At 45.5% G+C, this 576,716-nt stretch overlaps 2 protein-coding genes, 1 long non-coding RNA gene, 1 other non-coding gene and 1 pseudogene across 7 annotated transcripts; 3 read left to right on the top strand and 2 right to left on the bottom strand.

The window, feature by feature from the left end:
• Positions 1 to 2,360: 2,360 nt before the first annotated feature.
• Positions 2,361 to 14,934, top strand: tgif1 (TGFB-induced factor homeobox 1). 3 transcript variants are annotated; one of them, XM_070893101.1, is made up of 4 exons: positions 2,361 to 2,749; positions 2,840 to 2,999; positions 5,198 to 5,415; positions 11,336 to 14,934. In XM_070893101.1, the coding sequence occupies exons 2-4, from the start codon at positions 2,984 to 2,986 to the stop codon at positions 11,903 to 11,905; spliced, it is 804 nt and encodes a 267-aa protein (XP_070749202.1). In that variant the 5' UTR covers positions 2,361 to 2,749; positions 2,840 to 2,983; the 3' UTR covers positions 11,906 to 14,934. The 3 variants fall into 3 exon arrangements, with proteins under 3 accessions (XP_070749202.1, XP_070749211.1, XP_070749218.1); XM_070893110.1 differs by having other exon boundaries at positions 2,361 to 2,686; XM_070893117.1 differs by having other exon boundaries at positions 2,361 to 2,636.
• An 87,867-nt stretch (positions 14,935 to 102,801) lies between these two features.
• Positions 102,802 to 103,009, bottom strand: LOC139278985 (U2 spliceosomal RNA; annotated as a pseudogene).
• Positions 103,010 to 105,148: 2,139 nt separating this feature from the next.
• Positions 105,149 to 105,330, top strand: LOC139278688 (U2 spliceosomal RNA). Its single transcript, XR_011596336.1, has one exon. It is a non-coding gene; the product is annotated as a U2 spliceosomal RNA (small nuclear RNA).
• A 6,204-nt stretch (positions 105,331 to 111,534) lies between these two features.
• Positions 111,535 to 470,423, bottom strand: dlgap1a (discs, large (Drosophila) homolog-associated protein 1a). Of its 2 annotated transcripts, XM_070893125.1 has the most exons (13): positions 469,467 to 470,423; positions 411,813 to 412,027; positions 393,696 to 393,873; positions 393,366 to 393,610; positions 331,933 to 331,964; positions 210,203 to 210,572; positions 207,005 to 207,013; positions 206,047 to 206,075; positions 204,863 to 204,920; positions 189,414 to 189,832; positions 127,565 to 127,656; positions 127,127 to 127,279; positions 111,535 to 115,172 (listed from the first exon to the last, which is right to left on the bottom strand). In XM_070893125.1, the coding sequence occupies exons 1-13, from the start codon at positions 470,421 to 470,423 to the stop codon at positions 114,957 to 114,959; spliced, it is 2,973 nt and encodes a 990-aa protein (XP_070749226.1). In that variant the 3' UTR covers positions 111,535 to 114,956. The 2 variants fall into 2 exon arrangements, with proteins under 2 accessions (XP_070749226.1, XP_070749229.1); XM_070893128.1 differs by lacking the exon at positions 331,933 to 331,964 and having other exon boundaries at positions 393,370 to 393,610.
• On the top strand, positions 141,456 to 184,689 carry LOC139260028 (uncharacterized). Its single transcript, XR_011592706.1, has 3 exons — positions 141,456 to 141,656; positions 184,174 to 184,336; positions 184,597 to 184,689. It is a non-coding gene; the product is annotated as an uncharacterized lncRNA (long non-coding RNA).
• Positions 470,424 to 576,716: the final 106,293 nt, after the last annotated feature.

A 576,716-nucleotide genomic window follows, 5' to 3' on the forward strand; every position in this document is an offset into this window, starting at 1 on the left:
CCAAGAGCCACTGCACCGTTCCTGGAAGTACTACAATACCAGGTTCGTGCCATGGAGGTGGATGGGTCAGGCCCCCCACACACCTCCGGGGGTGTGGATGGGTCAAGCCACCCCACCCACCTCCTATTTACTCATCCATTACTACCAAATAAGCCATCTCACAAAGGGAGGGTTCCACAGTGCTTAACACAACAACAACTTGTATTTATATAGTGCCTTTAACATAGTTAAATGTCCCAGGGCGCTTCACAGGAATACTGAGATTTTAAAAAATTGACACCGAGCCACATAAGGAGAAAGTAGGGCAGATGACCAAAAACTTGATCAAAGAGGTAGGTTTTAAGGAGCGCTTGAAGGGGGAAAGAGAGGTTTAGGCAGGGAACATAGCCCTCATCAGTAAGTGTAAAATACTAACAGCAGTTCTGAATCAATAAGGTTGGAGTTCATGTGATGAAATCTCCAGGAATACATCCAACCAGAGTTAGCATTCCTAATGTGGAGATTAATTGTAGCGCTCCCACCAATACTTTGGATCAGCTAACCCAGCACAGCCATGAGTTACCAATGAACTTGTTTAAACTTTTTAGGAAAGTTGTTTTCTTCAGCATATATACACTGTTGATGCTTTTAGTAATTGTGCTCCATAGAAGCATAAAGGTGTTAAAAGATACCCCAAAACTTTAAAACAAATAGTAATGTAAAAAAATGAAAAACTTTTTAAAAAGTTACCCAAGACAGGACATGAGTAGAATTAAAGGAAAAATGTGTCCTTTAATTTTTTTTAAATTGTATCCTTAAAAGTCTTTTCCCAAATGAGCTACAGTAATGTTACATTTTAAAAGATGGGCATGTTTTAGGATTTGTCTTTAATAATTTAAAGATTAATCTGTTTTTGTTGCACTCTACTAGCTTTTTCACAGTATTCTTCCCATTTTCCCCTCCTGAAAACATTTTTATTTGGTACAGTTCCAGGGATAGTGCCAGCTTTCTAGCATTTTGCCCAAATAGCCATCCTTTATTTGTGTCACTGGATTGGGATTAGGAGTAGGAACTATAGCAGGTTTTTTATTCCCTTCATTACAGCACAGAAGGAGGCCATGTGCCGGAAGGCACTCAACACTCAAACCAATTGTAAAGCTCCCAGCCAAAATCATCTAATTTAAACCTGAGATTTTCTGGCCTATATGATTTAGCGTCATGACATGCATTTTGCCCATCTCCTTTGAATGTTTGTAACTTTGAACCGTTTGTCAGAGAATGTTTAAATAAGCGACACTTTGTCAGCACAATTGGTGTAACAGTAATGTGTTAACAACTCTCATTCTGCCTGAGAGCTACTGCTGAAGGTGTGAGAATTGTTGAAAACAATCTAATTTTCACAAAACAATAGGATCAAGCACCTCACTGTCGGATCCTTCTCTATGGGCATTCACAATTCTTACAACCGCTTGGATGGGGCAAGATAACAAGGAGCCATTCAGTCACAAATTACATGAATTGGTTAATGCAAACCGGTTTTGTCATCAGGCCGTTTCACAAGAACAGTTATGGCTAAAGTTGCATCTTGCCTCTCTAACCTCTCGTTCTCTCCACCTCTGATTTATCTTTAATTAGTTGGTCAGAAACAAATCTTAGGTGGTTGGATCAAGTTTGTTTTTAAATGTTAATGCGTTAACAAAAAAGTAATAGGGAAATCTAGTTAAAACCCAAAATGTTGTCCTGTCTTGGGTAACTTTTTAAAAAGTTGTTGAGACGACAAGTGACTCCCCCCACAATGTTTAAAAAAACATCAGAACCCATTGCTGAATGTGTGCACGCTAGGACATTTTATTGACAAACAGATGGATTCACCCCCCTTCTCTCTATGTGGTTCGATATACTGCCGTGTTATTGGTTAATCGGTACGTTTTAAAAATCCATTGACGCCGAACATTAAGACAACGTTTGTACAGCGACATCCGCGGTTTTTAACCTTAATGATCGGACAACAGCATCAATCCTGTGTGTGCGCAAGTTTAAAAAAAAGTTTGGAAACTACTTTGATTAGCAGACCACAAAGAACAAGTAGCCAAACATGTGGAAACAAAAGAGCAGCCGAGTGCGGAAGTGAAGCAAAAATATAGTCTATAAACTTAAAAAACAATTATGTTATAATTAAAAAAATATCTGCTTTACCATGGAATATTGGCGGTGCTGCAAAGTTTAATGTTTAACCCAGCAGCTTAAAATAAAAGTAAAAAAAAAACTGATCTCTTTTCACTGCTCCATGGGGGAGGTCTGCCAACCGTCATCAAAGCGTCTCGCCACATTGCTTTCACCGGATATTAACCAGCAGAGCACAAAGAAACAACAACCACTTCAATTATAAACAGTTTCATTTGATTTACTTCTAACGAGCTCCAGAAACGACCAAAGACTTAGTCTCAAATTTCTTATATATGTATAAAAAACGTTAAAAAAATACTAAAACAAATCTGGATTGGAGTCCCTTGCTGTATGCAAATAGTAAACTTTTTTGAATGGGTTTGTGCTGATGTCAGAGAGGGAATTTTTTTCCTTTTCCCCCCGTGGTTTGGGGGCGGATCCAGGACTGAGGCAGCAGCTGTCAGAGAGAGCTGTCAGCTCCTGAGGAGGCAGTAAGTGAAACGATCCGATCCGATCCGACCCGACTAGTTCCGAGCGCCAGGTAGCAGTGATGTGTTTACCTTTTGTTTGAATCCTCCAGCGAGCAACACGTTGGGCAGAGCGGGTAGGCAGCACCCGCCGTCCGCTCACAACATTGCCGTCGCGCAGTCACAAGAAGTTGGCATTTATATTTTTTTAAACTTTCCTCTTCCAGACTCGCTTCTTCGTTTAAAACAAAATCTGAAAACATATTCGAAAAGCTCGTTTTGATTTGTTGGTCGTTTCCTCCTCTCCTCCCCACCCCTCCCCTCCTCTGTGGATCTCGCTGGAGTGCCTGGAGACACATTTCTGGAGCAGGATGAAAGCTAAGAAAGGTAGGTGGAAGTAATGCTGCTCCCTCCATGCTGCTGGCACGTTGTCAAATCGTGTTCAGTGGCCTTATTGAACTCTGCGTCTTCTGTCTGGGTTTTTTGGGGGGTTTAATTTAGCATTATATTTTTAATCTTTTTTTGTCAATGAAGTTGGAGAGGGGCTGTGGAGATCGATCGACTGCTGAGGGGAAATAGGAAAAGTGCCTTTTGGAAAGAGGAGGGTGCTGAGTGTTTAAAGGCTTTGTTTGGGCTCTCACCTCGTGGAAAAAGTTTTTCTGTGACAAAGCTCGCGTTTCTTTGCACAAACATTTTAAGATCGAGTTGAAGTTTCTCACGACGGGATTTAAATGGGAAAGTTTAATTGTACTTTCCCATCTCCAGCTGGTTTGCCTCGTTTAAAAAGTTTGTGGAAAGTGACAATGGATCCCATGCGCTTCGAGCTTTGGGGGGTTTCCTATTGATTTGAAAGGCAGAGTGAAGTCATCCACACTCATTGATGTAATGTTGTTTTGAACCACCCGATGACTTAAAAAAAGACAAACTTTAAAAACTCCCCATTTATGTGGGCGGAATGTGTGGAATGATTTACAGGGACGGTTATTTCCTGTTGGTCCGCAAAACCTCCACTTATTAAACACCCAGCCGTGCAGAACGTACTTTTGTGTTTTCCAGTCTATTTGCTCAATTAAAGTCGGCGTACTTGGAATTTCAAAGGACTCGACACCGACAAGTATAGAGTTACCATTTTGTAGAATGTTCCGAATCCTGTAGGATCTGGTACACCGCGCTAGTTTTGTGGCTTGGTTTCTGGAGGATGTTTTCCCTGTGTTGGAATATGGTGGAATGTAAAGTTCTTCCTCCCTTCCCCCTCCTTCCCTTGAACTAAAGCCAAGTAAGAGAATGTTTGTGACAGGTCCCAGTGAGCACTATCTTTACCGTCTGGTTCAATAGTACTTTATTATTTTTATATATTAGCGAAATTGTAATCTTACAAGGTGCTGGCTAACGTGAAGTGTTTTCAGATCCTGTTGATATAGATTCTAGAAAATATATTTTTCTCTTTTTTATCTGTGTTTGAGGAATCAAACTCAGTTACTTTTGAAGTATTTTAACTCGACTTTTAATCGTTTATCACGACCGCAACCTGAGATTCTTAACGAGGACAGCCTCCCAAGTCAGGATGGCTGTTCCTTAAATAATTTGAATACAGGTTCCCATTTAATGGAACACAAGAAGTTAGCAGCACGTGTTTGGCGAGAACATAATGTTTGATTTTCCAGGCAGAATATGAGAGACTACAGCACTAATCTTGCTTTACAATTTGGTTCCCTTTCTTTTGGGACTCGATGCTTAAACGGAGTGGAGAAGCACTTGAGTTATTTTGGGTGATTTCTGTTCTTTTGTTCTGGGTCAAGCAGATAATGGCTGCTGTAAGTGCTGGAAAAGAGCAGGTATCACTTTACAAACTGACAGTCCGATCGGGTTCATAAATTCAAATTCAGCCAACCAGAGGTTTCCCTGAACAGGGGCCGAGTTGTAGCGGATTTGTCTGAGAACTGTCTGGTTGATTGAAAAGTCTGAGAGGTTAATGAGGTAGTTTCAGGACAGCGAGGGACGGCTTATGCTTGAAACATTACCGCCTCTCGATCATGAACAATTTAAGCTTGTTGGAAGTTTCTTTTAAATGCGCTCAGTGAATTGTATAATTTGTTCTCGTTTCCAAAACTTGTATTTTCCCAAATTAAAAGCACTGAACAACCCCACTAGATCCGTGATCAGATCCCTCCCCTTGTTAAGTAGTAGGGTCCAGACCAAGTGGAGCTAAATCAAAATAACTTTCTAGAGGAAATTCACTGGGATAAAATCTTAACAAATGGGACATTCACTGGGATAAAATCTCTTCAAATGGGACATTCACTGGGATCAAATCTCTTCAAATAGGGCAAAATTTCTTCAAATTGGATAAACATGTTTTTAAAAATTAATATTTAATATACTGTATTTGAAAATGAGCCGTAGAACATCCAGGATTAAAAATGCTGGAGCTGAGGACCTTGCGAGTGTAGACAGGAAGCTGACAGCGAGGCAATGAATGTGTTAAGGGTATACGTGCCGGGGCAGTGCTGCAAGGCCGGTCCCTATTGATCTGATTTCTCCATTCATACCAGCGTGTCATTTTAACACCTCTTGCTCATTCGCAGCGATGGAGCCGATGTGTGGCAGCGAGACTGAGGAGGACGAGAGTCTGGAGGTACCTCTCGACCTCTCTCATTCAGGGAAGCGGCGGAGGCGGGGGAACCTGCCCAAGGAGTCTGTGGGGATCCTGCGGGACTGGCTGTACGAGCATCGCTATAAGGCATATCCGTCTGAACAGGAGAAAACACAACTGTCGAGGCAGGCACAGCTATCTGTACTGCAGGTGAGTAAGCCAAAGCACTTCAGGACAAGCTGCAGAAAGTCGCTGGTGGTTGTACGACCACAAAATGCTTCAACCAAAACTTAAGACAATATAAATTCACCATCAACACATACGTTATATATAAATGTGATGTTTTATGCCCATCACAGCTATTGACAATGAACAGTTGGCAACAAAATCCGATTTTTATGTCCACCCAATGCTGGAATTCTATAAATTGTTGATGTCAGCTGGTAGTGATTGTGGAACTGCAGCAGTGGCCTGTGTGTTGACAAACCCAGGCAGGGGGCTGAGGGGGTCAGTATACGTTTGAGCACTTCTCGAATTTAGTGGTGCAGATCAAATTTACCCTTCTCCCTGAAACTTGCAATCAGTCTTTGTTTTATTATTCTCTTGGACTTTAAATGTATTTGAGCGTTTTAGACGATCTTGTGTTCTGCAATGTCACTTCATTGTCTGCTGATACTGAGAATAGTTACCTATTGTCTCATGCTCGACTGCTCAGCTAATCACACTACACACTGGTCCAGGGAGGCTATGAAACTTGTTTTAAATTGCAAAAACGCTTGTTCACCCACTTAATAAACACATAGAGGCCCCACAACTAGGTGGCGGGGGAGGGGAATTAATTGATTGTGCCAGTTGCTTCTTTACAAATTGGATATCATGATGTAGCCACTGTGGACAAGGTCACATGTATTGCCCGTCCCTAGTTGCCCTGAAAATGTGGTGGTGTGCCTTATCCTTGAACCACTGAGCCCATGGTGCTAGCTAAGAAATTCTAGGATTTTGACCCAGTGACAATAATGAGCATTGTTGGTATATGTCCAAGCCAACTTGGTTAGTGACGTGAAGGGGAGCTTGCAGATCATGATCCTATGATGTTGCTGCTCTTGTGCTCCTTGATGGTAGAGGAGGCTGCACTGAAAGGTGCAGTCAAATTAAGGATTGTAAGTTGCTGCAGTCATAGTGCGTCAATGATGGAACAAGTGGTTGCTGAATCCAGTGCCAATTAAGCAGACTATTTTTCCTGGATGATGTTGAGTTTCTTAAGTGTTGTTGCAACTGCACTCAGGTGAGTCATGAGTATTGTATCATTCTATCACACTTCTGACTTGAGCCTTGTAGATGTTGGAGGGGCATTGAGCGGTCAGAAGGTGAGACACCAAGTGCCCAGTGCCTTCCCTGCCATAATGTTGATCTGACTCATTCAGTTAACATCTGGTCAATGATGACTTTTCCACTCTTCATAAATGTTGTTGATGAGGGAAATCAGCAATGATGGTGCCGTTGAAAATCATGGGGAGGTATGTTCATGTTCTTGGAGATGGTTGTTCCTTGGGACTTAAATGTTGCCTGACCTATTGTCAGCCAAAGTCTAGAGATTGTCCAGGTCCTGGTGTAGGTTGCCATGGGCTGATGCATTGTCCAAGGAGTTGTGAATGGAGCTGAACACTGCAGAGTCCTCAGTGAGCAAGCCTACTCCTTACCCTATGACAAAAGGGTTTAGGTCCTTGATGATGTAACTGAAGGTGATTGAGCCAAGGATACTGCCGTGAGGAACTCCAGCAGCGATTGGTCTCCAACAACCATGGCCATCTGCTGGGAATACTAAAATAATTACCAAGAAATGATGCAGTGAAATTGATGAATTTTAATTGTATATAAAAGAAGTAGTCTGTCTAATGGTGTGATACAATATACAAACAGCTCATCAACCAGTCGGACATCACGCACACTTTTGTTTGCGTGGTTTACATCAATTTTGCTTGTATATGGTAGTTTGTTGTGAAGTATTCTCATTATATACCATAATAAAACTACTTTGTGATAGTGAATGGGAGAAGTCTTGTAACAATGAAATTAGTTTCTTTTGTGAACTCAGTAGAATTGCAGTCCATGTCTCTGAGCCATATAGGAGGGTGGGTATCATACTGCTCTGTGGACCATGAGCATGATGCCGGGTTTGAGGTCCTGGTCTTCAAACACACTTCCTCAGGTGACCGAAGACTGCACTGGCATACTGTAGGCGGTGTTGGACCTCGTCGTCGATGTCTGCCCTTCTGGACAGTTGGCTCCCAAGGTAATGGAAAATGGTCCAGGTTGTCCAAGGCCACGTCGTGGATTTTGATAACCGGGGGGCAGTGCTGTGTGATGGGGGCAGGTTGGCAGAGGCCGTTGTCCTCTATATGACTCACAGATATGGACTATGTACAGCAGGCACCTCCAAACACTGGAGAAGCACCACCAACGTTGCCTCCGCAAGTTCCTGCAAATCCATTGGCAGGATAGGCGCACCATCATCAGTGTTATCGCTCAGGCCAACATCCCCAGCATCGAAGCACTGTATATGTTCGATCAGCTCCGCTGGATGGGTCACATCATCTGCATGCCTGACACAAGACTCCCCAAAACAAGCACCCTACTCGGAACTCTGACACAGCACGCGAGGCCCAGGTGGGCAGAGGAAATGCTTCAAGGACACCCTCAAAGCCTCCTTGAAAAGGTGAAACATCCCCACCAACACCTGGGAATCCCTGGCCCAAGACCGCCCCCAAAGTGGAGGAAAAGCATCTGGGAAGATGCTGAACACCTCGAGTCTCTTCGTCAAGAGCAAACTGAAGCCAAACGTCAACAGCAGAAGGAGTGCGTGGCAACCCGGGCACCCCACTCACCCGTTCCTCCAGGCACCGCCTTCCCCACCTGTGACAAGAGACTATAGTTCCCACATTGGACTCTTCAGTCACCTGAGAACTCCTTTTTAGTGTGGAATCAAGACATCCTTGACTCAGAGGTACTGCCCAAGAAGAAGAGAATTGAAGTATGTTTTCTAACAAATGCATGTCAAGAGATGTTGAAATAAAAAATGATCTGGTAAAGGGCATTGTTTTTTTTTATATTCATTCATGCGATGTGTGTGTCGTTGGCAAGGCCAGCATTTATTACCCATCCCTAATTGCCGTTGAGAAGGAGGTGGTGAGCTACCTTCTTGGAACTGCTGCAGTCTGTGTGATGAAGGTACTCCCACAGTGTTGTCAGGGAGGAACTTCCAGGATTTTGACCCAGCGACATTCCTGGATGTATTTAAGAGTGGTAATCTGGTGCAGTCTTATCAATACAGCTGAAAATGGGTTTATCACAAAATATAAGCATTTTTACTCTGTCTTTACCACCACCTGTGAGTAACAATGAAACTAAAAGTCATTTTCAGTTATTTAAAAAAATCAGTTAACCTGATTTTTTTAAATAACTGAAAAATGACTTTTAGTTTCATTGTTGTACTGGAGTCCGTTTCTTAGACACCTTTCAACATTTAATTTACTATTCGTGTCCTCCACAAAGAGAATGATTGAAATCTTGGACAATCCTGATCTGTAGTGATCAGTTCCACACTGGATGATACTTTTCCCATTGAGTGAACAGGGAAGCCTCTCCCAAGTGTACATTCTTCTAGATAATCCATGATCTATTTTGAGGTATATACAAGGGGGGTGAAAAAAACACTCCTGATACATGAAATCAATTATTTTTCATCTGGTATGGGCAGTACTCTGTGTTACTTAAAAGTTGGTTGAATATTGTGGTGGAAATGCTAGCTTCAGTCACACACAGCCAGAGGAAGCATTAGAACATCATGGCTCCACATTGTGTTATAATCATGACCCTCAAGCTCTGTACAGAAAAGCATTTGAACTACTTGGTGGGCAAACAAAATGCTGTAGTGGTGCGGCTGGATCGAGAACTTTGCAGACATTGATTGCATTTTGAGGGTTCAATCAGGTTTATTTGTGATGCATGAAATGCAGTGTTGAAATTCAACTGAAGGGGTGTTGCTGACTGAAATTGTATAGGGTAGTGTGCATTATCTATAGGCACTTTTACATCGATACTATGCTCTCAGTCTGGCAGCAGTGCTATGTACTGCAGTTACTGACTGCAGACCATACTATAAATAAATTAACGCATCCTACTTTTCCAGGGTCGTAAGAATAGGGTGTGGAAAACAAAAGCCTCATTCTTTTGGTCTTCTAATTAGGCCAAGCATACTAATTCAGCAAAGAGGGGAAGTTGACCCTTGAAGGTCACATGTCTCTGCTTGAGCACTGCTGTTACTAAGCCTCCCCTCCCCGAAGTACCAGTGTAAAAGTGCCTAATGAGAGGAGCCTCAGGAAAAGGAGTGTGATTTTTAAAAGCTGAAACTATCAAAGACTGCAAACAAAAATGTTTTCTGTACTTCTGTTATACTGAAACTTGGTGTTTAAGTGGTGAATATGGATTATTAAAACTTCCAATGAACTGCGTGTTTTTAATAGCTGTTTGAATTGATGCCTGCGTGAAACCATTCCCTAAGGTGAGTCTGGTTGACAGTACAGTGATGTAGGGTCTGTAATTCAGATGGATTATGTTGCATGTGGAGGTCAGATTCTGGGCAATTTGGACCTCCCAATTTACAGTAGAGTATATAGTACACTTTAGATCAAGACCAGCTTCACATGTTTTATATAAAACTGTTTGAGTGATGAGTACAGAGTGACCTCAATCCAAGCATTCTCATAAAGCGTCCTGCATGTTTCTAAACTCTTCAGAATGCACCTGACTGGTACCGATGAGAGCAAGCAATTGTTTTCAGAAACTTATTTGAAAAAGCTTCAAAAGACAATGCTTACACACACAGAGTGATGTAATGTGTAGCTGGGGATCTTTGAAAATTCTGTGTTTGCTTGCTAAAATATGTGTTTGGGCTATAGAATCGAACAACACAGAAAGAAGCTATTTGGCCCATCATGCCTGTGCCAGATCTTTGAAAGAGCTATTTAATTAGTCCCACTCTTTCTCCACAACCTTGCATTATTTTTTCCTTTTCAAATAAATATCCAATTCCCCATTGAAAGTTACTATTGAAATGTAAAACATTTTTTTTGAAGAGTTTTAGTACTGGGGAATGGAACTCTTCATATTTTAGATGCCTTGTCAGCATCAAGTACTCCTGGGTCAAGTATAGCACATCCAGTTACAGACTAAAGCTCCATCTACCCTGTATCAACAATGTGTCTTTTAGTCCCTACTACATAAACGTGGAATTTTTCTATTTCCCACACCTGCTATCCAAATTCAATTCAGAAAGGACTGTTGTAACTATTCAAGATGAGGAGACCGTCATTCTGCTGGTCAGGTCACAGAGGTGAAGGGCAATTGCTCCAACCAGTTCATATTTGCACTTGCTTAAAATTGCAGTCGTGGCCTCAGGTTTCTAGCTGTGAACCTTCCTGATGTCAAGGGGATTTGTACAAGCAAGAAATGTGAAATCACTACTTATGAAACCATTAGGCTGAGATTTTAGTGTGGCCTATGGTATCCTGTGGCAGTTGTTTGGAACTGGCAGCCTGTGGCAGGGAGCAAAAATAGCACCTGGGGCAGGTCTTGTTTATCTTGTAGAACTAGTACCGTAGGTGGGACTGCTTTGAACAGCTGTGCTACATTATAAATGTGGCATCAGTTGGGTGGCTAAATTTGATTTCGATTGTATTTTAGCTGTATTGTTTTCTAAATGGGTTAAAGATTAATTGCCACTCCTCGGGTGGGTGGGGGAAGCCATGTTCTAGTTGAATGAGGGTTGGAGATAGGGTTACAACACATGACCCAATTCTCTGACTCATGCGAGTGGGGAATTGCAGAATTATTCTGTTTTCAAGGAAGTGGCTGGACTTGATTATATTTAGAAAGATCGGCTTTCTGATATTCATCCATGTAATATTTATGTTGAGTTTATTTGTTTGTATTGTTTTCATGATATTGGATAGATTAGAGTTCAGGTGGGTTTGTTGATAGCACTTTTGGCAGAACTTCTTCCAGTTGAGTTAAAATCATCTAATAAAAAGATGTACACATGCTGATTGTCCTCTTTCCTGCTGAATTCCAGGTCTGTAACTGGTTTATTAACGCACGCCGCAGACTGCTGCCAGACATGCTGAGAAAGGATGGCAAGGACCCGAATAATTTTACCATCTCTCGCCGAGGGAGCAAGAGTGCAGAGCACACCTCGCTACAGACCTCCATGACTTCAAACAGTTATGTTCCAGACCTCGATGAAAGATCATTTGGATCCACAAGCTCCTGCCCAGAAAATGGGGAGACCTCTCCATGTAGCACCTCTTCTGCAGGAACATTCCTGCCAAGGCCTTCGGTTATATGCCACACTACTGTCTCCACACCGAATGATGTGCCTTTACACTACTGTCCACCTGCCAGTATAGAGGGAATGTCTGAAATGGATCCATTGTCAAGTGCAGGCTTAGTGGATACCAATCCTGGATGCTCCAAAGATGCTGTTCCTGTGGGGTCAAACCCAGCCCCCCAGAGTGGACTATTTAACACTCCTCCACCCACTCCTCCAGACCTCAATCAAGATTTCAGTGGATTTCAGCTGCTGGTGGATGTTGCGCTCAAACGAGCTGCAGAAATGGAATCCCAGTCCAAGCCTATGGCTTAAATATTACCCACTCTGTCTGCCAAACTGACTTGAGGGAGAAAAACACTAAAGCAAAAACTTGTTTCATGTGGAAAACAGATGCTTTATGCAGCATGATGCCTTCTTATTTGCACAAGGGAATCCCAAAACGTGGCTTCCTATCACGGAATTGTCTTAACAAACTGCTCACATGGAGACCGATGAACTCATGACTACTATAGCTAGAGGTTCTTTATGTTTTGTAGTTGCTGATAATGTGATAATTTTCCCATGATTATGTGATTCTTTACTTTCTGTGCAATATTTAGATAAACAGAGCCTTCTTATCACTCATCATTCCTGCATGGAAAAATGATGTTGCCCGTGCATTGTTTAGAATAACAGTTTTTATATATAATTATGTATTGTCACTGGGGCTTGTTTCTAAACTGGGTTTTGATTATTCCTTCAGTCTTCATTTCAGTGTAAGGCAGTGGACCATGGACCTGGAGAACAGAACTTTAATGTACTTCGCCTGCAGTGACCGAGTTTATTGTGCAAACCTTTCCTTGGCTTTAAAGTTCCCATTGTTACAGCACGACCTGGGCGCAGGCATTACCACTCCTGTAATATTGTTTTACCTGTGGCTGCCATCACTGGTATGCTGCTATTGGTTTGGTAGCCATGGTTACCCAACTTTAAGGTTAGCTGCCGCATCTGTACGAATAGTGATGACCAATGCAGAGAGCGAGACTTAAACCAACCACTGCAAGTTTAAAATGTTTTGGTTACCTAGTTGATAACCTAATCACCAGTTTTTCAGATTTGGTGGCTGGGCTGGCCAAAGTCTAAATGTAGCACAATGTAGCTTGAATGTACATCTCCTGTATTGATACTTATGGTTTTGGTTTCTCTTGTGCATATTTCACATGGATCAGAAGTCTGGGTCCACCCAGGTCTTCATTTCTCATTAGTGGTGGAGACGCTGTACCTTCCTGGAACATTTCCTTTTGTAACTGGTGTTGAGATCTGGGTGGGTTACGAGTGGTCACCTTCCACTGTCTTGAGAGATTAATGTTGAAAGTCATCCATGATGGCTGTGCCATTGTGCGCTCTGAATTTTCTAAGTTGTAATTCAAAATGAAGTTGAGATCGACTTAAGTGAAGGATGTTGTTCTGTTTCTATAACTGCTGTTACATAAATAGTTAGGCTCTGAGATTCCATGAGGCTTTTCCTGATCTCCTGCTGTAACTCTGGGGGGGGGAGGCGGATTCTGGCAGGCAGGCAGGCAGGAACGTGGGAGAACCCCTGCAGAATTTCAGGACAAAAATTTAAATATACTGAATTTACTAGTAGGCATAGAGACTAGTGGATATACTATGTAGCCATGCCAGTGCCGGTTTTGGTTTCTGTCACCCTGACAATGCACCTTATCCCAAAGACCAGGCCCTGTTGCATTCCATTTCATTCTCCAGTTTCTCAGTAGTGCCAGAGGAGAGGATCCCTAACATAAAGTCCTGCTGGCAATGTTCACTAATTAAAAAAAAATACTAAACTTGGCAGCTGACCCTTTAAACATTGAAGAGAAGAAAGTTTCTTTTCTGGGATGACTCCCACGAATAACAGAAACCATGTACTCTACGCCCATTTACTTTTCTTGGGGGGGGGGGGGTGCGGTGGAGGGTATAGATCTAGGGGTGTTCTTTGGGATCTTTTAGCTGGAGAAAATTTAATATTATTAAACTGTACCTGGCTGAAGTCATTTCTTTCTCCCTTTTTTTAAACCCAGTTTGCAATGCTTGGTGCTCCTGTTATCAGCCGATGTGCCAAAATCATGATGCAAATATGCCATGCCATCCATTTACCATCTCTTAAATGCAACATCTGATAGGATGGCTAAACCAGTTTCACTGTTCCCGAGCAATTTTATATATTGGAGAAAGGATTTTATGACTCTTGCGTAGTTGGGTGATTTTCATACTGGTTATGCAAAATATGAAGCGATTTCTACTGCAATAATGTAGCACTGGCTGCTGTGCCACTTTCGGCACTGCCGCAAAGCAGGTTATGGGAGTAAGACCGGGCTCTGAAATTCGGTGGGGGTTCTTGCTGTAACTTCTGTGGCAGCCCAGAGGAATCCCGAAAGAAACAGCAACAATTGCCATTTCCATCTATTTATGTCATTTATCTGGAGGACTCCACTAAAGTTACAGCGGGAGTCAGGTAACCCCCTCCCCCACAGAGCCTATGAGTATAGATGCTGGAATTATTTCCTACCTCCTGAAGATGGATCATGCAGTTTGTAAGTTTTCTCCAGGTCCTAATGCCTACAAATGTAAAGAGCTGGATCTTGTCCCTTGATAAATCCAAAAATCCAGCAAACAAATAGATTCTGAATCTGACTTTAAAAAGTGAGTCTGGTCTCCATATCTGTACCTCTTAAAGAATTATGATCAACTTTTTTGGGGGGATGGTTCCAGTTCTGTGACTTTGTATAATATACTATGGATGCCGATGACCTGACCAGCACTGACTTGGTGTTGCTGACTGACACTTTAAATGGCAGCTGAATTCTGTTAAAATGACACAATCACTGAAGCAAATTATTGACTGTCATCGCTGATATAATTCAGCTCACATAATTCCTTTTCTAGTTAATCAACAGTACTGTGTTGAAACATTATTTTTCCTGATTAAAATTAATCATAATTCTTGTAACTTTTTTTTAAGTTAGTGGAGTTTCCCACTTTTAAACTAGATGCTTTTTAACTGTTCAATCTAGAAGGTATTTGTACAGTTTACATCACTGTGGTCAACTTAAATTGTAAAGCTGAGTGAAGACAGTCTGTGCTGTATGAACCTGGTCCATTTTTGCATTGATGTTTGCCTTATTGACTAGTCAGGTTGCAAAGGCCTGTAAAGACTGACAAAAGCTGCAGTATTCCTCTTAGCCTTGCCACTGGATTCTGCAGGCAGGGTTCTTCTCATTTCCTAATTATAGGGTGGGGGCATCAGAATGCAGTTTCACAATGTACCCAATTTTGATTAAAAATAATAAATTTACTTTATTCCTTCCTAAATCTGGTTCTGTTTCTTCTCTATATCTGAGAGCCATCTCTGCTTTTTGGGAGCAGGCAGGATAGGGCGTTGCACAGCCACTGAGGACAGTGCCTTTTTTTTTGGTGAAGTGGGGTAATGAATAGGACTTCACACAACGGTGGTTATGGATCCTCCCCCCGCCCTGCAATTCATAGCTTCAATAACAATGGCTCGGTGGTCCATACTGTCAAATGGACTGCACTAATCAGAGCTTGATTTTCTCATCCCATGATATACGAGGGGCGATGTGACACTTTCAGTGAGGGAATTTCATTTGTAAGGAGTGCAGGTTGGAGAATTTGGGCCCTGTTGTAGCCCTATCTCTAAACTTCTCTGCTGGAGGCTGCAGAAACAGGCTAATAATTCCACTTTGTAATCCAAGATCTAATTCAAAGATTTATTCTAACAATACAGCCTAATGAAAATGTTAAGGAGGAGAGAAAGAAAGTATTGCTTCAAATTAAATATAATTAATTAGGAATTTAAACTGGTCAGTACTAGATACTCAAAAGAATCGGAATGTTCAGAATCATGTACAGGATGCCAAGTTGAGGAAAATAAATTAGGGGTGTTGAAAATGCAGCTGGATATGATGGAGAAATGGGTTATTAAAGAGATGAGCTTTGGTGGGCTGAATGTACTTTATCATCATTGGCTTTTCTTAAGTGGTGGTGCTCTTTTCATCATAACACAATAATGTAGCAATGTATTTTGACCAGGATTTTGAAAAATATGCCAGCTTTGCTAATGGCTCAGTGGGCAAAGCCATCATATAATGTGGTATTGAGTCATACAGTCTAGAAAATTTGAGTTCCATCTGTGTTAGCTGATCTCAGCCAGGAAGTAGAGTAAAAATTATCCATGTTTCCTGCTTCTGATCGCTATTCAATGACCCTTGCTGCCAACTGCACCAATAACTTTTATAGTACCCTTTTAATATGGAAAAATGCCCCAGCGCACTTCAGAAATGTTCAGAAAATGGATGCCAAACTAGCGAAGGAGATATCCGGACGTGTGACCAAAAGCTTGGGCAAAGAGGTGGGTTTTAACGAGGGCTTTCGAGTGGGAGGTGGAGAGGTTTTCAAGAGGAATTCAAGAGACTAGGCTGCATGTGGCTAAGGGCATAGCTACCAATGGTGGGATGAAGGGAGGGTGAACAGAGAGCTTCAGTGTGAGTTGTAAGGCTGGGCAAGATTACCTGTGATTTGAAGGAGAGGACAAGAATTTAAAATTTGCAAAAAGAGTCTAGGAACTAATGTACATCAGTGAGATAGGAGTGATAGCTGAGCAGGATTTGGATGATGATAGAAGACAGACAGCTGAGTTTTGGAAGAGCTGTAGTATATGGATGGTGGAGGATGGAAAGCCAATTAGGGGAAAGTTGAAATAGTCATCTGGAGCTGACGGGCATGATTGAGGGTTTCAAGGATTGGGGTAAGGGCAGAGGCGAGCAGTGTTGTTCTTGGGCTGTCCCCCCGGAGTCGAGGATGACTTGCTTGCACACTAATATGAGTTCTAAGGTGACTGATTAGTCTTATGTGGGATCTACAGACTCTGCCACGTGGTGTAGGTGGTGGTTGAAGGGTGGGTGGGGTGCTTGGCTTGTCATACGCTCCTTCCGCTGTTTGTACTTGGCTTCCGTGTGCTCCCGACGAATAAACTCAGTGTTCTGCACCTTCTCGAACGCTTCTCCACTTTGAGAGGTCTTGGGCCAGAGATTCTCAAGAATAGGTGGGGATGTTACATTTTGTCAAGGAGGCTTTGAGGGTGTCCTTCAAGCATTTTCTCTGCCCTCATGGGGCTCGCCTGTCGTGAAGGAGCTCGGAGTAGAGTGCTTGTTTTGGGAGTCTTGCGTCAGGCATGCGGACAAGGTAGCCCATGCATTGGAACTAATTGAGCATGATCAATGCCTCTATGCTGGGGATGTTGGCTGAGAGGGAACACTGACGGTGCGCCTATCCTGCCAATGGATCTGCAGGATTTTTCTGAGGCAGCGTGGGTGGTACTTCTCCACTGCTTTGAGGTGCCTACTGTATGTTTATGTCTCTAAAGCATATAGGAGGGCGAGTATCACTACTGCTCTGTCGACCATCAGCTTGGTGCCAGGTTTGAGATCCTGGTCTTCAAACACACTTTTCCTGAGGCAGCCAAAGGCTGCACTGGCATACTTAAGGCAGTGTTGGATTTCGTCATTGATGTCTGCCCTCACTGACCGAAGGTATGGAAAGTGATCCCCGCTGTCCAAGGTATTGTCATGGATCTTGATCAGCGGGGGCAGGTTGATGTAGAACCTTTGTCTTGCGGATGTTTAATGCAAGGCCAAGTCTCATACATTTCAGTGAAGGTGTCAATGATGGTTTGGGGTTCAGCTTCCAAATGTACACAAACGCTTGGAACAACCTTGGTTCTGGACTGGAGACGATGGACGTTGAACAATTTCCCGATCATCCTGTAGATTAGCTCCACTCCAGCGGGGAGCTTGTTAACGGTGAAATGAAGCATTGCAGCGAGAAAGATTGAGAAGAGCGTTGGTGAATGACACAACCTTGCATGACCCTGGTCTGCTCTTGTATTGGGTCTGTGGTGGATCTGTTGGTCAGGATCATGGCTTGCATGTCATCGTGAAGCAGGTGGAGGATGGTGACAAATTATTGAGAACAGCCGAATTTGAGAAGGACACTCCATAATCCCTCGCGGTTGATACCTTCTTGGTAGCTGAGCAACATTACATAGGTGGAAGTAGGCAATATTTGGGTATGAAGTCAGTTCAGGGTCAAACAAGATGCCTAGGTTGTGAATAGTCTGGTTCAGCCTGAGATAATGGCCTGGGAAGGGACGGAGTCTGGAGTGAGGAACCGGAATTTGTGGTGAGGGCTAAAGATGATGCCTTTGGTCTTCCTGATGTTTAATTGAAGGAAGTTGGGACTAATCCAAGACTGGCTGTCAGATAAGTGACAGGACAAATATAGTGGAAGGGTCAAAGGAGGTGGTGGAAAGGTAGAGTTGGGTAAGATAAATCAAAGGGCAGCTATTGGGTAATGAAGAGGATGCCAAGGATGTATCATTGGGGGACTTCAGATGTGAGGGTGGATAAGTCCTGAATGGTGGTGGACCATTAAACAATTAATGAGAGGAGGAGACTCCATGAATAGCCCCATCCTCAGTGATGGCGGAGCCGAGCACGCAAGTGCAAAGGACAAGGCTGAAGCGTTTGCAACCATCTTCAGCCAGAAGGGCCGAGTGGATGATCCAACTCGGCCACCTCCTGAGTCCCCACCATCGCAGAAGCTAGTCTTCAGCAAATTTGATTCACTCCACGTGATATCAAGAAGCGACAGAACATAAAAGGCTAAAGGCCCCGACAGCATCACGGCTGTTGTACGAAAGACTTGTGGTCCTGGACTATCTGTACCTCTAGCTAAGCTGTTCCAATACAACTACAACACTGGCATCTACCCGACAATGTGGAAAACTGCCCAGGCATATCCTGTCCACAAAAAGCAGGACAAATCCCATCTGGCCAATTACCGATCCATCAGTCTACTCTCAATCATCAGCAAAGTGATGGAAGGTGTTGTGTACAGTGCTATCAAGCGGCACTTACTAATAAACTACTCACCGATACTCACGTTTATGTTCTGCCAGGCCCACTCAGCTCTAGACCTCATTACACCCTTGATCCAAACATGAACAAAAGAGTTGAATTCCAGAGGTGTGCTGAGGTAAGAGTGACTGCCCTTCACATCAAGGCAGCATTTGACCGAATGTGGCAGCAAGGTGCCCTAATAAAACTGAGAACTAGAAGAGCACCTACGCTCTTCTCGATCTTTCTTTCTGCAATGCTCCATCTCGCCCTGAGTAAGCTCGCCGCTGGAGTGGAGCTAATCTGCAGAGCAAACAGGAAACTGTTCAACCTCCGCTGCTTCCAGGCCAGATCCAAGGTCGTCCCATCCTCTCTCATTGAATTACAGTAAACAGAGGATGCCTGCTCCGAGCCATCATCAACACCTTTACCGAAGCGTACGCGAGCATCTAAGACAAAGGTCTTCTACCAACCTGCCCCCACCACACAGCACTGCTTCCTGATTATCAAAATCCACAACGAGGCCTTGGACAACGTGGACCATTTTCCATACCTCGGGAGCCTACTGCCAACAAGGACAGACTTCGATGACAAAGTCCAACACCGCTTTCAGTGTGCCAGTGCAGCCTTCGGTTGCCTGAGGGAGAGAGTGTTTGAAGATCAGGACCTCAAACCCAACACCAAGCTCATGGTCTACAGAGCAGTAGTGATACCCACCCTCCTATATGCTTCAGAGACATGGACTAAATGTAGAAAGATAGAAACATAGAAAATAGTTGCAGGAGTCGGCCATTTGGCCCTTCGAACCCACACCACCATTCAATAAGATCATGGCTGATCATTCCCTCAGTACCCCTTTCCTGCTTTCTCTCCATACCCCTTGACCCCTTAACCGTAAGGCCCATATCTAACTCCCTCTTGAATATATCCAATGAACTGGCATCAACAACTCTCTGCAGCAGGGAATTCCACAGGTCAACAACTCTGAGTGAAGAAGTTTCTCCTCAACTCCGTCCTAAATGGCCTACCACTTATCTTAAGACTATGTCCCCTGGTTCTGGACTTCCCCAATATTGGGAACACTCTTCCCGCATCTAACCTGTCCAGTCCCATCAGAATCTTATAAGTTTCTAGGAGATCCCCGCTCATCCTTCTAAACTCCAGTGAATAAAGGCCCAGTTGATCCAGTCTCTCCTCATATGACAGCCCAGCCATCCCTGGAATCAGTCTGGTGAACCTGATGAAATGTAGCAGGCATCTCAAAGCACTGGAGAAGTACCACCAACGTAAGATCCTGAAAATCCATTGGTAGGATAGGTGCACCAATGTCAGTGTTCTTGCTCAGGCCAACATCCCCAGCATCAAAGCATTGACCACACTCGATCCGCACCGTTGGGCGGGCCACCTCGTCCGCATGCCCGATACGAGACTCCCTATACAAGCGCTCTACTCGGAGTTCCGACATGGCAAGCGAGCCCCAGGTAAGCAGAGGAAAGGCTTCAAGGACACCCTCAAAACCTCCTTGAAAATGTGCAACATCCCCACCAACACCTGAGAATCCCTGGCCAAAGACTGCTCAAAGTGGAGGAAAAGCATCCGGGAAGGCACCGAACATCTCGAGTCTTCGCCGGGAGTTAGCTGGAGCCAAGCGTAAACAGCAGAAGGAGCGCACAGCAACCCACCCACTCGTTCCTTTAAACACCATCTGCCCCACCTGTGACAGACTGTAGGTCCCACATTGGGCTCATCAGTCACCTGAGAACTAATTTTTAGTGTGGAAGCAAGTTATCCTCGACTCCGAGGGATTGCCTAAGAGAAGTAAAACTGACTCAATGGGAATCGGGGGAAATTTTCCACAGGCTGAAGTTATACCTGGCACAAAGGAAGATGGCTGTAGTTGTTCGAGGTCAATCATTACAGCCCCAGGTCATCACTGCAGGAGTGCCTCAGGGAAGCATCCTAGGCCCAACCATCTTCTGATGCTTCATCAATGAACTTCTTCATAAGGTCAGAAGTGGGGATGTTTGCTGATGATAAATGGCAAATAACTTTCGCACCACACAAGTGCCAGGCAATGACTATCTCCAACAAGAGAGAATCTAACCACGTCCCCTTGACATTCAACTGCATTACCCTCGCCAAATTTCTGACCATCAACATCCTGGAGGTCACCGCTGACCAAAAACTTAACTGGACCAGCCACACACACATCGTGGCTACAAGAGCAGGTCAGAGGCTGGGTATTCTGTGACGAATATCTCATCTGACTCCCCAAAGCCTTGCTACCATCTACAAGGCACATGTCAGGAGTGTGATGGAATACTCTCCACTTGTGGGAAAGCGGGTTGTATAGAGGACACAGAGAGGCTGCAAAGAGATTTAGATAGGTTAAGCGAATGGGCTAAGGTTTGGCAGATGGAATACAATGTCGGAAAATGTGAGGTCATCCACCTTGGGAAAAAAAACAGTAAAAGGGAATATTATTTGAATGGGGAGAAATTACAACATGCTGAGGTGCAGAGGGACCTGGGGGTCCTTGTGCATGAAACTCTTTTTGGAGTTCACCTGCAAAACATAAAACATTAAACGGTGCCACCCGACCTGGGTGACACACCAGACATTTACAAGGCCCTTTTTTTTTCTCCCCCCCTTTTTTTTTTTTGTGTGTTTTTCTTTCTTTTTTTTTTGGGCACTAAAATCGCAATTTTCCCCAGTGCCCCCTATAAAAGGGAAGGGGGACACTAAAAGCACCGGCAATGAAAACAAATTAAACTTTAAAACGTAAAATCAAATTAAAATTTGGTTGCCGGGCGTGATGATGCACTCCAGTCCCTCCGGTGCCCACCTCTCTTTGTTCCAGACCCTGATGAGTTCCCTGTAAAAGACAGGCAGCTCCCGGAGGGCGGTCCTGGCACCCCCCAAGTTCACAAACAGGAGCTGCGTGTCATAATTGAGGTCGCGCTGCTGGCGGAAGAAATACCTCGCCAGAGCACACCACCTAGGAGGGGGCTCGACGTAAAGGTATCTCTGCAGGGTCTGAAGACGGAAAGTCGCGAGCTGGGCGCTGACGCACACCAACGACTGACCGCCCTCCTCAAGCGGGAGACTCAAGACCGCGGCAGAGACCCAGTGCTTCCTGTTGTTCCAGAAGAAGTCCACCAGCTTCTTCTGTATCTTGGCGACAAACGCAGGGGGAGGGGTCAAAGTGACCAGCCGGTACCACAGCATTGCGGCCACCAGCTGGTTTATGACTAGCGCTCGACCCCTGTAGGACAGCACTCGGAGCAGTCCTGTCCAGCGCCCAAGGCGAGCGGCGACCTTGGCCTCCAGCTCCTGCCAGGCTCCCTCGTCGGGGCTAAGGTAGACTCCCAGATAGAGGAGATGGGTCGTGCTCCAGGCAAAAGGCCTGAGCTCCTCCGGCAGGGAGTCCACCCGCCACTGACCCACCAGGAGTCCGGAACATTTCTCCCAGTTGATCCTGGCGGAGGACGCGGCCGAGTAAATCTCCTGGCACTCACGCATCCTCCGCAGGTCAGCGGGATCCTCTACCGCGAGGAGCACGTCATCGGCGTAAGCCGAGAGGACGACCTCCACGCCCGGCCCTTGCAGAGCCAGTCCCGTCAACCTCGTCCGCAAGAGGCGCAGGAAAGGCTCCACGCAAACGGCGTATAACTGGCCGGACATGGGGCATCCCTGGCGCACCCCTCTCCTAAAGCGAAGGGGCGCCGTCAAGGACCCGTTAACCTTAATCAGACACTCCGCGGCGGCGTACAAAAGTCGGATCCGGGCGACGAAATGCGTCCCGAACCCGAAAGCGCGCAGAGTTCCGAGCAGATAGTCGTGATCCACCCTGTCGAACGCCTTCTCTTGGTCGAGGGATAGGAAGGCGACCGACAGACCAGCCTCCTGGGAACAATGGATGAGGTCCCGGACCAGATGGATGTTATCGTGGATTGTCCGGCCCGGGACCGTGTAGGACTGGTCGGGGTGAATCATGTGGTCCAGCACGGCACCAAGGCGAGCAGACATCGCCCTGGCGAAGATTTTGTAGTCCGTGCTGAGGAGGGAGACCGGGCGCCAGTTCTTAAGGAGGCGGAGATCGCCCTTCTTAGGCAGCAGGACGATGACTGCCCTGCGCCAAGAGAGGGGCATCTCCCCGGTCGCCAGACTTTCCCCCAGGACCCGCGCGTAGTCGCTCCCCAGGACGTCCCAGAACGCCCTGTGGAACTCCACGGTCAGCCCGTCCAGCCCCGGGGATTTTCCCCTCGAGAGCCGGGCGAGGGCACCGGTCAGCTCCGCCAGGCTTAGCGGAGCTTCCAGATTTTCGGCGCCCTCCGGGCTGACCTTCGGCAGGTCCTCCCACAAAACTCTACGCGCTTCCTCGCTGGACGGATCCGGAGAGAACAGAGCCCTGTAATATTCACGGGCCCTGTTGTTGACGCCCTCCGGATCCGGGACGAGAGAGCCGTCGTTGGCCAGCAGCGTCAAGAGCTGCTTACGGACACTCTGCCTTTTTTCCAGCGAGTAGAAGAAGGGGGAGCCGCGGTCCAGATCCCGCAGGAACCGGATCCGCGACCTCACGAACGCGCCTCGGGACCCGACGAGCTGCAGGTCCTTCAGCGCGGCCTTCTTCGTTTCGTACACCGTCCGCAGGGCCGGGTCCTGGACGACTTGACCGAGACGGGCTTCCAGGTCGAGCACCTCTTTTTCTAGGCGCCCGACTCTGGCCGCCCGCCTCTTGGTCGACCCCCTCGCGTACTCTTGACAGAAGACGCGGACGTGAGCCTTGCCCACGTCGCACCATAGCCTCAAGGAGGGGAAGCCCCCCTGCTTCCTTCTCCAGTCAGACCAGAATCGACGGAACGAGTCCTGGAACCGCACGTCCTCCAGCAGCCGGTTGTTAAAGTGCCAGTACGCGGACCCCGTCCTCGCGCGGAGCGAAGCGAGCTCCGCCCACACCAGGTGGTGGTCCGAACACGGCACCGGCCGCATGGAGGCCGCCGGGACGCAGGAAACGTACGCCCGAGACACGTAAAGGCGGTCGACTCTAGACCATCCAACTCCAGGCCTCACCCAAGTAAAGGCGCTGGAGTCGGGGTGGAGATTTCGCCAGACGTCCACCAAGTCGAAGGACCCGACCAGGTCCCTCAACTTCTCCATCGCCGTCATGCACTGCGGGGCACCGGAGCGGTCCCTCGCCTCGAGGGTGCAGTTAAAATCCCCCCCGAGGACAATGCAGTCGCCGACGTCGACGGAGCCAAGAAGAGCGGACACCTCTTCAAAGAAGCGCGTTTGCTGCGGGCCGGGCTGAGGGGCGTACACGTTCACGAGATGGAGCGGCACGTCCCCCAGGCGAACCGTTACGTGCAGCAAGCGGCCTGGCACGGGCTCCTCGACCCCCAAGATCTCCGGCTGAAAATGCGGGCCCAGCAAGATGGCCACCCCACTAGAAATGGCGGTGAGGTGGCTCATGCAGACCTCTCCTTGCCATTCCAGGAGCCACGTGGCTTCGTCTCCCGGAACAGTGTGGGTTTCTTGCAGGAAGCACACCGCATATTTCCCCTCCCGCAGGAGCGAAAAATTGTCAAATCTACGGCGTGCCCCTCTGCCGCCATTGATGTTGAGGCTGGCTATGGTTATCTTCATGGCAAAAGCATAGTGCAACCTCTACCTTAACCTATTGTGGGGGAGGGAGCGGAGTCTTTTGTTGAACTCCGCTCCCTCCGCAGCCCAGCGAGGAGTCCATCGAGCTCGCGCAGCTCAAGGTGTTGCGCCTTTGTCAAGGGCCCGCCCGCGGCCAAGGTTTTAACGGCGGCGCGGACGGACCCCTTGATCAGCTCTGGCTCGGACCATTTTTCCAGGGCCAGTCGGGCTTGGTTGCAGCGACCCCGGCTCTGGGCCAAAAAGTCCCGGAGTTCCTTTGCAGGAATGAGGATGGTCTCGGCGGCGGCCGCGAGCAGATCCACCGCCTCGCTGGCGGTGGTCTCTAGGTCTTCACCCGCGTCCCCCACCGAGTCCCCGTCCTCCTCCGGGAGGTGGCCGCCAGCAGCCGGCCCATCGACCGCACAAGGTACGGCAAATGAACCGGCCGCTCCAACCGGCCCTGGCACTGCCCCGATCCCACCCCCAGGATCGTCGGCAGAGGAGTCCCCACTGGGCTCTTTTAAAAATGGTGCTGGGTCGGGAAATGATAGAGGAAGGGGTTCCCCCTCCGCCCCAGGAACCGGGGAACAAGGAGAGACCCGGCCATAGGAAATCCCCAGGCTCTCCAAGTGCTCCAGCTCCACAGCAAGAGGCGAGGGTGGGTGTTCCTCCCCCTCCCCGCTGCCACCCCCCGGCCCAGCATCTACAGTGTCATAATAAGCATTAATTTGTGTTTCTGCCGGGTCGAGCGACTCCCGGGGGAAGTTGGGTATTGGCTGGGCGGGCTCAGGTTCGGCCTTTTCGGCCCCGCCCGCCTCAGACCCCGGGACGCCCGGCCCGGCGGCAATGCATTCCTCCGCGGTCCCCACGCCCCCCACGACAGGCAGATCTTCCATGCCATCCCCGGGAGGCAGAGGCTGGGCACCCTCGACTGTCTCACCCTCCCCGGGGACAGACTCCTCCCACCTACGGCGCTGCTTGGGGGCGCTGGTGGGGGACGCGGGACACGCGGCGGGCACTGACTCCTCCGCGGAGGGATGTTGTTCCCCCTCCGCCTCAACGGAGCGGCGCCTCCTTTTGTTGCTGGAGATGCGCTGAGGCAGGGAGACCTCTATGTCTGCCGAGGCCTCCTGCTCCGCCCCCCCCTTTTTCTTTTCTTGCCCGCGCACGGGCCCCTCCGTGGTGTTGTTCAAGGGCTCGGGCACGGGCTCGGGGCATCCCGCGCTCGCCGGTGACTGGGTTGGGCCGAGCGCGGTGGTCAATCTTTCTGGCGCACCGAGGGGACCCGCCTCTAGATGTTTCTTCTTCTTCCGCGCCTTCTTTCCGTTTGGACGCTCTCCCCCCCCCCCGCCCGAGGCCCCGAAAACAAAGGCCTCCGACGATGCCCGCGCACCTACGGCTCCCGGCACGCGGACGCAACTAGGGGGAGGGGTGGCGGCGGCGCCAGCCTTGGCCGCCTTCGGTGGTTTGGCGGCCTTGGAGGCGGGGCAGTTCTTGCGAACGTGCCCCACCTCCCTGCAGGCATGGCACCGCACGCCGTCCGACGTCCAAAAGACGCGGTAGGCAGTCCCCTCGTGCACCACATTAAAGTTCCCCTCTGTCGTCTCCTCCCGCGCCAGCCGGACAAAGAGCTGGCGGCGGAAGGAGAACACGTCCCCGACCTTACCTCCCCCAGTTGGTGTAGGTGAGGGAGGAGGAGCTCAGCGGGAACAAAGGGCGGGACGTTTGAAACGATGACCCTCTGCGCGGTGGCCTCGAGAGGGTCCACCGGCAGGAACGTCCCGCCCACCGTGAGCCCATTTTCGAGGGCCAGGGACACCGCCCGCTCCGACCCCAGGAAGAAAACAGCCTTCCCAGACATCTTGGAGGCCGCGACAATGGCCGAGGGGCCGACTACCCCAGCCATCGCCCGCACGCACTCCTCGATGGTCATTGTGGGGTGAGTGTAGCTCTTGACCCCGTGTTTCCTGGTTATAAGTGTAAAAGGTGGCAGGGCAGCGGGTGGCGCAGGAGGTGCCGTGGATGTGGATACCGCCTGCGCATACGTCCTTGCTGGCCCTGCCACCGGCGTGGATGGGGTCGCCATCACGGGGTCCCTTTAAGGGCTACACCCACCCCAAAGTCACAGGCCTTAATGGTTTTTAATGGCCTCGTATATTAACTGAGCAGAGGAGCCCTTAACGAGGCACCTCTCCCCTCGTTGGCAATTGGGGAGAGGCCTTGCTCCCTCTGCTCAGTTGTCTTAATTGGTTTTTTTAAAAAAAAAATTAGGAAGAAAGGGCTCTCAGAGAGAGAGGGGAGAAACAGAGGGTAACGGAGAAAGAGAGAGGGGGGTGGGAAGGGGGGGGGGCTGCGAGGGCAGGTCTCCCCTCGCAGCTGTGGGTGGGTGCACTCCCCAGATGGCAAAACACACAAGCACAGTCTTTGGGTTGGTCTTCAGGTGGGGGGAGAAGACGTCTTCACCTGGGGTAGCTAGAGCCACCAGGCACACACTCCTAACGATGTTAATTGGGTAAATGAGAAAAATCTTCAGCCTGGTAGCTCCAGCTATCCCAGGCTAGGCAAATGTGGGGGGGTGGGGGGGGTTCCAATTGTGGGGGGGGCCTAGTTGTAAGCACGGCCCCCACGCACACTTCCACACACACACACACCCCCCGCGATGTTCCGGCCCTCAGTGGTCTTCTTTCCTCCCCCCACCGATACAACAAAGTCTGTTTGGGAAATGCACCCACACCCACCTGTAGAAATAGTAGAGTCTCCCTCCTTCCACACTGGATGTTGTTTTGGTCTTTCCCCCTCTCTCCAACTCTTTGCAGAATGGTAAAGTTGTTCAAAGTTTTCTTTTCTCCTCCTCTCCCTCTGGGTAAAAGTTGGTGGTGAAGCCCCTTCCTTCCTTCTCTTCCTGGGCTGTTCTCAGGGCTCTCCAGACAGGAGCAAAAGTTGATAGCTGCTCTCTCTCTGCAGCTCAGCTCCTACTGTGCAGGACACGCCTCCACTGCTCCACGATTGGTTCCTTGTGCATGAAACTCTTTTGAGTTAACCTGCAAAAACATAAAACATTAAAACCATGCCACCCGACCTGGGTGACACAGCAGACATTTTCAAGGCCCTTTTTTTTTTTTTTTTTTGGCGCTAAAATCAAATTTTTCCTTTTTCCAGTGCCCCCGATAAAAGGAGAGGGGGACACTAAAAGCACCGGCAATTAAAACAAATTAAACTTAAAAACGTAAAATCAAATTAAAATTTGGTTGCCGGGCGTGATGATGCACTCCAGTCCCTCCGGTGCCCACCTCTCGCGGAAGGCCGCGAGCGTACCGGTGGACACCGCGTGCTCCATCTCCAAGGACACCCTGGACCGGATGTAAGAGCGGAAGAGAGGCAGGCAGTCAGGTTGAACGACCCCCTCGACCGCCCGCTGCCTGGACCGGCTGATGGCACCCTTGGCCGTGCCCAGGAGCAGTCCTACGAGGAGGCCTTCGGACCTACCCGCTCCCCTCCGCACAGGGTGCCCAAAGATCAGGAGAGTGGGACTGAAGTGCAGCCAGAATTTCAGGAGCAGCCCCTTCAAATAATAAAACGGGCTGCAACCTTGTGCATTCCATAAAAACATGGAACACGGACTCTTCCAGACCGCAGAAATTGCAGGCGGCCTGGGAGTCCGTGAACCGGCTTAAAAATTTGTTGCACGGCACTGCTCCGTGCACCACCCTCCAGGCCAAGTCCCCGATGAATAGTGGGAGAACTCCTGCGTAGAGTGCCCTCCATCGGGGACCCCCGCCTCCTCCGGACGGCAAGGTGGTACGTCATGGCGTGTCCGGACGGCCGGCGAGGATGGCAAAGTTGAGGGTGTGCAGGAGCAGCCCGTACAGGAAACCCCTCCGCGCGGAACTGAAAGGCACGGAGGGGATTTCCCCGAGGCGGCTCAAGTTGTGAGGCGCCGGCCCCCGAGGGAGGTTCCGGGGTTTGGCGCCGATGAGGAATTCCGTCCGGACGGGGGTCAGTTCGGACGGGATCTCCCCACGTGCTTGAGCCTCCTCGATGCACCTAACGGAGTCAGGGCCCAGAGCTGTTTTTAGCGACTCGATGGCATCGGCCGCGTGGCGGACGTTGGCAGAATTTAGGCGCCGCGCCAGCGTGTCTGGCGCCATCCAGCCCGCTCCTCCGCCATCGAGCAGGTCCCTGACCCTGGTCACCTCACCAGCCACAGCCCTCTCTTCCGACCGCCACATAAAACCTCGGCCGTGGAGGTACGGATTCCCGAGCAGCGGTTCCTGCAGGACGGCCGCCACTCCAGCCGGCGGAGAGCTGCGCTTGGTGGAGACTTTGTTCCAGACCCTGATGAGTTCCCTGTAAAAGACAGGCAGCTCCCGGAGGGCGGTCCTGGCACCCCCCAATTTCACAAACAGGAGCTGCGTGTCATAATTGAGGTCGCGCTGCTGGCGGAAGAAAACCTCGCCAGAGCACACCACCTAGGAGGGGGCTCGACGTAAAGGTATCTCTGCAGGGTCTGAAGACGGAAAGTCGCGAGCTGGGCGCTGACGCACACCAACGACTGACCGCCCTCCTCAAGCGGGAGACTCAGGACCGCGGCAGAGACCCAGTGCTTCCTGTTGTTCCAGAAGAAGTCCACCAGCTTCTTCTGTATCTTGGCGACAAACGCAGGGGGAGGGGTCAAAGTGACCAGCCGGTACCACAACATTGCGGCCACCAGCTGGTTTATGACTAGCGCTCGACCCCTGTAGGACAGCACTCGGAGCAGTCCTGTCCAGCGCCCTAGGCGAGCGGCGACCTTGGCCTCCAGCTCCTGCCAGTTCGCTGGCCAGGCTCCCTCGTCGGGGCTAAGGTAGACTCCCAGATAGAGGAGATGGGTCGTGCTCCAGGCAAAAGGCCTGAGCTCCTCCGGCAGGGAGTCCACCCGCCACTGACCCACCAGGAGTCCGGAACATTTCTCCCAGTTGATCCTGGCGGAGGACGCGGCCGAGTAAATCTCCTGGCACTCACGCATCCTCCGCAGGTCAGCGGGATCCTCTACCGCGAGGAGCACGTCATCGGCGTAAGCCGAGAGGACGACCTCCACGCCCGGCCCTTGCAGAGCCAGTCCCGTCAACCTCGTCCGCAAGAGGCGCAGGAAAGGCTCCACGCAAACAGCATATAACTGGCCGGACATGGGGCATCCCTGGCGCACCCCTCTCCTAAAGCGAAGGGGCGCCGTCAAGGACCCGTTAACCTTAATCAGACACTCCGCGGCGGCGTACAAAAGTCGGATCCGGGCGACGAAATGCGTCCCGAACCCGAAAGCGCGCAGAGTTCCGAGCAGATAGTCGTGATCCACCCTGTCGAACGCCTTCTCTTGGTCGAGGGATAGGAAGGCAACCGACAGACCAGCCTCCTGGGAACAATGGATGAGGTCCCGGACCAGATGGATGTTATCGTGGATTGTCCGGCCCGGGACCGTGTAGGACTGGTCGGGGTGGATCATGTGGTCCAGCACGGCACCAAGGCGAGCAGACATCGCCCTGGTGAAGATTTTGTAGTCCGTGCTGAGGAGGGAGACCGGGCGCCAGTTCTTAAGGAGGCGGAGATCGCCCTTCTTAGGCAGCAGGACGATGACTGCCCTGCGCCAAGAGAGGGGCATCTCCCCGATCGCCAGACTTTCCCCCAGGACCCGCGCGTAGTCGCTCCCCAGGACGTCCCAGAACGCCCTGTGGAACTCCACGGTCAGCCCGTCCAGCCCCGGGGATTTTCCCCTCGAGAGCCGGGCGAGGGCACCGGTCAGCTCCGCCAGGCTTAGCGGAGCTTCCAGATTTTCGGCGCCCTCCGGGCTGACCTTCGGCAGGTCCTCCCACAAAACTCTACGCGCTTCCTCGCTGGACGGATCCGGAGAGAACAGAGCCCCGTAATATTCACGGACCCTGTTGTTGACGCCCTCCGGATCCGAGACGAGAGAGCCGTCGTCGGCCAGCAGCGTCAAGAGCTGCTTACGGACACTCTGCCTTTTTTCCAGCGAGTAGAAGAAGGGGGAGCCGCGGTCCAGATCCCGCAGGAACCGGATCCGCGACCTCACGAACGCGCCTCGGGACCCGACGAGCTGCAGGTCCTTCAGCGCGGCCTTCTTCGCTTCGTACACCGTCCGCAGGGCCGGGTCCTGGACGACTTGACCGAGACGGGCTTCCAGGTCGAGCACCTCTTTTTCTAGGCGCCCGACTCTGGCCGCCCGCCTCTTGGTCGACCCCCTCGCGTACTCGTGACAGAAGACGCGGACGTGAGCCTTGCCCACGTCCCACCATAGCCTCAAGGAGGGGAAGCCCCCCTGCTTCCTTCTCCAGTCGGACCAGAATCGACGGAACGAGTCCTGGAACCGCACGTCCTCCAGCAGCCGGTTGTTAAAGTGCCAGTACGCGGACCCCGTCCTCGCGCGGAGCGAAGCGAGCTCCGCCCACACCAGGTGGTGGTCCGAACACGGCACCGGCCGCATGGAGGCCGCCGGGACGCAGGAAACGTACGCCCGAGACACGTAAAGGCGGTCGACTCTAGACCATCCAACTCCAGGCCTCACCCAAGTAAAGGCGCTGGAGTCGGGGTGGAGATTTCGCCAGACGTCCACCAAGTCGAAGGACCCGACCAGGTCCCTCAACTTCTCCATCGCCGTCATGCACTGCGGGGTACCGGAGCGGTCCCTCGCCTCGAGGGTGCAGTTAAAATCCCCCCCGAGGACAATGCAGTCGCCGACGTCGACGGAGCCAAGAAGAGCGGACACCTCTTCAAAGAAGCGCGTTTGCTGCGGGCCGGGCTGAGGGGCGTACACGTTCACGAGATGGAGCGGCACGTCCCCCAGGCGAACCGTTACGTGCAGCAAGCGGCCTGGCACGGGCTCCTCGACCCCCAAGATCTCCGGCTGAAAATGCGGGCCCAGCAAGATGGCCACCCCACTAGAAATGGCGGTGAGGTGGCTCATGCGGACCTCTCCTTGCCATTCCAGGAGCCACGTGGCTTCGTCTCCCGGAACGGTGTGGGTTTCTTGCAGGAAGCACACCGCATATTTCCCCTCCCGCAGGAGCGAAAAATTGTCAAATCTACGGCGTGCCCCTCTGCCGCCGTTGATGTTGAGGCTGGCTATGGTTATCTTCATGGCAAAAGCATAGTGCAACCTCTACCTTAACCTATTGTGGGGGAGGGAGCGGAGTCTTTTGTTGAACTCCGCTCCCTCCGCAGCCCAGCGAGGAGTCCCTCGAGCTCGCGCAGCTCAAGGTGCTGCTCCTTTGTCAAGGGCCCTCTCGCGGCCAAGGTTTTAACGGCGGCGCGGACGGACCCCTTGATCAGCTCCGGCTCGGACCATTTTTCCAGGGCCAGTCGGGCTTGGTCGCGGCGACCCCGGCTCTGGGCCAAAAAGTCCCGGAGTTCCTTTGCAGGAATGAGGAGGGCCTCAGCAGCGGCCGCGAGCAGATCCACCGCCTCCCTGGCGGTGGTCTCTAGTTCTTCTCCCGCGTCCCCCACCGAGTCCCCGTCCTCCTCCGGGAGGTGGCCGCCAGCAGCCAGCCCATCGACCGCACAAGGTACGGCAAATGAACCGGCCGCTCCAACCGGCCCTGGCTCTGCCCCGATCCCACCCCCAGGATCGTCGGCAGAGGAGTCCCCACTGGGCTCTTTTAAAAATGGTGCTGGGCCGGGAAATGACAGCGGAAGGGGTTCCCCCTCTGCCCCAGGAACCGGAGAACAAGGAGAGACCCGGCCATAGGAAATCCCCAGGCTCCCCAAGTGCTCCAGCTCCAAAGTAAGAGGCGAGGGTGGGTGTTCCTCCCCCTCCCCGCTGCCACCCCCCGGCCCAGCATTTACAGTTTCATTAAAAACCTGAATTTCAGTTTCTGCCGGGTCGAGCGACTCCCGGGGGAAGTTGGGTATTGGCTGGGCGGGCTCAGGTTCGGCCTTTTCGGCCCCGCCCGCCTCAGTCCCCGGGACGCCCGGCCCGGCGGCAATGCATTCTTCCGCTGGCCCCACGCCCCCCACGACAGGCAGATCTTCCACTCCATCCCCAGGAGGCAGCGGCTGGGCAGCCTCGACTGCCTCACCCTCCCCGGGGACAGACTCCTCGCGCCTGCAGCGCAATTTGGGAGCGCTGGTGGGGGACGCGGGACACGCGGCGGGCACCGACTCCTCCACGGAGGGATGTTGTTCCCCCTCCGCCTCATCGGAGCCGCGCCTCCTTTTGTTCCTGGGGGCGCGCGGAGGCAGGGAGACCCCCATGTCTGCCGAGGCCTCCCGCTCCGCCCCCCCTTTTCCTTTTCTTGCCCGCGCCTGGGCCCCTCTGTGGTGTTATTCAAGGGCCCGGGCACGGGCTCGGGGCACCCCGCGCTCGCCGGTGACTGGGTTGGGCTGAGCGCGGTGGTCAAATTGTCTGGCGCACCGAGGGGACCCGCCTCTGGATGTTTTGTCTTCTTCCGCGCCTTCTTTCCGGTCGGACGCTCTCCCTCCCCCCCGCCGGAGGCCCTGAAAACAAAGGCCTCCGACGATGCCCGCGCACCCATGGCTCCCGGCACGCGGACGCAGCTAGGGGGAGGGGTGGCGGCGTCGCCAGCCTTGGCCGCCTTCGGTGGTTTGGCGGCCTTGGAGGCGGGGCAGTTCTTGCGAACGTGCCCCACCTCCCTGCAGGCATGGCACCGCACGCCGTCCGACATCCAGAAGACGCGGTAGGCAGTCCCCTCGTGCACCACATTAAAACTTCCCTCCGTCGTGTCCTCCCGCGCCAGCCGGGCAAAGAGCTGGCGGCGGAAGGAGAACACGTGGCGCAGGCTGTTCTCCCTGAGGCCGAGCGGTATGGGGTTGATCCCTGACCTTACCTCCCCCAGTTGGTGTAGGTGAGGGAGGAGGAGCTCAGCGGAAGCAAAGGGCGGGACGTTTGAAACGATGACCCTCTGCGCGGTGGCCTCGAGAGGGTCCACCGGCAGGAACGTCCCGCCCACCGTGAGCCCCTTTTCAAGGGCCAGGGACACCGCCCGCTCCGACCCCAGGAAGAACACGGCCTTCCCAGACATCTTGGAGGCTGCGACAATGGCCGAGGGGCCGACTACCCCAGCCATCGCCCGCACGCACTCCTCGATGCTCATTGTGGGGTGAGTGTAGCTCTTGACCCCGTGTTTCCTGGTTATAAGTGTAAAAGGTGGCAGGGCAGCGGGTGGCGCAGGAGGTGCCGTGGATGTGGATACCGCCTGCGCATACGTCCTTGCTGGCCCTGCCACCGGCGTGGATGGGGTCGCCATCACGGGGTCCCTTTAAGGGCTACACCCACCCCAAAGTCACAGGCCTTAATGGTTTTTAATGGCCTCGTATATTAACTGAGCAGAGGAGCCCTTAACGAGGCACCTCTCCCCTCGTTGGCAATTGGGGAGAGGCCTTGCTCCCTCTGCTCAGTTGTCTTAATTGGTTTTTTTTAAAAAAAAAATTAGGAAGAAAGGGCTCTCAGAGAGAGAGGGGAGAAACAGAGGGTAACGGAGAAAGAGAGAGGGGGGTGGGAAGGGGGGGGGGGCTGCGAGGGCAGGTCTCCCCTCGCAGCTGTGGGTGGGTGCACTCCCCAGATGGCAAAACACACAAGCACAGTCTTTGGGTTGGTCTTCAGGTGGGGGGAGAAGACGTCTTCACCTGGGGTAGCTAGAGCCACCAGGCACACACTCCTAACGATGTTAATTGGGTAAATGAGAAAAATCTTCAGCCTGGTAGCTCCAGCTATCCCAGGCTAGGCAAATGTGGGGGGGTGGGGGGGGTTCCAATTGTGGGGGGGGCCTAGTTGTAAGCACGGCCCCCACGCACACTTCCACACACACACACACCCCCCGCGATGTTCCGGCCCTCAGTGGTCTTCTTTCCTTCCCCCACCGATACAACAAAGTCTGTTTGGGAAATGCACCCACACCCACCTGTAGAAATAGTAGAGTCTCCCTCCTTCCACACTGGATGTTGTTTTGGTCTTTCCCCCTCTCTCCAACTCTTTGCAGAATGGTAAAGTTGTTCAAAGTTTTCTTTTCTCCTCCTCTCCCTCTGGGTAAAAGTTGGTGGTGAAGCCCCTTCCTTCCTTCTCTTCCTGGGCTGTTCTCAGGGCTCTCCAAGCAGGAGCAAAAGTTGATAGCTGCTCTCTCTCTGCAGCTCAGCTCCTACTGTGCAGGACACGCCTCCACTGCTCCACGATTGGTTCCTTGTGCATGAATCCCAAAAAGTTAGTTTGCAGGTGCAGCAGGTAATCAGGAAGGCGAATGGAATGTTGGCCTTCATTGCGAGAGGGATGGAGTACAAAAGTAGGGAGGTCCTACTGCAACTTTATAGGGTATTGGTGAGGCCGCACCTGGAGTACTGTGTGCAGTTTTGGTCACCTTTCTTAAGGAAGGATATAATAGATTTGGAGGGGGTACAGAGACGATTCACTAGGCTGATTCCGGAGATGAGGGGGTTACCTTATGATGATAGATTGAGTAGACTGGGTCTTTACTCATTGGAGCTCAGAAGGATGAGGGGTGATCTAAAAGAAACATTTAAAATAATGAAAGGGATAGACAAGATCGAGGCGGAGAGGTTGTTTCCACTGGTCGGGGAGACTAGAACTAGGGGGCACAGCCTCAAAATACGGGGGAGCCAATTTAAAACCGAGTTGAGAAGGAATGTCTTCTCCCAGAGGGTTGTGAATCTGTGGAATTCTCTGCCGAAGAAAGCAGTTGAGGCTAGCTCATTGAATGTATTCAAATCACAGATCGATAGATTTTTAACCAATAAGGGAATTAAGGATTACGGGGAGCGGACGGGTAAGTGGAGCTGAGTCCACGGCCAGATCAGCCATGATCTTGTTGAATGGCGGAGCAGGCTCGAGGGGCTAGATGGCCTACTCCTGTTCCTAATTCTTATGTTCTTGTCTAGATGAGTGCAGCTCCAACACTTAAAAAGCTTGACACCATCCAGGACAAAGCATCCACCACCTTAAACATTCACTCCCTCCACCATCAGCGCACCGTGGCTGCAACGTGTACCATCTACAAGATGCACAGCAGCAACTCGCCAAGGCAATTTGGCAGCAGCTCCAAAGTCTGCGACCTCTATCACCTAGAAGGTCAAGCGCAGCAGGCGCATGGGAACACCATCCAAGTTCCCCTCCCAAGTCACACACCATCCTGACTTAGAAGTATATCGCTATTCCTTCATAGTCGCCGGATCAAAATCCTCGATTTCCCTCCCTAATGGCACTGTGGGAGTACCTTCACCACAGGGATTGCAGAGATTCAAGAAGGGCAATTAGGGATGGGCAATAAATGCTGGCTTAGCCAGCGATACCAACATCCCATGAACAAATTTTTTAAAAGGTGGCTCTGGCTACAATTGATAATGGGGAGGAGGATTGTGTAATCCTGTGTCAAAGGCTACAGAGAGAGCATAAGAGTCAGAGAGAAAGTCATTCATAAGTTTTGTGAGGATTGTTTTAGGGAGAGGCAGTGTTGCATTGGCTGGAGTTGGAGGTAAGATAGATAGAAAGCTGGAAGGTGACCACACGTTCAACGATCTTGAAAAATACATTTGGAAATGGAGCTGTAGTTCATGATATGAGGACCTCTCATTCACAACTGGTTAAAGGGTGAGTTGTTTTTTGAGGAGAGGTAATGATGGTTTTGAAAGGGAAGGGGATAACATCTGAGGATATGAACTAGTATGTGGGCCAGGAAGGGACATTGTGTAGATGACTTTAGTGGGAATGGATTGAGGGAATGGGAGATGAGTAACCTGGATGGCATGGGTTTGGAGATAGAAGGTAGAGAATTACTGTTGATCACGGTCATAGCAGGAGAATAGCGGTGGGAGTTTGGCTACCCACAGAAAGGGAAGCAGTGGAGGCAGGATGTGTTAATGTCTTGAGAGGCCAGTATCAGGGTTAACTGATGCCTCAAAGTCCGAATAGCTTGCTGTCAATCATTGATTTGAGTCACAGATGAAGAATGAGTTATTGGATGGCAACCAGTACTTGTGGAGCTATACTGCAATATGAGTCACTACCTTTAGGAAATTAGGGGAAAATATTGCAGAGATGTACAAGTTTGGCAAGCACTTTATCATAATGTTAGTGTCCCCTCAAGATAAATTAACTCGAGATTTTGTTTACTGCCATTAAAATGTCATATCTGAATATACTTGAGTACAGACTGGAAAAGTAGAAGATTTACATTTAAAATGTAAAGAAAACCTGAACTGAAATGTCTTTTTGAATGATGACTGAACTGAAGTAACATTCACCAAATAGACTTTTAGCTGTACCCAATCCGACCTCCCCACGATTTCCCAGGGGCACCTCCTGCTGGGGCAGAATACAGCTGTCCATATGAAGATCTTTTTCTTTGATGTTTCTGCTGCTGCTGGATCATCCATCTCAGATTACTATAGGCCACCATGTGGCCGGAAATATTTTAAAAATCATGATCAATTACAATGCAAGGTGGTCCTTTCATTTTTAACCGACAAGTTGCCTTAGCAATGCTGAATGCCAGGAACACAGTGGCCTTCCTGAAGCCCAGCATTGATTGCAAAGGCATTAATGGTGGGATGATGCATTCCCCTTGTTAATTTATCATCTGAATACCCCCCCATCCAAACATGTCTGCTGTTACTTCTTGTGGAACACAAGAGTATCAGTGGGAGAGTATTTTGGTGGTAGGGATCATAATTCAGTTAGATTTAGCGAAGTTATGGAAAAGGACAATGATAGATCAGGAGTAAAAGTTCTCAAATGGAGAAAGGCCAATTTTACTAAGCTGAGATGTGACTAGGCAAAAGTGGACTGGAAACAGCTACTTGAAGGTAAATCAGTGTCAGAGCAGTGGGAGGCATTCATGGAGGAGATAGTGAGGGTTCAGAGCAAATATGTTCCCACAAAGAAAAAGCGTGGGACTCTCAAATCTAGAGCCCCCTGGATGTCAAGGTGTATACAGGGTAGGATAAGGCAAAAAGGGAACCTTATGTCAGATATCAAGAGCTAAATACTGCAGAAAGCCTAGAGGAGTATAGAAAATACAGGGGTGAAATTAAAAAGGAAATTAGGATAGTAAAGAGATAAAAAAATATTGGCGCGTAAAATCAAGGAAAACCCTGACGTTTTATAAATACAAGAGGATAACTAAAGAAAGTGTAGGGCCTATTAGAGATCAAAAGGGTAACCTTTATTTTGAGGCAGAACACATGGGTATGGTTCTTAATGAATACTTTGCATCTGCCTTCACAAAAGGGAGGGATGATGTAGACATTGTAGTTAGGGAGGAGGGGTGTGAAATGTTAGATGAGATAAACCATGAGAGAAGAAATATTAAGGGATTTAGCATCTTTGAAAGTACGGACTCAAAGACAGAGGGCATCAAGAATACACCCAGACCACAGAATGTGATGGAGCTGTGTTCGTTCCTGGGACTCCTCAACTATTTTGGTAACTTTCTACCCGGGTTAAGCACTTTGCTGGAACCGTTGCACTGTTGCTAATTAAGGGTGATGACTGGGTTTGGGGTAAATCTCAAGAGACAGCCTTTGAGAAGGCCAGAAACCTACTTTGTTCCAATAAGTTACTTGTACTGTATGACCCGTTTAAGGATTAGTGCTAGCTTGTGATGCATCTTCATACGGGGTCAGCTGTGTGTTACAGCAAACCAATGTATCGGGCAAACTTCAACCGGCTGCATAGGCATCTAGAGGTCTGTCTAAGGTTTCTGGTCATGGAGCAGCGAGGGGTCACCCATCACTGCTCGCCAGATCAGGACCTGGACCAGCCAGGAGCTGGTCAGCCGTACCCGGGGAAATGCAAGATGAAATTAAGCCGTTTCACCGATGCAAAGATGAAATGTCCATCCAGTCGGATTGTCTCTTATGGGGTAATCGCGTGGTTTTGCCAAAAAAAGGCAGGGAATTGTTTATACACAATACCCAGCCAGGCATAGTCATGATGAAGGCTATAGCCAGGTCGCATGTTCGGTGGCCCGGCATTGACTCGGACTTAGAGTCATGCATACACCAGTGCAACACGTGCTCACAACTGAGCAATGCACCAAGGGAGGCTCCACTGAGTCTGTGGTCTTGGCTCTCCAAACCGTGATCCAGGATCCACGTAGATTTTGCTGGCCCCTTTCTCGGAAAGATGTTTTTAGTTGTAGTGGACACTTACTCTAAATGGATTGAATGCGTAATCATGTCATCCAGCACATCCACTGCCACCATTGAAAGCCTCCGAGCTATGTTCGCCACCCGTGGCTTGCCCGACATCCTTGTCCGTGACAATGGACCGTGTTTCACCAGCTTGGAATTCAACAAGTTTATGACCCGCAATGGCATCAAGCATGTCAGGTGTGCCCCATTTAAGCCTGCATCCAATGGTCAAGCAGAACGTGCAGTCCAAACTATCAAGCAGAGCTTGAAACGTGTGACAGAAGGCTGCTTGAAGATCCGCTTATCTCGGGTTCTGCTCAGCTACCGGAGGCGACCCCACTCGCTAACTGGGGTTCCCCTTGCAGAAACATAGAAACATAGAAAATAGGTGCAGGAGCAGGCCATTCAGCCCTTCGAGCCTGCACCACCATTCAATATGATCATGATTGATCATGCAAGTTCAGTACCCCACTCCCGCCTTCTTTCCATACCTTCTGATCCCCTTAGCCGTAAGGGCCACATCTAATTCCTTGTTGAATATATCCAACGAACTGGACTCAACAACTTTCTGTGATAGAAAAATCCACAGGTTCAGCACTCTCTGGGTGAAAAAGTTTCTCCTTATCTCAGTCCAATATGGCTTACCCCTTATCCTTAGAATGTGACCCCTGGTTCTGGACTTCTCCAACATCGGGAACATTCTTCCTGCATCTAACCTGACCAGTCCCGTCATAATTTTATATGTTTCTATGAGATCCCCTCTCAATCTTCGAAATTCCAGTGAGTATAAGCCTAGCCGATCCTATCTTTCTTCATATGTCAGTCCTGCCATCCCGGGAATCAGTCGGGTGAACCTTCGCTGCACTCCCTCAATAGCAAGCACGTCCTTCATCTGATTAGGGGACCAAAACTGCGCACAATACTCAAGGTGTGGCCTCATCAAGACCCTGTACAATTGCAGTAAGACCTCCCTACCCCTATACTCAAATGCTCTTGCTATGAAGTCCAGCATTCCATTTGCTTTCTTTACTGCCTGCTGTACCTGTATGCCAACTATCAATGACTGATGTACCGTGACACCCAGGTCTCGTTGCACCTCCCCTTTTACTAATCTGTTACCATTCAGATAATAATCTGCCTTCCTGTTTTTGCCACCAAAGTGGATAACCTCACATTTATCCACGTTATACTGCATCTGCCATGCATTTGCCCACTCACCTAACCTGTCCAAGTCACCCTGCAGCCTCTTAGCATCCTCCTCACAACTCACACTGCCACCCAGCTTAGTTTCATCTGCAAACTTGGATTGTTAATGAAGAGAGCACTCAAAACCAGGCTCTCCCTAGTCAACCTGGATCAAAATGATCATGTGGAAACCCAGCGTCACTGGCAAAACATGTACCACGATCGCACGGCTGTATCGTGTGACATTGATGTTAACGACCCTGTGTTTGTCCTGAATTACCGTCATGCTCCTAAATGGGTTGCTGGCACCATCTTGGCCAAAGAGGGGAACAGAGTGTTTATAGTCAAACTATTGAAAGGCAGAAAGCATTTGGATCAGACCAAACTGCGGTTCACCGACAACCAGGAACAACCTGAAGAGGACATCACCATCATCGACCCACCAACACACACCCAACCAGCAATCAACCTCGCTGTCAACCAATGCGTATAAGGTGGCCAAGGTTAGTGGGAAACTCCAATGCATATAAGGTGGCCAAGGTTAGTGGGAAACTCCAATGCGTATAAGGTGGACGAGGTTAGTGGGAAACTAGAAGATTGGGAAAATTTTAAACGACAGCAAAGAATGACTAAGAAAGCAATAAAGAAATGAAAGATAGATTACGAAAGTAAACTTGCGCAAAACATAAAAACAGATAGTAAAAGCTTTTACCGATATATAAAACGGAAAAGAGTGACTAAAGTAAATGTTGGTCCCTTAGAAGATGAGAAAGGGGATTTAATAATCGGAAATGTGGAAATGGCTGAGACCTTAAACAATTATTTTGCTTTGGTCTTCACAGTGGAAGACACAAAAACCATGCCAACAATTGCTGGTCACGGGAATGTGGGAAGGGAGGACCTTGAGATAATCACTATCACTAGCGGGGTAGTGCTGGACAGGCTAATGGGACTCAAGGTAGACAAGTCCCCTGGTCCTGATGAAATGCATCCCAGGGTATTAAAAGAGATGGCGGAAGTTATAGCAGATGCATTTGTTATAATCTACCAAAATTCTCTGGACTCTGGGGAGGTACCATCGGATTGGAAAGCAGCTAATGTAATGCCACTGTTTAAAAAAAGGGGACAGACAAAAGGCAGGTAACTATAGGCCAGTTAGTTTAACATCTGTAGTGGGGAAAATGCTTGAAGCTTTCATTAAGGAAGAAATAGCGGGACATCTAGATAGGAATAGTGCAATCAAGCAGACGCAGCATGGATTCATGAAGGGGAAATCATGTTTAACTAATTTACTGGAATTCTTTGAGGATATAACGAGCATGGTGGATAGAGGTGTACCGATGGATGTGGTGTATTTAGATTTCCAAAAGGCATTCGCTAAGGTGCCACACAAAAGGCTACTGCAGAAGATAAAAGTATGCGGAGTCAGAGGAAATGTATTAGCATGGATAGAGAATTGGCTAGCTAACAGAAAGCAGAGAGTCGGGATAAATGGGTCCTTTTCGGGTTGGAAATTGGTGGTTAGTGGTGTGCCACAGGGATCGGTGCTGGGACCACAACTGTTTACAATATACATAGATGACCTGGAAGAGGGGACAGAGTGTAGTGTAACAAAATTTGCAGATGACACAAAGATGAGTGGGAAAGCGGGTTGTGGTCCCAGCACCGATCCCTGTGACATGATTGCTTATTGGTCCCCTGTAATTAGAACCGTCCAGCCCAAGTTCTCAATGACTTTGCAAAGTGTAATTCGAGCATTCTGACTGTCGACTTCAGAGAGGATAGAGCTCCCCATCCCAGCCCAAGTTCCTGCCCCATCCCAGCCCAAGTTCCTGCCCCATCCGAGCCCAGGTTCCTGACCCACCCACCCAGCCCAAGTTCATGAAACCCCAGCCCAAGTTCCTGCCCTATCCCAGCAGAAGTTCCTGACCGTATCCCTCCCAGCCCAAGTTCATGACCGTACCCGCCCCCCACCCTGCCGGCTGCATCATAAATGGGCCATTGTGTGTGAGTCCCAGATTGGTAACAGGTTTTTTTGTGTATGAAGTGAATAGTGGCAGTGTCATGACTTACGCATTTCATCCACTCCAATGATATCCTTTGTCCCCTTGTCACACAGGCACCGAGCTTGCTGAGAAATCAGGTGTAGGTGTAAAGGGGTGGGGTTGGAAGAACGTGATCCATCTTCCCTGAGTTCCCTCAGTCTTTCTCACTCTCCCCCCAGTCTCTTTCTCTCTGCCCCACTCTCTCTCCCCATCCCCATCTCTCTCTCCATCAGTCTCTCTCTCTCCCCCCCAGTCTATCTCTCCCCCTTTCCCAGTCTGTCTCTCTCCATCACTCTCTCTCTCCCCCCACCCCCAGTCTCTTTCTCCCCTCCCCCATCTCTCTCTCTCCCCCCCAGTCTCTCTCCCTCCTCCTAGCCTCTCTCTCACTCCCCCAGTCACTCTCTCTCCCACCTCCGATGTTTTCTCTCCCACAGAAGGCAGCGAAAATATTCATGCAGATAATCACAGCGATATTGACAAATGTCTTCAAGATAATTCAAAAGCTGGTCACATGCGGCATAGCTCCAAGCAGCACAACTCCAGCTCACGATACAGGGCCGACTTCCAGTGTCAGATTCGAGGAGTCTGCTCATGCGCGGGAGGACGGGGGCTGAATCCAAGAGGCGGTGGCTCGCATGCATAGGCATCAGGGGAAGAGTCCAGGGCATGCAGGCGCAGAAAGATGCTAAAAAAACTAGTGCAAATAATCATTCTGTAAAGTACAAGGGACCCTGGGCTTTATAAACAGTGGCATAGAGTACAAAAACCAGGAAGTTCTGATAAACCAATACAAAACACTAGTTCAGCCCCAGCTGGGGTATTTTGTCCAATTCTGGCCACTACACTTTAGGAAGGACATAAAGGCTCTGGAGAGGGTAGAGAAGAGATTTAGTAGAATGGTTCCAGGGATGAGGATCCCAGTTACGTGGGTAGACTAGAGAAGCTGGGTCTGTTCTCCTTAGAGCAGAGAAGACTAAGAGGAGATCTGATAGAGGTGTTTAACTTCATGAAGGGTTTACATAGGGTAAATAAAGAGAAACTGTTTCCAATGGCTGAAGGGTCGATAACGAGAGGGCACAGATATAAGTTGATTGGCAAAAGAACCAGAGGTGACATGGGGGAAACCTTTTTACACAACAAGTGGTTAGGATTTGGAATTCACTACCCTGATAGGGTGGTGAACACAGACTTAATAGTAGACTTCCAAACAGGAATTGGATAAATGCTTGATGGAGAAAAAATTGCAGGTGTACAGTGAAAGAGCGGGGGAGTGGGACTAACTGGATTGCTCTTCGAAAGAGCCGGTGTAGATTCAATTGGCCGAACAGCCTCCTTCCATGCCTTCGGCCACCTGAGGAAAAGAGTGTTCGAAGACCAGACCCACAAATCTGCCACCAAGCTCATGGTCGACAGGGTTGTAGTAATACCCGCCCTCCTGTATGGCTCAGAGACATAGACCATGTACAGCAGACACCTCAAGTCGCTGGAGAAATACCACCAACGATGTCTCCGCAAGATCGGACAAATCCCCTTGGAGGGCAGATGCACCAACGTCCTCGACCAGGCCAACATCCCCAGCATTGAAGCACTGACCACATTGGATCAGTTCCGCTGGGCAGGCCACCTTGTCTGCATGCCAGACACGAGACTCCCAAAGCAAGCGCTTTACTCGGAATTCCTTCATGGTAAACAAGCCAAAGGTGAGCAGAGGAAATGTTACAAGGACACCCTCAAAGCCTCCCTGATAAAGTGCAACAACCCCACCAACACCTGGGAGTCTCTGGCCAAAGACCACCCTAAGTGGAGGAAGTGCATCCGGGAGGGCACTGAGCACCTCGAGTCTCATCGGCGAGAGCATGCAGAAATCAAGCGCAGGCAGTGGAAAGAGGGTGCAGCAAATTTGTCCCACCCTCCCTTACCCTTAGTGACTATCTGACCCACCTGTGACAGGGACTGTGGCTCTCGTATTGGAAAGTTTAGCCACCTAAGGACTAATTTTAAGAGTGGAAGCAAGTCTTCCTCGATTCCGAGGGACTGCCTATGATGACTATTCTATCATTCTATAATTCTGTGAAGTACTTTTTGTTACGTATGGAAACATTGTAACTATGTAAGACTTGCCACCAGAGGACGCAACTGTTGGAGCCCCAAGGGTCACCTCGCACACCTCGTGCAAGGGAGTATAAAAGGTTGTCTGCCATGCTGCTTAGGCACTCTGGAATTGTGTTAAAGACATACGGTCACATTAGTTTTAGCTCACAGTACTCAGTCTTGTGGAGTTCTTCCATACTTAACAATTGACGATGAATAACAGATTACAAAATTTCACGCGGTCATGGCTGCCGTTGGTATTTTAGAGAGATTTGTAGAGGGTAATGACTGGGAACCCTTCGTTGAGCGTTTCGACCAGTACTTCGTGGCCAACGAGCTGGATGGGGACGAGACAGCGATCAAGCGCAGGGCGATTCTCCTCACCGTGTGTGGGACCACAATATACAGCCTCATCAAGAATCTGCTAGCACCGGAGAAACTAACCAAGAAGACATATACAGAGTTGTGTACGCTGGTTTGGGAACACCTCAAGCCAAAGGAGAGCATCTTAATGGCCAAGTATCGCTTCTACATGCACCACTGCTCCGAGGGCCAGGACATGGCGAGTTATGTCGCCGACCTGAGACGCTTTGCGGGAACTTGCGAATTTGCTGGATTTTTGGAGGAAATGCTGCAGGACCTTTTTGTGCTTGGCATCGGCCATGAAGTCATTCTTCGCAAGCTGCTGTCCGCCGAATCCCTAGACCTGAGCAAGGCCATCACGATAGCCCAGGCATTCATATCCATGAGCAATAATACCAGATAGATATCTTCACAGCATCGAAGCTCACCGGCAAGTACTGTGCATAAAATAATGTCGCTAGCAGGCAGAACTGCATATGGCAGGGCCTACACATCTTCAGCTACAAGACCTAGGATAACTCGGAGTCCGCCATCGGTCATGAATGCAAATCCATTAGCACCATGTTGGCGCTGCGGGGGTAATCATTGAGCCCATCAATGTCGATTCAAGCACTACGTGTGCAAAGGCTGCGAAACAATGGAGCAACTCCAGCAAATGTGCAAGAGTGCTGCGACTCACCACGTGGCAGAATCGGAAGAGGATGATCGATCCGGCGTGGATCACACAGAACAAACAAGAGAAGCAACTCAATCCGAGGAAGAAGTGTATGGGGTACACACCTTCATCACCAAGAACCCTCCTATCATGCTGAAAGTCAAATTGAACAGCACTCCGGTATCAATGGAGTTGGACACGGGGGCGAGTCAGTCAATTATGAGCCAGAAGGCTTTTGAGAAACTGTGGGGCAACAAGGCACAAAGGCCCAAACTGAACCCGATTCAAGACAAAGCTGCGCACCTACACCAAAGAACTCATACCAGTCATTGGCAGTGCGGCAGCTAAGGTATCGTATGATGGAGCTGTGCATGATTTATCACTGTGGATTATACCAGGCAATGGCCCAACGCTATTCGGCAGAAGTTGGCTGGGAAAGATTCGATGGCACTGGAACGACATCAAAGCACTATCTTCAGTGGATGGTGCCTCGTGCGCCCAAGTGCTGAGCAAGTTTCCGAAGCTATTTGAACCAGGCATCAGCAACTTCACAGGCGCCAAGGTGCAGATCCATCTAGTCCCCGATGCAAGGCTCATTCATCACAAGGCTCGAGCGGTTCCATATATGATGAGGGAGAAAGTCGAGATTGAACTGGACAGACTTCAAAGAGAGGGGATCATATCGCCAGTCGAGTTCAAGGAGTGGGCCAGTCCGATTGTTCCGGTGTTGAAAAGTGATGGCACGGTCAGAATCTGCGGAGACTACAAAGTAATGATCAACAGAGTCTCGTTACAATAACAGTACCCGCTATCCAAGGCAGATGACCTGCTCACAATTTTAGCAGGGGGGAAGTCATTCACGAAGTTGTACGTAACCTCCATCTACATGACATAGGAGTTGGCTGAATCTTCAAAAAGACTGACGTGCATCAACACGCACAAAGGACTGTTTATATACCACAGGTGCCCTTTTGGGATTCGCTCGGCTGCTGCCATCTTACAGAGGAACATGGAGAGTTTGCTGAAATTGGTTCCGCGCACCGTTGTGTTTCAAGATGACATCCTGATCACCGGTCGTGACACCACTGAACACCTGCACAACCTGGAAAAGGTCCTAAGTCAACTAGATAGAGTGGGACTCAGGCTGAAATGCTCCAAGTGTGTTTTCCTGACGCCAGAAGTCAAATTTTTGGGGAGAAAGATTGCGGCAGATGGCATCAGACACATGAACTCAAAAACAGAGGCCATCAAGAATGCACCCAGACCACAGAATGTGATGGAGCTGCATTCGTTCCTGGGAATCCTCAACTATTTTGGTAACTTACTACCCGGGTTAAGTACTTTGCTGGAACCGATGCACATGTTGCTATGTATGGGTGACGACTGGGTTTGGGGTAAATCTCAAGAGACAGCCTTTGAGAAAGCCAGAAACCTACTTTGTTCTAATAAGTTACTTGTACTGTATGACCTGTGTAAACGATTAGTGCTAGCTTGTAATGCATCTTCGTATGGGGTCGGCTGTGTGTTACAGCAAACCAATGTATCGGGCAAACTTCAACCGGTTGCATACACGTCTAGAGGTCTGTCTAAGTCTGAAAGAGCCTACAGTATGGTCGAGAAAGAGGCATTAGCATGTGTATATGGGGTTAAGAAAATGCATCAATACCAATTTGGACTTCGGTTTGAGTTTCAAACCGACCACAAACCGCTCATTTCGCTGTTTTCAGAAAGCAAAGGTATAAACACCAGTGCTTCGTCCTGCATCCAAAGATGGGCACTAACATTGTCCGCCTATGATTATGTTATCCTCCACAGACCAGGCACGGAGAACTGTGCTGATGCCCTCAGTCGGCTACCATTGCCCACTACCGGGGTGGAAATGGCGCAGCCTGCAGACTTGCTTCTGGTCATGGATGCTTCTGAGAGTGAGGGGTCACCAATCACTGCTCGCCAGATCAGGACCTGGACCAGCCAGGATCCTGTGCTATCAGTTTGTAAAAAGTTGCGTCCTCAATGGAAGCTGGTCGGTCGTTCCCGGGGAAATGCATGATGAAATTAAGCCGTTTCACCGACGCAATGATGAAATGTCCATCCAATCGGATTGTCTCTTATGGGATAATCGCGTGGTTTTGCCAAAAAAAAATGCGACCTACACAATACCCACCCAGGCATAGTCATGATGAAGGTTATAGCCAGGTCGCAAGTTTGGTGACCAGCATTGACTCAGACTTAAAGCCATGTGTACACCAGTACAACACATGCTCACAATTGAGCAATGCACCAAGGGAGGCTCCATTGAGTCTGTGGTCAAGGCCCTCCAAACCGTGGTCCAGGATCCACGTAGATTTTGCTGGCCCTTTTCTCAGAAAGATGTTTTTAGTTGTAGTGGATGCTTACTCTAAATGGATTGAATGCGTAATCATGTCATCCAACACATCTACTGCCACCATTGAAAGCCTCCGGGCTATGTTCGCCACCCATGGCTTACCCGACGTCCTTGTCCGTAACAATGGACCGTGTTTCACCAGCTCGGAATTCAACGAGTTTATGACCCGCAATGGCATCAAGAATGTCAGGTCTGCCCTGTTTAAGCCCGCATCCAACGGTCAAATGGAACGGGCAGTCCAAATTATCAAGCAGAGCTTGAAACGTGTGACGGAAGGCTTCTTGCAGACCCGCTTATCTCGGGTTCTGCTCAGCTACCGGAGGCGACCCCACTCGCTCAACGGGATTGCCCCTGGAGAATTGTTGATGAAGAGAGCACTCAAAACCAGGCTCTCCCTAGTCCACCTGGATCTAAATGATCATATAGAAACCCGGCGTCACCGGCAAAACATGTACCACGATCGCGTGGCTGTATCACGTGACATTGATGTTAACGACCCTGTGTTTGTCCTGAATTACGGTCATAATCCTAAATGGGTTGCTGGCACTGTCTTGGCCAAGGAGGGGAATACAGTGTTTATAGTCAAACTATAGAATGGACAAATGTGCAGAAAGCATTTGGATCAGACCAAACTGCGGTTCACCGACAACCAGGAAAAACCTGAAGAGGACATCACCATCATCGATCCACCAACACACACCCAACCAGCAATTGACCTCGCTGTCAATCAAGAGGATGGATCCACCATTCCCAACAGTCCTTTCACACCAGCTGCGCTTCAGTGCAGACCAACTCACCCATGCCAGAGTTTGAACTCAGACGATCAACCAGGGAGCGTAGGGCCCCGGATCATCTCAACTTGTAAATAATTTGTATCAAAGACTTTGGGCGGGGGGGGGGGGGAGTGATGTTATGTATGTAAACATTGTAATTGTGTAAGACTTGCCACCAGAGGGCACAACTGTTGGAGGCCCAAGGGTCACCTGCGCACCTCGTACAAGGGAGTATAAAAGGTTGTCTGCCATGCTGCTTAGGCACTCTGGAGTTGTATTAAAGAGAGTAAGATCACATCAATTTTAGCTCACAGTACTCAGTCTTGTGGAGTTCTTCCATACTTGACACTTTTGAAGTGAAATAATTGTAATGTTACCACTGAACCAAGGCTAACACAATGGAAATGCAGTCTGCCCCATTTCCTGCTGCCAACCATTCTGCTACTGTCTGAAAGAGTGCCAGTATGATGGATAATCCGGCCCTAGCCATGTTACAGCCTCATAGACTCAACATTGAGTTCAACGATTTTAGATCATAACCACTGCCCCCATTGTTTTGGACAGCAGTTGTTGGTAATGATTCTGCTATTCACATTTACACCTCGTTAGACTCATCTTTTGTTTTTTTTCATTGTCCATTACCATCCCCATTTGCCTAGCACCATCATCCCTTTTGACATCTGAATACCCACATCCAAAATGTCCGGTGTCACTTCTGGTGGAATAATCTAGAACAGCCAGTGAATGCCAGGGAATTGTTGAAAGAAATAATTTACATTTATTTTACGTCTTTAATCTCTCCTGCCTTCCACCCTAACATCAATCCTCCTCCCCTCCCCCTTATCCCTGCCTCTGTATATGCTTAAAACCTATTATATCTCTAACTTTTTCCAGTTCTGATGAAAGGTCTTTGAACTGAAATATTAACTTTGTTTTTCTCCACAGATGCTGCCTGACCTGCTGAATCATTCCAGTATTTTCTGTTTTCATTTTAAGGCTTTTACAATTGACCTCTGCCTCTTGGTTGGAGATAGGATAATCAGCCAGGATCCCGAATTGAATAGCCTGCTCTGTTTCAAGGCTCACACATGTATAATGGTCACTTGGGTGTGGCACTAAATGGTGATCAGTGCCCATGGAACCATATGGAATGTGAAGTGGGGGAGCAAATTGGCAAGGAAGATAAATGCGTACAGGTACAGCCATTGTTGGCCAATTACTATATATTACTATTACTCAGACTGGAGCAGGGGACTATACAGGGTCCATTTCATACTGCTCTTAGACTGCTGCCTTGTGAATGCCCTATCACAAAATTTAAAAAAGACTGTCCCCAATTGCATGCAAGTGTTAGAAAAAGTTCATAACTGCAGGACTCAGATTCACCGAAAAACATATTGAATTGCTGAATACAATCACCAAACCACTGCTAAAATTCCCACAATCCCACGCATTAAAAATGGAATTTGACTTATCCCATCGCTATAAAACAATGACCCTAATCATTGGTCAAATGGGTTACCACCTCTCTGTATCAATATTACTGATGATATCACACTGTAGGATTATAATGAAGAATTTGTTGTCCGTTATAACTTTGCATATTATCAACTAAAGTTTGATTATCCTTGTAATAATCAAAGAAATTGTGCCTAGATGTGTCCTGGCTTTCAAGCCTTCTTATGCATCTGTGTTCCACACCTTGTAATGCATACAGTGCTTGAGTACAATGCAGACTGTATTCTTGAAAAACTGAATCAAATTACTTTATTAGTGGAAAGTGTTGCCAATACATCAGTAGGGTCAATGTGCACCAGTCAATTGAATCATTGACTCCATTGAAGTAAACAGAAGTTCTTGGATCACATTCAGATCAGATCAAGATCAATTGGATACTACAAAAACAACTTGCACTTACATACCACCTTTAATGTAGAAAAACAACCTAAAGAGTTTAACAGCACAGAGGCAGTGGAGTGTCAGGAGAGTTCACCCCAGCAGTTACTCGACTTCTGTATTTTTGAAAAGAAAGTTTAATTTGTATGGGGGGAGGGGAAGAGGAGAGAAAATCCAATGCTGGGGAAGTTTCCATTGTACTGGCAAGTTGAATATGCAGGTTGGAGTTCACCAACTGAAAATTCAAGTTTGCGATTAGGTTTGGAAAGCAGTTTTGTGGAGACAGTTTACCCTGTTTGGAAAAAGGAAGTCTGCTTAGTTTAACAAACGTAATCTGGGACTGATCAAGAGGTGAAAAATACAAAGGTCAGCAAAGAACAGAAAGTTGAGATCCGCAATGATAATTTTAGAAAATGTTCTTCAAGGAATATTTGTAGATTTAAAGGATTTCCTAAAAGCTTGAAGATTAAAGATGCTGCTAAGTTTCTGCAGAAGATTGGATCAGAAAACCTGGTGGCCATATCTGAATTTAGCCATTTCCGTCATTCACAAGTCTAGGAGGATGGATACATTTGTTGAGGAGTATGAGCTGCTTGCCCATATTTTGATCACTGGCATTTACCCATGTGACCTTGAAGTACAGGTTGATGATGTTTGCTAGATCACTGAAAACCTTGTCTGATTGATGAGCACTACATCATTTAGACTTCTGAATTCACTAACTATTGTAATCTGTTATTTTTTTTGTTAATCCCTAAATTTCATTCCACTGATGGTTTAGTGGATTAGTATACTGCCTGTTCTGGTACAAAATCTCAGGTCTGTGTTGACTGAGTTGATCTCAGAATGGATAGTTTATGGGGCACTGCAACTGTGTTCCAGGAGAGAAAAATCAGTCAGGGTTCTTGCGATGCTCTCCACAGTTGAATAACCTGCCGACACTCACCATCTGGTGTTATGTGAAGACTGATTACTTGGATAAAGTACTGAAATGCAACTCGCATTCGTGGAATATTCGCCCAGCAAAAGTTAGCACTTTGGAAGAGACGGGGGGGGAAAGGAATATGGCTAAGAATTTGAAATAATTCTAATATACCATAAATATTTAAGATGCATTGATAAGTAAGAAATTATCTCCTGGCGATATTGAAGATTAAAGCAAAAGGGGAAGAGGACTTTGGATACTAGAAATTACTACTTGATGCATATGATTTAGGTTAATCAGTTATCAAATATCACCACTATATCGATTGGTTCCTCTTTCTGTGCTGCTGGTTCATTGGCACTGTGGATTTGTAATTTCAGCCACTCAACATTATACTGAGCTTCACTGCAGCCAGATACAACAGCAGCACGTTGTTAGATTTAGTTTTCAACGTCTTCCTAACAATACTGAGTGACATACTGTGGACGAGTTGCATCTAAGTATAAGCTCTCCTCACAAGAATGTCCAAAAAAGGCAGTTCATCTGCCAATTCATAGAAGGTTCAGAATATATGCTAGCCAAAAGTTTATGCTATGTCCTACACATGTACATATTAAGATGTTTGAAATGTGCTGCTGTTTATGTTATATGTAGGATCGAACAAAGGAATTTGATTATTTTTCCCAATTTTCTGCTGTCCTCATACCTGTCGGAAAATCTTGACTGCTTACTGGGGTACACTTCCATGGACTTTGGGTCGTCAATAAAGAAAGAAGAACTTGCATTTATACAGCTTCTTTCACGGCTCAAGACGTGCTAAAATGCTTTGCAGCAAATCAAGTACTTTTAAGTGTAATCATAGTTGTAGTGGAGGAAACGCGACAGCTAAGTTGCACACAGCAAGGTTCTACAAACAGCATTAAGATGATGATCAGATAATCTGTTTTTTAGTAATGTTGGCTCTGGGATAAAGATTGCCCAGGACACATAGAATCAAAGAAATTTACAGCACGGAAGGAGGCCATTTCGGCCCATCGTGTCCGCGCCGGCCGACCAAGAACTATCCAGACTTATCCCACTTTCCAGCTCTTGGTCCGTAGCCCTGTAGGTTACAGCACTTTAAGTGCACATCCAAGTATTTTTTTAAATGTGATGAGGATTTCTGCCTCGACCACCCTTTCAGGCAGTGAGTTCCAGACCCCCATTAGTCTCTGGGTGAAGAAATATCCCCTCATATCTCCTCTAACCTGCCCCCAATTACTTTAAATCTATGTCCCCTATTTGTTGACCCCTCTACCAAGGGAAATAGGTCCTTCCTATCCATTCTATCCAGGCCCCTCATAATTTTATACACCTCAATCAGGTTTCCTCTCAGCCTCCTCTGCTCCAAAGAAAACAGACCCAACATCTCCAATCTTTTCTCATAGCAAAATTATTGTAAATCTCCTCTGCACCCTTTCCAGTGCAATCATATATTTTCTGTAATGTGGTGACCAGAACTGCACACAGTACTCCAGCTGTGGCCTAACCAGTGTTTCATACAGTTCAAGCATAACCTCCTTGCTCCTGTATTTCCATCATCCTCATAGGCAGTCCCTCGAAATGATGGTGACTTGCTTCCACGCCAAAAAGGGATTAGTTCACAGGTGTTTCAATTATATTCCAGGTCTCGAACTACATCTTGAAGAGTGGAAGATGCCTGTGCGTGGATTTTTTTTAAACATGTGGTGGCCATTGCACCCCAGTCACCACATGGGCTTGACAGAGCTAGGTCTTGATCCAGTGGCAAGGATTAACCAAGACGACTGGAGACCTGCTCAGCTGTATGGACCGAGTGCACACAAAAATCAATGTGGACTGGCCCGTGCTGCCCCTGGGCCCTTGCCTCTTCTGGGCCCCGAACTCTCACCTCTCCTGGGTCCCAATCACATCCCTCTACGAACTCTTGCCACTCCTTTGCCCCGACCTCGCCGCTCCTGCTGTACCTGCCCGCACGGCAGTCAGCTGTTGCCCTCCGTATCGACAAGTCCTTATAGCTTTTCTTGTTCTTTTCGTATTCCATGCCTCGACTAATAAAGGCAAGTATTCTATTTGCCTTCTTAACCACCTTATCTAACAGGCCTGCTACCTTTAGGGATCTGTGGACCTGCACTCCAAGGTCCTTTTGTTCCTCTACACTTTTCAGTCTCATAACATTTCATGTGTATTCCCTTGTCTTGTTAGACCTCCCCAAATGCATTACCTCACACTTATGCGGATTGAATTCCATTTGCCACTGTTCCGCCAACCTGACTACTACATTGATATCTTCCTGCAATCCGCAGCTTTCTTCTTCATTATCAACCACACAGATGATTTTACTGTAATCTGCAAACTTCTTAATCTTATCCCCAACATGGAAACATAGAAAATAGGTGCAGGAGTAGGCCATTCAGCCTTTTGAGCCTGCACCACCATTCAATAAGATTATGGCTGATCATTCACCTCAGTACCCCTTTCCTGCTTTCTCTCCATACCCCTTAATCCCTTTAGCCGTAAGGGCCATATCTAACTCCCTCTTGAATATATTCAACGAACTGGCATCAACAACTCTCTGCGGTAGGGAATTCCACAGGTTAACAGCTGTTTCTCCTCATCTCAGTCCTAAATGGCTTACCCCTTATCCTTAGACTGTGTCCTCTGGTTCTGGACTTCCCCAACTTCAGGAACATTCTTCCTGCATCTAACCTATTCAGTCCCGTCAGAATTTTATATGTTTCTATGAGATCCCCTCTCATCCTTCTAAACTCCAGTGAATACAGGCCCAGTCGATCCAGCCTATCCTCATATGTCAGTCCTGCCATCCCGGGAATCAGTCTGGTGAACCTTCGCTGCACTCCCTCAATAGCAAGAACATCCTTCCTCAGATTAGGAGACCAAAACTGAACACAATATTCCAGGTGAGGCCTCACCAAGGCCCTGTACAACTGCAGTAAGACTTCCCTGCTCTTATACTCAAATCCCCTAGCTATGACGGCCAACATACCATTTGCCTTCTTCACCGCCTGCTGTACCTGCATGCCAACTTTCAATGACTGATGTACCATGACACCCAGGTCTCGTTGCATCTCCCCTTTTCCTAATCTGCCGCCATTCAGATAATATTCTGCCTTCGTGTTTTTGCCCCCAAAGTGGATAACCTCACATTTATCCACATTATACTGCATCTGCTATGCATTTGCCCACTCACCTAACCTGTCCAAGTCACCCTGCAGCCTCTTAGCATTCTCCTCACAACTCACACCGCCACCCAGCTTAATGTCATCTGCAAACTTGGAGATATTACACTCAATTCCTTCATCTAAATCATTAATGTATATTGTAAATAGCTGGGGTCCTAGCACTGAGCCCTGCGGCACTGCCATTCTGAAAAGGATCCGTTTATCCCTACTCTCTGCTTCCTGTCTGCCAACCAGTTCTCTATCCATGTCAGTACATTACCCCCAATACCATGAGCTTTAATTTTGCACACCAATCTCTTGTGTGGGACCTTGTCAAAAGCCTTTTGGAAGTTTAAATACACCACATCCACTGGTTCTCCCTTGTCCACTCTACTAGTTACATCCTCAAAAAATTCTAGAAGATTTGTCAAGCATGATTTCCCTTTCATAAATCCATGCTGACTTGGACTGATCCTGTCGCCGCTTTCTAAATGTGCTGCTATTTCATCCTTAATAATTGATTCCAACATTTTCCCCACTACTGATGTCAGGCTAACCGGTCTATAATTACCTGTTTTCTCTCTCCCTCCTTTTTTAAAAAGTGGTTTTACATTAGCTACCCTCCAGTCCATAGCAACTGATCCAGAGTTGATAGGCTGTTGGAAAATAATCACCAATGCATCCACTATTTCTAGGGCCACTTCCTTAAGTACTCTGGGATGCAGACTATCAGGCCCCAGGGATTTATTGGCTTTAAATCCCATCAATTCCCTCACACATTTTCCCGCCTGATAAGGATATCCTTTAGTTCCTCCTTCTCACGCCTAGTATTTCCGGAAGGTTATCACTAATCTTTTTCTCTTCACATATCTATAGAAGCTTTTGCAGTCAGTTTTTATGTTCCCAGCAAGCTTCCTCTCATACTCTATTTTCTACCTCCTAATTAAACCCTTTGTGCTCCTCTGCTGAATTCTAAATTTCTCCCAGTCCTCAGGTTTGCTGCTTTTTCTGGCCAATTTATATGTCTCTTCCTTGGATTTGACATTATCCTTAATTTCCCTTGTTAGCCATGATTGAGCCACCTTCCCCGCTTTATTTTTACTCCAGACAGGGATGTACAATTGTGGAAGTTCATCCATGTGATCTTTAAAAGTTTGCCATTCAAGTCCAAGTCATTGATATATACCACAAAAAGCAAGGGACCCAGCACTGAGCCCTGCGGAACCCCACTGGATGCAACCTTCCAGGCACAAAAACACCCATCAACCATTACCCTTTGCTTCCTACCTCTGAGCTAATTTTGGATCCAGCTTGCCTCTTTGCCTTGGATCCCATTGGCTTTTACTTTCATGACCAGTCTGCCATGTGAGACCTTATCAAAAGCTTTGCTAAAATCCATATATAGTACATTATACGCACTGCCCTCATCCTTGACCCTCCTTGTTACCTCCTCGAAAAATTCAATCAAGTTAGTCAGATACGACCTTCCCTTAACAAATGCATGCTGACTGTCCTTCATTAATTCATGTCTTTCCAAATGAAGATTTATCCTGTCCCTCAGGATTTTTTCCAATAATTTTCCCACCAATGAGGTTAGGCTGACTGACAGAGGGAAAAATGCCTTTGAAATAATGCAATGAGATCTTTTATGTCCATCTGAGAGGCCAGCCAGGGCCTCTGTTTAATCTCTCTTTTGAAATACCACACCTCTGACAATGCAGCATTCCCACAGTACTGTACTGAAGTGTCAGCCTAGATTATGTGCTGAAGTATCTGTAGTGGGACTTGAACCCACAACCTTCCGACTCAGAGGCAAGAGTGGAGCACTAATTCAAGGCTGACACCTTGTACCTCATCCAAGTGCCCTTTATTCATAATTGAGGCTTGATGGAGAGTGTCATGCTATTTGATTGTGGAGGCATTACAGCTGAGCTTGATCTGTCATCACTGAAATGTCACATACACACTTTTAGCAGGAGTTACTGAATAGAGTTGAGGTTTGGGAATCTTGGGCGATTTTCCCATTCCTCATCCAGGGGTCCTGAGGCCAACTGTAGCACTCTACTGCTGCCCCACTGAGATCAGCGAATTCAGCACAGACTGGAGAACTTCCTGTTCGGTATGATCCAGCTAAATACTGGATTAGCTCATTGGGGAACAGGAAGGAAATTTATTTTACATGGTTCATTGATTTCTCCCAACATACAGTTCGTTGGGACTTATATACAATTAAAAAAATAAGTATCTTCAACTATTTTAGCTCTTCTCCTGAATTAGTTCACTTATGTCAAAGTGTCGTTACACATGTGCCAGGCATTCTCCAATATCTTACCCAAACAGCCATCCTTCACATATGAGGGGAGGGAGTGTCAGCAGATCCAGCCCAATCTTGCCCCCACGCACCAGGGAAACAAGTGCATTTCCAGCAGAAATGGAATCCTCTTTGATTTGTTTCCCCTTCCCTGGATCTGCACAATTAGATTTGTATCAAAGCCAGTGGTACTACAGGTATATGCAATTCAGAGAATCTAGTCCTGCTTGTTTGTTGTGAATTTTTGCACTTACAACTATTTTTTTGCAGAAACATACGAGTAAAAACCAGATCACTCCTTATTCTCTGCTCTACTATCAGCAGCAGTTCCTTCAGGACAATTCCATAGGGACAGCCACCCCTATAGAATTCTCTCCCTAAATCCCGTAACCTCTTCTCTTTGACTGTGCTTTCCCCACATTCCCCAACTTCTGAATTTCCTGATCACTTCTGTTTGGTCTCCCCCTTTGTCTTCGTTTTGTTCCGTAAAGTAATCTGAAACATTGTTCCCTATGCGAGAGGCTCTATAGAAAATGTAAGTTGTTGATGTCCCTGAGTCAGTGAATGTTATACATGAAGAATATTAGATGGGAGTAGCTATATATTCTTATATATGTGTGTGTGTGTGTATATTATACACTAAACTCAAGAACAAATGATCTGGTTGCTGATAGGTACAAGAGATAAAAGACTTAAGTGAATAAAACCCTGTTTCAGCTCAGATGTGAAGCAGTCCAGGATATCACCTGCTGGTTTGTGTAACTGTTTTATTTGTACCTTCTTCCTACAACTACCCTGTTTCAAGCAGAATAATTTTAATGCTGCTCATCTGGCTTCTGGTTGTGCCATTGTAAATTCAATTTAATATAGAACACAAAGTAGGTGCACACAAATTCTCAGACTTTACAACTGCAAACGATGACAGTCATCTGTTTTATTTTTCAACTCACCTACAGTTTGGGACTATAATATTTATTATAGGCTGAATCATGAGTTCTGTATTTATACCATATCAAGGCTCACAAATGAAAAGTGGCACATGAGTAAAATACTGTGACCTAAACTGAGGTACACATTGGTAAACTATATCGACATGATCTTAATCCCACAATCATTAATATTCCTTTTATTTAAAAAAAATTGGTCTCCCTCAATCGGAGTGAGTTTTACTGAGGCATGTAGGTATCAGTTCTGATCTCTAGTCTGTGCTGAGTTAGCTGATCTCAATCATGGTAGCAACAGAGCTGTTATAATTGTGTTCAGTGTCCCTGAATTATAAAAGGATAGCAGTCTTAAATGTTAAAAGTTTTCCATTTTGGAAATGCACATGTGTGGACATTGTGTGAGGACAAGATCAGGATCAGTTGCAATGCCATTGCATAGTTGAAAAACCTGCTGGTACTTGTCATATATGCATACTCTGAACATACTCCACTGGTACCACTATAACTGTGAGAGGCCCAGGCAGCAGCTGTATAAAAGGCTGGTCACCACATTGCTGCCTCACTCTGCAGTTTGAATAAAGAGACTAAGGTCACAGCACTAGGCCTCGTGGAGTTATTCTACAGATAAGTAGAGACACATTAACTAGCGACGAGAACAGATCATGGACTTATATGCAGAGATGGCTGCCGTTGGTAGTTTAGAAAAGTTTACAGAGGGTGAAGCCTTTACTCGGGTTTCGTATCGCTTCTACACACACCGCCGCATCAAGGGCCAGGATTTAGCGGAATATTTCGCAGATCTACAAAGGCTTGCGGAACCGTGTGAATTTGGCGAACTTCTCAACAATGTGTTGCGGAACGTTTTCGTGATGGGACGGGATGTGAAGCGGACCGTCACCTTAAGCCAGGCGTTCACGACCTCAACGTTGAGATTCTCCCAGAATCAAAACTCACTGGCAAGTACTGTGCAGAAAATAACTGTTGATCAAAGAATTAGTCCGACTTAGAGTCCGCCAAGGGGTGGAAATTTGAATCGTTTAACACGCTAGCATTGCGGGGGTAACCATCGGGCCCACCTGTGTTGATTCAGACACTATGTGTGCAAAGGCTGTGGCCAAAAGGGCCATCCACAGTGAATGTGCAGAAGAACTGCGACTCAAAACGTGGCAGAGGAGTCGGCAGGAGGTTTCCGATCCAGCAAGGTTCATAAAGTACAAGCTAGAGAGGTGACTCAGCCCGAGGAAGCAGTACACGGGGTGCACACCTTCACTACCAAAAGTCTCCCCATGATGATGAAAGTCAAGATAAATGGTATTCCTGTTTCCTTGGACACGGGGGAGAGTCAGTCATTTATGAGCCAGAAGGCATTTGAGAGGCTATGGGGCAACAAAGAACAAAGAACAAAGATCCACGCTGAGCCCGATTCAGACAAAGCTGCGCACTTACACCAAGGAACTGATCCCAGTTATCGGCAGTGCGAACATAAAAGTATCCTATGATGGAGAGATACACGAATTGCCACTGGGTTGTACCAGGTGACGGGTCAATGCTGCTTAGCAGAAGCTGGATGGGGAAGATTTGATGGAACTGGGAAGATGTCAGAGCACTATCTTCAGTGGATGATGCTTCCTGTGCTCAAGTGCTGAGCAAGTTCCCATCCCTATTTGAACCAGGCATCGGCAAATTCACAGGCGCCAAAGTGCAGATCCATTTGGTCCCTGAGGCACGGCCTGTTCATCACAAGGCTCGAGCATGATGAGGAAGAAAGTGGAGATCGAATTGGACAGACTTCAACACGAGGGAATCATATCACCAGTCGAATTCAACGAGTGGGCCAGCCCGATTGTTGCAGTACTTAAGAGCGATGGCACGGTCAGAATCTGCGGCGACTACAAGGTAACGATCAATCGAATTTCATGACAGGACCAGTACCCGCTACCCAAAGCCGATGATCTCTTTGCGACATTAGCAGGGGGATAGGCATTCACCAAGCTGGATCTAACCACTGCTTACATGAACCAGGAGCTGGCTGAGTCGTCGAAAAAATTAACGTGCATTAACACACATAAGGGACTGTATTGTTATCACAGGTGCTCGTTCGGGATCCGCTCGGCTGCAGCCATCTTCCAAAGGAACATGGAGAGTCTGTTGAAATCGGTTCCACGCACCGTTGTATTTCAGGATGACATCCTAATCACTGGTCGCGACACCACCAAACACCTGCACAAGCTGTAAGAGATTTTAAGTCGACTAAACAGTGTCGGACTCCAGCTGAAACGATCCAAGTGTGTCTTCCTGGTGACAGAGGTAGAATTCCTGGGGAGGAAGATTGCGGCAGACGGCATCAGGCCCACGGACTCGAAGACAGAGGCCATCAAGAATGCACCCAGACCACAAAATGTAATGGAGCTGCGCTCATTCCTGGGACTCCTCAACTATTTTGGTAACTTTCTTCCAGGGTTGAGCACCTTGCTCGAACTGTTGCACAAGTTGCTACGCAAGGGAGACGACTGGGTTTGGGGTCAAAATCAAGAGGCCGCCTTCAAAAAGGCCAGAAACTTGCTGTGTTCAAACAAATTGCTTGTATTGTATGACCCAAGCAAACGTCTAGTTTTAGCATGTGACGTGTCGTTGTACGCTGTCAGGTGTGTTTTACAGCAAGGAACTGCAGTGGGCAAACTCCAACCAGTTGCATATGCGTCTAGAAGTCTATCCAAGGCTGAAAGAGCCTACAGTATGGTTGAGAAGGAGGCTTTGGCCTGTGTCTATGGGGTAAAAAAAATGCACCAGTATTTGTTCAGATTCAGGTTGGAGCTGGAAACTGACCACAAGCCCCTAATCTCACTGTTTTCGGAAAGCAAAGGCATAAACACCAATGCTTTGTCGTGAATCCAAAGATGGGCACTAACACTGTCGGCCTACGATTATACGATCCGCCACAGGCCAGGCACTGAGAACTGTGCCGATGCCCTCAGCCAGCCACCGTTGTTCACCACTGGGGTGGAAATGGCGCAGCCTGCAGACCTGTGCCTCGTCATGGATGTCTTCGAAAGCGAAGAGTCAGCCGTAACGGCCCACCAGATCAGGACCTGGACCAACCAGGACCCCGTGTTATCTCTTGTAAAAAGTTGCGTTCTCAATGGGGGCTGGTCAGCGGTCCCAAGAGAAATGCAAGACGAGATAAAGCCGCTTCACCGTCATAAAGACAAAATGTCCATCCATTCGGATTGCCTCTTATGGGGCAACCGCGTCGTCCTGCCAAAAAAAGGCAGGGCAACCTTCATACGCGACTTACACAATGCCTACCCAGTCTTAGTCATGATGAAGGCTATTGCCAGGTCCCACGTCTGGTGGCCCGGCATTGACTCGGACATGGAGTCGTGAGTGCGCCACTGTAACACTTGCTCACAATTGAGCAATGCCCCCAGGGAGGCTCCACTTAGTCTGTGGTCCTGGCCCTCAAAACCATGGTCCAGGATCCACGTAGATTATGCGGGCCCCTTTCAAGGAAAAATGTTCTTCGTTGTAGTCGACGCCTACTCTAAGTGAAAGATCCTCTCGGAATGAGTGATCACAGTATGGTTGAATTTGTAATACAGATTGAGGGTGAGGAAGTAGTGTCTCAAACGAGCGTACCATGCTTAAACAAAGGGGACTACAGTGGGATGAGGGCAGAGTTGGCTAAAGTAGACTGGAAACACAGACTAAACGGTGGCACAATTGAGGAACAGTGGAGGACTTTTAAGGAGCTCTTTCATAGTGCTCAACAAAAATATATTCCAGTGAAAAAGAAGGGCGGTAAGAGAAGAGATAACCAGCCGTGGATAACCAAGGAAATAAAGCAGAGTATCAAATTAAAAACCAATGCATATAAGGTGGCCAAGGTTAGTGGGAAAATAGATGATTGGGAAAATTTTAAACGACAGCAAAGAATGACTAAGAAAGCAATAAAGAAAGGAAAGATAGATTACGAAGGTAAACTTGTGCAAAACATAAAAACAGATAGTAAAAGCTTTTACAGATATATAAAACGGAAAAGAGTGACTAAAGTAAATGTTGGTCCCTTAGAAGATGAGAAGGACGATTTAATAATCAGAAATGTGAAAATGGCTGAGACCTTAAACAATTATTTTGCTTCGGTCTTCACAGTGGAAGACACAAAAACAATGCCAGAAATTGCTGGTCACAGGAATGTGGGAAGGGAGGACCTTGAGACAATCACTATCACTAGCCGGGTAGTGCTGGACAGGCTAATGGGACTCAAGGTAGACAAGTCCCCTAGTCCTGATGAAATGCATCCCAGGGTATTAAAAGAGATGGCGGAAGTTATAGCAGATGCATTCGTTATAATCAAAATTCTCTGGACTCTGGGGAGGTACCAGCGGATTGGAAAGCAGCTAATGTAACGCCTCTGTTTAAAAAAGGGGGCAGACAAAAGGCAGGTAACTATAGGCCAGTTAGTTTAACATCTGTATTGGGGAAAATGCTTGAAACTATCATTAAGGAAGAAATAGCGGGAAATCTAGATAGGAATAGTGCAATCAAGCAGACGCAGCATGGATTCATGAAGGGGAAATCATGTTTAACTAATTTATTGGAATTCTTTGAGGATATAACGAGCATGGTGGATAGAGGTGTACCGATGGATGTGGTGTATTTAGATTTCCAAAAGGCATTCGATAAGGTGCCACACAAAAGGTTACTGCAGAAGATAAAGGTACGCGGAGTCAGAAGAAATATATTAGCATGGATCGAGAATTGGCTGGCGAACAGAAAGCAGAGAGTCGGGATAAATGGGTCCTTTTCGGGTTGGAAATCGGTGGTTAGTGGTGTGCCACAGGGATCGTTGCTGGGACCACAACTGTTTACAATATACATAGATGACCTGGAAGAGGGGACAGAGTGTAGTGTAACAAAATTTGCAGATGACACAAAGATTAGTGGAAAAGTGGGTTGTGTAGAGGACACAGAGAGGCTGCAAAGAGATTTAGATAGATTAAGCGAATGGGCTAAGGTTTGGCAGATGGAATACAATGTCAGAAAGTGTGAGGTCATCCACCTTGGGGAAAAAAACAGTAAAAGGGAATATTATTTGAATGGGGAGAAATTACAACATGCTTTGGTGCAGAGGGACCTGGGGGTCCTTGTGCATGAATCCCAAAAAGTTAGTTTGCAGGTGCAGCAGGTAATCAGGAAGGCGAATGGAATGTTGGCCTTCATTTCGAGAGGGATGGAGTACAAAAGCAGGGAGGTCCTTCTGCAACTGTATAGGGTATTGGTGAGGCCACACCTGGAGTACTACGTGTAGTTTTGGTCATCTTACTTAAGGGAGGATTTACTAGCTTTGGAGGGGGTACAGAGACGATTCACTAGGCTGATTTCGGAGATGAGGGGGTTACCTTACGATGATAGATTGAGTAGACTGGGTCTTTACTCGTTGGAGTTCAGAAGGATGAGGGGTGATCTTACAGAAACATTTAAAATAATGAAAGGGATAGACAAGATAGAGGCAGAGAGGTTGTTTCCACTGGTCAGGGAGACTAGAACTAGGGGGCACAGCCTCAAAATACAGGGGAGCCAATTTAAAACCGAGTTGAGAAGGAATTTCTTCTCCCAGAGGGTTGTGAATCTGTGGAATTCTCTGCCCAAGGAAGCAGTTGAGGCTAGCTCATTGAATGTATTCAAGTCACAGATAGATAGATTTTTAACCAATAAGGGAATTAAGGGTTATGGGGAGTGGGCGGGTAAGTGGAGCTGAGTCCACGGCCAGATCAACCATGATCTTGTTGATTGGCGGAGCAGGCTCGAGGGGCTAGATGGCCTACTCCTGTTCCTAATTCTTATGTTCTTATGTTCTTATGAATGTTAAATAATGGCATCCAGCACGTCCATCACCACCACTGAAAGCCTCAGGGCCATGTTCGTCACCCATGGCTTGCCCGACATTCTGGTCAGCGACAATGGTCTGTGTTTCACCAGCTCAGAATTCAATGATTTCATGACCCAAAATGGCATCCAGCATGTCAGGTCTGCCCTGTTCAAGCCCGCATCCAATGGCCAAGCAGAGCGGGCAGTCCAAACCATAAAGCGGAGCTTGAAACGCATCACAAAAGGCTCCTTACAAACCCGCCTATCCCGGGTGCTGATCAATTACAAGACACGGCCCCACTTGCTTACCGGGGTCCCCCCTGCGGAGTTACTGATGAAATGTGCACTCAAAACCAGACTCTCCTTAGTCCACCCTGACCTCAACGATCAGGTAGAAACCAGGCGTTATCGGCAAAACATGTACCATGATCGCACGGCTGTATCACGCAACATCAATGTGAACGCCCCGGTGTTTGTGCTGAATGATGGTCATGGCCCCAAATGGGTCGCTGGCACTGTTTTAGCCAAGGCGGGGAATAGAATGTTTTTTGTCAAACTGTTTAATGGACAAACATGCAGAAAGCATTTGGACCAGACCAAATTATGATTTACAGGTAACCAGGAACTACTGGGAGAGGACCTTACCTTCAGCGATCCACCTAAACACACAATCAGCAACAGACTTAGTTGCCAACGACAAGGATGATCCCACCATCTCCAATAGTCCAATCAGACCAACAGCGCTGCAAGACAGCAGTGGCCTGACCAACTCACCCATGCCAGAAGTGACACTCAGACAATTAACCAGGGAGCGCAGAGTTCCGAATCGCCTCAACCTGTAACTAACTCGCATCAAAGACTTTGGGAAGGAATGTTGTCATATATGTATGCTCTGTACATACTATGTGTTTTGTATGTAAACCTGTAAATACCATGTCTAACCACCAGAGGGCTTATCCCCTGCAGTCCCAAGGGATCCCATAATTCCTCGGGAGCACGTGTATATAAGAGACACGCTGAGATCTGTAATAAAGGACTACGGTCACACCTTATTTTGAGCTTGCAGTATCTAGTCTGACATTTGTTCAAGACATAACAACTGGCGACGAGATACAAATGACGAATCCCACTACAACAATGCAGAGAACCATGGGCATCCTGGAGAAATTTTCGGAGGGAGATGATTGGGAAACCTTCGTGGAGCGACTCGACCAATATTTTGTGGCCAACGAGCTGGAAGGAGAAGTGAATGCTGCCAAACGAAGGGTGACCCTCCTCACCGTTTGTGGGGCACCGACGTATGGCCTCATGAAAAATCTGCTCGCTCTAGCGAAACCCACAGACATGTTTTACGATGAGTTGTGCACACTGGTCCGGGAGCATCTAAACCTGAAGGAAAGCATTCTGATGGCTAGGTATCGGTTCTACACGTACAAGAAGTCTGAAGGCCAGGGAGTAGAGAATTACGTCGCCGAACTAAGGCGCCTTGCAGGACATTGTGAATTTGAAGGACACTTGGAGCACATGGCATTGGCGATGAAGTAATAATTCGCAAAATTTTGACTGTAGAGACCCCAACCTTGAGTAAAGCCATAGCGATAGCCCAGGCGTTTATCGCCACCAGTGACAATATCAAACAAATTTATCAGTACATGAATGTTGCTGCAAGTATTATGAATCGAAATGTACAGGGCAGGACTTACACGCCTGCAGCTGCACATCCGCAGATGACTCAGAGTCCACCATCAAGGGTGGTGAATACAAGGCAATTAACACCTTGTTCGCGCTGCGGGGGTGATCATCATTTCCATTCATGCCACTTCAAGGGATACGTTTTCAAGGACTGTGGAAGAATGGGTCACCTCCAACGAATGTGCAGGTGAACTGCAAACCCTGCTAATCCTGCAAACCACCATGTTGCAGAGGAGGACAGGTCCATGGTGGATCATGATGAAACAGAGACTCAGACCGAGGAGGCAGAGGTATATGGGGTGCACACATTTACTACAAAGTGTCCCCCGATAATGCTGAAGGTTGAAATAAATGGACTCCCGGTATCCATGGAGCTGGACACGGGCGCAAGCCAGTCCATAATGAGCAAAAAGACTTTCGATAAGCTGTGGTGCAGCAAGGCCTCAAGGCCAGTCCTGACTCCCATTCGTACTAAACTGAGAATGTATACAAAGGAACTGATTCCCATAATCGGCAGTGCTGCCGTAAAGGTCTCTTACGAGGGAGCGGTGCACGAGTTACTACTCGGGGTGGTACCGGGCAATGGCCCCATGCTGTTCGGCAGGAGCTGACTGGGAAAGATACGCTGGAAGTGGGACGACGTCCGAGCACTTTCGTCCATTGATGACACCTCATGTGCCCAGGTCTTAAGCAATTTCCCCTCGCTGTTCGAACCAGGCATTGGGAAGTTCCAAGGAGCAAAAGTGCAGATCCATTTGATTCCGGGGGCGTGACCCATCCATCACAAGGCGAGAGTGGTATCTTACATGATGAGAGAGAGGGTGGAGGTTGAACTGGACAGGCTGCAACGAGAGGGCATCATTTCGCTGATCAAATTCAATGAATGGGCCAGTCCGATTGTTCCAGTCCTCAAGGGAGATGGCACCATCAGAATCTGTGGTGATTACAAAGTAACTATCAATCGTTTCTCACTGCAGGATTAATACCCGCTACTGAAGGCAGACGACCTATTTGCAACGCTGGCGGGAGGGAAAACGTTCAGGAAGCTGGACTTGACCTCAGCCTACATGACGCAGGAGCTGGAGGAATTATCGAAAGGCCTCACCTGCATCAACACGCACAAAGGTCTCTTCATTTACAACAGATGCCCATTTGGGATTTGATCAGCCGCGGCGATATTCCAGAGGAACATGGAAAGCTTGCTGAAGTCGGTCCCGTGCGTCGTAGTCTTCCAGGATGACATCTTGGTTACAGGTCGGGACACCGTCGAGCACCTGCAGAACCTGGAGTAGGTTCTTAGTCGGCTTAATCGTGTGGGGCTCAGGCCAAAACGCTCGAAGTGCGTTTTCCTGGCGCCTGAAGTGGAGTTCCTGGGGAGAAGAATCGCGGCGGACGGCATCAGGCCCACCGATTCAAAAACGGAGGCAATCAAGAACGCACCGAGACCACAGAACATGACGGAGCTGCGGTTGTTTCTAGGCTTCCGGAACTATTTTGTTAACTTCTTACCATGTCTTATCACAGTGTTAGAACCCCTACACTCTTTACTGCGTAAAGGAGATGAATGGGTATGGGGTAAAAGCCAATAAAATGCCTTTGAGAAAGCTAAGAGCTGTTATGTTCAAACAAATTGCTTGTGTTGTACGATCCATGTAAGCATTTGGTACTAGCATGTGATGCGACATCGTACGGGTTCGGGTGTGTATTGCAACAAGCTAATGAATTTGGGAAATTGCAACCAGTTGCTTATGCATCCAGAAGTCTGTCTAAGGCTGAGAGGGCCTACAGTATGATCGAAAAAGAAGCGTTAGTGTCTGTTTACGGGGTATAGAAAATGCATCAATATCTGTTCGGGCTCAAATTTGAATTGGAAACTGACCATAACCCATTTATATTCCTTTTTTCTGAAAGTAAGGGGATAAATACGAATGCATCGGCCCGCATCCAGAGATGGGCGCTCACGTTGTCTGAATACAACTACACCATCCGTCATAGGCCAGGCACAGAAAACTGTGCCGATGCTCTCAGCAGGCTTCCATTGCCCACCACAGGGGTGGAGATGGCACAGCCTGCAGATTTAGTCATGGTTATGGAAGCATTCGAGAGTGAGCAATCACCTGTTACCACCCGACAGATTAGAACCTGGACGAGCCAGGACACCTTACTGTCCTTAGTAAAAAACTGTGTGCTCCACGGGAGTTGGTCGAGTGTCCCATTAGAGATGCAGGAAGAAATAAAGCCGTACCAGCGGCACAAAGATGAAATGTCCATACTGGCAGACTGCCTCCTATGGGGTAATCGGGTAGTGGTGCCAAGAAAGGGCAGGGACACTTTCATTAGTGATCTCCACAGCACCCACCCAGGCATCGTAATGATGAAAGCGATAGCTAGATCCCCCATGTGATGGCCCAGTAATGATGCAGACTTAGAGACTTGCATGCACAAATGTAATACATGTTCACAGTTAAGCAATGCACCTAGGGAGGCACCACTAAGTTTATGGTCCTGGTCCTCTAAACCGTGGTCCAGGGTCCATGTCGACTTTGCAGGCCCATTCTTGGGAAAAATGTTCTTAGTGGTTGTAGATGAGTACTTCAAATGGATTGAATGTGAGATAATGTCGGCAAGCACATCCGCTGCAACCATTGAAAGCCTACGGGCCATGTTTGCCACGCACAGCCTGCCTGATGTCCTTGTAAGTTACAATGGGTCGTGCTTTACCAGTGCCGAGTTCAAGGAGTTCGTGACCGGCAATGGGCTCAAACATGTCACATCTGCCCCGTTTAAACCAGCATCTGAGCAGTTCAAATAATCAAGCAGCCTTGAAAAGGGTAACTGAAGGCTCACTGCAGACTCGCTTATCCTGAGTCCTGCTCAGTTACCGCACAAGACCCCACTTGCTCACTAGGGTCCCTCCCGCTGAACTGCTCATGAAAAGGGCACTTAAGACATGGCTCTCGTTAGTCCACCCTGATCTACACCAACAGGTAAAGAGCAGGCAGCTTCAACAGAATACATATCATGATCACGCAAATGTGTCACGCGAAATTGAAATAAATGATCCTGTATTTGTGTTGAACAATGAACAAGGTCCCAAGTGGCTTCCTGGCACTGTTTTGGCCAATGAGGGGAGTAGGGTGTTTGTGGTCAAACTCTCAAATGGACTCGCCTGCAGGAAACACTTGGACCAAACCAAACTCAGATTTAAAGACTATCCAGAACAACCCACAATAGACTCCACCTTTTTCGACCCTCCAACACACACACACAAGTGGCAACCGACCCAGCGGTTGACCACGAAGCAGAACCCATCACCCGCAGCAGCCCAGCAGGACTCACCACCCCCAGCAGTCCAGCAAGGCCAGCTGCACAGCAGTCCAGCGAGGGCCCAACAAACGACTCACCAAAACCAGCATTTGCACCGAGTCGATCAACCAGGGAAAGGATGGCACCAGATCGACTCACATTGTAAATAGTTACACTATTGACTTTGCGGGGTGGGAGGTGGGGGGGGGAGTGTTATGTATGTAAACCTGTAAATACCATGTCTAACCACCAGAGGGCTTATCCCCTGGAGTCCCAAGGGATCCCACAATTCTTTGGGAGCACCTATATAAAAGGAGGCCTCACAGTCTGGAGAGGCACTCTGCGATCTGTAATACAGGACTACGGTCACACCTTACTTTGAGCTTGCAGTATCTAGTCTGACACTTTGTGCAAGACATAACACTATGCTGGTACCACTAAAGGGTGCAACTGTGGGAGGCGCAGGCAACAGCTGTATAAAAGGCTGATCACCACATTGCTGCCTCATTCTGCAGTTTGAATAAAGAGACTAAGGTCACAGCAGTTCAAGCACAGCACTAGGCCTCGGGGAGTTATTCTACAGATAAGTAGAGACACATTAGTACTCGAGCTCGGCTCAGACACAAACAATAACCACTTGGGCAAGATACCAGTGGACACATATCTCAGTGGCTACGGGAGAGGAGGAGAGAAAATTGGGAGAAGAATTTAGTGTCACAAACTATGGAGCTAGAAATGTAAATTAGTATGGGATAAGTAATATATAAGGGGGTTATTTTACAGGTCCACCATGTCAATAGGGCGTCTCACTCACCAGCAGCGCACATTCGATATTCGAGTACGTGTCGATACTTGTTGCCCACAATTTTCCAAAACTTGCCCGCCAGCAGCACAAACTTAGAGATTATTTTATGTGTGTTAATTTCTAGTACTGAGGCAGCAACCCTGGAGCTGATGCCATATCCAAGAAATGTAGAACAGATTGTCACAGATTGTTGCCCACATCTGTGATATACATATCTGTATAGCTACCTCACTGTGGTGTAACTCAATAGTCTGCTACTGACTGTTCCACTTCAAACAACTGTATCTATTGGTGCACTGCACTTGAGAAGGGAAGAAGAGAATTACTGACGGTTTTATTGACAGTGAGCTGGATCTAGTAAAACATTGAAAGCGTGCCTCCCACTAACCTAGATGTCTCCATTGAAGGGCATACGATTGCGTCCTACCAAGGATTAACAATGATTTCTGCTTTGTTTAAAGGCAAATTGCAGGACACAGCAAAGTAAAGGTCCAATTAAAGAACTGGAAAATGTAGACAACGTGACCTGGAGCAAAGAGTTGGAAGTACACACCGAAGCACTAAAACATAGAAACATAGAAAATAGGTGCAGGAGTAGGCCATTCGGCCCTTCGAGCCTGCACCACCATTCAATATGATCATGGCTGATCATGCACTTCAGTACCTCATTCCTGCTTTCTCTCCATACCCCTTGATCCCTTTAGCAGTAAGAGCCACATCTAACTCCCTTTTGAATATATCTAATGAACTGGCATCAACAACTTTCTGTGGTAGAGAATTCCACATGCTCACAATTCTCTGAGTGACTATGTTTCTCCTCATCTCGGTCCTAAATGGCTTACCCCTTATGCTTAGACTGTGACCCTTGGTTCTGGACTTACCCAACATTGGGAACATTCTTCCTGCATCTAACCTGTCCAATCCCGTCCTATACTCAAATCCTATGAGATCCCCTCTCATTCTTCTAAATTCCATTGAATATAAGCCTAGTCGATCCAGTCTTTCTTCATATGTCAGTCCTGTCATCCTGGGAATCAGTCTGGTGACCCTTCGTTGCACTCCCTCAATAGCAAGAATGTCTTTCCTCAGATTAGGAGACCAAAACTGTACACAATATTTAAGGTGTGGCCTCACCAAGGCCCTGTACAACTGTAGTAAGACCTCCCTGCTCCTATACTCAAATCCTCTAGCTATGAAGGCCAACATGCCATTTGCCTTCTTCACCGCCTGCTGTACCTGTATGCAAACTTTCAAAGACTGATGTACCATGACATCTAGGTCTTGTTGCACCTCCCCTTTTACTAATCTGTCATCATTCAGATAATAATCTGCCTTCCTGTTTTTACCACCAAAGTGGATAACCTCAGATTTATCTACATTATACTGCATCTGCCATGCATTTGCCCACTCACCTAACATGTCCAAGTCATCATGCAGCCTCTTAGCATCCTCCTCACAGCTCACACTGCCACCCAGCTTAGTGTCATCTGCAAACTTGGAGATATTACATTCAATTCCTTTGTCTAAATCATTAATGTATATTGTAAATAGCTGGGGTCCCAGCACTGAACCTTGCGGTTCCCCACCAGTCACTGCCTGCCATTCTGAAAAGGACCCATTTATTCCTACTCTTTGCTTCCTGTCTGCCAACCAGTTCTCTATCCACGTCGCTACATTACCCCCAATACCATGTGCTTTAATTTTGTACGCTAATCTCTCGTATAGGACTTTGTCAAAATCCTTTTGAAAGTCCAAATACACCACACCCACTGGCTCCCCCTTGTCCACTCTACTAGTTACATCCTCAAAAAATTCTAGAAGATTTGTCAAGCATGATTTCCCTTTCATAAACCCATGCTGAGTTGAACCGATCCTGTCACTGCTTTCCAAATGCGCTGCTATTACATCTTTAATAATAAAAATGGTGAAGAAGCATTACAGGCACGGTTTCATGACCTCATTTCTCTTATCTGGAAAGAGGAGATTATGCCAGGAGATCCCAGAGATGCTGTAATCATGATCATCTCGCAGAAAGGTGACAAGTCCGACTACGGTAACTACAGAGGAATCTCCCTGCTGTCGACCACCGGGAAAGTCATCGCAAGAATCCTCTTCAATTGCCTTCTCTCTGCTCGTCCTCCCAGAGTCACAATGTGGGTTCCGCTCACTAAGGGGCACAATGGACATGATCTTCACCATGTGGCAGATACAAGAGAAATGCAAGGAACAGCACCAATCCTTGTACATGGCTGCCTTTGACCTCACAAAAGCCTTCGACACTGTCAACCGTGAAGGATTATGGAGCGTCCTCCTCAGATTCGGCTGCCCCCAAAAGTTTGTCACCATCTTCCGCCTGCTCCACGATGACATGCAAGCCATGATCCTGACTAACTGATCCACCACAGGCCCATTCCATGATAGGACTGGGTTCAAGCAAGGCTGTGTCATTGCACCAACGCTGTTCTCGATCTTCCTTGCGGCAATGCTTCATCTCACCCTCAGCAAGCTGGAGTGGAGCTAAATTACAGGACAAACGGAAATCTGTTCAACTTCCGCCGCATCCAGGCCAAATCCAAGATTGCCGCATCCTCCCTCATCGAATTACAGTACGCAGATGATGCTTGCATCTGCGCACACACGGAGGCCGAACTCCAAGCCATCGTCAATCCCTTCACCGAGGTGTATGAGAGCATGGGCCTTACACTCGACATTCGTAAGGCAAAGGTCCTCTAACCCCGCCACACAGCACTGCCCCCCGGTTATCAAATCCACGACGAGGCCTTGGACAACGTGGACCAGTTTCCATACCTCAGGAGCCTACTGTCAACAAGGGCAGACATCGGCGACGAGGTCCAACACCGCCTTCAGTGTGCCTTTGGTTGCCTGAGGAAGAGACTATTTGAAGACCAGGACCTCAACCCTGGCACCAAGCTCATGGTCTACAGCAGTGATACCCGCCCTCCTATATGGCTCAGAGACATGGACTATGTATAGCAGGCACCTCAAAACACTGGAGAAGTACCACCAATATTGCTTCCACAAGATCCTGCAAATCCATTGGCAGGATGGGCGCACCACTGTCAGTGTTCTCGCTCAGGCTCAGCTGAACGGGCCACATCATCCGCACGCCTAACATGAGACTCCCAAAACAAGCGCTCTACTCGGAGCTCCGACACAGCAAGTGAGCCCCAGGTGGGCAGAGGAAACGCTTCAAGGACACCCTCAAAGCTTCCTTGAAAAAGTGGAACATCCCCATCGGCCGCCCAAAGTGGAAGAAAAGCATCCGGGAAGGCGCTGAACACCTCGAATCTATTCGCCGAGAGCAGGCTTCAGCCAAGCGTCGACAGCGGAAGGAGCACACGGCAACCCAGGCACCCCAACCTCGCGTTCCTCCAACCACTGTCTGCTCCACCTGTGACAGAGACTGTACTTCCCGCATTGAACTCGTCAGTCACCTGAGAACTCATTTTTAGTGTGGAAACAAGTCATCCTCGACTCTGAGGGACTGCCTAAGAAGAAGAGGAGACAAAGCAACTTGTGTATTTGCAACATTTTCACTTCTTTTGACTTGCAACTTTTTTTCATTTTGAACAGACTTAGAGAGGGGTCCTCCTGCTAAAAATAATTATGGTCTTTTTCCCTCCCTCCTCGTAAGTTTTCTCCTCTGCTTGACTCACATAACAGCAGTAATTGCACATTGGAATTCATTCTTTGTAAAGCGATTTGAGACGTTTCTGAGCGACGTGATAAAGTACCGCATAAATGAAAGGCTTTCTTTCTCCTCTCCTGGATGTGCTGACTCTTTCTGGGGCATTGTTCAATGGCAGGTGGTTGGCAGCCCTCCTGTGCCTCAGCCAAGTGCCCGTTCCTTGTGTGAGAGTTTAGGCAGTGAGTGTAGGGGGAAGACCATTGCTGAATCCGATCCAATCCTAATCTGACATCCATATGTCACATTCTTCGGGCGGGGCTGGGGACACGGGTACTCGACAGTGATTAGAAATAGGAGATAAAATGAAAAAAACTACTACTGCTGGAAATCTAGACTAAAAATAGAAAATGCTCAGTCAGGACCTGTGAAGTGATAAAAGAGGTTCATGTTCTGGGTGTAAGATGTTAACATCAGAAACATGAATCATGGCGCTCCTACTGTTCCCTAATCTGAGATCAACTTTAAACAATAAACATGCATCTGTCTGGATTTCGGGTGAGGACAGGATTGAGTTAGACTGCAATGACTTTTCAGGTCAAATAGCCTACCAAAACCTATGAAAGAAAGAAAGACTTGCATTTATATCACACTTTTCATGACCACCAGACATCTCAAAGCGCTTTACAGCCAATTAAGTACTTTTTGAAGTGTAGTCACTGATTGTAATATGGGAAACGCGGCAATCAATTTGCGCACAACAAGCTCCCACAAACAGCAATGTGATAATGACCAGATAATCTGTTTTGTTATGTTGATTGAGGGATAAATATTGGCCAGGACACCAGGGATAACTCCCCTGCTCTTCTTCAAAAGTAATGCCAAGGGATCTTTTACATCTACCCAAGAGAGTAGATAGGGCCTCGGTTTATTGTCTTATCCAAATGACAGCACCTCCAGCAGTGTAGCATTCCCTCAGTACAGCACTGGAGTGTCAGCCTAGATTTATGTGCTAAAGTTCCTGGAGTGGGATTTGAACTCACAACCTTCTGACTCAGAGGCAAGTGTGTTACCCACTGAGCCACAGCTGACAATATTAAGCTCAAACTTGCATTATCTGATTAAGTTTGTTCTTCCTAACTTTCTTCCCTTTTTTCTTGTTTTGAAGGCATTGATTCCTTGTTGAGGCATGGATCCACCAGCCCTGATCAGCTTCTGATCCCATGGCACTATTTTGAAGAACAGTAAGAACGTAAGAAACTTTATAACAATAAAAACATAAGAATCCCTTGATTCCCCTAGAGTAAAGAAAATCTATCTATCTCAGTCTTGAATATACTCAACAATTCAGCATCCACAGCCATTTGGGGTAGAGAATTCCAAAGATTCACAACCCTCTGAGTGAAGCAATTCCTCCTCATCTCAATCTTAAATGGCCGACCCCTTATCCTGAGACAACGCAACTAGTACAAGACTCTCCAGCCAGGGGAAACAACCTCTCAACACCTACCCTGTCAACCCCTCTCAGAATCTTATATTTTTTAATGAGATCACTTCTCATTCTTTGGAGTGATTATTTGCACGCCGTTTTTGATTTCCTTGGCACTTGTGCACCCGTTTGATCCTGCGCATGGGCACTCGATCTGGTTGCGCATGCGCAGTACCAAACGATATAGTGGCTATGGCCTGCACCATCATGTTTTCCTATTCTCTGTGCAGAGAAGGTCAGGGGATCGGATGGGGGAGGGGGGAAAGAAGAGGACAGTGCAACGAAGGGCAGGGAGAGAGGAGAGGGGATCGAGGGGGGAGAGAGGAGAGGGGATCGAGGGGGAGAGAGAGAGAGAGGGAATTGAGGAGCAGTGGGGATCAAGGGGGAGAGGAGAGGGGATCGAGAGGGGAGAGAGGAGAGGGGATCGAGAGGGGAGAGAGGAGAGGGGATCGAGGGGGAGAGAGAGAGAGGGAATTGAGGAGCAGTGGGGATCAAGGGGGAGAGGAGAGGGGATCGAGAGGGGAGAGAGGAGAGGGGATCGAGGGGGGGAGAGAGGAGTGGGGATCAAGGGGAAGAGGAGAGGGGATTGAGGGGGGAGATGGGAAAGGGGATTCGAATGGAGAGAGAGAGAAGAGGGGATCGAGGGGGGAGAGGAGTGGTGATCAAACGGGAGAAAGGAGCTTAGAAAGGGAGGAGCTCAGAGAGGGGGGAGAAGGTCAGGAGCTGGTGGGGAAAGTCAGGAGCTTGGGGAGAGAAGGTCAGGAACTTAATGGTGTGAAAAAAGGGGGAGAGGAAAGAATGTGAACCAGGTCTAAAGGAGGAGGGGATGGGGGACTGAGAGCAAGGGCATGATCCAGATGAGAAGATATATCCCGTTCTCCCGCCCTCTGTTAGGCCTGGATCACATTCTTCCACCCCACCCCTTTACACCTGCATCACATTCTCCCTCTTCTTCCCCCACCCCCCCAGACCACAGCAGTTCAAGAAGACAGCTCACTACCACCCTCTCAACAGCAACTAGGGATGGACAATAAATAAATATATATTTTTAAATTACAACGTATCCTGTGTTGGTCCTACAATGTGCATAATGTTACATTTATGGTTATTTGCCAAACTCAACTATATCAATGTTCTTCTGGTCAGCCTCTCATCTTCCACCCTCAATGAACTTGAGCTCATCTAAAACTCTGCTGCATATATCCTAACACGCAGCAAGACCTATTCATCCATCCCCCCTGTGCTATCACCCCTGACTCATATTGGCTCATATTCCACCAACAATGCTCCCACTCAGTTGCAAGGCCACGTAGCTGTCTGGAAGTCCTGCGCAGGCCGCTTTTGATTGGGAGATCTTATGCATGGTAGAGTTCGCGCATGAGCAAAATTTTGAATGGGTTGTGTTATGTATTTAACCCTTGACAACCTGTATCACACCACCACCAAAGGGCCTACCTGTTGGAATTCTAAAGGATCCCAGCATCGCTTGGGAGCACTGTATATAAGCAGGCCATCAATGCGGTACCTGGACTCTGGAATCTTATTAAAGGAGCTAAGGTCATGCTTACTCATTGCTCACAGTACTCAGTTTCATCCTTTATTATGAGCTTATCAATTGGCGATGAGATAACGAACAACCATGCGAAAATGCAAAGAACTGTTGGTATCCTGGAGAAGTTCTCAGAAGGGGATGATTGGGAGACCTTCGTGGAGAGACTCGACCAATATTTTGTGGCCAACGAGCTGGAAGGGGACGAGAACGCTGCCAAACAAAGGGCGATCCTCCTTACCGTCTGTGAGGCAACAATCTATGGCCTCATGAAGAATCTTCTAGCTCCGGTAAAACCAACAACCAAATCCTATGAAGAATTGTGTACGCTGGTCCGGGAGCACCTAAATCCTAAGGAAAGCATTTTGATGGCAAGACATCGGTTCTACACGTGTCAACGGTCGGAGGGCCAGGAAGTGGCGAGCTACTTCGCCGAACTAAGGCGCCTCGCAGGACATTGCGAATTTGAGGGATTCCTAAAACAAATGCTGAGATACTTTTTTGTACTGGGCATTGGCCATGAGGTAATCCTTTGCAAACTATTGACTATTGAAATTCCAAATCTGAGCAAAGCCATAACGATAGCCCAGGCATTTATGTCCACCAGCGACAACACCAAACAAATTTCGCAGCATAAAGAGGTTTCGGCAAGTACTGTGCGCAAAATAACGTCGTTTTCGAGCAGGACTATACATGGCATAACATACACGCCGGCTGCTTCATGACTTCAGATGACCCAGAGTCCGCCATCAATCATTAATGCGAGACAGTTAATACCCTGTTGGCGTTGTGGAGGTGATCATCGTGCCCATCAATGCCGCTTCAAGCACTATGCGTACAATGGCTGCAGAACAATGGAACACCTCCAGCAAGTGTGCAGGCGAGCTGGAAACCCTGCAAACCATGACGTTGCAGAGGAAGATCGATCCACGGTGGATCAGGCTGAATTGGAGACTCGAACCGAGGAGGCAGAAGTATACGGGATACACACCTTCACCACAAAATGTTGAACTGAACGGAATTCCAGTATCCATGGAACTAGACACAGGTGCAAGTCAGTCCATAATGAGCAAAAAGGCCTTCGACAGGCTGTGGTGCAACAAGGCACACAGGCCCAAGCTCAGCCCCATTCACACCAAGCTAAGAACTTACACCAAAGAACTGATCCCCGTAATTGGCAGTGAAGAAGTCAAAGTCTCCTATGATGGAGCAGTGCACGAACTCCCACTATGGATTGTGCCAGGGGATGGCACCGCACTGTTTGGCAGAAGCTGGCTGGGAAAAATCCGCTGGAACTGGGACGACATCCGAGCGCTTTCGTCTGTCGACGACGCCTCATGTGCGCAGGTACTGAGCAGATTTCCATCGTTGTTTGAGCCAGGCATTGGAAGCTTCACGGGGGCGAAAGTGCAGATCCATTGGGTTCCCGGTACGCGACCCATCCACTACAAGGTACAGGCGGTACCGTACATGATACGAGAGAAAGTGGAAATTTAGCTGGACAGGTTGCAGCGAAAAGGCATCATCGCGCCAGCGGAATTCAACGAGTGGGCCAGCCCGATTGTCCCTGTACTTAAAGGTGACAGCACGGTCAGAATCTTTTGGGTCTATAAAGTAACGATTAACCGTTTTTTGCTGCAGGACCAGTACCCGCTACCCAAGACAGACAACCTATCTGCGACCCTGGCTGGTGGGACGATGTTCACCAAGTTGGACTTGACCTCAGCCTACATGATGTAGGAGTTGAAGGAATCTTCGAAAGGCCTCACCTGCATCAACACGCACAAAGGTCTGTTCATCTATAACAGATGCCCGTTCGGGATTCGGTCGGTTGTGGCAATCTTCCTACAGAACATGGAGAGCTTGACAAATCTTCTGGAATTTTTTGAGGATGTTTCCAGTAGAGTGGACAAGGGAGAACCAGTTGATGTGGTATATTTGGACTTTCAGAAGGCTTTCGACAAGGTCCCACACAAGAGATTAATGTGCAAAGTTAAAGCACATGGGATTGGGGGTAGTGTGCTGACATGGATTGAGAACTGGTTGTCAGACAGGAAGCAAAGAGTAGGAGTAAATGGGGACTTTTCAGAATGGCAGGCAGTGACTAGTGGGGTACCGCAAGGTTCTGTGCTGGGGCCCCAGCTGTTTACACTGTACATTAATGATTTAGACGAGGGGATTAAATGTAGTATCTCCAAATTTGCGGATGACACTAAGTTGGGTGGCAGTGTGAGCTGCAAGGAGGATTCTATGAGGCTGCAGAGCGACTTGGATAGGTTAGGTGAGTGGGCAAATGCATGGCAGATGAAGTATAATGTGGATAAATGTGAGGTTATCCACTTTGGTGGTAAAAACAGAGAGACAGACTATTATCTGAATGGTGACAGATTAGGAAAAGGGCAGGTGCAAAGAGACCTGGGTGTCATGGTACATCAGTCATTGAAGGTTGGCATGCAGGTACAGCAGGCGGTTAAGAAAGCAAATGGCATGTTGGCCTTCATAGCGAGGGGATTTGAGTACAAGGGCAGGGAGGTGTTGCTACAATTGTACAGGGCCTTGGTGAGGCCACACCTGGAGTATTGTGTACAGTTTTGGTCTCCTAACCTGAGGAAGGACATTCTTGCTATTGAGGGAGTGCAGCGAAGGTTCACCAGACTGATTCCCGGGATGGCGGGACTGACCTATCAAAAAAGACTGGATCAACTGGGCTTGTATTCACTGGAGTTCAGAAGAATGAGAGGGGACCTCATAGAATTCTGACGGGGTTAGACAGGTTAGATGCAGGAAGAATGTTCCCAATGTTGGGGAAGTCCAGAACCAGGGGACACAGTCTGAGGATAAGGGGGAAGCCATTTAGGACCGAGATGAGGAGGAATTTCTTCACCCAGAGAGTGGTGAACCTGTGGAATTCTCTACCACAGAAAGTTGTTGAGGCCAATTCACTAAATATATTCAAAAAGGAGTTAGATGAAGTCCTTACTACTAGGGGAATCAAGGGGTATGGTGAGAAAGCAGGAATGGGGTACTGAAGTTGCATGTTCAGCCATGAACTCATTGAATGGCGGTGCAGGCTAGAAGGGCCGAATGGCCTACTCCTGCACCTATATTCTATGTTTCTATGTTTCTATGAGCTTGCTAAAGTCGGTTCCTCGCACCGTGGTTTTCCAGAATGATATACTGGTTACAGGTCGGGACACCATTGAGCACTTGAAGAATCTAGAAGAGATTCTAAGCCAGTTGGATCGCGTGGGACTCAGGTTGAAAGTTTGTTTTCCTGGTGTCGGAGGTCGAGTTCTTGGGAAGAAGAATCGCAGCAGACGGCATCAGACTCACCGACACCAAGACGGAGGCCATCAAGAACGCGCTGAGACCACAGAACGTGATGGAGCTGCGGTCGTTCCTGGGACTCCTCAACTATTTCGGTAATTTCCTACCTGGGTTAAGCACCTTGCTAGAACCCTACATGTGCTACTGTGCAAGGGAGGTGACTGGGTATGGGGTAATTCACAAGAGGCTGCCTTTGAGAAAGCCAGAAATCTGTTGTGTTCAAACAAACTGCTTGTTCTGTATAACCCATGTAAATGATTAGTGCTAGCTTGCGATGCGTCGTCATGCGGGGTCTGGTGTGTGTTACAACAGACTAACGAATCGGGGATTTTACAACCGGTCACCTATGCATCCAGGAGTCTGTCCAAGGCCAAAAGGGCCGATAAAAAGAGGCTCTGGTGTGCGTTTATGGGATGAAAAAAATGCACCAGTACTTGTTTGGCCTCAAGTTTGAGCTTGAAACTGACCATAAGCCGCTCATATCGCTATTCTCTGAGAACAAAGGGATTAACACCAATGCCTCTGCCCACATCCAAAGATGGGCGCTCATGCTGTCGGCATACAACTATGTAATCCGCCACAGACCGGGCACAGAGAACTGCGCTGATGCTCTCAGTCGGCTACCATTGCCCACCACTGGGGTGGAAATGGCACAGCTAGCGGACTTGCTCATGGTCATGGAGACATTCGAGAACAAAAAATCCCCCGTTACGGCCCACTAGATCAAGACCTGGACCAGCCAGGATCCTTTACTGTCCTTGGTAAAAACCTGTGTCCTCCATGGGAGCTGGTCTAGCGTCCCAGCGGAGATGCAGATGATTAAGCCGTTCCATAGACGCAAAGACGAAATATCCTTGCAGGCAAACTGTCTGTTGTGGGGTAATCGCGTGGTCTTGCCCAAGAAAGGCAGAGAAACGTTCATTCGTGACTTACACAGCAGTCACCCAGGCATTGTAATGATGAAAGCCATAGCCAGATCCCATGTGTGGTGGTCTGGCATCGACTCAGATTTAGAGTCATGCGTGCGCCAGTGCAACACTTGCTCTCAACTGAGCAATACACCCAGAGAGGCACTGTGAAGTTTGTGGTCGTGGCCTTCGAAACCGTGGTCGAGGTTCCACGTGGACTATGCCGGCCCATTTCTAGGCAAAATTTTATTGGTTGTCGTGGATGCTTATTCAAACTGGAATGAATGTGTAATAATGTCTGTAAGCACATCCACTGCCACCATCGAAAGCCTATGAGCCATGTTTGCCACACACGGCCTGCCTGATGTCCTAGTCAGTGACAATGGGCCGTGTTTCACCAGTGCTGAAATCAAGGAATTCATGACCCGCAATGGGATCAAGTACGTCACATCTGCCCCGTTCAAGCTCGCATCCAACGGCCAGGCAGAACGGGCAGTCCAGACCATCAAGCAAAGCTTGAAACGTATGTCGGAAGGCTCCCTGCAGACCCGACTGTCCCGATTGATGCTCAGCTACCGCACCAGACCCCACTCGCTCACCAGGGTTCCCCAGCCAAGCTGCTCATAAAAAGGGTGCTCAAAAGAAGGCTCTCTCTTGTCAACCCTGATCTCCATGATCACGTGGAGGGTAGGCAGCATCAACAAAGTATGTACCATGACCGCGCAAATTTGTCACGCGATATTGAGGTCAATGATCCTGTGTTTGTACTCAATTATGGACATGGTCCCAAATGGCTCGCTGGCATGGTCATAGCCAAAGAAGGGAGTAGGGTGTTTCAGGTCAAATTGGCCAATGGACTAACGTGCAGAAAACATTTGGATCAAATCAAATTGTGGTTCACTAACAGCTACGAACAACCCAAAGAAGACACCACCAACTTTGACCTTCCAACACACAGACAAGTGGCAACTGACATCATGGTTGACCACGAAGCCGAATTCACCATCCCCAGCAGCCCGGCAAGGCCGGCTGCCCAACAGCCCAATGAAGAACGAACCAACTCACCCACACCTGCATTTGTACCGAGACGATCGACAAGGGAATGAAAAGCCCCAGATCGTCTCACCCTGTAAATAAGTGTACTATTGACTTTACGAGGGAGTGATGTTATGTATTTAACCCTTGACAACCTGTATCACACCACCACCAGAGGTCCTACCTGTTGGAGTCCCAAGGGATCCCAGCATCCCTTGGGAGCACTGTATATAAGCAGGCCACCCACGTGGTACCTGGAATCTGGAGTCTTATTAAAGAAGCTAAGGTCACACATTCATTGCTCACAGTACTCAGTTTCATCCTTTATTATGAGCTTATCAGGTTGCACTGCCCATTAAATGGACCGTGCACCCCACCCCCCCCAAAAAATTAAGTGGAACATTTTCCACCAACACCTTGATTTTAAAATTCTCATCCTCATGTTAAAATCCCTCCATGGCTTTACCCCTTCCTATCTGTGCTAGGCTATGTGAGTGCTCATAACCCAGGAGGGTGAGCCCTGCCTGTTCTCTGAAAGCAGTAGTGTTAGCACTGTGAGCTCTGGAGACTGCCTGTCACAGTGCTTGGATCAAATTACACATTGCAAAGATCTTCATTACTCTAGCAGGCAGGACCAAATTGCACATTCCAGACAAACAGTTGGATGTGTCTTTTCCTCCAAGGGGACCAAATCAGAAATCTGGTCTTATCCTCCAAGGAGACCAATCAGAAATTTGGTGTTGCCAATAGATACGACCCTCAATCTTCTAAACTCCAGAGAGCATAAGCCCATTCTACTCAATCTCTCCTTATAGGACAACCCAGTCATCCCAGGAATCAATCTAATGAAAACATTGTTGCAGGGGAATTCTTCCCAGTGCCCTGACCAACATTTATCTCTCAATGAACATCACTAAAACAGGTTATTTATCTCATTGATGTTTGTAGTATCTTATTGTGTGCAAATTGACTGCCATGTTTTCCAACATTATAACAGTGAATGCACTTCAAAAGTACTTTGTTGGCTGTGAAGTGATTTGGGACATCATGAGGTCAAGAAAGGCACTATATAAATGCAAGTTATTTATTTCTTTAATGGCTCAATCAAGTGGTTATTATTAATGAGCTGGATAGCAATCAGAAGGAGGAGCTTTACCCGATTCTTCCTAACCCATGGTGCTGATGCCATAGTAACACTTTTACTGCCACTCCAATTAAGATCAACTAACATCAGTACAGGCCAGGGAACACACTAAATCTTGCTCACCAATCACCCCTGTCCTTGCTGACCTACATTAGCTCTTAAATCCCAACAGCTCCAATTTAAAATTCTCATCCTCATGTTTAAATCCCTACATAGTCCTTCCCTATCACTACAATCTCCTCCAGCCCTACAACAAACTGCGACCCAGAACTCTGCATTCTAGCCTCTTGTTCATTCTTCCCTCAGTTAGCCTCACCACTGGCAGCCTGTCTTCAGCAATCTAGGCCCCATGCTCTGGAATTCCCTTCCTAAACCTCTCTGCCTCTCCACCGCTCCTCCTTTAAGACACTAATTGAAACCCACCAAGCTTTTGATCATGCCTCCTAATATCTTCTTTTGCTCGGCATCCATTTTTGTTTTTATAAGGGCGAAATTTGGTTCTGCCTAGTTTACAACCGCCAAGCGTGCAGCTATATTTGGCTTACCGCCCCCAAGAGGAACTGCAGCGCAAAATCTCATGCTACAGTTCCTCGCGGGAGATGGGGCTGGGTCTCAAAGACACATAAAGATTTCAGCACTACACGGTGGGACAAGTAGCGCAGGCAGGTGGTCAGGGCTCTCCTCTTCCATTAAAGGGGAGGGCCAAGCTGCCGACTCTGCAGATGGGAAACGGGTCCATCGCTGGACCACCAGAGAGTGGGATGCCGTGGGAGCAGCCCAGCACACAAGCGGTGTGCCGGGCTGCAAGATCGCGGCATGGACCCCACGATCTACAAACAAGAAGGGCGCAAGTAGGCAATTTTTTTTTACTGCCGCACAAACGCTTTAATTTTCACCCATCGAGCTACCTACACCCCATGCAAATCTGTCTCAGGCATCACTCACAGCAGCTTCACTTGGCGCTACTGAATTTTTGCTCTGGGCGAAAACGGGTCGCTGCGCACGGTGATGACATCGTTAGCGGTAGCGCAACGGCCAGGGGTGCTACCGGTAGGAGCGGGCCATCACCGGTTCCCCTGCTGCTAATCTCCCACAGAATTTTACAGGAGTCGGTAATGGGAGGCGTAAACATAGAAACATAGAAACATAGAAGGCCCTTCGAGCCTGCACCGCCATTCAATAAGATCATGGCTGATCATTCACCTCAGTACTCCTTTCCTGCTTTCTCTCCATACCCCTTGATCCCCTTAGCCGTAAGGGCCATATCTAACTCCCTTTTGTATATATCCAATGAACTGGCATCAACAACTCTCTGCGGCAGGGAATTCCACAGGTTAACAACTCTCTGAGTGAAGAAGTTTCTCCTCATCTCAGTTCTAAATGGCCTACCCCTTATCCTAAGACTATGTCCCCGGTTCTGGATTTCCCCAACATCGGGAACATTCTTCCCACATCTAACCTGTCCAGTCCTGTCAGAATCTTATACGTTTCTATGAGATCCCCTCTCATCCTTCTAAGCTCCAGTGAATAATGGCCCAGTTGATCCAGTCTCTCCTCATATGACAGTCCACCCATCCCTGGAATCAATCTGGTGAACCTTCGCTGCACTCCCTCAATATCAAGAACGTTCTTCCTCAGATTAGGAGACCAAAACTGAACAAAATATTCCAGGTGAGGCGTCACTAAGGCCCTGTACAACTGCAGTAAGACCTCCCTGCTCCTATACTCAAATCCCCTAGCTATGAAGGCCAACATACCATTTGCCTTCTTCACCGCCTGCTGTACCTGCATGCCAACTTTCAATGACTGATGAACCATGACACCCAGGTCTCGTTGCACCTCCCCTTTTCCTAATCTGTCGCCTTTCAGATAATATTCTGCCTTCGTGTTTTTGCCCCCAAAATGGATAACTTCATATTTATCCATATTATACTGCATCTGCCATGCATTTGCCCACTCACCTAACCTGTCCAAGTCAACCTGCAACCTCTTAGCGTCCTCCTCACAACTCAAACCGCCACCCAGTTTAGTGTCATCTGCAAACTTGGAGATATTACACTCAATTCCTTCATCTAAATCGTTAATGTATATTGTAACGAGCTGGTGTCCCAGCATTGAGCCCTGCAGCACTCCACTAGTCACTGCCTGCCATTCTGAAAAAGACCCGTTTATCCTGACTCTCTGCTTCCTGTCTGCCAACCAGTTCTCTATCTACGTCAGTACATTACCCCCAATACCATGTGCTTTAATTTTGCAGACCAATCTCTTGTGCGGGACCTTGTCAAAAGCCTTTTGAAAGTCCAAATACACCACATCCACTGGTTCTCCCTTGTCCACTCTGCTAGTTACATCCTCAAAAAATTCCAGTAGATTCGTCAAGCATGATTTCCCTTTCATAAATCCATGCTGACTTGGACCAATCCTGTCACTGCTTTCCAAATGCGCTGCTATTTCATCCTTAATGATTGATTCCAACATTTTCCCCACTACTGATGTCAGGCCATTTTCTCCCTCCCTCCTTTTTTAAAAAGTGGTGTTACATTAGCTTCCCTCCAGTCCATAGGAACTGATCCAGAGTCGATAGACTGTTGGAAAATGATCACCAATGCATCCACTATTTCTAGGGCCACGTCCTTAAGTACTCTGGGATGCAGACTATCAGGCCCTGGGGATTTATCGGCCTTCAATCCCATCAATTTCCCTCACACAATTTCCTGCCTAATAAGGATATCCTTCAGTTCCTCCCTGTCACTAGACCCACTGTCCCCTAGTACATTCGGAAAGTTATTTGTGTCTTCCCTTGTGAAGACAGAACCGAAGTATTTGTTCAATTGGTCTGCCATTTCTTTGTTCCCCATTATAAATTCACCTGAATCCGACTGCAAGGCACCTATGTTTGTCTTCACTAATATTTTTCTCTTCACATATTTATAGACGCATTTGCAGTCAGTTTTTGTGTTCCCTGCAAGCTTACTCTCTTACTCTATTTCCCCCCTCTTAATTAAACCCTAAGTCCTCTTTTGTTGAATTCTAAGTTTCTCCCAGTCCTCAGGTTTGTTGCTTTTTCGAGCCAATTTATATGCCTCTTCCTTGGTTTTAACACTATCCTTAATTTCCCTTGTTAGCCACGGTTGAGCCACCTTCGCCGTTTTATTTTTACTTCAGACAGGGATGTACAATTGCTGAAGTTCATCCATGTGATCTTTAAATGTTTACCATTGTTTATCCACCGTCAACCCTTTCGGTATCCTTTGCCAGTCTATTCTAGCCAATTCACGCCTCATACCGTCGAAGTTACCTTTCCTTAAGTTTAGGACCTTAGTTTCCGAATTAACTGTGTCACTCTCCATCTTAATAAAGAATTCTACCATATTATGGTCACTCTTCCCCAAGGGGCCTTGCACAACAAGATTGCTAATTAGTCCCTTCTCATTACACATCACCCAGTCTAGGATGGCCAGCTCTCTAGTTGGTTCCTCGACATATTGGTTTAGAAAACCATCCCTAATACACTCCAGGAAATCCTCCTGCACCACATTGCTATCAGTTTGGTTCACCCAATCAATATGTAGATTAAAGTCACCCATGATAACTGCTGTACCTTTATTGCACACATCCCTTATTTCTTGTTTGATGCTGTCCCCAACCTCACTACTACTGTTTGGTGGTCTGTACACAACTCCCACTAGCGTTTTCTGCCCTTTGGTATTCCACAGCTCCACCCATATCGATTCTACATCATCCAGGCTAATGTCCCTCCTTACTATTGCATTAATTTCCTCTTTAACCAGCAACGCCACCCCACCTCCTTTTCCTCTCTGCCTATCCTTCCCAAATGTTGAATACCCCTGGATGTTGAGTTCCCAGCCTTGCTCACTCTGAAGCCATGTCTCCGTGATGCCAATTACATCTGAATTTTTCCCCCATAGAATCTTATAGCATAGAAGGAGGCCATTTGACCCATCGTGCTTGTACCAATTCTTTGAAAAAGCTTTCCAATTAGTCCCACTTTCCTACTCTTTTCCCATAGCACTGCAATGTTTCCCTTCTTCTATGAAGCACCTTGGAACATTTTTCTACATTAAAGATGTTAATATGTTGTTGTAGTAGTGGTATGAGTACCACCTTGGGACATTCCTGGCTTGTATGAATGACTTACTCACTGAATAAGCTAGCTGGGCCATTCAGGGAGCCTATATAAACATTATGATCAACAATAATGGCCCTTTATGCATGGAAAAATAGTAAGCAGTGAGGAGGATAGTAACAGACTTCAGAAGGCCATAGACTGGTGAAATGGACAGACCCATGGTAGATGAAACTTGATGCAGAGAATTTTGGAAGTAAGAATGAGGAAAGGCAATATAAACTAAATTATATAATTTTAAAGGGGCTGCAGGAACAGAGAGACCTGGGTGTTCGTGTACAGAAATCTTTGAAAGTAGCAGGACAACTTGATAAGGCTGTTAAAAAAGCATTCGGTATCCTTGGCTTTATAAATAGAGTCATGGGCCACAATTTTGCCGATCGAGGCAAGACCTGGGTGGCCGAAGTCTGTTGGCAGTTGGCTGTTGGTTGTTTCAAGGACACCCTCAAAGCCTCTTTGATTAAGTGCAACATCCCCACTGACACCTGGGAATCCCTGGCCAAAGACCGCCCTAAGTGGAGGAAGAGCATCTGGGAGGGTGCTGAGCACCTCGAGTCTCGTCGCCGAGAGCATGCAGAAACCAAGCGCAGGCAGCAGAAGGAGCGTGCAGCAAACCAGCCCCACCCACACCTTCCTTCAACAACTGCCTGTCCCATCTGTGACAGAGACTGTAATTCCCGTATTGGACTGTACAGTCACCTGAGAACTCACTTTGAGAGTGCAAGCAAGTCTTCCTCAATTTCGAGGGATTAACTATGATGATGTGGCTTGCTCTCTCCAAGTGATTTTAACTTGATGGGGCTGGTTGAGCCCGCTCAGCAAGGTTCCCGGCCAATTAAAAGGAAGCGAGTTTGATGACATCATTTGATGGCATGATGCCAGTTACCTTAAAGGGACCATGTCCACTTTGATTTTGACAGTAGTGCTGTCAGTATTCTGCAGCATTGACATGCTGCAAACACTGACAAGCACTGCACAAAGGTGCACGGCTGAACGCAGGCTCTCTCATGACTGCCTCCTTATGCTTATGGAGGGAGTCAGAGCCCGCAGGGAGGTTCTCTTCCCTTCTAATGGGCGGAAGAGACCTCCCCAGAACACCAGCACAGCCTGGTTGCATGTTGTACAGGAGGACACAAGCAGGGATGTCATCAGGAGGACCTGGTTGCAGTGGCAAAAACATTTCAATTATCTCAGTACATCAGGAAAAGTTACTGCAAAGTCACACTCAACCTCATCCTGATGTACCACTCATCACATCCCCATCACTTGGCATTCTCTACTCTACTCCTACACATCCTTACTCACACCAACTTACCTTGCATCTCCACCCATCCCTCTTTATCTACATTATCACTTCCCCATATCACTCGCTATCTCTCACACTCACCCTCATCCTTGTCCAATCATACCAACTAACAACACACAAGAGTAGGCACTTGGGCGTAGTCGCCACTGTTCATGTAAAGTTTCTGTTAATGTGTTGTCAAACATTGAAATCTTTATTTTCAAAACATTGCCTTCTTGGACAGATTTGTGTGCACCTTTGGAAGTGGCTTAGTGAGCCACGAGACCTGAGTTCTGAACCTGCATCTACAGCCCAGTTCTATAGCTTTCACATTGTTGGCCAGTATCAGCCTTGCTCCAACATTGTGGAAGATCATAACCTATGACTTTAAGGTCACAATTGCAACTTTTGAACAACGATACATACACAATCTTGATAGTATAGTAAATGGTGAGACAGTGAATGGTGAGACATAATGGTTCCCCCCGCAATGGTGATGAATGTGAAAGGAATGGGTCATTGTAGGGATGCTTTATGTTGCTGGTGTGGGGTGGTGCCAACATGGGGCATCATGTGGCAGCCAGGGGTTATAGCCTCAAGTGAAGTAAAGCTGGCTATGGTGAGGCCATCCCTGGCCTCCCGGGCAACAATGTGGTCAGGTGCTGATAACCTGTGTTCTATGCAACATCAGTTGATTGTGAAGAAGGTTGGTGTTGTTGTTGGTGCTGCTGGTGTGAATGGTGCTGCTGGTGTGCCTGGTGATGCTGGTGTTGGGGCTGATTGTGGTGGGATTCTGAGGACCAGGTGAGAATTTTACAAGGCACCGATGCTGATAGAATAGATAGGTGAGGTTGAGATGGCAGAAGTGATCTGTCACTGGTGAGAGAGGTTGTTGCAAGGAGGTGACAGTGGATAGAGAGTTTACTCCAAACACTTCTGACCTGCATAAAGCTCAAAAGTGTCTTCTAAATCCTGAAAGCTCCAGCTTCTTTGATTGGAAAGTGAACAGCTGTGAAATGGTCATTTTTATGCCACATTTGCAGCTGTCAACTATTCAGAAGAATGGATACTGATGGAACACCTGACCTACTTACTGATGTGATCCTCGAGCGGCATGAACCTCATCAAAAATCTGGTAAATGCAGGGAAAAATTGTGTTTAATTGTTTTTTAACTTCCTCTTAATGATCTAAATTGCCTCTCCCACTGCTTGGTGTCGGGACTGTTAAGTGCTAACACACTCGACACATGGGAGACTAGTGTGGAGGTGGGTTGACAGTGGGCTCCCGACCTGCTGTCAATCATTTCTATTTTGACACCTGACCCGCCTCCAATCCGACCCTCTCAGCACCGGTAAAATTCCGGCCATGCAGTACATAAGCAAGGAAATTCTGCTAAACATTTATAAATCACTGGTTAGACCTCAGCTGGAGTATTATGTCCAATTCTGGTACCACACTTTAGGAAGGATGTCAAGGCCTTGGAAAGGAGATTTACTAGAATGGTACCAGGGATGAGCAACTTCAGTTACGTAAGGAGACTAGTGAAGCTGAGATAGTTCTCCTTAGAACAGAGAAGGTTATGGGCAGATTTAATAGTGGCGTTCAAAATCATGAATGGTTTTGATAGAGTAAACAAGGAGAAACTGTTTCCCGTGTCAGTGGGGTTGGTAACCAGAGAACAATGATTTTAAGTAATTGGCAAAAGAGGCAGAGGTGAGATGAGGAAACATTTTTTACACAATTAGTTATTATGGACGAATGATCTAGAGACGTGAGTTCAAATCCTACCATGGCAGCTGGGAAATTTCATTCAGTTAATTAAATAAATCTGGAATTAAAAAGATAGTATCAGTACTGGTGATCATGAAACATAGAAACATAGAAAATAGAAACATAGAAACATAGAAACATAGAAAATAGGTGCAGGAGTAGGCCATTCGGCCCTTCGAGCCTGCACCGCCATTCAATAGAATCATGGCTGATCATTCATCTCAGTACCTCTTTGCTGCTTTCTCTCCATACCACTTGATCTCTTTAGCCATATCTAGCTCTCTCTTGAATATATCCAATGAACTGGCATCAACAACTCTCTGCGGTAGGTAATTCCACAGGTTAACAACTCTGAGTGAAGAGGTTTATCCTCATCTCAGTCCTAAATGGCTTACCCCTTATCCTTAGACTATGTCCCCTGGTTCTGGACTTCCCCAACATCGGGAACATTCTTTCTCCATCTAACCTTTGCAGTCCCGTCAGAATTTTATATGTTTCTATGAGATCCCCTCTCATCCTTCTAAACTCCAGTGAATACAGGTCCTGTCGATCCAGTCTCTCCTCATATGTCAGTCCTGCCATCCCGGGAATCAGTCTGGTGAACCTTCGCTGCACTCCCTCAATAGCAAGAACGTCCTTCCTCAGATTAGGAGACCAAAACTGAACACAATATTCCAGGTAAGGCCTCACCAAGGCCCTGTACAACTGCAGTAAGACCTCCCTGTTCCTATACTCAATTGTATAGACCTACCGGATTGTCATAAAAACCCATCTGGTTCACTAATGTCCTTTAGGGAAGGAAATCTGCCTCCCTTCCCTGGGCTGGCCTACCTTCTTCTTAGGCAGTCCCTCGGTGTCGAGGATGACTTGCTTCCAGACTAATATGAGCTCTCAGGTGACTGATGAAAACAATGCAAAATCTAGTCTCTGTCACAGGTGAGGCAGGTAGTAGTAGAAGGGACGGATGGGTGGGGTGCTTCTTGATTTGTTGTACACTCCTTCCGCCATTTGCACTTGGCTTTCACATGCTCCTGACGAAGAGACTCGAGGTGTTCGGTGCCTTCCCGGACACTTCTCTACTTTGAGCGGTCTTGGGCCAAGGATTTCCAGGTGCCATTGGGGATGTTGCATTTTTTCAAGGAGGCTTTGAGGGTGTCCTTGAAGCATTTCCTCTGCCCACCTGGGACTCGCTTGCCATGTCAGAGCTCTGAGCAGAGCACTTGTTTTGGGAGTCTAGTGTCGGGCATGCAGACGATGTGGCCCGTCCATCGGAGCTGATCGAGCATGGTCGATGCTTCAATGCTGGGCCTGAGTGAGAGCACAGATGTTGGTGCGCCTATCCTGCCAATCATCATCATAGGCAGTCCCTTGAAATCGAGGAAGACTTGCTTCCATTCCAAAAGTGAATTCTCAGGTGACTGTACAGTCCAATACGGGAATTACAGTCTCTGTCACAGGTGGGACAGACAGTCGTTGGAGGAAAGGGTGGGTGGGGAGTCTGGTTTGCCACATGATCCTTCTGCTGCCTGCGCTTGTTTTCTGCATGCTCTCGGCGATGAGACTCGAGGTGCTCTGCACCCTCCCGGATGCTCTTCCTCCACTTAAGGCAATCTTTGGACAGGGACTCCCAGATGTCGGTGGGGTTGTTGCACTTTATCAAGAAGGCTTTGAGGGTGTCCTTGAAACATTTCCTCTGCCCACCTGGGGCTCGCTTGCCGTGTAGGAGTTCCGCGAAGAGCAATTGCTTTGGGAGTCTTGTGTCGGGCATGCGGACAATGTGGCCTGCTCAGTCGAGTGTGGTCAATGCTTCGATGCTGGGGATGTTGGCCTGATCGAGATCACTGATGTTGGTGCATCTGTCCTCCCAAGGGATTTGCAGGATCTTGCGGAGGCATCGCTAGTGGTATTTCTCCAGCGATTTGAGGTGTCTACTGTATACAATGGATTTGCAGGATCTTGCGGAAGCAGCATTGGTGGTACTTCTCCAGTGCTTTGAGGTGCCTGCTGCACATTGTCCATGTCTCTGAAGCATATAGGAGGGCAGGTATCACTACTGCTCCATAGACCATGAGTTTGATGCCGGGTTTGAGATCCTGGTCTTCAAACACTCCCTTCCTCAGGCGACCGAAGGCTGCACTGGCACACTGAAGCCAGTGGTGGACTTTGTCGTCGACATCTGCCCTTGTTGACAGTAGGCTCCCAAGGTATGGAAAATGGTTCAAGTTGTCCAAGGCCTTGTCATGGATCTTGATAATCAGGGGGCAGTGCTGTGTGGCGGGAGCTGGTAGAGAACCTCCGTCTTACGGATGTTTAATGTAAGGCCCATACTCTCTTACGCTTCGGTGAAAGTGTTGACGATAGTTTGGAGTTCGACCTCCAAGTATGCACAAATAGAAGCTTCATCTGCATACTGTAATTCAATGACAGAGGTTGGAACAACCTTGATTCTGGACTGGAGACGACGGAGTTTGAACAATTTCCCATTTGTTCCGCTCCAGTGGGGAGCTTATTGAGGATGAGATGGAGTATTGCAGCAAGGAAGATCGAGAAGAGCATTGGTGCGATGACACAGCCTTTCTTGACCCCAATCCGCACGTGCATTGGGACTGTGGTGGATCTGTTGATCAGGATTACGGCTTGCATGTCATCGTGAAGCAGGCAGAGGATCGTGACAAACTTTTGAGGGCAGCCAAATTTGAGAAGGACACTCCATAATCCCTCATGGTTGACAGTGTTGAAGCCTTTGTGAGGTCAAAGAAGACCATGTACAGAGGTTGATGCTGCTCCCTGTATTTTTCTTGGATTTGATGCGCGGAAAATCATGTTCATTGTGCCCCTTAGTGGCCGAAATACGCATTGCAACTCTGGGATGAGCTCTTCAGCCACTGGGAGAAGGCAATTGAGGAGGATTCTTGTGATGACTCTATGTGATGCCAGACCCACAGCAATGTGGTTGACTCTTAATTGCCCTCTGAAATGGCTTAGCAAGCCACTCAGTTGTACCAAACCGCTGCAAAGAACAGTGGTTCAAGAAGGCGGCTCAACATCACCTTCTCAAAGGCAATTAGGGATGGGCAATAAAATGTTGGCCTTGCCAGTGACGCCCGCATCCTATGAACGAATATATTTTTTAAAAATTATGATCTAGAATGCATTGCCTGAAATAGTGGTGGAAGCAGATTCAATAGTAACTTTCAAAAAGGAATTGGATAAATAATTGGTGGGAGAAAATTACAGGGCGACTGGGAAACGAACAGGGCAGTGGGACTAATTGGATAGCTCTTTCAAAGAGCCGGCACAGTCATGATGGGCCGAATGGCCTCCTTCTGTGCTGTAAGATTCTATGATTCTATCATCTCAGGAAAGATTGTACAATATTTAAAATATTTTACCAATAAGTAATATTAATAATACTTCTGCTTTCATGGTTGAGTAGGTAAATGTACTTTATTGGATGCGACAGAACTATATTGGCCTGGAAGATCCCACATCACTGCATCGAGAGCAGGAATCCTGGCTGATTATCCCCTCCCTAGCCTAAGGATGTTGCGGTCATTTATAATTCCTTTCTTGCTGCCTGACTAAGAATAGCTAAAGTTCCTTTTATGTTCCAGGATGTAGCTGATCTTGTAGTTCTGATGCCTGGGGCTGCACTCCCAAGTGAAAACAGCTGGACCTGCAGAGAACCTCATGGTTCTGCAAAGTAAATATGGGGAACAATTCACACAGATTTGCACTTGCATATTACCGTGGAGCCCAGCACCTGTCTCTGGAGACTAGCATCTGATACCAGATAAAAAAGGAGACAAGAGACATGAAGAGATCACTCTTCCGAAGCAACAACAAAAAAAGCACATTAACTCGCAGACTCAGGATAGAATCTGGCATTCAATACACAATGCGCGTGGCACTTACGAACTTAGCTACCATGAACTGTGATTCTTTTGTTTTTGGCCTCTTTTGAGTCCTTGAGACATAGATGTTTGAAGAGAGATTTAGAAAATACACACTATATTTATTGGTGAGAGATGCATTGAGGACAGATTTGAATTGCCCTTATTAGCCAAGTTTAAAAGTTGTTAATACCGCAGTTTTAAAGTTGTATTGTCTGTTACTTGAAGCCCATGAAGTGACTTTTCTGGCATTGTATCATTTTATAGTAGCAAATGTCACATTAATATATGAGCTACTGGTGCTCTTGAATTTCTGGGTGGATTTCAGAGCACCGGCAACACTGAATCAGCTGTGCATTTTCAAGACTGTGTATGTATGGTTTTTCAAAAGTTGCAATTGTGACCTTAAGGTCTTGGATTCTGACCTTCCACAATGTTGGAGCAAGGCTGATACTGGCCAACAATGTGAAAGCTATAGAACTGGGCTGTAGATGTAGGCTCAGAGCTCAGTCAAAATGGTAAACAAAAAAGAACTTGCATTTATATAGCGCCTTTTATGACGACATGATGTCCCAAAGTACTTTATAGCTAATGAACTACTTTTGAAGTGTAGTCACTGTTGTAATATAGAGAAATATGGCAGCCAATTTGCCCACAGCAAGGTTGTATTCCCTAGAATTTAGAAGGTTAAGGGGTGATAGAGAAAACTATTTCAGCTAGTCGGGGATTCTAGGACTAGTGGGTATAATCTAAAAATTCGAGCCAGACCTTTCAGGAGTGAAATTAGGAAACATTTGTACACACAAAGGGTGGTAGAAGTTTGGAACTCTCTTCTGCAAGCGGTAATTGATACTAGATCAATTGTTAATTTTAAATCGGAGATCGATAGCTTTTAGTTAACCAAAGGTATTGAGGGATATGGGTCAAAGGCGGGTATATGGAGTTAGGTCGCAGATCAGCCATGATCTCATTGAATGGTGCAACATGCTTGAGGGGCTACTCCTGTTCCTATGTTCCCAAAAACAGCAATGGGATAATGACCAGATTATTTTTTTTGTGATGTTGGTTCTTCAAATAGTGCTATGGGATCTTTTATTTGAGAGGGCAGCCGGGTACGTGGTTTAGCATCTTATCTGAAAGGCGGGCCCTCCGACAGTGCAGCACTCTCTCAGTATGCACTGAAATGTTGGCCTGAAGTTTATGCTCAGGTCTTTAGAACCCACGACCGTCTAACTCAGAGGCAATAGTGCTACCACTGAGCCATGGCTGATGCCAAAATAGCAGTCCACAGTATCGAGCCCCGTTAGGGACAATTATTTCTGCTTGGAACACGAGTAACCCTTCAAGTGTGTTCTGCCATTTAATGAGATCATGGCTGATCTGCGACCTAACTCCATATACCCGCCTTTGGCCCATATCCCTCAATAGCATTGGATCAAATTATCATTTGAGGTGGTGGTACTGCATGCATATAGAAACATAGAAACATAGAAATTTTGGCTCACCGTGTCTGCGACGGCCGACAAAGAGCCACACGGCCCTTGGTCAGCAGCCCTGAAGATTATATATAAACCTATGAACAATGAACAATGGCAGAAAGGTAAAGAGCACCCAGCTCAACCAGTCCGTCCCATACAGCTGTGACACCCCTTACACTGAAACATTCTACACTCCACCCCAACCGGAGCCATGTGATCTCCTGGGGGAGGCAAAAGCCAGATAAAAACCCAGGCCAATTTGGGGAGACAAAATCTGGGAAAATTCCTCTCCGACCCATCCAGGCAATCGAAACTAGTCCAGGAGATCACCCTGGCTGTATTCGATTCCCTTCATATCATATGGAGGAGAGGTACCTGTGCTGTGTCATTTATATTACAGCGCTTCCAACTATTGTAAGGGCTGCATCCGGCAGTTGCGCTGAACTATAAATATAAGCCATATAGATCAGAAGGTCCCAGGTCTAGTCCCCTGGACTCTGCCAAGTTAACTGATCTCTGACATGACAGCAATTGGTGCTCTAAATTTGGAGTCAATAACTTTAGTCAACAGAGTGGAATTTCAGTCAGTGCTCCCACTGTTTGTGTGCTAACCAATGACCTTTCTGGATAGGGTGTGTGTGACCTCAGTGGGTGAGAACATGATCAGGAAATACGTGAAAAATGGCTATTTTGATGAAATACTGGAGCTATTGGTGCCCATGGAATTGTATAGTAAGAGCCAGTGCTTCCAGGAGAAGGGTGCGAGGAAAAGAATAAATAAATGACAAAAAAAGCTGAAAATGTTGACTTAGTTCCCATTTACTAAATAATGTGCCTTTCTGACTCTGAATGTTAAGGTGCAGCATAAACAAGAAGGTAAAGAAATAAAATAAAAAGCGGTAGAAGTTGTTAAAAATGGATTACCTATATCATCAGGGCCATTCACGTGCAAATATATTTAAGGAACTAATAACAGAACCATTTAATAAGTATGCAGAGGAACAGATGGTAATTAAATTCGCTGTTAAAAACGGAAGTGTTTTATCATGAAAAAATTTCCAAACTTTAACAAGGTTTACTTGGATGTAGAACAAGCCAAATTATATATAAATCAGGACATGATTTAGAACAGCTACTTAAATGTGTAATAAGGTTATTTACAGGTTAATAGAAAATATCACTTACAATTTGTAGAGTCATCCTGTAAATTCCAAATTACATTTATAATCAAGCATACTGGATATTTATATTAATCAGGTCTAGGGATAATTTAGCTATTTTTGAAGCATTTTTCTATCATATTTACAAAGTCTCTGGTTGCTTAAGTGCCTTGGGATGTTTTGCTATGCATTTAAGAAGAAGCTAGATAAATACATGAAGGAGAAAGAAACAGAAGGATATGCTGACAGAGTGAAATGAAGTGGAGTGAGAGGAGGCTTGTGTGAAGCATAAATACCTGCATAGACTTGTTGGGCTGAATGGCCTGTTTCTGTGCTGTAAATGCTATATAAAGGCACTATATAAATGCAAGATGCTGTTGTTTGAACTCTGACAACAAGAAAATGTTCTGAGTGGAAATACTTCACAGTTCTATCAATATTCTACTGCAATTTTAACCTCAGCAAAATAAACTGGAGATACTCTGCTCTACCCTGGTGTTCATTTTCACTCCTGAATAGCTTGACTTAAGCATCCAAACTGAGAAATGGCATAGCTGTTTGTTCAGAGCAACATTCTCGGGCTGGAACAACAGAAGGTGTGAAGCATAAATCCTGTTTACAGCACTTTGGAACTCACCTAAAGCTATAGCAGGTTTACAGTGTGAAGCCATGGAAAGCAGCTCTCTGTGCTCCCCGTTTGATCCTCCAGTGGGTCAATATCCTTCTGGGCAAAAACCAGATGAACAGCATGTTTTTCAACCATATTAAGGAAATGCTAACAAAATTGCAATAATGCAACATTGCAACAGTTCTAAATCCTGACTCGGAAGTGTCAGCCAATACTGGTGCCCCTGTAAAAGGAGCGGCATGCGGTCCCTGGACAACGGGGAGGCATACCACTTCAAGGTACAGCATGAGCTGGGCAATGGCAGCGAAGAGTGACGTCAGCAAGGTCCAGGTCGGTGATTGGAGCGTGGGCAGATGCAGCGAGATTGGGGCGAAGGAGCGACGAGGGACTGTGGAGGGATGTGATCAGGGACCAGGGCAGGCGTGAGTTCGGGGCAAGGGGCCCAGGGGCAGCACGGGCCAGCCCACACTGGGATATGTGTGCGCACTAGGTCCGTGCAGCAGAGCAGGTCTCCAGTTATCTTGGGTAATCCTTGCCACTGGACCAAGACCTAGCTCTGTCAAGCCCGTGTGGTGGCTGGTGTGCAAAGACTACCATACGTTAAAAAAATCCACGCACAGACATCTTCCACACTTGAGGATGTAGTTTGGCTTCTTCATTTGAAACACCTGTGAACTCATCCTTTTTTTTGGCGTGGAAGCAAGTCTTCCTCGTTTTGAGGGACTGCCTATGATAATGATGATCCTGCAGATCGTCTGAAGCAATTATTGAGCCACTTGAGCCTCCATAAATGCTAAAAAGTCCAAAAATCTAGCAGTCGCCTTCGCACCCACTTCTTTGGCCAGGAGTCTTCCCCCCCACACAGCTGACCCTTTCTCCCTGCTTCAGATATTTCATTCCACCTGGACCCCTCCTCTGGCCTCTTACCCTCGCTAGATTTTTTTCATTGGGAAATGCCGGCGTGCCATTGGCCATCTCAATTTCTCTGCTCCCCTCACTCGCTCCAACCTACCTCTGAACTTGCAGCATTCTGTTCTCAGATCCAATCCTAATCTTGTCATTAAACCTGCTGACAAGGGTGGCACTCTGTTGTTTGGCTGAACACCAACTCTCTGACACCTCCTCCTACCTCCCCCTGGACCATCACCTCACTATTTAACATCAGGCCATCGTTTCCAAAACTATCACTGACCTCATCTCCTCTGGCAAGCTTCCCTTCACGGCCGCCAATCTCACAGTGCCCCAACTCCGCACAGCCTGCATCCCAAGATCCACAAACAGGACTGCCCTGGTAGACCCACCGTTTCAGCCTGTGTTTGCCCCACGGAACTGATTTCTTCCTATCTCGATTCTATTTTTTCTCCCCTTGTCGAGTCTCTTCCCAACTACATCCGCGACTTTTCCGATACGCTCCGCCACTTTAACAGCTTCCAGTTTCCTGGCCCTGACCGCCTGCTTTTCACCATGGACGTCCAATCTCTCTATACCTCCATCCCCCTACCAAGACCACCTGAGGGCTCTCTGCTTCTTCCTTGAAAGGAGGCCCAGCCAGTCCCCATCCATCACCACCCGCCTCCACCTGGCTGAACTTGTTCTCACATTGAGCAACTTCTCCGTTGACTTCACTGATTTGCTCCAAATTAAAGGTGTCACTTTGGGAACCCACATGGGTCCTAGCTATGCGTACATTTTCATGGGATATGTGGAATATTCTTTGTTCCAGTCCTACACAGGTCCCGTCCCTTACCTCTTTTTCCGGTACATTGATGACTGTATTTGTGCCGTTTCTTGCTCTCACCTCAAACTGGAAAATATCAACAATTTTGTTTCCAATCTCCTCCCTTCCATTACCTTCACACAGTCCATCTCCTTCCCTTTCTTGAGTTCTCTGTCTCCATTTTTGGGGATAGGCTATCAACCAATATCCACTATAAGTCCACTGACTCCCACAGCTACCTTGACTACACTTCCTCCAATCCCAGTTGCTGTAAGACCTCTATTCCATTCTCCCAGTTTCTCCATCTCTATTGCATCTGTTCTGATATACCACCTTCCACGCCAGTGCTTCTGATATGTCTTCTTTCTTCCTTAACTGATAATTCCCCTTCACTCTGGTTGTCAAAGCCCTTGATTGTGTCTGTTCCATTTTCCACACTTCAGCTCTCACCCTTTTCCACCTTCCCAGAACCACAATAGGGTTCCCCTAGTCTTCAACTTCCACTCTACCAGTCTCCACATTCAACAAATTATCCTCCACCATTTCTGCCACCACCAGTGTGATACCACCACCAAAAATATCTTCCTTCCCCTCCCCTTTCAGCATTCCAAGGGGACTGTTCCCTCCGCAACATAGAAACATAGAAAATAGGTGCAGGAGTAGGCCATTCAGCCCTTCGAGCCTGCAGCGCCATTCAATGAGTTCATGGCTGAACATGCAACTTCAGTACCCCATTCCTGCTTTCTCACCATACCCCTTGATCCCCCTAGTAGTAAGGACTACATCTAACTCATTTTTGAATATATTTAGTGAATTGGCCTCAACAACTTTCTGTGGTAGAGAATTCCACAGGTTCACCACTCTCTGGGTGAAGAAGTTTCTCCTCATCTCGATCCTAAATGGCTTACCCCTTATCCTTAGACTGTGACCCCTGGTTCTGGACTTCCCCAACATTGGGAACATTCTTCCTGCATCTAACCTGTCTAAACCCATCAGAATTTTAAACGTTTCTATGAGATCCCCTCTCATTCTTCTGAACGCCAGTGAATACAAGCCCAGTTGATCCAGTCTTTTTTGATATGTCAGTCCTGCCATCCCGGGAATCAGTCTGGTGAACCTTCGCTGCACTCCCTCAATAGCAAGAATGTCCTTCCTCAAGCTAGGAGACCAAAACTGTACACAATACTCCAGGTGTGGCTTCACCAAGGCCCTGTACAACTGTAGTAACACCTCCCTGCCCCTGTACTCAAATCCCCTTGCTATGAAGGCCAACATGCCATTTGCTTTCTTAACTGCCTGCTGTACCTGCATGCCAACCTTCAATGACTGATGTACCATGATACCCAGGTCTCGTTGCACCTCCCCTTTTCCTAATCTGTCACCATTCAGATAATAGTCTGTCTCTCTGTTTTTACCACCAAAGTGGATAATCTCACATTTATCCACATTATACTTCATCTGCCATGCATTTGCCCACTCACCTAACCTATCCAAGTCATTCTGCAGCCTCATAGCATCCTCCTCACAGCTCATACTGCTACCCAACTTAGTGTCATCCGCAACACTATGGTCCACTCATCTATCACCCCAACACTCACTCCCCTTACCACGGCACTTAAAAAAATTAATTCCTGGGATGTGGGTGTCGCTGGCAAGGTCAGTATTTATTGCCCATCCCTAATTGTCCTTGGGAAGGTGATGAGCTGCCTTCTTGAACCACTGCAGTCTGTATATAATTTTCACCATCCCTGGGTATGTCCTGTTCCTATGGCGGCACAGTGGCATACAGTCGGGAGGGAGTGGCTCTGGGAGTACTCAACATTGATTCTCAGCTCCATGGAGTCACATGGCTTCAGGTCAAGCATGGGCAAGGAAACCTCCTGTGGATTGCGACCTACTGCCCTCGCTGAGCTGATGAATCAGTATTCCTCTATGTTGAATATCACTTGGAAGAAGCACTGAACATAAGAACATACATAAGAACATAAGAAATAGGAGCAGGACAGGGTGAGATGAAGTATTTAAGCATTTAATTAGATATGGCTAATCTGATCTTGGGCTCAGCTCCACTTCCCTGCCTGCTCCCCATAACCCTTCACTCCCTTATCTTTCAAAAATCTGTCTATCTCCACCTTAAATATATTCAATGACCCAGCCTCCAAGCGCTCTGGGGCAGAGAATTCCACAGATTTACGACCCTCTGAGAGAAGAAATTTCTCTTCATCTCAGTTCTAAATGGGCAACCCCTTATTCTTAAACTGTGCCCCCAGTTCTAGATTCTCCCACAAGTGGAAACATCTTCTCTGTATCTACCGTGTCGAGCCCTCTCAGTATTTTACATGTTTCAATGAGATCACCTCTCATTCTTCTAAACTCCATTGAGTATAGGCCCAACCTGCTCAACCTTTCTTCATAAGCCAACCCCTTCATCTCAGGAATCAACCTTGTGAACCCTCTCTGAACTGCCTCCAATGCAAGTATATCCCTCCTTAAATAAGGAGACCAAAACTGAGGGTGGCAAGGGCACAGAATATACTCTGGGTGGGGACTTCATTGTCCATCACTAAGAGTGGCTCAGTAGCAGCACTACTGACTGAGCTGGCCGAGTCCTGAAGGATATAGCTGCCAGACTGGGCCTGCAGTAGGTAGAGAGCGAACCAAAACGAGGAAAAAAACCTACTTGACCTCGTCCTCACCAATCTACCTGTCACAGATGCATTTGTCCTTGACAGTATTGGTAGAAGTGAACATCGCACAGTCCTTGTAGAGACGAAGTTTCACCTTCACACTGAGGACATCCTCCATCGTGTTGTGTGGCACTGCCACTGTGCTAAATGGGAGAAATTCAGGCAAGATCTAGCAGCTCAAACTGGGCATCTATGATTCGCTGTTGGCCATCATCAGCAGCAGAATTGTATTCTACCACAATGTATAATCTCATGACCTGGCATATCCCTCACTCTACCATTACAATCAAGCGAGGAGACCAACACAGGTTCAATGGAGAGTGTAGACGAGCATACCAAGAGGAGCACCAGGTGAGGTGCCAAACTTGGGAAGCTGCAACACAGGACTACATGCATGCTAAACAGTAGAAGCAGCATGGTATAGACAGAGCTAAGCGATACCACAATTAACGGATCAAATCAAAGCTCTGCAGTCCTGCCACATCCAGTCAGAATGGTCGTGGACAATGGGAGGAGGAGGTCCCATGAATAGCCCCATCCTCAATGATGGTGGAGCCCAGCACACGAGTGCAAAAGACGAGACTGAAGTGTGTGCAACCTTCTTCATCCAGGAGCTAATAAGTCGCAAGCGAAAGGCATTTCTGAATTTAAAGCAACAACCCAACTCGAGAGCAAGAAAGCAGCTCTGCAGATGGCTGATGGTCGAGGTCCAATAAAAAACCCGTGACCTAAAGAATAGATGGTGGGTGGAGAAAGCACAGCAGATCCAGCAGCTAGCCGACAACCACGACGTGCGAGGATTCTTCAGCGCAGTCAAGACCACCTACGTCCCAAGCACCCAAGGCCCTACCTCACTGCTGGCCAAGAACGGAGAGGTATTCATCAAGGACAGAGAGGCAGTCAGTGCCCGCTGGAAGGAGCGCTTCGAAGATCTCCTTAACTGAGACTCTGTCTTCGACGCAAGTGTCCTCGATTCCATTCTGCAGCATACTACCCACCACCACCTCAGCACAACCCCAGCCCGGCACATGGTAGAAAAGGCCATCCATCAGCTGAATGGAACAAGGCAGCAGGACAGATGGAATTCCTGCCAAGACACTAAAGCATGGCAGAGAAGCACTATTGGCATGAATGCATGACCTCATTTCTCTTATCTAGAAGGAGGAGATCATGCAGGAGATGCCGTAATCATGACCATCTTCAAGAAAGGGGACAAGTCCAACTGTGGTAACTACAGAGGAATCTCCCTGCGCTCCATTATCACAAGACCTGATTGCTGAGTCGTCCCCTTGGAGAATAAGCCAACCCAAAAGTTTCTCTGGAAAGTGTAATTGGAACTACCCAGCCCAACTTCTGAGTGACTTTGCAAAGTGTAATTTGAGCCATTCTGACTTCAGACCCCAGAGAGAATAGAGCTCCCCAAACCAGCACAAGTTCCTGACACCCTCAGCCCACATTCCTGACACCCCAGCTCAAGTTCCTGATTCCTCCCAACCTAAGTTCATGCTGTCCCCAGCTGAAGTTCCTGACACTCTCAGCCCAAGTGCCTGACCTTACCTCACCCCCAGCCCAAGTTTATGCCTCCCCCAGCCCAAATTCATGCTCCACCAGCCCAAGTTCATGCCCCCCAGCCTAAGTTCATACCTCCCCAACCGAAGTTCCTTCATCCTCCAGCCCAAGTTTGTTGCATTTTGAAAGGTAACCCAAAAGCACTAGTAGCTGGCAATAGTCACTGACCCAAATGACATGGAAATAATATAATAAATGTAATGAAATTTATTGACACAGTTAAGCAAAACAAGCAAAAATCACAGATATAAAGCACAGATGAATTTGTAGCAACTCTACAAAACAAGCAAATGCGGTCACAGCTTGGTTTTGTGTTTATAGCGGTCAAAAGCTCTCAGCTTGGTCAACGCAGTCGGAATCTTGCAGCTTGCCAGAACATAACTGGAATCTCGGTCAACGCAGTCAAAAGGGTTGGATCAACGCGGTCAGAAGCATAGTTTTTTAAATTTTTATTTATTTATTTATTTATTCGTTGCCAATCTTTCCAATTCTTTGTCAGATCATCTTGTCAGATTACAAATGCCAGAGGTCACCTTGCACACATCAAGGATCACTCTGCGCCAATGGTCTTAGCCAAAAGGCTTAGAGCCACTGCACCGTTCCTGGAAGTACTGCAATACCAGGTTCGTGCCATGGAGGTGGAGGTGGATAGGTCAAGCCACCCCACCCACCTCCTATTTCCAAAAAGCATAGGAGAACCACCTTCCTGATCCAGGGAGAACCACTTTCTGGTCATGGTTACTCCCCTGTCAGGTCAGTTACGCATGATCTTAGCCAAAAGGCCGAGAAGCGGTCAGAAGCATAGTTTCCAGCTTCAAGAACAAAGGTCTCAACAGCTTCAAGGTTTGAAACAACTCAGTCGGAAGCGTTGGAAGTTCAGCAGCACAGCTCCCAGCTCGGTCAACGCGGTCAGAACAACACGGTCGTTGCGGGGCTCCACTTCTGGTTTCGGGTTCGAGGAGTCTGCGCATGCATGAGAGGTGTTGGGGGCAGAGGGCAGAAGATGCAGGCACAGAAAAAACCTAGTGCAAATTGTCACTCTGCCAGGACATCACTGCAGGAGTTCCTCAGTACAGTGTCCTAGGCCCGACCATCTCCAGCTACTTCATCAATGACCTTCCCTTCAGCATAAGGTCAGATGTGGGGATGTTCGCTAATGATTGCACAGTGTTCAGTTTCATTTGCAACTACTCAGATAATGAAGCATGCAGCAAAACCTGGACGACATTCAGGCTTGGGCCAATAAATGGCAAGTACCATTCACGCCACACAAGTGCCAGGCAATGACTATCTCAAACAAGCGAGAGTCTAACCACCACACCTTGCATTCAACGGCATTGAAATCACCGAATCCCCCACCACTGGGGGTCCCCATTGACTAGAAACTTAACAGGATCAGCCACATAAATACCGTGGCTACAAGGGCAGGTCAGAGGCTGGTTATTCTAAGGCGAATATCTCACCTTCTGCCTCCCCAAAGCCTTTTCACCATCTACAAGGCACAAGGATGGAATACTCTCCACTTGTCTGGATGAGTGCAGCTCCAATAACACGCAAGAGGATCAACACCATCCAGAACAAAGCTGCCCATTTGATTGGCACCCTGTCCACCACCTTCAACATTTACTTCCTCCACCACCGGCACACCATGGCTGCAGTGTGTACCATCTACAAAATACACTGCAGCAACTCGTCAAGGCTCTATGACCTAGAAGGACTAAAGCAGAAGGCACACGGAAACACCATCACCTGCAAGTTTCCCTCAAAGTCACACAGCACCCTGACTTGGAAATATATTGCCGTTCCTTCATAGTCATTGGCCAAAACACTGTAATCCCTCCCTAACGCTGTGGGAGTACCTTCACCACATGGACTGCAACGATTCAAGAAGGCAGCTCACCACAACCTTCTCAAGGGCAGTTAGGAATGGGCAATAAATACTGGCTTTGCCAGCGACATCCACATATCCGTAAAAAGCGCAAGGGATGCAACGCCTGTCCTTTTACCTCCTCCCTCCCACTGTCCAGTGCCCCAAACAATCCTTCCAGGTGAAACAGCGATTTACTTGTGCTTCTTTAAATTTAGTACACTGCATTTGCTGCTCACGATGCGGTCTCCTCTACATTGGAACGACCAAATGCAGATTGGGTGACCGCTTTGCAGAATACCTCTGTTCATGCCGCAAGGGTGACCCCGAGCTTCCGGTCACCTGTCACTTTAATTCCCCATTCCACTCCCATTCTGACCTCTCCATCCTTGCCTCCTTCACTGTTCCAATGAAGCTCGAGGAACAGCACCTCATCTTTCGATTAGACACTTTACAGCCTTCTGGACTCAACATTGAGTTCAACAATTTCAGACTATAGTCTCTGCCACCCCCCTCCCAGTTTTACTGATGGAGGCTGCCGCCGATGATTCTGCTATTCCCATTTACACCTCTTCTAGACCAATCTTTTATTTCTTTACTTGCTCCATTACCATCTCCTTTTGCCTTACACCATCATCCCTTTTGTCATTTAATCTCTCCTGCCTTCTGCCCTATCACAGACCTTCCCTTTTGTTCTTTCCTCCCAGCCCCCTTTCCTTGCTTCTGTACTTACTTAAAATGTGTTACATCTCTAACTTTTTCCAATTCTGATGAAAGGTCATCGACCTGAAACTTTAACTCTGTTTCTCTCTCCACAGAGGCTGCCTGATCTGCTCTGTATTTCCAGCATTTTCTGTTTTTATTTCAGATTTCCAGCATCTGCAGTATTTTTCTTTCCCAGAAAAACAAATAAAGCAGATGGCTACATGTTTCTGTCTGATAATAAAATGATTCTTCAACCATTTTAATGCTTCTGTGGCTCTCGTTGTTGATTGTGGCAGTGTGGGTGTTGTGGTATGTGAGTGTGCTCATATGTGTGTGTGTGTTCATTGTGTATGTGTGTGTGTGTCCTTCTCGTCCTTTTGGCTAAGATCAAGTGTAGTATCTGCTCTTATCAGTTTAATATCCCCTATCTGGGGACCAAATATTAAATTGATTTTTGGAACAGGGAGATGGAACAGGGGCTTGCTCCGTCCACTCCACGCATCGACCTGGTATTGCAGTGTTTCCAGGAATGGTGCAGCTTCCCCTCTCGGCCTTTTGGCTAAGATCAAGTGCAGTAGCGCAAAGTGATCTTTGGCGCTGGAGTTGATCTGACAAGAATGAAAAAAAAAATGTGTGTGTGTGTGTGTGTAGTGTCAGAGGAGTATCTGAGTTGGCCACATCCAGTGGAGGAGCGAAGTCTTGGCAGCAGGAAGGTCCGCTAGGCTGGAAGATTGGTTTGGGTGGAAAATCCAGTGCTCACTGATGGAGGTAAGTAGCAGGCAGGTAGATGGCCTTGCAGCATGGATTTGCACTTTAGAGGTAAGAAATGCACCCACTATTAGGGCCAGGGGAACTTAAACAGTGGAGGTGGGGGGAGAAAGAGTAATGGATGGCAATGGATGGCAGGGATAGAGTTGTTCAGCAGAGGATTTCCCTAGGGAGCTGCCATCCCGGAGGCCATCTTGGACAAATTAACCACGCTCGACGAGCTCCATTGGGCAGGCCATATCATCCGCATGCCCGACACGAGACTCCCAAAGCAAGCGCTCTATTTGGAACTCCTACACGGCAAATGAGCCCCAGGTGGGCAGAGGAACCGTTTCAAGGACACGCTCAAAGCCTCCTTGATAAAGTGCAACATCATCATCATAGGCAGTCCCTCGGCATCGAGGAAGACTTGCTTCCACTCCTGAAGTGAGTTTTTTGGTGGCTGAACAGTCCATTACAAGAGCCACAGACTTTGTCACAGCTGGGACAGATAGCTGTTGATGGAAGGGGTGGGTGGGACAGGTTTGCCGCACGCTCTTTCTGCTGCCTGCGCTTGATTTCAGCATGCTCTTGGTGTAGAGACTCGAAGTGCTCAGTGCCCTCCCGGATGCACTTCCTCCACTTAGGGCAGTCTTTGGCCAGGGACTATCAGGGAAGCTTTGAGGGTGTCCTTGTAACTTTTCCGCTGCGCACCTTTGGCTCGTTTGCCGTGAAGGAGCTCCGCTTGGAGCACTTGCTTTGAGAATCTCGTGACTGGCATAAAGTGCACCTGGAAATCCCTGGCCCAAGACCGCCCTAAATGGAGGAAGAGCATTCGGGAGGGCGCTGAGTATCTCGAGTCTCGTCGCCGAGAGCATGCAGAAAACAAACGCAGGCAGTGGAAGAAATATGCGGCAAACCAGACTCCCCGCCCACCTTTTCCTTCAACCACTGTCTGTCCCACCTGTGACAGAGACTGCAATTCCCGTATTGGATTGTTCAGTCACGTGAGAACTCACTTTTAGATTGGAAGCAAGTCTTCTTAGATTTCGAGTGACTGCCTATGATGATGATGGTGAGTATGTGTTTGTGTGTAGTGGGCGGGCTGGAACAGAATACATGTTTTAGCATTGTTAATATGCCAGCCCCTGCTGACAGCAATTTTCTTTTTTTAATTGGCATTAGCGACAAACATTTGCCTCCCGTTTGATAATCCTGGGCATTTGTAAATTGGATTGATTTTGAATTATTCTTTATTCTACTGCCCGCAATTGCTAATTTGGCCGCAATTGAAACAAAGTGCCTCTGGCAACTAGAGCCAAGAAAATCTTAAAATGGAAAGAAACAAGTGTGTGCGGTGTTTTGTGACACATTCTCTGGATTCCACTGAGTGTAAAGTGATACTTTATTGGGATGGGTCAAACACACGGCCATTGAGACTCGTCTCAGCTTTTAACATCACAAAAGGCAACTGATTATGAACAAAAGGGATTGTGGTTTTGCAGGTTTGCCACCAGCTTGCTGTGAATAGACAGCAATAATGTCACTCTCAACACTGACATTGTGCTGCCGACAGCAAGCGCACCTCTCGCTGTTGTTGAAGATTACAAAATACAAATGACGCTCCCTCCATGAACCAACCTTGCGGTGGGCTGGGGATTGTACTTTCCCTCTATTGGCCCTCCGCTGGACGCTGCAAAAGTGAAAAGGTGAGTTGGGTCTCCGCTGGAGTGGCGGGCGGGTCGAGCTGCCAAGTGCCGCGAAAGCAGAGCAACTGCTAAATAGGAACTTCTGTAAACAAATGAAACGCTCTTAAATCAATCACGTGCCAAATGTTCCACGGAATGATCAATCAGGTGAAACGAATAGTAACAATAAATAAAACCTGCCTTTAGCCTATAGATTAGCACTGAGGAAGGAAGAGCTGGAATAGTGCCACAGTAAGGCACAGGCAGCAGTCAAACTGCTCAGTAGCGGAGGCTCGGAACTCTGAGCGGGAAATACAGCGCTTACTCGAAAGCCATCGCTGGCAAGTAATTCACCTCTGGGAACCTGGTGCATGGGCCGTTTCAACTCCGATGGGCTGATTTATGAAGGGTTGTTATCGAAATTAATGGTTTACATTCCACCTAGCATAACTATTCTACATAGTTTGTTTCAGGGGAGTTGAAGTAATGCTCCCCTAAGCAATTTGCTGAGCTTCCCCAGTAAGTAGTTGATCTACAGAGCCGGAAAGTCCCTGAACCGTCGTAGGGAGGTGTACAAATCTGGACACTTCTTTTCCCTTCGGCCTGATAAATCAGCTCTCACTGCAACAGCTGATTTGTACCCTGGCGAGCTAGTTTCAAGAGGAGGAGAAGGAGGGGGGAGGTAAGACATTTGCTTGTCCTTAATTTTTTTTATTCAGTCGTGTAGTGGAATGCACTCTCTCTCTCTCTCTCTCTCTCTCTCTTCCCCCTCTCCACTCTCTCTCGCAACTAATGGACACTCTGCCCTACCCCAGTTCTAGTCCCTGCTCCAGGAACATTTGTTTAATACAAAGGGCAATGGATCACTTAAAATACCCTTTTTTTTAGTTAGATTGTTGTTGATCTTGCCATTTGAAGATCTATTTTAAATTCTAAATTTTGAAAGTAACAAATTGGCTGGCATTTTTTGCCTTAATACTTGGCACACACTGGGAGTGGATATTGGAAAACTTTGCACACAATCCTTGAGTTTCCCTCCATTACTTTTGATTAAAATCTTCCCAACTTTGAAACAAAAACAACTTTCATTTATACAGCATCTTTAATGTAGTGAAATGACCCAAGGTGCTTCATAGGAGCATTATCAAACAAAATTTGACACCAAGCCACATAAGGAAAAATTAGGACAGATGACCAAAAGCTAGGTTTTAAGGAATGTCTTAAAGGAGGAGATAGAGAAGTGGAGAGGTTTAGGGAAGGAATTCCAGAGCTTAGGGTCTGGGCAGCAGAAGGCTGCTAACTGGGACAGACATGATGGGCTGAATGGCCTCCTGTGTTGTAATTTTCTATGATAAGGCATAGTTGCCAATTAAAATTGGCGATGTGCAAGAGAACATAATTAGAGGAGTGCAGATATCTTGTTGTGGGGCTTGATGTTAGAGATAGGGAGGGAAGAGGCCATGGTGGGATTTGAAAACAAGATGAGAATTTTAAAATTGAGGCGTTGCCGGACCTTGAGCTAATGTAGGTCAGCGAGCAGGGGTGATGGGTGAATTAGACTTGGTGTGAGTTAGGATATGGGTAGCAGAATTTTCGATGAGCTCAAATTTAAGGTGGTAGAAAGTGGGAGGCTGGCCAGGAGAGCATTGGAATAGTTGAGTCTAGAAGTAATAGAGTTTCAGCAGTAAATGAACTGGAGCATGGGTGGAGTCAGATGATGTAATGGAGTAGGTGGTCTTGGTGATGGAGTAGTTATGTAGTCAGAAGCACCTCTCTGGGTCAAATGGGACACTCCAGTTGCGAACAGTCTGATTCAGCCTCAGACAGTTGCCAGGGAGAGGGATGGAGTTGGTAGCTAGGGAACTGAGTTTGTGTCGGGGACCGAAGAAAATAGTTTTGGTCTTCCCAATATTTAGTTGGAATTAATTTCTGCTCATCAAGTACTGGATGTCGGACAAGCAGTGTGACAAATTAGAGACCAAAAAGTTCTAAAATATGAGAATACACCAATATTAGTATAAAATGTACCAATTTTGGGACTTTGCACAATAGTGTGCACTGGAAGAGGACAGCATTTTCAAGAAAGATATACAATTTTAAACTTAAAAACCTCCATAGACCCCAAGTCTCAGTTTAGACTCTTCCTCTGCTGATCTGAACAACGATGCAACAATTGGCCTTCGTGTCTCTGAATTAGGAAGGGGAAAGTAGCTAGGAACCATTCCTGCTGATGTGTGCATGTTGGATGAATACAAGATCAGGCTCAGTTGTAAATGCTCCTTCCTTGGTTGGGTAGCATGCTGATATTCATTGTCAAGGCTCATACATGAATAATCCCCAATTCAGTGAGATACCAAAGGTGCCTGCCACTAATGAAACCATTCACAGGAAGGGGTCAGCACCCCAGGTGAGGATTTGGGGAGGGAGTAGTGTGAATAAATTACATATCTGCACCAATGTGTCCTCTAAACTGTGTGCAGTAAGCTGCAAGGTACTATGCAGGCCAATCGCATGATTTTCCATTTGAAATGCCACACGTGCACAGAAATTGAAAGAGATTGTGCATTGAAATAAACAGGCTGCGTGCAACAAAGACAATTTAGAGAGAATATTTATCAGCACCCCTTCCACCTTACTGAGTGAATGTCCTGCCTGGTGCAGTACTGAGACAAACAGACCAGGTTTGATCAAACATAGAAAATAGGAGCAGTAGTAGGCCATTCAGTCCTTCGAGCCTGCACCGCCATTCAATATGATCATGGCTGATCCTCTATCTCAACACCATAATCCTGCTTTTTCCCCATACCCCTTGATGTATTTTGTTTCTAGAAATCTGTCTATCGCCCTCTTAAATATATTCAGTGACTTGGTCTCCACAGCTTTCTGTGGTAGAGAATTCCACAGATTCACCACCCTCTGAGTGAAAAGATTTCTCCTCATCTTGGTCCTAAATTTTCTACCCCATATCCTGAGACTGTGACCCCTTGTTCTCGACTGCCCAGCCAGGGGAAATATCCTCCCTGCATCCAGTCTATGCAACCAAGTCAGAATTTTATACATTTCTATGAGATCCCCTCTCATTCTTCTAAACTCTAGTGAATACAGGCCTAGTCGACCCAATCTCTCCTCATACAACAGTCCTGCCATCCCAGGAATCAGTCTGGTGAACCTTTGCTGCACTCCCTCTATGGCAAGTACAGGCAACTCTCGATTATTAATACACTGATCTAACGGCGAACCCGCTGCAACGGCACTTTTAAAAACTGATTCTGTCCCGTATAGAGCAACATTTGTACTTATTTTGTGAACTTCATTGAAATGTTAAATCTCAAGTAAGTACTTAAACATGTGCTTTTACAGTCAGGAATATTCTGATTTTTTTTTCCCTTGACCGATATTTTTTTTTTAAATATTTATTGCGCTAAGCATGGACTTCCAACCAAACTCGTCAATCGAACTAACTCGGACCTGGACAGTCTGTCTGCTCATGCTGTGACCCATCCTCACGTTATCAGATTGAAGGCATTGCCCAACCCCGCTCTTTCAGGGTACTGTCCAGATCATCACGCTGGAAGCAAGTTCAGAGGGGCAAATGATTTATCCAACTCTTCCTCCCTTCCCTGCCGTCTTTCCGTTTTCTGACACCTCTGCAACTCTATTCATAGGCAATCCGATCAGAAGACTGTCACTTTATATTTAAATGAATAGGTGGACAATCCCATCCTGGAGTGCACAGAAGCAGAAAAGCATTAAAGTATAAATTTGGAACCCAAACATTCTCGGCAAGTACGTGCACTCGCCCTAGCGGCAAAATCGTTTACCCGGAATAGCCCGATCCCCGAGGGCCCCAGATAATCGAGCGTTGCCTGTATATCCTTTCTTGCGCACAATACTCCAGGTGCGGTCTCCAAGGCCCTGTATATGATCAAGGGATTGAAGTGTATTAACTTAACTCTTATAGGCCAGGTTCAATGATGCTGCAGTTTACATGAGCACTTTTTAAGCAAAGGAAGGGGAAAATCAGTACGGATACTCCCTTCTGTTTGCTTTCCTCTGACACCTGCTGGAAGGTATGTGTGTGGATGTCAGAGGAGGGGGCTTGGCTGTCTTGCCATTCCTGGTTAAATAGCCTGCTGATAATCACTGTATAGGGCTGTGTATGAAGATTAATCACTTAGTGGAAGATCTGAAGGGCTGCCAGTGCCTGTAGTGGTACCCCAGAAGGAGTCTGCACCTTCAGAATAGGGCAGAAGATTAGAATGATAAAGGATTTCAAACAGAGAGCTCAGAAGTGTAAGTGTACATCATTTTAATTAAGTAATTTCATTTTTTTACATAATGGGAAACATTCAATTATTTACAGAACTTTGTTTGAATAATTAAACTTTACCAATGCTAACTATTTTTAAATTAGAGTGGGAACCCATTTCAGGTTTCTGCGGTAATTTGCTTTTTATTCAGTATCCTGTCCAATTGTTAAGGTGAACTGCAGTTTCCAGAGAAATCTCTTTTGTCATCGATATGTTAAGGATTCATTTACATTTAAACAATAAATACAAATGAGGTAACAAAAATTAACAACTTTCAAATAAACAATATAGAATACTCTAGCATAATATTACAACATTCATATTGAAACCTGACCACTGACGAGTTACTTGGATAGAGAGTTTTATTGGAACCATTTTCTCTTTATTTTTGATCAACAGCCAATTGCTGCCAGGTTTTAATCCTGGTCACACAGACAAGTAATTTTTTTCTTTTTATACGCTGTGGGAAGTAACATTATTCACAGTTACTAACTTTCACAAGCATTCTATATATTCTGGTAGAATAGTTCTACAGATTCATATTTGTATTAAAAAGTGCAGGGTGACATCAACATATTACCCCTTTCAGCCCAGGTGGATACAAAGGTGCGAGAGAGACTAAAGCCAATTATCTAGGTCACAAGTGCAGAGAACTAGGAAATGCCACCAGTGGAACAGAGATAAGGAAAGTACAATTTTACAACAAATTGTTCAGGTTTGTTGTCCTCCAAATTCACAGTAAAGGTTCACCACTTATGAACATAGATGTGAAATTTGAAATGAATGTTTCCAGGTGCTTAAATAGTGATGTAGTACAAAGTACATTTAACATAGGTTCTTTTACCCAATAATACCTGCAATGAGGATTCTTGTAATGGCTTATTTTCCATTCATGCACTGTTCCCTCTGGTGTCCCTGAAGGATCTATCCTTGGCCCCCTCCTGTTTCTCATGCGGCCCCTTGGTGACACCATCCGAAAACACAGCGTTGATTTCCACATGTAACTGACGATACCCAACTCTACCTCATCACTACCTCTCGACCCTCCACTGTCTCTAAATTATCACACTGATTTGACATCCATGGGATATATGGCACAGAAACAGGCCTTTCGGTCCAACCAGTCCATGCCAGCATTTATGCTCCACTTGAGCCTCCAGTACTGGATGAGCAGAAATTTCCTCCAACTAAATATTGGGAAGACCAAAGCCATTGTTTTCAGTCTCCACCATAAACTCCATTCACGAGCCACCAACTACATCCCTCTCACTGGCAACTGAGGCTGAACCAGACTGTTCGGAATCTTGGTGTCATATTTGACCCTGAGATGAGCTTCCAACCACATATCCGCGCCATCACTAAGACTGCCTATTTGCACCTCTAACATTGTCCGACTCTACCTCTGTCTCAGCTCATCTGCTGAAACCCTTGTCCATGCCATTGTTATCTCTAGACTTGACTATTCCAATGCACTCCTGGCCGGCCTCCCATATTCTTCCCTCTGTAAACTTGAGGCCATTCAAAACTCTGCTGCTCGTGCCTAACTCGCACCAAATCCTGTTTTCCCATCACCCCTGCACTCTCTGATCTACATTGGCTCCTGATTAAGCAATGCCTCGATTTAAAAATTCTCATCCGTTTTCAAATCCTTCCCTGACCTCATCCCTCCCTATCTCTAATCTCCTCCAGCCCTACAACCCTCCGAGACATCTGCGCTCCTCCAATCCTGGCCTCTTGTGCGTCCCTGCTTTTAATTGCTCCACCATTGCCGGCAGAGCCTTCAGTTGTCAAGGCCCTAAGCCTTGGAGTTCCCTCCCTAAACCTCTCCACTTCTCTTTCCTCCTTTAAGACACTCCTTAAAATGTGAGGTGGGGGAAAACAGGGAAATGGAGGAGAACATTTCTGCCTGGACAAAAACACATATTTGCTTTTTTCGAAAGGAATTTATTTTCATATCCGATATATATTATAGGCACAGATTAATGCATCTAGGAAAATGCATTACCAGCCCAGATTTCCAAATTCTTTAAAGTGTAATAATATAACAGAAAATGAAAGAGCTTAGCACACTGACAAAAGTACATTACGTGTAACTGGTAATTTTACTCTAGCAGGTACATCATTGAATGCATTTCAATCAAAAGCATGTACAAACTGCTGCAACAGTGAATAAGAGTGTTGGGTATTGTGGATCAAAAATAAATTGATAAAAGACACAGTTTTAAAAAATCAGACACCTGATTGGATAAGACCAGTTTGTCCTCAAGGTACGGCAAAGAATCACTAGCCCTTATCTGGTGAATCTCCTCTGTAAATAAGCATCATAACCATGATTGGCAATACCTTTCAAAAATATATATATATTCACTGCATCACCCAAATGGCTCATTTTACAAAGACATGCTTATCTCATAATTTTCCCCCTTTCGATATGCTCTTCCCAAACTATTGTCAATGAAAAGGTGGAGTAAGAAGCTCTCCAGTGCTACTCCTGAATTTACATGGAAGTAGGGAACACACACATTAAGAAGTCCATTTAACACTCGCCTTTCTTTTATTCAATTTATAGTGTTGCCTGTAACTATCACATTTTGCTCATTGCAAGAATGTTTTTTTTCCAAGCCATTCTTGACCTTTGTAACTAACTACTTTAGTAGATGGACGATCCATGGGACATCTTTAAAATCTGCCATCCACGATTTTAGTTTTTGTTTAATGCATTGCTGTTAACCCCTGTGCTTGTGAATGTATGTAGCCTCTGAAGGTTATGAACGTCAAAGAACAAGGCAATGTTTCTTGCCTTTTATACATAGTGCTGTTAGCACATTTATGATTCACTGCTGTCAAAACCTAGTTACAAAAGTGTGAGGTGTTAAGAGTTATGCACTCCATCTACTCTGAAATAAATAATCTTGGTCCTAAATCCTAACATCTATAATTAGGAAGACATCAATGTCCCAAAAGACCTTTCAGCAGTATTAAAGTTCTGTTTCTATTGCTGTGCACACATGAATTTCAATGTTTTTTTTTCATTTATTTAACTATTGTCAGTACTTGAAACATAGCTAGATATGTGTATAAGTCAATGGAGCCAGAATACTGGATAGGAGTTACAAAAATGTGACGCAACAACAATTAGTGTGAAGCCATGCAAATGACAGTTTGCAAATGACAAATGGCAGTTAGCAAGTATTTTATGTAGCTAAACATTAATGGTAGAATATGCTAGAACAGTTTACAATCTTTTTCCTGGGTTTATTAAGAATTCCACACCTGCTCATAATTGTCCTGATTTTTAATGTTCCGATGGGGGTTAAAATGATACAAACACTTTGTCGTATCTCTAATGAAGCTGTAACATAAATAAGTTACAAACAACCAGCTCTGTGATTGTAAAGTTATCACAGTTACACTCCGATGTGGCTTATAGTCTGGTCTGGGCCTCTGGGATATAGATCTCAATGCTGTCCGCGCTCTCTGTGGCCGAGTTCTGTCTCACAGATGCAGCTCGTTTGGCAGCCATCAGGCGCTTCCGTGCCTCCTGCCTTTGTTTCTCTGTGGCTTCCAGCGATTTTTCACGTTTGAGGGGTACCTGACCCTTTGGCGGTTTCTTTGGCACGGGAGGAGGAATTCTTTTCTCCTACCGAAAGAATTACATAGTACGTGAGTTAATTTACATACGGTTCTATTTTTCAGCTAGGTGTGGCAAAGCACAACTACACTATTTCTCACAATTAGCAGATGTATATAGCACCTGGCAACATTGTTGCTGTAGTTTTTGGAGACAACATATCAAGTCATTATCAAAATTACTCTAGCGTTATAGAGCAATAATCGACACCGCCATATCACCAATTCACACAGCAATTATCTTTCTCTCTCGTGTATTACATGCCCAGCTACACAGTATCAATGTGATATCTCAAGAAAGGGAGGAAGAATAAAGAACAGAATGTTCTTGTAGTTCTGCAGGCTTGTACTCAACTTTGACGCAACTGTGATGGATCCTTACCAACGGATCCACCACAGATCCCATCCACGTCCAGACCGGGGTCAAGCAGGGCTACGTCATCGCCCCAACCCTCTTCTCAATCTTCCTCGCTGCCATGCTCCATCACACAGTCGACAAGCTTCCCGCTGGAGTGAAACTAAACTCAACCAGTGGGAACCTGTTTAACCATCGCGTCTCCAGACCAGATCCAAAACCAACCCCAACCTCTGTCGTCGAGCTCCAGTACGCGGACGACGTCTGCGCGCGCATACACAGGCTGAACTCCAGGACATAGTCGACATATTTACTGAAGCATACAAAAGCATAGGCCTTGTGCTAAACATCAGTAAGTCAAAGGTCCTCCACCAGCTTGTCCTTGTCGCACAGCATTGCCCCCCAGTCATCAAGATCCATGGTGCGGCCCTGGATACCGTGGATCATTTCCCTTATCTCAGGAGCCTCCTATCAACAAGAGCAGGCATTGATGACGAGATTCTACATCGCCTCCAGTGCGCCAGTGCAGCCTTCGGCTGCCTGAGGAAAAGAGTATTTGAAGACCAGGCCCTCAAAACTGTCACCAAGCTCATGGTCTACAGGGCTCTAGTAATACCAGCCCTCCTATAGGGCTTAGAAACATGGACCATGTACAATAGACACCAAGTCGCTGGAGAAATACCACCAATGATGTCTCTGCAAGATCCTACAAATCCCCTGGGACGTACCAACATTAGCGTCCTTGTCCAGGCCAACATCCCCAACATTGAAGCACTGACCACACTTGATCAGCTCCACTGGGCAGGCCACATTGTTCACATGCCAGACATGAGACTCCCAAAGCAAGCGCTCTACTTGGAACTCCCTCATGGCAAACGAGCCAAAGGTTGGCAGCGGAAACGTTACAAGGACACCCTCAAAGCCTCCCTGATAAAGTGCGACACCCCCATTGACACCTGGGAGTCCCTGGCTAAAGACTGCCCTAAGTGGAGGAAGTGCATCCAGGAGGGCGCTGAGCTCCTCGAGTCTCATCGCCGAGAGCATGCAGAAATCAAGTGCAGGCAGCGGAAAGAGCATGCGGCAAACCAGTCCCACTCAGCCCTTCCCTCAACAACTATCTGTCCCACCTGTGACAGAGACTGTGGTTCTCGTATTGGACTGTATAGCCATCTAAGAACTCATGTTAAGAGTGGAAGCAAGTCTTCCTCGATTCCGAGGGACTGCCTATGATGATGGTGACTCAACTTTAGATTCTCGGCAAGCAATAGTTAAAACAGAAACAGTTTTTTACCCGATTGGACTATTTGTCTTGTTTCCTCAGTGTTTAAGGTGTTAACTTTGGCTCACTGGTAGTACTCTTGCCTCTGAGTCAAAAGGTTGTGGATTCAAGTCCCATTCCAGAAATTTGAGCACATAATGCAGGCCAACACTCCAGTCTGGTATTGAAGGAGTGCGGCATTGTGGGAAGTGCCTTCTTTTAGATGACACGTGAAACCGAGGCCTCGTTTGTCCCCTCAAATGGATGTAAACGAGCCCATGGCACTATTCAAAGAAGAGCAGGAGAGTTCTCCTGGTACCCTGGCCAACATTTATTCCTCAACCAACATCACTAAAACAGATTATTCGGCATATATCTCTTTGGTGGTTGTGGGATCTTGCTGTGCACAAAGTGACTGCCGTGTTTCCCTATATTACAACGGTGAATACATTTCAAAAGTACTTAATAGGCTGTAACATGCTTTGGGATGTCCTAAGGTCATGAAAAGAGCTGTACAAATGCAAGTTTGTTATTTTCCTTTCCTTTACAGAAATGTTGCTTTAGAGCTGTGGCTTTATAACACTAGGATTATATCTGTAAGTTTAATTTTCTCTCCTCTCCTAAATTGGCATGGTTCCATGGGCACTGCCAACTCTCTGCTACCTCACCCAAATGGTTGTTCACCAAGTGTCAACCTAGACAGGGAGTGTTGGCAGGCTATTTGATCATTGGAAGGGTGGGGGAATCACAGCTGAATCTAATTTTGTCGTCTTCACTTGTCCACAACCAAACACGTTCCAACTCGAGCCACCGGATCGCAATCAAGCATAGGAACACTAACCAATTATTCCCATCCCCAGCCCATGGAGTATGATGAGGCTAACTGTTTTTATTTGTACGAGTATAGTACTACATTCAGCAGGCCAGGCAGCATGTATGGAGTGAGAAACAGGGGGTTAACATTTCAGGTCATTGACCTATCATTGAGTTCTGACAATGTTATCAACTTGAAATGCTAATCCTATGTTGCTCTCTGAGTGTTTCCAGCATTTTCTGTTCTTATTTCAGATTTCCAGCATCCAAAGTGTTTTTTTTTATAGTACTCCTACTTCTGTTCAGCTTTAGCAAATTCAGAAATGCAAAAGGATCTAGCAACATGAATGATGGTAAGAATCAATGTAAAATAATACTGTACAGAGAGGCAAATGTCATTTTTACTTTCCCACTGTTTTTTAAAAATCTTTTTTAAAAAAAATTTTCGTTGCCAATCTTTCCAATTCTTTGTCAAATCACAAACGCCAGAGGTCACCTTGCACACATCAAGGATCACTCTGCGCCAATGCTCTTAGCCAAAAGACCGAGAGCCACTGCACCGTTCCTGGAAGTACTGCAATACCAGGTTCGTGCCATGGAGGTGGATGGGTCAGGCCCCCCACACACCTCCGTGGAGGTGGATGGGTCAATCCACCCCACCCACCTCCTATTTCCCACTGTTGATTTGGCAGAGAACATCCTTTTGGGGTGGGATCCAGAGCAACAAAGGAAAATTCCTGTTTTTCAAATACATGGATCATCTTGAGGTAAGTACTTTACATTTAAAAGTATATTCAAAGTACTTAGCCATGCCATTTCCTTCTCAAGATGTAGATAAATGGCCCCAGATCTTATGTTTTGAGATGCTAATGTACTGTTCATTTAAATTGTGGTACAGTGACATCTAAATAGCTCAGTTTAATACCATTATTCACTAGCTATTCATGTTAGCCTGGTTTCAAATCCTTTCTTGGCCTCGGCTGAAGAAATCTAACATTAAAAGAAACAAGTTTTTAAACCTTTTGCTAAAAGCAAATTATTTCCAGCCCATTTGCTCCCCTTCCCCCTTCCTCACCGATATCAATAGCTCCTGCCAGGATAATGTTTCAGCAATCTGCTACCTCATCTCACTTTAATATCTGAGCCTGAATATATATTAGTGTAGGAAAAGCATTCGACTATGGGGAGCATTACAGTTGAGCCCAATTCTATCCTTATTCAATATCCTGATGTGCACTTTCCACCAGGATCATTGGATAGCTGGAGCCTTGGTTAATCTTTCCCCTGCCAGCCCAGGGATACTAGGGCCAATAGCTGCAGGTGAATCTGAGACCTTCTTGGTCTGCATGCATCAGTACCTCACAAATGACAGCAACGATTACAATATCCTCACATGAATAGTAAAGTAAATAGTTACATTTCATGGTAATTTGTTTGTGAAATATAGGGTATCACAAGGATGCTAGAGTAATCCAACATTTACATGAGGAGATATAACTATTAAGCAACAAAGTGTTAAACATATTATATTTGGTCAAATCTATGAGCTTTACCGATCTATCATTTGGGAGGTCAGTACATAAGCATAATAACATCTTATTTCAATTAAGTACCTTGATCTGTACTGAATTTGTGGGAGGGAAACTTTGTCCATCATTTCTAGGCAGCACAGCAATTAAATGGTAAGGATAGGAACAGAAAGGCTATAATGATCTTGATATGTATGGCAACCAAAAAACTAAAATAATAAATGAGGTAATTCTTTAACAAGTCTGTGAATCACTATCTTTAGCATTTCTTTAAATAAATGAAGGCTCTACATGGTATTTCTGTGCAGAGTAATACCAGGTTTTGACATTATGGTTTTCAGCAATTGTAAACGGGTCCTTGCGGTATTGTGAAGCAATGTATAATCACTTATATTTCTACGTCACTCTTTACATACAAAGAGATGTCTCTGTATCTGTTACACGGGAGTAGAGAGCGGGGTGGGGGGATGGGGGGGGTGAGGAGGAAGAGGGTCAGGAGGGGGTTAAAACTTGTTTAAAAGCAGAGGACCATAAGGATGTTTTAGAAGGCATGATAGAAGGTAGAAATATGGCTTGAGGAGTGACTGCTAATTTTGGTGTAGTGGGAATGAGAAGTAGGCTTGCTTTGGAGTACCTAAGAAGTGTGCAGAAGGATATAGGAATGGAGGAGATTATGGAGGGACATAGGGATGAAGCAGTGGAAGAATTTCAAGGTAAGGACAATTCTCTGGCACAGAGGAAAGCAGTAGAACATGGATGGATAGGGGTGATAAGAGATGTGGGCCTTGCTGTTTTTGTGTGGACACAGGCCACAATGTTCTACATGACTGGTATAGTAGTGTAATGGTTATGTTACTGGACTAGTAATCCAGCGGCCTGGAATATTAATCTGGAAATGTAAATTCAAATCCCACGATAGTTTGCAAATTTGAATTCAGTTTAAAAAAAAAACCAATTCAATAAATCTAGTAAAAAGCTAGTATCGGTGGAGGTGACCATGAAGCTATCGGACAGTTGTAAAAACCCAACTGGTTCATTAATGTCCTTTAGGGAAGGAAAGCTGGTTCTCTATCCTGTCTGGCCTATATGTGACTCTAGACCCAGAGCAATGTGCTTGATTCTTAATTGATATTCAATTGTGTCAATCTGCCACAATGAAGTATAATAAGAATAAAACCAGACAGATCACTCTGATATGGATACAATAAAGGCACGCCAAGCCCAGTCGGCCCTGCAAAGTTCCCTTCACTAACATCTGGGGACTGTGCCAAAGTTTTTATTCCAGATTCCAGCAACTGCAGTATTTTGCTTTTGTACGGTATTCACATAAATACCGTGGCTTCAAGAAGTCAGAGGTTGGGTATTCAGCGGTGAGTGATTCCCCTCCTGACTCCCCAAAGCCTTTCCACAATCTACAAGGCACAAGACAGGCGTGTGATAGAATATTCTCCACTTGGCTGGATGAGAATAGCTCCAACACTCAAGAAGCTCGACACTATCCAGGACAAAGCAACCCGTATGATCATCACCTCTTCCACCAGCTTAAACATTCCCTCCCTCCATCACTGGCACACAGTGGCTGCAATGTGTACCATCTACAAGATGCACTGCAATAACTCGCTAAGGCTTCTTCGACAGCACCTCCCAAACTCTACCACTTAGAAGGACAAGGGCTGCAGGTGCAGGGGAACACCAATGCCTCCAAGTTCCCCTCCAAGTCACACACTGTCCTGGCTTGGAAATATATTGCAGTTCCTTTATTGTCGCTGGGTCAAAATCCTGGAACTCCCAAAATAACAGCACTTTAAGAACATAAGAGCAGGTGTAGGCCATTTGGCCCCTCGAGCCTGCTCTGCTATTCAATAAGATCATGGCTGATCTGATCATGGACTCGGCTCCACTTCCCTGCCCGATTCCCATAACCCTTTGCTCCCTTATCGCTCAAAAATCTGTCTATCTCCACCTTAAATATATTCAATGACCCAGCCTCTACAGCTCTCTGGGGCAGAGAATTCCATAAATTTACAACCCTCAGAGAATAAATTTTTCCTCATCTCAGTTTTAAATGGGCGGCCCCTTATTCTATGTCCCCTAGTTTTAGTTTTCCCTCTGAGTGGAAATAGCCTCTCTGCATCCACCTTGTCGAGCCCCCTCATTATCTTATAAGTTTCAATAAGATCACCTCTCATTCTTCTGAACTCCAATGAGTTTCGGTTCAACTTGCTCAACCTATCTTCATAAGTCAACCCTCTCATCTCTCGAATCAACCTAGTGAACCTTCTCTGAACAGCTTCTATTGTAAGTATATCCTTCCTTAAATACGGAGACCAAAACTGGACGCAATACTCCAGGTGTGGCCTCACCAATACCCTGTACAGTTGTTACAAGGGAACAGTGAGAGCTGACCAACTCTATCCTCTTCCACATTCCTTATTGTTGACCGCATCTGCAAAACAACATTACAGACGGCTCAAGGCTCAGGTCCAACAAAAAACCCGGGAACTAAAGAACAGGTGGTGGATGGAGAAAGCACAGGAGATACAACAACTGGCCGACAGCCACGATATGTGAGGATTCTTCATTGCAGTCAAGGCCACCTATGGTCCAAACTCCCAAGGCCCCACCCCACTCCTGGCCAAGAACGGGGAAACACTAATCAAGGACACAGAGGCTGTCAGGGCCTGATGGAAAGAGCACTTTGAAGATCTCCTCAATCGAGACTCTGCCTTTGACTCGAGTGTTCTCGACTCCATCCCGCAACATGCGACCTGCCACCAACTCAATGAAACTCCAACGTTGCACGAGGTAGGCAAAGCCATAAAACGGCTCAAGAATAACAAAGCTACGGGTACGAATGGAATCCCTGCTGAGGCACTAAAGTATGCTGAAGAGACGCTGTTGGCGTGGATATATTACCTCATCTCTCTCATCTGGAGAGTATGCCGGGAGATCTCAGAGATGCAGTGATTGTGACCATTTTTTTAAAAGGGGACAAGTCCGACTGTGGCAACTACAGGGGAATCTCACTGCTATCAGCCACTGGGAAAGTTGTCGCTAGAGTTCTCCTCAACCGTCTTCTCCCTGTGGCCGAGGAGCTCCTCCCGGAATCACAGTACGGATTTCGTCCCTTACGGGGCACAACGGACATGATCTTTGCAGCGCGACAGCTGCAGGAAAAATGTCGGGAGCAGCGCCAGCCCTTATACATGGCCTTTTTCGATCTTACAAAGGCCTTTGACACTGTCAACCGTGAGGGTCTATGGAACGTCCTCCTCCGTTTCGGATGCCCCCAAAAGTTTGTCAACATCCTGCGCCTGCTTCATAACGATATGCAGGCCATTATCCTTACCAACAGATCCATTACCGACCCAATTCACATCTGGACTGGGGTCAAACAGGGCTGCACTATCGCTCCAACCCTCTTCTCAATCTTCCTCGCCGCCATGCTCCACCTCACAGTCAACAAGCTCCCCGCTGGAGTGGAACTAAACTACAGAACCAGTGGGAAGCTGTTTAACCTACGCTGCCTCCAGGCCACGTCCCAAGATCACCCCAACCTCTGTCGTTGAGCTGCAGGATGCGGACAACGCCTGCGTCTGTGTACATTGAGGCTGAACTCCAGGATATAGTCAATGTATTCACTGAGGCATATGAAAGCATAGGCCTTATGCTTAACATCTGTAAGACAAAAGTCCTGCACCAGCCTGTCCCCGCCGCACAGCACTGTCCTTCAATCATCAAGATTCACTGTGCGGCCCTTGACAACGTGGACCATTTCCCATATCTCGGGAGCCTCTTATCAACAAAGACCGACATTGGTGATTCAACATCGCCTCCAGTGTGCCAGTGCAGTCTTCGGGCGTCTGAAGAAAAGAGTGTTTGAAGACCAGGCCCTCAAATCTACCACCAAGCTCATAGTCTACAGGGCTGTCATAATACCCGCCCACCTGTATGGATCTGAGGCATGGACGATGTAGAGAAGGCACCTCAAGTCGCTGGAGATATGTCACCAACGATGTCTCCGCAAGATTCTGCAAATCCCCTGGGAGGACAGGCGCACCAACATCAGTGTCCTCGACCAGGATAATATCCCCAGTATTGAAGCACTGACCACACTCGATCAGCTTCTCTGGGCGGGCCACATAGTTCGCATGCCAGATTCGAGACTCACGAAGCAAATGCTTTTTGCGGAGCTCCTTTATAGTAAACAAGCTAAAGGTGGACAGCGGAAAGGTTACAAGGGCACCCTCGAAGCCTCCCTGGTAAAGTGCGACATCACCACTGACAACTGGGAGACCCTGGCAGAAGGCCAGCCTGAGGTGGAGAAAGTCCATTCCGGAGGGTGTTGAGCTCTTTGAGTCTCAACGCAAAGAGCGTGAAGAGGTCAAGCGCAGGCAGTGGAAGGAGTGCGCGGCAAACCAGCTCCACCCACCCTTTCTCTCGACAAATGTCTGTCCCAACTGTAACAGGGTCTGTGGCTCTTGTATTGGACTGTTCAGCCACCAAAGAACTCACTTTTTGGGAGTGGAAGCAATCTTGTTGTGCGAGGCCCCTTGGGGAAGAGTGACCATAATATGGTAGAATTCTTTATTAAGATGGAGAGTGTCACAGTTAATTCAGAGACTAGGATCCTGAAACACGAAGACAGAATATTATCTGAATGGCGGCAGATTAGGAAAAGGGGAGGTGCAACGAGACCTGGGTGTCATGGCACATCAGTCATTGAAAGTTGGCATGCAGGTATAGTAGGTGGTGAAGAAGGCAAATGGTATGTTGGCCTTCATAGCTAGGGGATTTGAGTATAGTAGCAGGGAGGTCTTACTGCAGTTGTATAGGGCCTTGGTGAGCCTTCGCCTGGAATATTGTGTTCAGTTTTGGTCTCCTAATCTGAGGAAAGACGTTCTTGCTATTGAGGGAGTGCAGCGAAGGTTCACCAGACTGATTCTTGGGATGGCAGGACTGACATATGAGGAGAGACTGGATCGACTGGGCCTGTATTCACTGGAGTTTAGAAGGATGAGAGGGGATCTCATGGAAACATAACATTCTGACGGAACTGGACAGGTTAGATGCAGGAAGAATGTTCCTGATGTTGGGGAAGTTCAGAACCAGAGGATACAGTCTAGGATAAGGGGTAAGCCATTTAGGACTGATGAGAAACTTCTTCACTCAGAGAGTTGTTAACCTGTGGAATTCCCTACCACAGAGAGTTGTTGATGCCAGTTCATTGGATATATTCAAGAAGGAGTTAGATAGGGATCAAGGGGTATGGAAAGAAAGCGGGAAAGGGGTACTGAGGTGAATGATCAGCCATGATATTGAATGGTGGTGCAGGCTCAAGGGGCCGAATGGCCTACTCCACCTATTTTCTATATTTCCTCGATTTTGAGGGACTGCCTATGATGATGTACAGTTGTAGCAGGACTTCTCTGTTGTTACACATATATTCAATGACTGAGCCTCCACAGCCCTCTGAGTTAGAGAATTTCAAAGAATCACCATTCTCTGAGTTGAAGAAATTTCTCCTCATCACAGTCCTAAATGGCCGACCCCTTATTCTGAAACTGAGTCCTATTTCTAGACTCCCCAGCTGGAGGAAATATCCTCCTTAAATCTACCCTGTCAAGCCCTGTCGGAGTTTTGTATGTTTCAATGAGATCACTTTTCATTCTTCTAAACTCTAGAGAATATAGGCCTAGTCTACTCAATCTCGCCTGAAAGGACAATTCCCCCCCCCCCATCCCAAGAATCAGTCTGGTGAACCTTCGTTGCACTCCCTCTATAGGAATTATATCCTTCCTTATATAAGGAGACCAAAACTGTACACAATACTCCAGGTGTAGTCTCACCAGGGCCCTATATAATTGCAGTAAGTCATCTTTACTCATACTCAAATCCTCTTGTAATAAAGACCAACATACCATTTGCTCTCTTAATTGCTTGATGTACCTGCATGTTAACTTTGTGTACAAGGACACCCAGGTCTCTCTGAACACCAGCATTTTCCAATCTCTCACTTAAAAAAAAACTCTGTTTTTCTATTTTTCCTACCGAAGTGGATAACTTCACATTTCTCTGCAATATATTCCATTTACCATGTTCTTGCCCATTCATTTAGCCTGTCTACATCCACATAAAGTCTCTTTGCATCCTCCTCACAACTTACATTCTCACTTAGCTTTGCATCATCAACAAACTTGGATATATTGCGTTTGGTCCCTTCATCCAAAGAATTGATAGAGATTGTGAATCGCTGAGGCCCCTGCATTGATCCTTGTGGTATCACACTAGTTACAATCTGCCAACCTGAAAATGACCCCTTTATTCCTACTCTCTGTTTAACCAATCCTCAATTCATGCTAGTATATTATCCCCAATCCCATGAGCCCTAATTCTGTTTACTAACCCCTTGTGTGACACCTTATCAAATGCCTTCTGAATTTCCAAATATACCACAATCACTGGTTCCGCTTTATCTATTCTGCTAGTTACAACCTCAAAAAACTCTCTAACAGATTTGTCAAACATGATTTCCCTTTCATATATATGTGTTGACTCTGCCCAATTCTGTTATTTTCTAAGTGTCCTGTTACCATGTCCTTAATAATAGATTGAGGGATGGAGCATTGCAGCAAGGAAGATTGAGAAGATCGGGAGGGTGTTGAGCACCTCGAATCTTATCACCAAGAGCATGCAGAAACCAAACGCAGACAGCGGAAGGGGCGTGTGCGGAAAACTAGACTATCCACCCACCCTTTCCTTCAACCATTGTCTGTCCCACCTGTGACAGAGACTTGTAATTCCAGTATTGGACTGTACAATCACCTGAGAACTCACTTTTAGAGTGGAAGCAAGTGTTCCTCTATTTCGAGGGATTGCCTATGATGATGTTGAATAATAGATTCTAGCATTTTTCCTACTACTGATGTCTGGCTAACTGGTCTGTAGTTTCCCGTTTTCTCTCTCACTCCTTTCTTAAATAGCAGGTTTATGTTTGCTACCTTCCAATCCGTGGGAACCTTTCTAGAATCTAAGGAATTTTGGAGAGCAGCACAGTCCAGGACAAGGTGATACAAGCGCGCATTAGGGCTTTGCATTGCCTGTTCCATTCACCACACTCCAATTTTAATAAAGGTGCCTAAAATAGGCGTAAGGCTCTCAATTACATATGTAAGGGGCCTAACACTTGTATTAGGTGGCCACTCGGCATACCTGACAAATGGGTCAACCCAATATCTGGTCAGACATCTTTTATACGTACCTTGGGCACAGGATATTGATCCCCAATATTGGACCACATGCCTCACCAGTGACACGCTGAAGATAAGTCCCAGGAGTGGATGGGATGGAATGGCAAATGGCGGCGTGGGAATAGGCAGGTAGGTGGGATTGCGTGTGGTGTGGAGTCAGGGAAGCAAGAAATGATCATTTTAGAAATTAAAAAAAAAGCCTTTTGTTAGTAGTTATTTCTTAGGCCCCAGTGGCCGATGAAGCCTACCAGAAATTATTGGAATAAATTTTTGTGTTTGCCGCATAGGTAGTAATCTGGCTGAGTAGATCGCCTGATTGTAGACCCTACTGATTTTAATTCTATTGATTTTCCACCATCCAGTTTAATTTGTGGTATGTATGGAGCTAACTCATTTCAGCCCATGCAGCAGTGGGGCAACTCCAAAATGTTTTTAAAAATTCATTTTATAGAATTACTTAAGACAGAGTTTGAGGTGCAGTGCATTGGAGTTCAGGACTGGAACATTGGGTCCTTCATCGAAATACCTGTGAACTCGTGGAAGCAAGTCATCCTTGTTCGAGGGACCGCTTATGATGATGATGATGATTTCGTGGAATTATTGGGCACAGGCTTTGCTGATAAGCATGGCTTCTATTGCAATTGCCACACAAAACAGATCTATGAAACCACCAAGCATTATAGAAATATAGTCAACTCGACAACACTACAGATTAGAGAAATGCATTTTATGTTGCTTTATCTGGATTATCCGGGGTACCTTCTTTTCAGGAAGATCTACCTGCTTCCAGTTGTTTGCCTTCAATTGATGCAGCTCATCAAATTTCATACTGACATTCTCAATAGACAACTGCAACATGTCCCAAAATCCTGCCAAGTCTTGGGAGGTCAGTTGAGGACAAGCATTCGGATTCTGTGCACAGCATGAAAAGAATGTGTAAGCTTGATACTTGTTTTTTTTCCAAAGAACACATGCACAGACACACACATGTATGCATTTTTGTTTCTATTAGCACCTTGTTTTGATGAATTTTTCTATATCAGTAAAAATATACATGGAGTGTTGTACAAAAACTAATGGGAGATAAAATGATTCAGGTCAGTTATTGTCTGTTGGGATGAGTCAGTGCTATCATGGTTACAGTAACTTGGCCAGAAGATGTGTGATGGAATGCAGATTAATGCAATATTCACATACCATGTTTTCTTCACACAGTCCACTGAATTGCTGGAACTTCTGGGACATTAAGAGCTGAGCACTTCCAATTGCACTTCGGATTTTCCCCAAGACTAAAGTAAAGCAATAGGAGGAGGACGTGATACTCAATGAACGTCAAACAAATTGTACACTACATAGTAATATTTTAACTCAATACCTAAGTCAGCCTTCTGTGCCACAGCAATAAGAAAACATGCACTCAGCTAAGCGATTAAATGCTTTGGGTATTAAGTATTTAAGAAATGTCAAAGAAATCGATATAATCCTGATTTTCAGAGTACCTGAAATCAATTAAATTTTTTATTAAAGAAATAGCTGGATACCTTGCTTATGTTGAGTCTTGGATAGTTAAATTGAGCTTTGATTCCAAAACTGTAGAAGCAAATTTTCATGTCAGTTGCTGGTTTCCACACCTGATCCAACTTCACCCAACATCCAAAACATGTGCATTTCCAGCAAGAATTGCTGAAATGTAATCGGGAATGGCTAATTTTCCCTCCCTAGTCCAAAGGTGCTGAGACCAATTGTGGCTACTGTACCACAACCTTAGTTGAGATGTGCTAACAACACAGACTAGGTTGGCTCAGCTACTTGCTGGACAAACCTTGAGCGATTGGACTGCCATTTTTCTTTAAAATACCTGTTTAGAAAATCTGCACGGATGAATCTTGGCAATTTCCTGAGATTGTACCCACCGTTAACCTCCACCACTGACCCCTACACGAAGCAGCGGCAGCAGTCGGTGTTTGGATGCAGAGCGCGGATTGAGGCCCCGGAGGGAAGGGTGGGGAGGGGTAGGACAAGGAGCAAAGATGCTGAGTCTTAGCCTGGCAAACAGCACTGAGAATCGGTGCCAGAGAGAGAGACGCCGTGACTTAAAGCTTCATTTCTTGTTCCTCAATGACACAGTTGGCAAAATTCTCCATGTGTCCATGTTTTCTTCGCGCTTCGGGTTTCTCCTTGATTCCACCACGTGCATGTCATTTCACTCTTCTCTCCCCCCACCACTGTTCTTTGATTTTCTTTATTTTTTTTTCCACTTGCGTTATGTCTTAATTCTTATAATCCCCATTAAATTATCATCATGCAGCCCAAATTGCAGTTTTTAGTGGTTCTGGCATTTGTAATCGTGATGTTGTTCCTGGAGAACCAGATTCAGAAGCTGGAGGAATCTCGGGGAAAACCAGGTAAGTCAGGACATCGTTAGCGCTTGTGGGATAAAACCCCATGCTGCACCCAGAGCCTGGTAACATAATTTTATATGTAGCTCTTGTATATTTAAAAACTAATTTCCTTATCCCAAATCATGCCCTTGGTGGTGCATTATCAATAAAGCAGCTGCACTTAACAAATCATGTCCTTGTTTGTAAAATGTTTACTTTTATGTTTGTAAAGCAGCAGCTGGCATGGGCTAGGTCTGTGGTGGATAATTACAACCATTGCATGAAAGCCCAACATTTGGAAAAGTGTCTAGATGTCTGGCTCCGTTGGGCGGGCTACATCGTCCGCATGCCCGACACGAGACATGGCAAGCGAGCCCCAGGTGGGCAGAGGAAATGTTTCAAAGACACCCTCAAAGCCTCTTTGATAAAGTACAACATCCCCACCGACACCTGAGAATCCCTGACCCAAGACCGCCCAAAGTGGAGGAAGAGCATCTGGAGGGCGCTGAGCACCTTAAGTCTCGTCGCCAAGAGCATGCAAAAACCAAGCGCAGACAGTGGAAGGAGCATGTGTCAAACCAGGCTCCCCACCCACCCTTTCCTTCAACCAGTGTCTGCCCCATCTGTGGCATAGACTGTAATTCCCGTATTGGACTGTACAGCCACCTGAGAACTCACTTTTAGAGTGGAAGCAAGTCTTCCTCGATTCCAAGGGACTGCCAATGACGATGTCTTTGGAGTCAATGTATGCATGTGCCATTAGAGTGGAAAAACATTGGTCAAGAGAGTGCTCGTTACAATTGCTGTGCAGTTGAATTGTATTAAAGTAAATCATTAATGCAGATATTATATGTATATTATGATTTTGTAATTCTATGAGTGAATTTACAAGAGTGGGAAAGTTGCAATTACGATAATTTTTGGATTATAATTTAGATTGAGGCGGGGGTCTGTGATTACTAATCCATTTGAAAAGGAGTCCTTCACCAAAAAGTTTGAAAACCATTGATCTAATGGATGGCAGGTGCCTGTAGCACAAAACATACCCGCTTGCTCCAGGATGTCACAAAATGCAGCTTTAGGCATTTCTGGGGTTGGGTTGAGAGGTGTCAGGACAATTCTAGAAAGCTGTATGAAGTGCCCCCTCGTCCGCCTGCATAAAGTTGCAACATGCAAGTATTAAAACAAAAAAAGGTCCACCATAATTTGCTTCTCTGGCCTGGACCACCAGATAGGTCTTACTTCCACCACAGAAGATGTTAGTATGCCTATTTTCACTGGGCATACCAGCTTGCAAAGGCATCATGAACCAATGCCATGTAAGATGAACAACGGAAGCCCCTTCCCCCATGTCACTGGTCTTACATGGCTGAGGGGGAACTCTGATGTTAGGTCGGGGATTGGCATATCCAAGCCCAGGCCCAACTTTCAACCCTCCACATCTGCCAGAAGGAATGAGGAATTTTGGGCCCACTTATTTAGACAAAATCCAGTGTACATTACAAACATTACTGGAATCATAGAATGGTTTCAGCAGGAGGAGGCCATTCAACCATTGAACCCGGGCCGGCACTCTGCAGGAGCACTCTGCTAATCCCACTACACCACCCTTACCCTATAGCCTTGCACATTTTTTTCATTCAGATACTTATCCAATTCTCTTCTGAAAGCCATGATTCAGTATGCCTCCACTACTCTTTCAGGCAATGCATTCCCGATCCTAAGCACTCGCTGCATAAAAAAAGTGTTTCTTCAAGTTGCCCTTGGTTCTTTTGCCAATCTGTCTCTCCTGGTTCTCGACCCTTCCACTAATGGAACAGTTTCTATCTACTCTATCTCTGGTGTCCCCCAAGGTTCTATCCTTGGCCCCTCCTATTTCTCATCTACATGTTGCCCCTTGGCGACATCATCCATAAGCACAGTGTCAGTTTCCATATGTATGCTGATGACACCCAGCTCTATCTCACTACCATTTCTCTCGACCCCTCCACGGACTCTAAACTGCTTGTCTGACATCTAAACTGCTTGTCTGGATGAGCGGAAATTTTCTCCAATTGAATATTGGGAAGACCAAAGCCATTGTTTTTGGTCCCCGCCACAAACTCCGTTCCCTAGACACTGACTCCATCCCTCGCCCCAAAGCCTGTCTGAGGCTGAACAAGACTGCAACAATGGTGTCATATTTGACTGTGAAATGAGCTTTCGACCACATATCCGCAGCATAACTAAGACCGCCCATCTCCACCCTTGCCTCAGCTCATCTGCTGCTGAAGCTCTCATCCAGGCCTTTGTTACCTCTAGATGTGACTATTCCAATGCACTCCTGGCTGGCCTCCCACATCCTACCCTAGGTAAACTAGAGGTGATCGAAAACTTGGCTGCCATGTCCTAACTCGCACTAAATCCCGCTCACAGATCATCCCTGTGCTCGCTGACCTGCATTGGCTTCTGGTTAAGCCTTAACCAACACCTCTATTTCAAAATTCTCATCCTTATTTTCAAATCCTTCCATGGCCTCACCCCTCCCTATCTCTGTAATCTTCTCCAGCCCCATAACTCCCCCAGAGATGTCTGCGCTCCTCTAATTCTGCAGTCTTGGGCATCCCTGATTGTAATCGCTCTACCATTGGTGACCATGCCTTTGGTGCCTAGGCCCCAAGCTCTGGAACTCCCTGCCTCAATCACTCCACCTCTCTTTCCTCCTTCAAGATGCTCCTTAAAACATACCTCATTGACCAAGCTTTTGGTCACCTGCACTCATTTCTACTTATGCGGCTCGGTGTCAAATTTTTTATCACATAATACTTCTGTGAAGCGCCTTGGGACCTTTCGCTACGTTAAAGACACTATATAAATACAAGCTGTTTCTGTTGTACTCTGACTAGACCCATCATAATTTAGAACAACACTATCAGATCTCCTCTCTACCTTCTCTGCTCCAAGAAGAACAACCCCAGACCAACTACAGCCTACGAGGTGCTGATAGCAGTGATGTTTGAGCAGGAAAGAGCAGGAGCGCATTTATCTTGTTTGGGGGAAAATGATTTGCTGTTTTTATACTGTGTGGGAGTGGAACTACCACATGGTAAGATTCCAATCGATGTCACCAGATCATGCCAATGCCAACTTCAGCATTTAGAGGATTTTGAATGAAAATGAATGGCAACGTATGTCAGTCAAAATGCAGAGTAATAACTATAGCTTCCCATATTCTCTATAGAAACATAGAAAATAGGTGCAGGAGTAGGCCATTCGAGCCTTTACTACCATTCAATAAGATCATGGCTGATCATTCACCTCAGTACCCCTTTCCTGCTTTCTGTCCATACCACTTGATCCTTTTAGCCGTAAGGGCCATATCTAACTCCCTCTTGAATATATCCAATGAACTGGCATCAACAACTCTGTGGTAGGGAATTCCACAGGTTAACAACTCTCTGAGTGAAGACACTTCTCCTCATTTCAGTCCTAAATGGCTTACCCCTTATCCTTAGATTATGTCCCCTGGTTCTGGACTTCCCCGTCATCGGGAACATTCTTCCCGCATCTAACCTGTCAAGTCCCGTCAGAATCTTATAAGTTTCTATGAGATCCCCTCTCATCTTTCTAAACTCCAGTGTATAAAGGCCCAGTTGATCCAGTCTCTCCTCATACGTCAGTCCTGCTATCCTGGGAATCAGTCTGGTGAAACTTCGCTGCATTCCTTCAATAGCAAGAACATCCTTCCTCAGATTAGGAGACCAAAACTGAACACAATATTCCAGGTGAGGCCTCACTAAGGCCCTGTACAACTGCAATAAGACCTCCCTGCTCCTATACTCAAATCCCCTAGCTATTTAGGCCAACATACCATTTGCCTTCTTCACCAGCTGCTGCACCTGCATGCCAACTTTCAATGACTGATGAACCATGACACCTAGGTCACGTTGCACCTCCCCTTTTCCTAATCTGCCACCATTCAGATAATATTCTGCCTTCATGTTTTTACCCCCAAAGTGGATAACCTCACATTTATCCACATTATACTGCATCTGCCATGCATTTGCCCACTCACCTAATCTGTCCAAATGACCCTGCAACCTTTTAGCGTCCTCCTCACAGCTCACACTGCCACCTAGTTTAGTGTCATCTGCAAACTTGGAGATATTACACTCAATTCCTTCATCTAAATCATTGATGTATATTGTAAAGAGCTGGGGTCCCAGCACTGAGCCCTGCGGCACTCCACTAGTCACTGCCTGCCATTCTGAAAAGGACTCGTTTATCCCGACTCTCTGCTTCCTGTCTGCCAACCAGTTCTCTATCCACGTCAGTACATTACCCCCAATACCATGTGCTTTGATTTTGCACATCAATCTCTTGTGTGGGACCTTGTCAAAAGCCTTTTGAAAGTCCAAATACACCACATCCACTGGTTCTCCCTTGTCCACTCTACTAGTTACATCCTCAAAAAATTCCAGAAGATTTGTCAAGCATGATTTCCCTTTCATAAATCCATGCTGATTTGGACTGATCCTGTCACTGCTTTCCAAATGCGCTGCTATTTCTTCTTTAATAATTGATTCCAACAATTTTCCCGTTACTGATGTCAGGCTAACCGTTCTATAATTACCTGTTTTTGCTCCCTCCTTTTTTAAACAGTGGTGTTACATTAGCTTCCCTCCAGTCCATAGGAATTGATCCAGAGTTGATAGAATGTTGGAAAATGATCACCAATGCATCCACTATTTCTATGACCACTTCCTATGAAGTTCAACTGCAAGAGACACAACATCTTACTGACTCGTTCCAATCTTAAAACCCTACATTTACAGTGTAACTATTTGTACTGCACTTTTTTTGACAGACATGCGTCAATCTCCCCCAGCCCCTGAATCATTCCCTCCACGTGGTGCCGAGAAGTAGGACCTGAGGCCCAAGACTCCGCTCAGGCCCCGACTCTCAACCCCGCTCAAGTCCCGGCCCTGGCCCCGGCCCCGACTCTCTCCCCTGCTCCAACACCCACCTCTCTCGGGGGGGCAGACAGCGGTGGCTGTGGGGGCCGAGAGGGCCCATGGGTGGTGGTGGGGAGGGGGGAGTGCAGAGAGGGCCCGTGGGCAGTTGAGAATGCCTGTGGGCGACTGAGAGTGGCGGGCAGAGAAGCAGCGGAGGGGCTGAGAGGGGGGTGGAAGAGTGAGAGGGGCTGGTGGGTGGGGAGAAAGACTGGGGAGCGAGAGAGAGGCTGGGGGGAGAGTGAGTGAGACTGGGGAAGAGAGAGGCTGGGGGAGAGTGAGCGAGACTGGGGGAGAGAGAGGCTGGGGGAGAGTGAGGCTGGGGGAGAGTGAAAGAGAGACTGGGGAAGAGAGAGAGACACTGGGAGAAAGAGAGACTGGAGGGAGGGGGGGGTGGAGAGACACGTGTGGTGTGGGGTGGGGGGGGTACTCAGGGAAGATGGATCACGTTCTTCCAATCTCCTACAAGGGACATTGTCATAGTGGATGATATTCAGAAGTCACGACACTGTCACTATTCACTTCATACTCAATAAACCTGCTTACAATCCATATGCAATGTCTGCCCCATCTATGGTGGGGTGGGGGAAGGATGCACTTGGGCTGGGGTAAGGCACTTTGGGGGAGGGATGCACTTGTGCTGGGGTAAGGCACTTTGGCTGGGGAAGGATGCACTTGGACTGGTGTCAATGGCGGGCCCATGCTGTCTTCTGGGGAGCTCTGTCCTCTGTCGCTTCAGGAAGTCAAAATGGATCAAGTTACAATTTGCAAAGTCAATGAGACCTTGGGATGGGCGGTTCCAGTTACACATTCCTGTGAAACTTCAGGGTGTGGCTTATCCTCCAAGGGGACCAATCATTGATAAAGGGTGGAGCAGGTGGCCATTTTTGCAGTCCAAATAAGCGCATCCCTACATTTATGGCTGTATTTGTAACACCAGATTTCTGATTGGTCCCCTTGGAGGACAAGACACACCCCCAGCAGTTTGTCTAGAATATATAATTAGATCCTGCCTGCCTGAGTAATCAAGATCTTTGCAATGTGTAATATGATCCATTCATTGTGACAGCCAGGTCCACAGCTCAAACTACAGCTTTCAGAGAACAGACAGGGCTCACCCTCCCCGGTCAGGAGCACTCACACTACTGAGTTCAGATAGGAAGGGTTGAGGCCATGGAGGGATTTTAAAGTGAGGTGGAGAATTTGCAAATCGGGTGCGCAGTCCCTTTAAAGGGCTATGCGGGACCTCCAGACAGCTGCCCGGTTTAGCGAGCCTAGGGGGAATAGGTGAATGGTACTTGCTGCATGTTAGGATATGTTTAGCAGCGTTTTAGATGAGCTCAAGTTCATTGAGGGTGGAAGATGAGAGGCTGACCAGGAGAACAAGTAACACATAAAGTTTGGCAAATAATAGGTAATGTAATATTATGTATGTTGTAGGACCAACATAGAACACACACTCATTTTTAAAAATTTATTTATTTATTGCCCGTCCCTAGTTGCCCTTGGATGGGTGATCGTGAGCTGCCTTGTTGAACTACTGCAGCCTAGGAGGAGGTGGTGGTGGGGGGGGGGGGGGGGGGGAGGGGAGAAGAGGGAGAATGTGATGCAGGTGTAAAGGGGGTGGGGGTGGGGGTACGAAAAAGTGATCCAGGCCTAACAGAGGGTGGCAGAACATAATCTATCTTCCCATCTGGATCATGTTTCGTGCTCGCATCCCCTCCCTCCTTCATAGCTGGATCACGTTCTTCCCCCCCACTCCCCTCCCCACTGTTCACACCATGCTCCCCCCAACAATTTCCTGACCTTCTGTCCCCGAGTTCCTGATCTCCCCCCACCGAGTTCCTGGCCTTCTATTCTCTCCTCTCTCTCTCTGAGCTGCTACCTCTCAAGCTCCTCTATCCCCACCCCCTTCAATCCCTTTCCTCTCTGATATTGCGGATCTGACTGGGATTACAAACTCAAGTTTGTTTTCAGTTATAACTGCAGAGTTGGGAGTTCATCGTCGGTGGCGGAGCGGGGAGATCAAGGAGGCCTACAAGAGGCCCAACGTCGGGGAGCAGAGTCGGGAGTTCGAGCGTCGTCAGAGGCCAGCTGGTGCAGCTGCAGCAGGGAGAGAAGGCCAAAAAAAGTAGAAAGAAATCGAAAGGTGACGTCACAGCCAAGGGGGTAAGTGACGGTGATTGGTGAGTAGTTTTTCTTCTTTTCTTTATCAGTAAGTAACCTTTAGCATAATTGTTGCTAAATTAAGTTAATCTAAGGGTTAAGTCATGGCAGGAGAGCTCGGACACGAGTTATCTCCTCCTGTGCAATGTGGGAAGGAAGCGTCCCTGCCAACTACATATGCGGGAAATGCATCCGTTTGCAGCACCTGACAGACCGCATTGTGGCGCTGGAGCTGCGGGTGGATTTACTCTGGAGCATCCGTGATGCTGAGGATGACGTGAATAGCACGTTTAATGAGTTGGTCTTACCGCAGGTAAAGGTTACGCAGCTGGATAGGGGATGGGTGACCAACAGGAAGAGCAGTGGAAGGAAGATAGTGCAGAGGTCCCCTGCGGTCATTCCCCTGCAAAACAGATACACCGCTTTGGGTGCTGTTGAGGGGGATGACTCATCAGGGGAGAGCAGCAGCAGCCAAGTTCATGGCACCGTGGGTGTTTCTGCTGCACAGGAGGGCAGGAAAAAGAGTGGGAGAGCTATAGTGATATTGTAAGGGGAATAGATAGACGTTTCTGTGGCCGCAACTGAGACTCCAAGATGGCATGTTGCCTCCCTGGTGCAAGAGTCAAGGATGTCTCGGAGCGGGTGCAGGACATTTTGAAAGGGGAGGGTAAACAGCCAGTTGTCGTGGTGCATATAGGTACCAACGATATAGGTAAAAAATGGGATGAGGTCCTACAAGACGAATTTAAGGAGCTAGGAGCTAAATTAAAAAGTAGGACCTCAGAAATAGTAATCTCAGGATTGTTACCAGTGCCACGTGCAAGTCAAAGCTGGAATCGCAGGATAGCTCAGATGAATACGTAGCTTGAGGAGTGGTGCAGAAGGGAGGGATTCAAATTCCTGGGACATTGGAACCGGTTCTGGGGGAGGTGGGACCAGTACAAACCGGACGGTCTGCACCTGGACAGGAACTGAACCAATGTCCATGGGGGAGTGTTTGCTAGTGCTGTTGGAGAGGGGTTAAACTAATATGGCAGGGGGATGGGAATTTATGCAGGGAGACAGAGGAAAGTAGAATGGGGGCAGAAGCAAAAGATAGAAAGAGGAAAAGTAAAAGTGGAGGGCAGAGAAACCCAAGGCAAAAAGCAAAAAGGGCCACATTACAACAAAATTCTAAAGGGGCAAAGGGTGTTAAAAAGACAAGCCTGAAGACTCTGTGCCTCAATGCGAGGAGTATTCGGAATAAGGTGGACGAATTAACTGCGCAGATAGCATCAGTAATTGGCATCACGAAGACATGGCTCCAGGGTGACCAAGGCTGGGAACTCAACATCCAGAGGTATTCAATATTTAGGAAGGATAGACAGAAAGGAAAAGGATGTAGGGTGGTGTTGCTGGTTAAAGAGGAAATTAATGCAATAGTAAGGAAGGACATTAGCTTGGATGATGTGGAATCGGTATGGGTGGAGCTACGGAATACCAAAGGGCAGAAAATGCTTGTGGGAGTTGTGTACAACCCACCAAACCGTAGTAGTGAGGTTGGGGACAGCATCAAACAAGAAATTAGGGATGCGTGCAATAAAGGTACAGCAGTTATCATGGGTGACTTTAATCTACATATTGATTGGGCTCACCAAGCTGGTAGCAATGCGATGGAGGAGGATTTCCTGGAGTGTATTAGGGATGGTTTTCTCAACCAATATGTCGAGGAGCCAACTAGAGGGCTGGCCATCTTAGACTGGGTGATGTGTAATGAGAAAGGACTAATTAGCAATCTTGTTGTGCGAGGCCCCTTGGGGAAGAGTGACCATAATATGGTAGAATTCTTTATTAAGATGGAGAGTGACACAGTTAATTCAGAGACTAGGGTCCTGAACTTAAGGAAAGGTAACATCGATGGTATGAGACGTGAATTGGCTAGAATAGACTGGCGAGTGATACTTAAAGGGGTGACGGTGGATAGGCAATGGCAAACATTTAAAGATCACATGGATGAACTTCAACAATTGTACATCCCAGTCTGGAGTAAAAGTAAAACGGGAAAGGTGGCTCAACCGTGGCTAACAAGGGAAATTAAGGATAGTGCTAAATCCAACGGAGAGGCATATAAATTGGCCAGAAAAAGCAGCAAACCTGAAGACTGGGAGAAATTTAGAATTCAGCAGAGGAGGACAAAGGGTTTAATTAAGAGGGGGAAAATAGAGTATGAGAGGAAACTTGTTGGGAACATAAAAACTGACTGCAAAAGCTTCTATAGATATGTGAAGAGAAAACGATTAGTGAAGACAAATGTAGGTCCCTTGCAGTCAGATTCAGGTGAATTCATAATGGGGAACAAAGAAATGGCGGACCGGTTAAACAAATACTTTGGTTCTGTCTTCATGAAGAAAGACACAAATAACCTTCCGGCAACACGAATGCACCAAGGGTCTAGTGAGAAGGAGGAACTGAAGGAAATCCTTATTAGGCGGGAAATTGATGGGATTGCAGGCCGATAAATTCCCGGGGCCTGAAAGTCTGCATCCTAGAGTACTTAAGGAAGTAGCCCTAGAAATAGTGGATGCATTGGTGATAATTTTCCAACAGTCTTTCGACTCTGGATCGGTTCCTATGGACTGGAGGGTCGCTAATGTAACACCACTGTTTAAAAAAGGAGGGAGAGAGGAAACAGGTAATTATAGACCGGTTAGCCTGACATCAGTAGTAGGGAAAATGTTGGAATCAATAATTAAAGATGAAATAGCAGCACATTTGGACAGTAGTGACAGGATCGGTCCAAGTCAGCATGGATTTATGAAAGAGAAATCCTGCTTGACAAATCTTCTAGAATTTTTTGAGGATGTAACTGGTAGAGTGGACAAGGGAGAACCGGTGGATGTGGTGTATTTGGACTTTCAAAAGGCTTTTAACAAGGTCCCACACAAGAGATTGGTGTGCAAAATCAAAGCACATGGTTTTGAGGGTAATGTACTGACGTGGATAGAGAACTGGTTGGCAGACAGGAAGCAGAGAGTCGGGATAAACGGATCCTTTTCAGAATGGCAGGCAGTGACTAGTGGGGTGCTGCAGTGCTCAGTGCTGGAACCCCAGCTATTTACAATATACATTAATGAGTGGATGAGGGAATTGACTGTAATATCTCCAAGTTTGCAGATGACACTAAGCTGGCTGGCAGTGTGAGCTGTGAGGATGATGCTAAAAGGCTGCAGGATGACTTGGACAGGTTAGGTGAGTGGGCAAACGAGTGGCAGATGCAGTATAATGTGGATAAATGTGAGGTTATCCACTTTGGTGGCAAAAACACGAAGGCAGAATATTATCTGAATGGCGGCAGATTAGAAAAAGGTGAGGTGCAACGAGACCTGGGTGTCATGGTTCATCAATCATTAAAAGTTGGCATGCAGGTACAGCAGGCGGTGAAGAAGGCAAATGGAATGTTGGACTTCATAGCTAGGAGATTTGAGTATAGGAGCAGGGAGGTCTTACTGTAGTTGTACAGGGCCTTAGTGAAGCCTCTAGAATATTGTGTTCAGTTTTGGTCTCCTAATCTGAGGAAGGACATTCTTGCTATTGAGGGAGTACAGTGAAGATTCACCAGACTGATTTCCGGGATGGCAGGACTGAGGAGAGGAGAGACATATGAGGAGAGACTGGATTGACTGGGCCTGCATTCACTGGAGTTTAGAAGGATGAGACGGGATCTCATAGAAACATAAAATTCTGACGGGACTGGACAGGTGAGATGCAGGAAGAATGTTCCTGATGTTGGGGAGGTCCATAACCAGGGGACATAATCTAAGGATAAGGGATAAGCCATTTAGGACTGAGATGAGGAGAAACTTCTTCAATCAGAGAGTTGTTAACCTGTGGAATTCCCTACCACAGAGAGTTGTTGATGCCAGTTCATTGGATATTTTCAAGAGGGAGTTAGATATGGCCCTTACGGCTAAAGGGATCAAGGGGTATGGAGAGAAAGCAGGAAAGGGGTACTGAGGTAAATGATCAGCCGTGATCTTATTGAATAGTGGTGCAGGCTCAAAGGGCTAAATGGCCTACTCCTGCACCTATTTTCTATGTTTATATGTTTCTATGCATAAGATAGTGAGGCTGCAAAAACAGAAGTGGTTGCTTTGAATCGTTATTCTCTTTTTTTTAGCCCTGGTGACAGAGCTACAATAGTTGGGGTAACAGCATGGATGCCCACCATTTAATCAAAGATGGATCAAAGTTCTCACCTCCCAATATCATTTTCCTCTGCAAGTGTAGGGGCACTGTCACCCCTAGCCCGGAACTCCCACCTACTCGTTGCGCCATCAGCACTTCGAACCAAATTTGAGCGTTCCCCAAGGCTACCCCTCCGATCCCCTCTTCCCCACCCCCTCGATCCCCTCTCCTCCCCCTTAATCCCCTTTCCTCCCTCACTCCCCCCCCTTTGATCCCCTCTCCTCCCTCACTCCCCCCCCTTTGATCCCCTCTCCTCCCTCACTCCCCCCCCCCCTTTGATCCCCTCTCCTCCCTCACTCCCCCCCCCCTTTGATCCCCTCTCCTCCCTCACTCCCCCCCCCTTTGATCCCCTCTCCTCCCTCACTCTCCCCCCCCCCCCCCCTTTGATCCCCTCTCCTCTCTCCCCCGCATCCAATCCCCTGACCTTCTCTGCACGGAGCCGAGTGAAGCTTGGTGATGCAAGCTATAGCTGCAGCACCGTTTGGTACTGTGCATGCATGACCGGATCGAGTGCACATAGGCGGTACCAGACAGGCGCATCTGCTCAGAGATAGTCAAAATTACGTTGCAAATAATCACTCCGTAAATTTATGATATTCATTACAAAACCGGTTCAAAAATCTCATGTGAAAAAAAGGGAAAGAGAATGGTTTTGACTATTACATTACTTATATGAAAAAGGTGATTTAACATAATCTGTATTTCATTTGCGGTGCAATGAATCTCTGAAAATCTAAACAATGATCAAAGAACATATGCTAATAATACAAACGTCTAGTTCCAAAGCAACTACAACAGAATTTTATGCAAAATCAGGTGCAATGTGTCATGGGGGAGGGAAATGCAACATGCTATAAAACACCACCCTGAAGAGAAAGGCAGCACAACATGAATACTGATATATCCACCCAGTGGATAGAGATTATGAATCAATGTTATGAAATGCTTTCTATTTCTTCCAATACTAATTGTTTTCTCTCTCTCCTATCTTGGTAGCACTGACTTATGAAGGTAATAAGCAAGCAACCCTGGTCCCTCACTCAAATCATTCAAGGGTTAAAAAAAAGTTAAGTACTGGAAGACTATTCAACCACTTGAGCATTTTAGCCAAGCCCAACACTTTCTGGCAGATGCCACTTAATAGGAGCAGGAACCCTAGGTTATTTTCCCCCTTGCAGAAGGAGGGACTTTGAGACCAGTTGTAGTATCCAAACTCAATTGAGATCAATGAACTCAATGAACTCAGTACAAATCAGGGAGTGAACCGAGTATTTTTACGGTATATATGGCTTGGCGGATTTGTTATCAACTAAGCCATCAAGTGAGTCACTTTACTGTTTGCAAATAATATCAACATCAGGACTGAGATGAAGAATTAATCTATCTTTATAAAATTGCAGCTCAACATCAGTGCAGCGACGTGCAAGGGATTCATAAATCTGAAGATCACGAGAGTAGACAGCAACCATGACTCAACAGAGGCAGATTTTGAAAAAGTGACGTCGGTACAAGGGAAGGAGCTCATTGGTGAGTATCTGGTGTGTGTTTTTTTTTAGTTTTAAGTTTATTTCTGCTAAGCAAATTCCAATCCTCTCTGGTTACATGTGTGGTGCCAGAGGACTGGAGGACTGCTAACGTGTCTTTGTTTAAAAAGGGAGAAAGGGATAGACCAAGTAATTACAGGCCAGTCAGCCTAACCTTGGTGGTGGGAAAATTGGAAAAAATCCTGAGGGACAGGATAAATCTTAATTTAGAAAGACACTGATTAATCAAGGACAGTCAGCATGGATTTGTTAAGGGAAGGTCGTGTCTGACTAAATTGAAATTTTGAGAAGGTAACCAGGAGGGTTGATGAGGGTAGTGCATTTGATGTAGTGTATATGGATTTTAGCGAGGTTTTTGATAAGGTCCCACATGATAGACTGATTACGAAAGTAAAAGCCCATGGGATCCAAGGCAAAGTGGCAAGTTGGATCCAAAGTTGGATCAGAGGCAGGAAGCAAAGGATAATGGCTGATGGGTGTTTTTGTGACTGGAAGGATGCTTCCAGTGTGGTTCCGCAGGGCTCAGTACAAGGTCCCTTGCTTTTTGTGGCATACATCAATGATTTAGACTTGAATATAGGGGGTATGATTAAGAAGTTTGCATATGATACAAAAATTGGCTGTGTGAACATAAGAAATAGGAGCAGGAATAGGCCATGTGGCCCATTGAGCCTGCTCCACCATCCAATAAGATCATGGCTGATCTAAACCACTAGTGTGGTTGATAATTAAGAAGAAAGCTGTAGACTACAGGAGGATATCAATGAACTGGTCAGTTAGGCAGAACAGTGGCAAATAGAATTCAATCCTGAGAAGTGTGAGGTAATGCATTTGGGGAGGGCTAACAATGCAAGGGAATACACATTAAATGGTAGGACACTGAGAAGTGTAGAGGAACAAAGGGACCTTGGAGTGCAAGTCCACAAATTCCTGAACGTAGCAGGCCAGGTAGATAGGTGGTTAAGAAGGCATACGGAATACTTGTCTTTATTAGCCAAGGCATAGAATACAAGAGCAGGAAGATTATGCTTGAACAGTAAAAAACAATCATCATCATAGGCAGTCCCCCTATATTCAAGTCTAAATCATTGATGAATGCCACAAAAAGCAAGGGACCTTGTACTGAGCCCTGCGGAACCACACTGGAAGCATCCTTCCAGTCACGAAAACACCCATCAGCCATTACCCTTTGCTTCCTACCTCTGACCCAACTTTGGATCCAACTTGCCATTTTGCCTTGGATCCCATGGGCTTTTACTTTCGTAATCAGTCTGTCATGTGGGACCTTATCAAAAACCTCGCTAAAATCCATATACACTACATCAAGGATGACTTGCTTCCACGTCAAAAAGTTCACAGGTGTTTCAATGATGGACCTAAAATTCCAGGTCCGAACTAAATCTTGAAGGGTGCAAGCTGCCTGTGCTTGGATTTAAAAAAAAACGTGTGGTGACCGTTGCACACCACCACCACACAGGTTTGACAGAGCTAGGTCTTGGTCCAGTGGCAAGGATTAACCAAGACGACTGGAGACCTGCTCTGCTGCACGGACCTAGTGCGCACACATATTGCAGTGTGGGCTGGCCGTGCTGCCCCTGGGCCCTCGCCTCTTCTTGGCCCTGAACTCGCGCCTCTCATGGGCCCCGATCACGTCCCTCTACAGTCTCTCGCCGCTCCTTCACCCCGATCTCGCCGCTCCTGATGCATCTGCCAACGCTCCAATCACCGACCTGGACCTTGGTGATGTCCCTTTTCACTGCCATTGCTCACCTGCTCCAGCACGTGCTGCACCCTGGAGTGTTATGCTGCCACGCTGCTCCTTCCGCTCCCCGGCCTGCTCCGATGGTGCGCACAGGCCAGGGGCTGCACAGACTGCTGGGCTAGGTTTCCACGCTGCTCCTTCCGCTCCCCGGCCTGCTCGGAAGGAGCAGCATGGCAAAAAAACACTAGTTAGGCTACAGCTGGTGTATTGCGTGCAGTTCTGGTCACCACATTACAGGAAAGATGTGATTACACTAGTGTTGTGTATGCAATAACTGTTAGACTAAGTACTGTTTAACTACAAGAGTTATGACCTTGGCTCTGCTTTATTAGGGCCCAAAGTGACTAATATATAAAATGGCTGGCCTTTTATACTTGGGCTGCACACACGTGCATGCAGCCCAATGGCCTCCAACAGTGACACCATCTAGTGGCTGGTGATCCCAAAAGTACATACATGACAACTAGGGAGGGTACAGAGGAGATTTACGAGGATCTTGCCTGGACAGGAGAACTTTAGCTATGAGGAAAGATTGGATAGGCTGGGTTTGTTTTTTTTGGAACAGAGGAGACTGAGGGGCGACCTTATTGAGGTGTATAAAATTATGAGGGGCTTGGATAGAGTGGATATAGGAAGGACCTATTTCCCTTAGCAGAGGGGTCAACAACCAGGGGGTATAGATTTAAAGTAATTGATAGGAGGTTTAGAGGGGAATTGAAGGGGATTTTTTTTCACCCAGAAGGTGGTGGGGATCTGGAACTCACTACCTGAAAGAGTGGTAGAGGCAGAAACCCTTACCACATTTTAAAAAGTATTTGGATATGCACTTGAAGTGCGTAACCTACAAGGCTACGGACAGGAGTTGGAAAGTGGGATTAGGCTGGATAACTCTGTCGGCTGGCGCGGACACGATGGCCTCCTTCCGTGCTGTAAATTTCAATGATTCTATGAAACAAGTGACCACTATAGAGGTCTAGAGTACAAAAACGTGGAAATTATGATGAACCTGTATAAAACACAGGTTCGGCCTCAACTGGAGCATTGAGTCCAGTTCTGGGCACCACACTTTAGGAAGGTTGTGAAAGCCTTAGAGAGGATGCAGAAAAGATTTAGGAGAATGATTCCAAGGATGAGTTATATGAATAGACTGGAGAAGCTGGGGTTGTCCTCCTTAGAGCAGAGAAGATTAAGAGAAGATTTGATAGAGATGTTCAAAATCATGAGGGGTCTGGACAGAGTAGATAGAAACTGTTCCCATTGGTGGAAGGGTCGAGAACCAGAGGACACAGATTTAAGGTGATTGGCAAAAGAACCAAAGGCGACATAAGAAAAAACTTTCTTACACAGCGAGTGGTTAGGATCTGGAATGCACTGCCTGAAAGGGTGGTGGAGGCAGACTCAATCACTGCTTTCAAAAGGGAGTTGGATAAGTACCTGAAAGAAAAAAATTTGCAGGGCTACAGGGAAAGGGCAAGGGAGTGGGACTAGCTGAGGTGCACTTGCAAAGAGCCGACAAGGGCTCGATGGGCCTCGGTTTCCCGCCCGCAGCTAGCCAAATTGAGAGGCTATCAAAATTCAAATATGCAGGAGGCAAAGTTAATAAGCAATTTGCACCCAGGAAACTGTGGAGAAAATGAGTTCTTCTGAAAGATTAAACTAGCTTCTAGAAATAATTTGAGGACAGCAAAAAGACTAATATTCCATTAGATCCTGCTGTAGATAGGCTCTCCCTTGCTTCTGCAACAGACAGGTTGTACCTACAAATACAGACGTGAGTTCTTTATGTGCAGAATTCAGTTTGTACTCATATGGTGACATGATCCCACTCACATTGATCTGTTTAAATCACATTTTATGTATATATATTTTTAAAATTTGGCTTTGGTTTTACTTGCCAAACAGGTTGAGAGTAGAAATGGATCAACTACTTGTCCGCCAGTGATCATTCCATTGTTTTTAGAACGTTGTTTTGTTTAAAAGAGAAAATTCCATTTATACAACTGTTTATAAAAGCTATGGGAAAAAAATAATTTAATACAGGTTGCATCTTGAAATCCAGAAACACTAGTGATAGAGCTGTCAGATAATTCCACGAGAGATTATTTCAATAGGTATGTTTTTAAATTAACGAGCCTGGTTAAACATGTCTCCGAAGTTTAATGCTTTATTGGATTTGTTAATAGTTATTTTAAGAGTTTAGTTTTGAACCCCACTCCGGTCTATCCACATAACTGAAGTTCCTCATCCCTGGAAACATTCTTGTACATCTTTTCTGCACCCTCTCGAAGGCCTTCACATCCTTCCAGAATAGGACACAATACTCCAGTTGAGGCCGAACCAGTGTTTTATATAGGTTCATCATAATTTCTATGCTTTTGTACTTTATGGGGGAGAAATTCCCCAGTATCCTGTTTGGGCACAGTAATCCAGTTGGGGAGGGACTTCCTGCACCCGGCCGCAAAATTTTGGTTACTGCCCCTCACAGGAAGTGGAGCGCAATGTCGCGTTAAAGGGGCGGGCTTCTGCGCACTCAGCAGGTTCTCTGATGGCCTCCACTGCGCCACCTTAGCAGCGTGGTGCCATGGCTGCAGCTCGGCACCGGGACAGAGCGCTGAGCTGCCCGATGCCAGCCCGGACCAGGCCACGGACCATCAAGACGGGCTGATTGATGAGTCGGCCAAAACAACAATATGGTACCGCGCAGTGCACTATTCCTTTAAATTCCGTCCTGCGAGCAGCGGTCAGCCCGGTTCGTGACCCACGAGGCGCTGGCCAATTTCCACTGCGAGGCGGAAAAGGATCGCCGCGGGGCGCAAAGGGGTTGCAGCGCACGGTAATGATGACATCACCGGTTGCGCAGCGACCTGGGGCGCTACGCTACCGTGCTCGCGCCTCCGTTAACTCTCGTGCAATTTCACAGGAGCCATTAGTGGCAGCACCCCCCCCCCCCCGGGTGAAAACAGGTTCACGCCCCATTGGCGCCCCCCAGGTGGCGCACAACAGGGGAATTTCACCCCCTATACCTCTATTCATGAAGCCCATGATCCTGTAAGATTTTTTAACTGATTTCTCAACATGCCCTGCCACCTTCAACAATTTGTGCACGGCTGAAAGAAATGGCTTGGTCATTGTAGGGATGCTTTATGGTGTTGGTGTGGGGTGATGCCAATCTGGCACATCATGTGGTAGTCATATGGGTGTACAGCATAACGTTAACTAAATCTGGCAAGCAATGTGCTTGCGTGCTGATGCCCTCTGTCCTGTGCAGCATCAGGTGATTGCAGAGGAGGATGGTGTTGCTGGGTCTGCCTGGTGATGCTAGTGTTGGGGCTCATCGTGGTCCGATTCTGACTGGCACCTGTGTTGATAGAATGGATGGTGAGAGTTCTTCCAAGACTGGATGGAGACTTTGCTGGAAAGACAAGCCGCCTGCAGAATCTGTACTGGAAATAGACTGAGCCACAGCTTCTGCCCGAAGAAAGTGATTATTTGTCAGGCAGGAGCTTTTATTCGGAACTCCCACCTCAGGTTGAGATAAGTACTTCCCGAACAGCGTGGTTCCCGTGGGATACAGTTAAATTTAAAAAGTAAGTTTAAAAAAAGGCTGTTAAGGCTCGAACAGTTAGCTGTTAATCATCGCAATTTGGTCACCTGCCGTTCCTGTTGGGTCCGCGATGACAGATGCGCCTGAGAGAAAGGTGCGTGGGGGCAGGATGACTGCGGGTTCTTGACTCACTGTCAAAAATAACAACTTTCCCACCCAACCCACCACTGAGTGCGCCTGCTACCACCCTGGAAAATTCTGACCCTAAAAATTGGAGTAGGCCAGAAACTTGGGGGTTGAAATTCAACCTCCCGATACAGCCCATTACCTCTGGAAGGCGGTGGCCACGCGGCGGTGTCGAATGGCCGGCAATTTGTAGTCGAATAGCCGCTGCTCGTGAAATTCTCCTTGGTGGTTTTTCCGCTGGTTCCCACTTCCGCCCCGCTGCTGCCGAACTCTCCTCAGTGCGTCATCAAAGCACGCACCGCCGATGTCCCGCCCCGCAAGCAAAGTTCACCGTAGAAAATCTTCCAGCCGCCGCTCGGTGCCCCCAACAGTTTTTACTGTCAGTGCACTGTGTTTGCAGTGTGTGCACAATGGTGGTGCAGCCGCCATTAAAGGGGAGGGCGCACTGTTGCGACCACCATATTATTTGTTTTTGTCGGCTGACAAGGTCGGCCCGACAATTGTGCCCCCTGGTTCGGCTAGATCGCCAGCAGGCAGCCTGGCCAAAATCCTCCCTAGTGGACCTAACTTAAAAAGCTGCAGAACTCGCAATGGCTCTCCCCTTTAACTGAAGGGGAGACACGTGTTGACGTGCCAGCACGATGACGTCACCAGCCCGGCGCTGATGACTGACAGCGGCTGACAATCCGCCCACCCCCACTTTCGCCCCTATAATGACGGTATCTCAGTTTCTACCCCCACTATGACCGACTTCTGCCCCGGTCAAAAAAAAATGACAAAGAGTTGAATTATGCAAAATGGGTAGCCGCATCAAGAAAAATGGTAGGTACAACCCATTTCTGGCTGGGGTGAATTTCAGTCCCCTGGTATTTTGGTGCTGCCTGCCAATTTAAATTAATGTAACGCTAAACCTACTGTTCAAGCTCAAGTTTTTCAACAGTATGCTTAGCAGGAGACCCAATGTAGCATGGCCGTAGCATCCCTGGAGCAAGAACAGAATTGTCTCAAACAAGGCTCTCAATTTAGAAAGCAGTGCCGAGCCCTTAAAGGGGAACTGCCTTCTAAAATGAAAAAAATTAAAATGAATTAAAAATAGAGTCTTAGAGCTCAACCGTCTTCTGAAAGAAAACCATTAAAAATATTTCCCAAATGGCAATCTTCAGCTCATAAAGCTTGCCTTCCGCTCGTAAAAAATTGTAAAATTGCTTCAGAAATAACAATGTGGGGTGAGATCACTGAAGCTTTTAATGCTAACAGTGTCACCCCCACGACATGGCTCCAGGACCCAAGAAGCTTCATGATCTTAGAGCAGTGGTCAAGGTCAGTGAATGCATCTCCGAAAGCTGTATCCTACCAACTGCACTACTAGCCTCACATAATTCTCATTTCACAACCCTGCGCTCCCCCATCACTCACCGACCAACAATCTGTACCAAACATGAGGCACACCTCCCTTCCTACTTCACCACACCCCCCCTTCCTACTTCACCACACCTCCTTGGTTGAGACGGTGCTGGCCATTCGTGGCAGGGGCATCGCTGAGCTCTTCGCCAGCGTTGGGGCTGTAAGGATACAAGATGCTGGTATCCTCATACGTGATCCTCTTTTTCACATTCTACTTCTCCCTCATCCCACAACATCTACTGATTTACCAGGGGCACAAGGTACAAGTATGCAGCTTTTGCTTTCCCGGCCTCCCCTCACCACAACTCGACCCTTGTGCCTTCCTCATTTCCCACACCTGAGAAATCCAGTCTGCCCAGCCAGTGGTTGACCAAGAGGAGGGACAGGAGAGTGAAGAAGAAGAAGAAACACCATGACTCGATTTGCTACTCCCAGTCACCAGCTTCGCAAGGTCGACCAGCAAGACCATTTGCAGCATCCCCCATTGACTGTCAGCAGCCTTCCACCAGCCATGCTGCAGCCACTGGGGTAGCACTGCATGACATCAATAGGATAGGCAAAGGGGCACACAAGACCGTTACTATGGAAATGATGAGTTGATTTCTTGATGTCATGTTGGATGTATAGATGTATAAAGTTGGATTGGTAAGTTTGCTTTGAGTTGGCTTTTATTTCAGCATTGTGGCCAAGAGGATGCTGTGATGGTCAGCAACAGAGGGAAGGTAAGGTGTACACAAATGTTGAAAAGGGAATTGGGATTGTGGTCACTGGTACCGCAGACGGATGATTCCATCCCGGATAACCCGGCCAGAAAAGAGCTGTCTGGGTTGCATCCTTCCTTCTGCTTCCTCCTCTTCGGTTTCCTCCTCTTCTGCATCTTCCTCTTCTGCATCTTCCTCTTCCCTCTGTGAGCTGATGCTGGAAATCTAAAATAAAAATGCTGGAAATACTCAGCAGGTCAGGCAGCATCTCAACCTGAGATATGAACTCTGTTTCCCTTTCCACGGATGCTGCCTGTCCCGCTGAATATTTCTAGCATTCTCTCTCTTCTCCGAGGCCTTCCTTTACTATCCGCAGCCTTGCAAGCATTCAGCAGCAGTCCCTGCACACTTTAAAAACTTATAACATCTATTGCACCAAGCCATTACTTCAATAAAATATTTAAAGATGTCCAAAAGATTAAATCCAAACTTTCCTGAAAGATATGTGTGTCCCTTTAAGAAGCACTGACAGCGTCTCTGCAGGGCTGCTTCATGCACGTTTTTCTGAGCGTGCTTAGGACCCGGCGGTAAACAAAGCAAAAAGGTTGAAGATTGCAGTAATGGTATCAGGTGTTGCATACTGACTGACGTCATGCTCTGCTCATTTACACCAGTGCTATGGCTCTTACCAAAATGGCGGGTGGAATTGAGTTGGCTGCCATTTCTTTTTGAAACAGTTTTTAATGATTTGGGCAAGGGGGGAGGTTGTGGCGGGTTGGTGTGGAGGGGACCCAAATGTTGTTGTTGCCCCAAATCCAGAGAATTCTTAAAATGGCTCTGCCAATAAGTGTATACTGAATGACTAACAGTGGATAGAGATTTCTGATTACAAGAAAATCAGGTAGGCAGCTCAGGAAAGTTCCAGATATGGAGAAACAGAGTTCAAGGGATTTCTCTCGCATGGAACAGTTAGAGGAAAGTGTTTAGCGTAAGTGGTCTAACTGTATACGGTAAATACAATAACATTTGCAAATGGCGGGAAAGTGTCATGTGATGAGATGTAATCAAACCTCCAGGAATACGTCCAATCAGAGTTGGCAACCCTAATTGGGAATGATTGCCTGTAGAAAGCAAATTCTACAATACAAAAGTGCCATCAAATATACTGAGAAAAGAGGTGTTGAACAGAGAGTTTCTGTCCCGGTTCTAATCACAAGTAAATCTACATATCTTGCTATCTATATGTAGGGAAAAGGCAGTCACTTTAAATTTGTGTTACTGCCACAGTCAGGATTCAGCTGAAAATACACTAGCCATTGCAGATAGGATTCTTGGCTTTCGTATTTAACTGAACAGACAGGACATTCCACCCATGCAAACACATAATATTTATTAGAAGTAGATGTTATTAAATTGAGAACTATTTGACACTATAGCTTGCTTTGTTCTACAGATGGTTAGGCAGGTCTCAAGCGGTCTTGATCTGACAATTATTAGATTGATATTATGGTCTTGATCTGACACTTATTGCAGACACTGTGGGCTCGATATTATCTCGGAGGTGCTTTTGATGCAGGGGGGAGGAGTTATGGCAGGGAAACCCGGAAGTACTGAGCTTGAAGAAAATATCTGACAAAGACCCCAAAACATGAAGTAGGAGACTGAACACACTGTGGAACTGCTTCCAATACACGGTATTCTTATGTAAAAATGCCGTTACACATAACAGGAAGAATAATTTGAAAACATCAAGGTACAATTTCTCATAAAACCTACCCATATTAGGTGTCTAGAGAGGAGATTGTAATGTCTGTAAGCTTGTAATGTTTGTAGCTCCACACTGTGGATGTGGGCGTATTGTGTACTGCAACTGCAGAGTTAATAATAAACAGAACCAGGCAGATTCCGGAGGCTTCCGAGAGAGCTGCCTGCCATGTCGGAAGCTGTGTGTGCTTGTGCTCTGTGAATATATCAGAGAGATACTCTCAGCATAGTGGCTGTAATCAAAAATGTGTAACTACTGCATAATGCATAATGATCATGCTACATGGAACTACCAAAAAAAGCAACAATACAAGAAACTATAGCATATAATATCCTTTTACTCCCATCCAGTGATCAGCCATGACCTTATTGAATGGTGGTGCAGGCTCAAAGGGGCCTACTCCTGCACTTATTTTCTATGTTTCTATGTTTAGAACCATAAACATTTCAAAATGTGAAATAGGACAGAACTGGAGACAGCTGCTTTAAACAAGGACTCATTGATTCAGAGAATCTGATATCATCTTACCTCAATAGTTGCCCCAAAAATCAGCTGTTCAAAAAGGCATGTGAAAAGACTGTTTTCATCGACCTTTAGGATTACCCAGTAAATTTGACAGGGTAAGTACAAAGAAGCTTTCCCCTGGAGGGAGAAATCCAGAACAAGGGAGCATAATCTTAACATTAGAACTAGGCCATTTAGGAGTGAAATCACGAAGCACTTTTTCACACAAGTGGCAATCTGGAACTCTCTGCCCCCAAAAAGCTGTGGATGCTGGGTCAATTGAAATTTTCAAGATTGAGATCGATAGGTTTTTGTTAGGTAGGAATACGCTTGGCATACAGACTTCCATATGTTCCTATAGTAGTGGAACTGGAAGGTTATAAATGTAGTTTATATCACATGTATTGCATTAAACATCATGGAATATTTTTACTTTTAAAAGGAATAGCTCAACAGTTGGAAGTCTGATCTAAAAAAAAAGCACTGGAAATATAATGTGTTTCTTTTCTTTCTTTGTTTCATTTGCTCTTTGACCAGTCAATTCGTTTATCCCATCGGCAGCTCTGACTTTTGTATTTTAAATTACCTAAGGATTTTGATTCAACATTTTGAGCTGGTACATTTTCAGGGCTGATTTATGGATTTAATAAAAACTTTAAGTACAGCGGGACCTGGGGGTACTTGTGCATGAAACACAAAAGGATAGTATGCAGATACAGCAAGTGATCAGGAAGGCCAATGGTATCTTGGCCTTTATTGCAAATAGGGATAGAGTATAAAAACAGGGAAATCTTGCTACAGCTATATAAGGTATTGGTGAGGCCACACCTGGAATACTGCGTGCAGTTTTGGTTTCCATATTTACGAAAGGATATACTTGCTTTGGAGGCAGTTCAGAGAAGGTTCACAACGTTGATTCCGGGATGAGGGGGTTGACTTATGAGGAAAGGTTGAGTAAGTTGGGTCTCTGCTCATTGGAATTCAGAAGAATGAGAAACATAGAAACATAGAAAATAGGTGCAGGAGTAGGCCATTCGGCCCTACAAGCCTGTACCGTCATTCAATGAGTTTGTGGCTGAACATGCAACTTCAGTACCCCATTCCTGCTTTCTCGCCATACCCCTTGATCCCCCTAGTAGTAAGGACTACATCTAACTCCTTTTTGAATATATTTAGTGAATTGGCCTCAACAACTTTCTGTGGTAGAGAATTCCACAGGTTCACCACTCTCTGGGTGAAGAGGTTTCTCCTCATCTCAGTCCTAAATGGCTTACCCCTTATCCTTAAGACTGTGACCCCTGGTTCTGGACTTCCCCAACATTGGGAACATTCTTCCTGCATCTAACCTGTCTGAACCCGTCAGAATTTTAAACATTTCTATGAGATCCCCTCTCATTTTCTGAACTCCAGTGAATACAAGCCCAGTTGAGAGGTGATCTTATCGAAACGTATAAGATTATGAGGGGGTTTGACAAGGTGGATGCAGAGAGGATATTTCCACTGATGGGGAGACTAGAACTAGAGGGCATGATCTTAGAATAAGGGGCCACCCATATAAAGATGAAGAGAAATTTCTTCTCTCAGAGGGTTGTAAATCTGTGGAATTCACTGCCTCAGAGAGCTGTGGAAGCTGTAATATTGAATAAATTTAAGACAGAAATAGACAGTTTCTTAAACTATCAGGGGTTATGGGGAGCGGGCGGGGGAGTGGAGCTGAATCCATGATCAGATCAGCCATGATCTTACTGAATGGCAGAGCAGGCTCGAGGGGCCGTATGGCCTACTCGTGTTCCTATTTCTTATGTTCTTATGTTATTATGTAGTATTAGGGGCTCAATTTTGCCCAAGTCCGTTTTCTGGCACATCGCCAGAGTTATGCCCGTTCTTCTATGCCAGAAATATTTACAAAGTTTCCCCGATGTATAATTCAAATATGGCGCTGCGTAGCGTGTCCAATCGCCTTGGGGGTGGGGGGTGGTGGGGGGGGGGGTGGAGGTGGAGCCTGCTGTCTGCGCCGAAAAAACGATGCCGCACCTTCTGCGCATGCGCAGGGGGAAAAATGACGGTTTTGACGTTATATCAATGGACGCGCATGTGCAGTACAGCTCCGGGTTGGCAATCAGCCATTTTTAAAGAGCCAGTTGTGTGTGTGAGAAGGAATGCTGTGTGAGAGCATTGGAAAAATCGGATCTGCAGCAGTACAGATGCAACGCGGTGCAAGGACCAAGAATTTCTTACAGGATGAAGTGGAGGCACTCGTTACTGTGATTGAGAACAGATGGCAGGAGATGGACACCAGCAGAGGTCACATAAAAGTTCCACCCAAAGAAATGAAGAAACACTGTAACCAAGTTGCAGAAGATTACTATGCAATGGTGACCACCTCGAGATCTAAAAGCCAGTGTAAAAAGAAGTGGCAGGACCTTGGTCAGTTAGTTAGTGTAAGTAATATTTTCATTTATTCAATGGAATTGCAATTGTAAATGTGACCAGCTGCCTATGTCCCACCCAGCAGAAAGACACCCTCTCTAAAAAGTTGCCTTTTCATCTTTGCAGAGGAAGGTGGCACATAATAAAAGGGAAAGAACTCGAACAGTAGGAGGCCCAGCAAATCTACACCCACTGACACCACTGCAAGAGAGGGTTGCTGCTTTGATGGGTCCTGCCTGGAGAAAAGCAACCATCACTGCACAAGCTGGGCCCACACTCGAGGGAGAGGGTAAGTCCTACAAATTCCACAGTCTGGCTTTGCTAAATGTTCAGTACTGCGTGAACAAGCCATGCTTCGGTTCGTGGGGATGTCTCCGTCAGCTATGCTTTGGTTGTTGCAATGTGCTATCATTCATCGTGGTCCTTCAAATCAGCTTGCTGCCTGTGCTGTGTGTGCCTACTCATGCTACCCACCCTGCCCCCTCTTCTGCTGCTAACCATTTGTCTGTTCTGTTATATTTTGCAGAACTTGAGGCCAACCCTGACGATGCAGAAGATTCAGACGAGGACGAGCCTGAAGAAGAGAACATCTTCCAATCGCACCCTCCATGAGGGAGGGAATGTCAGAGATAGTGCAATCACTATCACTGAACATGAGGGAGGGAATGTCACAGGGCACATGAGGGACGGCATGTTGGAGTTAGTTGCTGCAATAAGGGGACACGCTCAGACCCCGCGCCCATTGAAAGAATCAACTGTCACTCCCACTCCAATCCCCAGACCAGCCTCTGAAGAGCCCCAAGCCGGGCCCTCCACATTGCCGCCTGGGCCCTCCACATTGCCGCTTGCCACCCCCACCCTCAACAAGTGCGCACTACCCCAGATCTTAGAAAGAATAAGCTTGGTACCAACCCCAGAAACACTGCGCCACCACCTGCGGGTAGGGGTGGTGGAATCGCCAAGAACAAGCGCAGCGGGTGGTCTTAGAATAAGGTGGAGGAGAGATGGGTGCAGCCTTTCATTGCTGCTGCTGTTATTATTATTGTTACTGCTGTAACTGTTGTTCTCAAATTAAAAGATTTTTGTAAGTTATGTAAATTTACAAGTTTAAAAGTTAGTAAGTGGTATTAAAGCTTTTAAGTGATCATAACTGAAAACTTTAAAGTTTGATACAAGAATAATTTTATTAAAGTTAAGTTAAACTTTGTTAAACTTTTGAATAAAATATATTTTACATTAAATCTGAATCATTTATATTTTTTGTTCCATTAACACAACACAACATTACGGAACAGGTCCAAACAGTAAACATGGTCCATGTGGAATAGTTGCCGCTGAGCCTTCAGGTAGCAAAGCGTTCACTTATGAGCTGCTAGCGCAAGGGTTGAACAATCGTTAAAGGGGCACGATGTCCCGCCCTCCTCCGCCATCGAGCTTTGGGTTCAGGTACTTGCATGGCTTCCTCGTGCTCATCATCTGCATCTTCCTCATCATTATCATCAGCCACTCTCACCGCAGGTGGGTCTTCTCCTTCCAGCTGCTGCTGCCTCATGATGGCTGAGTTATGCAGCATGCAGCACACAACAGTGAACTGACTGACAATCTCAGGGGAGTATTGCAAGTACCCTCCAGAATGGTCCAGGCATTGGAAACGCTGTTTCAAGATGCCAATGGTCCTCTCTATTATGCTGCGTGTCGCAATGTGCGACATGTTGTATTCCCGGTCAGCTTCCGTCCGGGTTACGCATAGGGGCGTCATGAGCCAGGCAGCGAGGCCGTACCCTTTGTCTCCCAGTAGCCAGCTCTGCCCTTCTGGCTGCTACTGAAACATGGCAGATATAACACTCTTGTGTAGGATGAACGCATCATGGGTGCTCCCATGGTATCTTGCATCGACTGACATGATGCGATGCATGTTGTCACACACGAGCTGTACATTAATGGAGTGGAAGCCTTTTTCTGTTCCTGTACATCTCGGAATCCTCCAAAATTGCTTGCAAGGCAATATGGGTACAATCAATGCAGCCCTGTACCTTTTGGAAGCCAGCAATCCTGGAGAAGCCCACAGCCCTGTCTCGCATAGCATGGGCGGTCATGGGGAACTTTATGTAGTCATTCCTCTGTGCATATACTGCAGCTGTCACCTGCCGAATGCAGACATGTGTTGCATGTTGAAAGATAGTGCACACATCCCCAATTGTAGCTTGAAACGATCTGGAAGCATAGAATGAAAGTGCAGCTGTAACCTTCACTTCAACTGACAAAGCAGTCCTCCTGACACTTCTAGGATGCAGATCTGCTTTCACCAACTCACAGATCTCAGTTACAACTTCTTTGCAGAAACTCAGCCTTCTGACACAGTCTGCATCACTCAGGTGCAGGTACAAATGCCTGTCTCGATATAGCCAGCCCCAAGCCCCTGTGTCTGGGCGCGGGGCCGATTCTACAACCCCTTTCCAGCCCTGCTTGATAGCGTGAGTAAAAAAAACCCGAAAATTCCAGAAATCCAAGAAACTTCCATGTACTCCGTTGAAAGGTAAAGAAAAGTTGAACTTTATTGTGGATATTTCAAGTGTTAGAGACTCCCTCCAAAAACTTCGATGAAAAACAACGGCATCTTGCAGTGCCGATTTTTCAATGTGCGCTGCTTTCTGTTAACTCACCAGAAGGTTTTTCAGGAGTGACCAGTTATGCCGACCTAGGATAAAAGCATTTTGGGCAAACTGTGAAAAATGCTGAAAACTGGCACAGACATGAGGGAATGCCAAAAAAAACCAAATGTAGAAAAATTGTAACTAAAGCAGTTACACTGGTGCAGATTCCAGGGGGAAACTTTGAATTAAATAATTGCGCCAGAAAAAACACCGTGCGCCAAAAAAATGGCGCAGATGACCCAGGAAAATTGAGCCCCAGGTATCTGGAGAGGAGATACTCCAAGCATAGTGGCTGTAATTGCAAATTATGATTCAAAAGTAACATATCTGGAAGCAAAATGCAGTCACCTCAAATGCTAATAATTTACCATCTGCCTTCTTCTATGAGATGCATAATGTGGAGCTGAACTGTACGAATTTTGGTACTTTGTCAGCCATTCCAACAACTTATTTGGGAGAAAGCAAACATTTTCCTGTAGTCAGTAAAATCACTGTATATTAGGAAATTAGATGGAAAAAAAATCAGATTTGGGCTGGATTTAGCCAATTTGTAATGTCTGCCCCCATATTAAGCTGAGTGGGAAAATATTTCTTACAGTCTTGAAATCTACCAACTTATAGACAATTATTATATAAATCTGATCAGATATCTCTGTGAGGGTTAATGTCATAATATACAAGAACTCAGAGCCCAAGTTTGATTCTTGGTTTGTACTGAGTTAGCTGTTAGCAGGGCAGCAGTGATGTGCTACAATTGGTCTCCGCACTCTGGACAACAGAGAGGGGAAAAGAGCAGCCAGCTCAGGGATGATCACTACTGGACAATGAGTTTGAAACTCAGCAGCCTTCTACTAACCATACTGGAGCCACTGGGGAGCACTTTGTAGGAGCACTAGATCAGGAAAGGACACCCGAATGACGGTCAGTAAGGAATTGCACAAGGGTGATTAGTTCATATTTTGTGTAAATATGTGTCAATTGATTTTGGATAAATTTATTCCTTTTGTTTGGAATCTTTTGGATTGGCTCTCATTTCAGCTTTGTGCCCAAGAGGACTTTGTGATATTCTGTGACAGAAGGATGGTATGATGGAGATGTGGGGATCTGGAGTTTCATTCATTGGAATCAGAGTCTGATGAGGCATTCACGGACAGCCCGTCTGGAAGGGGTTTGGCTACCTTCCTCTTCCCTTCCTCCTCATCCTCTTGCTCATCTTCTTCTTCCTTCTCCTCTTCCACACCCCCGTCCGCCTTCTGAGGTAGTCCCGCAATCCCTGGTGGCAAGGCCTGCGTCAAGTTGTGAAGCATGCAGCAGATGACCACAAAATGGGACATCCATTCCGGCGTGTACTGGAGGGCTCCTCCTGAGCAGTCAAGGCAATGGAACCATTGGTTCAGTAGCCCGATGGTCTGCTCAATGATGTTCCTGGTGGAAGCATGGCTCTCATTATCTGAGGGCTGGACACAAGTGGTGGTGTTGCAGATGGGAGTTATGAGCCAGGTGCAGAGCGGATAGCCCTTGTCTCTGAGCAGCTACCCTTGAGTTTCATGTGGTGACTGGAAGATTGGTGGCACACCGGACTGGCGCAGGATGAAGACATCATGGCTGCTGCCAGGATAGCAGGCATTGACCATCAGGAAGCGCTGGATGTGGCCACACACCAACTGCACATTAAGTGAGTGGTAGTCTTTGTGGTTACGGATTATCTCAGGATTGTTATAGGGCACCAGCAAAGTCACGTGTGTACAGTCGATGGCGCCCTGCACCATGGGGAAGCCCGCTATCTTGGCAAAGCCACATGCTTGCTCATTCTACTTCTCTCTGCTCAGAGAGAAACTTAGTCCCTTCTCCTGGTGTAGAGAGCCTCGGTGACCTCCCAAATGCAGCAATGGATGGTGAACTGTGAGATATAAAAACTGACTGCAAAAGCTTCTATAGATATGTGAAGAGAAAAAGATTAGTGAAGACAAATGTAGGTCACTTGCAGTCAGAATCAGGTGAATTTATAATTGGGAACAAAAATGGCAGAACAATTGAGCAAATACTTTGGTTTTGTCTTCACTAAGGAAGACACAAATAACCTTCCGGAAATACTAGGGGACCAAGGGTCTAGCGAGAAGGAGGAACTGAAGGAAATCCTTATTAGTCAGGAAATTGTGTTAGGGAAATTGATGGGACTGAAGGCTGATAAATCCCCAGTGTCTGATAGTCTGCATCCCAGAGTACTTAAGGAAGTGGCCCTAGAAATAGTGGATGCATTGGTGGTCATTTTCCAACATTCTATAGACTCTAGATCAGTTCCTATGGATTGGAGGGCAGCTAATGTAATCCCACTTTTTCAAAAAGGAGGGAGAGAGAAAACAGGGAATTATAGACCGGTTAGCCTGACATGGGTGGTGGGGAAAATGTTTGAATCAATTATTAAAGATGAAATAGTCTCGCATTTGGAAAGCAGTGACAGGATCGGTTGAAGTCAACATGGATTTATGAAAGGGAAATCATGCTTGACAAATCCTCTAGAATGTTTTGAGGATGTAATTAGTAGAGTGGACAAGGGAGAACCAGTGGATGTGGTGTATTTGGACTTTCAAAAGGCTTTTGACAAGGTCCCACACAAGAGATTAATGTGCACAATTAAAGCACATGGTATTGGGGTAATGTATTGATGTGGATAGAGAACTGGTTGGCAGACAGGAAGCAAAGAGTAGGAACAAACGGGTCTTTTCAGAATGGCAGGCACTGCCGCTGCTCCCTCTCCCTAAGATACTCGAGCACAAGGGGGCTGCCAGTTGGCTGTGAGCAATTGTTCTGAACAGAAACCTTTAAATAAGAATGAAGGAGTTCTTTACTTGCAACTAGACTTCCTGCTACCTTAGAACCGTGAAAGAAGTTAATAAAGCTACTAGAGTTGCAGAGAGCCAGTCAAACTGTAGAAACATGTCAAATGCAAGTTGTTGCTGATGATCCCTTTAAATACTGCAGCTGGAGCTGCCTTCCTGCTTGTCAATGCTTACTTAGCTTGTCGGATTTAAGGCATGCTGGTAAGTGGAGCGGCAGAGTCAAAACTCGTAGATTGCGCATCAAGTGAACGTTGCACACTCACTGATGTCACGACCTACATAATCTACATATTCCAAGCAAGCATGGACATTGGCAGTGCTGCCGGCCATCCGAAAATGGCGGCCGCTGTGGGACCTGCCGACAGTGGGCGGAAGAGCGGCGACCGCCATTTTTGGCCCGAATCTGGCGGTAGCGGGTGGCGCTAAACCCCTGAATTTCTAGGCCTAGGCTCCTTGCATATGTTAATGAGGGGCATAATGCCTATTTTAATACCGCTCTGCCAAGTTGTGCTGCCCTGAGCAGTGCAGGTGTCTGACCTGTTCCACTCAGGCCTGCTCCACTCAGGCTTTCCTGTTGTGAATGCCACCTAACAAGTGGCTGCCACAAAAAAGGTAATTTGTTTTTTTACAGCTTGATGAGGAGTCAGGAGGAGCAGGCTCCTGGCTCCACAATGTTTCTGAGGGCCGCTGCCAGCCCATGGTTGGCCAGCCTCCCGTTGTTCCCCTCCCACCCGGGACTTAACTGGGTGATGCGAAATTGATCCCTTGAAAAGCTGCCTCTGGAGGTACAACAGGTGGCAGCAGCTCACTTACAAATGAGGCCCGAAGATCAATTTAGGACATGCTTCGGGCCTCCTGGTTCGACCACATACATTGGTTATGAGCCTGAAAACAGGTCATAACCAATTTCTACCCTTATTTCTCTCCAAGTTATATAGAAGACTGCATTATCAACACATCATACTTGAGCTGGGCTCAAATTCTGAGTTAACTAATGTGATATACTTATTGAAATTAACCAAATAAGGCACATATCGAACAGCTCAAGCTTAGGTACAATAATAGCAGTAAAAGACCTGGGAGCAGATTTTTCATTGGGGTTCTCCCAATCTCCTGCCACAATATTTTAAGGTGATTGGCAAAAGAACCAAAAAAGAAAAAACTTTTTTACACAGCGAGTGGTTAAGATCTGGAATGCACTGCCTGAAAGGGTGGTGGAGGCAGACTCAATTTTATCTTTCAAAAGGGAGTTGGATAAGTATCTGAAGGAAAATAAATTGTAGGGCTACTGGGTAAGGGCAGGGGAGTGGGACTAGCTGAAAGTTGGCACGAGCTTGACTTGCCGAAAGGCCCCCTTCCATGCTGTAACCTATGATTCTAACGTCATTAGAAAACTCATAGAAATGGCATAAAATGGCCATTTGCACTGTTTTTTCAGGGTTCTGCCGAAGTTATGGTGGGAGATCGGGAGAACCTCAAGGAAATTCTACCCCTTGATCTTTTTAAAACTACACATGGCTTCTGATAGCAGTGAATATAGAGACCGTCTCTTTATTAACAGCTTGGAACATGCTTGCTTTCAGTTCTGGTTCACTGCTGACCACCTTATGGTACCCAGGCTCTTGTGGTCTGATCTTTCTTTTTCTCCCACTCCCACAGGCTTAAATGATCCAATATACTTTGAACTGTCAACAATGGATCTAACTGGCTTAATGTTTCCTCAGACTATCCCATTTTCAGGTTGAATGATCCATAGGTGGGTGCTGTTCATGCTCCAAACAAGGGCCTAGAAATTCGTCTCGGGCAGGGTGCAAAATGGGCGGTATCGGATCGGCCGCTCGTCATACACAGCGCCTGATATTCAGTTCCATTGCAAATTTCTTGGCCTAGGTCTTCCTGTTTTAATAACGTATTAATCCCGTATGGAAGTCAGAAACAGAATCCACCTTCTGGAAACCAGAGACCACAGAGCTGAATGAACATCTTAGAATTTCCCCAGCCTCAGCTTTAAATTCATACAGAGCACAATGTATTAACTTAATACAAAACTAGTATGCCCCTATCTAACTATATACAATTACAATTTGTTACAACATTCGTTATGCTTCATTTGTATCTACAAAAAAACATTGTAAAAGTAGGATAAAGTTTATGTTATTGCACGATGTGCTCGACTCCAGAGACGTCACTTACCTCCCACTCAAGAGGACAGTCATCAGTGATCTGGTTCACTAATGTCCTTTAAGGAAGGAAATCTGCCATCCTTACCTGGTCCATACGTGACTCCAGACTCACAGCAATGTGGTTGACTCTTAACAGCCCTCTGAAACGGCCCAGCAAGCCACTCATTATCAACCGCTACAAGAAACTATATTAAAACCTTCACCACAGGGACTGCACCTACACCTTCTTAAGGGCAATTACGGAAGGGTAATAAATGTTGGCCTTGCCACATCCCATAAATGAATAAAATAAAAATACAGATTAATGAACAGGTACATCTCTGAGTAAATTTATGTTCTGGTATGCTACTGAGCCATAATGACCACATTCAATCACATTTTTTTGTTAATTAGGCTGATTTCTGCAGTGGGGATGCTGGGATCAGGAAAGGAGAGGAAGAGGTGGGGGATTCAGGAGTTCTGCTGCTGATTCAATCCAGTGACCCTCTCCTGAAAAGTGCGTGGGTGAATATGAGAGAGGTGAGAACAGTACATCAATGATGACATTCACCATCTAGACTCAGAACTGAGTTTGGATAAATTATTGGAGTCTCTTTTGCTCTAATCCACTAACAAATGTGGTAAAGATTCTTGGGGCTGCCATTCCTATTTTAAAAATAAAAATAAATAGGCAGAAATGCCTGCTTTTTGTTGAAATCAACAAATGGGACACACATTTTTGAAATGGAAAATTTCCGAGAATACAATTTTAAAATAATTAGTGAAGACAAACGTCGGTCCCTTGCAGTCAGAATCAGGTGAATTTATAATGGGAAACAAAGAAATGGCAGACCAAATACTTTGGTTCTGTCTTCACGAAGGAAGACACATCTAATGTTCCGGAAATATTTGGGGACCGAGGGTCGCGAGAAGGAGGAACTGAGGGAAATCCTTATTAGTCAGGAAATTATATTAGGGAAATTGATGGGATTGAAGGCCGATAAATCCCCAGGGCCTGATAGTCTGCATCCCAGAGTACTTAAGGAAGTGGCCCTAGAAATAGTGGATGCATTGGTGATCATTTTCCATCAGTCTATTGATTCTGGATCATTTCCTATGGACTGGAGGGTAGCTAATGTAACATCACTTTTTAAAAAAGGAGGGACAGAGAAAACGGATAATAATAGACCAGTTAGCCTGACATCAGTAGTGAGGAAAATGTTGGAATCAATCATTAAAGATGAAATAGCAGCGCATTTGGAAAGCAGTGACAGGATTGGTCCAAGTCAGCATGGATTTATGAAAGGGAAATCATGCTTGACGAATCTACTGGAATTTTTTGAGGATGTAACTAGCAGAGTGGACAAGGGAGAACCAGTGGATGTGTATTTGGACTTTCAAAAGGCTTTTCACAAGGTCCCGCACAAGAGATTGGTCTGCAAAATTAAAGCACATGGTATTGGGGGTAATGTACTGACGTAGATAGAGAACTGGTTGGCAGACAGGAAGCAGAGAGCAGATATAAATGGGTTCTTCTCAGAATGGCAGGCAGTGACTAGTCGGGTGCTGCAGGGTTCAGTGCTGGGACCCCAGCTATTTACAATATACATCAATGATTTAGATGAAGGAATTGAGTGTAATATCTCCAAGTTTGTAGATGACACTAAGCTGGGCGGCAGTGTGAGCTGTGAGGAGGATGCTAAGAGGATGCAGGGTGACTTGGGCAGGTTAGGTGAGTGGACAAATGCATGGAAGATGCAGTATAATGTGGATAAATGTGAGGTTATCCACTTTGGTGGCAAAAACGTGAAGGCAGAATAGTATCTGAATGGCGGCAGATTAGAAAAAGGAGAGGTGCAACAAGACCTGAGTGTCATGGTACATCAGTCATTGAAAGCTGGCATGCAGGTACAGCAGGCGGTGAAGAAGGCAAATGGCATGTTGGCTTTCATAGCTAGGGGTTTTGAGTATAGGAGCAGGGAGGTCTTAATGCAGTTGTACAGGCCCTTGGTGAGGCCTTACCTGGAATATTGTGTTCAGTTTTGGTCTCCTAATCTGAGGAAGGACGTTTCTGTTATTGAGGGAGTTCAGCAAAGGTTCACCAGGCTGATTCCCGGGATGGCAGGACTGACATATGAGGAGAGACTGGATCGACTGGGCCTGTATTCACTGGAGTTTAGAAGGATGAGAGGGGATCTCATAGCAACATATAAAATTCTGACGGGACTGGACAGGTTAGATGCGGGAAGAATGTTCCCGATGTTGGAGAAGTCCAGAATCAGGGGACACAGTCTAAGGATAAGGGGTAAGCCATTTAGGACCGAGATGAGGAGAAACTTCTTCACTCAGAGAGTTGTTAACCTGTGGAATTCTCTACTGCAGAGAGTTGTTGATGCCAGTTCATTAGATATATTCAAGAGAGAGTTAGATATGGCCCTGACTGCTAAAGGGATTAAGGGGTATGGAGAGAAAGCAGGAAAGGGGTACTGAGGTGAATGATTAGCCATGATCTTATTGAATGGTGGTGCAGGCTCGAAGGGCCGAATAGCCTACTCCTGCACCTATTTTCTATGTTTCTATATTTATCAAAAAGATAATAGCTGCCAATCACGGTGCACCTGTACATGGAAGCTTTAATCAGCCTCAAGGAGCTAATGAACCACTTAACTAGTATAAACTCACAAACTCTTGTTAATCCAGCTGTAGAGTGTGCAATCTTCGCGAAAAATGGCTCAACAAAAGCTGTTCAGTTGGCTTTGCATGTGCCCAGGCTGATAGCGACAGTCTTGACTTTCCTGCTCATTTAAAGGTTTGAAGTACAGTAAACCATTGTTATATTGTACCAAAAAAAACAAAAATGCTGGAAATACATTGCTTTACAGATGCTGACTGACCAAAGACAGGTTATGACAGTTTGAGTGTACAACACTTCATTGGAAACATCAGAACCCCTCTTTGCTCTTTACAGATGCTGACTGACTCTCTCTGTACTTCTAGAACTGTCTGTTTTTATTTCAGATTTTCAGCTTTTGCTGTTGTTACTTTTTTTATATCATAATAGCATTTGAAAGCCAAACAAACCATTGAGATAACTAGGGGAACATTATAGCTGAGAATCATTTTTTAATTCTCTGCGACTCCTCTTTTCCCATTTCAGCTCTATATGTTACCGCTTGTACAAACTAAAATATGCGTTGTCCTTACTTTGCCAAATATTCAACACTTCCCATAAAGACCTGAGTCAGACCAATGGACAGATTAGAGTATCTCTGGTGGAGAAAGATAGAGCGATTACAAGCCATTGGATTAAAACCCGAGTTAATGGCTTGTAATAGGATTGTGAAGTTTACATTTATACGTAAAACAAAACTGATGATGAAAACAGTTGGACTGTTAAACCCATAATACAGCACTGTAAAGAAAATGTTTTAATGTTTCATAAAAAACAATGAAACATGTAAAAGTTGACAGTTTGACTACAACCACTGATACTTTTAACATCGTGTTAACATTGTATAAAATAATGTTACACACAGATGCAATGACTATATTTATATTTCACTATCATTACAAAGGAAATAAAAGTTTATATATGAGAAAAATTACATCTACAATAATGTATAATCCCGTCCACCTTCTAGCCACTCCGAAACTTCTCCCCACATAAAATATCAATGGTCTTAACTCTGGCTACATGCTCCTCCTCCTAAGGGCCTATGGGGCCCGTGCTCAGGAGCCCCAAGAACATAGCTCATCATAAACTGAAAGCGTGCTGCCTGCTGGTTATGTTAATTACAATACAATGCCTGTGCTGTGTGTACTGCACGTTATTCCAGTGGCAGGAAGTCATGGTCAAAGAAATCAGTGAACAGAGTGGGAAAAGTGGAATGTAGGAAACACCAGGATTGGTTTGATGAGAATGATCAGGAGATCCAAGAGCTAATAGATCGCAAGCGCAGGGCATTTCTGAGCCTTAAACAACAACCCAACTCGGGAGCAGCAAAGCAGCATTACAGGCGGCTCAAGGCTGAGGTCCAACAAAAAACCCTGGACCTAAAGAACAGGTGGTGGATGGAGCAAGCACAGGAAATACAGCAGCTGGCCGACAGCCATGATGTGCGAGGATTCTTCATCGCAGTCAAGACCACCTACAGTTCAAACACCCAAGGTCCCATCCCACTGCTGGCCAAGAATGGGGAAACATAGAAACATAGAAAGTAGGTGCAGGATTAGGCCATTTGGCCCTTCGAGCCTGCACCACCATTCAATATGATTATGGCTGATCATGCAACTTCAGTACCCCATTCTTGTGTTCTCTCCATACCCCTTGATTCCTTTAGCCATAAGGGCCACATCTAACTCCCTTTTGAATATATCTAACGAACTGGCCTCAACAACTTTCTGTGGTAGGGAAACACTCATCAAAGACACCGAGGCAGTCAGGGCTGGCTGAAAGATGCACTTCGAAGATCTCCTCAATCGAGACTCTGCCTTTGACCCGAGTGTTTTCGACTCCATCCCACAACATGCTACCCGCCACCACATCAGTGAGACCCCAATACTGCACGAGGTAGAAAAAGCCACAAGACAGCTTAAAAACAAGGCTACGGGTGCGGATGGAATCCCCGCTGAGGCACTGAAGTATGGCGGAGAGGCACTGTTGGTGCAAATACATGACCTCATCTCTCTCATCTGGAGGGAGGAGAGCATGCCGGGGGATCTCAGAGATGCAGTGATTGTGACCATCTTTAAAAACGGAGATGTCCGACTGCGGTAACTACAGAGGAATCTCCCTGCTATCAGCTACTGGGAAAGTCGTCGCTAGAGTCTTCCTCAACCGTCTTCTCCCTGTGGCCGAGGAGCTCCTCCCAGAGTCGCATTACAGATTTCTTCCCCTACAGGGCAAAATGGACATGATTTTTGCAGTGCGACAGCTGGAGGAAAAATGCAGGGAACAGCGCCAGCCCTTAGACATGGCCTTCTTCGACCTTACAAAGGCCTTTGACACTGTCAACCGCAAGGGTCCATGGAGCGTCCTCCTCCGTTTCGGATGCTCCCAAAAGTTCGTCACCATCCTCCACCTGCTCCACGATGACATACAGGCTGTGATCGTTAATAACGGATCCATCACAGATCCAATCCACATCTGGACCGGGGTCAAGCAGGGCTGCGTCATCTCTCCAACCTGCTACCATGCTCCACCTCACAGTTGATAAGCTCCCCGCTGGAGTGGAACTAAACTACAGAACCAGTGGAAACCTGTTCAACCTTCGCCGTCTCCAGGCCAGGTCCAAGACCACCCCAACCTCTGTCGTCAAGCTACAATACACGGACGACGCCTGTGTCTGCGCACATACAGAGGCTGAACTCCAGGACATAGTCGACGTATTTACTGAGGAGTACGAAAGCATGGGCCTTATGCTAACCATCAGTAAGACAAAGGTCCTCCACCAGCCTGTCGTCGCCGCACAGCACTGCTCCCCAGTCATCAATCTCTACGGCGCGGCTCTGGACAACGTGGACCACTTCCCTTATCTCGGGAGCCTCCTATCAACTAGAGCAGGCATTGATGACGCGATCCAACACTGCCTCCAGTGCGCCAGTGCAGCCTTCGGTCCGCTGAGGAAAAGAGTGTTTGAAAACCAGACCCTCAAAACTGCCACCAAGCTCATGGTCTACAGGGCTGTAATAATACCCGCCCTCCTGTATGGCTCAGAAACATGGACCATGTACAGTAGACACTTCAATTTTGAGGGCCTGGTTTTCAAACATTCTTTTCCTCAGGGGGCCGAAGGCTGCACTGGCGCACTGGAGGCAGTGATGGATCTCGTCGTCAATGTCTGCTCTAGTTGATAGGAGGCTCCCGAAATAAGGGAAGTAGTCCAAGTTGACAAGGGCCGCGCCGTGGATCTTGATGACTGAGGGGCAGTGCTGTGCGGCGAGGACAGGCTGGTGGAGGACCTTTGTCTTACTGATGGTTAGCATGAGAAATACCACCAACGATGTCTCTGCAAGATCCTACAAATCCCCTGGGAGGACAGACGCACCAACATTAGCGTCCTCGTCCAGGCCAACATCCCCAGCATTGAAGCACTGACCACACTTGATCAGCTCCAATGGGCAGGCCACATAGTTCGCATGCCAGACACGAGACTCCCAAAGCAAGCACTCTACTCGGAACTCCTTCACGGCAAACGAGCCAAAGGTGGGCAGCGTTTACGTAACAAGGACACCCTAAAAGCCTCCCTGATAAAGTGTAACATCCTCACTGACACCTAGGAGTCCCTGGCCAAAGACCGCTCTAAGTGGAGGAAGTGCAACCGGGAGGGCGCTGAGCACCTCGAGTCTCGTCATCGGGTGCATGTAGAAATCAAGCGCAGGCAGCGGAAAGAGTGTGCGTCAATCCAGTCCTACCCACCCCTTCCCTCGACGACTGTTTGTCCCACCTGTGACAGAGACTGTGGTTCTTGTATTGGACTGTACAGCCACCTAAGCACTCATGCTAAGAGTGGAAGCAAGTCTTCCCCGATTCCGAGGGACTGCCTATGATGATGTAGGAAACGCAGCAGCCAATTTGACCACAGCAAGCTCCCTCAAACAGTAATGTGATAATGTCCAAATAATCTGTTTTTAATGATATTGATTGAGGGATAAATATTGGCCATGACACTGAGGATAACTCCCCTGCTCTTCTTCAAAATAGTGCTGTGGGATCTTCTATGTTCACTTGCGAGAGAGTAGATGGAGCCTCTGTTTAACATCTCATCCAAAAGATGGTACTTCCACAGTGTAGCACTCCCTCAGTACTGCAGTGGAGTGACAGCCTAGATTTTTGTGTTCAAGTCTCTGGAGTGGAACTTGAACCCACAACCTTCTGAGTCAGAGGCGAGTGTGCTACCAACTGGGAGGCCTTTGCGGAGTGGTTTGTTGTGTGGGGAGAGAGGACTTTGAGAATTCTTAATGTGGCCTTGCTCCTCCTGTATTTGAGCGCCCAGCCCATCTTAGGCTCAATGTTTAAATACCTGTTGTGAAGAATGTAAACACATGTACAGTGCACCAAAGCCATGCTTATCAACCCATGCCCTCGATGCTAGTTCTAGCCACAGTGCGCTCTCGTGTTCTCTCCCTCTCCGCCCTATAGCCCTGGTCCCAGTAAGAGAAAAATGAAAATGAGAGTTAGAGAGCAAAGGCTGAATGTAACAGACAGAAAATCATGGACAAAAGGGAAGAATAACTGGAAACATCTAAAAGCAGCTCTTCAAACAGACCTCAATGCTGTGATAAGTTGAAGACTTGTTTTGTTCTGAATTAGAAAAGATGTTACATTTTAACGTTTTGTGTGTGTGTCTGGCCCATAAAGAAAGACTAGCATTTATATAACACCTTTCAGGACCACCGGATGTTCAAAGCACTTTGCAGCAAATTAAGTACTTGTTTTGAAATGTAGTCACTGTTGTAATGTAGGAAATGCCATTTTAAATTGGCTACTACATGGCTGGGAATACACATATTATCTGGACCAGATCTCCCACCATCTATGGCACATAGTTATATATATATATATTTGTTTGTATAAGTAGTGTGACTTTAAGTTCCGGTGCTTCTCTGATGTATTAAATTTATGGATCAAAATCATGCCCAAATAAAACATATGGGAGGTGAAAGCTTTCTTGCTTTACGGTTTACAACAGAATGGTGGAGACAAGACAGGGTGCAATGAATAAATCTGGCTATTTGATCTGGCAAATAATCAGTTAAAGGTTAGAGGATTAACTGTTAGTCATTCATGCTCTCTCTATCCACAAAGGGGCAATTGTTTGAAAACTCAATTACCGAGCTGCAAGAAAATGGCAGACCTAATGCTTTGGGATTGCTGGCCCACCAGGGGGTGTGAGTTTCTTGCAGCAGGTATCTCAGCCAGGGTATCTGATGGTGATGTTGATTGACAGCTCCGTGCTTACAGCCCATCTGACAGAAGAACTAATTACTGGAACATTCTCCCAATTCAGCAGTTTCCTTTTTGCTGGACAACCACTTAGGTGGAGACAAATAGAGGACTTTGTCTTTCTCAGGTGAAAGCGTTTTCATCAAAGACACAAGAGGATAGAATTTCCACAGGAGATCCCTGACCTCCTACCATAACTTCGGTGGAAGACTGTCATTTTTCTGGGATTTCCACCTATCTTCCACCGAAGTTATGACAGGAGATCAGGAGAACAGACTTGGAAATTACTTATGAAGTTGTTTAAAGCAATGCAAAGAACTGCTAAAGCTTCTGGATTTCATGGGGTTGAACAGAAAACCCAGAAGTAAGGGTTTCTTGCAGGTCCCGTTTAAAAATTTTCAACAGGTCTCCCGCCCTTCAGCCATTCGGCTTGACAGCAGCCAGGGAGCAGATCAGAGGTAAGTCCAACAAAGGGGAGTCAGATATTGCGGGATTGGTAGGTAATCAGGGAAGCTTGTTGGGCCGGGAGGAAGCACTCCTCCTGGCCCTCAAGCAGTGCTGTAAAAGCATTTACCTGATGGATCTGGCCCTTCCTGCCTCTCTTTAGCTGCCGGGTTTCTTGAGGCTTGGGAAACCCATCCTGCAGGTGGTAAAAATAAAATGTTACTTAAAATGGAGGCACGCAGCCTGCTTAAAATATTTTAGTGACCGACCCGCCTCCTGAGAGGTGATTGGTAAGTAGTTTTTCTTTTTATTTTCTTTATCAGTAAGTAACCTTTTAGCCTTGTTGTTGCCAAATTAAGTTTATCCAGGGGTTAAGTCATGGCAGGAGAGCTCAGACATGTGTTATGCTCCTCCTGTACGATGTGGGAAGTCAGGGATGCTTCCAGTGTCCCTGACGACTACCTGTGCAGGAAGTGTGTCCAGCTGCAACTCCTGACGGACCGCATTATGGCGCTGGAGCTGCAGGTGGATTCACTCTGGAACATGCATGATGCTGAGAATGACATGAATAGCACGTTTAGTGAGTTGGTCTTACCGCAGGAAAAGGGTCATCCCCTGCAAAACAGATACACCGCTTTGGGTACTGTTGGGGGGGATGACTCATCAGGGGAGGTCAGCAGCAGCCAAGTTCATGGCACCATGGATGGCTCTGTTGCACAGGAGGGCAGGAAAAAGAGTGGGAGAGCTATAGTGATAGGGGATTTAATTGTAAGGGGAATCGATAATCATTTCTGCAGCCACAACCGAGACTCCAGGATAGTATGTTGTCTCCCTGGTGCAAGGGTGAAGGATGTCTCGGAGCGGGTGCAGGGCATTCTGAAAAGAGAGGGTGAATAGCCAGTTGTCGTGGTGCATATAGGTACCAACAATATAGGTAAAAAAAGGGATGAGGTCCTACAAGACAAATTTAGGAGCTAAATTAAAAAGTAGAACCTCAAAAGTAGTAATCTCAGGATTGCTACCAGCGCCACGTGCTTGTCAGAGTAGGAATCGCAGCATAGCTCAGATGAATACGTGGCTTGAAGAGTGGTGCAGCAGGAAGGGATTCAAATTCCTGGGACTTTGGAACCTGTTCTGGAGGAGGTGGGACCAGTACAAACCAGACGGTCTGCACCTGGACAGGACCGGAACCAATGTCCGAGGGGGAGTGTTTGCTAGTGCTGTTGGGGAGGAGTTAAACTAATATGGCAGGGGGATGGGAACCTATGCAGGGAATCAGAGGAAAGTAGAATGGGGGCAGAAGCAAAGGATAGAAAGAAGAAAAGTAAAAGTGGAGGCAGAGAAAACTAAGGCAAAAAGCAAAAAGGGCCTCTTTGCAGCAAAATTCTAAAGGGGCAAAGTGTGTTAGAAAGACAAGCCTGAAGGCGCTGAAGTATTCAGGATAAGGTGGACGAATTAACTACGCAGATAGCAGTTCACGGGGATGATGTAATTGGCATCACGGAGACATGGCTTCAGGGTGACCAAAGCTGGGAACTCAACATCCAGGGGTATTCAACATTTAGGAAGGATAGACAGAAAGGAATAGGAGGCGGGGTGGCATTGCTGGTTAAAGAGGAAATTAATGTAATAGCAAGGAAGGACATTAGCTTGGATGATGTGGAATCGGTATGGGTGGAGCTGCGGGATACCAAGGGGCAGAAAACGCTAGTGGGAGTTGTGTACAGACCACCAAACAGTAGTAGTGAGGTTGGGGACAGCATCAAACAAGAAATTAGGGATGCATGCAATAAAGGTACAGCAGTTATCATGGGTGACTTTAATCTACATATTGATTGGGCTAACCAAACTGGTAGCAATGCGGTGGAGGAAGATTTCCTGGAGTGTATTAGGGATGGTTTTCTTGACCAATAAGTCGAGGAACCAACCAGTGAGCTGGCCATCCTAGACTGGGTGATGTGTAATGAGAAAGGACTAATTAGCAATCCTGTTGTGCGAGACCCCTTGGGGAAGAGTGACCATAATATGGTAGAATTCTTTATTGAGATGGAGAGGGACAAAGTTAATTCAGAAACTAGCGTCCTGAACTTAAGGAAAGGTAACTTTGACGGTTTGAGGCGCGAATTGGCTACAATAGTCTGGCAAATGATACTTAAAGAGTTGATAGTGGATAGGCAACGGCAAACATTTAAAGATCACATGGATGAACTTCAGCAAATGTACATCCCTGTCTGGAGCAAAAATAAAACAGGGAAGGTGGCTCAACCGTGGCTAACAAGGGAAATTAAGGATAGTATTAAATCCAAGGAGGAGACATATAAATTGGCCAGAAAAAGCAGCAAACCTGAGGACTGGGAGAAATTTAAAATTCAGCAGAGGAGGACAAAGGGTTTAATTAAGAGGGGGGAAATATAGTACGAGAAGAAGCTTGTCGGGAACATAAAAACTGACTGCAAAAGCTTCTATAGATATGTGAAGTGAAAAAGATTAGTGAAGACAAACGTAGGTCTCTTGCAGTCGGATTCATAATGGGAAACAAAGAAATGGCAGAACAATTGAACAAATACTTTCGTTCAGTCTTCACGAAGGAAAACGCAAATAACCTTCTGGAAGCACTAGGGGACCAAGGGTCTAGTGAGAAAGAACTGAAGGATATCCTTATTAGGCAGGAAATTGTGTTAGGGAAATTGATGGGATTGAAGGCCGCGAAATCCCCGGGGCCTGATAATCTGCATCACAGAGTGCTTAAGGAAGTGGCCTTAGAAATAGTGGATGCATTGGTGATCATTTTCCAACAGTCTATCGACTCTGGATCAGTTCCGATGGACTGAAGGGGAAATCATGCTTGACAAATCTTTTGGAATTTTTTGAGGAAGTAACTGGTAGAGTGGACAAAGGAGAACCAGTGGATGTTGTGTATTTGGATTTTCAAAAGGTTTTTGACAAGGTCCCACACAAGAGATTGATGTGCAAAATCAAAGCACATGGTATCGGGGGTAATATACTGACGTTGATAGAGAACTGGTTGGTAGACAGGAAGCAGAGAGTCGGGATAAACGGGTTCTTTTCAGAATGATAGGCAGTGACTAGTGGAGTGCCGCAGGGCTCAGTGCTGGGACCCCAGCTCTTTACAATATAGATCAATGATTTGGATGAAGGAATTGAGTGTAATATCTCCAAGTTTGCAGATGACACTAAACTGGGTGGCGGTGTGAGCTGTGAGGGGGTCGCTAAGAGGCTGCAGGGTGACTGAGGCAGGTTAGGTGAGTGGGCAAGTGCATGGCAAATGTAGTATAACGTGGATAAATGTGAGGTTATCCACTTTGGGGGCAAAAATGCAAAGACAGAATATTATCTGAATGTTGGCAGATTAGGAAAAGGGGACGTACAACGAGACCTGAGTGTCATGGTTCATCAGTCATTGAAAGCTGGCATACAGGTACTGCAGGCGGTAAAGAAGGCAAACAATATGTTGGCCTTCATAGCTAGGGGATTTGAGTATCGGAGCAGGGAGGTCTTACTGCAGTTGTACAGGGTCTTGGCGAGGCCTCACCTGGAATAGTGTGTTCAGTTTTGTTCTCCTAATCTGAGGAAGGATGTTCTTGCTATTGAGGGAGTGCAGCGAAGGTTCCCCAGACTGATTCCCGGGATGGCTGGCCTGACGTATGAGGAGAGACTGGATCAACTGGACCTTTATACATTGGAGTTGAGAAGGATGAGACGGGATCTCATAGAAACATACAAAATTCTGACGGAACGGGACAGGTTAGATGCGGGAAGAATGTTCCCGATGTTGGGGAAGTCCAGAACCAGGGGACAGTCTTAGGATAAGGGGTAGGCCATTTAGATGAGGAGAAACTTCTTCAGAGAGTTGTTAACATGTGGAATTCCCTACCGTAGAGAGTTGTTGATGCCAGTTCATTGGATATATTCAAGAGGGAGTTAGATGTGTCCCTTAGGGCTAAGGGGATCAAGGGGTATGGAGAGAAAGCAGGAAAGGGGTACTGAGGGAATGATCAGCCCTGATCTTATCAAATGGTGGTGCAGGCTCGAAGTGCCAAATGGCCTGCACCGAATTTCTATGTTTCTATGGTCATCTGCCTTAATTTCTTTTGTGTTCGGTGTCAAATTTATCTGTTTTGTCTTGTAATTGTTGTGAAGCGCCTTGGAACGTTTTACTACGTTGAAGGCGCTATGTAAATAAAAGTTATTATTATATAGCGCCTTTAATGTGGTAAAACGTCCCAAGGCGCTTCGCAGGAGTATTATGAGACAAAACAAGTATATTTGACGAGCCGCACAGAAGAAATTACGGCATGTAACCACAAGCTTGTTTAAAGGGGTAGGTTTTAAGGAGCGTCTTAAAGGAGGAAACAGCGGTAGAGAGGCGAAGAAGTTTGGGGAGGGAGTTTCAGAGCTTAGGATCCAAGCAGCTGAAGGCACGGCCACCGATGCTTGAGCAGTTATAATCAGGGATGCTCAAGAGGTCAGAATTTGAGGAGCGCAGACATCTCGAGGGCAGGGGGGGGGGGGTTTATGAGGCTGAAGAAGGTTAGAGAGATAGGGAGGGGCGAGACCATGGACAGATTTGTAAACAAGGATGAGAATTTTGAAATCGAGGCATTGCTCAACCAGGAGCCAATGTAGGTCAGTGAGCACAGGGTTGATGGGTGAGCGGGACTTGGTGCGAGTTAGGACACGGGCTGCTGAGTTTTGGATGACCTCAAGTTTACGTTGGGTAGAATATTGGAGGCTAGCCAGGAGTGCATTGGAGTAGTCAAGTCGAGAGGTAAGAAAGGCATGGATGAGGGTTTCAGCAGCGGATGAGCTGAGGCAGGGGTGGAGACGGACAATGTTATGGAGGTGGAAATAGACGGTTTTAGTTATGCCGCGGATATGTGGCCAGAAGCTCAATTCAGTGTCAAATATGACACCTAGGTTGCGAACAGTCTGGTTTGGCCTCAGACAGTTGCTGGGGAGCGGAATGGAGTCGATGGCTAGGGAACGTAGTTTGTGGCGTGGACCAAAGACAATGGCTTCGGTCTCTCCAATATTTAATTGGAGAAGATTTCTGCTCATCCAGTACTGGATGTCGGACAAGCAGTCTGGCAATTTAGAGACCATGGAGGGGTTGAGAGAAGTGGTGGTGGGGTAGAGCTGGATGTCGTCAATGTACAAATGGAAAATGACACCGGATGATGTCGCCAAGGGGCAGCATATAGATGAGAAATAGGAGGGGGCCAAGGATAGATTCTTGGGGGACACCAGAGGTAACGATGTGGGAGTGGGAAGAGAAGCAATTGTAGGTGATATTCTGGCTACGATTAGATAGATAAGAATGGAACCAGGCAAGTGCAGTCCCACCCAACTGGACGGTGGTGGAGAGGCATTGGAGGACGATGGAGTGGTCAGCCATGTCAAAGGCTGCAGACAGGTCGAAAAGGACAAGGAGGGATAGTTTACCTTTGTCACAGTCACAAAGGATGTTGTTTGTAACTTTGATGAGAGCCGTTTCGGTACTGTGGCCGGCACGGAAACCGGATTGAAGGGATTCAAACATGGAATTCTGGGAAAGATGGGCACAGATTTGGGAGGCGACAACACATTCAAGGACTTTGGAGAGGAAAGGGAGGTTGGAGATGGGGCGGTAGCTTGGAAGCACAGTGGAATCAAGGGCTTTTTTGAGGAGTCGGGTGATGATGGCAGATTTGAGGGAGAGGGGGACACTACCTGAAGAGAGAGAACCATTAACAATGTCAACTAACATGGGAGCCAGAAAAAAAAGTTGGGTGGTCAGCAGTTTTGTGGCAATAGAGTCAAGGGAGCAGGAAGTGGGTCTCATGGATAAGATGAGCATGGAGAGGTCAAGAGGGGAGATCAGAGAGAAACTGGAGAGAGATATGAGTTCAGGGCTAGGGCAGGGGGGAATCTCAGAGGAATTTGGCCCGGTGGGCGAGGGGAAGGAAGGGAAGTGGCAGAGGTAGCTGATCGGATGGTCTCAATCTTTGAGACAAAGAAATCCTTTAGCACCTCGCACTTGTTGTTGGAGATAAGTGTGGTGGAGACACTGGGGAGGGGTTTAAGAAGATGGTTAGCAGTAGAGAATAGTAGCCAGGGGTTATACAAACATAGAAATTTACAGAGCAGAAGGAAGCCATTTTGGTCTATCGTGTCTGCGCCAGCCGACAAAGCGTCAAACGGCCCTAGGTCAGCAGCCCTGAAAGTTAAATATAAACCTATGAACAATGAACAATGGCGGACAGGTAAAGAGCACCCGGCCCAACCAGTCCGCCCCACAATTGCGATACCACATGTATCGCAACATTTTACATTCCACCCCACCTGGAGCCATGCGATCTCCTGGGATAGGCAAAAAAAAAGATAAAAACCCAGGCCAATTGGGGAAAAAAAATCTGGGAAAATTCCTCTCCGACCCATCCAGGCGATCAAAACAAGTCCAGGAGACCACTCTGGTCATATTAGATTCCATGAAGTACTTACCATCATATTTGTGCCAGCCAACAAGAGGTTATCTCATTCAGGCTAACATCCCCAGCATTGAAGCATTGAACACACTCGATCATCTTCGCTGGGTAGGCCACATAGTTCGCATGCTAGACACGAGACTCCCAAAGCAAGTGCTCTACTCGGAGCTCCTTCATGGAAACGAGCCAAAGGTGGGCAGTGGAAACGCTACAAGGATACCCTCAAAGCCTCCCTGATAAAATGCAACATCCCCACTGACACCTGGGAGTCCCTGGCCCAAGACCGCCCTAAGTGGAGGAAGTGCATCCGAAAGGACGCTGAGCACCTCGAGTCTCAACGCCGAGAGCATACAGAAATCAATCGCAGGTGGCGGAAAGAGTGTGCGGCAAACCAGTCCACCCACTCTTCCCTCAACAACTATCTGTCCCACCTGTGACAGAGTCTGTGGCTCTCGTATTGGACTGTTCAGCCACCAAATAACTCACTTCAAGAGTGGAAGCAAGTCTTCCTCGATTCCGAGGGACTGCCTATGATGATGATGATGATCCAGTCTAATCCCACTTAACAAAATCCCTCAAAGTTTTATACATTTCAATGAGATCTCCCCTCAGACTCCTCTGTTCCAAGGAGAACAAACCAAGCCTATCTAATCTGTCCTCATAGCTAAGATTCTCCATTCCAGGCAGCATCCTCGTAAATTTCCTCTGCACCCTCTCCAGTGCAATCATGTCCTTCCTATAATACGGCGACCAGAACTGCATGCAGTATTCCAGCTGTGGCCTAACCAGTGTATTATACAATTTAAGCATAACCTCCCTACTCTTGTATTCTATACCTCGGCCAATAAAGGCAAGCATTCAGTATGACTTCTTAACCACCTGGCCTGCTACTTTCAGGAATCTGTGGACAAGCACTCCAAGTGCTGTTCATGTATACTTCTAAATGGCCTACCATTTAAGGTGTATACCCTTTCCTTATTAGCCCTTCCCAAATGCATTACCTCAAACTTCACCGAATTAAATTCGATTTGCCACTGTTCTGTCCACCTGACCAGTAGATTGATATCCTCCTGCAGTCCATGACTTTCCTCTTCATTATCAACCACACAGCCAATTTTAGTGTCATCTGCAAACCTCTTAATCATACCCCCTATATTCAAATCTAGATAATTGATATATACCACAAAAAGCAAGGGACCCAGTACTGAGCCCTGTGGAACCCCACTGGAAACATCCTTCCAGTCACAAAAACATCCATCAACCATTTGCTTCCTATCTCTAAACCAATTTTAGATCCAACTTGCCACTTTGCCCTGGATACCATGGACTTTTACCTTTGTGATCAGTCTGCCACATGGAACCTTATCAAAAGCTTTGCTAAAGTCCATATAAACTACATCGTACGTACTACGCTCATCGACCCTCCTCGAAAAATTCAATCAGGTTAGTCAAACACGATCCTCCCATAACAGATTCGTGCTGACTATCCCTGATTAATCCTTGCCTTTCTAAATGTAGATTTATCCTGTCCTTCAGGATTTTTTCCAATAATTTTCCCACCGCTGAAGTTAGGCTGACAGGCCTGTAAATACTTGGCCTATCCCTTTCTCCTTTCTTAAACAAAGGTACCATATTAGCAGTCCTCCAGTGCTCCGGTACCATGCCTGAATCCAAAGAGGACTGGAAACTGAAGGTCAAGGCCTCTGCTATTTCCTCATTTGCTTCGCTCAACAGCCTGGGATGCATTTCATCTGGGCCTGGGAACATCCACTTTCAAAACTGCTAAACCCCTTAATACCTCCTCTTAATACCTTCCAACTCCACACACAGATTACCCTCATGGTCTCTAATAGGCCCAACCCTTTCTTTAGTTAACCTCTTGCTCTTAATATATTTATAGAACATCTTTGGGTTTTCCTTGATTTTACTTGCCAATAATTTTTCATGCTCTCAGCATTCCTAATATCCTTTTTAATTTCACCTCTGAACTTTCTATATTCCTCCAGAGATTCTACAGTATTTAGCTGTCGGTATATGACATAAGCTTCTCTTTTTTTCTTTATCCTCCCCTGTAAGTCCCTAGACAACCAGGGGGCTCTAGAATTATCATTCCCAGCCTTTTTCTTGAAGGGCACATGTTTGGCCTGAACCCTCCGGATCTCCTCCTTCAATGCCTCCCACTGTTCCGACACTGATTTACCTTCAAGTAGCTGTTTCCAGTCCACTGTGGCCAAATCGCTCCTCAACTTAGCAAAGTTAGCTTTTCCCCAATTTGGGATTTTTATTCCTGGTCTATTCTTGTTGTTATCCATTACTACCTTGAATATGAATTATGGTCACTGGCACTAAGTGCTCTCCCACTGATACCCCTTCCAGCTGCCCAACTTCATTCCCCAAAACAAAATCCAAAACCGTCCCCTCCCGTGTTGGGCTTGTTACGTACTGACTAAAGAAATTCTCTTGAATACATTTTAGGAATTCCGCACCCTCAATACCCTTCACACTATATTTCTCCCAATCAATATTAGGATAGTTGAAATCCCCTACTATTACTGCCCCATGGTTTTGGACTTCATGGAAATTTGCCTACATATTTGCTCTTCTATCTCCCTCCCACTGTTTGGGGATCTATGATACATGCCCAGCAGTGTGATCGCCCCTTTTTTATTTTTCAGTTCGACCCATATGGCCTAATTTGATGATTCCTCTAACATATCATCCCTCCTCACAGCTGTAATAGTTTCTTTAATCAATACTGTGGCCTCTCCCTTTTTACTCCATCCCCCCCTTTTTAACCCCCTCTCTGCCCTGTCTAAAAATCCTGTAACCAGGAATATTGAGCTGCCAAGCCTGCCCCTCTTTCAGCCATGTCTCTGTAATGGCTATAATGTCATACTCCCTAGTGTCTACCTGTGCTCTCAGCTCATCTGCCTTACTCGCTATACTCCTTACATTGAAGTATATATAATTTAGCACCTCCTTGATTACTACTTACTAACCCTTGTTTCCTCTATCTTACAGATTCGCTTTCTACATTCTTGCTTTCCAATTTCAGCTTTACTTTCTTCCTTATTGAATTTGTTCTCAGGTTCCCATCCCCCTGTCAAGCTAGTTTAAACTCTCCCCAACAGTACTAGCAAAACTCCCCGCGAGGATATTGGTCCCGGTGCTGTTGAGCTGCAACCCGTCCGGTTTGTACAGGCCCCATCTCCCTCAGAGGCGGTCCCGATGCCTCAGGAATTAAAAGCCCTCCTGCACCAACTCTCCAGCCACATGTTCATCCTTGCTATCCTTCTATTCTTGTACTCATTAGCACGTGGCACTGGTAGTAACCCGGAGATTGCTACCTTTGAGGTCCTACCCTTTATATTTTCTCCTAACTCCCTAAATTCTGCCTGCAGGACCTATGTCATTGGTCCAGATGTGGACCACGACCTCTGGCCGTTCACCCTCTCCCCCCAGAATGCTCTGCATCTGCTCTGTGACATCCTTGACCCTGGCACCAGGGAGGTGCCATACCATCCTGGAGTCACGTCTACGGCTGCAGAAATGCCTCTCTATTCCCCTAACTATTGAATGCCCTACCACTAAAGCTCTTTTATTCTTTGTCCCTTCCCCCTTTGCAGCTGAGCCATCGTGGTGCTTTGGACTTAGCTCTGGCTGCACTCCTCAGAGGCACCATCGCTCTCACCGGTACTCAGAAGAGAATATCGGTTGGAAAGCGGGATGGCCTCAGGGAGCACGGGGACTCCTGCACTACCTGTCTAGCATTCTTCCTCTGTTTGGAGGTCAGCCACTTCCCCTCAGCCTGCATGCTTTTAAGTTGCGGGGTGACCACCTCCTGAAACGTGCTATCCATGGAGCTCTCAGCCTCGCGGATGCACCGTATTGACTCCACCCACTGCTCAAGTTCCGAAACGCGAAACGTAGTTGAAGCTGGAGACACCTCCTGCACACATGGTTGTTTAGGCTGCACGAAGTGACCAGGATTTCCCACATGCCGCAGGACATGCACTCCACAGGACTGAGCTGCCCTGCCATCCCTCTAATTAGACTTATCTGTTATAATAGAGAAAGATCAATCAACCAGCCAATCACTTACCTGCCTCCAGCTTCAACTGTGAGCGGGCAGAGGTCAGAAATGCAGTTTGAAGCCAAATCCGAAATCAGCGGGGTGCAGGGGAGTAATGCACTCAGTAGCAGGAGGCCCGGAGGTCGGCAAGGAGCTTTGCATTCCAGAATGATCCTGGAACAGTGAGCAGTTTTGGCAGACAGGAGTAGGACCCGATAATGCTTTATGTGGTCCAGCCAGATCTGGCAGCGAATGGCTAAACCAGTTGTCCGCCACATCCATTCAAGTTTGCGCCCCTTGGACTTGAGGAAGTAAAGATGAGGGCCTTACCAGGGGAATGGCCAGGGTGAGAGAGAGTAATGGTTTTAATACGGACTAGGGCATTAAAGGTGGGGATGAGGGTGTGGTTGAGCAGACTGATGGCTGCAGAAATGTCATAGTGAATGGAGGGACAAAGGCTGGGCAGTTTGGAGTTGATAAGTGCGGTTGTAAGAGAGGTTGGAGAGTTTTTTCCAGGGGCGGATGCAGAAGGAAATAGGGTTGGGTGGGGGAAGGGAGAGGTGGGTGGAGAGCGATACAAAGAAGTGGTCAGAGACGGCCTTATCTGCAATTGACACGGTAGGAATATCGAGACCACGAGAGATGGGAAGTTCAAGGGAGTAGCCGTGAATATGGGTTGGGGAGTTCACATGGAGGGAGAGATTCAGGGAGGATAGGCGGCTAGTGAACTCAGAGGAGAGAGAGCATGATGACTTGAGATGGAGGTTGAAATCACCGAGGGTGAGAAGTCGCTCGGTGCAGAGACTGAGGGAGGAAAGCAGTGAAGATATCTCGGTGATAACACTTTTACGGTACTTGGGTGGGTGGTAGAGAATGAGAATTTTAAATGAGAGGTGAGAGGGATGGAATAAGGTGAGATGTTCAAAGGAGGAGAAAGTGCCGGAGGAGTAGGGGTGTGATTTGTTGATGAGAGCCACACCGCCACTACAGCGGTCTGGGCGGGGCAAGTGGTGGAAGGTATAGCCAGGCGGGGAAGCTTCGTTTAAAGGTAAGGTGTCATCACGCCTCAGCTAAGTTTCCGTCAGGGCCATTATGTCGATGCAATCATTCATGATAAGCTCATGGATGGCAAGGGCTTTGTTCACAAGTGACCAGACATTCTACAAGGAGATCCGGAGAGGATCGGTGATGGCTGATCCACTGCCAGCATCCATAGGGTTAGTGCTTGGAGGGATGAGTTGGACAGGGAGGAGATTGGCAAGGTTAGCCCCCCGCAGGCAAGCTGGGCAGCAAGGTCGGTGAGAGAGTAGGCTGGGACAGTTGGTGTTGCTACACTTGAGGTGGCAGTCTCCCCTGCCCCAGTGCTAGACAGAAACAGCACACCCGAAGTATGGGATCATCGGGATTTCCTGTCCTGGGTCATAGATTCTGCCAGCACTAAGGAAGGTCCTAGGTGGGGCCTGACATCTAGCAATAAGGGGATCCAGGCACAGAATCATTGTCCACCAACCTCCCACTCTGATCTCATATGATGTCCCTTCACAACCTACTGCTGCCAGATTTTTGACACCAGTCTGCTTTCTGCGATTGTCCTTCTGCGCCACGCACCGTTACCAGCTGCTCAATGGTAACAAAGCATGAAGTCAGAGGAGAGATGGAGGCAGGATAGGAGACAGTGACAATTGGGGAGATCTGGGATCTGGCAGGTGGTGCAATAAGACGAGGGGATGAGATGAGGAGGGAGTAAAATGGACAAGACAAGGAAGGGGGAAATGAAACGGGGACATGAGACAGGGGATAGAGTCAGGCAAATGAGATGGGCCAGCGAATCTAGCAGATCTGGTGTAAGGAGGAATATCTGAGCTTAATGAGCACAAGACCAAATGGGGATCAGGATTTGAGTTTGACTGTTTCATTGGGGGATGGAAGGGAAGATAATTGAGGCCAACAGCCTTTATCTTGTTAGAGCCCCACACTTGTCTCCTCCCCGTCTGTTCCCCTTCCTTAGGCATCAGCTGTGGCTCAGAGGTAGTGTTTTCCCCTCAGAAGGTTGTAGGCTCAAGTCCCACATCAGAGACTTGAAGACAAAATCTAGGCTGACATTCCACTGCACTGCTGAGGGAGTGATGTACTATTGGAAGTGCCGTCATTTGGATGAGTTGTTAAACTGGAGCCCGATCTGTCCTCTGAGGTGGATGTAAAGGATCCCTATTTTGAAGAAGAGCATGGAAGTTCCCCCTGGTGTTCTGGCCAATATTTATTCCTCAACCAACATTACTAAAACAGATTATCTGATCATTATCACATTGTCGTCTCTGGAACCTTGATGTGCGCAATTTGGCTGCGGTGTTTCCTACATTACAACAGTGACTGCACCTCAAAAGTACTTCATTGGCTGTAACGCACTTTGGGATGTCTTGAGGTCGTGAAAGACACTATATAAATGCAAGTTCTTTCTTTACGATTCCCCTTCCCCCTTAATCCTGTTGTCTCCCCTCCCTCTTTCCAACCCTTTTGGCCTTATTTTCTCAACTTTGTCTCCATCCATTTTCCCCTTCAATCTATTTCACAAAGTTCCTGCCCACAGCCATCCTCTCCCCTATCCATTTCCCTTAATTTATCCTCCACCACTCTCAACCCCAAAAGCCCTTTCCATAATGCTAAGTAATTAAAAGTGTCTGTTGGCATATTAAGTCTTTTTACTTGCGAAGACCAAAGGCTAGACTTTCCACTTTGTGGGCGATGTTCCAGCGATGTACGACATCTCAGCCTTACTGATTGCTGGAACATCGGCTATTTTTAAAAAAAGTGATTTTCCACTCGGCGATAGGTCAGCGATGTGAAATGGGTGATCCGAAAGGTCGGCGATATGACGTTCGCCCACCGAACGGCCAGCGATGTGGAAGGCAAAAGCTTCCCTAGCAACGGGCTTCTGCGCATGTGGGTTTTTTTTTTCCGGCCAACTAGCTTTCCCGTGGTTCTGGAGGTCAGGGGTCATCTACACATGTGCAGAAGGCACAGGGAGGGGCAGAAAGAGAGAGAGAGAGAGAGAGAGAGGATAGAGATAGCGGAGGAAGGGAGAGACAGAGAGGAGAGATCAAAACAGGACAAACTTTATAATAGTTATTATAATTAAAATTCAAAAATGTCAGAAAGCCATTTGGAAGCTGAGGGGGAGAGAAAGAGGGCAAAGCCCTTTAGCGATGAGGCCAATGAGATCCATTGCCGGTGGAGACAAATAACTCTGGGTGTGCATGGGAAACCCCCACCCCGTGTATATAGAAAAATATGGGCCGAGATCGCTGATGTCGTCTCCTCGACATTCCATGAAGAGAGGGGGGCAGACCACTGCCGAAAACGCTGGAATAGCTTGGTCGCGGCAGCAAGAGTATGTTGCATTTTATATTTTACTGATGCTAGGTTTTAATAAGAACAATGAATCTCCTGTATTGAATTTAAGTTTGTCACTCATAAATGTATTACGTAAACCAGTTTTATGTAATTACGTTTCACATTTTTAAACCAGACCAGTTTTAAACTGTTGTGACTTCATGATACGACCTAGTAAATTAGCTTATGCTATGCTCTTTTCTCGTTTGCAGAAGAAGATATCTAGCAACCAGGCCGAGCAGAGGCGCACCGGGTGGGGGGGCTCTGCTCAGCTGCAGCCTTTAACTGACCTGGAGGAGTGTGCGGCCGCGCTGGTGGGACATGAAAGCCATTCAGCCACCACCCACGGTCTGGTGGAGCCCAGCCATACGTCTCGTGAGTAATGTGCAATGTGTCAAACAGTATTAAAAACTTAACTAACTAACTAATGTAATTTCCTGTAATTATAATGCAATATGCAATATACTTGTAATATACTTATAATATACAAATTATGTCATGTCATGTCATGTCATGCATGCAGCCCTTGTGCATAAGAAGCAGGGGATGCAGCCGCTACAGCTTTCTGGGGTAGTGAAAAGTATTGATATGTAACGTCTCTCGTTAATGTTAATAAGGTTGTATGTGTTTTCAAGGTCATCCTGAGACCTTGGTCGAGCTCCAAATGTCACCTGCACTATCACCACCTGAGGAAGAGGAGGAGGAGGACGAGGAGGAGGAGTTGCTGATGTTCGATGAGCCCGAGCTTGAAGAGGACGAGGAGGAGGAGGAGGAGGATCACTAGCGTGATCCAACAATTGTGGAGGGGGGAGGGGATGAACCTGCAGCCATCTCCGTTGAGAGTGAAGAGGCACCAGGACCAAGCGGTGGGCAGCCGGCAATGCCAAAGCGCAATATATTGCTCTCGTCGACCCCACGGAGGTCGGGTCAGCGAGGTCAGCAATCACCTCCCTCGAATGGTCAGTTGGTGGGCCTGACGTCCCTGTGTTTGGAGACAGTCGCGAGCTTATCCAGGGGTTCACTCAGTTCGCGTGTGACTTTTCACGGGTGTGTGCTGTGCAAGCCGAGCTATTGGAAGTAGCACGGCAGACACTGGAAGGGGTGCGTAAATAGACCGCCGCAACAAATGCCCTTCGGCATGCGCTGCTGGCCGAGCACGGCACTGCATCCCAAGGTGTCGTGTTGATTCAAAGTCGAACTCCAAGCACTAAGGCGAGTACGGAGGAGAAAGTTCCTCTTGACTCGGAAGACGAGCAGCCTGTTCTGTCTTCCACACCAACACCTCCACCATGGCAGGAAGTCTTGCCATCGACCGCTCCATGCCAGCTTCGTCTCGGGGTGCGGGGACCAAAACAGGCGGGTGGAGTTAATACACGGGGCAGGTAAATGACCTGGAGGGAAACGTGGCCGCAGGTAGGTGGGGGTTTGTTTTGGAAAGTTTCACATAGTTTTTTTTACTGACAAATTGTTCATTGTTCATTGTATGTTAAATTGTTTAAAATGTTTGTTCATAGTTGGGGTGGATGGATGGGGAGGAGAGTGTTTGAAAAGAATTTTGTTTGCAATAAATTTTGTTAATGATTTTAACAATTGTTGTGCATTCGCTGAGAAGGTTAGGTAACAGGAATTTTGACTAATTTAACATCTTTATTCTCTTGTAATAACATTACTTAAGTTGAGCATTAATGCAAATGTTGCACTACAAAGGCCAGGCCACTGCAGGCAAGGCTAAAATGTAACTCAATGCAAATGCAACTTTTGTATAACTGTAATTGTTAATCTAAATGTAAATGTGACGATCCCCAATGTAAGTTCATGCAAAGCGTTCCTTTATCAGCTGCTGATGCAACAGATTTGCGGCCGCGTAACTCCCACGGGTTACTGTTCTTCTAGGGTGTAGTAGGACCATGGCTGAATCACCAGGCTGATCCTCCCCGAGGTCCACACCAGCCTCCTCTTCCTCCTGCTGCTTCTCCTCCTCCTCCTCCTTCTCCTCGCCGGCTGGCTGTTCCATCTCCCCTCCTTCTGGAGGTGGACCTGCAGCCCCATTAGCATTTGCTGTCCTCTCCTTAATACTAGGTTATGTAGCATGCAACACACCACAATAAACTCAGCGACCTGGTCAGGGTGGCACTGTAGGTTGCCACCAGAGTGGTCCAGGCATCTGAAGTGCTGCTTTAGGACTCAAATTGTCTTCTCAACGATGTTCCATTTGTAATGTGGCTTTCGTTGTAATGTTTCTCTGTTTCAGTGATGGGATTACGCAGTGGGGTCATCAGCCAGCTGGCAAGGCCATATCCTTTATCCCCCAGCATCCAATCATGACCTTCTGGCTGATTGACATACAGGTCAGGGATAGCACTCTCACATAGGATGTGCGCATCATGGATGCTGCCAGGAAATGTAGCATTAACTGTCAGAATGAGTTGGCTGTGGTCAACAACAAGCTGCACATTTAGGGAGTGGAATCCTTTTCTGTTATGAAACACCTCCACATTCTGTAAAGGCGCTTTCAGGGCTATGTGCATGCAGTCGATTGCTCCCTGCACTTTGGGGAAGTTTGCTATTCTGGAGAAACCCAAAGCCCTCCCGGTCTGTGCCTCCCTGGTCATAGGGAAGCTTATAAAGTTCATTCTCAGCATAAAGGGCTTCAGTCACCTGCCGAATGCAGCAGTGTGTGGCGTGCTGAGAGATACGACAGATGTCGCCAGCTGAAACCTGAAAGGATCCCGATGCGTAGAAGGCTAGTGCTGCAGTAACCTTTACCTCAATGGACAGTGCGGTTCTGATGGTGCTAGAAGGCTGCCAATCTCCCTTGACGAGCTCGCAAATCTCATCGATGACCTCCTTCTGGAAGCACAGCCTCCTAAGACATGTGTTTTCAGACAAGTTGAGGTAAGATTGCTTTTCCAAGTACCTTTGTTGGCTGTATGCTCGCCTTCTCTGGCTCCTCTGTCTCTGTCTACGCATTACTCTGCCACCTCTTCGATTGATCCTTTCAGAAACCAGCGTGTGAGCAGTTACGAGTAATGGCACAGAAAGCATAGGCCCCATCAGTAGCAATAATTTTTTTCACTTGTTATTAATGCACTTTTCAGTTATAAAATGCATAATGTACTAAGCTACAATTGTACAATGAAATATAAGTATAAATCTGAGTCAATCTATCTGTAAAATAGCCTTAAATAACTAACAAATATCTCAGCTGCAATTTTTTGCTGCCACCTCCCTTCCTCTGAAATTCAAAATGGTGTCCGTAGTGCCCATTTCGATGAGGAAGGACCGGGAAAATCAACTATTATCCAATGATGTTCTCAGCGAGTGATCAGCCCGGCGAAGTGCCGAAAGTTGGGATGGGCGATGAGCGGTCGATCACCTCAGCGATCAGTTCGGTGAAGTGAGCCGAAACTTGGGGGCTTAATTTTCCGGCGATGTTTCTGGCTTAGTTTCCACTTTTTGGTCAAAATGGGCCATAGAGGTCCTTTTTGGGCGATATATGGGCAATAAATGAGCGATGTGAAGTGGAAAGTCTAGCCCCAAGTTTTTCAGCTTAGTGTTGGGAAACCAGTGAAGACAAGAAGATCTTGGAGGGTGGGGAGGCATGTCAGGCAAAGTATGGTCACGGGAAAGTGGAGTGGCGGGATGAAGGCCCAAAACTAGTTGGGTACGAAGGCTAGGTTTAGCCTGGCAGTAAGGAGGCCTGAGAGTGCCAGTGAGAAGTAGCAGCTATGGTGGGAACCATCAAAGGCTCCAGTGGCTGCAGGAACATTCAGGCAACCCATTAAAAATAATTGGGGGTGAATCTTTTCAGGGTATCCTTGGCAATTCGGGAACCCCCGTGGATATTCACCCCCAATTTATTTATAAAAATTGAAGTATAATTTCTTTACATTTTTTAAAAATAATCTTACTTGAAGGCTGTCAAACCTCAAACTGAGCTCCACAGTACCACCTAGGCAGTAATGGTGCCTACTTTGGAAACTAAAGGCTAGGAGATAGAATTTTGGCACAGGTTCCCCGATCTCCTGCCATGATTTCAGTGGAAGATTGGTGGAAACCAGAGACTGTTTACACCGTTTCTCTGTGGTTTACATCGATCTTCTGCCGAAGTTACACTGGAAGATGAGAAGAACCTCCATGGAAATTACTAATGTAGGTTTTGTGATCAATGTTCAAGTATCACCAGTCAGAAAATCCAAGACCATAAGGTGGACTCAATCAGGTGTCAGTAAAATCAATAGAAAAACATTAATGTGACAGAAACAATATTACACAATATTGTGCAGGAAAACTGGTTACAGAAACTTTTAACTTATTATAGACCAACGAGTTAAATTAGCAGATTATCCGTGATATTGCTCATGGTAAATCAGAGGTTATATTTTTGCAAAAAAGAGTGATGCTGGAACATGGAAGTGGGGGAAGTGTACATATCTCTGAAAGAATTTTTAAGGTACCTCCTGAAATATAGCAATTTAAGTGTTTTGTGATAAATAAATATGGTTATCAATTCATGCAGATAAATAAATATGTGAAGACTACTTAAGTAAATCTCTGCCAATAATATAATGAAACAACCTTTCATTGTCCATCTGTTTACAATGTGTTTTTTTTTATAACTGCTAAGAAATATATAAAACTTTAATCTTTTAGAATCATAGAATGCCAGAGAACCGAAACAGGCTGTTCAACTCATCATGTCATTCTTATTTGCATCTTTCTTTCTTTATCACTGCAACCATAATTAAGTGTATTTAAGCAGAATCTATAAGTAAAACTTTTACATTTAGGAGTTTTGTTTAAAATTCCCTCCTAACTTTAATAATGGCATACTCCTATGAGTCTCCCAGTTGAGGGAAATGGCTGTAGGAACGCCCATGAACTCTATGCTGTGGCACAAGATTGATGGAAAACTTTCTTGTGGTATTTCAGTTTTGCTGCAGGGACCTGAAGCATGCATTCGGTCTATTATTTGCAAATGCCAATAGCCTAACGCCTGCCTCAGGCGTGGATGAAGGATGCCTCTAGTTTATCCTTCCCCAATATGGCGGGTGGTGCATTTCCAGTCGGAAATGTGCAAACACTTCCTGGCTGCAATTTTGGGGTCTTAGGAGATCACGTAGCACCTGAAAAACGGGCACTATGCGGCCCAATTTAACTCCCAAAGTGTTTATTGGCTTTGATTTCTTTTCACATTTCAATTTAAAAAAACAGATTGTTGTATCACCAATATTCATAGGGGGGGTGGTTTTCCTCCCAGTTTCTCCTGCTGTAACTTTTGTGGCAGTTTGGGAGCAGAGTGGGAAAAGTGCTGAGGAAGTTCATCTCCGTAGATAAACATTGATAACATTAGATAAATGTTATATACTAGCTATATAATATGTTTGTTTCATATAGAGACCAGCTTTAGTTCACTATTGTAGATTTTCCATCAAAGTCTACGTGTACTTACTTTCTTCAGGAAGGTCATTATCTTGTTCTTCTTTTTGCATCTGTTGACACCAGGCATCCATTCGCTCTTTTTCAGCATGAAGCAACTTCATAAACCACCGTCCGTCCCTTTGACACACTGACCTCTGGCCTGCTTCTACTTCAGTGTCTGATGTAGAGTCGATCCAAGGTTCAGGAGGTGGCAGAAAAGAAGGATCAAAATCTGAGTCAAAGTCATTGTGCTGTGCACAGGCCTGTAAATGGTCCCCCTCCGCTCCAAGAATGGTAGTTGTGGATGTACTTGCATCTTTGGAGAACTGCCTTAGCAATGGACCTAAAGCCACTTCCTGGGGTTCTAATGAATCTTCTGAATTTTCCTGATCATCCAGATCTGCCTGCACTGCTGCTGTCACACTGTTCGACCGTGTAAATCTTCGAGAGCTACAACAAAATAAAAATAAAGCTATAACAAAACAGTTTAATATAGAGGGATTTTTGTGATGCTTGAATACATTATACCTGTACTACTAAAAGAGGAAAAGAGCACCATCGCTGATAGTAGCAAAGGGGTCGTAAGGCAGACCCAGTAGCTCAGTGCACTGTCAAGTTTGAGCTACACAAAATAGGAACATCCCTGGTTTCCTGATTCTCAGCTGTGACAGTAGTAAGGTCTGCAGGGCCAGTGCCCTCACGCTATTAAAGAAAACGAACAGTCAGACTTCCTTCTCCTGATTGTCATCCAAATATAGCATGTAGATGCTGGGTGAAGACAGGATCAGGTTCAGTTGTAATGCCTCCCCACTATGCCAACATTATCTCAGGGGGGAGGGGGGTTAGCTAACTGCCTCCAGCCGTCTCGGATTTATTTTTCAGAATGATTATTGGCCAGTAGCAGACTTTTCCATGGCGGGCCTCTTAATATGATGCCCAGTCTGTTCCAGCAACTTGATTTAGAGGTAAGAAATCTCATTTCTTTAGTGACAAATATTCATTATTTATTTACCTTTTATTAGAGTGTTTTATTTTGGGAAATACTTAAGTTTGGCCCAGAGACACTGTGATATGGGCAACAGATACCGGGGCTTCAATCTCAAGGCTTTTTAATGCAATTTTGGGGATGACATTCAACTAATGTTACGTGACAGTTTTAAAATGTAAATCGGCCCTTCGGGCATCAGCTTCAAGTGCAACTGGTACTGACGGTAAACGTTGACACTTTTAAAATGGGTTTACCCATTATCAAAGTTTGATTTTGGAATTTTCAAAGTATGTTGAGATGGAATCTTACAATTTTTATATATATTACATACAAAAGTAACAAAGCTTGATTAAAAAAAATCAAAATTCAAATTTCTGCAACCTTTTGTGGATGAGGTACAATTCAATGAAGAAAGTCAACAGAAGTTTAAAATATATCAAACAGTAGAAATTCTAAATTCAAATATGCCTTCAAAATATGCCAAAATATGTCTTTCACACAGGCAAAGCAAGCCACTTAAATTGAAAAACACACACATGCACAGAATTGTTCTGATAAAACAAGTTATTAGAATCTATTAAAGTTAGTTTCTTTGAAACATAAAGGCAAGTGGTAATACACCCTGAAATTAAGATTAGCGCACCATAATGTTATCAGAGTTACATGCCTACAATTACTGCAAAATGGTTTTAAAGACAGTTATTACACTGGCTATGAATAGCCATCTGGAAGAGTGATCATTGAGGCCAGAATCTTACCAGCCCTGCGAGTGTGAGTTGGGAGGCAGGCCTGTTGTCAAAATGGCCGTGATTGGCAGCAGGGCAGAAGTCCGCTCTGAACCCGCCTCCTTGTGAATTTCCAAAGTGCTGGCTCTGCCTGTGGATTGCAGATCCGGCACTAAGTGACGTGTCAGGCAATTGTGCTAATTAAGAAGCTGCTGGAAGTTATTTAAGCAGCATTTTATCTAGTCCAAAGGAGTTTTCCAAGTTTTTTATGAGATTCATGTCCCTCGGGTATCACGTCAGGTAAGTGTGTGTCGGGTTCTCAACAACTCTGGATTGGTTTGATTGGTTGACAACTGCAGAAGTGGTATAAAACTGACCATTTCAAGGATGTTCAATTTCCAAACAATGAAGCTGGAGCCTTCAGAATTTGGAATACATTTTCAGCTTTATGGAGATTTCAAGTGTTTGCAGTGAACTCTTAATCCAGTGTCGCCTCCTTGGAGCAACCATCATTGACAGATTGTTTCTGTCATCTCAATTTCAGCTGTCATCTATACCATCAGCATCAGTGCCCTTGAAAAAATCTCACTTTGGTCCTCAGAATCCCACCAAGATCAGTCCAACACCAACATCACGAAACACACCAGAATCACCAACAACACCAACATTATCCGCAATCAACTGATGGTGCAGTGGAAACAAGGCATCAGCACCTGTCCATATTACTGGCCGGAATGCGAAGGATGGCCTCACCATTTACTTCACTTGACTCTGTACACCCTGGCTGCCACATGATGCGCCATGTTGGCACCACCCCACTCCAGCACCATAAAGTATCCCTGCAATGTCCAAGCCATTCCTTTCACACTCATCGCCATTGCGGGGGCAACCCTTATGTCTCACCATTCACTACAATTCACTAAGCCACTTCCAATGGGGCACACAAATCTGTCCAAGAATGCAAAGTGTTCAAAATAAAGATTTCAATGTTTGACAATACATTAGCAGAAACCCTACATGAACATTGGCTAAAAGACCCAAGAGTCTGCACTTGTGTGTTTTTAGTTGGTATGATTGGAAAACGGATGAGGGTGAGTGTGAGGGCTGGCTAATGAGATGGGGATGTGATAATGTAGATAGAGAAAGAGGGATGGGTGGAGGTGCAAGATAAGTTGGTGTGAGTAAGGATGTGCAGGAGTAGGGCAGGGAAGGCAGAGTGATGGGGATGTGATGAGTGGCACAGCAGCATGAGGTTGAGTGTGGCTTTGGAATAATATTTTGTGATTTACTTTGGTTATTGAAAGGTTTGCACCACTGCAGCCAGGTCCTCCTGACGACATCCCTGCTTGTGCCCTCCTGTGCAATGTGCAACCAGACTGCATTGGTGTTCTGGAGAAGTCTCTTCCACCCATTGGATGGGAAGAGAACCTGCCTGAGTGCTCTGACTCCCTCCATAAACATATGGAGGAAGTCATTGGCGAGCCTGGGTGCAGCTGTACACCTTTGTGCAGTGCTTGTCAGTGTTTGCAGCACCTCAATGCTGCAGAACACTGACATTACTGTCAATGGGTGGAAGAGACTTCCCCAGAACACAAATGTATGTGGGCATGGTCCCCTTAAGGAAACCGGCTGATGACGCATCATCAAATAACGTTATCAGACCCGCTTTCTTTTAATTGACTGGGAACCTCGCAGAGCGGGCTGAACAAACCCAATCAATGGAAAATCACTTGGAGAGAGCTGGATGAAGAATGGAGAAGGCTTCGAGTTCGTACCCAAAGTCGCATGCCTTGTTCTAGACCCAGTAGGAAAAATCGTGGCCTTAGAATGTGTTTCAGAAATAAAATAACCAAAATTAAATGGAACAGAAGAATGAACAGAAAACTTGATTTAACCCTCTAATGCTCAACATGTGCCATTTTAGAGCTATTCAGATCTAGAGTAGGAAATCTGCTTATCAGGGAAATAAAATATAGATCCAGATGAATTCTCTCTTTGCACAGCACAGATTTAAGCTATATTCATATAAGCCAACTATTAGTTTTCAGATACCCACTTCACAGATGGTGGAATTGTGTACATAAGCGTAGGGTGGAGCTGGGGGAGAAAGTAAAGGATGGAATGGGGAGAGCACAGTTCATCGGAAAACAAAGAAACGTGATGCGATACCTGCATCAGTAACTTTCTCATTTATCTTCCAGCTTATTTCTTATATGAATTTAAGTTACTTGGATCAAAATTTATAGCCACCATTAAAATTACATCAAATAGATTTAATAAAAATATTATTATATTATATAAATAGCACTACATAGTGAGTAGCTGTAGTTCTGGCTGTTTCACTTGCAATGATGACTGTCACAACTCACTTGTAACAAACATGGTTTCCCTCACTCATAATGAAAACATTTTTCATGTACCTACTTAGAATTTTTCAGACATACACATAATAAAGAACATAAAAATTACATTCATAAAGCAAGTTATCATGTTTCTCAGAAATGACCCAAAGTACTTTGCAGACATTGAATTAATTTTGTTTATCAAGACAAATGTGGCAACAACCAGCAATAAAATGAATGTTAAATTGTAACCCCAAAACAATTTTATGTTACTCTGCATCACCTACGGTTTCTTCACCATACAGGAGCGGGAGTGGGAGGATCAAGAGGCCCATAAAAGGGATCCGAGAGTCGGAGGAGCCAGCTGGTACAGGGACAAAAAGTTTAAAAAAAATCAAAGTCGAAGTGTGATGTCACAGCCAAGCGGGTAAGTGATTGGCTGGTGGATTGGTGAGTATTTTTCTTTTTCCTTTCGGTAGGAAACCTTTGGCATTGTTATAAGTAGCATCTGCCAGTAAATATATGTGATCTTTATTATCGAAGCAGAGCCAGTTAATTAAATCGGCTGTTTGCTGAGTAGCGGCTGGATGTGTTGTGCTAAGGTTGTGCTAATCATCAAGATCTACGGCGCGGCACTGGACAACGTGGACCATTTTCCATATCTCGGGAGCCTCTTATCAACAAAGGCAGACATTGATGCGGAGATTCAACATCGCCTCCAGTGCGCCAGCGCAGCTTTCGGTATCCGAGGAAAAGAGTGTTTGAAGACCAAGCCCTCAAATCTACCACCAAACTCATGGTCTACAGGGCTGTAGTAATACCCGCCCTCCTGTATGGATCTGAGGCATGGACGATGTATAGAAGGCACCTCAAGTCGCTGGAGATATATCACCAACGATGTCTCCGCAAGATCCTGCAAATCCCCTGGGAGGACAGGCACACCAATATTGGTGTCCTCGACCAGGCTAACATCCCCAGTATTGAAGTACTGACCACACTTGATCAGCTTCGCTGGGCAGGCCACATAGTACACATGCCAGATACGAGACTCCCTAAGCAAATGATTTATGCGGAGCTCCTTCATGGTAAACGAGCCAAAGGAGGACAGCGGAAACATTATAAGGGCACCCTCAAAGCCTCCCTGGTAAAGTGCGACATCTGGGAGACCCTGGCCGAAGACCGCCCGAGGTGGAGAAAGTCCATCCGGGAGGGCGTTGAGCTCTTCGAGTCTCAATGCAAAGAGCTTGAAGAGGCCAAGCGCAGGCAGCGGAAGGAGCGCGCGGCAAACCAGCCCCATCGACCCCTTCCCTTGACGAATGTCTGTCCCACCTGTAACAGGGTCTATGGCTCTCGAATCGGACTGTTCAGCCTTCAAAGAACTCACTTTGGGAGTGGAAGCAAGTCCTCCTCGATTCCGAGGGACTGCCTATGATGATGATGCTAAGGTTTAGAATTTAGTTCCACTCGATAGTTGCGAGTGTAACTAGAGAGATGGCAGGGCAGCTCAGTCCCGTGGATAGCACATCCTGTGGCATGTGGGAAGTCCCAGGTGCTTCGAGCAGCCGGGCAACCACGTGTGCGGGAGGTGTCTCTGGCTGCACTAACTCGAGCTCTGTGTTTTTGAGCTTGAGCGGCGGCTGGAGTCACTGTGGTGCATCCACGAGACTGAGAGCAACATGGATAGCACGTTTCTAGAGGCGGTCACCTCGCAGCTTAAGAGTGTGCAAGGCAGAGAGGGAGCAGGTGACCGCCAGGCAGAAGAGGAGGACTAGACAGGTAGTACAGGAGTCCACTGAGTCCATCTTGCTCTCCAACCGGTACTCTGTTCTGAGTGCTGGTGGGGGTGATGGTGGCTCTGGGGAGTGCAGCCAGAGCCAAGTCCATGGCACCACGGGAGCTCAGCTGCACAGGGAGGGAGGAAGAAGAATGGAAGAGCTATAGTGGTAGGGGATTCAATAGTCAGGGGAGCAGACAGGCGATTCTGCAGCCGCAGACTGACTCCAGGATGGTATGTTGCCTCCCTGGTGCCAGGGTCAATGATGTCACTGAGCGGCTGTAGGGCATTCTGGGGGGAGAGGGTGAACAGCCAGAGGTCGTGGTCCACATCGGTACCAATGACATAGGTAGGAAGAGGGTTGAGGTTCTGCAGGCAGAGTTTAGGAAGCTAGGAGAGAGATTAAAAAGCAGGACCTCAAAGATAGTAATCTCTGGATTACTCCCAGTGCCATGAGCTAGTGAGTACAGAAATAGGAGGATAGAGCAGATGAATACGTGGCTGGAGAGATGGTGCAGGTGGGAGGGCTTTAGTTTCCTAAGGCATTGGAACCGCTTCTGGGGGAGGTGGAACCTGTACAAGCCAGACGGGTTGCACCTCAACAGAGCTGGGACCAATATCCTCACGGGTGAGTTTGCTAGTGCTGTTGGCGAGGGTTTAAACTAGATTGGCAGGGGGATGGGAACCTGAAACTAGATTCAGTAGGGAGGGGAGTAAAGCTGGAATTAGAAAGCAAAAATAAAGAAAGTGAGTTTGAAGGAGAGAGGAAACAAGCAGGAAAAAAGGGTAAAAAAACAAACTTAAAGGCAGTTTGTCTAAATGCACGTAGCATTTGTAACAAGATAGATGAGTTGACGGCTCAAATTGAGACAAATGGGTATGATCTGATAGCCAGTACAGAGACGTGGTTGCAAGGTGATCAGGACTGGGAATTAAATATTCAGGGGTACTTGACAATCCGGAAGGACAGACAGAAAGGAAAAGGAGGTGGGGTAGCTCTATTGATAAAGGATGGAATCGCTGCAATAGTAAGAAACGATATTGGCTCAAATGATAAGGGTGTTGAAACAGTTTGGGTGGAGATAAGGAACAATAAGGGAAAAAGTCACTGGTGGGCGTAGTCTATAGGCCCCCTAACAGTAACAACTCTGTTGGTCGGAGCATAAACCAGGAAATAGTGGGGGCTTGTAAAAAGGGAACAGCAATAATTATGGGTGATTTTAACCTCCATATTGATTGGACAATTCAAATTGGTCAGGGTAGCCTTGAGGAGGAGTTCATAGAATGCGTAAGGGACGGGTTCCTTGAGCAGAATGTAATGGAACCAACCAGAGGGCAGGCTATCCTAGATCTGGTCCTGTGTAATGAGACAGGATTAATAAACAATCTCCTAGTAAAGGATGCTCTTGGAATGAGTGATCATAGCATGATTGAATTTCAAATTCAGAAGGAGGGTGAGAAAGTTGGATCTCTAATCAGCGTACTAAGCTTAAATAAAGGAGACTATGACGGTATGAGGGCAGAGTTGGCTAAAGTGGACTGGGAAAATAGATTAAAGTGTAGGACGGCTGATGAACAGTGGTGTACATTTAAGGAGCTATTTCACAACTCTCAAGAAAAATATATTCCAGTGAGGAGGAAAGGTTGTAAGAGAAAAGATAGCCATTCGTGGCTAACTAAAGAAATAAAGGATGGTATCCAATTAAAAACAAGGGTATACAAAGTGGCCAAAACTAGTGGGAGGACAGAAGTCTGGGCAGCTTTTAAAAGCCAGCAAAGATCGACGAAAAAAATGATTAAGAAAGGGAAGATAGAGTATGAAAGTAAACTAGCGCAAACAGATAGCAAGAGTTTCTATAGGTATATAAAAAGTAAAAGGGAGGTTAAAGTAAATGTTGGTCTTAGAGGACGAGACCGGGGAATTAGTAATGGGGAATATGGAGATGGCAGAAACTCTGAACAAATATTTTGTATCAGTCTTTACGGTAGAGGACACTAACAATATTCCGACAGCGGATAGTCTAGGGGCTATGGGGGGGGAGGAACTTAACACAATCACAATTACTAAGGAGGTGGTATTCAGTAAGATAATGGGACTAAAGGCAGTTACATCCCCTGGATCTGATGGCTTGCATCCTAGGGTCTTAAGAGAAGTAGCAGCAGGGATTGTGGGTGCATTGGTTGGAATTTACCAAAATTCCCTGGATTCTGGGAAGGTCCCAGCAGATTAGAAAATTGCAAATGCAATTCCTCTATTTAAAAAAGGAGGCAGACAAATAGCAGGAAACTATAGACCAGTTAGCCTAACATCTGTGGTTGGGAAAATGTTGGAGTCCATTATTAAAGAAGCAGCAGCAGGACATTTGGAAAAGCAAAATTCGGTCAGGCAGAGTCAGCATAGATTTATGAAGGGGAAGTCATGTTTGACAAATTTGCTGGAGTTCTTTGAAGATGTAACGAACAGGGTGGATAAAGGGGAATCAGTGGATGTGGTGTATTTGGACTTCCAGAAGGCATTTGATAAGGTGCCACATAAAAGGTTACTGAACAAGATAAAAGTTCACGGGTTGGAGGTAATATATTAGCATGGATAGAGGATTGGCTGACTAACAGAGAACAGAGAGTCAAGATAAATGGTTCATTCTCTGGCTGGCAACCAGTAACTAGTGGAGTGCCACAGGGATCAGTGCTGGGACCCCAACTATTTACAATCTATATTAACGACTTGGAAGAAGGGACTGAGTGTAACGTAGCCTAGTTTGCTGACGATACAAAGGTGGGAGGAAAAGCAATGTGCGAGGAGGACACAAAAAGTCTGCAAAAGTACATAGACAGGCTAAGTGAGTGGGCAAAGATTTGGCAGATGGAGTATAATGTTGGAAAGTGTGAGGTCATCAAAAATCAAAGAGCAAGTTATTATTTAAATGGAGAAAGATTGCAAAGTGCCGCAGTTCAGCGGGACCTGGGGTACTTGTGCATGAAATGCAAAAGTATAGCATGCAGGTACAGCAAGATATCAGGAAGGCCAATGGTATCTTTGCCTTTATTGCAAAGGTGATGGAGTATAAAAGCAGGGAAGTCTTACCACAGCTATATAAGGTATTGGTGAGCCCACACCTGGAATACTGCGTGCAGTTTTGGTTTCCATATTTACGAAAGGATATACTTGCTTTGGAGGCAGTTCAGAGAAGGTTCACTAGGTTGATTCCGGGGATGAGGGCGTTGACTTATGAGGAAAGGTTGAGTAGGTTGGGCCTCTACTCATTGGAATTCAGAAGAATGAGAGATGATCTTATTGAAATGTATAAGATTATGAGGGGGCTTGACAAGATGGATGCAGAGAGGATGTTTCCATTGATGGGGGAGACTAGAACTAGAGGGCACAATCTTAGAATAAGGGGCTGCCCATTTAAAACAGATTTGAGGAGAAATATCTTCTCTCAGTGGCTTGTAAATCTGTGGAATTCACTGCCTCAGAGAGCTGTGGAAACTGGGACATCGAATAAATTTAAGACAGAAATAGACAGTTTCTTAAACATTAAGGAGATAAGACGTTATGGGGAGCGGGCGGGGAAGTGGAGCTGAGTCCATGATCAGATCAGCCATGATCTTATTGAATGGCGGAGCAGGCTCAAGGGGCCGTATGGCCTACTCCTGCTCCTATTTCTTGTGTTCTTGTGTTCTTATAAAGGGGGCAAAATTGCCCCTTTTTATAGCTCTGTTAGCGCCTCCGGGGTTTTCACCCGGGGGAGAGAGGGGGCTATCACCTCCCAGGAAATAGCGACCCCTCACCACCCTGTGCCAACCCCTTATCGCCCCGTGGGGTAAATTACTTCATGGGCCACGAGCGGATGTCAACGCCAGCTACACAGATCGCAAAGCTGCCGGACATCTGCTCTCGGGGCGGTGATTAAAGTGGAGGGTGCCATCTTTTTTCATAGGCTGACTCTCGGGTCGACTCACGATGACAGCCCTAGTGTGGTAAGGGTAATTCCACGTTGGGGGCAGGGCTTCTGCACTAAAAGTCCCGGCCCTGGAAGGTTACCGCCCTCAATCGAAGCATAGGGCAATTTCGTTCCCAAATATTCTCCTCGGTATGTTGCTTTATTTTGATAGGGGACAGGATCTCAAAGACAGTTAGATGGGACCTACTGCACACTTTTACATTTATCTGCATTATAAATACCAGCTTATAAATACTATAATACTTGCTACCACACATTCTTCTGTCAGATTGCAGAATGGACTGCACTTTGAACTTCACCACAATAGCTCCTGTCTCAGTGAAAATATAGACCTTGTGGTTTGATGAGTCATACAGATCAACAAGATCCTGGGGGAGCTAATCATCTCAGTCTAACTTCTCCCCAAATCTTTTTAAAGGACTTAATCACTACATTACAGCAATACAATGCTTTTGATGGCAGTCTATTCCACACACCTCTGTGGGGAAAAAAAACACTTCTTCTAGTAGTTAATCTCATTTTCTGCTGTTATTGTAATACCTGTGTCCTCTAACTCTGTGCTCAATCAAGCTAAATAATTGACTTTACCTATTCCCCCTGCACTTTAACAACCTACAATATGTCTGTTCTCAACCTCCTTTTCTCCAGTGAAAGCAAGTTTAGCTCTTTGATCCCTGTTCATAACAGTGCCCACTTCACTTCTTTTACAAGCAGATATTCTCTTGTTTCTGGCCATAATTACTGCTTTAGGAGAAGCAAAATCAGTCAGAACTATTATGATCTTGAATTCCTTTAAACAATGCAACTGCTGAAAACGATAGTCAGTGGCCTAGAAATTCGGTTCTGTAGCGCCCCTTGTTTGGGTGCAATGGGTGCTGAATTGGGACCAAAATGGCTACTGAACAGCGCATGCACACTTCTGGTGCGGACCGCACCGATGCCATCTTGGTGAAGGCAGTAGGGCGGCTGTTAGGATCCGAGGGTCTGCCTATGATAATGTGCTAGAAGTATAGTAAGTGGCTAGATTGTGACGCCAATCAGTCTGCAATGCTGATCTGATGTCAGAGCTGCCATTTACATAAGACTATAAGAACATAAGAAATAGGAGCAGGAACAGGATTAGGCCATACGGCCCCTCGAGCCTGCTCCGCCATTTAATACGATCATGGCTGATCCGATCATGGACTCAGGTCCACTTCCCTGCCCATTCTCCATAACCTCTTATCTCCTCAACGTTTAAGAAACTGTCTATTTCTGTCTTAAATTTATTCAATGTCCCAGCTTCCACAGCTCTCTGAGGCAGCGAATTCCACAGATTTACAACCCTCTGAGAGAAGAAATTTCTCCTCATCTCTGTTTTAAATGAGCGGCCCCTTATTCTAAGATCGTGCCCTCTAGTTCTAGTCTCCCCCATCAGTGGAAACGTCCTCTCTGCATCCACCTTGTTAAGCCTCCTCATAATCTTATACGTTTCGATAAGATCACCTCTCATTCTTCTGAATTCCAATAAGTAGAGGCCAAACCTATTCAACCTTTCCTCATAAGTCAGCCCCCTCATCCCCGGAATCAACTTAATGAACCTTCTCTGAACTGCCTCCAAATCAAGTATATTATTTCGTAAATATGGAAACCAAAACTGCATGCAGTATTCCAGGTGTGGCCTCATCAATACCTTATATAGCTGTAGCAAGACTTTCCTGCTTTTATACTCCATCCCCTTTGCAATAAAGGCCAAGATACCATTGGCCTTCCTGATCACTTGCTGTACCTGCATACTATCCTTTTGTGTTTCATGTACAAGTATCCGCTGTATGATGGTTAATTCCTAGTATCCTGGCAACAGTCATGATGGTTTTATTTTGTGCCAGTCTGCTGCTCCTTCAGTCTTTGAATCATCAAGACAAACCAGAGAGTGGCTACTGGGCGCAAGCGCTATCCCTTCACCACCTGGTTCATGACTCCACTCTGCAACCCAACCACATGTGGCCAGCATGCATATGCCAAGAGCCATGCTTCCACACAAAACATCATAGAGCAGACCATTGGCAGTCTTAAACAATGCTTTCGCTGCCTGGACCACTCGGGAGCAGCACTACAGTAGTCAGTGGAGTATGTATCCTGATTCGTCATAGTCTGCTGTGTCCACCACAACTTGGCCATCATGAGGGCATAGCCCTTGCCAGCAGGATACGGGCACCAGCGCAGGAGCAAAAGCAGGAGGAGAAAGAGGATGTGGAGGAGGCAGAAGCGAAGGAAGCGGAAGCAGAATGAAGGAGGTTTCCTAGAATGCCACTTTATGGCTAGTATATCTGGGATTGAATCATCTGCCTATGGTACGAATGAACACAACCCCAATTCCCCATTTAGCATTAGTCCCACACCTTACCTTCCCTCTGTTACTGACCATCACAGCGTCATCTTGGCCACAATGTTGAAATTAAACCAACCACAAAGCAAACTTTCCAATCAAACTTTATCTATATACCCATCCTATATTATATCAAAAATTTAACTAATCACCCTTCTGCATTCCCTTACTGACTGTCTTGCGTGTGCCTTTGCCTATCCTAGTGCTGCTACGCAGTGCTATCCCATTGGCTGCAGCATTACCGATGGAAGGCTGTTGACTTTCAGTGGGGGAAGACTGCAGATGGCCTTGCAGGATCACCTCAAGGAGTTCTAGGCTTAGTAGGTCCGGCTTTGGACTGCAGCACCTTGGCATGAGCGGCAGCAGTCTGGGCTGGCTGGTTGACAGGCAACAGCAAGGACACTGGCACAATGCCAGTGGTGGGAGGACGAACGCTGTCATCGTGAGAGAGGACAGCAGGGTCATCCTCCATAGATCAATTGCCACTCCCCAGTGGCAGGGCCTCAGCTATCCTAGTAATCTGCTGGAGTATAGACTGCTGCGAAACCTGCAAGCCCCTTTCAACACTGGAAAACCCAGCCATAATGGCTGCAGTCTGTGCTTGCATGACTTCAGTCTGAGCTTATGCTTGTGCTGCAATGGAATCTGAGACTTCAGCCATCAGACACGGTATGATGGTTGGGTCCACAAGTGCTTCAATGGATCTGTCCAGCCCTTCCACGATGGAAAGGATGGGATGCAAGCTCTGTCCAAAGCCCTGCGGACTCCTCCATGCTCCTTGACATTGCATTCAGGCCTTCTGGCAGGCCTGTACCAAGCATTTCATTATGCATACCCATCAGTGTTCTTCTGTAGGTTGCCCCAGTGAGGTCTTCATCTTAGTTCTGTGCAGCAGAACTCACCTGCGACCTCACCCTCCGGGGAGCTGGCACCTGAGCTACCATTTCCCCTGCCCTGGTTGCAGGCCACTCGAGCCCAGTGTCTCACTACATGCAGATCCCACGTCTAATCTAACCTATCCTCTAAAGTACGCAATGTGTCAGTATCTGAGCTGGTGGCTGGAAGTGTGAAATCAAATGACGGTGTTTCTTCTTCTTGACTTTCCTCACCCTCTTATTCTACAACCACTACCTGGGCAGGCTGCATAGCTTGGGGGATCAGAAATGAGAAAGGCACAAGGGTAGGGTTGTGGTGAGGGGAAGGGGAGAAAGCAAGACCTTACACTATGTGCAGATTGTAAATCAGAAGAGATTGTGGAATGAGGGGGTAGTGGGATATGAGAAGGAGAATAACGTAGGAGGATGCTGGCATCTAGTATTCCTTCAGCCCCACCACTGGCCACGGGCTCAGCCATGCCCCTGCCTAGAATGGCTAGCACCGTCTCCTCCAAAGGGGGGGAAGTGATGCGGGCAAGCCTGTCCCCTATTGTTTAAGATTTGCTGTCTTTTGTTATACGCCACATTTTCCTGCACGAAAAGGGGAAGTGTCAGCGATTGTGGTGTAATGTGCAATGTGTTTGCGTGATGTGCCTGTCGTGGTTGAATAGCTGACAGTTTCTTCTAGATGTGAGATGTGGGTGTGAGTCTTGCGGCAGTGGTAAGAGTGTGTGGGTGAAGTGAAGCTATAAATGTGAGGTGTGAGTCGTGTTTGGTAGAGATTGTTGGTAGGTGACTGATGGGGGTGTGGTGCATTGAGTAGTGTGTGACGCCAGTGGTTCAGATGGTGCGATATGGCATTTGAAGATGTATTCACTGACCTTGACCACTCGTGTGAGGCCATTAAAGTTTTTCCTGCATTGAGTCCAGGTCCTTGAAGCTATACTGCTGGTATTGACCATTTTGGCTATGTGTTCCCAATATACTTGCGTCCGTTGCCTGGACGGCCTCCTGGTACCCTGTAGGAAGAGGACCTCTCTCCTGGAGTTGACCTCCTGGACCAATGCCTCCAGTGCTGCATTGGAGAATCTTGGAGCCTATTCTCTGGCCTGTTGAGCCATTACTCGCTCTTCTTTTTCTGACAGTAGCCTCCACAAGCATTACCACCACCTGTGCAGGCAAAAGGCACCTTCCCTTTAAGAGGTGCAGACTGCCTTTAAGTTGTGCAAACTAGCTTTAATTGGAGCTAGCCTCATACGAACTTGGCCTTGGGCCCCCTGCTGAGTGTTCAGCCACTCAGCAACGCATTTAGCGCTGGGCTGAATGCAACAATCATGCAGAGTAGCAGGTAGCATGAATTTTATGTGCTGCCTGCAGTCCTCCGAACAGGTACAGGTTCCTATCACATCGCGAGCTCCACGCCCATTTTTGGGGATTACCGAATTTATTGGCCAGTACCTGCTCAGACATCCCGTGACATGAAATGTTCATAAAGTGCTCCATGTAAAGTTGAATAGGATTTATTTTCAGTATATAGAAACTGCACTACTAATATTGTGCAAAATGTCCAATTTGTATTTTCTTCTTGGCAAACAATGTAATTTTAAGCAGCTTTAAGGAAGGTGTAATTATATGAGAACCTAAAAAAAATCTTTGGCTGACTGGAAGTGTTTAATTGTAAACAAATTTTGTTAATAAGCAACTGTGTGGCTTAGCAGTAGAAGGTCACAATATCCATAATCTTTCACTCTGTAATGTTGTGAACAGTTAGATTTAACTCTTCCAGCATGGAGTTGGAAGCTCGAGATATAGAACATGCTTTTTTACCGCTTCTTACAAATCAGATAGTGTTGTGAAAATTGAGATATAAGCTGCATTAACAATAAGATAAGATTTAATAAGCTGAGTAGCTGAACAGGAAGGAAACATCAATCATGGAGTTAAAATTCAGTTCAGCTTTTTTATTAAAGGGACAACAATACACCAAATATGTTGCCAGTACATTATTGTTAATTTGGTACAAACCCTTAGAGAATTAATAAATACAGTGGCACACTTTGAATACTGATGGTTTTTTGCAATTTCAAAACATCTATGTTGTTTTCAGTCACATATAACACCACTTTCCTGTGTAGGATGATGTTTGCGCAGAATGGTTGGCACATTTCACAAGAGAAATATGGATGAGGTAGAGTAATGGAGGCAAACATTCTGGGATAATTTAACAATTTAACAGCAAATATGATATGATGGATTTTCCTGGATGGATGAGCTGTGATGGGTCAAATGATCTTCCTTGTCCATACTTATCTTGTGATTGGGTACTGTCCAATAGTTTACCCGCAGAGCTATCAAGGAACATGTGGAGCTCAGAAGTTTGGACTAAGTTTGATTTCCTGTATGTGATTTAAGTGTGGACCAAGATAGAAATGATTCAACTTACCACTTCTCTGTCTCCACTTGAACTCCTACTGACTGGAATTTGTTTGTATTCAAATCTGCTAAAACTGGCTGTTCAGGCCCGTCAAACTAAGAGAAACAGAAAAAGATAAAAAAATAATTTATTCATTCTAATTCAATTATGCCCATGTTTTGTTAATATTTTAGTAACTAATTTTCACTATTTCAGAAACTGGTATCTGCTCTGCGCTTGACTGTGAATAGGAAAGAAAGTGTTGCCATGCCACAAACTCATTTGTAAAGTAATAAGCAAAGGAATACCTAATCAAAGGCATCATTTACCACAATGCGTTCATTATAAGATAGTACACATAAATACGGAGTTAACAGCATCATCATCCTTCAAGAATTTGTAAAAGAAACAATCTGAAATGATTGAACCACAATGGTTTTTACAAAAACTGAAAGCCTGTTAAGTACTGCAATCGTTTCAAATACACCACAGAAAATCATGCTTCAGCAATTCAAGAAGGAAAGGGCTAAACCACAGCTTTTATTTAACCCTGAGATTTCTGGTAGAGCTACATTTTAGCAACTAGTATAACAATCAAACCAAATAGGTGCAACATATATAGAATGGATTAGAAACACCCATCTACCTTAAACAAAAAAGTTAGCTTTAGGTCAATATTTACCAAATCAGTAAAATGTGACTTCGTTGTGAGTGATTTCTTGTACAAAATAAATATCCCCAGTGCAAGTGATGATTATGACTTCACTCACATACAAAAGCAGGTTGCCTTGGAGTGAATCCAAAATTGTGTACATGGAGACCTGAAGTCAGTCTAAAGTATCCAGGCAGCAGAAAAGCTTACTGCGGTGACGTGATATTTCAAATTGTTCAGGCTGTATTTAACTGAATACATGACAGAACTTTGAATGGATTAAAGAGATTCCACTTAGCACATCGAAACAGCCCTTGGGTCATTCATCATGAACATTCGTGGCTGTGTTCATGTTATGTATGTAAGCAAATCTACATCTCAAACAAACAAACTGAGCTGGCACAAAAAATGGGATGAGTTCTCACACGGTTATATGTGTAGTTGCAGGAACTATGATTCAAGTGCAGGAGACTATGGGCCCAAGTTTCCGCCCTCTAGAAAAACGGCGCATCTCCATAAGATGTGCCGACTTTCTGGAATAAAAAGGGCGCTGAAAACTTACCTTGTGATTCTCCGGTCTCCTCAGGATGTCTTCGTGCTCGGCGTGGCGCAGAACAAGGCATCGGGGACGGAGCCAGGTCCCGGCGCTGAAAACAGTGCCGGGACCTCTGCACATGCACGCTAGAGTGTGCGTGCATGTGCAGTAGCTCCTCGCCCCCTGAGGTTGCGTGGGAGGGGCCCGACCCTAGCCCTGGCCGAATGGGCTCCCGGGCCGAAGATCGGGACTCGGTCCTCCCTTCCGTTCAGTTCCCTCCCTCCCCCTCTTTCCCTCCCGTTCAGCCTCTCCCCCCTTCCCTACCTTCTCTCTCCCCCTCCCTCCCTCCCGGTCGTCGGCAGGGCCCGCCCGCCAGGCATCTCGCTGGGGGTGGGCCTCGCCCGAAGTGTCGTCGGCGGCGGCCTGGCCCATTCAGCCTCTCCCCTCTCCCACCCTCTCTCACCCTCTCCCCCCCCCCCCTCTTCCCCCCCTCCTCTCCCTCTCCCCTCCTCTCCCTCTCCCTCTCCCTCTCCCCACCCTCGCTGTCAGAAACACAGAGACAGAGAGAGAGACACACTGTGGGGGTCCCGTCCCAGCACGCTGTTGGAGGGCTCCCGGTGCTGCAGTAGGTGAGTAGAAACTTAATTTTTTATTGATTGATTTTTTAATTATTTTTTTTATTTTTAAATTTTTAATTTTTTTGGATTGATTTATTGATTTATTTATCATTTATTATTGATAATGGTTCTTTATTTGTAAAAGTTAATGTTTGTAAACCCCCCTTCCCCCCCGCCCACCCCCCCCCCCCCAATCTCTCATCCCCTACGCCTGATTTCTAAATGTAGGCAAGGTTGTTCTGAGTGTACAAAAATCTATGTTAGTTTGGAGTAAGTTTTCGCTGCTTAAACTAGCAAAACAGGTGTAAGTGGCTGGACACACCCCCTTTTGAAAAAAAAAATCTGTTCTACAATGAAACTATTCTAACTCACTGGAACTGGAGCAAACTAAATGCTGAGAATTGCAATTTCTAAGATGCTCCATTCTAAACTAGTTGCTCCAAAAAAATAGGAGCAACTCAGGCCGAAACTTGAGTCCTATAAGTTACATATCACAGCAAGTCCAGATTCCCTATAGTCACCCACATCATGATTTTATACAAAACAGTTTAGCTCAGATCTACCGTATTGAAACAATAAGAAGAAAAACTAGCAGAGCATCAAAGAAGCATTTGGATACATGTACATCCGGTAGTTGCAGTAAGCCCAAAGAAATCAGACCACTTTAAGAGCAAAAATCGAACACGGGCCACCTTTGCAGCATCCATTGTCATATGGTCTTCAGCGTCTGGAGCATTGTTGAGATGACATAGCCGCTTAATGAGGCCTAGGCCTAAATTACATTTTTCCTTTAATGAGCCTAGCACATGATTGGTGTAAAGACCGTTAGTGCCACTGGCATTTCCATGTTGGATTATATGTTATGTCTACGGGGTACTGAGCAGGTCTTAGGCTTCAGGAATACAAGGTAAGAAGATGATGCCTGATGCTCAGCCATTATTAGTGCTGAAGGCCATGTTACTGGCCCCATAACATCATTGCAATTGAAATTGCATAAAAATCTGAAAAATATTAAAGGGTATGGAAAAAGAGCAAGGGAATAGGATTAGGGTAAACAGCTCCAGTTGAGCAGCAAGCACTGGGCCAAAATCCTGGAACAGCACTGTGGGAACACCTTCACCATTCGGATGCTCTGCTAGTTTTTCTTCTTATTGTTTCAATACGGTAGATCTGAGCTAAACTGTTTTGTATAAAATCATGATGTGGGTGACTATAGGGAATCTGGACTTGCTGTGATATGTAACTTATAGGACTCAAGTTTCGGCCTGAGTTGCTCCTATTTTTTTGGAGCAACTAGTTTAGAATGGAGCATCTTAGAAATTGCAATTCTCAGCATTTAGTTTGCTCCAGTTCCAGTGAGTTAGAATAGTTTCATTGTAGAACAGATTTTTTTTTTCAAAAGGGGGTGTGTCCAGCCACTTACACCTGTTTTGCTAGTTTAAGCAGCGAAAACTTACTCCAAACTAACTTAGATTTTTGTACACTCAGAACAACCTTGCCTACATTTAGAAATCAGGCGTAGGGGATGAGAGATTGGGGGGGGGGGGGGTGGGGAAGGGGGGTTTACAAACATTAACTTTTACAAATAAAGAACCATTATCAATAATAAATGATAAATAAATCAATAAATCAATCCAAAAAAATTAAAAATTCAAGAAGAAGACCCACCACCGCCTTCTCAATGGCAACTAGGGATGCCCATATCCTGAGAATAAATATTTTTTTTAAACTTGCAAAGACAAGATTGGCTGAATCGTTTCCTTCTCTACTGTAATTTCTATGATTTGTATTTAAACATAGGGCAAATTGTATTGATGTGAATGGGGGTCAGAGATAGGTATAGAAAACTGTTGGGAAACATGGCATCAGTGAATTTTCCGTTGATATACAAACACAGATTTGACAGCTCTACTGCATACAGGCTAGAGTTTCTGCATGATTGGCCCTGAATGTGTGAGAAATAGGCCCTGTATAGGTTCATCTGTGAGAGGACACCACCGCAGATCGGGACTATAAGAGCTGGAGCGCCGGGCCCCTGGAACATGGAGGACCACTCCAACCTGCGAGAGGACACCACTGCAGGTCGGGAGTATAAGAGCTGGAGCATGCCACTGCAGCTTCCAGTGCGAGCCGCTCCAAGTATACAACGGCTTCGAGGTGGGCGACTGGGTGACGTCATCAGGACCCAGGTCGCGGTTTGGAGTGTGGACAGGAGCATCGGCTGGGCCCTGGTAAAGCAGAGGAGCGGGAAGGTCGAGGCGGACTTGCGACGAGTGATCGGGGCGGAGCGATGAGGGATCATGGCTGAGATTTGATGAGTAATCGTGATGAAGGTTCGGCGAATGTTTGGTGCGGAGGTAGATCGTGGCGGAAGTACGGTGAGTGTTTTAGTGGCGGAGAAGTGGTGAGAGATCGTGGCAGAGGTGCGGCGAATGTTTATGGCAGAAGAGCGGTGAGAGATCGTGGTGGAGGAGTGGCGAATGAGGGTATGGGGCCCAGAAGAGCCGAGGGCCCAGGGGCAGCATGGGCCAGCCCACACTGCGATATGTGTGCGCACTAGTCTGTGCAGCAGAGCAGGTCTACAGTCATCCTGGTTCACCCTTGCTATTGGATAAAGACCTTGCTCTGTCAAGCCCGTGTGATGGCTGATGTGCAACGGTCATCACACGTTAAAAAAATTCTCGCATAGGCACCTTCCACCCCCTCAATTGGAGCTCAGGACTGGAACATCAGATTCTTCATTGAAACATCTGTGAACTCATGTGGAAGCAAGTCATCCTCGTTCGAGGGACCGCCATAATGATGGATAGATTCATTCGACTTTAACCCCATTAACGATCTGACTAAGTCCACCATCAGCATAGGCACTTTTACAGTACAGATGTGATATCAACATTTGTTGTCCAATAGCCCCACTATTCATTCCACTCTAATATAAAGCAAATGACCTCCATAATCCTATTGGCATCAGAGATTCACAATTGGGTGGGTCCTGCAAGCTGCCGTTAGGTTGCTACATGTCTCCAAACATGTTCAGCCAGATTCTATTGCCTTATTTCAATCAATCACAGGTCTCTAGAGTCCAATATTCTTGATTTGCAGGCAGGAAGGGAAGAGTGCTAATTTCCAGGAGTTCAACTTAAATCTAAAAGTACTTTACAACACTGCTGCTGGTGTAATTTACATTACTCTGAAGTTTACTGGAGAGATTTTTATTACATGTCTTGAGGCAACAGAAGATGTCAGTGTGATGTGATGATGCCAAACATATTTTTCTTTCCGAGGTGCCTCTACAATGGAAGTAATGGTCTGAGGTCAGAGATACCCACCTGCAGAGTCAAGAGTCTTGTGCTGAATTCACTTAAAATGTAAACATAGCTCACAAATTAAGAAAGGTGACATTATTAGCTTGGAAATTACTCTCACTGATTTTATAGTACAAATGCTTTAATGTACATATATTAAATTCCTCTCTCTACTGTTTTAATGGAGGTGTTAATCCATTTAAAATTAACATCGCCTGCAATAACTTCCAGTCTACAATTAATGTAAGTAGTAAGGGATACTCCACCTGTATTCCAACAGAAGAACATTTGTTTTTTCTCAATACATCCTCTTTCAATTCCTCTGCTGGCAGAATTCCCTCGTCATTTGCTGGTGTGCTGTCAATGTGATGTTGACTGTTAGAAGGTCCGTGAATTTGTGCATTTGCAGCTTCAATAGCAGCATTTAAGGCTTTGACACTATCCAAACTTTCTGTAGAGTTGCTTAGTCCTGACTGGCTGTTTAGATTACTCCTCTGGGTGTGGCCATCCAAATATGCATCTTGAGCAGATTCTGTGCTGCTCTGGGCAGTGATCGAGATGAATGGTTTAATTGTGGTCCGTGGTGGAACTGGAGGAGGATTCTTCTTGTATGTAGTAATGCATGATGACACTGGTTAGACATACAAAAATAAAATGTTAAATATTTCTTCCACGCTCCAGTTATTGGATATACTATAAAACTCATAACCAGTTTTAGTACTTAACTGTCAAATTTTAAAATGTGATAAATTTAAAAGCACTTACTGTCTTCATCAAAAAACGCAAATGAAAAAAAACTTTTGCCAAACTATGCCTTGATGCATTGTCATGTCACTCACATATGATGTAACTGTGACAAAAATGATGAACAGCTCTTCACCCTCCCCTAATAAAAACAGTTTGCCAAAATACATTGTTTCAGTTGAATAATTTTACCCATAGTGCAAACAAAACAAATAAGCTTGTGAGTATGCAGTCTCCCATAATAAGAAAGTTAAAATAATTATTGGAGTAATTTGCAAAACCTTCTTGATCATCTCACTCTTTAAGCTCCAACCTCAAACCTATAATACAACAACTGGCAGAAACACACAGGACCATACATGATGCCACAATGTGCAACATGGTGCAGTGCATCAGTAAAGTTCCACTGGAAATCACTTTAAAAGCTATGTATAAAGGTGTATTATATCTAAAATCTAAGTGCTGTGAGCTGCAGGCTGTAGTTGTTCGGCCACATGTAGACCAGGTTTTCCTTGGGCAATCCAATCTTGCAGTGGAGGCGACAAACAGGTGTCAAGCCCCTTACCTGCATATACAATAGGCCTAACAGCTGTTTCAGGCATGGGCACTGCCTGCCGATTTTTTGGTCTTCATCAATATGGCAGGCGGCACATTAACGGCTCGTAATGAGCATGCGTTACATAACCACCATATTGGAGGCTTAAGTAACCGTTTAGTGGCTAAATATCTAGACCGCTCTTTTTTGAATCAGACAAAACCGAGGCTTCATTTCCTGGTTTAGGTGGACGTAAAAATATTGCATGGCAATATTTGAAGATCAGGTAATTCTCCTGGTGTCCTGAGTTTCTTCCTTTAGCCAGAAACAGATTAACTGATCAGTCATCTCATTTCCTCTTTGTGAAGCTTGCTGTATACAAATTGGCTGATGTATCTATCTATATAAAAGTGACTGTGAGGCTGTTTAGGATATCATATAAATTAAAACTTATTTATGATAGGTCGGAGAAAGGGCACTGCTGCTTATATCATGAAAAAGTTTCACTAATTTTATTAAAAACCACTCGTGTCAAAATGCCTAGCTGCTCTTTGACACAGCAATTCTGAAAACCTGTACAAAATTTGAAAATCATAATTTTAGGAGTTTCTTCAATGAGTTTATTCAGTAAATAACTGAGCCTTACTGACCAAGAGGTCCCAAGTTTGATCCTCGATTTGTGCTGCCTTAGCTGAGCTCAAATAGGACAATGGTTTGGATGGTACAATTGACCTCATCACTTCTGGATTAGGTGGGAAAACTGGGTACAGTTCATGCTCCTGAACACTATCCTGTAACCCCTCCTGAAAGTGCACAAGTGTGAACAGGATTAGGTTGGCTGTGATGCTCCCCATGGTTCATTAGTCTTGACACACTTGCTGTCTAGGCTCACATGTGAATAATGACCACTTGAGTGAGGTATCAGAGGATGAATGTTTCTTGTGGAACTGTACCTCAGCAAGAACGCAAAACCTTCAGGAAAGGAATGAGAAAAAAGTGGTGAGAGAGAGAGAAAAATTTATTAATCCTGACCATCAATATATTCGCTATTTGTTAGGTAAATTAGGCTACACCATATAATTATTTGTATCTGCATTGTGCCTTATCATGTCCTCAGGGTGTTACAAAGCACATTACAAACAATTAATTACTTTTTAGGAATGGTCACTGTTATTATGTAGACAAATGTGGCAACCAAATCACACACAACAGGGTCCCATAAACAGCAAATGAGATGAATGACATTAGTTTTGTTTGCTTGTATTGGTTGAGAGTTGAACGTTAGCCAGGACACCAGAAGAACTTCCCTGTTCTTCTTCAAATAGTGCCATCTCCTCATTTATGTCCACCTGCAGACAGATGGACTAAGCTTAATGGGCTGGAATTTGCGGTCCAGATGATGGGGAACTGGCACGTTCGCCGTCATTCCGCCTTTGAAGCTGACCACAAATTCAGGATTTGGCAAAAGCCTGAAGTTGTAGTCTGTCATTTTCTGCTCCTCCACAGGCTGTGCTGTGCACCCCCTCTTCCCCCCCCCCCCCTCCCCCAACACAGCCGGGTCTCATTAACATAACTGTGGCGAGCTACCCACCCAGAATGGCCGTTCACAGGCTGCCCAGCCACCTCTCGGTTAAATAGTCAGGGGAACTCAAGAGTGTATCACGAATGCTGAAGGGGTGGAGTGGCACTCCTGCTCTTCCTGGCCCCACAAAAATATTTTTTATACTAACCTGTAAACGCCTCTGCTTCTGGTGCGACAGGTTTTATTGAACAGAGCATGGGTGACGGACGCTCTGCCATTAAAATGCCTTTGGGGCCCAAGGTACATCATAGAACACTGATTTATATGTATTCATGAGGTGGAGGGAGTTAGAATTTGTGTCAGTAAACTGGCTTGCACTACTCCACTTTGATTTTCACTATATGATATGAGCCAATTTGCATATAATCATGCAGAGATTTTTTAAGGCAACTGTAGAGACTACCAGCGCTCTCCTGCAGTGTTTCTTGCCAGATCTGTAGGATGCTGTTACACTACTATGGAAGTTCTAGCAAACTGGTGCTGTGTACCATTTACTTTTCCTCAGCAGAGGTGGAAAATACAGCAGCTGTTCATAAGGCAGCCATTTTAAATTTTCAAGTGCAGCCAACTGCAGGAGAATTGCATATTTGCTGTCAGCTGCACTTTAGGAATTTAAAGAGCCCGTATTCAGTTAATACAATGTGAATTACTGAAGTAGATTATTGCAGTACTTACATGAGCAGCTCCACTCTGATCACAGAGGAATTTCTCCAGTTAACATGCACAAATTGTCTGAAGCACAAATTTTACAACAAATATAAAAGGGTTGATTTTAGCTTGTGACATGTTCAGGGCAGGCAGAGGGGTGGGGATAGGTGTGGTAGGAGGTAACCCCCCACAGATAGTTCAGCGTGAGGCCCAGACCATTTTAACTGCCATGTAAATGGTGCAGCACTGTCTCATCCTGCAACTGGCGAGAGTGATGTCAGGTCTGGCGGCCTGTAATGGAAATTGGGTCAGGAGCCTGAAGGTGCCAGGAACGCATGGGATTTAGTTAAAATGGGATGCGATGCCAATATAATTGGACCGTAGCTTTTGCATATAAAGTAGGCCCCCACCTGCCTGGGGCGGGTGGTCCTCCAGTGCCTGATCTAAAGTCAGTTAAGATGGTGGGAGGCGGGAACGTGCCGCCATCTTAACACCCGCCCGGACCATTCCCGCTATGTGGACAGGGTTAAAAGCGACCCTATAGATACTGATTTAAGGGACTCTATCCACATGCTGAAAATTAGAAGCATACCTGATCATGCTGGCCACACACAGACATGGCTGTGTGTTATTCAATAAAACATACAAAGCCTCAATTCGTTTCTTGGTCCCAGAGCTAGATTGAACAGCTGCAGTCTGAGACAAGTTATTACAGGTCTTTGTATTGTGTGAGCTGTTACTCCCTTCAGATAAGCTCAGACATTAAAAGCAACAAGTCAGTAAACCACCGCAGGCTTTTTATAACTAGGAACCATGTGGGCTGCCTCGCCCTGCTTAAAACAAACCTGCACACTTGCAAACTTGTCAAATTCCCTATTCCCAGTGACAGCTAATTCTGGTGTGCGTCTTGTGTACATGGGTGTGTGTATACACATGTGTAAGAAAAGTAAACCTTTCTGCATTCCGCACTGGAAAAAATAACCTCATCTCAATTAATTTCAGTTGGTTTGAAATCAATGCCATATTTCCCTTCCCCCATCAAAAACAAAACACCAACATTTATCACCGTTTCTAATGGTCTGATTTTGGCAATACTGCTCCGAGACAGGTTTATAAAGTGTTCAATAATATTAAGTATCCAGTGGATTAGAGGTGCGGTTCCTTTAAATTATAATACTATTGATGTGGCTTATTTTCCACACATTACATGGGACAAAGGATTATTTGTGATAACAAATGGTTGTTTGCAGCATGGATATGTTTTTGTTCCCTACTTGTGCCAATGACAGATGTTAGTACCTAGTTAGTAAGAAGACACAAGCAACAAACACCAGTTATTGCCCCCACTAGATAATAGGAAAATCCACAAACAAAACCCATGAGATGATTTAGGATCAAGAAGATATTTTCTAATCTGTCTCAATTCAGTAACTCTTGAATATTAATCTCGATGTTTGTTATCACATAAATTCAGCTGTCCATCCACACTTTTCTTTATGCAAAAAGTATACTTGTCTGAAATTGCGCAGGCCTGCAAACCCCTTTACAACGGGGCAAAAATTGGCGAAGGATTAAAAAAAACACTTCCAAAAAACAGTTTCATTTTCTTTTCGTAGATTGATGTTCCCATAAACTCCTGATTACAGTAATTGTTATATCAGTTAAACTACCAAAAAGATTTCCTGAGGCAACCTGAAACATAGAAACATAGAAAATAGGTGCAGGAGTAGGCCATTCAATGAGTTCATGGCTGAACATGCAACTTCAGTACCCCATTCTTGCTTTCTCGCCATACCCCTTGATCCCACTAGTAGTAAGGACGTCATCAAAGTCCTTTTTGAATATATTTAGTGAATTGGCCTCAACAACTTTCTGTGTTCAAGAATTCCACAGGTTCACCACTCTCTGGGTCAAGAAGTTTCTCCTCATCTCGGTCCTAAATGGCTTACCCCTTATCCTTAGACTTGTCTCCTGGTTCTGGACTTCCTCAACATTGGGAACATTCTTCCTGCATCTAACCTGTCTAAACCCATCGGAATTTTAAACGTTTCTATGAGGTCCCCTCTCATTCTTCTGAACTCCAGTGAATACAAGCCCAGTTGATCCAGTCTTTCTTGATAGGTCAGTCCCGCCATCCCGGGAATCAGTCTGGTGAACCTTCGCTGCACTCCCTCAATAGCAAGAATGTCCTTCCTCAAGTTAGGAGACCAAAACTGTACACAATACTCCAGGTGTGGCCTCACCAAGGCCCTGTACAACTGTAGCAACACCTCCCTGTCCCTGTACTCAAATCCCCTCGCTATGAAGGTCAACATGCCATTTGCTTTCTTAACCGCCAGCTGTACCTGCATGCCAACCTTCAATGACTGATGTACCATGACACCCAGGTCTCGTTGCACCTCCCCTTTTCCTAATCTGTCACCATTCAGATAATAGTCTGTCTCTCTGTTTTTACAACCAAAGTGGATAACCTCACAATTAACCACATTATACTTCATCTGCCATGCATTTGCCCACTCACCTAACCTATTCAAGTCACTCTGCAGCCTCATAGCATTCTCCTCGCAGCTCACACTGCCACCCAACTTAGTGTCATCCGCAAATTTGGAAATACTACATTTAATCCCCTCGTCTAAATCATTAATGTAGTGTAAACAGCTGGGGCCCCAGCACAGAACGTTGTGATACCCCACTAGTCACTGCCTGCCATTCTGAAAAGTCCCCATTTACTCCTACTCTTTGCTTCCTGTCTGACAACCAGTTCTCAATCCATGTCAGCACACTACCCCCAATCCCATGTGCTTTAACTTTGCACATTAATCTCTTGTGTGGGACCTTGTCGAAAGCCTTCTGAAAGTTCAAATACACCACATCAACTGGTTCTCCCTTGTCCACTCTACTGGAAACATCCTCAAAAAATTCCAGAAGGTTTGTCAAGCATGATTTCCCTTTCACAAATCCATGCTGACTTGGACCTATCATGTCACCTCTTTCCAAATGCACTGCTATGACATCCTTACTAATTGATTCCATCATTTTACCCACTACCGATGTCAGGCTGACTGGTCTATAATTCCCTGTTTTCTCTCTCCCTCCTTTTTTAAAAAGTGGGGTTACATTGGCTACCCTCCACTCCATAGGAACTGATCCAGAATCAATGGAATGTTGGAAAATGACTGTCAATGCATCCGCTATTTCCAAGGCCACCTCCTTAAGTACTCTGGGATGCAGTCCATCAGGCCCTGGGGATTTATCGGCCTTCAATCCCATCAATTTCCCCAACACAATTTCCCGATTAATATGGATTTCCCTCAGTTCCTCCTCCTTAGTAGACCCTCTGACCCCTTTTATATCCGGAAGGTTGTTTGTGTCCTCCTTAGTGAATACCGAACCAAAGTACTTGTTCAATTGGTCCGCCATTTCTTTGTTCTTTGTTATGACTTCCCCTGATTCTGACTGCAGGGGACCTATGTTTGTCTTTACTAACCTTTTTCTCTTTACATATCTATAGAAACTTTTGCAATCCGTCTTAATGTTCCCTGCAAGCTTCTTCTCGTACTCCATTTTCCCTGCCCTAATCAAACCCTTTGTCCTCCTCTGCTGAGTTCTAAATTTCTCCCAGTCCCCGGGTTCGCTGCTATTTCTGGCCAATTTGTATGCCACTTCCTTGGCTTTAATACTATCCCTGATTTCCCTTGATAGCCACGGTTGAGCCACCTTCCCTTTTTTATTTTTACGCCAGACAGGAATGTACAATTGTTGTAATTCATCCATGCGGTCTCTAAATGTCTGCCATTGCCCATCCACAGTCAACCCCTTAAGTATCATTCGCCAATCTATCCTAGCCAATTCATGCCTCATACCTTCAAAGTTACCCTTCTTTAAGTTCTGGACCATGGTCTCTGAATTAACTGTTTCATTCTCCATCCTAATGCAGAATTCCACCATATTATGGTCACTCTTCCCCAAAGGGCCTCGCACAACGAGATTGCTAATTAATCCTCTCTCATTACACAACACCCAGTCTAAGATGGCCTCCGCCCTAGTTGGTTCCTCGACATATTGGTCTAGAAAACCATCCCTTATGCACTCCAGGAAATCCTCCTCCACCGTATTGCTTCCAGTTTGGTTAGCCCAATCTATGTGCATATTAAGGTTACCCATTATAACTGCTGCACCTTTATTGCATGCACCCCTAATTTCCTGTTTGATGCCCTCCCCAACATCACTACTACTGTTTGGAGGTCTGTACACAACTCCCACTAATGTTTTTTGCCCTTTGGTGTTCTGCAGCTCTACCTATATAGATTCCACATCATCCAAGATAATGTCCTTCCTAACTATTGCATTAATCTCCTTCTTAACCAGCAATGCTACCCCATCTCCTTTTTCTTTTATTCTATCCTTCCTGAATGTTGAATACCCCTGGATGTTGAGTTCCCAGCCCTGATCATCCTGGAGCCACGTCTCTGTAATCCCAATCACATCATATTTGTTAATGTCTATTTGCACAGTTAATTCATCCACCTTATTACGGATACTCCTTGCATTAAGACACAAAGCCTTCAGGCTTGTTTTTTTAACACCCTTTGTCCTTTTAGAATTTTGCCCTTTTTGTTCTTTGCCTTGGGTTTCTCTGCCCTCCACTTTTCCTCATCTCCTTTCTGTCTTTTGCTTTTGTCTCCTTTTTGTTTCCCTCTGTCTCCCTGCATTGGTTCCCATCCCCTTGCCATATTAGTTTAACTCCTCCCCAACAGCACTAGCAAACACTCCCCCTAGGACATTGGTTCCGGTCCTGCCCAGGTGCAGACCGTCCAGTTTGTACTGGTCCCACCTCCCCCAGAACCAGTTCCAATGCCCCAGGAATTTGAATCCCTCCCTGCTGCACCACTGCTCAAGCCACGTATTCATCTGCGCTATCCTGCGATTCCTACTCTGACTAGCACGTGGCACATGAAGCAAGCAATCGGCTTTTCTTTTGCTGCACCTTGCAAAGTTGACTTGTTTGTTCACCAGACAAAGGCTGGAATATCGACAGATGGGCCTGGCTATGCTCCAAAGCAACATAAATGGGTAAGTCAAACCATGTGGATTCTGGTTTCACACTTGAAGCAAGACTCTAAAGTGATACTGCAGGAGATCTCAATGCCCTATGCTTTAATTACAGTCGAGCATCAAGTAACTTGAACTTTATTTCTCACTCTGCAAACACAAAGCTGCTGTGATCGCCAATAGGATACTGTAGTATAATATACGCAGACATACATACTTATGATGATGATGAGTGTTTTATTTATTTTGACCTCTAAGTTCTCTTTTAATCTTCTGCTAACATGTTAGAAAATCGCTATGGTGATTTTGCAGTGCCCAAACTACTAAACAACGCAGTGAATCATTTTTCAACGGCCTTTTTAACAACAGGGTGCAACCACAGACACCTGTAACAAGGCCAGGCGTTTCAAGAATTTTATTCGGGTGGCTTCTCAGAGGTCATAAAGATGTGCAGAACTTGTATCAATGATTTCCCATGGTATGCTCCAGCCGTTAAGGGGAGAAACAGTAAAGCTTTTCTTCCAATTTCTGTTTGTTTTCTGCCAGACGCACAGCGCAACTTTGAAACACCAGTGACCCTCAACTTCCAGACAGCCTTGACGGCAAGCACCAAACTTGATAAATTACACAAAGTATTCGAACTACCACTCCCACTGTTGAGTCACAGAGCAGGAAATAACTTGGGGGCAGAAAGTCAGGATTTGTTTTCAAAATCTTCAATGGTCTGGTACCCACATGATCTCAGAATTGCAGGTGGTGGAAAAAAATTCTTATTCCTGCATTGTACAGTAGTTTGTAACAGATACCATGCGGATCAACCTTACTGGTGTTGTTTCGCAACCTTGTCATAGAATTTCCCCCTCCCATTTTATCAACTCACTTCACTAATCCGCAAATGGTTGTTTGTAGAACAAACATCAAGGGAGCCGCTACTGCTGGAGGGAGGATAGTCTTTACAGCTGCCTTTGAAACATCAATTACTCAGCCATGAGGCAAGTAACAAAAAACAGCTGCATTACAATTAAAAATGGCCCTACTAAACAAAAGTGCCTTTTGTTTTGACTTATTACAAAAAGTAGTAAAAATTCTCCTTCAATCATTTTAATAGAGTACACTGGCCCATTTTACTTTCAAATGTGAATTTATATACAATGTACCATACAGAGCACTTTTAAACAAATTGTATCACTTACTATATCTCAGAAAAGACAATTTGTAGTGTCTCACAAGGCAGTAAGATATTGATAGCTTAAGATGATATTGGTCTGGAGTTGGTGGTCAGCGGCGAAGCGAAGGCATTCACCGCTGGCCCCAAAGTATGCTTTGGACAAGGATCTTGTAGAGAACTTCGGGTTTCCGACATTCAATTCAAATTAACGGAGTACTGTGGAGAACTGCTGTGACATCAACAAGCTGTCTAAGCAGCCAATCAAAATGCAGAATTCCCACAGACAGCAAACAAGGAAGTAAGTAAGCTCTTAAAATTCTGATTTTTTTTTAATGTTAGAGAGAGCAAAACAAAGATTAGGGCTCTCACATGGGGAAAAGGCAAACCTGAAATAAAGATGGACAAACATTTAAAAAAATATATTTTAAAGTTTCTTAAAACATTTTATTTTTATTAAAATGTACAAATTTCACACTGCACAAAATTAAAATTCATTTTCCAGGTCCTTAACCTTTGTTTAGCAGTTCCAGATACACCAAATCCCTTTGGATCTAACTTGTAGTGGGGAATTTAACAGCGTAATTACTATGGAACAGCCGAAGCTTTTTTCCGTTTCACTGATTTGGCCAATTACACGGATTGCCGGCTCTGTGGGGGTGTGAGCACAAACACAGACTATGTTGACGCTGTCAATGACAAGACCGTAACTTCAGGATTTCCACATGCGCCTGAGCATGCTCCAAATCCCGAGGTTGCAGTCAGTTTCAAAGGTGGAAAGACGGCGAACACTGCCAGTTTGCCATCATCCCGACCACAAATTTCGCGCCATTATAAACAGCGAGGTTTATCAACATCATCTCAGTCCTCTATTATCTTATAGACTTAAACTCACTTCAGACAGCCGTTATTTTACCTGATGTAAGCTTAATATTACATACTTTTTATGGTTTTTCCAATTTTTCTTTTTGCCACAAGGTGTCATGACTGGTAGCAATGAATGGTTAACTGTAGAGATGATGTCATGTGTAGTAAAACTGTAAACTTCATTCCCGATTTTAATCGGGGCATGCGTGTGCCGTGTGGAGGATGGGGTGAGTGATAAGCATGCAAGATGGTGCCGCGCAAGACCTGGAGACTCCTGGGCCTCATTACCATGTTGGAGATAAGTCTCATGCCTCAACCCTGTGGGAATTACTACCTGGTCGGCAGGTGGGAGCAGGATTTCGGGCTCCTCCACAATCACTAATGTCAGCAATAAACCACCGATAGCATCCTTTTCGTTGAAGGTGACAGGGCAGGTTGAGAAAGTGGTTAAAAAAGCATACGGGATCCTGGGCTTCATAAATAGAGGCATGGAGTATAAAAGCAAGGAAGTTATGATGAACCTGTATAAAACACTGGTTCGGCCTCAACTGGAGTATTGTGTTCAATTCTGGGCACCGCACTTTAGGAAGGATGTAAAGGCCTTGGAGAGGGTGCAGAAAAGATTTACAAGAATGGTTCCAGGGATGAGAGACTTCAGTTACGTGGATAGGCTGGGGTTGTTCTCCTTAGAGCAGAGAAGGTTGAGAGGGGGTTTGATAGAGGTGTTCAAAATCATGAGGGGTCTAGACAGAGTAGATAGAGAGAAACTGTTCCCATTGGCGGAAGGGTCAAGAACCAGAGGTTACAGATTTAAGGTGATTGCCAGAAGAATCAAAGGAGACATGGGGTTAAACCTTTTTACGCAGTGAGTAGTTAGGATCTGGACTGCAATGCCTGGGAGGGTGGTAGAGGCAGATTCAATTGAGGTTTTCAAAAGGGAATTGGATAAGTACCTGAAGGGAATAACATAACAGATCTATGGGGAAAGGGTGAGTAGTGGGACTGGCTGAAGTGCTCTTGTAGAGAGCTGGCATAGGCTCGACGGGTCGAAGGACCTCCTTCTGTGCTGAAACTATGCTTCTATGATTCTATATGCAGGGCCTAAGGCTCTGTAGTTCAGGACAAACACAATTTCTGCTTCTGTTCTGCCATGCTTTTACTGATTCACGTTTTGTGATTAACTGTTGAACTCTTCTGAACTGATTGTCTAGATCTCCTGAGGTAGATATAACTGAGCTGGTGCTTGCTATGGGTGGAGCGATTGATCTAGGGTGCTGTGAAATGCTGGCCACCTGGAACAGTTCAGGTTGGTTCTTGCAAGTCATCTATGGTAACAGAAGAGGGACGTAAGTGAGAATGTTGACTGCAATACACCCCACCAAATAATGCTTACACTGTGAGAGTTTGTATCATGATGGAGTGCATGCATGTGAGTGAGCGGGGCAAGAATAACTGATTAAAGATGATACTAGCCTTCAGCTTCAGGGTGGTTTCCAGATTTTACCTTTGTTCAATCCCTCAAATTTCTTCAGAACCAGAATGTCTGGCAAGATCTGTTCAAAGGAACTTAAGGGTATAAAATTACAAGTTCTTCTGTTCAATTTTATTCCTGTCAGTTATGTTTTACTTTGCCTGGCAAGCAGACAAATAGTGCGAAATGTTGAGAGCTTGATGAGAAGAAGGAGAGACCCAAATGTTATGCACCTAAGTTATGTTGCAAGCTTGCTTTGTGCAAATGCAGAATAGTTTCCATTTTAAATGACAGTCCTTATGTGCATGTGAAGCTTTGATAAAGGGACCTAGCATGTAGCCTTAGTCATGATGTAACACATTAATAGAAAATAGTGGCATACATATGTCGCCAAATCACTTCGTATGAAACAAGATTAGCTTGCCCTACGCTGATAGAATTCTTAAGGGTTTTAAACTTGTTCCTCCATTGTTGCCTTATACTTGGGGTGTTCCACACTCATATACCACTTCCTCCTAAGCTGAACATACTTCTCATGTGGAGTGGGTACCCCTTGAGAAGCAAACAGGGAAATCTCCCTACCTGCAATTCTTGGAAAAGCATCTCCAATGCAGCATCTGTAAAGGGACATATTCTGTGACATTCTGCAGCTGTCTCAGTCATATTCTTTTCTGCAGAACTTTCTGGCCAATGATTTCTTCACTTGCCAACCAGAAATACACACCCATTTAAATAACAGTCACAGCTCTTGAAGAGCCTGGCCTTTATGGACAGCAAGTTTCTACCAGCAGGGCCAATCCAGGCTGTGAGCTCTGTATGAATATCTTGAGAGAACTTCCATTGGACTCACAATCTACTGCTGTAATTTTGATGGACAATCAGTGGAAATCCTGGACAAACAGCATAAATGGCCATTATTAGCCATGCATGCCATTTTTCTGGGGTTATCGCTTATCTTCCACTGAAGTTACTGCAGTATATTGAGAAAATCTCCGCGGAAATTCCAGGTGATGCAATTTAGTTGATGTTGCGAAACCACGTGAGGTTGGTCTTGCACAATTATGGCGAATGCAAAACCTGGTGCACTCTGGTCCTGCTGCTTCAGATGAATATAGTCTAGCAATTTTATGTTTGTGTCTCTGGGGCATGAGTTTTGGAGGTGCCCATGAAAAGTACAACAAAAGTTGTATTTATATAGCAGTTGTATTTAATGTAGTAAAACATCCCAGGATGCTATACCCTTTGGTGGGTCCCATTGCCTCAATTACTATTCAGCTGCTGTAATTTGGGCTATTATTTGCAGTAGTGCTATGAGGTATAAGTTTACAGTAGGATATAGATTTTTATTCAGGAATGGTTCCCATTCTGCAGTTGTTAGTTTCTTGTTCAATTTGTGCATGCTATTTTTATGAAAAAGTTATGGCTGATTGAAGTTTGCCCCTATTTTCCTCAACAGTATAAGTACATCACCTAGGTGAACAAGCTATTGTAGCTTGGTATCACCTGCGCATGAATATATGAACATACAACAATCCAGTTAAAATTACTGTCGCAATGGTTGTAAGCCCTACAGCAAATATTTTTGGCAAATATTCTCGCAGATATACAAATATTATTGAACTGATCCCAGGAAAAGTCCTGAATATTTTTCTCTTCCAGACATTACCAAGTATGATACCAGTTGAGCTGTTGAGAGTTTGCATTTAACCTTGGTTTTGGATTTCTGTGGGAAAGAAATGTTCTGAGACATGGACTAAAGGTTTTCTCACTCGTTACTGAGTAAAATAGTCGGGTAGAAATTCTAATCAATGAAGTTCATGTACGAACACTTAACACTCTCATACTACATGCCTGTGTGCACCATTTTTACACAACTGGACAGAATTTATATCCGAGTCACTACCTTTTCCACCTCTTGTCATAGACAGATATTTTTGAATAATTCAAATTATTTTTGCACTTTTTCAATGTTGCCATTTTAATTACACTGGTTCATTCAAATCACTGGATAATTCACATGATTTTTGTGCAAAACATACTTTAAATTATTAGGAGTAGTCTGCAGATGAAATGTTTGAATTACTGTCTTCTGCATCCAATTTTGGTACTGCCTATGAGATCAGAGATGTCTCTGGGCAAACTTTCCATTATTTTAAGTTTTTTTTCCCTCTACTGGAACTTTAAAAAGCTACAGAAGAAGTGCTTATACCAGGAAAGGCTGATAAAACCATTGCTCCACTGTGATGAGGAGGAACTGAAGGACTTTTGGACCTGTTAGACAGATAATGGATATTACTGTCGTTGCTATCTAACGAGGCTGCCAAATTTAAATGTGAAGCTTTACCTGGTACTTTTAACTTTTGGAAATTCACCATTAGTTGGCTTTTTTTGATACTTCCCATTTATAGAGGCACAAAAGAACTATATTACGCACTGCTTTGGCTCGAAGATGATTAAATGGCTAAGCAGCATGAAAGGAAAATACTGTTATTTGACCTGTACTTTCGACACATTGGGCGAGATTCTCCCATCCGTCTGACCCTGCCCAAGTCCTAACCCATTTCCCTGGTTAAAGATGCAAGGCAGGCTCCCAAAGGGGATCCTAAGAGGAAGCCCCGCAAGTCCTGACCACACAATGGGGCCACCGCTGCACCACGAGAAGAGATTAAAAAAAAGAAAGACTTGCATTTATATAGCGCCATTCATGATCTCAGGATGTCCCAATGTGCTTTACAATCAATGAAGAGATGGCTGGGCATTTAGAGAGGCAGAACAGTACTGAAAATCAACAGAACCTCAGCCTTACAGGCCATGCCAGAGACCGAGATGTACACAGCTAAGTGAATGGAGGCCTGTATTAGGCCCTCCCCTACATTCCTTGAGCTTTGAGTCACTACTGTCACTATACCAGGCCTACTATGATCTTCCACATCGAGGTCGCAGGATACAGCAGTAACTGGGGCAGGCGGGAAGGAAACAACCTGGGCACGGTGCCAGCGGGGGCGGGGCAGGAAAACCGAGGTTGGAGTGGTGAGGTGGCAGTATGTTATACTGTCAAAAGTTTGCCTCATCCCCTGCCACAATACTGCCCCATTTCAGGCAGGACCAGCTCATTGTTTTTCAGCAATCCAGGTTGTGGGATGTTGTAAGGATCAGTGCTGGGGCCTCAACTAATTTACAATCTTTATTAATGACTTAGATGAAGGGACCGAGTGCAATGTATCCAAGTCTGATGACACTACAAAGCTAGGTGGGAAAGTAAGCTGTGAGGATGGCACAGAGAGCCTGCAAAGAGAAATAGACAGGTTAAGTGAGTGGGCAATACGCTGGCAGATGGAGTATAAAGTGATAAAATGTGAGGTTATTCACTTTGGTACGAAGAATAGAAAAACAGAATATATTTTAAATGGTGAGAAACTATGAAATATTGGTGTTCAGAGAGATGTAGGTGTTCTCGTACAGGTAACGCAGAGAATTAGCATGCAGGTACAGCAAGCAATTATGAAGGCAAATCACATGTTGGCCTTTATTGCGAGGGGGTTGGAGTACAAGAATAAGGAAGTCTGGCTACAATTGTACAGGGCTTTGGTGAGATCACAGCTGGAGTACTGTGCACAGTTTTGGTTTCCTTATCTAAGGAAGGATATACTTGCCTTTGAGATGGTGCAACAAAGGTTCACGAGATTGATTCCTGGGATGAGAGGGTTGTCCAATGAGGAGAGATTGAGTAGACTGAGCCTATACTTTCTGCAGTTTAGAAGAATGAGAGGTGATTGACAGAATAGATGCTGAGAGGTTGTTTCCGCTGGCTGGAGAGTCTTGTACTAGGGGGCATAGTCCCAAGATAAGGGGTCGGCCAATTAAGACTGAGATGAGGAGGAATTTCTTCACTCAGAGGGTTGTGCATCTTTGGAATTGTCTACCTCAAAGAGCTGTGGATGCTGAGTCGTTGAGTATATTCAAGGGTGGGATAGATTGATCTATGCCCTCCAGGAACAAAGATATGGAGATCGGGCAGGAAAGTGAAGTTGAGGTCGAAAATCAACCATGATCTTATTAAATGGCGGTGCAGCTCGAGAGGCCCTATTCCTGCTCCTTATGTTCTTATGTTCTGACCCCTCCTCGATATTTGACAATAACACAATCAGTAAGCTGTAAGAGAGAAATGAACATCTGACAACTATCACTGCAGCACTCAAGCAACTCAAGGTAAAAAGTGATGATTAAGTGTCATTCAATATGTCCCTTTTGATGGGAGATGAGAAATTCGAAACCTTATTCAGAGCTTTGTTGAGTCAGTACAGTAAATAAGAATCATAATACAAAGTCTCTGTTAGGAGCTGGAACATAAAACACCTCAGGAGATGAGATGAAGCAACTTAGGGGTAACTAAATAGTATTTGAGTTCAGATAAACTGTCTTGTAAGTGATGAGGAACTTGTCAGTTGCAATCGTCTGCTTGTCAACCAAGCCTGCAACAAAGCTGCTTCATCTGTGGGAGTGCATGAACAAATCTCAGCTGACAGTCATTCAACGGATACAAATAAGTGCTCGCTTACACAAGATAAACAGGTTTACGACAGGAAATGGCATTTGTTTTTCTGAACTAGGTCATCAAAGCAAAGCAATCAACAGTTTCACCTTGGCAGGGGCAATTAATGAACATAGATCAAAAGCAAATGTAAATCCGAATAAACATTGTTTAAAGCAGCAGAGACTGAAGTACGTTTAAATAGCATTCGTATACATCTGAGCGCTGAAATTCTGATCAGATCAAAGACAGAATTCCTGGACAGGGGTCAGAAAATGGTGTGGATCCTGGTTCTGCCTGGACTCTGTCTATATTTTTTAAAGTTAGCTATTTTCCAGTGATAGCGAGGGGCGTACATAGGTAGATTTTCTGCCAAACCTCATGAAAAGAGGGCTCGTCTAGGAGTTCCGAGGTTACCTGGGCTGAGAGCTGGTGTTGGTTCCACTGAAATGCCACGAAATAAATTGCTACTACCAGTAATCAATCCCTGAAAAGTTCAAGAGTTCAAAACGTGAATTTCTGTTGTGTTCATCCCCACCCTCCTAGGCTCTGTCAGGTACGTAGTAATGACATTCCAGCAGATGGTTTATGGTGAGAACCACTGAAGTGCCCCTACCTGTGCAAAGCACCTGTCCTATGTATGGCCCTGTCCCTATAACTTGGATAGGGTCTGGGCCTCTCTGCTTGGGTGGAGATAGGCGGGCTGAAATTGCCCCCCCCCCCCGAAACAGGGCTCATACACCCTGTTTCAATGGGTTTTACCATAGCTGTGGTTGAGGTTGCCTCAAGCGAAATTCCGCTCTTCGTTATTTAAAAAAAAAAATTTGGATCTAGAAGTAGCTGTTAATGGGGGCGGTGACGACACCAGAGGGGCGGATACGCGGTGGTGGCAACACCTGTGGGACGGAAGTTGGGGGCGGTGCGGAGTGACTGCTGCGATGATGTCACTACTGCTCTCCCCTTCACTTAAAGAGGAGAGCCATCGCGATTTTAAAACTTTGGGCCACCAGGGAGGGTTTCGGCCGGACCAGTGACCTGGCACCCAAGAGGGGGTGCCAAGCTGCCTGCCCGGCCAAACCTGGGGACATAATTGTCGGACCGACATGGCAGTCGGCCGACAAAAAAAAACATGGCAGCAGCGGCAGTGCATTGTCCCCTTTAAGGGAAGCCGCACCACCATTGCAGGCCACAAGCCTCACTGGACCACCAGGAAAACACAGATTTTGGCACCGCTGAAGATTTTTGGCAGCTGAAGATTTACAGAGCGGAATTTTGCCATCGGTGGGGGTTGAGGGGGGGGGGTGGGGGTGGGGGAACGGAGGTGTAGATCGGTGGTGCGCATGGTGAAGACGAACTTAACACGGATCGTCAGTAGTGGAGTGGTGGGGGGGGAATTGGAACACCGGTGGGAAACCTCAGAAGGGCAATTGGGCTATCAGCGGCCATTCCACAAAAAGTTGGCGGCCAGTCCACTCTGCAGCGTGGCCGCCAATTTGCGGTGGTAACAGGCCTTAAGGAGAGGGGCAATTTCGGCCCCAGGGTGTATTCCAACAGATCTAGGGTCCTCTTTGACAATCTTCCACCAGTGAAGCATCTCACCAGGAATTTCACGGTCATAGTTTTTGGGTAACATTTGATGATTTGCAAAGAAACCTAGAGAGCACATTCAAGATGTTACACCATTTTCTTATATCTAATCTGATATAACATAAAACAATCAAGCAAGATTTGCTAACTCCAATGGCCATATGGAACACGAAAGGCACTTTTACTTTTTTTGAATGCTGTTGACTGCAGATGCCCAGTTGTTGTATCATTGATAACATTCCTAAATATAAATGATGCAAACTTTGCACAGCCAACAACAGCAGAGATCCCTTTTCAGTGGTCTCCTCTTCTGACCCACTAAATGCTTTGAACTAATTCTGTGCATGAGTGCTTTAGACTCAAGCGTACATAGAATTGGCTCTGATCAATACTCAGCCTTACTGCAAGTGTTAATAGGCTAATTGATCTTGCGATATCTTCATTAAAGAGAATTGACATATTTCCTCCATATGTTTCACTCTCCCAATAGTTTCACGCAGTCTATCCTTAGGATTTAGTCTCTTTTTAACTAACAGCCAAACATTCTCGCTAAAATTTATAAAAATAATTCGAGATACTCATGCAAGCGCAGAAAGGGCATTATGCTGACGTGCATCAGGACCCTATTGGCCTCCAATGGCTGTTCAGAAGACTGGTGGCAGATTTAAATGCAAAAACAGGAGAGGGACACATGGAGAAAGTTGTGGCTTTGCTAGTTCAAGACTTGAACATAAAAGTGCCTTCAGTGTTCTGAGCTCCCAAACTCCATCAGGACTCTGAGCACGTCACACCCCATCTCAAAACTTGACCTGAGACCCAATCCAAGTTGAACTCTGATATGAATAGGCACATAGGATACTCTTCTAAAGCTCCGTTGGTAAAGGCAATATCCAGCTGAGCCATACAGACCAGATATGATTTAATTCTTGCCTTTGAAGCAAATTGAGATGTTTTTCTACATTAAAGGTGCCAAGTTCTTGATGTTGGTCTGGGCTGAGATAACTAACAGCCAGGCTGTAGAGACTCTACAATTAACCTTAGCAAACCCTGGGCTGGGAAGTGTTCCCACTCTTGCTCTCTATTACTATGTGTGAACGAGTATAGCTATGTAAGCAAAGATAGGACAGAATTCGAATCTGATGTCCTCTATGGTAGAACACCCCCATGTTTAGAATCACAGATGAAGAACGGAAGGTCATAGACCAGAAACGTCAACCCTGTTTCTATCTCCACAGATGCTGCCTGACCTGCTGAGTACTTCTAGTATTTTCTGTTTTTATCTCAGATTTCCAGCATCCGCAGTATTTTGCTTTTGCATGAAGCATGGATGCTTGGTTAACACACCAAAGACCGGCACTCTTGAAACAGCATCTAAAAAGAGCCAAGGAATTGGGGTAGAGAAATAACAGCAGGAAAAAAAAAATCTGGCTCCCATCTCCTGCACCTTCATTGCTTTGGAGAAATCACTTGTAAAAATACAGCTTTAAAAAAAGATGTAAAAGGTAGAAGCTCGTGGCATCAGGAACAACCTCAGGCTCTTTGCTTCTTGCACAACTGGAAGCCAAATATTTCTGTCCAAAATATAAACAGGTGTCACCAGTCGTGCTACTGAATGCCACATATTGCCGTTTGGTTGTAGCTGCAGCTGGACGGAGTGCTTAGCCTACCTATATCAGCCAGCATTCTAGTGTTCACATTTATGTCTTATTCAAATTTTTCCAATGTTAGCATGGTTTGGAAGCAGAGTTGCTGCCCATTCTTTAAAATCCACCTGCAATGCAAATCTGAATAAAGTCCACAACATCAGCAGCCTTTACACATTGTAGAACCAAAATAAATGTTAATATTTCACAGAGAATTGTTCAAAATATAGAAATACCAGTTCAATCTGCCAATACAGTACCTTGAAAGTAGCCCATTGTGTACTTTAGCTTCAGTCACTACATTGTCTCAAATAAATGCAATTAACACAGGAGGTGAGATATATGAAGGTTGAAAGAACCTACAGCAGCAGGAAAATAAACAAAGGAGATTGTCTCACAATTTCACAGACTGTTCACTGCCCATGAGACCAGACATCTCCCACTTGAACAATGCAGTCTGTAATGACATCTTATCAGTAGTTGGTAGAGACAAATATTAATATTTATCTTAAAATTCTATTGAAACTAGTCTTCTTCTTCCTTATGAACCTAAGGATGGGTGGGGGGACGGGTTAAATTGGTTTTGGGCAGCAGCACAAAGCATTGCCTTCAAATGGAAAAGAAAATTGCGTGGACTGTAAAACAGGCTGCTGATTCAATGATGTCCATTTTGTGCAACCGCCTGAGATCAATGTCACCTACATGATCTTTTAAAAGAGGTGTAATTTTGAGCAGATTACACCAAAACATGTAGAGTAAAGCAGTGAATTATTGAGCCATTCAGACTAGGTAGACGCCAGGTATAGCCTGTGGCAGCAGTACAATTGGCATCAGCAATCTTGGATTAAGGAAGGAAATAGCAACTCTTGATGATCATCCAGTAGCTCCTACTGTGGACATTGGTTATGACAGAATTGAGTTTGGTTGTGATGATTTCCTCTCATTTAAACAGTTGACTGGTGCTCAACCTAGGATTTTCTGCCTTCTGTCCGATAATTTCAGGGTGGAAAGTGTTGTGTATCTGTAAAGCATGCACTCCCATGTTCTGCCGCCAGGGAGCGCAACCCCTGAAGTCCCAAGGGATCCCAGCATCCCTTGGGAGCACTGTATATAAGCCGGCCCCTAAGGCCTGTTACTCACTCTGGAGTGTCTTAATAAAGACTGAGCTCACTGTTACTTTAACCTCCCTGTGTGCCATCTCACCTGTGTTAGGAACACAACAACTGGCGACGAGCATATGAATCCAGCACAGAGATGCAGCAAACTGTGGGCATCCTGGAGAAGTTTTCTGAGGGTGAGGACTGGGAAGCCTATGTCGAATGGCTAGACCAGTACTTTGTAGCCAACGAGCTGGATGGAAAAGAAAGCGCTGCAAAAAGGAGAGCGGTCCTCCTCACAGTCTGTGGGGCACCGACCTATAGCCCCATGAAGAATATTCTGGCTCCGGTGAAACCCACAGATAAGTCATATGAGGAGCTGTGTACACTGGTTCGGGAGCATCTTAACCCGAGGGAGAGCGTGCTGATGGCGAGGTATCGGTTCTACACGTGCCAGCAATCTGAAGGTCAGGAACTGGCGAGCTACGTCGCCGAGCTAAGGCGACTTGCAGGACAATGTGAGTTTGATGGCTACCTGGAGCAGATGCTCAGAGACTTTTTTGTACTGGACATTGGCCACGAGACCATCCAACGGAAACTTTTGGCTGTAGAGACACCGACCCTCAGTAAGGCCATTGCGATAGCACAGGCGTTTATGTCCACCAGTGATAACACCAAACAAATCTCTCAGCACACAAGTGCTAGCAATGTTCAAAAATTAACTGGAACTGTGTTTGCGAGCAGAAATGTACAGGGCAGAAACCACGAGTCTGCAACTGCCAGCAGACCTCAGGTGACCCAGATGACCCAGAGTCCGCAACAAAGGATGAATGCAAGGCAATTCACACCCTTGTTGGCGTTGTGGAGGCTTCCATTAAGCCTTTTCATGCCGCTTCAAAGGGTATTTTGCAAGAACTGTTGAACAATGGGGCACCTCCAATGAGCTTGCAGACGAGCTGCAAGCTCTGCAAAACCTGCTAACCATCACATGGCAGAGGAAGATCGGTCCATGGTCGATCAAAGCAATTTCGAGCCTCAGAGAGGAGACAGATGCTTAAGTACACAGGGTGCACACATTTTCGATGAAATGTCCACCTATAATGCTAAATGTAAAATTGAATGGCTTACTCATAGCCATGGAACTGGACACTGGCGCTAGTCAATCCATCATGAGTAAAAAGATGTTTGAGAGACTGTGGTGCAACAAGGCACTCAGACCAGCCCTGAGCCCCATCCACACGAAACTGAGAATTTACACCAAAGAGCTCATCACTGTCCTGGGCAACGCCATGGTCAAGGTCACCTACGAGGGCACGGTGCACGAACTGTCACTCTGGATTGTCCCGGGCGATGGCCCCACAATGCTTGGAAGGAGCTGACTGGGCAAAATCCGCTGGAACTGGGATGACATCCAAGCGCTATCACATGTCGATGAGGCCTCATGTACCCAGGTTCTTCACAAATTTCCTTCCCTTTTTGAGCCAGGCATTGGAAACTTTTCCGGGGCAAAAGTGCGAATCCACTTGCTCCCAGAGGCATGACCCATTCACCACAAGGCGCGAATGATACCTCACATGATGAGGGAGAGAGTGGAAATCGAGCTGGATAGGCTGCAACGTGAGGGCATCATCTCCCCAGTGGAATTCAGCAAGTAGGCCAGCCCGATTGTTCCAGTACTCAAAAGTGATGGCACGGTCAGGATTTTTGGCGATTATAAAATAACTATTAATCGTTTCTCGCTACAGGACCAATACCCGCTACCTAAGGCAGACGACCTATTTGCGACGCTGGCAGGCGGCAAGACATTCACCAAGCTCGACCTGATTTCGGCCTACATGACGCATGAGCTGGAGTGGTCTTCGAAGGGCCTCACCTACATCAACACTCACAAGAGATTGTTCATCTACAACAGATGCCCGTTTGGAATTCGGTCAGCTACAGCGATCTTCCAGAGAAACATGGAGAGCCTACTCAAGTCAGTACCATGCACGGTGGTTTTTCAGGACAACATATTGGTCACGGGTTGGGACACCATCGAGCACCTACAAAGCCTCGAAGAGGTCCTCCAGCGACTGGATCGCGTAGGGCTGTGGCTGAAGAGGTCGAAATGCGTCTTCATGGCAACAGAAGTGGAGTTTTTTGGGAGAAAGATTGAGGCGGATGGCATTCGGCCCATAGACACCAAGACAGAGGCTATCAGGAACGCGCCCAGGCCACAGAACGTCACGGAGCTGCAATCATTCCTGGGACTCCTCAACTATTTTGGTAACTTCCGACCAGGGTTAAGCATCCTCTTAGAGCCCCGACATGTATTATTGCGTAAAGGTGAGAACTGGATATGGGGGAAAAAAACAAGTAATTGCTTTTGAGAAAGCCAGAAACATTTTATGCTCCAACAAGCTGCTTGTATTGTATAACCCATGTAAAAGACTTGTGCTAGAATGTGATGCGTCGTCGTACAGAGTCAGGTGTGTATTACAACAAGCTAACGTTGCGGGGAAGTTGTAACCTGTCGCCTATACCTCCAGGAGCTTGTCTAAGGCTGAGAGGGCCTACAACATGATTGAGAAAGAGGCATTAGTGTGTGTGTGTGTGTGTGTGTGTGTGTGTGTGTGTTCGGGATAAAGAAAATGCATCAGTACCTGTTTGGTTTCCAGCTCAAATTTGAGGCCAATCACAAGCCCCTCATATCCCTGTTTGCTGAAAACAAGGGGATAAATACTAATGTCTCAGCCCGCATACAAAGGTGGGCATTTGCACTATCAGCGTATAACTATACCATCCGCCACAGGCCAGGCACTGAGAACTGCGCGGATGCTCTCAGTCGTCTACAGTGAATTAAAATTTAAAATTTTAAACTGCAGAACGCCTGGTCGCACAGCACAGCACAGATCCAATTTTTTAAAAACTTACCGGTTAGCCTCTGGAGCCATAGCAACAAATCTCCATCCTCACTATTGGCAGACTCTTTCGCCAACACCAGGGACCCCCAAAAAATGATTCCATGGCTGGAAGATTGCGTGGGGTCAGGGGTGCATCTTCGTGGAAGCAGAAAACCCACCATTCAAAGATATACCCAAGTTCTCCAAAACAAAATTCTTTCCTGTACCCAAATGTGCTCCCTATACTCATTGTCCATATAGACACATTATCAAATGCCTTCTGAAAATTTATATGCACTGGGGGAGAAACTTGCGTTGTTTGCGGGGAGGAATTTTGCGGGAGTTGCGGAGGAGTAAACCGGTAGCTCCATGGCCCACTGTGCCGGCAATGACGATGTCATCACTGTGCGCAACGACGCGTTTTTGCCCGAGAGCAAAAATTCAGTAGCATCCCGCGAGATGCCCATGCCAACTTCGCAGGTCACAAACCAGGTCTCCCTCCACTTGCGGCGTGAAAATTAAAGGGGAGCAGCGGTGTGCACTTTTTAGAAAATGGCTGACTTACCGGTCACATCGTTGCCTTTACCAATTCGCGGGGTCCATCCCGTGATGTTGCAGCCCGGCACTCTGCTTTTGTGCTGGGCTGTTACCAAGGCACCCTGCTTCCCAGTGGTGGCCCCTTCTCCCCGATGCAGAGTCGGCAGTATGCCTTCCCCTTTAACGGAAGGGGTGAGCCTCGTGCACCTGCCAGCTCCATTTCCTCTCTGGGGCGGTAACCCCAATTTCGCTGCCAGGTCAAACAGAGCGGTACTGAATTTCGCCCCACTACATCTATTGTATTTCCTTTATGTACCCAATCAGTCATTTTTTAAAAAATTAAATTTTTCAAGCATGAATTGCCTTTAACAAATCTGTGCTGGCTATCCTCATTACACTCATGCATTTCTAAATGCTTACTAACCTATCACTGCGCTTGCCCCTTGGCGCCCCAGTTAAAATTGGGCTAAAGGGTTTGCCCACGACTGGCGTTAGACTAACTGGTCTATAGTTACCCATTTTTTTTCTTTGCTTCTTGAACAAAGGCTGCTCTCTATGACACAATTTGCATATTTAAGGGGAATTGAAAAATTGTGGTCAGAGCCTCTGCTATCTGCTCTCTGACTTCTTTCCACAATCTAGGGTGCAGTCCATCAGGGCATATTGATTTAACCACCTTGAATTCTGCAAATTTTTCAGGACCAATTTCTTTTCCATAGTCATCTCTAACAATTGTTCCACATCTTCCTGTGGTACACTTATATTCGCACTTCCACCATTATTTGTAAAAACTAAGGGGGGAGAAATTTGGCTGCTTTGCATCTCCCGTTAGCGCCTGCGGGGACTGTAATGGAGCGCTAAGGGGATACCGACCGGGCGTGGCGAATTCACCAACACCCACGAACTTCCTTGTTGGTTTTGTGCTGGCGCTAACACTTACCACCACACTCTCTTATGTGCCCAGTAGATCGTGATGTAATCCGTTGCACAGCACCTCGTTACAGCCACAGATGTGATATTCTCTCCCGTCCCCCTGCTGCATCGCTGGGCGTCAACAACGGCAGCCACAGGAGGTGTTGTCACCTCGACTGGATGCTTGGGAAACGATCTTTAAAGGCAGTGGTGGTCAGGTAGCCAAACTTTATTCTTCGTATCAGTCTGGCACCTGCTGATTGATGTTGATGGCGCATTGCTGCGGGTTTCCTCAGCCCTCCACTCTCTTAGAGTGCTTGGGGCTATAATGGAAGTCACGCAGGTCCCGTGGCCCCACAGAAATAAAACGAAGAAAATTGCAACCCAGCATTGTCCCTTCCCTTTGAGCTCTGCCACTACCATCTCCTCGCACACTTCAGCGCTCTAAGAGAAGTGTTAGCACTTGATTTAGCGCTCCACTTCCCTCTTGGAGCACTAAAGCTGAAGTTCCCAGGATGAAAAAAGGATTATCAGCTGGTGATACTTTGCTCACTTCGTAAAAGCTAATGCCCCAAATGGGGCGCAATGAAATTTCTAGCTCTAAATTTTGCTATAAACATTGGTCAAACCTCAATCACAGTAAATTGGCAGCACAAAAGTAGACTTATTTCCAATGTCTTTTCAGGACTATGGTGCTATTTCAACAAAAGACATAAGCAATACAAGATTTAGAATTCATTCAGTAAATTAGTTATTAACATAGACATGTTCCACATTTTCATTAATTCTATTTCACAATATTCAATGTTCACAGAGGATTCGTTTTGTGAGGCCCTGTGACACAAGCAAAATGTACCCACTGAACCTATTAAATGTAGGACTTATTACCAGAAGTCCCCATTCTTACTTAATTGTCATGTTTCCTGCTTGGCTTTGAAATGGAGAATTAATCACCATGAAGACTCTTTGATACCTAACTTCTGGTATCTCGCATACAATAGAAAGTGCTATTTCTACCAGTCGACTAGACTCAGTCAAACTAATTGAATACTTCTGCTACAAGCCTTGGAATGGCATCAAGACTACTGCATTAAACCTGAGTATCAATAATAAACATGATAATGAGAGACCACATGTATAATATTTCAATACTTCTTGTACATTTATATATTAACACAATTACAAGGGAATTCAGTTATCTGATTCCTTGGGAATCAAAGTTATGTCCATAATTCTTAAGTGTCAATGTATATATACATAAATGAATTAAAATAATTTAAAGACATTCTGTAAAATGTGTTTTCAATAACAACAACAATTTGCATTTATACAGCACCTTTAACGTAGTAAAACATCCCAAGGCGCTTCACAAGTGCGTTAACAAACAAAATTTGACTCCGAGCCACATAAAGAGATATTAGGGCAAATCAAAGAGGTAGGTTTTAAGGAACACCTTAAAGGAGGAAAGAGAGGTAGAATGGCGGAGCGGTTTAGAGGGAATTCCAGGGCTTAGGGCCTTGGCAGCTGAAGGAATGGCCGCCAATGGTGGAGCGATTAAAATCGGAGATGTACAAGAGATCAGAAATGGAGGAGCACAGATATCTCAGTTTGTAGGGCTGGAGGAGGTTACAGAAATAGGGAGGGGCGAGATCATGGAGGGATTTGAAAACAAGGATGAGAATTTTTAAATCAAGACGTTGCTTAGTCAGGAGCCAATGTAGATCAGCGAGCACAGGGGTGATGTTGGCCCACCGATTCCTGGGAATCCCTGGTGCACGACCCCCTACAGTGGAGGAAGAGCATCCGGGAGGATGCTGAGCACCTCGAGTCCCATCGCCGAGAACAAGAAACCAAGCGTGAACAGCGGAAGGAGCGAGCATCAACCCAGGCTCCCCGACCACCCTTTCCTTCAACCACTGTTTGCTCCACCTGTGACAGACACTGTAGGTCCCACATTGGACTCCTCAGTCACCTGAGAACTCACTTTTAGAGTGGAAGCAAGTCATCCTCGACTCCGAGAGACTGCCTATAATGATGACGGGTGAAAGGGACTTGGTGCGAGTTAGGATATGGGCAGCAGAGTTTTGGACGAGCTTAAGTTTATGGAGGGTGGAAGAATGGAGGCCAGCCAGGAGTGCATTGGATTAGTCAAGTCTAGAGGTAAAAAAGACATGGATGAGGGGTTCAGAAACAGGTGAGCTGAGGCTGGGTGGAGTCAGGCGATATTATGGAGGTGGAAATAGGCGGTCTTACTGATGGAGTGGATATATGGTGGGAAGCTCATCTACTTCAGAAGAGTAGAGAAGGGAAGAAAATAGACAAGACTGTTTTCAAAAAACCTTCCAAATCTGACTTCAGGAGGATTGTGAATGGTTTAAAATGTAACTGATATATTCAATTATTGTGCTGCTTCCTTCAACAATGTTAATCTAGTCCCAACAGTGCAATCACAATGCAATTCCCCGTCTCCTGCTGAGTCCTGTTTCTTTCTCATTCTTCTGCTATTCAGCATCTTCACACCTTTGACACAGAATCTGCTGCAGCATTATATCCTTAATTCAATCCCAATGGGTGGAGGAATGCAAATTACTAATTTAATGACAAGGAAAACAGTTTTCCATTTCCATAATTCACCCTGCTCATTTCCTGGTAGACCACCACACTAAAAGTTTCTTGGTGTAATTACAAGATGCAAGAGCTGTACTGGACTCCTTTTAGAAACAAGTCACACAACTATGTGGACAGTTAGACTACAATGTAATATGATCTGCTCCTCGTAAGAGTACAGCCTACATCCTTGCATAAAGTCTTCTGAAGTGTCATTCACTGCCTTGCAGATCAGGAACTTGCAGTATGTGCCAGGATTGTAGTCAGTATTGTAGCAATCCAGGCCCACCTCAGTAACTTTTCTCTGACTTGATTTGTAAAGAGAAATAATACAGTATCCCGCAATGTTAAGTGACAAAGAAAATACCTTATCTCCCAAATGTGAGGCTGTGTTTTTCTTGGAAGATAGAAATTTGATAATTACACTCTGGGTAAGCAACACTTGGAATGAACATCTGGGCACTTGGGCAGAATGGTGGACGTGAAAACCCTGGATCCATTTATAAGAAAATTGTTGAATGTTGACTGTTGGGGATGGTGGGAGGGTGTTGTTGTTATATTGTTGTATTAAAAATGTTGTTCACTGTGGGGATTGGGGGTGTTGTATGCGTTTGTTAAAAAATGTTTTAAAGTACCTGTTAAATTATTACATTTTTTAATTTAAGTTTACAATTGTTGTGAAGTGTCTTCTGATAACATAAGGTAAAACATCAATACAAGGGTTGCAAACAATGGCCATGGCCAGGCAAGGATTAAACGTAACGCAACTGTAACGGTCACCAACGTAACTTCACTTAGGAGCTGCTAACACAAGAGTTTTGCAGCTGCGTAACTACCACGGGGCTTTTCTAGTGGTGTGGGGCGGGTGGCGAGGGCATGGGTTCATCGGCAGGCTGATTGTCCTCCCGAGGTCCTTGTCCTCCTCTTCCGGCTCCCCTTTCTCCTGAGGTGGACCGGCGGTCCCATCTGGCAATTGTTGTCCTCTTCTGATAGCTAGGGTTATACAACATGCAGCACACCACAATGAACTCAGCGACCTGCTCAGGATGGTATTGTAGGTTGTCTCCAGAGTGGTCCAGGCATCTGAAGCGCTGCTTCAGAACACCAATTGTCTTTTCAACGATAATGCGTGTGGCTATATGACTTTCATTGTAGTGCTTCTCGACTTCTGTCTGGGGCTTACGCAGGGTGGTCATGATCCAGCTGGCAAGGCCTTACCCTTTATCCCCCAGCATCCAACCGTGACCTTGTGGCTGACTCTTAAACAGGTCAGAGACAGTGCTCTCATGCAAGATGTGCATATCATGGTGCTCCCTGGAAAATTTGCATGTACTGCCCATGATTATTTGCTTGTGGTCGACAATGAGCTGTACATTCAGGGAGTGGAATCCCTTTTGGTTCAGAAACACCTCTGCATCCTGTAAAGGAGCTCGCAAGGCAATGTGCGGACAGTCTATTGTTCCCTGCACCTTGGGGAAGTTTGCTATTCTCAAGAAACCCAAAGCCCTCTCAGTCTGTGCCTCTATGGTCAAAGGGAAGTTTATAAAGTCCATCCTGCATGTATAAAAGGCTTCAGTCACCTGTCGAATGCAGCAATGTGTGGCATGCTGAGAGATACCGCAAATGTCACCTGAAAGGAGCCCAATGCGTAGATGGGAAGTGCCGCAGTAACCTTAACCTCAATGGGCAGTGCGGTCCTGATGGTGCTGGTAGGCTGCACATCTGCCTTAATTAGCTGGCATATCTCACTGATGACCTCCTTTCGGAATCGCACCCTTCTAACACATGTGTTATTGGACAAGTCAAGGTATGATCGCTTATCCCTGTAAATGCGTTGGGTGTAACGTCTCCTCCTCGTGAGCAGTCTTCCACTTCTTTGATTGGGCACATAATGCTCTTCAGTAAACCTTCTCCCATCTCTATTCTGCAGCATGTAATTAATCATCAATACTGGTTGAGAAATTACAGGCCACATCACTATAAATGCCCTTAATTTGTCCTCAACAAATACAAATGTGATTAGATGATTGCCAATAGTCAAAAACACCCTTAAAATCACTCACAAATAGCTTCTCCTGACAAGCATTTCAAGCAGCCTTTTATTAAAGATCCTCCAAGTTACAAAATGGCGTCCGTAGTGCCGAGTTAAGGTCAGGTGATTGCAGCTTTTCTTCAGTGTCTTTTTGGGCTAGCGATCATTTGGGTGAATTATGGGCGAAATGCTGAAAGTAGCACTCGGCGATCATCTGGGCAATAATCGGGCGCTAGTTTCCATTATAATCAGTATTCTCGGCCTTGCACCGGGGATGACATCATATATTTTTTAAATAGGCCGGGCAATGCATAAGATTATGAGAGGGCTTGATAAGGTAGATGCAGAGAGGATGTTTCCACTGATGGGGGAGACTGGAACTAGCAGGCATAATCTTAGAATAAGGGACCGCCCATTTAAAACAGAGATGAGGAGAAATTTCTTCTCTCAAAGGGTTGTAAATCTATAGAATTTGCTGCCTCAGAGAGCTGTGGGAGCTGGGACATTGAATAAATTTAAGACAGAAATAGACCATTTCTTGAATGATAAGGGGATAAGGGGTTATGGGGAGCGGGTGGGGAAGTGGAGCTGAGTCCATGATCAGATCAGCCATAATCTTATTGAATGGCGGAGCAGGCTCGAGGGGCTGTATGGCCTATTCCTGTTCCTATTTCTTATGTTCTTATGCAGCTCATTCCTGCATGCCAAAGGTTGCGCCAGCGATAAATGGGCTATAATCGGGCACTAGTTTCCATTTTTCATCAAAAATGGGCGATAGCCTGAATCTCAGCGCTCATATGGGTGCTAAATGGGCGATGATGTGCCGAATGTCTAGCCCTATGTCTATACTTTGGCTAAAACTGGTTTGGGCTCAGCTGTGATACCCATAAGGGTAAATAGATTACCAATACTCAGTTTCAAGACTGCCACAAAGCAGACTCGGAACAAGATGGGATGACACAAGACAGGATTTATGCAATAATAATGGGCACTTACGTGAGTCATCTAAAAGGCAACTGTTGTCTGTGGAGGAATACCCTAACAAGTAGTTTACCGATTCAGAAAAGAAGTGCAGGGGAGAAAATTGGCAAAGACAAATTACCTTCTGGAGTGCACATTTGTTGGTTGGATTAGTGAAAGGTTGGCACAGGGTTAATAGCACATTTTAAAATTTAACTTGAACTTTGGATAACTGATGGTGTGCGTCACTCTCCTGTGTTTATATGCCTCCATGTTTCTATAGCCCACTGGAAACTGAGTTATCTTCCTTCAACTAACCTATTGGAGGAACTGCAATATACATTCCTCTTTATGTTTATATATATATATATTATATATATATATATATGCACACACTAGTGCATCATATACACTTCTGTCACAATCATGTGATAAACTTGCTGGTGTGCTGAACTGGTGCAGATTGCTTCCTAGGCTAACCAGGGGTCTCCTAGAAGTGACAGCACATCAGCAGACCCAGGAAAAACTGTTGTCAGACTGAAGTGGATTGAAAGATTTACTTTTGGTTAGTGCCATCAACTGACGAGATACATGTGATGCGAGTTGACTACTCAACTGTAATGTAAAACATTTAATGATGTCTTTGTGACAGAATCTTTGGGAACAAGTTATTAATATAATATATAATTAAAATATAACATCTTGCTGAAAATTTTTGATGGCATAATCAGAGATGACTCCAGCATTTTCCCAACGACAGATGTTAGGCTAACTGGTCTATAGTTTACTGCTTTCTGTCTGCCTCCTTTTTCAAATAGAGGCATTACAGTTGTGGTTTTCCAATTTGCTGGGACCTCCCCAGAATCCAGGGAATTTTAGTAGATTACAACCAATGCATCCACTATTTCTCCAGCCACTTCTTTTAAGACTCTAGGATGCAAGTCATCAGGTCCAGGGGACTTGTCCGCCTTTAATTCCATTATTTTACTGAGTACTACTTCTTTAGTGACAGTGATTGTTTGTTCCTCCCTCTCTATAGCCCCTTAATTTCCACTATTGAGATGTTTTTAGTGTCTTCTACCTTTAAAAAAATTAAATAGAGCTCAGAAACATGGTTACACAACAAAGTAATGAATAGGTGAATTGATGGAATTTGATTCTAGATTGTTTTGCACACTATTCAGTCTCAGGACAACATCTTAAATGAGATTGTATGTGTTATGTATGTGAACATTATATCTGTGTAAGACTTGCCACCAGAGGACGCACCTGTTGGAGGCCCAAGGGTCACCTGCACACCTCATGCAAGCGAGTATAAAAGGTTGTCTGCCATGCTGCTTTGGTACTCTGAAGTTTTATTAAAGAGACTAAGTCTCTTTAATAAAACTTCAGAGTACCAAAGCACATTAGTTTAAGCTTACAGTACTCAGTCTTGTAGAGTTATTCTAAACATAACAATTGGCGACGAGGAACAGATCATGAACTTTCATGTGGTTATGGCTGCCGTTGGTATTCTTGAGCGATTTGTAGAGGGTGATGATTGGGAAGCCTTTGTTGAATGTCTTGACCAGTACTTCGTGGCCAATGAGCTGGATGCGGACGATAAAGCGATCAAGCGCAGGGCGATTCTCCTCACCGTTTGTGAGTCTACAAAATACGGCCTCATCAAGCATCTGCTAGCACCAACGAAGCCAACGGAAAAGACATATGCAGAGTTGTGTATGCTGGTTCGGGAACACCTCAAGCCGAAGGAGAGCATCTTAATGGCCAGGGATCGCGTCTATACGCACCATCGTTCCGAGGGACAGCACGTGGCGAGTTACGTCGCCAACCTAAGATGTCTTGCAGGAACTTGCAATTTTGCTGGATATTTGGGGGAAATGCTGCAGGACTTTTTCGTGCTTGAAATCAGCCACGAGGTCATTCTTCGCAAGCTGCTGTCTGCCGAATCCCCAGACCTGAACAAGGCCATCACGATAGAGCAGGCTTTCATGTCCACGAACGATAATACTAAACGGATATCTTCTCAGCATCGAAGCTCACCGGCAAATATTGTGCATAAAATAATGCCGTTAGCAGGCAGAACTGTACATGGCAGGGCCTACACATTTGCAGCTGCAAGACCTAGGATGACTCAGAGTCCGCCGTGGGGCGTGAATGCGAATCCATTAACACCATGTTGGCGTTGCGGGGATAATCATAGAGCCCATCAATGTCGATTCAAGCACTACGTGTGCAAAGACTGCAAAACAATGGGGCACCTCCAGCGAATGTGCAAATGTGCTGCGACTCACCACGTGGCAGAGTCGGCAGAAGATGGTCGATTCGAAGCAGATCACGCAGAACGAGTAAGAGAGGCAACTCAACCTGAGGCCGAGGAAGAAGTGCATGGGGTGCACACCTTCACCACCAAGAGCCCTCCTATAATGCTGAAAGTCAAATTAAATGGCATTCCAATTTCCATGGAGTTGGACTGGGGGTGAGTCAGTCAATTATGAGCCAGAAGGCTTTTGAGAAACTGTGCGGCAACAAGGCACAAAGGCCCAAACTGAGCCCGATTTATACAAAGCTGCGCACTTACACCAAAGAGCTCATACCAGTCACTGGCAGCGCGGCAGTGAAGGTATCGTACGATGGAGTTGTGCATGACTTATCACTGTGGATTGTATCAGGCGATGGCCCAATGCTGTTCGGCAGAATCTGGCTAAGAAAGATTCGATGGAACTGGGATGACATCAAAGCACTATCTTCGGTGGATGATGCCTCATGCGCTTAAGTGCTGAGCAAATTTCCGTCGCTATTTAAGCCAGGCATCGGCAACTTCACAGGCGCCAAGGTGCAGATCCATCTAGTTCCTGATGCACGGCCTGTTCATCACAAGGCTCAAGTGGTTCCATATATGATGAGGGAGAAAGTCAAGATCGAATTGGATAGACTTCAACGAGAGGGAATCATATCGCCAGTTGAGTTCAACGAGTGGGCCAGCCCAATTATTCCGGTGTTGAAAAGCGATGGCACGGTCAGAATTTGCAGAGACTACAAGGTAATGATCAACCGAGTCTCGTTACAAGACCAGTATCCACTACCCAAAGCAGATGACCTGTTCGGAACGTTAGCGGGGGGGCGGGGGAGTCGTTCACCAAATTGGATCTAACCTATCAGGCAAACTGTAATTGGTTGCATATACGTCTAGAAGTCTATCTAAGGCTGAAATAGCCTACAGAATGGTTGAGAAAGAGGCATTAGCATGCGTATTCGGGGTTTAAAAAAATGCACCACTACCTATTTGGACTCTGGTTCGAGCTTGAAACCAACCACAAACTGCTCATTTCACTGTTTTCAAAAAGCAAAGGTATAAACACCAGTGCTTCGTCCTGCATCCAAAGATGGGCACTAACATTGTCCGCTTATGGCTATGTTATCCGCCACAGACCAGGCACGGAGAACTGTGTTGATGCCCTCAGTCGCCTACCATTGCAACCCGCAGACTTGCTTCTGGTCATGGATGTTTTTGAGAGCGGGGGGTCACCTGTCACGGCTCGCCAGATCAAGACCTGGACTAGCCTGGACCCTGTGCTATAACTTGTAAAAAGTTGCGTCCTCAATGGGACTGGTCAACTGTTCCCAGGGAAATGCACGATGAAATTAAGCCATTTCACTGATGTAAAGATGAAATGTCCATCCAGTCGGATTGTCTCTTATGGGGTAATCGCGTGGTTTTGCCAAAAAAAAGGCAGGGAAATGTTTATACATGACCTACACAGTATCTACCCAGGCATAATCATGATGAAGGCTATCGCCAGGTTGCACGTTTGGTGGCCCGGCATTGACTCAGATTTGGAGTCATGCGTACACCAGTGCAACACTTGCTCACAGTTGAGCAATGCACCAAGGGAGGCTCCACTGAGTCTGTGGTCATGGCCCTCCAAACCATGGTCCAGGATCCATGTAGATTTCAGGAAAACTCCCCTGCTCTTCAAAAAGTGCCATGGGATCTTTTATATCCACCTGAGAATGCACACAGACTTTCAATTTAACATCTCAACAGCACTTCCAACAAGACAGCACTCCTTCCAGGACAGCACTCCCTCGGTATGTGCTCATTATGTGCTCAAATCTCTGGAGCGAGAATTGAACCCAAGACCTTCTAAGAACATAAGAAATAGGAGCAGGAGTAGGCCATTTGGCTCCTCGAGCCTACTCCGCCATTCAATAAGATCATGGCTGATCTGATCTTGGCCTCAACTCCACTTCCCTGCCCGCTCCCCATACCCTTGACTCGCTTATCATCCAACTTTTGGCAAGAACACTGAGTCAAAGCTGACACTACATTACTTCATAAATCTATTCCACATATATCTAATGCCCTCTTCAACCTGTTTTTGTATCAATTTAGTACTGTACTACATTAGGACTCAATGTTTCCGTTAAGTTGCATGGCTACCGGCGCAGACTGCTTGCCGGCTTCACAATGGAAAAACAGCGCTGCTCAACCCGTTAAAGGGGCCGCGAATCCCCCCCCCCCCCCCCACCAAAAAAATTAAAGGTAACATTGGTAGGACTGCCAGCTCCCAACATGTGGGTCTTGCACAGCAAGTAGTAACACTGAGGTCAATTTGTCAGATTTGATAAGACTGTTAGCCAAGAAGATGAATTAAAACAGAAAAAGACTTGCGTTTTTATAGTGCTTTTCACAATCTCAGGACATCCCAAAGTGTTTCACAGCCAATTAAATACTTTTGAAGTGTAGTCATTGTTGTAACGGGACAACCAATTTGCACACAGCAAGCTCCCAAAAAACAGCAATGAGATAAATGACCTGGTAATCTGTTTTTAGTGGAGCTGGTTGAGGGAAAACTATTGGCAAGGACTCATCATCATCATCATAGGCAGTCCCTCGGAATTGAGGAAATCTTGCTTCCACTCTAAAAATGAGTCCTTAGGTGGCTGAACAGACCAATACAAGAACCACAGTCCTGATCACAGGTGGGATAGATATTCGTTGAGGGAAAGGGTGGGTGTGATTGGTTTGCCACACGCTCTTTCTCCGCTGCCTGCGCTTGATTTCTGCATGCTCTCAGCGATGAGACTTGACGTGCTCAGCGCCCTCCCGGATGCACTTCCTCCACTTAGGCCGGTCTTGGGCCAGGGACTCCCAGGTATCAGTGGGGATGTTGCACTTTATCAGGGAGGCTTTGAGGATGTCCTTGTAATATTTCCTCTGCCCATCTTTGGCCCGTTTGCTGTGAAGGAGTTCTGAGTAGAGCGCTTGCTTTGTGAGTCTCGTGTCTGGCATGTGAACAATGGCCTGCCCAGCGGAGTTGATCAAGTGTGGTCAGTGTTCAATGCTGGGGATGTTGGCCTGGTCGAGGATGCTAACGATGTTGCATTTGCAGGATCATGCAGAGACATAATTGATGGTACTTCTCCAGTGACTTGAGGTGTCTACTATACATGGTCCATGTATCTGAGTCATACAGGAGGGCGGGTATTACTACAGCCCTGTAGACCATGAGCTTGGTGGCACATTTGAGAGACTGGTCTTCGAACACTTTTTTCCTCAGGTCGCTGAAGGCTGCACTGGCGCACTGGAGGCATTGTTGAATCTCGTCGTCAATGTCTGCTCTTGTTGATAATAGGCTCCCGAGGTATGGGAAATGGTCCATGTTGTGCAGGGCTGCGCCGTGGATCTTGATAACTGTGGGGCAGTGCTGTGTGGTGGGGACAGGTTGGTGGAGGGCCTTTGTTTTATGGGTGTTTAGTGTAAGACCCATGCTTTTGTACGCCTCAGTGAATATGTTGACTATGACTTGGAGTTCAGCCTCTATATGTGCACAGACGCAGACGTCGTCCGCATACTGTAGCTTGACCACAGAGGTTGAGGTGGTCTTGGACCTGGCCTGGAGACAACGAAGGTTGAACAGGTTTCCACTAGACTACTATGGTGCTAAACAGCTTATGTTATATTTCAGTTGTGGGAGAGTTTATGCCATTGACCACTTACTCTGCCATGTTCATATTATTCTTTATCTTTGCTCACCTATAGATTTGGAAAATGAAGATGCAGTCTTCCGCACACACACAAATCTCAATTTTGTGAATTTGTCTCCAATGGGCATATGGGAGAGCACAGATGAAGAACTTAAAAAATAAAAACAATGAATCAGCCTAGGGAGTTAAGCCTTCAGTGTCAGCTGTGGCTCAGTGTGTAGCACTCTCGCTTCTGAGTCAGAGAGTTGTGGGTTCAAGTCCCACTCCAGGAACTTGTAGCACAAAAAATCTAAGCTGATACTCCAGTGCACTGTCAGAGGTGCCATCTTTTGGATGAGATGTTAAACCAAGGCCTCGTCTGCTCTCTCAAGTGGACGTAAAAGATCCCATGGCACTATTTTGAAGAGCAGGGGAATTATCCCCAGTGTCCTGGCCAATATTTATCCCTGAATCTACATAACAAAAACACAGATTATCTGGTCATTATCACATTGCTGTTTTTGGGAGATTGCTTGTGCGCAAATTGGCTGTCGCGTTTCCTACTCATCATCATAGGCAGTCCCTCGGAATCGAGGAAGATTTGCTTCCACACTTAGAATGAGTCCTTAGGTGGCTGAACAGTCCAATACGAGAGCCACAGTCCCTGCCAGAGGTGGGACAGACAGTCATTGAGGGTAAGGAAGGGTGGGATAGGTTTGCCGCATGTTCTTTCCACTGCATGCACTCGGCGATGAGACTTGAGGCGCTCAGCGCCCTCCCGGATGCATTTCCTCCACTTAGGGCGATCTTTGGCCAGGGACTCCCAGGTGTCGGTGGGGATGTTGCACTTTATCAGGGAGGCTTTGAGGGTGTCCTTGTAACGTTTCCTCTGTCCACCTTTGGCTCGTTTGCCATGAAGGAGTTCTGAGTAGAGCGCTTGCTTTGGGAGTCTCGAGTCTGGCATGCAAACAATGTGGTCTGCCCAGCAGAGCTGATCAAGTGTGGTCAGTGCTTCAATGCTGGGGATGTTGGTCCTACAAGGACACTAATGTTGGTGCGCCTGTCCTCCCAGTGGATTTCTAGAATCTTGCGGAGGCATCGTTGGTGGTAATTCTCCAGCGACTTGAGGTGTCGACTGTACAGTTCCTACATTACAACAGTGACTACACTCCAAAAGTACTTCATTGGCTGTAAAGTGCTTTAAGACGTCAGGTGGTTGTGAAAGGCACTATATAAATCTAAGTCTTCCTTTCTTCTTGCAACAAAACAGAATTTTTGTAACAATGCACGCATGCTGGTGCACTAACCTGATGAATATGTTAAATGGGCCACTAGGGAAGGGGTTGTCATTCTGAAGTCAGATTGGGAGATCTATGAGGAAACATGTCCCTGCTGCTATCAATCTTATGAAAACCAGTCAGTAATTGGTCTGGATTTTCCTCCATTATTTCACTGGGTCTTTTGGCAGCCATCCCATCCTGCCAGCCATTTGTAAAGGGGGAGGGGAAGGGTCTGGTTTCTTGCCCGATTTTGCCACTATCCGCCCCCTTACCTCCCCAGACCTCTTACTGTTGTTCCTCGTGACTACTTGGGAAAAGAAGGTGGTCGGCCCAGGGTTAGCAGCAGTTTGGCCCCAAAATTCTATCAATGGTAGGAGAGAGCCGAGTACAGGCCTCCTCTCCCTTTCTGTTGGCCCTAATACTGTTCGTTTTTACGCCATACTCTTGGTGGTCTAAAAAAAAACTTGTGTGATCCTCTCGGGGTCTTTCCCTGTCCACCCCCCTCCCTCCACTGGTGCTACGGAAGTGACCTGAGCCACTGCAGCACCACCACAATTTTGGCCCAATTGCACAAGAGCCATAGGTCTGGAATCAACATCATTGGAGTAAAGTAAAAGCACTTAGGTTCATTCTTGACTCTGAGCCAGAAAGTTATGAGTTCAACTCCAGGACCTTAAGTTCATAATCTAGCATGACATTGCATTGTATTGCTGAGGGAATGCTTCATTGTCAGAGGTGCATAAGATGGTAAACTGAGACCATGCTTGGTTGCTCCTATAGTTTAGGATCCTATAGCACTATTTAAAGAACAGTGAGTTCTCAATCAAACCCAAGAATAAAAGCAGATTATCCAGTAAATTTATCTGTGGGATCTTGTGTGAAAATCAGCTGCCACATTTGCCTACAGAAGAGTGATTAACTGGATATGAAATATTTTTGGACATCCTGAGGCTCTGATAAGGTGCTTTATAAAAGTTTTTTTTTTCTTTACTAAATGATCCATTATCCCCGACTTTGAATTTACCTCAATCCTAAAAATCAACTTTCCACTAGGTGGCTAAGGCCCCCAAAAATAGGTCTTGTTCCAGGGATGTGGGACATCTCGGCCTTGCTGATCGCCGGCACAAGGCCCTTTTTTTTTGTTGTGATTTTCCACTTGGCCTCATCCTGCCGATGTCAAATAGGTGATATGATTTTTCGGCGATCTCACGATCTCCCACTAAAAACAGAAGTTTAAAAAAAAGCTTCCCTAGCAACGCTATTCTGCGCATGTGTGGGATTTTTTTTTTGGTTGACTTTCTTTGCCGCATTTTGAGAGGTCAGGGATCATCACACATGATCAGAAGGCACAGGGAGGGTCAAAGAGAGAGAGAGAGAGTGGAGACAGAGCGAGTGAAGGAAGGCAGAGAGACAGAGGAGATTTGTTGGGCTGGTTGGATTATATTGAGATAAAAAATAGTTCTTTTGACTTATAAAAATTTATATTCTTTTACTTCTCATTGTTGAAGTGGAGTGAAAGTTCAGAAATTATTTGTAAAATTTAATATTAAATTAGAAATATCTAAATTTTAAAATGGAGGGTGAACCGGGAAGAAAAAGAGCAAAACCCTTCAACGAGGAGGCCAATGAGGCATTTGTAAATATTGTACATGTCAGGTGGGATGACTTGACATGCGGTGGGCACCCCGTGCATACCGAAAAATCTGGCAGGAGATTGCCGATGTTGTGACATTGGCATCAAATGAGATACGGAAACCTGACCAATGCCGGAACAGCTAGTTGGCAGCAGCCAGAGTACGTTGCATGTTATATTTTAAATGTTATATATGTAATATTTTAATGATGCATGCAAATTTTAATTGGAAGCTTGAATTTCATTTCTTTATTGTATTAATTAATTAAATTATGAAATAATTTATGCATCCTAACAGTAAGTTGAATTTTATATTTATGAAATATTGTTCATATGCAATGCAATGCAAATTTCTAATTGAACATTGCATCTCCGGCATTGAATTTAAGTCTGTCATTCTTAAATGTTTATTACCAAGTCCAGTGGCTTATGCCATGCCATGTTCTCTTCTCATTTGCAGAAGAAGATATCTATCAACCGCTCCGAGCAGGGGGGGTTGGGGGTGGCGGCTCTGCTCAGCTCCAGCCGCTGTCAGAATATGAGGAGCTTGCAGTCGCTTTAGTGGGACATGACAGCCATTCGGTCATGACCCGTGGTGTGGCCGAACCCATCCTTGAGTCTTGTGAGTAATGGGAACTGTGCAATGTGTCAAGCATTATTAAAGACATTTTAAAAATCTATCTTAGTTACGCATGTAATGTCCTGTAATTATAATGCAATATGCAATATACTTTTGATATACTCTTAATGTATGAATGATGTCATGGCAACCCTGGTGAACCCTTGTGCATATGGGGTATTGAAAACTATTGTTATGTTATGGATTATTGAGAAATATTGATACGTAATGTTTCCTATTAATGATCACCGTTAATGTATTAATAAGTTGTTTAAAAATGTTATTCGTCTTTTTAAGGTCAACCTGATGAGGTCGGCTCACTGGAGCCATCCACTTCTCCTGCACCATCAGCAGCAGCAACCACCTCGGAGGAGGAAGAGTTAGAAGATGAAACAATTAATATAGAGGAAGAGCAGGAGGAGGAGGAGGAAGCAAACATTTTTGTGGGGGAGGGGAAGAACCTGCGGTCATCTCTATTGAGATGGATGAGGCACCGGGACCAAATGGTATGCAGGTGGTGACGCCAAGGCGCGACATTTTGCACATGCCGACCCCACGGAGGTCGGGTCAGCAAGGTGAGCAATCGCCTACCTCGGACGGACAGATGGAGTGCTTGATATACCTGTGCAGGGAGACGGTCGCAATCGGTCACAACCTTATCCAGGGGTTCGAGGGTTTCTCCACAAAATGGAACCAGTTCTCCACAAACTCGAGCCAGTTCCCAACAACCTGGAGCCAGTTCAGTACGAACTTCTCCAACTGGTCTTCCGTGCAAACGGAGATAGCATGGGAGACGTTGGAGGCGATCCGCGAACAAACCGCCACAACCAATGCCCTTCGGCATGTGTTGCTGGCTGGACATAGCGCTGACCCCTAGCACGCAAGCGACTACGGAGGACACAGTTCCTCCTGACTTGGAAGTGGAGCCTCAGGCTTCTGCATCCACTCCATCACCTCCACCACGGCAGGAAGTCTTGCCGTCCCACGCTGCACAACGCGTTCGTGTTGGTCTGCGTAGACAAAAATGGGTGGGTGGGGTAAGAACACGGGGTGGGAAAGGACCTGGAGGGAAACATGGCTGCAGGTAGGGAGGGGGGTGTGTTTTCAATTTCATTGCTAAATTGTTAATGTTTTGTTCGTGATTGTTTGGGGGTTGGGGGAAGGGTGGGTTGGGGAGGGTGGGTGTTGTTAACTAATTTTTTTAAATTCATTCGTTGTGTTAATAAAAAAAAATTATTGAATTTAACAATTGTTGTATCTTCTCTCAGTTACATTAGTTACACTAAGGATAACATTTTCATATAACATATTTACAGTTGTTCATCATATTTGTTCAGTCTTTTATTATAGCCGTACTTTACTTAAACTAAGCATTAATTCAGATGCCAGGTCAATGCAGGCAAGACAAAAATGAAACTTTTGATTAACCCTAACTGTAAATGAAAATGTGAATATCCACAATGAAAGTTTATGCAAAGCGTTCTTAAATGAACTGCTGATGCAACAGCTTAGCAGCCGTGTAACTGCCACTGGGTACTGGTCTTCGGGAGGGGTGTGGTGGTACCGGTGTTAGATCGCCAGGCTGATTGCCCTCCCCTAGGTCCTCACCTGCCTCCTCTTCCGCCTCTTCCTTCTCTTCATCCTCGCCTGCTGACTCTTCCGTCTCCCCTCCTTCTGGAGGTGGACCTGCAGCCCGATCTGGCATTACTTGTCCTCTCCTTATAGCTAGGTTATGCAGCATGTAACACACCACAATAAACTCAGCGACCTGGTCAGGGTGGTACTGTAGGCTGCCACCAGAATGATCCAGGCATCTGAAGTGCTGCTTTAAGACTCCAATTGTCTTTTCAACGATGTTGCGAGTCGCTATGTGGCTTTCATTATAATGCTTCTCTGCTTCAGTGATGGGATTACACAGAGGGGTCATGAGTCAACTGGCAAGGCCGTATCCTTTATTCCCCAGCATCCAACTGTGACCTTCTGGCTGACTGACAAACAGATCAGGGCTAGCACTCTCATGTAGGATGTGCGCATCATAGGTGCTGCCGGGAAATGTAGCATTTACTGTCATGATTATTTGGTTGTGTGCGACAACAAGCTGCACATTTAGGGAGTGGAACCCCTTTCTGCTATGAAACACCTCAGTGTTCTTTAAGGGGGCTTTCAGGGCAATGTGCATGCAGTCTATTGCCCCATGTACCTTGGGGAAGTGTGATATCTTGTAGAAACCCAAAGCCCTCTCAGTCTGTTCTCCCTGGTCATTGGGAAGCTTATTGTTACACTCATAATAAATGGTCAGACTGAGTGCTGTGTATAATGAGCAAGTGTGACCTCCTTTCCAGAGTGGTGGGATGCTGGGATCCCTTGGGACTCCAACAGATAGGCCCTCTGGTGGACAGGTGTGATGCAGGTTACAAGGGGTTAAATACATAACACTTTTGAAGTCCATCCTGCGAGCGTAAAGGGCTTCAGTCACCTGTCGAATGCAGCAGTGTGTGGCGTGCTGAGAGATATGACAGATGTCACCAGCTGAAGCCTGAAAGGATCCGATGCGTAGAAGGCTAGGGCAGCAGTAACCTTCACCTCAGCGGACAGTGAGGTTATGATGGTGCTGGAAGGCTGCAGATCACCCTTTGACGAGTTGGCATATCTCATCAATGACCTCCTTCCAGAATCGCAGCCTCCTAAGACAAGCATTTCCGGACAAGTTCAGTTAAGATTGCTTTTCCAAGTATCTTCGTTGGCTGTACGGTCGCCTCCTCTGCCTTCGTCTCTGTCTACGCATTACTCTGCCACCTCTTCGATTGATCCTTTCAGTAACCAGAGTGTGAGCAGTTACAATTAAAGGCAGGGAAAGCATAGGCCCCATATCACTATCAATAATTACTTTCACTAAATTAAACTAATCTCTCTACTCTCTACTCTCTACACTGTACTCGCTACACTGTATACCAGTCAGTCTAATAGGCCCCAACAATATCAGTCATTATTTTCACTATATATAAAAGCACTTTTCACCAAAAAAATGCCTATACAATACCTAATATCAATATATATACCCTAATATAATATTCTGAGTTGATCTATCTATCTCTATCTATCTATAAATAACTCTCTAAATAACTCACAACTATTTGGCTCCTTCTTTTCTGTTGCCTCCATCCTTCTTCCGATCTTCAAAATGGCGTCCGTAGTGCCCATTTCCTTCCGATAAGCCCAGGAAAAGCAACTATTTCTCAGCGATCATTTCGGCCTTGCATCAGCCCAGCGAAGTGCAGGCTAGGTGCCGAAACTTGGGATGGGCCTTGTGTGGGCGATCATTTCGGCGAAGTGAGCCGAAACTTGGACACCTGTTTTTCCAGCGATGTTTTGGGCCTAGTTTCCACTTTTTCCTCAAAATGGGCGATAGAGGTCCGTTTTGGGCGATAGATGGGCCTTAGATGGGGGATGTGAAGTGGAAAGTCTAGCCCTAAAAGATATTATGATAGCTGTTGCTCCCATGACCAATTCATATCCTCCCTCCCCCAAATCCCCCAGGAGATAACTGAATCAAAGTTTAAGAAAAAAGTAAACAATCAGTGCACCCAACCTGTTTGTGGCACATGCGCATAGCCCATACTTGTATAATGACTAATGTCTTTTAATTAAAACTTGAGGCTAAAAATGTGGGTGTTTATCGCCACCCATTACCGGCATAATATGGCGAAAAACTTTGCCAGCTGGTGGTGGGTCCCGTGGTGCTGCCATTTTGCAAGGGCTGGCAGCGCTGCTGATAAAAACGCTGGCCCTGGAAATGTAAATGGAGAGACGGTGACATCAGTTGCCATACCATGCTGACTTAACATCATCTCGGTGAACTTGGATCTTAGCGCTGAATTCAGTGCTGGGTCCTAAGTTCGTTATGAAAACCCAGAGTCCAGCAGACTGACAGACACACTGGCAGCACCTCTTAAAGGAACATGCACATCTTTCAGGTAAGTTTGCATTTAAGCTTTTGGACTAGATTTTTTGATGTTATTAAAGTAGTGGCTTTTATGCAATAGATGTTAACATGTGCAGAGTGTGCTGCTGGTTGCTTTCAAGGCCTCGGATGGTAAAGAAGACCTCTGAGATGACAGAAAGTGCTGGAAACACTCGGTATGTATGGAGGAAGTGCATTTGGGAGGGCAGTGAGCTCCTCGAATATCGGCGCCGAGAGCATGCAGAAATCAAGCGCAGGCAGTGGAAGGAGCATGCAGCAAACCAGGCTCCCTGCCCACCCTTACCCTCAATGACTATCTGTCCCACCGTGACAGAGATTGTGGTTCTCGTATTAGGCTATACAGCCACCTAAGAACTCATGCTAAGAGTGGAAGCAACTCTTCCTCGATTCCGAGGGACTGCCTATGATGATGATGTCAGGCAGCATACGTGGAACGCGAAACAGAGTTCATGTCTCAGGTCAAGATGCTGCCTGACCTGCTGAATATTTCAGATTTACAGCATCTTTTCGCAGAGGGAAGAGGAAGGTGCAGAAGAGAAGGGGGGAGAAGAGGAGGAAGCAGAAGGAAGAATGCAACCCAGACAGCATCTTTATGGCGGTGATATCTGGGATGCAATCATCCGCCTGAGGTATCAGTGACCACAACCCCAATTCCCCTTTCGACATTGGTCCACACCTTACCCTCGCTCTGTTACTAACTATCACAGCATCCTCTTGGCCACAATGCTGAAATAAACGCTACCACAAAGCAAACTTCCCAATCCAACTTTATCCATCTATCCACCCAAAATGACATCAAGAAATCAACATCACTCTTATGCATTCCCTTAATGACTGTCTTGTGTGTGCCTTTGCCTATCCTACTGATGTCACACAGTGCTACCCCAGTGGCTGCAGCATGGCTGGTGGAAGGCTGCTGATATTCAGTGGGGGACACTGCAAATGGCCTTCCTGGTCGACTTTGAGGAGCTGGTGACTGAGAGTGTCAAATAGAGTGATGCTGTTTCTTCTTCTTCTTCACTCTCCTCTCCCTCTTGGTCAACCACTGGCTGGGCAGGCTGCATTTCATGGGTGTGTGAAATGAGAAAGGCACAAGGATGGAATTATGGCGAGTAGAGGGTGGGAAAGCAAGAAGTGCATGTGAGAAGGAGGATAACATATGAGGATAACAGCATCTTGTACCCTTTCAGCCCCACCACTGGCCAAGGGCTCAGCCATGCCCCTGCCAAGAATAGCCAGCACTGACTCCTCCAAGCTAGGAATGGGTGTGCCTCATGTTTGATACAGATTGTTGGGAGGTGAGTGATTGGGGGTTGGGGGAGTCATGCATTGAGAAGTGTGTGAGGCTAGTGATGCAGTTGTTAAGAGCCGGCTTTTGAAGATACATTCACTGACCTTGACCATTAGTCTGAGGTCATGAAGCTTCTTTGGGCACTGGAGCTAGGTTGTGGGGTGGGGGGAGGCGACACTGCTGGCAGTGATGGCCTGGGTGATCTGGTCCCATATCGTTCTTTCTGGAGGGCCTCCTTGTCCCTGTGGGAAGAGAACCTCTCTTGCAGTGTTGACCCACTGCACAAAGCTGGAGTGCTACATGCAAAACCCTGCATGTCCCTTCTCTGGCTTGCTGAGTCATTTGTGTTAGTGCTAAAGCAATTTTCTCTTTTTTTGTGTGTGAAAGGCTTTTCAGCTTTAAGAGTTGAAAACTCCCATTTGGGAATTCTTTTTAACGTTAATTTTTATTTTCAGAGGTCAGTTGAATTATAAAGGCTGAAAACTGCACAGTTTTACATCATTTTTATTCAGAGGATATTAGCCCTTTTAAGAAAACCACAATGCATTGACCTTTTAAGATCCCACAATGCTTTGCGAAATCACAGCCTCGCTTTCAGAGGCTGTTTGAAGCTGCAATGCCGCTTGTGGACATCACATTGGGGCCTGATGCCGGGACGAAAGCTACCAGGAGGGTTTAGCACTGGGCTAATAAGCATTTATGTCCAGCGGCAATTTTTGGATCCTACCAGTGCAACCATTTTCGGCGGCCATTAACCCATGGCTCAGTGGCACTTGCAGCTTTTGTGTTGCACTCGGAATTTTTAGGCCTTTGTTTATTGAAAATTTAAGATTTTTTTCAGCCAGTCCCTATGCATCATCATCATAGGTAGTCCCTTGAATCGAGGATGACTTGCTTCCACGTCAAAAAGTTCACAGGTGTTTCAATGAAGGACCTAAAATTCCAAGTCTCGAACTAAATCTTGAAGGGTGGAAGATGCCTGTGCGTGGATGTTTTTAACGTGTGGTGACTGTTGCACACCAGCCACCACATGGGCTTGACAGAGCTAGGTCTTGGTCAAATGGCAAGGATTAACCAAGACGACTGCAGACCAGCTCTGCTGCACGGACCTAGTGCACACACATATCGCAGTGTGGGCTGGTCCGTGCTGCCCCTGGGTCCTCACCTCAGCTAAGGTATGTCAAAAGATACTGCTGCACAGTGAGAGAAAGTGGCCACTAGAGGAAGCATCGCCAGCATCGAGGCACTGACCACACTCGACCAGCTCTGCTGGGTGGGCCACATTGTTCGCATGACTGACACAAGTAAGCACTCTACTCGGAACTCCTACACGGCAAGCGAACCCAAGGTGGGCAGAGGAAACGTTTCAAGAACACCCTCAAAGCCTCCTTGATAAAATGCAACATCCCCACTGACACCTGGGTGTCCCTGGCCAAAATCTGTCCTAAGTGGAGGAAATGCATCTGGGAGGGTGCTGAGAGCATGCAGAAACCAAGCGCAGGCAGTGGAAGGAGCATGCGGCAAACCAGTCCCACCTACTTTTTCCTTCAATGACGCCGCCGCGTTCCAACGAGGTATGGCCGACAGCAGTCCGACATGGGACGGCGGAGAAATCCTCATTTCCGCCCCGGCCGCATCAGACTGCCAGTACCATCTGTGACAGAGACTGTAATTCCCGTATTGGACTGTTCAGTCACCTAAGTACTCATTTTAGAGTGGAAGCAAGTCTTCCTTGATTTCGAGGGACTGCCTATGATAATGATGACTAGAGGGAGAATGGACAGGTAAGGTAACAGCCAGATTTGTATTCGCGAGGTGGCAGGTACAGGGCTATTGGATTCAACATTAAATCCGACATCTCAAGAATATCAGTCTTAGATTTATAAGTGCAGGAAACTGATCAAATATAACATTTTAATAAATGTGTATAATAGATGGGGAGCTGGGAGTAGATCGTGTGGTCTGAAGAGAGTTGTGGGCTTGGAGACAATCGTAGGGTGGGAGGATCCGAAGTATTTCGGGGGCCGGAGAAGATCGGGGGTGTAGGGGGGTTCCGAAGAGAGTTGAGGACCAGAGAAGGATGGGCTGAGTAATGGATGGAACCGGGCGATGTTATGGAGGTGAAAGTAGCCGGTCTTGGTGATGGAGAGGATATGGGGTCGGAATCTCAGCTCAGGATCACATAGGGCATCGCGTTTACAAACAGTCTGGTTCAGCCTCAGACAGCAACTAGGGAGGGGGATGGAATTGGGCGGGTAGGGAGCAGAGTTAGTGGCGGGGACCAAAGACAATGGTTCATCCAACACTGGTTGTCGGACAGGCTGCAGGACAAATTAGATGCAGTGGAGAATTGCAAAAAATTACAAACACTGGAAATCTGAAACAAAAACAGAAATGCAATGAAGTTCTGATGAAGTGTTACACTTGAAACTTTAACTTATCTGGTTGCTGCACAAATGCGGATTGATCTGCTGAGTGTTTCCGGTGTTCTCTGTTTTTGCTCTTATTTCTCTCGTTTTTTCTTCTGCTCAGTCTTCTAACCCTGGGATTACCTTGTGTCTCTTCTTTGCACCACCACATCTTGGTGATGAAAACTGGACACAACAGTTAAGGTGAAGTCTGATCAGAATTTGAGCAGCGCTATTTCTGATTTATACTCCAGTGATTTAGCCATTTGTTTACATTGTTGATTGGCGTTCACAATACCACAGTGATGTGTTGAAGCATCAAGTGTACTAACAGCCTCAGATCATTTTCAACCTCGCCGTAGCTTGTTTTGCACAATTCATAAAGTATTTATGTTGCTATATTTTTTTTCATGCAATGCGCAGTATTCTGGATTAAATTTCCTGATTGTTTCTTTCAACTCAACTACTGCCCAACCCCTTTCTCAAGTTTGATAATGTCTGGGAACTTGATCAGTTTGTATTGAGTTTCTGAATCTAAATTCATTATGCAAATTAGAAACAGCAGGACTTCCAACATTAATAAGAACATAAAAAATAGTTGCAGGAATAGGCCATAAGGCCCCTCGAGCCTGCTCCACCATTCAATAAGATCATGGCTGATCTGATCATGGACTCAGCTCCACTTCCCTGCCTGTTCCCCATAACCCCTTATCCCCTTATCATTTAAGAAACTGTTTATTTCTGTCTTAAATTTATTTAATGTCCCAGCTTCCACAGCTCTCTGAGGCAGTGAATTCCACAGATTTACAACCCTCTGAGAGAAGAAATTTCTCCTCATCTCAGTTTTAAATGGCGGCCCTTTATTCTAAGATCATGCCCTCCATCAGTGGAAACATCCTCTATGCATCCACCTTGTCAAGCCCCCTCATAATCTTATACGTTTCGATAAGATCACCTCTCATTCTTGTGAATTCCAATGAGTAGAGGCCCAACCTACTTAACCTTTCCTCATAAGTCAACCCCCTCATCCCCGGGATCAACCTAGTGAACCTTCTCTGAACTGCCTCCACAGCAAGTATATCCTTTCGTAAATATGGAAACCAAAACTGCACGCAGTATTGCTGGTGCGGTCTCACCAATACCCTAATCTATGGGCCCCTTCATTTATTACTTACCCCCACCCCAGCACTGAAGCACTGATCACGCTCAATCAGCTCTGCTGGGCGGGCCACATCGTCCGCATGCCCGACATGAGACTCCCAAAACAAGTGCTCTATTCGGAGCTTCGATACGCCAAATGAGACCCGGGTGGGCAGAGGGAACGCTTCAAGGACACCCTCAAAGTCTCCTTGAAAAGGTGCAATATCATTACCGACACCTGGGAATCCCTGGCCCAAGACCGCTCAAACTGGGGGAAAAATATCCGGGAAGGTGCCAAACACCTCGAGTCTCTTCGCCGGGAACAAGCTGAAGCCAAACGTAGACAGCGGAAGGAGCGCACGGCAACCCAAGCACCCCATCCACCTGTGACAGAGACTGTAGGTCCCGCATTGGACTCTTCAGTCACCTGAGAACTCATTTTTAGTTGAAGCATGTCATCCTCGACTCTGAGGGACTGCCTAAGAGAGAGAGACTTACCACCACCATATCATCACTCCCTTACTGGACACCTTCTGCTTCCTTCCTTTCAGCTAATTGTTTAAAATGTATTTCTAGTTCTTACTTTGAATTTTCATTTTTTTAAGCTTATGTGAACTCTTAATTTTTAAAAACTGCTTGAGTTGAGTCTCTGCTCACTTCCCATTGAATCAGAATGTAATTTGCAGTCATAGAATCTCTGATCTTATTAATGGTGTTGACTAAATATATTACATATAATGGAATAACCAGGGTCCCAAACAACTTTCCATGTGACTGTGACCCTGGTGATTATCCCTCCTCAACTTCTCTGCAGCCTTTGACATGCTCAACCATCCTCGTCTAACACTGCTCCAGTTGGTGAGACTGCCCTCACTTGGTTCCACTTTTACCCTTTGATTGTAGCCACAGCATCTTGATTCCCTCCTCTTTCTCAGCTACATGCTGCCCTTTGATAACATTACCCATAGTATAAGCTGATGAAACCCAGTTCTACCTCTCCACCACTTCTCTCGATCCCTCCTTCATCTAAATGTTGCTAAACTGCTTGCCCAACATCCAGTCCTGGATGAGCCGCAATTTTCTCCAACTAAATATAAAGAAAATCAAATCCATTGACTTTGGCCTCTGCCCCCGTGCCACCAATTCCATTCCTCTCTGTGTCTCTGTCTTAGACTGAGCCAGAGTATTCCCAACTTCAGCGTCCTAATTGACCTATGTCCTTTCCATTATAAAGCTGTCTACTTTACCTCCATAACATTGCCTGCCTCGTCCTATTAGCCGCAGAAAACCTCATCCATGTCTGTTATCTCTAGACTTCTCTGATGCTCTTCTAGCCAGCATCCCAACCTTCACCCTCCATAACTTTCAGGTCATCCAAAACTCTGTAATCTGTATCTTGTCCTGCACCAAGTCCTGCTCACTCATTACCCCTGTGCTTGCTGATCTACATTGATTGCCAGTTCGCTAACATCTCAATTTAAAAATTCTTGTCATTGTGTTTAAATCAATTCATGGCTTCACCCCTCCCTAGCTCTGTAACCACCCCCCCCCCCACCCCCACCCCTACAACCCTATACAAATGCTCTGTTCCTCCGACTCAGTTCTCTTGTGCATCCCCTTTCCTCATGCTCCACCAGCCATCTCGGTCCCACGTTCTGGAATCCTCTCCCTAAATCACTCTGCCTCTCCATCTACCTCTCCTCCTTAAATTCACCTCTTCAATCAAGCTTTTATTCACCCTTCCGAATAGCTCCTTCTTTGGCTGAACGTCCATGTTTTGATTACGCTTCTGTGAAGTGTTTCAGGGCATTTCTGTCTACGTTATAGGCACTATACGTTCCAGTAACATTTTCATTTTTGATCAGAAGTAATTTAATGCATTAATGTTCAAGATAAAGGCTTAAACAATATTGCAGTAAAATAACAGCAGACAAATAATGGTTTTGCTAAAAGGCATAATTGTACAATTGGCTTCACTGCCTCTATGCAAAGAGGAGAGGGGGTGGGGGAACAAAAGCCTCGATTTTAACTTGGGTCATGGGGCAAGCGGCAAGCTTGCCTTGGGTTGCCAACACTCCAGAACTGTCCAGGAGTCTCCAGGAATTGAAGGTGAATCTCCAGGACACTGATGGAGCAGCTATAGACAGAGCTAAGCAATCCCACAACCAACGGATCAGATCAAAGCTCTGCAGTCCTGCCACATCCAGTTGTGAATGGTAGTGGACCATGAAACAACTGACGGGAGAAGGAGGTGGATCCATGAACAGCCCCATCTTCAATGATGGCAGAGCCCAGCACGCAAGTACAAAAGACAAGGCTCAAACATTTGCAACCATCTTCAGCTTGAAGTGCCGAGTGGATGATCCATATCATCCTCCTCCTGAGGTCCCTATCATCACAGAAGCCAATCTTCAATAAATTTGATTCACTCCACGTGATATCAAGAAACAGCTGAGCATACTGGTTACAGTAAAGGCCATGGGCCCCGACAACATCTCTGCTGTCGTGCCAAAAGACTTGTGCTCCAGAACTAGCCACACCTCTAGCCAAGCTGTTCCAGTACAGTTGTAACATTAGCATCTATGCAACAAAGTGCAAAATTATCCAGGTATGTCCTGTCCAGATAAAGGCAGGATAAATCCAATCCAGCCATTCACTGCCCCATCAGCCTACTCAGCAAAGTGCTGGAAGGAGTCGTCGACAGTGCTATCAAGTGGCACATACTCACCAATAACCTGCTCACCGATGCTCAGTTTGGGTTCCGCAAGGACGACTCGGCTCCAGACCTCTGTATAGCCTTGGTCCAAACATGGACAAACGAGCTGAATTCCAGAAGTGAGGTGAGAGTGACTGCCCTTGATATCAAGGCAGCATTTGACCAAGTGCGGCACACAAAAACCCTAGTAAAATTGAAGTCAATGGGAATCAGGGGGAAAACTCTCCACTGGCTGGAGTCATACATAGCACAAAGGAAGATGGATGTTGTTAGTTGGAGGCCAATCATCTGAGGTCCAGGATATCGCTGTAGGAGTTCCTCAGGGCAGTATCATAGGCCCAACCATCTTCAGCTGCTTCATCAAAGAGTTTCCCTCCATAAGGTCAGAAGTGGGGATGTTTGCTGATAATTGCACAGTGTACAGTTCCAATCACAACTCATCAGAAAATGAAGTAATCTGTGCCTGCTTGCAGCAACACCTGGACAACATCCAGGCTTGGGCTGATAAGTGGCAAGTAAGATTCGTGCCATACAAGTGCCAGGCAATGACCATCTTCAACAAGAGAAAGTCTAACCACCTCCCCATGACATTCAACGGTATGACCATCGTCAAATCCCCCACCAGCAACATCCTAGGGGTCACCATTGACCAGAAAATTAACTGGACCAGCCATATAAATAATGTGGCTACAAGAGCAAGTCAGAGGCTGTGTATTTGCAGCAAGTGACTCACCTCCTGATTCCCAAGCCTTTCCACCATTTATAAGGCACAAGTCAGGTGTGATGGAATACTATCCATTTGCCTGGATGAGTGCGGCTCCAACAACACTCAAGAAGCTCGACACCATCCAGGACAAAGCAGCCCGCTGATTGGCATCCCATCCACCAGCTTAAACATTCACTCCCTCCACCACCAGCACACCGTGGCTGCAGTGTGTACCATCTATAAGATAAACTGCAGCAACTCAGCAAGACTTCACCGACAGCAAACCTGCATCATCTACCACCTAATAGGACAAGGGCAGCAAGCGCATGGGAGCACCACCATCTCCAGGTTCCCCGCCATGTCACACACCATCCTGACTGGGAAGTATATCGTCGTTCCTTCATCGTCGCTGTGTCAAAAGCCAGCACTGTGGGAGTACCTTCACCACACCGTCTGCAGGGGTTCAAGAAGGCGGCTCACTATCACCTTCTCAAGGGCAGCTAGAGATAGGCAATAAATGCTGACGTTGAAACCCGTGAATGAATAAACAAAAGTAGAAAAATCATAGTGGCATTAATAAAAATCATTTTCTATCAATACTTTTCATTATTAGTTCTGAAAATGTTGAAGTTGGGAAAGAAAAGGATGTTTGGCTGACAGTCAAGAATCATCTAATCAGGTAATAAACTTTCCATTTGGTGAAGTAAGGCATTGCGCCATGAGACTGGACATGTTGGGCGATGAATGGAGGGTCATGTGATGAAACATCCAGGAATACATGCAGCCGGAGTTGTCAACCCTCAGCTTGCTGAGGTGAGGCCTGGGCCATTTTAAATCCTGGGCCTCATTTCAATAAGACAAATTTGTTGTCTTATAACGATCCTGTGAAGCGCCTTGGGACGTTTTACAATGTTAATGGCGCTATATAAATGCAAGTTGCATAAGAACATAAGAATTAGGAACAGGAGTAGGCCATTTAGCCCCTCAAGCCTGCTCCGCCATTCAACAAGATCATGGCTGATCTGGCCGTGGACTCAACTCCACTTACCTGCCGGCTCCCCATAACCCTTAATTCCCTTTATTGGTTAAAAATCTGTCTATCTGTGATTTGAATACATTCAATGAGCTAGCCTCAACTGCTTCCTTGGGCAGAGAATTCCACACATTCACAACCCTCTGGGAGAAGAAATTCCTTCTCAACTCGGTTTTAAATTGGCTCCCCCGTATTTTGAGACTGTGCCCCCTAGTTCTAGTCTCCCCGACCAGTGGAAACAACCTCTCTGCCTCTATCTTGTCTATCCCTTTCATTATTTTTAAATGTTTCTATAAGATCACCCCTCATGCTTCTGAACTCCAACGAGTAAAGACCCAGTCTACTCAATCTATCATCATAAGGTAACCCCCTCATCTCCGGTATCAGCCTAGTGAATCGTCTCTGTACCCCTCCAAAGCTAGTATATCCTTCCTTAAGTAAGGTGACCAAAACTGCACACAGTATTCCAGGTGCGGCCTCACCAATACCCTGTACAGTTGCAGAAGGACCTCCCTGCTTTTGTACTCCATCCCTCTCGCAATGAAGGCCAACATTCCATTCGCCTTCCTGATTACCTGCAAACTAACTTTTTGGGATTCATGCACAAGTAGCTCCCAGGTCCCTCTGCATCGCAGCATGTTGTAATTTCTCCCCATTCAAATAATATTCCCTTTTACTGTTTTTTTTTCCAAGGTGGATGACCTCACATTTTCCGACATTGTATTCCATCTGCCAAACCTTAGCCCATTCGCTTAACCTATCTAAATCTCTTTGCAGCCTCTCTGTGTCCTCTACACAACCCGCTTTCCCACTAATCTTTGTGTCATCTGCAAATTTTGTTACACTACACTCTGTCCCCTCTTCCAGGTCATCTATCTATATTGTAAACAGTTGTGGTCCCAGCACCGATCCCTGTGGCAACCACTAACCACCGATTTCCAACCCGAAAAGGACCCATTTATCCTGACTCTCTGCTTTCTGTTAGCCAGCCAATTCTCTATCCATGCTAATACATTTCCTCTGACTCCACGTAGCTTTATCTTCTGCAGTAACCTTTTGTGTGGCACCTTATCGAATGCCTTTTGGAAATCTAAATACACCACATTCATCGGTACACCTCTATCCACCATGTTCGTTATATCCTCAAAGAATTCCAGTAAATTAGTTAAACATGATTTCCCCTTCATGAATCTATGTTGCGTCTGCTTGATTGCACTATTCCTATCTAGATGTCCCGCTATTTCTTCCTTAATAATAGCTTCAAGCATTTTCCCCACTACAGGTGTTAAACTAACTGGCCTATAGTTACCTGCCTTTTGTCTGCCTCCTTTTTTAAACAGAGGTGTTACATTAGCTGTTTTCCAATCTGTTGGTACCTCCCCAGAGTCCAGAAAATTTTGGTAGATTATAACGAATGCATCTGCTATAACTTCCGCCATCTCTTTTAATACCCTGGGATGCATTTCATCAGGACCAGGGGACTTGTCTACCTTGAGTCCCATTAGCCTGTCCAGCACTACCCCTCGAGTGATAGTGATTGTCTCAAGGTCCTCCCTTCCCACATTCCCGTGATCAGCAATTTTTGGCATGGTTTTTGTGTCTTCCACTGTGAAGACCGAAGCAAAATAATTGTTTAAGGTCTCAGCCATTTCCACATTTCCCATTATTAAATCCCCCTTCTCATCTTCTAAGGGACCAACATTTACTTTAGTCACTCTTTTCCGTTTTATATATCGGTAAAAGCTGTTGTAGTTGTTGCCCAAACTCAGTGCAGGCATGAGTGGCCGAGCGCGACAAGAGGTTTTTCCTGGGACCCCAGCAAAGGTTTAACTCTGCAAAGGTCTGAAGCGAGCAAGGGAAACCTGGGGCATGGGAAGCTTTGTGAGGTTCGGGGAGCACTCTTGGCCCACAAGGAAATGTTTAAAAAATAAAATTAATTCATCTTTTCTTCCCTCTTCTGGGCTTACTGCTCCGCGGTGCCAGATATCCCTGTCGAGGCCGGCATCAGGCTCTGATTTCACTGCAGCAGGTTAAAATATCGTCGGGGTCCGAATGCCATCATCAGACCCAAACTTTTGAATCTCAGTGAGGGTCTCAGGCGCTACTCAAAATTAATCTGTTAAAATGGCAGGAGGCATGTAGTGTGAATTTAGTGAGTGTCACACTGCCTATATTTGAACTCCCTCACCCCTGCATATCCCGTTCATATCGGGTGCAGGGGTTCAAATCATTAATTGTCCGGGCTTCATGGTGTTGATTAATACCCAGTGACAGCTGCTGGAAGTGTGTGCATGAAAATGTGCACACACTTGGATGTTTGGGTGAAGACATGTTCAGGCTTTGATTTGATACCCTGCAAAAGCAAATACTGTCTGGACTAATGTGTAGAGAATGGCCACTTGGGCAAGGAACCAGGCAGCGGCTGGTGATTGTGAGCTGAGTCCCTGCAACAGTCAGCACCAGGAGAAATGGGAGAAAAGGAGACAGAATTGGGAGCAAAAATAAAAATCGTCTTTGTGGGATTTAAGTTTTATATTTAACACAATTTCTTTTATACTGTTGGCTTACAAAATTTTCATTTGTTGTTTTTATTATTGAACATACTAACTTTGGCCTCTGGGTTGGTGCCTTTTGCCAGACAGTCATCTGCCTCTCGCTATCCTCCCCATACCCCATCAAACCATGCCTGTTATAGAAACATAGAAAATAGGTGCATGAGTTGGCCATTTGGCCCTTTAAGCCTGCACCACCATTCAATAAGATCATGGCTGATCATTCACCTCAGTACCCTTTCCTGCTTTCTCTCCATACCCCTTGATCCCTTTAGCCGTAAGGGCCATATATAACTCCCTCTTGAATATATCTAACGAACTGGCATCAACAACTCTCTGCGGTAGAGAATTCCACAGGTTAACAACTCTCTGAGTGAAGAAGTTCCTCCTCATCTCAGTCTTAAATGGCTTATCCCTTATCCTTAGACTGTGACCCCTGATTCTGGACTTCCCCAACATCGAGAACATTCTTCCTACATCTAACCTGTCCAGTCTCGTCAGAATGTTATATGTTTCTATGAGATACCCTCTCATTTTTCTAAACTCCAGTGAATACAGGCCCAGTCGATCCAGTCTCTCCTCATATGTCAGTCCTGCCATCCCAGGAATCAGTCTGGTGAACCTTCGCTGCACTCCCTCAATAGCAAGAACATCCTTCTTGAGATTAGGAGACCAAAACTGAACACAATATTACAGGTGAGGCCTCATTAATGCCCTGTAAGACCTCCCTGCTGCTATACTCAAATCCCCTAGCTATGAAGGCCAACAAACCATTTGCCTTCTTCACCGCCTGTTGTACCTGCATGCCAAATTTCAATGACTGATGTACCATGACACCCAGGTCTCGTTGCACCTCCCCTTTTCCTAATCTGCCGCCATTCAGATAATATTCTGCCTTCACGTTTTTGCCACCAAAGTGGATAACCATGTTTGCAGATCGAAACAGTAACAATTGTAATTTTGGAGATAGTTGTCTGTACTATAAGTTTAAATTTAAGACACTAACTAAATAGTCTACCTGGTAGGCCAGGTTTTTAGAGCAGAGTAAGGAACCAGGGAGAGTTTTTACTATTGATAGTGGATGAAGTCTGCATTCTTCCTAAATGCTAGCTGTATTAAAAGGAAAGACTTACATTTATATAGCATCTTTCATGACCACTGTACATCACAAAATGCTTTATAGCCAATTAGAAACATAGAAACATAGAAATTTACAGCGCAGAAGGAGGCCATTTCGGCCCATCGTGTCCGCGCCGGCCGACAAAGAGCCGCACGGCCCTCGGTCAGCAGGCCTGAAGATTACATATCAACCTATGAACAATGAACAATGGCGAAATGGCACCCAGCCCAACCAGTCCGCCTCACACAACTGCGACACCCCTTACACTGAAACATTCTACACTCCACCCCAACCGGAGCCATGTGATCTCTGGGAGAGGCAAAAAACAGATAAAAACCCAGGCCAATTTGGGGGGAAAAATCTAGGAAAATTCCTCTCCGACTCATCCAGGCAATCGAAACTAGTCCAGGAAATCACCCTGGCTGTATTCGATTCCCTGCAGTACTTACTATTATATCTGCGCCGGCCAACAAGAGGTTATCTAGTCTAATCCCAATTACCAGCTCTAGGTCCATAACCCTGCAGGTTACGGCACTTTAAGTGCCCATCCAACTATCAGTTTGTGGGAGTTTGCTGTGCGCAAATTGGCTCCCACGTTTCCCCACATTACAACAGTGACTACATTCTAAAAGTACTTAATTTAATTTGGAGAAGTGTGAGGTAATGCACTTTGGGAGGGTATACACATTAAGCAGTAGGTCACTTAATAGTGTAGATGAATAAAGGGACCTCGGAGTGCTTGTCCACAGATCCCTGAAAGTAGCAGGCCAGGTGGATAAGGTGGTTAAGAAGGCATACGGAATGCTTGCCTTTATTGGCCAAGGCATAGAATATAAGAGCAGGGAGGTTATGCTTAAATTGTATAATACTCTGGTTAGGCCACAGCTGGAGTACTGCGTGCAGTTCTGGTCACCGTATTATAGGAAGGACGTAAATGCACTAGAGAGGTTACAGAGGAGATTTACTAGGATGCTGCCTGGAATGGAGAATCTTAGTTATGAGGACAGATTGGATAGGCTGGGTTTGTTCTCATTGGAACAGAGGAGGTTGGGAGGAGACCTTATTGAGGTGTACAAAATATTGAGGGACCTGGATATAGTGGATAATAAAGGCCTGTTTCCATTGGTGAAGGGGTCTATTACAAGGGGGCAAAATTTTGTAGGTGGTTGATGGAAGGTTCAGAGGGGATTTGAGGGAGGGGGGGCTTCTTTACACAGAGGGTTGTGGGAGTCTGGAACTCACTGCCTGGAAAATTGGTGGATGCAGAAACCTTCATCACATTTAAAAGATGATAATGACCAGATAAGCTGTTTTTGTTATGTTGATTGAGGGATAAATATTGACCAGGATACCGGGGATAACCTGCTCTTCTTCGAAATAGTGCCATGAGATCTTTTACATCCACCTGAGAGAGCAGATAGGACCTCGGTTTAACATCTCCTCTGCAAGACGGCACCTTTGACAGTGCAGCACTCCCTCAACACTGCACTGGAGTGTCAGTCTAGATTTATGTGCTCAAGTCCCTGGAATGGGATTTGAACCCACAATGTTCTGACTCAGAGCAAGTGTGCTACCCACTGAGTCACAGCTGACAAACATTTGAATTGGAAGAAATGAAGGAATTGGGCTTTATTAGCTTGCAATCAAAATAAGGCATTGATTTTAAAAACTTCAATTATATTCAGTTAAAATCACTGATGTTGGTATTATTGTTCCTTCATCCCTTCTCTGAAGAGGCATACATCTGGTGAGAAATCTGTCTTCAGGTGTTAACAATCTACGATGAAGCAGTTAGCAGTTTTCCAAGAGAGTTATTTTTTACTAAGCTTTACTAAGACGTTTGCTGCAGGTTTAATATGCAGCATTGCTTACTTCTGAAACACTGATCAATGCAGGGAATGGATTTCTGAGCAGAACAGTGACATAAATCCTGGATTCATTTAAGAAACAGCTTGGTGCTGTGAGGGCACGGGGGAGAAACTTCAGCTTTGTTCTGGACGGAAGAGCGAAAATAGGTAAAAGAGCCTTCCTCATCTGTACCAATCACGTAAAGTTTAAAAAACAGTATAGGTTCTGGCTTTATGATCCTCCTGCCAGATATCTCAAAAGAAAGGGGCTGATAGTTTCCCCTCTCCGTTGGAAATGTGAATCATTTTAGTGTGTGCTCTTATAGTTTTGCTGGCATTGAGACCTTGAATACTCCACATACTGTTGGTATCTTGAGATATGCTTACTTCGTGGTAATGAGTTCTGTTGGTTAAGAGGGTGGACACTCATACACACCAATAGGCTATAACTTTATATTTTGTTACTAATTTATCAATCCTTGTAATAACAGTTTTGTTAATAATGGTGCCTGATTAGCTTAGAATGTCTGTATTTGAGCTTTGTATACAGTACTGAAAACTATGTCGATCTTTATGGAGACATTTGCTGACGATTCTCGTAATGAGTCAATGGTAACAAAAATGAGCCAGCCGATTGCTACCACCCATTTTCTGCCTGGCATTAAAAGTGAAAATTCACGCCAGTGATTGCTTATAGGCTATATGAACCTTGAAAACATCACAGTTGAGACTAATTCTGACCCTGCAAGAAAGTGTGCAAAACTGGATATTGGATGAGGACAGGATGGATTGAGTTGGGGGATAAAAACTGGAGCAAATTTAAAAAGATGAAAACGGTACATCAAATTAAGGGGCAGTTGCAAAAACCAAAACACCCATCTGAAAATGCTTGTCCCTTTCCCAATTATAGGTTTTGTAGCTCAAACAATAGAACTGATTCAAAACATACTACAAACTGGTAATATAGATCCTAATAAGCAATCAACTTATTTTTGTAATTCTGTTTTTTTATTTTTAGAATTTCACTTAGGGGAGCTCTGTTATATATTTAAGTCATATCAAGAAAGATTGGATCAACTGGGCTTGTATTCACTGGAGTTCAGAAGAATGAGAGGGGATCTCATAGAAACGTTTAAAATTCTGACGGATTTAGACAGGTTAGATGCAGGAAGAATGTTTCCAATGTTGGGGAAGTCCAGAACTAGGGGTCACAGTCTAAGGATAAGGGGTAAGCCATTTAGGACCGAGATGAGGAGAAACTTCTTCACCTAGAGAGTGGTAAACCTGTGGAATTCTCTACCACAGAAAGTTGTTGAGGCCAATTCACTAAATATATTCAAAAAGGAGTTAGATGTAGTCCTTACTACTAGGGGGAATCAAGGGGTATGATGAGAAAGCAGGAATGGGGTACTGAAGTTGCATGTTCAGCCATGAACTCATTGAATGGCGGTGCAGGCTCGAAGGGCCAAATGGCCTACTCCTGCACCTATTTTCTATGTTTCTATGTTTCTAAGTCAGAAACAACAGTTTTCTAAAACAAGTCAATAACTTGCACCACATGTCTTTCATGGTCTCAGGACGTCGCCAAGTACTTCACAGCCAATAAATTATTTTTGAAGTGCTGTCACAGTGCACATACCTCTCTGCCAAAGGATCTGGATAAGCAACGTAGATGTACAGAACATTTTTGGTTGGCACAATGCAAGTTGTCCTGTGTGGGTCCTTCCACCACAAAAAAGGCAGATGTCCACCATATTCCCGATTAGGAAACACAGACTTGGGATGATAGTTGCTGGAAGGCATTACTTGGAGGCTGAGTTTTAGAATTGTGACAATGTTTTAAGATATTTTATGCTGAGTTATGGTTAGCACCATACCATCACGAGCAGCTCCAGGTCCTGGAAATGCTGGCACGTGCTCAAACCTGCAATTGTCACAAGTCGGGAGTTTGGCTAACAGGGAAATTAAGGATAATGTTAAATCCAAGGAAGAAGCATATAAATTGATCAGAAAAAGCAGCAAATCTGAGGACTGGGAGAAATTTAGAATTCAGCAGAGGAGGACAAAGGGTTTAATTAGGAGGGGGAAAATAGAGTATGAGAGGAAACTTGCTGGGAACATAAAAACTGACTGCAAAAACTTCTATAGATATGTGAAGAGAAAAAGATTAGTGAAAACAAACATAGGTCCCTTGCAGTCAGAATCAGGTGAATTTATAATGGGGAACAAAGAAATGGCAGACCAATTGAACAAGTACTTTGGTTCTGTCTTCACAAAGGAAGACACAAATAACCTTCTGGAAGTACTAGGGGACCGAGAGTCGAGCTAGAAGGAGGAACTGAAGGAAATCCTTATTAGTCAGGAAATTGTGTTAGGGAAATTGATGGGATTTAAGGCCGATAAATCCCCGGGCCTGATAATCTGCATCCCAGAGTACTTAAGGAAGTGGTCCTAGAAATAGCGGATGCATTGGTGATCATTTTCCAAAAGTCTATCGACTCTGGATCAGTTCCTATGGACTGGAGGGTAGCTAATGTAACACCACTTTTTAAAAAAGGAAGGAGAGAGACAACAGGGAATTATAGATCGGTTAGCTTGACATCAATAGTGGGGAAAATGTTGGAATCAATTATTAAGGATGAAATAGCAGCGCATTTGGAAAGCAGTGACAGGATCGGTCCGAGTCAGCATCGATATATGAAAAGGAAATCATGCTTGACAAATCTTCTAGAATTTTTTGAGGATGTAACTAGTAGAGTGGACAAGGGAGAACCAGTGGATGTGGTGTATTTGGACTTTCAAAAGGCTTTTGACAAGGTCCCACACAACAGATTGGTGTGCAAAATTAAAGCACATGGTATTGGGGGTAATGTATTGCTGTGGATAGAGAACTGGTTGGCAGACAGGAAGCAGAGAATCGGGATAAATGGGTTCTTTTCAGAATGGCAGGCAATGACTAGTGGGGTGCCGCAGGGCTCAGTGCTGGGACCTCAGCTATTTACAATATACATCAATGATTTAGATGAAGGAATTGAGTGTAATATCTCCAAGTTTGCAGATGACATTAAGCTGGGTGGCGGTGTGAGCTGTGAGGAGGATACTAAGAGGCTGCAGGGTGACTTGGACAGATTAGTTGAGTGGGCAATTGCATGGCAGATGCAGTATAATGTGGATAAATGTGAGGTTATCCACTTTGGTGGCAAAAACACGAAGGCAGAATATTATCTGAATGACGGCAGATTAGGAAAAGGGGAGATGCAACAAGACCTGGGTGTCATGGTACATCAGTCATTGAAAGTTAGCATGCAGGTACAGCAGGCGGTGAAGAAGGCAAATGGCATGTTGGCCTCAATAGCTGGGGGATATGAGTATAGGAGCAGGGAGGTCTTACTGCAGTTGTACAGGGCCTTGGTGAGGCCTTACCTGGAATATTGTGTTCAGTTTTGGTCTCCTAATCTCAAGAAGGATGTTCTTGCTATTGATGGAGTGCAGCGAAGGTTCACCAGACTGATTCCCGGGAAGACGGGACTAACATATGAGGAGAGACTGGATCGACTGGGCCTGTATTCACTGGAATTTAGAAGGATGAGAGGGGATCTCATAGAAACATATAAAATTCTGATGGGACTGGACATGTTAAGTGCAGGAAGAATGTTCCCGATGTTGGGGAAGTCCAGAACCAGGGGGACACAGTCTAAGGATAAGGGGTAAACCATTTAGGACCGAGATGAGGAGAAACGTCTTCACTCAGAGAGTTGTTAACCTGTGGAATTCTCTATCGCAGAGAGTTGTTGATGCCTGTTCGTTGGATATATTCAAAAGGGAGTTAGATATGGCCCTTACGGCTAAAGGGATCAAGGGGTATGGAGAGAAAGCAGGAAAGGTGGTGCTGAGGTGAATGATCAGCCATGATCTTATTGAATGGTGGTGCAGGCTCGAAGGACCGAATGGCCTTCTCCTGCACCTATTTTCTATGTTTCTATGTTTCTATAAGCAGTGTGTCTTTGGGGTCAATATGGCACCCAGAGGATATGGCACCCAGAGGACATGCATTGTGATGGAAATTCAGACCTAAGTTAACCTTCTTTAGTAAAGTCAGCAACCGACACCCGAGTAATCCAGGGCATTGTTGATGATTGGCTGTCAACCTGGCTCAGTAACAGAACTGGAGAAGTAGATTTGTCACTGGGGCTGGGATTCTTTCCATTCGGCACCCTGCAAGCTATAGATTGGATGGTCCTGGCCAAATATGCAGCAACAAATTTACCAATGCCTAATTGGCTAAACTCCAGCAATAAATCAGCACCTACTTGGCAGTCCCTAAACCTTGGCTCTGCTAACCCTGCACCTAAACTCTCTAGATTTAGTTAAGTAGCGTGTATCCCTACAAGGAGTGTGGATTCCACATCAGGCCGACAGAAGCTCTACCTGTGTGAGTCAGTAGCTTTGCTGAGAGGCTGTTAAATACGGTGATGAGTTTCAGCATGTCACGCATCTGGCATGCACACTTATATAGGATATGATGTAACCACAAGAGAGGAAAAAAATGACATCACTGTGCACCAGCAGCAATGACAGCTGAAATAAACCATTCAAAAATACAATACTTTAATGAACTAACTAATGAGAAATAAAATGTTGCTCGGCAATTTTATTAAAAGCGATTTCACATTATTCCCATCAGTTATCTTACTGTTTGAGGTTGTTCAAATTCCACTGTGAATTAATTCTTCTTCTTAGTCTGCCCTGTCAGGTGGCATAAAAGATCCCACAGCACTATTTAAAGAAGAGTAGGGGAGTTATCCCCGGTGTCCTGGCCAATATTTATCCCTCAATCAACATAACAAAAACAGATTGTCTGTTTGTGGGAGCTTGCTGTGTGCAAATTGGCTGCTGCCGTGCATTGCAACAGTGGCTACACTTCAAAAAGTACTTCATTGGATGTAAAGCAATTGGGACGTCTGGTGGTCGTGAGAGGCGCTATATAAATGCAAGTCTCTCTTTTCTTTTCTTAAACTAACTTTGGCTTAAAAGGTGCAGTTTGCCTTGGTGTTCTAATGCTGCAGCTAGTATTGAAAAGGGGCTTGGATCTCAGCATGGACAACTGGGTTGTGCAGGAGAAAATTGACCAGCAGTCCCATTCCAGATTGTTATCCAAAGTACTCCTGCCAGAAGTACATAGTTATACACATCGGGTGAGGACAGTATTGGACTCAAATGTGATGTCCCTTGCAGTCAAATAGCCTGACATAATTTTTGCACGTAGCAAGGTCCCACAAACAGCAAGCTCCCCCCGATAACATCTCATACAAAAGACAGTGGGAAGAAATTTCAGGCCTCCCACCTGCCGTCACTGTCACCTCGGGCCTACAGCTGAACGGCCAGACCAGCTCCATGAGTTAGGCGGTATAGGATGCCCATTTAAAATGTTAATTGGGGTATTTGATGCACACAGGACTCTGATTTCCATTTTTGGACCAAGCTGGGCTCAGATGAATATGTGGCTTGAGCAGTGGTGCAGCAGGGAGGGATTCAAATTCCTGGGGCATTGGAACCGGTTCTGGGGGAGGTGGGACCAGTACAAACTGGACGGTCTGCACCGAGGCAGGACCGGAACCAATGTCCTAGGAGGAGTGTTTGCTAGTGCTGTTGGGGAGGAGTTAAACTAATATGGCAGGGGGATGGAACCAATGCAGGGAGACAGAGGGAAACAAAATGGAGACAGAAGCAAAAGACAGATGAGTAAAAGTGGAGGGCAGAGAAACCCAAGGCAAAAAACAAAAACAAAAAGGGTCATTTTACAGCAAAATTCTAAGGGTCAAAATGTGTTAAAAAGGCAAGCCTGAAGGCTCTATGCCTCAATGCGAGGAGTATTCAGAATAAGGTGGACGAATTAACCGTGCAGATAGCAGTTAACGGATACGATGTGGTTGGCATCACGGAGACATGGCTCCAGGGTGACCAAGGCTGGGAACGCAACATCCAAGGGTATTCAACATTTAGGAAGGATAGACAGAAAGGAAAAGGAGGTGGGATGGCGTTGCTGGTTAAAGAGGAAATTAATGCAATTGTAAGGAAAGACATTAGCTTGGATGATGTGGATCGGTATGGGTGGAGCTACGGAATACCAAAGGTCAGAAAACGCGAGTGGGAGTTGTGTACAGACCTCCAAACAGTAGTAGTGATGTTGGGGAGGGCATCAAACTGGAAATTAGGGGTGCATGCAATAAAGGAGCAGCAGTTATCATGGGTGACTTTAATATGCATATAGATTGGGCTAACCAAACTGGAAACAATACGGTGGAGGAGGATTTCCTGGAGTGCATAAGGGATGGTTTTCTAGACCAATATGTCGACGAACCAACTAGGGGGGAGGCCATCTTAGACTGGGTGTTGTGCAATGAGAGAGGATTAATTAGCAATCTCGTTGTGCGAGGCCCCTTGGGGAAGAGTGACCATAATATGGTGGAATTCTACATTAGGATGGAGAATGAAGCAGTTAATTCAGAGACCATAGTCCAGAACTTAAAGAAGGGTAACTTTGAAGGTATGAGGCGTGAATTGGCTAGGATAGATTGGCGAATGATACTTAAGGGGTTGACAATGGATGTGCAATGGCAGACATTTAGAGACCGCATGGATGAACTACAACAATTGTACATCCCTGTCTGGCGTAAAAATAAAAAAGGGAAGGTGGCTGAACCGTGGCTATCAAGGGAAATCAGGGATAGTATTAAAGCCAAGGAAATGGCATACAAATTGGCCAGAAATAGCAGCGAACCCGGGAACTGGGAGAAATTTAGAACTCAGCAGATGAGGACAAAGGGATTAGGGCAGGGAAAATAGAGGATGAGAGGAGGTTTGCAGGGAACATTAAAATGGACTGCAAAAGCTTCTATAGATATGTAAAGAGAAAAAGGTTAGTAAAGACAAACGTAGGTATCCTGCAGTCAGAATCAGGAGAAGTCATAACTGGGAACAAAGAAATGGCAGTCCAATTGAACAAGTACTTTGGTTCGGTATTCACTAAGGAGGACACAAACAACCTTCTGGATATAAAAGGGGTCAGAGGGTCTAGTAAAAAGGAGGAACTGAGGAAAATCCTTATTAGTCGGGAAATTGTGTTGGGGAAATTGATGGGATTGAAGGCCGATAAATCCCCAGGGCCTGATGTCTGCATCCCAGAGTACTTAAGGAGGTGGCCTTGGAAATAGCGGATGTATTGACAGTCATTTTCCAACATTCCATAGACTCTGGATCAGTTGCTATAGAGTGGAGGGTAGCCAATGTAACCCCACTTTTTAAAAAAGGAGGGAGAGAGAAAACAGGGAATTATAGACCGGTCAGCCTGACATCAGTAGTGGGTAAAATGATGGAATCAATTATTAAGGATGTCATAGCAGCGCATTTGGAAAGAGGTGACATGATAGGTCCAAGTCAGCATGGATTTGTGAAAGGGAAATCCTGCTTGACAAATCATCTGGAACTTTTTGAGGATGTTTCTAGTAGAGTGGACAAGGGAGAACCAGTTGATGTGGTGTATTTGTACTTTCAGAAGGCTTTCGACAAGGTCCCACACAAGAGATTAATGTGCAAAGTTAAAGCACATGGGATTGGGGGGTAGTGTGCTGACGTGGATTGAGAACTGGCTGTCAGACAGGAAGCAAAGAGTAGGAGTAAATGGGTACTTTTCAGAATGGCAGGCAGTGACTAGTGGGGTACCGCAAGGTTCTGTGCTGGGGCCCCAGCTGTTTACTTTGTACATTAATGATTTAGACGAGGGGATTAAATGTAGTATCTCCAAATTTATGGATGACACTAAGTTGGGTGGCAGTGTGAGCTGCGAGGAGGATGCTATGAGGCTGCAGAGCGACTTGGATAGGTTCGGTGAGTGGGCAAATGCATGGCAGATGAAGTATAATGTGGATAAATGTGAGGTTATCCACTTTGGTGGTAAAAACAGAGAGACAGACTATTATCTGAATGGTGACAGATTAGGAAAAGGGGCGGTGCAACGAGACCTGAGTATCATGATACATCAGTCATTGAAGGTTGGCATGCATGTACAGCAGGCGGTTAAGAAAGCAAATGGCATGTTGGCCTTCATAGTGAGGGGATTTGAGTACAGGGGCAGGGAGGTGTTACTACAGTTGTACAGGGCCTTGGTGAGGCCACACCTGGAGTATTGTGTACAGTTTTGGTCTCGTAACTTGAGGAAGGACATTCTTGCTATTGAGGGAGTGCAGCGAAGGTTCACCAGACTGATTCCCGGGATGGCGGAACTGACATATCAAGAAAGACTGGATCAACTGTGCTTGTATTCACTGGAGTTCAGAAGAATGAGAGGGGATCTCATAGAAACGTTTAAAATTCTGACGGGTTTAGACAGGTTAGATGCAGGAAGAATGTTCCCAATGTTGGGGAAGTTCAGAACCAGGGGTCACAGTCTAAGGATAAGGGGTAAGCCATTTAGGACCAAGATGAGGAGAAACTTCTTCACCCAGAGAGTGGTGAACCTGTGGAATTCTCTACCACAGAAAGTTGTTGAGGCCAATTCACTAAATATATTCAAAAAGGAGTTAGATGTAGTCCTTACTACTCGGGGGATCAAGGGCTATGGCGAGAAAGCAGGAATGGGGTACTGAAGTTGCATGTTCAGCCATGAACTCATTGAATGGTGGTGCAGGCTAGAAGGGCCGAATGGCCTACTCCTGCACCTATTTTCCATGTTTCTGTGTTTCTATAAAGTGCCGTGGATGGTCAGAACAGCATCGGGTAGATGTCTGTCCGAAGGTGAGTTCCTCTTCATTTTTGGAGTCGGAGTGCTGTTTTGTAATGAAGTTACATAACTGACTCTCACCATACTGTAGCATAGAAAGAATGTGAAACGAAGTCCAGTAGCTTTTTTTTTATCTTTAATAGTCAAATTACTGAGAGCAGTATATTACAGTGTTTTCTGTGGAGAAAGAATGTAAACATGCCACACTTAAAAAAAAATCTAAAATGTCAAGTTGTCTGCCCGGAAGTTTAATTAGATACTTTTGGGAGTCTGTCATTCAAGTATTTTGCTTTTGGTCAAACCACATCACAGAGTAGCAAATGCTTGTAACAGCTCTTTTATCTAACCATCTACAGAGTCAGTACCCTGCCTCAACATGTCTGTTGCTTGTGTATTCTGTAACTTGTCTTTTTAACTGCAGGTACTACAGTATTTCCTCTTAACTCACAAAGGTCTGAGAAAGGTTGTTTGTTTAGCAGCTAAAACAATGGAATTTCAAAATATTTACACAGCAAATACAACTATAGGCACTTTTATATTGACTGGTTCCCCAAGTATGGATGGGATTCATGCAGCCCAGCCCAGCTACACTACGTTTGCATTGGGGCACTGGTGGCATGAGCATAAAAACAATTTACAAGAGAAGAAAGCTTTGCTCCAAGTTTTCAAATCAGTTTTAGAAGCGACACTGGCTCTTTAACAGTCTCAATTGCGAGTCATCCCAGTGACTCAAGCTAAAGGGTACATATCAAGACCAATGAAGGCCCCAGGATCAATAACCCAATCTATGCTGGTTTGGTTGATCTCAGCCGCAACAGCAATTGTTGCTTTGTTTGAGGTGCAACGCCCCTTGAATGCCCCTTGGTTTATGTTGTGTATGCAATAACTCAATAGACTGAATACTGTAAACTTCGAACGGGTACAAACCTGGCTCTACTTTATTAGGTCCCAAAGTGATTACATTACAAGATGGCTGGCCTTTTATACCTGAACCGCACACACGTGCGCACAGCCTAATGATCTCCGACAGTGGCACCACCTGGTGGCTAGTAAACCCAAGCCTACATACATGACAATATCCCCCTTTAAGATATTAGTAACGGTCTTTTTACAAATTTAGATGGTCCGTGGCTTTCCGCTCCTGAGTTGAATGTCTAAGTTCGACTCCAGCCTTGGGCAAGCATTCTGAGACTGTTACAACTGGTGGCTGGGTAGCCGATCTGATGGGAGTGGCAATGACCACGTCAGGGATTGAAAGTCCAGATTCATTAACCATGTCAGTGATTGAAAGTCCAGATTAATTGATGACAGCGGAGTTCTCTGATGACTGAGGGTAGGTTTGTTGATCACTGATTGTATCTTCCTCAGACTGTTCCGGTTCATCCGTGTGCCGTAGCTTTATCTGATCGACATGTTTCCTGCATGTCTGCCCATTCTTAAGCTTAACGATAAACACTCTGTTACCCTTCTTGGCTGTAACAGTACCGGCAATCTATTTGGGACCTTGACCGTAATTCAGTACATACACAGGATCATTGATAGAAATGTCGCGTGACACAGTAGTGTGATCATGATACCCTTGCTGACTTTGACGTCTGTATTTGACACGATTATTCAAGTCAGGGTGGACAAGAGAGAGCTTGGTCTTGAGACCTCTCTTCATCAATATTCAGCAGGGGAGACCCCGGAGTCTTGTCCTGTAACTAAGCAATATGCGTGACAAGCGAGTTTGCAGTGAACCTTGAGTTACACGTTTCATACACTACTTGATGGTTTGGGCCGCACGCTCTGCTTGTCCATTGGATGTGGGTTTGAATGGCGCTGACCCCATATGTTTGATACCATTGAGTTTCATGAACTCTTGAAACTCCATACTAGTGAAGCAAGATCCGTTGTCGCTTACAACGATGTCAGACAGACCATGCGTAACAAACATGACACGAAGGATCTCAATGGTAGATGTGGATGTGCTGGATGACATGATTGTACACTTTATCCACTTAAAATAAGCATCCACCATAACTAAGAACATCTTTCCCCGGAAGGGACCTGCAAAATCGATGTGGCTCCTGGACCATGGTTTAGATGGCCACGACCACAGACTTAGCAGCGATTCTGCTGGTGCTTTACTAAGCTGCATGCAAGTGTTGCACTGATGCACACATGATTCCAGATCAGAGTCAACTCCAGGTCACCATACATGAGACCTGGCAATGGCTTTCATCATGACAATACTGGGATGAGTGCTATGTAGATCATGCACAAATTTCTCTCTGCCTTTCTTGGGCATAATAACACGATTACCCCACAGTATACAATCTGATTGAGTGGATAGTTGGCTTTGCGACAGATGTAAGGTTTGGTCTCCTCACACATTTGCTTGGGTATGACAGACCAATCACCACTAAGAATACAACATTTCACAACCGATAATATCGGGTCCTGGCTGATCCAGGTCTTAACTTGTTGAGCCGTGACAGGGGTTCCTTCATTCTAAAAAGCATCTATAACTAACAATAGGTCCGTCGGTTGTGGCGTTTCCACCTCCGTTATGGGCAACGGCAGACGGCTTAATGTATCAGCACAATTCTCAGTGCCAGGTCAATGGCGAATGACATAATCATAGGCAGATAATGTCAGCGCCCACCTCTGGATGCGGGACGATGCATTGGTATTGATACCTTTGTTTTCCTAAAACAATGAACTGACTGGCTTGTTATTTGTTTCCAGTTCAAACCAAAGACCAAACAGGTACTGATGCATCTTTTTGATCCCATACACACAGGCTAGTGCTTCTTTCTCTACCGTGCTGAAGGCTCTTTCCGCCTTTGACAAACTTTTTGAAGCATATGCAACAGGTTGTAATTTGCCCGACTCATTAACTTGTTGGTGCACACAACCAACTCCATATGACGAAGCATCACAGGCCAATACTAGACGCTTACACAGATCATAATGTACCAGCAGCTTGTTAGAGCAAAACAGATTAGTAGCTTTCTCAAAAGCTCTATCTTGAAACGCACCCCAAACCCAGTTGTCGCCTTTTCTTAGCAGCATGTGCAGTGGCTCTAATAAGGTGTTCAATCTAGGTAAGAAATTACCAAAGTAGTTGAATAGACCAAGGACAAACACAGCTCTGTCACATTCTGAGGCTTGGGTGCATTTTTAATGGCCTTGGTTTTCAAGTCCATAGGCCTGATACCATTAGCAGCAATTTTCCTCCCCAGGAATTCGACTTCCGGTGCCATGAAGATGCAATTCAAGCGTTTCAGTCTGAGTCCCACTTTGTCCAGATGATGTAGAACCTCTTCCAGGTTGTTCAGATGTTCACCGGAGTCACGACCTGTGATCAGTATGTCATCTTGGAACATGACGGTTCTGGGGATGAGCTTCAGTCGACTCTCCATGTTCCTCTGAAATATGGCTGCAGCTGAGCGAATTCCAAAAGGGCACCTGTTGTAGATAAACAGTCCTTTATGATTTTTGATGCACGTAAGTTTCTTCGACGTGTTGACCAGCTCCTGTGTCATGTAGGCTGACATCAGATCCAGTTTTGTGAATGACTTCCCCCCGCCTAGCGTTGCAAACAGGTCATCAGCCTTCAGTAATGGGTATTGATCCTGTTTCAAAACTCAGTTGATTGTAACCTTGTAGTCTCCACAAATCCTGACAGTGCCATCACTTTTCAACACGGGAACAATGGGGCTGGCCCATTCGTTAAAATTGACCGGTGACATGATCCCTTCACGCCGGAGTCTGTCCTGTTTGATTTTGACTTTCTCTCTCATCATATATGGAACTGCCCGAGCTTTATGATGGATGGGTCTTGCATCCGAATCCATGTGGATCTGCACCTTGGCTCCCGTGAAATTGCCGATGCCTGGTTCAAACAGCGAGGGGAACTTGCTCAGCACTTGAGCACACGGAGTATCCTCCTCCAACAACAGTGCTTTGATCTCGTTACAGTTATATTTGATTTTTTCTCACCAGTTCCTGCCGATCAGCGTTGGACCATTGCCTGGAACAATCCATAACGGTAAATTGTGAACCGCAACCTCATACGACACCTTGATTACTGCACTGCCAATCACCGTTATGAGTTCTTTAGTGTACGTACGCAATTTGGCATTAACTGGACTCAGCTTAGGCCTCACTGCCTTAGCATCCCACAGCCTGTCGAATGTTCTCTGGCTCATTATTGATTGACTCGCACCCGTGTCCAATTCCATCGATACCGGCACACCATTAAGCTTTACATTAATCATTATCGGTTGGCTCTTTGTTAGGAATGAATACACTTCCTCCTCTGGTATCTCGGATTGCATATCCAGATCCGCGCTAGACTGGTCATCATCCTTCACATGGTGTGTCGCAGCACGCTTGCTCAGTTGCGGACACATACGCTGGAGATGCTCCACTCTCAAACAAATATACTATTTAAACCGACACTGATGATGCTGATGATTTCCCCCACAATGCCAAAACGGTGATATCCGATTCATTCCCATTATAGAAACATAGAAAATAGGTGCAGGAGCAGGCCATTCAGCCCTTCTAGCCTGCACCGCCATTCAATGAGTTCATGGCTGAACATGAAACTTCAGTACCCACTTCCTGCTTTCACGCAATACCCCTTGATCCCCCGAGTAGTAAGGACTTCATCTAACTCCCTTTTGAATATATTTAGTGAATTGGCCTCAACTACTTCCTGTGGTAGAGAATTCCACAGGTTCACCACTCTCTGGGTGAAGAAGTTTCTCCTTATCTCGGTCCTAAATGGCTTACCCCTTATCCTTAGACTGTGACCCCTGGTTCTGGACTTCCCCAACATTGGGAACATTCTTCCTGCATCCAACCTGTCCAAACCCGTCAGAATTTTAAACGTTTCTATGAGGTCCCCTCTCACTCTTCTGAACTCCAGTGAATACAAGCCCAGTTGATCCAGTCTTTCTTGATAGGTCAGTCCCACCATCCCGGGAATCAGTCTGGTGAATCTTTGCTGCACTCCCTCAATAGCAAGTATGTCCTTCCTCAAGTTAGGAGACCAAAACTGTACACAATACTCCAGGTGTGGCCTCACCAAGGCCCTGTACAACTGTAGCAACACCTCCCTGCCCCTGTACTCAAATCCCCTCGCTATGAAGGCCAACATGCCATTTGCTTTCTTAACCGCCTGCTGTACCTGCATGCCAACCTTCAATGACTGATGTACCATGACACCCAGGTCTCGTTGCACCTTCCCTTTTCCTAATCTGTCACCATTCAGATAATAGTCTGTCTCTCTGTTTTTACCACCAAAGTGGATAACCTCACATTTATCCACATTATACTTCATCTGCCACGCATTTGCCCACTCACCTAACCTATCCAAGTCACTCTGTAGCCTCATAGCATCCTCCTCGCAGCTCACACTGCCACGCAACTTAGTGTCATCCGCAAATTTGGAGATACTACATTTAATCCCCTCGTCTAAATCATTAATGTACAATGTAAACAGCTGGGGCCCCAGCACAGAACCCTGCGGTACCCCACTAGTCACTGCCTGCCATTCCGAAAAGTACCCATTTACTCCTACTCTTTGCTTCCTGTCTGACAACCAGTTCTCAATCCACGTCAGCACACTACCCCCAATCCCATGTGCTTTAACTTTGCACATTAATCTCCTGTGTGGGACCTTGTCGAAAGCCTTCTGAAAGTCCAAATATACCACATCAACTGGTACTCCTTTGTCCACTTTATTGGAAACATCCTCAAAAAATTCCAGATTTGTCAAGCATGATCTCCCTTTCACAAATCCATGCTGACTTGGACCTATCATGTCACCATTTTCCAAATGCGCTGCTATGACATCCTTAATAATTGATTCCATCATTTTACCCACTACTGAGGTCAGGCTGACCGGTCTATAATTCCCTGCTTTCTCTCTCCCTCCTTTTTTAAAAAGTGGGGTTACATTGGTTACCCTCCACTCGATAGGAACTGATCCAGAGTCAATGGAATGTTGGAAAATGACTGTCAATGCATCCGCTATTTCCAAGGCCACCTCCTTAAGTACTCTGGGATGCAGTCCATCAGGCCCTGGGGATTTATCGGCCTTCAATCCCATCAATTTCCCCAACACAATTTCCCGACTAATAAAGATTTCGCTCAGTTCCTCCTCCTTAATAGACCCTCTGACCACTTTTATATCCGGAAGGTTGTTTGTGTCCTCCTTAGTGAATACTGAACCAAAGTACTTGTTCAATTGGTCTGCTATTTCTTTGTTCCCCGTTATGACTTCCCCTGATTCTGACTGCAGGGGACCTACGTTTGTCTTTACTAACCTTTTTCTCTTTACATACCTATAGAAACTTTTGCAATCCGCCTTAATGTTCCCTGCAAGCTTCTTCTCGTACTCCATTTTCCCTGCCCTAATCAAACCCTTTGTCCTCCTCTGCTGAGTTCTAAATTTCTCCCAGTCCCCAGGTTCGCTGCTATTTCTGGCCAATTTGTATGCCATTTCCTTGGCTTTAATACTATCCCTGATTTCCCTAGATAGCCACGGTTGAGCCACCTTCCCTTTTTTATTTTTACGCCAGACAGGAATGTACAATTGTTGTAATTCATCCATGCGTTCTCTAAATGTCTGCCATTGCCCATCCACAGTCAACCCCTTAAGTATCATTAGCCAATCTATCTTAGCCAATTCCCACCTCATACCTTCAAAGTTACCCTTCTTTAAGTTCTGGACCATGGTCTCTGAATTAACTGTTTCATTCTCCATCCTAATGCAGAATTCCACCATATTATGGTCACTCTTCCCCAAGGGGCCTCGCACAATGAGATTGCTAATTAATCCTCTCTCATTACACAACACCCAGTCTAAGATGGCCTCCCCCCTAGTTGGTTCCTCGACATATTGGTCTAGAAAACCATCCCTTATGCATTCCAGGAAATCCTCCTCCACCGTATTGCCAGACTTTGAGCAGTCACAGGTTTTGCGTACGCAGTCGGGTAGGCCCTGCCATATGTAGCTCTGCCAAACAATGATACTATCTTGTTTACAGTACTTGCTGAGTTCCGATTTTTCAATGATATCTGCTTTAAGCTTTTGTCCGTCGTCATGCATGATTGGGCAATCATGATGGCCTTGCTCAAATCCAACGTTTCTGCCACCAGTAGCTTACACAGGATCACCTCGTGGTTGATGCCGATTACAAAGAAGTCCCGCAGCATGTCCGCCAACGCAGTTTCGAACTTACACGGTCCAGCTGACGTCTTAGGTCGGCAACGAATTCTGATACATCCTGGCCCTCAGAATGAACATGCGTATAGAATCGATATCTTGAGATGATGCTGCCTTCATCTGGTTTGAGATGGTCACTTACCAGAGCACACAATGTTTCATAGTCCTTGTCCGTTGGACTTAAGGGCGAGAGGAGATTCTTTATGAGTCCATAGATTTTCGGACTGCAAACTGTGAGGAGAACCGCCAGGCGCCGAACTGCGTCTACCTCTTTCTCCATTTTGTTGGTCACGAAGTACTGGTTCAAGCGGGCTACAAAGTCTGCCCAATCTTCTCCCTCCACAAATCGCTCCAGAATTCCAATTGTGCTCAATTTTGCATGCAAAGGTTCTTGTTACCTCGTCGCCAAATCTTGTGTATGCAATAACTCAATAGACTGAATACTGTAAACTCCAAACAGGTACAAACCTGGCTCTACTTTATTAGGGCCCAAACTGATTACATTACAAGATGGCTGGCCTTTTATATCTGGGCCGCACACACGTGCACACAGCCCTATGACCTCTGACAGTGGCGCCACCTGGTGGCTAGTAAAACCAAGCATACATACATTACAGTTTAAGGAGTATAAAATAAATAAACTGGCCAGGGTTCATGTTCCTGATTTCTATCCAGCAATCCTTGAACATGTACATGAGGATGGGATGCCCTCCATAGTTGGAGAACCTGCCAGAACTCACTGTCTAGGTTCATACATGAATAATGCCACTTGGATGAAGACCCATGTTAGGGAGTCAACGATTCAAGGAGAGAATGGAAGGGAAGAAAGTTGAAGGAAAAAAAACACGAATTACTGAGTGAAACGTTGAATCTAAACTAAACTGGAACATGGAGGTGTAAGAATGTAGATATCACTCAACTATACTGACAAAATTTTGTTGTACAAGAGCTAAAAAATGAAAAAAGTATTGGCAAAGTCCAACACCATAAATTTCCCCTAATTTTCTCCTCGTCTCACGAAGCCCTCTGGTATTTAGCCAAGCAGCTATTCTGTGTGAATCAGAGGGGGTGAAATTCAACTTTGACGGAAGCACAAAACAGGTGGTGGGGATGAGGTTAAGTGATTGGACAAGAAGGTGGCAAATGGAACATAATGTAGGGAAGTGTAAAATTATCTACTTTTGTAGGAAGAATAGAAAAGCAAAATATTTTAAAAGGGGAGAGACTAGAAAATGTAAGTATGCAGAGATATTTGGTTGTCCTTGTACACAAATCACAGAAAGTTAACATGCAGATACAGCAAGTAATTAGGAAAGCAAATGGTATGTTAACCTTTATTGTAAGGGTGGGTTGGAGTATAAAAGTAAGAAAGTCTTGCTACAAATATATAAGGCTTGGTCAAAGAGGTAGATTTTAAGGAGCATCTTAAAGGAGGAAAGTGAGGTACAGAGGCTGAGAGGTTTACAACAACAACTTGCATTTATATAGCAAAACATCTCAATGTGCTTCAATTTAGCATTATAAAACTAAATTTGACACTGAGCCACACAAGGAGAAATTAGGGCACATGAGAGGTAGGTTTTAATGAGCGTCTTCAAGGAGGAGAGAGAGGGGGAGAGATTTAGGGAGGAAATTCAGTGCTTAGGACCTAGGCAGCTGAAAGCAAATGGTACATCAGCCTTTATTGTAAGGTGGTTACACTACAAGAGTAAGAAAGAGTTGCTGCAATTATACAGGGCTTCAGCGAGACCACACCTGGAGTACTGTGTACAGTTTTTGTCTCTAAGGAAGGCTATCTTTGCTTTAGAGGTTATCCTTGCTTTAGAACTGATCCAGAGTTGATAACTGTTGGAAAATGATCACCAATGCATCCACCATTTTGAGGGCCCCTTCCTTAAGTACTCTGGGATGCAGACTATCAGGCACCGGGGAGTTATCGACCTTGAATCCCATCAATTTCCCTAACACAATTTCCCGCCTAAAAGGATATCCTTCAGTTCCTCCTTCTCACTAGACCCTCGGTCCCCTAGTACTTCCGGAAGGTTATTTGTGTCTTCCTTCGTGAAGACAGAACCAAAGTATTTGTTCAATTGGTCTGCCATTTCTTTGTTCGACATTATAAATTCACCTGAATCCGACTGCAAGGGACCTATGTTTGTCTTCATTAATCTTTTTCTCTTCACATATCTATAGAAGCTTTTGCAGTCAGTTTTTATGTTCTCTGCTAGCTTCTTCTCGTACTCTATTTTCCCCCTCTTAATTAAACCCTTTGTCCTCCTCTGGATTTAACACTATTCTTAATTTCCCTTGTTAGCCACGATTGAGCCACCTTCCCCATTTTATTCTTACTCCATCAAGGATGTACAATTGCTGAAGTTCATCCATGTGATATTTAAATGTTTGCCATTGCCTATCCATCGTCAAACTTTAAGAATTATTTGCCAGTCTATTCTAGCCAATTCATGCCTCAAATCATTGAAGTTACCTTTCCTTAAGTTCAGGACCCTAGTTTCTGAATTAACTGTGTCACTCTCCATCCTAATAAAGAATTCTACCATATTATGGTCACTCTTCCCCAAGGGGTCTCACACAACAAGATTGCTAATTAGTCCTTTCTCATTACACATCACCCAGTCTAGGATGGCCAGCTCCCTGGTTGGTTCCTCGACATGTTGGTGTAGAAAACCATCTCTAATACACTCCAGGAAATCCTCCTCCACCGCATTACTACCAGTTTGGTTAGCCCAATCAATATGTAGATTAAAGTCACCCATGATAACTGCTGTACCTTTATTGCATGCATCCCTAATTTCTTGTTTGATGCTGTCCCCAACCTCACTACTACTGTTTGGTGGTCTGTACATAACTCCCACTGGTGTTTTCTGCCCCTTGGTATTCCATAGCTCCAACCATACCGATTCCACATCATCCAAGCTAATGTCCTTTCTTACTATTGCATTAATTTCCTCTTTAACCAGCAATGCCACCCCGCCTCCTTTTCCTTTCTGTCTATCCTTCCTAAATGTTGAATATCCCTGGATGTTGAGTTCCCTGCCTTGGTCACCCTGGAGCCAAGTCTCCGTGATGCCAATTATATCATACCCGTTAACTGCTATCTGCGCAGTTAATTCGTCCACCTTATTCCGAATACTCCTCGCATTGAGGCACAGAGCCTTCAAGCTTGTCTTTCTAACACACTTTGCCCCTTTAGAATTTTGCTGTAATGTGGCTCTTTTTGCGTTTTGCCTTAGGTTTCTCTGCCCTCCACTTTTACTTTTCTTCTTTCTATCTTTTGCTTCTGCCCCCATTCTACTTCCCTCTATCTCCCTGCCATATTAGTTTAACTCCTCCCCAACAGCACTAACAAACACACCCCTAGGACATTGGTGCTGGTCCTGCCCAAGTGCAGACCGTCCGGTTTTTACTGGTCCCACCTCCCCCAGAAATGGTTCCAATGTCCCAGGAATTTGAATCCCTCCCTTCTGCACCACTCCTCAAGCCATGTATTCATCTGAGCTATCCTGCGATTCCTACTCTGACTAACATGTAGCACTGGTAGCAATCCTGAGATTACTACTTATGAGGTCCTACTTTTAAATTTAGCTCCTAGCTCCCTAAATTCATCCTGTAGGACCTCATCACATTTTTTTTACCTATATTGTTGGTACCTATATGCACCACGACAACTCTCTTTTCAGAATGCCCTACATCCGCTCCGAGACATCCTTGACCCTTGCACCAGGGAGGCAACATACCATCCTGGAGTCTCGGTTGCGGCCGCAGAAACATCTATCTATTCCCCTTACAATTGAATCCCCTTTCACTATAGCTCTCCCACTCTTTTTCCTGCCCTTCTGTGCAGCAGAGCCAGCCACGGTGCCATAAACTTGGCTGCTGCTGCCCTCCCCTGATGAGTGATCCCCCCCCAACAGTACCCAAAGTGGTGTATCTGTTTTGCAGGGGGATGACCACAGGGGACCCCTGCACTACCTTCCTTGCACTGCTCTTCCTGTTGGTCACCCATTCCCTATCTGGCTGTGTACCCTTTACCTGCGTCACATCATTCTCAGCATCATACATGCTCCAGAGTGAATCCACCCGCAGCTCCAGTGCTGCAATGCGGTCCGTCAGGAGCTGCAGCCGGACAAACTTCCCGCACATGTAATCGTCAGGGACACCGAAAGCGTCCCCGAATTCCCACAAAGTACAGGAGGAGCATAACTTGCGTCCGAGCTCTCCTGCCATGACTTAACCCCTAGATAAACTTAATTTGGCAATAATGCTAAATGTTACTGAACATTTGTAATATCTCCAAGTTTGCAGATGACACTAAGCTGGCTGGCGGTGTGAGCTGTGAGGAGGATGCTAAAAGGCTGCAGGGTGACTTGGACAGGTTAAGTGAGTGGGCAAACGCGTGGCAGATGCAGTATAATGTGGATAAATGTGAGGTTATCCATTTTGCTGGCAAAAACATGAAGGCAGAATATTATCTGAATGGCAACAGATTAAGAAAAGGGGAGGTGCAACAAGACCTGGGTGTCATGGTACATCAGTCATTGAAGTTGGTATGCAGGTACAGCAGGCGGTGAAGAAGGCAAATGGCATATTGGCCTTCATAGCTAGGGGGTTTGAGTATAGGAGCATGGAGGTCTTACTGCAGTTGTACAGGGCCTTGGTGAGGCCTCACCTGGAATATTGTAATCAGTTTTGGTCTCCTAATCTGAGGAAGGACATTCTTGCTATTGAGGGAGTGCAGCGAAGGTTCACCAGACTGATTCCCGGGATGGCAGGACTGACATATAAGGAGAGACTGGATCCACTGGGCCTGCATTCACTGGAGTTTAGAAGGATGAGAGGGGATCTCATAGAAACTTATAAAATTCTGATGGGACTGGACAGGTTCGATGCAGGAAGAATGTTCCCGATGTTGGGGAAGTCCAGAACCAGGGGACATAATCTAAGGATAAGGGGTAAGCCATTTAGGACTGAGATGAGGAGAAACTTCTTCACTCAGAGAGTTGTTAACGTGTGGAATTCCCTACCGCTGAGAGTTGTTGATGCCAGTTCATTGGATATTTTCCAGAGGGAGTTAGATATGGCCTTTATGGCTAAATGGATCAAGAGGTATGGAGAGAAAGCGGGAAAGGGGTACTGAGGGAATGATCAGCCATGATCTTATTGAATGGTGGTGCAGGCTCGAAGGGCCGAATGGCCTACTCCTGAACTTATGTTTCTATATACAGTAATGACATAATGCCATCCCACCAGCTCGAATCATGAGACAATCAGACAAGGTTCTATACATTTAACATAACTTCTCTACTTTTGAATTCTATTCCTCTAGAAATGAGCCCCAGTGCATTATTTGCACTGTCAAGGCTTTGTTACCCTGCGTTGCGACTTTTAATGATTTATGAAGCTGTATCCCTAGATCCTTTTGGACCTCTACCCCATATAGGCTCTTATTTTCCAAGGAGGAGACAGCCTCCTTATTCCTCCTGCCAAAATGCACCACCTCACACTTATCTATATTGAAATTGATTTGTCATTTACATGCCCACTCTGCAAGTTTGTTTATGGTACAATTAATTAAAAGCTTTTCGTTTGTTGTGTACAAACTCTAATAAAAAAAAGACATGTCAGAAATGACTGTAAAATAAATTAACTGCACAATAATGCATTAACACTTCAGAAATGTCATTCAGATACACGGCTATGCATCAAGAATCAATCCAAAAGCCCAAAGTGAGCTGAAAGAGGCATAGATATTTATGCAATTTGTATTCATTTTAAAGTTTTCAACGTATTAGCCCATCCCTCATGTCACTATAGCAATGGCTGCACAAGCAGCAGGAGCAGCAGCTTTCCTATGGCGCTGGCATACTGTACGTCCACATAAGTAATTTGAATATTAATTATCATCATCATCATAGGCAGTCCCTCGAAATCGATGAACACTTGCTTCCACTCAAAGTGCGTTCTCAGGTGACTGAACAGTCCAAAATGGGAAATGCAGTCTCTGTCACAGGTGGGGCAGACAATGGTTGAAGGAACGGGTGGGTGGGCAGTCTGGTTTTCCGCACGCTCCTTCCGCTGTCTGCATTTAGTTTCTGCATGCTCTCGGCGACGAGACTCGAAGTGTTCAGTGCCCTCCCGGGTGCTCTTCTGCCACTTATGGCAGTCTTGGGCCAGGGATTCCCAGGTGCTGGTGGGGATGTTACACTTTATCAAGGAGGCTTTGAAGGTGTCCTTGAAACGTTTCCTCTGCCCACCTGGGGCTCGCTTGCCATGCAGGAGTTCCGAGTAGAGCGTTTGCTTTGGGAGTCTCGTGTCGAGAGATGATGTGGCCCGCCCAATGGAGCTGGCCAAGTGTGGTCAGTGCTTCGGAGTCACAATGCAACCAGACAACCAGCAAATATAAAGTGCTGTAGTTCTTTAGTACACAGTACTAAAAAGAATTGAACAAAAATAGGTATCCGTATTTCCAATTTCAATCACTTCCATTAATAAATGCTGTCTTCTTGAACCAGCACGCCCCCCAAAAATGCTGCACTTATTCACAAGTGCAGAAAAACACATAGAATTTACGTCACCGAATTAAAAACAAAAGCTATGATATAACAGAAATAAACATTCATCTTTCTTCTTGGACAGGAGAGCCAATCTGACTGACTTGGAAATGTTTACTATTATGTTGACTTAAAGGTGTTAATTTATGAATTTTGCTTCTAATGTATTTCTCTCAAACATTCTCCACAATATTAATCCCTGCTCTTATCACAAAGTGTTAAATTATTTTATGTACTTCCCAATTAAATAGTGAGAAACAAACTTCATTGTACTATCAATTTTTAATCTCCTATTTCAAACATTTTAAGCAAATCAAAATTGTACATTATCAGTTTAACGTTCCCTACATCCCCCTCTCTGTCCCTCTCGCTCTCTCCGTCCCTCTCTCTCTCTCCCCCTCCGATTCCCTCTCTCCCCCAGTCTTTCTTTCTCTCTCCCCCAATCTCTCTTTCTCTCTCTCCCGTAGTCTTTCTATCTCTCCCCAGTTTATCGCTCTCCCCTTCCGATTCCCTCTCTCGCTCCCCAATTTCTCTCCCTCTCTCCCCCAGTGATTCTGTCTATCCCCCAGAGTCTCTCTTTCTCTCCCGCCTCCGATTCCCTCTCTCTCCCCTTTCGATCCTCGATCTCCCCCCCACTAACGGATTCCCTGATCTATGCACAGAGCGGACGAAACCATGGCACAGCTGGATACTGTGCATGCGGCTCCGGTATACCGTGAGCCGGCACTGAAGGCTGAATGGCAAATAGTCACAGCGCCGGGGATACTGTCCAGCTGAAAGGTTAAAGTTCAAGCGAGAAAACCGAACCCCTCCCAGTGTTGCACAGCAACCCATCAACCATCAGAACACACACTTCAAGAGTTGCAATTGCGATCGGCTCCGAGGTCGCAAGACTCACAAACGAGTCTGTCTGGATTCCCAGGGCCATTGTGTATTGGGCCCCTCCCCCGCTCCAGTCCAGCTCTCTGCGTGGCATTTAATTTGACATGTGTAAGAGCTCTGGAATGTGTGCGCGGCCATGCAGACGTGCACCTAGTGGGGCCAAGGATAAATCCTCGGGGGTCACGAAAGATAACGATACGCGAGCTATCCTAGCAAGCCCCTTCGTAATGTTAAAGATCTCTATTAGATCACCCCTCAGCAAATGTTTTTTTTTGGTTTTGCGGCCCATTTAAATTTCCGCGCATGTGTTGTTCCCAATGTAAAGCCAGCTGCGCTGCCCCCGGGAACATTGCGCCTCAGCTTTTTTTCTCGAGAAAAGAGCCCACTTCCACTATTCAGTTTTTCCTGATAGTTATAACCTCTCAGTTCTGGTATCATCCTTGTAAATCTGTTTTGTATCTTCTTCAGTGCTTCTATATCGTTTTTACAATATGTGCACAGTGTGGTCTAACCAAGGTTCAATATAAGTTTATCATAACTTCTCTGCTTTTCAATTCTATTCATCTAGAAATGAACCCCATTCATTTGTTTGTATTTTTATGGCCTTGTTAACCTTCATTGTTACTTTTAATGATTTGTGAATCTGTGCCCCGAGACCCTTTTCTCCTCTACCTCATTTAGAGTCTTATTTGACTATCAACTGTGACCAACAGCTAGTCTCACAGCTCGAGTAATGGATATCTTGCTTATAAAAACAGATTTTTACTTGTTAGAATTTCAAAGTGCAAAGGATCTTTTTCAGCAATCCACTCTCTTTGGAACAGTGATAGGCTGATGCTCTACCTTTTCATAGTAAAATGTACCCACTGCATCACTGATTTGTGTAGAATAACTGGGGCATGAGACATGCAGCCTACACATTGCCTGTATTGACTCAGATAATTTACATGCTACAATTGCTCCCTCTGCTGTTGAAAGTCACACTTGAAGGCCTTTTCAAATTTGCAAATCATCCCGCATCCAACGAGAGAACTCTGAACAATCTCTCCCACACATTTAAAGTGATCAAAATTTAAAGTACTGCCTAGATTCTTCCCAGGCACATAAAACAGTTTTGTTGCTTCTGTACACAGAACGATAATTTAAGTTGAGTTCAAATATGACCATTTACTGATCATGCAATAAATGCTATCAGCAATTTGGTATGTTATAGGGAACACAGAATTAGGAGTAGACTATTTTGTCAACTGCAGCAGTTCGTTCATTCTTTTAAATTGCAAATTCACTGTCTTTTCTCCATATCCTACAATATCCTTACTTCTCAAGTGAGTGACTTTAAAACAACTCAATTTGTTTTTTAAATTATTAAGGATTTTCTGGAGTGAATAGGGAAACACTATTTGCTCTAGTTTGGGAGTCAGGGACAAGGGGTAATCAATTTAAAATTAATACTAAAAGGACGAGGAGAAAGGTTAGGAGTAACTTAATCTCGCAGCAGATTGTTAGAGCATGGAATCGTGGATTAGTTGAGGCAGAGGCACCTCAGGAAGGACATACTGGCCTTGGAGAGGGTGCAACGGAGAGATTAGTTTTGGATTACTCTGGCAAAAAGCTGACATAGAGATGATGGGCCAATGACCACTTTCTGTGTTGTTATCCTCTATGATTTCTAATTGACTTTGCATCTAGGGCAGTGTTTTCCACATTCTCATAACCCTTTAGCCTCGATTATCTGATCAACTTTGTTTGAATTTGAAGTAATGGTCAGCTTTAAAATAATGCTGATCATAACATCTAGGCCTTTGTGCCAAGACATTTTTCCTGGATTCTCTTATAAGTGACTTAGTTCCAGTTCTATATTAATGTTGTTCAGGATTCCCCTTCGAGAGGAAAGAATGGTTCCCTATCTATCCTGTGCGAAGACTGACAAAAGTACCGTATAACAAGGTTTTCAACGTCTACAGACAAGGTTCCAAACAGTTATGTTTATAGAAGAGAGAGTATTTAATAATAACCGGTAACAATAAATACAAGTCATCAACTGCTACAGAACTTCACCTTCCACTGTTAACCTTCCCATTTGCCTTACATACTCAACTTTCCCTCCTCTTCCCCAGGGGTGCGAGGAGCCACAACTCCACCTTTTATAGTTCAGTATTTCAGGATCATTACAGCTGCAAATTCCCTTCATTATTTTGAACATCTCACTCACATCACCCGTAAACCAATTGCCAGGGAATATAATCCAAGTTTACCCAGTTTCTCATCATAATTCAGCCCTTTCATAGAAATATAGAAACATAGAAAATAGGTGCAGGAGTAGGCCATTCGGCCCTTCGCGTCTGCACCACCATTCAATATAATCATGGCTGATCATTCACCTCAGTACCCCTTTCCTGCTTTCTCTCCATACCCCTTGATCCCTTTAGCCGTAAGGGCCACATCTAACTCCTTCTTGAATATATCCAATGAACTGGCATCAACAACTCTCTGCAGTAGGGAATTCCACAGGTTAACAACTCTCTGAGTGAAGAAGTTTCTCCTCAACTCAGTCCTAAATGGTTTACCCCTTATCCTTAGATTATGTCCCCTGGTTCTGGACTTCCCCAACATCGGGAACATTCTTCCTGCATCTAACCTGTCCAGTCCCATCAGAATTTTATATGTTTCTATGAGATCCCCTCTCATCCTTCTAAACTCCAGTGAATGCAGGCCCAGTCTCTCCTCATATGTCAGTCCTGCCATCCCGGGAATCAGTCTGGTGAATCTTCGCTGCACTCCCTCAATAGCAAGAACATCCTTCCTCAGATTAGGAGACCAAAACTGAACACAATATTCCAGGTGAGGCCTTACCAAGGCCCTGTACAACTGCAGCAAGACCTCCCTGCTCCTATACTCAAATCCCCTAGCTTTGAAGGCCAACATACCATTTGCTTTCTTCACCGCCTGCTGTACCTGCATGCCAACTTTCAATAACTGATGTACCATGACACCCAGGTCTCGTTGCACCTCCCCTTTTCCTAATCTGCCACCATTCAGATAATATTCTGCCTTCGTGTTTTTGCCAGCAAAGTGGATAACCTCACATTTATCCACATTATACTGCATCTGCCATGCATTTGCCCACTCACCTAACCTGTCCAAGTCACCCTGCGGCCTCTTAGCATGCATATCGTAAATAGCTGGGGTCCCAATACTGAGCCCTGCGGCACCCCACTGGTCACTGCCTGCCATTCTGAAAAGGACCCGTTTATCCCGACTCGCTGCTTCCTGTCTGCCAACCAGTTCTCTATCCACGTCAGTACATTACCCCCAATACCATGTGCTTTAATTTTGTACACCAATCTCTTGTGGGATCTTGTCAAAAGCCTTTTGAAAGTCCAAATACACCACATCCACTGGTTCTCCCTTGTCCACTCTACCAGTTACATCCTCAAAAATTCTAGAAGATTTGTCAAGCATGATTTCTCTTTCATAAATCCATGCTGACTTGGACCGATCCTGTCACTGCTTTCCAAATGTGCTTCTATTTCATCTTTAATAATTGATTCCAACATTTTTCCTACTACTGATGTCAGGCTAACCGGTCTATAATTACCCGTTTTCTCTCTCCCTCCTTTCTTAAAAAGTGGTGTTACATTAACTACTCTCCAGTCCATAGGAACTGATCCAGAGTCGATAGACTATTGGAAAATGATCACCAATGCATCCACTATTTCTAGGGCCACTTCCTTATGTACTCTGGGATGCAGACTATCAGGCCCCGGGGATTTATCGGCCTTCAATCCCATCAATTTCCCTAACACAATTTCCTGCCTAATAAGGATTTCCTTCAGTTCCTCCTTCTCACTAGACCCTCGGTCCCCTAGTATTTCCGGAAGGTTATTTGTGTCTTCCTTCGTGAAGATAGAACCAAAGTATTTGTTCAACTGGTCTGCAATTTCTTTGTTCCCCATTATAAATTCACCTGAATCTGACTGCACGGGACCTACGTTTGTCTTCACATCTTTTTCTCTTCACATAGATCTCAAATATAACCCGGTGATATTTTCCAAGACCAATATATCCTTCCAAAGGTGGGATGCTCAAAATTGAAGGCAGAACTTACAGAAAATGGGTAAATATAACCCGTGGTCTATTACAGTGACACACAGGAAAGTTCCAGCTTCAATACCTAGCCTGCGCTAATTTAGCTGATCTCAACCAGGGTGGAAGTCAATATTCATGTTAGAAAGAAAAGTCACCTAGGGTTTCACTCCCGATTGATATCCATTGACCTCCACTTGCAAGTGCACATGTATGGACATTAGGTGAGAACAGGAATGGGTTGGGCTGTGATGCTCCTTATGATAGAATAGCCTACTGACACCCACCATCTAATTTCGTATCTGAAGTATGACCAATTACTTGGTCAAAGTACAGAAAGCGAATGGTGCTCATGTATCCGTACCACTGCTTGAATCACTATGAGCCACAGAAAAAAAGGGAGAAAAATGCATTCTTTTAAAACTCATACAAGAGTTTTTTTTAATACTTATTAAATTTTTATTTTGCTTTAAAGCGCTATCAGGCAACTGTTTTGGAAAATTTTCATTGAGTTTCTTTAAGTTGGAGATATTTGTAAATTACAGGCGTTGAAAGGATCTGCCCTTCTGGTAGTTTGTGTTATATTACAGTATTAATTTGGGAGACACCAAGTCTGACTTAGTACTCCACTGTGGTCTGCCTGAACTGAATGCAGGCCATCTGCATTTACCACCAGCTGTTACTGCCATTCTAGCGCAGAGAGTCCCTGGAGTGAAAAAGTCAGCTGTGCCAGTCTGCCATCAGAAACAATACAGCAATAGGTTTTTTACTACAAAACTATCCTTTACAGTTAGTTACATTCATGTCTAATATCTCATTACAGTGGTTTACAGGAACCAAATCAACAACAAAAAAATAATGGATTTGGCTGCCATTTTTCATTAATAACCATATCAAGATAAATTATTAAGCTTTTTTTTAGAGCAAGTTTGCTTTGGCTGATTTTTTTTGAAGGATTCCTTAGAGTTCTAACTATTATAAATGAGTATGGACTTCACAAAAAGTTTACACAGTGAATCAATATAGCCTTGCCTATGTGCCTTCTGCCATTAAGTAGTTTTTGTGCGAGCTACATGACTTGGATTCTCTCGCTTTATGTAGAGTTAAAATAACAAACCTGTGCACATGCCAATAAACAATGACCCTGAATTTCCTCGGCCATTCTCCCGCTGTGCCATTATAACGTTGCTGAAATTGTGGCGGAAACCCCGTTTATGTGCGTAAATAGGCCTTCTGCTGCACTTCCACTGAAGCTATGGCGGTGCAGCGGCAGAAAGTCTGAGAAAATTCAGGGCCTATGCATTTATGTATGTATCTTGCACCTACATTGGTGTAGGTACAGTTTGCAACAATTATTGTTTTCTTCACTCTATTTAGACCTATGCAAGAGAACGATAGGATTAATTTGCTCGGAGCTTCTTCCGCTTCATCGTCATAACTTTGGTGGAAACCCCTGTTTACAGCAGCAGAGCAGAAGCCTTGAGGAAATTCACCCCACAAGTCACAGGTACACTTTATAGAAATGGAGTGATTATTTGCAATGTATTTTTGACTCTCTCTGCGCATGCACACCAGTTTGGTACCGTACTTGCGCACTCGATTTGTTCGCATAAGCGCAGTACCAAACGGTGCGGTAGATGCGGCCTTGACCACCATGCATCCCTCAGCTCCATGCAGAGAAAGTCAGGGGATTGCGGGGAGAAGAGAGGGGATTGAAGGGGTGGAGAGAGGAGAGGGGATCGAAGGGGCGGGGGAGAAAGGAGAGGGGATGGAAGGGAGGGAGGAGAGAGGATGGAGGAGAGGGGATGGAAGGGGAGGGATGAGAGGGGATGGAAGGGGAGGGAGGAGAGGGGATGGAAGGGGAGGGAGGAGAGGGGATGGAAGGGGAGGGAAGAGAGGGGATGGAAGAGATGGGATGGAAGGGGAGGAAGGAGAGGGGATGGAAGGGAGGGAGGAGAGAGGATGGAGGAGAGGGGATGGAAGGGGAGGGAGGAGAGGGGATGGAAGGGGAGGGAGGAGAGGGGATGGAAGGGGAGGGAGGAGAGGGGATGGAAGGGGAGGGAAGAGAGGGGATGGAAGAGATGGGATGGAAGGGGAGGAAGGAGAGGGGATGGAAGGGGAGGGAGGAGAGGGGATGGAAGGGGAGGGAGGAGAGGGGAAGGAAGGGGAGGGAGGAGAGGGGATGGAAGGGGAGGGAAGAGAGGGGATGAAAGGGAAGGGAGGATGCATGATCCAGATGGGAAGATAGATTATGTTCTCCACCATCTGTTAGGCCTGGATCACGTTCATCCATCCCCACTCCCTTTACACCTGCTCCACGCTCTCCCTCTCCTTCTCCCGACACCCCCAGGCCGTAGCAGCTCAAGAAGGTAGCTCACTACCATCCTCTCAAGGGCAACTAGGCATGGGCAATAAATAAATGAATTTTGAAAAATGAGAGCGTATTCTGTGTTGGTCCTACAACATACATAACATTACATTTATGTGTTATTTGCCAGACTTGACTATTTCAATGTTCTCATGGTCAGCCTGCCATCTTCCACCCTCAATTAACTTGAACTCATCCAAAACTCTGCTGCATGTATCCTAAAGCACAGCAAGTCCCATTCATCCATCATTGTTGTGCTCACTAAGTTGCGCGGCCGTTAAAGTTGCGCACCCAAACAAAATTAGGGGGAACATTGTCCAACAGCTTGATTTTAAAATTCTCATCTTCATGTTAAAATCCATCCATGGCTTCACTCCTTCCTATCTGAACTGGGCAGTGTGAGTGCATCTAACCAGAGAGGGTGAGCCCTGCCTGTTCTCTGAAAGCAGCAATGTTAGCACTGTGAGCTCTGGAGCTGGATGTCAATGAATCATATTACACATTGCAAGGATCTTGATTACTCAGGCAGGCAGGATCTAATTACACATTCCAGACAAACTGTTGGGTGTGTCTTGTCCTCCAAGAGGACGAATCAGAATTTTGGTGTTACAAATAGTTACAGACTTATAAAAAATCATATTAACAGTGACTGGGTAGAAATGGAAAGGCAAGAGACATGGCAGCAGCCATTTATTTAAACAGCCCGTGGCATGATTTCTCCCTTCCCCCAATTAAATATCTATGCAAGTATCATTTACAGAAGAGATCAGCTTCCAATGTGCACATGGAATCAATTATTAAGGATGTCATGGCAGCGCATTTGGAAAGAGGTGACATGATAGGTCCAAGTCAGCATGGATTTGTGAAAGGGAAATCATGCTTGACAAATCTTCTGGAATTTTTTGAGGATGTTTCCAGTAGAGTGGACAAGGAGAACCAGTTGATGTGGTGTATATGTACTTTCAGAAGGCGTTCGACAAGGTCCCACACAAGAGATTAATGTGCAAAGTTAAAGCACATGGGATTGCGGGTAGTGTGCTGACATGGATTGAGAACTGGTTGGCAGACAGGAAGCAAAGAGTAGGAGTAAATGGGTACTTTTCAGAATGGCAGGCAGTGACTAGTGGGGTACCGCAAGGTTCTGTGCTGGGGCCCCAGCTGTTTACACTGTACATTAATGATTTAGACGAGGGGATTAAATGTAGTATCTCCAAATTTGCGGATGACACTAAGTTGGGTGGCAGTGTGAGCTGCGAGAAGGATGCTATGAGGCTGCAGAGTGACTTGAATAGGTTAGGTGAGTGGGCAAATGCATGGCAGATGAAGTATAATGTGGTTAATTGTGAGGTTATCCACTTTGGTTGTAAAAACAGAGAGACAGACTATTATCTGAATGGTGACAGATTAGGAAAAGGGGAGGTGCAACGAGACCTGGGTGTCATGGTACATCAGTCATTGAAGGTTGGCATGCAGGTACAGCAGGCGGTTAAGAAGGCAAATGGCATGTTGCCATTCATAGCGAGGGGATTTGAGTACAGGGGCAGGGAGGTGTTACTACAGTTGTACAGGGCCTTGGTGAGGCCACACCTGGAGTATTGTGTACTGTTTTGGTCTCCTAGCTTGAGGAAGGACATTCTTGCTATTGAGGGAGTGCAGCGAAGGTTCACCAGACTGATTCCCGGGATGGCGGGACTGACATATCAAGAAAGACTGGATCAACTGGGCTTGTATTCACTGGAGTTCAGAAGAATGAGAGGGGATCTCATAGAAATGTTTAAAATTCTGACGGGTTTAGACAGGTTCGATGCAGGAAGAATGTTCCCAATGTTGGGGAAGTCCAGAACCAGGGGTCACAGTCTAAGGATAAGGGGTAAGCCATTTAGGACCGAGATGAGGAGAAACTTCTTCACCCAGAGAGTGGTGAACCTGTGGAATTCTCTACCACAGAAAGTTGTTGAGGCCAATTCACTAAATATATTCAAAAAGGAGTTAGATGTAGTCCTTATTACTAGGGGGATCAAGGGCTATGGCGAGAAAGCAGGAATGGGGTACTGAAGTTGCATGTTCAGCCATGAACTCATTGAATGGCGGTGCAGGCTCGAAGGGCTGAATGGCCTACTCCTGCACCTATTTTCTATGTTTCTATGTTTCTAGCTCTGCCTTAGTGCTTTGTATCAAATGCGAAACTCCTAGGAATGCCAATTGAGGCTGAATTGATTAACACTTTCAAAAATAAATGGGATAATTATCTGGTTAGGAATGGGCCTGGAATTTATGTAGATAGGTATGGATTTAGATAATTGTCCCTGTGTTGCTGGGGCAAGGATGGGTGGGCATGGAAAATGTTGTCTGTGGTGGGCAGAAGGCCAGAATGGAATTGTAAATAAATGCACTGCCCGGTAAGTTACTGAGCCATGCAAACCAGGAAAATCCTAGTCTTAGCCTGTGTTGAATTAGTTGATCTTAGCCAAGACTGTGGTGAAGATAATATAATTAGCTTCAGCACCCCGATAATAGGGAGGGGAAATGTTAAATGAGCCAGGGTTCCAGCGCTGGTTGCAAATCCAGCAACATTTGCTGAGACCTCGTTCCACCTCTCCTCAATTTCCCCTGCCTTCACAACTACAGGCTGGATTTTATGAACCTCGGGGGGTCCGTGACAGGCGACATTGGTGGCCGATCCTGGCCCTACTGCCTGCTCCAGCCCAGTGTGTAGAAGTAATTTTCCTTATTTGGGCTTGTTAATCCTGCCCAGCGCATTTCGCAGCCAATTACAGGAAGCAGGTCTAGTGACTTCATTTGATGATGCATCATCAGCCGATTTCCTTAAAGGGACCATGGCCAATTTAAATTTGACAGTTGTACTGTCAGTGTTCTACAGCATTGAGGTGCTGCAAACATTGTCAAGCACTGCACAGAGGTGCAAAGCTGCACCCAGGCTCTCACATGACTTCCTCCTTATGCTTATGGAGGAAGTCAGAGCATGCAGGAAGGTCCCCTTTCCTTCCTATGGGCAGAAAAGACCTCCCTCAAAGATCAACACAGCCTAGCTGCACATTGTAGAGGAGGTCACAAGCAGGGATGTGGTCAGGAGGACCTGGGTGCAGCGCTGTAAACATTTCAATTGTTTCAGCAGATCATGAAACGTGAGTACAAAGCCACACACAACCTCATTCTGCTGTGCCTCTCAGCACAACCCCATCACTCTGCCTTCCCTACTCTACTCCTGCACATCTTCACTCACACCAACTTACCTTGCATCTCCACCTATCCCTCTCTATCTACATTATCATCCCTATCTCACTAACCACCCCTCACACTCACCCTTATCCGAATGCAATCATACGAACACAAGGGTAGGCACTTGGGGTGTTTTATGCAATGTTCATGTAAAGTTTCTGTTAATGTGTTGTCAAACATAGAAAACTTTATTTTCAACACTTTGCGATCTTGGATTTGTGTGCATCTTTGGAAGTAGCTTAGTGAGTTGCAGTGAATAGTGAGACATAACAATACCCCCCCGCAATGGTCATGAGTGTGAAAGGAAAGGCTTGGGCATTGAAGGGATATTTGACAGTGTCGGTGTGGGGTGTTGCCAACCTGGCGTATCATGTGGCAGCCTTGCTGTATTCACTGTCAAGTGAAGTAAATCTGGCTATAGTGAGGCCATCCCTGGCAGCAATATAGTCAGGTGCTGATACTCCGTGTTCTGTGCAGCATCATTTGATTGCGGAGAAGGTTAGTGTTGTTGTTGGTGCTGCTGGTGATGCTGGTGTTGCGGTTGACTGTGGTGGAATTCTGAGGACCAAGGTGAGAGAGTATAAAATGCACCGATGCTGATGGAATAGATGGCAGGTGAAGTAGAGATGACAGAAGTGATCTGTCATCGGTGGGAGAGGTAATGAGGCCAAACTGGATGGAGACTTGTGTAATGACTTGTAGCATTCGGAATCTGTAGTGGAAATGGAGGTTAAAGAAGCCAGTGGCTAAGGGAACATTTCTTAAACAGCTGGGAGCTTTGACTTGACATTTGAAGCTGTCAACTCATCAGCTGAAACAAAGGCCAGTGACTTCCTACTCAGCTTCACTGACGAAGTCTAGGCACAGCGGGAAATCGGTGGACGAACAGTTAAATTCAAACAGCTGGGGAAAAAAGCATTGTTAAGTGGCTGTAAACAAGCCATTAATGATTGTAATAGCCTCCCCCGCCGCTGTGTATCGGATCTGCTCAGCGCTGGCAGACCCGACATTTGGTAAAGGCGTGTGGGTAGACAGCAGGGTCACGACCCACTGTTAAATAAACCCACCACCAATCGTGCTCACTACTGTTAGAAACTAAGGATGCCTAAAAATGTATAAAACTGATACGAGCGCTGTGTTTAAATTGTTGTTTTGGACAGGAGACGAGGTGTCTGCTTAGAATGATAGAGAAATGCTTAGAAATGCTAATTATATCTCCATTTTGCAAGTAAAAGCTTCAGTTTGTTTATGTATCTTAAGGCAATTTGTATGGAAAGGCTTAGAATCAAAGGAAGTTAGCAGGTATTAGTGTAAACACAGGTATTTTGCTTTGTCGTAAAGACTGGTTGAGGTGACAAAGCTCTGGTTTGAACTTCATAGTTCAAAGAATAGAGGATGAGGCTTTGTATTGACTTGGAAGAGGGGACTAAGTGTAACGTAGCCAAGTTTGCTGACGATACAAAGATGGGAGGAAGGGCAAAGTGTGAGGAGGACATAAAGAGGCTGCAGGAGGACATAGACAGGCTAGGTGAGTGGGCAAGAATTTGGCAGATGGAGTATAATGTTGGAAAATGTGAGGTCATGCATTTTGGCAGAAAAAAAATCAAAGAGCAAGTTATTATTTAAATGAAAAAAGATTGCAAAGTGCTGCAGTACAGCGGGACCTGGGGGTACTTGTGCATGAAACACAGGGGGATAGTATGCAGGTACAGCAAGTGATCAGGAAGGCCAATGGAATCTTGACCTTTATTGCAAAGGGGATGGAGTATAAATGCAGGGAAGTCTTGTTACAGCTGTACAGGGTATTGGTGAGGCCACACCTGGAATACTGCGTGCAGTTTTGGTTTCCATATTTACGAAAGGATATACTTGCTGTGGAGGCAGTTCAGAGAAGGTTCACTAGGTTGATCCCGTCATAAGGGGGATGACTTATGAGGAAAGGTTGAGTAGGTTGGGCCTCTACTCTTTGGAATTCAGAAGAATGAGAGGTGATCTTATCGAAACGTATAAAATTATGAGGGGGCTTGACAAGGTGCATGCAGAGAGGATGTTTCCACTGCTGGCGGAGACGAGAACTAAAGGGCATGATCTTAGAAAAAGGGGCCACCCATTTAGAACTGAGATGAGGAGAAATTTCTTCTCTCAGTGGGCTGTGGAATTCGCTGCCTCAGAGAGCTGTGGAAGCTGAGACATTAAATAAATTTAATACAGAAATAGAGAGTTTCTTAAATGATAAGTGGATAAGGGGTTATGGTGAGCGGGCAGGGAAGTGGAGCTGAGTCCATGGTCAGATCAGCCATGATCTTATTGAATGGCGGAGCAGGCTCGAGTGGCCTTATGGCCTACTCCTGCTCCTATTTCTTATATTCTTGTGTACCCGAGGGGAATAGAGACAGAGAGATATGAAAGGAATTCTACAGAAAAGCATTTTTAATAAGGTATAAACAATGACATGTGACCAAAATTGTAAGACATCTTTAGGGCAGGCTTTGTTTTAAGAATCAAGACGAAGAACTAGAAATCTTATTGGATATTAAGTTTTTAGGGGAACCTATATAGGTCAAAATTTCATGTCAATATTCAGGTTCCAGTCCACCCCTAAAAATAGGTTAAAAGTGACCTCACGGAAGCTTGTAGTCACAGACCGAAGAGAGAGAGAGAGAGAAGGAGGCACACAGACGGAAGAAACAGAGAAAGAAAAGGAGGCTCACAGACGGAAGGAGAGAAAGAGAGAGAGAGAGTGAAGGAAACCCTAGACGATAGGAAGAGCAGAAGTGCTCACGTGTATCAACCATCTGTCCGATCAGATCGATTCCAACTATTGTTACGGTCGTATGATTTTACTGCATAACTAATGTGTTATATTCCGTCTTAAACTCTGATCAAACACAATTATTCACCTTATTGGTTTACACTCGAGGCAATTTCTAACACCACTGAACCCCTGGAAAAGTCCCCCCACCACATCTGTGCTATCATGGACGAGTCAGAATTTCACCGACTGAAAATCGGGAAAATTGAAGCCATTGTTTCCCCCACACCATCATTAACTTCTCTCCCTTGCCATTGACTCCTTCGCCCTGCTGGACAGTCACACACATTAAACTTTGGTGTTGTGTTTGACCCAGAACTAAACTTCAAACCCCACATTCCATTCATCACCAGGACCATGTCCATGTCTACTCCTACCTCGTCCACACCTGGGATCTTTAGGCTGCATAGGGTCTGTCACACCTTGGATAAACTTGCTAAATCCTTAAGAGAATGCTGCAATCTTAGACATGTGTTTAGTAAAATAACTTTGAGAAGCAGCAGCTGTGATCAGAAAATCACCATCTTTTGATAGAGTTCATTTTATTCAAAGGCACACCATAATTTCTCATTGCTACATGTTTTAAAAATAAAATAAATATGCAAGTTTTCGTCCCCACCTTTGATGTTTTCCCTCTTTTCTTTCAGCCTGTCCTTAAGATAATAGCCCAGAATTTGCACTCTTGATGATGGCAAACTGGCAGCATTTGCTGTCATTTCATCTTTAAAACTGACCGCAACTTCAGGATTTAACGCATGCGCAGCCTAACGTGGAAATCCAGAAGTTGCAGTCTGTCATTCACTGCTCCTCCACAGGCTGCACTCCCTGCGAGGGAACATCAGCGGCAAGTCGGGGCCATAAAAGGTGATCGGCGGCCTTGGGCAGCATGGGGGCATGCCACTACAAGGTACAGCGCGAGTTGGTGCAGGAGGACGATGGCTGTGAAGAATGACGTCATCAAGACCCAGGTCGGTGATTGGAATGTGGGCAGATACAACAGGAGCAGCGAGGTCGGGGCGAAGGAGCTGTGAGAGACTGTGAAGGGATGTGATCGGGGCCCAGGGGAGGTGCGAGTTCGGGGCCAGGGGCCCAGGGGCAGTACGGACCAGCCCACACTGCGATTCGTGTGCACACTAGGTCAGTGCAGCAGAGCAGGTCTTTAGTTGTCTTGGGTAATCCTTGCCACTGGACCAAGACCTAGCTCTGTCAAGCCCGTGTGGTGGCTGGTATGCAATGGCCACCCCGCGTTAAAAAAAAATCCACGCACAGGCATCTTCCACCCTTCAGGATGTAGTTCAGGTCCTTCATTGAAACACCTGTGAACTTGTCTTTTTTTTGGCATGGAAGCAAGTTATCCTCGTTTCGAGGGACTGTCTATGATGATGACAGGCTGCACTGCGCCACTGCTCCCACCCCAGAGCGGCAATCAGTGTAATCTGTCAAATCATTGAAACTGACAAAAACTTTGGCTCTTCCGTGGTAATACCACTGTTAAATTCCCCACTAAAAGTTAGACTCTTTTGGATTAGGTGTAACTGGGGTTTTAACCGCATATTGACTGCTAAACAAAGGTTATGGCCCTGAAAGGCTATTTTTAATTTTGTGGAGTGTCAAATTTATCCATTTTAATAAAAATGTAATTTTATATGCAAGTTTTCTGTATATATTTTATATATATTTTTTAATTTGTACAGCTTTATTTCAGATGTTCCTCTTCCCCATGTGAGAGCCCCAATCTTTGTTTTGCTCTATTACATTTTTAAAAGTTAGAATCAAAAGAGCTTACTCACTTCCTTGTTCACTGTCTATAAGAATTCTGCATTTTGATTGGCTGTTTAGACAGCTTGTTGGTGTCACAGCAGTCCTTCGTTGGGAGCAAATCCCCTGGGAGGATAGACGCACCAACATCAGTGTTCTCGATCAGGCCAACATCCCCAGCATTGAAGCACTGACCTCACTCGACCAGCTCTGCTGGGTGGGCCACATTGTTCGCATGCCTGACATAAGACTCCCAAAGTAAGCGCTCTACTCAGAACTCCTACACGGCAAGCGAGCCCCTGGTGGGCAGAGGAAATGTTACAAGGACACCCTCAAAGCTTCATTGATAAAGTGCAACATCCCCACCGACACCTGGGAGTCCCTGGCCAAAGACCACCCTAAGTGGAGGAAGAGCATCCAGGAGGGCGCTGAGCATCTCGAGTCTCGTCGCCGAGAGCACGCAAAAAACAAGCGCAGGCAGCGGAAGGAGCGTGCGGCAAACCAGTCCCACCCACTCTTTCCTTCAACGACTGTCTGTCCCACCTGTGACAGAGACTGTAATTCCCGTATTGGACTGTACAGTAATCTGAGAACTCACTTTTAGAGTGGAAGCAAGTCTTCCTTGATTTCGAGGGACTCCCTATGATGATGACCTTCGCTGGGAATCCCCATTAACTTGCGTTGATTTCAATTACATGTCGGAAAAGCCGATCTTCTCGCTACAGAGCTCACGAGATCTTTGTGTGAAGCTTGCTTCGTTGCCAGCAGCGAGTGCCTTTGCTTCGCCGCTGACCGCTAATTATGGGCCAATGACTTATACTTCATGGGCACGTTCAGCTCTACAGTAACACTCCTCACCTAAGTGGCTATTCTTCATTGGGTTTTTAGGAGAGTAAGTTTTGGCATGAACATGGTGTGGGGGAAGGGGAAACTTATAGCTGAGCACAAAAATGGCCTTACCTGATTCTAACACGGGCCACTAAAGAGCATTCAGTAGCAGGAATCAGAGCTGAGTTTCCTCCTTTAGCAAGTTGTATTGAGGCCAATTGTAGCACCAGTAGAGATCATTTGGCTAAGCAGACCAGCGGCTGAACCTGGGACATTCATTGTCCATTTGATTCAGTGCCACAAACCACACTACATTCTGCACTGAGCCATCAAGGCACCCTGCTTGTGTTTAAAGAACCAGATATAAAGTATCAGCAGCAGGAGATGATACACAAGCTTCCACAATTGTGGCGAAACAGCACAAAATGAGGCCCACGGTAAGAAATTAAAGGATAAGGAGAAAACCACTACAGATTAGTTCGACAAGGATCAGCCATTATTTTCCGCTTTGTAATAATCACCACAAAGTAATTGCTAGTAAATTGCTACTCCACCGATAAACTATTTTTTTCTGTTGTGCATATGGTAAATTGCATATGGTAAATTATAAACGTGATTATGGGAGATTATAAACAGAAATACTAATTCTCTTTTGTAGTAATTCATACAGGTGAATAACATTTTTAATCGGTGTTGCCATTAGATGAATTCCAAAATGTAAACTTTAGTTTAATATCTCAGCTGACCGACAAATTGGTACTCCATCAGTAGGACTCTGAAGTTACAACGTAGATCAGACAGGAATTTCCTCAGAGTTTCTCCTGATCGTAACTTCAGCTAAAACCCTGGGTAAGCTGTATAAACAAGGTTTGCGTCAATCTCCTGCCGAAATTATGGAGAACATTCCTGGGGTATATGCTCAAGTGCTGGAGTGGATCTTGCAACTCCTCCTACCCAGTTCCAGTTCAGCATACAAGCCAATTCCCTAATGGATGAATGGTCCTACCTGGACCAGCAGTGGAACCTTACTGGCGTTCAGCAGCAATAAACGGTTATGTTTCAGCCGAGTCGTATCATATGCACACTTGCGGATCCCTACGCTTTGGCTCACGCTTAACTCAGCTAAAATTCTCTTTACTTAGATAGTTTAGAAATGTCCCTACAAGGAAAGATTGTTCATTCTCATGTAGGTTTCTCAGGGTTTTGGAGACTTAAGCAGCCCTTCGCTGGGAATCCCCATTAACTTGCATTGATTTCAATTACACGTTGGAAAAGCCAATCTTCTCACCCTAGAAGATTGGGTTTCTGCATGTATCAGACACCAGGCCAGTCAAAAAAATTGTTAAGCTTCAGAAAAGATATTACATTTTTGTTTCCTCCAGAAATAAGGACAGCTGCTGAAGTGAGATGTCAAAACAAATACATATCTTGAAATTGAAATCTTAAATTGAAAATGATATTGTAAACCAAATGTGTCATTTTGTGTGTTATGTTTGCCGAGTAATACGGTTTGGATTACCATGCCATCCACAGATCATTCAGTATGTCAACCTTGTCTCAATTCTGTAGAGGCATTGTGCACAAGTGAATTCCAGCAATATTGGATTTGAGTTGAAAGCTGATTAGAGAGCTGTGCATCAGCAAGTGTTATTGTATGAACACCTGGGGCTGGATTTTCAGCTTTGATGATTTTGGGGCGATAATGGTGGCGGGGCGGTAATGTTTGCGCCCGGGAACAGTTTGCGCTTCAGTCATAAAAATTAGGCAGCAAGGTCCTGAGTCTGGGGCGCAGCACTAAAGGAGGTGTTGTATGCCTCTCTTGGGTGTTGCATGGGAAAATCCTGAGCTAAAGAGCGAGAGTGCTCCAAGAGATGTTTGGGAGAAAAAAAACTGAAAAAAAACCCCCAAAACATTCCCGATAGCCCATGCCACCACAACATAAATCACAAAAAAATTAAAAGTAAAAACAATCACACTGCATTACTTACCTCCCTGCAGTTGGAATAGGCTCCCCGCCTGATTTCCCAAGCGATCACTGCGGGGTGTGCTCTGGGGCATACGGGTTAGGAGGGAGTCACAAACCGCGCCGGTGTCGCAACCAGTGGGGTTGCACACTGGTGCAGCTCTTCCAGGCAGTGCAGCAACCCCCCCCCCCCCCCCCGCAGAACACTGGAGGCTGACCGCCCGCCCAGAAGACCTCACCGCCACCATTGCCGCCCCTCTGGGGTGAAAAACAGAAAATCTGTCCCTTATGATCCATTATAAGGTGAGATTAGAAGGTGTGGAGGATGTTACTGCATACAATGATACATCCACACAAAGATGAATGAGCTGAGGTGATAGCAGATAATCTAAAAACACTGAAAGAGTTAAAAAAAAGGGGAAGAAATGCATAGAAAATAAATTTCTGACATAACGCCCTCTTAGCTTTTATCTTGGTGCCTGTAATAATAAGAATTGCAAATATACTTAAAAAAAAAACTATTGTGCCTGTAACATAATTTTGATTTTTGTTTCAAATCACTCCATAATGTCACTGTCATTGTAATATTATTCTCCGTTAGTTACATAGGTCAAGAGAACCAAAGAGCAATGGCTACCATGGGCTAATAACCGGTGCCATTTTCATCCAAAAAACAGCTCCACAATTTCTATCCCCAAATGCTCAAAAAGAATACTGATTACCATAGTAGCTGCCCATCCAACCCAACTTGGCCTGTTTTTACAAGCATTGGTCTAGAGACCCATTAAATAAACACAGATCACTTAGTTGGTCATATAAGTAGCCGAAGGCAATGAGATTACAAAAATAGCATGTGAATAGAATAGTCAGAGTATCACTATTGGCCAATGATATTTCTGAAAAGGGTTATATTGTAAAAAGTCACATGTTTGGGGACAAAAGCGCTTCCTCTTATATGCACATAATGTATTCACTCTAGTTGTTCCCTCCTGACTGGTTTCCCTCTTAGTGAAACAATCTCATGAAAAATGGTGGACCCACAAGTATTCCTATCAGCTATTGCATTGTTCCACTCTTCAAGTGCAATGATAGTAAAATAATCAACTTCCCTCCCAACTCCTGTCCAAACTCCTGCTAGAGTTAAATTTGGAGACAGTTCAGTGGATAGATGTAGGGACCGAAGATTTAAATTTAGTAGCAGGAGCCAGGACTGAAGTTAGGAGGCAGAGTTGCTATTTAAATATTCCAGATCTGGAGGAGCAGAGGAAAAAGCTGTAAGAATGTGATGAAATGAGAAATGTAAATGTATTTTTGTTGCCACGCAACATGACAGTTTGAATTTTTCTGGAAAGAAACATTGCAATATTGTTCCTCATGTGGTATATGCTATGCTCATAATAAAGGATGAAAGTGAGTGCTGTGTACAATGAGCAAGTGTGACCTTAGCTCCTTTAATAAGACTCCAGAGTGCCGGTACCTTGTGGGTGGCCTGCTTAAATACTGTGCTCCCAAGGGATGCTGGGATCCCTTGGGACTCCAACAGGTAGGCCCTCTGGTGGTAGTGTAATACAGGTTACAAGGGGTTAAATACCGTGAAGTCAACATTACATTTATTTACAAGGTGAGACGATGTCCAATGTCGATCGTCTCGGTACAAATGCGGGTGTGGGTGGGTTGGTTAGTTCTTCACTGGGCTGTTGGGCAACCAGCCTTGTCGGGCTGCTGGGGATGATGAGTTCAGCTTCGTGGTCAATCATGATGTCTGTTGCCACTTGTGTGTGTGTTGGAGGGTCGAAGTTGGTAGTGTCTTCTTCGGGTTGTTCGTAGCTGTTGGTGAACCGCAATTTGATTTGGTCCAAATGTTTTCTGTGCATTTGTCCATTGGCCACTTTGACCTGAAACACCCGACTCCCCTCTTTGGCTGTGACCGTGCCAGCAAATCATTTGGGACCATGTCCATAATTGAGCATAAACACAGGATCATTGATCTCAATATTGCGTGACAAATTTGCGCGGTCATGGTACACACTTTGTTGATGCCGCTTGCCCTCCACTTGATCATGGAGATCAGGGTGGACAAGAGAGAGCCTTGTTTTTAGCGCCCTTTTCATGAGCAGCTTGGCTGGGGGAACCCCGGTGAGTGAGTGAGTGGCGTCTGGTGCGGTAGCTGAGCAGCATTCGGGACAGCCGGGTCTGCAGGGAGCATTCCGACACACGTTTCAAGCTTTGTTTGATGGTCTGAACGGCCCGTTCTGCCTGGCTGTTGGATGCGGGCTTGAACGGGGCAGATGTGATGTGTTTGATCCCATTGCGGGTCATGAATTCCTTGAATTCAGCACTGGAGAAGCATCGCCCATTGTCGCTGACTAGGACATCAGGCAAGCCGTGCCGTGGCAAACATGGCTTGTAGGCTTTCAATAATGGCCGTGGACGTGCTTACAGACATTATCAAACATTCAATCCATTTTGAATAAGCGTCCAAAACAACCAAAAACATTTTGCCAAGAAATGGGCATAGTCCACATGGATCCTCGACCACGGTTTGGAGGGCCACGACCACAAACTTAGCGGTGCCTCTCTGGATGCATTGCTCAGCTGAGAGCAAGTGTTGCACTGGTGCACACATGACTCTAAATCTGAGTCAATACCTGGCCACCACACATGGGATCTGGCTATGGTTTCATAATTACAATGCCTGGTTGGGTGCTGTGCAGTTCACATATGAACGTATCTCTGCCTTTCTTGGGCTAGAGCACGCGATTGCCCCACAACAGACAGTCCGCCTGCATTTCGTCTTTGCGCCTGTGGACCAACTTAATTGCCTCCTGCATCTCCGCTGGGACACTGGACCAGCTCCCATGGAGGACACAGTTTTTTTTAACCAAGGACAGTAAAGGATCCTGGCTGGTCCAGGTCCTGATCTGGCGGGCTGTAATGGGGGACTTTTCGCTCTCAAATGCCTCCATTACCATGAGCAAGTCCACTGACTGTGCCATTTCCACCCCGGTGGTGGCATTGGCAGCCGACTGAGAGCCCGGTTTGTGGCGGATTACATAGTTGTATGCTGACAGCGTGAGCGCCCATCTTTGGATGCGGGCAGAGGCATTGGTGTTAATCCCTTTGCTCTCAGAGAACAGCGATATGAACGGCTTGTGGTCAGTTTCAAGCTCAAACTTGAGGCCAAACAAATACTGGTGCATTTTTTTTACCCCGTAAATGCATGCCAGAGCCTATTTTTTAATCATGCTGTAGGCCCTTTCGGCCTTGGACAAACTCCTGGATGCATAAGCGACTGGTTGCAAGATCCCCGATTCATTAACCTGCTGTAACACACACCCAACCCCGTATGGCGACACATCACAAGCTAGCACTAATTGTTTACAAGGGTTATACAGGACAAGCAGTTTGTTTGAACACAACAGATTGCTGGCTTTCTTAAAGGCAGCCTCTTGTGAATTCCCCCATACCCAATCGTCTCCCTTGCGCAGTAGCACATGTAGGGGTTCTAGCAGGGTGCTTAACCCAGGTAGGAAATTACCAAAATAGTTAAGGAGTCCCAGGAACGACCGCAGCTCCGTCACGTTCTGTGGTCTCAGCGCATTCTTGATGGCCTCCGTCTTGGCGTCAGTGGATCTGATGCCGTCTGCCGTGATTCTTCTTTCCAAGAACTCGACGGCCTGTGCCAGGAAAACACACTTCGAACGTTTCAACCTGAGCCCCACACGATCCAATCGACTAAAAACTTCTTCCAGATTCTTCAAGTGCTCAATAGTGTCCCGATCTGTAACCAGTATGTCGTCCTGGAAAACCACAGTGTGAGGAACTGACTTTAACAGGCTCTCCATGTTCCATTGGAAGATTGCCGCGGCCGACCGAATCCCGAACAGGCACCGGTTATAGATGAACAGACCTTAGTGCGTGTTGATGCAGGTGAGGCATTTCGAAGACTCCTCCAGCTCCTGCATCATGTAGGCCGAGGTCAGGTCCAGCTTGGTGAACGTCTTCCCTCCAGCTAGGATTGCGAATAGGTTGTCTGCCTTAGATAGCGGGTACTGGTCCTGTAGCAAAAAACGGTTAATCGTTTCTTTATAATTCTCACAAATTCTAACCGTGCTGTCCTCTTTAAGTACCGGGACAATCGGACTAGCCCACTCGTTGAATTCCACTGGGGAGATGATGCCTTCTCGCTGCAGCCTGTCCAGCTCAATTTCCACTTTCTCACGCATCATGTACGGTACCGCCTGTGCCTTGTAGTGGATGGGTCACGTACCGGGAATCAAATGGATCTGCACTTTCACCCCCGAGAAGCTTCCAATGCCTAGCTTGTACAACGATAGGAACTTGCTCAGAACCTGGGCACATGAGGCGTCGTCAACGGACGAAAGCGCTCGGATGTCGTCCCATTTCCAGCGGATTTTCCCCAGCCACCTTCTGCCAAACAAAGTGGTGCCATCCCCTGGCACAATCCACAGCGGGAGTTCGTGTACTGCTCCGTCATAGGAGACTTTGACTTCTGCACTGCCAATTACAGGGATTAGTTCCTTGGTGTAAGTGCTTAGTTTGGTGTGAATGGGGCTGAGCTTGGGCCGTGTGCCTTTTTGCCCCACAGCCTGTCGAAGGCCTTTTTCCTCATTAAGGACTGACTTGCCCCCGTATCCAGTTCCATAAATACTAGAATACCGTTCAGTTCAACTTTTAACATGATTGGTGGACATTTCATAGTGAATGTGTGTACCCCGTACACTTCTGCCTCCTCGGTACGAGTTTCCAATTCAGCCGGATCTACAGTGGATCGATCTTCATCTGCAATGTGGTGGTTTGCAGGGTTTGCAGCTCATCTGCACATTCGCTGGAGGTGTCCCATTGTTCTGCAACCGTCGCATGCATAGTGCTTGAAGCAGCACTGATGGGGCCGATGGTCACCTCCACAGTGCCAACAAGGTGTTAACTGCTTCGCATTAATGATTGATGGCGGACTCTGGGTCATCTGAGGTCGGGCAGCAGCAACCGGCGTGTATGTTCTGCCATGTATATTTCTGCTCGAAACCGACGGTACTTTATGCACAGTACTGGCCAAAACTTTTTTACTCTGCGAAATCTGTTTGGTGTTGTCGCTGGTGGGCATAAATGCCTGGGCTATCGTTATGGCTTTACTTAGGTTTGGAGTTTCTACAGTCAACAGTTTGCGAAGGATTGTCTCACAGCCAATGCCCAGTACAAAAAAGTCTCTGTAAGCATTTGTTCCAGAAATCCCTCTAACTCACAATGTCCTGTGAGGTGCCTTAGTTTGGTTACACAGCTTGCCACTTCCTGGCCCTCCGATTGTTGACACGTGTAGAACTGATATCTCGCCATCAAAACACTTTCCTTAGGATTTAGGTGCTCCCGGACCAGTGTACACAATTCTTCATTGGATTTCTCTGTTGGTTTTGCCAGAGCTAGGAGGTTCTTCATGAGGCCATAGGTTGTTGCCCCACAGACAGTTAGGAGGATCGCCCTTCGTTTGGTAGCATTCACGTCCCCTTCCAGCTCGTCAGCCACGAACTATTGGTCAAGTCTCTCCATGAAGGCCTCCCAATCATCCCCGTCTAAGAACTTCTTCAGGATACCAATTGTTCTTTGCATTTTCGCGCAGTTGTTCGTTACCTCGTCGCCAATTGCTATGCTCATAATAAAGGATGAAATTGAATGCTGTGTACAATGAGCAAATGTGACCTTAATAAGACTCCAGAGTGCCAGTACCTCGTGGGTAGCCTGCTTATATACTGTGCTCCCAAGGGATGCTGGGATCCCTTGGGTCTCCCCTCAGGTAGGCCCTCTGGTGTTAGTGGAATACAGGTTGCAAGGGATTAAATACATAACAGTATATAAGAAAGGTATAAAAGGTCACCAACCTGAAATGTTAAATCTTTCTCTCTCCACTGATGCTGCCTGACCTGCTGAGTGTCTCCAGCATTTTCTGTTTTTATTTCACATTTCCAGCAACCACGGTATTTTACTTTTGTATAAATTGCCTCCGTAAGATCCTACAAATCCATTAGCAGGATAAATGCACCAACGTCAGTGTTCCCGCTCAGGGCAACATCCCCAACATCGAAGCATTGACCACGCCCGATTAGCTCCATTGGGCGGGCCACATCATCCGCATGCCCGATACGAGACTCCCAAAACAAGCGCTCTACTCTGAGCTCCGACACGGCATGAGAGCCCCAGGTGGGCAGAGGAAATGTTTAAAGGACACCCTCAAAGCCTCCTTCAAAAAGTGCAACATCCCCACCGACACCTGGAAATCTCTGGACCAAGACCGCTCAAAGTAGAGAAGAAGCATCTGAGAAGGCGGCAAACACCTCGAGGGGTCAAAATTCACTGTCCCCAAAGGGACGGCTACCGCGGGGTTTGAGCAGCCGATCGAAAAAATCGATTGGCCGCCGTGGTCAAGTACTTTTCCCTCCCCGAGCCATATTTAGCTCGGGGCGGTGGGGGTGGTGGGGGTGGGGGGGAGAGTTTGAGCGGTGCTCACTTCCGCCACAAATGGCGGGGTGAAGCCGCTGTAAAGGTAATTTCCAGCGTCGAGGTCTGCAGCTGGAAAGCGGCCAGGACAGAGATTTTCAGTTCCAAAAAGATAGTTCTTCAGGCAATACCCCCGCGAGATATTCGAGTCAGTGCTCGATCACAACAGCGCTGGAGTGCTGCCGCGATCGGGGTCCCTTGGTAAGGAAATAGTTTTATTAATTTTATTGTTTTTGTGTCAGATTGTATCATCCGCAGTAATTATGTTTTCATATAGTTTTATTAATTATTAGTGTTTTTATGTCAGACTGCATCATCTGCAGTATTTATGTTTTCATATAGTTTTATTAATTATTAGTATTTTTATTTCAGATTCCATCGTCTGCAGTATTTTGCTTTTTAAAATAGTTTTATTGATTGTTTTGGCTGCATTAAACTTGTGAGTGCTGCTCAGAGGTTTTCACATACTTTTTTTTGCACACCAATCTCTTGTGTGGGACCTGATCAAAAGCCTTTTGAAAGTCCAAAAAACCACATCCACTGGTTCTCCCTTGTCCACTCTACTAGTTACATCCTCAAAAAATTCTAGAAGATTTGTCAAGCATGATTTCCCTTTCATAAATCCATGCTGACTTGGACTGATCCTGTCACTGCTTTCCAAATGCGCTGCTATTTCATCTTTAATAATTGATTCCAACATTTTCTCCACTACTGATGTCTGGCTAACCGGTCTATAATTCCCCGTTTTCTCTCTCCCTCCTTTTTTAAAAAGTGATGTTACATTAGCTACCCTCCAGTCCATTGGAACTGATCCAGAATCGATAGACTGTTGGAAAATGATCACATATTTCTAGGGCCACTTCCTTAAGTACTCTGGGATGCAGACTATCAAGCCCTGGGGATTTATCGGCTTTCAATCCCATCAATTTCCCTAACACGATTTCCAACCTAATAAGGATTTCCTTCAGATCCTCCTTCTCACTAGACCCTCGGTCCCCTAGTATTTCCAGAAGGTTATTTGTGTCTTCCTTCCTGAAGACAGAATCAAAGTGTTTGTTCAACTGGACTGCCATTTCTTTGTTCCCCATTATAAATTCACCTGATTCTGACTGCAAGGGACCTATATTTGTCTTCACTAATCTTTTTCTCTTCACATATCCATAGAAGCTTTTGCAGTCAGTTTTTATGTTCCCAGCTAGCTTCCTCTCATACTCTATTTCCCCCCTCCTAATTAAACCCTCTACTCTACTCTGCTGAATTCTAAATTTTTCCAGTCCTCAGGGTTGTTGCTTTTTCTGGCCAATTTACCTTGGATTTAACACTATCCTTAATATCTCTTGTTAGCCACGGTTGAGCCACCTTGCTCATTTTATTTTTACTACAGACAGGGATGTACAATTGTTGAAGTTCATCCATGTGATCTTTAAATGTTTGCCATTGCCTATCTACCGTCAACCCTTTAAGTACCATTTGCCAGTCTATTCTAGCTAATTCACGTCGCATACCATCGAAGTTACCTTTCCTGAAGTTCAGGACCCTAGTCTCTCAATTAACTGTGTCACTCTCCATCTTAATAAAGAATTCTACCATATTATGGTCACTCTTCCCCAAGGGTTCTCACACAACAAGATTGCTAATTAGTCCTGTCTCATTACACATCACCCAGTCTAGGATGGCCAGCCCTCTAGTTGGCTCCTCGACATATTGGTCCAGCAAACCATCCCTAATACACTCCAGGAAATCCTCCTCCGCCGTATTGCTACCAGTTTGGTTAGCCCAATTTATATGTAGATTAAAGTCGCCCATGATAACTGCTGTACCTTTATTGCACGCATCCCTAATTTCTTGTTTGATGCTGTACCCAACCTCACTACTACTGTTTGGTGGTCTGTACACAACTCCCACAAGCGTTTTCTGCCCTTTGGTATTCTGCAGCACTACCCATACAGATTCCACATCATCCAAGCTAATGTCCTTCCTTACTATTGTGTTAATTTCCTCTTTAACCAGCAATGCTACCCCACCTCTTTTCCTTCCTGTCTATCCTTCCTGAATGTTGAATACCCCGGGATGTTGAGTTCCCAGCCTTGGTCACCCTGGAGCCATCTCTCCGTAATGCCAATTATATCATATTCGTTAATTGCTGCCTGCGCAGTTAATTCGTCCACCTTTTTACGAATATTCCTTGCATTGTGGCACAGAGCCTTCAGGCTTGTCTTTTTAACACACTTTGCCCCTTTAGAATTTTACTGCAATGTGGCCCTTTTTGGTTTTTGCCTTGGGTTTCTCTGCCCTCCACTTTTGCTTTTCTTCTTTCTATCTTTTGCTTCTGCCCTCATTCTACTTCTCTCTGTCTCCCTGCATAGGTTCCCATCCCCCTCCCCAACAGCACTAGCAAACACTCCCCCTAGGACATTGGTTCCGGTCCTGCCTAGGTGCAGACCTTCCGTTTGTACTGGTCCCACCTTCCCCAGAACCGGTTCCAATGTCCCAGGAATTTGAATCCCTCCCTCCTGCACCACTCTTCAAGCCACGTATTCATCATAGCTATCCATGTTAAAAAGATTTTTAAGTATGCAGCCAGTGCTGCTGGACATTTGCAAGGCATCCAAGAAGACAAAAAATGCTAGAAATTCTCAGCAGGTCAGGCAGTATCCATGGAAATAGAAACAGAGTTCATGTCTCAGGTTGAGATGCTGCCTGGCCTGCTGAGTATTTCCAGCATTTAATGCTGTCATTTTTAGTTACAGTATCTGCTCACAGAGGGAAGAGGAAGATGCAGAAGTCTACCTACGGTAACAGTGACCATAACCCCAATTCCCCTTTCAACATTTGTCCCACACCTTACCTTCCCTCTGTTACTGACAATTATCGTGTCCTCTTGGCCAAAATGCTGAAATAAATGCCACCACAAAACAAACTTTCCAAAGCAACTTTATACATCTATCCATCCAACATGACATCAAGAATTTAACATTCACCCTTTTGCATTCCCTTAGTGACTGTCTTGCGTGCCTTTGCCTATCCTACTGATATCACGCAGTGCTACACCAGTGGTTGCAGCACAGTTGGTGAAAGACTGCTGACTTTCAACGGGGTCACTGCAAATGGCCTTGCTGGTCAAGCTTGAGGAGCCGGTGGCTGGGAGTGTGAAATCGAGTGACGGTGTTTCTTCTTCTACTTCACTCTCCTCTCCCTCTTCTTGGTCAACCACTGGCTGGGCAGGCTGGATTTCTTGGGTGTGTGAAATGTGGAAGGCAAACAGGTTGAGTTCAGTTGAGGGGTTGGAGGGAAAGCAACAGATTCATGTGAGAAGGAGGATAACGTATGAGGATGCCGGCATCTTGTATCCTTTCAGCCTCACCGCTGGCCAAGGGCTCAGCCATACTCCTGCCAAAAATGGCCAGCATCAACACCTCCAAGGGGGTGAGGTGAAGCTAGAATGGGAGGTGGGCCTCGTGTTGTTGGTAGACGGGGGGGCGGGGAGTCATGCATTGAGAAGTTTGTGAGGCTAGTGGTGCAGTCGGTAGGTGATGGCTGTTGAAGATGCATTCACTGACCTCCACCACTGGTCTGAGGTCATAAAGCTTCTTTGGGCACTGGAGGTGGTGCGGGCGACACTGCTAGCAGTGACAGTCTCGGTCAGCTTGTCCCACATTGTTCTTTCTGGAGGACCTGTGATGTGGGCGTTGCTGTATTGGTCATCCCTAATTGCCCTTGAGAAGGTGATGGTGAGCTGCCTTTTTGAACCACTATAGTCCATCAGGTGAAGGTACTCCCATAGTACTGTTAAGGAGGGAATTCCAGGATTTTCACCTAGCGACAATGAACGAACGGTGATATATTTCCAAGTGAGGATGGTGTGTGACTTGGAGGGAACTTTAGAGGTGATGGTGATCCCATGAGCCTGTTAACCTTGTCCTTCTAGGTGGTAGGGGTCATGGGTTTTGGAGGTGCTGTTGAAAATTTAATGGCAGAGCATGCACGCGGGGCCATATGGCCTACTCCTGCTACTAATTCTTATGTTCTAATGATCTGATGCTGGTTGCAAAGAAGCTATACATTGAGAATGATAACCTTTATTGCTGATCTACTTATGACCTTTGTAGAAGGGAGTACATACAGTAATGTGGGTGTTATCTATGGCTTTGTGGGGGTAATTTTCACTTCTGGTGGAGGGATGCCGGTGTTATACATCCCATCTGATTCCATTGACTCTTCGGACCATGGAATACCTTGCCACTAAGCAACGTTGGAGCACCGTATCCTGTTGGTACCAGATGTCCATGAGGAGGCTGATAAATTGTTAGCTTCAGAAAATCACATATCCATGACTTCCTTACTGCATCTATGCACATCTGTTTGAGAATTGTTACAAAGGCAGCTTGGAATGACAACTGGCATAAAAGTTAAGGCCAGTTTGGACCTCCACAGCCTCTGGCAGAGCAGTGTCTGAGATGGGCTGTGGTCTGCTTGCAGCATGTAGCACAACTCTGAAAGCTTGCTTTGTAATGCAAAATCTCTGCTTGATCATATTCTATGCCTCGGCTAATAAAGGAAAGCATCCTGTACACCTTCTTAACCATCTTAGCTACCTGTCCTGCTACCTTCAGGGATCTGTGGACAAGCACTCCAAGGTCTGTTCCTCTACACTTCTCAGTGTCCTACCATTTACTGGTATTGTGTGTTCCTTGCCTTGTTAGCCTTCCCCAAATGCATTATATCACTCTTCTTCGGACTGAATTCCATTCCCCACTTTTCTGCCCACCTGACCAGTCCACTGATATCTTCCTGCAGTCTACAGCTTTCTTCCTCATTATCAACCGATTTTTGTATCAACTGCAAACAACTTAATCATGCCTCCTATATCTAAGTCTAAATCATTGATATATACCACAAAAAGCAAGGGACGTAGTACCAAGCCCTGTGGAACCACACTGGAAACAGCCTTCCAGTCACAAAAACACCCATTTACCATTACCCTTTAATTCCTGCCACTGAGACAATTTTTGATCCAATTTGCCACTTTTCCTTGGATCCCGTGGGCTTTTACATTTCTGATCAGTCTGCCATGTGGTACCTTGTCAAAAGCCTTGCTAAAATCCATGTAGATTACATCAAATGCGCTACTCTCATTGACCCTTCTTGTTACCTCCTCAAAAAATTCAATCAAGTTCGTCAGCCACAACTTTTCTGAACAAATCCATTGATTAATCCATGCCTTTCTAAATGACGGTTAATACTGTCCCTGAGAATTTTTCCAATAAGTTGCCCACCACCGAGGTTAGGCTAACTGTCCTCTAATTACTCAGTCTATCCCGGTCTGAGACAGCAGCTTTCAGGTAAATTTCGATTTCAGCTTTTGGACTGTATTTTACATTTTTTTTGAAGTAGTGGTTTGGTGCAATACATTTATAAAGTTGTTAAAGTGGGCAGGGAGCTGCTAGATGCTTCCAAGGCTTTGGATGTTAAAGGAAGACCTCTGAGAAGACCACATGCCCACAGTCCTGGGGGCACATGAAGATGAAGCAGAGGCAGCAAAGGGAACATGCTACTCGCAGAGGGAAGAGGAAGAAGCAGAAGAGGAAGAGGAAGAAGCGGAAGAATGGATACAACCCAGCCCCTTTCTGGCCAGGATATTCAGGATGGAATCAACCGCCTGTGGTACCAGTGACAACCCAAATTCCCCTTTCAACATTTTTCCCACACCTTACCTTCCCTCTGTTACTGACCATCACAGCATCCTCTTGGCCACAATGTTGAAATAAAAGTCACCACAAAGCAAACATTCCAATTCAACTTTATCCATATATGCAGGCAATATTACATCAAAAAAATCAACTAATCATCCTGTTCATTCCTTTATTGCTTGTATTGCAAGTGTCTTTGTCTATCCTACTGATGTCATGCAGTGCTACCAAAGTGGCTGCAGCATGGCTGGTGGAAGGCTGCTGACTTTCAGTGGGGGGCGCTGCAAATGGCTTTGCAGTACGACCTCGAGCAGCTGGTGGCTGGGAGTGTGACATCAAGTGATGGTGTTTCTTCTTCTTCTTCACTCTACTCTCCCTCTTCTTGGTCAACTACTGGCTGGGCAGGCTGGATTTTTTGGGTGTCTGAAATGAGGAAGGCACAAGGGTAGGGTTGTACTGAGAGGAGGGCAGGAAAGCAAGAGGTACATGCTGAAACCATGTGCAGCTTGTATGTCAGTAGATATTATGGGATATGGGTAAAATGGGATGTTTGAAGGAGGATAATGAATGACGATACCTGCATCTTTTATTCTTTCAGCCCCGCTGCTGGCCAAGGGCTCAGCCAAGAATGGCCAGCACCGTCTCTTCCAAAGGGGTGAGGTGAAGCTAGGAATGTGAGGTGTTTGGTAGAGATTGTTGGTAGGTGTATGATGGGGATAGGTTCATGCATTGAGCAGAGTGTGCGACTACTGATGTAGTTGGTAGTAGACTGCTTTTGAAGTTGCAATCACTGACCATGACCATTCGTCTGAGGTCATGAAAATGCTTTGGGCACTGGAGCCAGGTCCTGGGGGCAACACTTCTGTCAGTGACCGTATCAGCGATCAGGTCCCACATCCTTCTTTATGGATGGCCTCCTGGCCCCCTGTGGGTAGAGGACATATCTTCCATTGTTGACCCCCTGCACAAAACTGGAGTGCTGCATGCTGGACCCTTTGTGCCTTTACCTTGGCCTGTTGATCCATTTGTGTTAGTGCTGAAGCACCTACACCATTTTTTACGTGCAGAATGTAGTTCAGTTTTAAGAGCTGAAGACTGCATAGTTTGGAATGATTTTTAATTTTTTTTTAAGACGGCAGTTGAGCTTTAAGTGCTAGAGACTGCATATTTTTGAATGATTTAAAAATATTTTTGGAAGGCAGTTCTCCATTAAGGATTCCAGACTGCTTTCTAAAATGACGCCTTGCTTTAAGAAAAGGCAGCCTCGCTCCAGGGACACTACAGATACATGATATTGGGCCACTTGTTGAGCACCCAGTCTGAAGCAACCCGTTTGTTGCTGGACTGCGTGCTGACATCATTCAAATCAGCAGGCAGCACCAAAATAACACGCTGCCTATGATTTTTAATGGGTGGAGCAAATCTCGCCCCGCGGTGGCACTGTCCGTTTTCGGAGCCTATCAAATTTCTAGGCCTAAGTCTGTTAGTTCCTCGCTATTGCAGATGTTCAAATTCCTGCATGAGTTCTGTAACCTCCTCCAGCCCTACAATCCTCCAAGAACCCTGTATTCTTCCAACTCTAGCCTCTTTTCCATTCCCCACTTCCTGCACCCCACCATTGACAGCCGTGCCTTCAGCTGTCTAGGTCCTTAGCTTTGGAAATCCCTTCCTAAACCTCTCCTCCTTTAAGACCCTCCTTAAAACCTAACTCCACCTGTCCTAATGTCTTCTTCTTTGGCTCAGTGTCAATTTTTTTCTGATTACGCTCCTGTGAATCACTTCGGGATATTTTTCTCCATTAAAGGTGCTATATAAATGCAAGTCAATGTAACATAATTTTTTTCCCGTGCATCATCATAGGCAGTCCCTCAAATCGAGGATGACTTGCTTCCATGTCAAAAAGTTCACAGGTATTTCAATGAAGGATCTAAAATTCCAGGTCCCGAACTAAATATTGAACGGTGGAAGATGCCTGTGCTTGGATTTTTTTTAACATGTGGTGGCCGTTGCACACCAGCCACCACACGGACTTGACAGAGCTAGGTCTTGGTCCAATAGCAAGGGTTAACCAAGCTAACTGGAGATCAGCTGTGCTGCACGGACCTAGTACGCACTCATATCACAGTGTGGGCTGGCCCGTGCTGCCCCTGGGCCCTCGCCTCTTCTGGGACCCGCACTCTTGCCTCTCCTGGACCCCGATCACGTCCCTCTACAATCTCTCGATGACCTTTGCCCCGACCTCGCCGCTCCTTCGCCCCAACCTTGCCACTCCTGCAGTACCTGCCCATGCTCCAATCACCGACCTGGACCTTTTTCACTGCAGTTGCTCTCCTGCTCCAGCACGTGCTGCTCCTTCCACTCCCCGGCCTGCTCCGATGGTGCTCGCAGGCCGGGGGTTCATGCAGACTGCTGGGCTAGGCCGCATGTGCCCGGTCCATTTAACTGGCTGTGCAGCACATTCAAATTTTCGCACATGCACGGTTTCTTCCATTTAAAAGCCAGTGATCAGCCTGCGTGGGACATAGACTGCTGCGTGACCGTACAGCTTAGCAGGAACGTTGATGCAAGTTATTGTTGTTGATGAGTGCAGAGAGGGCGATAACAAAGGATTGAAGAAGGCATTGGTTGCTGCAGAATGTGGGATTGATTTTACTCTTGAGAATGATCAGGACAATGGAGGAGCATTTGGCCATAGAGAGGCAGATGTATTGTTGATTGATATGGTCAGCGAGTATCATCAGTCTATTTGTTCCAGGAAGGGAGGTGCATTACAGCTTAGCTCATAAGGCACATGCACACATTTTCCAGCTAAAGTGGGTACTCTAGGTGATCTTATTTCCTCTCCCCTTCCTAGCTCATAGTTCCAAAACTAACTGTAGCACCTTGACTCCTGCCCCAGCTAAGATTTAAAAAACCCAGCACAGATGACAGAAACTAAACCTTGGATATTCTAGGTCTCACTCCTGTACCAGAAGTTGCATTTATGGACTATGTCATTGGGTGAGTGATATACTGTCAATTTTCATACAAATGCAAACATCAGCAAAGTGACGGAGGCAAATGTACACAGGCAATAACGATGCAGGACACATACTCCTTAACAAATTCACTTTTACCACTGTTTAACATATACAGCAGTACAGGCAAGAGTTTGTTTGAATGTTAGAAAACCAATTATGTGCCTAAGTAGAATATGTCGATATTAGTCAGAAAGCTGGAACCTAGTAAAAAGAATTACACAGTTGGAAGATTGCACTTTCCCTGTATTTTTCTATTTTGTGCATAGCTTGTAAATATCAATCAATGAAACTAAAAAAGGGTAAAATTACATTTTCTTATCAGTTATCACTTATATGCATAGATACAAAATGTTTTACATTACATAGAATGTATAGCACAGAAACAGGCCATTTACCCCAACAGTTCAATGTGGTGTTTTATGTTCCACATAAGCCTCCTCCCACCTCTCTTCATCTAACCGTATCAGCATTATCTTCTATTCCTTTCTTCCTCATGTGTTTTTCTAACTTCCCCTTAAATGCATCTCATCACCCCTCCCATCATTGGCAGTCCCTCGGAATCGAGGAAGATTTGCTTCCACTCCCAAAGTGAGTTATTTGGTGGCTGAACAGTCCAATATGAGAGCCACAGACCCTGTTGCAGGTGGGACAGACATTCGTTGAGGGAAGGAGTGGGTGGGGCTGGGTGCATCTATGCTATTCGCCTCAACTATTCTTTTTGTCAGTGAGTTACACATTCGAACCACTCTCTGGGTAAAGAAGTTTCTACTGTGCACAGTACTCCAAGTGTGGTCTAACCTAGGTTCTATACAAGTTTAACATAACTTCTCTGTTTTTCAATTCTATCCATTTAGAAAGGAACCCCAGTGCTTTGTTTGCATTTTTATGGCCTTACTAACCTGTGTCGCTACTTTTAATGATTTGTTTACCTGTACCACTGGATCCCCTTGCTCCTCTACCTCATTTAGACTATTTTCCAAGGAATATGTGGCCTTCTTATTCTTCCTACCAAAATGCACCACCTCACATTAATCTATATTGAAATTAATTTTCCAATTACATGTCCATTCTGCAAGTTTCTGTATTTTGTCGCAGTCCTCCTCAGTATTAACCATACCCCGCAATTTGGTGTCATCTGCAAATTTTGAACTTGTACCTCCGATTCCCGAGTCCAAATTGTTCATGTGTCAAGTGAAGAACAGTGGTCTCAGCACTGATCCCTGTGGAACACTACTTCCCACCTTTTGCCAGTTTGAGTAACTACCCTTAACCCCTACTTTCAGTTTTGTAGCCAGCTTTCTATACATTTTGCTATTTGTTGCCTGACGTGACATGCTCTGATCTTAGTCAGGAGTCTACTATGCAGTATCTTATCGAAGGTCTTTTGAAAATCCAAATATATTACATCGATTGCATTACTTTCTTTTACTTCTTCAAAGAATTCAATAACGTTAGTCAACTGTGACCTTCCCTTTTGAAATTTGTGCTGACTTCTCTATTTTTATATATAAGAAATAGTGCCTCTGCTATTTCTTCTCTCTAACTTCTTTTAATATGCATGGATACAATCCATCTGGATTAGATGTTTTATCTTCTCTAAGTTTGATTAGTTTATCAATTATCGCCCCTATTTTGATTCTTTCTTCTAATGTCATGTCCAGCATATTAAGTTCCCTTTTAAATAATGAGACAAAGTATTTATTCAATATTTCTGCCATTTTGATGTCATTACCTGTGAGTTTATGTTGTGCATCCCTTAGTGGCCCTATTCCTATCTTGATTTTTCTTTTGTTATTTGTGTCACCAGAATACTTTAACTTAATTTTGTAGTTCCACTCTGCTTTCCGAATTTTTTTTTACTTCTTTCCTAACCTATTTGTATTCCTTTTTGTTATCCCCTCCTTTATTGTCTATGTACTTAGTGTATGCCTTTTTCTTTAGTTTCAATTTTACCCATCTCTTTATTCATCCATGGTGTTCCATTATTGGCTAATTTGTCCTTGGTTTTATCAGCGGGATATATTTCTCCAGAACGCTGTTGATTACTATTTTAAATATTTCCCACTGCCGTTCTGTCTCTTTGTCTGTCAATTTTTTTTCAGTTTACCTTCCCTAGTCCCATTCTCATCCCCTCAAAATTAACTTTTTTCCCAATTTATTATCTTGGTCTTTGTCTTATATATCTCCCAAGCAAGCGCTCTACTCAGAACTCTTACATGGCAAGCGAGCCCCAGGTGGGCAGAGGAAACGTTTCAAGGACACGCTCAAAGCCTCTTGATAAAGTGCAATATCCCCACCGGCATCTGGGAATCCCTGGCCCAAGACCGCCCTAAGTGGAGGAAGAACATCCGGGAGGGTGATGAGTACCTCGAGTCTCGTCACTGAGAGCATGCAGAAACCAAGCGCAGACAGCGGAAGGAACGTGTGGCAAACCAGACTACCTACCCACCCTTTCCTTCAACCACTGTCTGTCCCACCTGTGACAGAGACTGTAATTCCCGTATTGGACTGTTCAGTCACCTGAGAACTCACTTTTAGAGTGGAAGAAAGTCTTCCTCAATTTTGAGGGACTGCCTATGATGATGATGATATATATTTCTCAATCATTATGCTGATATGATTAATTAAAACAATGGAACGTGCATACTCACGTCCTGATGTACATCAGAAAACTTTATTCCAATTATAATCTCTCTCCCTTCATGTTTAATCTAGGAATGTGACGCACAGATCGTAATCAGCAATCATACTTTTTGACCTTAGCTTTCTAAGCATCATGGGCAGTCTTAGCCCTCAAACTAATTGCGGCTCAACGTTTTGGGGTTCATCGCTGGATTTCACTATATGTTCTTAAACCCTTTTCCTCAGTATGTTTCCAAAGATGGACCAGTACTTACACATTCCAATCCCTTGCCTTTTCTCATCACTTTTCATTTTCTTTCAGCCTCTAACAGCAGTTTCTCAACGTCGTACCGCGCGGCAGCATCAGTTCACATTCCGTCTGTAGATTTTACTGAACATTTAATATCCACAGTCAATGAATTCATTTGAATTAATAGCTACTCATTACTTTAAAATGAAAATACAAATACAAACTGGATTTCCATCTGGATTAATGACTGTTGCCATCAGGAAAGTGAGTGACTGGACAATAATGTGTTTTCTCTCTCTCTGCTGTTTCTATTTTGGTTGGGGGTGGTGGGGGATGCAACTGTGCAGAGAGTTCAAACACCTGCAGACCCTGGAGGTAGGAGGACACACGAGCCGGTCAAGTTGGGACAATGTTGCCGCCGGTTCGCGCTATAGCCAATCAACCGCTGCACTACTGGGAGGTGACAAGCGCATTGCCTAGCGACCGCACAGCCTGTCACCAGGTAACACTACGGCGAAGTCACGTGGCATCCCAGGACAGACATCCGTGGCAAGGCTGGAGGGCAGGTCCGTCAGTCAGGTTTTTTGCAGCGGTTTGGAGCGGTGTGCGGCCCAGGGAGCAGCGTGGAGGCCCCAACCTGCGAGAAACCATCAGCGGCAGTTCGGGGCCATAAAAGAAGCAGCGAGCAGCGACCATGGGCAGCGTGGCGGCCACTACAAGGTAGAGCGTGAGCTGCTGCAGGAGGGCAACGGCAGCGAAGAGTGACATCAGCAAGGTTCAGGTCAGTGATTGGAGCGTGGGCAGATGCAGCAGGAGCAGTGAGATCGGGGTGAAGGAGCTGAGAGAGACTGGAGGGACGCGATCAGGGCCCAGGGGAGGTGTGAGTTCGGGGCCAGGGGCCCTGGGGCAGCACGGGCCAGCCCACACTGCGATATGTGTGCGCACTAGGTCCGTGCAGCAGAGCAGTTCTCCAGTTGTCTTGGGTAATCCTTGCCACTGAACCAAGACCTAGCTCTGTCAAGCCCGTGTGGTGGCTGGTGTGCAACGGCGACCACACATTAAAAAAATCCACACACAGGCAGCTTCCACCCGCGAGGATGTAGTTCGGATTCTTCATTCGAAACACCTGTGAACTCATCCTTTTTTTTGGTGTGGAAGCAAGTCATCCTCGTTTTGAGGGACTGCCTACGATGAGGATGATTGCAGCGGTGTAAGTTTTTGATTTAGGAGGGGACTCGAATATTGGATTCATGTTTAAATTACAGGGAGGAGAAATTTTGTCTCTGACACTATTCTTTGTTAAAATGTGCTCTCTCTGAACCACTCCATTTGTGTTCCTTTGACAATCTAATTTCTGTTTTCTCACTTTTTTTTCCTTTAATTGTTCCCTCCTACTCTCCATTTGCTCCCTCTTTTTAAATGGCTGATAAATGCTCAGGTATAGTTCATTGCCTGTTGTCAACAGCCCTCTGGTCGTACTGGCCAAGTAGCTTTTCTTTGAGTCTAAATTAAATCTTGGCAGGCTGTTTGCCTATACACTATATCATAGAAGCATTGATGTCCATAGCACCAAGGAATTCTTCAACCCACCCTGCCTGTTCCTTATTTTTCCTGGTGCAATCCAGAAGTAATCCCACTGTCCCGCACTCTCCCGAAAGTCCTGTACTTCCCCTGCTTCAAATGCTATTTACTTTTTCTTTAAAAGTAGCCATAAACTACTAACTGTGACAAGAACAAAAATAGAGGCCATCAATACAAGATAGTCATCAAGAAATCAAATCGGGAATTCAGATGAAACTTCTTGACCGAGAGAGTGGTGAGAATGTGGAATTCGCTACCACAGGGAGTGGTTGAAGCAAATAGTATAGATTCATCCAAGGGGATGCTTGATAAGCAGATGAGGGAGAAGGGAATAGAGTGTTATGCTAATAGAGTTAGATGAGGAAAGACGGAAGGAGGCTCTCGTGCAGCATTACTGCCAGCAAGGACAGAATGGCCTATTTGTGTGCTGTATATCCTATGTAATCCTATGTAAAGCGTTCCACACTGTGACAGCTCTGTATCAGAAGCTAAGCACTCACACAAATTCCATAGTCACGCGATAGCAAATAGAAGTGTGTAATTTTACAATATTTGGCCCTCCTCTCTAGCCCAGAATCATTGATGTCAATTGGAGCTCTCCAGTTAAAACCAGCTAATGTCAAGATTACATTCCAGAACTGCTTCTATTTGAAGTGTTTTTCTTGTATGCTGGGATCCCCATGCTGTGGGATCCACACAATTTGCATTGTATGGTGATTCCACAGTGCTAATGGCAATACAAAAACAACTTGTAACATACAATTGTTTGAAAGCCACAATTGCAACTTTAATTTCTGCTGGAACTTTTCTGATGGATGGTGAAGGACCTTGCAGGCAAGCAAGCTGAGTCCATCTGCATTCAGTAATAACATTTACTCTGCTGCTCCAACTGAACTGCCTCTAACTGTGGAAAAAAAACATCTTTTGAGGTGAGTTTTTGCTCCTTTGGAGGCCATTTGTCAAAATCGAGGCTGTCAGCAGTATTAGCACTGTGAACCAAATGCAGCATGAGATTAGCATAAACCAGAGATCAAATCTGGGAACTTTTAATTCTGTGCATCTGAGTATTACATTGGGAGGTGCAATTAGCCATCTGAAAAGCATTTTTCTTTCCTTCAATTATCAGTCAATCCAGCTGTGGAAAGTTACTTGTATTGGCATTTTGTTTATCTGTATGCACAAACACACTGGCACTCCCAAGTTTTGGAGGCAAATACAATTCATAGAATTTTACAGTACAGAAGGAAGCTATTTATTCCATTGTGCTAGTATTGGCTCTCGAAGATCTATCCACTTGGTCCCATTTTCTTGCCCTTTCCCCATACTGTTTTAAGTTTTTCCTTTTCAAATATGTCTCCCTTTTTAAAGCTATTATAGATTCTGCTCACACCACTGTTTTTTCATGTCCTAACAACCTCATGCGCATAAAAAAATCTTCTAAACCCTCGCTTCTTTGCTGATGATCTAAATTTATGCCCCTAGTTACCGACTCACTAATCAGTGTAAATAGTTTGTCCCCATTTACATTATCAAACCCTTCAAATTTTGAACACTTCTGTTAGATTTCCTCTTAGCTTTCTCTGCTCTAATCAAGAGTCCTGGGGGCCGAATTTGCCTTGTGTTGGGTTTGCAGCGCATAATTCAAATTAGTTTTTTTAAATCGCCGGCGTGGGCTATACAGATTTGGGCTCTTAGGAAAAAAAAATTGTTCTTCCGCGAACGGAGCACTCACGCGGACGTGCCACGTCATGCTGATGCCTCACAACGGGGAGGGGAGGGCCACTGCAAACTCTGCAGTCTCTTTAGTGGCACCCACTGGGTCACCAGGTAGGGTGTCGGCCGGGTCTGCGGCCTGGCACCCAAGAGGGGGTGCCGGACTGCATGTTGGCGGCCTGGCCACACCAGTGGCCACCATTGTCGGGCCGAATGAAAAGTTGACTGACAGAAAAAAGGTGGCGGCCGCCGTGCTACCATCTCCCCTTTAAGAGCAGCCGGGGCGCCACAGCCACCACAGCTGTCATTGGCATCGCCCCACGCCGACCTCACGTCCTACCGGGCAATTTCCCCCGAAGGGCGCAAAGACGTGTGGCAATAAGGGGTCGGTGTACATGGCGATGGTGTCATCGGCGTGCATACTCTGCGGTGGTGTGCTAATCGCGGGGCGCGGCATAAACCACATTTTGTTGCCGGAGCCCCGGGGGAAAATCCGCTTGGGTCAATGTGGCCGCCGTGCCCGTGTGCTAACTCACTAGTGCACCATTATTGCTGGCAAAGGGGCAATTTTGGCTCCCTTGTTTCTCTAGTCTTTCCTGATAACTGAAGCCTCTCATCAATAGTAAATCTCTTTTTCACCCTCTTTATTGTTCCTAAAGTAAGGTGCCCAAAATTAACCAGTGATTTGTATAGGTTGAGCAACACCTCTATATTTTTGGTGCTGTGTCCATGTTTCTGAAATTTAAGTTTGAGCTTACATAGAAATATGTACATAGAAGTTACAACACAGACAGGCCATTTGACCCAATCAGTCTGTGTCGGTGTTTACATTCCACGGGAGCAATCAATCCTAACCACATTTACCTGTTCCGTTCCTATATCACTTTATCAATTTTTCTTGATCTATCTACCTAATCTTGAATGTTGGCATCATTTCTGCCTCAACCACTAACCCTGGAAGTAAATTTCACAACCATACTGCTTTCTTCTATTATTTACAGATATATTAATATCTGATTGACGTGTAGCATTAGCAGTCAGTTAGGGGTTGATTCTCTTAGTGAAACATTGGTTTATGATGGAGGAAGATCACAACTGTGGGAAGGAAAATACATTTTAAATAATAAAACAAAAAGAGTCTAATGCTGAGAATTCCTCTTTGAACAAGGTTTTGTTTGTTCCCCTGCTTTTCCCCTTTCTTTCCTGAAGGTACTGACTCTCGGTGGAATATGGTGTCACACATGTTAGCAGCCCACCAGCACATTAGCTAAAGTAATTATTCTTTATGTGTGAGTGAGAGCGAGTGCTGGCAGGCTTCAGAAAGCATCACAGCTGAGTCCCACCCTATCCTCCCTTTCCAGCATGCATCAATGGATAGCAATCAAGACCAGCTAATGCTAGCTAATTTATCCTCTTCCTTGCCCAGGGAAGTTGGAGGCAGTGGTAGCCCTGCTGCTCTGGCTGAGGACAGCTCACTTCACAGATCAAGGATCAAGTATAAAACCTTTCTGGTTTGCGTGATTCGATGAGCCATCTGGGAAGCTAGGATTCAGTTTTTGGTTGTTCATATTTAAACATTTAAACTAACAAACAGAATCTGAATGAACATGTCCAGCAGTAATTTTTGAAGAAACAAAATTGACCTTTATATTACTGTACATGCAGTAAGTTTCATTCCCAAGTAGCTGTAATTCTGTATTGGTCTTACAACTGAAATTTTGTATTTAAGCCATACCATGTACTGTCAAAGAAAAATAAGTTGAGGAATTACTTATTTAATAAAATGAATGCTATAGATAGCGGAATTATATATCATGGTTATCACAAAAATGGTCACATTATCCGAACACATTTCTTCAGCTACCTCTCCCGGCATTTCTACCAGAATCAAAGGGATAAATGTGTAAATCGCATTACAAGTATACTTTGCATGCTTGGCTGACAGAATGACTATAAACGGGTAATGCATTTGGGGAGGGACAAGGCAAGGGAATACACAATAAATGGGAGGACACTGAGAAGTGTAGAGGAACAGAGGGACCTTGGAGTGCATGTCCATAGATCCCTGAAGATAGCAGGACAGGTAGATAAGATGGTTAAGAAGGCATACGGGATATTTGCCTTTATTAGCTGAGGCATAGAATATAAGAGTAGGGAGGTTATGCTTGAACTGTATAAAACACTTGTTAAGCCACAGCTAGAGTACTGCATGCAGTTCTGGTCAGCACATTACAGGAAAGATGTGACTGCACTAGAGAAGGTACAGAGGAGATTTACAAGGTTGTTGCCTGGACTGGAGAAGTTTAGCTATGAGGAAAGATTGTATAGGCTGGGGTTATTTTCTTTGGAACAGAGGAGGCTGAGAGGAGAGTGAATTGAGGTGTATAAAATTATGAGGGGCCTAGATAGAGTGGCTAGGAAGGACCTATTTCTCTTAGCAGAGGGGTCAATAACCAGGGGGTATAGATTTAAAGTAATTGGTAGGAGGTTTAGAGGAGATTTGAAGAGAAGTTTTTCACCCAGAAGTTGGTGAGGGTCTGGAACTCACTACCTGAAAGGGAGATAGAGGCAGAAACCCTCATAGCATTTAAAAGATACTTGCATATGCACTTGAAGTGCCAAAACCTACAAGTCTACGAACCAAGAGCTGGAAAGTGGGATTAGGCTGGATAACTCTTTGTCAGCCGGCACAGACACGATGGGCCGAATGGCTCCCTTCTGTGCTGTAAATTTCTATGATTCTAGGAAACAGCACTGGTTTAATTAGATATGTATTATTTACTAAATTATCTTTTGCTTTACTTGCAGGAGTTATATTCATGATCAACATAATTAACAAAGAGAATTTTATGAACCCTTTATTTTATAGTGCTGCCTCCAGATTGCAAACAGCATCAACAGTAAAGTAAATGAGCTGGCATTGTGGCTTCTGGCAACCATTGGTGGCCGTGCCTTCAGCTGTCTAGGCCCTAAGCTCGGTAATTTCCTCCTGATACCTCTCTACCTTTCTTTCCTCCTTTAAGATGCTCCTTAAAACCTACCTCTGTGACCCTTTGGTCATCTGCCTTAATTTCTCCTTATGTGGCTCGGTGTCAAATTTTTTGTCATAGCACTCATGTGAAACGCCTTGGGATATTTTACTATGTTAAAGGCTCTATATAAATACAAGGTGTTGTTTATTATATGCAAGGGAAAAGTTAATTGTTCAACAGAAAGAATATGTAAAGAGAAAGAAAAACAAAACAATACTTTGTTTAACAGTACATATCCAGTTAAACTAAGATGTATGTTTTTATTCAGTCAGCCAAACATTCAAAATGTGCCTTTCAACTCAACTGTACAATTGCTTTAAGAACTCATGTTAAGAGTGGAAGCAAGTCTTCCTCGATTCTGAGGGACTGCCTATGATGATGACAATTGCTTTCCAGTGATTGAAGGAACTGCAATTCACTACTTTTAACCAACTGAGCAGGCACTGTTGTTTGTTGTAGCCAGTCTTCTTCTTAGGTAGTCCCCCGGAGTCGAGGATGACTTGCTTTCACACTAAAATGAGTTCTAAGGTGACTGATAAGACCAATGCGGGATCTACAGTCTCTGTCACAGGTGGGGTAGAGGGTGGTTGGAGGAATGGGTGGGTGGGCTGCTTGATATGTCGAATGCTCCTTCCATTGTTTGTACTTGGCTTCCGTGTGCAGTTGGCGAAGAGACTCGAAATGTTCGGCGTGTTCTCGGATGCTTCTCCTCCACTTTGAGAGGTCTTGGGCCAGGGATTCCCAAGAATCTGTGGGGATGTTAAATTTTTTCAAGCAGGCTTTGAGGGTGTCCTTGAAGCGTTTTCTCTGCCTGCCTGGGTTTTGCCTGTCGTGACGCAGCTCGGAGTAGAGTGCTTGTTTCGGGAGTCTAGTATCAGGCATGCTGCCAATGTGGCCCGGCCATCAAAGCTGATCAAACGTGGTTAATGACTTGATGCTGGGGATATTGTCCTGAGAAAGAACTCTGACGGAGCGCCTATCCTGCCAATGAATTTGCAGGATTTTGCTGAGGCAGCGTTGGTGGTACTTCTCAAGTGCTTTGACGTGTCTACTGTACATAGTCTATGTCTCTAAAGCATATAGGAGGGTGGGTATTGTTTTGAATGGAGAAAGAGGCAGACTGAACATTGTGAGCTCAAAGTAAAGTGTGACCGTAGTCTTTTATTGCAGGTCTCCAGAATACCTCTCCAACCTGTAAGGCCTCCTTAAATACCTGCGCTCCCAAGGGATTATGGGATACCATGGGACTCCAGGGGATGAGCCCTCTGGTGGCTGTACAGAGTAAATATAAGTTTACAAATATAACAAAACTCCCCCCGCTGCCGCTCCCCCCCTCCACCACCCACCCCTTCCCCGCCCCACTAAAAGTCAATAGTGTAATTACTTACAATGTGAGTCTTTCTGGGGCCCTTCTTGCCCTGGTTGATCATCTCGGTGTGAAAGCTGGTATTGTTGAATCATTTGTTGGAAACATAGAAACATAGAAACATAGAAAATAGGTGCAGGAGTAGGCCATTCGGACCTTCGAGCCTGCACCACCATTCAATAAGATCATGGCTGATCATTCCCTCAGTACCCCTTTCTTGCTTTCTCTCCATACCCCTTGATCCCTTTAGCCGTAAGGGCCATATCTAACTCCCTCTTGAATATATCCAATGAACTGGCATCAACAACTCTCTGCGGATGGGAATTCCACAGGTTAACAACTCTCTGAGTGAAGAAGTTTCTCCTCATCTCGGTCCTAAATGGCCTACCCCTTATCCTAAGACTGTGTCCCCTGGTTCTGGAATTTTCCAACATCAGGAACAATCTACCCACATCTAAACTGTTCCGTCCCGTCAGAATCTTGTATGTTTCTATGAGATCCCCTCTCATCCTTCTAAATTACAATGTATAAAGGCCCAGTTGATCCAGTCTCTCCACATATGACAGTCCAGCCATCCCGGGAGTCAGTCTGGCGAACCTTCACTGCACTCCCTCAATAACAAGAATTTCCTTCCTCAGATTAGGAGAACACAATATTCCAGGTGAGGCCTCACCAAGGCCCTGTACAACTGCAGTAAGAACTCCCTGCTCCTATACTCAAATCCCCTAGCTATGAAGGCCAACATACCATTTGCCTTCTTTACTGCCTGCTGTACCTGTATGCCAACTTTCAATGACTGATGAACCATGACACCCAGATCTTGTTGCACCTCCCCTTTTCCTAATCTGCCACTGTTCAGATAATATTCTGTCTTCGCGTTTTTGCCCCCAAAGTGGATAACCTCACATTTATCCACATTATACTGCATCTGCCATGCATTTGCCCACTCACATAACCTGTCCAAGTCACCCTGCAGCCTCTTAGCGTCCCCCTCACAGCTTACACCGCCACCCAGTTTAGTGTCATCTGCAAACTTGGAGATATTACACTCAATTCCTTCATCCAAATCATTGATATATATTGTAAAGAGCTGGGGTCACAGCACTGAGCCCTGCGGCATTCCACTAGTCACTGCCTGCCATTTTGAAAGGACCCGTTTATCCCGACTCTCTGCTTCCTGTCTGCCAACCAGTTCTCTATCTACATCAATACATTACCCCCAATACCATGTGCTTTGATTTTGCACACAAATCTCTTGTGTGGGACCTTGTCAAAAGCCTTTTGAAAGTCCAAATACACCACATCCACTGGTTCTCCCTTGTCCACCCTACTAGTTACATCCTCAAAAAATTCCAGAAGATTTGTCAAGCATGATTTCCCCTTCATAAATCCATGCTGACTTGGACCGATCCTATCACTGCTTTCCAAATGGGCTGCTATTTCATCCATAATAATTGAATCCAACATTTACCCCATTATTGATGTCAGGCTAACCGGTCTATAACTACCCGCTTTCTATCGCCCTCACGTGTTAAAAAGTGGTGTTACATTAGCTACCCTCCAGTCCATAGGAACTGATCCAGAGTTGATAGACTGTTGGAAAATGATCACCAATGCATCCAATATTTCTAGGGCCACTTCCTTAAGTACTCTGGGATGCAGACTATCAGGCCCCGGGGATTTATCGGCCTTCAATCCCATCAATTTTCCCAATGCAATTTCCCGCCTAATAAGGATATCCTTCAGTTCCTCCTTCTCACTAGACCCTCGGTCCCCTAGTATTTTCGGAAGGTTATTTATTCAATTGATCTGCCATTTCTTTGTTCCCCATTATAAATTCACCTGAATCCGACTGCAAGGGATCTACGTTTGTCTTCACTAATCTTTTTCTCTTCACATATTTATAGAAGTTTTTGCAGTCAGTTTTTGCATCAAGCTTCTTCTCGTATTCTATTTTTCCCCTCTTAATTTTCTCCTCCTCTGCTGAATTCTAAATTTCACCCAGTCCTCAGGTTTGCTGCTTTTTCTGGCCAATTTATGTGCCTCTTCCTTGGATTTAACACTATCTTTAATTTCCCTTGTTAGCCACGGTTGAGCCACCTTCCCCGTTTTATTTTTACTCGAGACAGGGATGCACAATTGCTGAAGTTCATCCATGTAATCTTTAAATGTTTGCCATTGCCTATCCACCGTCAACTCTTTAAGTATCATTTGCCAGTCTATTCTAGCCTATTCACGCCTCAAACCATCGAAGTTACCTTTCCTTAAGTTCAGGACCCTAGTTTCTGAATTATCTGTGTCGCTCTCCATCCAAATAAAGAATTCTACCATGTTATGGTCACTCTTCCCCAAGGGGTCTCGCACAACAAGATTGCTAATTAGTCCTTTCTCATTACACATCACCCAGTCTAGGATGGCCAGCTCCCTGGTTGGTTCCTCGACATATTGGTCTAGAAAACCATCCCTAATACACTCCAGGAAATCCTCCTCCACCGCATTGCTACCAGTTTGGTTAGCCCAATCAATATGTAGATTAAAGTCACCCTTGATAACTGCTGAACTTTTATTGCATGCATCCTTAATTTCTTGTTTGATGCTGTCCCCAACCTTACTACTACTGTTTGGTGGCCTGTACACAACTCCCACTAGCGTTTTCTGCCCCTTGGTATTCCGCAGCTCCACCCATACCGATTCCATATCATCCAAGCTAATGTCCTTTCTTACTATTGCATTAATTTCCTCTTTAACCAGCTATGCCACCCTGCCTCCTTTTCCTTTCTGTCTATCCTTCCTAAATGTTGGGCCCTCGCTGGGCTGCTGTGCAGCTGGCCTTGTTGGGCTGCCTGGTGTGTTGGGTCCTACTGGGCTGCTGTGGATGATGGGTTCTGCTTCGTGGTCAACCATGGTGCCGGTTGCCACTGGTGTGTATGTTAGGGGATCAAAAAAGGTAGGGTCCAAGGTGCATTGCTCAGGATAGTCTGTGAATCTGAGTTTGATTTGGTCCAAGTGTTTCCGGTGAATGAGTCCATTTGAAAGTTTGACCTGAAACACCCTGCTCCCCTCTTTGGCTATGACAGTGCCGGGAAGCCACTTGGGATCTTGTCCATAATTCAATACAAATACAGGATCATTGATTTCAATCTCGTATGACACATTTGCGCTATCATGCTGTGTACTTTGTTGAAGCCACCTGCTCTCTACCTGTTCATGTAGATCAGGGTGAACTAACGAGAGCCTTGTTTTAAGTGCTCTTTTCATGAGCAGTTCAGCAGGTGGGATCCCAGTGATCGAGTGGGGTCTCGTGCAGTAGCTAAGCAGGATTCGGGATAGGCGAGTCTGCAGCGAGCCTTCAGTTACCATTCTGAAGCCTTGCTTGATGGTTTGCACTACTCTCTGTGCCTGACCATTTGACGCTGGTTTAAACAGGGCAGATGTGACATGTTTAATCCTGTTACAGGTCATGAATTCTTTGAACTCAGCACTGGTAAAACATGGCCTGTTGTTGCTCACCAGGACATTGGGTCGGCCGTGTGTGGCAAACATGGCCCGCAGGCTTTCAGTAGTGGCAGCGGACGTACTAGCCAACATTATATCACATTCAATCCACTTGGAGTACGCATCTACAACCACAAGGAACATTTTACCCAATAACTGGCCTGCCTAATCGACGTGTACCCTAGACCACAGTTTGGAGGGCCAAGACCATAAACTTAGCGGCGCCTCCCTGGGTACATTGTTTAACTGCATGCATTACATCTGTGAACACAGGACTCTAAGTCCACATCGATACCGGGCCACCACACGTGGGATCTGTCTATCGCTTTTATCATTACGATGCCTGGGTGGGTACTGTGGAGGTCTTTGATGAAGGTGTCTCTTCCCTTCTTGGGAACCACTACACGATTGCCCCACAGAAGGCAGTCTGCCTGTATAGACATTTCATCTTTGTGCCGCTGGAACAGCTTTATCTCTTCCTGCATTTCCACTGGGACACTGGACTAGCTCCCGTGAAGCACACAGCTTTTGACTAGGGATAATAAGGGGTCTTGGCTCGTCCGGGCTTTGATCTGTCGGGCAGTGACATGTGATTGCTCACTCTCAAATGCTTCCATAACCATGGCTAAATCTGTGGGCTGTGCCATTTCCACTCCTGTGGTGGGCAATGGCAGTCTACTGAGAGCATCGGCGCAGTTTTCTGTGCCTAGCCTGAGGTGGATGGTGTAGTTGTATGCGGACAACGGGAGCGCCCATCTCTAAATGTGGGCCGATGCGTTGGTATTTATCCCTTTACTCTCGGAAAACAGGGATATGAGTGGCTTATGGTCAGTTTCCAATTCGAATTTTAGCCCAAACTGTCATGTATTCAACTGTCATTGTAATCCATGTAAAACTGACCTAAGTTGTACACTGTGAGAACATTGACCACTAGGTGGTGAACTTGTGGGAGACACTCCTAACCTGGACTTTCAGGTATAAAAGGGGAAGCTCCACCCATCTTCTCCACTTCAGTGCTGGTTAATAAAGGTTACTCTTCACAGAGTGACCTTCTCTCTAGTATGGGCCTCGTGTGCATTTGTACTGTATGGTAAGGACATATTAAAACAGGTATTGATGCATTTTCTTTACCCCATAGACACACGCTAACGCTTCTTTCTCAATCATGGTGTAGGCTCTCTCATCCTTAGACAGACTCCTGGATGCACAAACAACCAGTTGCAGTTTCCCAAAATCATTAGCTTGTTGCAATACACACCCGCGTCATATGACGATGCATCAAATGCTAGTACCAAATGCTTACATGGATCATACAACGCAAGCAATTTGTTTGACCATAACAATTTTCTCACTTTTACAAAGGCATTTTCTTAGCTTTTGCCCCAAACCCATTCATCCCCTTTTCGTAGTAAGACATGCAGTGGTTCTAACAGTGTGCTGAGACCCGGTAAGAAGTTACCAAAGTAGTTCAGGAGTACCAGAAACGACCGCGGCTCCGTCATGTTCTGTGGCCTCAGTGCGTTCTCGATTGCCTCCATCTTCACATTGGTGGGCCTGATGCCGTCTGCCGCAATCCTCCTTCCCAAGAACTCCACTTCTGGCACCAGGAAAACACACTTCGAGGGTTTTAACCTGAGCCCCACGCGGTTGAGTCGACTAAGAACCTCCTCCAGGTTTTGCAGATGCTCGGCTGGGTTCTGACCTGTGACCAAGATGTTGTCCTGGAAGACCACGGTGTGTGGGACTGACTTCAGTAAGCTTTTCATGTTCCTCTGGAATATCGCCGCTGCTGATCGAATTCTAAATGGGCATGTGTTATAAATAAAAAGACCTCTTTGCGTGTTGATGTAGGTGAGGCCCTTCGATGATTCCTCCAGTTCCTGCGTCATGTAGGCTGAAGTCAGATCCAGCTTCGTGAACGTCTTTCCTCCCGCCAGCGTTGCAAAGAGGTCATCGGCTTTTGGAAGTAGGTATTGGTCCTGCAGGGAGAAATCATTGATAGTTACTTTGTAATCGCAACAGATTCTGACGGTGCCGTCTCCCTTGAGGACAGGAACGATCGGGCTGGTCCACTCGGTGAACTCGATCGGTGAAATGATGCCTTCTCGTTGCAGCCGGTCTAGCTCGATCTCTACCCTTTCTCTTATCATGTACGGTACTCTCTCGACTTGTGATGGATGAGTCGCGCCCCCGGAATTAGGTGGATCTTTACTTTTGCTCCTTGGAATTTCCCAATGCCCACTGTTCGAACAGTGAAGTTAACTTGTTTAAGACCTGGACACACGAAGTGTCGTCAACGGGCAATAGCGCTTGGACGTCATCCCAGTTCCAGCGTATCTTTCCCAGCCAGCTCCAGCTGAGCAGCGTGGGACCATCGTCTGGTACCACCCAGAGTGGTAGCTTGTGCATCGCTCCATCGTAAGAGACCTTTACGGTAGCACTACCAATTGCGGGAACCAGTTCTTTCGTGTAAATTCTTAGTTTCATGCGAACTGGAGTTGTTGCACCACAACCTTTCGAAAGTCTTTTTGCCCATGATGGACTGGCTCACACCCGTGTTCAGTTCCATTGACACTGGGAGTCCATTTAGTTCAACATTCAGCATTATCGGGGGACAATTCGTGGTGAATATGTGTACCCCATGTACCTCCGCCTCCTCGGTCTGAGACTTTGCTTCGTCGTGATCCTCCGTGGATCTGTTCTCCTCTGCAACATGGTGGTTTGCAGGTTTAACAGGATTAGCAGCTCGTCTGCATATACGTTGGAGGTGTCCCATTGTTCCACAGCCCTTGCAAACATACCCTTTGAATCAGCATGAATGGAAACGATGATCACCCCCGCAGCGCCAACAAGGTGTTAATGGCCTTGCATTCATCACCCTTGATGGTGGACTCTGAGACAGGTGGACGTGCAGCTGCAGGCATGTGTGACCTGCCCTGTACGTTGCGATTCGAAAACAACATCACTTTGTTCACAGTACTTGTAGCAGCACTTGTGTGCTGAGAGATTTACTTCATATTGTCACTGGTGGCAATGAACACCTGGGCTATCGCTATGGCCTTACTCAAGGTTGGGGTCTCAACAGTCAAAAGTTTGTCAAGTATGTTTTCATGGCCAATGCAAAGTACGAAAAAGTCTCTGAGCATGTGCTCCAAATGTCCTTCAAATTCGCAACGTCCTGCAAGGCATCTTAGCTAGGCGACATAACTCGCCACTTCCTGGCCTTCAAACCTTTTTAGGTATAGAACCGGTACCTTGCCATCAGAACACTTTCCTTCGGGTTCATATGCTCTCGGACCAGTGTGCACAAATCATCGTACAATTTCGCCGTGGAATTCGCTGGAGTGAGCAGATTCTTCATGAGGCTATATGTTGGTGCCCCACAGACAGTGAGGAGGATCGCTCTTCATTTGGCAGCGTTCTCTTCCCCATCTAGCTCGTTGGCCATGAAGTATTGGTCGAGTCGCTCCACAAAAGTTTCCCAATCATCTCCCTCCGAGAATTTCTCCAGGATGCCCACTGTTCTCTGCATCTTTGGGTTATGTATGGAGAAAGAGTCAGACTGAACACTGTGAGCTCAAAGTAAAGTGTGACAGACTTTTATTGCAGGTCTCCAGAGCGCCTCTCCAACCTGTGAGGCCTTCTTAAATACCTGTGCTCCCAAGGTACAGTCTTTTCCTCACTCTTCTCTTCAGGCAGCCAAGGGCTGCACTGGCACACTGAAGGCGGCGTTGGACTTTGTCATCGATGTCTGTCCTTGCTGATAGTAGGCTCCCAAGATATGGGAAGTGGTTCACATTGTCCAAGATCTCATCATGGATCTTGATACGCAGTACTGTGTAGCGGGGGTAGAGAATATTTGTCTTACTGATGTTTATTGTAAGGTCCAGACTCTTGTACGCTTCAGTGAAGTTGTCAACGATGGTTTGGAGTTCGGACTCCGAATATGCACAAACTCAAGCATCATCTGCATATTGTAATTCAATGACAGAGGTTGGAACAACCTTGTATCCGGACTGGAGGCGCGGAGGTTGAAAGATTGACGGGAATCCTTGAAGGAGCGGAGGATCGGTGGACGGTGAGGAGCGGAGTATCAGCGGGTGGCAAGGAGAGGAGGATCGGCGGGTGGCGAGGAGCGCAAACAGCGAGGTCGGGACCCAGGGAAGGTGCAGCATGGATCAGCAGCGAGGCTGGAACCCAAGGAAGGTATAGCATGGGACAACAGCGAGGCCGGGACCCAGGGAAGGTACAACACGGACCAGCAGCGAGGTAGGGATACGAGGCCAAAATACACGTTGTTACGAGTAAAGAACCAATGACCAAAGCATGAGCGGCTAGAGAGAGAGCAGAAAAGCGCAGGAGAGCAGCGTGCTGGAGCTGGAGCTGGGGGGCCCAGTGTACAGTATCAGTACATTATGGACAAATTCGCAAGCTGCTCCAAGATTAATGTGCTCACCTACACTGCGACCTCTGAAAACCAGGGAGCGAGGACCGGAGGGAGGGGGTCAGTAGGAACATGAGCACGTGTGTGTGTAGCCAGTATTGTGCAATCTGCCCTACAATGTAAATGGGGATATAAGGTACAATGATATAAGGGGTGATTTTAAACCGGGCAGTGGGCAGTTAAAACTGCCCTGGGTCTTATTCGCTGAGGTCCCACTCTCTTCCCTATGGTTCCAATTTTAACCTGCTCTACTGAGGTGGTGTGAAGGATACCCTTAGGAAATGGCAAAGTACTTCTTTAAATGTGCAGATCGGGCTCCAATGACATCATGGGGATCCAACTGCTGTTTTAACCAGAGGTCTGCGGAGAAGCCGTTGTGGTTTTCCCGCCAGGCCAACCTGCAGGAACAGGAGTGGGAGCCAGAAGACGCTCAGAAAGGTAAGTGGTTTTACTTTTTTAAACTTTCCTTGTGGGACCAGGAGGAGCATGAGTGCAGGCCGCACAAGGAAAGTGTAGGCCTCTCCTCCCCATCTCCGATTACAAAGTCTTCCTACAAGGCTACCGCTTTCCAAGGTTTCAGGCAGGAGAATGACAGGTCAAATGCAGATTAGGCAAAGGAGTTAAAATATCCCAAGGCTCACGATGCTGAGGTCAGTTGAGTTTGACATTCGTTTTGGTCCCTGTCTGTACAAATTTAAAATCAGTGCTATAAATTTCTCAGTAGCTTGTTTTGGATTCTCTGAGGAGAATGGTATCCTATTGGTTATGATACTAGATCAGAAATCCAGAGGTTAAGCGTTCAAATCTAGTATATGACAGGTTACAAAACTGAATTCCAAACATTTGGTAATATCTGAGTTAACGCCAGAGAAAATGACCATACCATGAAAGCTTCTTATTTTATTTAAAAACCCAACTGGTTTGCAAATGTCCTTTAGGGAAGGGAACCTGCTGCCTCTATCTAGTCTGGCGTATAAGAGACTACACTGCATGGTTGTACAATGGTTGTACACGCTCTTAGTACAATGGGATGGGAAATAAATGTTGCCTTGTTGGAATCACCGTGTCTCAAGAAACAAATTTTAAAAAAGCATTGCAATGCATTTTTGTGCCTGTTAGACACCCGCCTGAACAAAATAACTAAACGGAAAGGATTCCACAGTGCCAAGAGATCCAACACTTTACAGAACTACTACTGAAAAATAAAGGGGGTACAAACTACTCATAGAGTTGAAAGAAATAACCCAGGATAAGGTACGGCAGTGGTTATCTCATTGAGTATTTGTAAAAGAACACCTTTCATATATTCAAAACAAATTACATCACCTTTTTACTATAACTACAGTAAAATATGCAAAATAAGTTTACATTTTCAATAAAGTCATCCAGTTCCCTCAGCTTCTGCGACATACGCATTTGAAACATTATGACAAAAGCAAAACTGGATATTTGAGTTATACAGCATATTTGGCTCTTTGCTAATGCTAGCAATAACATTTAAAGTCTAATTTTTCAAGAAAATGGGATATTGCAGTTGTTTTAAAAACTCTTTTGTAAAGTGTATTGACGTATGTTCTTCTAACAGAAAAATAATGCAAACTTTAAGTCTTCAATACCATATCTGAAAGACTAAATTTATCTGCCCTCTCTTGACTATCTAAAATATTGCATGTAATGAAAATTGCCAATAAATACATATTTATAATAGAATTTTGGGGAAAAATGGAATATATGCTGTTTTGAGGTGCCAATATCGCTTGGTCACTGTTTAGCGGCAGGAGATTTTTTAGCACCGGCGATACCCATATTGATATCTAGCGCCCTAAGAGTGGAGTGGAGCACTAAGGGAAGTGTTCCACACTTCTCTTAGGGTGCTAAGCTGGTAGCACTACTGAAGTTCTGGCGCTAAAATACCGGCATCCTAGCGCTCACAAAGAAGGATCGCTGCAAAACATAAAACATTTTAAAAATTGCAATTCAACTAATTTACACAACAGGAACACCAAATAAAGTTAAATCAAATCTCTAAAACTTACCTGATACATTTATCCCTTTCCTTCGTGCCCCAGGACAGCTCTGCACATCTGCTATTTCTAGCAAGATTAGCGGCTGGCGTAAACATTCAAGTTCGTTTCCGTGGTGCTACCAGGGTATTGCACACTGGCACAACATTCCCTGGCGCTAAGTATTAGCCCGCCGCTAAAATCCTAATTAAGTTGGCGAGCGGCACTAATATCGCTACCCGTGGGCAATAACCCTTTCATGCCCCAATAGCGCCCCTCGTACTGCTGGCGATCACACAACTGTTGCAGATTAATGGAGGGGAAACTCTTGCGATTCCTGAAGGCAGTTTGGGCTATTTGAAGGAGCCTGCAGGTGACATAGGTGTAGTTAATGAGACCCTGCAATTGGGGGAAGCCTGCAACCTGTGTTAACCCCAACTGGAATATTGTGTCCAATTCTAGGCACCACACGTTAGGAAGGATGTCAAGGCCTTAGAGCGGGTGCAGAGGAGATTTACTAGATATATACTAGGGATGAGGGACTTCAGTTATGTGGAGAGACTAGAGAAGTTAGGGTTGTTCTGTTTAAAGCAGAGAAGGCTAAGTGGAGATTTTATAGAGCTGTACAAATTCATGAAGGGTTTTTATAGAGAAATAAGGAGAATCTTTTTCCAGTGGCAGAAGAGGTGGTAACCAGAGGACACAGATTTAAGGTAACTTGCAAAAGAACCAGAAGCGAGATGATGAGACATTTTTTTACGCAGCGAGTTGTTATGATCTGGAAAGCACTGCCTAAAGGGTGGGGATTCAATAATAACTTTCAAAAGGGAATTGAATAAATACTTGAAGGGGGAAAAAATAATTGGATAGCTCTATCAAAGAGCTGGCACAGGCATGATGAACTGAATGGCTGAATTTCACTAATTTTGTTTTTCAATGAAACAAAGATCTGTAAATGTCGGTCGGAATTGATTCCACTTCCACTAAAATGGTTGTCAGTTGCAAAACACCTGTAGCTTTATGCTGCCTATTCCTTCCAGCTTATTGCCCCAGCAATAATATTTGAACAGTACAACTCCCAAAATACAAAACACTTGTAAAGAGTGATATGAAATCACTCAAGAAGGCTCCAGGTTCAATCTCAGCAAAGATTTCAGCCAGGGTAGAGATTGGTGTGTACATAGTTAGGGAGGAGTAAGTCAATTAGGATTTCCATTGTTAATGATTATCATTATCAATTGATCTTGGTGAATAGTGTACATGTGTAGATATCAGGCGATTACAGGATTGGCTGTATGTTTACTCATAACTTGAATTTATTTTATTTGTGACTCGACAAAACATCTAATCTAAAATGTGTCATTCTTCAAACTTGTAATAAATTGTATGATACATATGAATCCCTCCACAGTCAACTCATTGTCTAAGCACATCCATGAAAATGGACACTTGGGCTGCTGGCAGTCATGCTATCTTGCCCAGAGCAAGAACGTCTTCAAAAGAGACCAGAAAAAAAAAATGAATAAAAGTGAAAATAAAAAACCCACCTAAAACATAAGTCAGGACCAATAAAATCATTGTTGAGTTTTTCCCACAGAACAAAATTTTTCTTGAAAAGTTTGATGTCGGACTGCTTGCATCAATGGCTGTGGCCCAAAGATAATTCCTATTTGGAAGCAGGAGAGGGCCAGGAGCAGACCTTGGGAGTGCTGTGGAGCTGGGAGGCCATCTCCTGGCTCTGCATCAAACTTAAAAAATCACTGACTGGTGGCAGTGGCAATTGCTTTCTAGACTGCATCCAAGCATAAAAAACCTGAGCGGCTCTGCTCAGAGCAATCCAATTTTCCTGAGCAGCCGGAAAACAGGTCTCTTATTAGCATATGCAAAGAGCCTAACACATATTTTAGGGGCCCATCCCAGTCACCTGAATAATGGATGGACCCAATATCAGATTGGACGTCTTTCAGGTGTCTTTGAAGCGCAGGCCGTTGATCCCCCAAATTAGCCCTCATTGTATTCCCGTAAAATGGGCGCAACATGGTCCAAACGCTACCCGAAATGAGTCCAAGATGAATAGGAACCCAATTATCCTACAAATACCCCATTTTCAAAAATATTTAGCCCAGTTTCAATACGTGCTGACTGGACACAGACACCCCCCACCCCCCAGACCAAAAGTGCACACAAATATAGCAATTGATGGGAACAACTGCGCACAAACAACATAATATTATATGCACACTTAAATATATTTAATTTACAATTTCTACATTGTCCTTTTGGGGACATGATAGTTCTGAAAATTAAATGTAGCTTGTACCCAAATTAAAACACTATAAAAAAAACGCTGTCCATAGGCATATTGTGAATGCACCTGTAAGGAAAATGTTGCTCTCACTGTGTTTCCTTTGAACCCATGTGTCTAGATTGCCATTTTATGCTTTAATTCTACATAATTTAATGATGCAATTCTTCCCACAAAGTTTCTTGAACATGAAGTTTAGCAACTGAACTAAATAGAGTCTCTTTTGTATGAAGTGGGCACAGCATGCTGAAGCATTATTCATTATTCATTCTTATTCTTCTTACAGGCTGGCATCTGTCAGATGTCAGTATATTAAATAATTAGAAAATTCAAACCAAATGAATTAAAATGTACCAAGAAGACTGCATTTGAATGTTTGTGTGATGTTCTATATCAAGGAATATATACACAGGGATATTAAAATACGTTTTCATATTTTTTCTTCTGTACCTAAAATTGTGAGCATTGCAGTTTCAAACCATGTTACCTTTCACTAGCTGTATATCATAGATATGATAGAAATAAAATGGCATCTGCCTGCAAATTCATAGCATATATATTTTAATCAAGAACAAAATGTTTCTGTGGTTGGCATATGCCGAATGTCACTCCATTCTCCAAGCTTAAATTATGCTGAAATAGGTAAAAACTCACAGGGCTGGATTTTCGGCTTTTACCATTTCGGGGCGCAAATCAGGACGAAGCGCATAAGTTTGGGGCTAGAAATAGATTGCGCCCTCGTCATGTATTTTCGGCCAAAAGGTCATAGAAACATAGAAATTTACAGCGCAGAAGGAGGCCATTCCGGCCCATCGTGTCTGCGCCGGCCGACAAAGAGCCGCACAGCCCTTGGTCAGCAGCCCTGAAGGTTACATATAAACCTATGAACAATGACGGAAAGGCAAAGAGCACCCAGCCCAACCAGACCGCCTAACACAACTGCGATACCCCTTATACTGAAACCTTCTATACTCCACACCAACCGGAGAACCGGAGCCATGTGATATCTTGGGAGAGGCAAAAAACAGATAAAAACCCAGGCCGATTTAGGGAGAAAAAATCTGGGAAAGTTCCTCTCCGACCCATCCAGGCGATCGAAACTCGTCCAGGACATCACCATGTCCGTATTCGATTCCCTGCAGTACTTACCATTAATATATGTCAGCCAACAAAAGGTCATCCAGTCTAATCCCAATTGCCAGCAGGTTACGGCGCTTTAAGTGCCCATCCAATCATCTCTTAAAAGTGGTGAGGGTTTCTGCATCCACCACTCTTCCAGGCAGCGAGTTCCAGATTTCCACAACCCTCTGCATAAAGAAGCCCCCCCCCTTCAAATCCCCTCTAAACCTTCTACCACCCACCTTAAAACTATGCCCCCTTGTAATAGACCCCTCCACCAAGGGAAATAGGCCCTTACTATCCGCTATGTCCAGGCCCCTCAATATTTTGTACACCTCAATGAGGTCCCCTCTCAACCTCCTCTGTTCCAATGAGAACAAACCCAGCTTATCCAATCTGTCCTCATAACTAAGATTCTCCATTCCAGGCAGCATCCTAGTAAATCTCCTCTGCACCCTCTCTAGTGCAATCATGTCCTTCCTATAATATGGTGACCAGAACTGCACGCAGTACTCCAGCTGTGGCCTAACCAAAGTATTATACAATTTAAGCATAACCTCCCTGCTCTTATATTCTATGCCTCGGCCAATAAAGGCAAGCATTCCGTATGCCTCCTTATCCACCTGGTCTGCTACTTTCAGGGATTTGTGGACAAGCACTCCAAGGTCCCTTTGTTCATCTACACTATTAAGTGGCCTATCATTTAATATATATACCCTTTCCTTATCAGCCCTCCCAAAGTTCATCACCTCACACTTCTCTGAATTAAATTCCATTTGCCACTGCTCTGCCCACCTGCCAGTAGATTGATATCCTCCTGCAGCCCATGACTTTCTTCTTCATTATCAACCACACAGCCAATTTTACTGTCATCTGCAAACTTTTTAATCATACTCCCTATATTCAAATCTAAATCATTGATATATACCACAAAAAGCAAGGGACGCAGTACTGAGCCCTGCAGAACCCCATTGGAAACATCCTTCCAGTCACAAACACATCCATCAACCATTACCCACATCTGGAGGAACATTGGCGTAAAGTCAGGTGTTGCACGACTGACTTTGTGTGCCGGAGCTGAAACCTTCGGCGGTGAAGGAGTCAACCATTTTGCACATTCACATTGGGTATTTTTTTCCCCTCTTGTTTCTGGTCGCAAACGCAAATTCAGGGCGCGGCAACCTCTTGCACGCATGTGCTTTTAAACCATCCCACTGCAGCCACTTCTTCTGAGATGGTGGATCAGGAGGGAAGGCAGCATGCCAGGCACTTCAGCCAGCAGGCTAGTGATGAGTTAGTTAGTGTGGTGGAGAGGAGATGAGCCTCACTGCATCTTGCTGGGGGAGCCAGACCACTCCCTCCTGTGTTCAAATGAATATGGATGGAGATAGCACAGGAGGTGTCTGCTGCAGACACCATGCCCAGGACTGGCACACAGTGCCGAAAAAAATTCCACGATCTCACGAGGCTCGTCAGGATTAGTACCTTTTGTATCTATGCATGCCTCTATTAGTTGTAATATTAATCTCACACACAATGCGAAGTATTTCATTTATCTGGTCACTCTCAACACTCATTGGGGTGCCTATCACAATGCATAACAAAGATGAAAGCTTACATCGGCAACCACTGGCTTTAAATGAGCTATGTACATAATTTCTTCCATTAAAATCTTCCCTGTTAATGAACTCCACCTGCTCCTATCACTTTCTGAAAGATCATTTACATCTCCTATGGTAGATGTTTCTCACCAGCGAATACATACTGATGAACACATGCAACATTGCAACAGATTGAAATGAGGCCTATACAACATTAACACAGCATCACCTATTCTACTGTGGTAGGTATATGTGGCCCAACAGCAGAGAGACACTTTTTGAACCTTTCCTATTTTTCTCTTTGCAGTCAAAGCACTCCCACAACCGAAGGAAGTAGCTGCGAACAGGCGGGGATCCGCCTCAAACATTACTACTCACAAATGTGGAGGAGAGGGTGTCTGCCCTCATCGGAGTACCAGGTTGGACAGTTGCTGGGGAGTCCTTTTCAGGAAGTGAGGGTATGTACATGGATCGCACTACTGAATCCACATCATAGAATCATAGAAATTTACAGCACAGAAGGAGACCATTTCGGCCCATCGTGTCCGCGCCGGCCGACCAAGAGCTATCCAGCCTAATCCCACTTTCCAGCTCTTGGTCAGTAGCCTTGTAGGTTATGGCACTTCAAGTGCACATCCAAGTATTTTTTAAATGTGGTGAGGCTTTCTGCCTCCACCACCCTTTCAGGCAGTGAGTTCCAGACCCACACCACCCTCTGGGTAAATACATTTCCCTCATATCACCTCTATACCTCCCCCAATTACTTTAACTTCTGGAGCTGCATCCATTTTAGAAAGACCTGTGTATGCTGTGCTCTGTAAATATATCACATTTGGCGACGAGATGGGATTTTTAGGATGATTTAAAGCTGAAATTTTGTTGGTGAAGGATTCAGCTAGCCGACAGAGAGACTTTGGAAGCTTCTCTGTCTTTGGAAATAGCTACAAAATCCGAGGTAAAAAAAAAACGAGCACACTAGTTTAAGGAGGAGGCGGAGCGGCAGTCGGGAGTTCGCTGGTGAGGCCTACAAAAGGCACAGCTCACTGCGACTGTTGCAGAGGCAGCGTCGCAGATTGTCATTGCGAATCGTGAGTCCAGCAAGGCCAACATTGCCTACACACAGAGGCTGGCAGTGGAGTTCCAAAATGTGTGGCGTGTGCCATTGATCACGCCGCAAACTCGGGCGCATCACAAGCACAAGCACAAGCTTTGCTTCAGCACGCCAATTGACTGTTCAATTATGTTGCGCTTGGCTGCATGGCTGTCATGGCGCTGCTCAGCTTCTGTGGCAAAGTTCCGGAGTGGGGTCATGAGCCAGGTGGCCAGGCCATATTCATTGTCCCCAATCAGCCAACTCTGACCTTGTCTTTGTCGCTGAAATATGCGTGAGGCACTACTCTCATGCAAGATGAAAGCATCATGTGTGCTCCCTGGATAGCGGGCATTGACTGTGAGGATGCACTGAGTGTGGTCGCAGACCAGCTGACCATTTAGGGAGTGGTATCCCTTTCTGTTTTGGAAGATCTCTGCATTCTGTGTTGGTACTCGCAGGGCGACGTGCGTACATTTAATCACACCCTGAACCTTGGGGAAGCCTGCAAATCATGCAAAACCTCTAGTCCTCTCATTCTGGCTCTCCTTGCTCATTGTGAACTTTATGAAGTCCATCCTGCGTGCGTACAGTGCCTTTGTCACCTGGCAAATGCAGCAATGTGTGGCATGCTGCGAGATGTCCTCTGCTGCTGCCTGGAAGGAGCTGGAGGCATAGAAGGCCAGCACCGCAGTCACCTTCACCTCGACGGGCAGTGCAGTCCTGTTGCCGCTGGTAGGCTGTAGGTCTGCCTGTAGGAGCTGGCATATCTCTGTCAGCATTTCTTTACTGAAGCGCAGCCTTCGAACGCACTGTGCATCAGAAATGTGTAGGTATGAGCGATGTTCCCCGTAAACCCGTGGGGATAAGGCTCCCTCCCCAAACATCTGCGACCTCTTCGATTCCATTGCAAACCATGGATAATAAGCCGCCTTCCAGCTTGAAGCTGCCTGCCAAAAGCAACCAGCATAATTTGCCGCCTAACTAGCAAATCCCCCATTGAACTCTCTTACTGACCTTGAAAACAAAGGGTTAACTCACATAAAAGTGCTGCTTTAAAGTGTCCACTAATGTAGCTTTCTGCACGCAACCATGGCAGTCACTGACAACTGCGATATAAGATTCCCTTTAAATATGGCATCAATTGCGACTAGTTTTTTTGGTCAGGTCCTGGAGCGGACGTCAAATCAGGCGCAATGCCAGAAAGTTCCGCCAGTGGCACTTGTGTAGTCTTGCATGACGATTGACATCATCCTGACGGTCAAAACGGAGAGTGGGGCGATAAGTTTTTGTGCTGCCGCAAAACTTCCGGCCGGGCGCTAAATCCTGGATGCCCAGAAACATCTTTTTCTGCCCCGCCGAGGCGCAAAACTGGACGCAAATTAGCGGAAAACCCAGCCCATGGACACAAACTTGGCAAAATCAAGCAAAATGTTGTGGCACATGGATGGCATTGCTAGTAGCAAAGTAGTTTGGACTCGTAAATTTTGCATGGCTGACCCCCTTCTTCATTTTACTCTGTGCATGAAAAACAGGTGCAGGGAGTCTGGCAAACAGCATGATTAACTGGGAGGCATGAAATCTGGTAAGCCAGCAGCTCAACATTTAAAAGGAAGGAAGTTGCTGTAGCCAAAGTTTGCTTCCAGCAAAGAACAGTAATCAATTGTAGGAAAAGTTGCCAAAGCTGCGTGCAACAAAAAATGTCTCGAAGCAGGAATGTGGGGAGAACTCACCCATTTACTGAAGATGCCTTGGAGGTCTTGCTGGGGGTTTGTGGGGGGGAGCGGTTGGAGCAAAAGAAAATCACTCTCTTTGGCACAGCAGGTCATCCTTTTGTCAAAGCAGCTAGTATAGAGATATCAGAGATACCAAATGGAGTTTCGAGAGTCTGTACAACCCAAGCATAAATGAGAAAGGAGTTTTGTAATTTCAGGAAGAGTGCCAAACTAAATTTACCCAACTTTGCACACACTATTTTACTATTGCAACATAATTCACCAGAGCCAAACTAAACGTGAGCTAAACCATTCTCAACGAGGTAGCATGCAAAGCATATAGACAATCTTTCCACTTTTTCCACACAGAAAAACTTAGAATACACTTTTTGTGGAGCACACAAATAGCTGATATCTAAATATTGAGAGGCATGCTACAAAGCAGCACTGCCAGCAGAATCAACAACCTGGATATTAATAGGGGCAGGTTACGTAGGCAGGGGGCACGGAGTTTCAGATGCGGAATCCGGAAGTCTGGATTTTCCTGCGGATGTGGAGTTTTAACTCCTCCCAGCTCACAAGTAGTGCTGCAATGGCACTTAACATTCTCCATGAAGCTGTCTTCGCCTCCCTTCAGATGTTGGTTTTCCTGAGGCCTGGGAAACTCAGCCAGCCACCGTTAAATCAGAGCCTCATTAAAGTATTTTAATTGCCAACCCACCTCCTGGGAGCGGGTTGGCTGCCCGCCCCTTGTCCTGTCTCCATTAAACCGGGAGGCGGGCAGGTTGGAGGCGGGTTGGGATCGGGTTTGAGATTTTAAAAATTGGAACATCTGATCTGACCCAAACCCACCAGTTCTGGTGTAAAAATTCACCCCGACATGTCTGCTGCATTGGATTTCAAGCATACAAGGAGAGATGTGGACTGGTCATAGGGTGACTCCTTTGCGCTAAATTTGATCTTCGACAAAAGTGCAAAACAGGTGATAGTGAATCGACAGCCTGTTCCAAGAACATAAGAACATAAGCAGTAGCAATAGGCCATTTGACTCCTCGAGCCTGCTCTGCCATTCAATAAGATCATGGCTGATCTCATCAAGGACTCAGCTCCACTTCCCTGCCCGCTCCCCATAATCTTTTACTCCCTTATCGCTCAAAAATCTGTCTATCTCTACGTTAAATATATTCAATGGCCCAGCCTCCACAGCTCTCTGGGGCAGAGAATTCCATAGATTTACAACTTCTGAGAGAAGAAATTTCTCCTCATCTCTGCTTTAAATGGGCGGCCCCTTATTCTAAGATCATGCACTCTAGTTCTAGTCTCCCCATCAGTGGAAACATCCTCTCTGCATCCACCTTGTCAAGCCCCCTCATAATTTTACACATTTTGATAAGATCACATAGAAACATAGAAAATAGGTGCAGGAGTAGGCCATTCAGCCCTTCTAGCCTGCACCGCCATTCAATGAGTTCATGATTGAACATGCAACTTCAGTACCCCATTCCTGCTTTCTCGCCATACCCCTTGATCCCCCGAGTAGTAAGGACTTCATCTAACTCCCTTTTGAATATATTTAGTGAATTGGCCTCAACTACTTTCTGTGGTAGAGAATTCCACAGGTTCACCACTCTCTGGGTGAAGAAGTTTCTCCTCATCTCGGTCCTAAATGGCTTACCCCTTATCCTTAGACTGTGACCCCTGGTTCTGGACTTCCCCAACATTGGGAACATTCTTCCTGCATCTAACCTGTCTAAACCCGTCAGAATTTTAAACGTTTCTATGAGATCCCCTCTCATTCTTCTGAACTCCAGTGAATACAAGCCCAGTTGATCCAGTCTTTCTTGATAGGTCAGTCCCACCAGCCCGGGAATCAGTCTGGTGAATCTTCGCTGCACTCCCTCAATAGCAAGAATGTCCTTCCTCAAGTTAGGAGACCAAAACTGTACACAATACTCCAGGTGTGGCCTCACCAAGGCCCTATACAACTGTAGCAACACCTCCCTGCCCCTGTACTCAAATCCCCTCGCTATGAAGGCCAACATGCCATTTGCTTTCTTAACCGCCTGCTGTACCTGCATGCCAACCTTCAATGACTTATGTACCATGACACCCAGGTCTCGTTGCACCTCCCCTTTTCCTAATCTGTCACCATTCAGATAATAGTCTGTCTCTCTGATTTTATCACCAAAGTGGATAACCTCACATTTATCCACATTATACTTCATCTGCCATGCATTTGCCCACTCACCTAACCTATCCAAGTCACTCTGCAGCCTCATAGCATCCTCGTCGCAGCTCACACTGCCACCCAACTTAGTGTCATCCGCAAATTTGGAGATACTACATTTAATCCCCTCGTCTAAATCATTAATGTACAATGTAAAATTTTTGCCCACTCATTTAGCCTGTCTATGTCCTTTTGCAGATTTTTTGTGTCCACCTCTCATTCTTCTGAATTCCAATGAGTAGAGACCCAACCTACTCAACCTTTCCTCATAAGTCAACCCCCCTCATCCCCGGAATTAACCTAGTGAACCTTCTCTGAACTGCCTCCAAAGCAAGTATATCCTTTCGTAAATATGGAAACCAAAACTGCACACAGTATTCCAGGTGTGGCCACACCAATACCTTACATAGCTTACAAAGCAAGACTTCCCTGCTTTTATACTCCATCCCCTTTGCAATAAAGGCCAAGATTCCATTGGCCTTCCTGATCACTTGCTGTACCTGCATACTAATCTTTTGTGTTTCATGCAAAAGTGCCCCCAGGTCCTGCTATACTGCGGCACTTTGCAATCTTTCTCCATTTAAATAATAACTTGCTCTTTGATTTTTTTTCTGCCAAAGTGCATGACCTCACACTTTCCGACATTATACTCCATCTGCCAAATTTTTGCCCACTCATTTAGCCTGCCCATGTCCTTTTGCAGATTTTTTGTGTCCTCCTCACACATTGCTTTTCCTCTCATCTTTGTATTGTCAGCAAACTTGTCTATGTTACACTCCGTCCCTTCTTCCAAGTTGTTAATATAGATTGTAAATAGTTGGGGTCCCAGCACTGATCCCTGCGGCACCTCACTAGTTACTGGTTGCCAACCAGAGAATAAACCATTTATCCCGACTCTCTGTTCTCTGTTATGCTCTATCCCCCTTGCAATAAAGGCCAACATTCCATTTGCCTTCCTGATTAATTGCTGTACCTACATACTAACTTTTTGTGTTTCATGCTCAAGGATCCCCTGGTCCCTCTGTACTGCAGCACTTTGCAATTCTTCTCCATTTAAGTTATCATTTGCTTTTCTATTATTTCTGCCAAAGTGGATAACCTCACATTTACCCACATTATACTCCATCTGCCGGATTTTTTCCCATTCACTTAGCCTGAATACATCCCTTTGCATATTTTTTGTGTCCTCCTCACAATTTGCTTTCCCACCCATCTTTGTATCATCAATAAACTTGGCTACATTATAGTTGAGAACCCAGCACCAATCCCTGCAGCGCCCGACTAGTCACTGTTTGCCAACCGGAAAATGACCCATTTATCCCGACTCTCTATTTTCTGTTAGTTAGCCAATCCTCTATTCATGCTAATATATTACCCCCAACCCCGTGAACTTTTATCTTGTGCAGTAACCTCTTATGTGGCACCTCACTCTGAAGCCAACGGAAAGTAAAATCCGGTGCAGTGTAAAACAGGCTGCCGATTCATTTGCTTTTTTTGTGATTTTGCCGATTACCAATTTCGGCCCTCTGTATGCTTTGTCAATTTCTAACATGTGGATGTGATGCGTGCGTTCTTCCAGAGAAATGCCGGTAACAACCACTATGAGCGGGGACACACTGGCAGAGATCTCGCAGTGTGAGAGAGCTGTCTATATTTGAGCAGATGGCAATAAGTTTTTCAGCAATGATGGAGTTTGGGAGGGAATGTTTGGTAGTGCACAGCAAATATCCTTTTTTTTCTAATTGCTAACTTTATTTACAATCTCACCCAGTAACATAGAGGCAAATATTACATAATGGTGAGGTATGGTAGCATAGTGATTATGCTTCTGGAATAGTAATCCAGAGGCCTGGACTAATAATCTGGAGACATGAGTTCAAATCCCATCACAATAGTTAGGGAATTAAGATTCAGTTAATTAAAGCTTGCAGGGAACATAAACACTGACTGCAAAAGGTTCTATAGATATGTGAAGAGAAAAAGATTATTGAAGACAAACGTTGGTCCTTTGCAGTCAGATTCAGGTGAATTTATAATGGGGAACAAAGAAATGGGAGACCAATTGAACAAATACTTTGGTTCTGTTTTCACGAAGGAAGACACAAATAACTTTCTGGAAATACTAGGGGACTGAGGGTCTAGTAAGAAGGAGGAACTGAAGGAAATCCTTATTAGGCGGGAAATTGTGTTGGGGAAATTGATGGGATTGAAGGCCAATAAATCCCCGGGGCCTGATAGTCTGCATCCCAGAGTAATTAAGGAAGCAGCCCTAGAAATAGTGGATGCATTGGTGATCATTTTCCAACAGTCTATCGTCTCTGGATAAGTTCCAATGGACTAGAGGGTAGCTAATGTAACACCACTTTTTAAAAAAGGAGGGAGAGAGAAAATGGGTAATTATAGACCGGTTAGCCTGACATCAGTAGTGGGGAAAATGTTGGAATCAATTATTAAAGATGAAATAGCCGGCATTTGGAAAGCAGTGACAGGATCGGTCCAAGTCAGCATGGATTTATGAAAGGGAAATCATGCTTGACAAATCTTCAAGAATTTTTTGAGGATGTAACTAATAGAGTGGACAAGGGAGAACCAGTGGATGTGGTGTATTTGGATTTTCAAAAGGCTTTTGACAAGGTCCCACACAAGAGATTGGTGTGCAAAATTAAAGCACACTTGGGGGTAATGTATTGGCGTGGATAGAGAACTGGTTGGCAGACAGGAAGCAGAGAGTTGGGATAAACAGGTCCTTTTCAGAATGGCAGGCAGTGACTAGTGGGGTGCCACAGGGCTCAGTGCTGGGACCCCAGCTATTTACAATATACATCAATGATTTGGATGAAGGAATTGAGTGTAATATCTCCAAGTTTGCAGATGACACTGAGCTGGGTGGCAGTGTGAGCTGTGAGGGGGACGCTAAGAGACTGCAGGTTGACTTGGATAAGTTAGGTGAGTGGGCAAATGCATGGCAGATGCATTATAATGTGGATAAATGTGAGGTTATCCACTTTGGTGGCAAAAACACGAAGGCAGAATATTATCTGAATGGCGGCAGATTTGGAAAAGGGGTGGTGCAATGAGACCTGGGTGTCATGGTTCATCAGTCATTGAAAGTTGGCATGCAGGTACAGCAGGCGGTGAAGAAGGCAAATGGTACGTTGGCCTTCATAGCTGGGGGATTTGAGTGTAGGAGCAAGGAGGTCTTACTGCAGTTGTACAGGGTCTTAGTGAGGCCTCACCTGGAATTTTGTATTCAGTTTTGGTCTCCTAATTTGAGGAAGGACATTCTTGCTATTGAGGGAGTGCAGCGAAGGTTCACCAGACTGATTCCTGGGATGGCAGGACTGACATATGAGGAGAGACTGGATCGACTGGGCCTGTATTCACTGGAGTTTAGAAGGATGAGATGGGATCTCTTAGAAACATATCCAATTCTGACGGGACTAGACAGGTTAGATGCAGGGAGAATGTTCCCGATGTTGGGGAAGTCCAGAACCAGGGGACACAGTCTAAAGGATAAAGGATAAGCCATTTAGGACTGAGATGACGAGAAACTTCTTCACTCAGAGAGTTGTTAACCTGTGGATTTCTCTACCGCAGAAAGTTGTTGATGCCAGTTCATTGGCTATATTCAAGAGGGAGTTAGATATGGCCTTTACGGCTAAAGGGATCAACGGGTATGGAGAGAAAGCAGGAAAGAGGTACTGAGGTGAATGATCAGCCATGATCTTATTGAATGGTGGTGCAGGCTCGAATGGCCGAATGGCCTACTCCTGCACCTATTTCTATGTTTCTATGTTTCTATGTAAATAAATCAGGAATTTAAAAAGCTAGCATCAGTGATGGTGACCAAGTAACTACCGGATTATTTGAAAAACCCAACTGGTTCACTAATGTCCTATAGGGAAGGACATCTGCCATTCTTACCTAGTCTGGTCTATGTGACCCCAGACCCACAGCAATGTGGTTGACTCTTACCTGCCCTCTGAAATGGACAAGCCACTTAGTTGTATCGAACCGCTATGAGAAACTACAATCCAAATGGAATGCAGCGGTTCAAGAAGGTAGCTCACCACCACCTTTTCAAGGGCAACTGGGGATGGGCAATAAATGCTGGCCTTGCCAGTGACTCCCACTTCCCGTGAATGAATTTTTAAAAAGTAGCACGACACACAATATATTGACATCTCATCTCATCTCTTTTAGAAGGCATTCTACCTGTTATGTCCTTGGATGCTCTAATAATGACTCCACGAGGCAATGTGTTGTACTTGAACTGTAGTGACCTTAGTTCTTTATTAGTTAACTCCAGAGTGAGGATCACACCTGGTGGCCTGCCTTTTATACTAGGCCAGGCACACCTGTACAGGTAACCTACAAGTCTCCCACTGCTGTGCCCTCTGGTGGCACACCTTGTGATACTAACAACATTCGCCATGTAGGATACATGCCATCACTCTCCTCCAAGCCTTTAGTGCAAATCGCCTCTGCATTGACTGTGCTCTGGGCTTAGCTCTATCTGGTTGACCCTTAACGGGTGAGTGGTTGGTGCAGTAGAGTGCTGGTGGTTGATGTTTGTGTGTGTCCCTGACCACTCCATTCTCCCCCTCCCACATATCGGTTATGCCGGAGGCTCAGTGCATTCATATACATTCAAGTTCAGGAAGACAAGTTTGCATTCATTTGTGGTTTAGTTGTGAGACCGGTACGCTAGCCTGGTGAGATACATTATCGATGCATGCTGGGGAATGGTGACCGGTGCATAAGGACAAACTAGCTCCAGAACTGCTGGATGGTGTCCAGGCAGTCTGGTGGTGGCGCGGTACCCAGAGCTGGCAGTGGGAACCCAGTTGGCTCGAGTTGCCTGCTCTTGGGGCTGTTGCTGTGGTTCCTAGCATCGGGCAGGTTCACAAATGCCTGTGACCTCCCTGTCCTTTCTTTGCAACCTGGGTTGCTGCTGCTCCCTGAGGGGCTGTTGTCTAGCAGTGCACAGGAAACTGATGACTCACTACCCTGGGCATTGTTTGGTTTGGGATCCTGGCTGGTCCCGGTCCCCTTTGGGAGGACTGTAGCGAGTGACCCTTCGTTTCCGGGTATGGCCTTGGTGGCGATGGGGTCTTGGTTGTTGTCTTCACTGGTGCCAGCAAGTCCCCGACGAGGCCATAGACGGTGGGCCCACAACTGGTTAGCAGGATAGCTCTACGCTTATCAGCCAGTGTGGCCAGGTCGTCTCCTGCCAGATTGCTTGCTGTGAAGAAATGGTCGAGCCTCTCCAGAAAGGCGTCTCTTCGGCGAATTGCTGCAACGTACCAAGGGTAGCCATTTTCACGTGAAAGTCCGTAGTCTCGTCGCCAATTGTTATGTCATTGGATGCTCTAATAATGATTCCACGAGGCAATGTGCTGTACTTGAACTGTAGTGACCTTAGTCTTTTATTTGTTAGCTCCAGAGTGAGGATCACACCTAGTGGCCTGCCTTTTAAACTAGGCCAGGCACACCTGTACAGGTAACCTACAAATCTCCCACTGCTCTGCTCTCTGGTGGCACACCTTGTGATAGTACCAACAGTAGCCGTGTCGGATACATGACACTACCAGCAGTGGAATTCCTTGGCGGGTGTAATCCAGGCATAATTGCCAGGGTTGCGCCCCCATGGATTTCCTACACCATGATCTCGACTCACACAATTCTAACACACTCTAACCCAAGTGTTATCTTACATGTAAAGAGAGAGAGGCTTGTAGTACTTAAAAACAAGTGAAAATCAAGTAAACTTATTGCTTATTGAGTTAATCAGGTGCAGCAAACATAGCTTAATAAACTAGATCTATCTGGAGTCACACTTACAAGAAATGCAACACGAGGTTGTATAATGACTTGCCATAATCAGTGATTGATGAAGAATCATTCATACATGGTTAATCGAAAGCATAATCACAAGAGACAAAGGGAAATTAAAAATGATAATACCTGCAAACTTGTAATATTTGCCTGACATATATATCTGGAATACTAAAGCACAACACTACAAACGATGACAGCAGGGAGATGATTTCATCCTCATAAATCTGTTATTAGCCTAGAGAGAGAAGGATGACATATTGGAAAACACATCACAGTGTTTCTAAGTAGTGATTTGCTTCATCATTTTTCACGTTAGCAAAGCATAAGTCTCCAAGCAGAACCTGATATTATTGGCATTTATGCACATGGTGCCAGGTGCCTTTGAGAACCTCCAGAGATTAGTAACTTGCAATAACTGAAACAATCAGATTATTTATAAAGATAAAATACTACTTTTGTAATTTCTTTCCAATTCAGAATCGAGGAACATACAGCTTTGCACGTCTACTTTGTTTTATTCAAAAGATACATTCAGTTGAACTGGGTCTTAAAATTCAACACATTGTTTGCCTTGGTAAATAACACATTTCAATATTCAGTTGTTTAACAGAGGAATGTATGAGACTAATTTGAAGATAAATTGAGGCAGATTGTCAACTCACGGCCAACTGTTTCTTGCCTGAAAAGCAGGCAGCCAGCAGTTGACAATTGGGGGCTGGGGAGCACCTCAGCCACCCCATTGACATCCAACACTTGACCTATGCAATTTTCAGGTGGGCTTGTAAATGACCAAGCAGCCTGCCTGCCTGAAACATGTGTCAGGCTGCTTCAACATGCAATTCTGGCTCCTCAATTTCAATTTTCCAGTACTTTTTAACAGAGGCCGTACCATTTGAGGCCCTCCCCCCTACTTCCGCAATCACCTCCCCACCCCACTGACTACTGGTCACCTTAGCCTGGGAGCTAGATCATTTTCTGCCCTCCCAGCTGCAGTGGCGCCGCCAGTTTGGTGCCCGCAGTTTGCTGGCAGCATTTAAAAGAACCCCAAACGCTGGTCGTGGACAGGCGTGGAGGCAGCTCTGCCAACTCCATACCTGTTTCAGGTGGAAGTCAAATTTCTCCCTCATTATGTCTCGGGTGGTAATTCTTTAATCAGCATTGTGACTATAAGTTTTGATGTATTCTACATGGACTGTGCAGTTAATGCTCTAAATGGCCACAAGCAGTCAGGCTTGATGAACAAAATGAGGTCAAGGATCAGGTTGAACTTACTGAAGCCTTACTGTCTAGATTTAAGTGGTAACTGTTTGACTGAAGAGAAAGAAGGTGACATGAATGACATTGTCAGGCATGAAAGGTCACAAGTAATTTGACTAAATGTGGATACCATGATTTATAAGAAATATATATAAAAGGATAACACAACAAAAGCATGGCTCTGATTCTTCTGCAAGATAAGCATGGGTTTGAACTCCTGGCAGGAGTTGTACAGGCAAAAGCTGAGGTGGACAGGAAACCATCGATTCTACACAGTGTGAGGCATGGGAGATTTTAAATCCTGGGCCTCATCTGCATGGACTCCGTCAGTGAGTAATGCTAGCTGTGGTAGTGAGAACGGAATTTCCAGTGCCACGAGACTGCTGCCATGGCCCCAAAGAAAGTACTTAGGAAGGGATTAGGAGGGCATTGTGCGAGGAGGAGGAATTCCCTCCAGGAAAGGCACAAGTTTCAATGTGGAACCTGCAGGAACACCTCTGCTGCTCCACAAGAAAAAGAAAAATATATTAAAAATTACTTAGTTTTCTGGGCCTCTACTGACCCTAAATCCACTGGCTGCCAGACTCCTGAAAGGGAGGGTGCACTGGATGGGACTGTTGTGTTTTTTGTTAAAGTTGCTTTGGGTTCCTAACTGCATCATAGGTCACCGATTTTATTGTTTTCAAGAGACCCCCATCTGCCTGCTGTGGGTGCCTCTCCCACCTCTGAAAATTACGGGGTTAAAATGGCAGCGGGCAGGAGTGTGTCGGAACAAAGCGATAAGTACTCTACTACTATCTTAATCAACGCCTGCCCCATTCTCGTTACGGGAAAGGTCAAAATCGAAGCTTATAGTCTTGTATTGACATCATTGGAAACAGTAGAGGCCTGATGATATAGATTTGAAGTTCTCATTTTATTTCCTATTGAGATAATGCTTAGTAAATGAAGGAATATAATGATATGGTGGAACATAATGACTCATTATCATCATGTTTCTGCAGTTACTGAGTGCTTCTAATATTAGCAATAACATGAATTTATTTATATGGCAGACAGGTGACAGATGAAATTCAATGCAGAGAATTGCAAAGTGCTTCACATAGAGACAAGAAAATATCGAGGAAGGGACTATTAAATGGAAAAAAAGTAATGTGCATGGAAAAAGGGAGATTTGAGGGTCCTGATTGACAATAAATTGAAGCTATCACAACAATGCTTGGTGGTAGTAAGTAAAGGAAATCAGATGGTGGGATATATTAAAAGATCAATATTGAGTTGAAATAGTGATGTAATTTGCCATTTTATATATAATAGGTATGACCAGATTGAGGATAGTGCATACAGTTGCGGTCGCCTCAGTACAGAAAGGATATTGCAGCTATTGAAAGCCTACAGAAGAAGGCAAGCAGAATGATTGAAGGAGTGGTGGAATTGGATTATTACAAGCAATTTCAGAAATTGGACATATTCTCAATGGAAAAGAGGAGATTGAGAGGTGATATGATTGTAATTTGGGGGATTTTAAAGGGGTTAGATAATGTAAACCATGACAAGCCATTTCAATTTATCCAGAACAGTAGAACTAGAGGACACAGAAGGGGGGTAAATTAAAAATAAATCTGTGCAAGCATCGGCCCATAATTTGCTGTCGGAGTGAATCTAACGGTGTCTGCTGTTAGTTAGACTTGCCCTTGGACATTTAATTTTTAAAAATTTTTTGCATGGCAAGTTGCTGAAAGTGCGAGCTGGTAATGATGCAGTGAGGGAAACCTGGCATCTGGGACCTGAGTGAACAGGGCAAGCGACTGTGTATTTTCTTAACCAATCAAGTTGTAGGATTGTAAAATTAAGGACAGAGAAGAAAGTGTAAATTAAAGTGGGTTAATTCAATGCCAAATCAGGTACAGAAAGAGAATAAAGCAAGGGAAAAAATATTGGATTAAGAGAGAGAGAAAAAAGAGACAAAAGGGAAAAGTAAACTTTCTTAAAATTTAGTTTTACATTTTTTAATTCTCCAACAACAATTAAACTATGTGTAATAGTTAACTTTCAGAGCCATGAGGTTGACTGGCAGTAATTAACACTTATCACATTGTTAAAAGGGTACTTAGACTGAAATGGACAAGACTTAACTTGCTGGGGCAAGTTTAGTTTGTATCTGTCACGCAAATAAAGCAACTTTCTGTCATTCAATGCCTTTCAATGGTGAGGCAGATGTCGTTTTTACTAAGTTAACAGTGGAGCAGTGTGTCTTAGATGGCGGCTTTTGGATTTTGCGTTCAACCACACATCGACCCTTACCTGAAATTGCTGCAGCATTTGCATATAAATACCGGCGAGTGCAATTAGCCTCGCCATTACTTTGACAGCAAGCTATGGCTATTATTTCAGTGAGCGAGTGTTAACTCTATGGAACAGATTCCCTAGGGCAATGGTGGAAGCAGATTCAAATAAAAGTTAGATAGATTTCTTGAAGAAAATAATATTTTGGGATACAGTGTATGTGCAATTTGAGACACAACATGAATTCAGTGTTGCATACTTGGGAGAAACAGGTGACTTTGGGGCTATGGTTCCTCAGCTTACCACCACTGGGGATTTCTTCACCTCAGGCAGACAAAACGCAGGAAACTATAGATCAGTTAGCCTAACATATGTGATTGGGAAAATGTTGGAGTCCGTTATTAAAGAAGCAATAGCAGGACATTTGGAAAAGCAAAATTCGGTCAGGCAGAGTCAGCATGGATTTATGAAAGGGAAGTCATGTTTGACAAATTTGCTGGAGCTCTTCGAGGATGTAACGAACAGGGTGGATAAGGGGAACCAGTGGATGTGGTGTATTTGAACTTCCAGAAGGCATTTGACAAGGTGCCACATAAAAGGTTACTGCACAAGATAAAAGTTCATGGGGTTGGGGGTAATATATTAGCATGGATAGAGGATTGGCTAACTAACAGAAAACAGAGTGTCGGAATAAATGGTTCATTCTCTGATTGGCAACCAGTAACTATTGGGGCGCTGCAGGGATCAGTGCTGGGACCCCAACTATTTCCAATCTATATTAACGATTTGGAAGAAGGGACTGAGTGTAACGTAGCCAAGTTTGCTGACGATACAAAGATGGAAGGAAAAGCAATGTGTGAGGAGGACACAAAAAATCTGCAAAAGGACATAGACAGGCTAAGTGAGTGGGCAAAAATGTGTTAGATGGAGTATAAGGTTGGAAAGTGTGAGGTCATGCACTTTGGCAGAAAAAAAATCAAAGAGCAAGTTATTATTTAAATGGAGAAAGATTGCAAAGTGCTGCAGTACAGTGGGACCTGGGGGTACTTGTGCATGAAATGCAAAAGGTTAGTATGCCAGTACAGCAAGTGATCAGGAAGGCCAATGGTATCTTGGCCTTTATTGCAAAGGGGATGGAGTATAAAAGCAGGGAAGTCTTGCTACAGCTATATAAGGTATTGGTGAGGCCACACCTGGAATACTGCGTGCAGTTTTGGTTTCCATATTTATGAAAGGATATGCTTGCTTTGAAGGCAGTTCAGAGAAGGTTCACTAGGTTGATTCCAGGGATTTTAGTAGCAAAAACAGGAAGGCAGAATATTATCTGAATGGTGACAAATTAGGAAAAGAGGAGGTGCAATGAGACCTGGGTGTCATGGTACATCAGACTTTGAAAGTTGGCATGCAGGTACAGCAGGCGGTGAAGAAGGCAAATGGCATGTTGGCCTTCACAGCAAGAGGATTTGAGTATAGGAGCAGGGAGGTCTTACTGCAGTTGTACAGGGCCTTGGTGAGGCCACACCTTGAATATTGTGTACAGTTTTGGTCTCCTAATCTGAGGAAGGACATTCTTGCTTTGAGGGAGTGCACCGAAAGTTCACCAGACTGATTCCCGGGATGGCAGGACTGACATATGAAGAAAGACTGGATCGACTAGATTTATAGTCACTGGAATTTAGAAGAATGAGAGGGGATCTCATAGAAACATATAAAATTCTGATGGGATTGGACAGGTTAGATGCGGAAAGAATGTTCCCCATGTTGGGGAAGTCCAGAACCAGGGGTCACAGTCTAAGGATAAGGGGTAAGCCATTTAGGACCGAGATGAGGAGAAATTTCTTCACTCAGCGAATTGTGAACCTGTGGAATTCTCTACCACAGAAAGTTATTGAGACCAGTTCATTAGATATATTCAAAAGGGAGTTAGATGTGACCCTTATGGCTAAAGGGATCAAGGGATATGGAGAGAAAGCAGGAATGGGGTACTGAAGTTGCATGATCAGCCATTATCATATTGAAAGGTGGTGCAGGCTCGAAGGGCTGAATGTCCTACTCCTGCACTTATTTTCTATGTTTCTATCAGGGGGTTGACATAAGGAAAGGTTGAGTAGGTTGGGCCTCTACTCATTGGAATTCAGAAGAATGAGATGTGATCTTGTCGCAACGTATAAGTTTTTGAGGGGGCTTGACAAGGTGGATGCAGAGAGGATGTTTCCACTGGTGAGGGAGACTAGAACTAGAGGGCATGATCTTAGAATAAGGGGCCGTCCATTTCAAACAAAGATGAGGAGAAATGTCTTCTCTCAGAGGGTTGTAAATCTGTGGAATTCACTGCCTCAGAGAGCTGTGGCAGCTGGGACATTGAATAAATTTAAGACAGAAATAGACAGTTTCTTAAACGAGAAGCGAATAAAGGGTTATGGACCTGAGTCCATGATCAGATCAGCCATGATCGTATTAAATAACGGAGCAGGCTCGAATGGCCGTATGGCCTACTCCTGCTCCTATTTCTTATGTTCTTATGTGTAAGAGCCGAGGGCCCAGGGGCAGCACAGGCCAGCACACACTGCGATATGTGTGCGCACTAGAGTATGTGTGCGTACTAGAGCAGGTCTCCAGTCATCCTGGTTAACCCTTGCCACTGGATAAATCATCATCATAGGCAATCCCTCGAAATCAAGATTTGCTTCCACTCTAAAAGTGAGTTCTTAGGTGACTGAACAGTTCCATACGGGAATTACAGTCTCTGTCACAGATGGGACAGACAGTCGTTAAAGGAAAGGGTGGGTGGGGAGTGTGGTTTGCCGCACGCTCCTTCTGCTGCCTATGCATGCTTTCTGCATGCTCTCGGCTACGAGACTCGAGGTGCTCAGCGCCCTCCCGGATGCTCTTCCTCCACTTAGGGCCTTTGGCCAGGGACTCCCAGGTGTCGGTGGGGATGTTGCATTTTATCAAGGAGGCTTTGAGGGTGTCCTTGAAACGTTTCCTCTGCCCAGTTGGGGCTCGCTTGCCATGTAGGAGTTCCAAATAGAGCCTAGCTCTGTCAAGCCCATGTGGTGGCTGATGTGTAATGGTCACCATATGTTAAAAAAATCCATGCACAGGCATCTTCCACCCTTGGAGTTCAAGACTGGAATATCGGGTCCTTCATTGAAACATCTGCAAACTCATCCCTTTTGGTGTGTAAGCAAGTCATCCTCGTTCAAGGGACCACCTATGATGATGATGGAGAGACTCAAAAAGGAGGGTGTGGTGAATGAGTGTGGAAAAATGTCTGAAATAACACGTACCATACATTCTCCAAGAAGCCCGATTGAGAGCAGAAGATGTGAAAAATAAGTTCTCATTCGTCCTCCTCTCTGTCATTGAAGCAACACAGTGGTGCTCTGACATTACCCCCATCCCTGCACAGCACGGGCCCACAAACAACAATGAGATTAATAACCAGTTTGTCTGTTTTTTTGTGATTATGGTTGAGGAATAAATGTTATCCAAATGTTATTCTTCAAATAAAAGAAAGACTTGCATTAATATAGCGCCTTTCATGACCACCAGACATCTCAAAGCGCTTTACAGCCAATTAAGTAATTTGTGGAATGTAGTCACTGTTGTAATGTGGGAAACGTAGCAGTCAATTTGCGCACAGCAAGCTCCCACAAACAGCAATGTGATAATGACCAGATAAACTGTTTTGTTCTGTTGACTGAGGGATAAATATTGGCCAGGATACCAGGAATAACTCTACTGCTCTTCTTCGAAATATTGCCATGGTGTCTTTAAGACCCAACTGAAAGAGCAGACGGGGCCTCGGTTTAACGTCTCATTTGAAAAACGGCACCTCAGACAGTGCAGCACTCCCTCAGTGCTGCACTGGAGTGTCAACCCAGATTTTTGTGCTCCAGACCCTGGAGTGGGACTTGAACCAACAACCTTCTGTCTCAGAGGTGAATGTGCTACCAACTGATCAACAACTGACACAAGCTGACCACCAAAATAGGGCTATGGTATATTTTATTTTGGCCTGAGATGCAAACCGGAGCTTGAGTTTAATAATTGCAGGATATGAATCCAACTGTACAACTTACACTTTGAATACTGACCACCTGTGTTCCATAGATGACTCGTTTGTGCTTCCAGCAGCACAGCGATTGTTGTGTGGAAATCCCTCTCAAACATTATCTGCTTTTCCACCTCCCTTTACTTTAAAACCCACCCCTGAGCAAACCTATGGCCACCCCACCTAATCTCCCCTTCTTTGGCTTGGTATTTGTTTTAATTAGGTCCCTGAAATGCTTGTGTTTCTATATTAAAGGCACCACATAAATACAAATTGTTTTTGTTGTTAAATTCAAACCACTGAATCCTCAAGGAATAAGCTACTTCTATCAAATACAAATAAACTGAATTGTTTCCATTCACTCTTTGTATTTGTAATCTAAAATGATCCAAATCCTTTCCATTTATTCAAATTGTACAGAATCCCAATGGTCCAAATTCTTCGCGATTAGTTGACATTGTATTGAATCCCAGTGGATTAAACTTTTTCATTTTCTCCATTGTACAGAATTAATCCAAGCACAACAATTAACCTGATCTATACATCGAAGTCTTCCCCAATTATCTTTTTCAACAACACACTGAATATCACCAGCCCAGTGTTCTAGTTCTGTGAATAGCTGAATGATTCAAGCAGTCGTGTCACAAAGAATCCTGATTAAAGCAGATTTCTTGGCAACAAGTGATGCATTTATCAGGAGCTAGCTGTGCGAGCAGGACTCTGAGCATGGTTGATGATTTAAAATTAATTCACTGAGGCAGAAGATAAGCAGAATTCAGACAAAAACCTGATTTCAAAGAACAATTATCAGGAACGAACACTAACTGGGCTCTCTGCATTCAAGGGATCATAACAATAAAGCAGAGTGTACTCTTTTGAATCTGTGGCGATAGCTTCTCATGATATATTTGCTGAGATTATAAACAGTGAGCACGGACCTGCACTGAACCCTGCAGTGTTAAAATTCAAAGGTGATCAAATAAATTTTTTAATTCCCGGCAGCAACATCTCTCTCTTTAAAAATACAGGCTCCTCTCCAAATGAGAACAAGCCCCTCGGAAAATATAAGAAAAAAGGTAGACTTGCATTTATATAGCACCTTTCAAAATCTCAGGATGTCCCAAAGCACTTTACAGCCAATGAAGTACTTTTAAAGTGCAGTCACTGTTGTAATGTAGGAAATGAGGCAGGCAATTTGCACACACCAAGCTCCCATCAACAGCAATGAGATAATAACCAGATAATCTGTTTTTAGTGATGTTGATTGATAGATAAATTTTGACCACGACACTGGGGATAACTGCTCTGCTCTTCTTTGAAATAGTGCCATAGGATCTTTTACGTCAACCTGAGCGAGCAGGCAGGCCTCGGTTTAACCTCTCATCCGAAAGATGGCACCTCCGACAATGCAACACTCCCTCAGCACTGCACTGGAGTGTCAGCCTAGATTTTTGTGCTTGTGATAGATTTACAGAGTACGGCACACACAGGTCTTTCTAAGATGGATGCAGCTTCAGAAGTCTCCGGAACTTGCTGGTTCTTGTAAGCTGACAGTTTATTCCCTTTAGTTGCAGTAACCCAATACGTCCACATCTATAGTGTGGCGCTATGGACATTACACTTCTCCCTCCTTAATGAAGAAGTTATTTTAACAAACATCATACATAACTTGCATGTTTATACATAACAAAGGATATGGACTTATTTTGCTATGTCTACAAATTTAACTTAATCACTTGTTTTCTGTTTCGAAGAGGGTACCCTCGCTCTCGAACAGAACCTTCCAAACATGGTGTTGAATTTAAACTCAATCGAGGCTGATCCTAAGGAACGTTTTCCTCCATGGGATTCCCTTGATTTTCATTTGAACTCACTATAACTTCACTGTTGGGTTTCCTGACTCGGACTCAGACTTAAATTCTGATTTTCTCTTGGATTTGTTTCCAGTACATTAGATGTAGGATTTGCTACTGGTGTATCAAAACTATCTGATGAGTCAGAAATAATTGAATCATTCCCATCTTCAACTACTTTCATGTCTGTCGGTAAAATATGATCAATGTGAACAAACCTAACCTGTCCATTTTCAAACATCTTGAACAAATGTGTGCGAGGACCACATATCTTCACCACTCTTCCTAGTAACCACTTTACCCATTTATGGTGATTCTTCTGAAAGAAATTGTGATCCATTATCAGAAACAGTTTCTTCTGGGAGGCAAAATGAAGAAAATAAACTTCACTCTCACCTTCTGATTTAATTTCACACTTCTCTCTTTTACTCTACCTCTATCATGATTCTCTTTCTGTCTTAATTGTGTCTCTTCTACAGACTGTGCCAAATTTGGTTTCAACAATGAGAATCTGGTTCATGGCTGTCATTTGCAAAACAACTCTGCTGGTGTTCTACCAGTAGGAGTATTACATTACATAATTAGAAAATTAGCCAATTTGTGATCCAATGACAACTGTTGTTTCTTTGGATTTGAATCCAACATTTGTTTTATGAGGGCACGTTTTACAATTTGTACAGTGCGCTCTGCTGCACCATTCAAAGCAGGGTGGCACGGTGGAATCTTAGTATGTTTCACACCATTTTTTCTCATGAACTGTGCAAATTCTTCTGAAAGAAATTGTGATCCATTATCAGAAACAGTTTCTTCTGGGAGGCCAAATGAAGAAAATAAACTTCGCAAAATGTCTAATGTATTACTTGTTGTTATTTTCCACATTGGAAACACCTCGACCCACTTTAAATGGTTATCAATCACAATGAACAATTGTTGTCCTTCTAGCTCAGCAAAATTGATATGTAGCCTTTGCCACACCCTGGGAGGCCATTTCCATGGCTGTAATGGTACTGATGGTGGCTGCTTGCTTAACGATTGGCATGTCGTACACTGACTCATGATGTACTCTATATCTTTATCAAGACCTGGCCACCATAAGTAACTGCGTGCAAAACTCTAGGTCAAGCACATTCCCAGGTGCTGGTTGTTGTGTATGGAGAAAGAGTCAGACTGAACACTGTGAGCTCAAAGTAAAGTGTGACCTTAGTCTTTTATTGCAGGTCTCCAGAGTGCCTCTCCAACCTGTGAAGCCTCCTTAAATACCTGTGCTCCCAAGGGCTATACAGAGTAAATACAGGTATACATATATAACAACACTCCTCCCCGCCAAAATCAATAGTGTAACTATTTACAATGTGAGTCAATTTGGGGCCCTTCTTGCCCTGGTTGATCGTCTCGGTGTGAAAGCTGGTATTGTTGAATCATTTGTTGGGCTCTCGCTGGGCTGCTGTGCAGCTGGCCTTGCTAAGCTGCCTGGTATGTTGGGCCCTGCTGGGCTGCAGTGGATGATGGGTTCTGCTTCGTGGTCAACCTTTGGTGCCGGTTACCACTGGTGTGTATGTTGGGGGATCAAAAAAGGTAGGGTCCAAGGTGGGTTGCTCAGGATAATCCGTCAATCTGAGTTTGATTTGGTCCAAGTGTTTTTGGTGAATGAGTCCATTTGAAAGTTTGACCCGAAACACCCTGCTCACCTCTTTGGCCATGACAGTGCCAGGAAGCCACTTGGGACCTTGTCCATAATTTAATACAAATACAGGATAATTGATTTCAATCTCGCGTGACACATTTGCGCAATCATGGTATGCACTTTGTTGAAGCCGCTTGCTCTCTACTTGTTCACGTAGATCAGGGTGAGCTAACGAGAGCCTTGTCTTAAGTGCTCTTTTCATGAGCAGTTCAGCAGGTGGGATCCCAGTGAGTGAGTGGGGTCTCGTGTGGTAGCTAAGCAGGACTCGGGATAAGCAAGTCTGCAGTGAGCCTTCAGTTACCTTCTTCAAGCCTTGCTTGATGGTTTGCACTGCTCTCTCTGCCTGACCATTGGACGCTGGTTTAAACGGGGCAGATGTGACATGTTTGATACCATTGTGGGTCATGAATTCTTTGAACTCAGCACTGGTAAAACATGGCCCATTGTCACTCACCAGGACATCAGGTAGGCCATGTGTGGAAAACATGGCTCGCAGGCTTTCAGTAGTGGCAGCGGACGTGCTAGCCGACATTATCTCACATTCAATCCACTTGGAGTATGCATCTACAACCACAAGGAACATTTTACCCAAGAACGGGCCTGCTTAGTCGATGTGTACCCTAGACCACGGTTGGAGGGCCAAGACCATAGACTTAGCGGTGCCTCCCTGGGTACATTTCTTAACTGCGAGCATGTATTACATCTATGAATGCAGGACCCTAAGTCCACATTGATACCGGGCCACCACACGTGGGATCTGGCTATCGCTTTCAACATTACGATGCCTGGGTGGGTACTGTGGATGTCATTGATGAAAGTGTCTCTGCCCTTCTTGGGGACCACTACTCGATTGCCCCACAGAAGGCAGTCTGCCTGTATAGACATTTAACCTTTGCGCCGCTGGTACGGTTTTATCTCTTCCTGCATTTCCACTGGGACACTGGACCAGCTCCTGTGAAGCACACAGCTTTTGATTAGAGATAATTAGAGTTAAGCAATGTACCCAGGGAGGCACCGCTAAGTCTATGGTCTTGGCCCTCCAACCGTGGTCTAGGGTACACATCGACTAAGCAGGCCCGTTCTTGGGTAAAATGTTCCTTGTGGTTGTAGATGCATACTCCAAGTGGATTGAATGTGAGATAATGTCGGCTTGTCCAGGTTTTGATCTGCTGGGCAATGATGGGTGCTTGCTCACTCTCAAATGCTTCCATAACCATGGCTAGATCTGCGGGCTGCGCCAATTCTATCCCCATGGTGGGCAATAGGCAGCCTACTGAGAGCATCGGCGTAGTTTTCTGTGCCTGGCCTGTGGCGGATGGCATAGCTCTATGCGGACAATGTTAGCGCCCATCTCTGGATGCGGGGCAATGCATTGGTATTTATCCCTTTACTCTTAGAGAACAGGGATATAAGTGGCTTATAGTCAGTTTCCAATTCAAATTTTAGCCCAAACAGGTATTGATGCATTTTCTTTGCCCCATGGACACACGCTAATGCTTCTTTCTCAATCATGCTGTCGGCTCTCTCAGCCTTAGACAGACTCCTGGATGCATAAGCAACCAGTTGCAGTTTCCCGAAATCATTACCTTGTTGCAATACACACCCGATGCCATATGATGACGCATCACATGCTAGTATCAAATGCTTACATGGATCATACAACACAAGCAATTTATTTGAGCATAACAATTTTCTCACTTTTACAAAGGCATTTTCTTGGCTTTTGCCCCAAACCCATTTATCCCCTTTTCGTAGTAAGATATGCAGTGGTTCTAACAGTGTGCTGAGACCCGGTAAGAAGTTACCAAAGTAGTTCAGGAGTCCCAGAAATGACCGCAGCTCCGTTACGTTCTGTGGCCTCAGTACGTTCTCGATTGTCTCCGTCTTCGCGTTGGTGGGCCTGATGCTGTCCACCAGAATCCTCCTCCCCAGGAACTCCACTTCAGGCACCAGGAAAACGCACTTCGAGCGTTTTAACCTGAGCCCCATGCGATTAAGTCGGTTAAAAACCTCCTCCAGGATCTGCAGGTCCTCGACTATGTTCCGACCTGTGACCAAGATGTTGTCCTGGAAGACCACGGTGCGCGAGAGCAACTTCAGTAAGCTTTCCATGTTTCTCTGGAATATCGCCGCCGCCGATCGGATTCCAAACGGCCATCTGTTATAAACAAAAAGACCATTTTGCATGTTGATGCAGGTGAGTGTCTTCAGTGATTCATGTAGGCTGAAGTCAGATCCAGCTTCGTGAACTTCTTTCCTCCTGCCAGCGCTGCAAAGAGGTCGTTGGCCTTTGGTAGTGTGTATTGGTCCTGCAGGGAGAAACGATTGATAGTTACTTTGTAATCGCCACAGATTCTGACATCTCCCTTGAGGACTGGGATGATAGGACTGGCCCACTCGTTGAACTTGATTGGGGAAATGATGTCCTCTCTTTGCAGCCGGTCTAGCTCGATCTCTACCCTTGCTCTCATCATGTACGGTACTGCTCTCGCCTTGTGATGGATGGGTTGCGCCCCCGGAATTAGGTGGATGTGCACTTTTGCTCCTTGGAATTTCCTGATGCCTGGTTCGAACAGTGATGGAAATTTGTTTAAGACCTGGGCACAGTTCCAGCCTATCTTTCCCAGCCAGCTCTTGCCGAGCAGCGTGGGACCATCACCCGCTACCACCCAGAGAGGTAGCTTGTGCACGCTCCATCGTAGGAGACCTTTACAGTAGTACTGCCAATTACAGGAATCAGTTCTTTTGTGTAAGTTCTTAGTTTCGTGTGAACTGGAGTTAAGACTGGCCTTAAGGCCTTGTTGCACCACAACCTCTCTAAAGTATGTTTGCCCATGATGGACTGGCTTGCACTCGTGTCTAGCTCCATTGACACCGGGAGTCCATTTAGTTCAACATTCAGAATTATTGGGGGACAATTCGTGGTGAATGTGTGCACCCCATATATCTCTGCCTCCTCGATCTGAGGCTCTGGTTCGTCGTGATCCTCCGTGGATCTGTCCTCCTCTGCAACATGGTGGTTTAACAGCCTTTTCAGCTCGCCTGAACACTCGTTGGAGGTGTCCCATTGTTCCACAGCCCTTGCAAACGTACTTTTTGTATCGGCATGAATGGAAACGATGATCACCCTCGCAGCGCCAACAAGGTGTTAATGACCTTGCATTCATCACCCTTGATGGTGGACTCTGAGACATTTGCGGATTTGTAGCTGCAGGTATGTGTGACCTGCCCTGTACGTTACGATTCGAAAACAACATCACTTTGTTTACAGTACTTGTAGCAGTACTTGTGTGCTGCGAGATTTGCTTCATATTGTTACTGGTGGCAATGAACGTCTGGGCTATCGCTAAGGCCTTACTTAAGGTTGGGGTCTCTACAGTCAAAAGTTTGTCAAGTATGGTTTTCTGGCCAATGCCAAGTATGAAAAAGTCTCTGAGCATGTGCTCCAAAATCCTTCAAATTCACAATGTCCTGCAAGGCATCTTAGCTCGGCAACATAACTCGTCACTTCCTGGCCCTCAGATCTTTTGTAGGTGTAGAACCGATACCTCGCCATCAGAATGCTTTCCTTCGGGTTCCAATGCTCTCGGACCAGTGTGCACAAATCGTCATACGATTTCTCTGTGGGTTTCGCTGGAGTGAGCAGATTCTTCATGAGGACATATGTTGGTGCCCCACAGATAGTGAGGAGGATCGCCCTTTGTTTGGCAGCGCTCTCTTCCCCATCTAGCTCGTTGGCCATGAAGTATTGGTCGAGTCGCCCCACAAAAGTTTCCCAATCATCTCCCTCCAAGAATTTTTCCAGGATACCCACTGTTCTCTGCATCTTTGGGTTAGCTATCTGTATCTTGTCACCAGTTGTTGTGTATGGAGAAAGAGTCAGACTGAACACTGTGAACTCAAAGTAAAGTGTTACAGTAGTCTTTTATAGCAGGTCTCCAAAGTGCCTCTCCAACCTGTGAAGCCTCCTTAAATACCTGTGCTCCCAAGGGATTATGGGATCCCTTGGGACTCCAGGAGATGAGCTCTCTGGTGGCTGTACAGAGTAAATACAAGTATACATATATAACACTGGTCATGGAGTTCTCCTAATAATTTGGACCTGAATTTATTTGGTATAACCACTCTTGCACCCGACATGATACTATCTTTATTGACTGATAATTCATTCCTATGAATGAAGAGTGGATGAATATCTTTGTCTGTTACCTGGTTTGGCCATCCATTTGCAATATAATCATACACGTTTAACATCACTGGGTCACATTTGGTTGCTCTACCAATCTCTTCAGCTGTGACTGGCTGTTCATCAATGTATGAAAAATAAAACACTTCTTCCCTATCGGGTGCAACTTGTGATGGGGAAGGCGATCTAGACATTGCATTAGCATTACTGTGATCAGCTGATGGTCTGTATTCAATATCATATGTATATGCTGACAAAATCAAAGTGCATAAGAACTTAAGAACATAAGAAATAGGAACAGGAATAGGCCATACGGCCCCTCGAGCCTGCTCCATCATTCAATAAGATCATGGTTGATCTGATCATGGACTCAGCTCCACTTCCCTGCCCGCACCCCATAACCCCTTATCCCCTTATCATTTAAGAAACTGTCTATTTCTGTCTTAAATTTATTCAATACCCCAGCTTCCACAGCCCACTGAGGCAGCAAATTCCACAGATTTACAACCCTCTGAGAGAAGAAATTTCTCCTCATCTCTGTTTTAAATGGGCGACCCTTTATTCTAAGATCATGCCCTCTAGTTCTAGTTTCCCCCATCAGTGGAAACATCCTCTCTGCATCCACCTTGTCAAGCCCCCTCATAATCTTATATGTTTCGATAAGATCACCTCTCATTCTTCTGAATTCCAACTCAACCTTTTCCTCTTAATTCAACCCCATCATCTCTGGAATCAACCTAGTGAACCTTCTCTGAACTGCCTTTCGTAAATCTCTGCATTCCGTCTGCAGCTAAGGTTGGAACTGGGGACTTTGGATGGAGGATTGCTGTCAGGGGCTTATGGTCCGTAACGATGGTAAACTTATGACCATACAAGTATTTGTGAAACTTCTTGACCCCAAAAATTAATGCCAAAGCTTCCCTTTTGATTTGCGCATAATTACTCTCACTGGCACTGAGAGTGCGTGAAGCAAAAGCAATTGGTCTCTCCTCCCCACTACTTAATGCATGAGAGATTACTGCCCGAACTCCATACGGAGAGGCATCACATGCTAGCTTAATCTCCTTAGATATGTCATAGTGAACTAACATGGTGCTCTCTACCAATTTGCTTTTACACACCGTGAATGCTGTATCGCATTCTTTTGACCACTTCCAATGGACCTGTTTTTTTCAATACTTCATTCAGTGGATGTAATACTGTAGCCAAATTTGGTTGGAACTTCCCATAATAGTTCAAAGGACCCAAAAATGATCGAAGTTCAGTGACATTCTTGGGAGTGGGTGCATTTCTGATTTCATCCAGCTTTCCTATGGTTGGATGTAAACCATCTTTGTCTACTCTGTACCCTAAGTACTCCACTGAATATGAAATAACTCACACTTATGAGCAGACACTCGTACTCGGTGCTTCTCTAGCTGTTTGAGGACTTCATTCAATATGTTATTATGAATTTGCCTATTTGGTGCTGAAATTAGTATGTCATCTAAATAACATACTACCCCTTCAATACCTTGCAAAAACTGGTTTATCACCCCTTAGAACATGGCAGGGGTGGAAGACACTCCAAACGGTAACCTATTAAATTGATATAGGCCTAGATGAGTATTTATAGTCATGCATTACTTGGACTCCTCATCTAGTTCAAGCTGTACGTAGGCATTCGTAAGATCCAGTTTTGAGAAAATCTGACCACCTGTCAGTGTTGTGAACAAATCTTCTATATTTGGCAATGTATTGGGGACATTACCCTCTAGAACATGGTTTACGGTCACTTTATAATCACCACACAATCTTACCTTACCATCAGTCTTGCGTACAACAACAATGGGTGTAGCCCAATTACATCGATCTATCTTGGAAATAATGTTCTCAGTCTCTAGTCTTTTGAGTTCTTGCTCAACTTTCTCCTTGAGTGCATATGGTATGGAAAGTGGCTTGCAGTAAATTGATCTAGTGTCCTTCTGTACCCTAACACCCGCCTTGAAGCCTTGGATCGGACTGCCCGTTTCGCAGAACACCTTCGGATAACTCTTGATAACATCATCCGTTGACGTAAATCTCATTTCAACATGGAAAATCTCACTCCAATCCAGCTTCAGTGATCTCAACCAATTTCTTCCTAGTAAGGCAGGCTTGTCTCCTTTCACTACTATTAGAGGCAAGTGGTTTTTGATTCTGTATTTCACCGGTATGGTGATATGACCTACCACAGGAATGTTCTCTCCCGAGTAGCCTCGCAGCTCCATCTTGGATTTTTCCATTGGGAAATCACACAATTTGTCAAGGTATAGCGACTCCGGTACTACACTCATGGATGCACCCGTGTCGATTTCCATTGGTATCTTGAATCCACAACATTTATGTGGATTTTGATACTTTTCGAATCGCTATCCGTTAACCTTGTGCTCCTAATGACGTGTAACTCTAACATCTCCTTGTCCTGTTGTTGTTCTTCCATGCTATGTAGTCTCTGGGGATTTCTACTCATCGCTTTTAAAATTGGACTCAAAGCTTTAAAAACTGGTTTACCCTTCAGTCGGCATGCCTTCGCAAGATACGCACTCTTTCTGTAGAAGAAACACTCTGCCTTCACATATGGACAACTTTGAGCAATGTGTTGTCCCAGGCACCTATAGCATGACTTTGTTGCTCTGTTAGAATTTCCAGTTTCTGAGACTTTGGGCCCCCACCGTCTTTTACTTTGAATCTGCAAGCGATTCACCTCGGTTGACTGACGACCGTAATTATTATGAAACTCTCGGGAATATTGGTCACCCATGCCTATCGACCTAGCTGTCTGACAAGCTATATCAAAAGTCAAGTCATCCGTCATCAATAACTTTCTTCTGATCGCATCATTTTCATCCCACAACAAAACGGTCCCGCAATACTCGGTTTTGAAAAGTTCCGAAATTACAGTGAATAGATAGCTTTTTTAATGCGACAATATACTCACTGATATTTTCATCAGTCTTTTGATTCCGTATACCGAAACAATAGCTTTTAGCAATTACTAACGGTACGGGATTGTAGTGCTGCTCCAACTTAGTTAAAATCTTCTTAAGCGTTGTGCCCTTTGGCTCATCAGGCACAAGCAGATTTATCACGGTTTCATACAACTCAGGACCCGCTGCCGATAAGAAAATAGCTTCCTTCCATTCCAACACAGCCCGGTTCTGATCTGCATTCTCTGGAACTTCGATTATATTATTTGCAGTGAAATACATTTCTAGCCGGTCCACATTCACTTTGAACCTTTCCCGGTTGCGTCAATATTCACCTAAATGTCATTTTGACTTTGCAGTTTAAACTAGTGTACTCGTTTTTTTTACCTCAGATTTTGTAGCTGTTTCCAAAGACAGAGAAGCTCCCAATGTCTCTCTGTCAGCTGGCTGAATCCTTCACCAACAAAATTTCAGCTTTAAATCATCCGAAAAATCCCATCTCGTCACCAAATGTGACAGATTTACAGAGCACAGCACACACAGGTCTTTCTAAGATGGATGCAGCTTCAGAAGTCTCCGGAACTTCCTGGTTCTTGTAAGCTGACTGTTTATTCCCTTTCGTTGCAGTAACCCAATACATCCACAACCACAGTGTGGAGCTACAGACATTACAATGCTCAAGTCTCTGGAGTGGGGCTTGAACCCACAACCTTCTGACTCAGAAACAAAAGTGCTATCAACTGAGCTATGGATTATACTGAAGGCAAGAAAAGTAAAATCTGGTCAATGAAAAAGGCAATTTTATTCTTCATCAAATCCATCAATCTGATGGGCCAGTGCTACACTGATCTCAATTATGTCATATACCCATCCCATTTATGTAGCCTTATTTTAGATTTAAATTTATACCCTGGTATGGCTCTTGAAACAAATTACTTCTTGTTGAAACAATCTGCAGGCTCACGACTTGTGGTGCCAGCCCCATTTCCACAGGATTATTCAGCACAACCAAGACAGAAAATTGTTTCACTCGAGGTTAAAATGATGTCAGGGCAAGCTACTAACACTTCTATTCCAATGCAAATTCACACATGCAACACACTTTATACACAATGTACCTACAATAGAAACAATAAATACTACAAATATATTGTGAACTCTAGTCACAAGGGTATCTCAGATTCTGTAGGATGCAAGGTGTGGAAAATGAAAATGTCACACCTTGCAAGCAGACAATTCCCTTGTGAAATTGGCATTTGATAAGTGTATACAGAGCACTATCTTGGATCAAAGCCACCCTATTCTTGACATGGGACTGCTTATACAGATAATGCATGGAAAATGTTCCTTTCCTCATATATTCTTCACCTGGGGGAACACAAATCCAACCATTTATTTTTTCAAATTTCAAAGTGCTGATGTCACAGAACCAGCCAGTTGTACAAGAAAACAATGCTGCTCGGAGCAACTTGACAAGTCAAAATGTCTACAGTATTGTGAGTGTACAGTATTCAGCTTGAATTGTGAATGGTAATGTGCTCTCTCCATGTCCGCATCAAATTGTGAAAGTTAACAGTATCTACACCGATACATTTTTAGACAGGTTTAGACAGGTTAGATGCAGGAAGAATGTTCCCAATGTTGGGGAAGTCCAGAACCAGGGGTCACAGTCTAAGGATAAAGGGTAAGCCATTTAGGACCGAGATGAGGAGAAACTTCTTCACCCAGAGAGTGGTGAACCTGTGGAATTCTCTACCACAGAAAGTTGTTGAGGCCAATTCATTAATATATTCAAAAGGGAGTTAGATGAAGTCCTTACTACTAGGGGGATCAAGGGGTATGGCGAGAAAGCGGGACGGGGGTACTGAGGTTGCATGTTCAGCCATGAACTCATTGAATGGCGGTGCAGGCTAGAAGGGCCGAATGGCCTACTCCTGCACCTATTTTCTATGTTTCTATGTTTCTATGTTACGTTTAAAAATTACAGTAGGGAAAGATATATTTAAGAACCAAATAAATATTAAACCATTTTGGAGTATAGGTTGAGTGATGCTGCGCTCCTAGCATGAAGTATTGCCTACTGGGAGTGCAGATTGAGATATGTCCCTTAACATTATTGGGCCGATTCTGCAGCCCAAGCTCTCATTGAGTGAGACTCCACATATGGCGGGATCGATGTGGCCGGGGTTGGTGGCATGTGCTAAGCCCGCTCCCAACTTAAGGCCGCCTTCTCTCCCGAATCTTCCAATGATTGCACTTGTTAAGCCCGCCCTGCGATCTTCCCAGCCAATTAAGAGAAAGCCGGTCTGATGACGCCATTTGACGACATGTCATCAGCCTTTGACAGTTCTTTTGTCAGTATTCTGCAGCATTGAGGTGTTGCAAACACTGACAAGTACTGCACAGAGGTGCATGGCTGCACCCAGGCTCTCTCATGACTCCCTCCAGATGCTTATGGAAGAAGTCACAGCACAGTCACAGTAATGGTCCTCTTCCCTTCCCATGGGCAGAAAGGACCTCCCCAGGACACAAACGCAGCCTGGTTGCACACTGCACAGGAGGGCACAAGCAGGGATGTCATCAGGAGGATCAGGCTGCAGTGGTGCAAATCCTTCAATGATCTCAGTGGATAATGAAATGTTACTGCAAAGCCACACTCAACCTCATCCTGCTGTGCCACTCATCACATCCCCAAAACGCTACCTTCCCTACTCTATCCCTACACATCCTTACTCACACCAACTTACCTTGCACCTCCAGCCATCCCTCTCTCTATCTACATTATCATTTTACCATTTCACTAGCCACCCCTCACATTCACCCTCATCCTTGTCCAATCATACCAACTAACAACACACAAGGGTAGGCACTTTGGTCCTTTAGCCAATGTTCATGTATAGGTAATGTTGATGTGTTGTCAAACATTGAAATCTTTATTTTCAGGGCTTTGTGTTCTTGGACAGATTTGTGGGCACCTATGGAAGTGGCTTAGTGAGTTGTAGTGAATGGTGAAACATAAGAGTACCCCCTACAATGGTGATGAGTGTGAAAGGAATGAGTTGGACATTCTTTATGGAGCTGGTGCTGTAAGAATAAAAGTGTTTATTAATGATTAAAATTAATTCTGTGTATGTATAAATGTTAAAAGTGTAGATTATATGGAAAGGCATGTTTGTGTTGAGATAAAATGGAAGCCCACAGATTGCCAGCATGGGCTAAGTTTTGTAAGAAACAAAGTGAAAGCCCCCAGAGCTGCCACATGTGTTTTTTGTATTGGAAAGGCATTTAAATTAATTGAGAGATGGCTGAGCCAGGCCAGACAGCCACATGTGTGAGGAGAGCCAATAAGGAACTGCCCTGGAACCAAGGTCCAATCGTGAGGCTTTCGGAGGGACAATGGCTTTGAGAGGTTTAAAAAAACTCAGCAAAAGACTTTTTTCTCTCTCTTGAATCAGCCAGCCAAAGGGAAGTAATGTATATCACTCTTTATTATAACCTCATTGTATCTGTTGTAACTAAGGTGGATGTGCATGTGTGTGTGTTTTTTAAATAAACTGTTCCAATTGTTTAGAAAGAATCGTCTCACTGTCAAACTTGAATGCCAGAGATTTAGAAATCTTACAATTGATGGAGAATGCGGGCACCTGGTGAAACAGGTTTTTGATGATTCTTTTGAACAATTGAAAATCTCGGGAGTTGCGATTCTAAACTGTGTTGCGAATTATAATTGAAATGATTAAATGGATCGGGAGTTGCGTCTTAGGGGAGCAGTCATCTCGATATTTGTAACTGTTTAAGTGGAGTGAGTTGTAACTGTTTAAGTGGGGACCCATCAGTAGTTAAATTCAAAAGACACAGGATGAAGGGATCAGTCAGGGACAGAAAACCAACAATAAAAAGAAATGTTGAGCTAATTTATCAGGAGAAGTTGTCCAAAAAGTCCCCGATACAAGAGATAGAAGAGTTAAAGGAACAGGCACATCACATCCACGAGGGTCAACCTGCATCATTTGGGGAGATGGTGAAACTTATCCAGGAAAGGGTAGATAAGGGAGAGATAAGGCCAAAACGGGCAAACAGTCTCGTGGCCTTCAGTGCATTTTATTGTGCTTGGAGAGTTGAGGAATTAATGAGACAGGACGCCAAAGTGATACAAGATTTGAAAGAATTGCAAGTAAAAGAGATTCAACTAAAAGAAAGAGAAATGAAGGTATAAAACAACAAAAGGAAGAAGGCCTCCAACTTGTGACGCAGTTAAAAGAGGGAGAAATACAGCATTTAATACAAGAAGCTGGCCAATTAAACCACAGTATTAAGCAATTAGAACGGGGGGCAGAACAGGCAGCTTTATTGCTCCAATAACAAAGTCTCTCAAACTTATATGACACAGCAGCTATTGTTGAAGTGAATGAAAAAAAATTAGAGTTAAAAAAATATAAATTGGAAAACTTGAGGCTCCAGCAAGAGATATAAAATGGAAGGGGCGCATTAAGGGAAGTAATTAAAAAGCCACATAGGGAGGCAGATCACTCCCAGTGCCAACTAGAAATAACGAGGGTAAAAAATAAGTTAGGGGAGCAGCAGGCCCTGGTTTATAGCATAGGGGGTGCCTATGCTATAAACACCATGCTCTCCCTGCCCTGATACCACAAAAATGACTATTGTACGTTGGACGGTAAGGCCCTGGTCCATGGGCCCTGGTTACGCCTGCTCTGGTCATACCTTAAACAGCGATCCCAGCCCTGCTTCATTGGAAAGGTAGCAGCCCATAGAAAAGGGGGTCCACATAGTGAGGGAAATTCCAGACCAGACAGAGCAGCCAAGGATACTGCAATTGATGGGGAGATAGAGGATATAGTTGTTGAGCCCTGCAATGCTGTTAGCAATTCACCTAGATTTAAAATCCCTGAAGCAGCGATACTGGTCATATGCTGTTGTAAGTGCCTGGCACGAGGAAGGCAGACCCCTTCCTCAACCAACAGCCTGGGCTCCCAATACCATACTAGCCACTGCCCTGAATCAGATGAGCAGTTGCTGATGTTCAAAAGAAAGCCAAACACCTGCCCGGTGGTGTGTGTTCCACCAGAGATGGGTCAGGAACTGCTCTCCCTCTTTCACTTCCACCCCACAACAGGGCACTATTCAGCCCTGGTAACCTTCTACAAGGTAGCATCCACAGCTTGGTGGCCTTCCACGAGGGAAACAATCAACCAATATGTGGCACGATGCCTACCGTGCCTGCAACACAATCCTCCTGCATGCACTAACTGAGCCTTGCTTCAAAGCGCACCCCCACCTCAAGGACCATGGACTCACCTCCACAGGTTCAAGGCAATTTTCAGCATGCCCTTGTGGTGGTGGATCAATTCACTAAATGGATCGAAGCATTCCCCTGCCGCTCCAACACCGCAATCACATGCGCAAAGCACCATTGAATCATATGTTTTGTAGGTGGGGAGTACCAGTACAAGTGGACAGCGATCAAGGTTCACACTTTACTGGTAAAATTTTTAGCCACCTGCAGGAAATGTTGGGGATAAAACAAAATTACATATTGCTCACTACCCCCAGTTGTCTGGAGGGGCTGAAAGGGGGAACAGGACCCTCAAGTTAATGTTAAAACAATTGTGTGCGGCCACCAAATTGGGGAAGTCAAGAAGACAAATTAAAAGGTACTTTGACAAGAAAGTACATCCTTTTGAATATGAGGTGGGGAACTCAGTTTTTATTCCAAATTATGGGAAGAAGAAGCATGCCTTTGAGCCCAGGTGGTGGGGACCGCATAAGATAATAGACCGATTGGACCCCGCGGTCTATTTGATTCAGTTACTGGGGAAAAAGGGTGTTAAGTACAAGAAGTGGTTTCACATTAATCAGTTAAAAACTGCCAAAGAGTAAATACTGCACTGATCTTGTTTCCCACAGATCATGTTACGGATCCTCACGATTGTCAGGATGATACAGGCCACGACCGAAGCCGAGGGAAGATGGAGAAGTGGGAGCTGCAGCATGACTCACGAACATCATCAATCATCAATGTGCTTTGAGAAGCGACGGTGCACTGAAGATACGAGAGGTGGAGAGTCTCTGCTAGAGATGTGATTGGACTATAAGAAATCCCCTACGTGGCCTACACCTTACGAGGTGGAGACCAAGTCAGGCCATCCACTTTTCTCTCTCTCCCTCTCAATGTTATTATATGTGATCCCTGAGGAAATAAACCATATGAGGCGTCAATAAATATATTTCCCCCTCAAGGTGGGGAGTTTGTAAGAATAAAAATATTTATTAATGATTAAAATTGATTCTGTGTATGTATAAATGTTAAAAGTGCAGATTATATGGAAAGGCCTGTTTGTGTTGAGATAAAATGGAAGCTCACAGATTGCCAGAATGGGCTGAGTTTTGTAAGAAACAAAATGGAAGCCCCCAAAGCTGCTGTATGTGTTTTGTGTATTGGAAAGGCATTTAATCGAATCAAGAGATGGCTGAGCCAGGCCAGACAGCCACATGTGTGAGGAGAGCCAATAAGGAACTACCCTGGTACCAAGGTCCAATCGTGAGGCTTTCGGAGGGACAATGGCTCTGAAAGGTATAAAGAACTCAGCAAAATACTTTTTTCTCTCTCCTGAACTAGCCAGCCAAAGGGAAGTAACGTATATCACTCTCTATTATAACCTCATTGTATTTGTTGTAACTAAGGTGGATGTGCATGTGTGTGTGTTTTTTAATAAAATGTTCCAATTGTTTAGAAAGAATTGTCTCACTGTCGAACTTAAATGCCAGAGATTTAGAAATCTTAATGTTGTGTCCTTAGATGTTCTAATAATGACTCTACGAGGCAATGTGTTGTACTTGAACTGTAGTGACCTTAGTCCTTTATTTGTTAACTCCAGAGTGAGGATCACACATGGTGGCCTGGCTTTTATACTAGGCCAGGCACACCTGTACAGGTAACCTATAAGTCTCCCACTACTGTGCACTCTGGTGGCACACTTTGTGATAGTACCAACAGTAGCCATGTAGGATACATGACATCACTCTCCCCTGAGCCTTTCATGCAAATCGCCTCTGCATTGACTGTGTTCTGGGCTTAGCTCTATGTGGGCTCATTCTGGTTGACCCCATGGGGCTGGGCTGCCTCTCTGCCTATACATTCATAATCCATGCTGGATTCATGGCCAGCTGCAGACTCTTTATCGACACAGTGAATCATATTCTCTTACATATTCGCTGGAGGTGGCCCTTTGTGCTGCAGCCTTTGCATATATAGTCATTAAAGCAGCACTGGTGAGCCCAGTGATTCCCTCCACAATGCCAGCATGGAGCTATTCGATTAGCCCCCCCTCGGCCGACTCTGAGTTAAGGGACACATGGGCCTGCTCTCTCTTCCCTGAGAGGGTTCGCGTTCTACAGTCCAGCCTCTAAACAGCACCACTCTGTGCACAGTACCTGCCGGATTTGAGTCCTGAGGGTGAATCATCTGCCTAGAGCCGCAGGTCGAGGTCATGAATGCCTGGCTCACAGAAATGGTCTTCTGCAGTGTGACTGTGGTATCTGCTGACAGTAGCTTATGAAGAAGGCCCTCATGGCCAATTCCAATGACAAAAATGTCCTGCAGCGCTTCGTTGAAGTGGTTGCCGAACTCGCACGGTGCCGCCAGCCTCCTGAGGTCTGCAGCGTGTTTCATGATTTCCTGGCCTTCGGGCCGTCAGTGGCTATAGAACTAGTGTCTGGCTGTGAGGATACTCTCCTGGGCTTGAGTTGCTCATGGATCAGGGTTACGAGCTCCTTGTACGTTTTGGTCGTTGTCTTCGCTGGTGCCAGTATGTCCCTGACGAGGCCATAGATGGTGGGCCCACAACTAGTTAGCAAGATAGCTCTGTGCTTATCAGCCAGTGTGGCCAGGTCATCTCCTGCCAGGTTGCTTGCTGTGAAGAAATGTTCGAGCCTCTCCACAAAGGCGTCCGAATCATCACCATCGGCTAACTGCTGCAACATACCAAGGGTAGCCATTTTCACGTGAAAGTTTGTAATCTCTCGCCAATTGTTGTGTCCTTAGATGCTCTAGTAATGACTCCATGAGGCAATGTGTTGTACTTGAACTGTAGTGACCTTAGTCCTTTATTTGTTAACTCCAGAGTGAGAATCACACCTGGTGGCCTGTCTTTTATACTAGGCCAGGCACACCTGTAAAGGTAACCCTCAAGTCTCCCACTGCTGTGTCCTCTGGTGGCACACCTTGTGATAGTACCAACAGTAGCCATGTAGAATACATGACACTTACAGTGCGGGGTGGTGCCAACCTGGCACATCATGTGGCAGTCAGGGTGTACAGTGTGAAGTGAAGTAAATGTGGCCATGGTGAGGCTATCCCTGGCCTCCTGGGCAGCAATGTGGTCAGGTGTCCTGTGTACTGTGCAGCATCAGGTGATTGCGGAGAAGGTTGGTGTTGTTGGTGGTGATGCTGGGAGAGTTACCTGGATGATGTGTTCCAAGAAGCAGTCACACCCCTTAGATTAATTAATTCAAATTTGGTCCATGGCCAAGGACAGGAAGGTGTGACTACAAGTGAGGAAGGTATGGGGACCGAGGCATCGGTGATGGAGGAGCCTCAGCCCTTGCTCTTGTCCAACAGGTTCGAGGCTCTTACTCCCTGTGTGGATGAGAGCAGGAACTGCAGGGAGGATGAGCAAACTGACCACAGCACCATGGTACAGGGGACCATTCAAGTGGGTGGAGTAAAAAGGAACGGTGTAGTGGTAGGGGCCAGTATAGTTAGGGGCTCAGATACTGATGTCTGCAGCTGCAAGTGTGAGTCCTGAAGGCTGTGTTGCCTGCCCGGTGCCAGGGTTAAGGACATCTCTGGGCTGGAGAGGAACTTGGAGTGGGAGGGGGAAGATCCAGTTGTTGTGGTCCACGTAGGTACCAATGACATAGGTAGAACAAAGAAAGAGGTTCTGCTGAGGGAGTATGAGCAGCTAGGGGCTAAATTATCAAGCAGAACCACAAAGGTAATAATCTCTGGATTAATACCTGAGCCACGAGCAAATTTGCATAGGGTAAATAAGATCAGAGAGATGAACACGTGGCTCAAAGACTGGTGTGGAAGAAATGGGTTTTGGTTCATGGGACACTGGCAACAGTACTGGGGTAAGAGGGAGCTGTTCCGTTGGGACAGGCTTCACTTGAACCATGCTGGGACTAGTGTCCTGGTGAATCGAATAACTAGGGCTGTAGAGAGAGTTTTAAACTAATTAGTTGGGGAAGGGAGGGAGCGTTCAGGTGAGTGGAAATTTTAAAAGTCAAAGAGCAAGGATAAGGCAAGAGCAGGGTAGCGATGGAAAAATGATAATCAGAGGGACAGAATTTATAAAAATAAGAGTGTATCAGGAAGTGGGGTCAAAGCAGGCAAATACGGTAAAAAAACAAAATGAAATCTCTTTATCTGAACGCACTCAGCATTTGTAACAAGATAGATGAGTTGACGGCACAAATAGATATAAATGGGTATGATCTGATAGCCATTACAGAGATGAGATTGAAAGGTGATCAAAGCTGGGAACTAAATATTCACGCTTTTTGACAATTCGGAAGGATAGACAGAAAGGAAAAGGAGGTGGAATAGCTCTGTTAATAAAAGATGAGATCAGTGCAGTAGTGAGAAAATATATTGACTCAGAAGATCAAGATGTAGAATCAGTTTGGGTGGAGATCAGAAATGATAAAGGGAAGAAATCAATGGTGGGAGTAGTCTATAGCCCCCCCAAACAATAGCCACACTGTTGCAAGGCGTATAAATCAAGAAATATTGGAGGCATAAGAAAGGAATGGCAATAATCATGGGTGATTTAAATCTTCATATTGATTGGACAAATCAAATTGGCCAAGGTAGCCTTGAGGAAGAGTTCATAGAGTGTATCTGGGATGGTTTCCTTGAACAGTATGTTGTAGAACCAACCAGGGAGCAGGCTATCTTGGATCTGGTACTATGTAATGAGACATGATTAATAAATGATCTCCTAGTAAAGTATCCTCTTAAGAAAAAGTGATCATAGCATGGTTGAATTCCTAATTCAGATGGAGGGTGAGAAAGTTGGATCTCAAACCAGTGTCCCGATCTTAAATAAAGGAGATTACAAAGGTACGGAGGCAGAGTTGGCGAAAGTGGACTGTGAGAATAGATTAAAGTGTAAAACGGTTGATAAGCTGGGGCAGATATTTAAGGAGATATTTCATAACTTTCAACAGAAATATATTTCAGTGAAAAAGAAAGACTTTAAGAGAAGGGAGAACCATCCATGGCTAACTAAGGAAGTAAAATATGGTATCAAATTAAAAGCAATGGCATACAAAGAGGCCAAGATTAGTGGGAGACCAGAGGATTGGGAAACTTTAAAAAAACAGCAAAGGATGATTAAAAAAATAACAGAGGGGAGACAGATTATGAAAGTAAACTAGCAAGAAATATAAAAACAGATAGTAAGAGTTTCTACAGGTGTATAAAAAGGAAGAGAGTAGTTAAAGTAAACGTTGGTCCCTTAGAGGATGAGACTGGGGAATTAATAATGGAAAATAGGGAAATGGCAGAGACGGCAGTGACTTTGAACAAATATTTTGTATCGGTCTTCACGGTAGAAGACACTAAAAACATCCCGAAAATGGATAATCAAGGGGCTATAGGGAGGGTGGAACTTAAAACAATCACTATCACTAAAGAGAAAGTACTCAGTAAAATAATGGGATTAAAGGTAGACAAATCTCCTGGACCTGATGGCTTGCATCCTAGGATCTTAAAAGAAGTGGCTGCAGAGAGAGTGGATGCATTGGTTGTAATCTACCAAAATTCCCTGGATTCTGTTGAGGTCCCAGCGGATTGGAATACCGTAAATGTAATGCCCTTATTTAAAAAAGGAGGCAGACAGAAAACAGGAAACTATAGACCAGTTAGCCTAACATCTGTCGTTGGGAAAATGCTGGAGTCTATTATTAAGGAAGCAGTAGCAGGGCATTTGGAAAAGCATAATACAGTCAAGCAGAGTCAGCATGGTTTTATGAAAGGGAAATCATGTTTGACAAATTTGCTGGACTTCTTTGAGGATATAACAAGCAGGGTGGATAAGGGATGTGGTATATTTAGATTTCCAGAAGGCATTCGATAAGGTGCTACATAAAAGGTTACTGCACAAGATAAAAGTTCATGGGGTTAGGGTAATATATTAGAATGGATAGAGAATTGGCTAATTAACAGAAAACAGAGAGCCGGGATAAATGGGTAATTTTCCGTTGGTAAACAGTAACTAGTGGGGTGCCACAGGGTGCGGTGCTGGGGCCTCCACTATTTACAATCTATATAATGACTTAGATGAAGGGACCGAGTTTAATGTAGCCAAGTTTGCTGATGATACGAAGATGGGTAGGAAATCAAGTTGTGAGAAGGACACAAAAATCTGCACAGGGATATAGACAGGTTAAGTGAGTGGGCAAAAGTTTGGCAGATGGAGTATAATGTGGGAAAGTGTGAGGTTATTCACTTTGGCAGAAAAAAATAAAAAAGCAAATTATTGTTTAAATGGATAGAAATTACAAAATGCTGCAGTACAGAGGGACCTGGGGGTCCTTGTGCATGAAACATAAAAAGTTAGTATGCAGGTGCAGCAAGTAATCAGGAAGGCAAATGGAATGTTGGCCTTTATTGCAAGGGGGAGAGAGTATAAAAGCAGAGAAGACCTGCTACAATTGGGGGTATTGCTGCAGCCACAGCTAGAGTACTGCGTACAGTTTTGGACTTATTTAAGGAGAGGTATACACTTGCATTGGAGGCAGTTCAGAGAACGTTCACTCAGTTGATTCCTGAGATGAAGGGGTTGACTTTGAAGAAAGGTTGAGTAGGTTGAGCCTATACTCATTGGAGTTTAGAAGAATGAGAGGTGATCTTATTGAAACATAAGATACTGAGGGGGCTTGACAAGGTAGATGCAGAGAGGATTTTCCCCTCATGGGACAATCTAGAACTAGAGGGAATAGTTTCAGAATAAGGGGTCACCCATTCTTCTCAGAGAGTTGTAAATCTGTGGAATTCTCTGCCCCAGAGAGCTGTGGGGGCTGGATCATTGAATATATTGAAGGCAGAGATAGACAGATTTTTGAGCGATAAGGGAGTAAAGGGCTATGGGGAGCGGGCAGGGAAGTGGAGCTGAGCCCAGGATCAGATCAGCCATGATCTTATTGAATGGTGGAGCAGGCTCAAGAGGCCAAATGGCCTATTCCTGCTTCTATTCCTTATGTTCTTATGCTGGGTGTTTAGTGATGTTGATGTTGGGCTGATCGTGGTGGGATTCTAAGGACCAAGGTGAGATTTGTTCAAGGGCACCGATGCTGCTGGAATAAATGGCAGGTGAGGTTGAGATGACAGAAATGCCCTGTTAATGGTGAGAGAGGTTGCTCTAAGGAGGTGACAGTGAATAGAGATTTTGCTGCAAACACTTCCAAAGTGCATACAGCTCAAAGTTGAAGCCTTCAGCTTCTGACATTGGAAAGTGAACGGCTGTGAAATGATAGCTTTTATACCACTTCTACAGCTGTCAACTATCCAAAGCAATAGAGAGTCACTGAAACCTGACTCCACTTACCTGGCGTGTCCTCCGAGGCACAGCAAACCCGTCAAAAGATTGGTAAAATTGTAAGTGCCTGCTTTTAAGCCTCGTAACTAGCATTTAAGTACCTTTTAATGTTAATTACCTGTCCCACCGCTTGGTGTCGGGACTGCTATCCGAATGCAGATCTGATAGGTCAGAAACTCACATGGAGGCAGGTTCAGAGCGGGATCCCGACCCGCTGTCAATCAGGGCCCGCCTCCAAACCCGCACTTGTAGGGCTGGGAAGATTCCGGCCCAGGAGTGTAGCATCATCGAATTTACTCTCTATGTTATGAAACTTTATACCACAGATTGTTACAGATTATCACCAGCACAAACCTGCATATAGGTTTAAATAAATACCCCAGTTGTTATTGCGCTTCCTTTTTCTTTGCACTGCTGTCTTTCGTTACCTGATTAATGCGATTTTCATTTACAGAAAGTCACAGTGTGAAAACTTTTTGAACGAAATATACAATGCAATAGACAGTTTAAGAAATAATTATCAGTGATTAATGAAAAAATGTTACGGATAACTTCACCACAAGCATAAACATTGGCACCTTCCTGACAGTGTGTGCCATCACTAAGGATTGATATTCAATGGAGATAAAATATGTCTTTCATTTAGACAGGACTGATTCTCATCTTGAATGTGTAGGCTGTTAGACACAAAGTGCATCTTTATCATTTGTTAATAATACTGCAGGCAAGAATAAACACTTTTGACTTTAGGAGATGTTGTAACAAGGTGGGGGAATGGGGGGAGAATTTTCTGAGTTTGCGCTGCTATTGCAGGTAGCCTTTTCCAATAGCCATGCATGTGGAAAATTGTGGGTAGTCGCTTAGGATTTTCCATTCATTAAAGCTTGAAAAATATCAAAATTTGTGAGTTTCTGTGTATGCTACGCAAGTAAATTGCCACTAAAGTGGACTAATGCTTATGGATTACATGATCTGTTATTCTGGGCAGAGTCTCGGGCCCACAATTCTATTAATGAAAAATGGGAGAATAACTGTTCTAATCTGCTAACGAGATTTTGAAAAAAAGTGGTTTTGTACTGTGCATTTTTTGACAATTTAAATTTAATTAGGGGTCGCTAATTATGGAAAAAAGTAGTGTTCTGATGGAGAAAAATATTGCACTGTTTTTTATTATTCTCCTCCACCCCCACTCCCACCCACACACTTCAGGGGTAATAAGATTCAGCATTGGGAGATCATCCAAGAACCTACCAGTACTGCTTTGGATGGTCCTCACTGTAGTGGCTGTTCGAGGTGGTGATGCTGACCTAAGTGACAAACTTTCATCATCCTGTGAGCAGCCACGTTCGATGGCCCTCACGTAGCTGTGGCTTCGCATACGGAAACATCCTGGCATGGGCAGATCCAGTGCCTTGACAGCCTGGGACTCCAATTCACTAAATACTGACTCGCAAACAGATTCGAATTGTCCATTAACTTCCACTTCACTCACCTACAGACAGATCACACCAAGTACCATTTAGTTAGATAAGTCAGGTAACTTAAAGCTTAGTTCTGAATTGCCACAGATCACCTACCTGACTGATGGTGCTCATGGCTCTCATATAACTCTCGTTGCGAGAACGGAATTTAGGCGAGGCGAGAAGCACCGCGGGATCCAAACTATCCAAACTTCGATTAATTGAGACTTCACTGACTGCCCGTAGGTAACTGTGGCTTCGTATTTGAAGTTTGGGAGAGTGTTCACTTGATATCCTGAGGGAAAAGAAGGAGACGTTTCAATAAGTATGCAGTTTGTTAGTTGTAGGCGGGAGAAGCAAAGATCAACTTGGATTATCATGGACTATATGTTCCTCTGAAAAGGAGAGAAATGCTTCTTTTTCTTCATAATTTATGACCCACTAATGAATTTACAGGAACACAAAGTTTTGAAACATTTGACTCATGTCAATGCAGTAGTAATCCACAAATAACATCAATCATGAATAATCCTTTAGTGTTTCTCAAGTAGTTTACAAACCACATAAATGGTATAAATATGGTAAACCTTGTTACTTCAGCTGTAGAGTGTGCAACATTTGTGGAGATTGACACGACTAAATGCTGTACTACCTGGCCCTGGATACCCTTATAGTAATCTTCTGGGCCCAAGTCCAGATCCAGGTCCAGCTTTGGACCCAGGCACATCTTTACTCCATTCCCCGAACTCAAGCCTGAATGTAACTGCAGATTGTAATTTTGTAGAAAGAATGTCCACTAAGGCACTTGTCTCGACAACCCGCTTTCCTGATCAGCAAGATTCCGTGGTAGTCCTCAGTCTCATTAAGATCCATCTTCAGCCAGCAGTGCCGAGTGGATGATCCATATCGGCCTGCTCCTGAGGTCCCTGCCATCACAGAAGCCAGTCTTCAGCCAATTCGATTCACTCCACATGATATCAAGAAGCAGCTGAGTGCACTGGATACAGCAAAGGCTATGGGCCCTGACAACATCCCAGCTGTTGTGCTCCAGAACTAGCCGCACCTCTAGCCAAGCTGTTCCAGTACAGCTATAACACTGACAATGTGGAAAAATGCCCAGGTATGTCCTGTCCACAAAATGCAGGACAAATCCAATCCGACCAATGACCACACCATCAGTCTACTCGCAATCATCAGCAAAGTGATGGAAGGTGTCATTGACAGTGCTATAAAGCGGCACTTACCAATAATCTGCTCACCGATGCTCAGTTTAGGTTCCACCAGGACCACTCGGCTCCAGACCTCATTACAGCCTTGGTCCAAACATGGACAAAAGAGCTGAATTCCAGAGGTGAGGTGAGAGTGACTGCCCTTGTCAAATTAATGAACGTTTAGAAAGACACGCTAATCTGGGTCAGTCACGTGGATTGGTAAAGGACAAGCCAATTTATTTATTTAACTGATATTTAGGAGAAGGAATTGGTTCCAATTGAAGAGCTATTGTTGGTATGGGCACAGACACCGGCACAATGACCTGAATATCCTCCTGCTGTGTTGTAAATTTTATGATTCTATTAGCCTTAGAAGAATTCTGAGAATATAGAATCTAATAAATTCATCCATAAAAACTGGAAGTGAAGGATTGACACCATGGTCATGGAGCGCATCAGGTAGAAATAAGCTGTCAATTCACAGTATTTTCAGATTTTACCTGAGCCAAAGGCAATGCTCAGTACTCATGTTACAGAGAGAGTGACATTTGGCCCCATCAGTGCCCATTGGTGGGAGCAGGATAAGATGTGGGTTTGCACCACAATTTTCACATTTTGTATGAAATATATGGCGGAAGGGGTTATTCCTGTTTACACAAAAATGTTGCATGTACATTTAATCTTCCACAAATCAGTGAATGAAGATTGGGCCATGAATTGCGGCCTCTCCAATGAGTGCACGCACCCGAAAAGGCCCCGCAAGTTCTGGATTTAGGCGCGCAAAGCGCATGTGCATAAACCCGGCATTTGCGATCTGTCAAAATTGACAGATTACACACATCCCCAGGCAAAGGGCCTTCGAGGGCAGAGATTTGTCCAGCGAATGTCCTTAAAACTCTAATGCCTGGTAAAAGCAGGCATAAGGCCTGCTTTTACCAGTATAAGAGTTTTAAAATATAGAAAAATGTAATTTTATCACTAATTTTTACATTAAAAACCCTGTCCAATAAGGTAGGTTTATTTTTAACCCTATGAAAACATATTAAAAAAAATTCCCCCCAAAATAATTTTTTCTAAAACATTTAATTTAATTCAATTTCAATTAATTTTAAATATGTAAGGTGTTTTTGTTATTTATGTGCTGTACTTCTGTTTTTTTGGGGGCTATTCTCATTGATAGTAATCGGAGCTCCGTACAAATGGAACTCACCATTATTATCAATGAGAATACTCCACTTTCATTGGTGGTCCAGGCCCACGTGATCTCAGGATGCCTGTATAGAAACATAGAAACATAGAAAATAGGTGCAGGAGTAGACCATTCGGCCCTTCGAGCCTGCACGCACTCCCTCAATAGCAAGAACGTCCTTCCTCAGATTAGGAGACCTAAACTGTACACAATATTCCAGGTGAGGCCTCACTAAGGCCCTGTACAACTGCAGTAAGACCTCCCTGCTCCTATACTCAAATCCCCTAGCTATGAAGGCCAACATATGAAGGCAGGAGTCCAGAGAGGCAGCGGCCTATAAAAGGCTCAGCAGTCCGGGGAGTCGAGAGAGGCGGGAGTCCAGAGAGGCAGCGGCCTATAAAAGGCTCAGCAGTCCGGGGAGTCGAGAGACGCGTACTTGTGCAGCTCCAGCTGAGAGAAGTCAAAAAAGAAGTAGAAAGAAATCAAAAGGTGACGTCACAGCCAACGTGGTAAGTGATTGGCTGCTGATTGGTGAGTAGTTTTTCTTTTTCTTTATTAATCAGTAACTTTTAACATTGTTGTCGGCAATTTAAGTGTATCTAAGGGTTAAGTCATGGCAGGACAGCTCGGTCACGTGATATGCTCCTCCTGTACCATGTGGGAACATGGGGACAACACCAGTGTCCCTGACGACTACATGTGCGGGAAGTGGGTCCACCTCCGGCTACTGACGGTCCGCGTTGCGGAGTTGGAGCTGAAGGTGGATTCACTCTGGAGCATCCACGATGCTGAGAATGACGTGAGTATCACGTGTAGCGAGTTGGTCTTACCGCAGGAGAAGGGTCCACAGCCAGCGAGGGAATGGAAGACCAGCAGGAAGAGTAGTGCAAGGAAGGTAGTGCAGGGGTCCCCTGTGGTCATCCCACTGCAAAACAGATACACTGCTTTGAGTGCTGTTGAGGGGGATGACTCATCAGGAGCGGGCAGCAGCAGCCAAGTTCATGGCACCGTGGCTGGCTCTGTTGCACAGGAGGGCAGGAAAAAGAGTGGGCAAGCGATAGTGATAGGGGATTCAATTGTAAGGGGAATAGATAGGCGTTTCTGCGGCCGCAACCGAGACTCCAGGATGGTATGTTGCCTCCCTGGTGCAAGGGTCAAGGATGTCTCGGAGCGGGTGCAGGACATTCTAAAAAGGGAGGGAGAACAGCCAGTTGTCGTGGTGCACGTTGGTACCAATGACATAGGTAAAAAAAGGGATGAGTTCCTACAAAATGAATTTAAGGAGCTAGGCGCTAAATTAAAAAGTAGGACCTCAAAAGTAGTAATCTCGGGATTGCTACCAGTGCCACGTGCTAGTCAGAGTAGGAATCGCAGGATAGCTCAGATGAATACGTGACTTGAGCAATGGTGCAGCAGGGAGGGATTCAAATTCCTGGGGCATTGGAACCGGTTCTGGGGGAGGTGGGACCAGTACAATCCGGACGGTCTGCACCTGGGCAGAATCGGAACCAATGTCCTCGGGGGAGTGTTTGCTAGTGCTGTTGGGGAGGAGTTAAACTAATATGGCAGGGGGATGGGAACCAATGCAGGGAGATAGAGGGAAACAAAAAGGAGGCAAAAACAAAAGACAGAAAGGAGATGAGGAAAAGTGGAGGGCAGAGAAACCCAAGGCAAAGAACAAAAAGGGCCATTGTACAGCAAAATTCTAAAAGGACAGAGGGTGTTAAAAAAACAAGCCTAAAGGCTTTGTGTCTTAATGCAAGGAGTATCCGCAATAAGGTGGATGAATTAACTGTGCAAATAGATGTTAACAAATATGATGTGATTGGGATTACGGAGACGTGGCTCCAGGATGATCAGGGCTGGGAACTCAACATCCAGGGGTATTCAACATTCAGGAAGGATAGAATAAAAGGAAAAGGAGGTGGGGTAGCATTGCTGGTTAAGGAGGAGATTAAGGCAATAGTTAGGAAGGACATTAGCTTGGATGATGTGGAATCTATATGGGTAGAGCTGCAGAACACCAAAGGGCAAAAAACGTTAGTGGGAGTTGTGTACAGACCTCCAAACAGTAGTAGTGATGTTGGGGAGGGCATCAAACATGAAATTAGGGGTGCGTGCAATAAAGGTGCAGCAGTTATAATGGGTGACTTTAATATGCACATAGATTGGGCTAACCAAACTGGAAGCAATACGGTGGAGGAGGATTTTCTGGAGTGCATAAGGGATGGTTTTTTAGACCAAAATGTCGAGGAACCAACTAGGAGGGAGGCCATCTTAGACTGCGTGTTATGTAATGAGAGAGGATTAATTAGCAATCTTGTTGTGCGAGGCCCCTTGGGGAAGAGTGACCATAATATGGTAGAATTCTGCATTGGGATGGAGAATGAAACAGTTAATTCAGAGACCATGGTCCAGAACTTAAAGAAGGCTAACTTTGAAGGTATGAGGCGTGAATTGGCTGGGATGGATTGGCGAATGATACTTAAGGGGTTGACTGTGGATGGGCAATGGCAGACATTTAGAGACCGCATGGATGAACTACAACAATTGTACATTCCTGTCTGGCATAAAAATAAAAAAGGTAAGGTGGCTCAACCGTGGCTATCAAGGGAAATCAATGATAGTATTAAAGCCAAGGAAGTGGCATACAAATTGGCCAGAAATAGCAGCGAACCTGGGGACTGGGAGAAATTTAGAACTCAGCAGAGGAGGACAAAGGGTTTGATTAGGGCAGGGAAAATGGAGTATGAGAAGAAGCTTGCAGGGAACATTAAGACGGATTGCAAAAGTTTCTATAGATATGTAAAGAGAAAAAGGTTAGTAAAGACAAACGTAGGTCCGCTGCAGTCAGAATCAGGGGAAGTCATAACGGGGAACAAAGAAATGGCGGACCAATTGAACAAGTACTTTGGTTCGGTATTCACGAAGGAGGACACGAACAACCTTCCGGTTATAAAAGGGGTCGGGGGGTCTAGTAAGGAGGAGGAACTGAGGGAAATCCTTATTAGCCGGGAAATTGTGTTGGGGAAATTGATGGGATTGAAGGCCGATAAATCCCCAGGGCCTGATGGACAGCATCCCAGAGTACTTAAGGAGGTGGCCTTGGAAATAGTGGATGCGTTGACAGTCATTTTCCAACATTCCATTGACTCTGGATCAGTTCCTATGGAGTGGAGGGTAGCCAATGTAACCCCACTTTTTAAAAAAGGAGGGAGAGAGAAAACAGGGAATTATAGACCGGTCAGCCTGACATCGGTAGTGGGTAAAATGATGGAATCAATTATTAAGGATGTCATAGCAGTGCATTTGGAAAGAGGTGACATGATAGGTCCAAGTCAGCATGGATTTGTGAAAGGGAAATCATGCTTGACAAATCTTCTGGAATTTTTTGAGGATGTTTCCAGTAAAGTGGACAAGGGAGAACCAGTTGATGTGGTATATTTGGACTTTCAGAAGGCGTTCGACAAGGTCCCACACAAGAGATTGATGTGCAAAGTTAGAGCACATGGGATTGGGAGTAGTGTACTGACATGGATTGAGAACTGGTTGTCAGACAGGAAGCAAAGAGTAGGAGTAAATGGGGACTTTTCAGGCAGTGACTAGTGGGGTACCGCAAGGTTCTGTGCTGGGGCCCCAGCTGTTTACACTGTACATTAATGATTTAGATGAGGGGATTAAATGTAGTATCTCCAAATTTGCAGATGACACTAAGTTGGGTGGCAGTGTGAGCTGCGAGGAGGATGCTGTGAGGCTGCAGAGCGACTTGGATAGGTTAAGTGAGTGGGCAAATGCATGGCAGATGAAGTATAATGTGGATAAATGTGAGGTTATCCACTTTGGTGGTAAAAACAGAGAGACAGACTATTATCTGAATGGTGACAGATTAGGAAAAGGGGAGGTGCAAAGAGACCTGGGTGTCATGGTACATCAGTCATTGAAGGTTGGCATGCAGGTGCAGCAGGCGGTTAAGAAAGCAAATGGCATGTTGGCCTTCATAGCAAGGGGATTTGAGTACAGGGGCAGGGAGGTGTTGCTACAGTTGTACAGGGCATTGGTGAGGCCACACCTGGAGTATTGTGTACAGTTTTGGTCTCCTAACCTGAGGAAGGACATTCTTGCTATTGAGGGAGTGCAGCGAAGGTTCACCAGACTGATTCCCTGGATGGCGGGACTGACCTATCAAGAAAGACTGGATCAACTGGGCTTGTATTCACTGGAGTTCAGAAGAATGAGAGGGGACCTCATAGAAACATTTAAAATTCTGACGGGGTTAGACAGGTTAGATGCAGGAAGAATGTTCCCAATGTTGGGGAAGTCCAGAACCAGAGGTTACAGTCTAAGGATAAGGGGTAAGCAATTTAGGACCGAGATGCGGAGGAACTTCTTCACTTAGAGAGTGGTGAACCTGTGGAATTCTCTACCACAGAAAGTTGTTGAGGCCAATTCACTAAATATATTCAAAAAGGAGTTAGATGAGGTCCTTACTACTAGGGGGATCAAGGGGTATGGCGAGAAAGCAGGAATGGGGTACTGAAGTTGAATGTTCAGCCATGAACTCATTGAATGGCGGTGCAGGCTAGAAGGGCCGAATGGCCTACTCCTGCACCTATTTTCTATGTTTCTATGTTTCTATGTTTCTATACCATTTGTCTTCTTCACCGCCTGCTGTACCTGCATGACCACTTTCAGTGACTGATGAACCATGACACCCAGGTCTCGTTGCACCTCATCTTTTCCTAATCTGCCGCCATCCAGATAATATTCTGCCTTTGTGTTTTTGCCCCCAAAATGGATAACCTCACATTTATCCACATTATACTGCATCTACCATGCATTTGTCCATTCACCTAACCTGCCCAAATCACCCTGCAGCTCCTGGGATGCGTGGGACTCTGCGCTGGGCTGTGTGTCTAGGCCTCAGAGCCGAAGTGTTCGTTCCTCCGGGACCACCAGGTACTTTCGTAAAAAAAATTCGGTTGGAGGCATCAGAAGCCTTTGACCGCAATTTCTGGCCCATAATTTTAGGAGTGAAGAAGAATTTAAAAACCATTGATAAAGAAAATCATTGGATGTGATATTGAAGGATTGCATTTGGAGGAAGTGGTAAATGAAATGGATTTAATTAATCTACTTAATTATGTTCATTTCATTTCACATGACTAGAACAGCTTAATTGAGGCTGTACTATTTTTCTTTAAACCTTCAGATTCAATTTCTTTACCTCTCTGTGTTTCACACCACTGATTGTTTTCTTTTAATGAATAGAGCCAAATAACTGGTATGATCTTACCTTTATAAAATAAACAAAGCTGTGCAATTTGTAGGCAAACTAAAGAAGTTTTTCTTGTTGCAATTTTCTATATAACCCTATAAACAGTGACAATGAAGTCACAGGTATTAATTGCAGGCAGTTCTGCTTAATATCTACCAGTTATTAACATAGAAAGCAATTTTCCTTGATAATATTGCCATACCTGACAAAAACAACATTGCTCATTCCCATCACAGTGGGAAAGTTGGGGGCGGTTAGATGACTCGGTGGTAGTGAGCTGAAGATGATTGGCAAGAGCCTAAAAGGTGTAGGAGGTATCAAAAGAGCTATATCATGGTTAACATTGAATATGGAAAACAGAAGAAATTATTACATGGCCTAGTTATCGACTAAGTTTTGTGCCTGCATAAATGTATGACTTTATGGTTCCTATTGCTTTTTTAACTGTCACTCACTACAGGACAATATGGCTGTCATATCCATCTCCGATTTCCTTTATTTCACCATTGGAAGCCGTGTCTTCAGCTGCTTAGACCCTAAGCTCTGGAATTCTCTCCTTAAACCTCTCCACCTTGCCAACTCTCTCTCCTCCTTTAAGTTGCTCCTTAAAACTTAGCTCTTTGACCAGGCTTTTAGTTTCCTTATGTGGCTCAGTGTCAAATTTTGTCTGATAACGCTCTTGTGAAGCACCTTGGGACATTTTACTTCATTAAAGACGCTATATAAATGCAAGTTGTTGTTGGCCACTACTAGACCAATGGTATCACACCAGCATCTGTGATCTCACTTGGAACTAAACAGCAATATATGAATGTCTTAACATTTATTAATTTTTATTCAATCTATGTAGATTATTTATGTGTTATTTTGAAATATTGATTCTCCCTGCTTTAGTGCCTGGTCAAATTATTAAATTATGAATACTGGTTTTCTGTTAGTGGCCGCTAAAAAAAATTTGTCACACAACAATTTGAACTCTGAGTTTGTCACCCATAACAGGTTTAATAATTTATGTTGGATCAAAGTAAATAAGTAGTGAATATTGAGTATCATGTCAGCTGTGGCTCAGTGGGTAGCACACTCGCCTCTGAGTCAGAAGGTGGTGGATTCCACTCCACGGACTTGAGCACAAATAAATCCAGTGCAGTGCTGAGGGAGCGCTGCGCTGTCGGAGGTGCCGTCTTTTGGATGAGACGTTAAACCGAGGTCCTGGCTACTCTCTAAAGTGGGCGTAAAAGATCCCATGTCACTATTTCGAAGAAGAGCAGGGGGGTTATCCCTGGTGTCCTGGCCAATATTTATCCCTCAATCAACGTAACAAAAAAAAACAGATTATCTGGTCATTATCACATTGCTATTTGTGGGAGTTGCTTGTGCGCAAAATGGCTGATAAGTTTCCTACATTATAACAGTGACTACACTCCAAAAGTACTTAATTAGCTGTAAAACGCTTTGAGATGTCCGGTGGTCATGAAAGGCGCTATATAAATTCAAGTCTTTCTATAATTAAGGTAACCACAGTTGTTGCATTAAGTAACGGAGAACATACATAATGGGCCAGATTTTGCTGGAGCGGGCATCTCGTGGTTGGCTCATTGGCTAGACTTGTTCGTGCACATTTAGACTTGAAAGGTTTTTGGCCACAGAGTTGCTGGACGTGCAAGCAGTGAGGGCAACAGGACAACTGGGACCTTGATGAACAATGGGACAAACAATGTATCTATTTAACTAATGAGATTAAAAGATTGAGAAATAAACAGAGGAAGGACTGCGATGGAGAGTGAATTAGAGTGAGTGAGTTCAATGTCAAATCAGTACAGAAAAGAGAAATAAAGAGAAGGAAAGAAAGATTGGATTAAAAGAGAGAACAAAGCAGAGAAAGAAAAAGAGAAAAATGTGAAATTTTAAAAAATAATGCATTTTTAAAACCTCCTAAAATAATTCACAATCTGAAGGAATGAGACTCCACTCTAATACACACACTTTCTAGGCAAGTGGTTGATTGGCAACCATTAACAATTATCACATAGTTACACTAATAATTTCCAGACATAACTTTCTGTGGCGCGTTTAATGAGAACTTAACGTGAAAATACAGCAATTTCATGAAAATCACGAGAAGGTTAAGCATGAGATGCTGTTTTGGCAAAGCTAACAGGCAGCAACTTGTAGCAATTTACAATTCATGGGGTATCTTTTCCTCGCTACAAGTTACTGGTCAAGTTGCGCATTAATAACAGCGTACATCATTCAGGCACTGTTATTTTATCAGCAAAGTCTGGCCCATTGCTGATATCTAAGAAAATCTAGTTATGGCACAGGCATTAATTTCAATTTAATATTGCCCCTAACGTCTTGGGAGATTTAAAATTGTCCTGCTTTTTCTTATTCGTTTTGGTCTATTTTGTTCTCACTGATGTACATATACTCCCAATTATCAATGTCTTACATTAAAATTCTTGGGCATATCTTTAATTGTTCATGATCTTAGTCTTTTCAACCTTTTCCACCTCAAAACCCTTTTCAAACTCTGAGGGCTAGCAATTCTATATTTATGGCTACCGCCCCTATCTCAATGGTATTCCGGCGTATACACTGATCGAGTTTTTAGTACCGCCGGAATACCACTAAAAACCAAAGCCGCTAGTTTTGGCTAAATATTCCCGGTGGTGGCGGGAGTGGTAAGTATCAGGCGGTAGTGGTATTCTTAGTCGTGTAAGGCTAGCGTCCTTGACAAGGTCCCTTTTACGCATGCGCAATTTTTTTTCTCAGAGTTAAGTTTTTCCCCATGATTCGGGGATCAGGGGTCGCCCACGCATGTGCAGAAGAGGGAGGGAGGGAGAGAGAGAGAGAGAGAGAGAGAGAGAGAGAAAGAGAGAGGAGACTATTGGGATTTTTCGACGTGCTACTGAGAAACTACTAGAATTTAATCGATTTCTCTACATCTTGCTTGAATTTTAAAAATTTACTTCCAATCTATTTTGAATATTTATTTCTGCATAATCTTGCAAGATTTTCAATCACAAAATAATGGAGAGAGAGGAAGAGGTTGAAAGAGAAGTAGGAGGAAGGAAGAGAGCTAAACGATTCTCTTGGGAAGCTCAAGAGGTTCTTGTCCATGAGGCGGAGGCAAGATGGAGTTAATTGACCCAGTTGGACGTGGGAAACCCACCCAGCAGTCTACCAACGAATCTAGTTGGAGATTTCGGAGGCGGTGTCCTCAGTCGCCTAGGATTGTCGGGGGGCAAACCAGTGCTGCAAACGATGGAATGACATAGTTTCGTCCGCAAGAGTAAGTAATAACTTTAATCATGTACGGACTCGTTACTTAAAATGTAAATCTGCCACATTTTAATGTTGGTAAGCTTGGTATCACGCATTATATCCCATCAACGATCTTATTGCAATGGTTTTCTGTACTTTGATGTGTTCATCATGCATCACTTGCATCCTAATGGTACATTAATGGGACATTGAGGAAAAGATTGGGAATGACTAATTGGGGATGAGAATCTGTGTGTTCCATAATAGTCAATGGGCAATTAGGTTATACACTGCAATTGTAATCTTTGCAGAAAAAATTATCCACAAATCGGGCAGAGCATCGGCGCACAGATGGAGGGCCACCAAAGCTGGTAGATCTTTCAGATCTAGAGAAGCGCAACGCAGCCCTCGTTGGAGCACATAATCGCTCGGCCACCCGTGGTGGTGCTGATCCAGTGGCAGTGGAGGGTAAGTCCTGCATAATTCCTGGGCCGTGCTGTGGTCATGTAATGTAATGTTATGTGAATATTGTCATGTATCCGACATGGCTACTGTTTGTATCACCAGAGGGCACAGCAGTGGGAGACTTGTAGGCTACCTGTACAGGTGTGCCTGGCTTAGTATATAAGGAAGGCCACCAGGTGTGATCCTCACTCTGGAATTATCAATAAAGGACTAAGGTCACTACAGTTCAAGTACAACACATTGCCTCGTGGAGTCATTATCTGAGCATCCAAGGACATAACAAATATAATGTAGCAATAATGTTATGTAATGTAATGCTGGGACCACAAAATCTAATGACATACAGGTTCTGTCCTTTCTGTTTATGCTAATTTCATGTAATGTCTCTCGGTGATATACAAACATAGAAACATAGAAAATAGGTGTAGGAGTAGGCCATTCGGCCTTTCGAGCCTGCACCACCATTCAAAAAGATCATGGCTGATCATTCACCTCAGAACCCCTTTCCTGCTTTCTCTCCATACCCCTTGATCCCTTTAGCCTTAAGGGCCATATCTAACTCCCACTAGAATATATCCAATCAACTGGCATCAACAACTCTCTGCGGTAGAGAATTCCACAGGTTAACAACTCTCTGAGTGAAGAAGTTACTCGTCATCTCAGTCCTAACTGGCTTACCCCTTATCCTTAGACTCTGTCCCCTGGTTCTGGACTTCCCAACATCAGGAACATTCTTCATGCATCTAACCTGTTCAGTCCCGTCAGAATTTTATATGTTTCTATGAGATCCCCTCTCAACCTCCTGAACTCCAGTGAATACAGGCCCAGTCGATCCAGTCTCTCCTCATATGTCAGTCCTGCCATCCCAAAAATCAGTCTGGTGAACCTTCGCTGCACTCCCTCAATAGCAAGAACGTTCTTCCTCAGATTAGGAGACCAAAACTGAACACAATATTCCAGGTAAGGCCTCACCAAGCAGTAAGGCCCTATATGCAAATCCCCTAGCTATGAAGGCCAACATACCATTTGCCTTCTTCACTGCCTGCTGTACCTGCATGCCAACTTTCAATGACTGATGAAACATAACACACAGGTCTCGTTGCACCTCCCCTTTTCCTAATTTGCCACCATTCAGATAATATTCTGCCTTCGTGTTTTTGCCACCAAAGTGGATAACCTCACATTTATCCACATTATACTGCATCTGCCATGCATTTGCCCACTCATCTAACCTGTCCAAGTTACCCTGCAGCCTCTTAGCATCCTCCTCACAGCTCACACTGCCACCCAGCTTAGTGTCATCTGCAAACTTGGAGATATTACACTCAATTCTTTCATCTAAATCATTAATGTATATTGTAAATAGCTGGGCACTGAGCCCTGCGGCACCCCACTAGTCATTGCCTGCCATTCTGAAAAGGACCCGTTTATCCCGACTCTCTCCTTCCTGTCTGCTAACCAGTTCTCTATCCACATCAGTACATTATCCCCAATACCACGTGCTTTAATTTTGCACACCATTCTCTTGTGTCAGACCTTGTCAAAAGCCTTTTGAAAATCCAAATACACCGCATCCACTGGTTCTCCCTTGTCCACTCTACTAGTTATATCCTCAAAAAATTCTAGAAGATTTGTCAAGCATGATTGCCCCTTCATAAATCCATGCTGACTTGGACCGATCCTGTCACTGCTTTCCAAATGTGCTGCTATTTCATCTTTAATAATTGATTCCAACATTTTCCCCACAACTGATGTCAGGCTAACCGGTCTATAATTATCCGTTTTCTCTCTCCCTCCTTTTTTAAGAAGTGATGTTGCATTAGCCACCCTCCAGTCCATAGGAACTGATCCAGAGTCGATAAACTGTTGGAAAATGATCACCAATGCATCCACTATTTCTAGGGCCACTTCCTTAAGTACTCTGGGTTGCAGAGTTGCTCCTTTACATGAGCCTGCGCAACGTGAGCATACTCGTGTCACCTTGACTCTCCCCTCCCCTGCTGCTAACCACTCATTATGTTTTCTAGTTGTCCAGGCGGAGCCCTCTTATGCACCCCCATTATTGCTTCAGGTGATCATTTCCGAAGCGGGCTCCACTGAGGAGGAGGAGAGCGTACGTCGTGAAGACCCTCCTCAAGCTGTTGTGGCGGGGGGAGGAAAATGCACAAGATGTGCAGGAGGTGGTTGAGGAGGGGGAGGCTGGGACTCAGGGGTCCATTCTACCTGCGGCCACATCTTCCTCTTCAGAATCTATTTTTTGTGGCTTCCGCTCGGAGGAAGTAGCGGGACCAAGCGACGTGCAGCAGGGCACACCGAGTGTTCCAGCCCCTGTGCCGAATCCACGGAGGCAGGTATGCTCCACGACAGGCAGACATCGACCTGGACATGGTGGGATTGTCTAGGGCAAGCGTCGACATAGGTCGCAAGCTCCTCCAGGCCATTGGTGGCTTAGCCGGGAACATCGCCACGTAATCAGTACGTCAATCGGCAGACATGGCAGAGCGGCGAACCACCGATTCTGTCGATGCCACATGGCAATCGATGGAATCGGCATATGGCACTGCACCCCAAGGTGTCATACCACCGATGCCGACAGCACCTGAGAGTCGGGAGGAATCAATTGCTTCCGAATCTGAAGCCGGGTCTATAGAGCCCCCAGCTGCTCCAGAATCCCCACACATGATGTTGCCACTGTCACCCCGCCTCCCCCCACCCCCCCGCCTACAGCAGTAGCGCTTGAGGTGACCTGCTGCACAACACCATGATCCCAATGTGGGTAGGGCCAGGGGTAGGGGTAACGGGAAGGGGAAAGTGGGGGTAAAGATCGGCGGGGGTGGGGAAAGATGGTGGAAATGGTGGCCACAGGTATAATTTTTGCCAGATGGGAGGTGTTGTGGGTGTTTGTAGTTCTAACTCGAAAATTGTTGCTTGTTGGAGGGTGTTGTGGGTCTTTGTAGTTTTTATTGTTTGTTGTTGTTAATGATTGTTTTGTTATCATTATTTATCACATTTTATTTCAAAAGAATTATTTATAAATTTATTTTATTTCAAATATTACAAACTTTTTCAAAATTTCAAACTTCAAATTTTATAAAAATGTTTATTCAACTTAACCATTCTTGTGCAGTGTCTCACTCAATTTTCCAAAATGAGAGGTAACATTCAATAAAAGTGTTGCAAATAATGGCCAGGTAAGGGTGAAATGTAACTCACTGTTCAAGTATAAGCTGCTGATGTAACAGTTTTGCAGTTGCATAGCACCACGAGGCTTCCCTATGGTGTGGGGGGGGAGAGGGTGGAGGGGCGGTGGGGGCATGGGTTCATCGCCAGGCTCCTCGTCCTCCTCGACCTCCTCCCCCTCCTCTGTCTCCTCCCCTCTCTCCTGAGGTGGTCCTGCAGTCCCCTGTGACAATTCCTGAACCCTCATGATGGCTAAGTTGTGGAACATGCAACACACAACAATGAACTCAGCGACCTGCTACAGGGTGGAATTGCAGGCTGCTTCCAGAATGGTCCAGGCATCGGAAGCACTGTTTCAGCACTCCAATTGTCTTTTCGACGATATTGCGTGTGGCCATATGGCTGTTGTTGTGGCGATGCTCGGCATCTGTCTGAGGCTTACAGAGGGGGGTCATGAGCCAGGTGGCGAGGCCGTATCCTTTGATCCCAGCATCCAGCAGTGACCGTGTAGCTGACTCTTAAACAGGTCAGAGACAGTGTTCTCACGCAAGATGTACGCATTATGAATGCTCTCTGGAAAATTGTCATTTATTGCCATGATGATGAGCTGCACGTTCAGAGAGTAGAATCCCTTTCGGTTTTGCTCCTCTAAAGATGCTCGCAGGGCGATGTGCATACAGTCTATGGCACCCTGGACCTTGGGGAAGTTTGCAATTCTTGAAAAACCCAAAAGCTTTCTCACTCTGTGCCACCCTGGTCACTGGGAAGTTTATAAAGTCCATCCTGCATGCATAAAGCACTTCAGTTACCTGGTGATGCAGCAATTTGTAGCATGCTGAAAGATGCAGCTGATGCCTGAAAGGAGCCCGATGCATAGAGGGAAAGTGTCACAGTCACCTTCACCTTAACAGGTAGTGCAGTCCTGGTGGTGCTGGTAAACTGCAGGTCTCCCTTAATGCGCTGGCATATCTCACTTATGACCTTTTTTTGGAAGCGCAACCTTCTAACGCACTGTGTACCGGACAGGTGCAAATATGACCGCTTCTCTCTGTAAATTTGTTGGGGGTAAGACTTCCTCCTCCTCATTAGTCTGTGACCTCTTTGATTGGGCACATAGTACTCTTCAATGAACCTTCTTCCAGCTCTATTCCACAGCATGTAAGTAGTCAGCAATATTAGCACAGAAATTACAGGCCCCATTCCTTTTAATGTTCTAAACTGTCCTCAAAATTCTTCAAATGTCCTCAAACAACCACAAATGTACTTTAAATTGACCACAATGTGCTCAGATAATCTCCAATATATTCAAACACTCTTAAAAACTACTCACAAATTAATGTTATGCTCCCACAAACTTCAAACAGCCTTTTGTTCAAGTTCCTCCGATTTAAAAAATACCGCTGGGTTAAGGTTAGGTAAGTGATGAGTTTTCTGGGCTAGTCCAGCAGTAAAAATCGGCAATTTACTGAATTTACCGCTGGCGGTAATTTTGGGTGATATTTGGGCGGTGCATGAGAAATGACATCAGAATCCATTTTTTAAAAATGGGTGGGCGGTATCGTTTACCGCTGGCGGTAATTGATTGCCGAATTTACTGCCGGCAATAAATGGGTGGTAATTTCTACTTTGATCACCATATGGGCGGTAAAGTGTTTCTCAGTGGTAACTGGGGGTATGTTGCTGAATTTCTAGCCCCGAGTCTGGCCTCTTAGAACTATGGACCCACAGATGTTTACAACACAGAAGAAAGACCCATCGTTCTTGTAATAGGTATTTGTTAAAGCAATCCAAACCAATCCCACTACCCCACTCTCTCCCAGTAGCCCTGTATCTCTGCTTCAAATATCAGGAAAGAATGAACAGGATGGGTCTCTTTTTTTCTTGAAAAAAGAAGGCTGAGGTGTGATCTAATAGAGGTCTTTAAAATTATGAAAGGTTTTGATAGAGTGGATGCAGAGAGAATGTTTCCACTTGTGGGGAAGAGCATAACTAGAGATAGTCACCAAGAAATCCAACAGGGAATTCAGAAGAAACTTCTTTACCCAAAGAGTGGTGAGATTGTGAAACTTGCTACCATAGAGAGTGGTTGAAGCGAATAGCTAGACAAGAATATGAGGGAGAAGGGCATAGAAGGTTTATGCTAATAGATTTAGATGAGGAAAGACGGGAAGAGACTCAAGTGGAGCATAAATGGCGGCATGGACTAGTTGGTCCGATGGCCTGTTTCTGTGTCATATATCCTATGTAGAAATACCACCAATTATGTCTCCGCAAGATCCTACAAATCCCCTGGGAGGACAGACGCATCAATGTTAGCGTCCTTATCCAGGCCGACATCCCCAGCATCAAAGCACTGACCACACATAATCAGCTCCGCTGGGCAGGTCACATAGTTTGCATACCAGACACGAGACTCCCAAAGCAAGAGCTCTACTCGGAACTTGTCCACGGCAAATGAGCCAAAGGTGGGCAGCGGAAACGTTCTAAGGACACCCTCATAGTCTCCCTGATAAAGTGCGACATCCCCACTGACATCTGGGAGTCCCTGGCCAAAGACCACCCTAAGTGGAGGAAGTGCATCCGGGAGGGTGCTGAGCTCCTCGAGTCTCGTCTCCGAGAGCATGCAGAAATCAAGAGCAGGCAGTGGAAGGAGCGTGCAGCAAACTAGACTCCCCGCCCACCCTTTCCTTCAACCACTGTCTGTCCCACCTGTGACAGAGACTGTGGTTTTCGTATTGGACTGTACAGCCACCTAAGATCTCATGCTAAGAGTGGAGGCAAGTCTTCCTCGATTCCGAGGGACTGCCTGTGATGATGATGATGATGTAATGTAATCCTATTTATCTAATTATCCCGTAAAAGATGCATTTGTCTCTCTGAACCATTTCCTGAGGCAAAGCAGTCCATGTTCCAACAACTCCCTGTGCATACATTTTTCCTAACTTCTCTCCTCACTCTTTGTGAGTTTTAAATTGATGACCCCCCCTTAACACTAACTCCCCAAACAGAAATAGTCATTCGCTATTCAATCTATCAAAGCCCTTCATAATATGAAAAACCTCTATCAATCTCCTGTTGGCCTTCTCTCTGTGTGTGGAAATAATCCCACCATCTCAAATCTACTGATAACTATGGTTTCCCATCCCTGACATCATCCTGGTGAATTTACACTGTATACGTTCAATGGCTTTAAAATCTTCTATAACGAGGTGCCCCAAACTGCATACAGTAAATTGTGGCCTAACGTAGATTTTGCATAAATCTATTATTATTTCTTTACTCTTGTACTCTATCCCTATTTCTAAAACCCAAAATGCTGATGGCCTTTTTTGTGGCTTCATCTACACCTAACTGGTTCATTAATGTCCCTTAGGGAAGGAAACCTGCCGTACTTCCCCTATTTGGTCCATATGTGACTCCACTCAACGTGGTTGACTCTAATTGCCCTCTGACTGGCCTAGCAAGTTGGAATAAACTGCTGCAGCAGTTCAAGAAGAAGGCCCGCAACCAACTTCTCAAGACAAGTAGGGATTAGCAATAAATGCTCGCCTTGCCAATGGTGCCCACTTTCCAAGAATGAATAACAAAATACATAAGGATACCAATGTTGTTGTCAGTTTATGATGTTTTAAACATGCACCGTTACTTACTTGAGTGTGCTGAGCTCTGTTAGGGATGGCTGAGTGGCCTTGAGATAGCTCTCACGCCGTGCAGAAATCTTCGGAGAAGGCTTAGGGCTGGTGTCTGAGTCCCCACTGTCATCATCTCCCATTGCTTTAATGTAGCTGCCACTGCGCATTCGCCGACAAGGAATTTCATCTTCTTTGCCTTGTGGAGAATAGCCACTCCATTCATCTTGTGGAACCTAGTTACATATAACACAGCAATGTGACGCACTGCTTTTCTGGGTTGGCAAACAAAGATTTCAAAATATTGAAAAATTGGAACATGAACTGACATTGTAAATTATTTTGACTAAGTTAATATTCATATGTCGTGGAATCAATCATTGAAGAAAGAGCATGCTTCTTGGCCTGCCTGAGGCTGTAATTCAAAATGTAAGCGAACATCCTATCAGTGCTACTGACAATCGGTGTTCAGTATATTTCTGACAATATTTAACAAGGTAATTATGCTGGATCTGTAGGATACCTGCCAATAAATAATTTTCTTACACTTGGTGTTTGTTTCCACTTCCTGCTGGAATTTCTATTTGAATGGAAGGTATTGAAATGTAAAACATAATTTTCTTGTGTTAGATTTCAATGTTTAGTAATCACTTTTTGTTTTGTATTTTAATGAATGAATTCAGTGGAATATTGCCCTTTCCTTTATCCAAGTATTTAAAATGTAGTTAAGACGTTTGCAGATTTTATTTTAAACAGATTTGACCATTCAATGTTTGCTATAGTACAAAGCAAAATTTTACTTAAAAATATTATTTTCCATAGCTGCCCCAGTATCTCAGCCAAGTGGCCATTCTCCATGAGCGGACCTAGTGAGTTTGAGTGAGTTTGAACAGCATAACAACGGAGCCCAATCCTGTCCTTGACGTGCATATATACATTTTTTCCAGCTGGGGGCACTAGAGAACAGTCAGGAGCAGGAATCCTGGCTAACTTTTCCTTTCTCAAACTTAGGTACACTGAGGTCATTCAGAGTGCTCCAACTGTTGCCCTGACCAAGCTCACACATCACAGACTGAGAATGGAACCTGGCCCCCTCTGGTCCGCCTTTCCTCTCAAAAGTTCTAGAATGTGTTTTCGCCACCCAAAAAAGCCCATCTTTCCCACAAATCCATGTTCGAATTGCTCCAATTAGGTTTCCACCCCACTACAGCACTGAAACGGCTCTTGTCAAAGTCACAAATGATATCCTATGTGACTGTGACCATGGTGAACTATCCCTCCTTATCCTTCTCAACCTGTCTGCAGATTTTGACACAGTTGACTACACCCTTCTCTGTTATCCAGCTGGGTGGGATTGCCCTTGCAGGTTCCATTCCTATCTATTCAATCGTAGCTAGAAAAACTCCTTCAATGGCTTATTTTCCCACTCCCTCACCGTTACCTCTGGAATTCCCAAAGCATCTATCCTTGGCCCCCTCCTATTTCTCATCGACATATTGCCTCTCGGCAACATCATTCACAAACATAATGTCTGATTCCACGTGTACATTGATAACACCCAGTTCTACCTCACCACCACCTCTCACAACCCCTCCACTGCCTCTGATTTGGCACGCTGCTTGTCCGAGATCCAGTATTGGATGAGCAGAAATTTCCTCCAACTAAATATTGGGAAGACCCAAGCCATTGTCTTCGGTCCCTGCCACAAGCTCCATTTCCTAGCCACTGATTCCATCTCTTTCCTTGCCACTGTCTGATGCTGAACCAGGCTCTTTGCAACCTTGTTCGCAACCAGTCGTATCAGCTTCTGATGCCATTTCCTCTCCAGCACCAAGTCTGCCTACTTCACCTCCGTAACATTGCCCGCCTCTGTCCGAGCTTCAATTCATCTTCTCATGAAATCCTCATCCATGCCTTTGTTACCTCTAGTCTTGATTATTCCAATGCTGGCATTCCATCTTTCACCCTCCATAAGCTTGAGCTCATTGAAAACTCTGCTGCCTGTATCCTAACTCGATCGAAGTTCTGTTTATCCATCACCCTTGTGCTTGCTGATCTACATTGGCTCCCGGTTCGGCAATGCCTTAATTTTAACATTCTCACTTTGTTTTCAAATCACTCCATGACCTAGCCCTTCCCTATCTCTGTATCTGCCTCCAGCCCTACAACCCTCCGAGATCTCTGCGCTCCTCCAATTCTGGCCTCTTGTGAATCCCTGATTTCTTTGCTCCACCATTGGCGGCCATGGCTGTAGACTCTATGTAATTAACAACTTTGAATGCCTAGGTCCAAAGCTCTGGAATTCCCTCCTTAAATATATCCACCTCTCCTCTTTTAAGATGCTCCTTAATACTTCTCCTTATATGGCTCGGTGTCAAATTTTGATTTATAATGCTCCTGTGAAGCGCCTTGGCATTTTTAAATTATGTTAAAGGTGCTATATAATTGCAAGTTGCTGTTGTTACATAATTCAATACAGTGTATATGTTCTCTATTCCCAGCTATTGTTCTATATATAAATTACCTGGATTTGTGAATAGAGAGCAGTGTATCCAGGATGGCAGATGGAATTAAGCTCGGAAGATGTTTTTCATCATTGGTAAGATGAGGCCAGATACAAATCATTAAGCTGATTTATTTCAGTGGTAGTGAATATACAGAGCAACAATTATGATTGGACTCACTTAATTCAATCAGTAAAACTTTTTTCATGTAATAAAGGTGAGCACATTACACTTCCCCACAGCAGCAGGTCATCTTGCTAGACTTAAAAGAAAATAACTTATGACTACTTTTCTGCATTTTAAACATCTGAGCCTGGTGCAGGTTTGCCCTCACAGCTTTCTACTAAAAAATCTAACTGTTAGTGAGTGTCTCTGTTCCTATTTTTATCTTCCTGTATTCACAACCTGAGAGGTGGGCCTACGCCAGACAACCCCTGACAAGCGCGGGGAACTAGGAACTTTCCAACACAGTGGGTATAAAGTGTTTATCAATTACTTATTGTTTACAATCTTTGGGCATACCAATTCAAAGCCTAGACCCATAGCATTTTAGCCACCCTTTGTCTTAGCTCCAGAAGGAATTCACTGTCCAGTTATCTTTATTCTGTCAACAATTTCTCTCATGTTAGAACTGCCTTCCAGTAATACCATAAGGCTGTTTAATGGCTTTCATTGTTTGAAATGGAAGCTCATTTTGCTAAATTGCTACATAATCCAAATTTTCTAAAGGCAGATACCTGGACATGGACCAGTGATTCTTGCATGTCCCTTGTTACAAAATCTTACAAGTGCGAAGTGATACACTTTGGTAGGAAGAACGAGGGGAGACAATATAAACTAAAGAGTACAATTCTAAAGGGGGTGCATGAACCGAGAGACCTCGGGGTATATGTGCACAAATTGATGAAGGTGGCAGGGCAGGTTGAGAAAGCGGTTAAAAAAGCATACAGGCTACTGGGCTTCATTGATAGAGGCATAGAGTACGAAAGCAAGGAAGTTATGATGAACCTTTATAAAACAGTGGTCCGACCTCAACTGGTATATTGTGTCTAATTCTGGGCACCGCAATTTAGGAAGGACGTGAGAGGGTGCAGAAAAGATTTACAAGAATGGCTCCAGGGAAGAGGCACTTCAATTAGGTGGATAGACTGCAGAAGCTGGGGTTCTCCTTAGAACAGAGAAGTTTGAGAAGAGATTTGATAGAGGTGTTCAAAATCATGAGGCGTCGAGACAGAGTAGATAGAGAGAAACATTGGCGGAAGGATCGAGAACCAGAGGACACAGATTTAAGGAGATTGGCAGAAGAACCAAAGACGACATGAGGTAAAACTTTTTAACATAGCAATTGGTTAGGATTTGGAATGCATTGCTGAAGTGGGTGGTGGAGGTAGATTCAATCGTGGCTTTCAAAAGGAAATTGGATAAGTACACGAAGGAAAAAAAATTGCAGGGCTATGGGGAAAGGGCAGTGGAGTGGGACTAACTGAAGTGCTCTTGCAGAGAGCTGGCACAGGCTCGACGGCCAAATGGCCTCCTTCTGTGCGGTAACCATTCTATGATTCTATGTTGGTCGAGATACTCTGCGAGCAGATGGTTCATAACATGGACAGGGAAGCTATGATGTCACTGAAGTGAAACTTTATAATGTCACATAAGATGGTGATTTTTGCTCAGATAAACCTCTCATCAAAGGGCTACCAGACAGCAAGTTGCCTGGTATTGAAAGGCAGTTCTCTGCCTGCTCCCCATAACCCTTTACTCCCTCATCACTCAAAAATCTGTCTATCTCCGTCTTAAATATATTCAATGACCCAGCCTCCACAGCTCTCTAGGGCAGAGAATTCCGTAGATTTACAACCCTCTGAGAAGAAATTTCTCCTCATCTCACTTTTAAATGGGAAACCCCTTATTCTGAGACTATGCCCCCTAGTTTTAGTTTCCCCTATGAGTGGAAATATCCTCTCTGCATCTACCTTGTCGAGCCCCCTCATTATCTTATATCTTTCAATAAGATGACTTCTCATTCTTCTGAACTCCAAGGTGTATAGGCCCAACTTACTCAACCTATCTTCATAAGTCAACCCCCTCATCTCCGGAATCAACCTAGTGAACCTTCTCTGAACAGCCTCCAATGCAAATATATCCTTCCTTAAATATGGAGACCAAAACTGTGCGCAGTACTCCAGGTGTGGCCTTACCAATATCTTGTGCAGTTGTAGCAGGTCTTCTCTGCTTTTATACTCTATCCCCCTTGCAATAAAGGCCAACATTCCATTTGCCTTCCTGATTACTTGCTGTACCTGCATACTAACTTTTTGTGTTTCATGCAGAAGGACCCCCAGGACCCTCTGTACTGCAGCACTTTTGCAATTTTTCTCTATTTAAATTATAATTTGCTTTTCTATTATTTCTGCCAAAGTGGATAACCTCACACTTTCCCACATTATACTCCATCTACCAAACTTTTGCCCACTCACTTAGCCTGTTTATATCCCTTTGCAGATTTTTTATGTCTTTCTCACAACTTGCTTTCCTACCCATCTTCGTATCATCAGCAAACTTAGCTACATTACACTCGATCCCTTAATATGCAAAAATCTAGCAATCTCTGTCTTGAATATACTCAACAACTGAGCACCCACTGCCCTCTGGGGTAGAGAATTCCAAAGATTAACATCCCTCTGAGTGAAGAAATGTCTCCTCATCTCAGTCATAAATGGCTGATCCCTTATTCTGAGACTGTGATCCCTGGTTCTAGACTCCCCAGCCAGGGGTAGCATCCTCCCTGCATTTTGAGGATGTTTCCAGTAAAGTGGACAAAGGAGAACCAGTTGATGTGGTATATTTAGACTTTCAGAAGGCTTTCGACAAGGTCCCACACAGGAGATTAATGTGCAAAGTTAAAGCACATGGGATTGGGGGTAGTGTGCTGACGTGGATTGAGAACTGGTTGTCAGACAGGAAGCAAAGAGTAGGAGTAAATGGGTACTTTTCAGAATGGCAGGCAGTGACTAGTGGGGTACCGCAAGGTTCTGTGCTGGGGCCCCAGCTGTTTACACTGTACATTAATGATTTAGACGAGGGGATTAAATGTAGTATCTCCAAATTTGCGGATGACACTAAGTTGGGTGGCAGTGTGAGCTGCGAGGAGGATGCTATGAGGCTGCAGAGTGACTTGGATAGGTTAGGTGAGTGGGCAAATGCGTGGCAGATGAAGTATAATGTGGATAAATGTGAGGTTATCCACTTTGGTGGTAAAAACAGAGAGACAGACTATTATCTGAATGATGACAGATTAGGAAGGGGGAAGGTGCAGCGAGACCTGGGTGTCATGGTACATCAGTCATTGAAGGTTGGCATGCAGGTACAGCAGGCAGTTAAGAAAGCAAATGGCATGTTGGTCTTCATAGCGAGGGGATTTGAGTACAGGGGCAGGGAGGTGTTGCTACAGTTGTATAGGGCCTTGGTGAGGCCACACCTGGAGTATTGTGTACAGTTTTGGTCTCCTAACTTGAGGAAGGACGTTCTTGCTATTGAGGGAGTGCAGCGAAGATTCACCAGACTGATTCCCGGGATGGTGGGACTGACCTATCAAGAAAGACTGGATCAACTGGGCTTGTATTCACTGGAGTTCAGAAGAGTGAGAGGGGACCTCATAGAAACGTTTAAAATTCTGACGGGTTTGGACAGGTTGGATGCAGGAAGAATGTTCCCAATGTTGGGGAAGTCCAGAACCAGGGGTCACAGTCTAAGGATAAGGGGTAAGCCATTTAGGACCGAGATGAGGAGAAACTTCTTCACCCAGAGAGTGGTGAACCTGTGGAATTCTCTACCACAGAAAGTAGTTGAGGCCAATTCACTAAATATATTCAAAAGGGAGTTAGATGAAGTCCTTACTACTCGGGGGATCAAGGGGTATGGCGAGAAAGCAGGAAGGGGGTACTGAAGTTTCATGTTCAGCCATGAACTCATTGAATGGCGGTGCAGGCTAGAAGGGCTGAATGGCCTGCTCCTGCACCTATTTTCTATGTTTCTATGTTTCTATCTACACTGTCAAGCCCTGTAAGAATTTTATATGTTCCAGTGAGATCGCCTCTCATTCTTCTAAACTCTAGAGAATAGTCTGCTCAATCTCTCCTCATAGAACAATCCCCCCATCCCAGGAAGCAGTCTGGTAAACCTTTGTTGCACTCCCTCTATGGCAATTATATCCTTCCTTAGGTAAGCAGACCAAAACTGTGTACAATACTCCAGGTGTGGTCTCACCAGGGCCCTATATAATTGCAGTAAGACATCTTTACTCTTTTACTCAAATCCTGATAATAATAAAAACATAGAAACATAGAAAATAGGTGCAGGAGTAGGCCATTCGGCCCTTCGAGCCTGCACCACCATTCAATAAGATCATGGCTGATCATTCCCTCAGTAGCCCTTTCCTGCTTTCTCTCCAAACCCCTTGATCCCCTTAGCCGTATGGGCCATATCTAACTCCCTCTTGAATATATCCAATGAACTGGCATCAACAACTCTCTGCGCCAGGGAATTCCACAGGTTACCAACTCTCTGAGTGAAGAAGTTTCTCCTCACCTCAGTCCTAAATGGCCTATCCCTTATCCAAAGACTGCGTCCCCTGGTTCTGGACTTCGCCAACATCGGGAACATTCTACCCGCATCTAACCTGTCCCATCCCGTCAGAATCTGATATGTTTCTATGAGATCCCCTCTCATCCTTCTAAACTCAAAGGCCAACATACCATTTGCTTTTTTAATTGCTTGCTGCACCTGCATGTTAACTTTCAGGACACCCAGGTCCCTCTGAACACCAACATCTCCCAATCTCTGTTTAAAAAATACTCTGCTTTTCTATTTTTCCTACCAAAGAGGATAATTTCACATTTCTCCACATTATTGACCAGCTAGTAAAAACTGGTTCCCTAAACAGGCCAGTGGTGAATCAGCTAGAAAAAGTACAAAAAGAGAGGGCTTTGTGCAGACCTGCATGGAGTGCAGCAGCAGCTCAGAGTGCAAAGGTAAGAGTATGGTAAGTGGAAGAGTGCTGGCAAGTGGGAGCGGAGGTGTTGCTTTGTCTTGTTTTCCCCACCAGTGCTGACTCTCCGACCTGGGAGGAAAAGAAAACGAAGTGTGATGTCACAGCAAAGAGGGTAAGTGATTGGCTGGTTGATTGGTGAGTAGTTTTTCTTTTTTCCTTATCTTGCCAGTAAGAAACCTTTGGCATTGTTGCCACATTAGGTTATTTTAAGGGTTAAGTCATGGCAGGAGAGCCCAGACCCATGTCATGCTCCTCCTGTGCCATGTGGGAAATCAGGGACACTTCCAGTGTCCCTGACGACTATGTGTGCAGCAGGTGTATCCAGCTGCAGCTCCTGTTAGACCGCATGATGGCACTGGAGCTGCGGATGGATTCACTCTGGAGCATGCACGATGCTGTGGATGTCATTCAGTGAGTTGGTCACACCGCAGATAAAGATTACAAAGGCAGATAAGGGATGGGTGATCATCAGGCAGAGCAGGAGTAGAAAGGTAGTGCAGGAGGCCCCTGCGGTCATCGCTCTCCAAAACAGATATACCGCTTTGGATATGGTTGGGGGAGATGGCTCACCAGGGGAAGGCAGCAGCAGCCAAGTTTATGGCACCATGGGTGGCTCTGCTGCACAGGAAGGCAGGAAAAAGAGTGGAAGAGTTATAGTGGTAGGGGATTCTATAATAAGGGGGATAGATAGGCATTTCTGCGGTCGCAACCGAGACTCCAGGATGGTATGTTGCCTCCCTGGTGCAAGGGTCTCGGAGCGGCAGCAGGGCATTCTGGAGGGGGAGGGTGAACAGCCAGTTGTCATGGTGCATATAGATACCAACAATATAGGTAAAAAGGGGGATGAAGTCCTACAAGCTGAATTTAGGGAGCTAGGAGTTAAATTAAAAAGTAGGACCTCAAAGGTAGTAATCTCAGGATTGCTACTAGTGCCAAGTGCTAGTCAGAGCAGGAATTGCAGGATAGCTCAGATGAATATATGGCTTGAGGAGTGGTGCAAGAGGGAGAGATTCAAATTCCTGGGACATTGGAACCAGTTCTGGGGGAGGTGGGGCCAGTACAAACCGGATGGTCTGCACCTAGACAGGAACGTAACCAATGTCCTAAGGGGAGTGTTTGCTAGTGCTTTTGGGGAGGGGTTAAACTAATATGGCAGGGGGATGGGACCCTATGTAGGGAGACAGAGGGAAATAAAATAGGGGCAGAAGCAAAAGATAGAAAGAGGAAAAGTAAAAGTGGAGGGCAGAGAAACCCAAGGCAAAAATCAAAACGGGCCACATTACAGCAAAATTCTAAAGGGACAAAGAGTGTTAAAAAGACAAGCCTGAAGGCTCTATGCCTCAATGCGAGGAGTATTCGTAATAATTTGGATGAATTAACTGCGCAGGCAGCTATTAACAATTATGATATAATTGGGATTACGGAGACATGGTTCCAGGGTGACCAAGGCTGGGAGCTCAACATCCAGGGGTATTCAACATTCAGGAAGGATAGACAGAAAGGAAAAGGACGTGGGGTAGCGTTGCTGTTGAAGAGGAAATTAACACAATAGTAAGAAAGGACATTAGCTAGGATGATGTGGAATCGGTATGGGTGAAGCTACAGAATACCAAAGGGCCAAAAACGCTAGTGGGAGTTGTGTACAGACCACCAAACAGTAGTAGTGAGGATGAGGACAGCATCAAACAAGAAATAAGGGATGTGTGTAATAAAGGTACAGCAATTATCATGGGCGACTTTAATCTACATATAGATTGGGCTAACAAAGTTGGTAGCAATGCCATGGAGGAGGATTTCCTGTAATGTATTAGGGATGGTTTTCTAGACCAATATGTCGAGGAACCAAGTAGAGAGCTGGCCATCCTAGACTGGGTGTTGTGTAATGAGAGAGTACTAATTAGCAATCTTGTTGTGCGAGGCCCCCTGGGGAAGAGTGACCATAATATGGTAGAATTCTTCATTAAGACGGAGAGTGACAGTGTTAATTCTGAACTTAAGGAAAGGTAATTTCGATGGTACGAGACGTGAATTGGCTAGGATGGTCTGGCAAATGACACTTAAAGGGTTGACAGTGCATAGGCAATGGCAGACATTTATAGATTACATGGATGAACTTCAACAATTGTACATCCCTGTCTGGAGTAAAAATAAAACGGGGAAGGTGGCTCAACCATGGCTAACAAGGGAAATTAGGGATAGTGTTAAATCCAAGGATGAGGCATCTAAATTGGTGAGAAAAATCAGCAAACCTGAGGACTGGGAGAAATTTAGAATTCAGCAGAGGAGGACAAAGGGTTTAATTAGGAGGGGAAAATAAAGTATGAGAGGAAGCTTGCAGGGAACATAAAAACTGACTGCAAAAGCTTCTATAGATATGTGAAGAGAAAAAGATTAGTGAAGACCAACGTCAGTCCTTTGCAGACAGAATCAGGTCAATTTATAATTGGGAACAAAGAAATGGCAGACCAATTGAACAAATACTTTGGATCTGTTTTCATTAAGGAAGAAACAGATAACCTTCCGGAAATACTAGGGGTTCGAGAGTCTAGCGAAAAGGAGGAAATGAAGGAAATCCTTACTGGTCAGGAAATTGTGTTAGGGAAATTGATGGGACTGAAGGCCGATAAATCCCCAGGGCCTGAGAGGCTGCATCCCAGAGTGCTTAAGAAAGTGGCCCTAGAAATAGTGGATGCATTGATGATCATTTTCCAACATTCTATTGATTCTGGATCAGTCCCTATGGACTGGAGGATAGCAAATGTAACACCACTTTTTAAAAAAGGAGGGAGAGAGAAAACGAGGAATTATAGACAAGTTAGCCTGACAACAATGGTGGGGAAAATGTTGGAATCAATTATTAAAGATGAAATAGCAGCCCAATTGGAAAGCAGTGACAGGATCGATCCAAGTCAGCATGGATTTATGAAAGCGAAATCATGCTTGACAAATCTTCTATAGAAACATAGAAACATAGAAAATAGGTGCAGGAGTAGGCCATTCGGCCCTTCTAGCCTGCACCGCCATTCAATGAGTTCATGGCTGAACATTCAACTTCAGTACCCCATTCCTGCTTTCTCACCATACCCCTTGATCCCCCTAGCAGTAAGGACTTCATCTAACTCCTTTTTGAATATATTTAGTGAATTGGCCTCAACAACTTTCTGTGGTAGAGAATTCCACAGGTTCACCACTCTCTGGGTGAAGAAGTTCCTCCGCATCTCGGTTCTAAATGGCTTACCCCTTATCCTTAGACTGTGACCCCTGGTTCTGGACTTCCCCAACATTGGGAACATTCTTCCTGCATCTAACCTGTCTAACCCCGTCAGAATTTTATATGTTTCTATGAGGTCCCCTCTAATTCTTCTGAACTCCAGTGAATACAAGCCCAGTTGATCCAGTCTTTCTTGATAGGTCAGTCCCGCCATCCCGGGAATCAGTCTGGTGAACCTTCGCTGCACTCCCTCAATAGCAAGAATGTCCTTCCTCAGGTTAGGAGACCAAAACTGTACACAATACTCCAGGTGTGGCCTCACCAATGCCCTGTACAACTGTAGCAACACCTCCCTGCCCCTGTACTCAAATCCCCTTGCTATGAAGGCCAACATGCCATTTGCTTTCTTAACCGCCTGCTGCACCTGCATGCCAACCTTCAATGACTGATGTACCATGACACCCAGGTCTCTTTGCACCTCCCCTTTTCCTAATCTGTCACCATTCAGATAATAGTCTGTCTCTCTGTTTTTACCACCAAAGTGGATAACCTCACATTTATCCACATTATACTTCATCTGCCATGCATTTGCCCACTCACCTAACCTATCCAAGTCGCTCTGCAGCCTCACAGCATCCTCCTCGCAGCTCACACTGCCACCCAACTTAGTGTCATCCGCAAATTTGGAGATACTACATTTAATCCCCTCATCTAAATCATTAATGTACAGTGTAAACAGCTGGGGCCCCAGCACAGAACCTTGCGGTACCCCACTAGTCACTGCCTGCCATTCTGAAAAGTACCCATTTACTCCTACTCTTTGCTTCCTGTCTGACAACCAGTTCTCAATCCATGTCAGTACACTACCCCCAATCCCATGTGCTCTAACTTTGCACATCAATCTCTTGTGTGGGACCTTGTCGAACGCCTTCTGAAAGTCCAAATATACCACATCAACTGGTTCTCCCTTATCCACTCTACTGGAAACATCCTCAAAAAATTCCAGAAGATTTGTCAAGCATGATTTCCCTTTCACAAATCCATGCTGACTTGGACCTATCATGTCACCTCTTTCCAAATGCACTGCTATGACATCCTTAATAATTGATTCCATCATTTTACCCACTACCGATGTCAGGCTGACCGGTCTATAATTCCCTGTTTTCTCTCTCCCTCCTTTTTTAAAAAGTGGGGTTACATTGGCTACCCTCCACTCCATAGGAACTGATCCAGAGTCAATGGAATGTTGGAAAATGACTGTCAACGCATCCACTATTTCCAAGGCCACCTCCTTAAGTACTCTGGGATGCAGTCCATCAGGCCCTGGGGATTTATCGGCCTTCAATCCCATCAATTTCCCCAACACAATTTCCCGGCTAATAAGGATTTCCCTCAGTTCCTCCTCCTTACTAGACCCCCCGACCCCTTTTATAACCGGAAGGTTGTTCGTGTCCTCCTTCGTGAATACCGAACCAAAGTACTTGTTCAATTGGTCCGCCATTTCTTTGTTCCCCGTTATGACTTCCCCTGATTCTGACTGCAGGGGACCTACGTTTGTCTTTACTAACCTTTTTCTCTTTACATATCTATAGAAACTTTTGCAATCCGTCTTAATGTTCCCTGCAAGCTTCTTCTCATACTCCATTTTCCCTGCCCTAATCAAACCCTTTGTCCTCCTCTGCTGAGTTCTAAATTTCTCCCAGTCCCCAGGTTCGCTGCTATTTCTGGCCAATTTGTATGCCACTTCCTTGGCTTTAATACTATCCCTGATTTCCCTTGATAGCCACGGTTGAGCCACCTTCCCTTTTTTATTTCTATGCCAGACAGGAATGTACAATTGTTGTAGTTCATCCATGCGGTCTCTAAATGTCTGCCATTGCCCATCCACAGTCAACCCCTTAAGTATCATTCGCCAATCCATCTCAGCCAATTCACGCCTCATACCTTCAAAGTTAGCCTTCTTTAAGTTCTGGGCCATGGTCTCTGAATTAACTGTTTCATTCTCCATCCTAATGCAGAATTCCACCATATTATGGTCACTCTTCCCCAAGGGGCCTCGCACAACGAGATTGCTAATTAATCCTTTCTCATTACATAACACCCAGTCTAAGATGGCCTCCCCCCTAGTTGGTTCCTCGACATATTGGTCTAAAAAACCATCCCTTATGCACTCCAGAAAATCCTCCTCCACCGTATTGCTTCCAGTTTGGTTAGCCCAATCTATGTGCATATTAAAGTCACCCATTATAACTGCTGCACCTTTATTGCACGCACCCCTAATTTCCTGTTTGATGCCCTCCCCAACATCACTACTACTGTTTGGAGGTCTGTACACAACTCCCACTAACGTTTTTTGCCCTTTGGTGTTCTGCAGCTCTACCCATATAGATTCCACATCATCCAAGCTAATGTCCTTCCTAACTATTGCCTTAATCTCCTCCTTAACCAGAAATGCTACCCCACCTCCTTTTCCTTTTATTCTATCCTTCCTGAATGTTGAATACCCCTGGATGTTGAGTTCCCAGCCCTGCTCATCCTGGAGCCACGTCTCCGTAATCCCAATCACATCATATTTGTTAACATCTATTTGCACAGTTAATTCATCCACCTTATTGCGGATACTCCTTGCATTAGAATGTTTTGAGGATGTAACTAGTAGAGTAGACAAGGGAGAACCAGTGGATGTGGTGTATTTGGACTTTGGACTTTCAAAAGGCTTTTGACAAGGTCCCACACAAAAGATTAATGTGCAAAATTAAAGCACATGGTATTGGAGAGTAATGTATTGACGTGGATAGAGAACTGGTTAGCAGACAGGAAGTAGAGAGTCGGAATAAACGGGTCCTTTTCAGAATGACAGGCAGTGACCAGTGGGGTGCCGCAAGGTTCAGTGCTATTTACAATATACATCAATGATTTTGATAAAGGAATTGAATGTAATATCTCCAAGTTTGCAGATGACACTAAGCTGGTTGGTGGTGTGAGCTGTGAGGAGGATGCTAAGAGACTGGATCAACTGGGCTTGTATCCACTGGAGTTTAGAAGAATGAGAGGGGATCTCATAGAAACATATAAAATTCTGTCGGGATTAGACAGGTTAGAGGCGGAAGAATGTTCCCTTTGCTGGGGAGTTCCAGACCAGGGGTCACAGTCTAAGAATAAGAGGTAAGCCATTTAGGACCGAGATGAAAAGAAACTTCTTCACTCAGAGAGTGGTTGACCTGTGGAATTCTCTACTGCAGAAAGTTGTTGAGGCCAGTTCATTAGATATATTCAAAAGGGAGTTAGATATGGCCCTTATGGCCAAAGGGATCAAGGGGCATAGAGAGAAAGCAGGAAAGGGGTACTGAGGTTGACTGATCAGCCATAATCTTATTGAATGGCGGTGCAGGCTCAAAAGGCCGAATGGCCTGCTCCTGCACCTAATTTCTATGTTTCTATGTTTCTATATTCCTATTTCCATATTCTTGCCCACTCACTTAGCCTGTCTATATCCCCTTGAAGTCTCTTTGCATCCTCATCACAACTTACATTCCCAGCTAGCTTTGTATCATCAACAAACTTGGATATATTACATTTGGTCCCCTCATCCAAATCATTGATAGATTATGAATAGATGAGGCCCAAGCACTGATCATTGCGGTGCCCCACTAGTTACAGTCTGCCAATCCGAAAATTACCCGTTTATTCCTACTCTCTGTTTTCTGTCCACTAACCAATCCTCAATCCATGCTAGTATATTACCCCCAATCCCATGAGCCCTAATTTTGTTCAATAACCTCTTGTGTGGCACCTTATCAAATGCCTTCTGAAAATCCAAATACACCACATCCACTAGTTTCCCCTTATCTATTCTGTTAATTAAAATTTCAAAAAACTCGAACAGATTCATCAAACATGATTTCCCTTTCATAAATCCGAGTTGACTCTGTCCAATCCTATTATTATTTTCTAAGTGCCCTGTTACCACGTCCTTAATAATAGATTCTAGCATTTTCCCTACTACTGATATCAGGCTAACTGGTCTGTAATTCCCCGTTTTCTCTCTCCCTCCTTTCTTAAATAGCGGAGTTACATTTGCTATCTTCCAATCCATGGGACCCTTTCTAGAATCCATGGAATTCTGGAAACTGTCAGGATACTGGGCTTCCCCATGGTGCAGAGTGCCATAGACTGAACCAATGTGGCTTTGCGGTTGCCGCATAACATTCCTGAGATCTTCCATAACCACAAATGCTACCATTCACTTAACGTGCAATTGGTGTGCGACCATGCCCAGTGTCCCGTGATGGTCAATGCCCACTATCCTGGCAGCAGCCATGATGCCTTCATCCTGCGTCAATTTGGTGTGCCACCAATCTTCCAGCCAGCATATGAAACTCGAGGGTGGCTGCTTGGAGACAAGGGCTATGTGCTCTGCACCTGGCTGATGACTCTCCTCTGCAACCACACCACTCGTATCCAGCACTCATATAATGAGAGCCATGCTTCCACCAGGAATATTATTGAGCAGACCATTGGACTATTGAGGTAACAGTTCCGTTGTCTTGACTGCTCAGTAAAAGCCCTCCAGTCCTTGGCGGAGCAGCTGTCCCATTTTATGGTGGTCTGCTGCATGCTTCACAACTTGGTCATCATGAGGGCGCAGCCCTTGCCACCAGGGATTGCGGGACTGCATCAGGAGGAGGACGAGGGAGAGGAGGTGGAAAAAGAAATGAAAGACTTGGATTTATATAGAGCCTTTCACGACCACCAGACATCTCGGTGCTTTACAGACAAAGGAATACTTTTGGAGAGTAGTCACTGTTGTAATTTAGGAAATGTGGCAGCCAATTTTGCGCACAAGCAAGCTCCCACAAACAGCAACGTGATAATGACCAGATAATCTGGTTTTTTTTTGTTATGTTGATAAAGGGATAAATATTGGCCAGGATATTGGGGATAACTCCCCTGCTCTTCTTTGAAATAGTGCCATGGGATCTTTAACGTCCACTTGAGAGAGCAGACGGTTTAAGGTCTCGTCTGAAAGACGGCACCTCCGACAGTACAGCAGTCCCTCAACACTGCACTGGAATGTCAGCCTAGATTTTTGTGCTCAAGTCCCTGGAGTGGGACTTAAACCACAACCTTCTGACTCAGAGGCGAATGTGCTACCGACTGAACCAAAACTGACACTAGAAGGAGGAGGAGAAGGAAGAGGAGGGTGAGAAAGAAGAAGAGGATGAGGAGAAAGGAAGGAAGTAGGTAGCCAATCCCCCTTCCAGCTGGGCTGTCCGTGAACGCCTCATCGGACTCCGATTCCAATGAAGGAAATCCCAGACCCCCGTTGCTCACCACATCCCCATCATACTATCCCTCTGTTGCCGAATATCACAGCGTCCTCCTGGGTACAATGCTGAACTAAGAGCCACCACAAAAGATTCCAAACAAAATTAATAAATTTATCAAAAATCAAATGACACATACGATATGAATGAATCACCCTTGTGCAATCTCTTAGTGGCCGTCATTCGGGTGCTCTTTCCTGATCAAGTGCTCCTATGAAGTGCGCCACCAATGGCTGCAGTATGGTTGGTGGAAGGCTGTTGAGTTTCCATGAGGGAAACTTCGGGCAGTTCTGGTCCTAGAAGGCCCAGCTGCATACTACAGCACCTTAGCATAGGTGGCAGCAGTCTGGTCTGGCTGACTGACAGGCAGCGGCAAGGACAATGGCGGAGTGGCAGTGGTGGGAACAGCAATGTTGTCCTATTGAGAGAAGACAGCAGGGTCCTGCTCCACTGACCCACTGCCACTCCCCTGGGTCAATGCCACTGCATTCCTCACAATCGGATGCTGTGACACTCTGCAAGTCCCGGTGGACACTGGTAAACCCAACCACGAGACAACAGTCTGAGCATGGGTGGCAGCAAGCTGAGACTGCATGACGGCGGTCTGAGCTTGGGTGGCAGCATTAAGATGTTGGGTTGCTTCCGCCTGTGCTGCCATGGCAGCCGCAATATTGCTCATCACATGCAGCATCATGTCTGGGTCGACACTGTCTCTTCGGGAGCTTTCCATCATTTCCAGCCTGGAAATCCTGGTCTTCAAGCTCAGTGCAAAGCCCCGTGCAATGTTGGAGTTGGACTTCTTAATGCTCCTTGATATTGCCAAGAGGCTGTCTGGCTGGCTTGCCATTGCACCTAGCAATTTGGTGTGCATGCCTATCACCTTTCTTCTGAAGGCCTCGCCATCGTGTTCCTCATCTGAGTCCTGGTGCAGCAGAACTCATGTGTGAACTTGCTTTTCGGGGAGCTGGCCACTGAGCTACCTTTTCCCTCTGGCCTTACTGCCCAGTGCCTCAGCCTGTGCAGATCCCACTTCTACACTAGCATCTAAAGTAAGTACAGTGCCAGTTTCTCAGCTGATGTCTGCGAGTGACAGATGCAGTGACGCTGTGTCTTCTTATTCTTCCCCACCCCCCACTCTCCTCCATCACTTTGGGGACAGGCAGCTTGCGTGCTGGTTCTTTATTAGCTGAAAGCAGAAAGGCACAAGAGTCGGTTTATGGTGAGGGAGGGGGGAAAGCAAAATATCCATCCATACAGCATCAGCAGCTTGAAAGTGAGAAGGAATTGTGGGATGAGGGGGAAGTGGGATGTGAGAAAAAGGATTAGGAATGAGCATACCATTATTGTCCCCAAAGGCTTCAACCTTGCCGGTTACCATGGCCTCCATGATCTGCCGCCCAAAGATCTCCAGCACTCCTCCAGTGGCTGAGGGCCTGAAGGCAGCTTGTCCAGCCCCACCCCCCCTCCCGCTCCCCCTCCCCCCGCCCGCATGTCTGCCGCTGCTCCATTCTGCTATGCGTGACCTTGGCCTGCAAGAGAAAGGGAAGTGTGTGAGTGAGTGTAATGCAATGTGTTTGGGTGATGTGCCTGTCATAGTTGAATAGCTGTCAGTCTGTGCAAGGTGTAAGATGTGGGTGTGAGTGTTGCAGCAGTCGTAAGGTTGTGAGGGTGAAATGAAGCTATGATTGTCAGATATGAGTGGTGATAGGTGGGGATTGTTGGTAGGTGAGTGCGGGGGTTGTGGCGCATTGAGCAATGTGTGAGGTTTATGGTGCAGATGGTGGGATAGGGCATTTGCTGAAGCCTTCAGTTAGCTTGACCTGCCGTGTGAGATCAATAAACTTGTTTCGGCATTGGTTTGCCGACCTGAGGACCACAGTGCTGGCTATCTCCTGCCAGAACCTTCGAGATGTATGTGGCGAGGGCTTCCTGCCAGTCTGCGGGAAGAGGACAGCCTACCTTCTCTCCATGGCCATCAGTAATGCCTCAGGAGCTGCCTCTGAGAATCTGCAGGCTCTCTGCCTGTGCTGAGGCTTCCAAGTAGAGTTGGAACTGGATTGGCAATGAGGTGCTGCAGCATCAATCCTCTACTCCTTTTAAATACTGAATAAAGTCTGTGGCAAATATGCCTGGGAATTAGACTGGACCTGATATTGGCCCACCTGTTGAGTGGGGAGCCAATGAGCAGCAGTTTTCGTGCTGAGATCAAGACTATAATCATTTTAATGAGGACTGAGCATGAATTCTGCGTGCTACCTGGACCACTTTGACCCGGTGCAGCTTAACATCATTGGGCCTTAACACTGTCCGTTTTGTGGCCATATCTAATTTCTAGGCCTTTGAGCCATGATGGAAAGTCTTATTTCAAACCAACTGGGCTCATTTAGACAGGCTTTGAAAATTCACAGACCCCCAAGTCAAAGCTACTACGTGCTGCTCAGCATGTTGCATTAACTCATCAATCAACTTGACATTTTCGGACCTTGGGTAGCGAGCCAATAAAATGTTAAAAGACTTTCAATTGAGCCAATAAGGTCAAAGAAGGCGAGTTCATTTCTGTAAATTGATCCAGGTATAAAGTACTGCCATTTTGACCATGTGTCTCAAGTAAGAACAAAGACCTAGCTTGAAGCCAAGCAGTTTGTTACTCTCTTCCGAGATTAAAAAGTTAAAACTACCATCGGAGTTCGTCTTTCATTGGAAATTAAGAGATCTAACAATTTTGGTGCTGCGAGCAGGGTCGCTGAGGAAAGAAACTGAATTTTGGACATCAGACCTACATTTTGAGGTAAGGACTCCTCTTTTTTAAAAAAAGTCCTCGGTCAAAAGTCTAAATTCGCCTCTCCTTCGACGCGATTCCGAAAGCCTGCGGTTTGCGAACCCTCCGGTTGGTAGTCGGCTCGAGGTCCCTTTAGACGTCTAAACTTCAGCAGTGTGTTAGTTAATAAATCACCGACCTATTGATCGGCTAGCAGGCCTACGACTCGAGACCCCAGTAAGAACTCAGTAAAGAAATGGCAGCAGGAGACAAGAACAAAGAATTGCCTACAACTGTTAAAGGTGGGCAGGCACCACCTCAAGTTTCACTAGATTTAAATCTCGAACAGTTAAAAGAATACATAGAGCAACAATTCAACTTATCTAAAATCTGTATTAAGATCGAACAAAAGTACGGAACCTCCAAAGGACAATGGTCCTTGGACGAGATTAAAAGGGTCTGGGGAAAAACAACCAGTATGAAAAATAAAGAGCGAACTAGATGGTCCCTAGCGGTTATGGGCCAGATCCGAAACCGGAATGAAATTATAATGCGTTCCCAACATGATCGAGAACTGACCAGTACAAAGGATCAATTGCAAGCTGTTTGTGCACAGCTGCGACAGAAAAAGCTTGAACTTGAAAAGCTGGAAGCGGAAGTTAAAGATCTTAAAGGTGAAATTAAAGAATGGAAAAAATCATTAGGTCAAGAGACAGTAATAGGAAAAGGAAAATGTATTGATCAATTCCCAGGGTACCCATGTTTGGATAAATTAAAAGCGCAAACCCGAAGACACGACCGAGGAATAGATACGGTTTCTGAAGCCTCCGACAATACAGTGTCGGAGGATGATGAAGAATTAGGGGTGTGCTTGGCCCCGTTTAAAAAAAGACGAGTTGTAGTCAAATCAGAAGAGACTGCGGATGAGGGCGGAACCAAAAAAACAAAGAGAAGAGTGTATGGAGAATACTTAGTTCATGCTCCGGCAGACCCAGAGAAAATTGATAAATGGTCCAAGGAATTGCCCAGTCCAAAGAAAGGGGGAGTAAAAACGTGGGACCAATTAGACCGCTTAAGAAATATATATCAACTTCATCCCTGGGACGGAGTGCAAATTTTGACCATAATGGTGCCAAAAACACAGGGAAGAAAATTGCACGACAAGGTAGATGAAGCTTTGGGGCAGAATGAGCAAGAATTAGATGCAGGATGGGAGGCGATTAAACACTGGCTGCAAGCCTTCAGTCCAGCTAAGACAGACTGGGGAAAAATTGCAGCCTGCCAACAGAAAGGAACAGAGGAGGTCCTGGAGTATGACGAGCGGTTTAGATGCACGTGGCTAGAACATTCGGGTATGAATAATACGGATGAGGAAATGGATGAACAAGTGTTTGGACCCGTGAAAGCAGCTTTCGTGGCAGGTCTAAAGCCAGAACTGTCCAAAATGCTTAAGGTAGTGTTACCGGACTGGGAAGGTAGAGGAACTACCTTTGCAGCATTGGTGGATCGATGTAACCAATTAGATCGGGATATGGGAGCTAAAGTCCGAGCTATACAGGCTATGGGATGGAAATCCCAGGATTCCGATAAACAGTCATTCGGAAACTTACCCGGAAAATGTCATTATTGTGGGAAAGAAGGTCACTGGGCCAAGACGTGCAGGGCAAAACAGCAAGGTCACGGCCGGGGAAGAGGACACAGCCAGGGATACAATTCAGCCAACAAGCCAGGCTTGTCACAAGATAACGACCTCATAGAAGCATTTAAGCGACTGACAATACAACAACAGAAGGAGTTACTTGGGATAGCAAAAAACGATTAGAGCCCACCCTGGCCCCTCTCCTCGCACTAATACAACAAAGGGGAGATGGACTATATATAACTGTGAGGGTGGGCGATAAGGATGTGGACTGTCTTTTAGACACAGGGGCGGAATTAACATGCTTACCCCTACAATATGGAGACTTTTTGCCGTTGGATGGTAGGGCACGTACAGCCTTTGGAGTTGGGGGCCATAAAATGGAAATTAAAAGGACAACACCGGTACTTATAGGGCTGGGTTCACATGAACTAATCACGCCGGTCTGGATAGGCCCAGTAGATCAATCCCTTTTGGGAATGGACGTTCTAATCCAAATAGATTTATTGTTGCATTTCGAGGATGGTCGGGTGACATGGTCAATTAGAACTTTGAAGAAAGAAGAATTGAAGGAACACCCGATATGGGCTAAAGATAAGAATGATTGTGGCCTACTCCAGATGGAGCCTGCGTCATTTACCGGGACCAAGCTTCCATGCACTAAACAGTATCCCATCAGTCCAACTGCCATCGTGGGAATCTTACCGGTTATTCAGCAATTGGAGAAACAAGGGGTGCTTATTAAAACGCATAGCTCCTCCAATAGCCCCGTGTGGCCGGTACAAAAATCTAATGAGACTTGGCGTTTGACTGTCGATTATAGGAAAGCTAACCAGTGTATTGATCAAAAAGCTCCTTTGGTCGCAGATCCCTCCACCATTTTTAATGCCTTCAAACTGGAACATAAATATTTCTCGGTTATAGATATGGCCAACAGATTTTGGTCGGTGCCTCTGGCACCGGAGGTTCGACAGTGGTTTGCTTTCACTGTCCAAGGACAACAGTATACTTGGACCCGGTTACCGCAGGGTTTCCACAACAGCCCTACAGTATTCCACATGGCTTTACAAAGCCATTTGCGAGAATTACCTCCCCTGTCATCCACAGTCATCCAATATGTAGACGATATCCTGTTAGCTTCAAACACGGAAGAATAGCATGAACATGATTTACGAGCTTTGCTGGATCACCTCCGGCTGAAAGGACATAAAGCCAGCATCGACAAAGCACAAATATCCCAAGAAGAGGTTGTATACCTGGGACAAAAGATTTCACAAGGAAAGAGAGAACTTACCCAGGATAGAACTGCAGCCATTCGGGCTGCTAAAAAACCCACCACTATTCAGGAACTAAGGTCTTTTTGGATTATGTAACTTTAACAGAAATTGGATTGACTCCTTCACACAGCTTGCTTAGCCACTGAATGATATTTTAAAGGGGAAACGTGCCTCTAAAGAAGCCATCACCCTCACTAAAGAACAGCAAGAGGCCTTCCTGAGTTTGAAAAAGGCTTTGTATTCGGCACCGGCTCTGGGAATCCCCGACAGTGGTAAGCCATTTACCCTGTTTGTTCATGAGAAAGAAGGATATATGACAGCTATACTGACACAAGAACATGGGGATCGGCAAAGACCTATTGGCTATTATTCGGCAAAACTGGATGCGGTAGCCCTCGGATGGGGAAGTTGCCTAAGGGCCATGGAAGCTACATGTCGAGCGGTAATGATCACTGCGGGTCTAGTCCACGACCAAAAGCTGATTGTCAAGTGTCCCCACACCGTACACGCTTTGCTGTCTATGAATAGAATGTCTCAGGTGACGGCAGCAAGATGGACCCGCTGGACAGCAGTTTTGGAAGCTCCAAATCTCCATATCGTCCGGGCTAGCCCGGTTAATCCCGCAACTATGCTCCCGATGTCAGAATCGAGGGAGCAAGAGGGGGGAGAATGTGAAGAGCATGACTGCGTGGAGATTTTAAAAGAAACAGAAGAAGCAGCCTTAGCAGCAGAGGAGCCTCTGCACAACCCAGACCTCATCCTGTTTACAGATGGTTCCTCCTTTGTTGACAATGGTACCAGAAAAGCAGGATGGGCAGTTACAACCTTATATGAGGTAGTGTCAAAAGGATGTTTACCCTCAGGAACGTCAGTACAACAGGCCGAGTTATGGGCCCTGTCAGAAGCATGTCGAATAGCAGAAGGACAGACAGCTAATGTCTACACAGATTCGCGTTATGCTTTTGGAGTCGCTCACGACTTTGGTATGTTATGGCGGAAAAGAGGATTCCTCACTGCTGCTGGTACACCTATCCGAAATGGAAAAGAAGTCCGAGACTTACTGGAGGCCATACAATTACCTCAGGAAGTGTCCATGCTGAAGTGTAAGGCCCATACCAAGGAAAATACCACAGAAGCACAGGGAAATGCCCTAGCCGACCAGGCAGCTAAAGATGCCGCCTCACAGGGCATTCCTCCAGAAGAACCAACACAGATGTGCAGATTGAAAGCACCCAGGACTCTGACGCGAGACCTTCAAACAATGCAAGGCGAGTGCTCCCGAGAGGAAAAATGGACATGGATCGAGGCAGGAATTAAGCTATGCAAAGATGGTGTCTGGAGACAAAGAGTTACCGACAAGCCAGTCGCGCCACAAGTGCTTATGCCTTTTTTAGCCCAACAGATCCACTCGTGGGGACACTTGGCCTCACAACAGATGACGGCACGGTTCCAGAAAAGCTGGTGGGGTCGGGGATTTAAAAAACATGTCCAGTTGGTAACAGACCGCTGTGTGGTCTGCCAGAAAAATAATTCTGGACCCATCACGGTAATGCCCCAACTGAGGTCCCCTGCCCCTGTTGGACCATTCCAGCATCTGCAGGTTGATTATATATCTCTTCCTTCATGCCAAGGATACACTAACATTCTTGTCATGGTCGACAGATTCTCTAGATGGGTAGAAGCTGTCCCAACTAAAAGAGCCACAGTCAATCACACTGCAAAGGTCTTGTGTATGGATTACATTCCCCGATGGGGAGTCCCGAATAGCATTGACTCAGATCAGGGAACACACTTCACAGGTGCTGTCTGCCAAGAAGTCTGTAGGTTACTGAACATTACGTGGGATTTACACTGTCCTTATCATCCACAATCATCAGGACAAGTAGAATGAATGAATCGAACTCTGAAACAACGGCTTGCCAAATATCACCAAGAAGGAACACATGGCCCCAGGCACTACCAATAGTGCTATGTAGCATTAGGGCAACCCCGAACAGAACTACAGGTCTAAGCCCATTTGAAATTATAACAGGAAGACCCATGTCGCTGCCAGGAACTATCGATTTACGGAAAGCTGATGTTCACTTAATGAGTGACACTTTGTTATCATACTGTCAGAACCTAACCAATGCTATTAGTTCTGTTTCCTGACAGCTATCGGCAGCTTGGGGTAATCCACCCGAAGGAGGACACGACATCATCCCGGGAGTCTGGGTCTATGTGAAAAAGTTGCATAAAGAACCTTTGGGTGCCAAGTGGGAGGGACCTTATCAAGTGTTATTGACCACCCAGGCAGCTGTTAAAGTCCAAGGAAAGAAAGCCTGGATCCACGCTTCACACGTTAAACGAGCACCCGTAACTGAAGCTGAAATCTAATAAGGACAATTACTTTTTGCGAAAATGTATAAATTTACTGTAGTATTGATTGTAGGTATTCTAGGCATAGGCCTACTTCTTACTAGCCGACCCTCTGCACCAAAGGGATAGTAGGGTAGCAAGGGAATTACATGTAAATACCTTTTACTTTTATATTGTTTGTTTATGTTGATTAAATGTTGTTGTGACCAGGTGGCTGTAGCGGCTGTCCCGCAGGTGAGACACCTTGCAGGTCCCAGCAGACCATCTGTACATGGCACAGGAGTATGTAATGCTTAAGGAAAGGTGGTTTACTGGTTGAATTAAGATATTGATTTGGATTAAATTGGAATAAGGTTAATTAACCTATTAAAACAAGACTTCCATTGTGGCCACGTTGGAACTCGGGTTGGTGTAAATTTGTGTGGAAGCTACTAGTCCGGACATGTGGCGAAACACATCAACAAATTTTGGAAGGAAATTCTATTAACATGTATGAAATTATTTTGTAGAATGTTTAACCAGTGATACCTGAAGTTTTATGATTCTGTTTGTGAAAGAATCAAAGGGGGGATTGATAGAGTATTCAAACAGGCTCATTTAGACAGGCTTTGAAAATTCACAGACCCCCAAGTCAAAGCTACTGCGTGCTGCTCAGCATGTTGCATTAACTCATCAATCAACTTGACATTTTCGGACCTTGGGTAGCGAGCCAATAAAACAGTAAAAGACTTTCAATTGAGCCAATAAGGTCAAAGAAGGCGCGTTCTTTTCTGTAAATTGATCCAGGTATAAAGTACAGCCATTTTGACCATGTGTCTCAGTAAGAACAAAGACCTGGCTTGAAGCCAAGCAGTTTGTTACTCTCTGCCAAGATTAAAAAGTTAAAACTACCATCGGAGTTCGTATTTCATTGGAAATTAAGAGATCTAACACCAACCTAATTTACATATGCTTGAATAAATTAATAGAGCGTAATTTATATAATGGCGTTTCTGATTGCTTGGTGATTATATCTGAGTGTCATGAATGTAGGACTCAGTGGAAATTGTACAAGCAAAGAAGGTTCAGATTTTGTTCCACAATCACACCACTATGGATGCTAGCCAAATGGAATTCAAAACCTAGGGGTGGATTTCCTCTAATTGCTTCGGTAAGTATCTTTGTAAATACAGCAGGAAGATCTCTATTTCGAGCAAAATTGTTGTGGATTATTTTAGAATGCTGTTATGATTTTGCTAGAAATAGCCAACAAGAGAAATCATGCCATTTTTCTGAGGCTGGTAACTCATAGGGGCCAGAGGCAATCTTCTCCACTCCCTTGCCCCAGGTTAGGACAATACAGGTTAATTTATAAATCCTCAATTGCATCAATTTGGATAAGTTCAGGTTTATGTTGGTCTGGCATTATTTTCCGTATTTGTTTTAGCCTGTCCCAAGAGAGAAATGTCTTCTTTGTTCTGGTAGGAGGTAGGTAAGTAGGCAAGTGACTGATGTCTGTGGCTGGAAGCAGAGAAAGAAATGTATGTGTTGTTACCTTATCCCCTCTTTTCCAGAAGGCTGTGACCCATGTAGGTACATGATTCCATGGATACCAGGAAGTCTCTGGTATCTCACCTAAATAGTAGGGGATAAATTCATTTGTGCCGTTTACAGATGTGAACTTGGTAGCGTGCGTGCTGCATGCGCCAGAAGAGGCCAGTTCGAGGACCACTCAAAGTTGGTCCTTGGGTCTCATTTTAATAACTCGGGTATGTTGCTACCGACTGCCGTGTCTCCAGAGGCAACTCGCTGCTTTGATGCCCTCCAATTAGGGCCAGCTACCTCATCGGCAGTGACCAAAGGTAAGTCCTGTGGCGGGGGTGGGGGGGGGTCGAGGGAACAGAAAGGGAGGGGGGCTCAATGTGGGAAGCAGCAGCTCTAGTGGTGCTATGGAGGCGCCTAACCCCATAAGGAGTTGGATGTCTTTCAGGTGTTCTTGGGGCATCTATTTTTCCCATGTTTTTTGCCCGGAAAATGGGTTAAATTTTTTTTCCAGTCATTCTCTCATAAGTCACGAACCTCAACTGTGCGTATTGGCAGGCAAGTCTAGCATGGGTGGGTGGAAGGAGTTATAACATTCAAGCCTGTTCCGAGCTTCAAAGAATGCCCATTTATGTGCATTTTCCAGCACTGGATAGTGATCAAGTACTGGGTCCCTGGCTAATTTTTCTCATCCAGGAGCATCAAAGCTACTTACAGTGTTCCAACTGCTACTTTAACTGCGAATAGATCAGTGAACCAATGTTGTTCCTGATCTGTATAGCTCAGCTGTATAGCTGATATATTTTGATATATGTTAATGACCTGGACGTGTATACAGGACATAACTTCAAAGTTTGATAAGAAACTTTGAAATGTAGTAAACAATGAGGAGGATAGCAATACACTTCAGGAGGACATAGACAGACTGCTAAAATGGGAAGACACATGAAGATGAAATTTATCGCAGAAAAGTGTGACGTGACACATTTTGGTAGGGAGAATGAGGAGATGCAATATGAACGCAATCGTATAATTTTAAAGAGGCTGCAGGAACAGAGAGACCTGGGGTGTATGTGCAAAAATCTTTGAAAGTGGCAGGACAGGGCTAGAAGGCTGCTAAAAAAGCACTTGGCTTTATTAATAGCGGAATAGAGTACAAAAGCAAGGAAGTTATGCTAAACTTTTATTAAACAGAGTTTAGGCCTCAGCTGGTGTATTGTGTTCAATTCTGGGCACCATGTTTTAAGAAGGATGTCAAGGCCTTGGGGAGGGTGCAGACAAGATTTACTAGAATGGTACAAGGGATGAGGGATTTCATGTTGTGTGGAGAGCTGGGGTTGTTGTTCTTAGAGCAGAGAAGATTAAGAGGAGATTTGATAGAGGTGTTCAAAATCATGAATGCTTTTGATAGCGTAAATAAGGGCAGTGTGTATTTGCAAAACCAAAGTCTGATTAGACCCCTTGGATGACAAGACCAGATTTCTGATTGGTCCCCTTGAAGGACAAGACACACCCAGCAGCTTGTCTGGAATGTGTAGTTAGATCCTGCCTGCCTGAGTAATCAAGACCTTTGGTGACAGTCAGGTTCCAGACAGAGCTCACAGTGCTAACACTACTGCTACACTACACTATTCACAGTTGAGAGGCTGACTAGCTAACTTGCTTCTTGGTCTCCACCCATGCTGTTCTGTGTTTGGGAGACTTGGGGTTGATTCTCCCACTGACATTCCCTCCCTCCCTTTTGGGGACATTTCTGACCTCTGTGGCACAGCTGAGATCAGGAGCGTAATGTGTAATGTGTGAAGCGTAACCTGGCGACCCTTGATGACCCCGAGACGCAGAATGCCCACAGCGTTTGGTCTGCCCTCCAGGCCACCATAAGCAGTGCCTGTGAAGAAACGCTTGGTCACTCAACCAGGAAACACCAGGACTGGTTTGATGAGAATGACCAGGAGATCCAAGAGCTAATAAATCGCAAACGCAGGGCATTTCTGAGCCTAAAACAACAACCTAAGTCGGGAGCAGCAAAGCAGCCTTAGAGACGGATTAAGGACGAGGTCCAGCAAAAAACCCGCGACCTAAAGAATAGATGGTGAGTGGAGACAGCTTAGGAGATTCAGCAGCTGACCGACAGCCATGATGTGCGAGGATTCTTCACCACAATCAAGTCCACTTACGGCCCAAGCACCCAAGGCCCCACCCCACTGCTGGTCAAGAACAGGGAAACACTCATCAAGGACACTGAGGCAGTCAGGACCCACTGGAAGGAGCACTTCGAAGATCTCCCTAATCGAAACTCTGCTTTCGATACAAATGTCCTCGACTCCATCCCGCAGTATGCTACCAACCACCATCTCAGCAAAACCCCAGCCCTGCGCGAGGTAGAAAAGGCCATCTGTCAGCTCAAGAACAACAAGGCATCGGGAGTGGATGGAATCCCTACTGAGGCACTAAAGTATGGCGGAGAGGCACTATTGGCACAAATCCATGACCTCATCTCTCTCATTTGGAAGGAGGAGAACATGCTGGGAGATCTCAGAGATGCAGTAATCATGATCATCTTTAAAAAGGGGGCCAAGTCCAACTGCGGCAACTACAGAGGAATCTCCCTGTTATCAGCCACTGGGAAGGTCATCGCTAGAATCCTCCTCAACCGTCTTCTCCTTGTGGCCGAGGAGCTTCTCCCGGAGTCACAGTGCAGATTCCGTCCACCACGGAGTACAACGGGCATGATCTTTACGGCGCAACAACTACAAGAGAAATGCAGGGTACAGCACCAACCCTTGTACATAGCCTTCTTCGACCTTAAAAAGGCCTTTGACACTGTTAACCGTGAGGGTCTATGGAGTGTCGTCCTCCGTTTAGGCTGCCCCCAAAAGTTTGTCGCCATCCTCCACCTACTCCACGACGACATGCAAGCCGTGATCCTGACCAATGGATCCAACACAGACCCAATCCACATCCGGACCGGGGTCAGGCAGGGCTGCGTCATCATGCCAATCCTCTTCTCGATCTTCATCGCTGCAATGCTCCACCTCACACTCAACAAGCTCCCCGCTGGAGTGGAACTAAACTATAGAACCAGTGGCAACCTGTTCAACCTTCGTCGCCTCCAGGCCAGATCCAAGACCGTCCCATCCTCTGTCGTCGAGCTACAGTACGCGGACGACGCTTGTGTCTGCGCACATTCAGAGGCTGAATTCCAAGTCATAGTTAACATCTTCACCGAGGCGTACGAAAGCATAGGCCTTACACTAAGCATCTGTAAGACAAAGGTCCTCCACCAACCCGACCCCGCCGCACAGCACTGTCCCCCAGTCATCAAGATCCCTGGACAATGTGGACCACTTTCCGTACCTTGGGAGCCTATTATCAGCAAGGGCAGACATTGATGACGAGGTTCAACACCACCTCCAGTGCGCCAGCGCAGCCTTCGGTCGCCTGAGGAAGAGAGTGCTCGAAGATCATGCCCTCAGATCTGGCACCATGCTTATGGTCTACAGGGCTGTAGTGATACCCGCCCCCCTGTATGGCTAAGAGACGTGGACCATATACAGTAGACACCTCAAATCGCTGAAGAAATACCACCAGCGTTGTCTTCGCAAGATCCTGCAAATCCCCTGGGAGGACAGACGCACCAACGTTAGTATCCTCGTTCAGGCCAACATCCCCAGCATTGAAGCACTGACCACACTCAACCAGCTCCGTTGGGCAGGCCACATTGTTCACATGCCTGACATCAGACTCCCAAAGCAAGCGCTCTACTCGGAACTCCTACACGGCGAGCGAGCCCCAGATGGGCAGAGGAAATATTTCAAGGATACCCTCAAAGCCTCCTTGATAAAATGGAACATCCCCACCGGCACCTGGGAGTCCCTGCCCAAAGACCACCCAAAATAGAGGAAGAGCATTCGGGAGGGCGCTGAGTACCACGAGTCTCGTCGCCGAGAGCACGCAGAAAACAAACGCAGGCAGCGGAAGGAGCGTGAGGCAAACCAGACTTCCCACACACCCTTTCCTTCAACGACTGTCTGTCCTACCTGTGACAGAGACTGTAATTCCCAAATTGGACTGTTGTCACCTAAGAACTCACTTTTAGAGTGGAAACAAGTCTTCCCTGATTTCGAGGGAATGTGTGAAGGGTCATGAAAGTAAACTAGGGAGGATATTCTACGAGGAAAAGCTTGCGTGCAAAAAATCAGTTTTAAAAAAATGAGCTTTATTTCTTTGGTTGCAATTGCGCAAATTCCTGACTTCTGCTGTTTTTGTATTTTTATTCACTTTCTTGTCTGCCTGGACTTCTGCCATCAGCAAGAAGACAGGTGCATTGGCTACACTGAGGCTGTTGCCAATGTCCTCTGCAGCTGGCCAGCAAGAGGTCAGCCTGGTGTCACTTAACCCTCTGATTTTCTATTCCCTCTGTAGAACGTGTAAATCATTTTATGTGTTTTTACACAAAGTGACTAATCCTGTGTACATTGTAGTTCACTCCACCTATTACAACAGTAAACAGAAAGAAAAGAAAGATTTGCATTTAACTTTCACATTTCACGCCCTCAGCACAGTCCAAAGCACTTTGCAGGCAATTAAGTACTTTTGAAATGTAATCACTGTTGTAATGTAAGAATGGTTTTTAACAGATTCATCCCTGCACCCTTGTTCAACTTTGTTCCATCCTCTTTTAAAGATGTTGGTCAGCTAAGATACGGTTCCACATGTACTGGAAGCCCTCCGGTACCAGGCCCAAGTGCTCATTCTTTACGTGTAAGCCCAGATAGCAAGTGTCGCAGGCAAGTTAAACATAAAGGCATCCTGTCCTCACTTTGCACACATGCACGCATCATTGGATAGCTATCAACGGTGGGAGCCCTGATTGAATTTTCAGTCAAATCCAGTAGTCCTACTGCCACCTAAACTGAGATCAACTAACTCAGCATAGACTGGAGATCAAACTTAGGACCATCGTGGTCTCTTTTGGTCAGTTCCACACTGGGCATGGATTTACCAGTGGGGGAGCACTTTTTATGTTACTTACACATGAGAAAATGAGGTGGTGACATAAGGGCCAATTTCGATGGGGAAGGCGCAATCGAGGGTAACAGCAATGTTGGGCATCACAGTTTGCTTATTGAGAAGCCCATGAGCTCACCCCTGTGATTTGCATGAACTAGACTTTCTCCATGCATGTGTGGTGTGCAGCATGCCCAGGCACCAGAGGAAATAACAATTTTACTGCTGGCCTTAAAGGCTCATGTCACCTTGAAGGTGTAGTGTTGATTTCACTCTGCTTTTTCTAGTCTACTTTCATAACCTGTTTTGTCATTTATCTAGGAGTTAGAGATAAAACTGCCTTTTTGGATCTGAGATTGTTCAGTTCCAGCCTGTTTTAGAGGAGAGAATTTTTTTTGGTGCTGTGGCAGTCTTGTGCCTTGTTCCCCAATGTCTGTACCCACCTTTGCGGAAGAAGCCATTGAAACATTGTTGCAGAAAATAGATTGCAAGAGGGAAGTCCTTTTTTGACACTACAGTTAAAAGATGTTCAAGGCAACACCATAAGGTCATGGCAGAGTGCATTATTGAGAATTGCACAGTGCACAGAAATTGGTTGCAGTCTCACAAAAAAGCATGGCAGGTACAAGAACCCCTCGTATTTATGTTCTGCACTTAGTGGCAGAGGCATGTTACAGCACATGATCTCTAATAACTTTCTCCACCTTCCCATTATAGATCATTTAATGTGTGCACCATCCACCACGTTCCTGGCCACATAACCTTTCCTTTATCACATGCAGTCAAACAATACCCTGCTGTCATTCCAATCCGACCTTCATGGACCAACTGCCTGATCTCACAGCCCTGCTGGTATTCACCATCAGAAATTGGGCGATGTCACTGCTTGCTCACGTGATAATGTGACTGAAGGAAAAGGATGCATACATTTGGTAGGATGGAAATGCATCTGGAGGTGGCCCAGTAGCAATTAGCGATCTCACCTCATTTGAAGAGAGGGCTCTAGAGACTCAAGTACATGAGGTCCTTCAGGAGGCTAGAGATGGTGAAGCAGAAGGACATGTCCATCTGCAGGGTTTGCATTGCTTATTGTTCCAACCACAGCCACTATCACACAAGCAGAGAACCATTTGATGCAGTGCATTAGCTGCCTGAGCATGGGTGAGCAGAAGTGGGTGAAAATGGAAGAGTAAGAACAGGAGGCCACTCGCTGGGGGAGAAGATTGCTTCCATCCACAGCTGGCGAGGCCAGACATCCTAATCTCTGTAGCCTGGCCTTTAAAAGAAGATCGCTTACTGTGTACTGAAGATTTTTGAAGTCTTTTGAGGAAATTACCAGCTTCCAGCACGTGGCAGATAGAAAGGAGAAGTCCAACCCCTGCATGAATAGGATGTTATTGCAAGGAGTCAGTCAAGCTTGAAATAAGGAGCAGCTCCAGGGACATCTGCAGCACAGCCCCGAATGGCAAAGACCATTATGCTAGTCTCGGCATCCCTCCTGAATGCTCAGATTGAATCCATAAAAGCATTGGGCAGCTATGTAACCTCCTCCTCACATCAGCGTGCCTGAATAGAGAGTCCCAAGGATAGGGACTTCAAGTTTGCCATCAGTACAATGAGGTTTGCACCCACACAGATCACAAAGCACAGTGACACAGAGGCTTCCAGCAAGGGCTGGATGGAACTGCAGAGGGATGAGATTTCTGTCTCTCAATAAGCAAACTCTACCACTGCAGTTATCCCTCCATTCTACTACTAGCATCCTACTACTCCACTGGATCCAGTATCATAAGAACATAAGAAATAGGAGTAGGAGTAGGCCATTCGACCCCTCGAGCCTGCTCTGCCATTCAATAAGATCATGGCTTATCTGATCTTGGCCTCAACTCCACTTTCCAGCCTGTTCCCCATAACTCTTGACTCCCCTGCAGTGCAAAAATCTGTCTATCTCCACCGCCTTGAACATATTCAATCACTCAGCCTCTACAGCTCTCTGGACTAGAGAATTCCAAAGATTCCCGACCCTCTGAGAGAAGAAATGCCTCCTCTTCTCCGTCTTAATTGGGCGACCCCTTAAAGGGGAGAGCCTTCGCAATTAAAAAAATTTGGACCACTGGGCCACCAAAGAGGTGTTCGGCCAGGCCAGCAGCCTGGAATCCAAGAGGGGGTGCCGGGCTACATATGGGCGGCCTGGCCAAACCCGGGGGCATAATTGTCGAGCCGACATGGCAGTCAGCTGACAAAAAAAAAACATGGCGGCAGCAGCAGTGCAACCTCCCCTTTAAAGGAAGCCGCACCGCCATTGCAGAAAGCCTAGGCCTCACTGGACCACTGGGAAAAAGCAGGTTTTGGCACCGCCGGGCGGGTTGAAGAGTTTCAGAGCTGAATTTCACTGTCGAGGGGGAGGTGGGTGGCGGAGGATGGGGGCACGGTGATGACGCACTTAACACGGATTGGCAGCAGTGGAGCTGTTGGAGGGGAGGGGAGGGAGGAATCAGGGCACTGCCGGGAAACCTCGGAAGGGCAATTGGGCTATCAGCGGCCATTCCGTGAATTGCAGTGATAACAGACCTGAAAGGAGAGGAGCTATTTCGCCCCCCTAGTCACCATCTTTGTATCATTAGCAAAGTATAATTAAAAGGAGAGAGATTACAAAAACTGCAGGATAGAGGGACCTGCGGGTCCTTATGCATGAAACACAAAAAGTTGGTATGAGGGTACAGAACTAATCAGGAAGGCAAATGGAATGTTGGCCTTTATTGCAAAGAGTATAAAAGCAGGGAAGTCCTGCTACAAATGTATAGGGTATTGGTGAGACCACACCTAGAGTACTGCGCGCAGTTTTGGTCTTCTTATTTAAGGAGGGATATACTTGCATTGGAGGCAGTTCAAAGAAGGTTCACTAGGTTGATTATTGAGATGAAGGGATTGACTTATGACTCATTGGAGTTTAGAAGAATGAGAGGTGATCTTATTGAAACATAAAAGATACTGAGGGGGCTCGACAAGGTAGATGCAGAGAGGATGTTTCCACTCGTGGGGGAATCTAGAACTAGGGGGCATAGTTTCAGAATAAGGGGTCGCCCATTTAGAACTGAGATGAGGGGGAATTTCTTCTGTCAGAGCGTTGTAAATCTGTAGAATTCTCTGCCCCAGAGAGCTGTGGAGGCTGGGTTATTGAATATATTTAAGGTGGAGATCGACAGACTTTTGAATGATAAGGGAGTGAAGGGTTATGGGGAGCAGGCAGGGAAGTGGAGCTGAGCCCAAGATCAGATCAGTCATGATTTTATTAAATGGCAGAGCAGGCTCGAGGGGCCAAATGGCCAACTCCTGCTCCTATTTCTAATGTTCTTATATTCTTATAGTCTAATCCCACATCTCTGTTCACTCTCCATATCCTGTGCCATTCATTTTTCAAGCAATTATCTAATTCCCTGCTAAAAGTGTTTATGGACTTTGCTTCCGCAATGATTTGTGACAGGGAAGTTCACATTCTAATCTCCCCTTTGCTTATTTTTGTGATTATTTTAAATTTGTGACCAAGTTGCTGATCAGCAGAAGCAATTTATCATGGATAAAAAATGAAGATGCTGGCAATACTCAGGCAGCATCTGTGGAGCGAGAAACAAAGTTAACGTTTCAGGTCAATGAACTTTTGTCAGAACTGGAAAAAGTTAGAGATTTTAAGCAAGTGCAGAGGCAGGGAAAGGGAGGAGGGGAGGAAAGAACAAAGGGGAAGATCTGTGATAGGGTGGAAGGCAGGAGAGAATAAATGACAAAAGATATGATTGTAGAAAGCAAAGAGATGGTAATGAAACAGGTAAAGAAACAAAAGATGGGTCTAGAGGTGTAAATGGGAATGGCAGAATCATCAACAGTTGCCATCAGAAAAACTAAGGGCAGAGGTTCTGGTCTGAACTTGTTGATTTTAATGTTGAGTCCAGAAGGCTGTAAAGTGCCCAGTCGAAAGATGAGGTCCTGTTCCTTGAGCTTACATTGATCTTCATTGGAACAGTGTAAGAGGCCAAGGACAGAGAGGTCAGAGTGGGAGTGGTGCGGAGAATTAAAGTGACAGGTGACCGCAAGCTCGGGGTCACATTTGCAGACAGAACGGAGGTCACCCAATCTGCATTTGGTCTCCCCAATGTAGAGTAGACCACATCATGAGCAGTGAATACAGTATACTAAATTGCAAGAAGTATAAGTAACTCGCTCTTTCACCTGGAAGGAGTGTTTGGGGCCCTGGACCGTAGGAAGGGAGGAGGTAAAACGGCAGGCGTTGCATCTCCTGCGCTTCCACAGGAAGGTGCTGTGGGAAGGGAAGGGGCTGTTGGGGGTGATTGAGGAATGGACCAGTATGTCGTGGAGGGAATGGTCTCTTCTGAATGCTGAAAGAGGAGGGGATGACAAGATGTGTTTGGTGGTGGGATCACACTAGAGGTGAAGGAAACAGCGGAGGATGATCTGTTGAATGTGGAGGCTGGTGGGGAATCCTATTGTGGTTCTGGGAGAGAGGGAAATGAGTATGAGCAGAAGTGCAGGAAAGGGAACAGACACAAGCGGGGGCCCTGTCAAATATGGTAGAGGAGATTCCTCAATTGATGAAAAAAGACAACATATTGGAAGCAATAGTATGGAAGGTGGCATCGTCAGAACAGATACAACAGAGATGGAGAAATTGGGAGAATACAACAGAGTCCTTACTGTTGTGTATCTGTAAAGCATGCACTCCCATGTACCGCCACCAGGGAGCGCATCCCCTGAAGTCCAAAGGGATCCCAGTATTCCTTGGGAGCATTGTATATAAGCCGGCCCCTAAGGCCTGTTCCTCACTCTGGAGTGTCTTAATAAAGATTGAGGTCACTGTTACTTTAATCTCCCTGTGTGCAGTCTCATCTGTGTTCGGAACACAATAACTGGCGATGAGAATACGAATCCAACGCAAAGATGCAGCAAACTGTGGGCATCCTGGAGAAGTTCTCGGAGGGTGAGAACTGGGAAGCTTATGTCGAATGGCTAGACCAGTACTTTGTAGCCAACGAGCTGGACGGAGAAGGAAGCGCTGCAAAAAGGAGAACGGTCCTCCTCACGGTCTGTGGGGCACCGACTTACAGCCTCATGAAGAATCTTCTGGCTCTGGTGAAACCCACAGATAAGTCGTATGAGGAGCTGTGTACACTGATTTGGGAGCATCTTAACCCGAGGTATCGGTTCTACATGTGCCAGCGATCTGAAGGTCAGGAAGTATTGAGCTACGTCGCCAAGCTAAGGCGACTTGCAGGACAATGTGAGTTTGATGGCTACCTGCTCAGAGACTTTTTTGTACAAGGCATTGGCCACGAGATCATCCTACGAAAACTTTTGACTGTAGAGACACCGACCCTCAGTAAGGCCACTGCGATAGCACAGGCGTTTATGTCCACCAGTGATAACACCAAACAAATCTCTCAGCGCACAAGTGCTAGCAATGTTCATAAATTAACTGCAACTGTGTTTGCGAGCAGAAATGTACAGGGCAGAAACCACAAGTCTGCAACTGCCAGCAGGCTTCAGGTGACCCAGATGACTCAGAGTGCGCAACAAAGGATGAATGCAAGGCAATTCATACCTTGTTGGTGTTGTGGAGGCTTCCATTCAGCCTATTCATGCCGTTTCAAAGGATATGTTTGCAAGAGCATTGGAACAATGGGGCACCTCCAACGAGCTGCAAGCTCTGCAAAACCTGTTAACCACCACGTGGCAGAGGAAGATTGGTCCATGGTGGATCAAAGCAATTTCGAGCCTCAGAGAGAGGAGGCAGATGCTGAAGTACACGGGGTGCACACATTTTCGACGAAATATCCACCTATAATGCTAAATGTAAAATTGAATGGCTTACCCATAGCTATGGAACTGGACACTGGCACTAGCCAATCCATCATGAGTAAAAAGATGTTTGAGAGATTGTGGTGCAACAAGGTACTCAGACCAGCCCTGAGCTCCATCCACACGAAATTGAGAACATACATCAAAGAGCTTATCACTGTGCTGGGCAGCGCCATGGTCAAGGTCACTTACGAGGGCACGGTGCATGAACTGCCACTCTGGATTGTCCCGGGCGATGGCCCCACACTGCTTGGAAGGAGCTGGCTGGGCAAAATCCGCTGGAACTGGGATGACATCCGAGCGCTATCACATGTCGATGAGGCCTCATGTTCCCAGGTTCTCAACAAATTTCCGTCCCTTTTTGAGCCAGGAATTGGAAATTTTTCCGGGGCGAAGGTGCGGCTCCACTTAGTCCCAGAGGCGCGACCCATTCACCACAAGGCGTGAGCGGTACCTCACATGACGAGGGAGAGAGTGGAAATCGAGCTGGACAGGCTGCAACGCGAGGGCATCATCTCCCCAGTGGAATTCAGCGAGTGGGCCAGCCCAATTGTTCCAGTACTCAAAAGTGATGGCACGGTTAGGATTTGCGGCGATTATAAAGTAACTATTAATCGTTTCTTGCTACAGGACCAATACCCGCTACCTAAAGCAGACGACCTATTTGCGACGCTGGCAGGAGGCAAGACGTTCACCAAGCTCGACCTGACTTTGGCCTACATGACGCAGGAGCTGGAGGAGTCTTCGAAGGGCTTCACTTGCATTAACACGCACAAGGGACTGTTCATCTACAACAGATGCCCGTTTGGAATTTGGTCGGCTGCAGCTATCTTCCAGAAAAACATGGAGATCGTATTCAAGTCAGTACCAGGCACAGTGGTTTTTCAGGACGACATATTGGTCACGAGTCGGGATACCGTCGAGCACCTACAAAACCTGGAGGAGGTCCTCCAGCGATTGGATTGCGTAGGGCTGCGGCTGAAGAGGTCGAAATGCCTCTTCATGGCAACAGAAGTGGAGTTTTGGGGAGAAAGATCGCGGCGGACAGCATTCGGCCCACAGATGCCAAGACAGAGGCTATCAGGAACACGCCCAGGCCACAGAACATCACGGAGCTGCGGTCGTTCCTGGGACTCCTCAACTATTTTGGTAACTTCCTACCGGGGTTAAGCACCCTCTTAGAGCCCTGACATGTGTTATTGCGTAAAGGTGAGAACTGGGTATGGGGAAAAAAACAAGTAATTGCTTTTGAGAAAGCCAGAAACATTTTATGCTCCAACAAGCTGCTTGTATTGTATAACCCGTGTAAAAGACTTGTGCTAGCATGTGATGCATCGTTGTACGGAGTCGGGTTTGTATTACAACAAGCTAACATTGCGGGGAAGTTGCAACCTGTCGCTTATGCTTCCAGGAGCTTGTCTAAGGCCTAGAGGGCTGACAGCATGATTGAGAAAGAGGCATTAGCGTGTGTGTTCGGGGTAAAGAAAATGCATCAGTACCTGTTTGGCCTCAAATTTGAGCCGGAAACCGATCACAAGCCCCTCATATCCCTGTTCGCTGAAAACAAGGGGATAAATACGAATGCCTCAGCCCGCATACAACGCTTTCAGCATATAACTATACCATCGGCCACAGGCCAGGCACCGAGAACTGTGCGGATGCTCTCAATCGGCTACCATTGCCCACCACGGGGGTGGAAATGGCACAACCTGCAAACTTGTTGATGGTGGCGCAGCCCGCAGACTTGTTGATGGTCATGGAAGCGTTTGAAAATGATAAATCACCCATCACGGCCCGCCAGATTAGGACTTGTACCAGCCAAGATCCACTGCTGTCCCTAGTAAAAAACTGTGTACTGCATGGGAGCTGGGCCAGCATCCCTGTTGAAATGCAAGAGCTAATCAAGCCGTTCCAGCGGCGAAAGGACGAGCTGTCCTTTCAGGCAGACTGCCTGTTGTGGGGTAACCGTGTAGTGCTACCCAAAAAGGGCAGGGAAACGTTCATCTCGGATCTCCACAGCACACACATGGGTATAGTAATGATGAAAGCGATAGCCAGATCCCATGTGTTGTGGCCCGGTATCGATTCTGACTTAGAGTTCTGTGTACGGCAATGCAGCGTGTGTGCTCAGTTGAGCAACGCGCCCAGAGAGGCACCACTAAGTTTGTGGTCCTGGCCCTCCAGACCATTGTCAAGGATCCATGTCGACTATGCAGGTTCGTTTCTCGGTAAAATGTTCCTGGTGGTGGTGGATGCTTTTTCAAAATGGATTGAATGTGAAATAATTTTGGGAAGCACCGCCATCGCCACCATTGAAAGCCTGAGGGCTATGTTTGCCACCCACGTCCTACCTAACATACTGGTCAGTGACAACGGGCCATGTTTCACCAGTGCCGAATTTAAGAATTCATGACCTGCAATGGGATCAAACATGTCATCTCGGTCCTGTTTAAACCAGCCTCCAATGGGCAGGCAGAGCGGGCAGTACAAACCATCAAACAGAGCCTAAACGAGTCACAGAAGGCTCACTCCAAACCCACCTGTTCCGAGTACTGCTCAGCTACCACATGAGACCCCACTCGCTCACAGGAGTGCCCCCAGCTGAGCTACTCATGAAAAGGACACTTAAAACCAGACTCTCGTTGGTTCACCCCAACCTGCAAGATCAGGTAGAGAGCAGGCGGCAGCAACAAAATGTAAATGATGGTCGCGCCACGGTGTCACGGAAAATTGATCTGAATGACCATGTATATGTGTTAAACTATGGACATGGTCCCAAGTGGATCGCGGGCACGGTGATAGCTAAAGAAGGGAGTCGGGTGTTTGTAGTCAAACTAGACAATGGACAAATTTGCTGAAAGCACCTGGACCAAACGAGGCTGCGGTTCACAGACTGCCCGGAACAACCCACAGCAGACACCACCTTTTTCGAGCCCACAATACACACCCAAAGGATCAACAACACCACCCCGGACCAGGAAATCGAACCCATCACGCCCAACAGCCCAGCAAGGCCAGGCTCACCCAGCAGCCCTACAGGGCCAACAACAAGCCAGGCCAGCGAGGACACAGCCAACACACCAGAACAGACATTTATACTGAGGCGATCCACCAGGGAAAGAAAGGCTCCCGACCGCCTCACCTTGTAAATAGTTTTCAGTTTGACTTTGGGGGGGGAGTGATGTTGTATATCTGTAAAGCATGCACTCCCATGTTCCGCCACCAGGGATCCCAGCATCCCTTGGGAGCACTGTATATAAGCCAGTCCCTAAGACCTGTTCCTCACTCTGGAGTGTCTTAATAAAGACTGAGGTCACTGTTACTTTAACCTCCCTGTGTGCAGTCTCATCTGTGTTAGGAACACAATACTTACAGGAAGCGGGGAGGGAGGAAGTTTATTCAAGGTAGCTGTGGGAGTCAGTAGGCTTATAGTGGATGCTGGTTGATAGCCTATCCCCAGAAATAGAGAAAGAGCAGTTGAGGAAGCGAAGGGGAGAGTGGGAGATGGACCATATGAAGCTGAGGGAAGGGTGGAAATTGGAAGCAAAATGAATGACATTTTCCAGTTCAGGGTGAGAGCAGTAACCGGCACCGATATAGTCATCGATGTACCTGAAAAAGCGGTGAGGGAGGGGATCTGAGTCGGACTGGAATAAAGAATGTTTCACATTTCCCACGAAAAAGCAGGCCAATGTGGGTTCCCATAGTCAAAGGAGAAGTTGTTTAACGTGAGAGCAAGTGACCAGGCGGAGAAAGGTGGTGGTGGATGGGGACTGGTTGAGCCTCTATTCAAGGAAGAAGGGAGAGCCCTCAGGCCGTCCTGGTGCAGTATGGAGGTGTAGAGGGATTGGACGTTAATGGTGAAAAGGGGATGGTTGGGACCAGGAAACTGGAAACTGTTAAAGTGTCGGATGGTGTCGGAAGAGGATGTAGGTGGGGCGAGACTGGACAAGGGAAGAAAAAATAGTCGAGATAAGGAAGAAGTCAGTTCCATGGGGCAAGGACAGAAACCATGGCTAGAAATTCCTTAGCGGTCCAATCATTAACTTTTGAAAAATACAAAAAGTAGCAGCAGGCCTGAATGATTCTCTCCTGCTGAGAAATAGGGCTCCCAGAAGGAAGTAGAGTGCTAAATCAAGCGCTCACCACTTCTCTTAGGATCCTAAAGTCCAAGAGTGGGGCTGTAGCGGCAGAGTGCTGAACAATGTGGAGCGCATTGTGAACGGCATCAGAGGCGGATTCCCTTGCTTAAAGGGAAGGGCCAATGATGGTGCACAACCCACTTGTCAGCAGTTCTGCATTGCAAGGCGACCTGCACGACTGCCACTAGAGCCCCAAGCACTCACACAAAGTGGAGGGCTTGGACGTCTTGCAGGCATGAAACATCAAAAACTTTCAGCAGGTACAAGATTGGTGCAAATAATAAAGGTTGGCCGACCTAAAAAAAACATTCCCTTTAATTAACGCTCCCGAAGTGGCGAACAGAAATGACAATGCCTCCTCTTCCTGCCGTTGTTCACATCCGGCAATACAGCAGGGGACAGGAGGCAATTTCACATTCAGGGCGGTAACGGGGCACTGCTCACTTTATGACGTCACGATCTGCGAGGTGCTAGAGCCCCAGGCAGTAAGAGTTAGCACCAGCCCTAAACTGGCACTGAAGTTACTGGGTGTCAGTGGATTTGCCCCGCCCGGTCACTAACCCCTTAGCACCCGCCCTCCAGGTGCTAATGGGAGGCGCTAAGCAGCCAAATTTGGGTCTACCAGACAGTCCTGTTTGTGGATCTTTGGAAGGAGGTAGCAGCGGGCTGTGCGGGATTGGGGGATTATGAGGTTGGCAGCTGTGGAGGGAAGATCTCCAGAGGAGATGAGGTCTGTGACAGTCTTGGAAATAATAGCTTGATGTACTGTAGTTTGGTCATGGTACGGGGGAGCTGTTGAGTATTTCCAGCATTCTCTGTTTTTATTTCAGATTTCCAGCATCCACAGTATTTTGCTTTTGTAGAAGCAATTCAGCAATATTTACATTGTTGGCCTAGAAATTGGAAAAGGTCTGCAAAGCACGATATGCCAGTGACCGTTCAAAGTAGTGCTGGCAGCACACAAATTTCATGATTGTAGCACTGATCTCAGCACTAAACATGCTGAACAGGGTGCCAGTCTATTGGTCAATGAAATTTGGCCTCAGCTCTGCACTACTTCAAGGTGAGGTGTATTGTTGCAGAACAGCTATGGCTCAACAGCCAAGAGTGAGGGCTTGGTGGTTTTCCCATGCAGCACTGGAGGCCTTAGTCCTGAGGGCTCAAAGACGCTGTCAGGTCCTCTACCCTCAGGGAGGCAGGAGGCCTTCAAGGCAGAATAGCAAAAGGATGTGCGAGGAGATAGCTGAAGCCATTAGTGTGACAACTGTTGTCCTCAGAAGGCAAATGGTATGTTGGCCTTCATAGCTAGGGGATTTGAATATAGAAGCAGGGTGGTCTTAATGCAGCTGTACAGGGCCTTGGTGAGGCCTCAACTGGAATATTGTGTTCAGTTTTGGTCTCCTAGTCTGAGGAAGGACGTTCTTGCTATTGAGGGAGTGCAGCGAAAGTTCACCAGACTGATTTCAGGGATGGCTGGGCTGTCATATGAGGAGAGACTGGATCAACTGGGCCTATATTCATTGGAGTTTAGAAAGATGAGAGGGGATCTCATAGAAACGTATAAGATTCTGACGGGACTGGACAGGTTAGATGCGGGAAGAATGTTTCCGAGGTTGGGGAAGTCCAGACCAGGCGACATAGTCTAAGGATAAGGGGTAGGCCATTTAGGACTGAGATGAGGAGAAACTTCTTCCCTCAGAGAATTGTTAACCTGTGAAATTCCCTGCCGCAGAGAGTTGTTGATGCCAGTTCATTGGATATATTCAAGAGAGAGTTAGATATGGCCCTTACGGTTAAGGGGATCAAGGGGTATGGAGAGAAAGCAGGAAAGGGGTACTGAAGGAATGATCAGCCATGATCTTATTGAATGATGGTGCAGGCTCGAAGAGCCGAATGGCCTACTCCTGCACCTATTTTCTATGTTTCTATGTTTCTCAAGACCTGGAGCCAGCACCGCAAGAAGTTTAATGACCTCATACGAGCGGTCAAGGTGAGTGAATGCATCGTCAAATTCCATATCCCCTATCTGCACAACTTGCCTCATAAACTGCTAAATGCACCACAACCCCATCACTCACCTACCAACAATCTCTAGCAATCATGACTTATACCTCACAATCATAGCTTCACTTCGCCCTCACACACTTTCCACTGCTGCAAGACTCACACCCACATCTCACACCTTGCACACACTGACAGTTATTGAACCGTGACAGGCACATCACCCAAACACATTGCACCACACTCACTGACAAACTTCCCTTTCTCTTGCAGGCAAAGGTGGCCCATAACCACTGGAACAGTAGCATGCAGGTGTGGGAAGCCCAAACCTCACAGAGCTGGAGATCATTGGAGGAGCTGTCACTGAGGCCGTGGCGAACGGCAAAGTTGAAAGCATTGCTGATGATGACGGTATGCTCATATCTAATCCTTCTTCTTACATTCCACTTCCCCCTTATCCCACAATCTTTTCTCACTTACAAGCTGCTGATGGTGTATGGATGGATATCTTGCTTTCCCCCACTCCCGTCACCACAACCCGATCCTTGTGCCTTTCTCCTTTCAGATACCCGAGACATCCCACCAGCACAGCCAATCCCAACATCATGGAGGAGGAGAGTGAAGAAGAGGCAACATTACTACATTTGACAAACTCAGGCACTAGCTCAGAAAATGTCTTAGAGGGTAGTATAGAAGCGTGATCTGCATGTGATGATTCACCGGTCATGAGTGGGCTGCAGCCAGGCCAGGGTGAAAGGGTAGCTCGGGTTCCAGCTCCTGGGATGGTATGGTTTGTGCACGAGTTCTGTTGCACAGGACTCAGATGATGACCTCAATGGGGCGGCCTTCAGAAGAAGGGTGATGGGCATGCACATGGAAATGCCTGGTGTAATGGCAAGCCTCTCAGAGAGCCTCTTGTCAGAGTTAAGGAACATGGAGGAATCCAACTCTAACATTGCACAGTGCTTTGTGCAGAGCTTGGAACCCATGATTTCCAGGATATAAATGATGGATAACTGCAAGAGAGACCTTATGGACCCAACCATGATGTTGGGTGTGATGGGTGATGTCACAGCTTCCATTGCAGCACAGATGAAAGCAACCCAATGTCTCGGTGCTGCAGTCGAATCTCAGACTGCTGCCATTGTGGGTTTACAAGTGTGGAAAGGGTCTTGCAGGGTCTCCAATAGATGGCTAGGAATGCTGAGGCGCCGCTTCAGGGGAGTCACATTGGCTCTGTGGAGCAGGAACCTGCTGTCCTCACTCAGGATGACAGCATTCCTACTCCCACCACTACCACTCCGCCAGTAGCCTTGCTGCTGCCTGTCAACCAGCCAACTCAGACCGCTGCCACCAATGCCGAGGTGCTGCAGTCTACAGCTGGGCCTTCTAGGTCCGGAGCTGCTCGAGGTTGTCCTGCAAGGCCATCTGCGGTATCCCCCATTGAAGGTCAGCAGCCTTCCACCAGCTGTGCTGCAACCACTGGGGTAGCACTGCATAGGAGCACTCGAGTAAGAAAAGGAACATGAAAGACAGACACTTAAAGAATGTACAAGGGTGATTAGTTGATGTTGTTGTTTTGATCTGGATTTGATAAATTGATAAATTATCTTTGCAATATTTGTTTTGTGGTGGCTCTCATTTCAGCTTTGTGCCCAGGAGGATGCTGTGATGTTCCATGACAAAGGAATGGTAAGATGGGGAGGTGTTGAGCAATGGGGATCTGGGGTTTTATTCATTGGAACCAGAGTCTGATGAGACGTTCATGGATAACCCGTCTGGAACAGGGATCTGCTGCTTGCCTCCTCCCTTCAGCCTCCTCCTCCTTTTCTCCTCATCCTCCTGTGGTGGTCCCACCAGTGGTGGCGAGGGCTGCGCCCTCATGATGGCCAAGTTGTGGAGCATGCAACAGACTACCATGAAATGGGACACTGCTCCAGTGTGTACTGGAGGGCATCTCCCGAGTGGTCAAGGCAGTGGAAACATTGCATGGAGCATCCCAATGGTCTGCTCCATGACCTTCATGGTGGAAATATGGCTTTCATTATATAAGTGCTGGCCACGAGTGGTGGGGTTGCAGAGGGGAATCATCAGCCAGGTGCAGAGCAGATAGCCCTTGTCTCCAAGCAGCCACACTCGGGTTTGACGTGGCAGCTGGAAGATTGCTGACACAGACACAGGATGAAGGCATCATGACTGCTGGCAGGATACCGGGCATTCACCATCGTGATGTGCTGGGCATGGTCGCACACCAACTGCACAATAAGTGAGTGGTAGCCTTTACAGTTATGGAACATCACAGGATTGGTATGTGGCACCCGCAGAGCCATGTGTGTGCAGTCGATGGCGCCCTGCATCATGGGGAAGCCTGATATCCTGGCAAAGCCACATACACGCTCCTCCTGCTTCTCTCTTATCAGAGAGAAGAAAATGAAATCCCATCTCATGGAGTACAGAGCTTCTGTGACCTCCCAGAAGCAGCGATGGATGACGAATTGGAAGATTTTAGCTATGTCCACAGCTCCAGGCTGGAAGGATCCGGTGGTGAAAAAATTGTGGGCCACGGTCACCTTGAGGGTCACTGGGAGAGCCGTGGTCACCCTACTCTGAGGTTGCAAGTCTAGTTGCAGGAGGTGGTAGAGATCTGTGACCACCTCCTTGGTGAAGTAGAGCCTCCAAATAAAGTAGAAGTGCTCTCGGAAGACCCTTGGTGGGTAAGACCTCCTGCTGAGAGCCCTCCTCCCCTTCATCCTCTTCCCTCTGTGGGATTCTTTTCCTCTTTTTGGCTGCCTCCACTGCAAGGGGGGACTGCAAGTAGAGCTCCCAAGATTGGGAGCAAGATGTTCTCCACTTGCAGCAACACTGCTTGTCACCTCAGCAAATTTAAACAACTCTAGAAAGCTTCAAACAATTGCACAAACTTACACAGAGCCAGTAAGAATGAAAAAGCAAGTCAGCTGCAAGTCGTTGATGATCCCTTTAAATAGCACTGGTGGGGGGTCCTTCCTGCTTCTGAACACATGCTCAGCTGGACAGAGGACGGTAAAAGGAGTGGCGACTTCCAAAATGGCAAGTCGTGCATCAAATCAGTGTTGTATACTGATTGCATCACAATCTGGCTCATTTAAATATCATGGCTTCCTCAGACGTTCTGCCACTGCATCACTGTAACTTTGTTGGAAGTGCGGCGGAAGCCGTATTTACAAAGTTACGTCGGCACAGTGCCAGAAGGTTGAAGGTAATTATGGGCTCTAAATCTAACTACTCTGAAACATGACACTTGCAAAGGAAACCCACAATTCGTGCTAATCTATGGGCATGTTTCAGCTGTTGGCCCATACCCATGGAGAACTGGATTGACACTGTACAAACCCACTTCATTCAGCACACTTAAAACTGAAAGGGTGTTCACAACCCATTTGACTGGGCTGGGTTCAACCCCAAACCCAACAAGTGTGCCTACCTACTGTACCATTCAATCTGCAAATTGTACTATACTACATATTTTAACGTTGCAGTTGGATCTGTAATACTAAGTTTTTTAAAAACCAAGAAGGCTATGTCAACTTCACTCAAAGAAAGAACTTGCATTTCTCTACCACCTTTCACAACTTTAAGACATCCAAAAGCACTTTTCAACCAATGAAGTACTTTTTGAAGTGTAGTCACTGTTATGGTGCCGGGAAACACAGCGGCCAATTTGCATACAGCAAGGCCCCACAAACAGCAATGAAATAATGACCAGATAATAAAGCAGATAATCCGTTTTGTTTAAGTGGTGCTAGTTGAAGGATAAATGCTAGTCGGGACATCAGGAGAACTTCCCTGGTCTTCTTTGAATAGTACTATGGCATCGTTTACATCCACCTGAGAGGGCAAACAGTTTACCATCACATCTGAATGACGGCATTGCTAACAGTGCAGCACTCCCTCAGCACTGCACTGAAGTGTCAGCTTACATTACGCATTCAAGTCTCTGGAGTGGGGTGAGAACTCACAACCTTCTGACACAGAAGTGAGAGTGCTACCATTGAGCCAAGGCTGACCCCTGACTTGAGCTGCAAAATGAACTGAAATCAATACATCAGGTTCTTAATTAGATTTAAATATATTTTCTGCAACAAATCATTATTTGAACAATATTTAAAGAGTCAGTGTGTTCTGAGGAATATAAAACTCAAACACTGATGCAAGAGTCTGCATGTCCTGGGAAATATATCTTTTTTTACTGATAGCGAAGTGCTTGGTATTCTGGTTTTAGCCTGCGAAATTAAACTTATAAAATATCCTCCTGCAACACCAGCTTTGTTTTGTGCTGTTTTCATTACTGGATGTGATCTATCATACTGTCAAAAAGCATGGGAGCTACCAACAGTGCACATCAGAGAAGATAAAATAGATTAGTTTGGAGAGCAGACTTTAAAAATCTACATTGTACTTTTACAGCAGCTTGCAAGTTATTTTGGGTACAACAGGAGACAGCTGGCCTGAGCTGGGCGCAGGGAACAATCCCTGTGCCAAAACGGTGGACCTGGGCCACACTCGATATTGGACCTTTGGCCTCATTTAAATGAGACCGGCGAGCTGTGGACGCCAGCTGGGGTCCTCATACAGTCTGCTGGTGAATTGGAATGGGATTATGTGCCACTGAGTTTCTGGTCGTGGCCATCAGGTATGTCCTGGAGCGGGCTGACGAACAGGAGGGAGAGGAGTGTTTGGAGCACTGGAGCAGAAAATCCCACCCCTTGTGTTGGAGCGGAACAGTTTTTGTCAGCATTCGAATACAAGAGCTGAAGTACAGTATAAATCCATTAGGGCACTAACTCTGCTTAGCAGATGTATTCCCATGTAATAGTTGTAATTGTAATCAGTGTACAGCAGGCCTGCGAGCACCATCGGAGCAGACCGGAGAGCGGAAGGAGCTGCATGGTAGCATATCACTCCAGGGAGCAGCACATGCTGGAGCAGGAGAGCAACGGCAGTGAAGAGGGACGTCACCAAGGTCCAGGTCGGTGATTGGAGCGTGGGCAGGTACAACAGGAGCGGCGAGGTTGGGGTGAAGGAGTGGCGAGAGATTGTAGAGGGATGTGATCGGGGCCCAGGAGAGGCGGGAGTTCGGGGCTCAGAAGAGGCGAGGGCCCAGGGGCAGCACGGGTCAGCCCACACTGCAATATGTTTGCACACTAGGTCCGTGCAGCAGAGCTGGTCTCCAGTCGTCTTGGTTAATCCTTGTCACTGGACCAAGACCTAGCTCTATCAAGCCCGTGTGGTGGCTGGTGTGCAACGGCCACCACACGTTAAAAAAATCCACCCACTGGCATCTTCCAAGCTTTAAAATTTAGTTCGGGACCTGGAATTTTAGGTCCTTCATTGAAACACCTGTGAGCTTTTTGATGTGGAAGCAAGTCATCCTCAATTAAAGGGACTGCCAATGATGATATGACAGCAGGGTTGTTAACTTTTAACATTTATAAAAAATCCTGCAGGTTAGATGCAGCACTGTTCTTTTCATTCCCAGTGGCTGCAAACAACTCATTATTACTTATTGAAAATTCCATCTGCAGTCAGATGCCACAGAGCAAAGCCCTCTCTTTGTATCAGTACATATACAGATGTCTTTCCTCCATTCAGGTATGAACAGACAAGATAACCATGGTTTCTTCACTTGAGCTTGTCAAGTGGTTTAATGGTTAATGCACGGGTCTCTGCCACAGAGACCAGGAAGAGGGGAGACAATTGAAACTTAAAAAAACCAAGAGAACCTAATCTTGGGCTTCACATCACAGAAGTAATTTCAGAGACCAGTTGCTTATTCCAGGTCAATAACTTCCAGTTCATATTTCATACCTGGAAATTTTCACATAGTGTAAATCAGTTTCACGAAATGCCTCTTTTCATCAAAAGCTCATGTAAGCATTCTGTGGTATTTCAATTTATTTTTGGTTGTTTGGGTACAGTAGGGACATGTAAATGCAACCAGAGGTAACAATAAACCAACCTTTGGGGTTTTACATGGAAGTGATATTCTTGGAAAGATTACACCTATTTTCTCTTTCACATTGGAATGTAGAGAAAATATGAACGCTATAGTGAGCAACTTTTTTTGTGAAATAAGTATGCAATTTATATTTTTAAATGGATCAGTTTTAGAGAGTAGACTTCAAAGCAGTGCTTTAGTTTTGTGACAGTAAGCTCTGCTCTCATCCTTCACACCTGTGGGTCAAGCATGTCTGACAACCTTTAGTTTAATTTATCCACAAAGAAAAGCAACATTCTTGGTTGCATGTCAGTGCATTTAAGGGAAGGCTAGATAAGCATATGAGGGAGAAGGGAATAGAGGATTATGCAGATAGAGTTAGATGAGGAAAGATGGGAGGAGGCTCGAGTGGAGCATAAATGCCGGCATGGAATGGTTGGGCTGAATGATCTGTTTCTGTGCTGTATATCCTATGTAAATCTATAACGTTCTTAAATTGAAATTGAGGCTGTCTTCGACTTTGTGTTTTTTAAATTGAATAAACAAACTGGCTATTTCTAGCCAAATCATTTGAAAACTCAAGGAGAAATTTCCGTGGGCCAAAACCTTTCATCATTGTGGAGTCGTTGTGTTGCCATCTACCACGTACATATAAGTGACATCATTTTTGACAAGAGCAGAAGTAAACCAAGGGAATTATTGTTTTTTTTAAACTCCAGCACTAATACAGTTAGTTTTATGCATATGCTGTTAGTTTCAGCATAAGTGTACACTATTTATTGGTGTGATATAAATTGTGTTACATACATACATTAAAGATGTTGAGTAGGATGCCATTAATACATTCACTGCTACTTAAACAGAGGCATCATGCAAAGTGCGTGGAATTGTGTCTGAAACTCAAGTATGCAATCAGTGGAGAAAAATACAAAAGGAAATCATCATAGGACTCAGTGCATCACTTAAAAATAGACCAAGAGATATCACAACACAAAACTCATGAACACTAGCATTAAAGAGAAATCATGGGTATAACAATCCTATTAGGAACATCACTCTTCCATGAAAAATCACAAAGACTAGTTTTATTACTTCCTGTGGCTCTGCTTGTATTTATTTTTCCTTCTATACATAAACAAACTGAATTATGAGATCTGATTCGCAAGGGTTCTATTTTCCAGTAATCCACCGAGCCTGTCACTTATCTGCTTTACACCTTTTTCATGTGGAAATGTGTTGAGATATTTTGTTGAAAAATGAATCAGAGCTTCCCACTGCAGAGGTTAATTTGTTGCAGCTTCTACAATGCAATGCTCCATTTACTGAATGAGGGCATTGCACTGGTTAAGATACTTGTTTAATTTATATTCTAGGCTGGGAGCGGTTTGGTTGCCTGTCCTACCTCCGTTAAAACCAGAAGTGGTCGGGTTTGAGATTATTAAATTTGAACATTCCATCCATTTTTTGTGGTTAAAATTATCCTCGTTGGTTCTGTTCTCATGTCTTTGACTGCAGTTTACTGTTTGATTCATTGGATTGTGGTTACATAGGGTTGATCAAGATTTTCTATAGTTTGTTCTGTGTTACAGTTTAAACTTTCTCCCAATTGTGCGAATAGCTTGACAAGTTCCCATAAGAACATAAGAAATAGGAGCAGGAGTCAATCATTCGGCCCTTCGAGCCTGCTCCGTCATTCAAGAAGATCATGGAGGATCTTCTACCTCAACTCCACTTTCCTGCATTATCTCCATATCCCTTAATTCCTTTAGTATCCAAAAATCTAGTGATATCTGTCATGAATATGCTCAACAACTGAGCATCCACAGCCCTCTGGGGTAGAGAATTTCAAAGGTTCACAACCCTTTGAGTGAAGAATTTTCTCCTCATCTCAGTCCTAAATGGTTGAACCCCTTATTTGGGGATGTGATCCCTAGTTGTAGACTCCCCAGCCAGGGGAAACATCCTCCCAGCATCTGCCCTGTCAAGCCCTATCATCATTTTATGTTTCAATGAGACTACCTCTCATTCTTCCAAATTCTAGGGAATATAGGCCTGGTCTCCTTAATTTCTCCCAGGAATCAGTCTGGTGAACCTTTGTTGCACTCCCTCTCAGGCAAGTATATCCTACCTTGGGCAAGGAGACAAAAAAATGTACACAGTACTCCAGGTGTGGTCTCACCAAGGCCCTATATAATTACAGTAAGACTTCTTTGCTCTTTTGCTCCAATCCTTTTGTAATAAAGGCTAACATACCATTGGCTTTCCTATTTGCTTGCTGTACCTGCATGCTAACTTTCAGTGATTCGTCTACAAAGACACCCAAGTTCCTCTGAATAGGATGTGTTTATTTGTACTGCCAAAACATTGTCTCTGATTGGCTCTCCATTATCACATGACCTTGATTGTTGATTGGTCCCCTTGCAGGATAAGCCACACCCTAAAGTTTATCTGGAATGTACAACTGGACCGCCAGCCCAAAGTTCTACAAATTGTAATTCGATCCATTTTGACTTCAGAAGCCACAGAGGATAGATCTCCCCAAAAACTACCAAGTTCCAGCCGAAGCCCATTACTCCAGCGCAAGTGCATCCCTCCTCCAGCTGAAGTCCCTTACTCCAGCGCAAGTGCTGCCTCCCCCAGCCGAAGCCCCTTACCCAAGTGCAAGGCCTTGCCCCCCCCCCACCACACATAGATGGGGCATTGTGTGTGGATTGTTAACAGGCTTATTGGGTACGAAGTGAATAGTGACAGTGTCGTGACTTCTGGATTTCATCCACTCCAATGATGTCCCTTGTAACACATGCACCGAGCTTTCCGAGAAATTGGGTGTGGGTGTAAAGGGGGTTGGAAGAACGTGATCCACCTTCCCTGAGTTCCCTCTCTCCCCTCCCACTTCCCCTCTCTCTCCTCCCACCGCCCCGTGTCCCTCTCTCTTCCCCCCCGTGTCTCTCTCTCTTCCCCCCCCCCCCGTCCCTCTCCCCATACCCCCGTGTCCCTTTCTCTCACCCTCCCATGTCCCGCTCTCTCCCCCCCTCTGTGTCTCTCTCCCTCCCTCTCTCTCCTTCCCCTTCTCCGTGTCCCTCTCTCTCCCCCCTCCCCCATGTCTCTCTCCCTCCCCCCAATATCCCTCTCTCTCTCCACCCCCCACCGTGTCTCTCTCTCTTCCTCCCGTATCTCTCTCTTCCCCACCCACCACACTCTCTCTCCCCCCGTCCCTCTCTTCCCCCCCTCTCTCCCCCACCCCCCATGTCTCTCTCTTCCCCCCCATCCCTCTCTTATCCCCCCACCCCCGTGTCCCTCTCCCCATCCCCCCGTGTCCCTTTCTCTCACCCCTCATGTCTCTCACCTCCCCTGTGTCTCTCTCTCCCCATCCCCTCCCCCCACCCTGTGTCCCTCTCTTTTCTCTCCCCTTCCCTCCTGTCTCTCACCCTGCCGCTTGCAGGCCCACTCCCTGCCGCTCGCAAGCTTTGAGGAACAACATGGTCTGTCCATTGCGGGGCCCCATTCCCCGTTAGGGGCCCCACTTCCGGTTCTGGTTTCGGGTGGTCAGGTGGGAGGCATCAGGGGCGTAGTCGAGAGGACGCAGGTGCAGAAGGACAGGAAAAGGGCAATACAAATAGACACCACGCGCTGAATACCAACATTTCCCAATCGCTCACCAATTAAAAAAATTCTACTTTTCTATTTTTCCTACAAAAGTGCATAACTTAATATTTCCTCACATTATTTTTAATCTGCCATATTCTTGCCCATTCACTTAACCTGTTCTATATTTCTTTACAACCTCTTTTCAAATGCCTCATAACTTTCCCACCTAGCTTTGTATCGTCTGCAAACTTGGATACATTACACTTGGTCCCCTCATCGAAGTCATTGATGTAGATTGTGAATAGCTGAGGCCCAAGCACTGATCCTTGCAGCACCCCACTCGTTACAGCTTGCCACTCCAAAAATGACCTGTTTATTCCTACTCTCTATTTTCTGTCCGTTAACTAATCCTCAATCCATGCTAATATATTACCCTCAATCCTATGAGCCCTAATTTTGTGTAATAACCTCTTGTGTGGCACCTTATCAAATGTTTTATGATAATTCAAATGCACTACATCCATTGGTTTCCCTTTATCTACCCTGCTAGTTACAACCTCATAAAACTCTTAACAGATTTGTCAAACATGATTTCCCTTTCATAAGCTTGACATCATCCAGGACAAAGCAGCCTGCTTGATTGGCACTCAATCCACCACCTTAAACATTCACTCCCTCCACCACCACGACACCATGGCTGCAGTGTGTACCTCTACAAGATGCACTGCAGCAACTCGCTTCTTTGGCAGCACTTCCCAAACCTGTGACCTCTACCACCTAGAAGGACAAGGGCAGCAGGTGCATGGGAATACCATCACCTGCAAGTTTCCCTCCAAGTTACACATCACCCTGACTCAGAAGTATATCACCATTCCTTCGTCGTCGCTGGGTCAAAATTCTAGAACTCCCTCTGTAATAGCAGTTTGGGAGTACCTTCACTACATGGACTACAGCAGTTCAAGAAGGCGGCTCACCACAACCGCCTCAAGGAGCTTTACTGATGGGCAATAAAAGCTGAACTTACCAGCGCGTCACATCCCAGGAACGAATTTTTAAAAATCAGTGTTGACTCCGCCCAATTATATTATGATTTTCTAAGTGCCCTGTTACCATGTCCCTAATAATAGATTCTAGCATTTACCCTACTACTGATGTCTGGCTAACTGGTCTATAGTTCCCTGTTTCCTCCCTCCCCTTTTTTAATAGCGGGATTACATTTGCTATGTTCCAGTCTGGGACTGTTCTAGAATCTAGGGAATTCTAGAAACCAATACATCCACTATCTCTGCACCCACCACTTTTCAAAGCCTAGGATGTAGATCATCAGAGGATTTGTTGGCTTTCAACATCAACATCACTGAAACAGATTATCTGGTCATCGTCATATTGCTGTCTGTTGGAGCTTGTTGTGCGGAAATTGGCTGCCGCGTTTCCTACAGTACAACAGTGACGACACTTCAAAAGTACTTCATTGCCTGTAAAGTGCTTTGGGACTTCTGGTGGTCGTGAAAGGCGCTATATAAATGTAAATCTTTCTTTTTAGCCTGGTGTTGAATGTTTAGTTTTTAAAAATATTTTCACTTTTAAACCAAAGAAGAAAGCCATTATGTGGGTGAAGCAAATCTTTTGCAGGATGAAAAGAGTGAGGTCCATTTTGACTTGTGGAGGTTATTTGTCTAAAGTACTGATGTGCCATTTGCGTGTTGTTAAGATCATTGACGTTAAGCTATGGGGTAAAAGTGACATTTTTTTAGACCTTTTGGTTGATAATGAGGGAAATCCAGTGAATATAATTTAATTGAATTTTCAGACGGGATTTAATACATTGTCAGAGACTTTGAAACAAGGTTAATGAAATTAATGGAAATTACTAGCTGGTTTGAGAATTGGTTTGAAAATTGGAAGCAGAAGGTGATGATAAATGGGAAGAAAAGGTTGTCTATAGGCAGTGGCTAGTCAAGCACAGCAGAACACTGTTTTAGTTGTAAATCCCTTGCTGTTCATGCTATTCATAACTTAATTAGGGAAGAGTGCTTGTAATATTGCAAAATCTGTTGATGATATATCATCATCATAGGCGGTTCCTCAAACGAGGATTACTTGCTTTCACTTGAGTTCACAGATGTTTCAATGAAGAACCCGATGTCCCACTCCTAAACTCCAGTTGAAAGGGTGGAAGATGCCTGTGCGTGGATTTTCTTAACGTGTGGTGACCGTTGCACACCAGCCATCACACGGGCTTGACAGAGCTAGGTCTTGGTCCAGTGGCAAAGATTAACCAGGACAACTGGAGACCAGCTCTGCTGCACGGACCTAGTGCGCACACATGCTGCCCCTGCGATGATGAGATAACATATTTGGTGAGTCACAAATATTAAGGAGACATGCGAAATCATAGAGAGATTTAGACCAATTAAGCAGATGGGCTCAGAAATGGAAGATAGGTATTAATGTAGATAAAGGTAAGAACAGCTAATGAAGTACACAATTTCTCGATAGGCTGGAGTATCTTGGGAATGCACGAAGTCCAACTCTAGTGCCACACTGAATTAGCAAAAGTGGCAAAGGAAAAGATTTTGGCTGTAATTATTGTTCAGTCACTGATGGTTTGCATCAATGTGAAGTTGTTAAGGTACATCATAGGATGAAAAGTGTAAAAGAACAAATGGACCTTGTGGAGAATGAAAGAGGTAAGATGGTGGAGAAGGATAAAACATATTTCAGATTAAAAAATTTTTTTTCACAATAATCTTCACTAATAATGTTGATAGTGTTTCTAAGCAACTAAATAAAGCAGTGAAAGATCCATTGGAGATTGTGAGTCATTATGAAATGATCATTAGCACCAGAATTTTCATAAAGTATTCGCCCAAGAAATGGGGATAGAAGTAAGGAGTCCATTTTGGAAATGTTGCTAGATTCTTGGGGAACAACGAGGGTACAACATCACTGTAGTCTTTTGAAAATATCAGAAGCATGATCCTGTGAACCACAGACTTGCTAGTCTGACATTTCTGGCAGCAAAAAACAGTAGAATCTAGTATAAAGGCAACAATTCAAAGACTTTTAGTAAAAGTTAAAGCACTAGGGATTTACAATGGGGATGTAAGGTGAGATAGAGATTTGCTTAATTTACCTTGTGGGTCAGGTAGAATTTCCCCCCGAAATTAAATAGTGTGGGTAGATTTTTTTAAAATAAAGTAGAGTGTCTGTGGGAGGACTGAAGTTTCTGTCAGTAATTGTTCAATGCTCTCTTATGTGAGCCACATGGCTTTGTGAAAGTCTTAACAAATTTATTCTAGTTCTTTGAGGATATCAGTGTTAGGCATAACTAATTGGCTAAATGAAAGTTAAACAGTAGTTAATGGTAATATCCATAATTGGGTGACAATGACCAGCATTAGTTCTCTCCCTCCCCTGTACTGGACTCTTCCTGGGCATGTTATTTCTAATGATGTCAATAAAGATACTTGGCTGCAATTTCCTTGATCTGATTTACACTGAAATTTCTATGCTGATCTTGCCAACAGCAATTTACGTTGAAATTTCCTGATAATCTCATCAGCAAACGCCTGAACAGAAAAAAAAGTGTAAAACAAGTGGAGCCTTAGGAAAGCAGTCTTCTTTAAGTCCATCTTTATCTTATTGATGTTATGAAATTAAAGTTTGAAGCCATCAAACCATCATTTATGCACATTAAGCACAGCATGTTTAAAAAATGCAATAATGGCAGTTTTATTCTTTTTAATCGGCCTGAATTTGTGTTCGGAGGCTTCCACACAAACTTATTTACAGGTTTTTGAATGTTAAAATGATTTAACATTTTTTATTTTAATTATTTTCACCATCACTCTGGAAAAGAAGGCAATATGCCTGCTTTTAACAGGTGTAAGAGTTTTGATAGAGAATTCAAACAGGCTGCATTTAGACAGGCTGTGAAAATTCACAGACACCAAGTCAGAGATGCTACGTGAGTGGGAGCATGTTGCATTAAATCATCAATCAACTTGACATTTTAGGACCTTGGGTAGCGAGCCAATTAAAAGGTTAAAAGACTATTAATTGAGCCAATAAGGTCAAAGAAGGCGAGTTCTTTTCTGTAAATTGAACCCGGTATAAATACAGCCATTTTGGCCATGTGATATCAGAAGGACAAAGACCTGGCTTAATGCCAAGAGCTTGTTACTGCTGCCAATATAAAGTGACATTAAAACTACAAATCGGAGTTCGTATTTCATTGGAAATTAAGAGATCTAACAAGTTTCATGGGCATTTGCTGAGTAGTAGTTGGGCAAATAGCCCAACTCTCCACCAGCAAGTGTCCATTTCCTGCACATGGAGAGGATCTATCAAGAAGATTCTTGACAGGTCGCAAGTTCCAGATTTTTGCAGATGCGCAACCGATGCGTAAACCCAAAACTTGCGAGGCGCTTACTGCCGCGTATGCAGCACATACGTGGTCATAGGCCATGGAAAATCCGGGCCAACGTATCGGATTCTGATGTCATAAAAAACATTCGAAGATATAGAAAATATAGTACATTTCAGTAAGGAGAAATAAAATAAATCAGTATAAAACACCAGAAATTGTGACTTCTGGTCCAGCTATGCCTAAACTTTTGTGAGTAAATTCAAAACTGGCGTAAATGCAGGAAACTCGTGTTTTTTAGTATTTTGCATGGGGGCGAAACTATGTTAATGAGCTTAGTGAGGTTTTGGAAGATGTGACTCACGGACAGTGCAAATGATCAAGAACATTTTCACGTAGCGATGTTTTAGTGTAAAAGTGGACTAAATCAGTTACATGCGAATTTCCTGGAAAAAAATTGCCGCAACTCCACTTTTACATCGTAGTTGTCTCAAAACTTTCCCGGAATTTCTATTGTAAGTAGAATATCTAAGATTATGGATGACAAAAGGTTGTGTTAGAAAATACAATATCCCAGGAATAGAGATTTAAGGACAGGGACTTTAAAGAAATTTACAGCTGCTAAACAACTGAGCAAATAAAAACTAAAAAATATTTAATATTACAAAATGTAAGGCCATGGAATAACGATACATCAAGTATGTATTGTTACATAAGGTGAAGCTGGAAAAAGGGTTAATTGAGGCTCGTCTAGTAGTGATCACTAAGTCCCACAGTATTGGATTTCATGTAGGCATGCAAAGGTGCCAAGATGCATTTTCATATCATTTATGTCACTGTGTTGTGTGTTAGTAAACAAATAACATGTAATTTGCCAAATACTTTTTGTAAAACCTGTGCCCCTTTAAGAAACTTCCAGAATCTTTCCAGTTTTGGTGCACTAATAGTGTTGTGGTGTTTCTAGCACAGCCCACAACACATGCCACTGCATTTGTTGTATTAAAAACCTTTTAAATGTATAAGCAATTTTTGCAGCAGTAATATGCTCTGACATTTCTACGTGTTGGATGCATACCTGGAGATACTGGCACGAACGTTCTTGCTGGCATGCTTCCGATTTCATGACAGTTTTATTATCAAGATTCACCGAGGATTTCTGATAAACTTCATGGGCTCGGCTCACAGTTAACGTTGAAGACCACGAGCTCTTCTTCATGATTTGTGTGTCAATATTCAGTGGGATATTTACACAAGTTGTGTACTTCATGTCATTATTGCTCCTGGAAGTTTTTAAGGTCTGCTCACTGATAGTGTTATAAGCTTCCATGAAGTACTGGGATGTTGAACGGTCAGGACATCGACCCATGGTCATCACGTTTGTTGGCCCATGATAAATGCATACATCACCGTCCAAGTTATCATCTGAGCTCCACCACCCTGAAATATTTGATTTGTTCTTCAGTTCTGACTTCCTATCTTTGCTCTTGCTGCGCTTGCCACGTTTCATAGCATGTACCTCATCAAGACTTGCTTTATTACCATTTATATTTCCTTTGGAAGGACCTTCCAGAGAATGTGATTTAGTAAACAGCTTTTGCACTGAATGGACAAGGTGGCGGATCCTTCCTGGACTTTCACTTCGGTGTTCCAGGGCTGTCCGTTTATACTGCAAAGTGTGGAAACCATCACGACGGATTGGGAGTTGCCTCTCAAACTGGTCCAGGAGGTTGGCAGGGATGCGGTTGGGTTTATTGGATGAGGGTGCAGGCACCAGGGCACATTCATCCTTGAGATCATGTTGTGAACTATAATGTCTTCTGGGAAAAGTGCTACTGGACATTTGGTCGTTGAATGGAACCATGCATTCTGAGTGAAAGGAGTTTCGCTGGGTATAATAAGAATGATCTCCAGGGTGGGAGTCAACTGGGTTGAGTATGTATGGCTTCCTTTCCTGTTGGTGTGACAATGTATCATATGAAGGGTCACAGTTGGTTGCATGATGATGGCCTCGGCTGGTCGATAACCCTTTCATTATTGTGGTTGAGACGTTTCCCAAGTCATTTAATAACTGTAGTTATTATCAGGAGAAGTCTTGAGAAAGCCCTAAAAATTATAAAGTGAAATAACTAATCAGTAATATAATTTCCCATGATACCTTTTTGGGTTAAAAATGTAAAAATAAGAAATGTGATTGAATTCTTGAAAACACAGTTTCTACTTTCTGGACCCCAAAACACATCAAAAAATGATAGTATTCAAAATTAAAAACTTGCAGACACCCGATTCTTATTTCTATCCAACCACTTTTCTTTGACAAAGTTTACATTATTTTGTTAATCAGGTTAACAATCAATTCTTAAAAAAAAGCCCATGTATACATTGTCATTTGAAAATTAGCATTCCATTATTGAAGTGATGCTATCAAAGACCATTTGGGTCTAATTTTCCTCAGGGCACTGAACGTGCATTAAACGACGCAGGAAAATATGGCATGGCGCAAGACACTTACACCTTAATTTTCTGGAAATTTGACGCTGTAAATTGGAACCTTCAACATAGATGTGCCATTATAATGCTGCAAAATCAAAATCTGTCAGAACTAGGCAGTCTGCAGCTCTTAAAGCTAAACTGCCTTCTAAAATTAAAAAAGTGCTAAAAGTACTTCAGCACCAACATAAATGGCTCAACAGGCCAGAGAAAGAGCACCCAGGGTCTCAGAAGCTTGGAGATGTCCTCTACACAAATGGGGCCAGTAGGCCTTCTAGAAAGAAGGATGTGGGACCAGATCACCAACATCGTCACTGCCAGCAGTGTTGCCCCCCAGGACCTGGCTACCATATCCAAAGAAGCTACTTGACCTTAGACCAGTGGTCAAGGTTAGTGAATGCATCTTCAAAAGCCATCTCCTTCCAACTGCACCACTAGCTTCATACACTGCTCAATGCACAACCCTCCCCACCTCCCTATCCCTTATCTGTCATTCTTGGCAGGGGCACAACAGAGCCCTTGGCCAGCAGCAAAGCTGAAAGAATATAAGATTAAGGTATCCTCGTACGTTATTCTCCTTCTCACATCCCAGTTCCCCCTCATCCCACAATCTCTTCTGATTTACAAGCTGCACATGGTGTAAGCCTGCACCTCTTGCTTTATACCCCTCCCCCCCCTCATGCCCTCACCACAACGACCGCCCCCCCCTTGTGCCTTCCTCATTTCAGACACCCACGAAATTCAGCCTGCCCAGCCAGTGGTGGACCAAGAAGAGGGAGAAGAGAGTGAAGAAGAAACACCATCACTCAGTTTGACACTCCCAGCTGCCAGCTCCTCGAGGTTGTCCTGCAAGGCCACCTGCAGTGTCCCCCATTGAAAGTCAGCAGCCTTCCACCAGCCATCTACTGGGATAGTACTGTGTAACATCACTAGGATAGGCAAAGGCACAGACAAGACTGTCACGAAGGGAATACACAAGGATGATTAGTTGAATTTTGGATGTAATATTGGATAATGTAATATGGATATCACCAGTTAATAAAGGTCCTCAAATTTTTATCATTGCCACAAAGAATAGTTGAGGTGAATACCATAGATGTATTTAAGGGGAGGCTAGATAAACACTTGAGGAAGAAAGATTATGCTGATCGGGTTAGATGAACAGGGGTGGGAGAACGTGCGTGTGGAGCATAAAACAGTTGCCATGAACCAGTTGGGTCGAATGGCCTGTTTCTGTGCTATACGTTCTCTGTTATTCTCTGTAATTGAAATAAAAATCAGCCAGGGTGTATCATGGGCAGCCAATCAGCTACCACCCATTTTGTGCTCCCACTGAAGTTAAATTTCACCCCCAATAAGTTAACTTAATGGGATTCTGGGATTTTCATCCTTGTTTTGAGGATTTTATATGTAATTCCATTTTGAAGATGAAAAAACTAGCCTTGTCTATAATACACAAAGGGACATATGTTCCCATTCAACAAGGTCATTGGCTTATAGTGACTGCATATTCTAGATCCTGTTTTTATTATATGAGATATTTTTAACTAGTGCTTTTAAAAATTGCATTTCATGAATCCAACTGTTTTTCTACAAACACTGAAATCCAGTGGTAGTTAGATTTCTGGTAACATGATATAGGCCATTCAATAATCCTAGGAACAAATGGAGAGGAATTCAAATGGAGAGAGTTTTGCAGCTGTAAAATGGGTTTTAAGCTTTTGAATTTTGCTTTGCTATCGATTGTGCCCGATCTGTACTGGATGTATGCCAGATGCCATACTGGCTCGAGTGACTTTTAGTTGTCTAGGGTGCCTACCTGAATCAGTCATTAGACTCTTTAAATATGCAAATCAAGGTTCTTAGCCAGTTGTAGGACTCCAAATGCAAAATAAGTGGAACATGCGCTGTCCATGCTCCATCAAGTTGCAGTAGGTCTTGAGCAGCCTAACCAGCAGTCGTTAAAGGGACGGCATGAAGGAAAAAGGCCCATAAATTTTCAGTTTTTATTTTTGTGGATGCTGGAAAAATAGTAGTGCTCTACAAAAATAGTCTGGCCTACTGCCAGCACGTTTGATCCTCCCTCCAGCCCCGGGATCATTTGCCCCTTTATCCCTGTACCAACCGGTCGGCTGCTTGCCAGTGGCATTTAAATGAGGCCCAAAGCCAACTTTGGCTTGGACCTCAGGCTAGCACATGCCAGTGTGTGGACCAGACACCCTGACCATTTTGTGTTCCTTTTAGGCATAAATGAACTTCCCTCAATGGGTTCAGTCCAGAAAGAAGCAGACTATAGACCTATGTTCTAGTGGATATGACAAGATAAACATCCCTCAGAACATTGTACTAAGAATTTGGCATTCTTGCTTGGAACGTTCATCAAAGACAGTATGCAAAATGAAACAAGCAAATGGCACAACAGGGGATATTCTTCCAATGTTGGTTTTATGTGTTTTGTCATGGTAACTAATGGGAGTTCAGCTATTACATCCAAATGATATCAGAGCTGTCAATGCTGGATGCTGTTGTTAGTGATATTTCATTACCTCAGTCTGATTAACAAACATTAAAGGAGCATTATCTGCATGAACAAATGTTTTTTTCTTATGACAGAATCACGTAACTGTAACTGAAATAATCACTGGATCACTTTTAAATGACAGTTTTTTTCCCCAGCCAAGGAAATGAGGGGGAGAAATTCGGTTTGGGGCATTAACTTTTTAAATGTTGAAATTATAGCGCCAGGTGGAATCCTAACTTCTTCTAAATTAGTCTTTCACACTCCAGGAAGGAAGGGAAGGCGGTAAATCAAGCGCTAATGACCTCAGTAGAGTGCTATAGGGATGCTAACACCAGAGCACCACCCAATTTCAGGTGACTTACATTCAGTAATCATCTTTTAATCCTTCACCCTGGCTCATTCTAGCTCTTAAAGGGGAGGTTATATCAAGCTGCAGCTGTTCATTTTCACCAGTCCTGCATCTGAAGGAGACCTGCAAGAACCATTTGCTGTGGCTACTGCTCATTCAGCTGTAAGGGAGAGAGCTCGTCGTTTCAATGACGTAGCATTGGAGGCATTGATGGGGGCAGTCGATCGAAGGAGGGAAGCGCTTTTTATGGCAACTGGAAAGAAGCCATTTCCCCAGGTCTTCAGGGCCATGTGGGGGGAAGTGGCAAAGACGGTGTCGGCCAGCACTGTCGTTCAACAAACCCTCACAAAGTGCCAGAAAAAATTCAATGACCTCATTTGGGTGGTCAAGGTGAGTAAATGCTTCCACACCTCCTACATACCAGCCCCTGAACCTCTGTCTGTGCACACTGCGCAAATCACCACTCACCCACAAAACATGTGCAGCTACTCAAGCTCACATCCTCACCTCATGCCTTGCCTACATTCACAGCTATTCAGTGTAAGGATGGCACACTTTATAGAAGGCACTGGAAGAGGCCACAAATTAAAAATGATTCCATACAAGCTTTTGGGATTGACTGGACAAAGGGAGAAAAAGGTGCCAGCCTCTGCGTAGAAACAAAGGGATTGATACAATTCATAAAATCCCACAGAAGAGCCCTGGATTGATTGGCTAGAGGAGGAAAAAACAATTCCCTCTAGAGACTACAAGTCTGCCAGAAACCAGGACAACAAAGGACCCCGCAAGACATATATTTTTGGAGAATGGGGTACTTAAGATAAGGAGTTATCATTTGCCCTGTAGACTCCGTGTGAAAATTGCGGACATCCAGGCCCATCATTGCAGTCAGTCAAACAGATCACCACAAACAAGGAATCAATCCAGACACATTAACGGAAACCTCAGCTCAGCGGGTGTTTTATTCATAAAATGGATATATATACACGAGCTGGAAGCAGCTCGGAGTGAACGAAAAGGAAAGGAATGAACACGGAAGAAACAGAAGAGAAGGGAACGACCAGAAGAGGGAACATCGAAGAGGAACAACCGGTCGCGGAACAAACGACCATGAACCTACAATCTACGGTTACAGCAACTAACTGGACAGGTGATTGTATGTCTTCGGTCAATTCTCTCAGAAGTTTTGTTCTGTAGTTTTTGGTTAGTTTTTGCATAATAAAACTGACAATTGGGTTAAGCCTAAATTTTGTGTCACATGTAGTCCTTTTTCCTGTAATTCTCAAGGTCTACGAATCAATGTAAGAGTGTAAAATGAATACCCTACATCAACAACGGCAGGCATTTCTCCCAGACACATAGCTGGACTCTGACACACACATTCCTTTCTTTTGCAGGCCAAGATGGCACACAATTGGAGGGAGCAGCAAAGAACACGCAGGGATGAACCTCAGCTCCAGCAGCTCTCAGAGGAGCGAGTGCTGCAGCCCATTGGGCAGCAGGTTGTGCATGTCTTGGCTGTTGGAAACCTCGACACTGCTAGGGGCAACAACGGTATCTTTATCACCTCTCTTTTTCTCATACACTTCCCCCTCAGACCAGAAGGCTTTATTACTTTCCAGCTCCTGACTGCATTCCTTGCTTCATTCCTGCCCTCAGTCTTGTGCTTTTTATGCTTTCAGATAATCAGCGAGCACTGCTCTTGAGTCCCCCAATGATAGTGTAGAAGGAGAATAGGAAGAGGAGAACCCAAGCACTGCATCACTGCATCTCTCACCCACAGGCACCAGCTCAGAAACTGGCACTACGCGTTCATTAGAGGTTAGCTTAGTAGAGGGATCTGCAGTGGGTGATGCACTGGGGCCCAGCAGGCTGCAGCAAGGTCAAGGGGAAAGGGTAGCTTGGGGGCCAGCTCCCCGGAGGGAATGTTTGCGCATGAGTTCTGCTGCACAGGATTCAGATGAGGGCCTCGATGGGGAGGCGTTCACATGAAGGGTGATAGCCATGCACTCAGACACGATATTGCAATGGCAAGGGTGCCCAAGAGCCTCTCAGCAATGGTAAGGAGCGTGGAGGTGTCCGCCTCCAACATTGCACAGAGCTCTGTGCACACCTTGGAACCATCAATTCCAGTCTGCAGATGATGGTGGACTCCCAGAGAGACTGTGGGGACCCAGACCTCATGGCGCATGTCATGGGCAATGTGGCAGGTTCCATTGCAGAACAGGCAGGAGCAACGCAACGTCTTAGTGTTGTAATGCAGTCAATGGTTACTAGCATCGAAGCTCAGACTGCTCTCATGCAGTCTCAGCTGGATGTCACGTGTGCTCTGATTGCTGTCATCGCTGCTGGATTCACCACGGTCAACCGGGGATCTCACGATGTCGCAGCAGGCCACCAATCTTGCTCCAGCAGATTGGAAAGAATGCTGAGGTGCTGCTGTTGGGGAGTGGCAGTGGGTCAGTGGAACAGAAACCTGCTGTCCTCTCTCAGGATGGCAGCATTCCTGAGCCCATCACTGCCAATCTGCCATTGCACTTGCCGCTGCCTGTCATCCAGCCAACCCAGACTGCCGCCGCCCAGCCTGAGGTGCTGCAGTCTATATCCGGGTCTTCTAGGCCCAGAGCAAGTCGAGGGTATCTGACAAGGCCATCTGTAGTCTCTGGCCCTGACACTCAGCAGCCTTCCACCAGCCATGCTGCAGCCACAGGGGGCACACTCGGAGGAGCAGTTGAATAGCTAAAGCCAGTGTTAAGAGGGGATATAAGGTATTGCACAAGGGTGATTCGCAAATGTAATTGTTGTTTATAATTGTGGTTGATGTTATGAGATAAATTTTAATTGGAATGTTGCTGTCTCTCATTTCAGTTTCAGGGCTGTGTTATAGAAGGGGAAATTGATGGGGACATGCAGAGCAACCACGAAGTGGGCTGGAATTCACTGGAACCAAAGTCTGATGAGGCAATTGCAGACCGTCCTTGCAGAATGCTGATTGAGTGGCTGCCTCCTCTGTCACTGCTGTTGATGCTCCTCTTTCTTTTCATCCTCCTCTGCATCCTCCTCTTTGTCCACCTCCTCATCCTCTTCCTCATCCTTCTTCTGTTCCTCTGGGCCACATTACACCAACATTCTAAAGGGGCAAAGTGTGTTAGAAAGACAAGCCTGAAGGCTCTATGCCTTAATGCAAGGAGTATTCAGAATAAGGTGGATGAATTAACTGCGCAGATAACAGGTAATGGGTATGATGTAATTGGCATCACGGAGACATGGCTCCAGGGTGACCAAGGCTGGGAACTCAACATCTAGGGGTATTCAACATTTAGGAAGGATAGATAGAAAGGAAAAGGAGGCGGGGTGGCATTGCTGGTTAAAGAGGAAATTAATGCAATCGTATGAAAGGACATTAACTTGGATGATGTGGAATCGCTATGGGTGGAGCTACGGAATACCAAGGGGCAGAAAACGCTAGTGGAAGTTGTGTACAGACCACCAAACAGTAGTAGTGAGGTTGGGGACAGCATCAAACAAGAAATTAAGGATGCATGCAATAAAGGTACAGCAGTTATCAGGGGTGACTTTAATCTACATATTGATTGGGCTAATCAAACTGGTAGCAATGCTGTGGAAGAGGATTTCCTGGAGTGTATTAGGGATGGTTTTCTAGACCAACGAGGTAGCTGGCCATCCAAGACTGGGTGATGTGTAATGAGAAAGGACTAATTAGCAATCTTGTTGTGCGAGGCCCCTTGGGGAAGAGTGACCATAACATGGTAGAATTCCTTATTAAGATGGAGAGTGACACAGTTAATTCAGAAACTAGGGTCCTGAACTTAAGGAAAGGTAACTTCGATGGTTTGAGGCGGGAATTCCTAAAATAGACTGGCAAATAATACTTAAAGGGTTGACGGTGGATAGGCAATGGCAAGCATTTAAAGATCACATGGTTGAACTTCAGCAATTGTACATCCCTATCTGGAGTAAAAATAAAATGGGGAAGGTGGCTCAACCGTGGCTAACAAGGGAAATTAAGGATAGTGTTAAACCCAAGGAAGAGGCATATAAATTGGCCAGAAAAAGCAACAAACCTGAGGACTGGGAGAAATTTAGAATTCAGCAGAGGAGGACAAAGGGTTTAATTAAAAGAGGAAAAATAGAGTACGAGAAGAAGCTTGCCGGGAACATAAAAACTGACTGCAAAAGCTTCTATAGATATGTGAAGTGAAAAAGATTAGTGAAGACAAACGTAGGTCCCTTGCAGTCGGATTCATAATGGGGAACAAAGAAATGGCAGACCAATTGAACAAATACTTTGGTTCTGTCTTCACGAAGGAAAACACAAATAACCTTCTGGAAGTACTAGAGGACCGAGGGTCTAGTGAGAAGGAGGAACTGAAGGATATCCTTATTAGGCGGGAAATTGTATTAGGGAAATTGATGGGACTGAAGGCCAATAAATCCTCGGGGCCTGATCGTCTGCATCCCAGAGTACTTAAGGAAGTGGTCCTAGAAATAGTGGATGCATTGGTGATCATTTTCCAACATTCTATCGACTCTGGATCAATTCCTATGGACCACTTTTTAAAAAGGGAGGGAGAGAGAAAGCGGGTAATTATAGACCGGTTAGCCTGACATCAGTAGTGGGGAAAATGTTGGAATCAATTATTAAAGATGAAATAGCAGCGCATTTGGAAAGCAATGACAGGATCGATCCAAGTCAGCATGGATTTATGAAGGGGAAATCATGCTTGACAAATCTTCTGGGATTTTTTGAGGATGTAACTAGTAGAGTGGACAAGGGAGAACCAGTGGATGTGGTGTATTTGGACTTTCAAAAGGCTTTTGACAAGGTCCCACACAAGAGATTGGGGTGCAAAATCAAAGCACATGGTATTGGGGGTAATATAGTGACGTATATAAAGAACTGGTTGGCAGACAGGAAGCAGAGAGTTGGGATAAACGGGTCCTTTTCAGAATGGCAGGCAGTAACTAATGGAGTGCTGCAGGGCTCAGTGCTGTGACCCCAATTCTTTACAATATACATCAGTGATTTGGATGAAGGAATTGAGTGTAATATCTCCAATGGTTGCTGCTTACTTCCACATGGACAGACAGAGGTTTTGACAGATTTCACCACTTTCCAATTGAAGGAGTGTACTGCCTCTTAAAGATTCGTGACTTTCATTGAAGGTTGATTTGAAAGTCTAACATTTATATCGTTTCACGAGGGCTGTGTTGGCACTGGATCTCACGCTCCGATATCACTGTCGGAGGCAACTAAGGCAGAGAGAAAGACAGCAATCTATGGCCAGAGGGAGGAAGTCCAACAGGGCTCTCAACAGGAGGCCTTATTCTCCCAGGGTATTCCGGCAGCAGTTCGCATACATCAATTTCACTGAAGAACAGTATATTTGAAGGCTGTGCTTTAGCAATGACATGGTCACAGAGCTCTGGCACCTTCTGCAACTAGACCTCGAGCATCAGACCAGGGTGAGGACGGCTCTCTCAGTGGCAGTCAAGGTCACCATTGTACTCAATTTCTATGCCAGCGGATCCTTCCAATGTGCAATAGAAGACATCTCCAACATCTCCCAGTTTGCCGTCCATTGCTGCATCCGCCAGGTCACAGATGCTCTCCACAGAAGGAGAATGGAATACATTTCCTTCCCCGTCACCAGAGTGAAGCAGCTGGAGTGTGCATGTTGGTTTGCCAGGAGAGTGGGCTTCCCCATGGTGTAGGGCGCCATTGATTGCACCGCATAACAATTCTGAGGTATTCCGTAACCACAAAGGCTACCACTCACTAACTGTGCAGTTGTGGTGCGACCAAGAATGGAAGAGCGGCAGTTCGGGAGGCCAGCAATCGCGAGCGTGGAGTGACGCTGGAGGATAAAGGGCGACGGGAGCAACTTGGAGCAGCGGCAGTCAGGAGGAGAGCATCGCGAGCGTGGAGTGACACTGGAGGATAAAGGGCGATGGCAGCAGCTTGGAGCCAGCTGCAGCAGGGGCAGAAAGTAAACAAAGAAGTAAAAAGAAATCGAAGTATGACGTCACTGCCAAGCGGGTAAGTGATTGGCTGGTGGATTGGTGAGTATTTTATCTTTTTCTTTTGGTAGGAAACATTTGTCAGTAAGTAAGTAAGAAATGAAAGTAAATATATGTGATCCTTATTATCTAAGGAGAACCACTTCATTAAATCAGTTGTTTGCTGAGTAGTTTCTGGGCGTGTTTGCTAAGGTTTAGAGTTTAGTTCTACTTGATAGTTGCAGATATAACTAGAGGGATGGCAGTGCAGCTCAGTCACGTGGATTGCACATCCTGTGGCATGTAGGAAATCCTGGATGCTTCGCGCAGCCGGCACAACCACGTGTGCAGGAGATGTTTCCGTCTGCACCAACTCGAACTCCGTATTTTGGAACTTGAGTGGTGTCTGTCGTCACCATGGTGCATCCGCGCGACTGAGCGCAACATGGATAGCATGTTTCTAGAGGTGGTCATCCCACAGCTTAAGAGTTTGCAGGCAGATAGGGATTGGGTGACACCTGGACAGAAGAGGAGGACTAGGCAGGTAGTGTAGGAGGCCCCGAGCCTATCTTGCTCTCCAACTGGTACTCTGTTCTGAGTGCCGGTGGGGGCGACGGTGACTCTGGGGAGTGCAGCCGGAGTCAAGTCCACGGCACCACGGGTGGCTCAGCTGCTCAGGGGAGGAGGAAAAAGAATGGAAGAGCTATAGTGGTAGGGGATTCCATAGTCAGGGGAGCAGACAGGCGTTTCTGCGGCGGCAGATGTGACTCCAGGATGGTATGTTGCCTCCCTGGTGCCAGGGTCAAGGATGTCACTGAGCGCTGCAGGGCATTCTGGGGTGAAAGGGCGAACAGCGAGAGGTCGTGGTCCACATCAGTACCAATGACATAGGTAGGAAGAGGGATGAGGTCCTGCAGGCAGAGTTTAGGGAGCTAGGAGAGAGATTAAAAAGCAAGACCTCAAAGGTAGTAATCTCCGGATTACTCCCAGTGCCATGAGCCAGTGAGTACAGAAATAGAAGGATAGTGCAGATGAATACATGGCTGGAGAGATGGTGCAGGCGGGAGGGCTTTAGCTTCCTGAGGCATTGGGACCATTTCTGGGAGAGGTGGGACCTATACAAGCTGGATGGGTTGCACCTGAACGGAGCAGGGACCAATATCCTCGCGGGGGAATTTGCTAGTGCTGTTGGGGAGGGGTTAAACTAACTTGGCAGGGGGATGGGAACCTGAGAGTTGATTCATTAGGGAGGGGAGAAAAGCGGAAATTAGAAAGCAAAAATAAAGAAAGTGAGTGTGAAGGTGAGAGGAAACAAGCAGGAAAAAAGTGTAAAATAACAAATTTTAAGGCACTTTGTCTAAATGCATGTAACATTTGTGACAACAGAGATGAGTTGACGGCACAAATTGAGACAAATGGGTATGATCTGATAGCCATTACAGAGATGTGGTTGCAAGGTGACCAGGACTGGGAATTAAATATTATGGGGTATTTGACAATCCGGAAGGGCAGACAGAAAGGAAAAGGAGGTGGTATAGATCTGTTGATATAAGATGGAATCACTGCAATAGTGAGAAATGATATATGCTCAAAGAATCAGGATGTTGAAACAGTTTGGGTGGAGATAAGGAAATATAAGGGGAAAAAGTCACTGGTGGGCATAGTATATCATCATCATAGGCAGTCCCTCGAAACGAGGATGGCTTGTTTCCATGCCAAAAAAAAGGATGAGTTCACAGGTGTTTCAAATGGAGAACCCGAACTACATCCTCAAGGGCGGAAGATGCCTGTGCGTGGATTTTTTTTGCATGTGGTGGCCGTTGCACACCAGTCACCACACAGGTTTGACGAGCTAGGTCTTGATCCAGTGGCAAGGATTACCCAAGACACCTGGAGACCTGCTTTGCTGCATGGATCTAATGCACACACATATCGCAGTGTGGGCTGGCCCGTGCTGCCCCTGGGCCACTGGCCCCAAACTCACGCCTCCCGTGTGTCCCGATCACATCCCCCCGTAGTATATACACCTCCCAACAGTAGCAACTCTGTTGGTTGGAGCATAAACCAGGAAATAGTGGGGTCTTTGTAAAAAGGGAACAGCAATAGTCATGGGTGATTTTAAACTCCATATTGATTGGACAAATCAAATTGGTCAGGGTAGCCTTGAGGAAGAGTTCATTGAGTGTAACATCTCCAAGTTTGCAGATGACGCTAACCTGGGTGGCAGTGTGAGCTGTGAGGAGGATGCTAAGAGGCTGCAGGGTAACTTGGACAGGTTAGGGGAGTAGTCAAATGCATGGCAGATGCAGTGTAATGTGGATAAATGTGAGGTTTCCACTTTGGGGGCAAAAACGTGAAAATAGAATATTATCTGAATGGTGGCAGATTAGGAAAAGGGGAGGTGCAATGAGATCTGGGTGTCATGGTTTATCAGTCTTTGAAAATTGGCATGCAGGTACAGCAGGCAGTGAAGAAGGCAAATGGTATGTTGGCCTTCATAGCTAGGGGATTTGAGTATAGGAGCAGGGAGGTCTTAATGCAGTTGTACAGGGCCTTGGTGAGGCCTCACCTGGAATATTGTGTTCAGTTTTGGTCTCCTAATCTGAGGAAGGATGTTCTTGCTATTGAGGGAGTGCAGCGAAGGTTCACCAGACTGATTCCTGGGATGGCTGGACTAACATATGAGGAGAGACTGGATCAACTGGGCCTTTATACACTGGAGTTTAGAAGGATGAGAGGGGATCTCAGAGAAACATGTATCCTCCTCATAGCTCACACCGCCACCCAGCTTAGTGTCATCCTCAAACTTGGAGATATTACTCTCAATTCCTTCATCTAAATCAATGATGTATATTGTAAATAGCTGGGTCCCCAGCTTTAATGGCAATTAAAACGTTTACTAATTGAATAATTATTACAAAGGACTACATTATTGAAAGAATATAGGACTCTCTCTATAACTCACCTGGTAAATATACAATCGAGGGTGGCATTGATCCATATGGACCGGAAAAGTTCTAAGATTCATTTCTGGTCTGTTTTGAGTCAGCTAATCTCTGATTGGCAATTGTGGTGCGATAACAGCCTTGGATTAAGGAAGGGAAAATCAACCAAGGGTCCCACTCCTGATTGCTATCCAGTGACTCCTGCTGGACAGTATGTGTGCGGGTATCATATAAAGTTAGGAGCAGATTTGTCTGTAATGTCCTCCATGATTGCGCAATCTAATGGCGTTCAGTGTCAAGGCATCGATATAAAAAAGGACACATTTATTTGTACTGCCAAAATGGCCAACATGCTCCACCCTTTGTTTCTGATTGGTTCCCTTGGAGGATAAGCCACAATCTGAAGTTTCACAGGAATGTTTCACTGGAACCGCCAATCCAAGGTCTCACTGACTTTTACAAATTGTAACTCGATCCACTTTGACTTCCTGAAGCGACAGAGGACAGAGCTCCCCAGAAGATAGCAAGGGCCAGCCAAAGTCCTGTGCCCAGTCCAAGTGCATGCCTCCCGCAGCCGAAGTGCCTTACCCCAGTCCAAGTACTTCCCTCCCCCAGGCAAAGTGCCTCACCCTAGTCCAAGTACTTCCCTCTCTAAGGCAAAGTGCCTTACCCCAGTGCAAGTGCATCCTCCCCTCCCCCCACCCACTGCACCATAGATGGGGCAGGCATTGTGTACGGATTGTTAGCTTGATTATTGGGTATGAAGTGAATAGTGACAGTGTTGTGACTTCTGGATATCATCCACTCCAACGATGTCCCTTGTAGGGGGTTGGAAGAACGTGACCGTCTTCCCTGAGTTCCCTCTCTCCCCTCCGATTCCCCTCCCCGCCCCATCCTCACCACCCTTGTCTCACTCTCCCCCGCAGTCTCTCTCTCTCTCCCCGCACTCAGCCCCTCACATCAGCCACACGCGTCCCCCACACTTGGGCCCACACACCGGCCGCACTCGGGCCCACACATCGGCCCCCACACTCGGGCCCTCACACCGGCCGCACTCGGCCCCCACATTTGGGCCCACACACAGGTCTCACTCGGGCCCACACACCGGCCCCCACACTCAGGCCCCCACACTCAGGCCCCCACACACCGGCCCCCACACTCAGACCCACACACCGGCCGCATTCGGCCCCCACACTCAGGCCCACACACCGGCCGCACTCGGCCCCCACACTCAGGCCCCCACACTCAGGCCCACACACCGGCCGCACTCGGCCCCCACACTCAGGCCCACACACCGGCCGCACTCGGCCCCCACACTCAGGCCCCCACACTCAGACCCACACACCGGCCGCACTCGGCCCCCACACTCAGGCCCACACACCGGCCGCACTCGGCCCCCAAACTCAGGCCCCCACACTCAGGCCCACACACCGGCAGCACTCGGCCCCCACACTCAGGCCCACACACCGGCCGCACTCGGCCCCCACACTCAGGCCCCCACACTCAGACCCACACACCGGCCGCACTCGGCCCCCACACTCAGGCCCACACACCGGCCGCACTCGGCCCCCACACTCAGGCCCCCACACTCAGACCCACACACCGGCCGCACTCGGCCCCCACACTCAGGCCCACACACCGGCCGCACTCGGCCCCCACACTCAGGCCCACACACCGGCCGCACTCAGCCCCCACACTCAGGCCCCCACAATCAGGCCCACACACCGGCCGCACTCGGCCCCCACACTCAGGCCCCCACACTCAGGCCCACACACCGGCTGCACTCGGCCCCCACACTCAGGCCCCCACACTCAGGCCCACACACCGGCCGCACTCGGCCCCCACACTCAGGCTCACACACCGGCCGCACTTGGTCCCACACACTCAGGCCCCCACACTCAGGCCCACACACCGGCCGCACTCGGCCCCCACACTCAGGCTCACACACCGGCCGCACTTGGTCCCACACACTCAGGCCCCCACACTCAGGCCCACACACCGGCCACACTCGGTCCCACACACTCGGCCCCCACACTCAGGCCCACACACCGGCCACACTCGGTCCCACACACTCAGGCCCCCACACTCAGACCCACACACCAGCCGCACTCGGCCCCCACACTCAGGCCCACACACCGGCCACACTCGGTCCCACACACTCAGGCCCCCACACTCAGGCCCACACACCAGCCGCACTCGGCCCCCACACTCAGGCCCACACACCGGCCACACTCGGTCCCACACACTCAGGCCCCCACACTCAGGCCCACACACCAGCCGCACTCGGCCCCCACACTCAGGCTCACACACCGGCCGCACTTGGTCCCACACACTCAGGCCCCCACACTCAGGCCCACACACCGGCCACACTCGGTCCCACACACTCAGGCCCCCACACTCAGACCCACACACCGGCCACACTCGGTCCCACACACCGGCCACACTGGGGCCCACACACCGGCCACACTGGGGCCCACACACCGGCCACACTCGGGTCCACGGATCAGCCACACTTGGGCCCACACACTGGCCACACTTGGTCCCACACACCGGCCACACTGGGGCCCACACACTGGCCACACTTGGTCCCACACACCGGCCACACTTGGGTCCACGGATCAGCCACACTTGGGCCCATACACCGGCCGCACTCAGGCCCATACACCGGCCACATTGGGGCCCACACACCGGCCACACTCGGGCCCACACACTTACCGCACTCGGGCCCACGGATCAGCCGCACTTGGGCCCACACACAAGCCACACTCGGGTCCACGGATCAGCCACACTCGGGCCCACACACTGGCCGCACTCGGGCCCACGGATCAGCCTCACTCGGGCCCACACACCGGCCGCAGGCGGGCCCCCACACTCAGGCCCCCATACTCGGGCCCCCACACTCAGGCCCACACACTGGCCGCACTCAGGCCCACACACCGGCCGCAGTCGGGCCCCTACACTTGGGCCCCCCACACTCGGGCCCCCACACTCAGGCCCACACACCAGCCACACTCGGGCCCCCACACTTGGGCCCCCACACTCAGGCCCACACACCGGCCACACTCAGGCCCCCACACTTGGGCCCCCACACTCGGGCCCCCACACTCAGGCCCACACACCGGCCACACTCGGGCCCCCACACTTGGACCCCCACACTCAGGCCCACACACCGACCACACTCGGGCCCCCACATTTGGGCCCCCACACTCAGGCCCACACACTTGGACCCCCACACACCGGCCACACTCGGGCCCCCACACTTGGACCCCCACACTCAGGCCCACACACCGGCCACACTCGGGCCCCCACACTTGGACCCCCACACTCAGGCCCACACACCGGCCACACTCGGGCCCCCACATTTGGGCCCCCACACTCGGGCCCACACACCGGCCACACTCGGGCCCCCACACTTGGGCCCCCACACTCGGGCCCACACACCGGCCACACTCGGGCCCCCACACTTGGGTCCCCACACTTGGGTCCACACACCGGCCACACGGGCCCCCACACTTGGGCCCCCACACTCGGGCCCACACACCGGCCACACTCAGGCCCCCACACTTGGGCCCCCACACTCGGGCCCACACACCGGCCACACTCAGGCCCCCACACTTGGGCCCCCACACTCGGGCCCACACACTTGGGCCCACATAGTGGCCGCTCTTGGCCCCTCACACCGGCCGCACTCGGGCCCACACACCGGCCGCTATCGGGGCCACGCTGGCCAGTGGGGAGAGAATCGGAGCCTCAGGTCCTGCTTCACGGCACCACGAGCATGGAATGATTTGGCCGGGAGGGGGATGGAGTGCGGCCAGTGTATGGGCCAAGTGCGGGCAGTGTGTGGGCTGAGGGGAGGTGCCTGTCGCCTGTTGGTCAAAAAAGTACAGTACGGGCAGTGGGGCATGGGGCTGGATGAACGGCTGTCTGTCAAAGATAAGTACAGTACAAATAGTTACATCATATTAAAAATGACTACTTACAGGGTGAGTCAACAGCTTCAGAAGATGGAATGAGAGGTCGGTATGGGCTATACTGAACTGAACAAAATTGTACTAAACAGTTAATTTAAGCAAATAAGTTTGATTAAAATATCAGATGTTTAGACTAGTGCAGCATAGCATGTGGCCCTAATAAACGTAAATAAGGGTATAATGGATCGCATTGGCAAAGATATTACAATTTGATATTTACTTAATGTATTTTTATGTTTAGACTTTTAGTCATCATTTAGATTCCATATTGATTGCACCAATTCATGTCTTGAGGCTAAAAATGTCTCTTGGCCCACTGTGAGATCTATTCCATCATTAGCCCGTTATCAGCCATTCTACTACTATGAATAAGCCACATGTATTTTTATCTTTTCTGAACCTCGGCTGTTCGTTTTAGTAAGGTACACCAAAGAACAGACAAAACTCCTGACGGATAGCCCACCAACACAAATGCATAGCTTTATGCAAAAGCAAAATACTGCAGATGCTGGAAATCTGAAATAAAAACAGAAAATGCTGGGAACATTCAGCAGGTCAGGCTGCATCTGTGGAGAGAGAAACAGGTAATGTTTCAGGTCAATGATATTCAATAAAGGTGTAGAAGTAATTCGGACAAGTGCTTCTGAACTCAGCGCCAACACTGAGAATGAAACAGTATCCATTCCTGTCACAATTAAAAATATGTAAATACAAGGTCAGCTCACTCTCTGCTATGATAATTACAAAGATATTTATCACAATATGAATCAAAGGGCTGGATTTTCAGGTTTTGGCGTTTTTGGGGGAAAACATAAGCGATACGCGAAAATTACCGTTGTCGCTGCGTTACCGATTTTAGATGGAACTTTCGGGTTTGGTGTCTGCGCCAGAATCGCAAAGGGAGGCGTTACACAATTATTCACGACGCAAAACGCGATCCTCGCCAACTTTAGTGCGGGGCTGGGAGCGCTGCGAAAGAGGCCTTGGGAGGGGGAAAGAAAATTCAAAAAAACATTCATAAAACATTACCAAGACCCTTGCCTAATAAATCGCTGCAAAAAAATTAAAACTTTAACTTACCTTTTTTGCAGGTTTTCTAACTTACTGCTGCTGACAGAGCTGCACTGACAGGTTTTAGCTGTGGCTGTTGTGGGCTCGGCGTGCGGGTCGGGAGAATGTTGAAACTTGGACGGTAACGCAATCCGCGTCATTACACGTCCGCCGCAGCTCTTCCCAGCGGTACTTCCCATCGCCGCCGCAAACAAGGAACTGAAGATCGCGCCCAAGCTTTGCGACTGGATCTTTGCTGCGGAGGATCAAAACCCGGTCGCAAACCCCTCGAAAATCCAGCCCTATAGGTCACTTCTCCATGTTTTTGCCTGCAACAAATATACTTGTAAAAACTACCCTGCAGCTAAAATACTTGTTGTGCAAGTGGTATTTTATTAAGAATGGTATATGGGGGAAAATGGATTGAGTCGTCCATAATCCTCACTTAAATATATTTTTAAAAAATCACACTATTGATCCCATTTAAAATTAAAGCAATAATGGACGACCAACCAGTACACTGCCGCAGGAAGCTGCGCACAACATATTCAACGGAAGGAACAAAAATACCATATCAAGCCCTTTAGTCCAATAGCCTATGATTGATTCTCTAGTAAGTTGCACAGAAAAAATCTCTTTTTTTTTGCTGCTATTCAAACACATTAAAGGTATTAAATCTTTTTATAGTTTATAGTCAGGCAGCATCTGTGGAGAGAGAAATACAGGATTAACATTTTAGCTCGATGACCTTTCATCAGATCTATAAGTCTCGCTGCCGATAAATTGCATGAGCCAGATTTCCCATGAAAGCAACAATTTTTTTGTTAGGTTTGCCAGCTGTTGTAGTGCTTGTTCTGGCATTGTAAGCCAATTTTGTCTAGGGCATAACATTGAGGATTTTGACTGAGTGCTAATGTTCTATAAATTCATTCATAGATATTTTATTTGTAGAACAAAGTAACTGTTTTAGCTCTGTCTCCATACAAGACCTTTACCATAATTGAAAAGAGAGACCTTTTAGTATTGGATAATTATTCATACTTTTCCTCTTTCATTTGTGCAAAAAAACAGCCATTTAAATTTGCTCCACAAATGTTGGAGCAGCGCGAGTCTGGGGTGTGTGGAGAGGCCTATAAAGGCCCAACGTCGGAGGAGGAGCGGCAGTTCGAGCAGCGCGAGTCCGGGGTGCGTGGTGAGGCCTAAAAAGGCTAAGCTTGTGTTGCTCCAGCCAGGAGAAAAAGCAAAAAAGAAGGAGGAAAAAATCAAAAGGTGACGTCACAGCCAAAGGTGGTAAGTGATTGGCTGGTGATTGGTGAGTAGCTTTTTTTTTATATCAGTAAGTAACCTGTTAACATTGTTATCGCCAATTTAAGTTTAATCGAAGGGTTAAGTCATGACAGGAGAGCTCGGTCATGTGATATGCTCCTCCTGTACCATGTGGGAACTCAGGGACACTTCCGGTGTCCCTGACGACTACGTGTGTGGGAAGTGTATCTGCCTCCAGCTCCTGATGGACCACGTTGCGGATTTGGAGCTGAGGGTGGGTTCACTCTGGAGCATCCACGATGCTGAGAATGACGTGAGTAGCACGTGTAGCGAGTTGGTCTTACCGCAGGTGAAGGGTCCACAGCCAGCTAGGGAATGGAAGACCAGCAGGAAGAGCAGTGCAAGGAAGGTAGTGCAGGGGTCCCCTGTGGTCATCCCCCTGTAAAACAGATACACTGCTTTGGGTACTGTTGAGGGGGATGACTTATCAGGGGAAGGCAGCAGCAGCCAAGTTCATGGCACCATGGCTGGCTCTGTTGCACAGGAGTGCAGGAAAAAGAGTGGGAGAGCGATAGTGATAGGGGATTCAATTGGAAGGGGAATTGATAGGCGTTTCTGCGGCCACAACCGAGACTCCAGGATGGTATGTTGCCTCCCTGGTGCAAGGGTCAAGGATGTCTCGGAACGGGTGCAGGACATTCTGAAAAGGGAGGGAGAACAGCCAGTTGTCGTGGTGCACATTGGTAAAAAAAGGGATGAGGTCCTACAAGACGAATTTAAGGAGCTTGGAGCTAAATTAATAAGTAGGACCTCAAAAGTAGTAATCTCGGAATTGCTACCAGTCAGAGTGCTAGTCAGAGTAGGAATCGCAGGATAGCGCAGATGAATACGTGGCTTGAGCAGTGGTGCAGCAGGGAGGGATTCAAATTCCTAGGGCATTGGAACCGGTTCTAGAGGAGGTGGGACCAGTACAAACCAGACGGTCTGCACCGAGGCAGGACCGGAATCAATGTCCTAGGGGGAGTGTTTGCCAGTGCTGTTGGGGAGGAGTTAAACTAATATGGCAGGGGGATGGGAACTAATGCAGAGAGACAGAGGGAAACAAAATGGAGACAGAAGCAAAAGACAGAAAGGAGATGAGTAAAAGTGGAGGGAAGAGAAACCCAAGGCAAAAAACAAAAAGGGCCAATGTACAGCAAAATTCTAAAGGGTCAAAGTGCAATAAAAAGGCAAGCATGAAAGCTCGGTGCCTCAATGCGAGGAGTATTCGGAACCCAGGAGAGGGCTCTGAGCTAGTTAGAGTGGGTGAGAGCTCTGATGAACAGGACCCCAAGAAAGAATGCAAAAGGCAGGAGGCAACAGTGCAGAGTAGCACTGGGGTAAGTGTAAACCACAAGATGATAGAAAGGGACAATATGTATGAATATAAAGGGGCTGCAGGAGAGGTCAAAACTAAAAATCATGGTTTAAAAACTAGTATTAAAACACTCTATTAAACGCACGCAGCATTCGAAATAAAGTAAATGAGTTGACGGCACAAATCATTACAAATGGGTATGATTTGGTGGCCATTGCAGAAACTTGGTTGCAGGGTGGCCAAGACTGGGAATTAAACATACAGGGGAATCTGACAATTCGGAAGGATAGAGAAGAAGGGAAAGGACGTGGGGTAGCTCTGGTAATAAAGAATGATATCAGGGCAGTTGTGAGAGATGATATTGGCTCTAATGAACAAAATCTTGAATCATTGTGGGTGGAGATTAGAGATAGTAAGGGGAAAAAGTCACTGGTGGGCGTAGTTTAAAGGCCCCCAAATAATAACTTCACGGTGGGGCGGACAATAATCAAGGGAATAATAGAGGCATGTGAAAAAGGAACGGCAGTAATCATGGGGGATTTTAACCTACATATCGATTGGTCAAATCAAATCGCAGGGAGTAGCGTGGAGGAGGAATCCATAGAATGCATACGGGATTGTTTCTTAGAACAGTATGTTACAGAACCTACAAGGGAGCAAGCTATCTTGGATCTGGTCCTGTGCAATGAGACAGGAATAATAAACGATCTCTTAGTAAAAGATCCTCTCGGAATGAGTGATCACAGTATGGTTGAATTTGTAATACAGATTGAGGGTGAGGAAGTAGTGTCTCAAACGAGCGTACTATGCTTAAACAAAGGGGACTACAGTGGGATGAGGGCAGAGTTAGCTAAAGTAGACTGGGAACACAGACTAAACGGTGGTACAATTGAGGAACAGTGGAGGACTTTTAAGGAGCTCTTTCATCATGCTCAACAAAAATATATTCCAGTGAAAAAGAAGAGCGGTAAAGGGATAACCAGCCGTGGATAACCAAGGAAATAAAGGAGAGTATCAAATTAAAAACCAATGCGTATAAGGTGGCCAAGGTTAGTGGGAAACTAGAAGATTGGGAAAATTTTAAACGACAGCAAAGAATGACTAAGAAAGCAATAAAGAAAGGAAAGATAGATTACGAAAGCAAACTTGCGCAAAACATAAAAACAGATAGTAAAAGCTTTTACAGATATATAAAACGGAAGAGAGTGACGAAAGTAAATGTTGGTCCCTTAGAAGATGAGAAGCGGGATTTAATAATGGGAAATGTGGAAATGGCTGAGACTTTAAACAATTATTTTGCTTCGGTCTTCACAGTGGTAGACACAAAAACCATGCCAAAAATTGCGGGTTACGGGAATGTGGGAAGGGAGGAGCTTGAGACAATCACTATCACTAGGGAGGTAGTGCTAGACAGGCTAATGGGACTCAAGGTAGACAAGTCCCCTGGTCCTGATGAAATGCATCCCAGGGTATTAAAAGAGATGGCGGAAGTTATAGCAGTTATAGTTATAATCTACCAAAATTCTCTGGACTCTGGGGAGGTACCAGCGGATTGGAAAAAGGGGGCAGACAAAAGGCAGGTAACTATAGGCCGGTTAGTTTAACATCTGTAGTAGGGAAAATGCTTGCAGCTATCATTAAGGAAGAAATAGTGGGACAGAGAAACATAGAAACATAGAAAATAGGTGCAGGAGTAGGCCTTTCGGCCCTTCTAGCCTGCACCGCCATTCAATGAGTTCATGGCTGAACATGCAACTTCAGTACCCCATTCCTGCTTTCCCGCCATACCCCTTGATCCCACTAGTAGTAAGGACTTAATCTAACTCCTTTTTGAATATATTTAGTGAATTGGCCTCAACAACTTTCTGTGGTAGAGAATTCCACAGGTTCACCACTCTCTGGGTGAAGAAGTTTCTCCTCGTCTCGGTCCTAAATGGCTTACCCCTTATCCTCAGACTGTGACCCCTGGTTCTGGACTTCCCCAACATTGGGAACATTCTTCCTGCATCTAACATGTCTAAACCCATCAGAATTTTAAACGTTTCTATGAGGTCCCCTCTCATTCTTCTGAACTCCAGTGAATACAAGCCCAGTTGATCCAGTCTTTCTTGATAGATCAGTCCCGCCATCCCAGGAATCAGTCTGGTGAACCTTTGCTGCACTCCCTCAATAGCAAGAATGTCCTTCCTCAGGTTAGGAGACCAAAACTGTACACAATACTCCAGGTGTGGCCTCACCAAGGCCCTGTACAACTGTAGCAACACCTCCCTGCCCCTGTACTCAAATCCCCTCGCTATGAAGGCCAACATGCCATTTGCTTTGCTAACCGCCTGCTGTACCTGCATGCCAACCTTTAATGACTGATGTACCATGGCACCCAGGTCTCGTTGCACCTCCCCTTTTCCTAATCTGTCACCATTCAGATAATAGTCTGTCTCTCTGTTTTTACCACCAAAGTGGATAACCTCACATTTATCCACATTATACTTCATCTGCCATGCATTTGCCCACTCACCTAACCTATCCAAGTCGCTCTGCAGCCTCATAGCATCCTCCTCGCAGCTCACCCTGCCACCCAACTTTGTGTCATCCGCAAATTTGGAGATACTACATTTAATCCCCTCGTCTAAATCATTAATGTACAGTGTTAACAGCTGGGGCCCCAGCACAGAACCTTGCGGTACCCCACTAGTCACTGCCTGCCATTCTGAAAAGTCCCCATTTACTCCTACTCTTTGCTTCCTGTCTGACAACCAGTCCTCAATCCATGTCAGCACACTACCCCCAATCCCATGTGCTTTAACTTTGCACATTAATCTCTTGTGTGGGACCTTGTCGAAAGCCTTCTGAAAGTCCAAATATACCACATCAACTGGTTCTCCCTTGTCCACTTTACTGGAAACATCCTCAAAAAATTCCAGAAGATTTGTCAAGCATGATTTCCCTTTCACAAATCCATGCTGACTTGGACCTATCATGTCACCTCTTTCCAAATGCGCTGCTATGATATCCTTAATAATTGATTCCATCATTTTACCCACTACTGATGTCAGGCTGACCGGTCTATAATTCCCTGTTTTCTCTCTCCCTCCTTTTTTAAAAAGTGGGGTTACATTGGCTACCCTTCACTCGATAGGAACTGATCCAGAGTCAATGGAATGTTGGAAAATGACTGTCAATGCATCCGCTATTTCCAAGGCCACCTCCTTAAGTACTCTGGGATGCAGTCCATCAGGCCCTGGGATTTATCGGCCTTCAATCCCATCAATTTCCCCAACACAATTTCCCGACTAATAAGGATTTCCCTCAGTTCCTCCTCCTTACTAGACCCTCTGACCCCTTTTTATATCCGGAAGGTTGTTTGTGTCCTCCTTAGTGAATACCGAACCAAAGTACTTGTTCAATTGGTCTGCTATTTCTTTGTTCCCCGTTATGACTTCCCCTGATTCTGACTGCAGGGGACCTACGTTTGTCTTTACTAACCTTTTTCTCTTTACATATCGATAGAAACATTTGCAATCCGTCTTAATGTTCCCTGCAAGCTTCTTCTCGGACTCCATTTTCCCTGCCCTAATCAAACCCTTTGTCCTCCCCTGCTGAGTTCTAAATTTCTCCCAGTCCCTGGGTTCGCTGCTATTTCTGGCCAATTTATATGCCACTTCCTTGGCTTTAATACTATCCCTGATTTCCCTTGATAGCCACGGTTGAGCCACCTTCCCTTTTTTATTTTTACGCCAGACAGGGATGTACAATTATTGTAGTTCATCCATGCGGTCTCTAAATGTCTGCCATTGCCCATCCACAGTCAACCCCTTAAGTATCATTCGCCAATCTATCCTAGCCAATTCACGCCTCATACCTTCAAAGTTACCTTTCTTTAAGTTCTGGACCATGGTCTCTGAATTAACTGTTTCATTCTCCATCCTATTGCAGAATTCCACCATATTATGGTCACTCTTCCCCAAGGGGCCTCGCACAACGAGATTGCTAATTAATCCTCTCTCATTACACAACACCCAGTCCAAGATGGCCTCCCCCCTAGTTGGTTCCTTGACATATTGGTCTAGAAAACCATCCGTTATGCACTCCAGGAAATCCTCCTCCACCGTATTGCTTCCAGTTTGGTTAGCCCAATCTATGTGCATATTAAAGTCACCCATTATAAGTGCTGCACTCTTATTGCATGCACCCCTAATTTCCTGTTTGATGCCCTCCCCAACATCACTACTATGTTTGGAGGTCTGTACACAACTCCCACTAACGTTTTTTGCCCTTTGGTGTTCTGCAGCTCTACCCATATAGATTCCACATCATCCAAGCTAATGTCGTTCCAACTATTGCATTAATCTCCTCCTTAACCAGCAATGCTACCCCATCTCCTTTTCCTTTTATTCTATTCTTCCTGAATGTTGAATACCCCTGGATGTTGAGTTCCCAGTCCTGATCATCCTGGAGCCACGTCTCTGTAATCCCAATCTCATCATATTTGTTAACATCTATTTGCACAGTTAATTCATCCACCTCATTACAGATACTCCTTGCATTAAGACACAAAGCCTTCAGGCTTGTTTTTTTAACACACTTCCCGCTCACGTAGTCGAGATCTAGATAGGAATAGTGCAATCAAGCAGACGCAACATGGATTCATGAAGGGGAAATCATGTTTAACGAATTTACTGGAATTCTTTGAGGATATAACGGGCATGGTGGATAGAGGTGTACCGATGGATGTGGTGTATTGAGATTTCCAAAAGGCATTCAATAAGGTGCCACACAAAAGGTTACTGCAAAAGATAAAGGTACAAGGAGTCAGAGGAAATGTATTAGCATGGATAGAGAATTAGCTGGTGAACAGAAAGCAGAGAGTCGGGGTAAATGGGTCCTTTTCGGGTTGGAAATCAGTGGTTAGTGGTGTGCCACAGGGATTGGTGCTGGGACCAACAACTGTTTGTAATATACATAGATGACCTGGAAGAGGGGACAGAGTGTAGTGTAACAAAATTTGCAGATGACACAAAGATTAGTGGGAAAGCGGGTTGTGTAGAGGACACAGAGAGGATGCAAAGAGATTTAGATAGGTTAAGCGAATGGGCTAAGGTTTGGTAGATGGAATACAATGTCTGAAAATGTGAGGTCATCCACCTTGGGAAAAAAAACAGTAAAAGGGAATATTATTTGAATGGGGAGAAATTACAACATGCTGCGGTGCAGAGGGACCTGGGGATCCTTGTGCATGAATCCCAAAAAGTTAGTTTGCAGGTGCAGCAGGTAATCAGGAAGGCAAATGGAATGTTGGCCTTCATTGCGAGTGGGATGGAGTGCAAAAGCAGGGAAGTCCTGCTGCAACTGTATAGGGTATTGGTGAGGCCGCACCTGGAGTACTGCGTGCAGTTTTGGTTAACTTACTTAAGGAACGATATACTAGCCTTGGGGGGGGTACAGAGACAATTCACTCGGCTGATTCTGGAGATGAGGGGGTTACCCTATGATGATAGATTAAGTAGACTGGGTCTTTACTCGTTGGAGTTCAGACGGATGAGGGGTGATCTTATAGAAACATTTAAAATAATGAAAGGGATAGACAAGATAGAGGCAGAGAGGTTGTTTCCACTGGTCGGGGAGACTAGAACCAAGGGGCACAGCCTCAAAATACGGGGTAGCCAATTTAAAACCGAGTTGAGAAGGAATATCTTCTCCCAGAGGGTTGTGAATCTGTGGAATTCTCTGCCCAAGGAAGCAGTTGAGGCGAGCTCATTGAATGTATTCAAATCACAGATAGATAGATTTTTAACCAATAAGGGATATGAGGGTTATGGGGAGCGGGCGGGTAAGTGGAGCTGAGTCCACGGCCAGATCAGCCATGATCGTTTTGAATGGCGGAGCAGGCTCGAAGGGCTAGATGGCCTACTCCTGTTCCTAATTCTTATGGTCTGATGTTCTTAAATACAACCTTTCCTGCATTAAAATTTTTTTTTTCAATTTTGCAAAGGATCATTTATCCCAAAAGCAAAATACTGCAGATGCTGGAAATCTGAAATAAAAACAGAAAATGCTGGCATGTCAGGCAGCATCTGTGCAGAGAGAAACAGGATTAATGCTTCAGAATGATGACAGTTCATCTAGTTTTATTTACTTCTGTATGGTTGGTAAAATTATATTTTATTTAAGTTTCTAATTTCAGCCCTGCTATCAGGGAGGTAGTGAACAGAGGCGGGGTGGGGGGAGATTCTCCTACTCATCCACCATACCTCCTGCGGAAGAGCTGTGGAAATCCTGGAAAAACTGCAAATGGTTTTCCCAAGAGTTTTGTGGCTTTTCCGCCAAGGTTATGGCAGACAATGGACAGAATTCCCATGGAAATTCACTCTCCAGATGAGTTCGTAGCAAGAGAGAGGATCAATTTTTGCCTGCTCTTTTATACCTTCTAATCATCATCATCATCATCACAGGCGGTCCCTCGAACGAGGATGTCTTGCTTCCACACCAAAAAGGATGAGTTCATAGATGTTTCAATGAAGGATCAGATATTCCAGTCCTGAATTCCAGGGGAGGAAGATGCTTGTGCATGGATTTTTTTAACATGTGGTGACCTTTGTACATCAGCCACCACGCAGGCTTGACAGAGCTAGGTCTTTATCCAGTGGCAAGGGTTAATCAGGACGACTGGAGACCTGCTCTGCTGCACGGACCGAATACGCACACAAATCGTAGTGTGGGCTGGCCGTGCTGCACCTGGGCCCTGGGCTCTTCTGGGCCCCGTACACTCATTTGCCGTACGCTCTAACTGGCGACCGGGGCCTTGATGACGTCACCCAGTCGCCCACCTCAAAGTCGTCGCACATTTGGGATGACTCGCGCTGGAAGCTGTAGTGGCATGCTCCAGCTCTTTATACTCCCAACCTGCGGTCGTGTCCTCTCGCAGGTCGAGATGGCCCACGCTGTTGCAGGGGCCCGGCGCTCCAGCTCTTTGTACTCCTAACCTGCGGTGGTGTCCTTCTAATAGCCAGTGAGGGAGTGGCATTGAGAGCAGTTGCTTGATTGTCCTCTTGGTCAAAGAATGGCATGTAAGAGACAGTTAAAAAATTTGAAGGGAAAATATATACTGATATATTTATGATATATTAGAACTCTTAAGTGTACATGCACTTTCTGTCTACGAAACCGTATTTCCTGTTTTCACAGGGCTGATACTCCTTTGCTGGGTGGGATCAAGGTGGTACCACCATTAAAATTGCAGTACAGCAGTTATCGCTCCAGTCCCACCTACGTCCGCTTCGTCACCATTTTGGTTGGGGTCTTGAAATGGGTACCCTGGTGCCTACTGGAAACAGTTGGCAGCCTCATTAGCCTATTGGCACTTGGCGTTGAGTACCCTTACCAATAGTGCTTAAAGAGACTGCTGTCAGCCACTCAGAAAAGTTGAAAACAAAGTTTGCAAATGAATTTTGTGAGGTCATGAGCAGCATTAGTTTTCCTTCAAGCCCCATAACAATCTTCCCCTTTGATGCCTGACCCGCCAGAGTCCTCCCTGGGATCGCCTTCCCTCCTCTTACCTTACCATGACCAGCAGGGCTGCGTGGTACAGCTGGCAGATTTTCATCCCCCTCTAATCAGCTCTAATGATAATGAGGCTAGACCATGAAAATCATTTGAGTCTCGTATCACTTTCAGTGGGCAGGGTGGGCTCACCCTGACCACCTATTGCCCGATGGAAGCGGCCACATGAAAATCTACCCGAATACTTTTGCCATACATATTTTGTCAATGTTTTGCTTTTTTTTTGATAATGCTCTTGTGAAGCGCTTTGGGATGTTTTATTACATTAAAGGCCAAAATAAATATAAGTTTTGTTATCATTTTATAATGAAAGCTTTTCAGCATCCACAGTATTTTGCTTTTGTTTTCTAATGTAAGCTGCTGATCTAAATTTGTCATGCTGCAATTAAACCTTCCCACCAGTGGAGGTGCTGTAGAGTTTCAGTTTTGGGTTGCTCTGCTCCTCAGCCTATACTTCAGAGAAACTACAATGATACAACCAACTCTACTTCTCCGCTTCCCAAATTGTCATTAAATTTTCCTAATTTTCTGTAGTTAATAACTAACATTGGATGAAGTGCAGCGCAGATTCACAGAATATTACCAGGGCTAGATTATGAGGATGGATTACATAAACAAGGCTTGTATTCCCTGGAATATAGAAGGCTAACTGGTGATTTGACTGAAGTTTATTTGATTTTGAAATGAATTGATAGGTAGATAGAGAAAACCTTTTTCTGCTGCTGGGGGAGTCTCCTGTTCCTATGTTCCCACGAAGGTATATAAGATATAGGGAGTCAAGGGTTATGGGGAGCGGGCAGGGAAGTGGAGTTGAGGCCAAGGTCAGATCAGCCATGATCTTTTTCAATGGCAGCGCAGGCTCGAGGGGCCAAATGGTCTACTCCTCCTATTTCTTTTGTTCTATGTTATGATATGGAACCAAGACAGGGGATGGAGTTCAGATTCAGATCGACCATGATCTCACTGAATGGTGGAAGAGGCTCGAGGGCCTGAATGGCCTACTCCTGCTCCAATGTTACTGAACCAAAATGTTATGTTAAAATAAGACAGAATGTATAACTTTAAAATGGAGATTGAATTATGTCTGCACACCCTAACGCAATTATTCCCCATGCTCTAACCTTTACCTGAAGACTATACGTGGTCTGGACTCCCCAACTGCAATGGCACAGGAGATTGATTGTAAAAAAATTATAAGAAACAGTTAAAAATATAGGGTTGCATTTTCGGCTTATTGCTGCCTCTGTATTCACCCAGGAGGGTTGACAATGGTGGCGGTAAGCTCTTCCGGCTGATGGCCAGTTTCCAGCACTCAACCGGGGTTTCCCGGGCTGGTTTTGGCGGGTCGTGGAGCATTACCGCCTGGAAGAGGCGAACCGGTGTGCAACACCCCTGGTTGTGACACCGGCTTGATTTTTGGCTCCCGCCCGATCCGTAGCACTCCGTAGAGCAACGTGCTGTGAAAGCGGGCGGTCCAACCCATAGCGGCTGCAGTGAGGTAAGTAATGATTACGTCAAGTAAGTGTGATTGGTTTTTTTTGCAATTTATGTTGTGGTGATGTGAGTTATTTATTGGGAATGTTTTTTTTCAGGTTTTTTCTTTTCTCCCCAGGCCTCTCTTAAAGCGCTCCGAGGCTGGCTATTTAGCTCAGCCGGCCTAATGTCCTAAGAGAGGTGTGCAATGCCCCCATTAGCGCTCCGCCTCACACTCAGGGCCCCGCTGCCGAATTTTGCTGACTGAGGTGCAAATTTTTCCCAGGCGCAAACTTTACTGTCCCGCCACCATTCCCGCCCTGAACTGAGCAAAGCTGAAAATCTAGCCGTTTATGTTTGTGGTTATGCAAATGATTTTTTATCAGAAACATGAACTGTAACCTAACCAGCAGAATTTTTTGGCAATTTTCCAATTGCGCCTAAATCGGAAACTCTACCCCTTAATCTCCTAGATGCTGCTGAGAACAACCCGGGAGCTTAAGCTGTATTTTTTGCTCTCGTTTTGCTCTGGCCAGACTCACAAATAGCAGGGCAGCAATGCGCTTTGGGTGTAATGCAGCCCTGATATGTGCACTGTTCTAACTATCAAAACCACACAACGGATAGATCAGTTTTCACAGCACATAGCTTTGTGGGTATTGAAGATGCCAGTATTGACTGATTGCTGTGAGATGACCAATGGCAGGAGCATGTGATGGGGCAGTTGAAGACAGGAGGTCATGTGATGAAACCTCCTAGTATATGGCCCTACCAAATAAATCAATTTCCCTTCCTTCTATAGGAGAACAAAAGGAGGTGCTACTAACCTACAATTTGCAGTACCATAACATATGCAGCAATACTATCCATTTGAATACTATGATGGATGGATTAAGACTGAGAGACAACAAGGGATATGATTATAATTGTTTTTTTTTGGACGAGAAAAGGAGAGAAGACAGGAGGAAGGTAACACCACAGTTATTACTTGTGTCCTTTTACATGAGAAAAGCATGTTATATGTGGTTAAAATCAAACATCTGTGACATGGGGTAAACAAAATCATGGAATGATACAGCACAGGAGGCCATTCAGCCCATTGTGGCCATGCAATTTTATAGTGTCTTTCTTGATCTTAGGACATTCTAGAGTGCTTCACAGTCAATGAAATAATTTTTGAAGTGTAGTTTATATTGCTTATTTGTAAATGCACTATCCAGTGTTCTACTAAACCAAAAGCTTTGAGGTGCAACTTTTAGCCTGGAATCAGTTACTTGATCTCAGTTGTGGCAATGGTAAAGGGTCAGCACTTGACTTCAGTGTCCTGGGTTAGTAAGGGGAAATAATTGCCCAGATTTCCTGCTCCTGATTATCATCAACTCCTGCCTGAAAGTGCATGTGTGGACATCCAGCAAGGAGAAGATTGGGTTCGGTTGTGATAAATCAAATAATCCACACATTCATTATCTCGGCTTATATTTTAGGAATGCTAACTGCGTTGAGGTATTAGAATGCTGTCAGCACTTTAGTTCCGTACCTTAGTATGAGTCACAATCTTCAAGAGTAGAGAAGACTGGAGAAAAAACTCTCCTGAAAATCAGGCCTGGTCTATTAAATATTATTTTCAGAATCTTCAGCATTGATTCATCATAGAAACATAGACATAGAAACATAGCAATTAGGTGCAGGAGCAGGCCATTCAGCCCTTCGCGTCTGCACCACCATTCAATAAGATCATGGCTGATCATGCAACCTCAGTATCCCTTTCCTGCTTTCTCTCCACACTCCTTGATCCCTTTGGCCGTAAAGGCCATATCTAACTCCCTTTTGAATATATCAAGCAAACTGGCCTCAACAACTTTCTGCGGTAGAGAATTCCACAGGTTAACTACACTCTGAGTGAAGACGTTTCTCCTCATGTCAGTCCTAAATGGCTTACCCCTGATTCTTAGACTGGGACCCCTGGTTCTGGAACTCCACAGCAACGGGAACATTCTTCCTGCCTCTAACCTGTCCAATCCCGTCAGAATTTTATATGTTTCTATGAAATCCCCTCTCATTCTTCTAAACTCCAGTGGATACAAGCCCAGTTGATCCAGTCTCTCCTCATATGTCAGTCCTGCCATCCCAGGAATCAGTCTGGTGAACCTTCGCTGTACTCCCTCAATAGCAAGAACGTCCTTCCTCAGATTAGACCAAAACTGAACACAATATTCTAGGAGTGGCCTCACCAAGGCAATGTACAACTGTAGTAAGACCTCCCTGTTCCTATACTCAAATCCTCTAGCTATGAAGGCCAACATGCCATTTGCCTTCTTCACCACCTGCTGTACCTGCATGCCAACTTTCAATGACTGATGTACCATGACACCCAGGTCTCGTTGCACCTCCCCTTTTCCTAATCTGTCACCATTCAGATAATATTCTGTCTTCCTGTTTTTGCCACCAAAGTGGATAACCTCACATTTATCCAGATTATACTGCATCTGCCATGCATTTACCCACTCACCTAACCTGTCCAAGTCACCCTGCAGCCTCTTAGCATCCTCCTCACAGCTCACACTGCCACCCAGTTTATGTGTAATCTGCAAACTTGGAGATATTACATTAACTTCTTTCATCTAAATCATTGATGTATATTGTAAATAGATGGGGTCCCAGCACTGAACCTTGCGGCACCCCACTGGTCACTGCCTGCCATTCTGAAAAGAACCCATTTATTCCCAGTCTCTGCTTCCTGTCTGCCAACCAGTTTTCTATCCACATTACCCCCAATACCATGTGCTTTAATTTTGCACATTAATCTCTTGTGTGGGACCTTGTCAAAAGCCTTTTGAAAGTCCAAATACACCACATCCACTGGTTCTCCCTTGTCCACTCTACTAGTTACATCCTCAAAAAATTCTAGACGATTTGTCAAGCATGATTTCCCTTTCATAGATCCATGCTGACTTGGACCGATCCTGTCACTGATTTCCAAATGTGCTGCTATTTCATCTTTAATAATTGATTCCAACGTTTTCCCCACCACCGATGTCAGGCTATCTGGTCTATAATTCCCTGTTTTCTCTTTCCCTCCTTTTTTAAAAAGTGGGGTTACATTAGCTACCCTCCAGTCCATAGGAACTGATCCAGAGTCAATAGAATGGTGGAAAATGATGAACAATGCATCCACTATTTCTAGGGCCACTTCCTTAAGTACTCTGGGATGCAGCCTATCCTGCCTTGGGGATTTATCGGCCTTCAATCCCATCAATTTCCCGAACACAATTTCCTGACTAATAAGGATTGCCTTCAGTTCTTCCTTTTCACTAGACCCTCGAACCCTTAGTATTTCCGGAAGGTTATTTGTGTCTTCCTTAGTGAAGACAGATCCAAAGTATTTGTTCAATTGGTCTGCCATTTCTTTGTTCCCCATTATAAATTCACCTGATTCTGACTGCAAAGGACCTATGTTGATCTTCACTAATTTGTTTCTCTTCGCATATCTATAGAAGGTTTTGCAGTCAGTTTTTATGTTCCCTGAAAGCTTCCTCTGATATTCTATTTTCCCCCTCCAATTAGACCCTTTGTCCTCCTCTGCTGAATTCTAAATTTCTCCCAGTCCTCAGGTTTGCTGCTTTTTCTGGCTAATTTATATGCCTCTTCCTTGGATTTAACACTATCCCTAATTTCCCTTGTTAGCCACGGTTGAGCTACCTTCCCTGTTTTATTTTTACTACAGACAGGGATGTACAATTGTTGAAGTTTATCTATGTAATCTATAAATGTCTGCCATTGCCTATCAACTTTCAACCCTTTAAGTATCATTTGCCAGTCTATTCTAGCCAATTCACGTCTCATACCATCGAAGTTACCTTTCCTTAAGTTCAGGACCCTAGTCTCTGAATTAACACTGTCACTCTCCATCTTAATAAAGGATTCTACCATATTATGGTCACTCTTCCCCAGGGGGCTTCGCACACCAAGATTGCTAATTAGTCCTCTCTCATTACACAACACCCAGTCTCGGATGGCCAGCTCTCTAGTTGGTTCCTCGACATATTGGGTCTAGAAAACCATCCCTAATACACTCCAGGAAATCCTCCTCCACCGCTTTACTGCCAGTTTGGTTAGCCCAATCTATATGTAGATTAAAGTCACCCATGATAACTGCTGTACCTTTATTGAACACATCCCTAATTTCTTCTTTGATGCCATCCCCAACCTCACTACTACTGATTGGTGGTCTGTGCACAACTCCCACTAGCGTTTTCTGCCGTTTGGTATTTCGCAGCTCTACCCATACAGATTCCACATCATCCAAGCTAATGTCCTTTCTTACTATTGTGTTAATTTCCTTTTTAACTAGCAATGCTCCCCCACTTCCTTTTCCTTTCTGTCTATCCTTCCTGAATGTTGAATAATCCTGGATATTGAGTTCCTAGCCTTGGTCATCCTGGAGCCATGTCTCTGTAACCCCAATTATAACACAATCGTTAATATGCAATCCTTACATGATTGTATTTTTCAACCTCTGATTTACAAAATTTGTTTTGTTTTTGGACACAAAAAAAATGCAACTATTTCTAATGTCAGTGTTATTTCTATAGTTCCACATTGCACATCGGCAAGTTAATCATATAGTTCTAGCAAGTCCTCTGAGACACCATTTCTTAATATGTTCAAAACATTAATGACAGGATTATATGCATTACTAATCAACCAGAGCTTTTATTTTGCTCTAGTACAACAGGATTCCTTTCTGTATCGGCTAGGAATAGTCTATTGATTTTCGTTTAAATAATAATTCACCCTGTTGTAACTTCTTCCATCAATGCTTTTTCCATTATTTCTATCTACCTTAAGTCTGGAGGCAGCTGATCTAATTTGTAAGGTTTTCCATGTTTTTTTCTCCAAGATTTTTGCCTCTCAGCCAATAGGAGCTGCAGCTGGACAAAAAGGGCTGGATTTTCGGCTTTCCCAATTTCAGGCATTAAACGCGATACTGCCTGAAAAAAATTTGTACCCTCGACTGGGAAATTCGGCAAAAAATGCGGATCCATGATCGGGGGCACTAAATTAGGTATTACACAACGGACCGAAAATTTGGCGTTAAAAATGTTTTTTTGTTATTTAGGGTCCTGCAACATAACCTTGTATATTGTATAGTTTTATTTTGGTGGGTGGGGGAGTTCTTGTGACTTTGTTGCAATAAAACTTATGATTCATCATTTGCCATTGGTTTCATGTGCATCATTCCAATGTTTACCAGAGATGTGCCTTTATGGGGGCACATAGCGTGTCCAGTATTACCTCCATCCCTCATTTAGGAGAGCCGGTCCATTATGAGCTAGTGACTTGTGACTCCATACTGCCTCCCCCATGGATGGTGTGGCTATCCAATGGGGCCTCGTCAGGCTCCTCTTCGTCATTCTCCTCCTCCTGAGGTGGGCCTGCAATCCCCACTGGCAATGCCTGACCCCTCACGATGGCCAAGTTGTGCAAAATGCAGCAAACCACAAAGAATTCAGATACCTGTTGAGGGGAGTATTGAAGGCTGCCTCTAGAGCGGTCCAGGCTTCGGTCTGCCTGTAGGAGATGGCATATCTCTGTCAGCACTTCCTTTCAGAAGCGCAGCTTTCTCACACACTGCTCCTCAGAGAGCTGGAGGTATGAGCGTTGGTGTGTGTAAACCCGTGGGGGGGGCGGGGGGGGCTGGGGGGAGCGGGGTAAGCCCTCCTCCCCAGACAACTTCGACTTCTCCACATCCGTGGGCCAATATAGCCAAGAGCTCTTCTTCTAGCTTGATGCTGCCTGGCAATAGCATGGAGCATGATACGCTGGCGAACTAATAATGCCCACATTAAATATTCTCACTCACCTTGTAAGGGCACTGTAATGGCAGATAAAAGTGCTGTTTGCAAGTCGGCGCTTCATGCAGTGTGATGTGCACAACTGTTGCAGTCAACGTGATCTGCGGTGTAGGATCCTCATCCCTCCATTTAAAAATTCTGTCAATACCGCCTGCTGCACCTTGGGATCGCCTGGTTTTTCAGACTTTTCCTGAAGCGGGCGTTAAATAAGGCGTTAGGGCTGCATTTTGCATCCGGGGCGCGAGCGGAACATTGCATGGTGATTGATGTCATGATAAGAACGTACGAAATAGGAGCAGGAGTAGACCATTTGGCCCCTCGAGCTTACTCCACCATTCAATAAGATCATGGGTGATCTGAATCTCAATTAACTCAGTGAAACTAGAGGGCGTGGCAGTAAGTTTTTGTGCCACCGCAAATCATGAGCTGAATTTGCAAGCCAGGTGCTAAAAGCTGGATGCCCAACATAACGCCCAAAAATAGCATTTACCGCCCTGCTGGGGCGCAAAAAGAGGCACAAAAGAGCCGAAAATCCAGCCCCCATGAACTAGCTCAATTGGGTAGTGTAATAGAATATAATTGTTTATTTTTTCTTTCCATTAAAAAAAGTATTTATTAATGTATTTAAGAGTGGTAACCTGCTGCAGTTTTATTAATACTGCTGAAAATGGGTTTATCAAAAAAATAAGCATTTTTAATAGTGTCTACTCTTCTACCTGTGAGTAACCTGATTTAACACCACTGAAAATGACATAAAAACACTATACTGAACCATATACCACTTTCATTGGTGTACATTAGTCAGCGTTTTAGTAAATTAAATATTTAAAAACATGCCGACTATTGCCTGTGCGCCCAAGAAAAAAAGCACAATTTGAAGTGCCTTCCCTAACCAGCGCAATCGTGGAAACTCACAATGTTGACCTGAGGGTGTGGGCAGTTTTGTGGGCAGGGCCTGGTCTCACAAATTTTATCCGAAACCAATGTAAAAGATCATGGAAAACACGAACGTAAATGCTTTTGAGTATAAGTCATGTTTAAAATGCCCCGATCTTTTACGTTGGTTCGGTCATTTCCTCCAAAATTAAGAAAATGAACGGAATCTCTCCCTCTAATTATTTTAATTCTAGAAGACCCCAACACAATCTTGGAGGGTTGGCAATCTTATGTGGAACGGTTCCCCTTTAGCTACCCTGCTAGTTACATCCTTTAAAAACTCTAATAAACTTGTCAAATACAATTTCCCTTTCATAGAACCATGTTTACTCTGTCTAATCATGTTATGATTTTATAAGTGCCCTGATACCACTTCCTTAACCATAGATTCCAGCATTTTCCTGATGACTGATGCCAGGCTAACTGGCCTATAGTTCCCTGTTTTCTCTCTCCCTTCTTTCACTGAATTGCGCTGTTACATTTGCTATCTTTGCAGAGTAAACATGGTTTTATGAAAGGGAAATTGTGTTTGACAAATTTATTAGAGTTTTTTGAGGATGTAACGAGCAGGGTAGTTAAAGGAGAACCAGTGGATATAGTATATTTGGATCTCTAAAATGCATTCGATAGGTGCCCCATAAAAAGTTATTACATAAGATAAGGGATCACAGGATTGGAGGTAATGTATTAGCATGGATAAAGGATTGGTTAACGGACAGAAAACAGAGTAGGGATAAATGGGTCTTTTTTAGGTTGTGGGGTTTAGGTTTAGGTTTAATAACTAGTGGGGTGCTGCAAGGATCAGTGCTGGGGCCTCAGCTATTTACAATCTATATTAATGACCTAGATGAAGGGACCAAGTGTAATGTATCCAAGTTTGCTGATGATGCAAAGCTAGGTTGACAGGAAGCTGTGAGGAGAACACAAAGCGTCTGCAAAGGGATGGGCAGTAAGATGGCAGATGAAGTATAATGTAGGGAAACGTGAGGTTATTCACTTTGGTAGGAAGAATAGAAAAACAGAATTTTTTTTAAATGGTGAGAAAGGTTTAAATGTTGGTGTTCAGGGAGATTTGGATATCCTGTGCAAGAAACCCAGAAAGCTAGCATGTAGGTACAGCAAGCAATGAGGAAGGCAAATGTATGTTGTCCTTTATTGCAAGGGGGGTGGAGTATAAGAGTAAGGAAGTCTTGCTACCATTGTACAGGGCCTTGGTGAGACCACACCTGGAGCACTGTGCACAGTTTTGGTCTCCTTATCTAAGGAAGGATATACTTGCCCTGGAGGCGGTGCAACAAAATTCACTAGATTGATTCCTGGGATGAGAGGGCTGTCTTATGATGAGAGATTGTGTAGAATGGGCCTATACTCTCTAGAGTTTAAAAGAATGAGAGGTGATCTCATTGAAACATACAAGTTTCTGAAGGGAATTGACAGGGTAGAGAGGTTGTTTCCCCTGGCTGGAGTGTCTAGAACTACTGGGCAAAGTCTCAGAGTAAGGGGTAGGCCATTTAAGACAGAGATGAGGAGGAATTTCTTCATTCAGAGTGTTGTGAATCTTTGGAATTCTCTGCCCGTGAGGGCTGTGGATGTTGAGTCTTTGTATATATTCAAGGCTGAGATAAATAGATTTTTGGAGTTTGGGGGAATCAAAGGAAATGGAGATCGGGCGGGAAAGTGGAGTTGAGGTTGATGATGAGCTATGATCTTATTGAATGGTGGAGCAGGCTCGAGGGGCCTTCTGGCCTATTCCTGCTCATGTTTCTTATATTCTTATGATGCAGGACAGTCAAGGTTTGAGAAGATTTACTGGCTAGGGCATGTGCAAGTCAAATTGTGGAAAGAGACAATTGCTTGAAATTAGCATGCACAGCATTGTGCAAACTGCAAATTGACTGCTTGGCAATGTGCTAATAAATTGGTTTGATTTCTAGAAACGAACCCAGTACTTCATTCAAGCCTGATAAATGAGTTATCCTGAAAAACAACAGTTAAATGTGAAAAAAACAGCAAACTTCTGTGGATGCTGGAAATCTGAGACAGCAGAAAACCATGTACAGCTGGAGTAGTTATTTGCACCACTTTTTTGACTCTCTGCACACGCATGCCCATTTGGTACCGCGCTTGCGCACTCGATCCAGTTGTACATGCGCAGTACCCAACAGTGCACCACCACACTTCCTCGGCTTCATGCGGAGAATGTCAGGGGATTGGAGGGTTGGGGGGGCCGAGAGTGGATCGGATGGGAAGGGATGGGAGGGAGAGAGAGGAGAGAGGAATGAAGGGGAAGAGGAGAGGAACTTGGAGGAGGACGAGGAGGTCAGGAGCTCGGGGGGGAGAGAAGGTCAGGAATTCAATGGGAGGGCGGTGGGGAGGGGGGGGGCGGACGGGATGGAGAGCATGGAGAGAACAGTGGGGATTGGGGAAAATCGTGATTCAAGTCAAAAGAAGGGGGTGGATGAGAGCAAGAATGTGATCCAGATGGGAAGACGGATCATGTTCTCCTCCTTCTGTTAGACGTGGATCATGTTCTTCAAACCCTCACCCCACATCTTTATACCCACACCAGGTTCCCACTTTCCTCCCCTCAGACCTGGTCAATTTCGCGAAAATCTCGCGCATGAGCGGTAAGTGATATCATTGGACCGGACGAACTCCGGAAGCTTTGATACCGTCACTATTCATTTCATACTGAATAAACCTGTTAACAATCCATGACCCATGCACAATGTCCTATCTATGGGGGGTGGGGAGGGGGTGTGTGGTGGGGCGAAGGTCAGGAACTTGTTGGGGGGAGAATGTCAGGAACTCAGGGGTGGGGGGTAAGTTTAGGAACTTGGGCAGGGATGGGTGGTCAGGAACTGGGGGGAAGGTCAAGAACATGTTGCGGGGCCAGGAACTGAGGGGGGAAGGTTAGGAATATGTTGGGGGGTCAAGAACTGAGGGGGGAAGGTCAGTAATATGTTGGGGAGTCAAGAACTGAGGGGGGAAGGTTCGGAATATGTTGAGAGGTTAAAAACTGAGGGGGAAAGGTTAAAACTTTGGAGAATGTCAGGAATCTATTGTGGAGAAGGTCAGGAACTTGGGGGCGTGGAGGTCAGGAACTTGGAGTAATGGGGAGAGAAGGTCGTAACCTGCGTCGGGATTTTCACAAAAATGATCTCTGTTTGTTCTCTGAAAGTAGTTCTGTGAGCTCTGTCTGGAGCCTGGCAGTCAGAATGAATGGATCAAGTTACACATTGCAAAGTACTTGATTACTCCGGCAAGCAGGCATTACACATTCCAAACAAACTGCTGGGAGTGTCTTGTCCTCCAAGGGGACCAATCAGAAATCTGGCCTTGTTATCCAAGGGGACCAATCAAATCTTTGGTGTTGCAAATACACACTGCCATTTACACCTTCTCTGGACGCATCTTTCGTTTCTATACTTATCCTATTATTACCTCATTTTGCCTTGCACCATCATCCCTTTTGTCATTTAATCACTCAACCTATCACAGACCTTTCTCTTTTGTTCTTTTCCTGCCCCCTTTGCCCTGGCTCTGTATTTGCTTAAAAGCTGTTCATCTGTGACGACTTCCAATTCTGATGAAAGGTCACCTCTCTCCACAGATGCTGCCTGATCTGCTGAGTATTTCCAGCATTTTCTGTTTTTGTATTAGTTAAATGTGTAGTGTGAGTAATCTAATCAAGCGTTCAGATGAAATCATAGACCGTGAGAGCAAGGCTTGAGTGGTTTATAACTAGCTTGTGAACCCAAGGTTTGATTACTACTTTGAAATTACTCCAGAATATCTATTATCTCTTCATAATTCATTTAAGAGATGGTTGTATTCACATTTGTGACCATTTCTGTAACAGCACTGCCTGTGCTGAAGCTGACTGCCAATGTACCCTTTGTTGCTGATGTGTGAGGATGATGTTCGTACCATAGCATTACTGAATCATTACTGCAAGTAAGTTAAGAAATAATTTACAGCTGAAGACTGGCAATTTCTATGGCTAGTATTTATTCACTCTAATTCCTTCCTTCAGAGTAATCTCTTGAAGCAACAGCAAATGCAGATTCAATTATTGGTGAACAGTTTCCTTTTTATTAATTCATTTTAAGTTGATGGTTGACTGTTTCAGAAAATGGAAATGTTCTTTTTCAAGATATTTTGAGCTACAAAGAACAACAGCATTTCTATTTTTATTCAAACATAGTATGGAAATTGTAAATAAAAAGAAAAGATGCTGGAAATACTCAGCAGGCCAGGCTGCTTATAATGTTACAGTAAAGCAGCCAAACCATTAATCACTCATCACATTAAAAAAGCTTGTTGCAGAAGACTGATCTTATGCATTTAATCCATAAGGCTACATAACTGCCAGTAGATTTAAGTGCCATGGATGTTCTCCATGATAAGAGATAATGGGGTATATTTTTTGCTGGTTAAATTTCACAACTTTAAATAAACTGGGTGAGAAGTGGGAATGATCACTCCTGCCATTATGACTCATGTTCAGAGATTTCCATCCATTCTAAAAAATATATGTATTAATGAAGAGCAAAACACTTACTTGTTAAAACGTATTAAGGGATCATTAACAACTTATCACAAAGAAATGTTGCAACTTCCCATTGGCAAAACATATAAATGGTCACATGTTGAGCTGGGTGTAATTGTAACGATGGAAAGCAAAATTTGAAAGTATCTACAGAAGGAGAGCTCTGAGTAACTAAATCATCACTACCAAAGTGTCCTGCAGTGCTAGATAATTGCTGCAGTGCCATTGCTTGGTGCTAGTGAAGGTGGTGGTGGGTGCTGCTGCACTGTTGATTTATGGGGCAGATGACTACAATTGCTATTGAGTGAGTGCAGCAAAGGTTCACCAGACTGATTCCTGGGATGGCAGGACTGACATATGAGGAGAGTCTGGATCGACTGGGCCTGTATTCACTGGAGTTTAGAAGAATGAGAGGGGATCTCATAGAAACATATAAAATTCTGACGGGATTGGACAGGTTAGATGCAGGAAGAATGTTCCTGATGTTGGGGAAGTCCAGAACCAGGGGGTCACAGTCTAAGGATAAGGGGTAAGCCATTTAGGACCGAGATGAGGAGAAACTTTTTCACTCAGAGTTGTTAACTTGTGGAATTCTCTGCCGCAGAAAGTTTTTGAGGCCAGTTCCTTTGATATATTCAAGAGGGAGATAGATATGGCCCTTATGGCTAAAGGGATCAAGGGGTATGGAGAGAAAGCAGGAAAGGGGTACTGAGGTGAATGATCAGCTTGATCTTATTGAATGGTGGTGCAAGCTCGATGGGCCGAATGGCCTACTCCTGCACCTATTTTCTATGTTTCTATGTTAATTGTATGGAGAAATAATTACAAGACTCCATCAACTGCCTAAATCATCTTCCAAAATCCTGTTAATGGAATCTAGTGTCTCATCAACAGCAACCATAGAATCATAGAATGGATACAGCATGGAAGAAAGCCATTCAGCCTGTCGTGCCCATGCCAGCTCTCTGCAAGAGCACCTCCATTCATCCCACAACCCCGCCCTTTCCCCATAGCCCTGCAAATTTTTTCTTTCAGGTACTTTTTCAACTCTCTTTTGAAAGCCATGATTGAGTCTGCCTCCACCATCTTTTCAGGCAATGCATTCCAGATCCCAACCACTCGCTGTGTAAAAAAAGCTCTTTCTGATGTTGTCTTTGGTTCTTTTACCAATCACCTGTGTCCTCTGGTTCTCGACCATTCTGCCAATGGGAACAGTTTCTATCTACTCTGTCCAGACCCCTCATGATTTTGAACACCGATCAAATCTCCTCTCAATGTTCTCTGCTCAAAGGAGAACAACCCCAGCTTCTCCATTCTGTCCAGGTAACTGAAGTCCCTCATCCCTGATATCATTCTTGTAAATCTGTTCTGTATCCTTGCGAAGGCCTTCACATCCTTCCTAACATGTGGGGCCCAGATTTGGAAACAATACTCCAGTTGAGGCCGAACCAGTGATTTATACAAGTTCATCATAATTTGCACGCTTTTCATAGAATCAATTATAGAAATTTACAGCATGGAAGGAGGCCATTTCACCCCATCGTGTCCGCGCTGGCCGACCAAGAGCTATCCAGCCTAATCCCACTTTCGAGCTCTTGATCCGTAGCCCTGTAGGTCACGGCACTTTAAGTGCATATCCAAGTATTTTTTTAAATGTGGTGAGGGTTTCTGCCTCTACCACCCTTTCAGGCAGTGAGTTCCAAACCCCACCACCCTCTGGGTGAAGAAATTTCTCCTCATATCTGCTTTAAACTCTCCCCCTCCCACTAATTACTTTAAATCCATGTCCCTTGGTTGTTGACCTTTCGAAACAGGTCCTTTCTATCCACTCTATCCAGGACCCTCATAATTTTATACACCTCAATCAGGTTTCCCCTCAGCCTCCTCTGTTCCAAAGAAAACCGACCCAGTATCTCCAATCTTTCCTCATAGCCAAAATTCTCCACTCCAGGCAACATTCTTGTAAATCTCCTCTGCACCTTTTCCAGTGCAATCATATCTTTCCTGTAATGTGGTGACCAGAACTGCACACAGTATTTCAGTTATGGCCTAACCAGTGTTACATACATAGAAACATAGAAACATAGAAAATAGGTGCAGGAGTCGGCCATTCGGCCCTTCGAGCCTGTACCGCCATTCAATAAGGTAATGGCTGATCATTCCCTCAGTACCCCTTTCCTGCTTTCTCTCCATACCCCTTGATCCCCTTAGCCGTAAGGGCCATATCTAACTCCCTCATGGATATATCCAATGAACTGGCATCAACAACTCTCTGCGGCAGGGAATTCCATAGGTTAACAACTCTCTGAGTGAAGAAGTTTCTCCTCATCTCAGTCCTAAATGGCCCTTATCCTAAGACTATGTCTCCTGGTTCTGGACTTCCCCAACATCGGGAACATTCTTCCCGCATCTAACCTGTCCAGCCCGTCAGAATCTGATACATTTCTATGAGATCCCCTCTCATCTTTCTAACCTCAGTGAATAAAGGCCCAGTTGATCCAGTCTCTCCTCATATGACATAAGAACATAAGAACATAAGAATTAGGAACAGGAGTAGGCCATCTAGCCACTCGAGCCTGCTCCGCCATTCAACAAGATCATGGCTGATCTGGCCGTGGACTCAGCTCCATTTACCCGCCCGCTCCCCATAACCCTTAATTCCCTTATTGGTTAAAAATCTATCTATCTGTGACTTGAATACATTCAATGAGCTAGCCTCAACTGCTTCCCTGGGCAGAGAATTCCACAGATTCACAACCCTCTGGGAGAAGAAATTCCTTCTCAACTCGGTTTTAAATTGGCTCCCCCGTATTTTGAGGCTGTGTCCCCTAGTTCTAGTCTCCCCGACCAGTGGAAACAACCTCTCTGCCTCTATCTTGTCTATCCCTTTCATTATTTTAAATATTTCTATAAGATCACCCCTCATCCTTCTGAACTCCAACGAGTAAAGACCCAGTCTACTCAATCTATCATCATAAGGTAACCCCCTAATCTCCGGAATCAGCCGAGTGAATCGTCTCTGTACCCCCTCCAAAGCTAGTATATCCTTCCTTAAGTAAGGTGACCAAAACTGCATGCAGTACTCCAGGTGCGGCCTCACCAATACCCTGTACAGTTGCAGCAGGACCTTCCTGCTTTTGTATTCCATCCCTCTCGCAATGAAGGCCAACATTCCATTCGCCTTCCTGATTACCTGCTGCACCTGCAAACTAACTTTTTGGGATTCATGCACAAAGACCCCCCAGGTCCCTCTGCACCGCAGCATGTTGTAATTTCTCCCCATTCAAATAATATTCCCTTTTACTGTTTTTTTTTCCAAGGTGGATGACCTCACATTTTCCGACATTGTATTCCATCTGCCAAACCTTAGCCCATTCGCTTAACCTATCTAAATCTCTTTGCAGCCTCTCTGTGTCCTCTACACAACCCGCTTTCCCACTAATCTTTGTGTCATCTGCAAATTTTGTTACACTACACTCTGTCCCCTCTTCCAGGTCATCTATGTATATTGTAAACAGTTGTGGTCCCAGCACCGATCCCTGTGGCACACCACTAACCACCGATTTCCAACCCGAAAAGGACCCATTTATCCCGACTCTCTGCTTTCTGTTCGCCAGCCAATTCTCTATCCATGCTAATACATTTCCTCTGACTCCGCGTACCTTTATCTTTTGCAGTAACCTTTTGTGTGGCACCTTATCGAATGTCTTTTGGAAATCTAAATACACCACATCCATCGGTACACCTCTATCCACCATGCTCGTTATATCCTCAAAGAATTCCAGTAAATTAGTTAAACATGATTTCCCCTTCATGATCCCTAGAATCAGTCTGGTGAACCTTCGCTGCACTCCCTCAATAGCAAGAACGTCCTTCCTCAGATTAGGAGACCAAAACTGAACACAATATTCCAGGTGAGGCCTCACTAAGGCCCTGTACAACTGCAGTAAGACCTCCCTGCTCCTATATTCAAATCCCCTAGCTATGAAGGCCAACAAACTATTTGCCTTCTTCACCGCCTGCTGTACCTGCATGCCAACTTTCAGTGATGAACCATGATACTCAGAATACATTTCAAGCATAACCTCCTTGCTCTTGTATTCCATGCCTCGACTAATAAAGGTAAGTATTCCATATGCCTTCTTAACCACCTTATCTACCTGGGCTGCTACCTTTAGGGATCCGTGGACCTGCACTCCAATGTCCCTATTGTCATGTATATATGTATGCTTGGTTTTACTAGCCACCAGGTGGCGCCACTGTCAGAGGTCATTGGGCTGTGCGCACATGTGTGTGGCCCAGGTATAAAAGGCCAGCCATCTTGTAATGTAATCACTTTGGGTCCTAATAAAGTAGAACCAGGTTTGTACCTGTTTGGAGTTTACAATATTCAGTCTATCGAGTTATTACATACACATTTGGCGACGAGGTAACAAGAACCTTCACATGCAAAAATGAGCACAATTGGAATTCTGGAGCGATTCGTGGAGGGAGAAGATTGAGCAGCCCGCTTGAACCAGTACTTCGTGGCCAACAAAATGAAGAAAGAGGCAGATGCAGTTCGGCGCCAGGTGGTCCTCCTCATGGTTTGCGGTCCGAAAATCTATGGACTCATAAAGAATCTCCTCTCGCCCTTAAGTCCAACCGACGAGGACTATGAAACATTGACCATCTCAAACCAGATGAAGGCATCATTATCTCAAGATATCGATTCCATACGCACGTTCGTTCTGAGGGCCAGGATGTATCGGAATTCGTTGCTGACCTAAGTCATCTAGCTGGCCGTGCAAGTTCCAAACTGCATTGGCAGACATGCTGCGGGACTTCTTTGTAATCGGCATCAACCACGAGGTGATCCTGCGTAAGCTACTGGCGGCGGAGATGCTGGATTTGAGCAAGGCCATTACGATTGCCCAATCATGCATGACAAAAGCCAAAAGCAGCTATCATTGAAAAATCAGGACTCGGCAAGTACTGTAAACAAGATAGTATCATGGTTTGGCAGAGCTGCATATGGCAAGGCCTACCCGACTACGTACGCGAAACCTGTGGCTACTCCAAGTCTGTCAATGGGAATGAATTCGATATCACCATGATGGCGTTGAGGGAGAAATCATCGGCATCATCAGTGTCAGTTTGAAAAGTATATTTGTAAAGGCTGTTCGAGAGTGATGGATCTCCAGCGCATGTGTCCACAACTGAGCAAGCGTGCTGCGACACACCATGTGGAGGATGATGATCAGTCTAGCGCGGATCCGGATATGCAATCCGAGGAAGTGTATGGACTGTATTCATTCCTAACAAAGAGCCAACTGATAATGATTCATGTAAAACTTAATGGTGTGCCGGTATCGATGGAATTGGACACGGGTGCGAGTCAATCAATAATGAACCAGAGGACATTCGACAGGTTGTGGGATACAAAGACTGTGAGGCCTGAGCTGAGTCCAGTCAATGCCAAGTTGAGTACGTACACTAAAGAACTCATAACGGTGATTGGCAGTGCAGTAATCAAGGTGTCGTATGAGGATGCGGTTCACGATTTACCCATTGTGGATTGTTCCAGGCAATGGTCCAACACTGCTCGGCAGGAATTGGTGAGAAAAAATCAAATGGAACTGGAACGAGATCAAAGCATTGTCGTCATCGGAGGATACTCCATGTGCTCAAGTGCTGAGCAAGTTCCCCTCGCTGTTTGAACCAGGCATCGGCAATTTCACGGGAGCCAAGGTACAGATCCACGTGGACTCGGATGCAAGACCCGTCCATCATAAAGCTTGGGCAGTTCTGTACATGATGAGGGAGAAGGTTTAAATCGAACTGGACAGACTCCAGTGTGAATGGATCATATCACCGGTCGAATTTAACGAAGGGCCAGCCCCATTGTTCCCGTGTTTAAAAGTGATGGCACTGTCAGGATTTGTGGAGACTACAAGGTTACGATCAATCGAGTTTTGAAACAGGATCAATACCCGTTACCGAAGGCTGATGACCTATTTGCAATGCTAGCCGGGGGGAAATTGTTCACAAAACTGGATCTGACGTTGGCCTACATAACACAGGAGCTGGTCGACACGTCGAAGAAACTTACAGGCATCAACACTCATAAAGGTCTGTTTATCTACAACAGGTGCCCTTTTGGAATTCGCTCGGCTGTAGCCATATTTCAGAGGTACATGGAGAATCTATTGAAGTCCGTCCCCAGAACCATCGTGTTCCAAGATGACATACTGGTCTCAGGTTGTGACTCCGCTGAACATCTGAACAACCTGGAAGAGGTTCTACCTCATCTGGACAAAGTGGAACTCAGACTGAAATGCTCGAAGTGCATCTTCATGACACCGGAATTTGAATTCCTGGGGAAGAAAATTGCTTCTGACTGTATCAGGCCTATGGACTCGAAAACCAAGTCCATCAAAAATGCATCCAAGCATCAGAATATGATGGAGCTGCGTTTGTTCCTTGGTCTACTCAACTACTTCGGTAATTTCTTACCTAGATTGAGCACCTTATTAGAGCCACTGCACATGTTGCTAAGAAAAGGCAACAACTGGGTTTGGGGTGCATCTCAAGATAGAGCTTTTGAGAAAGCTACTAATTTGCTTTGCTCCAACAAGTTGCTGGTACATTATGATCTGTGTAAGTGTCTAGTATTGGCCTGTGATGCTTCGTCATATGGAGTTGGTTGCGTGCTCCAACAATCTAATGAGTTGGGCAAATTACAACCTGTTGCATATGCTTCAAAAAGTTTGTCAAAGGCAGAAAAAGCCTACAGCATGGTAGAGAAAGAAGCACTAGCCTGTGTGTGTGGGGTTAAAAAGATGCATCAGCACCTGTTTGGTCTTTGGTTTGAACTGGAAACAGATCACAAGCCATTAATTTAATTGTTTTCGGAAAACAAAGGTATCAATACCACTGCATCATCCCGCATCCAGAGGTAGGCGCTGTCAGTATCTGCCTATGATTATGTCATTCGCCATAGACCTGGCGCTGAGAATTGTGCCGATGTATTGAGCCGTCTGTCGTTGCCCACACTGAAGGTGGAAACGCCACAACCAGCAGACCTACTATTAGTCATGGATGCTTTTGAAAGTGAAGGGCCCCCTGTTATGGTCTAACAAATTAAGAACTGGATCAGCCAGGACCCGATATTATCGGTTGTGACATGTTGTATCCTTAGTGGCCACACCCAAGCAAATATGTGAGGAGACCAACCTTACATCTGTCGCAAAGACAAACTATCCATTCAATCAGATTGTACACTGTGGGGTAATCGTGTTTTGATGCCCAAGAAAGGCAGAGAGAAATTTGTGCATGATCTACATCGCACGCATCCCAGTATTGTCATGATGAAAGCCATTGCCAGGTCTCATGTATCGTGGCCTGGATCTGAAATCATGTGTGCATCAGTGCAACATTTGCATGCAGCTTAGTAAAGCACCAGCGGAATCGCCGCTGAGTCTGTGGTCGTGGCCATCTAAACCATGGTCCAGGATCCACAGCAACTTTGCAGGTCCCTTCCTGGGAAAGATGTTCTTAGTTGTGGTGGATGCTTATTCCATGTGGATAGAGTGTACAATCATGTCATCCAGCACATCCACAGCTATCATTGAGATCCTTCGTGTCATGTTTGCTATGCATGGTCTGCCTAACATCATTGTAAGTGACAACGGATCTTGCTTCACCAGTATGGAGTTTCAAGAGTTCATGAAACTCAATGTGAGGTCAGCGCCATTCAAACCCATATCCAATGGACAAGCAGAGCGTCTGTTTCAAACCATCAAGCAGAGTATGAAACGTGTAACTCAAGGTTCACTGCGAACTCGCTTGTCACGCATATTGCTCAGTTACAGGACAAGACCCCATACGCTTACCGGGGTCTCCCCTGCTGAACTATTGAAGGAGAGAAGTCTCAAGACCAGGCTCTCTCTTTTCCACCTTGACTTGAATAATGGTGTCGAATACAGATGTCAAAGAAGCAAGGATATCATGATCATGCCACTGTGTCATGCGACATTTCTATCAATGATCCTGTGTATGTACTGAATTATGGTTCAGGTCCCAAATGGATTGACGGTACTGTTACGGCCAAGGAGGGTAACAGAGTCTTTATTGTTAAGCTCAAGAATGGGCAGACATGCAGGAAACATGTCGATCAGATAAAGCTACGGCACACGGATGAACTGGAACAGTCTGTGGAAGACACAATCAGTGACCAACCAACCTACCCTCAGTCATCAGAGGACTCCGCTGTCATCAATGAATCTGGACTTTCAATCACTGACATGGTCAATGAATCTGGACTTTCAATCCCTGACGTGGTCATTGCCACTCCCATGAGATCGACTACCCAGCCCCCAGTCATAACAGTCTCAGAACGCACACCCAAGGCTGGAGTTGAACTGAGACGTTCAACTCTGGAGAGGAAAGCCCCGGACCATCTCAATTTGTTAAAAGACCGTTACTAATATCTTAAAGGGGGATATTGTCATGTACTAGCCACCAGGTAGCACCACTGTCGGAGGTCATTGGACTGTGCGCATGTGTGTGTGTCCCAGGTATAAAAGGGCAGCCATCTTGTAATGTAATTACTTTGGGCCCTTATAAAGTAGATCCAGGTTTCTACCTGTTCGGAGTTTACAGTATTCAGTCTATTGAGTTATTGCATACACAACACCTTTGTTCCTCTACACTTTTCAGTGTTGTACCATTTAATGTGTATTCCCTTGCCTTGTTAGACCTCCCCAAATGCATTAACTCACACTTATCCGGATTTAATTCTATTTGCCACTGTTCTGCCCACCTGACCAATATATTGATATCTTCCTGCAATCCGCAGCTTTCTTCTTCATTACCAACCACACAGCCTATTTTAGTGTCATCTGCAAACTTCTTAATCTTACCCCCAACATTCAAGTCCAAGTCATTGATATATACCACAAAAAGCAAGGGACCCAGCACTGAACCTTGCGGAACCCCACTGGATACAGCCTTCCGGTTACAAATACACCCATCAGCCTTTGCTTCCTGCCTCTGAGCCAATTTTGGATCCAACTTGCCACTTTGCCCTGGATCCCATGGGCTTTTAGTTTTGTGATCAGTCTGCCATGTGGGACCTTATCAAATGTTTTGCTAAAATCCACAACACTACATCATATGATCTGCCTTCATCGATCCTCCTGGTTAACTCCTTGAGGTACTCTATACCTCTATTCATGAAGTCCAGGATCCCGTAAGCTTTTTTAGCTGCTTTCTCAACCTGCCCTGCCACCTTCAACGATTTGTGTACATATAACCCTAGGTCTTTCTGTTCATGCACCCACTTTAGGATTGTACCCTTAAGTTTATATTTCCTCTCATTCTTTCGAATAAAATATATCACTTCACACTTTTCTGCATTAAATTTCATCTGCCACATGTCTGCCCTTCCACCAGCCTGTCAATGTCCTCATGAAGTCTATCACTATCCTCCTTACTGTTCAGTATACTTCCAAGTTTTTCGTCATCTCTAAATTTTGAGGAACACCATTGTATACCTTCCTCCAGTCCGAAAAACAACCATTCACCACTATTCTCTGTTTGCTGACACTTAGCCATCTGTATCCATGCTGCCACTGTCACTTGTAGTCCATGGGCTTCAATTTTGCTGGCAAGCCTATTACATGGCACTTTGTCGAACGCCTTTTGGAAATCCATGTACATTACATCAACTACATTGCCCTCATCAACCCTCTGCAACTACATCAAAAAACTAAATCAGGTTGGTTAAACATGATTTGCCTTTAAAAAATCCATGCTGGCTTTCTTTAATTAATCCACATTTATCCAAGTGACTGTTAATTTTATCCCTGATTATTGTTTCTAAAAGCTTCCCCATTACTGAGGTTAAACTAACCGGCCTATAGTTGCTGGGTTTATCTTTGCACCATTTTTTGAACAAGGGTGTAACATTTGCAATTCTCCAGTCCTCTGGCACCACCCCAGTTTCTAAGAAGGACTAGAAGATTATGGCCAATAACTCCACAGTTTCGTCCTTCACTTCCCCCAGCATCCTAAGATGCATCCCATCTGGTCCTTGTGAGTTATCTACTTTAAGTGCAGCTACTTTTAGTACCTTGTTTTATCAATTCTTATGCCGTCCAGTATCTCCACTACCTCCTCCTTCACTATGTCCTTGGCAAAGACAGATGTAAAGTACTCATTTAGTACCTCAGCCATATCCTCTGCCTCCATGCGTAGGTCTCTTTTTTGGTCCCTAAACGGCCCCTCTTCTCCTCTTACTACCCATTTACTATTTATATGCCTTTCGAAGACATTTATGTTTGCTGTCATTCTATTCTCATACCCGCTCTTTGCCCCTCTTATTTTCTTTTTCACCTCCTCTGAACGTTCTATATTTAGCCTGATTCTCAGATGTATTCTCAGCCTGACATCTGTCATAAGCGCTCTTTTTCTGTTTCACCTTTCTCTCTATCTCTTTCATCATCCATGGAGCTCTGGCTTTAGTTGCACTTTCTTCCCCCCTAGTGGGAATGTACCTCGACTGTACCTGAACTATTTCCTCTTTAACAGCAGCCCATTGTTCCATTACAGTTTTGCCTGCCAATCTTTGATTCCAATTTACCCAGGCCAGATACAGTCTCATCGCACTGAAATTTGCCTTCCTCCAATTAAGTATTTTTAATCTAGATTGCTCCCTGTCCTTTTCCATAGCTAATCTAAACCTTATGATACTATGGGGGTGAAATTGCATACTGCCCCGCTTGGGGGCAGTAACAGCTGCGAGCTGGCAGGCACGGAAGTCCCGCCCCACGAGCTATATTCGGGTTACCGCCCCTGAGAGCAAGTGGAGCACAAAATATCATGCTCCACTTGCTCTGTGGGGTGTGAGCAGGGCATAGAGTGGGACGGAAAGATTCTGAGAGGGATGCAGCACTACAAGGTGGGACGCATAGTGCTGCCGCATAGACAGGGCCCTCCCCATCATTAAAGGGAAGGGCCAAGCTGCCGACTCTGCGGCTGAGAAACGGTTCCCTTCCTGGACTACCAAGGAGGAGGGTGCCATGGCATCAGCCCAGCACACAAGCGAAGTGCTGGGCTGCAAGATCGCGGCACGGACTCCGCAATGCAAGAGGAAGAAGGCCGCAACTGATAAGTCGGCCACGTTTTTTTAGTTTGAAATCCCTACCTCCCCTTTAAATTTCGAGTGGCCTATAGCCCCTGAAGCTGTCGCTGGCATCGCACGGCGCAGCTTCAGGGAGCGCTACCGAAATTTTTGCTTCATGGTGAAAACGAGTCGCTGCACAAGGTGATGACGTCAGTGGGGCACTACCGGTTGCCGTGGAGCGCTACCAGTTACCACCGCGCTAAACTCCCGCGGAATTTCACGGAAGTGGTTAGCTGTGCTGCTTCCGAGCGAAAAGTCATTTGCTCCCCATTAGCGCTCCCCAGTGGCACTAATGGGTGTCGCAAAAGTCCCGAATTTCTCCCCCTATGATCGCTGTTTCCTAAATGTTCACACAAGAATATAAGAAATAGGAGCAGGAGTAGGTCATTTGGCTCCTCAAGCCTGCTCTGCCATTCAATGAGATCATGGCTGATCTACCTCAACTCCATTTGCTTGCACAATCCCCACATCCCTTGATTCCCTTAATATCCAAAAATCTATTGATCTCTGTCTTGAATATGCTCAATGATTGAGCTTTCGCAGCCCTCTGGGGTAGAGAATTCCAAAGATTCACCACCCTCTGAGTGAAGAAATTTCTCCTCATCTCAGTCCTAAATGGACAACACCTTATTCTGAGGCTGTGACCCCTAGTTCTCGACTCACCAGCCAGGGGAGTATCACCTACTGATATTTGCTCCACTTGACCTACCTCATTCCTCAGAATCAGATCCAGTAATGCCTCGTTCCTCATTGGGCCGGAAACACACTGAGCAAGAAAGTTCTCCTGAACACACTTCAGAAATTCTTCCCCTTCTCTGCTCTTTACACTATTACTATCCCAGTCTATATTAGGATAGTTGAAGTCCCCCATTATCACTACACTATAGTTCTTGCATCTCTCTGTAATTTCTCTGCACATTTGCTCCTCCATATTTTTACCAATAGTTGATGGCCTATTGAATACACTTAGTAGTGTAATGGCACCTTTATTATTTCTTAATTCTAGCCATACAAATTCTGTCCTTGACACCAACAGTACATCCTCTCTCTCCAGCACTGTAACATTCTCCTTAACCAATACTGCCACACCTTCTATCTTTCCTTCCCTATCTTTCCTGAACACTTTATGACCAGGAATATTTAATACCCAATCCTGCCCCTTTTTGAATCAGGTATCAGTTATTGCCATGACATCATATTTCCATGTGGCTATTTGGGCCTTCAGCTCACTAACCTTGTTTACTATGCTTCGTGTGTTCAAATACATACACTGTAGACCACCCTGTGTGTTCTCTTCATCTGACCCCACCTAATATCTTACTATTTCTTGCTTTAGTGCTATCCATCTCTCCCAATCCTTTGTGCCCTTTGTTTCTCCTTTCTACTGCTACATCCTGGTGCCCATCCCTCTGTCAACTTAGTTTAAACCCTCCCCAACAGCACTAGCAAACATCCTCAAAAGGATATTGGTACTGGCTCTGTTGATGTGCAACCCATCCGGCCTGTTCAGGTACCAACTCACCCAGAACTGGCCCCAATGCCCCAGGAATCTGAAGTCCTCCCTCCTGCACCATCTCTCCAGCCACGTGTAGCACCGGGAGTAATCCAGAGATTACTAACTTTGAGGTCCTGCTTTTTAATCTCTTTCCTAGTTCCCTAAAATCTGTCTTGAACGCTTCTGGGAGAAGAAATTAATCTGTAAACAAGCTGTTTAAAAGTAGCCTTGGGGGATGGAAATGTTTGAATCAAACAGGAAGAGGCATCAAACAGAAAGGGACATTGAGTGACATTCGAGTTGACCAATCAGCGAAATGGTCAAGTTATCTCTGACCAAACAGAACTGGACATCTAGTTGCTGCAATTTTTCCTCTGCTATAAAACACAGGTGACAAAGGAAAATCTTTCTCTTGAGCTTGGAAAAGGACACCAGAAGGAAGGCGTTGCAAGACGGCTGTCGAACATGTGGAAGGGAACACGTGGAAGGGAACATGTGGAAGGTATATTCGGATGGACTGATCACCTATTGAACAGGATAACTGTAAACACTTGTATATATACATTGCGAGAGGCATTGTGTATGACCAGTTAACATAGGAGCATATACGTTGCAAAGTTTAAGGTTGTTTTTAATTGTACGTAACTGGGGGAATTGGGGCATAGATGTTGCGAAGTGTGAATCTAAAATCGGTAAGCTGGAGGCTTTGTAGTTTCGGTTTTTGATTTTAAATCTGTATGCGGTAGCGTTGAACTCGGAACTTAGAGTCATGTTAATCTTTTTAAGAAAGTCCATTGAATTGGAAAATCTCAGTGTTCTTATAAGTCTTGATGTTCGAAACCTGTAGGAAAACGTCTTACAGAATGGCGACCGCGATGGGACATTAAGCTAAGAACACTGACTAGGGGAGACTAAAAAGAAAGGGATGTCTATGGATGAGTTGATAGTGAAATATATTCACAGTAGAATCAGACCAACTGACCCATGGCTGCAGGATATAAGGGAAGGGGAAGACCCCGTCCAGAAAGCAAAAGAGTGGACAGAGAGTCCACTCACTAAACCACTGTGGCACAAGGCAGTGTGGCTGATGAGAGGGGTCAGATAATAATCTTGAGAGAGTCACGGAATGGCAGAGAGGCCAAAGCTGTGGCTGGAGGACACAATAGAATCCGTGCAGTGCCAGGTTACAGAGTGCTCAAGGGGGTGCGATGAATATAATGGGGAGTGTAATAACAATTTTAGGCGATGCAGAGAAATATTGTGAAACAGAATTGGCAGAAGGACCATGCGGAATCCAAAAAGAATTTCAAAGGGTTTGAATATGATAGGGATTCAGAGAAGAATTGTGTTTGCTGTATCTTTATGGTCCAGAAATATCTTACACAATTGTTTAAAAGGCGGGAAAAAAAGCAGATGTTTGGGGAGTGGAACAATTTTCGTTTGTTTGAAAGTCTGTCTTGCAAAGAGTCGCCCAATCACCACAGGATGCCCAGCCGCCGTCACCGATGGGTGGTGTGATGGGAAGCCTGAGGTAGGCCCGAACTTGTGAGATTCGCAGGGTTGGGTTTAGAGAAGGGATTTAAGTGTTTAAGACCCCCTATTAGGGTCGATTTGGGCTAGGCAAAGTTTAGACAGTTGGAGGGGGGAGGTTGAGGGTGGAAAGTTGCCGAGGGTAGAAGGTGGGAGTTGTTTAGCAGGGGCGCTCCCTCGGGAGCTGCCACCTTGGCGGCCATCTTACAACCCAGCCTTCTGAACCTTAAACAACAACCCAACTCGGGAGCAGCAAAGCAGCATTACAGACGGCTCAAGGCTGAGATCCAACAAAAAACCCGAGACCTAAAGAACAGGTGGTGGATGGAGAAAGCACAGGAGATACAGTAACTGGCCGAAAGCCATGATGTGCGAGGATTCTTCATTGCAGTCAAGGCCACCTACGGTCCAAATACCCAAGGCCCCACCCCGCTGCTGGCCAAGAATGGGGAAACAATCAAGGACACAGAGGCAGTCAGGGCCTGCTGGAAGGAGCACTTCGAAGATCTCCTCAATCGAGACTCTGCCTTTGACTGGAGTGTTCTCGACTCCATTCTACAGCGTGCTACCTGCCACCACCTCAGTATGACCCCAACACTGCACGAGGTAGAAAAAGCCATAAGACAGCTAAAAAACAACAAGGCTACAGGAGCGGAGGAATCCCTGCTGAGGAACTGAAGTATAATGGAGAGGCATTGTTGGCGCGAATACATGACCTCATCTCTCTCATCTGGAGGGAGGAGAGCATGCTGGGAAATCTTAGAGATGTAGTGATCGTGACCATCTTTAAAAAAGGGGACAAGTCCGACTGCGGAAACTACAGAAGAATCTCGCTGCTATCAGCCACTGGGAAAGTCATCGCTAGAATCCTCCTCAACCTTCTTCTCCCTGTGGCCGAGGAGTTCCTCCCGGAGTCGCAGTGCGGATTTTGTCCCCTACGGGGCACAACGAACATGCTTTTTGCAGCGCGACAACTGCAGGAAAAATGCAGGGAACAGCGCCAGTCGTTATACATGGCCTTCTTCGAACTTACAAAGGACTTTGACACTGTCAACCACGAGGGTCTATGGATCGTCCTCCTCCGTTTCGAATGCCCCCAAAAGTACGTCACCATCCTTCGCCTGCTCCACGACGACATGCAGGCCGTGATCCTTACCAATGGATCCATCACAGACCCAGTCCACATTGTAATGTCTGTAAGCTTGTAATGTTTGTAGCTCCACACTGTGGATGTGGACGTATTGTGTACTGCAACTGCAAAGTTAATAATAAACAGAACCAGGCTGTTGCGGAGGCTTCCGACAGAGCTGCCTGCCTTGTTAGGATCTGTGTGTGCTGTGCTCTGTGAATATATCACATTTGGCGATGGGATGGGATTTTTCGAATGATTTAAAGCTTAAATTTTGTTGGTGAAGGATTCAGCCAGCTGACAGAGAGACTTTGGAAGTTTCTGACTTTGGAAAAAGCTACAAAAATCTGAGGTAAAATACAGCACATGGTGTGAACAGCTAGAGATTAAAATGGCAGGTGTAATGGGACATTGGGGTGAATATAGACACAACCGGGAACGTTTTAAAGCGTATGTGGATTGGCTAGAAATGTATTTCACTGCAAATAACTTAATCGAAGTTCCAGAGAATGCAGTCCAGAACCGGGCTGTGTTGGAACGTAAGAGAGTGATCTTATCGGAGGCAGGTCCGGCATTGTACGAAACCCTTGTAAATCTGCTTGTGCCTGATGAGCCAAAGGACACAACGCTTAAAGAGATTTTAACGAAGCTGGAGCAGCACTATAATCCCAAACCATTAGAAATTGCTGAAAGCTATCGTTTCGGGATTCGGAATCAAAAGGCTGATGAACGTATCAGTGATTACATCGTAGCGTTAAAAAAGCTATCGATGCACTGTAATTTTGGAAACTTTCAAAACCAAGTATTACGGGATTGTTTTGTTTGTGGGGTGAAAAATGATACAATCAGAAGGAAGTTATTGACAATGGATGACTTGACTTTTGAGATTGCTTGTCAGACAGCGAGGTCGATGGACATGGCCGAACAATATTCCAGAGAATTAAATAATAATTACGGTCGTCAGTCAACTGAGGTAAATTACCTGCAGGTTCAAAGTAAAAGACGGTGGGAGCCCAAAGTCTCAAAAACTGGAAATTCTAAAAGAGCATCGAAGTCTTGCTATAGGTGCCTGGGACCTACTCAAAGTTGTCTATACATGAAGGCAGAGTGTTTCTTCTGCAGAAATACTGGGCATCTTGCGAAGGCATGCCGACTGAAGGGTAAATCAGCATTCAAAGCTATGAGTCCAGTGTTCAAACTATGAATAGAAATCCAAAGAGACTACATAGCATGAAAGAACAACATCAGGACGAGGAGATGTTAGAGTTACATGTCATCAGGAGCACGAGGTTAACGGACAGCGATTCAGAAAGTATCAAAATCCAAATAGCTGTTGCGGGATTCAAAATACCAATGGAAATTGACACGGATGCATCCGTGAGTGTAGTACCAGAGTCACTGTACCTCGATAAATTGCATGATTTCCAACTGGAGAAATCCAAGATAGAGCTGCGAGGCTACTCGGGAGAGAAAATTCCTGTGGTAGGTTATATCATCGTACTGGTGAAATATAAAGATCAATTTCAGATCTTGCCTCTAATAATAGTGAAAGGAGACAAGCCTGCTTTACTAGGAAGAAATTGGTTGAGCTCACTGAAGCTGGAGTGGAGTGAGATTTTCTGTGTGGAAGCGAGATTTTCATCAACGGATGAGGTTATCAAGAAGTATCCGAAGGTGTTCTGCGAAACGGGCAGTCTAATCCAAGGCTTCAAGGTGAGTGTCAAGGTACAGAAGGATGCTAGATCGATTTACTACAAGCCACGTTCTGTACCATATGCACTAAAAGAGAAAGTTAAGCAAGATCTCAAAAGACTAGAGACTGAGAACATTGTTTGTAAGATAAGAGCGACATAATTGGGCTACACCCATTGTTGTTGTACCTAAGTCCGATGGTAAGGTAAGATTGTGTGGTGATTATAAAGTAACCATAAACCAAGTTCTAGAGGGTAATGTCCCCAATACATTGCTGAATATAGAAGATTTGTTCACAACACTGACAGGTGGTCAGGTCTTCTCAAAACTGGATCTTACGAATACCTACTTACAGCTTGAACTAGATGAGGAGTCTAGATGAGGAACTAGATGAGACTATAAATAATCATCTAGGCCTATATCAATTTAATAGGCTACCGTTTGGCATGTCTTCTGCCCCTGCCATATTCCAAGGGGTAATGAACCAGATTTTGCAAGGTATTGAAGGGGTAGTATGTTATTTGGATGACATACTAATTTCAACACCAAATAGGCAAATTCATAATAACATATTGAATGAAGTCCTCAAACGGCTAGAGAAGCACAGAGTACGAGTATCTGCTCGTAAGTGTGAGTTATTTCAAAACTCAGAGGAGCACTCAGGGTACAGACTAGGCAAAGATGGTTTACATCCGACCAAGGAAAAACTGGATGCAATCAGAAATGCACCCACGCCCAGGAATGTCACTGAACTTCGTTCATTCTTGGGTCTTTTGAACTATTATGGGAAGTTCCTACAAAATTTGGCTACAGTATTACATCCACTGAAATAACTTTTGAAAAAACAGGTCCATTGGAAGTGGTCAAAAGAATGCGATACAGCATTCAAGGAGTGTAAAAGCAAATTGGTAGAGAGCACCATGTTAGTTCACTATGACATATCTAAGGAGATTAAGCTAGCATGTGATGCTTCTCCATTTGGAGTTGGGGCAGTGATCTCTCATATATTAAGTAGTGGGGAGGAGAGACCAATTGCTTTTGCTTCACGCACTCTCAGTGCCAGTGAGAGTAATTATGCGCAAATTGAAAGGGAAGCTTTGGCATTAATTTTTTGGGTCAAGAAGTTTCACAAATACTTGTATGGTCATAAGTTTACCATCGTTACGGACCATAAGCCCCATTAGCAATCCTCCATCCAAAGTCCCCAATTCCAACATTAGCTGCAGCCTAAATGCAGAGATGGCCTTTGATTTTATCAGCATATACATATAATATTGAATATAGACAATCAGCTGATCACAGTAATGCTGATGCAATGTCTAGATTGCCTTCCCCATCACAAGTTACACCCGATAGGGAAGAAGTGTTTAATTTTTCATAAATTGATGAACTGCCAGTCACAGCTGAAGTGATTGTTAGAGCAACCAAACGTGACCAAGTGATGTCAAAGGTGTATGATTATATTGCAAATGGGTGGCCAAACCAGGTAACAGAAAAAGATACACATCCATTCTTCATTCGTAGGAATGAATTATCAGTAGATAAAGATTGTATCATGTGGGGTGCAAGAGTGGTTTTACCAAATAAATTCAGGTCCAAATTATTAGGAGACCTCCATGACCAGCACCTGGGATTGTCCTTGACCAAGAGTTTTGCATGCAGTTATTTATGGTGGCCAGGTCTTGATAAAGATATAGAGTACATTGTGAGTCAGTGTACGACATGTCAATCGGTAAGCAAGCAACCACCATCAGTACCATTGCAGCCATGGATATGGCCTCCCAGGGTATGGCAAAGGCTACATATTGATTTTGTTGAGTTAGAATAACAACAATTGTTCATTGTGATTGATAGCCATTCGAAGTGGTTGAGGTGTTCCCAATGTGGAAAATAACAAGTAAAACATTGGACATTTTAGCAAGATTATTTTCTTCATTTGGCTTCCCTGAAGAAATTGTTTCGGATAATGGACTACAATTTCATTCAGAAGAATTTGCACAATTCACGAGCAAAAATGGTGTGGAACATACCAAGGTTCCATCATACCATCCTGCTGCGAATGGTGTAGCAGAGTGCACTGTACAAATTGTAAAACGTGCCCTCATAAAATAAATGTGAGATCCAAATCCAAGGAAATGAAAGTTGTCGCTGGATCACAAATTGGCTAATTTTTTGATTACATATCGAAATACTCCTCACACAACTACTGGTAGAACACCAGCAGAGTTGTTTCTCAAATGACAGCCACGAACCAGATTCTCGTTGTTAAAATCAAATTTGGCACAGTCCGTAGAAGAGAAACAATTAAGACAGAAAGAGAATCATGATAGAGGTAGAGTAAAAGAGAGAAGAGTGAACTTAAACCAGAATTTGAGAGTGAAGAACCATCACCACAAGTGGTTAAGGTGGTTGCTAGGAAGAGTGGTGAAGATATGTGGTCCTCGCACATATTTGGTAAAGATGTTTGATAATGGACAGATTAAGTTTGTTCATATTGATCATATTTACCTACAGAATTGAAAGGAGTTGAAGGTGGGAATGATTCAATTATTTCTGACTCGTCAGATAGTTTTGATACACCAGTAGCAAATCCTAAATCCAATGTACTGGAAACAAATCCAGGAGAGAATCAGAATGAAAGTCTGAGTCCTAGTCAGGAAAACAAAGAGCCTGAAGTTAGAGTGAGTTTAAATGAAAATCAAGCAAATTCCGTGGAGGAAAACGTTCCTCAGGATGAGCCTCGAATGAGTGTGAAATCGACACCATGTTTGGAAGGTTCTGTCGAGAGCGAAGGTATCCTCTTCGAAACAGAAAACAAGTGGTAAAGTTAAATTTGTAAATATGGAAAAAGAAAATCTATATCCTGTGTAATGTATAAAAATGTAAGTTATGTATGATCTTTGTTAGAATAACTTCTTCATTAAGGAGGGAGAAGTGTAATGTCTGTAAGCTTGTAATGTTTGTAGCTCCACACTGTGGATGTGGACGTATTGTGTACTGCAACTGCAGAGTTAATAATAAACAGAACCAGGCTTCCGACTGCCATGTTAGGAGCTGTGTGTGCTGTACTTTCTGAATATATCACACACGTCCAGACCAAGGTCAAGCAGGGCTGCGTCATCGCCCCAACCATCTTCTCAATCTTCCTCGCTGCCATGTCCCACCTCAGAGTCGACAAGCTCCCCGCTGAAGTGGAACTAAACTACAAAACCAGTGAGAACCTGTTCAACCTTCGCCGTCGCCAGGCCAGGTCCAAGACCACCTCAACCTCTGTCGTCGAGCTACAGTCAGCAGATGATGCCTGCATCTGCGCACATACAGAGGCTGAACTCCAGAACTTGGTCGATGTATTTACTGAGGCGTACAAAAGCATGGACCTTACGCTAAACATCAGTAAGACATAGGTCCTCCACCAGCCTGTCCTCATCACACAGCACTGCCCCCCAGTCATCAAGATCCATGGCGCAGCCCTGGACAACGTGGACCACTTCCCTTATCTCGGGAGCCTGCTATCAACAAGAGCAGGCATTGACGATGAGATCCAACACCGTCTCCAGTGCACCAGTGCAGCCTTCGGCCGCCTGAGGAAAAGAGTGTTTGAAGACCAGGTCCTCAAAACTGTCACCAAGTTCAGGGTCTACAGGCCTATACTAATATCCGCCCTCCTGTATGGCTCAGAAACATGGACCATGTACACTGGAGAAATACCACCAACGATGTCTGCGCAAGATTCTACAAATCCTCTGGGAAGACAGATGCACTAACGTTAACGTCCTCAACCAGGCCAACATCCCCAGCATTGAAGCACTGACCACACTTGATCAGCTCGCCAGACACGAGACTCCCAAAGCAAGCGCTCTACTCGTACCTCCTTCAAGACAAACGAGCCAAAGGTGGACAGCGGAAACGTTACAAGGATACCCTCAAAGCCTCCCTGATAAAGTGCAACATCCCCACTGACACCTGGGAGTCCCTGGCCAAAGACCGCCCTAAGTGGAGGAAGTGCATCCGGGAGGGCGCTGAGCACCCCGAGTCTCGTTGCCGAGAGCATGCAGAAATCAAGCACAGGCTGTGGAAAGAGCGTGTGGCAAACCAGTCCCACCCACCCCTTCCCTCAACAACTATCTGTCCCACCTGTGACAGAGACTGTGGTTCTCGATTTGGACTGTACAGCTACCTAAGAACTCATGTTAAGAGTGGAAGCAAGTCTTCCTCGATTCCGAGGGACTGCCAATGATGATGATGATGATGACTTTCAAAGAAAGTTTGTTCTGTTTGTTTTAGCTCCACCCATTTTGCTTCCCAGGCAAAAGTGGTGTATAGAATGTAGTTGTGCCCCTTTGTGCTGGAAGAGATAAGGTTTGAAGTTAGTTGCTATGGTGACAGCTAAAAAAAAAGCAGAAAGAAAGTTTTCAAAATTGAGATGTTCAATGGAAACGCACACTGTGGGAAATTGTAAGCATATAGCAGGGAAAAGTGTAAAAACTGCAGGGGCAACAGATTTGGTTGCAGATACGGATTATGAGTTTTAAGATAAAGACGCCACAACAGAATGGTATTCAGTAGAAATCATAAGAAATTTAAAATTGGTTTATGGAAAAATGGATAATTAGTTATGGCTGAAACATATGGAGAAAAGGGAAGATCATGTTTCTTTTCTACTGTTCTAGTGTTTTTAAGAACATAAGAACATAAGAAATAGTAACAGGAGTAGGCCATATGGCCTCTCGAGCCTGCTCCGCCATTTAATATCATGACTGATCTGATCATGGACTCAGCTCCATTTCCCTGCTCGCTCCCCATAACCCCTTATCCCCTTACTGTTTAAGAAACTGTCAATTTCTGTCTTAAATTTATTCGATGTTCCAGCTTCCACAGCTCTCTGAGGCAGCAAATTCCACAGAGATACAACCCTCTGATAGAAGAAATTTCTCCTCATCTCTGTTTTAAATGGGCGGACCCTTATTCGAAGATTATGCCCTCTAGTTCTAGTCTCCCCCATCAGTGGAAACATCCTCTCTGCATCCACCTTGTCAAGCTCCCTCATAATCTTATACGTTTCGATAAGATCACCTCTCATTCTTCTGAATTCCAATGAGTAGAGGCCCAACCTACTCAACCTTTCTTCATAAGTCAACCCCCTCATCCCCGGAATCAACCTAGTGAACCTTCTATGAACTGCCTCCAAAGCAAGCATATCCTTTCGTAAATATGGAAACCAAAACTGCACGCAGTATTCCAGATGTGGCTTCACCAATATGCTGTATATCTGTAACAAGACTTCCCTGCTTTTATACTCCATTCCCTTTGCAATAAAGGCCAATATTCCATTTACCTCCTGATCACTTGCTATACCTGCATACTATCCTTTTGTATTTCATGCACAAGTACCCCAGGTCCTGCTGTACTGCAGAACTTTGCAATCTTGCTCCATTTAAATAATAACTTGCTCTTTGATTTTTTTCTGCCAAACTGCATGACCTCACACTTTCCAACATTATACTCCATCTGGCAAATTTTTGCCCACTCACCTAGCTTGTCTATGTCCTTTACAGATTTTTTGTGTCCTCCTCACACATTGCTTATCCTCCCATCTTTCTATCCTCAGCAAACTTGGCTATGTTACACTCTGTCCTTTCTTCGAAGTCGTTAATATAGTTTGTAAATAGTTGGGTCCCAGCACTGATTCCTGCGGCACCCCACTTGTTTCTGATTGCCAACCCGAGAATGAACCATTTATCCCAACTCTCTGTTTTGTGTTAGTTAGCCAATCCTCTATCCATGCTAATATATTACCCCCAATCCCGTGAATTTTTATCTTGTGCAGTAACCTCTTATGTGGCACCTTGTCAAATGCCTTCTGGAAGTCCAAATACACCACATCCACTGATTCCCCTTTATCCACCCTGTTCGTTACATCCTCAAAAAATTCCAGCAAGTTTGTCAAACATGACTTCTCCTTCATAAATCCATGCTGACTCTGCCTGACTGAATTTTGCTTTTCCAAATGTCCTGCTACTGCTTCTTTAATAATGGACTGCAACATTTTCCCAACCACAGATGTTAGGCTAACTGGTCTATAGTGTCCTGCTTTTTGTCTGCCTCCTTTTTTAAATAGGGGCGTTACATTTGCAGTTTTCCAATCTGCTGGGACCTCCCCAGAATCCAGGGAATTTTGGTAAATTACAACCAATGCATCCACAATCCCTGCCGTTACTTGTCTTAAGACTCAGGTCCAGGGGATTTATCTGCCTTTATCCCATTTAATCCCATTATCTTACTGAGTATCACCACCTTAGTGATTGTGATTGTGTTAAGTTCCTCCCCCCCCTATAGCCCCTTGACTATCCACTGTTGGAATATTGTTAGTATCCTCTACCGTAAAGACTGATGCAAAAAATGTGTTCAGAATTTCAGCCATCTCCATGCTCCCCATTACTAATTCCCCGGTCTGGTCCTCTAAGGGACTCACATTTACTTTAGCCGCTCTTTCCCTTTTTATACACCTATAGAAACACTTGCTATCTGTTTTTATATTTTGTGCTAGTTTACTTTCATCGTCTATCTTCCCTTTCTTAATCATTTTTTTTAGTCATTCTTTGCTGGCTTTTAAAAGCTTTCCAGTCTTCTGTCCTCCCACTAGTTTTGGCCACTTTGTATGCCCTTGCTTTTAGTTGGATACCGTCCTTTATTTCTTTAGTTAGCCACGGATGGCTATCTTTTCTCTTACACTCTTTCCTCCTCACCGGAATATATTTTTCTTGAGAGTTGTGAAATGTCTCCTTAAATGTACACCACTGTTCATCAACCGTCCTACACTTTAATCTATTTTCCAAGTCCACTTCAGCCAACTCTGCCCTCATACCTTCACAGTCTCCTTTATTTAAGCTTAGTACGCTGGTTAGAGATTCAACTTTCTCACTCTCCATCTGAATTTGAAATTCAATCATGCTATGATCACTCATTCCAGGGGGATCCTTTATTAGGAGATTGTTTAGTAATCCTGTCTCATTACACAGGACCAGATCTAAGATAGCCTGCCCCCTGGCTGGTTCTGTTACATACTTCTCAAGAAACCCATCCCTTATGCACTCTATGAACTGTTCCTCAAGGCTACACTGACCAATTTGATTTGTCCAATCAACATGGAACTTAAAATCACCCATGATTATTGCTGTTCCCTTTTTACAAGCCCCCACTATTTCCTGGTTTATGCGCCGACCAACAGAGTTGTTACTGTTAGCGGGCCTATAGACTACGCCCACGATGTTTCAGTGTGAATGTTAAAGTTTTTGAAAAGCATCTGCACTGTTCCTTTGTGTGGCTGTGGCTCCTACCCCTTTTTCCAGGTGGCATTGGTTAGTTTAAGATTGGAGTTATTGAGGTTAATTATCCTGTTAAAAATAAAACTTTATATTATGGCCATGGTGAAATTCTTGTTGGTGTAAATTGTGTGAAAAGCCTTTAGTTCAGGACATGAGGCAATCACATCAATAATTGGTATTGTTTAAATAAAAAATTCCTGATCAAGGATGAAGTGTTATTGTTGTGTGTGAAGTTGTTTTGCTGAATATTTATTTTAAAAGTAGAGACTTTGCAAAAGTAAAAGTTTTTTTTACCTGGAAAGGCTGCAAGTTGTGTGACTAAAGTTGGTATTGATTGATGGTGTCTGTGTTTGTCAGCTTTTGAAAAAAACATTAACTCTTTTCACAAGCAGCTGTGAACTCTGTTTTAATTCAGTAGGTGACACCTTTTAAAGATTGGTAATTTTTTTTTAATTTGAAGAGAATTTTTGCTCCTGGGGAAGAAGGAATGTTATGATCATGTTACTAATTAACCCATTGGGCTCTTAAGTAGAGTCACAATGGGTTCTCTGTTTTTTTTGTTTTAAGTAGGTGACCATCAAGAAGAAGGGGTGGAATTGACGATGCTGTTTAAAGGGGTTGGTGGATTGTGCCTGAAGGATATTGGGAGGGCACGCCATTGTAATTGACTACAACTGGCCCTGAGTAAACCTCAGGAGTGGGAGGTGGGAGGCCAGGTAATGGAACAAAACTATACAAAGGTGGAAGTGTTTGAACCCTGGTACACGGAACTGTATAATATCGTTGATAAAGCTAGTCCCATGGTTTACGCAGTCTGGTTACCTAAGAGAATTAAATAGTTTTATATTAACCAGATTAGGTTTTTTTTAGTCCACTGGTAGGTCAGCGAGACAAGAAGAAACGATTATGAGCATGGTGAGCCAGATTCGTCCTCTCCAGTGGGATGAGGAAGAAGGGGTGCCTATTGGGATATCCCCACCTAATCAGATAGAGTATGATCCAAATGGAAGTGGACAGGACACGGGAGCTGGAAGAATCTTCTCGGTCCCAGATCTGGAACCACCTCCTGTCCACAGACATGCCTCACAAACCCCTCCAATCCCACAATGTCCTGCAATACACTTAACTCCCCTTAATCTGTGCAAAGAGTGGATGAGATATAATCATTTATAAATGTACATTTCCATTTGTTTGTGCTGTTGTTTTGTGTACTATATTGCACTACTATGTGGTTAGGTTCTATCTGTATGCATGAAAAGTTTGCTGAGAATTAGCATGCCCATCACAACATATTTATTAATGGATACATTGGCAAGTATGCACAGCCCTTCAATCTCAAGAAGCTCAGTACCTAGGAATGTCTCGCTGCCAATAAATTGCATGAGCCAGATTTCCCATGGAAGTAACAATTTTTTTAGTTAGGTTTGCCAGTTGTTGTTGTGCTTGCTCTGGCATTGTATGCCAATTTTGTCTAGGACATAAGAACATTGAGGATTTTGACTATAAATTCATTCATAAATATTTCATTTGTAGAACAAAGTAACATGTGATTGTTTTAGCTCTGTCTCCATACCAGACCTTTACCATAATTGAAGAAAGTGGCCTTTTAGTACCGGATAATCATTCATACTTTTCCCCTTTCATTTGTGTGAAAAACAAAGCCATTTAAATTTGCTCCACAAATACAACCTTTCCTGCATTAAAAATCAGTTTCAATTATGCAAAGGATCGTTTATCTCAAAAGCAAAATACTGCAAATGCTGGAAATCTGAAAGAAAAACAGAAAATGCTGGCAAACACTCAGCAGGTCAGTGTCTGTACAGAGATTTATCTCATTTATCTCAATTTTCTCCCTACATGTACCTTTCACCCAACATTTTTGGAAAGGCTACTGCAACAATTACTTATTCATTCATAATTTCCCATCTTTTTCTAGAAATAATTTTATAATTAACTTTCTGCACATGGTCATCATTTTACATTGGTGCTCTGCTTGAAACATTTTCCAAACTTCTTCCAAATAAATTAACAACACAGTGGATTGAAGCTGCTGATGTCTCTGGCCAGTTTTCTGATATATGCTCTCATTGGAGAGAAATGGATGGCGTGATGCACACGAGAATCCGAAGACATTAGATTGAGACCCATTCGAAAGATCATGATCTGAAGTTCATCTCTCCAACCTTACTGTCTTGCCCCCAAAAATGGGCAAAACAATGTTGAATTTCTCCCCCTTTGAATGAGATTTTACATTGGGAGGACAATCTCAGAAAATTTACCTGATTATTTCAATTTGCTATGGTTTAATTCTACAAAAAATTGAGGAGATTCAAATCTTCAGGGCCAAAATTCAGGTCCGCCGGAAACGTGACGCCCCGACCGCTTTTTTCCTGCTATTACCACCGCAACATTGGAGTCAGAAATGTGACTGAAATTCACCACATTTTTTTTTTAAATGGCAGCTGGTGGTATTGGCTGGTGGTAATCGGGGTTTGTAGCGGTGTTGCTGAGTGGATTGCACTGCATTTTCCCCACAAAATTCAGCTGGTCTTAATCATCCCTTAATGAGCCACCTGCTCCCTGGCCTTCTTCAAGATCAAGGTTTGCAGCTAGACCCTGAAGAGGGAAGTCGTTTGAATCCAGCATGGCTGCTGGACCTGCTGGAGGTGTTGGAGCTGCTGTGAGGAGGGCAATCCGCTTCTCCGATGCCGAGCTGGAGACACTCATGCAGGCTGTGAAGGAGGTGAATACTCTATCCAGATGCAGGAAGTCCTACTCGGCACGCTTTCAGCAATGCTTGGAGACAGATTATTGTGGAGGTCTCGGGGACCTTCATTCATGAGCGCACTGCTACCCCGTGCAGAAAAAGGATGAACGACATCATACGGCTGATGAAAGTAAGTACCACCAACTGCTCACCTTCAATCAGTAAGCCTGTCCTTCATCCTTCTCTTATCTACCACCTTCACTATATAGTCACAGAAGCAGCATTTCATTGTTGAGGCCTGTATATATAAATGTGTGCGTTCTCGCAATGGAGGATCCCTTTCAGCCAACAGTTACAGCTGCCTATCAGGGGCACTCATTTCTGAGGCCTGGTGACACTGCTACTCAGCAACCATTCTTTGTTTTTGCAGGGCGTGAGCACAACCGCATGGAGGAACGGAGGACTGGTGGTGGCAAGGCTGACCTTCAAATACTGACCCCTTTAGAGGAGAGGGTAGAGGCGCTAGTGGGCAGACATGCTGCCTTCCCTGTGGCCACTGGTACTGGCGATGCCGATCCCCCTGTGGGCAGCATGGGTAAGTGAGGTCCTTTATTAATGCTATTTCTCCCTGAAAGCACCTAGTGTGCCTTTCCTTCTGAGTGTGCTGATTGCAGCCTTCATGCAGCAATCTCCTACCTCCCCCACACAGCATCCCATGTACCATTTATTCTTGCAGATGAGAGGTCCATTGACAGTGAGCGAGCGGGTCCTAGCACTGGTGCGCGTGGGAGCGAAATGACGGCGACAGCCTGGACAGTGCTGAAAGCCGAGACTAGGGAGCAGATGCTGAGAAGGAGAGGCAAGGCATGGATGACAGTCTTGAGGGGCGAGAGAGCAATGGGCATACTGACACCCTAGAAGAGATTGTGGACTCCAGCCAACATGACACACTGGAGCCTCCGCCATCCGTTGGTGATAACTCCCATGAGGCAGAGGATGAGGGGGAGAATGTTGGCTCCGATGAGGCCGAGGATGAGGAGGACATGGCTGGCAGCACCGCGTCACTGCTTCCACTCACACGCACCAGCTCAGATAATGGGAGTACGCATTCGAGTTTAGTGGAGATAGCAGAGGGGCCTGCACTGGGTGTTGCACGGGGTCCTAGCAGGCTGCAGCATGGTGACGGGCATAGGGAACCTCACATGCCATCTTTCCGAGGGGCGCGTCCGTACCGGAGTTCTGCCTCGTAGGCCGATGAGCCCATCGATGTTGGGGTTTACAAAAGAATGGTGGAGGCCATCCATTCCCAGATGTTGGGGGCAGTGGCAAGGGTGCCGGACAGGCTGTCGGAAGTGGTGAGGAGCGTGGAGGAGTTCACCTCCCGCATTGTTGACAGCTCTGCGCACTCTTTGAACCCATCATTGCCAGTGTGCAGGCGATGGTGGACTCCCAGAGAGACTGTGCGGATCCAGCTTTCATGCAGAAACTGGTGGGTGATTTGGCAGCTGCCATTGCAGCACAGGCACATGGGAACAAGCACATCGGTGCTGCTTTGGAGAGGATGACCGTGGCTCTGCAAGAGGTGACGGAGCATCTAAGTGCTGTCATATCTGGTGGCTTGGAGGCTGTGGCTGCTCTCATGCAGTCTCAGCTGGATGCCACTCAACACCTCAGTGGGGCCACCACGGGCCATGGGGGACCTTCCGGTGTGGCACCACCCTCAGATTGGTGGTGGTGGTAATGTGCCGCCCCCAGGGAGTCTCATAGGCTCCTTGGACCAGGATCCTGATAATGTGCTCTCTCAGGTTCACACCATTCCTGACCCCAGACCTGTCACTCCGCTCTTGCCTCCAAGCATGGAGCCGCCCAAGCCAAGGCCGACTGAACCCTCCCAGGAGGGTGCTGACCAGTCTACAGCTGGCCCTTCCAGGGCTAGAGCTGGTCTATGACATCTTGGAAGGACATCTGTGCTTCCACACAGGAAACACAGCAGCCTTCCCAGACACATGAGGCAGCCATAGGGGAGACATTGCGACAAAGGAGGAAGATAGGCATGCGTAAGAGGGGTTATAAGGAAATGTACAAGGGTGAGAAATGATGCTTTGTTGTGTTTTGGCATTGTTTTTTATAATGAAATAAATCTTTATTTTATGTTGATATATGTGGCCAGGTTTATTATGAAATAAATCTTTATTTTGTGTTAATATATCTGGGCTGGTGTATCATTTGACGGTGGGCAATGATGGATGGCCATGGAAAGACGAAGCTGAAGGGTGATGAGGGCTTGGAATTAAGTAAAACGAGCAGAAATCAGATGGCTCTGCACCTCCCTTGCAGGGTTGGGATGGTGAAGACGCCTCCTGGGTTGTTGCTGATGCGCATCCTGGTCCTTATCCTCCTTCTGCGCCTCCTCCTCCTCTTCCTGTTACTGCACCTCCTCCTGAGGTGGAACTAGTGAATCCACCTCCAGCGGCTGGCCCCTCATAATGGCCAGGTTATGTAGCATGCAGCAGACCACGATGAAAATGGAATCCCACTCAGGCGAGTATTGCAATGCATCACCAGAGCGCTCAAGGCAACAGAACCTCAGTTTGAGGATGTCTATTCAGTGCTCAATTAGGCTCCTGGTGGCGTATTGAGCGTCGTTGTACGAATGTTCGGCAGCAGTCCTGAGGTTTCGTAGGGGAGTCATGAGCCATGTGTACGGGGCATATCCCTTGTCCCCAAGCAGCCATCCACAATGCTGGTTTGGCCCCGAGAAGATGGTGGGCACACTGCTCGAGCGCACGATGAAGGAATCGTGGCTGCTGCCTGGGTACCGGGCATCAACTGCCAAATTCCTGCGCTGGTGGTCGCACACCAGCTGCATATTCAGGAAGTGGAATCCCTTTCTGTTAATGTAAATTTCAGGGTGGTGCTGCGGTGCCCTCAAGATGCCATATGTGCAGTCAATAGCCCCCTACACCCTGGGGAACACTGCAATGCGGACAAATCCGGCCTGCCGCTCCACTTGCTTCTCGCTCGTCATGGAGAAGGAGATGCAATCAACTGTTCTTTTATAGAGGGCATTAGTCACTTGCCGGATGGAGCGATGGGCAGCAAACTGGGAAATATTCAAAATATTTGGTCTCCTAACCTGAGGAAGGACATTCTTGCTATTGAGGGAGTGCAGCGAAGGTTCACCAGACTGATTCCCGGGACGGCGGGACTGACCTATCAAGAAAGACTGGATCAACTGGGCTTGTATTCACTAGAGTTCAGAAGAATGAGAGGGGACCTCATAGAAACGTTTAAAATTCTGACGGGGTTAGACAGGTTAGATGCAGGAAGAATGTTCCCAATGTTGGGGAAGTCCAGAACCAGGGGACACAGTCTAAGGATAAGGGGGAAGCCATTTAGGACCGAGATGAGGAGGAATTTCTTCACCCAGAGAGTGGTGAACCTGTGGAATTCTCTACCACAGAAAGTTGTTGAGGCCAATTCACTAAATATATTCAAAAAGGAGTTAGATGATGTCCTTACTACTCGGGGGATCAAGGGGTATGGCGAGAAAGCAGGAATGGGGTACTGAAGTTGCATGTTCAGCCATGAACTCATTGAATGGCGGTGCAGGCTAGAAGGGCTGAATGGCCTGCTCCTGCACCTAGTTTCTATGTTTCTATGTTTCTATGTTTCTATATCTGCAGTTGCATACTGGAATGAGCCAGTCGCGTAAAAGTTCAGGGCGATGGTCACCTTTGTCTCGACGCTGAGAGCTGTCCTCAGCCTTGTCTGAGGCTGCTGATCTGTCCACAAGATATTGCAGAACTCTCTCAGGATGTCCTTCCTAAACCTCAGCTTTCGCACACATTACTCATCGCTGAGCTGCAAGAAGAAAAACTTAGGTCGGTACACCCTTGCACGATAGTGCCTCCTTGCCCCAGGTCTGGGCTCAGCCCCTTCGATGGCATCTGGCTGATTCCCTTCCTCCTCATGCTCTTGTTCTTCCTCAGCCTCTGGAGTCTAAAGCTGGCAAGCCTCTGGCTCCTCGCCCACTACCTGGTGTGGTGGGTCAGCGTACCTCACCCTCCTCCTGATGCCACCTCTTTCCTGCCCAAGCTCTCTGCATTCAAGTCCGCGCCCATCTCCAGCCCCTTCTCCATGTTGGGCAGCCATGGCTGCTGCCTCCCTTGCCCGCTGCCCCGGGCCCGTTGCTGACAGCGCTGCCTTCTCCTGCGTGCCTCCCTGCCTCGCACAATGTGGACAAGGTGTTCCCCTGCCAACACAGAGCAGCCTGAACCCTCACTCGGAGGCCTCTGTGCAGAAGTGAATAAGGCCCCCACTGGTAGTGACTGTGAGTATAAAACATCACTTTTTAGAAGTCGGCAAAAGTTGACAAAAGTCCTCAACAATTTTTGGAATTCCCAAAGCAGTTTCAACAACTCCGCAAAATCTTCAGCCACAAATATGGCGATTCGATCAAAACTCCATTGTCCTGCTCTGGTGTATTGAGCAGCCCAGTTCCGTGCTCCGACACAAAAAGTTGTTTGGGGCACCGCTAGGAATCAGGTAGGCCTTTTTATGCTGAAGTTGGTGCGAGGAGCGGAGCGCACTATGATTGCGTCATCACTGCTGCAACCACAGTACTGCTGCGGAAGACAGCCGATCGGGGCTGAAGTCGGCACCACCAAGGCAAAGGCCTAGCTGAATGCCGGTTGCGGCGGCCATATCACCACAATGCGGCGGCCGCTCAACTCTGCCGCATGGCCGCCATAATCCAGCTCTGGCCTTATTCGGGAGCTCAATTCTGGCCCCTTCCTTTCGAAAAGCAGAAAATATACCACAGTGAGGGCAGATTACAAAAGCAAACTGGGAGCTGGTTTATGAGACCCAGGTTTCTTTTGGTCCCCAGCAGTGTCCTCATGCCATACTCATCTGCTGGTGCCACATCATTGATGCTGACTTCAGGCGGGAGTCAGCCTTAACTTATTTAAATGAGACTTGGGTGTTAAAATGGTCTGGGCCTCACATCGTTCCTCGCCTCCAGACTACCAAGTCAAATCAACACCAATTTTACCACCAAAATACAATGGTACTTTGGACTCTTGGTCCATGCTAATCTTGTTGTCCAGAAGTTGGGGGATATAGCATCCTACTCCTAACCACTATCCAGTGACCTTTTATTACAAATGTGCTTATGTGGATATGGTTGGCTAAGTTGTGGTGCTTTCTTCATTATTGTCCAAATTCAAATATGATGACTGGCTATTTCAGTGAGGTACCAAAGGGTTACTGTTCCCTGTGGAATTGTACCTCAGCATAAATCTTCAAGAACAGAAGTGAAGAAGGAGGCCAAAAGAGGCACTGAGGATATTATTTGCGGCTTCCTCTACATTGGGGAAACCAAATGCAGATTTGCTGAACACCTCCATTCAATCCTCGAGCATGACCCTGAGATTCCAGGTGCTTGCCACTTTAATTGTCTATCCCACTCCTACTTTGACCATGGCTTCCTACAACAACAACAACTTGTATTCATATAACGACTTTAACATAGTTACACTGTTCTTTTGATGCTCAATGAAGGCTCGAGGAACAGCACTTCATCTTTCTATCAGGCACTTTACAGCTTTCCGGGTTTAACAACTTTAGACCATAACTAATGGTCCCATTTTCTCAGAAAGAATGTGCTGGTCATGGAGGATAGTTGTACCAGAGCCACTGGGACTGGAGGAGGTGTGAGCTAGTTCTTGGGGTGAGGAACCCCAATCGGTACATGGCCAGTGGGGTGGTCCACACTCCTGGGGTCTACCCACCTTTCTCTACCACATTCTCGGGCCACTGGAGCCTTCTCCTCTTTGCTATATTTTTCATACTTCCATCCCTCTCTGCTATTTTGCTGAAAACATTGACACCTCCTCTGGACCCATCTTTTGATTCTTTACTTGTCCCATTACCACCCCCTTTTGCCTTGCACCATCATCCTGCTCTCCATCCTAACACATATCTTTGTTCTTTCCTGCCCACCCTACACCTCACCTTACCCTGCCTCTGCATTTGCTTAAAATCGGTTACATATCTAACTTTTTCCAGCTCTGATGCTGTTTCTGTCTCCACAGATGCTGTTTGACCTGCTGAGTATTTCCAGCATTTTCTGTTTTGATTTAAGGATATTCTTTTAATGTTTTTAGAATTTCCATTTGTTCATTTGTAAAGTGGTTTAAATCTAAAAATCTGTCCTGTAATATCTCTGATCAAATCATCCTTTTGAGTAGATTTAGTTTCTTTATCGTTCAATGAACACAATGTTGGGGAAAGTCATCAAGCAGCTTTACATAGCTTACTGAGCTGGAAAATCTGATTAGAAGAAGCAGGAAATAAAGGTTTTACTGTTCACGCTAATGCTTGTATTAAAGTACTAGCATGTCAGTGCTCAAATAAATAAACAAATATAATTCAAATGCGGTGACTTTTCACGTGGAAATAACAGTAGCATTAAGTGAGATTTAATTTTTCTAAAAACAATAATTCCTTGAAAATAACATTGACACATTATTTAATTTAGGTCTAAATATTAGTTATTGTGGAAGTGTACAATAGCAATCATTGCATCCAGGGGACAATGCATAATGGGAGGAACTGGAGGAAAAGAGGCATAAGCTTCAACACTTCAAGGCCTTTATTTAAAATGTTTAAGGTGGGTGGAAACTCAGTATAGCCCGGTTTGAGGCAGTGACACCGCCTGATCGCTAACTTTAGCGCCAGGTGATGTTTACCACCTCCAAACGGGACATTCAGTTTTAATGCCCCAAGAGGGGAGTGGGACGCTAAGGGAAGTGTTCCACATCCTTCTTAGGGCACTAAACCTGATTCCTGGGGCAGTAGCGCGGCATCGCAACTGAAGTTTTTGTGCTAGAAAACCGATATCCTAGCGCCTAAAGGGGAGGTTCGATGAACTACCTGAAGATTGGAAAAATATGGACCGGAGCTCCTTTGAAGACTGTTGCACACCAATCAAAGTGACATAAGTGCACAATAACTAAATGGAAATTAAAAAATAGCAAATTATGTACTCACCTGCTCAGCCTTCTCCATCTTGCCCCGGGAGGTTGGGGAACGCCTGCTTTCAATGTCGCGATTAGTGGCAGGCGCTAAGACAGGCAAACCCAGTTAAGTTTGCAACCACCGTGCTAAGGGGCGTTGTACGTGCATCTACATCACCAAGTGGGTGGCGGTAGAGTGTGCAGCGCTAGTTGTTAACGCCACCGGTGAACCCCTACTGAAGTTCCCGGGAGGCGCTGGCAATGTGGCGCTCGGTCGATAGGTGCTTACCGGCACGTTAGCATCCTTCTCGAATTTAGGCCCCAATCTTTTAGAATCTTTGTTTTGATTTAAGTAATTTACATAAGAATATAAGAAATAAGAGCAGGAGTAGGCTACCCGGCCCCTTCTGCCTCCACCACCATTTAATATCATGGCTAATCTGATCATGGACTCAGTTCCACTTCCCTGCCCGCTCCCCATAACCCTTTATTCCCTTTATCGCTCAAAAATCTATCTCCGCCAAATATATTCAACGACCCAGCCTCCACAGCTCTCTGGGGCAGAGAATTCCATAGATTTACAACCCTCTGAGAGAAGAAATTCCTCCTCATCTCAGTTTTAAATGGGCGGCCCTTTATTCTGAGACTATATCCCCTCGTTTTAGTTTCCCCTATGAGTGGAAATACCCTCTCTGTATCCATCTTGTCTAGCCCACTCATTATCTTATATGTTTTGATAAGATCACCTCTCATTCTTCTGAACTCCAATGTGTATAGGCCCAATCTACTCAACCTATCCTCATAAGTCAACTCCTTCATCTCCGGAATCAACCTAGTGAACCTTCTCTGAACAGCCTCCAATGCACGTATATCCTTCCTTAAATACTGAGACCAAAACTGTACGCAGTTATCCAAGTGTGGCCTCACCAATACCCTGTACAGTTGTATCAGGACTTCTCTGCTTTTATACTCTATCCCACTTGCAATAAAGGCCAACATTCCATTTGCCTCCCTGATTACTTGCTGTACCCACAAACTCACTTTTTGTGTTTCATGCACAAGGACCCCAGGTCCCTCTGTACTGCAGCACTTTGCAATTTTTCTCCATTTAAATTAGAATTTGCTTTTCTATTTTTTCTGCCAAAGTGGATAACCTCACATTTTCCCACATTATACTCCATCTGCCAAATTTTAGCTCACTCACTTAGCCTGATGGAGTATTTCATAATGGATTCATAAGGTGGAAGAATTGAAGCAGCATAATGTTGACATATATCCTGGGAAAAGTGTTATGAATAACACTTAATAATCTGCTGTGCACAAGTAGGAATAAGCAAAATTTGGAGCTCCTAATCAGACTCTGGAGCACTTCATTGAGCACTGCCCTCAGAGGAGATTTGCAGGCAGCGTACAAGATATCTGCGCTGTTACACTGGAAACTTTGGCGTGGATATCTAACTTGGATATTGATGTTTGATTTGCTTTGCTCCTACCATAAGAATGAAGAGGAAGAAGCAGACTTTTGATAAGGAAGCTTTGTCACAGACCCAGATCATTATTCTCAGACATGTCATTGACCAATGCAATGAACCACAGAAACCTGTTTGCGGACATTGAAAAAACGTTTGACTCCAATAACAACAACTTGTATTTATATAGCATCTTTAACATAGCAAAATGCCCCAAGGTGCTTCACAGGAGTATTCTGAGAAAAAAAAATTGTCACCGAGCCACATAAGGAGAAATTAGGGCAGATGACCAAAAGTTTGGTAAAAGGGGTAGATTTTAAGGAGCGTCTTAAAGGAGGAAAGCGAGATGGAGAGGTTTAGAGAGGGAACTCCAAGCTTAGGGCCTGGGCAAAAAAGGCACGGCCACCAATGGTTGAGCGATTATAATCAGGGATGCTCAGGAGAGCAGAATTAGAGGAGTGCAGATTACGCGGGAGGTTGTGGGGCTGAAGGAGGTTACAAAGAGGGACGAGGCCATGGAGGGATTTGAAAACAAGGATGAGAATTTTGAAATCGAGGTGTTGCTTAACCGGAAGCGAGCACAGGGGTGATGGATGAGCGTGACTTGGTGCGAGTTAGGACACGGGCAGCCGAGCTTTGGATCACCTCAAGTTTATGTAGGCTAGAACGTGAAGGCCAGCCAGGAGTATGTTGGAATAGTCAAGTCTAGAGGTAACAAAGGCATGGATGAGAGTTTCAGCAGGGGATGAGCTGAGGCAAGAGCAGATATGAGCAATGTTACAGAGGTAGAAATAGGTGGTCTTAGTAATGTTGTGGATATGTGATCGAAAGCTAATTTCAGGTCAAATATGACACCACGGTTGCAAGCAGTGAATATAGAATGGAAAAACATAACGTTAAGGGTAGGGAAAGAGAGGGATTTCTGATATGTGTACAGGAGAACTTTCTTGATTAATATGTCTCCAGTCCAACAAGGAAGGAAGCAATGTTGGATCTGGTTCTGGCAAATAAAATAGGGCAAGTGGAGTGTGTTACAGTCGAGAACATCTCGCTAACAGTGACCATACCATAATTTGATTTAAGGAATGGTGGAAAGAGTCCAGAAAATATCGAAGGTAAAAATGATCAACCGGAGAAGAGCTAATTTTAGTGATTTAAGAAGGGACCTAGCACAGGTAGATTGGAAAAGGCGATTGCAGGGTAAAGCAGTAACGGAGCAATGGAGGGCATTCAGGTAAGAGATAGTCCAGGTGTAAACTAGGTATATTCCTTTGAAGGGAAAAGGTAGAACATCCAAAGCTAATGTGCCCTGGAGGACAAAGGCAATAAAAGTTCAAGTAAAACAGAGAAAGGAGGCTTCTGGCAAATGTCAGGAGCAAGATTCAGTTAATAACCAGGAAGGTTATGGAAAGTACAGGAGGGAATTGAAAAAGATAATACGGGAGGAAAAAAGAAGTTAGAAGAAAAGATTAGCAGGCAACTTTAATGTGAACCCGAAAACATTTTATAAACCTATCGGCCAGTATCTTACCAGCCCTCCAAGTGCGGGTGTGGAGGCAGGCCCACTGTCAAAATAGCCATTACTGACAGCGGGTGGGGCCCCAGGTGGGACCCCGACCTGAATCCGCCTCCTTGTAAGTTTCCAAAGTGCCGGGTCTGGCTGCGGTTGACAGAGCACTTACCAAGTGGCGTGCCAGCCAAATAACATAATTAAGAGGTACATTAAAGATATTTGAAAATAATTTTACCAGGTACTTACCATTTTTCCAAGTTTTTTACAAGGTTCATGTCCCTCGGAGAACACGTCTGGTCTGAAATCCCGATTGCTTCTTCCTGCAGGCGTTCGACTAAAAATAGGAGAAAAGATGCGCACTTGCCTTTTGGTCGGACGCTCACCAGAGATTCTGGAATCAAGCCTCCTCTTCTTGTGCAACGGAGCGCGTTCATGTTGGGACATCCGCAGGAGTCATGTGGGCCTGGACACCCAATCACGGTAAAGTATTTTCTCATTCATAGTAATAGGAGTTTCGTAAGTCCAAAACTCCTATTACTATGAATGAGAAACATACCAAAACACCCAAACACTACATAAACCATTAAAAAAACACCTCACATAAATACATTATAGAAATTAAAGTTGATAGAAATGATTTTGAAAATAAAAAATATTTGCCGATTTTTAAAAAAAGTTTTAATTATGGTTTAAAATAAAATTACCTGAGCGGGCAGGGTTTTTAACATAAATATGTATTTTTAAATTTTATTTTTGTATGTTTTTGATATGTTTTAAAACTCTTACGTACCAGGCACAAGAGTTTTAAGGACATTCGCAGGGCAAGAGATGGGCAAATAGCACAAACTTTGCCGTGCGAATGTCCTTGCTGCTGAGATGCCAGAAACTTGACAGATCGGAAAAGCCGGTTTTCAGTGCATGCGCATTGCATGCTGAAAACCAGCTTTTGCGATTACCTTCACGGGTCCATACACACACCGTATGGACCCGGTGAGGCCGGAATTTCAGGGCCCACGTCAGGTAAGTGTGTCGGGTTCTCAATGTTTCTGGATTGGTTTGACGAGTTGACAGCTGCAGAAGTGGTATAAAAGCCACCATTTCACAGCTGTTCTCTTTCCAATCGCAGAGCTGAAGCCTTCAGGATTTGGAAGACACTTTTGAGCTGAATGCACTTTGGAAGTGTTTGCAGTGAACTCTTTATTCACTGTCACCTCCTTGGAGCAACCTCTCTCACAGATCGCTTCTGTCATCGCAACCTCACCTGCCACCTATTCCATCAGCATCGGTGCCCTTGACAAAATCTCACCTTGGTCCTCAGAATCCCACCACGATCAGCCCCAACACCAACATCACCAAACACACCAGCAGCACCAATAACAACATCAATCTTCTCCTCAATCACCTGATGCTGCACAGGACACAGGGCAGCAGCACCTGACAACATTGCTGCCCGGGAGGCAAGTGGTGGCCTCACCATGTCAGATTTACTTCACTTGACGCTGTACACCCTGGCTGCCACATGATGCGTCAGGTTGCACCACTCCACAGCAGCACCTTAAAGCATCCCTGCAATGCAAAAGCCATTCCTTTCACACTCATCACCATTGTGTGGGGTACTCTTAAGTCTCACCATTCACTACAACTCACTAAGCCACTTGCAAAAGTGCACACAAATCTGACCAAGAATGCAAAGTATTCAAAATAAAGATTTCGATGTTTGACAACACATTAGCAGAAACTCTGCATGAACATTGGCTAATAGACCCAAGTGTCTACCTTGTGTGTTAGTTGGTATGATTGGACAAGGATCAGGGTGAGTGTGAGGTGTGGCTAGTGAGATGGGGAAGTGATAATGGGTGGAGGTGCAAGGTAAGTTGGTGTGAGTAAAGATGACCAGGAGTAAGGTAGGGAAGGCAGAGTGATGGGATGTGATGAGTGGCACTGCAAGATGAGGTTGAGTGTGGCTTTGCAGTAACGTTTCGTGATCTGCTAAGATCATTGAAAGGTTTGTGCCACTGCAGCCAAGTCTTCCTGATAACATCCCTGCTTGTGACCTCCTGTGCAATGTGCAACCAGGCTGTGTTGGTGGGAGATCTCTTCCACCCATTGGAAGGGAAGCGAACCTCACTGCGTGCTGTGACTCCTTCCATAAGCATCTGAAAGGAGTCATGGAAGAGCCTGAGTGAAGCTGTGCAGCTTTGAGTTAGTGTTTGCACCTCAATGCTGCAGAACAGTAGCAGAACAACAGTCAAAATCAATGTGGACATGGTCCCTCTAAAGAAAACTGCTGATGATGCATCATCACTTCCTGTTAATTGTCTGGGAACCTCGCAGGGTGGGCTTAACAAGCCCAATCTAGGGAAGATTGTTTTCGCAGTGCAGGCTGGAGCTAGGAGCGGGGTCGCCACCTGCCACCGACCCCGTCCGCCTGGGACCTGCCACGGTTGGCGAAATTGTGGCCTTAATGTGTAAGTTAGTTAGGAAAAAAGTTGAGTCTATTAAAGATCCAAGAGGAAATCTTCATGTAGAGGTAGAGGAAATGGCTAAAATATTAAATGAGTACTTTGCACCTGTTCCCACAAAGGAACAAAATGATCTGTAGGTTACACTAAAAGAGGAGAGGGAAGTTATGGACAGGATAGTAATAGATAGAGAAGGCATACTAAAAAGATTAGCATTACTGAAAGTTGGTAAGTCACCTGGTCCAGATGGAATGCATCCTAGTTTGCTGAAAGAAGCACAGGTAGAAATACCAGAGGGATTAGTCACAACCTTTCAATCCTCATTGGATACAGAAGTAATGCCGGAGGACTGCAGGACTGCTAATGTTATACCACTATTCAATAAAGGGGAGAGGAATAAACCAGGTGGTGGGGAAGGTAATGGAAAGTGTTTTGTATGTAACCCTGGGCAATCTGTATCATACCACCACCAGAGGGCCTACCTGTTGGAGTCCCAAGGGATCCCAGCATCCCTTGGGAGCACTATATATAAGCAGGCCTCCCATGCTGTACCAACACTCTGGAGTTTAATTAAAGGAGCTAAGGTCACACTTACTCATTGCATACAGTACTCAGTCATATCACTTTATTATGAGTGTAACAATTGGTGACAAGATAATGAACAACCATGCGAAAATGCAAAGCAATGTTGGTATCCTGGAGAAATTCTCAGAAGGGGACGATTGGGAGGCCTTCGTGGAGTGACTTGACCAATACTTCGTGGCCAACGAACTGGAAGTAGACGAGAACGCTGCCAAATGAAGGGCGATCTTCCTTATCGTCTGTGGGGCAACAAGAATCTTCTAACTCCGGTGAAACCAACAACCAAATCCTATAAAGAACTGTATACGCTGTTCCGGGAAAGAGTTTTGATGGCAAGGTATCGGTTCTACACATGTCAACGGTCAGAAGGCCAGGAAGTGGCGAGCTACGTTGCCGAACTAAGGCGCCTTGCAGGACATTGCGAATTCGATGGATTCCTTGAGCAAATGCTAAGAGACCTTTTTGTGCTTGGCATTGGCCATAAGGTTATCCTTCGCAAACTACTGACTGTTGAAACACTGAATCTGAGCAAAGCCATAATGATAGCTCAGGCATTTATGTCCACTAACGATAACACCAAATACATTTTGCAGCAATAAAGAGGTTTCGGCTTGTACTGCAAAGTAACATTATTTTCAGGCAGGAATGCATATGGCACAGCATACACGCCAGCAGCTGCACGACCTCAGATGACCCAGAGTCCGCCATCAATCATTAATGCGAGGCAGTTAACACCTTGTTGGCGTTACGGAGGTGATCATCGAGCCCATTAATGCCGCTTCAAACACTATGTGTGCAAAGGCTGTGGAACAATGGGACACCTCCAGCGAATGTGCAGACGAGCTGCAAACCCTGCAAACCACCATGTTGCGGAGGAAGAGCAATCCATGGTGGATCAGGTTGAACTCGAGACTCGAACTGAGGAGGCAGAGGTGTACAGGTTACACACCTTCACCACGAAATGTCCACCGATCATTGTTAAAAGTTGAACTGAACGGAATTACAGTATCCATGGAACTGGACACGGGTGCGAGTCAGTCTATCATGAACAAAAAGGCCTTTGACAGGCTGTGGTGCAACAAGGCACACAGGCCCAAGCTTAGCCCCATTCACACCAAGCTAAGAACTTACACCAAAAAGCTTATCCCTGTTATTGGCAGCGCAGAAGTAAAAGTCTCCTATGATGGAGCAGTGCACGAACTCCCACTATGGATTGCGCCAGGAGATGGCCCCACTCTGTTCGGCAGAAGCTGGCTGGGAAAAATTTGTTGGAACTGGGATGACATCCGAGCGTTTTCGTCAGTCGACAATGCCTCATGTGCCCAGGTTCTGAGCTTGTTCCTGTCGTTGTTTGAGCCAGGCATTGAAAGTTTCTCGGGGGTGAAGGTGCAGATCCACTTGGTTCATGGTGCACAGCCTATCCACCACAAGGCATGGGCGGTGCCATATATGATGCAAGAGCAAGTGGAAATTGAGCTGGACAGGCTGCAGCGAGAAGGCAACATCGCGCCGGTGGAGTTCAACGAGTGGGCCTATCCAATTGTTCCGGTTCTCAAAGGCGACGCCATGGTCAGAATTTGTGGGGACGATAAAGTAACGATGAATCATTTTTCGCTACAGGACCAGTACCCACTACCCAAGGCAGACGACCTATTTGCAACCCTGGCTGGAGGAAAGACATTCACCAAGTTGGACCTGACCTCGGCCTACATGACACAGGAGCTGGAGGAATCTTCGAAAGGCCTCACCTGCATCAACACGCACAAAGGTCTGTTCACCTACAATAGCTGCCCGTTTGGAAGTCGTTCAGCCAAGGCGATTTTCCAATGGAACATGGAGAGCCTGCTAAAATCGGTTCCGCGCACTGCAGTCTTCCAGGATGACATACTGGTCACAGGTCGGGACACCATCGAACACTTGCAGAACCTGGAAGAGGTTCTAAGTCAACTACATTGCGTGGGACTCAGGTTGAAATGCTCAAAATATGTTTTCCTGGACCCAGAGGTCGAGTTCTTAGGAAGAAGAATCTCGGCAGACGGCATCAAACCGACCGACGCCAAGACGGAGGCCATCAAGAATGCGCCGAGACCACAGAACGTGATGGAGCTGCGGTCGTTCCTGGGACTCCTCAACTATTTTGGTAATTTCCTACCCGGGTTAAGCACCTTGCTAGAACCCTGACATGTGCTACTGCGCAAGGGAGACAACTGGGTATGGGGGAAATCATAAGAGGCTGCTTTTGAGAAAGCCAGAAATCTGTTATTTTCCAACAAACTACTTGTTTTGTATAACCCATGTAAACGTTTAGTGCTAGCTTGCGATGCGTCGTCAATCGGGGTCGGTTGTGTGTTACAACAAACTAACTAATCGGGAACATTGCAACCGGTCGCCTATGCATCCAGGAGTTTGTCCAAGGCCGAAAGGGCTTACAGCATGATTGAAAAAGAAGCTCTGGCATGCATTTACGGGGTGAAAAAAATGCACCAGTATCTGTTTGGTCTCAAGTTTGAGCTAGAAACTGACCATAAGCCGCTCACATTGCTATTCTCAGAGAGCAAAGGGGTTAACACCAATGCCTCTGCCCACATCCAAAGATGAGCGCTCATGCTGTCTGCATGCAACTATGTAATCCGCCACAGACCAGGCACAGAGAACTGATGCTCTCAGTCGGCTATCATTGACCACCACCGGGGTGGAAATGGCACAGCCTGCAGACTTGCTCTTGGTGATGGATGCATTCGAAAATGAAAAGTCGCCCGTTATGGCCTGCCAGATCAGGACCTGGACCAGCCAGGATCCTTTACTCTCCCTTGTAAAAAACTGTGTTCTCCATGGGAACTGGTCCAGCATCCCAACGGAGATGCATGAAGAGATCAAGCCATTCCAGCGGCACAAAGACAAAATGTCCATACAGGCAGACTGTCTTTTGTGGGGTAATCGCGAGGTTTTGCCTAAGAAAGGCAAGGAAACGTTCATACATGACCTACACAGTACCCACCCAGGCATAGTAATGATGAAAGCTATAGCCAGATCCCATGTGTGGTGGCCCGACATCGACTCAAACTTAGAGTCATGCGTGCGCCAATGCAACACTTGCTCTCAACTGAGCAATGCACCCAGAGAGGCACCGGTAAGTTTGTGGTCATGGCCCTCCAAACCGTGGTCTAGGATCCATGTTGACTTTGCGGGCCCATTCCTAGGCAAAATGTTCTTGGTTGTTGTGGATACTTATTCAAAATGGATTGAATGTGTAATAATGTCTGTAAGCACTTCCACTGCCTCTATCGAAAGCCTATGAGCCATGTTTCTCACACATAGCCTGCCGGATGTCCTTGTCAGCGACAATGGGCCGTGTTTCACCAGTGCTGAATTCAAGGAATTCTTGCCCCGCAATGGGATCAAGCACATCACATCTGCCCCATTCAAGCCCGCAAACAATGGCCAGGCAGAACGGGCAGTCCAAACCATTAAGCAAAGCTTGAAACGTGTATCGGAAGGCTCCCTGCACAGCCGCCTGTCTCGAGTCCTGCTCAGCTACCGCAACAGACCCCACTCGCTCACCGGGGTTCCCCCAGTCGAGCTGCTCATGAAAAGGGCACTCAAAACAAGGCTCTCTCTTGTCCACCCTGATCTCCATGATCACATCGAGGGCAGGCGGCATCAACAAAGCATGTACTATGATCGCGCAAACTTGTCCCGCGATATTGAAGTCAATGACCCTGTATTTGTACTCAACTATGGACATGGTCCCAAATGGCTTGCTGGCACTGTCGTAGCCAAAAAAGGGAGTAGGGTGTTTCAGGTCAAATTGGCCAATGGACTAATGTGCAGAAATCATTTGGACCAAACCAAATTGTGATTCACAAACAGCCACGAGCAACCTGAAGAGGACACCACCAACTTCGACCCTCCAACATACACACAATTGGCAATCGACATCATGGTTGACCACGAAGCTGAACTCACCATCCCCAGCAGCCTGGCAAGGCCAGCTGCCCAGCATCCCAGCGAAGAACCAACCAACTCACCCACACCTGCATTTGTACCGAGACGATCGACAAGGGAGCGAAAAGCCCCAGATCGTCTCACCCTGTAAATAAGTGTACTGTTGACTTTGGGAGGGAGTGATGTTATGTATGTAACCCTGAGCAACCTATATCATACCACCACCAGAGGGCCTACCTGTTGGAGTCCCAAGGGATTGCTCTGCCTGTAAAGTTGGTGGAGCTGATTCCATAAATAATTTTAAAAGGGAGTTGGACAGGCATTTGAGGATGATGAACTTCCAGGGTTATGGATAAAAAGTGATAATATGGGATTAAGCTCGACCACTCTTTCAAAGAGACGATGAGCTAAATGGCCTCCTTCTGTGCTGTAAGTTTCTATGATTCTATGAATTGGGTAAATCAAGGAGGTACTTTTCCTCATTTTATTCACACTTGCTTTTGACTGGATTGTGCAAAATATACCGACACAAATGTAAATTATTTATAATGAATTAATGGGCAAAAATGACACTATCTAGATTATGAAAATGATCTCTGCTTTTGAATGAAACTGGAAGAAAATCATGGAAGAACTGATTTATTAAATATAACGACAAAAAGGATTCGATTAACTGTCTGTAATCAAAAGGCTAAGGTTATGAGAATGCAACCTACTGATAAGACACTGATACAATTGGTAACTTACAATTAGAAGATGCGGATAATTTGATACATCTAGGAAATTAAATAGTGTTGGATAGAGATATGCTTGGGAAGACACCAAGGACTTACTGTGAGGACAAAGTTTGGAATCTTCAACAGCGGTTTAATGAGTGTTTTGTATAGTTTAGGGTACTAGAATGTTCAGAAAGAATTTCCAAAAAGAGTGAGAAACTTTCTGTGTTGGTGAAGATGAAACTCTATTGAAGGCAATTCTAAGTAATGTACCCAGAACCAATGACAGACATTTGCCATGTACTGCCAACCCCAGGTGCAAGGTGTCCTGCTATACATTGCAGAAGAATCCTACTCATGACAAGCAAAGGATGATGCCATTACTCCTCTATGGACCATCTGAACTCTGGGAAGGATTAAAACTAAAACCGTAACAAGGGAATCATGTGGTATCAGTGAGACAAATAGACAATTTTTAAAAAGCATGCTGGTTTCAATCTAATTTCTTCCAATAACCCACGTACAATTTGCATTATTGTGGACTTGTTTAACCACAGATAATACTCCCAAATTAAACTAAAACTGATATATCTCCTTAAACCCCAAAGGTAATCAAGTGAAGTTTCCAGGATATCAATATAACATCACAATCTATCTTATTCAACTGTGATTGGTTGCATTTCATAGATGACATATCCCTGCTCCCAGCAGGATTCAAGTATAGAAACGTATGGAATATTTAATAATTAGTATCTACAAGAAAATGTTTAATCCCATTAAACTATTTCACTATTGAGGCCTTGCACCATCAGTTTCGCATAGGAAAGCACTTGCAGTAAAAATTAAATTTTCACCTACAATAAAAAGTACATTTTATTTAAAATTGTTGATTCCTTTATGACAATGTACATCAATAATGTTATAAATATGTGTTAATTACACAAATTTGTGGCCAAAATTAAGCTTTGGATTTGATGTAGTTTTGAAACAAAAGTATCTAACTTTTGGAGGTGTCATCTTTGTTCCTGTGGAGAATCAGGAACAGAGCCTCAGAGACATTACCCTCAATGTTATGCGGCAAATTCTATTTTATGCCATTTAATGTTAGGATCAAATTAGTAAAAATCTAAACGGAAACTCAAACAAAGCCTGAAGAACTGACATCCACAGCACAGAGGAACTTGTTTCAGTTCTTAAAAAATGCCAGTTTGACCATGTGAAATTTGTAAGCAGTTTCACCTCTCTATTAGGCTACTCTTGAGAAAATTGGAGTATTCCATGTAAACACATTAACCCAAATTACAACAGTGACTACACTCCAAAAGTACTTCAAAGGTTGTAAAGTGCATTGAGATGTCTGGTGGTTGTGAAAAGTGCAAGTCTTTATTCTTTCAAATAACGGGTGGATTGGGGTCAGGTTAAAGTGTTAAAAGTCTGAATCCAGACCAGATCCTGCCTTCAACTTGCTGCTTTTGCTGTAGTGTACAAAACCCTGGTTGGACCACAGCTGGAGTACAGTGAGCACCACACCTTCGGAAGGATATATTGGCCTTGCAGCGTACGTTTACCAGAATGTTACCTGGACTCCAAGGGTTAAGTTACAAGGAAATATTACACAAATTAGGGCTGTATTCCCTAGAATTTAGAAGGTTAAGGAGTGATCTGATCGAGGTTGTCAGGATATTAAGAGGAACAGATAGGGTAGATAGAGAGAAACTATTTCCGCTGGTTGGGGAGTCTAGGACTAGAAGGCCTAAAGGTTAGAGCCAGAAATTTCAGGAGTGAAATTAGGAAACACTTCTATATATATGAAGGATGGTAGAGCTTGGAACACACTTCCGCAAATGGCAATTGATGCGAGATCAATTGTTAATTTTAAATCTGAGTGATAGATTTTTGTTAACCAAAGATAGTAAGGTATGGAGTTAGGTTGCATGGTCTCATTGAATGGCAGACCAGGTTTGAGGGGCTCAGTGGCCTACTCCTGTTGCTATGTTCCTGGCCCCCAATCCTGTGCTGCTCCTGACCCCACGTGCAGCTCTTAGTCCCCGATCATCAGCCGCTCCTGACCCTCTGATGATCACCCCCACACGATCCTCCGGTACTCCAATGATTAGCCCTGGCCCCCACATGATCCTCCAGCTCTCTGATGATCACACCCCCAGCTCCCCCCTGCTTCTCCAGCCCCCCAAACCCTCCGGTCGTTCCTGTCACCGCCCTCCCTGCCCCGCTCCTCCGCCCGTCGATAGTGCCCAATCCCCCCCCCTCCACCCTGCTCCTCTGTTATGTATGCAATAAGGGTAAAAAATGAGTACTGTTTAACTGAACAAAGTACAACCTTTTTTCTGCTTTATTACGGCCCAAAGTGCCTGGCCTTTTATACCAGAGCAGCACCATGTGCGTGCTGCTCAGTGGCCTCCAACAATGACACCATCTGGTGGCTACAAGCAGCATGTACATACATAACAATACCTTCCTCTGAGATCTTATCACAGTCTTTCACAGGTTGAGACGGTCCGGTGCTTTACGCTCCCGGGTTGACCGTCTCAGTTCGATTCCGGCCTTGGGTGAATGTGTGGAGTCTGTTGTGGCTGGTGGCTGGATGGCCGACTTGTTGGGGGTGGTAGTGGCCATGTCAGGAATTGCAAGTCCATTTTTATTGAACAAGTCCGTGATGGAAATTCCGGGTTCACTGATGACCCTTGAGTCCACTGAAGGCTGCTGGTAGGTTGGTTGGTCGTCGATGGTTTCTTCGTCCGACTGCTCTGGCTCATCTGTGTGCCTCAGCTTTGTTTGATCCGTGTGTTTCCTGCAAGTTTGCTCATTCTTGAGCTTAATAACAAATACTCTGTTGCCCTCCTTGGCCATGACCATACCAGCAATCCATTTGGGACCCTGACCATAATTCAACACAGATACAGGATCATTAACTGAAATCTCGTGTGACACATTTGCGTGATCGTGGTACCCTTGTTGACTCTGTCTTCTGTTTTCAACATGATTATTTAAATCTGGGTGTACAAGAGATAATTTGTCTTAAGACCTCTTTTCATCATGAGTTCAGCAGGCGAGACCCCTGTGAGTGTGTGGGCTCTTGTCCTGTAACTCAGCAGTATGCAAGACAAGCGGGTCTGCAATGACCCTTGGGTTACTCTCCTCATGCTTTGCTTGATTATTTGTACTGCACGTTCTGCTTGCCCATTGGATGCAGGCTTGAATGGTGCTGATCCTACATGTTTTATGCCGTTAAGTTTTACAAACGCCTGAAACTCTGACTGGTGAAGCACGACCCATTGTAACTCACCACTATGTCAGGCAGACCATGTGTCGGGAACATGACATATCACTTCTCTATGGTTGCCGTGGACATACTGGATGACACGATTATGCATTCTATTCACTTCGAATAAGCATCCACAACCACTAAAAGTATCTTGCCTAGGAAGGGACCTGCAAAATCTACATGGATCCTGGACCAAGGTTTGGATGGCCATGACCACAGACTCAGCGACGATTTCGCTGGTGTTTTGCTGAGCTGCATGCAGGTGTTGCACTGATGCACGCATACTTCTAGCTCAGAATCAATTCCTGGCCACCATATGTGGGACCTGGCGATGGCCTTCATCATCACTATACCAGGATGTGTGCTGTGTAACTCACGCACAAACTTCTCTCTCCCTTTCTTAGGCATTACAACTCGATTGCCCCACAATATGCAATCTGCTTGAATAGACAGTTTGTCTTTGCGACGAATGTACGGTTTGGCCTCCTCGCACATTTGCTTAGGTATGGCAGACCAAGCCTCTTTGAGGATGCAACCCTTTACCACCGATAATATCGGGTCCTGGCTGGTCCAGGTCTTAACTTGTTGAGCCGAGACAGGGGTACCTTCACTCTCAAAAGCATCCATGATTAACATTAAATCTGCCGGTTGTGGTGTTTTCACCTCCGGTGTGGACAACGGCAACGGGCTGAAAGCATCGGCTCAATTCTCTGTGCCAGATCTGTGGCGAATGACATAATCATAGGCAGATAATGTCAGCGCCCACCTTTGGATACGTGATGAAGCGTCGGTATTGATACCTTTGCTCTCGGAAAACAACGAAATGAGCGGCTTGTGATCGGTCTCTAATTCAAAGCTCAGACCGAACAGGTATTGATGCATCCTTTTAACACCATACACACACGCTAAGGCTTCTTTTTCTACCATACTGCAAGCTCTTTCTGCTTTAGACAAACTTTTGGATGCGTACACGACAGGTTGAAGTTTCCCCGACTCAGTGGCTTGTTGTAATACACAACCAATTCCATATGACGATGCATCACAGGCCAAAACTAAAAGTTTACATGGGTCACAATGTACCAGCAGCTTGTTCGAGCAAAGCAGATTGGTGGCTTTCTCGAAATCTCTGTCTTGTAATGCGCCCCACACCCAGTTGTTGCCTTTTCTCAATAGCATGTGCCGTGGTTCAAGTAAGGTGCTCAATTTAGGTAGGAAGTTACCAAAGTAGTTGAGTAGACCCAGGAACGAATGCAGCTCCGTCACGTTCTGCGGCTTGAGTGCATTCTTGATGGCCTTGGTTTTCATGTCAGTAGGTCTGATGCTATCAGCGGCAATTTTCCTCCCAAGGAATTCGACCTCCGGTGCCATGAAGACGCACTTCGAGCATTTAAGTCTGAGTCCCACTCTGTCCAAATGCAGTAGAACCTCTTCCAGGTTGTTCAGATGTTCCTTGGAGTCACAACCGATGATCAGGATGTCATCTTGGAACACGACGGTTCTGGGAACGGACTTCAGTAGACTTTCCATATTCCTCTGGAATATTGCTGCAGCCGAGCGAATTCCAAATGGGCACCTGTGGTAGATAAACAGTCCTTTGCGCATGTTAATGCACGTAAATCTCTTCGACATCTCGACCAACTCCTGCATCATGTAGGCCAACATCAAGTCCAGTTTTGTGAATGACTTCCCTCTGGTTAGCGTCGCAAACAAATCAACAGCCTTCGGTAACGGGTATTGATCTTGTTTCGAAACCCTGTTGATCATAGCCTTGTAGTCTCCACAGATTCTGACTGTGCCGTCACTTTTCAGCACAGGAACAATGGGGCTGGCCCATTCATTAAATTCAACCGGTGATATGATCCCTTCATGTTGGAGTCTGTCCAGTTCAATTTCGACCTTCTCCCTCATCATATATGGCACTGCCCGAGCTTTATGATGGACGGGTCTTGCATCTGAGTCCACATAAATCTGCACCTAGGTTCCGTGAAATTGCCGATACCCGGTTTGAACAGCAAGGGGAACTTGCTCAATACTTGGGCACATGTATCTTCCTCCGACGACAACGCCTTTATGTTGTTCCAGTCGATTCTGATTTTCTCCAACCAGCTCCTGCCGAGCAGCGTTGGGCCATTGCCTGGAACAATCCACAGCGGTAACTCGTGAACCGCACCGTTATACGACACATTAACTTGTGCATTGCCAATCACCTTTATCAGTTCTTTGGTGTACGTGCACAGCTTGGCATTAACAGGACTCAGCCTGGGCCTCACAGTCTTAGTATCCCACAGCTTATTAAATGCCCTCTTGTTCATGATCGATTGACTCGCCCTGTGTCCAGTTCCATCGATACCGGTATCCCGTTAAACTTCACATTAATCAAAATTGGTTTACTCTTGGTTATGAAAGAGTACAGTCCATGCACTTCCTCCTCTGGCATCTTGGATTACGTATCTGAATCCGCGCTAGTCTGACTCTCATCCTCCACGTGGTGTGTCGCAGCTCGCTTGCTCATCTGCGGACACTTGCGCTGGAGATGCCCCACTCTCAGATAGCCTTTGCAACTATATTGCTTAAATCGGCACTCCCTCACAATGCCAACACAGAGAAGTCGGATACATTCCCACTGGCGGACTTTGGGCAGCTACAGGTTTCGCGAAGGCAGCCGGATAGGCTCTGCCATGTGCCGCTCTGCCGAACGCCGAATCAATCGCATTTACAGTACTTGCCGAGGTTCGGTTCTTCACCGATATTTCCTTTCAACTCCTGTCGTTGTCATACATGATTGAGCGATCTGAATGGCCCTTTTAAAATCCAACTCCTCCACCGCCAGAAGTTTGCACAGGATCACCTCGTGGTTGATACTGATAACAACCACAGCATGTTTGCCAACACCGTCCCGAACTTGCAAGGTCCCACTAGACGTCTCATGTCGGCAACGAATTCTGCTGCGCTCTGGCCCTCCAATCGAACGTGTGTATAAAACCTGTATCTCGAGATGATGATGCCATTGTCTGGCTTGAGGTGCTCCCGTACCAATGTACACAACTCTTTGTACTTTTTCTCTGTTGGATCACTAGACATGAGTAGATTCTTTATCAGACCGTAGATCTTTGAACCGCACACAGTGAGGAACACAGCCTGGCGCCGATCTGCATTGTCGACCCCCTTCATTTTGTTGGCCACGAAGTACTAGTTCAAACGGCTCACAAAGTCTGCCCAATCTGCTCCCTCCACAAATCACTCTAAAAATCCAATCATGCTCATTTTGCAAACAAAGGTTCTTGTATTCTCGTCGCCAAATGTTATGTATGCAATCAGGGTACAAACTGAGTACTGTTTAACTGAACAAGGTACAACCTTGTTTCTGCTTTATTATGGCCCAAAGTGCTTGACTCACAAAATGGCTGGCCTTTTATACCAGAGCAGCACGGTGTGCATGCTTCTCAGTGACCTCCAACAATGACACCACCTGGTGGCTACAAACAGCATGTACATACATGACATCCTCCAGCCTACCAATCGTTCCCGGTCTCTCCCTCTGCCCGATCCTCTGGCCACTCCTTGGCCCCCACACAATCCCTCCCTCTCTGTGGCCTAGTGCTGCAGGCCTACCCACCCGCAGCCAGCCTCTCAATCGGTCGGCTGCGGGTGGGAAGCAGGTTTTCCATGCAAATCAGGCCCTGCCATTCAATTCGACAGGGTCTGCGTGAATCTAATTTTCCAAGGTTTGCTGACTGCTTCCGAGCAACCGCCCACCCCCAGCTCTTGCTCCCAACTCGTCTCCCAATTAAAATTCAAGCCTAAGGAATATGAGGATGCAGAGGAAATATATACTAATTAAATATTAAAAGATATTGCAGATGACAGTTATCAGCAATGCAATGTTGTTTTTGATTAAATAAAACTAGTTGAAGAAATATGAATTTTCAGCAAAGACACACAAATATGGATAGAATATAAAGAGTTTTAAATTAAAAAAAACAGATTTGTTTGGGTTTAGATAATCTCCAATATGTTTATACATCTTTCTCTTTAGAAAGCACCACAGAGACAACATATGGAAAAAAGCTTTATTTATTCAACCTTCATTTCTCACCATTATTTGGATTATATGAAATGATCTGGCTTGTACCATCAGATTTAGAATATATTACATGAATAACAACTGAGCACTGAGAGTCCCAGCATTTCGAACTGCTTTTAGATTACAACATTTCAAGATAAACCCTGCTCAGAACATATTATTTACAGAACCTGACTAATGTACTTTTCACCAAGCTGTCTTCACTTGCCCAACTGGACTGAATAGTTCAAAATTAAAAGTCCACAAGACCCATGTGACACCCTCCACATAAAGATCAATAGTTTTGTTATTTGAGTGCTTTATTAGCATTTATTTACTTTTGTGAGTTTTAAGGCATTTTCGTTCATGGAGGCGATTTTATACCTACCTGCCTGGAAGAAACTGGGCGACGATATTCTCTGTAACTTACTTCTGGGTACGGCGGCCGTTTAAACTTGTGTGCATGCACGCTTTTCCATTGAGAAACCGGCAAGCGGCCTGTGCGGGAGCTAAATGGGAACATTGCTGGGTGGCTGGGAAGTTAAAATGGCCCAGTTCGCTACGCTGTGGGGGTGGGAAGAGAAGCCATTTCTGGCAATGATTGAATAGGAACGAGTGAAGATGGTCCCACTGAGCTGAGAGTCGAGAGGGGGATGATTTTTTGAGAAGCAGGTTGGTGGTGGCAGTTTTGAAAGGGAGGGGAACAGCACCTGAGAATGAGGGAATTACTGACAATGTCAGCTAGAAGCCACGAAGGGAAGTTGTGTGGTCGCCAGTTTAGTGAGAATGGGGTCAAGAGAGCATGCAATGGGTCTCGAAGATAAGCTCAGAGGGCATGAAGGGAGATAGGAGAACAATGAGAGAAAGTTGTGGGTTCAGGACTAGGGCAGAAGGGAATCTGGAAGAGGGTTTGCCTTAATGGGGAATGGGGGAAGCAACAGGCAGCTAAACGGATGGTCTAAATCTTAATGACGGTGAAATCTGTGAGCTCCTTACATTTGTTGTTGGAGGTGAGGATGGAATAAGGGAAAGGGGTTAAGGCAACAGTTGGCAGTGGATGAAGGAAGCTGGGGGTCATTTTTTTTCTCCAGAATCATCCTGTAGCTGTGAGCAGTTTTGGCAGAGAACAGCAAAGCCTGATTGTGCCTGATGTGATCCAGTCAGATCTGACAATGGATGGCTATACCAGATCTACGGCAGATATGCTCAAGACCGCACCCCTTGGACTTGAGCAAAAGAAGATGGGGGACATATCAGGTGAATGTCAAGGGTGGGAAAGAATAACAGCTTTATTGGGGACAAGGGCATCAAAGGTGTAAGTAAGGGAATGATTGAGCAAATTGACAGGAGTATTGTTATGAATGAAGGGCCAAAATTTAGACAGTTGGGAGTTTGAACATGACTTGAGAGAGTTTATTCCAGTGGTAGAATGAAAAGAAAGTGGGGTTGCAAGTGGGTAGGAGAATGTGGGTGATGAGGGATCCAAGGAGGTGGTCAGAGTTGGCCTTGTCTGTGATCGATACAATGAGATTAGAGAGATCATATGACATGTCAAGGTCAAAGAAGTTGCCGTGAATTTGTGAGGAAAGTTTACATGGAGGGAGAGGGTATTGGAGGACAGGTGGTCAATGAAATCAGAACAGAGAGGTGAGGAGAGTAAGATTGAAACACAGAGGACGAGTCGCTCAGTGCAGAGGCTGAGGAAGGAAAGCAGTGGGGGACCCTCTGCTGAGGCCTTGATGGAATTTTAAAGGAGATACGTGAGGGGTGGAACAAGGTGAGGTGCACGAAGGAGGAGAAAATGCCAGGGGAGTATGGGGAGGGAGCAAGTGCAATTTGGTGATAAGAATGATAACACCACTTCGCCGGTTTGGGCGGGGCAGGTGGAGAGGCTTCAGTAAGGGGAAAGGTGTCGTCACAAGTGAGCTAAGTTTCCATTGAAGGTATGATGTCACTGCAATGATCCACAAGAACCCAGTGGATGCCAAAGGCCTTGTTTGAAAGTAAATGGACATTCTGGAGGGAAATGCAGAGAGGAGCGGTGTTTGTTGGTCCACTGGCAAAGCCCAATGGGGCAGGGGTGAGTCGGATGAGGAATGAAGTTGGTGAGATTAGCCCCCAGTGGGCCGCTGGGTGGGAAGGTTGGTAAGAGAGGAGGATGGAGCAATTGGGGATGCTGCTCATAAGGAGGCACTGACAGGTGCCTTGAAGGGCTTTTCAGAGAATGCTGAGGGAGTCACAGAAAGGAGTTGTTGGCTTATATAAGGAAAATTCAAGTCTGGAATTGTGCCAGGAGAGTAGGAAGGCAGAGCAGCAGTAATGGACTGGGCTAGGGATTAGGAGGACAAAGTATCTTTGCTCATAATTTTAGAATATCCGCTGCCATGTGGCTGGTAATTTGCAGACAACGGCAAAGCAAAGGCATTCGCTGCTGGCCCTGAAGAAAGCTTCCCACAGAGTTCTCGCGATCTCTGTGCTGAGAAGTTCAGCTTTTCCGATGTTCATAAGAACATAAGAAATAGGAGCAGGAGTAGGCCATTTCACCCCTTGAGCCTGCTTCGCCATTCAATAAGATCATGGCTGATCTGATCATGGACTCAGCTCCACTTCCCTGCCCGCTCCCCATAACCCTTATCACTCAAAAATCTGTCTATCTCCGCCTTAAATATATTCAATGACCCAGCCTCCACAGCTCTCTGGAGCAGAGAATTCCATAGATTTACAACCCTCTGAGAGAAGAAATTTCTCCTCATCTTAGTTTTAAATGTGTGGCCCCTTATTCTGAGACTATGTCCCCTAGTTTTAGTTTCCCCTATGAGTGGAAATATCCTCTCTGCATCGACCTTGTCGAGACCCCTCATTATCTTAGATGTTTCAATAAGATCACCGCTCATTCTTCTGAACTCCAATGTGTATAGGCCCAACCTACTCAACCTATCCTCATAAGTCAACTCCCTCGTCTCCGGAATCAATCTAGTGAACCTTCTCTGAACAGCCTCCAATGCAAGTATATGCTTCCTTAAATACAGAGACCAGAACTGTACGCAGTACTCAAGGTGTGGCCTTACCAATACCTTGTACAATTGCAGCAGGACTTCTTTGCTTTTATACTCTATCCCCCTTGCAATAAAGGCCAACATTCCATTTGCCTTCCTGATCACATGATGTACCTGCATACTAACTTTTCGTGTTTCATCCACAAGGACACACAGGTCTCTGTACTGCAGGACATTGTAATTTTTCTCCATTTAAATTATAATTTGCTTTTCAATTTTTTCTGCCAAAGTGGATAACCTCACATTTTCCAACATTATACTCCATCTGCCAAATTTTTGCCCACTCACTTAGTCTGTCTATATCCTTTTGCAGATTTTTTGTGTCCTCTTCATAATTTGCTTTCCCACCCATCTTTGTATCATCAGCAAACTTGGTTAAATTACACTCGGTCCCGTCATCCAAGTCATTAATATAGATTATAAATAGTTGAGGACCCAGCACCGATCCCTGCGGCACCTCACCCTGTTTGCCAACTGGAAAATAACCTATTTATCCCGACTCTCTGTTTTTTGTCAGTTCGCCAATCCTCTATCCATGCCAATATATTACCCCCAACTCCATGAACCTTTATCTTGTGCAGTAACCTCTTGTGTGGCGCCTTATCGAATGCCTTCTGGAAATCCAACTACATCACATCCACTGGTTTTCCCTTATCCATCCTGCTCATTACACCCTCAAAGAACTCCAGCAAATTTGTCAAACATGATTTCCCTTTTATAAAACCATGTTGATTCTGCTTGATTGAATTATGCTTTTCCAAATGTCCCGCTAATGCTTCCTTAATAATGGACTCCAGCATTTTCCCAATGACAGATGTTAGGCTAACTGGTCTATAGATTCCTGCTTTTTGTCTGCCTCCTTTTTTAAATAGGGGCATTACATTTGCAGTTTTTTCCAATCTGCTGGGACCATCCCAGAATCCAGGGAATTTTGGTAGATTACAACCAATGCATCCTTTATATCCGCAGCCACTTCTTTTAAGACCCTAGGATGTAAGCCATCAGGTCCAGGGGACTTGCCTGCCTTTATTCCATTATTTTACCGAGTACTACTTCAATAGTGATAGTGATTGCATTAAGTTCCTCACTCCCTATAGCCCCTTGATTATACACTATTGGGATGTTTTTAGTGTCTGGTATTGAAGACCAATACAAAATATTTGTTCAACGTCTCTGCCATTTCCCTGTTCTCCATTATTAATTCCCCAGTCTCATCCTTTAGAGGACCAACATTTACTTTAGCCTTTTTCCTTTTTCCTTTTGATGTACCTGTAGAAACTTTTACGATCTGTTTTTATATTTCGTGCTAGTTTACTTTCATAATCTATCTTCCCTCTCTTTATCATTTTTTCATACATTCTTTGCTGGCTTTTAAAAGTTTCCCAATCCTCTGGCCTCCCACTAGTCTTGGCTACATTGTATTCCCTTGTTTTCAATTTGATACCATCCCTTATTTCCTTAGAAACATAGAAACATAGAAATATAGAAACATAGAAACATAGAAAAGAGGTACAGGAGTAGCCCATTCAGCCCTTCTAGCCTGCACCGCCATTCAATGAGTTCATGGCTGAACATGCAACTTCAGTACCCCATTCCTGCTTTCTCGCCATACCCCTTGATCCCCCTAGTAGTAAGGACGACATCTAACTCCTTTTTGAATATATTTAGTGAATTGGCCTCAACAACTTTCTGTGGTAGAGAATTCCACAGGTTCACCACTCTCTGGGTGAAGAAGTTTCTCCTCATCTCGCTCCTAAATGGCTTACCCCTTATCCTTAGACTATGACCCCTGGTTCTGAACTTCCCCAACATTGGGAACATTCTTCCTGCATCCAACCTGTCTAAACCCGTCAGAATTTTAAACGTTTCTATGAGGTCCCCTCTCATTCTTCTGAACTCCAGTGAATACAAGCTCAGTTGATCCAGTTTTCTTGATAGGTCAGTCCCACCATCCTGGGAATCAGTCTGGTGAACCTTCGCTGCACTCCCTCAATAGCAAGAATGTCCTTCCTCAAGTTAGGAGACCAAAAACTGTACCCAATACTCCAGGTGTGGCCTCACCAAGGCCCTGTACAACTGTAGCAACACCTCCCTGCCCCTGTACTCAAATCCCCTCGCTATGAAGGCCAACATGCCATTTGCTTTCTTAACCGCCTGCTGTACCTGCATGCCAACCTTCAATGACTGATGTACCATGACACCCAGGTCTCGTTGCACCTTCCCTTTTCCTAATCTGTCACCATTCAGATAATGGTCTGTCTCTCTGTTTTTACCACCAAAGTGGATAACCTCATATTTATCCACATTATACTTCATCTGCCATGCATTTGCCCACTCACCTAACCTATCCAAGTCACTCTGCAGCCTCATAGCATCCTCCTCGCAGCTCACACTGCCACCCAACTTAGTGTCATCCGCAAATTTGGAGATACTACATTTAATCCCCTCGTCTAAATCATTAATATACAGTGTAAACAGCTGGGGCCCCAGCACAGAACCTTGTGGTACCCCACTAGTCACTGCCTGCCATTCTGAAAAGTCCCCATTTACTCCTACTCTTTGCTTCCTGTCTGACAACCAGTTCTCAATCCATGTCAGCACACTACCCCCAATCCCATGTGCTTTAACTTTGCACATTAATCTCTTGTGTGGGACCTTGTCGAAAGCCTTCTGAAAGTCCAAATATACCACATCAACTGGTTCTCCCTTGTCCACTCTACTGGAAACATCCTCAAAAAATTCCAGAAGATTTGTCAAGCATGATTTCCCTTTCACAAATCCATGCTGACTTGGACCTATCATGTCACCTCTTTCCAAGTGCGCTGCTATGACATCCTTAATAATTGATTCCATCATTTTACCCACTACTGAGGTCAGGCTGACCGGTCTATAATTCCCTGTTTTCTCTCTCTCTCCTTTTTTAAAAAGTGGGGTTACATTGGCTACCCTCCACTCAATAGGAACTGATCCAGAGTCAATGGAATGTTGGAAAATGACTGTCAATGCATCCACTATTTCCAAGGCCACCTCCTTAAGTACTCTGGGATGCAGTCCATCAGGCCCTGGGGATTTATCGGCCTTCAGTCCCATCAATTTCCCCAACACAATTTCCCGACTAATAAGGATTTCCCTCAGTTCCTCCTCCTTAGTAGACCCTCTGACCCCTTTTATCTCTGGAAGGTTGTTTGTGTCCTCCTTAGTGAATACCGAACCAAAGTACTTGTTCAATTGGTCTGCCATTTCTTTGTTCCCCGTTATGACTTCCCCTGATTATGACTGCAGGGGACCTACGTTTGTCGTTACTAACCTTTTTCTCTTTACATATCTATAGAAACTTTTGCAATCCGTCTTAATGTTCCCTGCAAGCTTCTTCTCGTACTCCATTTTCCCTGCCCTAATCAAACCCTTTGTCCTCCTCTGCTGAGTTCTAAATTTCTTCCAGTCCCCGGGTTCGCTGCTATTTCTGGCCAATTTGTATGCCACTTCCTTGGCTTTAATACTATCCCTGATTTCCCTTGATAGCCACGGTTGAGCCAACTTCCCTTTTTTATTTTTATGCCAGACAGGGATGTACAATTGTTGTCGTTCATCCATGCGGTCTCTAAATATCTGCCATTGCCCATCCACAGTCAACCCCTTAAGTATCATTCGCCAATCTATCCTAGCCAATTCACGCCTCATACCTTCAAAGTTACCCTTCTTTAAGTTCTGGACCATGGTCTCTGAATTAACTGTTTCATTCTCCATCCTAATGCAGAATTGCACCATATTATGGTCACTCTTCCCCAAGGGGCCTCGCACAATGAGATTGCTAATTAATCCTCTCTCATTACACAACACCCAGTCTAAGATGGCCTGCCCCCTAGTTGGTTCCTCGACATATTGGTCTAGAAAACCATCCCTTATGCACTCCAGGAAATCCTCCTCTACCGTATTGCTTCCAGTTTGGCTAGCGCAATCTATGTGCATATTAAAGTCACCCATGATAAATGCTGCACCTTTATTGCATGCACCCCTAATTTCCTGTTTGATGCCCTCCCCAACATCACTACTACTGTTTGGAGGTCTGTACACAACTCCCACTGACGTTTTTTGCCCTTTGGTGTTCTGTAGCTCTACCCATATAGATTCGACATCATCCAAGCTAATGTCCTTCCTAACTATTGCATTAATCTCCTCTTTATCCAGCAATGCTACCCCACCTCCTTTTCCTTTTAGTCTATCCTTCCTGAATGTTGAATACCCCTGGATGTTGAGTTCCCAGCCCTGATCATCCTGGAGCCACATCTCCATAATCCCGATCACATCATATTTGTTAACATCTATTTGCACAGTTAATTGATCCACCTTATTACGGATACTCCTTGCATTAAGACACAAAGCCTTCAGGCTTGTTTTTTTTAACACCCTCTTCCTTTTAGAATTTTGCTGTACAGTGGCCCTTTTTGTTCTTTGCCTTGGGTTTCTCTGCCCTCCACTTTTCCTCATCTCCTTTCTGTCTTTTGCTTTTGTCTCCTTTTTGTTTCGCTCTGTCTCCCTGCATTGGTTCCCATCCCCCTGCCATATTAGTTTAACTCCTCCCCAACAGCACCAGCAAACACTCCCCCTAGGACATTGGTTCCGGTCCTGCCCAGGTGCAGACCGTCCGGTTTATATTGGTCCCACCTCCCCCAGAACCGGTTCCAATGCACCAGGAATTTGAATCTCTCACTGCTGCACTACTGCTCAAGCCACGTATTCATCTGTGCTACCTGTGATTCCTACTCTGACTAGCACGTGGCACTGGTAGCAATCCCGAGATTACTACTTTTGAGGTCCTACTTTTTAATTTAGCTCCTAGCTCCTTAAATTCGTTTTTTACCTATGTCGTTGGTACCAATGTGCACCACGACATCTGGCTGATCTCCATCCCTTTTTGGAATGTCCTGCACCCGTTCCGAGACATCCTTGACCCTTGCACCAGGGAGGCAACATACCATCCTGGAGTCTCGGTTGCGGCCGCAGAAACGCCTATCTATTCCCCTCACAATTGAATCCCCTATCACTATCGCTCTCCCACTCTTTTTCCTGCCCTCCTGTGCAACAGAGCCAGCCATGGTGCCATGAACTTGGCTGCTGCTGCCCTCCCCTGATGAGTCATCCCCCTCAACAGTACTCAAAACGGTGTATCTGTTTTGCAGGGGGATGACCGCAGGGGACCCCTGCACTACCTTCCTTGCACTGCTCTTCCTGCTGGTCTTTCATTCCCTATCTGGCTGTGGACCCTTCACCTGCGGTAAGACCAACTCGCTACACATGCTACTCATGTCATTCTCAGCATCGTGGATGCTCCAAAATGAATCCACCCTCAGCTCCAACTCCGCAACGCGGTCCGTCAGGAGCTGGAGGCGGATATACTTCCTGCAGATGTAGTCGTCAGGGACACTGGTGCCGTCCCTGAGTTCCCACATGGTACAGGAGGAGCATATCACGTGACCGAGCTCTCCTGCCATGACTTAACCCTTAGATACCCTTAAATTGACAACAACAATGTTAAAAGTTACTGACTGATATAAAAAAGACAAAGAAAAACTACTCACCAATCACCAGCCAATCACTTACCCCCTTGGCTGTGATGTCACCTTTTGATTTCTTTCTACTTCTTTTTGCTTTCTCTCACAGCTGGAGCTGTACAAACTCCGCCTCTCTCCCCGGACTGCCCGACTGCTGAGCCTTTATAGGCCGCTGCCTCTCGCTGACTCCCGCCTCTCTCGACGCTCCCCGGACTGTCCGACTGCTGAGCCTTTATAGGCTGCTGTCTCTCGCCGACTCCCGCCTCTCTCGACGCTCCCCGGACTGCCCGACTGCTGAGCCTTTATAGGCCGCTGCCTCTCGCCGACTCCCGCCTCTCTCGACGTTCCCCGGACTGCCCGACTGCTGAGCCTTTATAGGCCGCTGCCTCTCGCTGACTCCCGCCTCTCTCGACGCTCCCCGGACTGCCCGACTGCTGAGCCTTTATAGGCTGCTGCCTCTCGCTGACTCCCGCCTCTCTCGACGCTCCCCGGACTGCCCGACCGCTGAGCCTTTATAGGCTGCTGTCTCTCGCCGACTCCCGCCTCTCTCGACGCTCCCTGGACTGCCCGACCGCTGAGCCTTTATAGGCCGCTGCCTCTCGCTGACTCCCGCCTCTCTCGACGCTCCCCGGACTGCCCGACTGCTGAGCCTTTATAGGCCGCTGCCTCTCACCGACTCCCGCCTCTCTCGACGCTCCCCGGACTGCCCGACTGCTGAGCCTTTATAGGCCGCTGCCTCTCGCTGACTCCCGCCTCCCTCGACGCTCCCCGGACTGCCCGACTGCTGAGCCTTTATAGGCCGCTGCCTCTAGCCGACTCCCGCCTCTCTCGACACTCCCCGGACTGCCCGACTGCTGAGCCTTTATAGGCCGCTGCCTCTCGCTGACTCCCGCCTCTCTCGACGCTCCCCGGACTGCCCGACTGCTGAGCCTTTATAGGCCGCTGCCTCTCGCTGACTCCCGCCTCCCTCGACGCTCCCCGGACTGCCCGACTGCTGAGCCTTTATAGGCCGCTGCCTCTCGCTGACTCCCGCCTCTCTCGACGCTCCCCGGACTGCCCGACTGCTGAGCCTTTATAGGCCGCTGCCTCTCGCTGACTCCCGCCTCTCTCGACGCTCCCCGGACTGCCCGACTGCTGAGCCTTTATAGGCCGCTGCCTCTCGCTGACTCCCGCCTCTCTCGACGCTCCCCGGACTGCCCGACTGCTGAGCCTTTATAGGCCGCTGCCTCTCGCTGACTCCCGCCTCTCTCGACGCTCCCCGGACTGCCCGACTGCTGAGCCTTTATAGGCCGCTGCCTCTCGCTGACTCCCGCCTCTCTCGACGCTCCCCGGACTGCCCGACTGCTGAGCCTTTATAGGCCGCTGCCTCTCGCTGACTCCCGCCTCTCTCGACGCTCCCCGGACTGCCCGACCGCTGAGCCTTTATAGGCTGCTGTCTCTCGCCGACTCCCGCCTCTCTCGACGCTCCCTGGACTGCCCGACCGCTGAGCCTTTATAGGCCGCTGCCTCTCGCTGACTCCCGCCTCTCTCGACGCTCCCCGGACTGCCCGACTGCTGAGCCTTTATAGGCCGCTGCCTCTCACCGACTCCCGCCTCTCTCGACGCTCCCCGGACTGCCCGACTGCTGAGCCTTTATAGGCCGCTGCCTCTCGCTGACTCCCGCCTCCCTCGACGCTCCCCGGACTGCCCGACTGCTGAGCCTTTATAGGCCGCTGCCTCTAGCCGACTCCCGCCTCTCTCGACACTCCCCGGACTGCCCGACTGCTGAGCCTTTATAGGCCGCTGCCTCTCGCTGACTCCCGCCTCTCTCGACGCTCCCCGGACTGCCCGACTGCTGAGCCTTTATAGGCCGCTGCCTCTCGCTGACTCCCGCCTCCCTCGACGCTCCCCGGACTGCCCGACTGCTGAGCCTTTATAGGCCGCTGCCTCTCGCTGACTCCCGCCTCCCTCGACGCTCCCCGGACTGCCCGACTGCTGAGCCTTTATAGACCGCTGCCTCTCGCTGACTCCCGCCTCTCTCGACGCTCCCCGGACTGCCCGACTGCTGAGCCTTTATAGGCCGCTGCCTCTCGCTGACTCCCGCCTCTCTCGACGCTCCCCGGACTGCCCGACTGCTGAGCCTTTATAGGCCGCTGCCTCTCGCTGACTCCCGCCTCTCTCGACGCTCCCCGGACTGCCCGACTGCTGAGCCTTTATAGGCCGCTGCCTCTCGCTGACTCCCGCCTCTCTCGACGCTCCCCGGACTGCCCGACTGCTGAGCCTTTATAGGCCGCTGCCTCTCGCTGACTCCCGCCTCTCTCGACGCTCCCCGGACTGCCCGACCGCTGAGCCTTTATAGGCTGCTGTCTCTCGCCGACTCCCGCCTCTCTCGACGCTTAGTTAGCCATGGATGGTTATCCCTTCTTTTACAGTCTTTTCTTCTAAGTGAGATATATTTTTGCTGCGAGTTATGAAATATCTCCTTAAATGTCTGCCACTGCTCCTCAATCGTCCCATACTTTAATCTATTTTCCCAATCCACTTTAGCTAACTCTGCTCTTATACATTTGTAGTCTCCTTTATTTAAGCTTAGGACTCTTGTTTGAGAACCAACTTTCTCGCCCTCCAACTGAATTTGAAATGAAACCATGTTATGGTCACACATTCCTAGAGGATCCAAGGAAGTTCAATTGAGATCAGTGCAGTGTGGTGTGAATTTCTTAGTGCAAACTGCTGTGACATCAACAAGTTATCTACGCACCCAATCACAATGCAGAATTCTCACAGAATGGAAATATGGAAGTTAAAAATGCTTTTATTCTGACTTTTCAGAATGTTATCATCATAGGCAGTCCCTCGGAATTGAGGAAGACTTGCTTCCACTCTTAAAATGAGTCCTTAGGTGGCTGAACTGTCCAATAAGAGAACCACAGTCGCTGTCACAGGTGGGGCAGAGAGTAGTTGAGGGAAAGGGTGGGTGGGACAAGTTTGTAATGTTTCCGCTGCCCACCTTTGGCTCGTTTGCCATGAAGGAGTTCCGAGTAAAGTGCTTGCTTTGGGAGTCTCGTGTCTTGCATGCGAACAATGTGGCTTGCCCAACGGAGCTGATCAAGTATGGTCAGTGCTTTAATGCTGGGGATGTTGGCCTGTTCGAGGTCGCTAATGTTGGTGCGTCTGTCCTCCCAGGGGATTTGTAGGATCTTGTGGAGACATCGTTGGTATTATTTCTCCAGTGACTTTCTCCAGTTGGCCACTGTACATGGTCCATGTCTCTGAGCCATACAGAAGGGTTGGGATTACTACAGGCCTGTAGACCATGAGCTTGGTGACAGTTTTGAGGGCCTGGTCTTCAAACACTCTTATCCTCAGGCGGCCGAAGGCTGTTCTGGCGCACTGGAGGCGGTGTTGAATCTCGTAGTCAATGTCTGCTCTTGTTGATAAGAGGCTCCCGAGGTATGGGAAATGATCAACATTGTCCAGGGCTATGCCATGGATCTTGATGACTGGGGTGTGTTATGTTCAGAATAATACCACAAGACTGTATGCTGTAAGCTCAAACTGATGTGACCTTAGTCTCTTTAATCAAACTCCAGAGTGCCGAAGCAGCATGGCAGACAACCTTTTATACTTGCTTGCATGAGGTGTGCAGGTGATCCTTGGGTCTACAACGGGTATGACCCCTGGTGGCAAGCGTTACACTATTATAACGTTTACATACAAAACATCACCTCCCCGCACCCCTCAAATTCTTAGATACAAGTTACTTACAAGCTGAGGCGATCAGGGGCTCTTCATTCCCGGGTTGATCGCCTGAGTTGAAGTCCTGGCATAGAAACATAGAAACATAGAAAATAGGTGCAGGAGTAGGCCATTCGGCACTTCAAGCCTGTACCACCATTCAATAAGATCATGGCTGATCATTCACCTCAGTACCCCTTTCCTGCTTTCTCTCCATACCCCTTGATCCCTTTAGCCGTAATGGTCATATCTAACTCCCTCTTGAATATATCCAACGAACTGGCATCAACAACTCTCTGCGGTAGAGAATTCCATAGGCCAACAACTCTGTGAGTGAAGAAGTTTCTCCTCATCTCGGTCCTAAATGGCTTACCCCTTATCCTTAGACTGTGACCCTTGGTTCTGGACTTCCACAACATCGGGAACATTTGTCCTGCATCTAACCTGTCCAGTCCTGGCAGAATTTTATATGTTTCTATGAGATCACCTCTGTTTCTTCTAAACTCCAGTGAATACAGGCCCAGTCGATCCAGTCTCTCCTCATATGTCAGTCCTGCCATCCCGGGAATCAGTCTGTGAACCTTCGCTGCACTCCCTCAATAGCAAGAATGTCCTACCTCATATTAGGACACCAAAACTGAACACAATATTCCAGGTGAGGCCTCACCAAGGCCCTGTACAACTGCAGTAAGACCTCACTGCTCCTATATTCAAATCCCCTAGCTAAGAAGGCCAACATGCCATTTTCCTTCTTCACCACCTGCTGCACCTGCATGCCAACTTTCAATAACTGATGTACCATGACACACAGGTCTTGTTGCACCTCCCCTTTTCCTAATCTGCCGCCATTCAGATAACATTCTGCCTTCATGTTTTTGCCACCAAAGTGGATGACCTCACATTTATCCACATTATACTGCATCTGCCATGCGTTTTCCCACTCACCTAACCTGTCCAAGTCACCCTGCAGCCTCTTAGTAACCTCCGTCACCCAGCTTAGAGTCGTCTGCAAACCTGGAGATATTACACTCAATTCTTTCATCTAAATCATTGATGTATATTGTAAATAGCTGGGGTCCCAGCACTGAGCCCTGCGGCACCCCACTAGTCACTGCCTGCCTTTCTGAAAAGGACCCATTTATCCCGACTCTCTGCTTCCTGTCTGCCAACCAGTTCTCTATCCACCTCAATACATTACCCCCAATACCATGTGCTTTAATTTTGCACATCAATCTTTTGTGTGGGGTCTTGTCAAAAGCCTTTTCAAAGTCCAATACACCACATCCACTGGTTCTCCCTTGTTCACTCTATTAGTTACATCCTCAAAAAATTCTCGAAGATTTGTCAAGCATGATTTCCCTTTCATAAATCCATGCTGACTTGGACTGATCCTGTCACTGCTTTCCAAATGCACTGCGATTTCATCTTTAATAATTGATTCCAACATTTTCCCCACTACTGATGTCAGGCTAACTGGTCTATAATTCCCCGTTTTCTCTCTCCCTCCTTTTTTAAAAAGTGGTGTTACATTAGCTACCCTCCAGTCCATAGGAACTG

The sequence above is a fragment of the Pristiophorus japonicus genome, chromosome 1 (genome assembly GCF_044704955.1).
Source record: "Pristiophorus japonicus isolate sPriJap1 chromosome 1, sPriJap1.hap1, whole genome shotgun sequence".
Lineage (NCBI taxonomy): Eukaryota > Metazoa > Chordata > Chondrichthyes > Pristiophoridae > Pristiophorus > Pristiophorus japonicus.

Excerpts from the sequence above, each read along its gene's own strand:
- tgif1 (XM_070893101.1), top strand. Across the intron at positions 5,416-11,335 it reads CACAGCTATCTGTACTGCAG|GTCTGTAACTGGTTTATTAA; the intron begins GTGAGTAAGCCA and ends GCTGAATTCCAG.
- dlgap1a (XM_070893125.1), bottom strand. The coding sequence starts at position 470,423 with ATGAAAGGGTTATCGACCAGCCGAGGCCATCATCATGCAACCAACTGT. Across the intron at positions 331,965-393,365 it reads ATCCAAAGCAGTACTGGTAG|TATGGTTGTGAAATTTACTT; the intron begins GTTCTTGGATGA and ends AGAAGAAAGCAG. Across the intron at positions 189,833-204,862 it reads CAAGTGGAGACAGAGAAGTG|CTCTCGAAGATTTACACGGT; the intron begins GTAAGTTGAATC and ends ATTTTGTTGTAG.